The 541,392-nt window shown below is 43.1% G+C and overlaps 2 protein-coding genes across 2 annotated transcripts in view; both read left to right on the top strand.

Moving 5' to 3' along the window:
* Positions 1–216,923: 216,923 nt before the first annotated feature.
* On the top strand, positions 216,924–467,428 carry IQCA1 (IQ motif containing with AAA domain 1). The gene is made up of 19 exons (XM_069733324.1): positions 216,924–217,204; positions 241,173–241,500; positions 249,990–250,109; positions 258,893–259,084; positions 262,104–262,175; positions 325,381–325,586; positions 363,112–363,196; positions 383,814–383,951; positions 403,454–403,529; positions 403,729–403,835; positions 405,069–405,161; positions 408,508–408,575; positions 409,177–409,259; positions 410,481–410,588; positions 427,215–427,414; positions 442,554–442,640; positions 443,428–443,605; positions 444,375–444,610; positions 467,210–467,428. The coding sequence occupies exons 1-19, from the start codon at positions 217,194–217,196 to the stop codon at positions 467,327–467,329; spliced, it is 2,508 nt and encodes an 835-aa protein (XP_069589425.1). The 5' UTR covers positions 216,924–217,193; the 3' UTR covers positions 467,330–467,428.
* A 70,810-nt stretch (positions 467,429–538,238) lies between these two features.
* Positions 538,239–541,392, top strand: part of ASB18 (ankyrin repeat and SOCS box containing 18) — an 11,010-nt gene continuing 7,856 nt past the window's right edge. The window contains exons 1-2 of the mRNA XM_069735362.1: positions 538,239–538,461; positions 539,702–539,969. Of these exons, the coding sequence (XP_069591463.1) occupies positions 538,239–538,461; positions 539,702–539,969 (491 nt within the window). The remainder of the gene's footprint in view (positions 538,462–539,701; positions 539,970–541,392) is intronic.

Here is a 541,392-nt window from a genome sequence, read left to right as displayed (position 1 = left end):
ATAAAAACAAGTACAATAATCTTAAACAATACAAGTCATAACTGGTACAGGAGGAATGAGGACCCTGCCTGCGAAGGCTCACAATCTACAAGGGATGGGTGAGGATACAGTAGGTGAGGGTTAAGGCTAAAGTTAGGGTTGGGGCTAAAGTTAGGGTTAGGGTTGGGGCTAAAGTTAGGGTTAGTGTTTGGATTACATTTATGGTTGGGAATAGGGTTGGGATTAGGGTTAGGGGTGTGTCTGGGTTAGAGGTGTGGTTAGGGTTACCATTGGGATTAGGGTTAGGGGTGTGTTTGCATTAGGGTTTCAGTTATAATTGGGGGATTTCCACTGTTTAGGCACATCAGGGGCTCTCCAAACACGACATGGCGTCCGATCTCAATTCCAGCCAATTCTGCGTTGAAAAAGTAAAACAGTGCTCCTTCCCTTCCGAGCTCTACCATGTGCCCAACCAGGGGTTTACCCCAACATATGGGGTATCAGCGTACTCAGGACACATTGGGCAACAACTTCTCTTGTTACCCTTGGAAAAATACAAAACTGGGGCTAAAAAATAATTTTTGTGGGAAAAAAAAGATTTTTTATTTTCACGGCTCTGCGTTATAAACTGTAGTGAAACACTTGGGGGTTCAAAGTTCTCACAACACATCTAGATAAGTTCCTTGGGGGGTCTAGTTTCCAATATGGGGTTACTTGTGGGGGTTTCTACTGTTTAGGTACATTAGGGGCTCTGCAAACGCAATGTGACGCCTGCAAACCAATACATCTAAGTCTGCATTCCAAATGATGCTCCTTCCCTTCCGAGCTCTGCCATGCGCTCAAACGGTGGTTCCCCCCCATATATGGGGTATCAGCGTACTCAGGACAAATTGGACAACAACCTTTGGGGTCCAATTTCTCCTGTTACCCTTGGGAAAATACAAAACTGGGGGCTAAAATATAATTTTTGTGGGAAAAAAATTTTGTTTTATTTTTATGGCTCTGCATTTTAAACTTCTGTGAAGCCCTTGGTGGGTCAAAGTGCTCACCACACATCCAGATAAGTTCCTTAGGGGGTCTACTTTTCAAAATTGTGTCACTTGTGGGGGGGTTTCAATGTTTAGGCACATCAGTGGCTCTCCAAATACAACATGGCGTCCCATCTCAATTCCTGTCAATTTTGCATTGAAAAGTCAAACGGCGCTCCTTCCCTTCCGAGCTCTCCCATGCGCCCAAACAGTGGTTTACCTCCACATATGGGGTATCAGCGTACTCAGGACAAACTGTACAACAACTTTTGGGGTCCAATTTCTTCTCTTACCCATGGGAAAATAAAAAATTGGGGGCAAAAAGATGATTTTTGTGAAAAAATATGATTTTTTATTTTTATGGCTCTGCATTTTAAACTTCTGTGAAGCACTTGGTGGGTCAAAGTGCTCACCACACCTCTAGATAAGTTCCTTAGGTGGCCTACTTTCCAAAATTGTGTCACTTGTGGGGGGTTTCAATGTTTAGGCACATCAGTGGCTCTCCAAATGCAACATGGCGTCCCATATCTATTCCTGTCAATTTTGCATTGAAAAGTCAAACGGCGCTCCTTCCCTTCCGAGCTCTCCCATGCGCCCAAACAGCGGTTTACCGCCACATATGGGGTATCAGCGTACTCAGGACAAATTGTACAACAACTTTTGGGGTCCATTTTCTCCTGTTACCCTTGGTAAAATAAAACAAATTGGAGCTGAATTAAATTTTTTGTGAAAAAAAGTTAAATGTTCATTTTTAATTATAGTGGATGCTTTCCTGAAACGGAAAGTACTTGCAAGCAGCATAATACAAAGAATAGCAGGTTTACCCAGAATCCTTTGCAGTAGGCGGAGCTATGCAAATCATCTCTTTCCACCCCAGTCTAATCCACAGCGCTTGGAATCGCCAAGCGTGCAATGCTGCGGATTAGTTTCTAAATTTACAAATTTAGAAACTAATCCGCAGCATTGCACGCTTGGCGATTCCAAGCGCTGTGGATTAGACTAGGGTGGAAAGAGATGATTTGCATAGCTCCGCCTACTGCAAAGGATTCTGGGTAAACCTGCTATTCTTTGTATTATGCTGCTTGCAAGTACTTTCTGTTTCAGGAAAGCATCCACTATGTATTTCCTTTAAGTAGAGGGCTTTTCGGTCTCTTTCGTCCCGCTACATTTAGCCGAACTTGGGTCTCTCCCTAAGGTGGCTAGCATGTATGTATCATTTTTATTTAAACATTCCAAAAATTCCTTTGAAACACCTGAAGGGTCAATACACTTCTTGAATGTGGTTTTGAGCACCTTGAGGGGTGCAGTTTTTAGAATGGTGTCACACTTGGGTATTTTCTATCATATAGACCCCTCAAAATGACTTCAAATGAGATGTGGTCCTTAAAAAAAAATTTTGTTGTAAGAATGAGAAATTGCTGGTCAAATTTTAACCCTATTAACTCCCTAACAAGAAAAAATTTTGCTTCCAAAATTGTGCTGATGTAAAGTAGACATGTGGGAAATGTTACTTATTAAATATTTTGTGTGACATATCTCTGTGATTTAATTGCATAAAAATTCAAAGTTGGAAAATTGCGAAATTTTCAAAATTTTCGCCAAATTTCCGTTTTTTTTCACAAATAAACGCAGGTAATATCAAAGAAATTTTACCACTATCATGAAGTACAATATGTCACGAGTAGTGTTGAGCGATACCGTCCGATACTTGAAAGTATCGGTATCGGATAGTATCGGCCGATACCCGAAAAATATCGGATATCGCCGATACCGATATCCGATACCAATACAAGTCAATGGGACATCAAGTATCGGAAGGTATTCTCATGGTTCCCAGGGTCTGAAGGAGAGGAAACTCTCCTTCAGGCCCTGGGATCCATAGGGAGGTGTAAAATAAAGAATAAAAATAAAAAATATTGATATATTTACCTCTCCGGCGGCCCCTGAACTCAGCGCGGGTAACCGGCAGGCTTCGTTGTTCAAAATCAGCGCTTTTAGGACCTGAGAAACACGTCCCGGCTTCTGATTGGTCGCGGGCCGCCCATGTGACCGCCACGCGACCAATCACAAGCCGCGACGTCACCGCAAGCTATTAGCGCGCTCATTTTTGAAAAATGAGCGCGTTAATGACTTTCAAAGACGTAGCGGCTTGTGATTGGTCGCGGCCACGCGACCAATCACAAGCCGTGACGTCACCGCAAGCTATTAACGCGCTCATTTTTAAAAATGAGCGCGTTAATGGCTTTCAAAGACGTAGCGGGTTGTGATTGGTCGCGGCCGCGACCAATCACAAGCCGCGACGTCACCGCAAGCTATTGACACGCTCATTTTTAAAAATGAGCGCGTTAATGGCTTTGAAAGACATAGCGGCTTGTGATTGGTCGCGTGGCCGCGACCAATCACAAGCCGCGACGTCACCGCAAGCTATTAGCGCGCTCATTTTTGAAAAATGAGCGCGTTAATGACTTTCAAAGACGTAGCGGCTTGTGATTGGTCGCGGCCACGCGACCAATCACAAGCCGCTATGTCTTTCAAAGCCATTAACGCGCTCATTTTTAAAAATGAGCGCGTCAATAGCTTGCGGTGACGTCGCGGCTTGTGATTGGTCGCGGCCGCGACCAATCACAACCCGCTACGTCTTTGAAAGCCATTAACGCGCTCATTTTTAAAAATGAGCGCGTTAATAGCTTGCGGTGACGTCGCGGCTTGTGATTGGTCGCGGCCGCGACCAATCACAACCCGCTACGTCTTTGAAAGCCATTAACGCGCTCATTTTTAAAAATGAGCGCGTTAATAGCTTGCGGTGACGTCGCGGCTTGTGATTGGTCGCGTGGCCGCGACCAATCACAAGCCGCTACGTCTTTGAAAGTCATTAACGCGCTCATTTTTCAAAAATGAGCGCGCTAATAGCTTGCGGTGACGTCGCGGCTTGTGATTGGTCGCGTGGCCGCGACCAATCACAAGCCGCTACGTCTTTGAAAGTCATTAACGCGCTCATTTTTCAAAAATGAGCGCGCTAATAGCTTGCGGTGACGTCGCGGCTTGTGATTTGTCGCGTGGCGGTCACATGGGCGGCCCGCGACCAATCAGAAGCCGGGACGTGTTTCTCAGGTCCTAAAAGCGCTGATTTTGAACAACGAAGCCTGCCGGTTACCCGCGGACTCACCAGGGGCCGCCGGAGAGGTAAATATATCAATATTTTTTATTTTAATTCTTTATTTTACACATCTCTATGTATCCGATACCGATACCCGATACCACAAAAGTATCGGATCTCGGTATCGGAATTCCGATACCGCAAGTATCGGCCGATACCCGATACTTGCGGTATCGGAATGCTCAACACTAGTCACGAGGAAACAATGTCAGAATCACCAGGATCCGTTTAAGCGTTCCAGAGTTATAACCTCATAAAGGGACAGTGGTCAGAAATGTAAAAATTGGCCTGGTCATTGACGTGCAAACCACCCTTGGGGGTAAAGGGGTTACGGTTAAAATAGGCTGGGTCATGAAGGGGTTAAACCCTGGATATATTATGGCCTAGGCCAATTTAGACTCTGGGTTACAAATACACCTAGGCCATCTGACATCACGGGAACGTATAACACGGCCGAGTGCTATGTGATGAAACATCGGATAGCACTCGGCCCAGTGTTATACTATGGGGCAGAACAGATCTGCGATTATTATCACATTCTGATTCGGCATGAGAGAACAATCGCAGTGAGAGTCGGCTCACCTGCATCCATACAGGTCTATGGCTGCCTTTGATGTCATCCCAGTGCAGTCCAATTTATGCCGAAACAGGCCATGGAGGAGATGGAGATGTTACTTTCTCCGTCTCCTCAGCACCTGTGCTGCGATTGTCTCATACGAGAGGCTGGAAGCACAGAGCTCTGACACTCGGGGTCACGCTCGCAGCAGAGCTGGAGTCTAGTGTCACTAGCATATCACATCTGATGCTCTCGAATAGGACACCATACACTAGGCTAATGCATATGTACCTGCCGGTACCGGCTCAGAAGCCACGGAATCCTCGCAGCGCACGTTGCGCACGCTGGAGGATTAATAAGTCTGCAGGCACACAGAGTGACTGCAGACTTATCATTTTAGACCGGACAACCCCTTTAATATTTTTGAAGGTTTTTTTTTTAACGCAATAAAAAAAAAGGTCTAGAAATTTGGTATCAATGTAATCAAAGACACCTGCAAAATTAAATGCACGGTGAATGTCGTGAAAACAATTTTTTTTTCCACCATTTTACCCCCCTTAGGATTCTAAGCTACAACTCATCCAGCAAAAAAAGCCCTAAAGCCCTCATATGGCTGATGACAGAAATAACAAAGTTATGCCTGTTAGAAGAAAAAGCCAAAATTAGTTCAGACAGGAAGGGGCTAAAGGGGTCTATCCGTGTGATCCATGCTTTTTTTTTTAAAAACAACTAGGCAATAATTGTTGCTCTCATGCATGTTTTGTTATGAAATGTGCTTCCTATAAAAAAATAAACTGTACCACCTGAGGGATCGATTTTTCAGATATTTTACTCCACATCAGTGTGATTTTTTTTTCTTTCCCTTTATAGAGTTGGGTTTGGGAAGCTCATCTATTATGTAGCCATTGCTGTCACCGCTGAGAGAAACCTCAGGTGTATAATGTAAGTTCACAACAGTCTCCTATTTCTATTGTCCATAACTGTGTCTAAATATTTCTGGTCCCAGAGAAATTTCGTTTTTTCGGTCATTGGCAAAGAAAACACAACGTTCACAGCTCTTTGAACTGATTTTGTGAATGGTTATATTTAGTGTGCTAAAGTAAACCAGGACATGAATAAATGCGTGCCACTTTTCGGCAGAAGTTAGGAGTCAGGAGCCAATTAGTGACATTTTAAAGGCATTGTAATGAGTGTGCCGCCAATCACAGAAGTTAAAGGAGTTGTCCCATGAATAAAGTTCTTTTTAATTAATACATCTTGGGATAAAAATAATTTCCATGACTGGCTGTGTTAAATGAAAACGTTCCTGTGCTGAGATAATCTTATAAATGTGCCCCTGCTGTGTACTGTGTAATGGCTGTGTCTGACCGTACAGGAACATGGTCTGATCATACCACAGCTCCTGGGCAGGGGAGGAAGCAAAAGAGTATACTGACAGGAAAGCACGAGATCACAGCTGATTCTTTTGGTGAGGCAAAACATTTCCCTGCCTGTTTGTTTCTTCAAGGTAAAACATTGATTATAATCAGCTGTGATCCTGTGCTGTAATGTCTGTATACTCTTTTGTTTCCTCCCCTGCCCAGGAGCTGTGGTATGATCAGACCATGTTCCTGCACGGTCAGACAAAGTCATTACACAGTACACAGCAGGGACACATTTATAAGATTATCTCAGCACAGGAATATTTTTTTCAAACACAACCAATTGTGGAAATTACTACTATTCAAAGATATATTGATTAATATGTTGATTAAAACTAACTTTGGTCGTGGGAAAACCCCTGTAAATACAAGGGTAGGTGAATGTTACAGTTTTCCCTCCATACGAGAAAAACAGTCTGATTTATTCTGATTAGAGTGACATCATTTTTTCAGGGACTTGGAGAGAAAAAAAAGCTTGTCCATTCAGTCAGTCCTTGAAAATCATACCGCACTCAGATATCATCCGAGTGCAGTCTGATATTTATCACGGACCCATAGACTCGCACTGCCAATTTTGACCTGACTCTCTGCTCAAAATCGGACAAGTCTTCAATTTTTTTACTCAGATAACTGAACCTCATTAGGCATAGAATTTCCTGAGGGCATGGAAGCCCCAGTTCTGCTTTCTATAGAAATGCTCATATTCCTGACAAGTTACTCTGCACAAATTTGACACTTTTATAGCAAACACTTCTTTAAAAAATTTTTTGAATAATCTATAAATCACAAAGCATTGCGAAGGAAAAGCGATGCAATAAATCCTTCATATAAAGATCACTGTGAAATGTATTTTCTTTATATTTTTATCAGCTCCATACACCTGTGATCCATTGGAATTTGCCATAATTTATTATTTAAATCCAACAGAAAAATACATTTTTAGTCCTTATGTGAGATGAAAGGCATATGGAGGTACACTTGAGGCCCTATGCACTAAAATAGGAGCTATTAATTTCCAAATCACTTTACAGACATTATCACTGCCCCCATTGGGGCTCACAATCTAAATTCCTGTACAGTATATCTTTGGAGTGTGGGAGGAAATCCATGCAGAACATACAAACTCCTTGAAGATGTTGTCCTTGGTGATATTTGTACCCCTGACCCAAGTTCTTAAAAGCAACAGTCCCCTAGCACGGCGAAACACCAGTCTTACATTTTTGCAACATAATGGTGTCATGGAATGGAAACCGTGATACATTTACAGATGTTTTCCACCAGTTTCATCTTGTCTGTTATGAAAATATGGTGCTATCCTATGTATTTCTTGTATGTCCTGATGAAGAGGTTGGATTATCTTGAAACGTGTTGACGAATGAAACCGCATCTACACTCCATTTAATTTCCTATTGTGTATCGTCTCTCTGGCAGCGCAGCTTCACACAAACCTCATCTTCCAGTATTTGGACCAATCTAATATTGATGTCTATTATTTAAGTCTCAGTTTTGGTGCCAAAGTCAAGGGCAAACACTTATGTATTATTATTATTATTTATTATTATAGCGCCATTTATTCCATGGTGCTTTACATGTAAGGAGGGGTGTACATAATAAAACAAGTACAATAATCTTGAACAATACAAGTCACAACTGGTACAGGAGGAGAGAGGACCCTGCCCGCGAGGGCTCACAATCTACAAGGGATGGGTGAGGATACAGTAGGTGAGGATAGAGCTGGCTGTGCAGCGGTTTGGTCAATCGGTGGTTACTGCAGGTTGTAGGCTTGTCGGAAGAGGTGGGTCTTCAGGTTCTTTTTGAAGGTTTCGATGGTAGGCGAGAGTCTGATATGTTGTGGTAGAGAATTCCAGAGTAGGGGGGATGCACGAGAGAAATCTTGTATGCGATTGTGGGAAGAGGAGATAATAGGGGAGTAGAGAAGGAGATCTTGTGAGGATCGGAGGTTGCGTGCAGGAAAGTACCGGGAGACGAGGTCACAGATGTATGGAGGAGACAGGTTGTGGATGGCTTTGTATGTCATGGTTAGGCTTTTGTACTGGAGTCTCTGGGTGATGGGGAGCCAGTGAAGGGATTGACAGAGGGGAGAGGCTGGGGAATAGCGGGGGGACAGGTGGATTAGTCGGGCAGCAGAGTTTAGAATAAATTGGAGGGGTGCAAGAGTGTTAGAGGGGAGGCCACAGAGCAGGAGGTTACAGTAGTCAAGGCGGGAGATGATGAGGGCATGGACTAGGGTCTTTGCAGATTCTTGGTTTAGGAATGTGCGGATCTGTGAAATATTTTTGAGTTGGAGGCAGCAGGAAGTGGAAAGGGTTTGGATATGTGGTTTAAAGGAGAGATCAGTGTCAAGGATTACCCCAAGACAGCGGGCTTGTGGGACTGGGGAGAGTGGGCAGCCATTTACTGTAATGGATAGGTTCACTGGGTAGGTTGTGTGAGATGGGGGAAAGATGATGAATTCTGTTTTGTCCATGTTAAGTTTTAGAAATCTAGTGGAGAAGAAGGATGAAATAGCAGACAGACATTGAGGGATTCTGGTTAGTAGGGAGGTGATATCTGGTCCAGAGATGTAGATCTGTGTGTCGTCAGCATAGAGATGATACTGAAAGCCGTGAGATTCTATGAGCTGTCCCAGGCCAAAGGTGTAAATGGAGAAGAGCAGGGGTCCTAGAACTGAACCTTGCGGGACTCCGACAGATAGGGGGCGAGGTGAGGAGGTGGTGTGTGAGTGGGAGACGCTGAATGTACGGTCAGTTAGGTATGATGAGATCCAGGATAGGGCCAATTCTGTGATTCCAAGGGATGAGAGAGTCTGCAGCAGCAGGGAATGGTCCACTGTGTCAAAGGCAGAGGACAGGTCCAGGAGGAGGAGGATAGAGTAGTGTCGCTTGCTTTTGGCGGTTAATAGGTCATTGGTGACCTTAGTTAGGGCAGTTTCAGTGGAGTGGTGTGACCGGAAGCCTGATTGAAAGCGGTCGAAGAAGGAGCAGGAAGATAGATGGGAGGACAGTTCAAGATGGACATGTTGTTCCAGTAGTTTTGAGGCAAAGGGGAGAAGTGATATAGGGCGATAGCTAGATACAGAGGATGGGTCAAGAGAGGGCTTTTTGAGGATAGGTGTGATTGAGGCATGTTTAAAGCTTGAGGGGAAAATGCCAGTTGTTAGTGATAGGTTGAAGAGATGGGTTAGGGTTGGGATGAAGACTGTGGTGAGGTTTGGGATGAAGTGGGATGGGAGTGGGTCAAGTGCACAAGTGGTGAGATGCGATCTTGAGAGTAGAGTGGAGAGTCCGTCTTCTGTAATGGTGGAGAAGTTGGTTTTGGAGGTGGAGGGCTGGGTAGTTGGGAGGAAGGGTTCTGGGGGTTGTTTACTAAAACTGTCTCTGATGTTCTCAATTTTCTGCTTGAAAAATGAGGCAAAGTCTTCAGCTGAGATAAGTGGGGAGGGAGGAGGTGCTGGGGGACGGAGGAGAGAGTTGAAGGTGTTGAATAACTGGGGTTGTGAGACAGGGAGGATATGAGAGATGAGAAGTAGGTTTGTTTTACTGTGGCGAGCGTGGTTTTGAAAGTAGTGAGGGACTGTTTGAATGCGATGAAGTGCTCGTTGGAGTGGGATCTTTTCCATCTGCGCTCAGCAGCTCTGGAAGCTCGCCTCAGTTCTTTGGTCATGCTGGTGTGCCAGGGGTGTCTGTTGATTTTGCGAGCTTTGGTATGTGTGAGAGGGCAAGAGATTCCAAAGCTGCAGCTATTGTGGTGTTATATAGAGCGGCAGCATCATCTGCATTGTGTAGGGAGCTTATGTCTGTGAGAGGGAGGAGGGATTCAGAGAGTGAGTGAAGATCAAGGTGCTTAAGGTTTCTGCGAGGGTGTGATAGTTTGTGGGGTGGGGGTTGTAGACAAGGAGTGGAAAGGGAAGAGAATGTAAGTAGGTTGTGGTCGGAAAGAGGAAGAGGTGAGTTTGAGAGGTTAGATAGGGAGCAGAGGCGGGTGAAAATGAGGTCCAGTGTGTGACCATCTTTGTGGGTGGCTGTAGAAGACCATTGAGTGAGGCCAAAGGAGGAAGTGAGGGATAGAAGTTTAGTGGCAGCTGAGAGGGAAGTGTCAATGGGGATGTTGAAGTCGCCCATGATGATAGTGGGGATGTCAGCGGCGAGGAAATGGAGTAGCCAGGTGGTGAAGTGGTCAAAGAAGGTGGTGGCTGGCCCTGGGGGACGGTAGATGACAGCCAGTTGGAGGTTGGAGGGGGAGTAGATGCGCACAGAGTGCACCTCAAAGGAAGGGAGGGTAACAGAGGGTGGCAGTGGGATTGGGGTGAAGGAGCAGTTATCTGACAGGAGAAAACCAACTCCTCCGCCATGCTTGCTGCTGGGGCGGGGTGTGCGAGAAAGGTGGAAGCCACCGTAAGAGAGTGCAGCAGGGGAGGCTGTGTCTGAAGGGGTGAGCCAGGTTTCAGTGATGCCGAGGAAGGAGAGTTTGTTATTGATAAAGAGGTCATGGATAAATGAAAGTTTATTGCAGACAGAGCGTGCGTTCCATAGTGCTCCAGATAGGGAAATTGGGGGAGTGGGGGCTGGATGAATGGGTATAAGGTTACTGTGGTTGCGAGGACGTATAGAGGATTGTGGCAGGGGATTAGAAATGAGTGTGGGAATGTGATGAGGAGGGCCAGGATTTGGGGATATGTCGCCAGCAATGAGGAGCAGCAGACTGAGCGTTAGAAGGTGTGAGCTGGATAGGTCATGATGTGGCCGTGTGTGCCTGGAGATAAAGGATTGTATGTGGAGGAATAGTTCTGTGGAGGAGGTGAGGTGGCTGGGGAGGATGGAGGAAGAAATGACTAGTTCCTTACTGGGTGGAGGGACTACAGGAGATAGGAAGAAATAAAGTAGTATGGGGGTGAATGTGAATAGAAATTGAAACATTATAGTGGTTTTCTATTCCTTTACCTTCCAGTCAATTCCAGTCCAATTCTAGTCTAATTCATAGCAATTTAAAAATGCAATTTCTAAGATGGTCAGACACGTCTGGTCAGACTCATGGCTATGAATTTATGTGCACCTAAGGGCTCACAGCTGAGAGAGGGGATGTGGGCGTGTGTGTCCAGAGCACATGTTCACAGTTAAGCCACGTCATAAAGAGGAGGTGGGGTAGATGGCCACTCAGGTATGCAAGGAAGAAGCAAGAGAAGTGAAGTACCAATGGATAGAAAATAATGGGTAAGCAAAGAATGCCATGTGGCAATTACATGCACTTCATATAGACAGACAGAGCAGGAAAGCTGAGTGAATCATACCAGGTGGGAATTATATGCACTTCATATAGACAGACCGAGCAGGAAAGCTGAGTGAATCATACCAGGTGGGAATTATATGCACTTCATATAGACAGACAGAGCAGGAAAGCTGAGTGAATCATACCAGGTGGGAATTATATGCACTTCATATAGACAGACAGAGCAGGAAAGCTGAGTGAATCATACCAGGTGGGAATTATATGCACTTCATATAGACAGACAGAGCAGGAAAGCTGAGTGTATGTATGTATATGGTCTACAGACCAGCAATAAAACCAAGCATATGCAGAAAACAAACCAACATACTATGCAGACACTTGGTATAGTAGAAAGTTCTGTTCTTCGGGACCAGCAAAATAAATTCTGAGTCCTGGGGAACTAATACAACTTGTGTGAGCTAGCAGTGATAGGCAGAGCTCCAATGGTGGCAGTTGTCCTGCCTCCAGCCAAATATTCCCGCCTTTTAGCTAATTTCACAAGACACTGCGCACATGTACAGAAATCTGATATAGTAATAGCAGATATTGTAGGACATTTCAGCCAATTAAAATGCCCTACTTTTCATTTCAAGTCAGCGCTTAGAGTTTTTTCTTATGCATATTATTTTAACTTATTCATATAGTGCCAACATATTCTACTGTGTACAGATGGGCAAACCCCTGGATGATTGGGTCTGGCGGGTTTGGACGAACAGTTAAAAAAGTTTGGGGTTCGGGTACCAGAACAGAACCTGGATGCCATTCATTTGAATGGGGGGCCCGAACATCCAGTTTTTGGCAAGTTGTCATGTGTCTGGGGATTACTAGTTTTCCACCTGGATGGTGCCGAGGTGTGACCATCCAGGCTAAGAACCACTGATAAATAAGCTGCTGCAAACAGTGGTAACCTCATCGAGGTTACCGCAGGTCACTGAGGCTGCTTTCCTAGCTGGGCTCCTGAACTGTGGTGACCTCCCTCCGGTGAGATCACCGCGAGCACAGTGAGAAAAAGTCTCACGGTGCAGAGGTGAGTTCATCGGGAGAATTTCACTCTGGTGAATTTGAACTGCGGTGAACTCACCTCTGCACTGTGAGACTTTTTCTCACTATGCTAGCGGTGATCTCACCGGAGGTAGGTCACCACAGTGAGAGATAAGTCAGAGATCAGCTGCCGCCCTGGCTTCCTCTTCATGTTCGATTTGTCCAAAGGTGCAGAGAGTGACGACAGCGCTGATTGGGCGCCAGGGTCACGTGTTACAACACCGCACAAGAGCCCTGGGCAGAGCAACTGCTGACACTGTGGGAACGGTGCAGGCACAGAAGGTGAATATAAGCTTTATTATTTTATAGGTACAAACATTTTGATCCAGTAGTGGACAATCCCATTAATAACACTGTCATTTTTAAAGGGCATGTGTCAGGATTTGCTGCAGAAGACAGCAGAAGTGGGAATATGGAGAGATGAGCTGTGGATGTGGAAAGTCATCACGGTGTCTGAACAAGATGGAAACAAAAAGAAAGAAAAGAATTAGAGATCACCCATAATGTACCTGGATGTAAATGTTTACTCAACTACGTCTCATCAGTACTGTGATTCCTATGTGGTCCGCAGCCTGATAACGACTGATCACCACAATTCCCAGCACATTGCAAGGAGTTGCACTGCGTAGGTCTATTCAGTGTGTAGCAGACAAAATAGAATCTGCTTTGCAGTACCCGTAAATAGTTGATACACATTGAATGGAGCTGCGCATCGCATCATTGCTCAATGTATACATCTAGCCCCCCTACATCTAGCAGAGCTCAACCATCCTGCACTCCTCCACAATGGATTGCTAGTCTCAGCTGATACAAATCCAACAGAAAAGGGTCAATATCATCAGTTCAACGGTGTAGGAGATGTTCCTCATTTGGGTGAGGTGCACAGACAAATCCAAGCTCCTGGTTGAACATGAACAATAGGAATAATGGGTTTAAGAGCCTCTGTTCAAAACACATAGAACTGTTGTCATCAGATATATTACACTATATTTTAATATATATTACATATTACATTTTTCAACTTCTTTCTAAGAAATTTGAAGTTTTAATCCTAGTTTGAAGCTGTGGATGCTGAATTTTCCTCTATTTCTTGTCACGCTCACGCCCTGACTGGTGGGCGTGAGCTCGGGGGTTTTGTGGCCCCACTGTGTCACAAACCAGACTACCCTGGAAGGGGCGTGACTATGACAGCTGCCTGGGTTTTCACTGGAGCCTCTGATGGTGAGGACAGGCTTGTGCAGCAGGCAGCTGCCAGGTGCTACTCCAGGGTGGTGTCTGGCTGTGGCTGCTGATCCCACTTGGGAGACAGGAACACCAGGATTGGTCCGGGCATTAGGCAGGACTGGCAGAAGAGCACGGCTGGAACACAGACGAGTAGGCTGGCACGGCTGAGACAGGGCTGGCAGAGACACGGCAGAGAACTCAGGGCTGGCAGAGACACGACAGGAAACAGGACTGGCTAGGACAGCAGGAACACAGAACTGGAAGGCAGGGCAGGACTGGCAGGAACACAGGATTGGGAGGCACTGCAGAGAACACAGGACTGGAAGGCAGGGCAGGAACGGCAGGACTGGCAGGAACACAGGATACACAGGACTGGTTGATGTGGTGTATGAATCAGGCTGCACTCAGATGACACCCGAGTGCAGTCCTATTGTGAGAGTGATGAAGGAACAGGTAGGGACCTGTACACACAGAAGATGCAGGTACGGAAACAAGCCAGAAGGAAAGGAGAATGAAGGAACAGGTAGGGACCTGTTCACACAGGAGGTCCAAGTAACAAGTAGAAGGTGGAACTAAGAAAAGAGAAGGAGAAGGCAGAGCCAAGGGCGGAGCCGCAAGAGGCGGAGCCAAGGGCGGAGATGCTGGAGGCGGAGCCAAGAGCGGAGAAGCTGGAGGCGGAGCCAAGAGTGGAGACGCTGGAGGCGGAGCCAAGAGCGGAGACGCTGGAGGCGGAGCCAAGAGCGGAGACGCTGGAGGCGGAGCCAAGAGCGGAGATGCTGGAGGCGGAGCCAAGAGCGGAGACGCTGGAGGTAACGCCAAGAGCCGAGACGCTGGAGGTAACGCCAAGAGCGGAGATGCTGGAGGTAACGCCAAGAGCGGAGACGCTGGAGGCGGAGCCAAGAGCAGAGACGGAGCCAAGTGCAGAAACACAGGAGGGGGAGCCAGATAGAACCGCAAAGAGTGGAGCCAGATAGAACCGCAAAGAGCGGAGCCACAGAGCAAAGCCAGAGAATACAAAGCAAGGACTGAGTGCAGAGCCGCAAGAGTGCGGAGTGTAAGCAGACTGAGAACACAAGGAAAGACAAAGCAGGGAAGGAAGCCACAGACAAGGAGACTGAGAAAAGACAAAGTACAGACAAGGCAAAGGAACAAGACACAGGGACAAAGACACAGGGACCAGGATATTCTGCCTCCTGGAGGGCGGACTACAAGAACAAGGCAAAAGCACAGAGAAAAGCTCAGAGGGAGAAACTCAGAGCAAGGCCAGGCAAACTCAGCAGCTAAACACTAACTGAGCTAACACATTGCACAGGCCCAGACCACAGGGTGGAGCTGCACTATATACAGGAGGCCTCTTGGTAATTGGTCATTGGTAACTGTCATGATCCCAATGGCAGGGGATCACAAAAATGACAAGTACAGATACAAACAAGCTCTAGGGCGATGGAACCTGAGCTGACCGCGACCCTGAACCTAACACACAAATAAAAGTAGCCGGGGAACGTGCCTACGATGATCCTAGACGTCTCGCTCCAGCCGAAGATCTAACTTCCCCTATCAGAAGAAACACAGACCTCTCTTGCCTCCAGAGAAATACCCCACAGCAAATAGCAGCCCCCCACATATAATGACGGTGAAATGAGAGGAAAGCACATACGTAGTATGAAAACAGTGTCAGCAAAATGAGGCCCGCTAAAGCTAGATAGCAGAGGATACAAAAGTGAACTGCGCGGTCAGCGAAAAACCCTTCAAAAAACCATCCTGAAATTACTTGAACTCATGTGCCAACTCATGGTACATGAAAAGCAATTTCAGCCCACTAGAGCAACCAGCAGCAGAGAATCACATATCTGCAGGCTGGACTAAAAACCAAATTAAGCAAAACACAAAACAGGAAAATCCAAACTTAGCTTGTCCAGAAGGTTCTAGGAGCAGGGAGCAGAGGTAACAAGACACACTGGATACATTGATAACCGGCGAGGAAATGCCAGCAAAGCCAGGTTAAATAGGAAACTCCCATATGCTGATGGAACAGGTGGAACCCAGAAACCCAGGAAAGACAAGTCACCCAGTACCATCAGTAACCACCAGAGGGAGCCCAAAAACAGAACTCACAACAGTACCCCCCCCTTGAGGAGGGGTCACCGAACCCTCACGAGAACCACCAGGGCGACCAGGATGAGCCCTATGAAAAGCGCGAACCAAATCATCAGCATGAACATCCGAGGCAACCACCCAAGAATTATCCTCCTGACCATAACCCTTCCACTTGACCAAATACTGGAGTTTCCGTCTGGAAACACGAGAATCCAAGATCTTCTCCACAACATACTCCAATTCTCCCTCCACCAGCACTGGAGCAGGAGGCTCAAGCGAAGGAACAACAGGTACCTCATACTTCCGCAACAACGACCGATGGAACACATTATGAATAGCAAACGATGCCGGGAGATCCAAACGAAACGACACAGGGTTAAGAATTTCCAAGATCCTATAGGGACCGATGAACCGAGGCTTGAACTTAGGAGAAGAGACCTTCATAGGAACAAAACGAGAAGACAACCACACCAAGTCACCAACAAGAAGTCGAGGACCCACGCGGCGACGGCGATTAGCAAACTGCTGAGCCTTCTCCTGGGACAACTTCAAATTGTCCACCACATGACTCCAAATCCGATGCAACCTATCCACCACCATGTCCACTCCAGGACAATCAGAAGGTTCCACCTGACCAGAGGAAAAACGAGGATGAAACCCCGAATTACAAAAGAAAGGAGAAACCAAGGTAGCAGAACTAGCCCGATTATTAAGGGCAAACTCGGCCAGCGGCAAAAAGGTAACCCAGTCATCCTGATCAGCAGAAACAAAACACCTTAAATAAGTTTCCAAGGTCTGATTAGTTCGTTCAGTCTGGCCATTCGTCTGAGGATGGAATGCAGACGAAAAGGACAAATCAATGCCCATCTTAGCACAGAACGTCCGCCAAAATCTAGACACAAACTGGGATCCCCTGTCAGAAACGATGTTCTCAGGAATCCCATGCAAACGAACCACATTCTGAAAAAACAGAGGGACCAACTCAGAGGAGGAAGGCAACTTAGGCAAGGGTACCAGATGAACCATTTTAGAAAAGCGATCACACACAACCCAGATGACGGACATTTTTTGAGAGACAGGGAGATCCGAAATAAAGTCCATGGAAATGTGCGTCCAAGGCCTCTTCGGGATAGGCAAAGGTGACAACAATCCACTGGCCCGAGAACAGCAAGGCTTAGCCCGAGCGCAAACCTCACAAGACTGCACAAAAGAACGCACATCCCTCGACAAGGAAGGCCACCAAAAAGACCTGGCCACCAAGTCTCTAGTACCAAATATTCCAGGATGACCTGCCAACGCAGAAGAATGGACCTCGGAGATGACTCTACTGGTCCAATTATCCGGAACAAACAGTCTCTCAGGCGGACAACGATCAGGTTTACCCGCCTGAAACTCCTGCAAAGCACGTCGCAAGTCTGGGGAGACAGCAGACAAAATCACCCCATCCCTAAGGATACCAGAGGGCTCAGAATTTCCAAGGGAGTCAGGCACAAAACTCCTAGAAAGAGCATCCGCCTTCACATTCTTTGAACCTGGCAGGTATGAAACCACAAAATTGAAACGAGAGAAAAACAGTGACCAACGAGCCTGTCTAGGATTCAGACGCCTGGCAGACTCAAGGTAAATCAAATTTTTGTGATCAGTCAAGACCACCACACGATGTCTAGCACCCTCTAGCCAATGACGCCACTCCTCAAATGCCCACTTCATGGCCAAAAGTTCCCGATTACCAACATCATAATTCCGCTCAGCCGGCGAAAACTTTCTAGAAAAAAACGCGCATGGCTTCATCACTGAGCCATCGGAGCTTCTCTGTGACAAAACCGCCCCCGCTCCAATCTCGGAAGCATCACCCTCAACCTGAAAAGGGAGCGAAACATCCGGCTGACGCAACACAGGAGCAGAAGAAAACCGGCGCTTAAGTTCCTGAAAGGCCTCCACAGCCGCAGGAGACCAATTAGCAACATCAGCACCCTTCTTAGTCAAATCCGTCAAAGGCTTAACAACACTAGAAAAATTAGTTATAAAACGACGATAGAAATTAGCAAAGCCCAAGAACTTCTGTAGACTCTTAAGAGATGTAGGCTGCGTCCAGTCACAAATAGCCTGAACCTTGACGGGATCCATCTCAATAGTAGAAGGGGAAAAAATATACCCCAAGAAAGAAATCTTCTGGACTCCAAAGAGACACTTTGAGCCTTTTACAAACAAGGAATTGGCCCGCAGGACCTGAAACACCTTCCTGACCTGCTGAACATGAGACTCCCAGTCATCAGAAAAAACCAAAATATCATCCAAATACACAATCATAAATTTATCCAGATATTCACGGAAAATATCGTGCATAAAGGACTGGAAGACTGAAGGAGCATTAGAAAGTCCAAAAGGCATTACCAAATACTCAAAATGGCCCTCAGGCGTATTAAATGCGGTTTTCCACTCATCACCTTGCTTTATTCGTATAAGATTATACGCACCCCGAAGATCAATCTTAGTGAACGATTTAGCCCCCTTAATGCGAGCAAACAAATCAGTCAACAATGGCAAAGGATACTGATATTTTATGGTAATCTTATTCAAAAGACGATAATCTATACAAGGCCTCAAGGAACCATCTTTTTTGGCCACGAAAAAAAAACCTGCTCCCAAAGGGGACAAAGATGGACGGATATGTCCCTTTTCCAAGGACTCCTTAACATAATCCCGCATAGCAGTATGCTCTGGCACTGACAGATTGAACAAACGACCTTTAGGAAATTTACTGCCTGGAATTAAATTTATAGCACAATCGCAATCCCTGTGAGGAGGAAGCGAACTGAGCTTAGGCTCCTCAAAAACATCCCGATAATCAGACAAAAACACAGGAATCTCAGAAGGAGTAGATGAAGCGATAGAAATCGGAGGTGCATCATCATGAACCCCCTGACAACCCCAACTTAACACAGACATTGATTTCCAGTCAAGGACTGGATTATGAGTTTGTAACCATGGCAGACCAAGTACTAGAACATCATGCAAATTATACAGTACCAGGAAGCGAATCACCTCCTGATGAACGGGAGTCATACGCATGGTCACTTGTGTCCAGTACTGAGGTTTATTCATCATAGCCAAAGGTGTAGAGTCAATTCCCTTCAAAGGAATAGGGACTTCCAGAGGCTCCAGACTAAACCCACAGCGATTGGCAAATGACCAATCCATAAGACTCAGGGCAGCGCCTGAATCCACATAGGCATCGACGGAAATGGATGATAATGAACAAATCAGAGTCACAGACAGAATGAACTTAGACTGTAAAGTACTAATGGCAACTGACTTATCAACCTTTTTTGTGCGTTTAGAGCATGCTGATATAACATGAGCTGAATCACCACAATAAAAGCACAACCCTTTTTTCCGCCTATACTTTTGCCGTTCACTTCTGGACTGAATTCTATCACATTGCATTATCTCAGGTGACGGTTCAGACGACACCGCCAAATGATGCACAGGTTTGCGCTCCCGTAAACGCCGATCAATCTGAACAGCCATAGTCATAGACTCATTCAGACCAGCAGGCGCAGGGAACCCCACCATAACATCTTTAATGGCCTCAGAAAGGCCATCTCTAAACTTTGCAGCCAGAGCGCACTCATTCCACTGAGTAAGCACCGACGACTTCCGAAATTTTTGACAATAAATTTCTGCTTCATCTTGCCCCTGAGAGAGGGCCAACAAAGCTTTTTCAGCCTGAATCTCTTGGTTAGGTTCCTCATAGAGCAAACCCAATGCCAGAAAAAATGCATCCGCATTAAGCAACGCAGGGTCCCCTGGTGCCAATGCAAATGCCCAATCCTGAGGGTCACCCCGCAGGAAAGATATAATTATCTTGACTTGCTGAGCAGGGTCTCCAGAGGAGCGAGATTTCAAAGAAAGAAACAACTTGCAATTGTTCCTAAAATTCAGAAAACGAGATCTATCTCCAGAAAAAAACTCTGGGACAGGAATTCTAGGTTCAGACATAGGAGCATGTACAACAAAATCCTGTATATTTTGAACCTTAGCGGCAAGATTATTCAGGCTGGAAGCCAAACTCTGGACGTCCATGATAAACAGCTGAGATCAGAGCCATTCAAAGATTAAGAGGAGGAGGAAGTAGCCAGGCTGCAATAAGGCTAGGCAGCAAACTCTGAGGGAAAGGGGAAAGAAAAAAAAAAAAAAAAAAAACTTCCTCAGACTACTTATCCTCCTACTTCAGCCAATACAATTAACACTTTGTGGTCCGGTTATACTGTCATGATCCCAATGGCAGGGGATCACAAAAATGACAAGTACAGATACAAACAAGCTCTAGGGCGATGGAACCTGAGCTGACCGCGACCCTGAACCTAACACACAAATAAAAGTAGCCGGGGAACGTGCCTACGATGATCCTAGACGTCTCGCTCCAGCCGAAGATCTAACTTCCCCTATCAGAAGAAACACAGACCTCTCTTGCCTCCAGAGAAATACCCCACAGCAAATAGCAGCCCCCCACATATAATGACGGTGAAATGAGAGGAAAGCACATACGTAGTATGAAAACAGTGTCAGCAAAATGAGGCCCGCTAAAGCTAGATAGCAGAGGATACAAAAGTGAACTGCGCGGTCAGCGAAAAACCCTTCAAAAAACCATCCTGAAATTACTTGAACTCATGTGCCAACTCATGGTACATGAAAAGCAATTTCAGCCCACTAGAGCAACCAGCAGCAGAGAATCACATATTTGCAGGCTGGACTAAAAACCAAATTAAGCAAAACACAAAACAGGAAAATCCAAACTTAGCTTGTCCAGAAGGTTCTAGGAGCAGGGAGCAGAGGTAACAAGACACACTGGATACATTGATAACCGGCGAGGAAATGCCAGCAAAGCCAGGTTAAATAGGAAACTCCCATATGCTGATGGAACAGGTGGAACCCAGAAACCCAGGAAAGACAAGTCACCCAGTACCATCAGTAACCACCAGAGGGAGCCCAAAAACAGAACTCACAACAGGAACTGATTGGACAGGTGCACCTGATTCCTATAAGAACCAGAGAGTTCAGGCGCCGGCCCCCTATACACTTAGCCATGAGGCATGCAGAGAGCAGAGACACAGAACATGGAGCTGGCATTAAAGAGAAAGCACATCATGGCCTGGAGCAGTGGGTAAGATTGTGTGAGAGATGTGAGGCCATGCTGTGATGCCAGCAGAGTTGTTACATTTCTATTGTTCAGCTGACACAAGCAGAGCTGAACTGTGATTGATGCCTGCAGCAGATGTCTCAGTGTTGTGAAACTGCAAATGCCACTCAGTTGATTCATATGGCAGATGATAATCCTCTGCCTTATGTATCTTACAGTTACACAACACTGAGCTGTAAGCTAGAGGCATCAAGCACAGTTCAGCTCTGCTTGTGTCAGCTCTGCTGAGCATCATTATCACAAGCTCCATATAGAAGAAAGTACAGTAAGTTTTGCTGAACACCAGCTAACAGATCAATGATGTAAGAATACACAGACAGATATACTGATGTAAATCGCAGAAGATTAAATCGGGCTGGGGGAGCTGTGTACAGAAGAACACAATGCAGAGAAGCAGAAAGTGTATAGTAAAGATAGAATATACACTATGTCAGGACATAGCTATAATCGCAGGAAACAAGCTGAGACAGACTGCACATTATCAATCGGAAGTAATGGAACTACAGTAAGAAGGATCCAATGGCAACTTAAGGGTAACTAGCGTCTGGAGGGGCATCCTTTGAAGGTGATATTTGCAAAATGATTCTGATTAAAAATTAGGTATATTGTGCCGGGTGGAGGGGACTGGAATTCTCCATATGTTATGGCAGTGTCCAACTCTGAACCCATATTGGACAGTGGTGCTTCCTTAATGCCATAGGAGGAGCATATGGTTGTAGGATTGAGAGGGATCCTGTGGTGTGTATACTGGGATATGTAGAGGAGGTTCAGGTACATAATAAATATAAGGTGGCAATAGCTAAATTACTAAATATTGCGCAGAAACTAATCACCAGATACTGGATAAATGTAGATCCGCCAACGTTGAGGGAGTTTTTCTGACAGTCTGACTCTATTGTGAATATGGAAAAAAAATTATGCTAAAAGAAAAGGGGTAAGAACATTTGAGACACTGTGGACACCTTGAGTGGAGAGAAGATGACCCCGAATGTAGGTTATACCATGCATCATTTGCTGCTCTTGTATGTAATGGGGGGAGGGAAACGGAGGGAATTTCTGAATCTAATGACCTTCTTAATGTTGTTATCATTGCGATTTTTTTTATTGCTTTGTACCTTGAATTTGGGTAAATTAAAATTTGTCTGATTTTAAGAAAAAATTAGGAATATTGGTACAAATAAATACGTAAATATATGTGTACAGAATTATGCGACTACATTATGAATTTAAGAATAATCTTTTTACACTGAAATGAGCCAGTCAGCTAGCTACCTTTATTGTCTAAGCATCAGTCATGGCCGAGAAAAAGTTGGCTTAACTATTGAGATGAGAAGTCAGCCAGCCCCCTTTAAACATGGTCACATGCTAACACAAGAAACTCTGTTTTGTGTCAAGAACAGGGTTGCAAATGGAGTTGTGGCAACCTGGAACAGAGGTTATTATTTGGATTTCAGCGGCCATTAGTAAATAAAAGTACCGTATATACTCGAGTATAAGCCGAGATTTTCAGCCCAAATTTTTGGGCTGAAAGTGCCCCTCTCGGCTTATACTCGAGTCAATGTGGGTGGCAGGGTCGGCGGGTGAGGGGGTGAGGGCGCTGAGGTATACTTACCTAGTCCCAGAGATCCTCGCGCTGTCCCTGCCGTCCCACGGGCTTCTGTGCTGCAGCTTCTTCCCCTCTTCAGCGGTCACGTGGGACCGCTCATTAGAGATATGAATAAGCGGCTCCACCTCCCATAGGGGCGGAGCCGCCTATTCATTCCTCTAATCAGCGGTGCCGGTGACCGCTGACAGGAAGAGCTGCGGCACCGAAGACCAGGCAGAGGGACAGCGCGAGGATCGCCAGGACTAGGTAAGTATAGCATATTCACCTGTCCTCGTTCCAGCCGCCGGGCGCCGCTCCATCTTCCCGGCCGGCGCCTCCATCTTCCCGGCGTCTGCGCTCTGACTGTTCAGGCAGAGGGCGCGATGACGCATACAGTGTGCGCGGCGCTCTCTGCCTGATCAGTCAGAGCAGAGACGCCGGGAAGATGGAGGCGCCGGAACGAGACGCCGGGAGCTGCAATCAAGGGAGGTGAGTATGTTGTTTTTTTTTTTATTGCAGCAGCGGCGGCAGAGATTTCTATGGGGCACAATGAACGGTGCAGAGCACCGTATATGGCACAGCAATGGTGCACAATGAACGGTGCAAAGCACCGTATATGGCACAGCAATGGGGCACAATGAACGGTGCAGAGCACCGTATATGGCACAGCAATGGGGCACAATGAACGGTGCAGAGCACCGTATATGGGCACAGATATGGGGCACAATGAACGGTGCAGAGCACCGTATATGGCACAGCAATGGGGCACAATGAACGGAGCAGAGCACCGTATATGGGCACAGATATGGGGCACAATGAACGGTGCAGAGCACTGTATATGGCACAGCAATGGGGCACAATGAACGGTGCAGAGCACCGTATATGGCACAGCAATGGGGCACAATGAACGGTGCAGAGCACCGTATATGGCACAGCAATGGGGCACAATGAACGGTGCAGAGCACTGTATATGGCACAGCAATGGGGCACAATGAACGGTGCAGAGCACCGTATATGGCACAGCAATGGGGCACAATGAACGGTGCAGAGCACCGTATATGGCACAGCTAGGGGGCACAATGAACGGTGCAGAGCACCGTATATGGCACAGCAATGGGGCACAATGAACGGTGCAGAGCACCGTATATGGCACAGCAATGGGGCACAATGAACGGTGCAGAGCACTGTATATGGCACAGCAATGGGGCACAATGAACGGTGCAGAGCACCGTATATGGCACAGCTATGGGGCACAATGAACGGTGCAGAGCACTATATGGGGCACAGCTATGGGGAAATAATGAACGGTGTAGAGCACTATATGGCACAGCTATGGGGAAATAATGATCTATTTTTATTTTTGAAATTCACCGGTAAATGCTGCATTTCCACCCTAGGCTTATACTCGAGTCAATAAGTTTTCCCAGTTTTTTGTGGCAAAATTAGGGGGGTCGGCTTATACTCGGGTCGGCTTATACTCGAGTATATACGGTATATTATATAGCTATAACAGCAACATATCTGAACAAAATATTTAAGCTAACAACCCTTGAGGGTTTTTTTCTTTAGGAAACTAGAATATCATGAGTAAACCTATGAAAACACAAGTAGGACATACATGCAAACCCCTTGCAGATGTTTCGCTTTATCAGATTTATAGCCAGCGCTCCAGCTGAGTGGTAGAAGCATGTGATATTGTAAGTATATGGTTTGGGCCACGTTCACACATTCAGTATTCGGTCAGTATTTTACATCAGTGAAGTATAATAGAAACACATCACCACTTCTGCACTTATCACCCACTCCTGGTTTTGGCTTGCAAATACTAATGTAAAATACTGACCAAATACTGCTAGTGTGAATGTGGCCTTTGAGTATAAACGGGTATTTTACTCTTTCAAACTTCTATCTTTCAGAATACATCAAAAGGGCTAAAAAAATGGTCTCTTTCAAACTGATGACGTTGGCAATCTAGATCCCTTTATTGTAGAACACACATATACCATCCTGCTCATCATTACTTGCACCCCTTCATTTTTTCATAGACTGTACAATATCTTCAGAAATAAATGGAGATGTACCAAAGTTATATCCTCAGAATGTTTCAATTAGTGGTCCAAAGCAATACAACAATAAAACATTGTTTTTCAATTTACATGCTGCAATTTCAAAGAAGAAATAGAATAAACAGCATGTGCAGTAAAAAAGGCACCCCTAATTACCGTATATACTCGAGTATAAGCCGACCCGAGTATAAGCCGAGACCCCTAATTTTGCCACAGAAATCTGGGAAAACTTAATGACTACTGGTAAATTTCAAAAATAAAAATAGATACCAATAAAAGTAAAATTAATTGAGATATCAGTAGGTTAAGTGTTTTTTAATATCCATATTGAATCAGGAGCCCCATATAATTCCCCCATCTCACGCGACCCCCCCAACGAACTTATCCATTACAGTAAATGGCTGCCCAATCTCCCCAGTCCCACAAGCTCGCTGCCTTGGGGTAATCCTTGACACTGATCTCTCCTTCAAACCACATATCCAAGCCCTTTCCACTTCCTGCCGACTTCAACTCAAAAATATTTCACGAATCCGTTCATTCCTCAACCAAGAATCTGCAAAAACCCTAGTCTATGCCCTCATTATCTCTCGCCTTCACTACTGCAACCTTCTGCTCTGTGGCCTCTCCTCTAACACTCTCGCACCGCTCCAATCTATTCTAAACTCTGCTGCCCGACTAATCCACCAGTCCCCCCGCTATTCCCCGGCCTCCCCATTGCCCAGAGACTCCAGTACAAAACCCTAACCATGGCATACAAAGCCATCCACAACCTGTCTCCTCCATGCATCTGTGACCTCGTCTACCGGTACTTACCTATACGCAACCTCCGATCCTCACAAGATCTCCATCTCTACTCCCCTCTTATCTCCTTTTCCCACAATCGTATACAAGATTTCTCTTGCGTATCACCCCTACTCTGGAACCCTCTACCACAACACATCAGACTCTCGCCTACCATCGAAACCTTCAAAAAGAACCTGAAGACCCACCTCTTCCGACAAGCCTACAACCTGCAGTAACCACCGATCGACCAAACCACTGTATGACCAGCTTTATCCTCACCTACTGTATTCTCACCCATCCCTTGTAGATTGTGAGCCTTCGCGGGCAGGGTCCTCTCTCCTCCTGTACCAGTTATGACTTGTATTGTTTAAGATTATTGTACTTGTTTTTATTATGTTTACCCATCCTCACTTGTAAAGCGCCATGGAATAAATGGCGCTATAACAATAAATAATAATAATATAATGCTCCATAAAGTTCATGATGGGCCCCATAAGATGCTCCATACAAAATACGCCCCATATAATGCTCCATAAAGGTTGATTATGGCGGCCATAAGATGTGTCATAGAAATTGTGCCCCATATAATGCTGCACAAAGGTTGATTATGGCCCCATAAGATGCTCCATAGAAACATTTGCCCCATATAATGCTGCATAAAGGTTGATTATGGCCCCATAAGATGCTCCATAGAAAATGTGCCCCATATAATGCTGCACAAAGGTTGATTATGGCCCCTTAAGATGCTCCATAGAAACATTTGCCCCATATAATGCTGCATAAAGGTTGATTATGGCCCCTTAAGATGCTCTATCTCTCTGCAGTGACTGTTCAGGCAGAGGGCGGCGCGCACACTAACCACGTCATCACGCCCTTTGACCTGAACGTCACTCAACACAAAAGAAAAGAATATGCACACAGTGGGATCAACCTGATATAATAAATTTTATTTTATTTTAGAATAATACCTCACCACACATAAAGGCAAAACAGGAAGGAACATACATTTAAAAACATCTAAAAACTAGACAGACCTACCCTCAACCCCCCACATATGAAAGCAAGGGTCTATAAATGAAAAAAATACATATGCAAATACCGCAGAGAGCATAACATACAAATTGGCAGATAAGAGACAATACATATATATAAGTTTAATTTCTGATGTAGCCAATTAGCATACTGCCCCTACACAGACAAATATATTTATAGAACCCTAAACAATAGCCCTACCTCCCAGTCCTGTCACAGGCCTGTGGAAAAAACACAATACCATTAGCCAGGTTAATACCTGGTGTAGCCACAGCCTGTCCTAAGTGTCGCACCCCAAGCCATACGTTACCAAGCTAAATGTGAAGTCTCCTGCCACCAAAGATGATGATGTGTCTAAGTCCAAGAAATGCCTATGGGGCAGGAGCACAACAAGCTGGTGGAGGTATATATACCTAAGTGCGGCTGGGGTAGATGAAAGAGTCCAGGACTGGATCCAAGGCAAAGTAGAGGAGAGGGGGGGAAGGGGGATAAAGGCCCCACGCGTATCGATGCTACTGGAGCGTCTTCGTCAGGGGAAGGTAATCCTGACCTGAACGTCACAGCCAGAGGACGCAGAAGACACAGCAGTGGAATGGGGACAGGTGAATATCGCAATGCTCACCCTCCCGGCGCGGTCCCTGCTTCTCCAATGCAATGGTTTCTGATGCCGGCAGCTTGTTCCTGTGTTCAGCGGTCACATGGTACCGCTCATTACAGTAATGAATATACGCTCCACCCCTATGGGAGTGGATTCGTGTCCATATTCATTATTTTAATGAGTGGTAACCTGTGACAGCTGTCACTCCTCCGCCGACCCCCTGGAAAAATGACTCGTGTATAAGCCAAGAGGGGCACTTTCAGCCTAAAAAAATGGGCTGAAAATCTCGGCCTATGCTCAAGTATATACTGTAATACTTGGTTGCACACCCTTTGGCATTGATGACAGCTTTCAAATGTTTGTTGTAGCCATCAATAAGCTTCTTGCACTTCTCAGCTGATATTTTCTCCCACCTGTCCTTTTTTCAAGTTTGTTCAAGCTCTTGATTGTTTGCAGGGTTTTTTGTTCCTATGGCAGATTTCAGCTCATCCCAAAGATTTTCACTGGGATTCAGGTCAGGACTCATTGCTGTCCATTTTAAAACAGTCATTTTTTTCTTTTTCAACCATTCCTGTGTACTTTTGGATAAGTGCTTAGGGTCATTGTCTTGCTGGAGGACCCATGATCTTTGACTGAAATCAAGTTTTCTTACACTGGGTAGGGCATTTCGCTCTAAAATCTTTTGATAATTCTCTGATTTTCTGATTCCTGTGATGTAGTCAAGGCCTCCCGTACCAGATGCAGCAAAGCCACTCTACAGCAGTATGCATTCTCCACCATGCTTAACTGTTGGTAGGGTGTTCTTTCCCTTGTAAGCTTCATTGTGCTGTCTTTAAACAAACTGTTGCTTTGCATTGCCAAAATTTTTGTTTGATCTGTAAACAGAAAATTTTCCTAGAAAGATTGTGGTTTGTAGAGGTACTCTTTGGCAAAGATCAATTGTTCCTTTTTATGTCTTTTCTTCAGCAATGGTTTCTTCCTTGGCCTTTGCCCATAAAGCTCTGCTTTGATTAGTGTGTGGCATATGGTACTTGTTGAAACCATGAACCCAGACTGTTCCAGGTTGGCCTTCAGGTCTTTGGATGTTTGACGTGATGTTTTTTCCACCATTCGCACCAACTTTCGAAGACATTTCTTGTCACTTTTCCTCTTTCCCCCACATCCAGGGAGGTTGTTGACTGTTCCAATACCGAAGTCATCATTCATTGGCTAATTCATGTCACTTGGGCATGACAGTAAATCACAGGTTATTCTCATTTGGTATTTTCTACACCTGAGTCAAAATGTGTTTCCATACTAATTTAATGTAAAGGGTGCCAATACCAGTGTCACAGCAAACTTTAGATTTTTGTATTTTTCCCTCCCATTATTTTTTGTTTTTAAATTATTATTTATCATTTGCTCTTTTGTATTTAACATGAGTTCTCTATACAAAAAAAACCTTTTTCACTATATTTATTTTTTTCAGGAAATATTCCACATTATGTACTTAAACTTCATGGGTGCCAATAACGATGAGCAGGACTGTATGTACATTTAGGTCATGCTAAGAACTGTTTACATAACTGATAAGATAAGATGTTAGTAATTATTCCCTTTTTTTCCAGGTTTTTATCTTGTCTCTATACAATACATCTGTCGGTGTAAAAAAACTTTATATGTTAGGGTACCGTCACACTGAAACGACGCTGCAGCGATACGACAACGATGTCGATCGCTGCAGCGTCGCTGTTTGGTCGCTGGAGAGCTGTCACACAGACAGCTCTCCAGCGACCAACGATCCCGAAGTCCCCTGGTAACCAGGGTAAACATCGGGTTACTAAGCGCAGGGCCGTGCTTAATAACCCGATGTTTACCCTGGTTACCAGCGTAAACGTAAAAAAACCAAACATTACATACTTACATCCGGTGTCTGTCCTCCGGCGCTGTGCTTTCCTCTGCACTGTCAGCGCCGGTCAGCCGGAAAGCAGAGCGGTGACGTCACCGCTGTGCTTTCTGGCTGGCCGGCGCTGACACAGGATGCAGGAGGAGTGCAGAGAAGCTGAGCGCCGGGGACAGACAGCTGAAGGTAAGTATGTAGTGTTTGTTTTTTTTACGTTTACGCTAATAACCAGGGTAAACATCGGGTTACTAAGCGCGGCCCTGCGCTTAGTAACCCGATATTTACCCTGGTTACCAGTGAAGACATCGCTGAATCAGCATCACACACGCCGATTCAGCGATGTCAGCGGGAGATCCAGCGACGAAATAAAGTTTCAGACGATCTGCTACGACGTACGATTCTCATCGGGGTCCCTGATCGCAGTAGCGTGTCAGACACAGCGAAATTGTAATGATATCGCTGGAACGTCACGGATTGTGCCGTCCTAGCGATCAAAGTGCCACTGTGTTACGGTACCCTTAGACTAATTATACCATCAGTAGGTGCCCGTTTTGAGTAGAAATCTGCCTAGGTAAAAGGACCCTAATATGAAACATATATGCATTCCAAGATTTACTAAAGGTTTGTGATGTGTTAAATCCAATTTTGTTTGTTTGTATATCCTAATATTCAGCATATTTTGAAAGGGTCTAACAAAACGTTATGGTCCATTTAGCAACATATGTATCCCTCATTTGCAGAGTCAAATGTTGATCTTATTGATCCTAATAGTTTTCATATGTCTTCATACCATTCCAGCACCACCTGTAAATTTATATTGTACATTAATGAATCCCGTCCATCACCCCTGACTGGATAGTTTGTGCTGAGAAATTTTAGCATAAGAAGTACTAGCATCATTTTAAAATTAGGAAAAGGTTTTATTAATATTTAGTGACTTCATGTCAGTTCTAAGCGGAGCCCTTTTGCTGAACCTCTGTGGTCCAAATACCAGATGGTTGAACTTTCGTGAAGTCTATGCAGTTGGTGCAGTCATATTACTATAGGAGAGAAGCTATAATTTTTCCTGGATATAATCAATCTTTTGTAAAGGGAAAAAATCATCTATAGTTTTGTTCTCTGTTTTTAATCAACCACATAGTATCTCATTCAGATTATGTCCAGATACCATTTCCTCGGACTGACTGATTCCTTACACGAGTGTTGACCATTTGTAAATCTTACTCTTTTCTGACTTTGCACTTGGAGTTCCAGATCATAGCTTTTACTCAAGCATCTAAAGAGGAAAAAATAATTTTAATATAATGAATGACAAGTGCGTGTAGTGTATCCTACAAAGATCCCTTCATGGTTGCCTTTATAATTTTGACACCTCTTCCTTCCATGACTGTCCACTTCTGGTTATGAAAAAGTCATATGACATCTATATATATAATTGTCTAAGGTCCACTTCCTTCTGTTTGTCAGTGACAGGCTTAGTCCGGCTGCGAATTGGCCCCTCCCTACTCCCCTCCAGTCAGTGCCCCCTCCATACTCCCCTCCAGTCAGTGCCCACATAGCCTATGCAGCATCAATAGTAAAAACATAATGTTAAAAATAATTTTAAAAAAATCATTATATTCAAACCTTCCGGCGTCCGCGGCAGCCTTTCATACTCCAGTCCCAAGAATGCATTGCGACAATGACTCCAGATGACATAGTGGTCTCGCAAGACCGCTACATCATCACGGGTTATTGCCGCAAGACATTACTGGGAACAGAGCATCGCGACGAGCATCGCTAAAGGCCTGGGCTGGATCCAGGGGCCACCGGAAGGTGAGTAACTATTTTTTATTTTAATTCTTTTTTTAACAGGGATATGGTGCCTACATTGCTATATACTACGTGGGCTGTGTTATATACTGCATGGGCTGTGTTATATACTGCATGGGCTGTGTTATATACTACACCGCTGTGCTATATACTACGTGGGCTGTGCTATATACTATGTGGGCTGTGTTATATACTGCATGGGCTGTGTTATATACTACGTCGCTGTGCTATATACTACGTGGGCTGTGCTATATAATACGTGTCTGTACAATATACTACGTGGCTGTGCTATATACTACGTGGGCTGTGCTATATACTACATAGGCTGTGTTATATACTACGTGGGCTATGCTATATACTACATGGGCTGTGCTATATACTATGTGGCTTGTGTTATATACTGCGTGGGCTGTGCTATATAATACGTGGCTGTGCAATATACTATGTGGCTGTACAATATACTACGTAGCTGTGCTGTATACTATGTAGCTGTGCAATATACTACATGGGCTGTGCTATATTCTGCGTGGCTGTGCTATATACTACGTGGCTGTGTTATATACTGCGTGGGCTGTGCTATATACTACATGGCTGTGCTATATACTACGTGGGCTGTGTTATATACTGCATGGGCTGTGTTATATACTACATCGCTGTGCTATATACTACGTGGGCTGTGCTATATAATACGTGTCTGTACAATATACTACATGGGCTGTGCTATATACTACATAGGCTGTGTTATATACTACGTGGGCTGTGCTATATACTATGTGGGCTGTGCTATATACTATGTGGCCTGTGTTATATACTGCGTAGGCTGTGCTATATAATATGTGGCTGTGCAATATACTATGTGGCTGTGCAATATACTACGTAGCTGTACTGTATACTATGTAGCTGTGCAATATACTACATGGGCTGTGCTATATACTGCGTGGCTGTGCTATATACTACGTGGCTGTGTTATATACTGCATGGGCTGTGCTATATACTACATGGCTGTGCTATATACTATGTGGGCTGTGCTATATACTACGTGACTGTGTTATATACTGCGTGGGCTGTGCTATATACTACATGGCTGTGCTATATACTACGTGGGCTGTGTTATATACTACTTGGGCTGTGCTATATACTGCATGGGCTGTGCTATATACTACATGGCCTGTGTTATATACTGCATGGGCTGTGCTTTATACTATGTGACTGTGCTATATACTAGGTAGCTGTGCTATATACTATGTGGCTGTGCAATATACTACGTGGCTGTGCAATATCCTACATACCTGTGCTGTATACTATGTAGCTGTGCAGTATACTATGTAGCTGTGCAATATACTGCGTGGGCTGTGCTATATACTACGTGGCTGTGCTATATACTATGTGGCTGTGCAATATACTACGTAGCTGTGCAATATACTACATGGCTGTGCTTTATACTATGTGACTGTGCTATATACTACATAGCTGTGCTATATACTATGTGGCTGTGTTATATACTACGTAGCTGTGCTATATACTATGTGGCTGTGTTATATACTACGTGGCTGTGCTATATACTACGTGGGCTGTGAGACTCTTTCACCCGGGGCCCTCAAAAACCTGGAGCCGCCTCTGGCTTCACTGATTGGTCATGCCCGGCCGTGAACAATCAGCGATGGACGCAGTCTGGACGCGAATTGGCCCGAGATTTGAACCACGCTTTGCTAATTGGTCACGCCAGGCCGGCCAAATCCTGTGTATTCTTTGCATTACTCTGAAATCTTCATAAATAAACTACATACATATTCTAGAATACCCGATGTGTTAGAATCGGGCCACCATCTAGTATTTTATAAGTGGGGATTTCTTGATATAATCAATTCAAAAGTCAAAAAAGCCTAAATGGGTTGTTTAATCGCTTCCTGAAATATGACCACCTGATACGTCATATGTTGGGTCCTTTTCTTTGTTGCGGGCTCAGGAGATGAGCCTGCACCATTCCTGGCTGCTGATAGCTGTGTTTTTCAGCATTTATTTCAGCTGAGCTCCTCCCCTTGCTGTAAACTCCTTAAATGCAGCTGTCAGTCTCTGACTCAGCACTTACTGGGTGCCCCCTTTCTTCCTCCACAACATCATCAATGGGTTGCCAGGGAGTCTGCTGAAGACTCCCATGTCTGCCATTATGGTGCTTCATTGAAGTCCAGCCAGTGGCTGAGGTTCATAGGAAGCCGTGATTTTCATTGCTGCTAAGTACTGTAATATAATGGTATTGCTGTATAGTATATAAGTGATCGAATGATTGCATGTTAAAGACCACTAAAGGGACATAAACAATTCAGTAAAACTATGTTTTATAAAAAATATAAAAATTTGACTCGGCTCCATTTTCCCTTTTTTTTTTTTAAAAAAAAGCAAAAAACATATTGATGCGATATGTGATATCGATGCGACCGTGAACGTCTGATCTTACAAAATATATAAATGTAATTTACTAGATCAGTAAACTCCTCAAAGAGATAAGAAAAAAATCTGCTTTTTTCTGCCACTGAAAAACCACAAAAAATATAGTAGGAAGCAATCAAAACATCCTATCTGTCCAAAAACGGAGCGTTCAGCTGCATAGAAATACATGCAGCTGAACACTCCAGTCCCGAGTGCTGGTGGCAGTGAACTCACATTGAACCCCTTTGTATACCAGGCCAATGCCCAAACCCCATAACTTCCCTCTCCAAAATCACTGACGGGGAGCTTGCTCATCTTCTCTCCAAATCACACCTCACCACTTGTGCACTTGACTCCATCCCATCCCACCTCCTCCCCAACCTCACCACCACACTAATCCCATCTCTAACCCATCTCTTCAACCTATCACTAACTTCTGGTACTTTCCCCACTGCTTTCAAACATGCCACAATCACACCTATCCTCAAAAAGCCATCCCTTGACCCAAGCGCTATGTCCAGCTATTGCCCCATATCTTTGCTCCCATTTTCTTCTAAACTCCTTGAGCAGCACATCGATACTGAAGTTTCCTCTCAATTTGCATCTAACTCTCTTTTCGACAACCTACAATCTGGCTTCCGCCCCCACCATTCCACTGAGACTGCACTGACCAAAATTACTAACGACTTACTTACAGCCAAAGCTAACAGACAATTATCTATACTCCTCCTTCTAGACCTGTCCTCTGCCTTCGACACAGTTGACCACTGCCTCCTACTACAGATCCTCTCTTCCTTTTGTGTCAAAGACCTTGCCCTATCTTGGATCTCCTCATATCTTACCAACTGCACATTTAGCGTTTCATACTCCCATACTACCTCTTCATCTTGCTCCCTCTCTGTTGGTGTCCCTCAAGGCTGTCCCTGGGACCTTACTCTTCTCGATCTATACACGCAGCCTGGGACAACTCATAAGGTCATATGGCTTACAGTACCATATATATGCTGATGACACTCAGATCTACCTCTCTGGCCCAAATGTCACCTCTCTGCTCTCCAGAATCCTAGAGTGTCTATCAGCCATATCCTCCTCTCGCTTCCTCAAGCTCAATGTGGACAAATCTGAACTAATTATCTTTCCTCCGTCTCACATATCTTCCATACCTGATCTATTTATCAAAATAAATGAGATCACACTTTCCCCTGTCCCCAAAATTCGCTGCCTTGGAGTAACCCTTAACTCCGCCCTGTCCCTCAAAACGCACATCCAAGCTCTCGCCACCTCCTGTCGCTTCCAGCTCAAAAATATTTCCACAATCTGTCCTTTCCTCAACCTTCACTCTACCAAAATGCTCGTGCATGCCCTAATCATCTCCCGCCTTGACTACTGCAACATCCTCCTCTGTGGCCTACCTTCTAAGACACTCGCACCCCTCCAGTCCGTCCTTAACTCTGCTGCCTGACTAATTAATCTCTCTCCTCGCTACACTCCTGCTTCCCCTCTTTGCAAATCCCTTCACTGGCTCCCAATTTCGCAGCGTATCCAGTTTAAACTACTAACGCTGACCTACAAAGCCATCCATAACCTTTCTCCTCCATATGTTTCCGAACTAGTCTCTCAAATCTTCCCTCAAATAATCTCCGATCCAAGACCTCCTTCTCTCCTCCACGCTTATTCGCTCCTCAACCAATCGCCTCCAAGACTTCTCCCAAGTATCTCCCATCCTCTGGAATTCTGTGCCCCAACATGTCCGGTTATCCACCACATTTGGATCCTTCAAAAGAAACCTGAATACCCACCTCTTCAAAGAAGCTTACAACCTGTAATGACCACACGGCCACCTCAACACCATCGTAGCTACTGCAACCCCCGACCTACTGTCTCCTTCCCCATAATCCTGTAAAATGTAAGCCCACAAGGGCAGGGTCCTCTTCCCTCTTGTACCAGTCTGTCATTGTTAATTTTGTTTACTGTAAGTGATATTTGTATTTTGATGTAACCCCTTCTCATGTACAGCACCATGGAATTAATGGCGCTATGTAAATAAATAATAATAATAACTCGCAAGTGTGACCCCAGCCTAACATGGAGATCATACTGCCAGGTAATTTTTACCGCACAATGAACGCCATAAAAGTAAAACCCAAACAACAATTGCAATTTTCGTCACACTTGAATTTTTTCCCCATATTGACGTACACCACATGGTAAATTGGATGATGTCATCCAAAAGTACAACTTGTTCGCAAAAAGCAAGCTCTCATACTACTGTGTTATTGTTATAAAAAATATGTCTCCTGGAATAAGGTCAAGAAAAAACAAAATGCAAAAATGGAAAATCGCAATGTGGAGACATTTGCACAGCAATAATACATTTTAACATACCTGAAAATGTCGCTGCTTCGATTTTAGAGAGACAATTTGCATTCATTTTAGATTATGAAGAGTGATTAGTAGTGTTGAGCATTCCGATACCGCAAGTATCGGGTATCGGCCGATACTTGCGGTATCGGAATTCCGATACCGAGATCCGATATTTTTGTGGTATCGGGTATCAGTATAAAAGATCAGAGGTGTAAAATAAAGAATTAAAACAAAAAATATTGTTATATTCACCTCTCCGGCGGCCCCTGGAACATCACCGCGAGTCACCGGCGTCCGGCAGGCTTCTTTGTTCAAAATGAGCGCCTTTAGGACCTGCGGAATGACGTCGCGGCTTCTGATTGGTCGCGTGCCGCCCATGTGACCGCCACGCGACCAATCAGAAGCCGTGATGTCATTCCTCAGATAAATTCCTAGAATGAGCGCCTTTAGGACCTGTGGAATGACGTCGCGGCTTCTGATTGGTCGCGTGGCGGTCACATGGGCGGCACGCGACCAATCAGAAGCCGCGACGTCATTCCGCAGGTCCTAAAGGCGCTCATTTTGAACAAAGAAGCCTGCCGGACGCCGGTTCCTCGCGGTGATGTTCCAGGGGCCGCCGGAGAGGTGAATATAACAATATTTTTTATTTTAATTCTTTATTTTACACCTCACTATGGATCCCAGGACCTGAAGGAGAGTTTCCTCTCCTTCAGACCCTGGGATCCATCAGGGTACCTTCCGATACTTGGTGTCCCATTGACTTGTATTGGTATCGGATATCAGTATCGGCGATATCCGATACTTTTCGGGTATCGGCCGATACTATCCGATACCGATACTTTCAAGTATCGGACGGTATCGCTCAACACTAGTGATTAGATGAATTGCAAAACATTACAAAGTCATTCATTGCCATTAAAATTAACTTAATCACAAAAAAAACATTTTTACCCTTGTCACAAAATGACATGCTTACATAATTTTCATGATCAACTTGCTTTCTCAGGAGAAAAATGTTAACAAGGAAAAGCCAGCTGATATCACTCTGTCATGCTGATTGAATTAGAACAGATTGGTTGCTTGAAACCATTGTCTTCTTCTGTTAACCATGGTTCATCCAAGGAAACACATTCAGTCATTATTGCTTTGCATCAAAAAGTCTTTACAGGAAAGGACATTGCTGATTGTAAGATTGCCCCTAGATCAATCATCTATCGGATTATCAAGAACTTTAAAGAAAGAGGTTAAATTGCTATGGAGAAGACATCAGGGTGGCCAAGAAAGTCGAGCAAGTTCCAGGGCCATCTACTATAGAGGATTAAGGTATAGGTATAGGATTCATTACCAGTACAGAACTTGCTCAGAACTGGCAGCAGGCATTTGCACACACAGTGAAGCTATGGTTTTTAGAGGCTGGCCTGGTACCAAGAAGGACAGCAAAAACAGTTCTTTCTAAGAAAAACATCAAGGAAATACTGACATTCTGCATGAAGTACAGTGATTGCCCTGAAGAGGACTGGGTTAAAGTTATTTTCTCAGATAAAACCCCCATTCAGACTGTTTGGGACATATAGAAGAATGATTGACCTGAAAAGAAAATGCGAGTGTAGTAAGACATTCATTTGTGGGGTTGCTTTTCATAGAATTTTATCTCAGAACACTGCCATGAATAAAGAATGGTATCTAAACATCCTCCTAAAATAAGTTCTCCTAAGAATCTAGGACCATTTTGGTGATGAACAAAGCTTTTTCCAGTACGATAGTGCGCCATGTCAAGTGGCTCGGTGAACAAAACATTGAAGTTTTGAGTCCATGGCCAGGAAACTCCCAAAATCTTAATTCCAATGAGAACCTGTGGTCAGTTGTCAAAATACAGAGAAATTGTCATAAACTCCAAGCACTGATTAGGCAAAAATATATTGTCATCAGTCAGGATTTGATCTAGAAGCTGATTTCCAGTAAGCCAGTGCAATCTGCAGATTTCTTGAAGAATAAGGGTCAACGCTGTAACTGTTGAGTCTTTGCATAAACTTGACGTATTTGAAGAAAAGTTTAAAAATGTACGAATGTTCATAATTGTACTTCATTAGCCATAGAAACTGGGGAACCAAATTGTGTGCTAGTCTCTAAAACTTGGGCTTTGAATGTTCAGTCTCAGGGAGATAAGAGGACAGTATATAAAGAGGAAATAAGTGCAGGATAGAAGCTGTAATTATATATGAGCTAATGAAAACAGAAGCACCCTGGATACTCATAGACCTCACATTCAGCCTATATTACTGAGAGACACATAACCAAGAGAAAAATTGGCTTGAAAGAAGCCTGGAAGAAGCCTGGAAGAAGCTGGAAGACCTAGAGATGATTCTTCTCATGACTTATCTGGGTGTTGATAGCGAAGAAAGCAATAATATGTTAAAAACACCCCAAGTTGTAGTTTCCCCTGCTGTGTGAAAGAGAATAAGCTGTGGATTGTGTCTACTATGTAAACAGTATAAATAGTACACGCAAGAATAGAGTCTATTATCCTTCATTTCATTGAATGGAAATTGCACTAGGAACACTACACATTGCTAACATATCACAGACTTCATCATGAGCAATCCTCATGGGAAACGGTGTCGCTTGCCAGCATATGCACAATAGCACTTGCCTTTGATAGCTGTCTTTGAGCATAATTAATTCTGCGTAGTAAATCCCATAGGACTGCTATTGCTGGTGCTGTTTGGGATATTAGCAAACTAGGCCTTATGCGTACCATTTCCAGTAATGGTACCAAACAAAATGTCTCCTGCTCCAGCTGAGAATCCAATTAGCAATAAGCAGTGCAATGTCTGGCTTTGCCACTTTCAGCTCCTTCCCAATTTAGAGAAATGGAATAACATTTTATTTCTTGTCATAATAGTCAACTGTTGTGAATTCCGCTCTTGGGCTCCCTCCGGTGATTGTAAGTGGCACTTTTGTGAGTTCTGCTCTTGGGCTCCCTCTTGTGGTTTCTAGTGGTATGGCTGCTCCTTGGAGTTAGCTGTCTTCAGCTGCTTCCACTGATCGTCTTTTCTGCTCGGCTATTTATGCCTGGCTTTGTCCTTCAGCTAGTGCCACTTGTAAATGGTTCCTGGTTGGATTCACATCTCTTTGGAGTTCCCTGTTATCCTGACCAGCTCTGCAAAGCTAAGTTTTTGCTTGCTCTTTTCTGTTCACAGTTTGTGGACTTATCCGTTCTGTGCTTCTATGTTTGTCCAGCGTTATCAGTAAGAATTAATTCTGTCTTGCTGGAAGCTCTGGGAAGCAGATTTACCCTCCACACCTTTAGTCAGGTGTGGAGATTTTTAGTAAACTCTGCGTGGATTTTTGTAGTGCTTTATACTGACCGCACAGTATTCCATCCTGTCCTATCTATCAAGTTAGACTGGCCTCCTGTGCTCATCCTGGTTTCATTCTGTGTATGTCTTTTCCCTCTCCACTCACAGTCATTATTTGTGGGGGGCTAATCTATCCTTTGGGGATTTTCTATGAGGCAAGATAGTTTTCCTGCTTCTATCTTTAGGGGTAGTTAGCTCTTAGGCGGTGACGAGGTGCCTAGGGAGAGTTAGGAGCACCCCACGGCTACTTCTAGTGTTGTGTTGAGCTTAGGGACTGCGGTCAGTACAGTTACCACTTCCTTCAGAGCTCATTCCATGTTGCTCCTAAACCACCTCATCATAACAGTCAACTGTCCTAGAAAAAAAGGAAGAGTCAACAAACTCTAGGACTCATGTTACAGTTTGAGTGGAAACTAAGAGGGGGAACTCATCTTATACATCAGTTTTGATCCAGTGTCCGCTGAAGTAAGATGCGCCAAATTAATTAAAGAGTTATTCCCACAAGCCCGTTATTTTTCAGCCGGCAGAGTAAATTCATACTTATTGTTAACATGCAGACTACCCCAACATAAATTTCTTTCATGTACGTTTGTGTCTTTTTTCATCATTATTTACCCCTCTGTGCATCCATCTTCACATCGCTGAGTGGCTAGTCCCATTCTTACACTGTTAAAATTATATTTCTCTTCAGTGCTGCAATCCCCTTCCCCTCTCCTGTGTGCTCCTGAATAACAGTACCTCTCTGTATTATCATCAAACTAATTTAAGTGTAAGATTCACCTTATGCTTCTGTGCACTTTGTGTTCCTATACAGTACATACCTGACTGATTTTATCTTCTGCCACCTACATCAGTATATCTGCAGGGTGGTATTACATTATTATCTAGTTTCTTTCAAATCTCAATCTTCTTGCATGCCTCCACAATGGAACTTCTAATAGTAAGGTAGTGCAGAGCTGAGCTGTGTTTGTTGCCTGCTGATGACAGATCATTAATGTGAAATTGCAAATGCTGCTCTGTTGATGCATATGGAAAAAGATAATCCTTTACCGCATGTATCAACAGAGCAGTATTTGAAGTTTAATATTACTGATCTGTTAGTAGCAGGCAATAAGCACAGCTCAATTCTTCACTGCCTTTCAATTACAAGCTACTTTTTGGAGCCGTTCAATAGAATTGAACTTTGCTGCAACCAGGAAACAGTGAAGTAAACAGTCACAGGAAGCTATACCAATGTACTGTATATGGCAGAAGAAGAAGCATAGGCCCCAATAAAGATTTTAAGCCAGAACCCTGCGGTAAAAGCTTTGAAAATTTGAAAAAATTTAGCAAGTATGGCTTTTTTACGATAGTTTTTCCCTGCTCTGCCAAAATAGGAGGAGCTAAAGTGGGATGGGGGGCATGACAACACAGTTTGTCTAATTTATTATTAGCCATGGAATTCCTTACGCCAGAAATGTTACACCAGTCTGTGACTAGAGTAAGATTTATGGTAAGGCGTTCAACATTTGTCAGACGCAGTCGTGACTCAGGTGAGTCTAGCAATTGGGGCTATAGAGTGTATTCTAGACGTAGAATATACTTTATTTCAGAGTTGGGTACAGAGCAGAGCTATGCTGGTGCGAAGCCAGCTGAGAGAGACTGAACTCCAGGTGACTTACCTGTAAAAGTGGAAATACAGGATGGAAATACAGGATGGTTCATATGGGAACTGGAACTTCAAGGGGTTGTCCACAACTAGGACAACCCCTTCTCAATCTGAATGTTTGTCCCTAAGAAAATAAAAAACTCACCTCCCATGCCAGCTCCGTTCCAGTGGAGAAGGGGTTGTCCTAGTAGTAGACAATCCTTTAAATAGAGCTTTGAGAGGCATTCTATGGGGGTGATATGATCAAAATAGGACATATAAAAATAAATTATAATGGTACAAAATAATAATTACATGTGTACTTTATTATAAAACCACATTGTTATTTATTGACTAATCCTTTAAGAGGTGCACACCTCTTAATATATTTGGCATTACTCTCAACACCCATGCGCCAGAGTGTGATAAGTATATGAGTCATGGACTGCAGTATATATCTGCTATAATTTACACTACTTTTATGATGTTAATTATTAATTGATGAACTGACCCCAAAGACTCCTACAAAATGTTATGTAATGCTAATTTTTCTATTATGGTACTCTCCATACAGATAGGAACATTAGCTCTCTTTCAGGAAGAATAAAATTGGATTTCAAGTGGCATCTATTGATGCCATCTATTGGTTTTTGCTAGTTTATAAGCCAATTTCCAACCTTTTAACAAATTTTGCAACATGGCTAAGGATATTTAGCTAAACCAGAGTTTTCTCCAAAAGTAAAATATCTCCACCTGCATATAACTGTATTGGAATGATTGACTTGTCTCTCATCAGCGCTGAGCAGGGCCATGGTTGGCTGGATGAGAGGCCATTGACAGATGGCAAGGCAGTCTCCACAAGTAAAAACAGTGACCTTTTACACCCACTAAAGACAGTTATGGTGAATCCATGGCTTAAACACAACGCCAAGCTAGTTGCACAAAGAGCTTTATATTTTTATGCATGAATTGCATTACCCCCCTCAATGGCGGCTTAAAGAGGACCTGTCACAAAGTAAAAAATGGCCAGTTTTTGCTCTTATCTTATCAATGTGCACCCCAGATTATTATTTTATTATTGTTATTATTATTGTTATTATTATTATTATTATTATTATTATTTAAATCTGCCATATGGTTTCAAAAATATTTCCATTTTTGTTTAGTGCAAATTTTTATGATTTTTACCAAGGGGATGTGGATCAAAAGATTCTCTGGGGGTGTCGCTATTCTGCTGAACATTATTATCCTGTTATTATGTTCAATTTAAATTGGATAAAAACTATTTTATACTTTATTTTTGTGTTTTGTGTTTTTATTTTTTGGACTGGATGGCACCATTTAATTGTTTGCCTCAGATAAGCAGGTAAGCTAGGATTGTACATGCATTTGATTCATAATATTTTTTTATGACCCTGCAGACTATTGTGTTGAACTGTAATTACATTTCTTATACAGATGTCTTAGGAGGATTTGCTCTAGTTTTGTGCAATTTACTGGAACTTCCGGAGGGAATACTTTGTATTTTTTTTCTTGCTGATGGCAATGTTTTATTTGTATCCTCAATTTATTTATGTCTTTAGGCAATTCCTGATATGTCTTAGACACATTGACTATATTCTCTTGCTTCACTAGTATTATTATTGGATACCAAAAATCAAACTGATTTCCCATTTTCTATATTCTAACAGTTAATGATTGTTAATCCTAAAGTGGATTGAATCTTCTAAAAAAAGGGCTCTCGGGGAATAGGAAAAATAACTCACTAAAAAAGTCATTATAAATAAATTCCTATATATATTTTAATTAGAAAGTCACAATGATCATATCTACTGAGGTAATCATTTAAAATAGCTGCCACCTTGATACACTAATGGAAACTTGTACTAGAGAGCTAGGACTAATGCCTGCGAGCATGTGCAGTAGGAGGATCCACTGCTGTTCTCTGAATATAACCATGTACTGTCATTCAGATAGGATGGACAGCAGTGTGAGCAGCCACTTCTGACATCAGCACTCCTGGTATCTACAGTATTAGATCAGATAGGCAGGGTGGACAGCAGTGTGAGCAGCCTCTTCTTACCTTAGGACTCCTGGTATCTCCAGTATTAGATCAGATAGACAGGGTGGACAGCAGTGTGAGCAGCATCTTCTTACCTGAGAATCCCTGGTATCTCTAGTATTATATCAGATAGGGTGAACAGCAGTGTGAGCAGCTACTTCTTACTGCAGCACCCCTGGTATATCCAGCATTAGATCAGATAGACAGTGTGGTCAGCAGTATGAGCAGCCTCTTCTAACCAGCATCCCTATTATCTCCAGTATTAGTTCAGATAGACAAGGTGGACACAGTGTGAGCTGCCACGTCTTACCTCAGCACCCCTTGTGTTTTGCTAATTAAATGTATTTAGGAATTGATATTGACTTTTGTTTCTATACCCAGAGAACCTGTTTGAGAGCATGTGCACCATTACACAAGTATTTTTTAACACCTGTTTTTTTTTTTAAATTGTCTACTTGTTTACCTCTTGGTTCAGAGGGAAATTTGTGCTGTCCCCATCAACTCTCTGTGGCACTCTCTAGGCCCTGTTTGGCTATCAGGATGACAATCCTCTCCTTATGTATGGGTCCTTCCTAAGACCCTCTGTGCAGCATCTACCGTGTCCCCATATTGCAAATTTCAGCCTTCAGCCCACCATCTCCCTTTGAAGTGGACAAGCTCTGATCTCCTCATACCATATGAATAAGCCCATTCTGGCCTCCAACTCATGGACACACCTTATCTGCGCAATCTCCTGGCTTAAACGGAATCTGACAGCTAATGTTGCCCAATCTTTGGACAGTATGTATCTGCTACTGGCTGTATGAATTCAGCCAGGTACATTTGACTCTGAAATGTGGCCATGTTTCATAGAAAAACATGCTTAAGTAGCCTCCAGGAGCAAGACGCACTGTAGACTAGTTGGACAGACAGGTCTCCGGTGGCTTCTCACAGCCCGCTGTTCTGAATTGACAGATCTCTGTCTACATGCTTAGTAGGCAGAGACCTGTCAATCCGGGGCAGCAGGAGGGAAAAGCCGCCAGGGACCCACCTCTCCAAATAGTCTAGAGCGCGGCTCGGGCCCCATGTGCTATTACAGTATCTTTTTCTCTGAAACTCCGCAGTGTTTCAGAGTCAAACATACCTGGCTGAGATCATAAAGCCAGGGGCTGACACATGTTGCCCTATCCGTGGGCAACATGTATCTGCTGTTACATTTTCTTTAGCCATCAAAGAAGCCCACTCACAGATCTACTGGACACAACAGAAATGCCATCCCAACTTTGCCCACCTGATACCAAACCACTGCCCTGTATCATCTCTCTCCTTATTATCAGCACTGTGGTATCACATCGCACACAACCACATCAGTTTGAGGCTCGTCCTATATTCTCGCTGATGCCGGCACCTCTTTCTGTTAACTGACAGTAGAGAAACCAAACATTGCCAGTGGCAGTCATAGTGACAGGGCATGGCAGTGCTGCATAGTTCTGCAGCCTGCAAGACAAGCAATCAAAAGTTTACAATCATCACAATACACAATATCATATGTACACAATATAACATACACATAAATGGCATTTACAAGGCAAGAAAAAATCAACAATAAAGTAGTTTTCAAACTGCAATGACAACTACACAGGCTTACAATGAAGATTGTTGTCTCTTTACCTAAAAATGGGAAATATAAGTCTGCCCTCCATACAAATGTAATTTTCCTGACAGAGGTGAAGAATTACTGAAATATCAAAAGGGGAAAAAAATAAAAATAAGCTCACTTGGCCTATGCGTTTCAAGCACTATCATAATCATAGTCCTGTGACTAAGAGACCTAGTGCTCGAAACACATGGGTTAGTGTGTTCATTTTTATTTTTCCAACTTTTATATTTTAATAGTTACTAATAAATATTTTTTTATATTGTAGTTCTTCCTATTGCTGGATGTCTTGCTGCCTTCTTCCTGTAGGAAAGATATATATCTTGGTACCATGTTAGCCAGTAGATAGAAAAATATTTAGAATTGAGAGTCCTCAGTGGTTGACTTGATACCTTTTAAAATGTATCAACCACTGAGGACTCTCAATTCTAAATATTTGCCTTCTTCCTGATCATTTTCACCCAGGAGCCGGCTGGTGGTCTCTGTCCACGCACCTCAACCTTACTAAATTGAACGATACCTGGCCAGGGTGATCTGATGTGATATTTTTTCTTTGCCTGTGAATAATTACTGAAACCTATACACTACAATCTGATGCCTTGCCATGTTGTATAATATGGGCATTGCCTTTTTTTCCATTGGGCGATGTGAACATTGTCCTTTTTTTTCTTTTTTAAACAGGAACTGTCATTCCAAAATGACAAAGAGCAGTGATGTGTGTGTGAACTTTATCGATGGAAATATTTTCTTACACTTAGCAAAGAGCGGTGTGTCAAATAATGTCCAGCCTTGTTAAACCGGGCTTCACTTTTGGTGAATAAACCTGCTTCTTTATAGAGTTTGGCACAGTATTGCATTACACGTTGACTGAAAGCACTTTGGGCGAAAATTTCCTTGGTTCTTTAATTTTCCTTGCTCACACCAACTTGAATTTAATAGAGTTATAGCAGCACTGACATATAAACAAATCCGAGTCCATTACGACAGGTCTGCGGAATTGCCGTTGCGGCGCGGCTCGGCTCTGCAGTGCACCTTAGCTGTGTTAATTTAATCTGACACTGGTGGTTTGTTTTCGGTGTCTGCGTCCTTTACAAAGATCCCTTATGTTCTGATCTTAGGCTGTGCAAACTGTTAAAGCTACGCTTATCCCCAGGGGTAATACACAAGCTGGCCGGAGAACATGATCTGGAACTGGGCTTTAACAAGTTGTTGAAAAGTCACAAATGATGATAATTCAATAAGGCACGGCAGGATTCGGGTTACCATCTGATAAGACAGCTCCAGGGACTACATCAGTAAAAGGTTTTTTTGCATTATCCTTTATAGTTTAACAGAAGACATTTTGTGGAAGGATTTGTGGGTGATTTGGGAATGATTATGTCATTAAGACTGCAATGAGCAGCCGAGGGCCAGCATGTGCAAGTGCAAATGTTCTACCAAATTGTCTTCTGAGCAGAGAATTTCTCTAAAATTCCTTATTATATATGCTTACCAGATCATCTCATTAGCCGAGAGACATAATCAGCTTAGAATAGCCATTAGGTTTCAAGAAAAAGGTGAAAATTAACTTTATCCCAGTATTATCCTCTATATAAAGTTGCAACGTTTTACTGATCATGTATTAGTGTATATTCAATCACGTACCGGCCATTATTCTGTGGCATCATATCTGTGACTGCTAAAATACTCAATCTCAATAATCGCCTTGGTAGAGTCCAGAGGATTGTTCACATACCTATACTGTACGTGTGAAGATCATCGCATGGGTGGTCAACCTTACACAAGAGCTGTGTATGTCCAGCAAACAGCATGGTAAATAGGAAGGTTGCAGCTTTCATTTATATTTGAACAGTTCAAGAAAACAAAGGCAGCAGGAACATTCAAACTCTAAAAACCAACAGGACCAGACTGAGTATGGTTCGCCCTCAGGCGCAGGGCAATGGGGTACTCGGTACTGGGTCCTTCGTTTCCTTCTGTCTGGGGATGTCACGGTGGCCCGACCCAGTCCGTGGCCCTGCTAAGGGGCGCCCAGTTAAAGGTGATGTAAGTTTGTCAAGTGTTCGTGACGCCACCTGTGGTATTCGGTCAGGGTGACCGACGCTGCTTAGGGGTCCACTGGGGTGATGTTATGGTAGCTAGATGGAATACCTTCCCACAGGTGAAGTGTTTCCCCAGGGCTTCCCAGTAGTGTAGATGTTGATGGTGGGTGATGCGAGACGCAGTGAATAACGAGGACACAGTGGGTGCAGTCTCTTTACCTTTACTGAGGGCTTCAGCATCCACAGTCCGGGGTGCCAGGTTACAGGGTCGGCAGAGTCCGGCCGGTCTGATGGCAATTCCAAAGTCCCCTGAGCCAGGTGGAAATCAGTAGCCTTCCCTTTGCGCACAGTAACGTAGTATGTCCCTACTTGCATTAGCTCCTAATAGGGTCCTCACTCTTGTTACTCTTCTCCTGTCCCCCAGATGGATAGGACAAAACCTGTATGATGGTGGTGGCCTGAGGCTATTTTATAGGGACCCTAGTGTCGCCCCTCCTCCGCATTGCCACCTTGTCTGCTTAGGCTCTTAGGTCGGACAGCCAGCTTGGAACCGACTGCCCTGCCGGTCTCTGAAGTAAAGCATAGAGTCTATTACTCCCTCGGTGCTCCGCCACCGGCACTGCGCTTCAGGGGGAGGCAGCCTGCTTATAGCTGGTCTCCCACTGATTTGTTACTCCTGTGCTACGACTTCGTTTCTCTCTCACTACGACATGTTTCCCTTCTTTTCCTTTCCTAGGAGGCTGCCGCAATCAGGTGCAGGCGCAGCTCCTTGTGCCTTCTATCCTCCTCCTCAGACTGTAGTCTGGATCTGACTGGGCCTTGCTTCAGCCAGTTTGGCCTGGAGACCTTTCTCGCTAGTCTCCAGCCAGGAACTCCTCTCCCCTCGTTCTGCCTAACTTCCTCTCCAACCCACCAGTTTTACCCTAATGTGAGGAGTGGCCTAGTAGATAGAACCCTTAGCTCCCCCTGGTGGACTGCAGTGTGAAATGTGTGCATGGCTGTGATACCTGGCAGGGTGAACTCCTTTGGTGCCATCAGACGTAACATCACTCCCCCTGGTGGGAGAGCAACATCACTGCAACAACCAGGACTCTGGGGCACTGCAAGTACTTATTTTCTTCCAAATATAGATAGCAGACAATTATCTGCCTTTCCCTAAAAAAGGAATCTGTGTTGCCAAATAATGCTTTTATCCTGCAGATATAGAGATAATATGCGGGATAATATTATTTGTAAGGTGTCCTGCTACTGTACTGACTGTGTTGCACTTGGGAGAAAATTAACTTTATTCTTTTCAGGAGCCTCTGGCTTTCAGTCATGCGAGCATGCTGCCGTGGTTACAGTCACCGCTCACAGTCACGCCCCCACACTGACTGACAACCGGCTCTACAGTGCATCCTTGCACAGACAGCTGTCAGTCAAAGTGCCGGGACATGCTTACAGCTGTCATTCCATGTGTACTGAACAGTGACTATAACTGCTCTGGAACACCTCTATGACTGAAAGCTCCAGGAAGGAATAAAGTTAATTATTTTCTATTAACACTATTAACCTGCTGATTAAACCTTTATCTGGAGATTATTAGTGTCATCCGACATGCAAGTGTATTGAGCGAGTCGGAATGTGGCAGGAAGTTTATAAATCATATACTTGCGGTCACATGATTACCTGCTCCCGGTGCTGTCACCAAAGAATCCTTGGCGCGCACAGGAGGATTCTCAAGTGTGCAGTCACATTGAGTAACTGCAGACTTGTAGCTTAGGGATGGACAACCCCTTTAAGGCCCCCCATGCACATTAGACTAAGCTCAGCTGAGCATGATAATAAAAGTGGCGGGATGCACAAACATTCAGCATGTCCAATTTTGGACTGCCAATGCTTTTGTTCACCGAGAGATAAGCCACCATCAGTGGAGTCTGGCATTGGCTCTCTTGTAGAGCGCAGAGGTAGAGCGAGTGCCCCTGTGTATTGAGGAGTGGGAGCCATATCTGGTGGCCAAACAATTGGTGAATCATCACTTGTCCGACAGCTATGTATTGTGTATGGACTGGAAAAACACAGGGTGACCGGATCAGTAATCCAAAAGTCTATGTAACTAATCGTTAAAGTGTTTTCTTCTACAGTAAAGGATTTTGCAATCCTGGTGAAGAAATAGATGCTCAAAGATAGCGGGAGGAAATGATGACGGAAAGTTTGTGTCTTACTTGACATAACATGGTAGCTAAGAGCAGATAGTAAACAATGAATTCAAGTGTCTCAATGTGGAGAACATGATGGTGCGTTATCTTGAAGAGCTGCAGGACACAGGAGAGGAACAGAGGGTATTTAGGTTGCACTTCTTTCAGCACAATGACACAGTCAAAGAAAAGTTCTTGACCTCTGCGCAGGAGGATGACACTATGGCACAGAGTCAGACAGAGGCAGCTGCGGGACATGAAGTCTGACCTTCCAAGGAAACCATGGGCAGAGTTTAGGGTTAAATGTGTTTATCCATAGAAGGACAAAAACAGCTAAATTTATCTCCTTTACTGAGTGTCATGGATTCTTTTTTTTTTTAGAAACGGAGAGCCAGAGATAAAAGGCCTTTTTTCTCTAATTACATTATAGTAGGAAATTCTTGTTTAAGATATTCACTAAAATACTCTTCAAAGGTAGAGTTTGACCCTGGATATATAATTACTATAATCACACTAAGGGTATGTTCACACGTTCAGGATTTCCATCCTTTTTTTTTCAGGACAGTTTTTTTAAAAAACTGCAGCTCTTGGCAGAAAACGCAGGTCCTTTTTTTGTCCTTTTTTGATGCGTTTTTTTATCCTTTTTTTATGCAGTTTTCTATGCAGAGACTGTGTGTTTCCTAGGAAGCTTTTTAGGGCTAAAATGGCTGAAAATACCCTAACCCTACCCCTAACCCTAACCCTACCCCTAACCCTACCCCTAACCCTACCCCTAACCCTAACCCTAACCCTACCCCTAACCCTAACCCTAACCCTACCCCTAACCCTACCCCTAACCCTACCCCTAACCCTACCCCTACCCCTATTCTAACCTTAGTGAAAAAAAAAAAAATTCTTAATTTTTTTATTGTCCCTACCAATGGGGGTGACAAAGTGGGGGGGGTGTCATTTACTATTTTTTTATTTTGATCACTGAGATAGGTTATATCTCAGTGATCAAAATGCACTTTGGAGCGAATCTGCCGGCCGGCAGATTCGGCGGGCGCACTGCGCATGCGCCCGCCATTTTGCAAGATGGCGGCGCCCAGGGAGAAGACGGCCGGACAGACACCGGGACGCCGGGTAAGTATAAGGGGGGGAGATTAGGGCACGGGGGGGGGCATCGGAGCACTGGGGGGGGCATCGGAGCACGGGGGGGGCATCGGAGCACGGGGGGGCGGGATCGGAGCACGGGGGGGCAGCCACACTCCGCCCACGCACTTCCGCCCGCTCCCCCGCACTTCCTGCTGCAGCGGTTCTGCACATCAAATCGCAGTAAAACCCGCAGATATATTTTTGATCTGCGGGTTTTACTGCGATTTTGACCTCACAATGGAGGTCTATGGGTGCAGAACCGCTGCGGTTCAGGAAAAAGAAGTGACATGCTCCTTCTTTTTTGCCGCAGCTATTCTGCGCGGCTTTTTAAACGAAATTACGGACCATGTGCACAGCAGTGACTGTTTTCCATAGGGTTACATTGTTATGTACCCTGCATGGAAAACTGCTGCGGAACCGCAGCGGCAATACCGCTGCGGTTCCGCAGTAAAAAACGCACTGTGTGAACATGGCCTTATACATGTAGCTTCATGTTAGATGTTAACCAATGTCCTAGTAAAGCAGATTCAATTTCCCAGCCACATTTACCATCTTCATAAGATTTTCTTAAAGGGAACCTGTCAGAGTTTTTGCTATTTAAAGGGGTTGTCTAAAAAATAATATTTATGGCATATTCACAGGATATGCCATGGTGTGCTTGGCTATATTCGGAATTCCAATAGCAGTAAATGAAGAGCCGCACACGCGTCACTGATGTCGGAGCACCAATAAGAACAGGGGATCCCACCAATTTGGAGACATATGGAGATCCCAATTGTGGGACCTCCATATATTGGACATTTATAACATATCCTATGGTTATGCCCATTTATCTAATGGTATATAGTGTAGAAGTACCTTTTTTCACATACCCATGTGAAAAGCAACAGTTTTACTGGAATCCAGAAAAATAACTTAAATCACCACTGCACAATACCCAATTGGGGCAGAAATACTGCAGGCAGTGAACACTCAAGTCTGTAATAAGTGCCTTTGCATTATTGAAAAGAAAAAACATTGTATTTCAGCTCACCCGCATGGCAGAATTTATCATAGTCCAAATGTAATCCGAGCACGGAAAGCGTCTCTGTCCAACGCTGAGGTAAATGAGCAAAAAAGAAAAAAAAATCCAGCTCCAGGAGTAAAATTAAACAAAAATTTTATTTTATTACATTATTATTTTATTAATTTTTATTTATTATTATTTTATTAATTATTATTTAAAATTTTATTACATGGGTATTAAGCAATCAAGGTTTTTTTCTCTCAAAAACAGGCTGATTACCTTTACATTGACAATCCTATGATTCCTTTTCTACATGCTCTACCTAAAACACACAAGAACATTTTTCCACCTCCCATGAGACCTATAATCTCGGGAATTGGCTCATATAGTGAGCACCTAGGTGAATGGCTGGATACTATATTGCAACCTCTGGCGCAAAGAGTCCCGGGTTATTTGAAAGACTCTAGGGATGTCTTATATATGTTTGAGGGCATTGTATGGGATTCACAGTGGACATGGTTGTCTTGTGATCTTGTTGCATTGTACACTTCAATTCCCCATAAAGTCGCATTGTATGCAATTCAATTTCATTTGGCTAAATATAGCGACTTTTCTCAGGAGTTTCAATCATTTATCATTTCTGTGCTCGCATTTTTATTATCACAAAATTATTTTATGTTTGACAGGAAATATTTCATTCAGAACAATGGAGTTTCTATGGGGGCGAAATTTTCCCCATCTGTAGCAAATTTGGTAATGTCTTGGTGGGAGGAGAGCTATATTTATTCTTCCAATAATCCATTTTTTGAACACATTAAGTGGTATTCTAGATTTATAGATGATTTATTGCTGGTTTGGTCTGGTAATCATAACTCCATGTTACAATTTGTCTCTTACATCAATAATAATCCTTTTAATCTCAAATTTACTTATGTTCGTGACAAAGCATGTATACATTTTTTGGATTTAGTTCTCACAGGCACACATGATGAACCAATTCAAACCCATACCTATCGTAAGAGGATTGCAGGTAATACCATTTTACATGCTAAAAGCTTTCACCCCATTCACACCATACAATCCATTCCACTGGGTGAAGCACTTAGAGCCAAACGAAATTGCAACAATAATAAAGCCTTTGAACAAGAAAAACTCACCATTAAGAAACGTTTAAATACCAGACATTATCCGAATTGGAGCATAGAACGTGCCTTTAATATAGTGGATACCAAACAAAGATCAGATCTTATTAATATAAATGCTAGCTCCAAAAAAAACAATAAAAGAAATAGTAACAAAACATCTGTGGATCCACCAACTTTAATACTTACATATAGTACATATTTTAAATCCATTTCGGATATTGTTTTTCGTAATCTTAATATTCTCAGAGATGATGACATCATGGATACCATTCTTCAAAACGGTATTAAAATTGTACCAAGACGAGCCCCCACTTTGGGCAACGTCTTATCTCCCAGTTATTTAGATTCCAAAATCAGTAAAAATTCTACTACTTGGTTATCCACTAAGGGATTTTATGGTTGTGGTTCACACCCATGCAAAACTTGTCCATATATCAAAAAAACTGCTACATTCACTTGTTCTGACAATCAAAATTTTTTTTCCATCAAAAGCTTTCTTAATTGTAACACAAATTTTATTGTTTATGTAATTGAATGTACTGAGTGCAAACTATTGTATATTGGATCTACCATTAGAAGACTCAAGGACAGATTTCGTGAACATCTTTATGATATCACACAACCAACATTGAGACATGTATCAAATGTTTCTAATCATTTCATTAAAATTCATAACAGGCAAACCAAAAGTTTAAAAGTCTATGCGATTGAACAGATCTATAGGAACAACAGAGGAGGAGACAGAGAAAGGAAATTACGCGATAAAGAAGCATTTTGGATTCATTTGCTTAATACCCGTGTACCCACAGGATTAAATCTGAGGAAGGAAGCGATGCTGCATTATTAACTTGTGTTTTACAATGTTTTCTTGCATTTGTTTTATATGTTTGTCATGCACAGTGCCCCTTTTTTTTCTTTTTTAAGTTGGTTCTGGATCTCTCTCTCGCCGCTGTGTCGGCTTGATAATGATTCACATTAGACTGATTATACTCACCTGTTGTATTGCTTTTTATATCCGGGACTTTTCTGTTCATTCTTATGCTGAAGTTTAAGAGCGCTTTTGGCGTTCGAAACGCGTCCAGCTAATTGATGTTTGTCTTCATCCTTATTTTGTGATTTATATTTTTGGTAAGCAGCTTTCCAATTTTTAAAGATATTTAATAAAATTTTTGTTTAATTTTACTCCTGGAGCTGGATTTTTTTTAAATTTTTTTTTCTTTTTTGCTCCTTTGCATTATTCACGCATACTGTTTGATTGATGTCCTTGATTCTCAAGCTGAGCAGGATGTCAATAGATGAAGAGTGGAGGTGACTACATCCAAGACCTTGATTACAGCAGGGACTGTTCACTGCTAGGACACCATCCAGATGATTGGCACAGACTAGAACATTGACCCTTAAATACATATGGGCACTACTGGGCTTTCCAAGATTATGTCGGGATAATGCCAATGCTACATTGCTACAATGCCCAATCCTTTTGCTTCCTTGGGGTTATATGTCACTTATTACTCCCTCCACATTGAAAACACAGCAGCAATTTTTTTTGTGAAGTTTGGATTGCATTGCATTGCTTATAAGTCCTGTTGCCCTGGAATGTCAATCTCCACAAGGAGAAGCATTACCCATGAGACCCCAGTCAGAGACCTCTCGTACAGCCAAATCAGATCCCATACTTTGCACTGTGGAGCAGCAATACCCTGAAACACGTGTCTGCAAACTGAAATTCTGGTTTGGCTTTTATTCTAAGTCACATGTCAAGCTCATTATAAGGTCAATATTAACTTTTAGAATTGCTATATGCAATAGGTGGCACTAGAGTTCAAGTCCTCTTCCTCTCTGAAGAGGCAATGAACAGAGGAACTGACGTACCTGATAAAGTGAAACATTTTCTAAGATTCTAGAGTTTTTTTTTCATAACTCTGTGTTGCACGATTCCTCCGTTATTCTTACTGAACATTTTTGAACCAATTGATATATGGGTGTTGCCATTCTCCATGTTAAAATGGCAGCTGTAATTAGACAATGTCACTGTTTTAGGGATATGTGGATAGAAAAAAGTGGAAGATTCCGCGCTGCTGGTAGATGGTAACAGATCCAGGTCTACACTAGGATAATATGCTGTGTTTTTATTTTGTCTACGCATTTCAAAGTTCCATACTTCTCAGACCTCTGGGGAAAAGTTTTTCTTCCATTTAGATGTCCAAAAATCTGGCAGAATAGGAAAAAAAACATTATCCTAGTGTGGACCCGGATCTGTTACCATTTACCAGCAGCGCAGAATTTTCCACTTTTTCCTTTCCACATATTGCTACTCGGTCTTTGGACCCGTGGACCTGCTGCAGCTGGGATTACATGCTCAGTTAAATGTTGTGTGAACACAACATTATCAGGTTAGCATAACCTTAAATTGTTTTATTTATTTTCAGAACAGAAACATGGGACAATCATACATGTCAGAATAACTGACAGTTCCTCCTTTTCCAAGACAGCATTTGATAAGTTTCAATTTTACTTTAAGCAAAAGGGAGGACCTCCACCTCTATGTAATAGAGTAAAGATATACTACTTCTTAACTATGAACAATCTCTTATAAGTCTCCCCCCTCCCGAGGAAGCCCACGCGAAACGCGCGTAGAGGTTGGGAGTCTGGTGTCACACTGGAATTCATATTCCCTTATGGCTTCTTAAAGGTGTATTAACTTATCTTTAACTTGGGTCTATTCCTCAGGAACATGATTCCCCTGATGCTTTTACTCTAATGTTTAGTGTTTACTTCCAGACTCATTATACCTGAGTCCTTTACAAGTCTACCTGTCATTTAAACATTATTATTTCTGCTGGCGAAAGATATTTTATTAAATATTAATGTTTTCTGTATTAATAAAGATTATTTTGTATTCATCGTAAAGACAGGCTTGTTGACTCCATCTTTTTCAATTTTCATGCATATCTATCGGAGTGTCCTGTTTCTTTATGGTAGTTTTGAGGTGGCCACTCGGCCCTGTAATATATTGCATATGTTGATTATTGCTCTGATTTATCTGTTTATACGTTTACGGTACATATTTTTAGCATTTTTCCATAGTTGTTTTCTTTATCTTTTTCGAAGATCCTCCTCATCTACTATTGAAAGTTTCCTGAGCCCCTGCTCTTGTAATCTACACTCCACACATTTTCTACTGTACGATGATGGATGCGGTTGACTAATATTCCCTCATAGCGGGCATCCTACAGTGCACAGGAAGGGGGTCTCAAAATATAGTTCAAAATCTTAAGATGCCTTTAAGACTTTTTTTCTGTAAATACACAAATATACTGTAGGTCATTCTCTGACGAGTGACAATTTCTGTCATCCGTCTAGATTTACAGTCATGTTAAATATCATTACAGAAAAAAAAAGACTTCTGGTGAGTAAATGGAGTCACTTGTCTATAAACGGAAAGTTGAGAACCCCAAGACATCCTAGTCCTCTTCTAGATATACCAAAGGCATAGTCTGTCTTGTGACATTATACATACTGAGTGGCTGACAGTCTGCTGGCTCTAAAGTTACTGGAAAGGTATTGTGAAATGCCAGTAGACGCCACTCCGTGAAATCAAAGAGTTTTTATTGGCTGGGCCTCAGTGGGAGATGGCAGTGAAAGCCCTTCCAGCATTATAAGCCGGGATCCCCTATAGATTCTGTAATCACAAGCTATGTTGTATGTGAGTATCCTGTCTCCATCGGCAATGCCTTAGGTTTATGACACAATTATTGCGCTTTCCAATCACAGATAACAGTAAATGAACGGTTTCTTTAGCTGTGGGTGTTATTTATTAACGTACACGCTGGCAATTCAGGCAGACAAACTAATAAAGCAAGCAGACAAGAGTCTCTATGTTTGCCGAGTCCTTTAAAACTGCAAAATTCTCAGCTTACATCATAGTGTCAGATCTCTAAGATCACTCACATGGCAAAATCTTTCCAAGCTTCACAGAATCAGCGGCAAACTATATATTGTTCCAAATGTCTGATATTTACATATGAGCACAAGTAATGAGGTTTAATCTAAGGTAAATGTTTGCGTACAGTAGGTGAGAAACACGTGGCCTCCTACAACTCTGTGCACTGAAAGACTATGTAGATAAAAGGTATTGTGCCTCCCCAACGTTACACCTAAAAGCGCTTTTATGACATCTCATTCTATATCCGTGAGCATTAATATGGAGGAGTTGGTTCCCACTTTGCAGCTATAACAGCTTCCGCTTTTTCTGGGATGCTTTCTCTAAGATTTTGAAGGCATCTATGGGAGCTTTTGCTGTCATGATCCCAATGGCAGGGAATCACAAAAGGACAAGCACAAAAACAAAACAAGCTCTAGGGTGATGGAACCTGAGCTGACCGCGATCCTGAACCTAAACACACAACTAGCAGTAGCTGGGGAACGTGCCTACGATGATTCCTAGACGTCTCGCGCCAGCCGAAGGATTAACTTCCCCTATTAGAAGAAACACAGACCTCACTTGCCTCCAGAGAAACACCCCACAGAAATAGCAGCCCCCCACATGTAATAACGGTGAAATGAGAGGAAAGCACATACGTAGTTATGAAAATGGAATCAGCAAAAATGAGGCCCGCTAAAGCTAGATAGCAGAGGATACAAAAGAGAACTGCGCGGTCAGCGAAAAACCCTTCAAAAAACCATCCTGAAATTACTTGAACTCATGTGCCAACTCATGGAACATGAGGAGTAATTTCAGCCCACTAGAGCAACCAGCAGCAAGGAATCACATATCTGCAAGCTGGACTAAGACAAAAATTAAGCAAAACGTGGAACAGGAAAATCAAAACTTAGCTTGTCCTGAAGATAACAGACGCAGGGAGCAGAGGTAAAAAGACACGCTGATTACATTGATAGCCGGCGAGGAAATGACAAAAAAGCCAGGTTAAATAGGAAACTCCCATAACCTGATGGAACAGGTGGACACCAGAGACCACAAGTCACCCAGTACCATCAGTAACCACCAGAGGGAGCCCAAAAACAGAACTCACAACATTTTGCTCATGCATCCAGAAGAACATTTGTATGGTCAGGCACTGTTGCACTGATGAGATAGCTTGAAATCCTCGTTCTAGTTCATCCCAAATATGTTGGATGAGTTTGAGGACTCTGTCATGTTCTCCCACCACAAGTTCCCCTTACCAAGGCTTTATGGACGTGGCCTTGGAGAACGGTCATGGAGAACAGAAAAGGGCCCACCCCAAACGCTTTTAATAAAGCTAGAATTTACAATTTTCCAATATGTCTTGGTATGACGAAGAATTAAGCTTTCCTTTCACTGGAACTAAGGGGGCTAAACCTAACACAGAAAAACAAACCCATACCATTATCCCCCCCACCAAAATGTACAGCTGTCACAATGCAGTCAGACAAGTTACATTCTCCTGGCATTCCACAAACCCAGACTCCTCCATCAAATTCCAGAAAGAGAGGTGTGATCTATCACTCCACATAAAATGTTTCCACTGCAACAAAAACCAGTGGTGGCAGCTTTACACCACTCCATCCGACACTTAGCATTGTGCTTAGTGATGTACGGCTTGCATGCAGCTGCTCGGCCATGCAAACTCATGTTGTGCAGTTTTCAGGCTTAATAATAATACCAGAGGGGGTTTGGACTCTGTAGTTATAGATAGCTGTGTGTTCTGTGTGTTGGTGATTTTTATGCACTTTCCTCCTCCGCACCTGGTGACCCCGCTCTGTAATTCTATGTAGTCTCCACTTTATGGCTGATTTGCTGCAATTCCTTCCTTCATCTCAAAAATATCACTCACGGGTGATGATGGAATATTTAGGAGGAAAGAAATGTCGTGAACGGACTTATTACACTGGTGGCTTCTATTACAGCACCGCGTTCGTATCGCTGAGCTCTTTAGTGCTCAAGCAGAGGAAATCCTATCAGTCAATAGTAGTATTCAGCAAGGATAGATAATAGTAGACCTAACTTTTAAATATGAATGACTAAAAACAGGGGAAACATTATATATATATATATATACAGTATATATACTGTATATATATGGACATACAAATCCCACAACATCTACTATATAATTGTCTAAGGGTCACTTCCGTCTGTCCTTCTGTCTGTCACGGATATTTATTGGTCGTGGCCTCTGTCTGTCATGTAAATACAAGTCGCTGATTGGTCGGTTAACGCTGCTATTAACCCTGTGTGACCAACATTTTACTATTGATGCTGCCTATGCGGCATCAATAGTAAAAAGATCTAATGTTAAAAATAATTAAAAAAATAAAAAATCGTTATATACTCACCGTCCGTCGGCCCCTCGGATCCACAACAGGCCTTTCCCGCTCGCGACGCTCCAGTAACCGGTCCATGCTGCGATCTCATGAGATGATGACGTAGTGGTCTCGCGAGACCGCTACGTCATCATCTCGCGAGACCGCAACGCACTCTTGAGACCGGAGCGCGCAAGGACTCAGCGTCGGTAACCGCTTTGCTTGGATCCGGGGGCACCGGAAGGTGAGTATATAACTATTTTTTATTTTAACTCTTTTTTTTTTAACAGGGATATGATGCCCACATTGCTATATACTACATGGGCTGGGCAATATACTACATGGGCTCTGCAATATACTACATGGGCTGTGCTTTATACTACGTGGGCTGTGCAATATACTACGTGACTGGGCAATATACTACGTGGCTGGGCAACATACTACGTGACTGGGCAACCTGGATGGGCAATATACTACGTGGCTGGGCAATATACTATGTGGCTGGGCAATATACAGTACTACGTGGCTGGGCAATATACTACGTGACTGGGCAATATACTACGTCACTGGGCAATATACTACGTCACTGGGCAATATACTACGTGGCTGGGCAACATACTACGTAGCTGGGCAATATACTACATGGCTGGGCAATATACTACGTGGCTGGGCACTATACTACATCACTGGGCAATATACTACGTCACTGGGCAATATACTACGTGGCTGGGCAATATACTACGTAGCTGGGCAATATACTACGTGGCTGGGCAATATACTATGTGGCTGGGCAATATACTACGTGGCTGGGCAATATACTATGTGGCTGGGCAATATACTACGTGGGCTGGGCAATATACTACGTGGACATGCATATTCTAGAATACCCGATGCGTTAGAATCGGGCCACCATCTAGTATATAATAAATATAAAGTGCTCGAAAATCACCAGTGCAAATGGTTTGGTCTCACCCCTTCGCTGTACAGAGCAGGCCGTCCACAATCACAGGAGAAGGAAGGGGGTATAAAGCGAGATACTCTGTTGTGCACCGTGTAAGTCTCCTGACCTGACAAGGACAGTCTCCAAGCATGGTCCTCTCCTATAAAGTGTCCCTGTTTTCCTTTCCAATGCGTTTCATCCACCAGTTACAGTGGACTCATCGGGGGGGGGAGTATAAATATGGACTGGGGATTAATAATAATTTCAAAAGTTTGAACCATAATATAGTCATTGGGACAATAGTATTTCTAGGTTTCTCTGGTAAACAGTGGCGCTATCGTATCGTGTATGTGTATGAACATCTATCAAGGTAATAGCAAAGGCACTGAGGCAGGGATGTGTGGATTTTATATACTAAATGTCATAATCAAAAACACCTTTGGTGCCTGACAACATATCCTTCTGACACTCAGCTGGCGATGCGCATGACCCTCAGTAATGGGCAACTCTCACTATCACCAGGACAGAGCATCATCACATGACCCCAGGCTCAGTCCTAAAGTGTATATTATGACTAGTGCCAAAAAACAGCGCAAGTGGTTCGCTGTTTTAATATACAGGGTGGGCCATTTATATGGATACACCTAAATAAAATGGGAATGTTGGTGATATCAACTTCCTGTTTGTGGCACATTAATATTTGGGAGGGGGAAAACTTTTCAAGATGGGTGGTGACCATGGCGGCCATTTTGAAGTCGGCCATTTTGGATCCAACTTTTTTCCAATGGGAAGAGGGTCATGTGACACATCAAATTTATTGAGAATTTCACAAGAAAAACAATGGTGTGCTTGGTTTGGCTGTCCTGCCAAACCGGTCATGCTGAAGGATGTTGCAGGCAGCAGATCGCTCTCCACGGCATCTCCAGACTCTGTCACATCTGTTACATGTGCTCAGTGTGAACCTGCTTTCATCTGTGAAGAGCACAGGGCGTCAGTGGTGAATTTGCCAATCCTGGTGTTATGTGGGAAATGCCAAGCATCCGGCATGGTGTTGGGCTGTGAGCATAACCCCCATCTGGCAAGCAAGAGAATAGCACCACTCCAATTATGCACACCACATACATAGATACAGTTAGGTCCATATATATTTGGACAGAGACAACATTTTTCTAATTTTGGTTATAGACATTACCACAATGAATTTTAAACAAAACAATTCCAGTGCAGTTGAAGTTCAGACTTTCATCTTTCATATGAGGGCATCCACATTAAAATTGGAAGGGTTTAGTTGTTTCAGCTCCTTAACATGTGCCACCCTGTTTTTAAAAGGACCAAAAGTAATTGGACAGATTCAATAATTTTTAAATAAAATGTTCATTTTTAGTACTTGGTTGAAAACCCTTTGTTGGCAATGACTGCCTGAAGTCTTGAGCTCATGGACATCACCAGACGCCGTGTTTCCTCCTTTTTGATGCTCTGCTAGGCCTTCACTGCGGTGGTTTTCAGTTTCTGTTTGTTTGTTGGCCTTTCTGTCTGAAGTTTAGTCTTTAACAAGTGAAATGCATGCTCAATTGGGTTGAGATCAGGTGACTGACTTGGCCATTCAAGAATATTCCACTTCTTTGCTTTAATAAACTCCTGGGTTGCTTTGGCTTTATGTTTTGGGTCATTGTCCATCTGTAGTATGAAACTACAACCAATCAGTTTTGCTGCATTTGGCTGGATCTGAACACACAGTATGGCTCTGAATACCTCAGAATTCATTCAGCTGCTTCTGTCCTGTGTCACATCATCAATAAACACTAGTGACCCAGTGCCACTGGCAGCCATGCATGCCCAAGCCATCACACTGCCTCCGCCATGTTTTACAGATGATGTGGTATGCTTTGGATCATGAGCTGTACCACGCCTTCACCATACTTTTCTCTTTCCATCATTCTGGTAGAGGTTGATCTTGGCTTCATCTGTCCAAAGAATGTTCTTCCAGAACTGTGCTGGCTTTTTTAGATGTTTTTTAGCAAAGTCCAGTCTAGCCTTTTTATTCTTGATGCTTATGAGTGGCTTGCACCGTGCAGTGAACCCTCCGTATTTACTTTCATGCAGTCTTCTCTTTATGGTAGATTTGGATATTGATACGCCTACCTCCTGGAGAGTGTTGGTCACTTGGTTGGTTGTTGTGAAGGGGTTTCTCTTCACCATGGAGATTATTCTGCGATCATCCACCCCTTTTGTCTTCTGTGGCCGCCCAGGTCTTTTTGCATTGATGAGTTCACCAGTGCTTTCTTTCTTTCTCAGGATGTACCAAACTGTAGATTTTGCCACTCCTAATATTGTAGCAATTTCTCGGATGGGTTTTTTCTGTTTTCGCAGCTTAAGGATGGCTTGTTTCACCTGCATGGAGAGCTCCTTTACCGCATGTTTACTTCACAGCAAAACCTTCCAAATGCAAGCACCACACCTCAAATCAACTCCAGGCCTTTTATCTGCTTAATTGAGAATGACATAACGAAGGGATTGCACACACCTGTCCATGAAATAGCCTTGGAGTCAATTGTCCAATTACTTTCGGTCCCTTTAAAAACAGGGTGGCACATGTTAAGGAGCTGAAATTCCTAAACCCTTCATCCAATTTTAATGTGGATACCCTCAAATGATAGCTGAAAGTCAGAACTTCAACTGCATCTGAATTGTTTTGTTTAAAATTCATTGTGGTAATGTCTATAACCAAAATTAGAAAAATGTTGTCTCTGTCCAAATATATATGGACCTAACTGTATATGAGTAACAAAAAACATATATAGAAAAAAGAGGTTTTTATTGGCACACCACACAGTTAAAACATATTTAAAAACAGCAAAACACCTTGTCCATATCCAATATAATACATATTACCACCTGTGAATATGAAATATCTAATATATAAAGCTGAATGTGTGTGTGTGTGTGTGTGTGTGTGTGTATGTATGTCCGGGATTGGCATCTGCACCGTCGCAGCTACAGCCACAAAATTTTGCACACTCACACGTCTGGACCCCGAGAGCGTCATATTGCTATGTTGTGAGGTGAAATTTTAACCCCGCGCTTTACAATTCACCAAACAATTTTGCCCCTATCTACATAATGGGGAAAAAGTGAAAGGAAAAGTGTTGGAGGCGTCACAGCTACAGCCACAAAATTTTGCACAGTCACACGTCTGGACCCCGAGAGCGTCATAGCCTATGTTGTGAGGTAAAATTTTAACCCCGCGCTTTACAATTCACCAAACAATTTTGCCCCTATCTACATAATGGGGAAAAATGAAAGGAAAAGTGTTGGAGGCAAATTGACAGCTGCCAGATGTGAACAAGGGGGACTTAAAGAATGAGAGCGATGGCACCAAAGAGTATATACCGTACAGTTGCTAAGGTGGGCCCCCGACATGGGATACTCACCACACACGGGGATATGAACACACACACAAAATGCGCCACAAACTACCACGTGCTTGAACACATATACCACCCTCGGCACACATTTCACCACACATACACCAACCTCGCCACATAAAAGTCGAATCACAAAAGTCGCCGCTCAAAACTCGCCACGTGCAAAACTCACCACATGCAAAAACTAGGCTCACGCAAAACTCGCCACAAGTGCAAAACTCACCTCATAGAAAACTCGCCACATGCAAAACTTGCACTTGTGGAAAAATTGCCACATGCACAAAAGTTGCAACACATGCAAAAGTTGCCTCATACAAAACTTGCACATACTCAAAAGGCACCACACATAAAACTCGCCACGTGCAAAACTCGCCATGCGCAAAACTTGCTGCACACAACTTGCTACACTAACCTGTCACATGCAACTTGACACACAAAAAGTTGCTACACGCATGTTGCCACACAAAACTCATCTCACAAAAGTCGCTACATGCATGTCGCCACACGCAACTCAACACACACAACTTGACAAACGAAACTCGCCCTAAAACACACACAAGTCTGGTATTATCCTTCAAAAATAAAAATCTAATTAATAAGCAGACAAACTACAAGAGCAACAAATGTACCATATAGGAAATACGGCAGCTGTCAGTCACATGACCTGTCTATTATGTGTATGTGTGAGCTAATATATACTGCCAGGGGGGAGGGCATCCTGTTGCCTGGGGATTTATCAGGCTGCCAATTTAGCTTACAAATACTGGGGTAAAAATACTGAGCAAATAACGTGTGAACGAGGTCTAATACAGGAGGAGATGACACACAGGTATATACTATATACAGGGGAGATGACACACAGATATATACTATATATAGGACAGATGACACACAGGTATATACTATATAGAGGAGGAGATGACATACTGGTATATACTATATACAGGAGGAGATGACACACAGGTATATACTATGTACAGGAGGAGATGACATACAGGTATATACTACATACAGGAGGAGATGACACACAGGTATATACTATATACAGGAGCAGATGACCTACAGGTATATACTATATACAGGAGGAGATGACATACATCAAAATGAAAGATGTGATTGGGAAAATGAGAGGCGTGATGGGAAAATAAGAGAAGTGAGGTGTTATAACTAATCACAGATATTTACTATGCCCAGGCAACGCCGGGCTCTTCAGCTAGTACTAATATATAAGGCCTGGACTCCAACCTATATACCTATTGGCTCATGGGGCTAATAGTAACATGCTCAATAGCCTGTGGCAACATGAATCATATCATAGATCCCAAGAAACCAACAATATGGCAAGAGATAGATCATATACCCATAAGAGCATTTAAAGTCCCAAAAGACCATAAGGCTGAATTACCTATTGTGCAAATTGCATTAAACCGAAGGACCCCAGGCAAAAAACGGAATGGACCAATGCAGCCCCACGCGTATCGCCCTCACTGATAGGGCTTCATCAGGGGAGATGTTGGTGTGCACCTCGACCCCTGTTTAAATAAGGAGATATGTAATCAAACCTGATGACACACCTGAGCGACGGAAGCAGCTGAGCAGGAAGCGATAGGGCGCCGACTGCAATATGGCGCCGACCGCGCGTGCAGTCCGGGCAACCAGAATGCATGAAAAGCCCGACTGCGCGTGCGCCAGATAAACCACGCCCCCGGCCAGTGTATGTCAAGCTGAAGCAAATAGGTGACCAGCTGAATTCACACCCCCAAAAAGAAAGAGACGCCTAATAGAAGGCGAATCAAAGAGAAAAAATAAGATAAGATGAAATAACTGACTAGCGCGCCTATCAATAGGGAGGCAATAGGCAAAAGCTGGGATATGGAACCAGCTGGAAAGACGATCGCAATAAGTACCTGCATCAAAGAGGGGAAGAGAGGGGGGGAGGAAGGGGAGGGGGGGCAAGAGAAGGAAGGAGGAAACATCCCCTGAATGTGCACAGATAAACAGTTAGATGATGATCCAGCCCTGTTGACCCCGTAAGAGACAAAAGCTTGTCTCCAACCATAATATGGTACACATTATAACCGGTGTATAGACACGCACGGCATTACAAAACAAACGCCCACATTAGTGCACACATCACTCAACCCCCGCGGGTACACTCATAACCAAACAGCCTCCCAGCCCTGAGAACATAGATATAAGACACATATAGTGTCAAAGTAAACATATTATAAGAACATCTTTTATTGAATACATATATATAAATAAATACTTAGACTTAGAAGAACAAGGCCAAAATTAATATAATGGCCGATTAGATATTGCACCATAGCCCAAGGCCCCTGATCCATGCTGCACACCTGATACCTATCGCCAAGGGCTGTCTCCCTATCTTGAAATCAAAGCCCTGAAACTTTATAACAATTGGGGGCCTGATAAGTTAGTCCAGGAAACCCTTTAAATTGTGAGAATCCAGAGGGTTATTATAATAAAGAGGGAGCCCCATGAACCAAAACACTCCTAAAGGAAAACACATAGTAGAAAACAGGGAGAGAAAAAACCTTCTTACACAACCCGATCTGATACCCCATGAGCCAAGAAAACCAAAAAAGTAAAAAAATATAAAAAAAATAATAAATCTAACAATGAATAACCAATATCCTATACAATGCCTATATAGCCATTACTAGCAGCAATACAACAAGGAGTATATACAACAGTCCTAGGCCCATTTATATAACGTTCAGATGAGAGGCGATCCCCCCAGGACCCCACAAATCCGGACCAAAGGTAGCCAGCAGTAATTCCCAAGGTCTTCTTTTTAGGCCCAATTGGGAGGTTCCAATACGTCCATACGTATAATACGTCTAATACGTCCATAACCCCCATCTGTGGACGTCGGGCACTCAGACCATCCTCATGGAGTCGGTTTCTAATAGTTTGTACAGACACATGCACATTTGTGGTCTGCTGGAGGTCATTTTGCAGGGCTCTGGAAGTGATCCTCCTGTTCCTTCTTGCACAAAGGCTGAGGTAGCGGTCCTGCTGCTGGGTTGTTGCCCTTCTACTGCCCCCTCCACGTCTTCTGGTGTTCTGGCCTGTCTCGTTGTAGCGCCTCCAGCCTCTGGACACTACTGTTATGATCTGGTGGCCTAGGAGCAGCATGAGACGGACTCTGGAGAAGGTGGTCCCTGTACTGACCGCAAACCCTGAACTAGCAGCGCAACTAAAAGTAGCCGTGGGGGGTACCTAACACTCCCTAGACCCCTCGGCACAGCCTAAGATCTAACTACCCCTAAAGACAGAAACAGGAAACCTATCTTGCCTCAGAGAAAATCCCCAAAGGATAGATAGCCCCCCACAAATATTGACTGTGAGAGGAGAGGGAAATAACATACGCAGATATGAAATCAGATTTTAGCATAGGAGGCCATACTAGCTAAAAAGAAAGAATAGAACAGAGTACTATGCGGTCAGTACAAAAACACTAGAAAATATCCACCGCAGAAAATACGGATCACCACATCTGACTAAAGACATGGAGGGTATATCTGCATCTCCAGAGAAATATCTAGGCTGCAAAAAATCCTTCACAGACTAAGCTGGACAAAACAAAAACATGAAAATGCACAGAACTATAAAGTCCACTGCAGGTGGACAGCAAAAACCAAGCAGGACTTATCTTGTAGAAAAGCACAGCAAACTGGAGAGACCAGCAGGGAAGTGAATCCTTCAAGAACAATGGACAACTGGCACTGACTAAAGGATCCTGCAAAGCTATATACCTCAGTCAGTCCTGCAATTAGTAGATACACATGTCCACTCCTGCAATCCAGGCACAACTGCATTACCCTCTACAACCACCGGAGGGAGCCCAAAAGCTGAATTCACAACACACTACGCTGACAGACACAGCAAACCTTCTTGCCACAGCTTGCATTGATGTGCCATCCTGGATGAGCTGCCCTACATGAGCCACTTGTGTGGGTTGTAGAGTCTGTCTCATGCTACCATGAGTGTGAAAGCACAACCAACATTCAAAACTGACCAAAACATCAGCCAGAAAGCATTGGTACTGAGATGTGGTCTGTGGTCCCCACCTGCAGAACCACTCCTTTATTGAGTGTGTCTTGATAATTACCAATAATTTCCATCTGTTGTCTATTCCATTTGCACAACAGCATGCGAAATTGATTGTCAAACAGTGTTGCTTCCTAAGTGGACAGTTTGATTTCACAGAAGTTTGATTTACTTGGAGTTATATTCTGTTGTTTAAGTGTTCCCTTTATTTTTTTGAGCAGTGTATATAATAGTAGCAACACTAGATGAAATCTTCATGAAGTGATCAGGATACGTATCCTTAATTAGATATAAGCCAGATGCAGTTGCATCAGTAAGAACTTACCCTGGAGAGAAAGAAAAAACCTGCTCTACAATGGTTAAAGATACAAAAGGAAATACCATTTGCCCATAATAGGGAGAAGGCACATTTAGAACCCCAAATATACAAAATAGATGTCCCCTAGAGTCTACAATCCAACCCCCTCATATAGGAATTTTGGTGTTGAAAGTTTTACAAAGGATTCAAACACATCCTTTGAGCCCATCCATATTAAAAGATGTCATCAATGTACCTAACCCAAACCTCGATGGGGCCATCAGATATTCACTATTTTCAGTAAAAACACAGGCGTTCCTCCCAGCAATCCAAGAACAAATTAGCATAAGTGGAAGAACAGGAGCTCTCCATTCCCAAGCCCCTGAGCTGGTGGTAAAATCTGCCATCAAACGTAAAGAAGTTGCTATTATTGCAACCATCAAGAGTTCCACAATGAACAAATTGTGTGACTGGTATTGAATACTCCTAATAGACAAGTAGTATATGACTGTTTCAATGCCCTTAGAGTGGGATATTGAGGAGTAAAATGCCTCGACATCAATACTTTCAAGAAAAGTGTCCTGATCAATATACAACTCTTCTAGACAATTCAAAAGGTCCGTAGTGTCTCTCGTGTACAAGAATAAAGATAAAACAAAGGGTCTCAAAACCTTTTCCAAATAAACACCTATTTTGTGGCCAAAGCTGTCAATTCATGACAAAAAATGGGCCTTCCCTTGATCGTTGATAAACCCTTTCTGTCTACAAGAGGGACGACAATCCTTCAAGGAGCGACAAGGCTGGATTCCAAGAGAGGATGGCATAAGTACTGCACATGTCCCGATATTGGTCAGTGTTAAGGACGACTATGTTGCCACCTTTATTAAAGGGTTTTATGACTATGGTTGGATTATTTTCCAAAGTACCTAGGGCTTCCATCTGTTGTTTTGACAAATTACATGTGCTAAAGATGTCTTGGATTCAAGAATTTTCTTAGTGACAAGGTTGAGGAAAAAATCAGTGGATGACAAATCAACAGTAGATGGGGACATCTTAGTACTGGGATTTTTCAAAGAGGTAAAAGGGTTAAACCGTTCCATCATGGAAAGGAGGTCTATCCAAATCTGCCAAAATTCTGATGTCAGAGAGAAGTTCCAGAGGTATATTCAACTCAGAGCACTTATTTTATCCTGCTCTGAAAAGTGCTTACACCAGTTTCAGTTTCCAGATAGAAAGATTAATGTCTTTAATCCAGTTGAATGCAGAAAAATTACGTGTAGGCACAAAGGAAAGTCTTTTATTCAAAACAAGTATCTCAGTTGGACTAAGGGTTCTATTAGATAGAATCACAATTAATGGCTTTACCACGAGCCATTCTTTCACAAATGTTAGCAAAGGCATTCGGTATAACGAGGGGCTGAATTTTTTACACCTGTAATATGGAACTGAACGTAAAACCCAAATTCAATGATTAAAAGGTGTTTTCCGATCCTTTTACCTATATAGTGTAGATAGGTTCAGGGCAATCTCGCATTTATATTTCTTTTTTCCCACCATGCAGTTTTCTTGTTCTCTCTAGTAGTGACGACATGTGAATCTGTACATTCATTTGTTTTGAGGGAAGGTTTACATGTTTAATATTCATGGAGAAGCGATTTGCAAATATTAGTGACCAGAATGTTACCAGAACAAAACACTGATGATTTTAAAGTTTTCGCTATTGTAATGCTTAGTAGGAATGTTGTATAAGCCACTATATACTGAAGCAAATGTTATAACCAGCAAGTAACATACCATCGCATCAAGAATAACAAGCTATCCCTTCTATCCCGAACAATCCAAACTGAAAACATAGAATGACTGATCTAATGAAAACCTTTCCCTTAAAGGTAATTCTCTACAGAAAGTATCAAGATATTTACATCATGTTTTTATTCCAAATATATTTTTTAAAAGTATGTGACAATCCAGAGTTGTTGCACATATATTTTCACATTGGTCATCAGAGCAGTTATAAAAGAATGGTGCTTCCTTGACACTCCATTGTGCTGCTAAAGACCCAGATAAGGCAAAGTTATACTGTACACTTAGATACGGCTCTGTAAGCATCTCCCCTGTCACTTTCTGCGCTTTTGGGGGATGAGGCTACACTCCATCACTTCTGGTAGAGTATATTAATTTATGATATTTCTCTATTAATTATTTTTAGCTGTCATAAAACATACATATCCTGCCACATTTTCTGTACAGAAGGGAAGTGTCTGCATCCAATGTTGCTGTTGCAGGAAAGATTACCGTATATACTCATGTATAAGATGAGATTTTCAGCATATTTTTTTGCGCTGAAAACGCCCCCTCAGCTTACACACGAGTCATTGTCCAAAACGCCAGTGGGGGAGGGGGAGTGGGGGAGCAGCAGCAGGAGTCGGTGGCTGTGACATCATACTCCCCCTCCTCGTGCGGTCGCTGCAAGTCCCTGCATCTCTGTTGTCCCAGTGCGGCAGCTCTTCCTGTGCTCAGCAGTCACATGGTACCGCTCATATTCATTACCTTAATGAGCGGAAGCACGTGACCGCTCAGCAGAGAAAGAGCTGCCGCGCCAGGACAGAGGAGATGCTGGGACATGCAGCAACCGCGCGAGGAGGGTGAGTATGACAGGGGGGGGACGCCGAGTCATGCATACAAGGGGGAGGATGCCGAGCCATGCATACAAGGTGAGGATGGGGGAGGACGCCGAGCCATGTATACAAGGGGGAGGACACAGAGCCATACATACTAGGGCAGGATGGGGGGAGGACACTGAGCCATGCATACAAGGGGGAGGATGCCGAGCCATGCATACAAGGGGATGATGGGGGAGGACGCCAAGCCATGTATACAAGGGGAGGATGGGGAGGACGCCAAGCAATGCATACAAGGGGGAGGATGCCAAGCCATGCATACAAAGGGGAGGATGGAGGAGGACACCGAGCCATGCATACAAGTGGAGGATGGGGGAGGATGCCGAGCCATGTATACAAAGGAGAGGATGGGGGAGGACGCCGAGCCATGTATACAAGGGTGAGGATGCTGAGCCATGCATACAAGAGGGAGGATGGGGGAGGACGCCGAGCCATGTATACAAGGGGGAGGATGGAGGAGGACACCAAGCCATGCACACAAGGGGAGGATGGGGAGGACGCCGAGCCATGTATACAAGGGGAGGATGGGGGAGGAAGCCGAGCCATGCATACAAGGAGAGGATGGGGGAGGACGCCGAGCCATGCATACAAAGGGGAGGATGGGGAGGACGCCGAGCCATGCATAAAAGGGGAAGGATGAGGGAGGACGCTGAGCCGTGAATATAAGAGGAGGATGGGGGAGGACACTGAGCAATGTATACAAGGGGGAGGACGCCAGTCATGCATACAAGGGGGAGGATGCCGAGCCATGTATACAAGGGGGAGGATGGAGGAGGACACCGAGCCATGCATACAAGGGGGAGGACGCCGAGCCATGCATACAAGGGGGAGGATGGGGGAGGACGCCGAACCATGCATAAAAGGGGAAGGACAGGCGAGGACGCCGAGCCATGAATACAAGGGGGAGGATGGAGGAGGACACCGAGCCATGCATAAAAGGGGAAGGACGGGGTAGGACGCCGAGCCATGCATACAACTAGGAGACCGTGGGAGCCACACATAACAGAACAGGGATTAGGAGACATTGCATACCCGGCTTATACTCGCGTCCACAAGCTTACCCAGTTTTCCATGGCAAAATTAGGTGCCTCGGCTTATACTCGGGTCGGCTTATATCGAATATACAGTTAGGGCCAGAAATATTTGGACAGTGACACAAGTTTTGTTATTTTAGCTGTTTACAAAAACATGTTCAGAAATACAATTATATATATAACTAGCTGAAGAGCCCGGCGTTGCCTGGGCATAGTAAATATCTATGGTTAGTTATAGCACCTCACTTCTCTTATTTTCCCATCACGCCTCTCATTTTCCCAATCACATCTTTCATTTTCCCCCTCACATCTCTCATTTTCTCCCTCACACCTCTCATTTTCTCCCTCACTCCTCTCATTCCCCCCTAACACTTGTCATTTCGACCTCACATCTGTCATTTTCCGATCACTCCACTATTTTCCCTCACTCCTCTCATTTTGCACTCACACCTTTTCATTTTCACCTCACACCTCTCATTTTCACCTCAGTATATACATGTTTGTCATCTCCCTTATATATAGTATACACCTGTATGTCATCTCCTGTATATAGTATATACCTGTATGTCATCTCCCCTGTATATAGTATATACCTGCTGTGTGTCATCTCCCCTGTATATAGTATATACCTGTATGTCATCTCCTCCTATATATAGTATATACCTGTATGTCATCTTCTATATATAGCATATACCTGTATGTCATCTCCTCCTGTATATAGTATATACCTGTAGGTCATCTGCTCCTGTACAGGTCCTTCTCAAAAAATTAGCATATAGTGTTAAATTTCATTATTTACCATAATGTAATGATTACAATTAAACTTTCATATATTATAGATTCATTATCCACCAACTGAAATTTGTCAGGTCTTTTATTGTTTTAATACTGATGATTTTGGCATACAACTCCTGATAACCCAAAAAACCTGTCTCAATAAATTAGCATATTTCACCCATCCAATCAAATAAAAGTGTTTTTTAATAACAAACAAAAAAACCAACAAATAATAATGTTCAGTTATGCACTCAATACTTGGTCGGGAATCCTTTGGCAGAAATGACTGCTTCAATGCGGCGTGGCATGGAGGCAATCAGCCTGTGACACTGCTGAGATGTTATGGAGGCCCAGGATGCTTCAATAGCGGCCTTAAGCTCATCCAGAGTGTTGGGTCTTGCGTCTCTCAACTTTCTCTTCACAATATCCCACAGATTCTCTATGGGGTTCAGGTCAGGAGAGTTGGCAGGCCAATTGAGCACAGTAATACCATGGTCAGTAAACCATTTACCAGTGGTTTTGGCACTGTGAGCAGGTGCCAGGTCGTGCTGAAAAATGAAATCTTCATCTCCATAAAGCATTTCAGCCGATGGAAGCATGAAGTGCTCCAAAATCTCCTGATAGCTAGCTGCATTGACCCTGCCCTTGATGAAACACAGTGGACCAACACCAGCAGCTGACATGGCACCCCACACCATCACTGACTGTGGGTACTTGACACTGGACTTCAGGCATTTTGGCATTTCCTTCTCCCCAGTCTTCCTCCAGACTCTGGCACCTTGATTTCCGAATGACATGCAAAATTTGCTTTCATCAGAAAAAAGTACTTGGGACCACTTAGCAACAGTCCAGTTTATGGTTCAAAAGTGGCTTTACCTGGGGAATGCGGCACCTGTAGCCCATTTCCTGCACACGCCTGTGCACGGTGGCTCTGGATGTTTCCACACCAGACTCAGTCCACTGCTTCCTCAGGTTCCCCAAGGTCTGGAATCGGTCCTTCTCCACAATCTTCCTCAGGGTCCGGTCTCCTCTTCTCGTTGTACAGCGTTTTCTGCCACATTGTTTCCTTCCAACAGACTTACCATTGAGGTGCCTTGATACAGCACTCTGGGAACAGCCTATTTGTTGAGAAATTTCTTTCTGGGTCTTACCCTCTTGCTTGAGGGTGTCAATGATGGCCTTCTTGACATCTGTCAGGTCGCTAGTCTTACCCATGATGGGGGTTTTGAGTAATGAACCAGGCAGGGAGTTTATAAAAGCCTCAGGTATCTTTTGCATGTGTTTAGAGTTAATTAGTTGATTCAGAAGATTAGGGTAATAGGTCGTTTAGAGAACCTTTTCTTGATATGCTAATTTATTGAGACAGGTTTTTTGGGTTATCAGGAGTTGTATGCCAAAATCATCAGTATTAAAACAATAAAAGACCTGACAAATTTCAGTTGGTGGATAATGAATCTATAATATATGAAAGTTTAATTGTAATCATTACATTATGGTAAATAATGAAATTTAACACTATATGCTAATTTTTTGAGAAGGACCTGTATATTGTATATACCTGTGTGTCATCTCCTCCTGTATATAGTATATACCTGTATGTCATCTCCTCCTGTATATAGTATGTACCTGTATGTCATCTCCTCTATATAGTATATACCTGTGTGTCATCTCCTCCTGTATTAGACCTCATTCACACGTTATTTGCTCAGTATTTTTACCTCAGTATTTGTAAGCTAAATTGGCAGCCTGATAAATCCCCAGCCAACAGGAAGCCCTCCCTCCTGGCAGTATATATTAGCTCACACATACACATAATAGACAGGTCATGTGACTGACAGCTGCCGTATTTCCTATATGGTACATTTGTTGCTCTTGTAGTTTGTCTGCTTATTAATCAGATTTTTATTTTTGAAGGATAATACCAGACTTGTGTGTGTTTTAGGGCGAGTTTCGTTTGTCAAGTTGTGTGTGTTGAGTTGCGTGTGGCGACATGCATGTAGCGACTTTTGTGAGATGAGTTTTGTGTGGCAACATGCGTGTAGCAACTTTTTGTGTGTCGAGTTGCATGTGACAGGTTAGTGTAGCAAGTTGTGTGCAGCAAGTTTTGCGCATGGTGAGTTTTGCGCGTGGTGAGTTTTATGTGTGGTGCCTTTTGAGTATGTGCAAGTTTTGTGTGAGGCAACTTTTGCATGTGTTGCAACTTTCGTGCATGTGGCAATTTTTCCACGTGTGCAAGTTTTGCGTGAGTCTAGTTTTTGCATGTGGCGAGTTTTGCGTGTGGCGAGTTTTGAGCGGCGACTTTTGTGTTTCGACTTTTATGTGGCGAGGTTGGTGTATGTGTGGTGAAATGTGTGCTGAGGGTAATATGTGTTCAAGCACGTGTTAGTGTGTGGCGCATCTTGTGTGTGTGTTCATATTCCCGTGTGTGGTGAGTATCCCATGTCGGGGCCCCACCTTAGCAACTGTACGGTATATACTCTTTGGCGCCATCGCCCTCATTCTTTAAGTCCCCCTTGTTCACATCTGGCAGCTGTCAATTTGCCTCCAACACTTTTCCTTTCACTTTTCCCCATTATGTAGATAGGGGCAAAATTGTTTGGTGAATTGGAAAGCGCAGGGTTAAAATTTCACCTCACAACATAGCCTATGACACTCTCAGGGTCCAGTCGTGTGACTGTGCAAAATTTTGTGGCTGTAGCTGCGACACCTCCAACACTTTTCCTTTCACTTTTTTCCCCATTATGTAGATAGGGGCAAAATTGTTTGGTGAATTGGAACGCGCAGGGTTAAAATTTCGTCTCACAACATAGCCTATGACGCTCTCTCGGGGTCCAGACGTGTGACTGTGCAAAATTTTGTGGCTGTAGCTGCGACGGTGCAGATGCCAATCCCGGACATACATACATACATACATACATACATACATACACACACACACACACATTCAGCTTTATATATTAGATATGGGCTGAAAGTGCACACTCCCAGCTGCAATATGATAGTTTCCACATCCAAATCGGAGAAAGGGTTTAGGAATCATAGCTCTGTAATGCATAGCGTCCTCTTTTTCAAGGGACCAAAAGTAATTGGCAATTAACTCTGAAGGCGTCTCCCTCGTTAACCTGTAATCAATGAAGTAGTTAAAAGGTCAGGGGTGGATTCCAGGTGTGTGGTTTTGCATTTGGAAGCTGGTGCTGTGAGCAGACAACATGCGGTCAAAGGAACTCTCAATTGAGGTGAAGCAGAACATCCTGAGGCTGAAAAAAAAGAAAAAATCCATCAGAGAGATAGCAGACATGCTTGGAGTAGCAAAAGCAACAGTTGGGTACATTCTGAGAAAAAAGGAATTGACTGGTGAGCTTGGGAACTCAAAAAGGCCTGGGCGTCCACGGATGACAACAGTGGTGGATGATCGCTGCATACTTAATTTGGTAAAGAAGAACCCGATCACAACATCAACTGAAGTCCAGAACACTCTCAGTGAAGTAGGTGTATCTGTCTCTAAGTCAACAGTAAAGAGAAGACTCCATGACAGTAAATACAAAGGGTTCACATCTAGATGCAAACCATTCATCAATACCAAAAATAGACAGGCCAGAGTTAAATTTGCAGAAAAACACCTCAAGAAGCCAGCTCAGTTCCGGAAAAGTATTCTATGGACAGATGAGACAAAGATCAACCTGTACCAGAATGATGGGAAGAAAAAAGTTTGGAGAAGAAAGGGAACGGCACATGATCCAAGGCACACCACATCCTCTGTAAAACATGGTGGAGGCAACGTGATGGCATGGGCATGCATGGCTTTCAATGGCACTGGGTCACTTGTGTTTATTGATGACATAAGAGCAGACAAGAGTAGCCGGATGAATTCTGAAGTGTACCGGCATATACTTTCAGCCCAGATTCAGCCAAATGCTGCAAAGTTGATTGGACGGCGCTTCATAGTACAGATGGACAATGACCCCAAGCATACAGCCAAAGCTACCCAGGAGTTCATGAGTGCCAAAAAGTGGAACATTCTGCAATGGCCAAGTCAATCTCCAGATCTAAACCCAATTGAGCATGCATTTCACTTGCTCAAATCGAGACTTAAGACGGAAAGACCCACAAACAAGCAAGACCTGAAGGCTGCGGCTGTAAAGGCCTGGCAAAGCATTAAGAATAATAATAATAATAATAATAATAATAATTTTATTTATATAGCGCCAACATATTGCGCAGCGCTTTACAAATTATAGAGGGGGCTTGTACAGACAATAGACATTACAGCATAACAGAAATACAGTTCAAAACAGATACCAGGAGGAGTGAGGGCCCTGCTCGCAAGCTTACAAACTATGGGGAAAAGGGGAGACACGAGAGGTGGAAGGAGGAAACCCAGCGTTTGGTGATGTCCATGGGTTCCAGACTTAAGGCAGTGATTGCCTCCAAAGGATTTGCAACAAAATATTGAAAATAAAAATATTTTGTTTGGGTTATGTTTATTTGTCCAATTACTTTTGACCTCCTAAAATGTGGAGTGTTTGTAAAGAAATGTGTACAATTCCTACATTTTCTATCAGATATTTTTGTTCAACCCTTCAAATTAAACGTTACAATCTGCACTTGAATTCTGTTGTAGAGGTTTCATTTCAAATCCAATTTGGTGGCATGCAGAGCCCAACTCGCGAAAATTGTGTCACTGTCCAAATATTTCTGGCCCTAACTGTATACGGTATATATATAAAAAAATAGCTACAACATAAAAACCTTATTATTTATATTCTAAACACTTACCGTATTTTCTGGTGTATAAGATGACTGGGCGTATAAGATGACCCCCAACTTTTCCATATAAAATATGGAATTTGGGATATACCCGCTGTAAAAGACGGGGGTCATCTTATATGCCCAGTCATCTTATACGACGTGTTGCTCCCAGGGTCTGGAGGAGAGGAGACTCTCCTTCAGGTCCTGGGATTCATATTCATGTAAAAAATAAAGAATAAAAATAAAAAATATGGATATACTCACCCCTCCGACGGACCCTGGCTCTCAACGCTGCAAGCATCTGCCTCCGTTCCTAAGAATGCAGTGAGTGAAGGACCTTCGATGACGTCGCGGTCACGTGAGCGGTCACGTGAGCGGTCGCGTGACTGCGACGTCTTATACACCGGAAAATACGATACATTTAATTAAATATAACTTAAGTACATAAGACATTTGCTTTAAAGGGGTTAGCCATAGTATTCTTATTTTAAAAGATATGTAGTAGACATGGTTTTCTGGCGCTAACTAATTTGTAAGTATAGAAGTTGTCCAACCCTTTTAAGAAACCTACGCCTATTGAAAGTTTTGCAGCTTATCATTTTTGCACCACTAGAAACATGATATAGAAGAATGGTTCTCAAAATATAGTTCATATAGTGGCTGGATTTTTTTTTCTAATTAAATGAGAATGTTGCTTATATAAAGCTGGCCATAACAGCTCAAGCGGTGTGTCTATCCATATGGACATAATGTGAAGTATAGCGTGGCACTACCGTGAGGTGCTCAAATAGGTTAGCAAAACCAATGTGCAGTAAAATAAAGAACTTGGCACTCAACTTAGTATGTCATTGCAAAAGGATTTTTTTAATTATTTTTGTAGACTGAAAAAATAATTTAAAAAATCCTTTTGCAATGATATTCATATGGACAGTCTACATCACCTTACCACTCCCTGCAGTTATTCACTGGTATTTCATTAAAATAATTCAAGATGCCTTCGGAGAAGTCCAGATCATGGTAATCTTGTAATACATCCACAGTGTTCAGCTATTAATGCATAATCTAGAAACTTATTAAACATATATGAAAATTCAATACATATAAGGTAAATACAAGGTAGAAAGAATTGTGACCATAGGGGATGGGAATGTGAGCGAGTACTTCTAGGGTGAGCAGAGTCTGAAGAACCACTGACCGTAGGGCCATAGTGCACTGCATTGGCGTGGAAGATATACCCGTATATACTCGAGTATAAGCCGAGATTTTCAGCCCAAATTTTTGGGCTGAAAGTGCCCCCCTCGGCTTATACTCGAGTCACGGTAGCGGTGGGGTCGGCAGGTGAGGGGCTGAGGGCGCTGAGGTATACTTACCTAGTCCCAGCGATCCTCGCGCTGTCCCTGCCGTCCCACGGGCTTCGGCGCTGCAGTTTCTTCCTCTCTTCAGCGGTCACGTGGGACCGCTCATTACAGAAATGAATAAGCGGCTCCACCTCCCATAGGGGCGGAGCCGCTTATTCATTTCTCTAATCAGCGGTGCCGGTGACCGCTGATAGAGAAAGAAGCTGCGGCACCGAAGACAGGAGGGGACAGCGCGAGGATCGCCAGGACTAGGTGAGTATGTTATATTCACCTGTCCTCGTTCCAGCCGCCGGGCGCCGATCCATCTTCCCGGCGCCTCCATCTTCCCGGCGTCTCTGCTCTCTGACTGTTCAGGCAGAGGGCGCGATGACGCATATAGTGTGCGCGGCGCCCTCTGCCTGATCAGTCAGAGCAGAGACGCCGGGAAGATGGAGGTGCCGGAACGAGACGCCGGGAGCTGCAATCAAGGGAGGTGAGTATGTGTTTTTTTTTCTTTATTGCGGCAGCGGCGGCACAAATTTATGTGGAACATCTATGGGGCACAGTGAACGGTGCAGAGCACCGTATATGGCACAGCACAGCTATGGGGCACAGTGAACGGTGCAGAGCACCGTATATGGCACAGCACAGCTATGGGGCACAGTGAACGGTGCAGAGCACCGTATATGGCACAGCACAGCTATGAGGCACAGTGAACGGTGCAGAGCACCGTATATGGCACAGCACAGCTATGGGGCACAGTGAACGGTGCAGAGCACCGTATATGGCACAGCGCAGCTATGTATGGGGCACAGTGAACGGTGCAGAGCACCGTATATGGCACAGCACAGCTATGGGGCACAGTGAACGGTGCAGAGCACCGTATATGGCACAGCACAGCTATGGGGCACAGTGAACGGTGCAGAGCACCGTATATGGCACAGCACAGCTATGGGGCACAGTGAACGGTGCAGAGCACCGTATATGGCACAGCACAGCTATGAGGCACAGTGAACGGTGCAGAGCACCGTATATGGCACAGCACAGCTATGGGGCACAGTGAACGGTGCAGAGCACCGTATATGGCACAGCGCAGCTATGTATGGGGCACAGTGAACGGTGCAGAGCACCGTATATGGCACAGCACAGCTATGGGGCACAGTGAACGGTGCAGAGCACCGTATATGGCACAGCACAGCTATGGGGCACAGTGAACGGTGCAGAGCACCGTATATGGCACAGCACAGCTATGGGGCACAGTGAACGGTGCAGAGCACCGTATATGGCACAGCGCAGCTATGTATGGGGCACAGTGAACGGTGCAGAGCACCGTATATGGCACAGCACAGCTATGGGGCACAGTGAACGGTGCAGAGCACCGTATATGGCACAGCTATGGGGCACAGTGAACGGTGCAGAGCACCGTATATGGCACAGCACAGCTATGGGGCACAGTGAACGGTGCAGAGCACCGTATATGGCACAGCTATGGGGCACAGTGAACGGTGCAGAGCACCGTATATGGCACATCTATGGGGCACAATGAACGGTGCAGAGCACCGTATATGGCACAGCTAGGGGGCACAATGAACGGTGCAGAGCACTATATGGTTCACACCTATGGGGAAATATGAACGGTGCAGAGCACTATATGGCACAGCTATGGGGAAATAATGATCTATTTTTATTTTTGAAATTCACCGGTAAATGCTGCATTTCCACCCTAGGCTTATACTCGAGTCAATAAGTTTTCCCAGTTTTTTGTGGCAAAATTAGGGGGGTCGGCTTATACTCGGGTCGGCTTATACTCGAGTATATACGGTACTTATATCGGATTTTTATTTCTATTTTTCACCATTGTTAATAAGTGTCCTCTAATAATTATTTTCGGTTTGCAACTAGCAGAACTATCCTGTATAATTACATTAGACGTGAGACTATAAGTTTAGACATTTTTCCACTTGTACTTTATTTCCCAGGCCAATTACAGAGTCAAACACTGAAAATTCTGTTTTTATAACCACCCTACGATATAATAACACAAGACCTTCTAAAAAATAAATTGATGAATGGACTCGGGGCAGATTTACTGACTTTTGGGATTTGAAAGAATACAATTTATTTTGTATTTTTCCTGCAATTTGCCTTTAAAATGCATATGGGTTAATTGAGAATAATTATCTTATTCAAGTCATTCCCCAAAGAATGCCACATTGACTTGTTTATATGATATTACAAAGCATCATTTGTCTCAGAAAACTCAGGAATTTTCACAAATACAAATTGTCTATGGAGTCTATTATCAGGAAGTTTCTGAAGCAATCTGTCCCTATAAATGTTACAAACTTCTGTTTCTTATTCTTGGTTTATTGTTCATTATTTTTATGAGTTACTATTGAAAATGAACTGTTCAAGGCTTGAGATACTCTCCTCCTCTTAACATGTTAAATACTCACTCTCCTTAGCCATGGGTCAATGGGTTAAATCCATAGCTCAAGGCTGATGTGTTGTCCATTAGGATTTAAAGCACCTCATAAACGTCTATTGTAGAGTTTTTGTAGCTGGACCATCAGCTCATTGCAAAGACATAGTGGCCCTTTTCCAGGTCTAAGCTTGCATCATACATATACACTGTGTTCCAAATTATTATGCAAATTTGATTTAAGTGTCATAAAGATTTAATTGTTTTGTTTTTCAAATAAACTTGTGGATGGTATTGTGTCTCAGGGCTCAATAGATAAATGAAATCAATCTTAAACACATGTGATAATTAGTTTTCCAGGTGATTCTAATTAAAGGAAAACTACTTAAAAATGATGTTCCACATTATTAAGCAGGCCAAAGTTTTCAAGCAATATGAGAAATAAAAAGGATCTCTCTGCTGCTGAAAAGCATTAAATAGTGCAATGCCTTGGACAAGGTATGAAAAAATTAGATACTTCACAAAAACTTTGTGATCATCATACTGTGAAGAGATTTGTGACTGAAACAGAGCACAGACAGAGTTCATGCAGATAAAGGCATAATAAGGAAGGTTTCTGCCAGACAAATTCATTGGATTAAGAGAGCAGCTGCCAAAATACCATTACAAAGCAGCAAACAGTTATTTGAAGCTGCTGGTGCCTCTGGAGTCCCTCGAACCTCAAGGTGTATGATCCTTCAAAGGCTTGCTGTGGTGCATAAACCTACTATTCGGCCACCCCTAAACAGTGTTCACAAGCAGAAATGGTTGCAGTGGGCCCAGACATACATGAAGACTAATTTTCAAATAGTCTTGTTTACTGATGAGTGTCGAGCAACCCTGGATGGTCCAGATGGATGGAGTAGTGGATGGTTGGTGGATGGCCACCATGTCCCAACAAGGCTGCGATGTCAGCAAGGAGGTGGAGAAATCATGTTTTGGGCCAGAATCATGGGGAAACAGCTGGTGGTGCCCTTTAAGGTTCCTGAAGATGTGAAAATGACCTCTGTAAAGTAAATAGCGTTTCTGACTGACAACTTTCTTCCATGGTCTAAAAGCAGAAACGTGCCTTCAGGAGCAAAATCATCTTCATGCATGACAATGCCCCATCTCATGCTGCAAATAATACCTCTGAGTCATTGGCTGCTATGGGCATAAAAAGAGATAAACTCATGGTGTGGCCACCATCTTCCCCTGACCTCAACCCTATAGAGAACCTTTGGAGTATCATCAAGCAAAAGATCTATGAGGGTAGGAGGCAGTTCACATCAAAACAGCAGCTCTGGGAGGCTATTCTGATTTCATGCAAAGACGTACAAGCAGAGGCTCTCCAAAAACTCAAGAATGCAAGAATTGTGAAGGTGACATCAAAGAAGGGTTCCTATGTTAACATGTAACTTGGCCTGTTAGGAGGTTTTGGAGTAGTAGCTTTTTTGTTCAGTGAATGTGACCTCCTAATGCTGCAAATTCCACAAATGAGCATTTTCAGTTCTTTAAAACATATCAAATGTATAGAAATTCTACTGTGCCTAATAATTTGGAACAGTGCATTTTGAGTTTTTATTCATTTTGGAGATTATACTGTTATCACTGGGAGGTTTCTTCAATAAAATTCGATGTATACTCTAACTGGTGATGTCTTTTATTAGACTGACTGTCATTTGCACCGACCATTTAGGAAAATCCAAGAAAAATGCCATCTGCATAATAATTTGGAACATAGTGTAAATATGATGTGCCTTTATTTACTTGCACTCCAATCCCATAGGACAGGTCTAACTGCAGCCTGCCTATCACCCTGCCAGTGACTTAATACTTTGCAAAAGTGTCATATCTGCTCTTGCTGTTATACACTCCTCCAGATTGAAATTGCAACACCAGGAAGGAAAAGTCATTGCATTATGGAAAACACAGGAACGATAGACATATTAATGATATGCAAGTGATGAAAACATGGAAGCGAGATTTTCCAAACAACTCAATTTATTCAGTATCATGTACGAATTACATGCACTTACACATCCCAGGAGTAGTTTTTCAACCTGCCAATACCAGGCTGCTAGTTGCTCATGCTACTAGCAGCCTAAACCTGCTACCAAGGCCTGCAGCGACTCTGGAATTGTTAGACACATCTGGGATGTCATTGGCTGGCAAATGCAAAGGGACCTGCCAGCAGCGGATATTGATGATTTGTGTGCCCAAGTGCATTCAACATGGCTGAACATTCCTCAGACTTTGCTTTGGTGGCACTGCAACAATTTCGATGCTAAGTAGTGTGTATATAGTATAGGCTTGAGAAAGGATATTACATCCGAAACGTTGCCACGCCATTTGGGCATTAAAGTCCACTTTTTTTCATTTGAGTAGTGCTGTTTTCCTTTTTTCATCTTTATATTTAGAACCACCTTAACCCCTTCACGACATGCGCCGTACATCTACTGCGCATGCCGTGAATCCCCCTTTGATGTGGGCTCCGGCGGTGAGCCCACATCAAAGTCGCGACATGTCAGCTGTTTTGTACAGCTGACATGTGCGCGCAATAGCGGCGGGTGAAATCGCTATTCACCCGCCGCTATTAACCTGTTAAATGTCGCTGTCAAACACAGACAGCAGCATTTAACTACCGCATCCGGCCGGGCGGCCGGATATGACGTCATCGCCGACCCCCGTCACATGATCGGGGGTCGGCGATGCATCAGGAAGGTAACCATAGAGGTCCTTGAGACCTCTATGGTTACTGATGCAGGTCTGCTGTGAGCGCCCTCCTGTGGTCGGCGCTCACAGCACACCTGCATTTCTGTTACATAGCAGCGATCTGATGATCGCTGCTATGTAGCAGAGTCGATCAGGCTATGCCAGCTTCTAGCCTCCCATGGAGGCTATTGAAGCATGGCACAAGTAAAAAAAAAATGTTTTTAAAAATATGAAAAAAATATAAAAAATATAAAAGTTTAAATCACCCCCGTTTCGCCCCATCCTAAATAAAACAATAAAAAAAAACCAAACCTACACGTATTTGGTATCGCCGTGTTCAGAATCGCCCGATCTATCAATTAAAAAAAAGCATTAACCTGATCTCTAAACGGCGTAGCGAGAAAAAAATCCGAAATGCCAGAATTACGTTTTTTTGGTCGCCGCGACATTGCATTAAAATGCAATAACGGGCGATCAAAAGAACGTATCTGCGCAAAAATGGTATCATTAAAAACATCAGCTCGGCACGCAAAAAATAAGACCTCACCCGACCCCAGATCACGAAAAATGGAGACGCTACGGGTATCGGAAAATGGCCCTTTTTTTTTTTTTTTTTAGCAAAGTTTGGAATTTTTTTTCACCACTTAGATAAAAAATAACCTAGTCATGTTAGGTGTCTATGAACTCGTAATGACCTAGAGAATCATAATGGCAGGTCAGTTTTAGCATTTAGTGAACCTAGCAAAAAAGCCAAACAAAAAACAAGTGTGGGATTGCACTTTTTTTGCAATTTCACCGCACTTGGAATTTTTTTCCCGTTTTCTAGTAAAAGACATGGTAAAACCAATAGTGTCGTTCAAAAGTACAACTTGTCCCGCAAAAAGTAAGCCCTCACATGACCATATTGACGGAAAAATAAAAAAGTTATGGCTCTGGGAACAAGGGAAGCGAAAAACGAACACGCAAAAATGAAAAAGGGCCGTGACTTGAAGGGGTTAAACAGTGGTTTGGGAAGCTTAGCACATTTTTTAAGGTAGTATTTTGATGCTGTTCCGTTTTTTTCATTATATATATATATATATATATATATATATATATATATATATATATATATATATATATATATATATATATACAGCTTTGGCAAAAATGAAGAGACCACTGCAAAATGTTCAGTTTGTCTGATTTCTCTCTTTATAGGTATATTTTTGAGTAAAATGTAAATTGTTCTTTTTTCTATTAACACCTGACAGCATGTCTCCGAGTTTCCAAGCAATAGTTTTTGTATTTTTTTCTTACAAAGAAAAATGGTCAAAATTTAATTAAAAAAAAACACCCAGTGCTTTCAGACCTCAAATAATGCAAAGAAAACAAGTTCATAATCATTTAGAAACAACAATACTAATGTTTTAATCCAGGAAGAGTTCAGAAATCAATATTTTGTGGAATAACCATGATTTTTAATCACAGCTTTCATGTGTCTTGGCATGCTCTACACCAGTCTTTCTCACTGCTTCTGGCGCAAAAATGTAAGCAGTTCTTCTTTGTTTGATGGCTTGTGACTCTCCATCATCCTCTTGATTACATTCCAGAGGTTTTCAATGGAGTTCAGGTCTGGAGATTGGGCTGCCCATGACAGGGTTTTGATGTGGCGGTCTCTTAATTTTTGCCAGAGTTGTATACGTAGGTATATATATAGATATATATATATATATATATCTATATATATATATATATATTATTATTATTATCACTATTCATTTTTTTAGCGCCATTTATTCCTTGGCGCTTAACATGTGAAAAAAGGGGCATACATAGACAAGTACAATAAACATGAGCAATACAATGCACACATAAGTACAGAAGGAGAGAGGACCCTGCCCGCGAGGGCTCACAGTCTACAGGGGATGGGTGAGGATACACTAGGAGACGATAGAGCTGGTCATGCGGCGGTTCAGTAGACTATATTTATATAGAAAGCAAGTTATGTCACAGAGAAGGGGCCAGCTCATTTATTAAAATTAGCAGTCAACAAGGCCCCTTCATAAACTTCAATAGTCATGTGCAGATGCAGAAAATGCTGTCCTGTGTCAAGCACAAAATCAAAATGTGTAGAAGCAAGACTACCATGGCTAAATAATAATAATCTTTACTTATATAGCGCTAACATATTTTGCAGTGCTTTACAGTTTAACAGTTCATACACAACAGTCATAAGCAACAACTTTAACAATAATACAATAATTAAAGCAAAATTAGACAACCTCACTCGTGACAGCTTGCAATCTACAATGAGGTGGGGGAGACACAAAGTACAGGTGCGTATTTACAATAGAAATAGAAGACTTCTGGCACAGGAATCCTTTTTCAGTAAAAAAATAATTTCTTTATTTAGATATCTTCAGCGATAGAAAACAACATCATGGGGATCCCCATAGGCCTGACGTGTTTTGGACCCAGTAAAAACAGTCCTTTCTCATGCCTTTGAGGAAGGACTGTTTTTACTGGGTCCGAAATGCATCAGGCCCATGGGGGGATCCCCATGATGTTGTTTTTTATCGCTGAAGATGTACAGTATAAATAAAGAAATAATTTTTTACTGAAAAAGGATTCCTGTGCCGGAAGTTTTCTATTTCTATTGTAATTATGTGGTAGACAGCTACTGATCTCCAGGCACGGACAGTCTCAGGGACAATTGGTGAGCGAAGCTTCTCTTCACCATTCCCCTTTTTGTAATTACAATGATGGGCCATCCATCTTGATGGAGTGGGGGATAGATAAAGGCTGTATTAGCTGGCCTCTAGCCAGTATTTGTGGTGCTGTTGGGTGCGGTGGTGTATGATGGAGGGTTATTCGCAGATAGTGAATGGGCTACACACACACTTACACGTAAAATGACTTTGATTAGGGAACGTGATAGGCCACTCTGAACAGATGTGTTTTGAGGGAGCGCCTAAAACTGTTCAAGTTGTGGATAGTCCTAATTTCTTGGGGTAGAGCATTGTAGAGGATTGGTGCAGCGCAGGAGAAGTCTTGGAACCAGGAGAGGAAGATACGGATGAGTGCACAGGTTAGTCGAAAGTCGTTTGCAGAGCGTAACGAGTGGGTAGGCCGATAAATAGAAATGAGACAGCAGATATAAGGAGGTGCCACACTGTGGAGAGCTTTGTGGGTGAGAACAAGCAGTTTAATTGGATCCTATAGTCAATGGGCAGCCAGTACAATGACTGGAGAAGAGCGGACGCATCCGAGTGCCGATTAGCCAGATGGACGACCCTGATTGCTGCATTAAGGATGGACTGGAGAGGGGACAGTCGAGTGAGGGGGAGGCCAATTAATAGAGCATTGCAGTAGTCCAGGCGGTAGTGGATCAGGGAACGGCGGGAACAGAAGACAGTAGACGGCGGGAACAGAAGTTCAGTTTTTAAAAGGTTGAGTTTCAGATAAAAAGTGGACATGATATTGGAGGCTGCAGACAGAAGGTCACTGGCGTTCTGTAGTACAGCGGGGGTAAGGTCAGTGGATGACATGTATAGTTGTGTGTCATCAGCATAAAGAGGGTACTGAAAGCCATATCTGCTGATGGTCCGTCCGATAGGGGCCGTGTAGTGAGAGAAGAGAAGGGGGCCAAGGACTGAGCCATGAGAGACCCCAACAGTGAGAGGAAGAGGAGATGAAGTGGAGCCAGCGAACAATGCACTGAAGGAGCGGTCAGAAAGATAGGAAGAGAACCAGGAGAGCAGTGTCCTTTATGCCTATTGACTGGAGCATGGAGAGCAGGAGATGATGGTCAGAGAGTGGTTAAAGAGGATCGGTGCACTGGAGCTAATACAACTATATTAATAAATGATTTAATTTAAAACATCAATATATTTCTTAAGCCTTATACTATTTCCTGAAGAATCCCTTTAAATCATATGATTATACAGTTAAACCAAATAATTGGCTGTAAAGTTTAAGAACATGGTAGCAACTGTTCTAACCTCTACGGTTCTTCAGATGCTCTTTAGAGACCCTTTCCTCTGGCTTATAGAAGATAAGTGGATCCACTTGAATTAACTCAAAATTATGTAACAGAATACTAAACTTTTCTAATCTTCTAAACCTCTTTAATATTTCAGCACTATATATAAGCTTATTATTTTATAATTTTTCAATCCTTATTGGAGAGGTGTGTAGTGATACGAAAACAAATTTTCACCTTGTACCTTTGATATACAGTATACTGTAAAATTAAAAGATTTAGCCAAAAATATAGGAGCTTAATCATGTTGACTGGAACCATGTTATGGTTACTGGGATACAGACCATAAATGGGCAATGTTCATGGAAATACTACTAGAATCCTGCAGAAAACTTATACCCTCTGGTAATAAAATGTCAAGGAATAAAAAGAAATCATTATGGATAAATAAGACAGTGCGAAGTTTAATAAGACTAAAACAAAGGTCATTCAAAATCTTGAAGGCCGTGAATACAGAAATTGCATTTCAGGAATATATAGCTCTCAATAAGAAATGTAAAAGAGAAATCAAGCTACAAATTTATCTAGAGAGAAACAAATCATCAGTGACAATAAAATAAATTCCAAAAAGTTTAATAAGTACATCAATGCCAAAAATTAAATATATAATATATATATAATATATAAAATATATGGTATTGGCCCCTTAAAAGACCATAATGAGATAATTATAGAGGACAAAGAAAAAGCTGAGATATTAAACATGCACTTTTCATCCATGTTCACCAATGAACTAACTGTTCCAGGGATCATTCAACAAGGCAAACATCAAAGTTCACCACCTGATATAACTATTTTAACACAGGAAGTACACCTGTATCTGAGCAAATCAAACATTGACACATCTTCCACGACAGATGGCATTCATCCACGGATACTGAGGGAATTGAGTTCAGTAATTGACAGACCACTATATTTCATATTCTTAGACTCTCATAACAGGGGTGCTACCACAGGTTTGGAGGATGGCTGATGTGGTACCGATATATAAGAAAGGTGGATCCAGCCAACTATCATCCAGTAAACCTGACATCAGTAGTATGCAAAGTTTTTTAGGGCATTATAAGAGATGACCTGCAGAAATATATTGCAGAGATTAACATAATAACTGACAACCGACATGGATTCATGAAGAATCAGTCATGTCTAACTAACATGTTGAGTTTATATGAGGGAGTAAGTGAAAATCTGGATGTTGGTAATGCAGCTGATGTGATTTATCTGTACTTTGCAAAGGCTTTTGATACTGTACCACACAATAGCCTTATACTGAAGCTAAAGAAGCAAGGTCTTGGGGAAACTATATGCAGATGGTTAAGGAATTGGCTAAATGACAGGAAACAAAAAGTCATCTCTAAATGGGATATAGTCAGCAGTGGGCACCGCAGGGATCTGTGCTAGGACTGCTTCTTTTTAACCTTTTTATTAATGATCTAGTGGAAGGGATTGAGAGTAAAGTGTCAGTCAAACTATGAAGGATACTAAAATCTGACCTTGACAGTACAATATTGCAAAACGATCTGGATAAGATGTCTAAATGGGCAAACACTTGACAAATGAGGTTTATATAGATAAATGCAGAGTAATGCACCTAGGACGGAGTAATCCTATTGTTGCATATACATTAAATGGGATAATACTCGGGACTACAGAACAGGAGAAGAACTTGGGTATTCTGGTTACAAGTAAGCTGAGCAGCAGTATTCAATGTCAAGCAGCAGCCGCAAAAGCAAACAACCATTTGGGGTGTATAAAAAGAGAGATAAAATCCCGTGATCCCAACGTATTTGTTTCCCCTTTATAAATCACTTGTGAGGCCACATCTAGAATATGGGATCCAGTTTTCGGTTACACATTTAACCCCTTTCTGACATATGACGTACTATCCTGTCGACTGTCCTGTATGACTATCGCAGCTGACATCCGGCACTATGTGCCAGGAGCGGTCACGGCTCCCTGCGTGCTTCCCTGAGACCCTCGGAGCAACGTGATGTGATTGCGTTTCTGCGAGGGTCTCTTACCTCCTCCTCCCTGCAGGCCCAGATCCAAAATGGCTGCGGGGCTGCATCCAGGCCCTGCAGGGAGGTGGCTTACCAGCGCCTGCTCAGAGCAAGCGCTGGTAAGCGTCCCTGCTGTGCCTGTGTGATCGCTGATCTGACACAGTGCACAGCAAAGTGTCAGATCAGCGATCTGTCAATAAAATGTGATGCCCCCCCCCCCCCCCCCGGGGCAAAGCAAAAAAGTATAAAAAGAAATGTTCTACATGTGTGAAAAAAAAATTAAAAAAAATCCTAACTAAATAATAATAAAAAAATATATATTGTTCCAATAAATACATTCCTTTATGTAAATAAAAAAAACAAAACAATAAAAGTACACATATTTAGTATCGCCGCATCCGTAACGACCTGTCCTATAAAACTGTCCCCATAGTTAACCCCTTCAGTGAACACCATGAAAAAAAGGCAAAAAACAACGCTTTATTATCATACCGCCGAACAAAAAGTGGAATAACACGCGATCAAAAAGACGGATATAAATAACCATGATACTGCTGAAAACGTAATCTTGTCCCGCAAAAAATGAACCACAATACAGCATCAACAGCAAAAAAATAAAAAAGTTATAGTCCTCAGAATAAAGCGATGCAAAAATAATTATTTTTTCTTTAAATAGTTTTTATCGTATAAAAGCGCCAAAACATAAAGAAAGATATAAATGAGGTATCGCTGTAATCGTACTGACCCGAAGAATAAAACTGCTTTATCCATTTTACCAAACGTGGAACGGTATAAACGCCCCCCACAAAAGAAATTCATGAATAGCTGGTTTTTGGTCATTCTGCCTCACAAAAAATCGGAATAAAAAGCGATCAAAAAATGTCACATGCCCGAAAATGTTACCGATAAAAACATCCACTCGTCCCGCAAAAAACAAGACCTCACATGACTCTGTGGACCAAAATATGGAAAAATTATAGCTCTCAAAATGTGGAAACGCAAAAAATACTTTTTGCAATAAAAACCGTCTTTTAGTGTGTGACAGCTGCCAGTCATAAAAATCTGATAAAAACCCCCACTATAAATAGTAAATCAAACCCCCCTTCATCACCCCCTTAGTTAGGGAAAAGTAAAAAAAAATTAAAAATGTATTTATTTCCATTTTCCCATTAGGGTTAGGGTTAGGGCTAGGGTTAGGGTTAGGGCTAGGGTTAGGGCTAGGGTTAGGGTTAGGGCTACAGTTAGGGTTGGGGCTAAAGTTAGGGTTAGTGTTGGGGCTAAAGTTAGGGTTAGGGTTTTGATTACATTTACAGTTTGGAATAGGGTTGGGATTAGGGTTAGGGGTGTGTCAGGGTTAAGGGTGTGGTTAGGGTTACCGTTGAGATTAGGGTTAGGGGTGTGTTTGCATTAGGGTTTCAGTTATAATTGGGGGGTTTCCACTGCTTAGGCACATCAGGGGCTCTCCAAACGCTACATGGCGTCCGATCTCAATTCCAGCCAATTCTGCGTTTAAAAAGTAAAACAGGTTTACCCCAACATATGGGGTATCAGAGTACTCAGTACACATTGGACAACTTTTGGGTCCAATTTCTCTTGGTACCCTTGGTAAAATACAAAACTGGGGGCTAAAAAATAATTTTTGTGGAAAAAAAAAGATTTTTTATTTTCACGGCTCTGCGTTATAAACTGTAGTGAAACACTTGGGGGTTCAAAGTTCTCACAACACATCTAGATAAGTTCCTTGGGGGTCTAGTTTCCAATATGAGGTCACTTGTGGGGGGTTTCTACTGTTTAGTTACATGAGGGGCTCTGCAAATGCAACGTGACGCCTGCAGATCAATCCATCTAAGTCTGCATTCCAAATGGCGCTCCTTCCCTTCCGAGCTCCACCATGCACCCAAACGGTGGTTCCCCCACATATTGCGTATCAGCGTACTCAGGACAAATTGGCCAACAACTTTTGGGGTCCAATTTTTTCTCTTTCCCTTGGAAAAATACAAAACTGGGGGCTAAAAAATAATTTTTGTGGGAAAAAAAATATTTTATTTTCATGGCTCTGCGTTATAAACTGTAGTGAAACACTTTGGGGTTCAAAGCTCTCACAACACATCTAGATGAGTTCCTTAGGGGGTCTACTTTCCAAAATGGTGTCACTTCTGGGGGGCTTCAATGTTTAGGCACATCAGTGGCTCTCCAAACGCACCATGGTGTCCCATCTCAATTCCTGTCAATTTTGCATTAAAAAGTCAAACGGCACTCCTTCCCTTCCGAGCTCTCCCTTGCACCCAAACAGTGGTTTACCCCCACATATGGGGTATCAGCGTACTCAAGACAATTTGTACAACAACTTTTGGCGTCCAATTTCTTCTCTTACCCTTGGGAAAATAAAAAATTGGTGGCAAAAAATAATTTTTGTGAAAAAATATGATTTTTTATTTTTATGGCTCTGCATTATAAACTTCTGTGAAATTGCTGGTCAACTTTTAACCCTTATAACTCCCTAACAAAAAAAAATGTTGGTTCCAAAATTGTGCTAATGTAAAGTAGACATGTGGAAAATGTTACTTATTAAGTATTTTGTGTGACATATTTCTGTGATTTAATTGCATAAAAATTCAAATTTGAAAAATTGCAAAATTTTCAAACTTTTTGCCAAATTTCCATTTTTTTCACAAATAAACGCAGGTAATATCAAAGAAATTTTACCACTATCATGAAGTACAATATTGCACGAGAGAACAGTGTCAGAATCACCGGGATCCGTTGAAGCGTTCCAAAGTTATAACCTCATAAAGGGACAGTGGTCAGAATTGTAAAAATTGGCCCGGTCATTAACGTGCAAACCACCCTTGGGGGTAAAGGGGTTAAAAAAGGATATTCAGAAGTTAGAGTCAGTTCAAAGGCGGGCAACTAAATTATTATAAAGGATGGAAAGCCTCTCATATGATGAAAGGTTGGAAAAGTTGGGCTTGTTTAGCTTAAAAAATGAAGCCTCAGAGGGGATATATGTGGGGTCAGTACAAAGAACTGGCGCATGACTTATTCCTTCCAAGGACCATACTTAGAACCAGGGAGCACTCATTATGGGTGGAAGAAAGGCAATTCCGACAGCTAAACAGGAAAGAGTTCTTTACAATTAGAGCAGTCAGACTGTGGAATGCTGACCACAAGAGGTAGTAATGGCAGACACTATAACAGCTTTTAAAATAGGGCCGGATGACTTCCTAAGTACACAACATTGTGGGTTATAGATAACTTAGTGACAGTAAAATGTATAATTGATGGAGAAAGGTTGAACTTGATGGACCTAGGTCTTTTTTCAACCTATGTAACTAGATATAAAAATGTTAAAACTTTGGCATATACTTATCTCTTCCATTACTTTTCATTCACTGCACCTTTCCTCTGGGTCTTCCAAACAAGAAATCCAAATTCAGTATGTGCACCCAGCACATCATTAGCAAGAAGCCACAATCTGTAGAAACACACTGAAGTTTTGTGAGTGCCTTTTATCTACAGATATCTCATCTTAGGAAGAATTTGTGTGCAACTGTGTTTGGTTTGTAGAGAACAATGTCCAATAATGCAATCTTGGAATGTTCATTTTCCTCTACTTCAGACCATTTATTTAACTTAATTTAGTCCAAATTAAGTTGTTGCTCTTTTAAGCAAAATGTCCTTTTTTCTAGCATAGACTAATTGAATGCAGACTTTTAATAAAAATATACGCTCAATTAATACTATGAGGGCTCGAGCACACAGCCTTTTTTCTGTACTAGTGCTATCAATGGTTTTCATTTATACACACATACACATGACATTCTATGTCTGACTTTTACCTTGGACCAAGTGGTGTGCAGAGAAAAATCAGAAACATGTCTGATTTTGATCCCAGGGCTCAGATCAAAATCAGCAATGCAAATGTGTTGGTCATTAGGAAAAATCAGACCACACATCTGAGCGAGGTCCCATTTTCATGGACTTACAGAAAGGACAAGGTGGAGAAACTTTTTTTTCTTTCTCTCCACATACGAAAAAACTGATGCGACTCTGATCAAAGCCTGATCATAATAATCGGTACGTTTTATCACATAAGTGGAGAAATCCATCGTGTGAACCTACCTTTAAAACTGCTATGACTGAAATATGAATAATAAAAGGTGAATAATGTAGGAGTCTTCATAACTCATAATGTTTATTAGAAAATAGAAAATCTAGAATTGAGAAAATGGTATATTATGGAAAAATGGGGGAATATTGATCAAGGGTAGTATGAGCACCTATAAGACTTTTACAATATATACTTTAAAGCATTCTGCATAAATTCACACCAACATTATATTTCCTGATATTTCTTGTGGCCAGAAAATGTTCAGGAAAGTTCATAACCAGAATACAAATATTGATCCTGGTGGATGTCCACTCTATCCACATGTTACTGATATTCAATCATTAAACCCCAATTAGATTAAGGCCAGACAGAGCAGCCAGGTCATGACTGTGATGGAGCCACTCTGTGTCTGGAAACTATGAGGCTGCAGTATGGTGATTGTTTAACAGGCAATCACTTGATTTTGTAGGGGATGAGCTGATTCACTGGCAACACTGCACGGCAATTACAGTTGGGCACAAGTAGAGCAGAACAAATTTGTTCAGGGCTTATTTAACTCGAATTTTACTAAGATTGGAATTCTGAATCGAACGTTTTTGCAATTCTGAAAAATGCTGGGCAGTCATTGTTAAGAGGCGAAAACTGGTTAAGAAAATTAGTACCTCACTGCTTATGTCACACAATGTATGTCACATACTGTTTAGTCAGTGTCCTATGGCGTGATATCAGAGGCCTACTCAAAACCAAATGACCTGTTGCACAGTTTTCCGCCATAGGAAGGCGAGAAGAATAGCCTGGATTGAGCAGAGGACCAGACAGTGGCCTTTGGCAATAACGGAACAAGTGAGTGGCGACATGAGTATTATTTTTTTTCTCATCCTATGTTCATTATGCTCTACATCTGAGCATAATAAGGAAGTTTAGATTGGCATTAAAGGAAACCTGTCACCAGAATTTCCCAATATAAAGTACTGCTGCCACCATTAAAGTCCACTTTTATAGCATTCTCTTAAGCTGAATGTATAGCACTAATCCCCTCTGCATAACACAAAGACCCTTTATGATATCTACAGACTGCACAGTCTGGTCCGATGGGCATCTCTGGTCTTGCTCTGGTGCCTCCTTTCTTCCTACAATCACCATCCCACTTCCCTACCTCATGTGGATGATGCATCCTACATCATTCACACAGTGTCTCCCAATTATGCTCCTGGGCAGGTGAACTTCCCTATGGCCTGCTGCACATGACTTTAGCTACGCGACATCGGTGTTGTTTGGCTGCTTCCTGCGCATTAACACTACAATATTTTTCATTGTCTTTGGAAGAGCACGATGGGGTAAACTGTGTCGATGACATAGGATGCATCATCTACGTGAAACAGGGAAGAAGGACCGCGATCATAAGAAGAGAGGAGGCACTGGAGCAAGGCCTGTTGTGAATTCTGTGGTCAAGCTCCCTCCTGTGGTCATGAGTGGTACTTCGGCTGGTTCTGTCTATGAGCTTCCTCTGGTGGATGTGAGTGGGGCTGCGGCTTCTGAGTTTCCTTCCTCAGGTGACGAGGTTAAGTCGTTAGGTGCTGCTCTATTTAACTCCACCTAGTTCTTTGTTCCTTGCCTCCAGTCAATGTTCCAGTATTGGTCTTGCTCTCTCCTGGATCGTCTTGTGGCCTGTCTGCTCTGCATAAGCTAAGTTCTGCTTGTGTTACTTTTGTTTGCTATTTTCTCTGTCCAGCTTGCTTTATTGGTTTTTCTTGCTTGCTGGAAGCTCTGGGACGCAGAGGGAGCACCTCCGTGCCATTAGTCGGTACGGAGGGTCTTTTTGCGCCCTCTGCGTGGTTGTTTGTAGGTTTTTGTGCTGACCGCAAAGCTATCTTTACTATCCTCGGTCTATTCAGTAAGTCGGGCCTCACTTTGCTAAAACCTATTTCATCTCTGTGTTTGTATTTTCATCTTTACTCACAGTCATTATATGTGGGGGGCTGCCTTTTCCTTTGGGGAATTTCTCTGAGGCAAGGTAGGCTTATATTTCTATCTTCATGGCTAGCTAGTTTCTCAGGCTGTGCCCGAGGCGCCTAGGTCTGGTCAGGAACGCTCCACGGCTACCTCTAGTGTGGTGTGATAGGATTAGGGATTGCGGTCAGCAGAGTTCCCACGTCTCAGAGCTCGTCCTATGTTATTCGTGATTATCGGGTCACTTTGTGTGCTCTTAATCACCAGGTCCATTGTGTTTCTGAATCACCAGTTCATAACAGTACTGGAGGCCCAAAGTACTAATGCTTCTCAATAGAGGGAAAAGAGAAGTTCTGAGACCATTTTTTTTTCTCTGCACTGTGTTTTGTCTTTCTTTTCCCCTAGATATTTGGGTGGTTCATGACACAGGTGTAGTGATGGACATTAAAGGTGTATAAATAAAATATATTATTTATTGAATGGAATTGGTGCGTTGGCAACCCGGGATCCACCGTGCAGGAAAGTACCTGCTGCTAAATAATGGCGGCTCTATATGGCGGTATATACCAACTCTGTTAGCTTCACAGAGTAACCGCGAGAGGAAAGCTCTGTGCCCTGTTAGACTTTCACAGAGGCACAGGCCAACTACCCAGATGTGAGCAGTGAGTGGTCATGCATGCATACAAAACTCCTCGCCGGAGATGCCAGCATTCTACGTGACTTGGGTAAGCCCACCACAAAGTCCATCCCGACCATCTCCCAGGGTCTGTCTGCCACCGGTAGAGGGTAAAGCAACCCAGCAGGCCGTTGCCGAGGAGACCGATTCTGGGCGCAAGAAACACATGCCTGAATATAGTCCCTGACATCTCGGGCCATATGCGGCCACCAGTATGTTCTCGCCAGAAGCTCAGATGTCCTCTTGGTCCCAAAATGCCCACCCACTCTGGAGGAATGAGCCCAAGAGAGAACCTCCGGTCGCCAATTTGCTGGCACGAAAGTCTTGCCCGGGGGCACAGACTCTAGCGAAACCGGAGCTACAGTTCTCAGGCTCTCAGAAGGGACAATAAGCCGAGGCTCCTCCTCCTCCTCCTCAGACGACACTACGGAGCGGGAGAGAGCGTCGGCACGAACGTTCTTCTCCCCGGAGAGAAAATGGAGGGTAAAATGGAACCGGGAGAAGAACAGGGACCATCTAGCTTGGCGAGAAATCAGCCGCTGGGCTGTCTGTATATACACCAAGTTCTTGTGGTCAGTGAAGACTTGGAAGGGAAAGCGAGCTCCCTCCAAGAGGTGTCTCCACTCTGAAAAAGCCAACTTCATGGCTAGCAACTCCCTGTCCCCGATGGAATAATTCCTCTCCGCTGGTGTGAAGGTCTTGGAGAAGAAGAAGCAAGGATGCTTCCGACCTTGAGCATCCTTTTGGAAAAGGACTGCTCCAGCACCAACGGATGAGGCATCCACCTCCAAGATAAATGGTTTATCTACATCGGGGCGATGTAGGATGGGAGCGCTAGCGAAGTGTGACTTAATCGAGAGAAAGGCTTTGGAGACCTCCTCTGACCACAACTTGGGATTTGCTCCCTTCTTGGTGAGGGCAACCAAGGGAGCTACCAAAGTTGAGAAGTGTGGAATGAACTGGCGATAATAATTAATGAACCCCATAAAGCGCTGCACCGCTTTAAGAGAATGGGGTTCCTGCCAGTCCATTACAGCCTGTAGCTTGGCAGGATCCATAGCCAAACCCTGAGCAGAGATGATATAACCAAGGAAAGGCAAGGACTCCTGCTCAAACACACACTTCTCCAACTTGGCGTAGAGGAAGTTTGCCCGTAAGAGGTCGAAGACTTTGCAAACATCTCTCCGATGGGAGTCAATATCTGGAGAGTAGATGAGGATATCATCCTGATAGACTATGACCGAGGTGGTGAGCATATCTCGGAAGATGTCGTTCACAAAGTCTTGGAAAACGGCTGGGGCATTACAGAGCCCGAAGGGCATCACCAGATATTCATAGTGCCCATCCCTGGTGTTAAAAGCCATCTTCCATTCATCCCCCTCACGGATGCGAATCAGGTTGTAAGCACCCCGCAGATCTAACTTTGTAAATACCCTTGCTCCCCGTAGCCTATCAAAAAGCTCAGATATCAGGGCTAATGGGTACTTGTTCTTAACGGTGATGGCGTTAAGACCCCTGTAGTCTATGCATGGACGTAAGTCTCCAGTCTTCTTCTGTACGAAGAAGAAACCAGCCCCTGCCGGTGACACTGACTTCCTAATGAATCCTCTTGCCAGATTCTCTTGGATGTACTGAGACATTGCCTCCGTCTCCGGGAGAGATAACGGATAGACTCGACCTCGGGGAGGCTCAGCACCAGGCAAGAGGTCAATAGGACAGTCATAGGGGCGGTGAGGAGGAAGGGTCTCCGCAGCCCTTTTGGAGAACACGTCTGCATAGGGCCAATACTGCTTGGGGAGAGAAGAAAGATCTGCGGGTACCTGTGTAGTAGCAACCTGAACGCACTCCCTCAGACATCTATCCTCTCAGGATTTACTCCATCCCAAAATTCTCCCTGAGGACCACTCAATATGAGGAGAATGGTAGCGAAGCCATGGTATCCCCAACAGGACTGTTATGCTAGGCAATTCAGTAACACAATGTACATAGCGATCAGAGCACATACAGTGATCTGACAATAACCCAAAACAATAGAACGAGCTCTGAGACGTGGAAACTCTGTAGACCGCAATTCCTGATCCTCTCCAAACACAACTAGAGGCAGCTGTGGATTGCGCCTAAGGCTCCCTATGCAACTCGGCACAGCCTGAGAAACTAACTAGCCTGAAGAAAGAAAAATAAGCCTACCTTGCCTCAGAGAAATACCCCAAAGGAAAAGGCAGCCCCCCACATATAATGACTGTGAGTAAGATGAAAAGACAAACGTAGGGATGAAATAGATTCAGCAAAGTGAGGCCCGATATTCTAGACAGAACGAGGATAGGAAAGATAACTTTGCGGTCTATACAAAACCCTAAAGAAAACCACGCAAAGGGGGCAAAAAGACCCTCCGTACCGAACTAACGGCACGGAGGTACACCCTTTGCGTCCCAGAGCTTCCAGCAAAACAAATAGACAAGCTGGACAGAAAAAATAGCAACAAATAGCAAAGAAGCACTTAGCTATGCAGAGCAGCAGGCCACAGGAATGATCCAGAGAAACACAAGTCCAACACTGGAACATTGACAGGAAGCATGGATCAAAGCATCAGGTGGAGTTAAGTAGAGAAGCAGCTAACGACCTCACCAGAGCACCTGAGGGAGGAAACTCAGAAGCTGCAGTACCACTTTCCTCCACAAACAGAAGCTCCCAGAGAGAATCAGCCGAAGTACCACTTGTGACCACAGGAGTGAACTCTGCTACAGAATTCACAACAGTACCCCCCCCTTGAGGAGGGGTCACCGAACCCTCACCAGAGCCCCCAGGCCGACCAGGATGAGCCACATGAAAGGCACGAACAAGATCGGGAGCATGGACATCAGAGGCAAAAACCCAGGAATTATCTTCCTGAGCATAACCCTTCCATTTAACCAGATACTGGAGTTTCCGTCTTGAAAGACGAGAATCCAAAATCTTCTCCACAATATACTCCAATTCCCCCTCCACCAAAACCGGGGCAGGAGGCTCAACAGATGGGACCATAGGTGCCACGTATCTCCGCAACAATGACCTATAAAATACGTTATGTATGGAAAAAGAATCTGGAAGGGTCAGACGAAAAGACACAGGATTAAGAACCTCAGAAATCCTATACGGACCAATAAAACGAGGTTTAAACTTAGGAGAGGAAACCTTCATAGGAATATGACGAGAAGATAACCAAACCAGATCCCCAACACGAAGTCGGGGACCCACACGGCGTCTGCGATTAGCGAAAAGTTGAGCCTTCTCCTGGGACAAGGTCAAATTGTCCACTACCTGAGTCCAAATCTGCTGCAACCTGTCCACCACAGTATCCACACCAGGACAGTCTGAAGACTCAACCTGTCCTGAAGAGAAACGAGGATGGAACCCAGAATTGCAGAAAAACGGCGAAACCAAGGTAGCCGAGCTGGCCCGATTATTAAGGGCGAACTCAGCCAAAGGCAAAAAGGACACCCAGTCATCCTGATCAGCAGAAACAAAGCATCTCAGATATGTTTCCAAGGTCTGATTGGTTCGTTCGGTCTGGCCATTAGTCTGAGGATGGAAAGCCGAGGAAAAAGACAAGTCAATGCCCATCCTACCACAAAAGGCTCGCCAAAACCTCGAAACAAACTGGGAACCTCTGTCATAAACAATATTCTCTGGAATGCCATGCAAACGAACCACATGCTGGAAGAACAAAGGCACTAAATCAGAAGAGGAAGGCAATTTAGACAAGGGTACCAGATGGACCATCTTAGAAAAGCGATCACAGACCACCCAAATGACTGACATCTTTTGAGAAACGGGAAGGTCAGAAATAAAATCCATAGAGATATGTGTCCAAGGCCTCTTCGGGACCGGCAAGGGCAAAAGCAACCCACTGGCACGAGAACAGCAGGGCTTAGCCCGAGCACAAATCCCACAGGACTGCACAAAAGTACGCACATCCCGTGACAGAGAGGGCCACCAAAAGGATCTAGCCACTAACTCTCTGGTACCAAAGATTCCAGGATGACCAGCCAACACCGAACAATGAAGTTCAGAGATAACTCTATTCGTCCACCTATCAGGGACAAACAGTCTCTCCGTTGGGCAACGATCAGGTTTATTAGCCTGAAATTTTTGCAGCACCCGCCGCAAATCAGGGGAGATGGCAGACACAATTACTCCTTCCTTGAGGATACCCGCCGGCTCAGATAAACCCGGAGAGTCGGGCACAAAACTCCTAGACAGAGCATCCGCCTTCACATTTTTAGAGCCCGGAAGGTACGAAATCACAAAGTCAAAACGGGCAAAAAACAATGACCAACGAGCTTGTCTAGGATTCAAGCGCTTGGCAGACTCGAGATAAGTCAAGTTCTTATGATCAGTCAATACCACCACGCGATGCTTAGCTCCTTCAAGCCAATGACGCCACTCCTCGAATGCCCACTTCATGGCCAGCAACTCTCGGTTGCCCACATCATAATTTCGTTCAGCAGGCGAAAACTTCCTGGAAAAGAAAGCGCATGGTTTCATCACTGAGCAACCAGAACCTCTCTGTGACAAAACAGCCCCTGCTCCAATCTCAGAAGCATCAACCTCGACCTGGAACGGAAGAGAAACATCTGGTTGACACAACACAGGGGCAGAAGAAAAACGACGCTTCAACTCCTGAAAAGCTTCCACAGCAGCAGAAGACCAATTGACCAAATCAGCACCCTTCTTGGTCAAATCGGTCAATGGTTTGGCAACACTAGAAAAATTACAGATGAAGCAACGATAAAAATTAGCAAAGCCCAGAAACTTTTGCAGACTTTTCAGAGATGTCGGCTGAGTCCAATCATGGATGGCTTGGACCTTAACCGGATCCATCTCGATAGTAGAAGGGGAAAAGATGAACCCCAAAAATGAAACCTTCTGCACACCAAAGAGACACTTTGAGCCCTTCACAAACAAAGAATTAGCACGCAGGACCTGAAAAACCGTTCTGACCTGCTTCACATGAGACTCCCAATCATCCGAGAAGATCAAAATGTCATCCAAGTACACAATCAGGAATTTATCCAGGTACTCACGGAAGATGTCATGCATAAAGGATTGAAACACTGATGGAGCATTGGCAAGTCTGAACGGCATCACTAGATACTCAAAATGACCCTCGGGCGTATTAAATGCAGTTTTCCATTCATCGCCTTGCCTGATTCTCACCAGATTATACGCACCACGAAGATCTATCTTAGTGAACCAACTAGCCCCCTTAATCCGAGCAAACAAATCAGATAACAATGGCAAGGGGTACTGAAATTTAACAGTGATCTTATTAAGAAGGCGGTAATCTATACACGGTCTCAGCGAACCATCCTTCTTGGCCACAAAAAAGAACCCTGCTCCCAATGGCGACGACGGGCGAATATGCCCCTTCTCCAGGGATTCCTTCACATAACTGTGCATAGCGGTGTGCTCAGGCATGGATAAATTAAACAGTCGACCTTTTGGGAATTTACTACCAGGAATCAAATTGATAGCACAATCACAATCCCTATGCGGAGGCAGGGCATCGGACTTGGGCTCATCAAATACATCCCGGTAATCAGACAAGAACTCTGGAACCTCAGAAGGAGTGGATGACGATATTGACAGAAATGGAACATCACCATGTACCCCCTGACAACCCCAGCTGGACACCAACATGGAATTCCAATCCAATACTGGATTATGGGCTTGTAGCCATGGCAACCCCAACACGACCACATCATGCAGATTATGCAACACCAGAAAGCGAATATCCTCCTGATGTGCAGGAGCCATGCACATGGTCAGCTGGGTCCAGTACTGAGGCTTATTCTTGGCCAAAGGTGTAGCATCAATTCCTCTCAATGGAATAGGACACTGCAAGGTCTCCAATAAAAACCCACAACGTTTAGCATAATCCAAGTCCATCAAATTCAGGGCAGCGCCTGAATCCACAAACGCCATGACAGAATATGACGACAAGGAGCATATCAAGGTAACGGACAGAAGAAATTTTGACTGTACAGTTCCAATGGCGGCAGACATAGCGAACCGCTTAGTGCGCTTAGGACAATCAGAGATAGCATGAGCGGAATCACCACAGTAGAAACACAGCCCATTCAGACGTCTGTGTTCTTGCCGTTCAACTCTGGTCATAGTCCTATCGCACTGCATAGGCTCAGGTTTAATCTCAGGTAATACCGCCAAATGGTACACAGATTTACGCTCACGCAAGCGTCGACCGATCTGAATGGCCAAAGACATAGACTCATTCAAACCAGTGGGCATAGGAAATCCCACCATGACATCCTTAATGGCTTCAGAGAGACCCTTTCTGAAAATGGCTGCAAGCGCAGATTCATTCCATTGAGTGAGCACGGACCATTTTCTAAATTTCTGGCAATATAGCTCTATCTCATCCTGAGCCTGACAAAGAGCCAGCAAATTTTTTTCTGCCTGATCTACTGAATTAGGCTCATCGTACAGCAATCCAAGCGCCAGGAAAAACGCATTGATATCACTCAATGCAGGATCTCATGACGCAAGAGAAAATGCCCAGTCCTGAGGGTCGCCACGCAAAAAAGAAATGACGATCCTAACCTGTTGCGCTGGGTCACCTGAGGAACGAGGTTTCAAAGCCAGAAACAGTTTACAATTATTCTTGAAACTCAGAAATTTAGTTCTATCTCCAAAAAACAAATCTGGAATAGGAATTCTCGGTTCTAACAAAGAATTCTGAACCACAAAATTTTGAATATCTTGAACTCTTGCCGTGAGCTGATCTACACATGAAGACAGACCTTTAATGTCCATTGCTACACCTGTGTCCTGAACCACCCAAATGTCTAGGGTAAAAAAAAAAGGCAAAACACAGTGCAAAGAAAAAAAAATGGTCTCAGAACTTCTTTTTTCCCTCTATTGAGAATCATTAGTACTTTTGGGCTTCCTGTACTGTTATGCTAGGCAATTCAGTAACACAATGTACATAGCGATCAGAGCACATACAGTGATCTGACAATAACCCAAAACAATAGAACGAGCTCTGAGACGTGGAAACTCTGTAGACCGCAATTCCTGATCCTCTCCAAACACAACTAGAGGCAGCTGTGGATTGCGCCTAAGGCTCCCTATGCAACTCGGCACAGCCTGAGAAACTAACTAGCCTGAAGAAAGAAAAATAAGCCTACCTTGCCTCAGAGAAATACCCCAAAGGAAAAGGCAGCCCCCCACATATAATGACTGTGAGTAAGATGAAAAGACAAACGTAGGGATGAAATAGATTCAGCAAAATGAGGCCCGATATTCTAGACAGAACGAGGATAGGAAAGATAACTTTGCGGTCTACACAAAACCCTAAAGAAAACCACGCAAAGGGGGCAAAAAGACCCTCCGTACCGAACTAACGGCACGGAGGTACACCCTTTGCGTCCCAGAGCTTCCAGCAAAACAAATAGACAAGCTGGACAGAAAAAATAGCAACAAATAGCAAAGAAGCACTTAGCTATGCAGAGCAGCAGGCCACAGGAATGATCCAGAGAAACACAAGTCCAACACTGGAACATTGACAGGAAGCATGGATCAAAGCATCAGGTGGAGTTAAGTAGAGAAGCAGCTAACGACCTCACCAGATCACCTGAGGGAGGAAACTCAGAAGCTGCAGTACCACTTTCCTCCACAAACGGAAGCTCCCAGAGAGAATCAGCCGAAGTACCACTTGTGACCACAGGAGTGAACTCTGCCACAGAATTCACAACACAGGACCTCATCAATTCCCTCAGGAATGACTAATAGGGAGATTATCTCCTGATGTGATGGAGACACAGAAAGCGTGAAAGGAATGGTTTGGTGGGTAATCTGTGAGGGTAGTGTCGACCCATTTACCACTCGAACGGTTACTGGCTTGGCGAGCATCACCAAGGGTATTGCGTGACGCTGGGCAAAAGCGGAAGACATAAAGTTACCCTCTGCCCCAGAATCCACGCATTGTTCGACCATAAGAGTGGATGGGTCTATGGTATTTGTCCCCTTGAAGGACAACTTGGAGGCAAACGTCACCGTGTCTAGTGTACCTCCTCCAACTGCCACTAGACGCTGACGTTTCCCCGACCGCTGAGGACCCTTGGAGGCAAGATGTCCTGACTGCCGGCAAACATGACGAACCTTATGCGCACAGGCGGACTGAGACTTGGATCCCGCTCGTGTCACCTCTAAGGCCTCATGTGACTCGGACGCCTGGACTGGAGATTCCAAAGGTTTGGCAAAGGTGGGAGCCAGCCGAAACCTCTGCCTACACTGGACTCGCTCCAACCTTCGCTCGTGAAAACGAAGGTCTATGCGAGTGGATACGGCTATGAGCTCCTCCAGTGTGGCGGGAATCTCCCTTGTGGCCAAAGCGTCCTTCACATGGTCAGCCAGCCCCCTCCAAAATACGGGAATGAGGGTTTTATCTGGCCATTCCAACTCAGACGCTAATGTCCGGAAGTGAACAGCAAAATGGCTGACCATGGTTGAACCCTGAGTCAGAGCCAGCAGTTGGAGCGCTGTATCATGGGTGACCTGAGGTCCTAAAAAGACCTGTTTCAGAGTGTCCAGAAACAGAGGAACACTCCGCACCACATGATCGTTGCGCTCCCACAGCAGCGTAGCCCACTCCAACGCTCTGTCCGACAAGAGAGAGATTATGAATCCCACCTATGCCCGCTCAGTAGGGAAACGTGCAGCCAGGAGCTCGAGGTGTATACCACATTGGCTCACGAAACCCCTACAGGACTTACTGTCCCCAGAGTATCTCTCAGGCAAAGGAAGGTGAGATAGGGTCGGAACAGAGGTGGCAGTGGGTAAAGCTGCTGCAGCCACGCTAGCAGCCTGAACAGCTATTGCGGTAACATCCACCGCCGAGGTTGCACGCTCAAGAGACGCCAACCGGCCCTCCAGCAGCTGGATGTACCCCTGCAATCGCTGTTTATCCGCCATTACTTAGCCAGATCCTGGCGCTAGTGTGGCACCCCTAGGGGTATTTGCCACAAAAATAGTTACTGACAGTAAGTACAAATACTAAAATAGCAAGACTGCACTACCACCTCCGGCCAGAAGGGGGAGCTCCAGAGACTCCCCTTGATCCATTCTGGTCTGAGAGAAGAAATGGCAGTTGGGCCAAGGAGCTGATAGTGAGAGGTCATACAGTTAAATCTCTAACAGCCCTGTGACTGTTATCAGGCCTAAATCACCGGCCTGAGGAGAAGAGGGATAGAGAAAAAGGACATTGTGAGAACCGGGTAGCATTAATCACTACCCAGAACAGGCGCAAAGACGGATACCGGATCCGTGGCTGTATTCATTATATATAATACAGCAACCGGAAAAACGTGAGGTGATATCAGCTTCACTAGGGTCGGATGCAGCAACAGACACAGAGTTCAGCGGTACTCCCAGAGGGGGTAAACCGATAAAAGGACTCGGGTTGCCCGTCGAACCAGGACCCGGAGGGGACAGATTGGGCCGGCAGCCAGTTCACATACAGCAGCAGGGCCACACAGACAAATTGCGCACAATAAGAGGCGAAGACCCCGGCAGGGTCAAAGTAACTCAGAGTTCCCATACAGACTCCGGTGACAGGACTGGTTGTAAATCCTTTTATGTTAAAGTAAACTGGTTAAACGTTTCAGTGCCTCAGTCTTTCATTTGGACAATAGCCATCTATCCAGGATCGAGATCGTCACTGCTGGGAGAACCTGCTGCTGATCAAGTAAGTGCCTGTCCCCTCATGATACCCCTTACACTGTGCATTGCCTGAGGCCACAGCACCGGGTCAAGCCACCCGTGACATCCCCCTCAAGAGACAGACTCCATTGGTCCGGTGCTGGGTATCCCGGTCTCCTGGGCGTCACAATTGGCGTCACGAACAGGATCTAGCCAGCCCGTATACCGGGTATTGTGTGCCGTGATTGGAGCCCAAAACTGTGAAAACTGGGATGAAAAATCTTGAAAATTGACTTTATTAAAGAAAAATCCATTCCCCATTGAAAACTATTGAAAGTGACTTTTCCCCATTGGTTATAATGGAGTAAAGATGGCCGCCATCCCCTGAGGTAATCACTTCATAACCGTTAGGCACGAGACTGTTAATTGAGCTACGCCATCACCTGAGCCCCAGTCTAACTGAAAAACTTCAGAATCCGCCATTACAGAGCGCGGTGGGTGGGAGCAGCAGGGGGCGTGTCATTGTGGGCGGCACCAAGCTGAGCGCTCTGACATCAGAGCAAGGGGAAAATCGATCCTGCTGCACAGCGGAACGAATCTACACTATCCCGACGGAAGCGGAGGACCGGAAGGGTCCGGATTAACTAAGGGGGCACAGTATGTCGCAGCACGGAGACGCCGCAGCACTCGGCAACGCTAATGCAGCTGAAAGACAGAGTGTCAATAGAGAGTCCGGCAGCGCAGCGGTGCAAGGAGTGGCGCCCATTATGCCGGTGCTGATGCCATATACCCCGGGTGGCCCATGGCTTCCAATGTATGAAGGTGAGCCTAATACCCTTGACGATTTCAGAGAAAAGATGCTGGCCCATTTTGACATGTTCCCTGTGGGTGAAGTTCAGCGTGTTAGTCTCCTGATGATGCAGTTAAGTGGCCATGCTAAGCGAGAAGTCACAGCATGGGCAGCTGATCTAAAAGGCACTGTTGAACGCATATTTGCTGGATTAAAAGCTACATTTGAAACCACGGCCAGCAGCAAAGCTAAAATACGATTCTTTAGTTGCAAACAAAAAGCTAATGAGGGCGTGAGAGACTTTGCCTTAAACCTGCAGGAAGCCCTTAAATCACTTACACTGGCTGAACCCATTTTTAACACCGGAGCGGATAAACTGCTAAGAGATCAATTTATTGAGGGACTCTACACCCCTTCTCACCGGGGGCATGTGAGCATGCTTGTTTTTAAGAACCCTGAATTGACATTTGCCCAATTAAAGGAGAGCGCTATACGTCTCCAGCTGGCAGAGGCACCTCGGGATCAGGATCCTGCGCAACCCATGGCAGAGGCACCTCAACAACAGGGAGTGCCAGTGACATCAGTTATGTCTGGGGCCATTGCTAAGCCCCTGGGGCCCAGTACTAATGAGGCTCTTCAACAAAAGCTTGACTCTTTAGCTGATGTTGTTGCTTCAATGGCTAAAACCATGCAGGAGATGAGAGGACACAAGATGGAGTTGGCAAACTGTAGAGAGGATGTTCCATGGATGAGACCCCGGAGATACCCGACATGGAGAGGACGACCCCGCGACCGCTACCAACCGGATGGACAGCCCATTTGCCGCCGTTGCCAGCAGCCGGGCCACTTTGCACGAGATTGTGATTTAAACGGGAATCCCCTGGGAATGCGGGCCGCTTCGCAGGAATGAACTTTCAAGGCCCAACACCCTGGCACGACAGGTACATCGGAGGACGACCCATTATCCCTATCGTGCTGGACGGAATTCCCCTCAACGCTTTGCTGGACACAGGTTCCCAGATTTCATCTATACCGTATATCCTTTATAAGAGGTACTGGGCTGATGCAGATATTGATAAAGGGCCCTCTGATGTTGAACTAGATATATGGGCCAGTAATGGTAAGTTGGTACTGAAACTAGGATTCAGGGAGATGACCATAAAGATTGGTAAAGTAGAACTGAAGAAACAGGGTATAATTGTTGTTGATGTTGACCGGCGGAACTGTGAACCAACTGTATTGATAGGAATGAATGTGTTAGAGAACTGCTTTTCCGAAGTCATTTCTGTCTTACAGCAAATTGCTGAAACTGCCCAATCCTGCCAGCAGAGAGTTCTCCGGAGGGAAATAAAAGTATTGATGTTAAGGCAACAGGTAGAAGTTGCAGGTGGAGAAATCGGCAGTGTGAGGGTAAGTGATCCAACGTCTATTGTAATCCCACCAAAAACAGAAATGCTGGTATGGTGTAGAGCAGCCATTGATACTAAGGGACGAGATTATCAAGCCTTAATAGAACCAGTGTACACTGACAGCAGGCCCACTATACTCACAGCACGAGGGATAGTCGAGGTACACCGGGGACGAGTGCCGGTACGACTTTTGAACTGTGGAGAGGAAGAGGTCACTTTGCCAAGGTATGCTACAATGGCAAAGCTATATACTGTTGACAACAATGCCATCACAACCATTGAGCCCTTAGAACCAACCTGTCAGGTGGAAGGCAATGGCTCAGATGGAGAAATGGAGGATTGGTGCCAACAGCTACACGTGGGCATAAATTCAACACCTACCCATCAAAAACAAGGGGTGTATAGGCTAGTGAAGGAATATGAACAAGTCTTCAGTAAACACCCATTGGACTTCGGACGGATAGAAGGGGTAGAACACACAATCCCCACAGGTGACCATCCCCCAATAAAAGAAAGATATAGACCCATACCGCCCGCTCACTATCAATGTGCAAAAGATATGCTGAGGGAAATGAAACAGGCCGGGGTAATAAGAGACAGCTGTAGCCCCTGGGCGGCCCCTCTAGTGATTGTCAAAAAAAAGGACGGAACCATGAGAATGTGCGTAGACTACCGGAAGATTAATAACATCACCCATAAAGACGCCTACCCCTTGCCTAGGATAGAAGAGTCCTTAACTGCTTTGAAATCTGCTAATTATTTTTCCACCTTAGACTTAACAAGCGGGTATTGGCAAGTCCCTGTGGCTGAGAGAGATAAGGAAAAGACGGCATTCACCACACCAATGGGTCTATGTGAATTTAATCGCATGCCGTTCGGACTCTGCAACGCATCCGGTACCTTCCAGCGGCTGATGGAATGCTGCCTCGGACACAAGAACTTCGAGACCGTCCTCCTGTACCTAGATGATGTGATCGTCTACTCAAAGACTTACAAACAACACTTAATAGACCTGGCAGAAGTGTTCGAAGCCTTATCCAGGTATGGCATGAAAGTCAAGCCATCCAAATGTCACCTTCTCAAGCCAAAGGTACAGTACCTGGGACACATCGTGAGTTCGGAGGGAGTAGCACCAGATCCCGAGAAAATAAGCGCCATAAGGGATTGGCCAAGACCTACCAGCGCAAAAGAAGTGAGACAATTCCTGGGATTGGTGGGTTACTATCGCAGATTTATAAAAGGATTTACCAAGTTGGCAGCACCCTTGCAAGACACCTTGGTAGGGCAGACGAAGAAACCTTCAAACCGAAACCCTCCTTTTCAGTGGAACGACGAAAGGGAAGACTCCTTTGAACAACTAAAGAAGGCACTAACCGGAGAAGAGGTTCTGGCATACCCAGATTACCATAAACCTTTCATCCTCTACACCGATGCCAGTAATGTGGGACTAGGAGCGGTGCTGTCACAAAAGCAAGAAGGTCGGGAGAAAGTCATCGCCTTTGCAAGTAGAAAGCTCCAGCCTACTGAAAGGAATTCAGAAAATTACAGCTCCTTCAAATTGGAACTACTGGCAGTAGTTTGGGCTGTGACGGAGCGTTTCAAACACTATCTGGCCGCTGCAGAATTTATTGTCTATACTGACAATAATCCGTTGACCCACCTGGACACAGCCAAATTAGGTGCGTTAGAACAGCGATGGATAGCCCGGTTATCTAATTACAACTTCATAATCAAGTATCGAGCAGGTCGCAAGAATGGAAATGCCGATGCCCTATCGCGGATGCCACACTTGAGAGATGTAGAAGAGGAAACGGGGGAGCTTGAAGAAATTGAACTACCAGCCTTCCATCGTCCCAAGGCAAAACATCATCAGTCAAGTACCTATCAGAAACAACAAGAGGTGAATTTTAATCCGTTAGCACACCATAGATGGGCTGACACCCAAGACAGCAATCCGGCTGTGAAGTTGGTGAAGGAACTGTTGACTGAGCAAAGTGCATATCCCTATGAGGATGCCCCAGAAGAGACGCATCAACTCTGGAAAGAGAGAGGCAAAATGTTCCTGTATCAAGGGAAGCTCTGTAGAAGATACACCAATCCGAAAACACATGAATTGGTTTGGCAGATTATTGTGCCTAAAGAAGATGTGAAGATGGTCCTCGAAGCTTACCATAATGGTGCTGGTCACTTCGGTTGGAAAAAGTTAGAAGTACTTCTAAGAGAAAGATTTTATTGGGTCGGGAAGAGAAAATCAATCGAACAGTGGTGCAGAAATTGTGGCCCGTGTAACCTCAGAAGAAACGATCAAAAGAACCAAAGAGCACCACTGCAGCCCATAATCACCAAACAACCACTTGAACTTGTAGCCATGGATCACGTGAAGTTGACACCAAGCCAGTCCGGCTATGTCTATGCCTTGACCATCGTGGACCATTATTCACGTTTCTTGGTAGTAGTACCCGTAAAAGATCTGACAGCAAAAACAGCAGCCAAAGCGTTCCAAACGTACTTTTGTAGACCCCATGGATATCCGGAACAGGTTCTCACCGACCAAGGTACAGCCTTTGAATCAGAGATCTTCAGAGAATTCTGTAATATGTATGGTTGCAAAAAGATCCGGACGACGGCCTATCATCCACAAACAAACGGCTTATGCGAGAAGATGAACCATATTGTAATAGACCTACTAAAGACTTTACCTGAGACAGAAAGGAATCAATGGCCAGAGAAATTGCCTGACTTGGTGGATCTGTATAATCATGTCCCGGTGAGCTCCACCAACTGCACCCCAGCTTACCTTATGCGTGCAAGACCCGGCCAATTACCAATCGATCTAGAAATGGGAATTCTGAAACCAGACGCAGAAGTTCAAGACTCCAATTGGGATATCATACGGCAAAAGCAGTATCGCCAAGTGCAAGAGAGTGTGGAAAGAAGCCTTCAGCAAACTAGAGAAAGACAAGAGCGAACTTTCAACCAGAATGCTCTAGCGACCCCATTAAGACCGGGTGACCAAGTGCTCAAGAGAAATCGTCGAACCAATAAACTGGACAATCAGTGGGAAGCCGTACCCTACACAGTTTTACCAACAAGAGTGGATAATCCTAAAATGTGTCTCATTAGCAAAAACGGAGGCTTAACATCTGTACTAGTGTCAAGAGACAATCTTAAATTATGTCCGGAAGCATTGAAAGAGCCAGACGTTGTCCAGCCAGAACCAGAAGTTATTCAACCCATACAGGTTCAACCAGTAAAGGAAAAAGAAGAGGAAGTGTATCACACCTGTATAGGAGACTTTCCCAAAACCCTACTAACATACCATGGTGCAGTAGTGGTTCCCATGGTGGCCTTTTACCCAACACCGAACCCAATACCAGAAGTCCCAAGACAGGAAGAGGCTGACCCCGTACTACAGGAGGTTCCAGGCCAGGAAGAACAGATTCCTGGTCAGAGTAATCCCATTCACGGTGGACTTGCCAACTCCATAGTCGTGGAATTATCTTTAGCAGAGCGGGCAGATACTACATCCGCAGTAGACAGTAGTACACCACATGAAGAGACACCGCTATTACGTAGATCACAGCGTAGTACCCAGGGTCAATTACCGGCCAGGTATGCAGATTACCAACTATAAAGCTCATAATGTGAATTGTATATATGTTATGCCGTATATAGTTAAACAGAAAATGTAGTATAGTCATTGCTATCAGTCTGCAACGTTTAAGCCCAGTACCTACAGAGACTTGTCTGTATGAACTTCTTGCATATTCTTGAACTTGTTATCAGCCCGGAGGCACTAAATCAAAGCTCCGGAAAGACTGCTTTTTGAACTTTGCTTTTTGCTCTTTTTGAACTTTCTTTAGACTTTCTATTGAGTACCTTCAAGGGTAGAACTGTTTTAATGGACGCTATTTGAAGTGACTTTTTACAGAACTCTATTTTTGTTTCCTTGAGTGGTTTTTGTAACTTTTCACTTTTAAGACTCTGTACATATTAATTGTTATTTCAAAATGTTATCGTCCCACAGTCCCGGAGTACTGTTCTTAACTAAGGGGGAATGTGGCACCCCTAGGGGTATTTGCCACAAAAATAGTTACTGACAGTAAGTACAAATACTAAAATAGCAAGACTGCACTACCACCTCCGGCCAGAAGGGGGAGCTCCAGAGACTCCCCTTGATCCATTCTGGTCTGAGAGAAGAAATGGCAGTTGGGCCAAGGAGCTGATAGTGAGAGGTCATACAGTTAAATCTCTAACAGCCCTGTGACTGTTATCAGGCCTAAATCACCGGCCTGAGGAGAAGAGGGATAGAGAAAAAGGACATTGTGAGAACCGGGTAGCATTAATCACTACCCAGAACAGGCGCAAAGACGGATACCGGATCCGTGGCTGTATTCATTATATATAATACAGCAACCGGAAAAACGTGAGGTGATATCAGCTTCACTAGGGTCGGATGCAGCAACAGACACAGAGTTCAGCGGTACTCCCAGAGGGGGTAAACCGATAAAAGGACTCGGGTTGCCCGTCGAACCAGGACCCGGAGGGGACAGATTGGGCCGGCAGCCAGTTCACATACAGCAGCAGGGCCACACAGAAATTGCGCACAATAAGAGGCGAAGACCCCGGCAGGGTCAAAGTAACTCAGAGTTCCCATACAGACTCCGGTGACAGGACTGGTTGTAAATCCTTTTAAGTTAAAGTAAACTGGTTAAACGTTTCAGTGCCTCAGTCTTTCATTTGGACAATAGCCATCTATCCAGGATCGAGATCGTCACCGCTGGGAGAACCTGCTGCTGATCAAGTAAGTGCCTGTCCCCTCATGATACCCCTTACACTGTGCATTGCCTGAGGCCACAGCACCGGGTCAAGCCACCCGTGACATCCCCCTCAAGAGACAGACTCCATTGGTCCGGTGCTGGGTATCCCGGTCTCCTGGGCGTCACACTAGTATACTGTTAGGGTTGGCGGAACGCACCAAATATATTATTTATTGAATGGAATTGGTGCGTTCGCAACCCGGGATCCACCGTGCAGGAAAGTACCTGCTGCTAAATAATGGCGGCTCTATATGGCGGTATATACCATCTCTGTTAGCTTCACAGAGTAACCGCGAGAGGAAAGCTCTGTGCCCTGTTAGACTTTCACAGAGGCACAGGCCAACTACCCAGATGTGAGCAGTGAGTGGTCATGCATGCATACAAAACTCCTCGCCGGAGATGCCAGCATTCTAGGGGCTTATTTCAGCCGGGTCCCTGAACACACTTAAACACAATCTCCTCGCCGGAGGTGCCAGCATTCTAGGGGCTTATTTCAGCCGGGTCCCTGAACACATTCAAACGCATGACCACATTGGCGCAAAGCATATAACATAAGACGATACTAGCGCATGGCCGTGCGGCCATGCGAGCCTTAAATAGCTGCAGCACATATAGGACCTGTGAAAGAAGGACCAATGGAATTGCTGCAGCACCTGAGCACATGACCCCAGACCTCCACTGAGAGATCCTGCCCTGGGCATGCTCAGTGTGCAAAGCAGAACTAGTCCTAGTACCTGCAGGACCTTCCATGAGAAGGACCAATGGGAGTCGCTGCAGTACCTGAGCATGTGACCCTAGACCTCCACTGAGAGATCTTGCCCTGGGCATGCTCAATGTGTGTAAATAAGGACTTAGTCCCAGAGAAGCCTGCTCGCCGCAGATGAGGGTACAATAGGAGAGCCAGAAAAGGCAGTAGTAACCCTATGCACAGAATCAGCCTCAGCGAGACGCTGGGAGCAACGTCTCCACTGAGCAGACCCCACTGCGGCCGATGCAGAATGGGAGACCGCAACAGACACGGATCGAGATTCCCCCTGTGCAGCAGAGGAAACTCGACTCCTAACAAAAGGTCTGTCTTCTTGTGTGGATAATCTCACTGCAAGAGTACAAAAAATTCAAGACATTATGGTTCAGAAATCTATGTTAGAACCTAGGATTCCTATTCCTGATTTATTTTCTGGAGATAGAGCTAAGTTTCTGAATTTCAGAAATAATTGTAAACTGTTTCTGGCTTTGAAACCCCGCTCCTCTGGTGACCCAGTTCAACAAGTTAAGATCTTTATTTCTTTATTACGTGGCGACCCACAAAGACTGGGCATTTTCCCTTGCGCCAGGAGATCCTGCATTATGCGATATTGATGCGTTTTTTCTGGCGCTCGGATTGCTGTATGATGAACCTAATTCAGTGGATCAGGCAGAGAAAATTTTGCTGGCTCTGTGTCAGGGTCAGGATGAGGTAGAGATATATTGTCAGAAGTTTAGGAAGTGGTCTGTGCTCACTCAATGGAATGAATGTGCGCTGGCAGCAATTTTCAGAAAGGGTCTCTCTGAAGCCCTTAAGGATGTCATGGTGGGATTTCCTATGCCTGCTGGTCTGAATGAGTCTATGTCTTTGGCCATTCAGATCGATCGACGCTTACGTGAGCGTAAAAATGTGCACCATTTGGCGGTATTATCTGAGCATAAACCTGAGCCTATGCAATGTGATAGGACTTTCACCATAGCTGAACGGCAAGAACACAGACGTCGGAATGGGCTGTGTTTTTATTGTGGTGATTCCACTCATGCTATCTCCGATTGTCCTAAGCGCACTAAGCGGTTCGCTAGGTCTGCCACCATTGGTACTGTACAGTCGAAATTTCTTTTGTCCGTTACTTTGATCTGCTCTTTGTCATCCTATTCTGTCATGGCATTTGTGGATTCAGGCGCTGCCCTGAATTTGATGGACTTGGACTTTGCTAGGCGCTGTGGGTTTTTCTTGGAGCCCTTGCAGTATCCTATTCCATTGAGAGGAATTGATGCTACGCCTTTGGCCAAGAATAAGCCTCAGTACTGGACCCAACTGACCATGTGCATGGCTCCTGCGCATCAGGAGGATATTCGCTTTTTGGTGTTGCATAATCTGCATGATGTGGTCGTGTTGGGGTTGCCATGGCTACAAGTCCATAACCCAGTATTGGATTGGAAATCTATGTCTGTGTCCAGCTGGGGTTTTCAGGGGGTACATGGTAATTTTCCAGTTCTGTCTATTTCATCATCCACCCCTTCTGAGGTCCCAGAGTTCTTGTCGGATTACCGGTATGTATTTGATAAGTCCAAGTCCAGTGCCCTACATCCGCATAGGGATTGCGATTGTGCTATCGATTTGATTCCTGGTAGTAAGTTTCCTAAGGGTCGACTGTTTAATTTGTCTGTGCCTGAGCACGCCGCTATGCGGAGTTACGTAAAGGAATCCTTGGAGAAGGGTCATATTCGCCCGTCGTCGTCGCCATTGGGAGCAGGGTTCTTTTTTGTAGCCAAGAAGGATGGTTCGTTGAGACCTTGTATTGATTACCGCCTTCTAAATAAAATCACAGTCAAATTTCAGTACCCCTTGCCGCTGCTGTCTGATTTGTTTGCTCGGATTAAGGGGGCTAGTTGGTTCACCAAGATAGATCTTCGTGGTGCGTATAATCTTGTGCGTATTAAACAGGGCGATGAATGGAAAACAGCATTTAATACGCCCGAGGGCCATTTTGAGTACCTGGTTATGCCATTCTGGCTTTCCAATGCTCCATCAGTATTTCAGTCCTTTATGCATGACATCTTCCGAGAGTACCTGGATAAATTCCTGATTGTATACTTGGATGATATTTTGGTCTTCTCGGATGATTGGGAGTCTCACGTGAAGCAGGTCAGAATTGTGTTCCAGATTCTGCGTGCGAATTCTTTGTTTGTGAAGGGGTCAAAGTGTCTCTTTGGTGTTCAGAAGGTTTCATTTTTGGGTTTCATTTTTTCCCCTTCTACTATCGAGATGGACCCTGTTAAAGTTCGGGCCATTTATGATTGGACTCAGCCGACATCTCTGAAGAGTCTGCAAAAGTTCCTGGGCTTTGCTAATTTTTATCGTCGCTTCATCAATAATTTTTCTAGTATTGTTAAACCGTTGACTGATTTGACCAAGAAGGGTGCTGATGTGGTCAATTGGTCTTCTGCTGCTGTAGAAGCTTTTCAGGAGTTGAAGCGTCGTTTTTCTTCTGCCCCTGTGTTGTGCCAGCCAGATGTTTCGCTCCCGTTCCAGGTCGAGGTTGATGCTTCTGAGATTGGAGCAGGGGCTGTTTTGTCGCAGAGAAGTTCTGATGGCTCGGTGATGAAACCATGTGCCTTCTTTTCCAGGAAGTTTTCGCCTGCTGAGCGTAATTATGATGTTGGCAATCGAGAGTTGTTGGCCATGAAGTGGGCGTTCGAGGAGTGGCGTCATTGGCTTGAAGGAGCTAAGCATCGCGTGGTGGTCTTGACTGATCACAAGAACTTGACTTATTTCGAGTCTGCCAAACGGTTGAATCCTAGACAGGCTCGTTGGTCGCTGTTTTTCTCCCATTTTGACTTTGTGGTTTTGTACCTTCCGGGCTTTAAGAATGTGAAGGCGGATGCCCTGTCTAGGAGTTTTGTGCCCGACTCTCCGGGTTTGCCTGAGCTGGCGGGTATTCTCAAAGAGGGGGTAATTTTGTCTGCCATCTCCCCTGATTTGCGGCGGGTGCTGCAAAAATTTCAGGCTAATAGACCTGACCGTTGCCCAGTGGAGAAACTGTTTGTCCCTGATAAATGGACGAGTAGAGTTATCTCTGAGGTTCATTGTTCGGTGTTGGCTGGTCATCCTGGAATCTTTGGTACCAGAGATTTGGTGAGTAGATCCTTTTGGTGGCCATCTCTGTCGCGGGATGTGCGTTCGTTTGTGCAGTCCTATGGGATTTGTGCTCGGGCTAAGCCCTGCTGTTCTCATGCCAGTGGGTTGCTTTTGCCTTTGCCGGTCCCGAAGAGGCCCTGGACACATATCTCTATGGATTTTATTTCGGATCTCCCCGTCTCTCAAAAGATGTCGGTCATTTGGGTGGTTTGTGATCGCTTCTCTAAGATGGTCCATTTGGTACCCTTGTCTAAATTGCCTTCCTCCTCTGATTTGGTGCCATTGTTTTTCCAGCATGTGGTTCGTTTACATGGCATTCCGGAGAACATCGTTTCTGACAGAGGTTCCCAGTTTGTTTCGAGGTTTTGGCGAGCCTTTTGTGCTAGGATGGGCATTGATTTGTCTTTTTCCTCGGCTTTCCATCCTCAGACAAATGGCCAAACTGAACGAACCAATCAGACCTTGGAAACATATCTGAGATGTTTTGTTTCGGCTGATCAGGATGATTGGGTGTCCTTTTTGCCTTTGGCTGAGTTCGCCCTTAATAATCGGGCCAGCTCGGCTACTTTGGTTTCGCCGTTTTTCTGCAATTCTGGTTTCCATCCTCGTTTCTCTTCAGGGCAGGTTGAGTCTTCGGACTGTCCTGGTGTGGATACTGTGGTGGATAGGTTGCAGCAGATTTGGACTCATGTAGTGGACAATTTGACATTGTCCCAGGAGAAGGCTCAACGTTTCGCTAACCGTAGGCGCTGTGTAGGTCCCCGACTTCGTGTTGGGGATTTGGTTTGGTTGTCGTCTCGTTATATTCCTATGAAAGTTTCCTCTCCTAAGTTTAAGCCTCGTTTCATTGGTCCGTATAGGATTTCTGAGGTTCTTAATCCTGTGTCTTTTCGTTTGACCCTTCCAGTTTCTTTTTCCATCCATAATGTATTCCATAGGTAATTGTTGCGGAGATACGTGGCACCTGTGGTTTCATCCGTTGATCCTCCTGCCCCGGTTTTGGTTGAGGGGGAGTTGGAGTATATAGTGGAGAAGATTTTGGATTCTCATATTTCGAGATGGAAACTCCAGTACCTGGTTAAGTGGAAGGGTTATGGTCAGGAAGATAATTCCTGGGTCTTTGCCTCTGATGTTCATGCTGCCGATCTGGTTCGTGCCTTTCATTTGGCTCATCCTGGTCGGCCTGGGGGCTCTGGTGAGGGTTCGGTGACCCCTCCTCAAGGGGGGGGTACAGTTGTGAATTCTGTGGTCAAGCTCCCTCCTGTGGTCATGAGTGGTACTTCGGCTGGTTCTGTCTATGAGCTTCCTCTGGTGGATGTGAGTGGGGCTGCGGCTTCTGAGTTTCCTTCCTCAGGTGACGAAGTTAAGTCGTTAGGTGCTGCTCTATTTAACTCCACCTAGTTCTCTGTTCCTTGCATCCAGTCAATGTTCCAGTATTGGTCTTGCTCTCTCCTAGATCGTCTTGTGGCCTGTCTGCTCTGCATAAGCTAAGTTCTGCTTGTGTTACTTTTGTTTGCTATTTTTTCTGTCCAGCTTGCTATATTGGTTTTTCTTGCTTGCTGAAGCTCTGGGACGCAGAGGGAGCACCTCCGTGCCATTAGTCGGTACGGAGGGTCTTTTTGCGCCCTCTGCGTGGTTGTTTGTAGGTTTTTGTGCTGACCGCAAAGCTATCTTTACTATCCTCGGTCTATTCAGTAAGTCGGGCCTCACTTTGCTAAAACCTATTTCATCTCTGTGTTTGTATTTTCATCTTTACTCACAGTCATTATATGTGGGGGGCTGCCTTTTCCTTTGGGGAATTTCTCTGAGGCAAGGTAGGCTTATTTTTCTATCTTCAGGGCTAGCTAGTTTCTCAGGCTGTGCCCGAGGCGCCTAGGTCTGGTCAGGAGCGCTCCACGGCTACCTCTAGTGTGGTGTGATAGGATTAGGGATTGCGGTCAGCAGAGTTCCCACGTCTCAGAGCTCGTCCTATGTTATTCGTGATTATCAGGTCACTTTGTGTGCTCTTAATCACCAGGTCCATTGTGTTTCTGAATCACCAGTTCATAACAAAGACCTAAGACATCCATTGGACAGGACCATCTGTGCGTATAATAAAAGGTTTATTTTGGGATCTGCTGAGCGGATTGGAGACTTCCATACAGCATGTTAGAAGGCTGTAAAAGAAGCCTTAATAGGTGCTGGTCATACTTTACATTGGGAAAATCTGGTAAGTAACTTTGAATCAAATTGAAATTCTCTGCCAAATTTGAGTGTTCTGCCAAATTCAAATCTCAGCAGATTCACTCATCACTAGCTACAAATGTATCAGGTGTACCCCTACAAAATCAAGTGATTGCTCCTTCCGATAATACGCTAAGATCTCTGCCAGATCTTGGATGCTTTGTAACTTGTTAGCGATAACTTGCGTCTGTAGTGACTATTGGAGATAGTAACATAGTCATTAAGGTTGAAGGAAGACTTTAAGTTCATCTAGTTCAACCCATAGCCTAACCTAACATGCCCTAACATGTTGATCCTGAGGAAGGAAAAAAAAACCCATGTGGCAAACAGGAAGCTCCATATTTGGGAAAAAAATTCCTTCCCGACTCCACATACGGCAATCAGACTAGTTCCCTGGATCAACGCCCTATCAAGGAATCTAGTATATAATAATAATAATAATAATCTTTATTTTTATATAGCGCTAACATATTCCGCAGCGCTTTACAGTTTGCACACATTATCATATATATATATATAACCTGTAACATGATACTTTTCAAGAAAGGCATCCAGTCCCATCTTAAATTTAAGTAATGAATCACTCATTACAACATCATACGGCAGAGAGTTCCATAGTCTCACTGCTCTTAAAGTAAAGAATCCGCGTCTGTTATTATGCTTAAACCTTCTTTCCTCCAGACGTAGAGGATGCCCCCTTGTCCCTGTCTCAGGTCTATGATTAAAAAGATCATCAGAAAGGTCTTTGTACTGTCCCCTCATATATTTATACATTAAAATAAGATCACCCCTTAGCCTTCATTTTTCCAAACTAAATAGCCCCAAGTGTAATAACTTATCTTAGTATTGCAGACCCCCAGTCCTCTAATAACCTTGGTCGCTCTTCTCTGCACCCGCTCTAGTTCAGCTATGTGTTTGTTATACACCGGAGACCAGAACTGTGCACAGTATTCTAAGTGTGGTTGAACTAGTGACTTGTATAGAGGTAAAATTATGTTCTCCTCATGAGCATCTATGCCTCTTTTAATGCATCCCATTATTTTATTTGCCTTTGTAGCAGCTGCCTGACACTTGCTACTAAATGTGAGTTTGTCATCCACCCATACACCCAGGTCTTTTTCATTGACGGTTGTGCCCAGATTTTTAGAATTAAGCGCATAGTTATACATCTTATTACTTCTACCCAAGTGCATGACATTACATTTATCCCCCATTAAAGCTCATTTGCCATTTATCAGCCCAAGCTTCTAGTTTATATAAATCATCCTGTAATATAAAATTGTCCTCCTCTGTATTGATTACCCTGCAGAGTTTAGTGTCATCTGCAAATATTGAAATTCTGCTCTGTATGCCCCCTACAAGGTCATTAATAAATATGTTAAAAAGAAGAGGGCCCAATACTGACCCCTGTGGTACCCCACTGCTAACCGCTACCCAGTCCGAGTGTGCTCCATTAATAACCACCCTTTGTTTCCTATCCCTGAGCCAGCTCTTAACCCTCTTACACATATTTTCCCCTATCCCCATTATTCTCATTTTATGTATCAACCTTTTGTGTGGCACCATATTAAAAGCTTTTGAAAAGTCCATATACACTACGTCCACTGGGTTCCCTTGGTCCAGTCTGGAACTTACCTCTTCATAGAAATTGATCAGATTATTCTGATAGCAACGGTCCTTAGTAAACCCGTGCTGATACTGGGTCATGAGGTTATTCCTCTTCAGATACTCCAGTATAGCATCCCTTACAATGCCCTCCAGGATTTTACCCACAGTAGAGGTTAGACTTACTGGCCTATAATTTCAGAGTTCAGTTTTTGTCCCCTTTTTGAATATTGGCACCACATTTGCTATACACCAGTCCTGTGGTAAAGACCCTGTTATTATGGAGTCTTTATAGATTAAAAATAATGGTTTATCAATGACTGTACTTAGTTCCTGCAGTACTCGGGAATGTATCCCATCTGGGCCCGGAGAGTTGTCAATTTTAGTGATTTTTAGACGACGCCTTTTAGATACCGCCATACTTCCTGCTGGGTTAAGCAGGTGACATTTAGTGGGGAATTTTTGTTATCACTGATCATATTGTCTGCCATGGGATTTTCTTGTGTAAATACTGATGAAAAAAAAGTCATTTAGCATATTGGCTTTTTCCTCATCCTCATCCACCATTTCACCCAGACTATTTTTAAGGGGGCCAACACTATCATTTTTTAGTTTCTTACTATTTAGGTAGTTAAAGAATATATTTGGATTATTTTTACTCTCTCTGGCAAAGAGTCTCTCTCTGTTTCAATATTTGCTGCCTTGATTTGCTTTTTACAGAAGTTATTTAATTTTCTCTATTTATTTAATGCCTCCTCACTACCTACTTCCTTTAATTCTCTAAATGCTTTCTTTTTGTCACTTATTGCGCCCCTTACAGCTCTATTTAGCCATATTGGTTTCCTCCTATTTCTAGTATGTTTATTCCCATACGGTATATACTGTGCACAGGTCCTATCCTGGATGCCAATAAATGTCTCCCATTTTCTTTGTGCATTTTTATGTCTCAGGATATCGTCCCAGTTAATTGCACAAAGATCCTCTCTCATCCGTTGGAAATTTGCCCTCCTGAAGTTTAGTGTCCTTGTAACCCCTCTACTATACATCTTATTAAAGGATACATGAAAACTTATTATTTTGTGATCACTATCCCCCAAGTGACCCCCAACCGTTATATTTGATATGTGGTCTGGCCTGTTGGTTAATATTAGGTCTAGCAGTGCCCCCCTTCTTGTTGGGTCCTGATCCAGTTGTGAAAGGTAATTGTCTCTCATAGTTGTCAAAAAATGATTACCTTTGCTGCAACTGCAGGTTTCTGTTCCCCAATCTATTTCAGGGTAGTTGAAGTCCCCCATAATAATGACTTCTCCTTGAGTCACAGCATCATCTATTTGCTTTATGAGGATATTCTCCGTTGCTTCCATTATTTTTGGAGACTTATAACTAACCCCTATCAGTAATTTATTATTTTTCCCCCTCCCCTTATCTCCACCCACAGGGACTCTACATTTTCATTAGATTCACCAATATTATCACGCAGGATGGGTTTTAAGGATGATTTTATATATAGACACACACCTCCCCCTCGCTTATCCGTTCGGTCATTTCTGAACAGACTATAGCTCTGCAAGTTAACAGCCCAGTCATGGCTCTCATTCAGCCATGTTTCAGATATCCCCACCATGTCATAATTATGTTCCACAACATTAATTCTAATTGGTCCATTTTGTTGACGAGGCTTCTTGCATTAGTATACATGCACTTTTTGTATCTCTCTGTATCTCTGTTCTTTCTTAAATTATTAAATTGTTCTAACCCAACCCCCCATGCCACCACTACCCCCAACTTCCTTATTTGTGCCCAGGTCTCTATCTGCACTACGTTCCCCTCCTATTAAATGAATACCCTCCACCCAATCCCTAGTTTAAACACTCCTCCAACCTTCTAGCCGTTTTCTCCCCAACACAGCTGCACCTTCCCCATTGAGGTGCAGCCCGTCCCTAGCGTAGAACCTGTAGCCAACTGAGGAGTCGGCCCAGTTCTGAAGGAACCCAAACCTCTCCTTCCTCCTTCCTTCCTATCAGCGATGTTTCGAACTCGAGCGCCAGGTAGGCAGCACACCGTTAAACGATCCCTGTCTTTGTGACAGATTGCCCTATCTTTTCCCCTAATAATTGAGTCCCCCACTACCAGCACCTGTCTGGCCTGCCCTGCTCTCCTATTTCCCTCCTTACTGGAGCAGTCACTCCTCTGGCTTTTAAGAGGACATGCCTGGCTGCAGAAGTGCTACCCCTGTACTGGCACCCCCCTCATCTGCCAACTTAGCAAACTTATTGGGGTGTGCCAGATCAGGACTAGCCTCCCTTGCACTCTTCCCTCTACCCGGCCTTCTAGCTGTCACCCAGCTTGCTGCTCCACTGTCCTGCAGCTCCATCCTACCACCCCCCCAATCTATCCCATTGAGCATCTGCTCAGTGAGCAGAAGACTTCTTTCCATAGTGTCAATGGATCTCAGTGTTGCCAGCTGCACATTTAGATCCAGAATCTGGGCTTCTAAATGCTCAACATGCTCACATCTCGCACAGCAGTATGCACCCTCGACCGGCTGATCAAGGATTGCATACATGTGGCAAGATGTGCACTGGATGGCAATAACAATAGTGGAGCACATTTCCTAATGGGGATTGCACTACACAGAAAAGTTAAATAAAAAATAAAATGTAAAGTATTAATAAAATACAGACAGCACTTCAGTAATTCCTCCCTTGGAAACTCCCTGAATCCAAAGTCACTGAATCACAAGTCACACTTACCACCGTTCGCTCTTACGCTCCGGTCACACTCAGCTCGTTCACACTCGCTAAGCTGAAGATTTAAAGAGATTTTTTTTTCTTTTTCCCCTCAGCAGCATTCTCCTTTGCTGTTCAATGCACTTCCAATTCATGAATTAATTATATATAGATTTATTTCATTGAGATTATTATAAAATAGCACACCTAATTTCTTGGAATAGCATGCTGCAATTTCAAAGCAGGTGTCCACCATGATACAACGTTGTATTCTATGTGGTGGAGTTCGCAATTGAATGTAGCTAAAGATTTCTCTTCTTACAAATGAACATGAAGGTGACTTAAAGGCCAAGTGGAGTAGGAATAAGGTTATCATCGGGGTCACTAAGTTAACTACCCTGAGTTTTTATCATGACAGAATCTTATTACAATTTTTCCTAATGACCATGACATTTCTTTATGGCAGAAACTTTTCAAAAACATTCATCTACTTGGACGTTGGTGTCACGCAAAATCTTTCTATTGTGCATTTTAGGTTTTCTTAATAGTTTGCTGAAATAGCAAATTTATGAAACATTTTGTGGCAGATGGGAAAGGTCATGGTGGTGAGAGTGTCCTGAAGTTAAGCCTTACATCTTAATGTATCTCCATAATTCAACGTGAAACAAGGGCGAAGAAATAAATTATGCCTTCTTGCATCTAAAATAGGATGAAAGCACATTGCCGTGCATTCCCCGATATATGTGCTGGAATGTTAAACAGAATTCCAGAAACTGCCTCTGTTGTGTAGAGTTGTGCAGATCCGACTGTGTTTGTGCACATTTGCTATTGTGTTTGCACGTTGTTTCTTTGTACTCTTGTCACTAGGAGTCTGCAAAATGCCAAGGGAGCTATGAAAGAATGTGAGCATTTCATCCCACGCTGTCTGCCCCCAGTATCACCTTGGTAAGCAAGAAGAATCAAGAAAATGGTATATAGAATCCAAGCTAATCCAAGCTAATTCAACTCTATATTTTAGCACGGGATTCCATGAAGTATTTACTATTTTACATACTCTAATTTTCAATTGAAACATCAATTCCCTAAATGATATCCATTTAAATAAAAGGATATCACTCCTCTGCTGCCCTTTTTCCACACCTCACAGTGTCCAAAGATGTTTTATTCTTGATTATATTTTTCCACTAATTCAAAACATTACTCTGGCATACAGAAATAAGGTGAAAGTCCTATGTAAGAGCAGCATATTACAATTACAAGTCTGTACTGTTAGTAACGTTTGGCTATTGGAAGTCTAAAAGAATATACTGAAAACATAGGTCACAATTCATTAAAGGGGTTGTCCAGCCTTACGGTTCAAGTATGCAGTCACCCTATGTGACAACAGACCTGGGAATCCTAACAGTGTGCAGTGTGCGCCCCGTCAGAATTCTTTGGCTGGTATATACAACACCAGTCTTAAATGGGCTATCCAGGCATGACACTCAAGTCTGCAGTCACTCTGTGTGACTGCACACATGTGAATCCTCACAGTGCACATAGTGCACGATGTCCGTATTTTTTAGTGCTGGGATTGGGCTGTTAGGTGACCGGTAATTTGCGATTTGCGGACACGTGGCAACTAGAAATGCATGACTTCTCTCAATACAAGTGAATTGAGCGAGGCCCGGCACATCTAGTTTGAATGTGACCTAAAGTATGCAAATCGCATGCTTGCAGTCATGTGACTGTCAAGAATCTTGACAGCGCCTACTGTGGATTTTTTTTGTCCACATGCAACAAAAAATCTTAAACAATAATGACCTATTATATGTATACTTTCATGTTACATCCAAAAACTTAAATGTGTTCTATTAGGAGTTTATATGATATACCAACACAAAGTAGCAAGTATCTGGGAAGTGTAAAGAAAGTGATACATGGTTTCCTAATTATTTAAAAATATAAATCTGAAAATTGTGGCGTGCATTTGTATTCATACTCTCTGATAGTCTGATACTATCCTGAGTGACCAATTGCTTTCAGTAGTCACATAATTAGTAATTTGAGTCCATCTGTGCTTAACCCCTTTACCCCCAAGGGTGGTTTGCACGTTAATGACCGGGCCAATTTTTACAATTCTGACCACTGTCCCTTTATGAGGTTATAACTCTGGAACGCTTCAATGGATCCCAGTGATTCTGACATTGTTTTCTCATGACATATTGTACTTCATGACAACAGTAAAAATTCTTTGATAGTACCTGCGTTTATTTGTGAAAAAAATGGAAATTTGGCGAAAATTATGAAAATTTTGCAATTTTCCAACTTTGAATTTTTATGCAATTAAATCACAGAGATATGTCACACAAAATACTTAATAAGTAACATTTCCCACATGTCTACTTTATATCAGCACAATTTTGGAACCCAAATTTTTTTTGTTAGGGCGTTATGAGGGTTAAAAGTTGACCAGCAATTTCTCATTTTTACCACACCATTTTTTTTTAGGGATCACATCTCATTTGAAGTCATTTTGAGGGGTCTATATGATAGAAAATACCCAAGTGTGACACCATTCTAAAAACTACACCCCTCAAGGTGCTCAAACCATATTCAAGAAGTTTATTAACCCTTCTGGTGCTTCACAGGAATTTTTTGAATGTTTAAATAAAGATGAACATTTAACTTTTTTTCACAAAAAATTTAATTCAGCTCCAATTTGTTTTATTTTACTGAGGGTAACAGGAGAAAATCGACCCCAAACATTGTTGTACAATTTGTCCTGAGTACGCTGATACCCCACATGTGGGGGTAAACCACTGTTTGGGCGCATGGAAGAGCTCGGAAGCGAAGGAGCGCCATTTGACTTTTCAATGCAAAATTGACTGGAATTGAGATGGGACGCCATGTTTCGTTTGGAGAGCCCCTGATGTGCCTAAACATTGAAACCCCCCACAAGTGACACCATTTTGGAAAGTAGACCCCCTAAGGAACTTATCTAGAGGTGTGGTGAGCACTTTGACCCACCAAGTGCTTCACAGAAGTTTATAACGTAGAACCGTGAAAATAAAAAATCATATTTTTTCACAAAAATTATTTTTCGCCCCCAATTTTTTATTTTCCCAAGGGTAAGAGAAGAAATTGGACCCCAAAAGTTGTTGTACAATTTGTCCTGAGTACGCTGATACCCCATATGTGGGGGTAAACCACTGTTTGGGCGGATGGGAGAGCTCGGAAGGGAAGGAGCGCCGTTTGACTTTTCAATGCAAAATTGACAGGAATTGAGATGGGACGCCATGTTGCGTTTGGAGAGCCACTGATGTGCCTAAACATTGAAACCCCCCACAAGTGACACCATTTTGGAAAGTAGACCCCCTAAGGCAGTGTTTTTCAACCAGTGTGCCGCGGCACACTAGTGTGCCGCGACACATGGTTGGGTGTGCCGCGGGGAACGGGAGTCAGCTGTTCTCTGTGCCAACTGTCAAGCTGACAGCCGGCACAGAGAAGCTGCAGCGCGCCGGCTCCCGGAGATCAATTGTACTCGCAGACATCTACCAGCTGCGAGTACAATTGAGGCTCTGACCGCTGGGTCAGAGCGACGCCAGCAGCGTGATCAAGTCATGTGATCACGCTGCTGGCGTCACTATCCGGCGCGCAGGAGACAGAAGAGACTTGGTGGTAAGTGCTCCTGTGCTGTGGAGCTGAAGACACCGAAGATTCAGCGTGGGGCGGGTTTATGGGGAGTATGTGGGGGGATTTATTAAGTGTGTGGGGGGATTTATTAAGTGTGTGGGGGGATTTATTAAGTGTGTGGGGGGATTTATTAAGTGTGGGGGGATTTATTCAGTGTGTGGGGGGATTTATTCAGTGTGGGGGGGGATTTATTCAGTGTGTGGGGGGATTTATTCAGTGTGTGGGGGGGATTTATTCAGTGTGTGGGGGGATTTATTCAGTGTGTGGGGGGGATTTATTCAGTGTGTGGGGGGGATTTATTCAGTGTGTGGGGGGGATTTATTCAGTGTGGGGGGGATTTATTCAGTGTGTGGGGGGATTTATTCAGTGTGTGGGGGGGATTTATTCAGTGTGTGGGGGGATTTATTCAGTGTGTGTGGGGGATTTATTCAGTGTGTGGGGGGATTTATTCAGTGTGTGGGGGGATTTATTCAGTGTGTGGGGGGGATTTATTCAGTGTGTGGGGGGATTTATTCAGTGTGTGGGGGGGATTTATTCTGTGGGGGGGGATTTATTCAGTGTGTACGTGAGGGGGGGCTGGAATTTATTTAGCATGTGTGGGGCAGGGTGCATTTATTCTGTGGAAGGGGATGGATTTATTCTATTGGAAGGGCAGTGGATATATTCTGTGGGGGTGAGTGGGGAGATGGGGGTGGACACAGTAGCGAGGGGAAAAATGTGTGCTGACAGTACTGGGAGCAACGGTGATGGGATGTGGGAGGACAGTATGGGGAGTCGGGGGCATGTGTGAGGGGGGAATGTGTGAGGAGGAAATATGGAGAGAGCAAAGGGGTATGTTAGCAGGTTGGGGGATGTACAGGAGGAGGCTATTAGAAATGTGTGCAGACAGTATGGGGGGATGAAAGTGTGAGTGGACACATAATAGATACTGAGTAGTGTGAGGGTAACAGCCAGGAGGAGACAGTATGCCAAGTAGGAGGAGTGTAATGAAGGGGCACAGTAGAGAGACTGGGCTCTCTATGAGGGACACCGTATGAGAAGGCAGTGTGAAGTATGGAAAAGAGAGAGAGGGTAGTGTGGATGGCATGTACCATAAGAGGGACAGTGAGGGTCATATTATGTGCTGGGAATAAAGTGAGGGGCAATTATTTACTCAGGGGCTCATCCTAGGGCAGATATTGTTATTCCGGAGCATTATAATAACACTGCTATCTTTAAGGGTGTTGTGTCGGGATGTGCTGCAGAAGACAGGAGAAGATGGAAGTCTGCAGAAACGAGCTCTGCTGGTGGATGAGAAGAGTCATCATGGCATCTGGACAAGGTGAAGATGAAAAGAAAGAGGCGACTCCACAAACAACGTCATCTATCAGGTACCTGGATGTAAATGTGTTTTTTTTGTGATACTAATTCTCATTTTTGTTTGTTAGGAACATTAAAGGGGATGTCCAAGGTTGTGATGAGTCTGCAGTCATACTATGTGACTGCAGACTTCTGAATTCTCACAGTGCACACTGCTATCATAATTCTCTGATGTTGGTGATTTACATACATGCGGTCACGTGCTGACTAGACATGTGTGGCCTCATTCAATGAAAATGAATTGACTGAGGCCGGACACGTCTAGTTAGAATGTGGCCAGAAGTATCCAAATCACATACTTGTGCTGTCATGACCGTCCACTCTGGCCACCGGCAAGGGAGAATCCTGAAAGTGTGCAGTGCTTGCGCTGTGAGAATTCAGAAGCCTGCAGTCACATAGAATGACTGCAGACTTTCATCTCAAACCTGGACGCACCATTTTGTGCCATTTTGGTTGGTGGTGTGCCTCGGGATTTTTTAAGTATAAAAAGTGTGCCGCGGCTCAAAAAAGGTTGAAAATCACTGCCCTAAGGAACTTATCTAGAGGTGTGGTGAGCACTTTGACCCACCAAGTGCTTCACAGAAGTTTATAATGCAGAGCCGTAAAAATAAAACAAAAATTTTTTCCCACAAAAATTATTTTTTTAGCCCCCAGTTTTGTATTTTCCCAAGGGTAAGAGGAGAAATTCGACCCCAAAAGTTGTTGTCCAATTTGTCCTGAGTACGCTGATACCCCATATGTGGGGGGGAACCACCGTTTGGGCGCATGGGAGGGCTCGGAAGGGAAGGAGTGCCATTTGGAATGCAGACTTTGATGGAATGGTCTGCAGGCGTCACATTGCGTTTGCAGAACCCCTAATGTACCTAAACAGTAGAAACCCCCCACAAGTGACCCCATATTGGAAACTAGACCCCCAGGGAACTTATCTAGATGTGTTGTGAGAACTTTGAACCCCCAAGTGTTTCACTACAGTTTACAACGCAGAGCCGTGAAAATAAAAAATCTTTTTTTTCGCCACAAAAATAATTTTTTAGCCCCCAGTTTTGCATTTTCCCAAGGGTAACAGGAGAAATTGGACCCCAAAAGTTGTTGTCCTATTTGTCCTGAGTACGCTGATACCCCATATGTTGGGGTAAACCCCTGTTTGGGCACACGGGAGAGCTCGGAAGGGAAGAAGCACTGTTTTACTTTTTCAACGCAGAATTGGCTGGAATTGAGATCGGACGCCATGTCGCGTTTGGAGAGCCCCTGATGTGCCTAAACAGTGGAAACCCCCCAATTATAACTGAAACCCTAATCCAAACACACCCTAACCCTAATCCCAACAGTAACCCTAACCACACCTCTAACCCTGACACACCCCTAACCCTAATCCCAACCCTATTCCCAACTGTAAATGTAATCCCTAACTGTAACTTTAGCCCCAACCCTAACTTTAGCCCCAACTCAAACTGTAGCCCTAACCCTAGCCCTAACCCTAGCCCTAACCCTAACCCTAGCCCTAACCCTAGCACTAACCCTAACCCTAATGTGAAAATGGAAATAAATACATTTCTTTAATTTTTCCCTAACTAAGGGGGTGATGAAGGGGGGTTTGATTTTCTTTTATAGCGGGTTTTTTAGCGGATTTTTATGATTGGCAGCCGTCACACACTGAAAGACGCTTTTTATTGCAAAAAATATTTTTTGCATTACCACATTTTGAGAGCTATAATTTTTTCCATATTTTGGTCCACAGAGTCATGTGAGGTCTTGTTTTTTTCGGGACGAGTTGACGTTTTTATTGGTAACATTTTCGGGCACGTGACATTTTTTGATCGCTTTTTATTCCGATTTTTGTGAGGCAGAATGACCAAAAACCAGCTATTCATGAATTTCTATTGGGGGAGGCGTTTATACCGTTCCGCGTTTGGTAAAATTGATAAAGCAGTTTTATTCTTTGGGTCAGTACGATTACAGTGACACCTCATTTATATCATTTTTTTATGTTTTGGCGCTTTTATACGATAAAAACTATTTTCTAGAAAAAATAATTATTTTTGCATCGCTTTATTCTGAGGACTATAACTTTTTTATTTTTTTGCTGATGATGCTGTTTGGCGGCTCGTTTTTTGCGGGACAAGATGACGTTTTCAGCGGTACCATGGTTATTTATATCTGTCTTTTTGATCGCGTGTTATTCCACTTTTTGTTCGGCGGTATGATAATAAAGCGTTGTTTTTTGCCTCGTTTTTTTTTTTTTTTCTTACGGTGTTTACTGAATGGGTTAACTAGTGGGCCAGTTTTATAGGTCGGACCATTACGGATGCGGTGATACTACATATGTGTACTTTTATTGTTTTTTTTTTATTTAGATAAAGAAATGTATTTATGGGAATAATATTTTTTTTTTGAATATTTTTTTTTAGTTTTTTTTACACATTCGGAAAAAATTTTTTTTAACTTTTTTATTTTGCCCCAGGGTGGGACATCCCAGATCGGTGATCTGACAGTTTGCATAGCACTCTGTCAGATCACTGATCTGACTTGCAGCACTGCAGGCTTCACAGTGCCTACTCTGAGCAGGCTCTGTGAAGCCACCTCCCTCCCTGCAGGACCCGGATGCCGCGGCCATCTTGGATCCGGGCCTGGAGCAGGGAGGGAGGTGAGCAGACCCTTGCAGCAACGCGATCACATCGCGTTGCTGCGGGGGGCTCAGGGAAGCCCGCAGGGAGCCCCCTCCCTGCGCGATGCCTCCCTGCACCGCCAGCACATCGCGATCATGTTTGATCGCGGTGTGCCAGGGGTTAATGTGCCGGGAGCGGTCCGTGACCGCTCCTTGCACATAGTGCCGGATGTCAGCTGCGATAGGCAGCTGACACCCGGCCACGATCGGCCGCGCTCCCCCCGTGAGCGCCGCCGATCGCGCTGGACGTACTATCCCGTCGGTGGTCATAGGGGCCCACCCCACCTCGACGGGATAGTACGTCCGATGTCAGAAAGGGGTTAATTTATTCTTAGTAGATCTACAGCTGTTCTGTGAAGGCCTCAGAGGCTTATTTGAGAAAATTAAGTCTAAAAAAAGCATCATAAAAGCCAAAGAACACAACAGACAAGTTAGGGATAAAGTTATATAGAATACTAAAACAGGGTTAGGTTTTAAAAAATAGCCTAAGCTCTGATCATCTTGCAGAGCACTTGTCAATCAATCACCCAAAATGGAAAGAATATGGTACAACTGCAGACCTACCAAGATATGGCCATCAACCTAAACTGACATGCCAAGCAAGAAGAGCACTAGTTTAGAGAAGCAGCCAAGAAGCCAATGGTCATTCTGTAGAGATGCACAGCTCAGGTGGGAGAATCTGTCCACAGGAAAACTATTAGTTGTATACTTCACAATCCTGCCCTTTATGAAAGAGTGGTGAGAAGAAAACCATTTTTGAAAGCAACCCATAAGAAATTCAGCTTGCAGTTTACAAAAATTCATATAAAAGACACAGCCAGCATGTAGAAGAAGGTGCTCTGGTCAGATGAGACCAAAGTAGCACTTTTGTGCTAAATGCAAAACACTATGTGTGGCAGAAAACTAACACTGCTCATCACCCTAAAAACACCATCCCCACCGTCAAACAGGGTGGTGGTAGAATCATGCAATGGGGATGCTTTTCTTCAGCAGGGAAAGGGAAGCTGGTCAGAGTTGATGGGAAGATTGATGGAGCTAAATACAAGGCAATCCTGGAGGAAAACTTGTCATAGACTGAAAAAGACTTAAGACTGGATCATAGTTTCAACTTCCAGCAGAACAAAGACCCGAAACATACTGCCAAACCTACAATGAATGGTTTAGATCAAAGCATATTCATGTGTGTGTATGGCCCAGTCACAGTCCAAACCTAAATCCCTTTGAGAATCTGTAGCAAGACTTGAAAATTGCTGTTCACAGACGTTTCCATCCAATCTCATTGAGATAGAACTCATTTGCAATGGAAAATGGGCAAAAATTTCAGCCACTAGTTGTGCAAAGCAGGTAGAGATACAGTTGTGGCCAAAAGTATTGACACCCCTGCAATTCTGTCAGATAATACTCAGTTTCTTCCTGAAAATGATTGCAAACACAAATTCTTTGGTATTATTATCTTCATTTAATTTGTCTTAAATGAAAAAACACAAAAGAGAATGAAGTAAAAAGCAAAACATTGATCATTTCACACAAAACTCCAAAAATGGGCCAGACAAAAGCATTGGCACCCTCAGCCTAATACTTGGTTGCACAACCTTTAGCCAAAATAACTGCGACCAACCACTTCCGGTAACCATCAATGAGTTTCTTACCATGCTATGCTGGAATTTTAGACCATTCTTCTTTGGCAAACTGCTCCAGGCCCCTGATATTTGAAGGGTGCCTTCTCCAAACTCCCATTTTTAGATCTCTCCACAGGTGTTCTATGGGATTCAGGTCTGGACTCATTGCTGGCACCTTAGAAGTCTCCAGTGCTTTCTCTCAAACCATTTTCTAGTGCTTTTTGAAGTGTGTTTTGGGTCATTGTCCTGCTGGAAGACCCATGACCTCTGAGGGAGACCCAGCTTTCGCACACTGGGCCCTATGTTATGCTGCAAAATTTGTTGGTAGTCTTCAGACTTCATAATGCCATGCACACGGTCAAGCTGTCCAGTGCCAGAGGCAGCAAAGCAACCCCAAAACATCAGGGAACCTCCGCCATGTTTGACTGTAGGGACCGTGTTCTTTTCTTTGAATGCCTCTTTTTTTCTCCTGTAAACTCTACGTTGATGCCTTTGCCCAAAAAACTCTACTTTTGTCTCATCTGACAAGAGAACATTCTTCAAAAACGTTTTAGGCTTTTTCAGGTAAGTTTTGGCAAACTCCAGCCTGGCTTTTTTATGTTTTGGGGTAAGAAGTGGGGTCTTCCTGGATCTCCTACCATACAGTCCCTTTTCATTCAGACATTCAGATGCCGACGGATAGTACAGGTTGACACTGTTGTACCCTCGGACTGCAGGGCAGCTTGAACTTGTTTGGATGTTAGTCGAGGTTCTTTATCCAACATCCGCACAATCTTGCGTTGAAATCTCTTGTCAATTTTTCTTTTCCATCCACATCTAGGGAGGTTATCCACAGTGTCATGGGCTTTAAACTTCTTGATGACACTGCGCACGGTAGACACAGGAACATTCAGGCCTTTGGAGATGGACTTGTAGCCTTGAGATTGCTCATGCTTCCTCACAATTTGGTTTCTCAAGTCGTCAGACAGTTCTTTGGTCTTTTTTCTTTTCTCCATGCTCAATGTGGTACACACAAGGACACAGGACAGAGGTTAAGTCAACTTTAATCCATGTTAACTGGCTGCAAGTGTGATTTAGTTATTGCCAACACCTGTTAGGTGCCACAGGTAAGTTACAGGTGCTGTTAATTACACAAATTAGAGAAGCATCACATGATTTTTCGAACAGTGCCAATACTTTTGTCCACCCCCTTTTTTATGTTTGGTGTGGAATTATATCCAATTTGGCTTTAGGGCAATTCTTTTTGTGTTTTTTCATTTAAGACAAATTAAATGAAGATAATAATAACAAAGAATTTGTGTTTGCAATCATTTTCAGGAAGAAACTGAGTATTATCTGACAGAATTGCAGGGGTGTCAATACTTTTGGCCACAACTGTATATACCACAAAAAGACTTGCAGCAGTAATTGCAGTGACAAGTTGTCCTACAAACTGTTGACTCAGGGGACTGAATACAAATGCACATCACAATTTTTAAATTTAGGCTTTTAAATTAACTAGAAAACCATGTATCATTTCCTTTACACTTCACAAATGCTCGCTGCATAGTGTTGGTATGTCCCTTAAAATACCAATAAAATACGTTTAAGTTTGTGTGTGTAACAAGAAAAAAATGTGGAAAAGGTCATTAGGTATGAATACTTTTAAAATATTGATAGGGAATTTAGATTTTTAGCCCCAATGGGGACAGTGGTTCTAAAGTCTGTAAAGTTCTGTGTAAATTGATGGCGCTATATGAGAATGCAAAATACTGTCAATATGTGTATTTTATTACTATCCAGCCTTGACAGGTTTCTCTAGTCCCTAGTGAGACTAAACATAAGAAGCTGAACCTAGTCTGATGGATATGCACATGGAAGATCTTCGTCTTTTCACTTGAATCCTTGAATCGAAATGGCCAATATATTGCCAGCTGTTAAAACAGTGAGGTGAGATAATCAATTAGAGTGCACAAGCCAGTAAACGCCAGTCATGGAGGCTAATCACTGTTAGAGTCTCCACTGTATGTCAACAAACATTTGCAGGACCATTCTAACCCCTCCACCCCCATATACATTAGATGCCCATAGGCTTAAACATCATTCAGCCGATCATTCAGCCAGTAGTTGTCTCCATCCTCTCCCATACACAAGAATGCTCAATCGACTGAGCACTGCTTTATTGTCTGAGAGAGCAGCAGCCAGACATATTTAGAGGTGACTTATTTCTGATAGATTAAAAGACAAAACTTTTGTCTTGCCAAAATCTGACCATTCTGTGTCCATTAACTCATCAATATTTCTGCATCGATGCCAATTTATTTTCTTACCCTAAACCACATTTCGGAGGGTTTCAGCTTTCAAAAGAATAATTTATACAACCAATGGATGAATTTAAGGTCAGGTTATAAGCTTTTATTTACATAACATGGATAAGCGACATAACTTCTGTCAGGGAGTGTACATCATCATGTGTCCAGTTCAGCATGAAAAAATGGTGAAAGGTTCTCTTTAATCTTGAAGGGAAACAGCTGTTTCACCTGCAAGACCGACTATTTTGATTGGCTGTGCTGTGTTTTCAGGAAAACACATTTTCCTGAAAAATTAAGTGCTTGTACAAGGACACACTGGAAAGACTGAAGTGGTACAGGACTATTGCAGTTTTCTGCCACAGCATGACTGCTTGGTGTGAATGCAGCCTTAGAGGCCTTCCAGACTCCGCCTTGGGACCCCTCCTCTTCTCTTTCTGTACCTTTAACTGATTTTGTACATCATCGTTTCTATGATGAATTACATTAATATAAATCAATGATGCTACCATAATTTTCAATTATGTGAAACACTGTAAAACTTCCTGGATTATTTGTTATTTTCTGTGGTGAACCTATTTCCAGTATCATGAATAAGAAAGAGTTCACTACAAGCACAATTGTGATTGTGTTTCTGTTATAAACTGTAATTATCTTCCACAATGGTGCAGCATAAGTGTAGGACCGGTTATGACAAGGTTTGCTGTGGTTGAGGAAAGGAAAGAGTTAATTAGCTGGTTAGAAGCAAAAAAAAATGAGCGGAAGGAAGAGTAAGGCAGTTATTTTACATGGGGTTGAAAAGTGGTTGCGATTTGGTAGCATGATCTAGAAAAAGGGTTGGTTACCTGTTTAAGAAGATGAAGAGCTGAAGAATCCTGCCATTCTTGTTGCATCACAGGACTAGTGAATGGCCGTCCATATGAATCTTAGAGTCTGGCGGGTGAAACGAGGGTTTGGGGAAAGATAGGCCATGTCACAGCAGCTGGAGGTGAGGAGGTCAGGAATGATCTAGATTAATGTGGTCAGGGTCCCATCTGAGATATGGTAACTCCTGCTTATGAGGTATGGTTTTCATCCCTGCTGAGGCAATTCCTGGGGAGTAGGCCACAATGGAATAGTATTGGAAAAGAGCTCTGCGCACAACTATTAAAGGTGCCAGGGTAGGTTCCCACACCATTAATAATGATAATAAGAAACCCGGCACTAAACTTAGGTGATCAATCTGATAATTTAATGTGATGCACTGTAGTAAAACGTTTCGGTCTTACATCAGACCTTCCTCAGTTACTGCGAAAATATAAAGAAAAGAACAAACATTGTACAAAGAAAGTATATACAAAAAATACAAGACTAAATGGTCATATGGTGGATCAGAGAAACAGAGCAAAAGCTGATATCACAGTAATTTATACCAAAACATGATTCCAAGTGGACCAAATATATATACAGTACAGACCAAAAGTTTGGACACACCTTCTCATTTAAAGATTTTTCTGTATAAGCTGATATCACAGCTTGATCACTTAAGTTGAGTGCCAGGTTTCTTATTATCACAATGGAATAGTAGGCAGTACCATGATTCGTTTTGTCACTCCCCCTGCCCCGATTCAGCATGTTGTGCCTGAGGGACTGGAAACCAGGTACTGCAGGTTGTGGCCATTCAGGATGTACTCAATTCACAGTGTCTTTATTAAGGTCAATAATTTATTTGAAAATGTCACTCGGCATGTATGGCGTTTTATTTTGATATTGTTGAAGTGATCTACAATACCCTACTCTTGTGTACACTAAGAAACTCAGATGGTAAAGAACAACGTGCTCTATAAAATCTATGAAAAAAGATCTATTGGCATTCTGGTTGAGGAATTAGCAAGATTCTGGACATCAGTTTGTGCACCTGGATATAGTGTATGATTTACCTCCTTTTATTCATCTTGTCCAGCAGAGAGGTGGTTAAGCTGCTCAGTTCAAGGTCAGGGGTAGATTTAGGGAGACATGTTGAGGAATGCCAGATACAGGAAACTCAGATTTTATCTCTTGACTATGTTTATACAGGTTGGATATAAGTCATTTAGCAATCTTTTCTTCATAGGTATTCATAGGCCTGAGGGATAATCTTGGGTGTTCTTCAGAACTATTATCCATATTTGCATAGTTGCTCAGCTTACACCTCAGCCCCCTGCCTGACCCAAATAGGTGTAAATGATCTGACCTTCAGATGACATCATCATCTTCAGAACATTAGACCACTTGCCTCTTTGAATAATGGCTTGATAGGAAGCCGAACATTATAGCTTGAAGAAGTATTCTAGATTATGTGTGATCCCCATGAATATCTGCATGCTTCCCATTATGAGAGATAGTAAAGGGGGGCTAAGCTCTCCACACAATATGATTCCCCCAGTGCCCTCCACACAGAATGATGCCCAAAAATGTTCTTCAACGAAGTATGATTCTCCCTTGGCCCCCCAACACAGTATGATGCCCTCACACACAGTATGATGCCCTCAAAATCCCCTCCACACTGTATTATTCTGTCACACATTATGATGCCTCCACATACAGTATAATGCCCACACACAGTATGATGCCCCCAAACATCCTTCACACAGTATGATGCCGTCGCTACCATCCAACACAGTATGATGCTATCATACACAGTATGATGCCCCACTCGCCACACACATGATATAATGGTTTCTTACACAGTATGTTCCTCACAATCCCTTCACACAGAATTATGCTTCATATAGCACTCCTACACACAGTATATTGCCCCATATAGAGGGTGATTGTCCCCACAAACCCCCACATAGTATGATTCCCCACACTGCCCCCCAACTCACAGTATGATGCTCGCACAGTCTCCACCAAATCTTTCTCCACCCACACACTATGATGCCCTCCCACACACAATATTATGTCTCTCAAACCACCCCACACTGTGTAATACCCCCATAACCACCCTATACAGTATGATGCTCGCCACAATCACACCCATTCAGTATGAAGTCCCTGACAGTGGTCCCCATTTGTGGTGAACAAGCACTAAAATGCTCAGGTACTCATTACTCGAGTCGAGCAAATCGTAATGCTCGGGTGCTTGACCCAAGTAATGAGTATAATGGAAGTCAATAAGAAACTTGGGCCTTTTTCTTGCAATCCCCCTCTGGAGGTCTGGAGGGGGTCTAAAGGTACCTTCACACATAACGATATCGTTAACGATATCGTTGCTTTTTGTGACGTAGCAACGATATCGTTAAGGAAATCGTTCTGTGTGACAGCGACCAACGATCAGGCCCCTGCTGGGAGATCGTTGGTCGCTGAGGAAAGTCCAGAACTTTATTTTGTCGCTGGACTCCCTGCAGACATCGCTGGATCGACGTGTGTGACGCTGATCCAGCGATGTCTTCACTGGTAACCAGAGTAAACATCGGGTTACTAAGCGCAGGGCCGCGCTTAGTAACCCGATATTTACCCTGGTTACCAGCGTAAAAGTAAAAAAAACAAACACTACATACTTACCTACCACTGTCTGTCCCCGGCGCTGTGCTTTCCTGCACTGGCTGTGAGCGTCGGTCAGCCGGAAAGCACAGCGGTGACGTCAGTGCAGGAGGAGTGCAGAGAAGCTGAGCGCCGGGGACAGACAGCGGTAGGTAAGTATGTAGTGTTTGTTTTTTTTACTTTTACGCTGGTAACCAGGGTAAACATCGGGTTACTAAGCGCGGCCCTGCGCTTAGTAACCCGATGTTTACCCTGGTTACCCGGGGACCTCGGGATCGTTGGTCGCTGGAGAGCTGTCTGTGTGACAGCTCTCCAGCGACCAAACAGCGACGCTGCAGCGATCGACATCGTTGACCAAACAGCGTCGCTGAGTGTGAAGGTACCTTAAAAGTTGCTGGAAAAAAAACAATGTAAACTGCGCTCAAATGGCTTGGGAACAGCACGGGGAAGACCCCTGGAAGCATCTGTGAATCCAAGGTCGCTGCTTTGAACAATGTTGTCAGAGTATTATGCCACTTTTACAGACTAACAATAAAACATACAAAACCGCAGTTCAAATAGATTTGACTGGAAAAAATGTTAAGAAACATTCTTTCCAGGATAATGACTTGTATATAAGTCACAATAAATAAGAGAAATAAAAAAGATCTTCCACACCTTGGGCTATGTTCACAAGCAGTGCTTTTCCACATTTGCATTCAATAGGAAATGTAATTTAATGCATAGTTTTTAGGAAGATATTTCAGGGCGCTTCTTTCTGAGAATCCTTAACTCAATGTTGACAAAAAGGCATGTATAACCAAAAAACCCCTATATCTCTGATGATGGATTTGGTATTATTTTATTAGCTATGTTGCAGCGATTATAAAAACTTAACAAAATATAAAAGGAGGTGGCCCTCACAATTTATAGAGGGCCAGCAGGTGGCTCGCACTATTTTTAGAGTACCAGCATGTGTCTTGTGGACAGATGAGACCAAGATAGAGATTTTTGGTAAAGCACATCATTCTACTGTTTACTGTAAATGAAATGAGGTCTACAAATAAAAGAACACAGTAGTTACAGTCAAATATGGTAGAGGTTGAAAGATATTTTGGGGTTGTTTTGCTGCCTCTGGTCCTGGGTTTCTTGACTTTGTGCAAGGCATCATGAAATATGAAGATTCCCAAAGGATTTTTGGTCACAATGTAGCACCCAGGGTCTGAAAGCTGGGTTTGCATCCTGGGTCATAGGTCTTCCAGCAGGACAATGACCCCAAACATACTTAAAGAAGCATCCAGACATAGATGGAAGCAAAGCACCCAAGAGTTCAGAAATGGTAATTCCAGCTCCAGCAGCATAAAGTGTCCCACCACTACCTCTTACATACAGATGCTAGAGAGAAACATGTGAATGGATACATTTAATCAGTTAGTTTTGCCTCTTTTGATGAATTTTTGAGTACAGAACACCGTAAAAAAATGAATCGGTCAATGAGTCCATGAAGCAATAAGGCTTAGGATTTATAAGGCAATAATCCCTGGCTAGACACCTGTCAAACGCTATCCCTACTGCCACACTTCACCGTAGACAAGAGCGGTTTTATTATATCAGAATAAAATCTATTAGTTTAATTTAGCAACATTAAGAACTGTTATCTCATCAACCCTGCTAGCGAATATAGTGGAGCATTTCGCATATACTCAGCTTGATATGGAGGAGACCAGGATCTTCTATACAAAGTCTCCTGTTCTGGCTATGAAATCCTGTATGCAGTGTGAGAACTCCCTATGTGACGACCACCTGACAGCCCACAACATGGATCATATACTAATAGAACCCACCAGCTCTATTAGTTTCCAAAAATGTATTAAGGAGTATGAGTCCTACACTGGAAAAAACATATGCACTAAGTGCAAGGGATCCCAAAAATTAGAAGGAGGAACTCCAATACCCCTTTGAAGAGATGTAGTGGAGGGCTTCAGATATTTTTCTTTCCATTATTAAGGTGTGGGTATCATGGACTGGTAATGTCCATACACTAAGTGTATGGGCTGAAAAATATTTACCCCTGGGGGTATACATATATATCAAAGAATGTTCGAAGTAGGCCTCTAAAAATTGTTAATGCTGACATCATAAACACCCTTAAAAAATTTATAGCGAGGATAGCATGATCACCCTGTTGATATGGTGGTGGAAGAGGAGGACGACACAAAAAAGAACAAAGTCCTAAAGTAAATACCCCTGTTTGGGTGGGAAGGGGTGCATGAGAATAGACAAGAAAAAAAGCAAAAAACACTGGTTTTGAGTTTATGTTCCGCCGCTGTCATCCGGTGGTGTAGAGAAGTCTGGCACAGTCCAGCCCTTGTTCATTTTGATAAGAGTCAGCCTGTCAGCATTTTCAATTGACAGTTCGATGCGCCTATTGGTTATAATACCCCAGCGGCACTTAAAACCCACTCTGACAAAATGCTAGTGGCAGGGCATGCCAGGACCTCCAAGGCAAAGAGAGACAATTCATGCTACGTGTCTAGTTTGGATACCCAATAGTTGTAAGGCACAGAGGATGCTGGTATGGTCAGAAAGTGCTCCTTCAGCATCTTCCAAAACTTTTCCCTCCTTGTCAGAGTACCCTGCGCATCAGGGCTTAGTCGATGGGAGGGTCTGAGGTATCTGTCCCAGAACTTTGAGAGTGTTCCCTGCCTCTGCTGCATCTGGTGTGTGTGTCTCTCTAGTCTCCACTCCTTAATTGTCCTTGGAACTGTGCCCTATGCCACCAACATTGTCAAATGAGATTTTTTTAATAATTCTTCAACTAGAGCCTTGTTGTACTGCAACATTTTATTAGACCTCTCCGCCATAGGAAGGAGAGATGTAAAGTTCTCTACGTAGGGTGGGTCTAGAAGGGTGACCAACCAGTAATTAGTGTTGGTCAAAATTCGCACAACGAGAGGGTCACGGGAAGGGCAGCAGAACATAAACTCAGCCATGTGTGCCAGACTGACAACTGCCAAGACTTCCCTGTCCTCACCAAGTGGACAACTGTTCATATAATCCTCCTCGTGCTCCTCCTCATCCTTCTCGTCTTCAGGCCATCCTGTTGTGAATTCCGCTCTTGGGCTCCCTCCGGTGGTTGTAAGTGGTACTTTTGTGAGTTCTGCTCTTGGGCTCCCTCTTGTGGTTTCTAGTGGTATGGCTGCTCCTTGGAGTTACCTGTCATCAGCTGCCTCCACTTATCTTCTCTTCTGCTCGGCTATTTAGGCCTGGCTCTTTCTTCAGCCAGTGCCACTTGTAAATGGTTCCTGGTTGGATTCACATCTCTTTGGAGTTCCCTGTTATCCTGACCAGTTCAGCAAAGCTAAGTTTTTGCTTGCTCTTTTCTGTCCATAGATTGTGGACTTATCCATTCTGTGCTTTCTATGTTTATCCAGCTTATCAGTGTGAATTGATTCTGTCTTGCTGGAAGCTCTGGGAGGCAGATTTGCCCTCCACACCTTTAGTCAGGTGTGGAGATTTTTTGTAAACTCTGCGTGGATTTTTGTAGTGTTTTATACTGACCGCACAGTATTCCATCCTGTCCTATCTATTTAGCTAGACTGGCCTCCTGTGCTCATCCTGGTTTCATTCTGTGTATGTCTTTTCCCTCTCCACTCACAGTCATTATTTGTGGGGGGCTAATCTATCCTTTGGGGATTTTCTCTGAGGCAAGATAGCTTTCCTGCTTCTTTCTTTAGAGGTAGTTAGCTCTTAGGCTGTGACGAGATGCCTAGGGAGAGTTAGGAGCATTCCACGGCTACTTCTAGTGTTGTGTTGAGCTTAGGGACTGCGGTCAGTACAGTTACCACTTCCTTCAGAGCTCGTTCCATGTTGCTCCTAGACCACCGTATCATAACACCATCCACGCTGAACAGACTGGATGAAGGTGGTGTGGGTACTACCATCTGTACCGCAGGCAACCAGCTTCTGTTCCTCCTGCCCCTCATTATCACCCAATTAACGGTTAGAAGATGAGATGAGGCTGGTCTGTGTAGCATTACTCAGTAGAGTTTCTTGCTCCATCTAAACTTGCTCTGCCTGCAAAGCATTCTCTTTAATTGTGAGCAGCAAGAATTTCAGTAGACAGAAAAGCAGGATGGTGATGCCGATTATTGCGTCATTGCTGTTCACCATCTTGGTCAAGTCTTTCAAAGTTATGGAAAACCGCACACATGTCAGACATCCATGCCAACTCATCAGCTCTTATTTGCGAAGGTTGACCGGAAAATACCGACGGGCATGGTGTAGCTGGTATTCAACTACTGCTCTCTGCTGCTCACAAAGCCTTGCCAACATATGTAACGTTGAGTTCCAGCGCGTGGTGGCATCGAACACCAGTCGGTGAGCTGGAAGTTGCAAACACAGCTGCAGCACTGCCAGGATGGCAGCAGCTACAGCTGACTTGCGGAAATGGGAACACATGTGACGTACTTTCACAAGTAGCTCAGGCAGATCTGGGTAGCTTTTGAGAACCATTGAACCACCAAGTTGAGCACATAGGCTAGGCATGGTACGTATGTGAAGTTGCCAAGCTTCAGAGCTGCTACCAGGTTACAGCCATTGTCACACATGACCATGCCTGGTTGTAGGTTGAGAGGCGAGAGCCACAGATCAGTCTGTTCTGTTATACCTTTCAACAACTCCACTCCAGTATGTGGTTTGTCACCTAAGCAGATTAACTTCAGTAGAGCTTGTTGCCACTTGGCCGAGGCAGTGCTTCCAGCTTGCCACTGATGTTGACATTTCTGAGATGGATGAATCATAGAATGTTAGTTGTAAGGGAACTCAAGGGTCATTGTGTTCAACCCCCTGCTCATTGCAGGGTTCACTAATTTCAGACAGATGTCAGTCAAGCCTCTGTTTGAAGACTTTAATTGAAGGAGAACTCACCACCTCTTGGGGCAGCCTGTTCCACTCATTTATCACCCTCACTGTCAAAAAGTTTTTTCTAATATCTAATCTGTATCTTCTCCCTTTCAGTTTCAGGATGTGGAGTAGGTGGTGCAGGAACTGCTGTAGAAAGTGTGGGCAACCCTGATTAAACCAGGGACTGCAATCCTCCATGTCGATAGCACGTATTCCATCCCAGTGTCCTACTGGGTTTTGGCTCCCACAATGTTCACCAAGTGTGCAGTTAAGAAAATGTAGTGTTTATGGCCACAAGCACTTGTCCAGATGTCCGTGGTTAAGTGGACCTTCCCAGTACGAGCATTGGTCAGGGCACGGTAGATGTTATGGGACTCGTGTTTGTTTAAGGTGGGGACAGCACAACGGAACAAATAGTGGTGGCTAGGGACAGAGCACCGAGGGACGGCAACTGCCATAAGGTTGCAGAAAGTTTCCATCTCCACAAACCTAAACGGCAACATCTCCTGGGCAAGCAGTCTGGAAATGTGACAGTTTAGTACTGTGGCCTGTGGATGGGTAACATAGTAACATAGTAACATAGTTAGTAAGGCCGAAAAAAGACATTTGTCCATCCAGTTCAGCCTATATTCCATCATAATAAATACCCAGATCTACGTCCTTCTACAGAACCTAATAATTGTATGATACAATATTGTTCTGCTCCAGGAAGACATCCAGGCCTCTCTTGAACCCCTCGACTGAGTTCGCCATCACCACCTCCTCAGGCAAGCAATTCCAGATTCTCACTGCCCTGGGTGGCTGCATACTTAGGCTTGCGCTCCAAGTACTGGGGTAGGGACAACTGAATGCTGGACTAGGACAAGGACGTGGCAAGTGTGTAACCCCTGGTGCAAGGTGTGTAGCATCTTCGCCTATATCATGGACAGGGGATTGGTGTGCACGTAGAACAGTGAAAGAGGCAGTGTTGTCACCCACAGACACTGTTTCTGGACCTTGGTGTTCAGCCCAAGTAGTCGGGTTCTTTGTTTGCATGTGCCTGAGCAGGTAGACAGGTTCATGGTCAAATGGCTTTTTTGGGTTATTGGACCGTATTTTAAAAAGTGCAAGACTCAGGAACACCTAACCCTTGGCTTGGCAACTTCACCCTTGTTGGTGCTATGGGAATCAGTTGCCCACCTTGTGTCTCTGGCCTCTCCACTGCCTCTTTCTGCCTATTGTGGTGCTACATGTCCTTCCCCCTGTGTGCTGCTGTCCTCAATCTGCATGTCACCTTCCCAGATTGCATCAGTGACTTTATGATCCACCACCTTGTCTTCCACTTCTGCATCATTGTCCTCCCCCTGACTTGCAATTGGATCTCATAATTATCCAATCCACCTCTTGCAACAGTAAATGCATTTTCCCACCATCACCTTCTTGTGTGCATGGCTGCTCAAATATTTGGGCATCGCTGCATGCGATCTCCTCATGTGTTACTTGAAACGAGCAGGTCAAGAGGCCAGAATATATAAATGGAAATGTGAACAGTTCTTCGGAGAGTCCGAGTGTGGTATCACTTGTCTCCAGGCACTCGACATGATGGGAGGAAGGAGCATCAGAGTAAGAATTATGGGGTCCAGAATCAGGGCTACTGAGACTGGACAGAGTGGAAGACAGGTTTGTGCTGGCAAAGTGACTGGAAGCAATATCTGCCATCCATCCAGCAATCTTTTCACACTGGTGTGGCTTCAAGAATCGTGTTCTGAGCCCCCTAAAAAGTGGGATAGGAAGCTAGATCAACATGATGTGTGTGTTTGTTGTGCTCCCAAGGCAGACACACTTTCACCTTGCCCACGGCTTTGGCCTCTACGCTCACCATCACGTCCACTTCCCCATCCCTTACTACATGAATCCCCCCCACAGGCCACCCCATAAGAAAATCTGAAAATAAAGACTAAACAACAACCACAAGATGGATTTCATCAACCAAGGTATTATTGTAATCAGTATAACATTGCCAACCTGGCACTGTGTGTAGGTTACTGGGCACAATCCTGCTGTAAGGTCCCCTTTAATGATGCAATGAATGAGACACTGTCGTCTTCCAGTGCATCAAGGATGGCTGATCCCCAGGTTCAGGACAACTGGCCCGCCCAATCCAGATTAGAGGTTCACCATTTGAGGGCCACTGCTCTAAATTAGTAATGTATCTACTTCTTTACAGAGGTGGCAGGATATAGTACACTGATGTTATTTATGTACTTTGTGAAAATTGTAACAAGTTACAGCATTTTATTTTTAGGAAGTTTTTTGAATGCATGGATGTATTTAGAGGAACAGCTGATAAAAAAAAACATTCACTACAATTTATTATTATAGATGGAAGTGCTGGATTGCAGATATTCAGCTACTTAGTTTTTTAAATTGTGTAGACTTACTAAAGGACCAACAAGAGACCTTTTTGTCTCCTTTTTAGGTATTTTTTTAGATAAATAGAAATGTACTACATATCCTTTGAAAGACAGACTTTGAGAGATAGGCATTAAATTTGAAGGAAAGATTCCTTGAAAGTGGATACAGCCGACGTTCCGTAAAAAAAGCTTATAACCGTGCCAAATACACAACTCGGCATCAAGCTTTGTATGGTACTAAACCTTTTAAATCTAATCAATTAGTTAGATATATTGCTCAATATCATGGGCAAACTGACTCAATGACATTTTACCTAACTAAATTGTGTGCAATCCTTAAAGCAGATCCAATTTTATCTCAATATATTGGTGAAAGACCCAATATTACATACAGAAGGTCCAGAAATTTGAGGGATCATCTAGTGAAGAGTCATTATGCTTATAATCCAGTTTATTCTTCTTTTCTAACGAGTTCCAAACTGTCACTAGATTGTAGATCATGTGAGAGGTGTGTTGCTTGCCCCAATATCTTAAGGGCCCAAACTTTTTGTAATTCAAAAGGGACAACCACATATAGGATCAAACATGCTATAATTTGCACATCCACGGATGTAATTTATTATGCTACATGCCCATGTTCTTTGATTTAGGTGGGTATGACTATCAGTCAATTGAAAGTCCGCATTCGAGAACACGTTCTGGGGATACAAACTGCAAAGGAAATTGAGGATATTTCCCTATTGAAAAAATCCCCAAGCATTTTAAGACCCATCATAATTGCGATGCATCCCTTTTAAAAGTAATTGGTATTGATATGATTGAATCAAATGAAAGGGGAGGGAAAATAAGTATCCCCCTGGCAAGGATGGAAACAAAGTGGATTTGGACACTAGATACGGTGTCCCTGAATGGATTAAATGAAAATCTGAGTTTCGCCCCTTTCTTGTAAACCACTTTTTAGTCGTGTTTTTTAATCTTGCTATTGTATGATTTTATTGTTTTTATAGAATTTTTATTTTATTACGATTCTTATTGCCACTTGCCTCATGCGGTTCGTGAGTCCGAGATGTCTGCTTTCTTCCATGGTCATCTTGGGCGGATTGACTGTTCTCTGGATCGACCATGAGGGTTGATGCTTTTCTCCATTCAATGAAGCTTGTATTTGGACTTGATGGGTTTTTGAGGCATTTTCCTATGGAGTAGTAGAATATTATGTTATTTATTTTTCGTTATGGTTATTGTTTATTAATTCGATTTTTTATTTCATTATTTATTTTTTCCTTATTTATATTATATTATATTTATTTTATTTTTTTAACTATTATATTAATATTTTCTTATTATTATTTTTCATTTTATGGAGAATTTAGTATTTATTATTTATATATTTTTTTCTTTTCATTTTTTATTATTTCACTAATACATAATTCACTCTAATAATTTTGAATACATCGTTTTTTGGGATTTCACTTTATTAATGTATTTTAGTATTGATTCTTAGATTATTATTATTATTACTAGATGGTGGCCCGATTCTAATGCATCGGGTATTCTAGAATATGCATGTCCACGTAGTATATTGCCCAGCCACGTAGTATATTGCCCAGCCACGTAGTATATTGCCCAGCCACGTAGTATATTGCCCAGCCACGTAGTATATTGTCCAGTCACGTAGTATATTGCCCAGCCACGTAGTATATTGCGCAGCCACCTAGTATATTGTCCAGTCACATAGTATATTGCCCAGTCACGTAGTATATTGCCCAGCCACGTAGTATATTGCGCAGCCACGTAGTATATTGCCCAGTGACGTAGTGTATTGCCCAGCCACATAGTATATTGCCCAGCCACGTAGTATATTGCCCAGCCACGTAGTATATTGCCCAGTCACGTAGTATATCGTCCAGTCACGTAGTATATTGCCCAGCCACGTAGTATATTGCCCAGTGACGTAGTATATCGCACAGCAAAGTAGTATACAGCACAGAGCCACGTAGTATATTGCCCAGTGACGTAGTATATTGCCCAGTGACGTAGTATACAGCACAGAGCCATGTAGTATATTGCATTGAAAATAGTATACAGCACAGAGCCACGTAGTATATTGGCCAGTCACGTAGTATATTGCCCAGCCAGGTTTGTCACAGGTGAAAAAATAAACATATACTCACCTTTCCGAAGGCCCTTTGTAGTCCATGGCAGCTTGCGGTCCCAGGGTTGGTATGAGCGCAGGACCTGTGATGACATCGCGGTCACATGACCGTGACGTCATGGCAGGTCTTTCTAGCGCAGGTGCGCAGGGCCTGTGATGACGTCGCGGTCACATGACCGTGACGTCATGGCAGGTCCTTCTGCCATACCATCTTTGCCACCGGAAACTGCAGCGGGAGATGGCGGCCGGCGGGAGCGGCTCAGCAGACTACGGAGGGTGAGTATAGCAGGTTTATTTTTTTAAATTATTTTTAACATTACATTTTTTTACTATTGATGCCGCATAGGCAGCGTCAATAGTAAAAAGTTGGGGACACACAGGGTTAATAGCGGCGGTAACTCAGTGCGTTACCCGCGGCATAACGTGGTCCGCTACCGCCGGCATTAGCCCTGTGTTAGCGGTGACCGGAGGGGAGTATGCGGGCGACAGGCACTGACTGCGGGGAGTAAGGAGCGGCCATTTTCTTCCGGACTGTGCCCGTCGCTGATTGGTGGCGGCAGCCATGACAGGCAGCTGCCGAGACCAATCAGCGAATGAATAACAGTGACAGAAGGACAGACAGATGGAAGTGACCCTTAGACAATTATATAGTAGATTATTATTATTATTATTATCATTATTATTATCTTTATAAATACTTGCACTGTAATTTTTTTAAATTTTTTTTATTTTCTTATTATTTTATTTTATTTTTTTATGAATTATTATTATTTTATTTATTATTATGTATTATTTTTTATCTTAATTGCTTTCCTATTACAATATGTCCTATAATTCCCTTATAGTACTTATAATACCGCTTGAGATCATTTTTTATTTTTTTATTTTTAATTCTATCCCACTTTTATTGTGGCTATATATATAAAACTAGATTGTGGCCCGATTCTAACGCATCGGGTATTCTAGAATATGCATGTCCCCGTAGTATATGGACAACGATGATTCCAGAATTCGCGGCAGACTGTGCCCGTCGCTGATTGGTCGAGGCAACCTTTATGACATCATCATCGCCATATCAACCATAATGACATCTACGTCGATATTGTGCCCGTCGCTGATTGGTCGAGGCGAATTCGCGGCAGACTGTGTCCGTCGCTGATTGGTCGAGGCAACCTTTATGACATCATCGTCGCCATGCTGTGCCCGTCGCTGATTGGTCGAGGCCTGGCGGCCTCGACCAATCAGAGACGCGGGATTTCCAGGACAGACAGACAGACAGACAGAAAGACAGACAGACGGAAAAACCCTTAGACAATTATATATATAGATAAAATATAGTATTTTGGGTACCATTCATGTATGTAGCGAATCTGCATGGACTACTAATTTACTACCTTCCTATGCAGTGTCCCTGGTTGTGTGCGTACGCTGTCTGTGTCCCGGAGTCCTGCCTCGACACGTCTCTGTGTCTATGGCAACGCCAGGTACTCCTTTCCCGTGCGTCCGGTCATGTGACTCGGGTGCTATGACTTCCGGGTCCTCCTGACCGCACATGCGCCATTTACACTTGGGTCACGGCTATAGGACTGCATATGATATAAAAGCCTCCCGGATCGTACCATAGCCACCCCCTGATGAAGGAAGTTTATACAAAATGCGTGTCAGGGTGCGGGGTAAAGGGACGTGTCGACCCTTAAAGGCATATTACAATTATATTTGTGCCCTTCCACTTTGCACTTTAATTGTAGCACATTATTTTATTGATTTCTTGGATGTGGCGACCTTTAATAGTACATTGTATTTCTTGTGCTCTCTTTTTCTGCACTTTGCACTTTTTGTGGTACATTATTTTGATTGTTACAAGTGATAAGCGAATATACTCATCACTCGAGATTTCTCGAGCACGCTCGGGGGTCTTCCGAGTATTTTTTAGTGCTCGGAAATTTAGTTTTTCTTGCCGCAGCTGAATGATTTACATCTGTTAACCAGCATAAGTACATGTGGGGGTTGCCTAGTTGCTAGGGAACTGCCACATGTACTTATCAAACCACCAAACCACCACAGGATAAGAAATCGCCAGAGAGTACCACAACGCTAGGATCAATAATATGCCTTTATTAAATATATTGGCAATTCATATATCAAAGAATAAGTTTAAAAATTGAACAAATACATATACAAAAAGATAAAAAAATAATAACAAAAACGCAGGAATAATAATATATGGTACCCAGAGATCCCTAAATAATACAAGTAGCACCTTCCCAAGAGTAATAGTACCTTTGCTCGCTGTGCTACACAAAATTAATAAAAGGTCAAAATTAGACCCAAGACTGTATATAATGGGATTATATATAACCCATATAGAATATTACATTGAATGTGAATAAACTAGTGAAACCAGACACAGCAAAAACTATATATTAATTACAAAAATGTTTTTTTTTTAAATACATAAATGAAAAAATAGTGCAATAAAAACCTCATAAAAAGATATAACTAACAATAGTCAACAGTGATGCTATAAAAATTAAAGCAAATAAAATATATATAAAAAATATAGCAACAAGGTGTGAAGAGGATTATAGCAGCGTACTTCATACAAAGTGTCCAAGTGCATAAAGTGATAATGGCACAGCGAGGTAGATTGGGGTTATATTAGCTCACTGCATACAAAGTGTCCGAGTGCATAAAGTGATGATAGCACAGCGAGGTAAATGGGGATTTTATTAGCTTACTGCATATATATGTGCCCAATTGCAGTGGTACACCATGCGTTAATAACCATGCATTCTAACAATCCACTATATATACAGATACCCATGTGCAATATACCATGGCTTAGTTAGTGGCTGAGCGATCAAACCATTGCCGCAAATGAGCTTTCCATAGACAAGCTAATTAGTAACTGGGCAAACAAAACATTACCGCAGATGAGCTATTAATAACTACCTGTAGTGGGAGACTGGGTCCAGGACCTGCGTGCACCCGACGCGCGTTTCGGATGTCTTTCCTTCGTCAGGACCTGCACTTGGACATTTTGTATGAAGTACGCTGCTATAATCCTCTTCACACCTTGTTGCTATATTTTTTATATATATTTTATTTGCTTTAATTTTTATAGCATCACTGTTGACTATTGTTAGTTATATCTTTTTATGAGGTTTTTTTGCACTATTTTTTCATTTATGTATTTTTAAAAAAAAACATTTTTGTAATTGATGTATAGTTTTTGCTGTGTCTGGTTTCACTAGTTTATTCACATTCAATGTAATATTCTATATGGGTTATATATAATCCCATTATATACAGTCTTGGGTCTAATTTTGACCTTTTATTAATTTTGTGTAGCACAGCGAGCAAAGGTACTATTACTCTTGGGAAGGTGCTACCTGTATTATTTAGGGATCTCTGGGTAACATATATTATTATTCCTGCATTTTTGTTATTATTTTTTAATCTTTTTATATATGTATTTGTTCAATTTTTAAACTTATTCTTTGATATATGAATTGCCAATATATTTAATAAAGGCATATTATTGATCCTAGCGTTGTGGTACTCTCTGGCGATTTCTTATCCTGTGGTGGTTTGGTGGTTTGGTTCTCCTTTCTCAGTGGTTATACACTGAAAACTTTCACAGTGCACCTTAACCCTATGAGACATATTACGATTCTTATTCTGATCTAGGTTTGATTTGTGGTTTTTATAGGTGCTCATTGTGTGTTTTTTAATTTCACAAGTACTTATGCTGGCTAACAGATGTAAATCATTTAGCTGCGGCAAGAAAAACTAAATATCCGAGCACTAAAAAATACTCGGAGGACACCCAAGCATGCGCGAGAAATCTCGAGTAACGAGTATATTCACATAGTGACAGTATTGGTTAATTTATTATTAGCACAAGCACTTTTTTAGTTATCATTTATTTTTGATTGCTTTTTTGCACACTGAGAAATATATATATTTTTTAAATGGGGTAATAGGGTCTGTCGTTTTTGTATATTTATATATATATATATATATATATATATATATATATATATATATATGTAATCTTAATGATGCAGTCTTTGAACTGATGTGCACACGATTTTTATTATATTATTATCTTGCCATTTCTACCAAATAAAGGCATTTTATTATTTAATTACTGCTTGGTGTTTTTTGGCTATCCATGTTTTTGGTTGTTTAGGTTGGTCTCATATCCTTTGAAAGCATTGAAAATAGTGATAGTAATCACCAAAATACATGCATACATGTTAAATTACATTACTTTAAGGCTGCCATCACACTAGCAGTATTTGGTCAGTATTTTACATCAGTATTTGTAAGCCAAAACCAGGAGTGGAACAATTAGAGGAAAAGTATAATAGAAACATATGCACCACTTCTGTATTTATCACCCACTCCTGGTTTTGGCTTACAAATACTGATGTAAAATACTGACCAAATACTGCTAGTGTGACGGCAGCCCAAGGCCGGTTTCACACGTCAGTGGCTCCGGTACGTGAGGTGACAGTTTCCTCACGTACCGGAGCCACTGACAGACGTAGACACATTTAAATCAATGCATCTTTGCAGATGTCATTGATTTTTTGCGGACCATGTCTCCGTGTGCCAAACACGGAGACATGTCAGTTTTCGTGGGAGCGCACGGATTACACGGACCCATTAAAGTCAATGGGTCCGTGTAAAACACGTACTGCACACGGATGTTGTCCATGTGCCGTCCGTGTGCCGTGCAGGAGACAGCGCTACAGTAAGCGCTGTCTCCCCCACTGGTGCTGAAGCCGCGATTCATATCTTCTCTGCAGCAGCATTTGCTGGAAAGAAGATATGAATAATCCTTTTTTTTTTGTTTCTCGTGTTTAAAATAAAGGTCCATGTCCCCACCCACCCCCTGTGCGCCCGCCCGCTGTTCTTAAAATGCTCACCTGGCTCCCTCGCTGGCTGGCGCTGCTTCCTGTCCTGGCCGCACCTTCTACTGTATGAGCGGTCACGTGGGGCCGCTCATTTACAGTGATGAATATGCAGCTCCACCCCTATGGGAGGTGGAGCCGCATATTCATGACTGTAATCGGCGGCCCCACGTGACCGCTCATACAGTAGAAGGTGCGGCCAGGACAGGAAGCAGCGAGAAACAAAAAAAAAAAGGATTTATCGTATCTTCTTTACAGCAAACGCTGCTACAGAGAAGATATGAATCGCGGCTTCAGCACCAGATGCAGGGGACAGCGCTAAACTTTAGCGCTGTCTCCTGCACGGTGCGTGTGGTACCCAGTGGGCACACGGGCGGCACACGTGTGCCGCTCGTGTGCCACACTGATGTGCCACAGAAACGCACGGGCACACGGACACGGATAATTCCGGTACCAATTTTTCCGGTACCGGAATTATCTGGACGTGTGGGACTGCCCGAAAGGGAATGTCGCCAACATTAGGCTTATTTCTAATGATTAGTACTTGCTGTATTTTTGATGTTGCAGATTTTCTGCACAATTTCTGCACCAATTAGGCAAATCAAGTGACTTGCACTTTTTATTTTTTTGCTTGATTTTTAAATTTGTTTTTATTTAGCTTTTTCAGCTATGTTTTTTTCTCTCTTTTTGCTGTCATGTTATAAATAAAACTGCCTTAGGCCTGAGTCACACTACTGTGTAACACGGCCGAGTGCTGTGTGATAAAACATAGCATAGCATTCGGCCCAGTGTTATACGATGGTGGCAGCTCAGATCTGCAATTATTTTCTCATGCTGATTCTTCATGAGAGAACTATCACAGCATGCTGCCATTTGTAGCAAGAATCAGCTCACTTGCACCCATACAAGTCTATGGGTGCGAGTGAAGCATCGCACTGCACTCGGATATCACCCGAGTGCAGTCAGATTCCTGCCGTCAGCAGCAGAGGAGATGGAGAAATTACTTTCTCTGTCTCCTCTGCAGCTGTACTCCGATCCTATCTCTCGCATCGGATGCCACATGCTGGGGTCATTCCAGCCTAAATGTTTCAATATTTATGAGTCAAGGGCTAACCTTGCCCCCTCACGCTGTATCCTTTGTGTGAAAGTTTTTTTGCTTTTTTTCCTAGACACAGTGATGAAGTTACACTCAGATAGTTGTTTCACTTAAATATTGCCTGACTGGGGTAAGATTTGTGGAGACGCACACACATGGGCACATGCCACTTCGCCCCTTTCTTAATTCATTAACCCCTTCACGACCTATGACATATAGGTAAGTCATAGGTCGCCTCCCCCTATTTGATGTGGGCTCCAGAGTCAGCACATTTTCTGACATATGACAGCTGATTTCATCAGCTGACATGTGCCCCTAACAACCGCGAGCGGAATCGTGATCCACCCGTGATAAAATCAGAAGATCGCAGATTCAAGTCTCCTATGGAGACTATTGAAGTAGGTAAAAGTAGAATAAAAATGTTTTTAGCAATATAAAATAAATGAAAAAATATATAAAAGTTCAAATTACCCCCCTTTTGCCAAATTCAAAATAAAACAAGAAAAAAAAACCACATATTTGGTATTGTCACATTCAGAAACACTCAATATATAAATGACGCCATTTTTTTAAACAAAATTTGGATTTTTCTTCACCACTTAGGCTACTTTCACACTAGCGTCGGATTCGGCCCGTCGCATTCTGACGCTAGCGTTTGATGCGCCGCACAACGGGTGCAGCGGATGCATTTCTCTGGCGCATCCGCTGCCCCATTGTGAGGTGCGGGGAGGTGGGGGCGGAGTTCCGGCCGCGCATTCGTGGTCGGAAAAAGCAGTCCGTCGGCAGCAAAAAACGTTACATTTAACGTTTTTTGCTCCCGGCGGTCCGCCACAACACGGCGCAACCGTCGCCCGACGGTTGCGACATGTGTCAATACATCGCAATGCATCGGTAATGTTACTCTATGTGGCAAAACCGCATCCTGCAAACAACTTTGCAGGATGCATTTTTTCCCCTAAACGACGCATTGCGTCGTATTTAAAAAACGCCAGTGTGAAGGTAGCCTTAAATAAAAAAGAACCTAGACATGTTTGGTGTCTATGAACTTTTAATGACCTGCTGAATCATAATGGCTGGTCAGTTTTAACATTTAGTGAACCTAGCAAAAAAACAAACAAAAAAAAACAATTGTGGAATTTCATTTTTTTTGCACTTGGAATTTTTATGCTGTTTTCCAGTATACTTTATGGTAAAATCAATGGTGTAAAAATGCAAAAACAGAAAATCCCAAGGTGGTCAAGGGGTTATAATGCTCCTATTAATAAACCAAGCGCATTGCACTCTACTCAGTCACTTCAACAAGATCAAAACGGGACCATAGTGTTAAAAGGGTTGTCGCAAATCCTTAGGCCAGTCTCACACGTCCAGATAATTCCGGTACCGGAAAAATCGGTACCGGAATTATCCATGTCCGTGTGTCCGTGTGCTCACGTTACACATCAGTGTGGCTCACGTGCGGCAGCCATGTGCCGCCCGTGTGCCAACTGGGTACCACACGGACCGTGCAGGAGACAGCGTTACAAGTAAGCGCTGTCCCCTGCTTTGGGTGCTGAAGCTCCATTCATTTCTTCTCTCCAGCAGCGTCGCTGGAGAGAAGATATGAAAAATCATTTTTTTTTTTTTTGGTGTTTAAAATAAAGATCCCTGTCCCCATAGGGGTGGAGCCGCATATTCATCACTGTAATGGGCGGTACCACGTGACCGCTCATACAGGAGAAGCTGCGGCGCGGAGAGGAAGCAGCGAGGGAGCTAGGTGAGTATTTTATTAACAGCGGGCGGGCGCACAGGGGGTGGGAGGTGGTTGAGGACAGGGATCTTTATTTTAAACACCAAAAACAACAAAAAAAATGATTTTTCATATGTTCTCTCCAGCGACGCTGCTGTTGAGAAGAAATGAATGGAGCTTCAGCACCATGTTGGGGGGGACAGCACTTACTGTAGTGCTGTCTCCTGCACGGCACACGGACGGCACACAGACAACATCCGTGTGCGGTACGTGTTTTACACAGACCCATTGACTTTAATGGGTCCGTATGATCCGTGCGCTCCCACGAACACTGACATGTCTCCGTGTTTTGCACACGGACACACGGTCCGTAAAAACACGCTGCCATGTGCAGAGACACATTGAATTTAATGTGTCTACGTGAGTCAGTGTCTCCGGTACGTGAGGAAACTGTCACCTCACGTACCGGAGCCACTGACGTGTGAAACCGGCCTTAAATGGTTCAAATTGCTAAATGCTTGTCAAAACAAACAACTTTGCAATTTACCTCATATTAAAATCCTCTCCATTCACAAGAACAGAGGGATTTTAAATTTATTGTCAACTGTTCTTGCCTATGTTACCGGCCAACGCTGCAGTCTCAGACTTGCTGGTTACCGAGGCAAAAGTGCCGTTTGCAGGTTCTACGTTTTAAATCTTGCTTGTGTTGCTCCGATACTGCCTGGATTGCTGGTTCCTGCCAGCTTTGGTGCCCCTGCTCTTCTTCAATGCTGCTGAGGTAAAGCTGACCACATCCTGACTAGATGTGTTCAGCCTCGCTCAATCGCTCAATTCACTTCTGAGTGTGGCCAAGCACAGCTAATTGCCACATGATTGCAGATCGCACACTTGTGGTCATACAACTGCACGCTCCCAGCACTGGTACCACAGAATCCTCGCAGCGTGGGGTGCGTGCGATGTGAGGATTCACAACTTTTCAGTCACATAGAGTGAATGCAGACTTTAACCCCAAGCCTGGGCAACTACCTTTAACACTACATCTTGCATGGTTTAAAATGATAGCACACATCCATTATCATGAGGGTCCTGACTGCTGAGAGTCCTGGCCAGAGTCACGTTCTGACAACACAATTCTAGTAAAAGACAGCTTAAGTGCCTCGCAGTTGGCCCAAAAGCCACGTTAATGGCCAAACTAAACATTTCCTTTGTTACTCAATCTTCAGCCCGGCTCTGGATTTGCTGAACAGATGGCTTTATGATATGAACCAGTCAGAGATGTCCACTTTTTTATGATTACAGCAGGAATCTTAATTGCTGACCCATCTCATTTGTTTTCATGAGGCATTTTAAATTATTATTACTCGGGCACTGAAAGGTCACCCTAAATCACATCGGGCACTTTGTGGATAAAACAATCAGCACAAAAATGTTGATAGCCTTGAGAAAGGAAAAAAAAAGTGGAGGCAAAATAGAAAAACAAAACTTGATGGGGTTAAAAGAGAATGAAGAAAGAAACGTGTGAGAGTGAGGGAGTCTCCTCAGAAATGGTGAATAAATCACTAGACAGCTCCACAGGCCTCACATCTGGAGCTGCTTAAGATATGGGGGAGCTGCCTGCACCTTGTGTGTGAGGAGAAAGATCATTGTTCCCTTCATTAACACCTTCCCTGCCAACTGCCACCAGTCCACAGATGAAGTTACCGCCACTAATAATCAGACTTCTGTCAGTTTCACATTTGAGGTTTTTTGTTTTTTTTAATGCACACATGAAAAATTGACCAATTTTTCATCACTGTTTTGGATCAGATTTTCATCAGTGTTTCGTCAAGAGTGTCCATTTTCACCGTAAGCGTTTCATAAGTTTTTTCTGGAAAGCAAAAATAAAAAGTCAATGAAAACTTGGGTGCAACTAGGATGTCATCAGTGGGTTGCCTGAGTTTTTCACTGACCCATAGAATTGCATGAGTGATTACCATCCACGACTAGGATCAAAATTGGGCATTTGGTTCTCAAAAAAATGGACATGTGATCAGCCCCATAGACTCTACGGGGGGTTTGTGTACTATCCATGAAAAACACAGATGGGACACGTTGGAGAAAAACAGATATGTGACAACACCAACCAATAAATACACAAAGGCCTCATTCAGATGTGCATTTTTTCACATACGTGTTCTATCCATGTTTTCTCATTATAGTGTATTGGGCTGTTTACACTTCTGTATTTTTTTTGTGGACCATGAGTCTCAAAAACACCAAAAAGAAACCGAGACATCTGTTAATGAAATAAGTCATGTATCAAAGTCATCCATACTTGTCTACAGGCCTGTAAAAATCGCAGACATGAAAACACAAAAAAGCACAGTAAAACCAAAAACACACTGTTGCAAAAAAAATCACAGTGGACAGCAAGTGCTAGTAAAAAGATGGAAAAAACAGGGTATTTGGTTGATACGTTTTTTGCAAAAAATGTATATTAAGCCGCTCTACCAAACGTCAAGGTATACCCATATCAGAGCAGTCCTAACTAATTTATGTGTTCTGGTTCCAAAAAATCGCAGACAGCCCACGGATGCCAACGGTGTGCTGACCATTTTTAACATTGAAATGGGTAAGGGAAGATTTGCAATTTTTGTTTTTATCAGCAGTTAATAATAAATCTCAATTCTCATGTGACACAGTGTCACAAGATTGCCAGTGAGACAGCGCTTGGAGCAACATTGATCCAGAAGATATTTTTAAAATTTTTACTAGGCATAAGGGGCTTTGAAAAGGGATTGGGTTGGCTAATAGTGGACAGCCGCTTTAATTTATGCCTCTGATTGTGCCTCCATAACAGGGCTACAATGCTTCATAAACGTGATAACCATTTTGATCCACAACTGAATCAGTAAAAGCTGTTATGAACTGGTGATTCAGAAACACAATGGACCTGGTGGTTAAGAGCACACAAAGTGACCTGATAGTTACTAATAACATAGGACGAGCTCTGAGACGTGGGAACTCTGCTGACCGCAATCCCTAATCCTATCACACCACACTAGAGGTAGCCGTGGAGCGCTCCTGACCAGACCTAGGCGCCTCGGGCACAGCCTGAGAAACTAGCTAGCCCTGAAGATAGAAAAATAAGCCTACCTTGCCTCAGAGAAATTCCCCAAAGGAAAAGGCAGCCCCCCACATATAATGACTGTGAGTAAAGATGAAAATACAAACACAGAGATGAAATAGATTTTAGCAAAGTGAGGCCCGACTTACTGAATAGACCGAGGATAGGAAAGATAGCTTTGCGGTCAGCACAAAAACCTACAAACAACCACGCAGAGGGCGCAAAAAGACCCTCCGCACTGACTAACGGTACGGAGGAGCTCCCTCTGCGTCCCAGAGCTTCCAGCAAGCAAGAAAAACCAATATAGCAAGCTGGACAGAAAAAATAGCAAACAAACGTAACACAAGCAGAACTTAGCTTATGCAGGGCAGACAGGCCACAAGAACGATCCAGGAGAGAGCAAGACCAATACTGGAACATTGACTGGAGGCCAGGAACAAAGAACTAGGTGGAGTTAAATAGAGCAGCACCTAACGACTTAACCTCGTCACCTGAGGAAGGAAACTCAGAAGCCGCAGCCCCACTCACATCCACCAGAGGAAATTCATGGACAGAACCAGCCGAAGTACCACTCATGACCACAGGAGGGAGCTTGACCACAGAATTCACAACAAAAAGCTATACCATAATGCAGCCTGTCCCTAAAAACATTGCAATTACCCAGCAAGTTCCCATTCCTTGAATTCAATTAAGGTATCAGAGGTATCGCAGTTTGTCTAACATTTTAAAAGAAATCTGTCATGAGGATCTTATACCTCAAGCTAATATCAGGTGTGTACAGGTCGTTTCATCTTAAATCCTTTCTTTGATTGTAGAAATCTGTTTTGCCATTTTTGAGAAAACAATTGTTTAAATCTTATGTAATTGAGCTGCAAGTGCTTTGGGATGGAACAATGCACTTGCAGCTCTCCTACTCTTCCTGCTACATCTGCCACCTGCCTTCTGTGTCTGATTGACAGGTTACTCTTGTGTTAGTGACCTGCCTTCCTTGATCAAGATCTCATGTAAGTGCCGTCAGTTAAAGTTACTAGATTCAACGGTCGCCCTCAACTCAGAGATAAGCAGCGCTGGAACAAGCTGTAGAGAAGAATTGTCAGCGTCAGGTGAAACAAGAGAACCTTGTCAGTCAGGTACAGGAGGCAGGGAATAAGGAGGAGCATGGGAAATAAGTGAGGGCAGGAGGGTTGCACATGCATTGTCCTAACACAATGTAAGCCCCCCACCGAAACACACAGAAATGTGTCGGGGGTCTCATGTCCACATATACCCTAACCCCCACTTTATTCTTCCTATGTTACTGGAGAGAAAATCTTGAGGTAATGGTAACCGGTGAGCTATTAATAGACTAGCCGGCTTTGACCAGTGGTTGTGCGCCCTTTTATTGACAAATTTTGATTGGCTGGTAACAGTTTTGGCGGTATTTTTCCGAGATATAACCCCGTGTCAAGCTGCTGTCACCTCAGTCTGCGGGCGCACAAAGAAAGAAGAGCCCACCCTCCCTCCCTTTATTTATTTGTTAGGAGTTGTCGTATGGTTTTATTCGTGGGGTAAAATCACTCAGTTATGGATTTGGTTTTACTGGAAATTTGGAATTTATTGGAATTTTAATATATGGAACATTATTTATTGGTTATGTATTAATTATTTATGTAACCCAAAATAAAACCTCACGGCCATTTTATTCCATTACTATCATGTCTGTGTGTATTTATTTGGGAATGGGTTTTATGGGGACATGCAATTGCAGCTAATTTGTCAGAAATTACAAAATGCATATCTGCAATCAAGGTATGGAAAAAACAAAAATGGAGGCAACACTCAAAGTGGCTGAGTGACAAAAAAAATTCCAATTTTTTTCACCCGTTTAAGGGCAACATTTCAGCTTCCCAACTGAAGCCTTTATCAAGCTTGGCGTTTGATAAAGGCTTTGCTGGGAAGCTTCAGTTGGGAAGCTGAAATGTTGACCTTGGTGGGGTGAATACAATTTCACATTTTTGTTTTTTCACTTGGACCCCTTTTTAAGACTCTTAAGTGCTTCATTTTTGCTTTTTCTGTATATCCGGAGCACTTTATTGACTTCTGCCCTAGGAGAGATTGCACCTGTAACTAAAGACTGATTTTGGTTTAATCAACATGAAAGCCCATGTCCATGGATGCCACTAATTTGAGGTATAAAATCCTCATGACAGGTTCCCTTTAAAGTGGCAATGAGAATATTATAGCCGGGTGAAAGCCATCATTTCTGACTCCTTTAAAATAATGCTACACATTACAGATGAGCTGATCATGCTGTACACCTTCAAGTACAATTTCCTGAAATTCGCAGGTTTCCTCAAATTCAAACAATATCAGGTTCAGTTCATGAGGATCGCAAAAAAAAAGAAAAAAAAATGCCTGGTAGAAATGTCTAATCTGATTGTGGTGTATTGCTATAGTACTGAAGCACATTAGAAATGGGAATGGTAATGTCACAATAATTAAAATACTGAAGTGACAAAGGGAGTTGCTGTATCCGCATAGTCAGTGTGACTGTACAGGATGGGCCATGTATATGGATGGCCGACTTCAAAATGGCCACCATGGTCGCCACCCATCTTGAAAGGTTTTCCCCTCCCATATACTAATGTGCCACAAACAGGAAATTGATATCACCAACCATTCCCATTTTATTTAGGTGTATCCATATACATTAATTAATCTGTTAGTTACTGCAGTAACAGCACCATAATAGTTATTTTTTCTATTCTTCACACACTACAAACAAGGAGGGAATTTTAACACCCCTAATTTTGTTACTAAAAACAAATCCTGAAACAAAGGCTTGTGCCACAGAAAGTGTGCTTCCTGGCTTGTGAAATAGACAAGCCATATACAAATATATTTTAGATCGAATTTGTGAGCCCCATTGGGGATACCGATGACAGCGTATGTATGTAAAGCGCTGCGTAATATAGATAAGATAGATAAGCAAAAGCATAATAATATTAAATTAAGAAAAATCTCCAGAATCCAAAATTGTAAAAACAACTGTCAACCTCACAAAGTGTCATCTTCTAAAAAAAAAATGTCACACTTCCTGGATGTAATAGTCCAATTTTAGACCTGTACATGCCACTATAACACAGTTTTTGGATACCACCATCCACTTTCCCCTGGATAGATAGATTGAAGTCACTTGGACATTCATAAAACTGTGTTTGCATTAAATGGAACCTGTCACCAGAGAAAACGCCTTAACCTGCAGATATGTGGTTAATCCGGCACTGACTGTCAGCTCGTTCTGTATTATGGCTGGCTGTCAGTCAGGGCCATTGGGACAGTTACATTTGCCGCTCTGTACACTCAGATCGGTGACTGGACAGCATCTATGTCTCCCTCCGTAACTAAAACCGGAACGCTGCAGAGAGAATAAAGTAGATTTTCTCCCAGCAGTATTCGGGTAAGTGCTGGTGCTGGGCAGGTTAATGATGCTATTAACCTGCAGATTAACTCTATATCTGCAGGTTAATAGCATTTTTTTTCTGGCGACAAGTTCCCTTTAGGGAGGGCAAAATTGGTATAGTAGAGTCCTAGGTGACCTCCAAGTGTTATTCATCTATCGCATTTTCTCCGCAATTGGAGGATTTACAGTATTACAAATCAAATGCTTTTGGAAACTCATAGAAGCTGGCAAATTCAAATTTCAAATGATCCACTCAATGGTGAACTTCTAGAGGCCACATTACTAGGCATCAGCTGATCAGTAGGGGTGCTGTTATGACCTGGTGGTTAGGACAATAATGGACCTGGTGGTTAAGAGCACACGGAATGACCTGATAGTTACTAATAATACAGGACAAGCTCTGGGATGTGGGAACTCTGCTGACCGCAATCCCTAATCCTATCACACACACTAGAAATAGCCGTGGATTGCTCCTAACGCTCCCTATGCAACTCATCACAGCCTAAGGAACTAGCTAGCCCTAAAGATAGAAAAATAAAGCCTACCTTGCCTCAGAGAAATTCCCCAAAGGAAAAGGCAGCCCCCCACATATAATGACTGTGAGTTAAGATGAAAATTACAGACACAGAGATTAAATAGATTTAGCAAAGAGAGGCCCGACTTACTGAACAGACTGAGGATAGGAATGGTAACTTTGCGGTCAGCACAAAAACTACAAAAAGACCACGCAGAGGGCGCAAAAAGACCCTCCGCACCGACTCACGGTGCGGAGGCGCCCCTCTGCATCCCAGAGCTTCCAGCAAGCAAGACAAAAATCAAAATAACAAGCTGGACAGAAAAATAGCAAACAAAAGAAAAACAAGCAGGAACTTAGCTTCTGCTGGGAAGACAGGTCACAAGAACGATCCAGGAGCGAACTAGACCAATACTGGAACATTGACAGGTGGCAAGGAGCAATGATCTAAGTGGAGTTAAATAGAGCAGCCAGCTAACGAATTAACCTCGTCACCTGTGGAAGGAAACTCAGAAGCCGCAGCCCCACTCACAACCACCAGAGGAAGCCCATGGACAGAACCAGCCGAAGTACCATTCATGACCACAGGAGGGAGCTTGACAGCATAATTCACAACAGTACCTGCCCCTTGAAGAGGGGTCACCGAACCCTCACCAGAGCCCCCAGGCCGACCAGGACGAGTCAAATGAAAGGCACGAACAGATCGGCAGCATGAACATCAGAGGCAAAGACCCAGGAATTATCTTCCTGACTATAACCCTTCCACTTGACCAGGTACTGGAGTTTCCGTCTCGAAATACGAGAATCCAAAATCTTCTCCACCACATACTCCAACTCCCCCTCAACCAACACCGGGGCAGGAGGATCAACGGATGGAACCACAGGCGCCACGTATCTCCACAACAACGACCTATGGAATACATTATGGATGGCAAAAGAAGCTGGAAGGGTCAAACGAAATGACACAGGATTGAGAACCTCAGAAATCTTATACGGACCAATGAAACGAGGCTTAAACTTAGGAGAGGAAACCTTCATAGGAACATAACGAGACGACAACCAAACCAAATCCCCAACACGAAGTCGGGGACCCACACAGCGCCGGCGGTTAGCGAAACGTTGAGCCTTCTCCTGGGACAATGTCAAATTGTCCACCACATGAGTCCAAATCTGCTGCAACCTATCCACCACAGTATCTACACCAGGACAGTCTGAAGACTCAACCTGCCCTGAAGAGAAACGAGGATGGAAACCAGAATTGCAAAAAAACGGCGAAACCAAAGTAGCCGAGCTGGCCCGATTATTAAGGGCGAACTCAGCCAAAGGCAAAAAGGACACCCAATCATCCTGATCAGCAGAAACAAAGCATCTCAGATATGTTTCCAAAGTCTGATTAGTTCGTTCGGTTTGGCCATTTGTCTGAGGATGGAAAGCCGAGGAAAAAGACAAATCAATGCCCATCCTAGCACAAAAGGATCGCCAAAACCTCGAAACAAACTGGGAACCTCTGTCCGAAACGATGTTCTCCGGAATGCCATGTAAACGAACCACATGCTGGAAAAACAATGGCACCAAATCAGAGGAGGAAGGCAATTTAGACAAGGGTACCAAATGGACCATCTTAGAGAAGCGATCACAAACCACCCAAATGACCGACATCTTTTGAGAGACAGGGAGATCCGAAATAAAATCCATAGAAATGTGCGTCCAGGGCCTCTTCGGGACCGGCAAGGGCAAAAGCAACCCACTGGCATGAGAACAGCAGGGCTTAGCCCGAGCACAAGTCCCACAGGACTGCACAAAAGAACGCACATCCCGTGACAAAGACGGCCACCAAAAGGATCTAGCCACCAAATCTCTGGTACCAAAGATTCCAGGATGACAAGCCAACACCGAACAATGAACCTCAGAGATAACTCTACTAGTCCATTTATCAGGGACAAACAGTTTCTCCGCTGGGCAACGGTCAGGTCTATCAGCCTGAAATTTTTGCAGCACCCGCCGCAAATCAGGGGAGATGGCAGACAAAATTACCCCCTCTCTGAGAATACCCGCCGGCTCAGGAACACCCGGAGAGTCAGGCACAAAACTCCTTGACAGGGCATCAGCCTTCACATTCTTAGAGCCCGGAAAGTACGAAACCACAAAATCAAAACGGGAGAAAAATAGCGACCAACGAGCCTGTCTAGGATTCAACCGTTTGGCAGACTCGAGATAAGTAAAATTCTTGTGATCCGTCAAGACCACCACGCGATGCTTTGCTCCTTCAAGCCAATGACGCCACTCCTCGAATGCCCACTTCATGGCCAACAACTCTCGATTGCCAACATCATAATTGCGCTCAGCAGGCGAAAACTTTCTAGAAAAGAAGGCACATGGTTTCATCACCGAGCCATCAGAACTTCTTTGTGACAAAACAGCCCCTGCTCCAATCTCAGAAGCATCAACCTCGACCTGAAACGGGAGCGAAACATCTGGCTGGCACAACACAGGGGCAGAAGAAAAACGACGCTTCAACTCCTGAAAAGCTTCCACAGCCGCAGAAGACCAATTGACCACATCAGCACCCTTCTTGGTCAAATCAGTCAACGGTTTAGCAACACTAGAAAAATTACTGATGAAGCGACGATAAAAATTAGCAAAGCCCAGGAACTTTTGCAGACTCTTCACAGATGTCGGCTGAGTCCAATCATAAATGGCCTGGACTTTAACAGGGTCCATCTCGATAGTATAAGGGGAAAAAATGAAACCCAAAAATGAAACCTTCTGAACTCCAAAGAGACACTTTGACCCCTTCACAAACAAAGAATTCGCACGAAGGAACTGGAACACCATTCTGACCTGCTTCACTTGAGACTCAAAGTCATCCGAGAAGACCAAAATATCATCCAAGTATACAATCAGGAATTTATCCAGGTACTCTCGGAAGATGTCATGCATAAAGGACTGAAATACTGATAGAGCATTGGAAAGCCCGAATGGCATAACCAGGTACTCAAAATGGCCCTCGGGCGTATTAAATGCTGTTTTCCATTCATCGCCCTGTTTAATACGCACAAGATTATACGCACCACGAAGATCTATCTTAGTGAACCAACTAGCCCCCTTAATCCGAGCAAATAAATCAGACAGCAGCGGCAAGGGGTACTGAAATTTAACTGTAATCTTATTAAGAAGGCGGTAATCAATACAAGGTCTCAAAGAACCATCCTTCTTGGCCACAAAAAAGAACCCTGCTCCCAATGGTGACGACGACGGGCGAATATGACCCTTCTCCAAGGATTCCTTTATAAAACTCCGCATAGCAGCGTGTTCTGGCACAGATAAATTGAACAGTCGGCCCTTAGGAAACTTACTACCAGGAATAATAATAATAATAATAATAATAATCTTTATTTATATAGCGCCAACATATTCCACAGCGCTTTACAGTTTAACAGTTTCAAACACAAAAGTCATAAGTAACAACGTTAACAATACAATAATTAAAGCAAAATAAGATGACCCTGCTCGTGAGAGCTTACAATCTACAATGAGGTGGGGGAGATGCAAAGTACAGGTGTGTATTTACAATGATGTATTTACAATCATGGTCCAGCCATCTTCAGGGGTTGGGGAATAGATGGGGATAGTGAATGGGCTACACACACACAAACATAACATAACACAATAGCACAATCGCAATCCCTATGAGGAGGTAGAGCACTGGATTTGGGCTCATGAAATACATCCCGGTAATCCAACAAAAACTCCGGGACTTCAGAAGGGGTGGATGACGAAATAGACAAAAATGGAACATCACCATGTACCCCCTGACAACCCCAGCTGGACACAGACATAGATTTCCAATCCAATACCGGATTATGGACCTGCAGCCATGGCAACCCCAAAACGACCACATCATGCAGATTATGCAACACCAAAAAGCGAATATCCTCCTGATGTGCAGGAGCTATGCACATGGTCAATTGGGTCCAGTACTGAGGCTTATTCTTGGCCAAAGGCGTAGCATCAATTCCTCTCAATGGAATAGGATACTGCAAGGGCTCCAAGAAAAAACCACAGCGCCTAGCAAACTCCAAGCCCATCAAATTCAGGGCAGCGCCTGAATCCACAAATGCCATAACAGAATAGGATGACAAAGAGCAAATCAGAGTAACGGACAAAAGAAATTTCGACTGTACCGTACCAATGGTGGCAGACCTAGCGAAACGCTTAGTGCGCTTAAGACAATCGGAGATAGCATGAGTGGAATCACCACAGTAAAAACACAGCCCATTCCGACGTCTGTGATCTTGCCGTTCAGCTCTGGTCAAAGTCCTATCACATTGCATAGGCTCAGGTCTATGCTCAGATAATACCGCCAAATGGTGCCCAGCTTTACGCTCACGCAAGCGTCGATCGATCTGAATGGCCAAAGACATAGACTCATTCAGACCAGCAGGCATGGGAAATCCCACCATGGCATCCTTAAGGGCTTCAGAGAGACCCTTTCTGAAAATTGCTGCCAGGGCACATTCATTCCACTGAGTGAGTACAGACCACTTCCTAAACTTCTGACAATATATCTCTACCTCATCCTGACCCTGACACAGAGCCAGCAAGATTTTCTCTGCCTGATCCACTGAATTTGGTTCATCATAAAGCAATCCAAGCGCCAGAAAAAACGCATCAACATCACACAATGCCGGATCTCCTGGCGCAAGGGAAAATGCCCTGTCTTGAGGGTCGCCACGTAACAAAGAAATAATAATTTTCACTTGTTGAACAGGGTCACCTGAGGAGCGAGGTTTCAAAGCAAGAAACAATTTACAATTATTTTTGAAATTCAGAAACTTAGATCTATCCCCAAAAAACAAATCAGGAATTGGAATCCTAGGCTCTGACATCGGATTCTGAACCACAAAATCTTGAATGTTTTGTACCCTTGCAGTGAGATTATCCATACAAGAGAACAGACCTTGAATGTCCATATCTACACCTGTATCCTGAACCACCCAAAGGTAAAGGGGAAAAGAGAGACAAAACACACTGCAAAGAAAAAAAAATGGTCTCAGAACTTCTCTTATCCCTCTATTGAGATGCATTAATACTTTAGGCCACCTGTACTGTTATGACCTGGTGGTTAGGACAATAATGGACCTGGTGGTTAAGAGCACACGGAATGACCTGATAGTTACTAATAATACAGGACAAGCTCTGGGATGTGGGAACTCTGCTGACCGCAATCCCTAATCCTATCACACACACTAGAAATAGCCGTGGATTACTCCTAACGCTCCCTATGCAACTCGTCACAGCCTAAGGAACTAGCTAGCCCTAAAGATAGAAAAATAAAGCCTACCTTGCCTCAGAGAAATTCCCCAAAGGAAAAGGCAGCCCCCCACATATAATGACTGTGAGTTCAGATGAAAATTACAGACACAGAGATGAAATAGATTTAGCAAAGAGAGGCCCGACTTACTGAACAGACTGAGGATAGGAAAGGTAACTTTGCGGTCAGCACAAAAACTACAAAAAGACCACGCAGAGGGCGCAAAAAGACCCTCCGCACCGACTCACGGTGCGGAGGCGCCCCTCTGCATCCCAGAGCTTCCAGCAAGCAAGACAAAAATCAAAATAGCAAGCTGGACAGAAAAATAGCAAACAAAAGAAAAACAAGCAGGAACTTAGCTTCTGCTGGGAAGACAGGTCACAAGAACGATCCAGGAGCGAACTAGACCAATACTGGAACATTGACAGGTGGCAAGGAGCAATGATCTAAGTGGAGTTAAATAGAGCAGCCAGCTAACGAATTAACCTCGTCACCTGTGGAAGGAAACTCAGAAGCCGCAGCCCCACTCACACCCACCAGAGGAAGCCCATGGACAGAACCAGCCGAAGTACCATTCATGACCACAGGAGGGAGCTTGACAACAGAATTCACAACAGGGTGCCAGGTGTGGCACCTCAAAAGATCTAACTCTGATGTCCTATATCAGTGGTCTCCAACCTTTGTGACCTTGAAAACCATATTCAGCTGTGAGAGGGTCACGAGCCAGATCCAGCTCCCGTCCCCCTCACAGTAAGTACAGCTAAATCATGAATTCAGTATTTTTGCATCAAGCACTCCCACCACACTGTCAAATCCAGCTTCAAGTATCTCCCCTGATTGGTAAAATGGAGTCTGGATAATATTACCTTACTTAATTTTTTCTAAACCCTCCATTCCCCCAAGACTAGTATATGGACATCCAGATTTGCTCTTCTGTAAGTGTCTAGCCACAAAAGTCACTATCTGGAGACCTGCTCTTCATGACTGTTTGCTAGATATGGGACAAACCTGGCAGACAGCCACTAGCCACACATTATGGCCCTGTCCTATATTAAGGAGTGAGTGATATTTTAGCACAGGACAACCACTTTAGCATACCTGCAGATCATGGCACATGCACATGGAGTCACATGGAGTCACCTCTGTTAGATTCTGACCAAAGTGAATTAAAATATTGTCTCGACAATCAATATCCTAGCACAGGGTTCCCTAAACTGTGTCTCTCCAGCAATAAAAAAAATGCATTATGAACTATTATGAAACCAGCATTTTAGAACACTTGATATTTACTTGTTCTAGAGCACTTTGCCACTGTTTCTTCAGTTGAGTTTTTTAAGTGAATTTTTTTCTTTTGTCTGGTGGGCCTCCTCACTGTTTTTTGTCTAAAATTTTTCAAAATAGTGCACGCAGGTTGATGAATTTTACACAACATCAAAGATGCTCTGTTTTTTCAATATTTTACTTTTTATGTCACATATTGGGCTTCAACAGCACAAAAATAAAATTGAACAGATTTTGTATTCCAGTAGAGCACAATTGCCCAAATTGTTTTAAAAAAGAGACACAAACAAGAATAGTTAACTTGAAAAAGACACAAATTAAATAATAAGTAAAGCTCAAACAAGAAAATCACTATTAAAACCATTTTTACTCAAGAAAAAAAGCAAAAAGACAGTGATGAATGCACAGAATTGTTTGATGGCACATGGAGACCCTAAAGTTTTATGTTAAGGAATTGTAGGCACGCTGATTTTCACGGCAGTCTTGATGAGAAGGTGAGTCGGAGTCAGACACTCCCAATTCAGGCAAACATCTTAATGGATCAGGCGCGTTTGACAAGTGACATGCGCTTTGCCACTAATCCTTATCCAGTCAGGGTCAGTGTTTATACACAGGTAGTGTACACAGAAGATGCCATGGTTTTTTGACAAGCGGTAGTCCAACAATTATCCTGCTATCAAAGAATATGTTTTATTTTCTGTACTTTACAGACATGACTAATGTTCTCTACTGTTGTTGTACAACTTACATTTTCTGTAAAATTTGTCTATTATTTTATTTTTTTCTGTCCCTATTTCTATTGCTAGGTTGGGATCTGTGACATTCTCTACCTATTCAGATTCACTACAACATGGCTGCTGCACTCCCTGCCTCTGCCATCTATTATATTCCTTCCTGATTGGCTGTGCAATACCATGTGATAGGATAGCTGCAAAGCATTCTGGGGAAGCCTACCTGGCTGCACCAAAGGTATGTGAGCCTTCTCTGGCCAATGCACTTTTCTGCATGGTATCAAATAGTTCAAGGCATTTTTGGCAACGCAAATCACAAACTGTTCAAATTTGCCGGATCTAGTGAATTTGAAAAAAAGTTCAACAGAAATTCGATTTACTTGAAATTGATTAGTTCCTTTCTACTGGACACACCTGTGGTAAAAAAAAAATCACTTCATTAGGCCACAGTATCACAGATTAAAGGTACCTTCACACATAACGATATCGTTAACGATATCGTTGCTTTTTGTGACGTAGCAACGATATCGTTAAGGAAATCGTTATGTGTGACAGCGACCAACGATCAGGCCCCTGCTGGGAGATCGTTTGTCGCTGAGGAAAGTCCAGAACTTTATTTCGTCGCTGGACTCTCTGCAGACATCGCTGGATCGGCGCTCTGCTTCTCTGCACTCCTCCTGCACTGGCTGTGAGCGTCGGTCAGCCGGAAAGCAGAGCGGTGATGTCACCGCTCTGCTTTCCGGCCGCTGCGCTCACAGCCAGTGCAGGAGGAGTGCAGAGAAGCAGAGCGCCGGGGACAGACAGCGGTAGGTAAGTATGTAGTGTTTGGTTTTTTTACTTTTACGCTGGTAACCAGGGTAAACATCGGGTTACTAAGCGCGGCCCTGCGCTTAGTAACCCGATGTTTACCCTGGTTACCGGGGACCTCGGGATCGTTGGTCGCTGGAGAGCTGTCTGTGTGACAGCTCTCCAGCGACCAAACAGCGACGCTGCAGCGATCGACATTGTTGTCGGTATCGCTGCAGCGTCGCTGAGTGTGAAGGTACCTTTAGTCTTAAAGGGACACTGTCACCTGAATTTGGAGGGAACAATCTTCAGCCATGGAGGCGGGGTTTTGGGGTTTTTGATTCACCCTTTCCTTACCCGCTGCCTGCATGCTGGCTGCAATATTGGATTGAAGTTCATTCTCTGTCCTCCATAGTACACGCCTGTGCTGTGCAAGATTGCCTTGTGCAGGCATGTACTATGAAGGACAGAGAATGAACTTCAATCCAATATTGCAGCCAGCATGCAGCCAGCGGGTAAGGAAAGGGTGAATCAAAAACCCCAAAACCCCGCCTCCATGGCTGAAGATTGTTCCCTCCAAATTCAGGTGACAGTGTCCCTTTAATACTGAAAGGTCATTTTAGGAACCACAGAGAAAGAAAAATCTGGGAGTTCAAGCTGATAAGAACTTTCAAGTGTCTGACAAAAGAACTCAATTTAACACCTCGATTTATGACCCACTATATGGACACACTTCACACCTCCAGCAGACTGACTCAAGATTTCAAGACTCCAAGCCATCACCTCTCCTTTCCATTTGTAACAAAAACCTCAGTTTTATTACTTTGGCTTATCTTTAGGATGCTTTACCCCATTCACCCCATGTGCAAATGTCTTTTGAAATGTTGTACTCTTTTCTCAGTCTTTCATTTGTAAACCTGGTGAAAGGGCCTCTGTGCTCCAAAGGTTTGCAAATATAATCAAATATAATTTTTCTGTATAGCCATTAATTTATTTCTATAGCGCCAATGCAATGAAGGTATCGCTCTTAGACTAATTTTTTGGCACATAATTTTTTACATCTACCATAATTCAAAGGTTAAAAACCTCTATATGTCTATGTATGAAATGGGAAGCACATGGAGGTACAGCATGCTTCCCTGGATTTCTACAGGTGCTGTGCACAGTGGCGCAGTGGTTAGCACTGCAGCCTTGCAGCGCTGGAGTCCTGGGTTCAAAACCCACCAAGGACAACATCTGCAAAGTGTTTGTATGTTCTCTCCGTGTTTGCGTGGGTTTCCTCCAGGTACTCCGGCTTTCTCCCACATTCCAAACACATACTGATAGGGAATTTAGATTGTGAGCCCCTTTGGGGACAGCGATGATAATGTGTGTAAAGCGCTGCGGAATATGTTAGCGCTACATAAAAATAAAAGATTATTATTAATTAATAGATCTATACGTCAAATATACATACTGTTGTCTGCAAAAGGTATTCATGAAATCAGGCACCACGCATGGTCTGTTCTATTTATGCTTATAATGTTTTTTTTCCTTTCCCATTGTTTCTATTATTAAATTCATCTAACAATCTTATACCAACAATCTACTGGCTTTCCTAAATCATATCATGAAATTTTTAACCTGGTTTAAACTGATTTTTATCTTTCATATTTTTCTATCTGAGACTCTTACGGTCTTTCAAGAGGGACTTCATGCCATTTAAAAGGTCAAGAAAGTTTAAAGTGGAGGGGGTGCCTGCTAAGAATGTAGAGGGGTGAACTTTTCAAAGGTAATAAAAACAAAATCCCATTTTTTTATTTAGAGCAACATGGCTTCAATCTGTAAACCTCTCTTCAAACTCCAAATTATTTTCTTGATTTACAGCTGACATGTTAACTGAACAGGCAAAGATCTTTCAGAGAGATTGTGATCTATCTCATGATGAACCATTAAGGGGTTAACAGAAGAGGTCTCAGCCAAACCCTGGACCCCCACATTTCATGTTTGGCTAAAACAAACCATGTGCCTTAATACTTAGGAGAGTTTGCTGTCATTGTTGACCCTTACTCACCTTGCTAAAAATCACAGGCAAGTCACGTTTGGTAGCTAAAGAAGAATAACCACCGCAGATCGAGAGAAGCACAATGAGAAAGTGTGTGGGGAAAAGATGAAATGTAGCACACGGGGTAACAAAGAAGGGAGGATAATCCCTTAAAGAAAATATGTCCTGGTCATGGACAGATAAAGAGATAAATATGTATTTAGGAAGTAATCCCATGGCGATCATCAAAACCTTCATCATAGATGTTCTAACTGGAATATGAAGAATGTAGAGCAATATATGTCTACTCCAATCCAATTACCCAACCATTGCTGTCTAAACCTATATTAAGAACATATGGAATAGATCTCCTTCACTAGTTCTGTATATTTTTTAGTTTAAGATCTTTCAAGAAAGCCTCACCCTAAATACAGAATAACACTACATCACCCATACACCCAACATCAATTAAGATTCATTTACAATATATGGCATACCGAGGGATAAAGTTGTAGTGGAGCCAAGCTTGTCACACTTTATTATACAGTAAGTGCTCACTGGACATAGGTAACCCAGTGAGATTTCTTATCTTTCAAGGTACTGCGTCCTACACTGTGACACACTTTGACAAAATTATTTATTATTATTATTATTATTATTATTATTATGCATTTTTATAGCGCCATTTATTCCATGGCGCTTTACATGTGAATACGGGGCAGATATAGACAAATACATTAAACATGAGCAGATAACAAGGCACACGAGTACATAAGGAGGGAGGACCCTGCCCGCGAGGGCTCACAGTCTGCAGGGGGTGGGTGAGGATACACTAGGAGAGGGAAGAGCTGGCTGTGCGGCTGTTCAGTAGGTTGAGGATCACTCCAGGCAGTAGACGTGAAATTAATCAAATTTGTAATATTTATATCTTTTCTGCACTTACTCCAGCATTTTCCTACTAATGAACAACTTTTCTCCTTGCTCTGCTTCCCGAACTCATCATCCACTGTAGAGAACAGCTAAAATCCATATTAAAGAAGCACTCCTCCTCCCATCAAAATTGTTATCCTCTTAATATATTGCAGTCATCATATTATATAGCACTGTGTTCTTACAATTGCTCCTTTTGCCTTTCCGCCCAGTTAATTCTTCTCTTTTCACAGCTCTATGTAAAAACAGGAAGTCTCTTTTCCCTGCATAACTCATTCCCCTCTTCAACTCCTGACCCCAGTTGCTCTAATCCTCCCCACAACATAGACCTTTGCTGTGGTGCCTCATACAGGGAAAATAGACTTCCTATTTCTACATAGAGCTTAGAAGATTCAGCTAGTCTGTTTTTATCATGAGATGTCATTGTCACGATTCCTCTGCTTAGAGTGTCTGGGACTCTGTGATGGACAGCTCTGTCATCCTATCCTTTGCTGAGGCATGATGAGCTGTCATTGGTTTGGTTGACCTATCTGACTGGGAGGTGCAGAGATTTCCACAGGTGTTCTCTGTTCTTGGTAATTGCCCTGTTTTTTAGTTGAGCTCCCTGGCCTGATCACTGCCAGTCAAAAGCTTGTTCTAAGTTTGTGCTCTCTGGTGTGTTTGCCTGTACCCTGTGCTGTAAGTTTGGTTCTTCTGCTGCTGATCTTTGGACCGTGGTCTGACTACCCATTTGTCATTACCCCTTTGCATCTGACATTCTGCTGCTGACTTTTGGACCATGTTATGACTACCCGTTTGTTATTGCCCCTTTGCTTATATGCTAATTCTCTGGTATTCTGACCCTGCCTTGTGACCTGACTTACGAATTCGTATTTTTTCCTTGGTTTACTACATGCTTTTTTGGTAATGACCTCGGAACATCTGACTTCGCTGATTCACGGCATGGCCGTGGGTTGTGATAGCGTCACATTTTGACTGGCCACAAAATACTTTTTTTTTCATCTGTATTCACCAATGAAGCCTATTCGTGCACTCTGTAATCAGATGATGAACTTGACCCAGATGGTTCAGGAACTGGCAGGGGAACACCAAAAACTAGAATCTTCACAGTGCCAGTTGCAGGGTCGGTTTTCTAGAACTATGGATCCTTCCCAAAGCTCTCCACCATCGACTGTAGTAATGACTCCTATACCTTCTGACGTGCAGTTGGTCTCTCCTGAACCTGTAGTTGCACTTCCTGACAAATTCTCTTGGGAGAAGGATCAGTTTAGGGTGTTTAGGGAGAGCTGCAATCTATTTTTTACCTTGCGACCCCGGTCTGCAGGGGATGAGTCCCAGCGAGTTGGAATAATCATGTCCCTTTTGCGAGGGGGTCCTCAGACTTTGGCATTCTCTTTCTCCCCACTGGTCTCAGAACGGTCCTCCGTTTATACCTTTTTTTGATACCTTAGGGATGATTTATGATGAACCTGGCAGGGCCCAGATCGCTGAAGCTAAGATCATGAACCTGGCGCATGGGGGCCGTACTGCAGAGGACTATAGTTCTGAGTTCCGGCAATGGTCCTCACGCAGCTCTCAGGTGTCAGTTTCACTGTAGCTTTCTGATACTCCAAATGATTCTCTGGCTTTGCATACTCTACCCTATTCCCTAGGGGAGGCTATGATCCAAACCATTTGAATAGATCACCGAAGATCGCTGCCAGTCAAAAGCTTGTTCTAAGCTTATGATGACTTCTTGATTGCATTAGATCCTGTGACTTCCTCAGCCCTCATACTCACTGGGAGTATTGCTATATTGTTATTCCGTCTTTGATTCTGCTGCTACACTGTTCCAGTGTTGACGCTGAAGTGCTAGCCTCACTCACCTCTGCTACACCTGATATGTCTGCCCCTGATATACCATATTTTTCGCTTTATAAGACACTCCGGGTTATAAGACGCACCCCAAATTTGAGGAGAAAAATAGGAAAAAATTTATCTTTAATAAAATGGTGGTGCTTCTTATAATCCATGCATCTTACTGCTTACTGGGGGTGGTGGCTGCAGCTAAGCAGGGACCCAGGGTCGCTGCTGGAGGAGGCAGGAGTGGGGTGATGCTGCAGACCGCAGGCTGGGATAAAGGGGTCTCCGGCAGTGCTGCGGGTGTCTGGCACTGCTGCCCGATGCTCTGAAGGTGTCTCCGGTTCCCGGCGGCGCTGCGGGGGGTGTCAGGTGCTGCTGCCCAGTGCTCTGCTGGTGTCTCCAGTGCTGCGGGTGCCCGGACGGTGTTGCCCGGTTCTGCTGCGGCAGTCTCCGGGGCTGCCAGTGCTCTGCAGATATTTTGTGAAATGCTAGAGCCCCGGAAGTCTCGTGATTTCCTGTGCAGTGGACTCTGGTAGAATGGCCACTGGGGGAGCTACACATGCGCAGATGGAGATCTCGGCACCAAGATCTCGGGAAATGAGATTGTAGGGCTGAAATCTCATCTCCCGAGATCTTGGTGCAGAGAGATCCATCTGCTCATGCACCGCCCCGCCCGGCGGCCATTTTACCAGAGTCCACTGCATAGGAAACCATGGGACTGCTGGGGTGGGCCCCGGCAGCACCGGAGACCGCCGCAGCAGCATCGGGCAGCGCCGGCCAAGCACCCTCAGCACCAGAGACACCAGCAGAGCACTGGGCAGCAGCGCCGGACACCTACAGTAGCACCGCTGGATATTCCCGCAGCGCTGTCAGGCACTGGAGACACCCGCAGAGCACTGGGTAGCAGCGCCGGATACCTGCAGCACTGCCAGACACCCCTTCATCCTAGCCTGCGGCCTGCAGCAATGGTATCAGTAAGGTACATTCGCATTATAAGACGCACCCCCATTTCCCCCCCAAATTTGGGGGAAAAAGTGGGTCTTATAATCAGAAAAATACATTATATATATATATGTATATATATATATATACAGGTCCTTCTCAAAAAATTAGCATATAGTGTTAAATTTCATTATTTACCATAATGTAATGATTACAATTAAACTTTCATATATTATAGATTCATTATCCACCAACTGAAATTTGTCACGTCTTTTATTGTTTTAATACTGATGATTTTGGCATACAACTCCTGATAACCCAAAAAACCTGTCTCAATAAATTAGCATATCAAGAAAAGGTTCTCTAAACGACCTATTACCCTAATCTTCTGAATCAACTAATTAACTCTAAACACATGCAAAAGATACCTGAGGCTTTTATAAACTCCCTGCCTGGTTCATTACTCAAAACCCCCATCATGGGTAAGACTAGCGACCTGACAGATGTCAAGAAGGCCATCATTGACACCCTCAAGCAAGAGGGTAAGACCCAGAAAGAAATTTCTCAACAAATAGGCTGTTCCCAGAGTGCTGTATCAAGGCACCTCAATGGTAAGTCTGTTGGAAGGAAACAATGTGGCAGAAAACGCTGTACAACGAGAAGAGGAGACCGGACCCTGAGGAAGATTGTGGAGAAGGACCGATTCCAGACCTCGGGGAACCTGAGGAAGCAGTGGACTGAGTCTGGTGTGGAAACATCCAGAGCCACCGTGCACAGGCGTGTGCAGGAAATGGGCTACAGGTGCCGAAATGGGCTACAGAGAAGCAGCACTGGACTGTTGCTAAGTGGTCCCAAGTACTTTTTTCTGATGAAAGCAAATTTTGCATGTCAATCAAGGTGCCAGAGTCTGGAGGAAGACTGGGGAGAAGGAAATGCCAAAATGCCTGAAGTCCAGTGTCAAGTACCCACAGTCAGTGATGGTGTGGGGTGCCATGTCAGCTGCTGGTGTTGGTCCACTGTGTTTCATCAAGGGCAGGGTCAATGCAGCTAGCTATCAGGAGATTTTGGAGCACTTCATGCTTCCATCGGCTGAAATGCTTTATGGAGATGAAGATTTCATTTTTCAGCACGACCTGGCACCTGCTCACAGTGCCAAAACCACTGGTAAATGGTTTACTGACCATGGTATTACTGTGCTCAATTGGCCTGCCAACTCTCCTGACCTGAACCCCATAGAGAATCTGTGGGATATTGTGAAGAGAAAGTTGAGAGACGCAAGACCCAACACTCTGGATGAGCTTAAGGCCGCTATTGAAGCATCCTGGGCCTCCATAACATCTCAGCAGTGTCACAGGCTGATTGCCTCCATGCCACGCCGCATTGAAGCAGTCATTTCTGCCAAAGAATTCCCGACCAAGTATTGAGTGCATAACTGAACATTATTATTTGATGGTTTTTTTGTTTGTTATTAAAAACACTTTTATTTGATTGGATGGGTGAAATATGCTAATTTATTGAGACAGGTTTTTTGGGTTATCAGGAGTTGTATGCCAAAATCATCAGTATTAAAACAATAAAAGACCTGACAAATTTCAGTTGGTGGATAATGAATCTATAATATATGAAAGTTTAATTGTAATCATTACATTATGTTAAATAATGAAATTTAACACTATATGCTAATTTTTTGAGAAGGACCTGTATATATATATATATATTTCTATACATATATATATATATATATATATACAGTGGGGCAAAAAAGTATTTAGTCAGTCAGCAATAGTGCAAGTTCCACCACTTAAAACGATGAGAGGCGTCTGTAATTTACATCATAGGTAGACCTCAACTATGGGAGACAAACTGAGAAAAAAAAATCCAGAAAATCACATTGTCTGTTTTTTTAACATTTTATTTGCATATTATGGTGGAAAATAAGTATTTGGTCAGAAACAAACAATCAAGATTTTTGGCTCTCACAGACCTGTAACTTCTTCTTTAAGAGTCTCCTCTTTCCTCCACTCATTACCTGTAGTAATGGCGCCTGTTTAAACTTGTTATCAGTATAAAAAGACACCTGTGCACACCCTCAAACAGTCTGACTCCAAACTCCACTATGGTGAAGACCAAAGAGCTGTCAAAGGACACCAGAAACAAAATTGTAGCCCTGCACCAGGCTGGGAAGACTGAATCTGCAATAGCCAACCAGCTTGGAGTGAAGAAATCAACAGTGGGAGCAATAATTAGAAAATGGAAGACATACAAGACCACTGATAATCTCCCTCGATCTGGGGCTCCACGCAAAATCCCACCCCGTGGGGTCAGAATGATCACAAGAACGGTGAGCAAAAATCCCAGAACCACGCGGGGGGACCTAGTGAATGAACTGCAGAGAGCTGGGACCAATGTAACAAGGCCTACCATAAGTAACACACTACGCCACCATGGACCCAGATCCTGCAGTGCCAGATGTGTCCCACTGCTTAAGCCAGTACATGCCCGGGCCCGTCTGAAGTTTGCTAAAGAGAATTTGGATGATCCAGAGGAGTTTTGCGAGAATGTCCTATGGTCTGATGAAACCAAACTGGAACTGTTTGGTAGAAACACAACTTGTCGTGTTTGGAGGAAAAAGAATACTGAGTTGCATCCATCAAACACCATACCTACTGTAAAGCATGGTGGTGGAAACATCATGCTTTGGGGCTGTTTCTCTTCAAAGGGGCCAGGACGACTGATCTGGGTACTTGAAAGAATGAATGGGGCCATGTATCGTGAGATTTTGAGTGCAAACCTCCTTCCATCAGCAAGGGCATTGAAGATGAAACGTGGCTGGGTCTTTCAACGTGACAATGATCCAAAGCACACCGCCAGGGCAACGAAGGAGTGGCTTCGTAAGAAGCATTTCAAGGTCCTGGAGTGGCCTAGCCAGTCTCCAGATCTCAACCCTATAGAAAACCTTTGGAGGGAGTTGAAAGTCCGTGTTGCCAAGCGAAAAGCCAAAAACATCACTGCTCTAGAGGAGATCTGCATGGAGGAATGGGCCAACATACCAACAACAGTGTGTGGCAACCTTGTGAAGACTTACAGAAAACGTTTGACCTCTGTCATTGCCAACAAAGGATATATTACAAAGTATTGAGATGAAATTTTGTTTCTGACCAAATACTTATTTTCCACCATAATATGCAAATAAAATGTTAAAATAACAGACAATGTGATTTTCTGGATTTTTTTTTCTCAGTTTGTCTCCCATAGTTGAGGTCTACATATGATGTAAATTACAGACGCCTCTCATCTTTTTAAGTGGTGGAACTTGCACTATTGCTGACTGACTAAATACTTTTTTGCCCCACTGTATATACACAGTATATATAGTATGTATATATAGTGTGGGGGTCATGCGATATATATATGTGTATTCTTTTTTTTTAATAAACCCCAGTGGCGATTGCCCTTAGTGCAAGATTCTTAGTAATGCAAACTTTCAAAAGGACAAAACATAAGCAATAGCATCAAGTATCCAGAGCAGTTCTCATGTCCCCGATTTCTTTCTGAGTGTCCCATATCACCAGGCGTGCACCACTTTTAACTGAACTGGCGTCATTATCTTGTAGTAGAGCAAAATGCCCTAAGCCTTCTGTCCCCTCACTCTCTGCCGTCTAAGGTGCAGGCTGAAGTAAGACGTCATTGACTTGGTGCGGGCTGTGTATTCATGCCACTGTATTGTGCCACCATAATCTGCATGTGTGGGTGAGGAGAAATCACTTGCTCAGATTAGGTGAATATAAACTTTTTTTCTGCAGGGGACGGCACAAAGCTGGCATTATTACTTTTGTAGCGGGAAGTCAGGGGCAACAATACTTTCTAAATAGGCACTAGGACGACATTGTTGGGTTAAAGGGAACACTCTGGGGGAAATATTTGTTTTAAGGGGGCACTTGGAGTATTATTACTGGTTTTGGGGGTGCAATATTTTATTTAGCCCAGGCGCTGGCAACCCATCAGAGGCAGTCCCAGTAGTAGTGGAGTGGTAATAGTTCTGTCCTTATAGCCCTGTTTGCTAGACCTGCTTATAAACTTTGTAAAAAAAATTTGAGCTTGAAGTATTTACAGGACACTAAAAAGCAAACATAGTAGTAATGTCTGTGCACAAACATGTTTAATTTATTCAGTGGAAAGATCAGATTCAGCACCAAACACTCTCTTAACATATTTTAGTTCCATAATCTTAACATATTTTAGCAAGTCATTGCCTTTGTTGGCATGGAATATTTTTAGTGACGCCTTACCAAGAAACAAAATATTTTCTGTTTGTTGCTTTTTTTTGTATCACAGGTCGAAATAAATTTGCGACTGCTTCTGGAATACTTCACTTTACTCCTAATGTGAACCACATTGTCCTGGAGATACTGGAACAAATGAGTTTGGCAAATCTGTGTCTGGTATGATAGATATAGACTACAGTGATGCTAGCGTTTACTGCTTCAGCCTTTGGCCGATACACCGACTGACACTATTTTATCTTTATATTTCCTTTTTTTGTTTTTGAGCATCTCATTGACTATTTCACAAGCAGGGATTAGGTGACTCATTGTGCTATTAGTCATTTATTGTACAGATAATGCTACTTTTCTGTGGGATTGTGAGTGCTAGATGCAGCGTTGGGGATTGATGACCCACATGGAGCTTATATGAGGAGTTTGTTATTTTGCAGAGTTATTTTCCACGTCAAAAATATTGGAATCTGTAAATAGAAGCATTGATGAAGTCCTATGATTTACCCACCCTATCTTGGATGGGTCGCATCAATGTATTTAAAGCATATCTGATGCCTTTATTATTATATTGCATGAACATGGTTCCTATCCGTGTTCCCCGTACCTATTTCAAAAATTTTAAAACTTTAATATCCAAATTCATATGGAGGAAGAAAACAGCCAGACTACCCTTCAAACTTTTATCTTATCCCACTTCCTGTGGAGGTCTAGGAGTACCTGACCCCCATGTCTATTATAAAGCTATCCATTTGAGCAGATGGCTCAGAAATGCTCTTAGTTTTGATAAGGGAACAATTGACACTGTAGACGTTGCTCTACTGGGCATTAAGGGGATCCCGTTCTTATGGTCTCGCTCAAAACCATTGGAATCATCAGGTTTAGATGACATTACTCTCAATACTTTGCTAATCCGGCACTCCATATTAAATGATCTACCATCAGAATCATTTCCCTCTTCCCTTACTCCAGTGGGAACCATCCCTTATCTTGTCAATCCCAACTTTAATGATTCATACAACTTATGGTCAAGGCTTCCTAAGGTCCCGCTGAGCAATTTATATGATGACAAGATTTTTAAAAATGACGTTTGGCCTAACAATGCTTCATCTCCTCCAAATAATTTTCTTCAAGATCAACACTTTAAACATATTCTCATGCAATTCAGAAAACAATTTCCACATGAATCTAGCTGGTCATGGTTGGATCTTATGTATAAGACAGGATCAGCCAGATTCAGGGTCATATCGCGAATATACTCCCAACTCATATCCCCTTCTCAGACCTCTAAACCCTCTTTCATTTATTCGTGGGAATCTGAACTTAATTTTAAATTCTCAGAAGTCCAGATCTCCAAAATTTTGAAATATGCCTGAGGTTTTTCTCGATGCATCCTATTACAAGAAAACTCTTATAAGATATTGACTAGATGGCATTTGACTCCGGTCAGACTCCATCACCTAGGCTTATCAGACTCTGACTTATGTTGGAGGTGCCACAAACACAGAGGTAATCATACCCACATATTTTGGGACTGCCTGATGATTAGAAATTTCTGGGAGGATGTAAACCTTTTTTCTTAAATGGTTGAAACTAATTAAAACTAATTTATTGCCCTACGAAGCCATTCTTTCATGCTCGACAAACAACTTTAGACCATCTAGACATGGTCTTCTCCCTTTACTGCTTTGTGCTCCCAAACACTTAATAACCATTCATTGGAGGAGCGAAACCCCCCAACATTAGGTGAGTGGTCTGCCAAGGTAGAGCATATCTACAGGATGGAGGAACTTTCTAGTTGGGCGATGCATGTTCATGACCGTTTCCTGGATATATGGCATCCCTGGAGGACGTTAAGACCTGATACATCTTAGCAGGGCTTCCTATGTACATCTTTGCCCTTTGGGGATATGAATACTGCCGTACTGCCGTATTGATATAGTTCTTCAACTATATCAATAGTAAAAGAATAAAAACTGAAAAGGTAGGCCCCTTAAAAAATAGTGAGGAAAGAATGGTTGTAGATGACGAGGAAAAAGCTAACATATTAAACACCTTCTTCTCCACGGTATTCACGGTGGAAAATGAAATGCTAGGTGAAATCCCAAGAAACAATGAAAACCCTATATTAAGGGTCACCAATCTAACCCAAGAAGAGGTGTGAAACCGGCTAAATAAGATTAAAATAGATAAATCTCCGGGTCCGGATGGCATACACCCACTAGTACTAAGAGAACTAAGTAATGTAATAGATAAACCATTATTTCTTATTTTTAGGGACTCTATAGTGACGGGGTCTGTTCCGCAGGACTGGCGCATAGCAAATGTGGTGCCAATATTCAAAAAGGGCTCTAAAAGTGAACCTGGAAATAATAGGCCAGTAAGTCTAACCTCTATTGTTGGTAAAATATTTGAAGGGTTTCTGAAGGTTGTTATTCTGGATTATCTCAATGAGAATAACTGTTTAACTCCATATCAGCATGGGTTTATGAGAAATCACTCCTGTCAAACCAATCTAATCAGTTTTTATGAAGAGGTAAGCTATAGGCTGGACCACGGTGAGTCATTGGACGTGGTATATCTCGATTTTTCCAAAGCGTTTGATACCGTGCCGCACAAGAGGTTGGTACACAAAATGAGAATGCTTGGTCTGGGGGAAAATGTGTGTAAATGGGTTAGTAACTGGCTTAGTGATAGAAAGCAGAGGGTGGTTATAAATGGTATAGTCTCTAACTGGGTCGCTGTGACCAGTGGGGTACCGCAGGGGTCAGTATTGGGACCTGTTCTCTTCAACATATTCATTAATGATCTGGTAGAAGGTTTACACAGTAAAATATCAATATTTGCAGATGATACAAAACTATGTAAAGCAGTTAATACAAGAGAAGATAGTATTCTGCTACAGATGGATCTGGATAAGTTGGAAACTTGGACTGAAAGGTGGCAGATGAGGTTTAACAATGATAAATGTAAGGTTATACACATGGGAAGAAGGAATCAATATCACCATTACACACTGAACGGGAAACCACTGGGTAAATCTGACAGGGAGAAGGACTTAGACCGCACATGGAGTACTGTGTCCAGTTTTGGGCACCGGTGCTCAGGAAGGATATAATGGAACTAGAGAGAGTACAAAGGAGGGCAACAAAATTAATAAAGGGGATGGGAGAACTACAATACCCAGATAGATTAGCGAAATTAGGATTATTTAGTCTAGAAAAAAGACGACTGAGGGGCGATCTAATAACCATGTATAAGTATATAAGGGGACAATACAAATATCTCGCTGAGGATCTGTTTATACCAAGGAAGGTGACGGGCACAAGGGGGCATTCTTTGCGTCTGGAGGAGAGAAGGTTTTTCCACCAACATAGAAGAGGATTCTTTACTGTTAGGGCAGTGAGAATCTGGAATTGCTTGCCTGAGGAGGTGGTGATGGCGAACTCAGTCGAGGGGTTCAAGAGAGGCCTGGATGTCTTCCTGGAGCAGAACAATATTGTATCATACAATTATTAGGTTCTGTAGAAGGACGTAGATCTGGGGATTTATTATGATGGAATATAGGCTGAACTGGATGGACAAATTTCTTTTTTCGGCCTTACTAACTATGTTACTATGTTACTGTCTACCATGGTTAGATACTCACATGTGTACTTGCAATGTTCTTCTTTTCTTGTTATTACCCCCATTCCCCTCCCCTCCCTACATCTCTCCTTCTGACTTCCCGCCTCCCCCATTATTCCCCCCTTCCCCTCCCTTTTTTACCCCCTTCAGTCTCCCGCAACATTTCTAGACTATGTTTTTTCATGGTTCTCATTGAAACAATTTTGATTTTGTAATGCTATTATATATCGTCTGCTTTGTTTTCAATGTCTGTTATAAATAAAGAATTTACAAAAAAAAATATTAGAATCTGTGACTGAATCCTGCTGAAGCCCAGGCGCTCTGTTTATCATAAAAAGTCTAGTATATTGTAAGGAGCAGATTTGAGGTCAAGGGACATTTAGGCTGTGTTCCCACGTTGCATTTTTTATGCATTTCTGCTGTTTTTGCCTTAGCGGAAATGCTTAAAAACACTTAAAAAACGCATTCCTATGCAATCCTATGGGATTCCGCAATTGCTGTGCCCATGCTGCGGATTTTCCCGCTGCAGAATCGCATAGCGATAAAATCTGCAGCATGTTCATTATTTCTGTGGAATCGCGGCGATTCCGCCACCTTAGGATTGCATTGAAACGCTCACTTTATGCATGTGGCTATGCCCACCACACCATGCATAAAGTGAGTGCTTCATGTGCGGATGGTACCCAGGATCTGGAGGAGAGGAGACTCTACTCCAGGCCCTAGGTACAATATTCCTGTACAAAAAAGAATTAAAATAAAAAATAGGGATATACTTACCTTCTGATGGCCCCCGGAGACCTCCCACCTCTCAGCAGTGCACATGGCGGCTTCCGTTCCCAGGGATGCATTGCGCGAATCACCTGAGATGATGTCGCAGTCATGCGACCGTGACGTCACAAAGGTCCTTTGTGCAAAGCATCCCTAGGAACTGAACGTACCGGGAGCACCGCTGAGGAGATCAGGGCCGTTGGAAGGTGAGAATAACCTTTTTTTTTTTTTTTAATTATTTTTAACATTCTATCTTTACTATTGATACTGCATAGGCAGCATCAATAGTAAAACGTTGGTCACACTTGTCAAGCACTATGCTGGACAAGTGTGACCAATCTATCACTTTTCCAAGTAATGCTTCAAATCGCTTGGAAAACGCAAGCATTGTGCAAGCTAAAACGCTTGCAAAACACTTGTGTTTTGCGGTAAAATGCATGTGAATTCCGCATGCGTTTTAGCCGCGGCAGGGAGTTGCGGAAATGCTGCGGACATTTCCGAAGCCTTTCTGCAATGTGGGCACATAGCCTAACACTGCAAAATAATTTTGAACGACTGCTGTTAAAAAGCTAATTTCACGATTATCTTCCTGTGTAAACAGGCTGCTGACTACCTGATGAACGATCAAGACGCACGTCAAATGGGTCAAATGATCATCGTTCTTGGAGGTGCATCGCTCTTGGAGAGGCATCATCCTATGCAAACAGGAATCATACGGCCGAGACCATTGGCAGCCTATGCGCACTGACAGATCTGGTACAGATCGCACAATGCAAATAGCTTATTTTGATCTGTCTGTGTAAACAGTTATATAAAGGACCGCAAATCAGATAAAAATTTATCGATCGGCTAAAAATTCATCTGAAGCACCTGAAGGGTTAATAAACTTATTGAATGTGGTTTTGAGCACCTTGATGTGTGAAGTTTTTAGAATGGTGTCACTTTTAGGTATTTTCTGTCATGTAGACCCCTCAAAGTGGCTTCAAATGTGATGGTTTTGTAAATTTTGTTGGAAAAATGAAAAATCGCTGGTCAGCTTTTAACCCTTATAACTTTGTAACAAAAGAAATTTGATTCAAGAATTGAGCTGATGTAAAGTAGACATGTGGGAAATGTTATTTATTAACTATTTTGTGCAACATATCTGTGTGATTTAAAGGCATGAAAATTCAAAGTTTAAACATTTTCACCAAATTTTTTTTCCACAAATAGGTGCAAGTTTTACCACTATCATGAAGTACAATATGTCATGAAAAAACACTCTCATAACCACCGGGATCCGTTGAAGCGTTCCAGAGTGATAGCTACATAAAGTGACAGTGGTCAGAATTGTAAAAAAACTGGCCTGGTCATTAACGTGCAAACCAACTTCGGGGATAAAGCGGTTAATGGCATTATTAATGTCATAACCATGGCGTGCATGAATGACAGAAACCTAAGCTACCGATCACATGGTCCTACTCAGGGGCTGGCTGGCAAATTTTAGCCTGGGGGGCAAGCACACAGCAGTGGCCCATGAGTAGTGGCCCATCCTTAAAGGGGTTGTCAGATTTTATGCTACATGTCTACAGTCACTATGTGTGAATCCTCATATCGTGCGCACTGAGCGCTGTGAAGATTCTCTCTATATATATATATATATACATACAGTACAGACCAAAAGTTTGGACACCTTCTCATTTAAAGATTTTTCTGTATTTTCATGACTATGAAGATTGTACATTCACACTGAAGGCATCAAAACTATGAATTAACATATGTGGAATTATATACTTAACAAAAAAGTGTGAAACAACTGAAAATATGTCTTATATTCTAGGTTCTTTAAAGTAGCCACCTTTTGCTTTGATGACTGCTTTGCACACTCTTGGCATTCTCTTGATGAGCTTCAAGAGGTATTCACCGGAAATGGTCTTCCAACAGTCTTGAAGGAGTTCCCAGAGATGCTTAGCACTTGTTGGCCCTTTTGCCTTCACTCTGCGGTCCAGCTCACCCCAAACCATCTCGATTGGGTTCAGGTCTGGTGACTGTGGAGGCCAGGTCATCTGGCGTAGCACCCCATCACTCTCCTTCTTAGTCAAATAGCCCTTACACAGCCTGGCAGTGTGTTTGGGGTTATTGTCCTGTTGAAAAATAAATGATGGTCCAACTAAATGCAAACCGGATGGAATAGCATGCCGCTGTAAAATGCTGTGGTAGCTATGCTGGTTCAGTATGCCTTCAATTTTGAATAAATCCCCAACAGTATCACCAGCAAAGCACTTCCACACCATCACACCTCCTCCTCCTCCTCCATGCTTCACGGTGGGAACCAGGCATGTAGAGTCCATCCGTTCACCTTTTCTATGTCGCACAAAGACACGGTGGTTGGAACCAAAGATCTCAAATTTGGACTCATCAGACCAAAGCACAGATTTCCACTGGTCTAATGTCCATTCCTTGTGTTCTTTAGCCCAAATATGTCACTTGCCTGTCCTTAGCAGTGGTTTCCTGGCAGCTATTTTACCTTGAAGGCCTGCTGCACAAAGTCTCCTCTTAACAGTTGTTGTAGAGATGTGTCTGTTGCTAGAACTCTGTGTGGCATTGACCTGGTCTCTAATCTGAGCTGCTGGTAACCTGCGATTTCTGAGGCTGGTGACTCGGATAAACTTATCCTCAGAAGCAGAGGTGACTCTTGGTCTTCCTTTCCTGGGGCGGTCCTCATGTGAGCCAGTTTCTTTGTAGCGCTTGAAGGTTTTTGCAACTGCACCTGGTGACACTTTCAAAGTTTTCCCAATTTTTCGGACTGACTGACCTTCATTTCTTAAAGTAATAATGGCCACTCGTTTTTCTTTACTTAGCTGCTTTTTTCTTGCCATAATACAAATTCTAACAGTCTATTCAGTAGGACTATCAGCTGTGTATCCACCAGACTTCTGCACAACACAACTGATGGTCCCAACCCCATTTATAAGGCAAGAAATCCCCCTTATTAAACCTGAAAGGGCACACCTGTGAAGTGAAAACCATTTACGGTGACTACCTCCTGAAGCTCATCAAGAGAATGCCAAGAGTGTGCAAAGCAGTAATCAAAGCAAAAGGTGGCTACTTTGAAGAACCTAGAATATAAGACATATTTTCAGTTGTTTCACACTTTTTTGTTAAGTATATATTTCCACATGTGTTAATTCATAGTTTTGATGCCTTCAGTGTGAATTTACAGTTTTCATAGTCATAAAAATACAGAAAAATCTTTAAATGAGAAGGTGTGTCCAAACTTTTGGTCTGTACTGTACATACACACACACATATGGAGAGGTAGGGAGACAGATTGTCTTATCAGTGGTGTTCTGCTGCCCGGGTCACAGTTCTCAGTCCAGTGCAAGATTCTGCTCTGCGGTCGGTCGCTCTGTCCAAGGCCGGACTGAGACAAAAAAGCAGCCCTGCCACACTAATTCCACAAGCACACATACTATAACACGTCCCACCCCCGATCAGTGGATTTTTATTTACCGTATATAAAATATTCATTATGTAAACTAGGAAGGGAGCAGTGACCTATGAGCAGTCTGCATTATGAATACCTAATCAAAGCACCACAAGAAGACCCCCCACAGGCCGCCCCGGAGCACGAGCATGTCATTAACACAAAATTGAAAATAAATATCAGACAACAACCAGAAGACGGATTTCATCACCAGGTATCATTGTAATCAGTATAACGGCATCGACCTGACACTGTGTGTAGGTTACTGTGCACAATCCTGCTGACAGAGGCACTATAATTATGCCGTTTATGTCACAAGGGATATGCCGGGGCTGACAACTATCCACCACGCTGGTTCCGGAGGGGCCGACCACTATTCACCACGCGGGATACGCCGGGCTGATCACTATTTGCTATGCTGGGGCTGATGGCTATCCGCCATACAGGGTGTTATGGCTGGCAATCAGGAAACACAGCGTGCAGTAATCAGCGCACATACAGAGATCTGGCAATAACCAAAAACAATAGGACGAGCTCTGAGACGTGGAATCTCTGTAGACTGCAGTACCTGATCTATCCTCACACAACTATAAGCAGCAGTGGATTGCGCCTATCACTACCTATGCAACTCGACACTGCCTGAGGAGCTGACTAGCCTGAAGATAGAAATACAAGCCTGACTTACCTCAGAGAAATACCCCAAAGGAATAGGCAGCCCCTCACATATAATGACTGTTAGCAAGATGAAAAGACAAACGTAGGAATGAAATAGATTCAGCAAAGTGAGGCCCGATATTCTAGACAGAGCGAGGATAGCAAAGAGAACTATGCAGTCTACAAAAAACCCTAAAACGAAAACCACGCAAAGGGGCAAAAAGACCCACCGTGCCGAACTAACAGCACGGCGGTGCACTCCTTTGCTTCTCAGAGCTTCCAGCAAAAGTTAATAGCAAGCTGGACAGAAAAAACAGAAAACAAACTAGAAGCACTTATCTAGCAGAGCAGCAGGCCCAAGGAAAGATGCAGTAGCTCAGATCCAACACTGGAACATTGACAAGGAGCAAGGAAGACAGACTCAGGTGGAGCTAAATAGCAAGGCAGCCAACGAGCTCACCAAAACACCTGAGGGAGGAAGCCCAGAGACTGCAATACCACTTGTGACCACAGAAGTGAATTCAGCCACAGAATTCACAACAGTACCCCGCCCTTGAGGAGGGGTCACCGAACCCTCACCAGAACCCCCAGGCCGACCAGGATGAGCCACATGAAAGGCACGAACAAGATCTGGGGCATGGACATCAGAGGCAAAAACCCAGGAATTATCTTCCTGAGCATAACCCTTCCATTTGACCAGATACTGGAGTTTCCGTCTAGAGACACGAGAATCCAAAATCTTCTCCACAACATACTCCAATTCCCCCTCCACCAAAACAGGGGCTGGAGGCTCCACAGATGGAACCATAGGTGCCACGTATCTCCTCAACAACGACCTATGGAATACATTATGTATGGAAAAGGAGTCTGGGAGGATCAGACGAAAAGACACCGGATTGAGAATCTCAGAAATCCTATACGGACCAATAAAACGAGGTTTAAATTTAGGAGAGGAAACCTTCATAGGAATATGACGAGAAGATAACCAAACCAGATCCCCAACACGAAGTCGGGGTCCCACACGGCGTCTGCGATTAGCGAAAAGCTGAACCGTCTCCTGGGACAAGGTCAAATTGTCCACTACCTGAGTCCAGATCTGCTGCAACCTGTCCACCACAGAATCCACACCAGGACAGTCCGAAGACTCAACCTGTCCTGAAGAGAAACGAGGATGGAACCCAGAATTGCAGAAAAATGGAGAGACCAAGGTAGCCGAGCTGGCCCGATTATTAAGGGCGAACTCAGCCAACGGCAAAAATGACACCCAATCATCCTGGTCAGCGGAAACAAAACATCTCAGATATGTTTCCAAGGTCTGATTGGTTCGTTCGGTCTGGCCATTAGTCTGAGGATGGAAGGCCGAGGAGAAAGATAGGTCAATGCCCATCCTACCACAAAAGGCTCGCCAGAACCTCGAGACAAACTGGGAACCTCTGTCAGAAACAATATTCTCAGGAATGCCATGTAAACGAACCACATGCTGGAAGAACAAAGGCACCAAATCAGAGGAGGAAGGCAATTTAACCAAGGGCACCAGATGGACCATTTTAGAAAAGCGATCACAGACCACCCAAATGACCGACATTTTTTGAGAAACGGGAAGGTCAGAAATGAAATCCATCGAAATATGTGTCCAAGGCCTCTTCGGGACCGGCAAGGGCAAAAGCAACCCACTGGCACGTGAACAGCAGGGCTTAGCCCTAGCACAAATTCCACAGGACTGCACAAAAGCACGCACATCCCGCGACAGAGATGGCCACCAGAAGGATCTAGCAACCAACTCCCTGGTACCAAAGATTCCTGGATGACCGGCCAGCACCAAACAATGAAGTTCAGAGATAACTTTACTAGTCCACCTATCAGGGACGAACAGTTTCTCGGCCGGACAACGATCAGGTTTATTAGCCTGAAATTTCTGCAACACTCTCCGCAAATCAGGGGAGATGGCAGACACAATGACTCCTTCCTTGAGGATACTCGCCGGCTCAGATAACCCCGGAGAGTCGGGCACAAAACTCCTAGACAGAGCATCCGCCTTCACATTTTTAGAGCCCGGAAGGTATGAAATCACAAAATCAAAACGAGCAAAAAATAACGACCAACGGGCCTGTCTAGGATTCAAGCGCTTGGCAGACTCAAGATAAGTAAGGTTCTTATGATCAGTCAAAACCACCACGCGATGCTTAGCACCCTCAAGCCAATGACGCCACTCCTCGAATGCCCACTTCATGGCCAGCAACTCTCGGTTGCCCACATCATAATTACGCTCAGCAGCAGAAAATTTCCTGGAAAAGAAAGCACATGGTTTGAACACTGAGCAACCAGAACCTCTCTGTGACAAAACCGCGCCTGCACCAATCTCAGAAGCATCAACCTCGACCTGGAACGGAAGAGAAACATCAGGTTGACACAACACAGGGGCACAGCAAAAATGACGCTTCAACTCCTGAAAAGCTTCCACGGCAGCAGAAGACCAATTAACCAAATCAGCACCCTTCTTGGTCAAATCGGTCAATGGTCTGGCAATGCTAGAAAAATTACAGATGAAGCGACGATAAAAATTAGCAAAGCCCAGGAATTTCTGCAGACTTTTTAGAGATGTCGGCTGAGTCCAATCCTGGATGGCCTGAACCTTAACCGGATCCATCTCGATAGTAGAAGGGGAAAAGATGAACCCCAAAAATGAAACTTTCTGCACACCGAAGAGACACTTTGATCCCTTCACGAACAAGGAATTAGCACGCAGTACCTGGAAAACCATTCTGACTTGCTTCACATGAGACTCCCAATCATCTGAGAAGATCAAAATGTCATCCAAGTAAACAATCAAGAATTTATCCAGATACTCACGGAAAATGTCATGCATAAAAGACTGAAAAACAGATGGAGCATTGGCAAGTCCGAACGGCATCACCAGATACTCAAAATGACCCTCGGGCGTATTAAATGCCGTTTTCCATTCATCTCCCTGCCTGATTCTCACCAGATTATACGCACCACGAAGATCAATCTTAGTAAACCAACTAGCCCCCTTAATCCGAGCAAACAAGTCAGAAATCAATGGCAAGGGATACTGAAACTTAACAGTGATCTTATTAAGAAGGCGGTAATCAATACACGGTCTTAGCGAACCATCCTTCTTGGCTACAAAAAAGAACCCTGCTCCCAATGGTGACGACGATGGGCGAATATGTCCCTTCTCCAGGGACTCCTTCACATAACTGCGCATAGCGGTGTGTTCAGGTACGGACAAATTAAATAAACGACCCTTAGGGAATTTACTACCAGGAATCAAATCGATAGCACAATCACAATTCCTATGCGGAGGTAGGGCATCAGACTTGGACTCTTCAAATACATCCTGAAAGTCCGACAAGAACTCTGGGATGTCAGAAGGAATGGATGACGAAATAGACAAAAATGGAACATCACCATGTACTCCCTGACAACCCCAGCTGGTTACCGACATAGAGTTCCAATCCAATACTGGATTATGGGTTTGTAGCCATGGCAACCCCAACACGACCACATCATGCAAATTATGCAGTACCAGAAAGCGAATAACTTCCTGATGTGCAGGAGCCATGCACATGGTCAGCTGGGCCCAGTACTGAGGCTTATTCTTGGCCAAAGGTGTAGCATCAATTCCTCTCAACGGAATAGGACACCGCAAAGGCTCCAAGAAAAATCCACAACGTTTAGCATAATCCAAATCCATCAGATTCAGGGCAGCGCCTGAATCCACAAACGCCATGACAGAATACGATGACAAAGAGCACATTAAGGTAATGGACAAAAGGAATTTGGACTGTACAGTACCAATAACGGCAGAGCTATCGAACCGCCTAGTGCGTTTAGGACAATTAGAAATAGCATGAGTAGAATCACCACAATAGAAACACAGTCTGTTCAGACGTCTGTGTTCTTGCCGTTCTACTTTAGTCATAGTCCTGTCGCACTGCATAGGCTCAGGTTTACTCTCAGACAATACCGCCAGATGGTGCACAGATTTACGCTCGCGCAAGCGACGACCGATCTGAATGGCCAAGGACATAGACTCATTCAAACCAGCAGGCATAGGAAATCCCACCATTACATCCTTAAGAGCTTCAGAGAGACCCTTTCTGAACAAAGCCGCTAGTGCAGATTCATTCCACAGAGTGAGTACTGACCACTTCCTAAATTTCTGACAATATACTTCTACATTATCCTGACCCTGGCATAAAGCCAGCAGATTTTTCTCAGCCTGATCCACTGAATTAGGCTCATCGTAAAGCAATCCCAGCGCCTGGAAAAATGCATCAACATTACTCAATGCAGAATCTCCTGGTGCAAGAGAAAACGCCCAGTCCTGTGGGTCGCCGCGCAAAAAAGAAATAATAATCAAAACCTGTTGAATAGGATTACCAGAAGAATGAGGTTTCAAGGCCAAAAATAGCTTACAATTATTTCTGAAGCTCAGGAACTTAGTTCTGTCACCAAAAAACAAATCAGGAATCGGAATTCTTGGTTCTAGCATCGATTTCTGATCAATAGTATCTTGAATCTTTTGTACATTTACAACGAGATTATCCATTGAGGAGCACAGAGCCTGAATATCCATGTCCACAGCTGTGTCCTGAAGCACTCTAATGTCTAGGGGAAAAAAAAGACTGAAGACAGAGCTAAGAAAAAAAAATGCTGTCAGGATTTCTTTTTTCCCTCTATTGGGAATCATTGGTGTGGCTCCTTGTACTGTTATGGCTGGCAATCAGGCAACACAGCGTGCAGTAATCAGCGCACATACAGAGATCTGGCAATAACCAAAAACAATAGGACGAGCTCTGAGACGTGGAATCTCTGTAGACTGCAGTACCTGATCTATCCTCACACAACTATAAGCAGCAGTGGATTGCGCCTATCACTACCTATGCAACTCGACACTGCCTGAGGAGCTGACTAGCCTGAAGATAGAAATACAAGCCTGACTTACCTCAGAGAAATACCCCAAAGGAATAGGCAGCCCCTCACATATAATGACTGTTAGCAAGATGAAAAGACAAACGTAGGAATGAAATAGATTCAGCAAAGTGAGGCCCGATATTCTAGACAGAGCGAGGATAGCAAAGAGAACTATGCAGTCTACAAAAAACCCTAAAACGAAAACCACGCAAAGGGGCAAAAAGACCCACCGTGCCGAACTAACAGCACGGCGGTGCACTCCTTTGCTTCTCAGAGCTTCCAGCAAAAGTTAATAGCAAGCTGGACAGAAAAAACAGAAAACAAACTAGAAGCACTTATCTAGCAGAGCAGCAGGCCCAAGGAAAGATGCAGTAGCTCAGATCCAACACTGGAACATTGACAAGGAGCAAGGAAGACAGACTCAGGTGGAGCTAAATAGCAAGGCAGCCAACGAGCTCACCAAAACACCTGAGGGAGGAAGCCCAGAGACTGCAATACCACTTGTGACCACAGAAGTGAATTCAGCCACAGAATTCACAACAACAGGGTACTCTGGGACTGATATATATACACATTACAAATTTGATATTTGACAGTGAAATTATGGGCTGTCCACACGCTCGCACACATGCACACTCACACACATGCATGCTTAAAGACAGAAAAAACACAAGCACACATGCACGCTCACACACTTGAGAAAACACACATACACACATGAGAAAACCACACATACACCCAGGAAAACACACACACAGTGGCATAACTACAAAATTATGGGCCCCGATGCGAACTTTCAAATGGGCCCCCCCACTCCAAAATATTTTCCACCCAAATTCACATTTTCCCTATTCATTTCGCACACTATAGCTTTATTGCAAAGTTGTATAGTGTGACTTCAGTGGCGTAACTATGCTGTGCCCCATCCTGGTATATATTTGTCCCCCGTACTGCCATTGTTATGTAATGTATAAAAGAAAATAAACCATTATACTCATCAGGGACTTACATAGAAGTCATGGGGATCCATATAAGAAGTATAATGCACCCCCATAGTACTCCTTATAATATAATGCATCCCCATAGTCCTCCTTATAATATACTGCACAGTTCATAGTCATCCATATAGTATAATACACTCCCAATAGTCCTCCATATAGTATAATACACTCCCCATAGTCCTCCATATAGTATTATACACTCCTCAGTCCTCTATATAGTATAATACACTCCTCATAGTCCTCCATATATTAAAATGCACTCATCATAGTGCTCCATATAGTATAATACACTCCTCATAGTGCTCCATATAGTATAATACACAGCTCAGTCCTCTATATAGTATAATACACTCCTCAGTCCTCCATATTATTATTATTATACATTTTTATAGCGCCATTTATTCCATGGCGCTTTACATGTGAATACGAGGCAAATATAGACAAATACATATAGTATAATACCCTACTCAGTCCTCCATATAGTATAATACACTTCTCATAGTCCTCCATATATTAAAATACACTGCTCAGTCCTCCATATAGTATAATACACTCCTCATAGTGCTCCATATAGTATAATGCACCGCCATAGTCATCCATGTCGTACAATTCACTTCCCATAGTATAATGCACTCCATAGTTCTTCATATAGTATAATGTATTCCCCATAGTCCACAATACAGTATAATGCTGCCCACATAGAGTATGATGCAGCCACTCTACAGTGTGTAATGCATCCACTCTACAGAGTATAATGCAGCCACTCTACAGAGTATAATGCAGCCACTCTACAGAGTATAATGCAGCCCCGCCATACAATATAATGTAACCCCCATAGAATATAATGCAGCCCCGCTCATAGTTTAATGCAGCTCCCCCATACAGGGGCAGTGAGAAAGACACAGGCAAACAGTGACTAGTGGGCAAGGGAGAAGGACACAATGGGGCTAGGGGAGACAGGCACAAGGGTGACAGGGGGGCCAGGGAGCAAGGAAGACAGGCACAAGGGGACACATGGGGACTACGAGGCAGGGGAGAAGGGCACAAGGGGACTAGTGGGCAAGGGAGACTGACACAAGGGGACAAGGGAGACTGACACAAGGGGACACACAGGGACGAGTGGGCAAGGGACACTAACACAAGGGACACACGGAGACAAGGGACACAAGCACAAGGGCGACAGGCACAAGGGGACTCATGGGGAGTAGGAGGAAGGGGAGAAGGGCACAAGGGGACACACAGGGACTAGGGAGCAAGGGAGACAGGCACAACAGGACACAAGGGGACTCTGAGGGCAGAGTAGATAGGGACACATGGGAAGACGGGGCTGCAAGGGGACAGGGGAAGACATAGGAGCAGGGAATAAGGGGGCACAGGGATTACGAGGACAGGGTAGATGCGGAACACATGGTGAGAAAGGGGACAGGAGAGACTTGAGAGCAGGGCAGACGGGTCACACGGGGACAAGGGGCAGGGAATGCATGGGGGTGCAGGAGGACTAAGGGCATGGGAGATGGGGAGCATTGGAGGACCAGGGGAGGAAGGACAAGGCATGTTCATGGGCCCAGAGGAGCACAATGACCTGAATCTGGGGACCTACAAGGACATGGGGCACAGGAGAGCAGGGAGGAAACGGGGCTGGGGTCACAGGGGGCTGGGGATGCTGGGGACCAAGGACGGCGACACACGGGCAGCAGACACACCTCATTGCCGTTGCTCCCGTACACCTCCATGTTCATCCCCGGATCCTCCACATGGCTGAGCTGCTATGGCATCCCCTTCCTGGGCAGATCGGTCCACGCGCCACCGGCCAGCCTCGGAGCCTCCTGTTCCCGGTCCCAGCAGCCACCACAGGCTCTGCCAATATGGCGACCGCCATCACCTGTGCAGATGCTGCACTGCCTGGGCCCCGCATACAGCGGGTGCGCGATGAAGTGACATCATCGCGCATCCGCAGTGTCAGAGGCAGAGGGGAATGATGGGAGAGGGGGTGTCTCTCCTCCATCATTGCTTTGAACTGTACCGGCGTCATAGATGCCAGTATAGTTCAATGCGGCAGCGGCAGCAGGGGAAGTCGGGTGCCTCTGACGTGGTGGGCCTCTGACCTGCCAGGCATGGTCATAGCGGTGACCGCTGCAACCGTGGTAGTTACACCCCTGCACACAGGCACATACACCCAAGAAAACACACACACAGAGGAAAAAACACATAGGAAACCGCACATACTCAGAAAAAAACACATACTCTGACCTGCCATATTTAATTTGTCAAATGCCCCCCTCCCCCCTGCTACTTATCACAGCAAACCTCGAGATGGGCAGCTGGAAAGATTAGCTGGAATATGCTGGACAGTGGGCACACAGAGCTGCCTATCTCTCATCTTCTCCTGCTGTCCTGTACTGCTGCTCTGCTCTGCACACTGATGCTCCTCCCCCTCCTGGTCCTGGCTGATCGGACATGGAGACAGATCTGCACACAGAAGAGGAGGAGGCTGAGTGCGATCACTATGTAAGTAATGCACCCTCCTCCTCTTGTGTGCCAGGAGCTGCCCCCTCTCACCACTGTGCATGTTACTGAAGCCGGCCATGGCTCCGGCCACAGGTGCACGCTGTGCGTCCCGCCCCCTGCTCCTGCTCATCACACACTGCACTGCAATTCCTCCAGCGGCCCTCAGCAGCTGCTTACACACCGGCCCAGGGGCATATGTATTCCTGCCACCCGGCCCAGCCCGCCCCTGGTCCTACTAGGTCAAATGATCGAAACCAGTCACTTGATCCATGCAGAGGAAAGCAAGAATACACACTGCAGCATGGAATGGAGGTAAACCAGACGTGTGATTGCCCATGTCACATAGGAATAAATGGATTGCAGTCTAGAATGTGTAACTAGTGCCATCTTCTACATGCATAATAAAAACCTAAGTAATAAGATCTAATAATATAGATACAAATTAGTGCTGATATTGACTAATATATAACAAAAATAATATATGTAGGTAAAAAACATATATACAGCTCTGGCAAAAATTAAGAGACCACCACATTGACCCTTACTGTTTTAGGTCAATTAGGATTACCATAATAATTAATATTTGCCAAATGCCAGAATGAGAGAGAATATTTTAAGGCATTTTTATTACTTACTACAAAGTCAAAAGTTTACAGACATTTCATTATAATTTGGTACCATTGCCCTGAATGACTTGGGTCAAATGTTTGAGATATCCTTCCATCTAGTGATGAGCGAGTTATACTCGTTACTCGAGATTTCCCGAGCATGCTCGGGTGTCCTCCAAGTATTTTGGCTTGCTCGGAGATTTAGTTTTTGTTGAAGCAGCTGAATGATTTAGTTACATATTAAACACGTGCAAAAGACAAATTGCCACATAGTCTGTAATAGAAGGTACTTATAGTGTGACAATGCCACGGTGGTTGTTATCAGCATGTGCAAATAAATAAAGGCATGACTACATGGGCAACCTATATAGAGAAAAAGAAAAGGAGAAGAAAATTTATAACATAAAAGCATAAATTAAAACCAGTAACTAAAAACAGGTCAGTCCAGAATAGCACTCAAAACGCCAGTGGATGGAAACATTAATTATTTTTTTAATGTATTCATAGAATTTTTTAACACTCTTTATGCTACAGAAAAATATTTTTATATATATATAGTCTTTTTTCAAGCTCTTTCTTCTTGGTGTATTTCTTTTGTTTGTTTAATTACTAATGACTGTGAATAGAGCTGTAGACAATGGTATAAATTGTACTTTATTGTTAATGCAAAATAATGATTTACAAATTCATTTAACTTGTATGTAGATTAAATCTATATATGAACTACAAAATGTTGCCTAATGATGTACATACCCGCTTAAAACTCTATTAGTCTGCAAAACTTTCCATGCATTTAGTACAACTAATTTCCATTCCACAAATCTAATCCACATGGCGCCTTCAGATGTCTTCTACTTAATTTCAGATTCATCAATGCAGTCAAAACAAAATATAGAAAAATTGATGTGGGAGAATACAATCTGGAATGCAGAAAATGTCTGTGATATGTATTAGTATGAGACGTGCATCCTTCATCTAGAAAGTAACTGCTTGATATTGGCAACAGCCTTAATTCAGGAACCTGGGGCTGATTCCTCAATCAGATTTTTAATAAACACACATTCTTGGCAACACTATGGAGGTGAAATTTGTAATAAAACCAGTTTTACAAGTGCGTAATTTCAGAGTTTCGGAAATTAAATCTTCATATCTGATCCCTTCTGGCAATAAAACTGAAATGGTGTTTAATATCTTTTTCGCATCAATACTACTTAAAATTCTTTAGAAGGATGAAGATTAAGAATGAATGAATGAATGAATACATCCAAGGATAAAACTTGGATGCTTAACTCTTGCTGGTCTTCCTCATCTTATAACCTTGTTATGTAATACTGTATCTTTAACGTTCAGATTGTGTATCTAGGGAAACATTTAGTTGAGGATTTATACCATGTGTGCTTCATAGACGTTGTTTGCCAAGATTTCTATGTTCCCAATAACATCCATTTTTTATAAATCTCATAAATAATAAAGCTTGATTCCTTGCCTGGGGGATGTGAGTAAAGTATTGTGCATGGATTTCGTGCGCACAGGAACCCTGCAGGAAACTGTATAGGAGAGGGCGGAATTGTCTTTTTTTTTCTCTTGTGTTATCACACAATAATTAAGATTTGGCGTTTTCATCCAGTAACGCGGTTCCCTCCCTGTTCAGGTCTGAATCCTATCAATGGGACTTTGCCTTTCTTGAGTCAGAAGCGGAGCAGGTGTTCAAACAATAAAAGCAGAAAATCCCCCTCCTCTTTCCTACATCTGCCACACAAAAGCTTCCCTTATGTTTACCAGAAACAGGAAAAAATCCCCCTAAAAAACATCCTGCTGCCGGCACCTGACACTAGATTTGTTCCTTTTTTTTTCTCACAGTTGATTTGTGTTATTTATAGGTAATAATAAGACAACAAAGCAAACTCTTGAATCGTGCATAAACACGAACACCTACTCCTTTCATACTCATGAATGTGGCTGGAAATCCACAACCGACTACGGGGTCAGTTTCCTCTGACCCTAATCATCAACTTAACCTTGACTGCGGATCCTGACTGTGAATTGAGCTGCTCTTTTTTAACAGACTATTCATGTGGACACTATTTAAACTCCTCGTAGTTACCCCTCTAACTTTAGTAACTGCAAAGCTGTGGGTAAAAATCAGCACAAAATACGGTCTTATCCGGTGGATATTTCAAAGTTCTGCTTAGATTGTACTAACCTGATATATCCATTATTAGAGCTAAAATTATTAGGGATATGTCAGCTGTAGCAGATCCGCAGGTGACCATATCAAGCTTGGAATGAAAGGAATATTGTGGATTGTACAAGTGGTAATTCCTGATGAAGAAGTAATTGAATACTTGATTAAACCACCATATTTCATTCATCTCGTCTTGATTGGAATTTTATTCAACAGCGCGGGTAATATCCACAATATTCCTTTCATTCTAAACCTCTAACTTTAGTGAACGCCCTAGATTTTTCTGGAGCCCACTAATTATTCCTATAGTTTTTTGTTTCTACTCAAAAGATTATTATATGCCATTTTTTTGCTGATTTTCGTTTTGTATTCAAATAAAGCTAAAGAGTAACCATTATATTAAATTGTATTCCATAAATTAAAGCACCACTCTAGCGTTTTTATCTACTTTACAGCTGGAGTGGTGCCACTGATCTAAATTCTCTGCACTTTGTCTCATACTTACCTGATGCTGTCTTCTTCTGTTTCTGGCGCCGCTCTGGTTGGTCTTCAGAAATTTGTGACCTCCAGCGTTTGCTGGGATCTCTAAGTCACAACTCAATGTAAGTATGCGATCCAGAACGAGACACTCATAGATTTGCATTAAGGGCTTGTGACTGTTAGCTCTGGCTTCCGGTCAGTCAGAAGTTATGGTCACAAGATGGCGTAATGGGACTGGAGTAGCAGCGGGAATAGTTGAAGACAGCGGCTGGTAAGTATAATACTAGGGGCAGGGAATTTAGATTAGCAGCACCACTCCAGCGCTGAAAAAAATGCTTTAGTAAAACATATAAAAATAGAGAAACTTTGTAATATATTTTGTAAGAGAAATACGTTTCTTTCTCCTCCTCGACTGATCGATCATTTTCAAAATTTTCAGTTCACAGGCTTGAAGTTTCCTTAAACTTTGCACAAAATTGGGTGTTCCTGGTCAGTTTTGTTTATTTCTGGTATGGTCCTGGAAATGGGATGTAAACATCCATATTTTTTACAGCTGAGATGTTGGTAAGTTCAAGTAGTAATAGTGTCATAAAGAAAGTCCTTCCTCACTCAAGCTTCAGCTATGTGTAGGTGCGGCTTCTAAGGTAGGAGAACAGAAAAGCAATTTGTTTAATACTTTTTTATATTAACAAAAGTTATGGTGCCATGGTATCAAAAGCACATGGGTATCTTGAAGCTCTTGGGTCTCAAGCAACATTTCTAGCAACCCCCACACACCCACAAGCCTATCATGTATACAACAAAAGTATGTTTGTGGCAAAGAGACTTTTGGGTTTCCTTATGCACAGGAGGGACTTTTACCTCTGCACCATTATTTAGCTACTAGATGGTGGCTCGATTCTAACGCATCGGGTATTCTAGAATATGCATGTCCACGTAGTATATTGCACAGCCCACGTAGTATATTGCCCAGCCACGTAATATATTGCCCAACCACGTAGTATATTGCCCAGCTACGTAGTATATTGCCCAGTCATGTACTATATTATATACTATATTATATACTATATTATACTATATTAAATAAAAATAAACATATACTCACCTTCCGAGGGCCCCTTGTAGTCTTGGTGCTTGTGTACGGTGCACGCGGCAGCTTCCGGTCCCAGGGTTGGTATGAGCGCAGGACCTGTGATGACGTCGCGGTCACATGACCGTGATGTCATGGCACGTCCTTCTCGCATAGAATCCTTGCCACCGGAACCTGCCGCTTGCACTGCCGAGAAGAGGGTGTGATGTCGGAGGGTGAGAATAAAGTTTTTTTATTATTATTATTATTATTATTATTATTATTATTATTTGTAACATTAGATATTTTTGCTATTGAGGCTGCATACGCATCATCAATAGTAAAAAGTTGGTCACACAGGGTTAATAGCTGCGTTAATGGAGTGCGTTACCAAAACACAAGAAACAGAAGCCACCAAAAATGTCTGCACACCACCAGAATTATATGTAGAAAATACAAAAGCTTTATTGGTAACATCATTTAAAAACATTTAAAATCATGTACAACACCCTCTGTACATATATAATTATGCCCACTGTGTGCCGCAGAACAGTTCACATTCAATAATAGACCATGTGCACAGCCGTACGTAAATCCTATATCATATAACTAAATACAATGTCTAGATAATGTTAAACAAGCTGTATTATATACCAGCATAACATACACAGTTCAAAATAATCAAAGCCTGGTAACATGAGCCGCCCCACCATGATACATGGCCCCCAACACTGTCCCTATAAATCCAAAGGAGCATATACTAGAATGATGCCCTAGAAAGGAGAACAAGTGTCTCAATCAAAAATCAACATACCCTGTATGGTTGTGAACCAAGGAAAATACAGAGGCAAGAAGAAGTTGTGCTTTTCAGGGCACCAAGCAGCAAAAGCTCCTGAAGGAGGCTGTGAGGCTAAGCTACCGCAGAGCAGTTGTGACCGGAGGGAGAGCCCAACGCGTATCGCTGTACAAAGACAGCTTCATCAGGGAAGGTAGCTGTACCATAACCAATGAGGCTTTTAAATACCTGGTCATTAATTGATTCACCTGATCCAATCTGCAGCTGGCCGGAAATGGAGACCGGAAAACCGGAAGTGATGCAAAGAATGGAGTGCGTTACACTGTGGTCCATTAACGCTGACACTGACTTGAGGGAAGTATGGAGCGGGCACTGACTGCGGGGAGGAAGGAGCGGCCATTTTGCCGCCGGACTGTGCCCGTCGCTGATTGGTCGTGGCAATGGTCATGGACGTTTTGCCATGACCAATCAGCGACTTGGAATTTCATGACAGACAGAGGCCGCGACCAATGAATATCCACGACAGACAGAAAGACAGAAGGACAGACAGAAAGACGGAAGTGACCCTTAGACAATTATATAGTAGATGTTCCTGAACAGGATACGCTATACATCAAAACAATTATTTGGTCATCAATCTCCACTCTCTCAAACCTTTCTTCTTATTCATAAGCTTTATAAATAATGACTAGAACTAATAGAACTAGAAATTAATAGGCAGTAACCCTGATTCATCAAACTGTTTATATCATATACAGTGGGGCAAAAAAGTATTTAGTCAGTCAGCAATAGTGCAAGTTTCACCACTTAAAAAGATGAGAGGCGTCTGTAATTTACATCATAGGTAGACCTCAACTATGGGAGACAAACTGAGAAAATAAAATCCAGAAAATCACATTGTCTGTTTTTTAACAATTTATTTGCATATTATGGTGGAAAATAAGTATTTGGTCAGAAACAAACAATCAAGATTTCTGGCTCTCACAGACCTGTAACTTCTTCTTTAAGAGTCTCCTCTTTCCTCCACTCATTACCTGTAGTAATGGCACCTGTTTAAACTTGTTATCAGTATAAAAAGACACCTGTGCACACCCTCAAACAGTCTGACTCCAAACTCCACTATGGTGAAGACCAAAGAGCTGTCAAAGGACACCAGAAACAAAATTGTAGCCCTGCACCAGGCTGGGAAGACTGAATCTGCAATAGCCAACCAGCTTGGAGTGAAGAAATCAACAGTGGGAGCAATAATTAGAAAATGGAAGACATACAAGACCACTTATAATCTCCCTCGATCTGGGGTTCCACGCAAAATCCCACCCCGTGGGGTCAGAATGATCACAAGAACGGTGAGCAAAAATCCCAGAACCACGCGGGGGGACCTAGTGAATGAACTGCAGAGAGCTGGGACCAATGTAACAAGGCCTACCATAAGTAACACACTACGCCACCATGGACTCAGATCCTGCAGTGCCAGACGTGTCCCACTGCTTAAGCCAGTACATGTCCGGGCCCATCTGAAGTTTGCTAGAGAGCATTTGGATGATCCAGAGGAGTTTTGGGACAATGTCCTATGGTCTGATGAAACCAAACTGGAACTGTTTGGTAGAAACACAACTTGTCGTGTTTGGAGGAAAAAGAATACTGAGTTGCATCCATCAAACACCATACCTACTGTAAAGCATGGTGGTGGAAACATCATGCTTTGGGGCTGTTTCTCTGCAAAGGGGCCAGGACGACTGATCCGGGTACATGAAAGAATGAATGGGGCCATGTATCGTGAGATTTTGAGTGCAAACCTCCTTCCATCAGCAAGGGCATTGAAGATGAAACATGGCTGGGTCTTTCAACATGACAATGATCCAAAGCACACCGCCAGGGCAACGAAGGAGTGGCTTCGTAAGAAGCATTTCAAGGTCCTGGAGTGGCCTAGCCAGTCTCCAGATCTCAACCCTATAGAAAACCTTTGGAGGGAGTTGAAAGTCCGTGTTGCCAAGCGAAAAGCCAAAAACATCACTGCTCTAGAGGAGATCTGCATGGAGGAATGGGCCAACATACCAACAACAGTGTGTGGCAACCTTGTGAAGACTTACAGAAAACGTTTGACCTCTGTCATTGCCAACAAAGGATATATTACAAAGTTTTGAGATGAAATTTTGTTTCTGACCAAATACTTATTTTCCACCATAATATGCAAATAAAATGTTAAAAAAACAGACAATGTGATTTTCTGGATTTTTTTTTCTCAGTTTGTCTCCCATAGTTGAGGTCTACCTATGATGTAAATTACAGACACCTCTCATCTTTTTAAGTGGTGGAACTTGCACTATTGCTGACTGACTAAATACTTTTTTGCCCCACTGTATCTGGAGTAAAACACTTTGAATAGTTTCAAAATTTTTGTGCAACACAAGGTTTCTTGGCTTTGTCAAACTAGTTTCGACCAGCTCTGCCAAGATTGGTGGAGCTGGGACAGGACGGGGGTGAGATGTGGCATGGTGACGTCTACTCTTCTATTTTATGATGAACTGCTGTGTACTATATGCCACAAATTATACTCCACTTAGGGACTGGAGTAAGATTTGTGGCAAGGTGCATGACTCTTGATGAATTAGGCACCTGTGACTCCATCATGCCCCATCATCAAGATCGGCGAGAACATCAGTGGTCTTGATGAATCTGGGCCCATTTATCTTGGAGGTGAAAAGCATCATCCATCACCTTTGTAAAGGCAGAATGGTTGCCCAGAGGTTGGCATTGTTGCTTTTCAGCACTGGAGTCCTGGGTTCAAATCCCACGAAGGACAACATCTGCAAGGAATTTGTATATTCTTCCCGTGTTTGCAAGGGTTTCCCCCTGGTTCTCCGGTTTCCCCCCACACTCCAAAAACATACGGATAGGGAATGTAAATCGTGAGCCCCAATAGAGACAGTGATGATAAGATATGTTTAAAGCGCTGCAAAATATGATGCTGCTATGTATCCAAAGCATGATGAATAATAAAAATATAGTTCATAGGAAAATGGCTGGTTCAGACCAAGAGTTCATGTTTTTGGCCACGTCACAGTAAAAACAGGCAAAATACTTCATACGAAACTGAGTTATGTTTCAAATAAGATGGCCATTAAATGGGCATTAAATAAAGCAGTAGAGGTTGTGCACGATGATGTATGAAGAGGAGGAATAGGACCATTTTAGTGATAGGCGGATAGGTGACATATGTCTTTTTTTGGATAATCCCTTTAAAGGAGATGACCGGCCTTAGGGTACAATGACTTGTGAATCCTAACCTCTATGAGGATTCTCCAGTGCTGCGAGAGGGAAGTCACGTGATTTCACGTGATTTCCATACTTCTGGCCACATTACAACTAGATGTATCCGGATTTAATCGGCATTGAGTGGGGCCGCGCACGTCTAGTCGGCATGTGACCGCATTTATGAAAAGTGATTATTTGTGGTCACGCATCCCCATTCCTGATGCCAGCACTGGAGAGGATGTGAGCATTCACAAATCTTTGATTGCAGACTTGTAGCTTAAGACAGGAGAACCCCTTTTAAGCTACAGGTATGTTCTGAAGTTGCCGGTGCACTCAGCTATTGAGCCTATGGGAGCTCACCCAGTCTCTCAGTCCAAGCTGAGAGGGTTTCATGAAATCCGACTTTGTCAAAAGTCGGGTCGGGTGAAATCGACCGATTATTGCGAAAAGTCGGGGGCTGACCGAAACACAAAGCCCAATGCAAGTCAATGGGGAATCAAAGTCAGCAGTGAGTGGAGAACAGGAAAACACCTACAGTGTCCATTTTAATGCCAAAAACATCAATTCTTATTTCTTAAGCTTGTCAATCTTAATTTACTTTATAATAATAGTTAGGCATTGAAAACAGGGGGTCATTTGGCTAAAGTTGTGGGGGGTGTAGGGCTGGCTCAAGATTTTCGTGGGCCCAGGGAACGCGGAATATGTCACGGCGGTGGAGCAGGGAGCGGTAAGTATTTCAACTTTGCAAGTGCTGTGATCCTGTGGGGCCCACAAGTTGGCACTTGGCACTGGCACGCCCCGTAGTACGGCAGTGTGTTTGACGGCCGGTGGCGCCTCCCACTGCCAGAGACACTTTTGCATACTATGAGGGGCCCTGTGCCAGTGACATCGCCAACGAGTATGCCCCCCCACGTGATGAAGGAACCTGCACTTTCATCTGCACCTTCCTCTTTGTCCCCGTGTAAGGTGGTATAGTATGCGGGAAGGGGAACCTGACTTTCAGCAGGGTCAGATTCTGGCTGTGTAGAGTGCAAGGGGAATGTAGTGGTCTAAGTCAATGTACCAGCAGACTCATCTAGCAGTGGCTGGGCAATGGGCAGGATGAGGAGGAAACACAGATATAGGCCCAAATAATAAAGTAGGCTAAATGCAGTTCAAAATTGGTAACAGGACTAAACAGGCGGCATAGCTTTGTTCAGTGGAGGACAACTGTAATGAGTGGCGCAGACACAGTTAGTAGGTCCAAATACAAAAGTAGGCTAAATGCAGTTCAAAATTGGTAACAGGACTAAACAGGCGGCATTGCTTTGTTCAGTGGAGGACAACTGTAATGAGTGGCGCAGACACAGTTTGTAGGCCCACAATAAAAAAGTAGGCTAAATGCAGTTCAAAATTGGTAACAGGACTAAACAGGCGGCATTGCTTTGTTCAGTGGAGGACAACTGTAATGAGTGGCGCAGACACAGTTTGTAGGCCCACAATAAAAAAGTAGGCTAAATGCCATTCAAAATTGGTAACAGGACTAAACAGGCGGCATTGCTTTGTTCAGTGGAGGACAACTGTAATGAGTGGCGCAGACACAGTTAGTAGGCCCAAAATAAAAAGTTGACTAAATGCAGTTCAAAATTGGTAACAGGACTAAACAGGCGGCATTGCTTTGTTCAGTGGAGGACAACTGTAATGAGTGGCGCAGACACGGTTAGAAGGCCCAAATACAAAAGTAGGCTAAAAGCAGTTCAAAATTGGTAATAGGACTAAACAGGCGGCATAGCTAGGTACTGGGGTGGGCTCCTCTGCTGAGTAGCAGACAGTGGTAGTAGGCGCAAAGTATTAACTGGTCTAAATGGAGGCCAGGGCCCCTGTATATTTTAACTATCATCTATCATTTCAACAAATTTGTATTGGCAGTGCCATTGAAGGATTTAACAGCACAGACTACACAGTGGTGGAGCAGGGAGAGGTAAGTATTGCAAGTGGTAGAGCACTGTTCGAGCTGGGGGGGAACACTCTCTCATGGGCGGCGGTACTGGCACAGGGGCCCTCATATTACAACGGTGTGTCTGACGTTGGTTGTGCACCACCACCGTCAGAGAAACTTCATTGTACTATGAGGGACCCTGTGCCAGTGCCGTCATCCAAGAGTGGGCGCACCCACCTGTCCAGGCAAACGGCACTCGCACGGGTGCTTGCGCCAAGTAGTGACCACGGCCCTGTGGGGGGAGTCAGCCCATTTAGGGAGGTATAAAAATGGCCTATGGTGGACATTCAGCAGCTGCAAATGGTGGAATTGGAGAAGTGAGTAAGAGGAAGCCAAAAGCAAGACATTTTTCAGGCAAGCTACGTGTCAGCAGGAGAAGGTGGGGCAAAATAATTTGAAATCCATGATTGGTTCATTTTAATGAAGGTTAGATCATCAACATTCTGGGTAGCCAGACGTGTCCTTTTTTCGGTCAGTATTGAAACAGCAGCACTGAAGACTCTTTCTGATAGCACACTAGCAGCAGGGCAAGCAAGCTCCTGTAATGCATATTCTGCCAATTCAGGCCAGGTGTCTATTTTAGATGCCCAGTAATCAAAGGGGAATGACCTGTGAGGGAGAACATCGATAAGGGAGGAAAAGTAGTTCGTAACCATACTGGACAAATGCTGTCTCCTGTCACTTTGAATCGATGCAGTGGCTGGTAGATATATAAAAAAATACAAGTACTGTAGTACAATTTCAATCTCCCTACAATGATCTCAGGAAAAGTATGGCAGCAATAAAAAGGACTGCTGCACACAAAAGTGTGGACAAATAAACAAGATAACTGTGCAGATAGGAGTAACAGGATTTTTACTTTTAAAAAAGCAGTTGGTTTGCGCAGCGGCGTGCAAACAGCAATGCAGCTATCGGGAGCCTTATAAGGCAGCCTAATAAGCTACAGAGCTGATGCACAAAAATCTAGCCTCCACTGTCCCTGCAAACAAATGGTGGTGTTGGACAGTGGAAATCGCTACAGCACAAGCAGTTTCGGGGCTTAATCTTCCCTCCCTTACTATATCCCTTCTTCTGATGAAGCTGCGGCAACCTCTCCCTATGCTACGATCGGCAGAAGTAAGAAGGCGGTCGGCGCGCATGCCCCTTTATAGCCCCTGTGACGCCGCAGGAAGCAAGCCAATCACTGTCATGCCCTTCTCTAAGATGGTGGGGACCGAGACCTATGTCATCATGCTGCCCACACTCTGCGTCCTCCTTCATTGGCTGAAAAATGGCGCTGAAAGCGTCATACGAAACGCGACTTTGGCGCGAAGATCACCGACCTCATGGCCGATCCCACACTAGGATCGGGTCGGGTTTCATAAAACCCCAATTTGCCGAAAGTCGGCAATGTTTGAATTTGTCCGATCCGTTTCGCTCAACCCTAGTAGAGACCAGTGATAGTAAATGAACATTATAGGTTGGGGGGCTTGTTATAGACTTTACACATCAATTTCAAGTTATGCCTCTGTTTTACTGTAGCTGGAAGTGAAAAAGCTTTCAGCGTAATCATAAACTGTTGCTGTTACTACTGTAAAACTGTAGTAATTTGTCTGTAGTACTCATAAAATTTCCATTTACATTCTGGGTTTCGTTACCATGTTACCTTTGTACAAGCAGCACACTTTTACTTTATACTCATCAATTTACTTAATCACCACATTTCCAGTGTCGCATTTTACAAGCTATTAAATATCTTATATTACAAGCTATTATGAACATCTTATAAAGTGATGACATTTTTAAATGATTCAGGGGACCATAAAAGCTAAAGTGGTAAGATTGTTTTACAAACGATACAATTTGGCATGGGATCTTATTTTCTTCTCCAAGTTCACCAATTTCCAGTTTTCGAAAGAATAATGTTGCCGTTGCAAAAATTTACCTGCTGTCTCACTTACCAAACTTCTTAATGTACCTAAATAAAAGTGATTTTGATTTGCGACAAATTCTTTTTTTAATTTGTGCCCTTTTTGAAGTGTATTTTATATGTTCTCTGTTTTTTTGTATCTTTGTCAAGGTTGGGGATTTTTAAAAAGTTGCTAAAGTTTTGCACAAATATACTCAAGCCTTTCCAATGTAGTGATTTTTTGTACGCCTGAAATTTTCCCACAAAATTTTTGGCATATTATGTGACATTTTGCTAGAAAAAGTTACAAAAATGTTAAAAGCAAAAATACAGATGATTTTTTATTTTGTAAAAAAATTGATGAACACTGTGCTATTTTGAAGAATTTGGGGAAAAGAAACATCAGCAAATATGCCAAAAAGAAACTAAAAAGTAAAGTAACTTAAGAAAAAAACACAAATGCTGGATTGAGCCCTATGTGTATTAATAGTCGAATGGAGCACAGCTCATTTTTGAATATTTTATGATCTGATATTGTTTTTAGCTTTTGTCAGGATGCATCAATCTGACTTGCACTGAATGAGTGAGAATTACTAGAGGACCACACAGATGTGGCTTCAGTATTAATTAATCTCTACCAGGAATTTCTATCTCTTGCAAATAATTACATTCTTGCCCTAATCTCATCTGAACTTGACCATTTTCACATTCTAGTTTTTCAGAAGAATTAGGACTCATTCAGACTTCAGTGTTTGGAGAGTCTCTAAAACACCAAAAAATGTAAATGTTTCAATTATAGTTTTTTTCTGTATGTTCCACTCGTGGTTTTAAATATGCAAATCATGTGATCAGAGAGGACGAGGATTAGAACTCTAGTGCCACCTATTGGTGGAAGTAGCAATCCTAAAAGTCAAAATCGACCCTTTAATGAGCCTTGCCCCATGGATAAAAGCCAAACCATAATCTCAATTTGTAGACACTGTGTTTTGGGATGCTTTCACTAATCAGTTCAAAGTGTGAGATCTGGTTTGGCTAGGTGAGAGACATCTGACCGGGATCCAAGGGGTTACGTTTCTCCTTGCGTAGACTGACATGCCAAGCCTGGCATGCCAATGTAAAGAGACTTTTAAGCTTTGCACTGCTCTGCTAGGAAATGAAATATGCAATTTGCCTCTTAAAAGAGGAAGAGGATTAGAACGCTACTGATTCCTACTGGAAATAACAAATCTAAAAGTTAATATTTACCCTTTAACGAGCCTTGCCACATGACTTCGGATGCTCCTGGTTTTGGCATGCAAACACTGGTGAAAAATCACTGATGTCTGAATGAGTCCTTATACATCTGCTTAGAGAGTATCTAAACTTTTTCCTTATTTCTCAGACTCCTCAATGTCACTAGCGGTTGTGGTGGGTCCTTCCCCCCACCGCCGTCAGTAACCTCGTCCCTCGTTGTGTACGTGCATTACTGGGGGTAACTCCAGCTGGAAAGTACCCGGGCTGAGAATGGCCAACACCTGATACAGCCCAATCACCCTAGAACTCCAGGTACCAGTTGCGTACTTCCACCTGATGTTTTTGGTGGACACCCACACGTACTCATTGACATACCAGTCTGGACCTGAGCGTTTATTTCCATGCATACCTGTGCCAAAGAATGGTGAACTCTTTGAGGAACGGACAACAGCTGTGTCACCAAGCTCATACCTTCACTACATACAGAGGGAACCACCACCCTTCCCTGATCCCTCCTCCTGAGAGGACACTGAGACTCAGGGTTTACTTGTGGTGAGGGTTGACTTCTGCCCCTACTCTCCGGAAGCACCTTGGCTGCCTCCACTGGAGAAAAAGGGGTAGGTTTAAGAAGGATGGCAGATACAGTAGCTCCCAGATAGGAGTCCTTACAAGACTGGTCCCAACTGACTACTTCCCTGGACCCCCAATTTATGACCGGATTGTGTCTCCTCAGCTAGGGAAGGCCTAGGACGATGGAAGTTGACATACCCTCCAAGACGTAGCATTATAGGGACTCCTCATGAAGAGTCCCTATATGCAGATTAATATTATCTACGACTTGGGTCACCCTCCCCTGGCTGAGAGGGACAGAGTCAATTGCCTGAACAGTAATGGGTCTTGCTAGCATCCTACGCATCAGACCATGGGTCTGAACAAAGTGAGAATCCACCAGATTGATCCCAGCTCCACTATCCACAAGCACCGGTATAGTCTGTTACCCCACCAACCACCACTTCAACAGGAATGGTACACTGAGATGAAAAGATGGAGGAAATATACACACCCTGGTTGCCTCCCTCCGCACGACTAGGGGAACGCTGCCTTTGAGATGGTGTACATACTTTGGCGCGAGTTGGGCAGACGTTGATGTAATAATCAGTCAGACCACAGAAAAAACATGCCCCTGTCCGAAGGTGAACCACGGGCAACCTAGTCTGAGAAGAGACTCCTTCCACCTGCATAGGTTCGTCCATCTGCACCAGTGTGTCCGCCTCCCTAGAAAGAACCACAAGGGGTAAATTTGGTGTATGTCTCCCTGAGGCGTCTATCCACCTGAATAGCAAGGACAGTGGCAGCCTCCAACGACCCAGGAGTAGCATACTACACCAGAGTATCCTGAAGCCTAGCTGACAGGCCCTGACAGAAATGGCTCATAAGGGCAGGATCGTTCCACTGTGTGTTAGTGGCCCATCTCCTAAACTTTGAGCAGTATTCTTCAGCCGGCCAGCCCCCTTGCTTGATCTTACAGAGTCTAGACTCAGCCAGGGAGATGCCATCAGGATCCCCATACACCAGCGCCAATGCCGCAAAAAACTTGTTCACCGACTGCAAAGATGGTGAATCAGTTGGCAGAGAGAAAGCCCAGGATTGGGGATCACCCTTGAGAAGGGAGAGTATAATCCCCAAACGCTGTTCCTCACTCCCTGAAGAATAAGGGCGGAGCCTGAAATATAGCTTCCAGGCCTCCTTAAAAATAAAAAATGTAACTCTCCCTCCAGAGAACCTGTCAGGGAGAGATATCTTGGGTAACGGTTGAGGCTGAACATGAGCCGAGACCCAGAATCCCGACACCTGCTGAAGATGCTGCAGCACCTGACACGCAGCTCCTTAAGCTCATCTGTGAGGGTCTGGATCAACTGAGCAAAAGCCTGTGCTTGAGTCATCGGTTCAATGGAAAAAAGTATGGGTCGGTGATAATATCACAATCCCACCAGGGGTCGGTCAGCGGACGGCATGACACACACACAGCAGGATTGAAATGGGGAGAGGAAGGTCCTACTGATAGTGAATGAGGGATGAACAGCTCCTGAGCTTAAACCTGAGCCTGTCCCTGCACTCCCCTAATGCCCAAAGTGGGTCCTTCCTCTCACGCCGTCATTCATTTTTTTACAAATTTTTTCATGGTTTTTCTTTCATCATTCTTTATTATTATTATTATTATTATTATTATGCTTTACTGTATTATATCATTTTTGCTTATTTTTCAATTTTGTTCTTATTTATTTTTATTTTTTCATGCTTTTTTCTTCAGTATGCATACTATAAAAAGTTTTTCAGGGAAAATCCTGTAGATACAAGATTTTTTCTTTTTTACCATGGTGCGCAAGCGTGGGCATATGTGTCGCCCTTCTTGTTATGGGGCAACCTTCAGGTTTCTAAGCCTATATGTAAACAGCGCTTATATCTGTGCTTATACCATCTTGTTTCACCTCTAACACAAGTTTTAGTACATCTGAGCTGTTGGACGCTCAATACTTCTAATGGTGCTACATTCTTGCTTGCTTTATTTAGCGCTTTTCTTGCGCACGCACATAACCCTTTTACCGACAACTATGTCACGTCAATCTGTTCAGTCCGCCGCCCCCGTTCGCGCATGCGCTGGACATCACCGTTAGGCCATCTTGCTCCTCCCAGCAACACTGTGTGTCCTCCTTTTTGCCTATGCTGCATTGCATTTCGGTATCAGTGGACGTCCGGGTGTGCTACGCCGGCCCACACAGCTGCTCGTGGTTCAAGCTACTTAGGTATGCCATTTATATGTGTTGTATTTGTCCACAACATCACATCCGCCCCTGACGAAGCCAATTTTTAGTGGTGATACGCATTGGGCTCCAGTGCCCTAAGACTTCTGACCCAGTGGGGTCAGTGCCAATCCCAGTGGGGGACTGGTCATGCTTTTTAAGCATACATCTTCCATCATTGGGGGTAAGCATGTTTTCCAGCCCTATGTAAGGCTTTAGGCAATCTTTATGGCGTTGCAAAGCCTTTAAATCTCTATCTTCTACTGTCACATACAGACATGTGAACAGGCTTTAGCCATACTTGCCTTCATTCCATATATTGCATGTGACACCTGATATCTTCTGCAGCTGATCATTTATACGTAGCATTTATTCTCATTGTGAGCTCTGCGTCTCTTTGATGGTTGGGAAGTGTAGTACCTTCTTATCTTCTTCCATGCATGGGCCATCTCTGCTATATGATGGTTGAAGTTATATTGTTTATGCTGTGTATTAGTGTCTCTTGGGTCCCTATCCGGCGGTTTGACCCTATTATGGGGATGTACAGTATTTCAGTTTTTAAATGTTTTTACATTTTGGGTGTTTTGTGGCTTTTAATAAACTTTATATTTTTTTGTGTGTTTTGGTGGTACCAGTTCATAGCATGTCCTCTTTTTCTTGTTTCTTGAGCCATCGGTTCACTGGAAAAAAGTATGGGTTGGTGATAATATCACAATCCCACCAGGGTTCGGTCAGCGGATGGAATGACACACACACAGCAGGATGGAAATGGGGAAAAGAAGGTCCTACTGATAGGGAATGAGGGATGGACAGCTCCTGAGCTCAAACCTGAGCCTGTCCTTGCACTCCCCTAATGCCCTAAGTGGGTCCTTCCCCTCACGCCATAAGGAACATTGTCCCTCGCTGTCACCTAGCACTGCCCTGGCTAGTGCACTGGCCGACAAGGGCGCTGGCCTCACCACTGCAGATAGAACAACACAGGGGACAGTGACAAACATGAGACAGATGAGGAATAAACACCAAACATAGCTTAATAGCCTTCTCTGCTGCAAAGCACCGCACAGCAGAAGAAAGGCACCCAGACCACGAACACCACAAAACCAGCTGATTCACCACTGCAGCCAGTGAGCTCCTTACTCCAGGCTTGGTCAACATAGATTGCTCTACACCGACAGTCAGCTGATGCATCAGGTGACTATTTAAAGGATGGAGGGAGTGATTGAGCAACTCTGCAATTGTATTATACTGTCAGCAATGGAAACTGACATTAACCCCTCATGGCCTGAAAGGAAAAAAGCTACATTTAAATCAAAGTGTAAACAGAGCTGCCACGCATCCAAAAATGGATCGTGACAGCTGCTTGGTTTAGAAAATGTCCAAAGGAGGGTGTGGATATTTTCTAAATCTACTCAGTATGTATATGGTACAGTTTATATGTAGTTCTCCAAACTAAGTCACATACATACCCACTGATACCATCTGTATGCTGTACTTGTTTTTCACGGACTCACAGAGTATTTGCACATTTCATCCTTGATATGGAGCAAAACGGACATGTGTCTATGAGTTTTGTATGGACACCATGAAAAAACATGTACATGTGTGCTGTTCATAGAAAATCATGCGCACAAGTTGTATCCTTGAAAAAAAACTGATCCAACACATACATGCATCTGTAAGTCATGTATATGTTCTATCCAAGTTTTTCATGTATTGAACACATACCCATTATAGTCTGTTGGCTGCTCACATGTCCATGTTTTTTGCGATAACAGCAGTCCTCAAGGACTCAGTGAATGAGAAAAAGGCCGGGATCACACATGTGAGAAACATGTGAAATCCAAGCTCTGGCACCGGCACTCCAGAGCGGAGCGTGCGGCCGCACAGCAACACATGGAGCTGCACGCTCCGCTCTGGAGTGCCGGCGCCAGAGCTTGGTTTTCACAGGAGAGACACGGACGTGTGTCTCGCATGTGTGATCCCGGCCAAAGACTCAGTCTGAATCACAGTGAATTACAATGATTAATCAACAAAAAGGACAAGTGGCAGAATACACTAATAATCTTCAAAGTAGAGTCTAGTGAAGGAAAATTGTTGGTATATGAATTTAGTGCTCCTCCATTTTCTTAAAAAGTTTAAAGCATGACATCTATTGAATGCTAATTAGTAATTGCCAAGTCATATAGGTGATTCCTCAGTCAAACTGACTTTTCCCATTTCTGACTTGATTAATGCCCTTTGATTGACATAAACACAAGCCAGCCTGGGTGCTGTGCACACATAAAGCCATGGAAAGTGAACCTTGCCTCAATGCACATGCATCAGATACCATTGGAACTGCCTCTTGGTGAGATAGCCTGGACAAAGGGACGTCAGTGAAGCCAAAAATGGGTCGTTCAGAGCAGCTTTTCAGAAGAAAGAAATCACCATCATAACTCATCAGTGTTAAAAGGTGATATCCGGGACTATTTTTTTTTACTATAAACCAATGAACTAACAGGCATGTAGTTGCTACTTATCTACCTGTTGCCGATCTCTGCCTGCACAGAGCAGTCACAGACTGCTCCTACCGGCGATTCACTGACTTCCGCTGACATCACTTCGACAGAGCAACGACTTCTCTTCTGTTCTGCTCTGTTGACACGGTGTGACTGCTGGTGTCATGCTGATTGACAGCCGGCTCCCTTTTTGCAAGCTTTAATCCCCATTCATATTTATTCCAATTGTCTGTCCCCTGTTCATGTGTTATTCTTCCCGATTAATGTGCTATACACCGTTATTTGTGTTCTGGTCTCCACTCTCCCTCCATGTACGTTGCCGTCCTCCCTATTTACCCTCCTTTTTTCCTTATTCTTCCCATTTACTATGCCTCCATATAACCTTTCTGCTCCCACTGCATGTTCTCATCTCTCCTGTTTATGTCATGTGCTTCATAATAATAATAAATAATAATAATAATCTTTATATAGCGCTAACATATTCCGCAGCGCTTTACAGGTTGCGCACATTATCTGTTGCGCACTGTCCCCGTTGGGGCTCACAATCTAAATTCCCTATCAGTATGTCTTTAGAATGTGGGAGGAAACCGGAGAACCCGGAGGAAACCCACACAAACACGGAGAGAACATACAAACTCTTTGCAGATGTTGTCCTCGGTGGGATTTGAACCCAGGACTCCAGCGCTGCAAGGCTGCTGTGCTAACCACTGCGCCACCGTGCTACACTGTGCATGACCTGTATCATCCAAAAAGTTTCCTGAGTTCTCTTGCTGGTCTTACGCAGTTTAGTTTCTTCGCGTCATGTGCTTCATAACCCGTATCGTCCAAAGATTTCTCCTGAGTTCTCTTGCCCCTCTTAGTGAGTTTAATTTCATTGATCCTTTTTAGTAATATAAAAAATTAAAATGAAATGTCTGAAAAGCTGAACTAAAAGGCAAAATATACACAGTCACCAAAGGTAAATAGTTTGTAACAAAGTTATAACAACAATGTTACAAGTTCTGCTTGTCAGAATGCATTACAGGGTAACACTGGTCCCGGGAAACGTTCTAGAATGTTGGCAACATTGTTAGATTCTTGTAATTCTACGGCCGTATCGCGCACATTCATAGAAGATTATCACTAATAGGAAGTGAAATTTCCGATATCAATGATCATTATTGTTGCTTCAGTCCTTACCCTGGGGTGATTGTTCCTCAGTCTATGCACCATTGTGTGTACCTGGCAATTACTAATTAATACTGTGCTGGTAAAGTAAAGCAGAGCCGTCTAGTGTCTGACATAGGAAGCCTCAGCATTGCTAAGCAACATCTTTTTCAATGGCCGATGCCTTCTAACGCCTCTCCCCTTGTCTCCCTAGTAACCTAATAAACAGAAGAAAGAGCAGACAATCATGGCAGCATTGCTCTCCTGATTATATACATGCACTGTAAGCATTTTCTGAAAAATCTAATAGATGTGATCTTCACCTGGAATTAGGGAATATCCTCAAACCCCTTATTTCTAAGCAATATCAGATGCTGGATCTTTACCCAGAAGTGATCACACAGTGCTGCAGAAGACATGTCTCACACGTAAGTACAGGCTATTCCCATTCTCTATAAGAAGGCAGGAATCTATAAAATCTCTGAGGTTGACGCTGTACATTTTTGTGGTTTGAAAATTGACTACATTTTGTGGAAATCTTGAAATGTCGTCTGCAAGCATGTTATTGCATAAGATAATAATAGTCCCATAAACAGAATACTTGCATATACACCCAAGAGCTGTTTTTTTTTTTTGCTCATTTGTATTATAATTATTTAACATTGTACCAAAATGGGAATGATGAAGCTACATAAGTTACATGATCCAGATTTTTTACTTAATTTGTGCCGAAAATGATGTCTTTCATGCCTTGCACATTAGAAATGTGTTTTTAGTAGATGTGCGTCGAGGTTCCATGGCCTAAATCGTGATGCCTTGTGCCAAAATCCTTTGCAACAAGCTAAGCCAACTAATAGATGGTGTAAACCAGTGGTGTGTTGCCAATGTATGGGTCATGGAAAGCATTTTGCACCCCTCTCTGGTGCACCATTAACTAGAGATGAGAAGATTAGACAAAATTTGAATCACCTCTGCAAATTTTTCTCAGGAAATTCGATTTGCAGAGAAGTTATTCACCACACATTTAAAGCCCCTTGTTATGTCTTGGGGATGTAAAAAAAAAATTATAAAAAATCTTCCCACTCACCTTACCGCTCACCTTTCCGGCCCTTCCACTCTTCATCGCCACCCTTCGAGTTCTCATCACATCTTCTGATCACTGTTGGCCACAGTGAAATTCTTGGGTCTGTCATGCTAGACTAGAGCTTCTGGGTTTAATATGAACATGAAGGTTCTGCACATGTGCCCAAAAAGGTCAGGGTGCCGACTGTGACGTCATCTCCACCTGGGCTGTGACCATTGTGTGCACTTGCACAGAACCCTCCCTGGCATATCAAACTCGGAAGCCAGGCCTAGGGTGAGAGGTTCGTAGATTTCAGCGTGGCTAACGACAATCCAAAGAAGTTATGAGGTGGTTGGTGTTCAAGATCAACGGGGCTGGAGAGGTGAAGGGTGAGGTAAATATAAGGATTTTTTTTTTTACATTTTGCTGTCTTTTTAAGGTATAGAAAAATGAGTGCCAGTTGACACCATTTTACTGAATCAGCGCAAAAGCGAATTGCAAACAAATAGCATTTTGGCATATGCAGATTTTTGTAAACTTCAGGTACAATTTAATTCCGCTCAAATTTATTTGTTTGAAATTTCCTGCAAAATTAGAGTCCAGACAGGCCAATTCATTAAATCAACCTGTTGCCACAGGAAACAAACACTGACAGAATCAGCGGGGGAGAGGAGTAGTTCTCATCCAGGGTAGTCTCTCCTACCGACCCTATGCTTTGGAGTTTCTAGGCTTCTCAGCACAGAAGTAAATTAAATGTTCAGGACTAGTGCAGTAGAAGCACCTCCCCTCAGAACAACTAACTTCCTGACGATCTTTAGCCAGTTTCACATGGTCGACTTGCATAGATTCGAATGGGGGTGTCAAAGCTGAGGTCTGCAGCATGATATGACTTTGGAAGGTAGGAGCCAAGTACATAGATTTTTTTCTCTTGATCACCACCTGAAGCGCTCCAGAAACCTGAGGTCGATCCAAGTAGCCAGGGATACAAGGTTATCTAAAGAGGCAGTAACATCTCGACTGGCCAGTTCATCCTTAATTCTCCCAGTCAGGCTATCCCAGAAGGCAGCTACAAGCACCTCATTATTCCAAGCAAGCTCAGAGGACAGGGTACGAAAACAGATGGCATACTGGCCGACAGAAGAAATACGGCCCACCTCATCAAAGTCCTTGCGGTAGGCTTCTAAGAAAGTCTGGAGATTGGAGATTAGGTAACCCCCCTCTCTCCCATAAGGGGTTGAGTCATGCAAGAGCCTTGCCACTAGGTGTGACATGATAAATGCCACTTTGGCCCGTTCAGATGAGAACTGATGTGCCAATAGCTCAAACTGCAGCATGCACAGATTTAGAAAACCATGGCAATGTGTAGGATCACCATTAACTCATGGAGGAACAGAAAAATGGGGTTCGGAACCAGGAACATAACTACTAGTCTGGAGAGTTACAGCAGAGCTTGCTGCAGCTTGGACAGGAGCATATGCGGCCGCAGATGTCAGCGTGTCCAAGCGGGTGCTCACTGTCTGCAGACAGAACATTTTGTTCTACAGGTCTTTCTGGCGGGAAACCTCCTGGTACAGCTCAGAGACTGGAGGGGATAGAGAGCCAGTGGGTCCCATGGCTTGAGCAATCTATAATGCATGTGGTAGTGGAAGCATTGTGCCGTTGACTGGGGACAGCCTGGAGGGTCATAGCTAAGTGAACACCTGACTCTTCACTACAGCCCCTGAATGGTGTGGTTACACTTGGTTCCAGATGGATGCCAGGTGCTACTCCAGGACAGACCTTGGAAACATGGCAGCTGACGCCAAAAGGAGTAAAAAGCTGAAATCGCCACTAATGGGTGGGCACAGCAGATACAGACAGGCATGGCTAATATGCAGGAAGGCACGACAGGTACTGTCAGGCACGGCTGATATACAGGAAGAGACGGCAGGTGCAGGCAGGCACTGTTGGTGTACAGGAAGGAACAACAGATGCTGACAGGAACGGCTGGCATACAGGAAGGCATGGCAGGTGCTGGCAGGAACAGGCAGGTGTACGCAGGACAACTAGCAAGTGTGAAGACAAACTGACAGAACACGTTGCTCAGGCAGCTCCCAACAGGTAGAGGTGCCTTAAACATTCAGTGTCTCCCAACCATTGGCTGGGGACAGTTTTGGGCAGCATGTCTCTTTAAGAGACCAGGAGCATGCGTGCGCCCTAAGCACAGAGCTCTGGGATCTGCAAGATGTGCACAGACTCAGGGAAACTGCAGCAGCAGGAGGAAGCACAGGCTAAGGGCCAGGGCAGTGAGTGACTCAGCGTCCCTGCCGGGAGAGAGGAGGATAGAAATAGCACAGTTAATAAGATCCGCGAATGATCGCATTTTTGAACACCTAGCTGCAATCTGTGGCATCGGGAGGTGCATAAAAAAACAGATTGAAAGCAATTTTTTTTGCCACATCAAACCTCAAAACTCAGATCACATCTTGTGGGATGATTGTATGATGCCTTCTATTCGTCGACATGACAGTTATTGCCACTTGTCGCAAACTGAGATGGACTGAATCCTAGAACTGAGAAATGTTAGTTTGTCACTCTGGCAGATCGCAATGCATGCAAGCTGAGATGTCAGCATTGTTCAATGCTGCATGTTCCATGGCCTGCAGCGTCTTTGGACTTTTCTCCCATAAAGCATATCTGGAATGTCACTGCTCGACAGTGGATATTGATGATTTCTGTGCCTAAGTACATGCAACATTGCAAAACATTCCTCAGTCAACCATTGATAACCTCACTGGACGCACAAGGTTTATACAGGTCCTTTGGCGACAGAGTCCCAATAAGCATCTCTTCATTTTTGTCTTTTTCTCCTCGCCTTCTAAGACCTATAACTTTTTTCTTTTTCCATCAACATGACCTGGATAATATGATTGAATGGGCAAACACTTGGAAAATGATGCTTAATTGTGAGGATTAACTGTGGAAACTATAGAGTGGACCCACTGGACCATGACAACGAACCTCCCATGGGCAAGCTGACCAAGTGCACCACCCCCTATACAGGGAGCGTTAGGGGCAGGCCCGAGGGAGACTATCACCACGGCAGCTGGTAAAGAAGGACGGGCAAGATGGCAACTAATAGGGTAAAATAAGGACTAACGAGGAGACAGAAACAGGGAGAGTGTAGGAATGCGGACTGGACGGGGGAGACGAACAGGAGGACTAACCATGGGAGCAGAGACCGGAGGGAGGACACGAAAGACAGTTTGGAGTCTGGAACACAGACTAGGAGCAAGACGGAGACAGGCAGGCAGGCAGGAACATGGATTGGAAGGAAGACACCGGAGGTCAGGTAGGCAGGCAAGGACACTGGAACACGGACTGGAAGGAAGACACCGGAAGACAGGCACTAGGAGGGGGCAAAGGAGAAGACCAGGATTTAGTTACCACAACGGAAGTGAGCGGTGAGCAACCAGACAGGAAAGAATACCGGGGGGACGTGAAGCCAGATTCACTTGAAGGAAACAAAGGACAATCAGGCACCACCGATAGGAAGAGGTGGCCTGATAAAGAGAGTGAGGGCATACCTTCCGGGTCAGAGTGCACAGGGCGGTGCAGAACACATGGCCAGGCTTCAATGAAAGACGTGTGTGCATGCGCCGAAGAACCAAGAGCGCGCGCGCACTCGAGGACAAGCGGGAGCCGAGCGCGCAGGGAGAGAAGACCGGAAGCAAGCAGGGACGCGCCGGGACGCCGCAGCAAGGTGAGTATGAGGCACATGCGGCGAGGCAGGCGGAAGCATAACATTAATGTTGATAAAAGTACAGTAATGTACCTAGGATGGAGTAATCCTATTGCTGCATATACAGGTGCTTCTCACAAAATTAGAATATCATCAAAAAGTTAATTTATTTCAGTTCATCAATACAAAAAGTGAAACTCATCTATTATATAGAGTCATTACAAATTTACAAATTACAAATCATTACAATAGTGATCTATTTTAAGTGTTTATTTCTGTTTATGTTGATGATTATGGCTCAAAGCCAATGAAAACCCAAGTCATTAGCTCTGTAAATTAGAATACTTTATAACACCAGCTTGAAAAATGATTTTAAAATCTGAAATGTTGGCCTACTGAAATGTATGTTCAGTAAATGCACTCAATACTTGGTCAGGGCTTCTTTTGCATCAATTACTGCATCAATGCGGCGTGGCATGGAGGCGATCAGCCTGTGGTATGCTACGCACCTCCAATTTGGACATTTATGCTGATAAAGGCTCAACTCCTCCGTACAAAGGATTACATGTTTCAACACTGGTGCCGCTATTCACCTTCCTCTGCGATTTAGATAAATATATATCTGTCCGAAGGTAAAAAATAAAAAGGAAATATAAAGACAAAATAGGTGAACTTTTCTTTCTGTCTGTCTTCCATGCTTCTAATTATACCAGTCGTAAAGCCTTTAAAATTGATGTAGTTCCACGTAATAATAGTAAGAAAAATAATAATGGCTATAACAGTGCCAGAAACCTGCACCTCATAACATTGCCAGTCTTGGGACTTTCAAAGAAGAGCCACGTATTGTGGCTCTATGATAATTCAGCTCTCTTGCCTTCATAAAAGTGTTCACCACACAACTTATACAGTATATTTGCCAACTTTTGAGAAAAGGCATCAGGTCAATTTCACATACATCTCAGCTACTATCTGCACTCCTAGTCTGGCCCAATAGCAGTGCCAGTTGTGTTAATGTGCTTCCATCATTACCAGATACCGTCCCACAAGCTGTGCCAACCCACAATAACAGTGTCACCCAGTGAGTCGCCAGATAATGGTGGAGGGTGTCCCATAAAGCATATCAGTCATACAGTGATCCAGGCAAATTACCTCAAATAAACACTGTCAGGGAGGTGCATGTGATTGCTCAACCTCTTCTTTTTAATTGTGGAGTTACTTGGACAAACTAGGATGATTGGAAAAACTGTTATAATTGTGCCAGCCTTAGGGCTCCTACTCACTTGCGAGCAACTCGGATGGGTCTCGCATGTTTAAAACCCGTCTCTGCACCCGGCACTCAGATCGGAGCGTGCGGTCCCATAGGAATACATGCAGCCACGCACTCCGCTTCTCTGTGCCAGGAGCAGTGCCGGGGTATTGCCGTGCGAGACTTCTCCGAGTCTCGTGCAAGTGAGTAGGAGCCCTCAGTGTCCTCCTAACAATCCCAGTCCCTGGAATACAGTAAAATACACAAACCGCAGGACACGTTAACCTGAAAGTAGAACAGCGTGCTGCCAAGCATCAAGTCCTATATAACAATGTGATTGTATACAGTCAATGTAATTAATGTTAATCCTTCATAATATGTCAAAAAGCTGAACAGAAAGACTGAACGCAGTGACGTTATGTAAAGGTTGGGCATGTGTCTTTATTTCGGCAAGGGGAGTGAAACATGTCTCATCATGGTTTCTCCCCCATGTCAATTTCAATGAGTGATTTCTGACCAATGAGAACATGGATTTCTTAAAAAAAAAAAGAATAATTGAGCATAAAAAAGCACCATTATTTGCATGTCTTTAGATTCCAAAATCATGATGATTTGTCCTCAGTAAATGTCGCTGGATTCTGCTCACGTGTATGGACATCTTTAAATACGAGTAATTACAAAGGACTGCCAGCCATATTTGCAATTTGATATGACAATTCCATGTCTTGAGCCGAAAAAAAACATGTGAGATTTATTGAAGCTTTACCTAAAAGTGGCCATTTTGGGTCAATTTTGGATGTTTTGTGTGCGTTCGGAGGAGGATCTTAAATGCATCAATTACAGGAATAAAATATTAGTGTTTTATACTATATATACCTCAATCTTTTATGTCACGTTGTCTTCATTTGTATTATTTCATAGCTGTCACAATTATGTATTCTACTAAAACATGATTTTTTTCATATACAACAATATAAAATATTTAGTTAGAGTTTATTGCAGATTTTTGTCTGGTCAGTCTGTCTGTCCACAAGGATATCATTATTATTATTTTTCTACTACAGCAGCCATTTTAAGCTTGTAAACACGTAGCCTACAAATCCACCATTTTGATACATAGACTGTACCATCAGTAAGTTATAATAGGGGATTTTCTGACCTCAAGTAACGTGATCCTAATATGTATTACTGGTATTGGAGCATGTCAAAATAGGTCTGTACAGAGCCCGCGGAGCTTATATATCGGCCTCCATTATGGCAACAATTTCTTCTATTTAGTACCTTGTATAGTGGTGGTCACTCGTCCTGTCTGAATGGTTGAGCTTAGCGGCTCACAAGAAGTGACATCACTAGTCCTGACAGTACATATAGTGCAGGCGCCCGGTAACTGGACTATGATAAGTAGGCCTCAGACCACCAGAAATGGACCCCAGATATACCAATGACCAACTGTTAGCACTCGCTGAAGAAATCACCAAACAACAGGATATACAATACTCTAAGCATTTCTCCAGGCACCCGACCAGGTACAACAACATGGTGTATGTGCGAATTGTGGAAAAATAGCAGCTGATAACTATTTGTTGGCCTCTAATGATGTCTCTTGCTTTACTCCAAAGTTTGTGATTTTATACTGCCACAATACTGACGCAAATTACTTATATATTACTTATAAAAAGAAAACCTCCTATTTCTGCATCAGGTGTTAAAGTTGTTGTCCACCTTTGGAGACAATCTTTTTTCTTTTACTCAAATATGTTGGCATGGCAACCGGGGATCTGCAGGAGATCCCTGTGGTTCTCATTGCGGATCTGCTATGAACTTGAGACCATTCAAATCACCCCTTTTGGCCCATTCAAAATAAAACAATAAAAATATATGAAAAATACACATATTTAGTATCGCAACTTTCAGAAATGCCCGATCTATACACATATTTGGTATCGCAACTTTCAGAAACGCCCGATCTATCAAAATATAAAAAGACTTAACCCAATTGGTAAATGGCATAACGAGCAGAAACGACCTGTCAGAAGCCATACAGATGAATACCTAAACAGAGCACCACATGAAGAACCCCCCCCAGGCCACCGTGGAGCACGAGCATGTCATTAACTCAAAACTGAAAAAAAAGATTAAACAACAACCACAAGACAGATTTCATCAACCCAGGCATCATTGTAATCAGTATAATGGCGCCGACCTGACACTATCTGTAACTTACTGTGCACAATCCTGCTGACAGCTTCCCTTTAAGGTCTGATCTAAAATGATGAAGAAAAAAAATAGTATCAACAAAAATGTCAGCAAGTCTCTCAAAAAAAAGTCCACACATAGCTTCTTCAATGGAAAGTAAAATCTTTAACCCCTTCACACCGCAGCCCATTTTCATTTTTTGCATTTACGTTTTTTCCTCCCCTTCTTCCGAGAGCAATAGCTTTTTTATTTTTCTGTCAATGTGGCCGTGTCAGGACTTGTTTTTTGCAGGACAAGTTGCACTTTTCAACAACAGTGTTGGTTTTAACATATCATGTACTGGAAAACGAGAACAAAATTCCAAGTGCGGTGAAATTGCACAAAAGTGCAATTCCACTTTTTTTTTTTTTACCACGTTCACCTAATACTAAAACGGACCTGCCATTATGATTCTCCAGGTCAATTCTAGTTCATAGACACCAAACATGTATAGGCTCTTTTTTATTGAAAAAAATCCAAAATTTGTTTAAAAAAAAAAAAAAATCCGAGACCCGCGCATCTCCGTTTTCATGATCTGGGGCTAGGTGAGGGCTTATTTTTTTGCGTGCTGAGCTGCTATTTTGTTGATATCATTTTGGTGTAGAGACAATGTTCTGTTATTGCATTTTAATGCAATGTTACGGTGACCAAAAAGCTGTAATTCTGGCATTTTGATTTTTTTCTCTTTACGCTGTTTACTGATCTGATTAATTCTTTTATATATTGATAGATTGCCCAATTTTGAACAATACCAAATATGTGTATTTTTAATATTTTTTTAATTGTTTTAGGCCGGGATCACACATACACGAGATTCGGCCGAGTCTTGCAGGTGAAAACCCATCTCTGGCGCCGGCACTCCGGAGCGAAGCATGCAGCTCCATGTATTGCTGTGCGGCTGCACGCTCTGCTCCGGCGTGCCGACACCAGAGCTGGGTTTTCACCTGCGAGACTCGGCTGTATCTCGCCTATGTGTGATCCCGGCCTTATTTTGAAATTGGGGATTGGTTTAAACTTTTTTATTTTTAAATTTTTTTAATATTTTTCACATTTTTTTTACTTGTTTCAATAGTCTCCATGGGAGGCTAGAATCTGCGATCTTCCAGTCACCTGTGCTACACACAGCAGGGCTTCATCTCTGCTTTGAAGTAGCAGAAATGCTCACTTGCTATGAGCGCCGACCGCTTGGCAGCACTCATAGTTATCCGGCTATGACAACCACACGGGTCTCCTGCAGACCCCAGGTTGTCATGGCAACCTATGGACAACCTGAAGTCATGTGACAGGGGTGCCGATGGGCGAGGTTTGTGATGCGCTTCTTGTGCGATTATGTTAAATGCCGCTGTCAGAGATTGACAGCGGCATTTAACACGTTAACAACCACGGGTGCATCGCGTTTCCACCCGCAGCTGTTAGGGGCACATGTCAGCTGATGAATTCAGCTGACATGTGCCAGAAAAGATGTGGGTTCAGCGCCAGAGCCAACATCAAAGGGGTAAATCCAACATGCAACGTATATGTATGGCACATGTCGTGAAGGGGTTAAAGCAAACCTGTCAGCAGGATTTTACTAAATAAACTACAGGCATTGCCAAGTTGGCAGTGTTAAGCTGATTAAAATGATACCTGGGGTGAATAAAACTGTCCAGAAAAACAAAGGAGAGACCTGCCCATAAGCCGCCCTGAAGCACAAACATGTTGCTCATCATAGGGACTGACTTTGTGATTCAGGGCGGCGTGTGGTCCGGTCTTTCCTTGGTTTCTCTGGCTTAGAGCAGGGAGATAAGACTCTGCCTACAGTCCGGCCCCAGAGCACGGGCATCTCATTAGCTGAAAACCTCTAACACACAAGAACCACAAGATGGATTTCTTCACCCCAGGTTTCTTTTTAATCAGTTTAACAACGCCAACCTGACAATGCCTGTAGTTTACTTAGCAAAATAGTGCTGACGGGTTTGCTTTACAGATTTCAGAAAATGGCAACACAAGCCAACATTATTTTCTCAAGTTTAGAATATTTTAGCCACTCAAATATATATATAGAAAAAACATATACAAGTTTGGTAGCGCCATGATTGCATTGACTTAAATAATCATACTGTCAGGTCATTTTACCACATAAAAAAACACCATAAAAACAAAACCCTAAAAACAGAGCTGCAATTGCGTTTTTTCACGATATCCCCTCACTTAGATTTTTTTTTGTCATTTTTCAGTACACTATATGATAAAATAAATCTAAACTACATATCATCCCACAAAAAAAGCTCTCATAGAGCTATGGCAGTGGAAAAACAAAAAATTATGTTTCTCAGAAGAAGAGGGAAATTAAAGCTAATGCTATGTCTACAGACATCTCTAATGTGCCTGTTGGCCCAACTTCATCAAGACTGGCATGAACAATGAGGTGCATGCCGCTAAATAAATCTGGCGCATCTGATGCCTCCAGGTGCCTCGCCACAAATCTTTCTCCAGTCTGCAACGGAAGTAAGATTTATGGCGTAAGCAACTCCACAATTTGGCATGAATTATATGAGCTGTGGCTTCATGTCCCTGTTTCGCCCACATCCTACCCCAGCTCTGCCAAAACTGGCGTGAAAATGCCAGAAGTTGCAAAAATTTTGTTACTTATCATAGTGTTTTACAAAAGACCCCTGGATTAACCTTTGTGAGCGGCAGCGCTTGTTATCCACCACACTCCTCTCTCCTTTACTAATCATGCAGGATAGGCAATGTTTCAAATACTTCTACCAGAATCCTACATGCCATAGGAGTAGTAAGAATTTCAGGCAGCGGACTTTGCTGCGGGAGTAAAATTGCTAAAATGTCATTTTGAATAGTCTGCATCAAATCCAAGTCATCAGTATAAAAGGTTGGTTACGTCCATGTCAAGAAATAAAATAGCATATAATTTATAATGCTTTGTCTTTCACATGACTGCAAATGGTGAGTGCATTTACTCCGAGAGCACAGATTTCCCAGACTAGTGTGCGTTGCAGGTGTGATTTATAGAGTCGCACTGACAAACTCGCACTTCTCGTACCATATGATCCACTTTATCAGACCATCTAAAAACATTATGTTCCGGAGAGCAAGAGCGTCCAATAGACTCTCTGGGCATTTGAGGATCTAATGTGCTGCAGCCAGGCTCCTCAATGGGGCTTTTAATAAGTTCATTGCCCTTCACGCTGGTTATGTCTCCGTAAGACTCGCCTCTTATCCCATCTTTCACGAGAATGAGGAGATTTGAACACGGGACGCACGCTGCACCCATTAATTCAGCGAAGACCGAGAGATTTGCCAGAGTTATTTTTAAAGGTGAAATGTGTGTAGCGATCAGGAGCGTTCTGCCTCATTATATCACAGCCATTCCTCGATACGCCAGATTTGTTTAATAGGCAAGAATCAGTAGATTAAGCATTTATGACTAATCTTCCCTGGATGTAAGCCTTGTATTATGTCTAACCTGGATAAATTATGGATCGTTAGGGCACTCACTGTTAAACAGCTCCTTTTTGTGGGTTATAACAGGCAGTGATGCAGAGGTACTGATTATTCCTTTATTGCAGGAGGGGGCCAACGATGAGCACATATGGTCTATATACACTCACACTGCTCCCATACACATTGCTTCCATTGTGGCTCATTGCAGTGTTTTCAGTGCTGATGCGTTCAATGATAATGGACATCTTCTGGGCTTAATATTATAATTGCATAGCAGTCAGTAGATATAACAGAATCACAATTAATCTTCACTTTCGATACTAATCTTTTCCCACATCAGGTAACTCGTACACACAATACAGTCTTAAAGCTCTGCACTTACATTTCTGACCTCACGTTTCTCTTGCACTCTTTTCTATTATATAAGCAGACATATACAGTACATATACATATAGGTTTCTTTAGTAGGTAACAATATGGGAGAGGGTAAGAGACTAGGGGGAGCCACGAAGGAGGGCGCAGGGTGTAGAAAAAAAAATTTGAATGGTGATTAGGTTGCTAATTGTGGAACTGTGATCGTAGTATTTTTGAGATATCGTATTAAGCAACTATTTTATTCTAGTTTGCTATTATTTGTGTATTAATAGGGTTTGACATGTATGGCCTATCCTTAGGACCCCTACCGATCAGCTGTTCCCAGTGGCGGTGGCGGCCAGAACTGCTCAGCTGTGGAGCTGCACAGCACAACTCCATTGACTGAAGACTGGCCGCAGCCGGGTATTTGGGCATATCTGCCAACTATTCACATCAATTGAGGCTGAATGTTAAGTACCCTTAGCCGGCCACTATTCCTTTGACTGAGCTGTGCTGTGCAGCAACCGCAACTGAGCTGTTCCAGTTGCTGCCCACACCGAGAACAGCTGATGGGGGGGTGCCGGGTGTCAAACCCTCACCGATCAGACATTGATGACCTATCCTAAGGATAGGCCAATAATGTTAAAGTCACAGATGACCGCTTTAAGATTGCACTAGGCTTCAGTACTCAGTCATTGCTTGTGTTTAGCTGACTGTAGGAAACAGGAGCAGACGCAGGCAAATGAGGTCCCCTGTTCAAAAACAATATATAGGCCCTGTGCAGTCATCATAATGCGCAATTCCACCTGCTTTGGAGGTGGTACTAGGCCCCCTTACCTCTTGAGCCCCTTTGCGGCTGCCCAGGTTACACTGTCCCTGCTAAGCAACCTTCAAATATACAAAAGTATTATTCTTCTCTGAATTCCATTGTTTTGTTTTTTTCTCTTGGGATATACAGTAGGTACAACTCAGTGGTGTCTGCAGCGATCTCACAGCTATGTGTTTAATCCAGCAGGAGGGAGAACCTTATGAAAAGCTGATAATTGCCCATGTCATGTCAGTTCCTAGTGGAAAATAGGTGCCCGCACTCTCTACATGGGGCACTTGCTGGGCACCATTGTATATAACATTGTATATAAAGACCGTATCCGAAAGGCACTGTAAAAGCCCGACATTGCCCAACATTTATCAATGTATTTGCGTCAATTCTTGGTGAATAATATACAAGTGTCGCCTAAAGAGGAAATTACATGGACAACTTAGTGTGGTCACTACAGAGTGGGTCTCCAGTAGTGTTGAGCCACCCCCTAGTTTTCGAGTTTGGTTCGGTTCGTCGAATTGGGGCGTGTTCGACAAATGTTCGTCGAACGTTCAACGAACACCATCGAACCCCATTGAAACCAATGGCAGGCAAACACAAACACATACAAACACATAAAAAACACCTTAAAAGGTGTCCAAAAGCTGACAAACTGCTCAGAAGACACAACAAACACATGAAAGGTCACAACTACATATAGTCATGCAAAAAGAAAAGAGGTGGAGGAGTAAAAGGAGGAGGAGACACAGATATAGGCATGTCATGCCCTTCTAAAATCAAGAAAGACTGGAGTAAAAATCTAAAATCAGCCTACCAACACCCAGACGTCGTGACAAAAAATTTTAAAAAATAAATATCTTTAGGTAGAATGGCGGGTCCATTCAGAACACTTTCCTTAGAAGACATAGTGGTATCCCCATTGGGAGTCATGCCAAAAAAGGAACCCAATACATTCAGACTAATTTAGCATTTGTCATATCCAAGGGGCAGGTCAGTAAACGACAACATCGACGTGGAACCAAGTACAGTACTATATACTGTACCTCCTTTGACGAGAAAATCATACGGATCAAGAAGTTGGGAAAGGGCACCCTAATGGCCAAAACAGACATTGAAGGGGCGTTCCGGTTACTACCTGTGCCTCCGAATAGTGTCCTCCCATTGGGCTGCTTCTGTGAAGGAGCATACTACATAGATCACTGTTTGCCCATGGGGTGCTCCATATCCTGCTCACTATTTGAGGCGTTTAGTTGCTTCCTCGAATGGGTCGTCATGGACGTTTCTAAGAAGGCACATATTATCCATTACCTCAACGACTTATTAAAAATTATTTTAATGAAATAAAAACAAAGGTTGTTTTAATATTTAATTGAACGCCCAATCCAATCACTGAAGACCCTCGTTCTGGAAAAAAAAAACATAATAAACCAACAATATCCTTACCTTCCGCAGATCTGTAAAGTCCAACTATGTAAATCCATCTGAAGGGGTTAAAATATTTTGCAGCCACGAGCTTTGCTAATGCAACATTGCTCATGTCTGCAAAACCCCGGAGAATGTAGGTAAAGTAGGTCATTGACCTATATTTACCTGCATTTGCGGTGAGGCGCCCTCTGCTGGCTGTTTCTAGATCGTGGGAACTTTCCTAGAAAGCTCCCTGGCTCGAGTTCATATGAGGACAACCAGCAGAGGGCGCCCTCTTATGATCTCGAGCCTGGGAGCTTTCTAGGAAAGTTCCCACGATCTAGGAACAGCCAGCAGAGGGCGCCTCACCGCAAATGCAGGTAAATATAGGTCATTGACCTACTTTACCAACATTCTCCGGGGTTTTGCAGACATGAGCAACCTTGCATTAGCAAAGCTCGTGGCTGCAAAATATTTTAACCCCTTCAGATGGATTTACATCGTTGGACCTTAAAGATCCTCGGAAGGTATGCATATTGTTGGTTTATTCTTTTTTTTTGATTTACAGATCGAGGGTCTTCAGTGAGTGGATTGAGAGTAGAATAAATTAATACAACAACCTTTGTGTTTATTTCATTAAATTAATTTTTAATAATGTGTTTGTTTATTGTTTTAACCCTTTACTAGTATTGGATTAATAATGGATAGGTGTCATAATTGACGCCTCTCCATTATTAATCTGGCTTAATGTCACCTTACAATAGCAAGGTGGCATTAACCCTTCATTACCCCATATCCCACCGCTACACGGGAATGGGAAGAGAGTGGCCAAGTGCCAGAATAGGCGCATCTTCCAGATGTGCCTTTTCTGAGGTGGCTGGGGGCAGATGTTTTTAGCCAGGGGGGGGGCCAATAACCATGGACCCTCTCCAGGCTATTAATATCTGCCCTCAGTCACTGGCTTTACTACTCTGGCGGAGAAAATTGTGCGGGAGCCCATGCCAATTTTTTCCGCCATTTAACCCCTTAATTTACTAGCTAGAACGGCCAAATTTTGCATATACACACTACTAACATTAGTAGTGTGGAATATGCAAAAAAAATGGTGATATGAGATGGTTTACTGTATGTAAACCAGGTCTCATATCATGTCGGGTTTAGGAAGGAGAAAGCAAAAGCCGGTAATTGAATTATCGGTTTTAAAGCTGTCTAGCGCTGGAAGAAATATTAATATATATATATAGTATATATATATATATATATATATGTGTCTCACTGACATATATATATATATATACCTATTCTATGTGTACACATTTATTCGACCTATTCTATTCTAAGCTGTCAGTGTGATTTTACTGTACACCGCACTGAATTACCGGCTTTTCTCTCTAACAGCGCTGCGTATTCCTCGCAAGTCACACTGCTGGTCCGTGTGTGATCCGTATTTTTGGGGCTTCCATAGACTTTCATTGGCGATTCTCGGCCGAGAAACGCTGACAATCGCAGCATGCTGCGATTTCACTCGGATCCTGAATACGGCTGAGAAAATATTGGATGATGGGAGCTGCCCCATTGGTTAACATTGGGACGAGTGCTATGCGATTTTTTATCGCATTTCACTCGTCCGTATTATGGTCTAGTGTGACCCCGGCCTTAGAATGAGAAAAGGATATGTTACCAGAGAAAAAAACATTCTGCTGCAAAAGAGAAGAGATAAAGAAATCTATAGAGAAGAGTCATAGCTGAAAGAATCTTGTAAGATGTTAGGGGATTGGATCCACAACCACTCGCGATAAGGTCAGAGCTCCGGCATAATGGGGCTTGGCCCGGGCCGTCCGACAATTTCATAATAACTTATGCCCAAAAGTGGCATAACTTTAGACAGAAATATACTCCAGTCCCAGACTGGCATACCATTCTCCCTCTGGCACACAGAAATGAAAAGACATGCCTCCTAATGAATTTGGGGAATCTTATTTTTACAGCACATTGTTCATGAAGGCCGGTGAACAAAATGCCTGCACTGATGAATCAGGAACTGCGTAAGCCAGATGCAAAAAGTGCACCAAGACTTCACTGTGAACTTGACTTGCTGTGTTGTAATCTACAGGGCTTCTTAGCTGAAGGAATTAAACAGCTTGAACACTTTAGCTTCGCTTCTCTGTTGTCAAATTGACAAATTGTCCAAGTGTCCGACCTTTAGGGTGTGTTCACTCACGGAGTTTTAGCAGTATAACATTTTCAGACTTTGCTTTCTATAAAAACCGTGCATCTTCTTTAATGGAAACGATCAGTGGTTAGATTGTCACCCCATAACCAGATCAATGGCGGTCTGGAGTGGCAGAATAGTGTAGATCACTGTGCACTTCACAAGGCTTTATAAAAGCAGGTGCATTCATAAAAGAATTAGGAGGATGTGTTGCACTGTACATTCTCTGCCTGGCTGGAAATTCCACATCTGAGGCTTTTACTCCACACCCTGTGGTTTTTTGTTACTTCTTTGCGAGCCAGTTTTTTTTCTCGGTGCCTTTATCTTTTTTTTTTCCTGTTAGAAATCAGAGATGGAAAAAAAAAATCATACAGTCTGCTAATGCTTAGTTATGCTCATAAAAAGGTAACTATGACTGTGTCCAGCTGCCGCAACATCATTGCAAGCAGTAATGGGTAAAAAGTAATTAGTTGTTGCATACTATGAAAATTTGCAAAAACAATGGGAAGTGTCTGGATAAGATTTTAAATGACGCGATTCAATGAACAACAGGAAAAGAAATGGAAAATGTACTGTATTTTATCCTACAAAAACTGTAAAAGCTGCAGATACAGTACTTAGACATTCAGTGTCTTTGGGAATCAATGTACTGATTGGTCTTCCCGGTAAACTACTAGACTTGAATATTACGGAAACTCCTACACTACTATACTGTATGTGTTCCTATAAGTCACCAAACAATAGATTGTTCATTAATTTGTAAACAGGTTACTTGGATGCAACAGCGCAGACAATGAGAAGACAATACTATTTATTTGAATAATACAGAAAGGAAATCTATCTATAAGTATATATAATATATTTATATTGTGGGTCAATACTGTATGTTATGATACTATCAGAAGACAGCGATACAACGTAATGCTATATCTATTCAATGTCCTGTTTATGTCCACTGTCCTTATTCTCTACCAGTTAAGCGAGAGGTAAAGAATAATGATTAGCCTTTATGTCTCAGCTTAACTGTTGCCACTTTCAGGACTTGGCCTGTTCTTTCCAAGTCTCTGTAAGCTCCTCAGATTGTTCTCTGGCCCTACAGGGGGTCACCGGTATTTCTCGCCAGGCCGCAAGTCCTTGGTATGCGAATCACTGGATATTTAGCGTGCTCATCACACTGGCTGTCTCCGTTCCCCGATGCACGGCCCCATCCCACACCCTGTACCATACATCTATGCTGTAAGTAAGAGCCCACAGGAATGGTCCTCTGCTACAGCCGTCTGCTGGGCCTGGTTCTGAACTGGTCACGTTCTTCTATTGATGCTGCTTACGGTCTTCTACTGGCGCTGATCATTGACTTCTATTGGCTTGGGGAATGGATCTTCATCACAGCTCAGATTTTCTCCGGCATCTGACCGCTTTTAGACCCTTCCGTGGCAATGGTGGCTGTAAGCTCACTTCACAGCAAAATGACTTGTCCTGGTACAGATTATGGCACCAACTCCTAACTGCTTGGCCTTGTAAGTATAATTAGCATCTGTGACACAGGTGTGTCGTCTTCAATCTCTTCCACAGGAACATGCACTTCCACCCTTGGGCTTCCTATTACTATAATTATTTTTTTACTTTCACTTTTTCCATTGACCAGCAGATGGCAGTGTTCTCTTGCAGTTACTCAGGCATCAACTGTACTCGTCTTCTCCCTTGTCCACCCCCATACATTTTGAACTCAAGTTTGTAGCGCTATACAGTTTGTTGTTTTTTTATGCTTACTGCTGCATGAACGTTATAGTAATCCATATTCATATTACAGACCAATCACTCATAGCACTAAAACCACCTATCTAATATTACGTAGGTGTAAAGGTAAGCCAGGGCCGTAGTCGTGGCCCAGCTACTCGGGCACTGCATGCCCTGGCCTCCCTCTACATAAAAATCATGTCCCTTTAACAGCTCACCTGCTGCTCCATTCTCTGCACTGGCAGGTCTTATATTCGGCTGCAGTCGAACTGCTCCAGTCCCTTTCAGAATACCTGAGACACAGTCCAAGTGTAACTTCAAACACAACAGTTTACTTTCATTTCATCACAGCTCATCCAGTTCCATTTTATACAGCTCCGAGGGCATCAGCCAATGCAATCATCTGCCACACGGTGAGCGACTCGCCAGTCTTTCCTGCTGTGTCTACTGATAAGTAAAGCTTTCGTCCAGAAGCTGCTGATGCTTGCATGGCTTTATCCAAGCTGGTAAAGGGGGTGCTGGATGGCTGAGCACTATGCTTAAGCACCAACGTTGCGGGGTATTTATCTTATTTCTGGGCATCTAAGCCCTTCTGAGCTTTATGGGCGCCCAGGCCCTTCTGACTGAAAACAGGAAGATCCCTTACTCTAACCTAAGTGACTCCTCCTACATTATCTATCTACACTATTACTAAGTCCCTATCCTACATAACGTTCGCTACGTCCATCTAGTGGTCCAATATTAATGCTACACTTTCCCTAGGAAATATACATTAAATATAACATACATAGCAATATTAAATATACATCTTAGCAAACAATACGTGGCAATGATACATACAAATATATATATATATATATATATATATATGTACTCTAAACCAGGACATGCTTAGGGGAGTTTAAGAGAGCTAACCCGACCCCGCTACATAGGCCCTTATGTTACTAAAGCAGCTCTGACTTATTAAGGAATGGATTCCAAAAGTCCTCTGAGGGTGCCCTGTGATATCTGGTACTGAGAACTTACCAGCAGATGCTTTAGGATGGGGCCTCTTTTTCAGTACATGGTACAAATGCTCAATTGGATTGAGATTTTGGGAATTTGAAGATCAAGTCAACATCTTGAACTTTATATTTTGTCTCTCACATCGGTTCTGAAGAGCTTTTGTATTGTGGTAGGCTCATAATCCAGCTGTAAGAGGCACTGCCACTCAAAAACATTGTCCCAGTGACCTCTAAGCTTAGAAAATGTAATTTCCAATAAGGAGTATAGGATGACTCTTCAAATTCTTCAAATATTTATTGGATAATTAAAGCACTACTCCAGCGTTTTTTTTTTATTTCTGCGCTGGAGTGGTTCTACTAATCTAAGGTCCCCGCCCCTAGTATTATACTCACCTGCCGCTATCTTCATCTGTCATCAGCGATGCTCAGTTTGTTTCTCCAGTAGTTTTCGACCTCCCAGGTTGCTGAAGTGTTTTCTGGGCAATCTGGAAGTCACAACTTAATGGAAGTCTATGATAGCCACAACGAAGCCAGAACAAATCTCTTATAGACTTACATTGAGAGCTTGTGACCATTTCCTCTGACTTCCGATCACTCAGAAATTGGGGTCACAAGATGGTGGTGCGGAACTGCAGCGGTGCAGGGAACAGCTGAAGACAGCGGCTGGTAAGAATGTAAAGAGATGACCAGCTGCCGTGTTCCCCCTGAAGACATTAATGCTGCTGCGATATAGAATGTGAATAATGTTTTGTTCCTGATATGTTTCCTTGTGATAGCAATTGTTAATTTTGGTGATTGTGGAATACTCTTAGCAGGCAAGTTGGGGAAGGGAACTTTGGTTCAGCAACTTGTGAGAGATCCTAAAGGACTCCGGGAACTCTAAGTGTCAGCCAAGGCTTGAGAGCTGTAGGTCTAAGAAGAGACTAGTCAGCAAGGCTAGGGGCACAAACAGTAAAGAAGTTAGCCACAGGAGGTTTGTTTACGCGGTTGCTGAAAGTGGCTGAAGCTAGAGAAAGTAGGAAGAAGCAGCTGAAGGGGTATAGCTGTCTAGGAAGCTTGAAAGCCCCTAACTCCGCTGGTGAGAAGATTCACCACTTGTGCTGTTGAAAAATGTTTGTTGAAGAGATGTCTCTGTATTGGAACCTAAAGAAAGATGTCTGAGTCTCCTGCTGTGCTTTGTGGATCAGTGAAACGAACAGTAAAGTTAAACTTGTTTTTATACATCATTGTGGTCTCCCATTTGTGGGAGTCGCGGGAATTCACAGCCACGCTAAATGTGGCAGACCAGATGGGGCAAGAAGTGTCCACCACCACAACAGCAACACACACTTTGGAAAAAGACCCTTTTTTCTGTAGCGTGCCGGTGTGTCGGGCTCAAGTCACTCGCTTATGACTACTACCCTGGGGAACTATGCAAATATAAGACTAGGCTCAGGGAACTTAGATTAGTGGCACCACTACAGCGTTGAAATTGGAAAAAAAAACCTCTGGAGTGGTGCTTTAAAAGAACTCTTAACCTAACTAAAAAAAGAAATCTGAATCTGCAGCATTTTATGCAGTCAGTCTTAAATAAAAGATCCTGTAGAGAACACAGGGCTAACTCTGATGATCAATTCCACCTTTGACCGATGGCTTGCTGAAGCCCCACTTCTTTAGAAAGTAGGGTGCGGCTTAACAATGTTTTGTTCTACTACAGACAATGTACAACAGAGATGCTTCTGCTGAAGTCAGTTGTCATACAGCCACACACAGAAAAGTGAGCAGGAGGGGGAAAGGCTGAGATCGCAAGATACAGATATTTCTTTGTAAATTTCTTTGCTTTAATTGTAATAAATAAGATGAAAGCAAATGAGGAGATTAATTGAGAAATTTTGGAGAATATTTTTGCACTTTTTCTGTGCTTAGTGTTCCTTTAAGGATCTCATATAGTTTAATTGCATCAGATTCCACAAACATGGGTGATCTAAAGGTATGTGTGGCCCACATACTTGGTTAAAGGGTTTGCATATTAATGTGGTCAGAATGTATTTATGTATCACAATCATCCCAGTACATAAAATAAAGCACGAGAACAGAATTTCACTTTGTATAAGTTAATGGCTGTTGGACTTTGCATCGTCTTTAAACTTAAAATGTATAATTGCTTTATTAATTGTTATATATTAAAGGCAAGAGCAGTCATAATACTGAAACAGTGACATGTGTGCTTTCCCTTGCCAACATGGGTGAGATTTACCAGAAGCTCATGGAGGGTCCGCATCTGCCAGGGTGTGTTAAGGTGAAACGGACGTGAGACTCAAACTCACAGAAAAAAAAAGAAAGAATTTGGCAGAGTAAGCAGACTGCACATTAAAGCTGCCCAAAGACCTTCTCAGCTGAACTTGTGCCAACCTTACTATTATCTTTGAACAAAGCGGGCACCATGGTGACACCAGAACCCATTACATATATGCATTTTTAGCCCCACCTCAGCACAGGACGCCTGGCACCTCTAACCCTTCTATCCACCCCTTCTATTGAGATCTGAGATTTGCAGCTGCCATGTTCACCAAGTGAACTCAATAGGACAATACCATAATATTACTTTATTGTTCTCAATACCCAGTCTTGAGGAACAGAATACAACATTCATCCATCTGGGATAAGTGGATGTCTTGTGAGAAGAAGGTGCCTACACTGTACAGATTACTGTTTACCCTTTTTTCGCTCAAAAGTGAAAAAAATATCAAAATACCAGGTTGCATGGGCTTTTATGCCAATTTTTAACCATTTAAATTGGTGCTTAAACATCACAGAACATGTAAGCTTCCTAGATCTGAAGCAGGTGTTTGATCTATCTGATTTATTTAATAGGCCTTGGCATGGCATTTATAGTGATTTTGAAGGCACAAGGAATATGCCATCAGAAAACAACCTGTTATGCTATGCAAATTTTCATATTCTTTTTTTTTGTTTTATTTTTGTATATTTTCATATCATGATCGATATTTAATAATGTTTACACTTTTCACTCTAGTCATATTAGGCTTCTTGTATACTTACCAGGCTTTTTGCGGCCCGTTATTGCAGACCTTTTTTGTAGGCCGTATCGACGCATTTTTCACGGTCTGCCACAATAACAGACCGCAAAAAACTTGCAGATCGCCGTTTTTCGGGTTTCCAATACTATTGAAAAAGTATTTGGAAAAAAAAACGGCGTTCTGCAATACCGGAAGTCACGGTGCATCACAAAAATAAGCTTCCGTTGTTTTTGCGGCCAAATTTATTTTCAATGGGGGCCATGTCCGTAAGCCATGAAAAAGATCGAGCAGGCTCAATCTTTTTTTACGGCCCTCATGGTCATACGGCGCACCGTGCACTGTGGAATTATTGAGGCCTGTATTTGTGGCCCCATAGAAATCTATTGAGGATGCAAAAATGGAACGCAAAACCATGGTTAGTGTAAAAGAAGCCTTAAGCTCATACTCCTGTTCTGTACAGATTACAGGAGATGTTCCTCCAGGTGCCTCCTGTCCTTAATTATTTGCTAACTATTTAGCTGGCTAGCAATGAGCAGACTACTATCAGATGTAGCTTTGCTTTGTTTGGTGTGTGCTTTGCTGTATGTCTGATTCCCTGAACTAGTTGGTGGACCTAGAATTTGTTGTGACTATTCATATGTGTTATCCCTTCTGCTCTTGATGCTCTCCGACCTCAGGTACCTGACCCCAGACTTGGCCTCTGACTATCTATTTGCCTTATCCCCTTATCTTGAGGTACCCTCCTGGTATTTGACCCCGGATTGTTACTTGACCATGCCTTTGTCTACCCTGTCTCATGGCTTGTCCATGAGTGATTCAGCATCACATAAAGTTCTTCTGTAGAATTCGATGAGGCAGATCCTGTCTTTTGCTGTCTATGACCGATGTAGCAGCTGTAAAGCATATTTCTTGCAGTTAATAAAAGCTTAGATGAGTTAAACCTACAAATATAATATCCACAATTCTACAAATGATACATTGCCATCTATTTATGTAATTCCCTCAAATTGTCTGTCATCCACTTCTGTCTGGATGTCCTCGAATCCCACAATCCACTACGCCGCACCGGAAGTATGCCGACCACCATATTGGAATACCCAAGTGATGGGTATTCCAATATGGCACCTGCTGGTGGTGCCAGGCCCTTGCGCAGTACCACCAGCAGGTCATTGCCGGACCCCCTGCTGCTGCGACTCCCCCACCGCAAGAACCCCATGCCGCAAGAACCCCTCTCCACTTCTGGGATCCAGGCCACCGTTGGGATCCTGACCGCCGCTGGGATCCAGACCGCCACTGGGATCCCGGACGCTGCTGGGATCCCAGCTGCTGCTCGGATCCAGACCACTGGGGCACCCTCCTTGCCGGCGTCACCACCCTCCCGATGCGATAGCATCGGACATCCATCTAGTCATTACATAAGGGAAGATTCACCAATGCTTTGTAGTTTTCTCCTTATATTAATACACAAACTAAGAAACTAATTCAATTGTGATAATCAATATTGCTGCACAACAGAAATGTGAAGAAGTAGACATTAAAGGGGCTGTCCATAACTCACAGATTTTTTAATAGCCACAAATCTTGGAATGCAATAAAATAACAAAATTACCTACAGTATACTCACCTATTAAATCTCCTTTCACTCCAGTGAGGCGTCTTCTGTAGCATGGATAAAGCAGTTATTGGCTGCAGCAGTCACATGTGCATGGTCAGTATGTAATCACTGCAAAACATTTTACAAAAACCCACAGGGTCATCAGAACGGTGATGGGGGCTTTGCCAGATATATAATGATAATAATATCCCTGTTTGTAGCAACTTATTAAAAATCTTAGATAACCTAAGCTAAAGTATTAGCTAGGCATTCCTTCACCAAGGGCAAAGAAGTCAATTTTCCTAGCCCTTACCAAAACAGAGTTGCTTGCTGGTGCCCTCAGTACCAGGCACAAACCCTGCCAGGCTGTGTAGCTATATCTCTGAACCAATTCAGCTAATACGAAGATAAAAATAATTCATTTATAATCTCATATCCTAATCCCGCAGAAGACTGGAATGTATTTCAGAGTTATAGTTATTCTTAGATGTTCTGTGTATCAGTGGATCATCTTATTCATAGAACACATCATTTTTTCATAGATTCTACAACAAAATGTGGGTGGAGGCCCAACAAGATCTGACACATCTGCTCCTGCAGGAGATGCCAGATGTGCCACCCAAACCAGAGAAAGATCGCATGGCAGTTGCCCAACAGCTTGGAACTCTATATATTCGGTACCTACAGATCTTTCGTAATCTGGAAATGGCATATGATCAGATCACACATCCACAAAAAAGAAGGCTGATCAGGCTGGTTCTAGATGGAGTGATGGGACGGATACTAGAACTGAAGGACGAGCTCGTGGAACTGGAGATCTCAGAGTTTCAGTACTATGATGATATCTTGCAAGATCTGAAGCTTGGACCTGTGAGTATTATTAAATTTAATATGCTCTTTGTAGAGGAATAGGACATTAACTCTAGAGTAGACATGAGCGAACATGTCGGCTCCCTCCTTTTTTGGCAAGCTATAGCGCTTACCGAAGAAGTTGCAGCGGGAACCCGGATGCCTGGAGCGCTCCGATAATCAGGTGTCCGGTGCTGCAGCTCCATGTGTCGCGGCTGTGTGACACTCACAACACACAGGCTCTCCATGCACATGTTGTGAGTGTCACACAGCCGCGACACATGCAGCTGTTGTGCCGGACACCTGATTATCAGGAGCGCTCCAGGTATCTGGGTTCCCGTTGCAGCTTCTTCGGTAAGCACTATAGCTTGCCGAATAAGGAGTGAGCCGAACATATTCGCTCATGTCTACTCTCGAGTCACCAGTTGGAAGTAGCAATTCTAAAAGTCCTTATTGACGCTAAAGGGCTTTGTCACATGACTTAGAATGAGAAGCCAAACCAGAAACTCCATTTGCAGGCACTTGTTTCAGGGTATTTGCCTCTCATCAGTGCAATACAGGAGAGGCTCTAACAGGGGGTCTACGGCGCAATTTACCAAGACACATTGTCATTGGGGTCAGGCTTAGGTCAAAGTGATCTTACCATTATTTTTTACAGTTTAACAAAGTTTCATTATTGCTACACATCTGTTTAGTTTACAGCCACTGTTCAGTAATCCAGATATCTGGAAACATAAATATGAGTTGATACCCACTATAGAGAATCACTAATACTTTTCTAAAATGTACCGTATATTCACTGTATATTATCTTAAAGCCATGCCTTTCATACCTCATTCAGTTAACAGTTTACTTAGGTAAGCCTAAACACATGTTTCAATAAATCTAAAGGGATAATTAATAGAAGGGGCAACTCTGCTGAACTTTTTCTATGAAAAAAGGATATACCGGTATACTGATTGATATTTTTTTGTCCTTTCCATGTGTTTCCAGTATACTTTAGCTTGATCAATGCTTTATATATCCAGTCTGCTAAACTTATCGGTAGTTAGTTATTATTATTTCACTAAAGTCCACTGAACTGGCTTAACAATATTATATCGAGTCCATGACCTAAATGTAAAATTTCCTTGAACTCTTGTATCTAACTTTATTTTACCATAAAAATAATATTTTTGATATTTAAACGTTCTTTCTGCCTTAAAGAGAAGAAAAGAAAGGAATGTAGGTAGGAAGGAAGGAAAAGAGGAAGGAATGAAGGAAGGAAGAAAATGTCTTTTTTTCTAGATAGGTGATCAACGTAAAATTAAAATGTTGCTGTCCTGTTACACTGGCAGTAATCTGTATGAGAATATTAATTGTACGGAGGCCTGAGAGCATGTGCAGTAGGAACTCTGGCAGTGTGACAAAACAGTGGACATTGTAATATACTACAGTGACTTCCTGCCCAGACAAAACAAGTGTGATTTGCTAATTAAAGGTATTTATGGATTTAATTATAATTACATTTACTTTATTATATTTGTTTTTCTATTTGTGGAGAATCCCTTTAAATGCAACTGAAAAGTTGGAAGTTTCTCATTGTTTACAAAGCAGAATACATATCTTGGTGGGTAGATGGGTAGTATGGCTTGATCTCCACAGTAATGTCATGCCAAGAAGTGATGTGCAAATTGCCTCTTCTGAGAAAAAGAGGACTTAAACTCTATAGCGCCACCTGTTGGAAGCAGCGATCCTACAAGTCACAATCAACCCTTTAACGAGTCGTGCAATATGACTTAAAGCCAACTCAGTATCTCAATTCGCAGACACGCTACTTCCAACAGGTGGCGCAATAGAGTTTAAGTCCTCTTTTTCTCAGAAGAGGCAATTTGCATATTATATTTCCCAGAGGAGCATTGCATGGCGAATAAGCCTCCTTACCTTGACAAGCCAGAGCTGGTATGTCACTCTCCATAAGTAGAAACGATACCCCTTAGACCAAGAAGTGATGTGGACATTTGTATCCTGCAATCACTACTCTGTGTTCCAAAAGCAGAAAGTGGAAGAACAACATTGGTCTCCAAAACTAGCGCATGTATTTCCAAGAACTTACCAAATCCTGTGAAGCGCATTAGACTTTGTGTTTCAATTCTTTAACTTCAAACTCTCTGCTTGTCACATGATCAGACTTTTAAAGGGAATCTGTCACAAGGTTTTTGCTATGCAATCTGAGAACACCATAATGTATTATGTATAATGTATAATGTATTATTTCAGCGACGTGTCACTTGCTGGTCAGCATGCTGTCATTTTATTATGACCACCTAAACTCTAGCGGGGCTCAGCTCTAGAAGTGGTCTGAATGTTGAACCCTGTATGACCGCGCCCACACCACTGATTGGCAGCTTTCTGTGGACACTTCACATTGATAGAAAGCTGCCAATCAGAGGTGGGGGTGGGCTAACACAGAGCAGTTGACTAGGAGGCACGGAACAACTAGTCCTGTATAATCTCTTGCTGATAAAACACTAAAGGTACCTTCACACATAACGATATTGTTAACGATATCGTTGCTTTTTGTGACGTAGCAACGATATCGTTAATGAAATCGTTATGTGTGACAGCGACCAACGATCAGGCCCCTGCTGGGAGATCGTTGGTCGCTGAATAAAGTCCAGAACTTTATTTCGTCGCTGGACTCCCGCTGACATCGCTGGATCGGCGTGTGTGACACCGATCCAGCGATGTCTTCACTGGTAACCAGGGTAAACATCGGCTAACTAAGCGCAGGGCCGCGCTTAGTAACCCGATGTTTACCCTGGTTACCATCCTAAAAGTAAAAAAAACAAACACTACATACTTACCTACAGCCGTCTGTCCTCCAGCGCTGTGCTCTGCACTCCTCCTGTACTGGCTGTGAGCGTCGGTCAGCCGGAAAGCAGAGCGGTGACGTCACCGCTCTGCTTTCCGGCCGCTGTGCTCACAACCAGTACAGGAGGAGTGCAGAGCACAGCGCTGGAGGACAGACGGCTGTAGGTAAGTATGTAGTGTTTGTTTTTTTTTACTTTTAGGATGGTAACCAGGGTAAACATCGGGTTACTAAGCGCGGCCCTGCGCTTAGTTACCCGATGTTTACCCTGGTTACCGGCATCGTTGGTCGCTGGAGAGCGGTCTGTGTGACAGCTCTCCAGCGACCAAACAGCGACGCTGCAGCGATCCGGATCTTTGTCGGTATCGCTGCAGCGTCGCTTAATGTGAAGGGGCCTTAACCTTATTAAAACAACAATACACAGCTTAGTATGTGACACATCGCTGGAACCAGGCTCTCAGCTCCTACATCATGCTGCTCTCATAGAGAAAAAACCTGCTGAGAGATTTGCTTTAATTCTTTGAGCTAAAAAAGCCATAGGTTGCCTCAGAGCTACATTATTCAAAGCAGACCTTTCATATGATGATAACAATTAACACATGGATAACGGTATTTAGCTGAATATCACTGTACTCTATAGATTTCTTGTAAAATGCACATGGTAAAGGTTCTGGATTTTAAATGCATTTTCATCCGCATTTGTAAAACAGACTCCGTGAGGTGTGGGAATTAAAATCTACCTGGATACACACAGGGGAGTAATAAAGACTGAAGTTTTTCCAGACTGGGCTGGAAAATTTGTTATAATCTCATGCCAACAATGTCTGTGTCTCAGTATTAATGTTTTCAACAGTAAGGTATGGTGCAGCTATATAGTAGTAAAAGTGTACAGATGGAATCACGTACAAAAATACAATGCTGCTGTGTAGTCATAAATAGTGGACTCAGTTATAATACTGGACTCATGGAGTATAATAGTGGACTAAGTTGCAAAAGCAGAATTTAGCATTATTTCAGTAGTAATTATCAATTGTAACTGCTTTAGTTTTATATTAGAAATAAAATAATGATAAATTGGGGGTTGATCAAGGTTTTCCAGGATGTATTTTCTATTTATCCTTACATTCTATCCACTTTTGTAATTTCCTTTTTTCCATAATAACCTACACTTCTCTCTATCTAGCTAATCTCTAAATGTATTTTTTTTTACTGTACTTCCTGTGACGTTTTGTTTGAGAGAAGAATCAAACGTGACTTCACATGAAACCGATGCTGCATTCACTCCCCGCAGCATCCGTTGTCCCTGCTGGAAAAGGACGTCATGGGGGCAGAGCCGCAGTTACTCACTAGCTTGTTGCATCGCCGCCCTTTCTGAAGATATCGTAAATCCTGGGTGATGGATGCTGTGTGATGTGCAAGTGCAGTGCCGGCATTCTGCTTCTATCTCTGCCATTGCCGTGACTTCTAAAGAAGATGTCATCAGGGGATGGGGATAGAAGCATTGACTGACACCAATGTCACTCCTGATCATGATTCGTTTGAGGGCAGTGGGGCGGCGCTAGTGTCAATCACTACTTCTATTTCCGCCATCTGCTAACGTCTTCTTTCACAGAAGCTACGACGACGGAAAGGCGGAGGCAGTAGCAGAGAGCGGGCGCTGCACTCACATCTCCCACAGTGTCCATCACCAAAGATCCAGAATATCTTCAGAGGGGGTGACAATGCGACTAACTAGTGTGTAAGGGTGGGTTCACATTGCGTTAGTGGGTGTCCGCTAACAGAATCCGTTACATGGCAAAATTGGCGCAATTAATGCTATGTAACGGATCCGTTAGTGCACCCATTGACCGCAATGTGCTAATGGATCGCTAACGCATCGCTAACGTATGCCATTTTTGGCATGCGTCAGCGATGTCCCGTTATTTTCGGACGGACCTCGAACGCTGCTTGCAGCGTTCAGGGTCCGTTCTTCGCTAGCGCATCTGCGCTAGCGGGATTGCCAAATGCAATCCCTTTTTGGACATTGCGTTAGCGCATTCCGTTAGCGTATCCGCTAAACGGATTGCCCTAACGCAATGTGAACCTAGCCTAACTGCAGTGCTGCCTCTTGTGCCATCCTGTTCCAGGGGTAAGTAGGGAAAAGTGTATGGAATTTTGTAGTAAAGCAAATTTAAAAAGTGGTTAGGGTATAATGATAGATAGTTAGAAAATACATCTTAGGTGCCAGACCACACCTTAGAGAGTTATCTACAGGATAGTTGATAAACATCTAATCATTGGGATCCTCACCCAATAGTGGGATGTGAGTCCTCAGCCTCCTTTGTCCCTCACCACCCAAGCGCATTAATGAGGAGTTAAACCCCTTTAATACAGACAATGGAGCAAATTTATCAATACTGTCTAATTCTTAAACAATGCAAGCTTAGACCAGACAGTTTTAAGATGCACCAGATTTATTACAGTGGTTTGTGCCCTTGCTTAATCTAGTGTATTTTAAAACTGTCTAGACTAAGGCCTCATTCAGATGTCCGTTTTTCACATATGTGTTCTATCTGTGATTTTCACGAAAACAACACGTACCCATTATACTATACTGGGATGTTCACATGTTCATGTTTTTTGCAGACCATGTGTTTGCTCAAACATCATGAAGATATGTCCATTAATCTGAGTCACAGATCAAATGCTATGGGTCCATGGGTCTGTGAAAAACCTCTGACAAAACACAGATACCATCTGTGTGCAATCTGTGTCCTGTCCGTGATTAATATTCTAATGAGTTGGACAAGATTTGCAATTTTTCTTTTTTTTTGGCATGAAAAAAAATGACTGATGAAATATTGTTGGTAAAACTTGACTCACGGACCAAACACTGCTGAAAATCTGACCCAATAAAAACTGGTCTGTGTTTTAAGTGCGAGAAAAATCACTAAGTAAGGCCTAAGTGAGCCCACCTTTTAGTTGGCTCACATTGTGTCAAAAATTTGCACTGAAATGCTGGCACATTTTATGTCTCATATTAAGTAATGGCCCCTTTCTACAAACTGGACCCCTTTTCAGCAAAGCAAACCCCACCTGCCGGACAAGGCGCAGAAAGTAACTAAAACACATATTAAAGGTAATAAAAGTCATGAAGGTTTGTTGGCTCAAATTAATCCAGAATTCTCGTGCATTAATGGTCTTGAATGGGTAATTTTCATCCATGACTCAGATCAAAGATGAACAAGTTGCAGTGATTTTTTACAGTATACTCAGATCACAAGAAAAAAATTGGACATTGGACTATAATTGTCACATGTTCTATCCTGGAGAAACACACATAGAACATGACATCATTAGAAATGGTCATTGACATAATTAGCAAAGGTCATCCAATCCCCCTCAGAGATCTTACATCCTACCTTTCCCATATGTCACCCTCTGACCAATAATCAAGTGGTTTTCTGACATCATCCTTTCTGTGCCACATCCGTCCTCAGTACGATTAGACATGGTAAATCAGAGGGGATTGGATGACCTTTGCTAATGATGTCCCAAGTCCCATCCCCAAGTCTTTAACCTTCGTTCGGCTGAGTAGGTACAATTGTAACTATTCCGTTTTAAAGTTGCAATAAGTTTTTTTTTCGAAAAGCCGTAGAGGGCTGAAATTTCGTGACATCTCTGCAGTTTTGGTCCAGAATATATTGGCCAAATTTCAATAAAATATATATGAAGGTACAATTGTACCTCTGCAGCCTGTTAACGTTGTAAAATTATGCAGCCTGACGAAGGTTAAAAGACCAGACTGTCTGCCAGCCAGCTCATTATAGCCTCATTTCCCCTGATGATGCTTGTGGGGTGAAATATGTTGGAGAGGCTAATGGCTGCTTAATTTTTAACTGCATAAACTAGGTAGGGGTTACATGGAATACAATAGGCAGCAAGATATTGGAATGTGATAAAGAAATGAATAGATAGCCATGATATAAATGTATCCGTACAGTATTTAGAAAAAATAGGCTACAGTGATGTGCATATAGAAAGAAAGCTTAAGGCAGGAAGTCCATGGATAGACAGCCAGAGTCTGACTGCACTGGCACTTTATGACGTCAAATCAGTTTGTAATTATATATAGAGATAGGATCTGATAAAGAGACTGCCAGTTAAGGTACCTTCACACATAACGATTTCGTTAACGATATCGTTGCAACGTCATGCTTTTTGTGACGTAGCAACGATCCCGCTAACGATCTCATTGTGTGTGACAGCGACCAACGATCAGGCCCCTGCTGGGAGATTGTTGGTCGTGGGGAATGATCAGGACCTTTTTTTTGGTCGCTGATCACCCACTGTCATCGCTGGATCGGCGTGTGTGACGCTGATCCAGCGATGTGTTCACTTGCAACCAGGGTAAATATCGGGTTACTAAGCGCAGGGCCACGCTTAGTAACCTGATATTTACCCTGGTTACCGTTGTAAAAGTTAAATAAAAAAAACAGTACATACTCACATTCTGATGTCTGTCACGTCTCCCACTGTCAGCTTCCCGCACTGACTGTCAGCACCGGCCGTAAAGCAGAGCACAGCAGTGACGTCACCACTGTGCTCTGCTTTACGGCCGGCGCTGACACAGTCAGTGCGGGAAGCTGACGGCAGGGGACGTGACAGACATCGGAATGTGAGTATGTAGTGTTTTTGTTTTGTTTTTTTTACTTTTACAATGGTAACCAGGATAAATATCGGGTTACTAAGCGCGGCCCTGCACTTAGTAACCCGATGTTTACCCTGGTTACCCGGGGACTTCGGCATCGTTGAAGACAGTTTCAACGATGCTGAAGTCTTTCCCCTGATCGTTGGTCGCTGGAGAGAGCGGTCTGTGTGACAGCTCCCCATTGACCACACAACAACTTACCAACGATCACGGCCAGGTTGTATCGCTGGTTGTGATCGTTGGTAAGTCGTTTAGTGTAACGGTACCTTAAGGGAAGCACAAGCACATTACAAATCCATGATTAGGATTAACCTGTTGAACACTATTCCCTTCATATTATTATGTGATTTTAATTAATAGGGTCTAGTTCCATTGTTTAAGTTAAAATAAAAGTTATGCTTTAATAGGGTTTTTAATAAGGGATCTTGTTTGCATTTGGCAATTTGTGTGAATATAGATATAATCCTATGCTGACCCTCAAACAGTGTTGCTCTAGTGTTCGAACTACAATACCAGACACAATCATGTAGATACAGTACTGTGCAAAAGTTTTAGTCAGGTTTGGAAATTATGCGGCAAATTAAGAATGCTTTCACAAATAGAAGTGTTAATAGTTAATTTGTATCAATTAACAAAATACAAAGAGAATAAATAAAAGAGAAATATAAATTAATATGGTATGACCACAAAGGGTGGCCACACCAAATTCTGCTTTGACTTTGATCTCTCTTTTGTTCATTCACTTTGTATTTTATTAATTGATAAAAATAAACTATTAACACATTTTTTTAAAGCATTCTTCCTTTGCACACCTACCTAACACTTTTGCACAGTTCTGTACTGTGCTGTGACGGGCACGTCAGTAAAGTAGATGTAGCACTCTAGTGAGTGCACCTAACTCTTCTGCTGATCGGGGGGGGTCCTGCAAGGAGGGCAAATATCAAGTATTAACAGTAATTTTTTTTCCAGGAAAGTTTGGAAATTCCAATTCCAAAATATTTCATCAAGGAAAAAATGAAAGTACTGAAGGATCGTGAACGAATACTTTCCCAGATACTGGAGCGCAATGGAGCCAAAGACACAGAAGTGGTAAGCCCGTCTGAAGACCAAGGGTATAAAATATGTCTAAAATATGATCAAATATTCTGTATTAGTGCTTCATTGCAATTCAAGATTGAAAAAGCTGATGTCCAAAGCCAATCAATTCTGGATGCAGAAGATTAGCATAGTTTACAACCAACTTAGAGATTATATAGCTCTATGTGGAAATCAGAATATTAAGGCTGCGTTCCCACAATTAGATTCTGGTGAGTTTTTGATGCTGCACCATTTCTGCACCATTATTTAAATTTGGTTACTTGCGATATTTCATGGCTCTTTTGTGTATTGTTTTTAACATGCGTTTTTATTGTGTTTTTGGCGTTACAGTTTTTGTCTCTTGCTGGTGTGTCATGTTTTAAATAAAGCTGCTCTGTTCTTGACAGTTGCTGGTATTTGGCTTTGACAAAACATTATTGATATAGTTAGGTGCGGATCACACGTGGTTTTGATGTGTTTTCACTGCAGTAACGCACTGAGAATACACACTGTGAATTTTCTACCTATAGATTTGCCACAATTAAAGGGACTCTGTCACCTGAATTTGGAGGGAACAATCTTCAGCCATAGGGGCGGGGTTTTCGGGTGTTTGATTCACCCTTTCCTTACCCGCTGGCTGCATGCTGGCTGCAATATTGGATTGAAGTTCATTCTCTGTCCTCCGTAGTACACGCCTGCGCAGGGCAAGATTGCCTTGTGCAGGCGTGTACTACGGAGGACACAGAATGAACTTCAATCCAATATTGCAGCCAGTGGGTAAGGAAAGGGTGAATCAAACACCCGAAAACCCCACCTCCATGGCTGAAGATTGTTCCCTCCAAATTCAGGTGACAGAGTCCCTTTAATGCAAGTCTATGGGGAAAATCTACATGGAAAACTGAGCATAACAACAAGAGAAATTAACATGCTGCGAAACGTGGACTACAGATCAGTTTAAGCTGAGTAAAATAAAAGCACAGTGGGCGTGAGGTTTCGATAAATCCCATCCACTTTGCTAAAACTGTAAGATGCTGTACTTTGATGCAGCAAAATTACGCAGAGTCAAAAATGCATCAAAAGCTCATCATGGGAAAGTAGCCTTAGGCTAGGTTCACACTAGCGTTGCGCCGCCCTGCGTCGGCGACGCAACGCGCGACGCACGTAAAAACGCGCGCAAACGCGCGCAAAAACGCGCACGTTTTGCGACGCGTGCGTCGTTTTTGACGAAAATCGGACGCACAGAAAATGCTACAATGTAGCGTTTTCTTGCGTCCGACGCTAGCGTCGGAAACGACGCACGTGGCGAAAAACGCCACCAAAACGACGCACGCGTCCCCTATGTTAAACATAGGGGCGCGTCGCCGCTGCGTCGCCGCTGCGTCGCCGGCGCGTCGCCGGCGCAACAGCGACGCACATTGGCGGAACGCCAATGTGAACGTAGCCTTAGTGTTAAGAGCTGGATGGCACCTGTCACACTTGTCTGATGATTACACATAATGGAACTGAGTCCGTAGTAGTAAGTATACGGCTGACACAAAGATCTGTGGTTTAGCCTCTGAATGTGATCTGTCTCGGTAAATGTGCCGCTCAGATTATTGAAATCTAATACTCATCATTGTACAACACCGTATTTGCGTTATTAGTACTTTTGGGATATCCTGTGTTTCCAATCAGGGTGAGAACTAAAACTAAAGAAACACAATCATACGGATCAGCGGTTTAATTTAGTACTTAATAGGTGTCACAACACTTGATTTTATCCAGGTGAGAACCAATCTTTTACAAAGATAAGTCAGTTCTATACTTAGCTATCCTCTACCGCCAGAAACAAGCTGTTTATAACCTATCCTTCAAAGTTATAGATGGGATTAGGCAGGCATGAGAGGTGCCTGGGACTCCCATTAAGAGCTTACAGATACAAGGTGTTACAGAAACACAAATCTAGACCCGACATTGTCCTCCACACTCTAAATCCATTTGTCTTAAAAGTAGATTTTCCAGGCACTCCTGATGTGTCAATGGGATTTCACAAATATGTTGGCATATTAAAGTGACCCAGTGAGCCTATGCAATGTATAGTAGAAAATCAAAGCTTTTATGAGAGGTTATCTAAGTATCTTTTGCCACTACCGTAGATTTCCAAATCGTCTTGCCGTTAGTAACCTAATTAAATATCAAAATTCACAAGCTAATTTGCACATTTCTAGTAATGCCAGCTGATGAAGTTATCAGGATGGTGAATCAGTTCACTTACTGTATCAAAATTTAGCATGCCAATGCCATCCTCCAGAATAATCGTGCAGATAAAAATAATGGTGGTGTTTCCCGTGGCATCTAATCACGAGCTTTCTTACATATCCTAAAACTGGCTATACACTTTGCTTTGGCCGATCGTTTGGTCGACAGCCATCTCAGCACGCCCTCCCATACACAGGAGCACTCGTTTGGCCAAGCACTTTTGTGTTCTCTATGAGAGAGCCACTGGCTGACACATCGAATGGAGCCTGTATAAGATAGTACCTGAGTGAGTGGGGGTGCCAGCGTGCAATCATCAGCGATGCAGTATCCACCGCTGTACTATCTTATACATGCTCCATACCCAGCACCTAGTGCATGACCAGACATATTTAAAGTAGCTGTGGTGTCACTCCTATTATTGCACTGAACGCGATTAACCATTATACTTCAGTCCGTTACTGATGAAGGCCAGTGAGGCTGAAACATCTACAGTATAATATTTTCTGGCTGCATTTAAAAAATCCAAAAAAAATCCCCCCAAAATTTTAGAAGTTGAGTGCCAAGTTTTCTTTATTATAAATGAAATTAGACATGCGTCATCAATATCTCTCCCCACCATCAGTCAGCCGGCTCCCCCATACACATTAGAACAATGTTTCTCAACCCCAGTCGTCAAGACCCACCAACAAGTCAAGTTTTCAGGATATCCTTAGTATTGCACAGGTGATAATTTCATCACCTGCTCAAGCATTAATTTTATCACATGTGCAATACTAAGGAAATCCTGAAAACAGGACCTGTTGGTGGGTCTTGAGGACTGGAGTTGAGAAACATTGCATTAGACCATTGGCCAAACCCATCGTTATCGACAGATTCAGCCGACATTAGTCTAACGTGTATTGGGGGCCTAGGTATTATTCAGTGTGGCATATTTCCCTTGCATTGGGCATGTCCACAATTCTTAATGGTTCATGTGATTCAAGATCCATGTAGTACAGTCATCAGTAATGCTTTCTCTGTCAATTGTAGTTACCTTTTCGCTGTCAGAAAACTAGAATCATCTAAAAGATTTATATTTTCTAGGCTGTTTCCATTCACAGTAACTTTGGAGAACAAAGGCACTCTTTATTTTAACCCGCAGAACAGTGGAGTGGTGACCCCTGCTTTTATAGATTTATTAAATTCATTGTGAACATATTCTGCGGTATGGGCGCAGTTAAGTGCATATCTAAAATTCCATATTAATTGCCGTCATCTGGATGGGGAGGCTGTAGTTTATACTAACAAAATATAGACAAAATTCCAAACAATAACACCAATACCCCAGAACATTCCAACGTATGAACCATAAACATCTATGGCTAATAGCTCATACAAATGGGGATGTCATAAAACTGTGCAATCCTTACTATAAATCATTAGGATCCTATATAAACAAGAGAGGCTTACAGTTGAAAACAAATAATATAGAGGCTGATGTGGTCCAGGCTGAGATGTACTCTAAATAGATGTTAAACTTTAGGGAGAGGATACAAAAAATCATGGAAGGTTGTGACCTCACTGTAAGAACATAGTGTTTTACTTCACGCATGTACAGTAAGGATTTTCAAAATGCTTTTCCATACAGTTTCAGAGATATGGGCCTCTTTATTTATGGGCCTCTACTTTATGGGCCTCTTTCATTCGGCTTTTTATGGTCTTTACCAATTTGGCGTAGCTCACAGACCTAAAGACATGCCCCCCAGAGAATCCTTGGAGCCTAGCCCCTTTGGTAAAAACCATTACAAAATTATCACTACATAAAAGGGCTCATATCTCTGGAACTGTATGGCAAATTAAAAAAATGAAATACTCAGGAGAGCAGTGGGAATACAATAAGCGCAACAACTGGTCAATTTTGACCTAGTGAAATGTCTCCTTTAAATGTTTAGTCTCATCAATATATATGGCAAAAACAAGCAACTTTGCTATTTACTTCCTATAATTATTCTCAGGAATAGAAGGATTTTTAATTTGATTGTATAGTGCTCAGTGCTTAGATTACCAGCCACCTGTGCAACTTATCAGAGGAACCAGTCTGCTATACAAGAATTGCAGTGCTTGCAAGCTCTCTCCAACAAAGCTTGTAAGCGCTGTGTTGATCATTACCATATACAGTCATGGCCAAAAGTTTTGGCACCTTGAAATGGTTCCAGAAAATGAAGTATTTCTCTCCAATAATCCATATGTCTCATGACGTGCTCATACTCAGGTACATCTGGATGCATTGCTGAGCAGTGCAACCTCTCTGCGTTGCATCCAGGAGACACTGAGCTGAGAGTGAGAGTGCAGTCTCAGTGCCAAGCAGTTACATCAATAAGGTGACTGGAGTTCACATTTTCACGCTCAACTCTCTCAAGTGTCTCCTGGATGCAGGGCTGAGCGGTCACATCATACCACCGCTCAGCAATGCATCCAAATGTAGCTGAGTTGGGTTCTTTGTGGGACATATGGATTATTGGTGGACAGGTGAGGAATACTGTGTTTTTTTATTTTTATTTGAAAATAATAAATGAGCAAAAGAGGGGTGGGGAGTTTTTATTTCAAATAAATGACTTTGACTTGTTATCAAAAATGGGAGGGACCCCACATCTTTTTTTTTAACTATATTTATTTAAATAATTTAAAAAATGGTGTGGGTACTCGTATTTTTGATAACCAGTCAAGATAAAGCTGACAGCTGGAAGCTGTCGATTTTGGCTGCGTTGATTATCAAAAATAAGATGAGGCATCACGTCCTTTTTTTTCATACACAGTGTGCACTGGCCAATAACAGCCATGCCAATACTTCACATGACTGTGATTGAGCCAGAAGTGCCCACACAGTAAAGCTTCTTCATTGGCTGCAGCCTTTCAACAAGCTTTGTTCGGCCACCCCCTTTCAGGGCTTATATACAGCATTCTGTAATGCTGTAGATAAGCCCTCCGATCCGAACTACAAGAGAAGAAAAATAACTTTTATTATGTTCACCTGAGGGCGGTCTGGTCTGATTGGTGTTGCAGGTCTTGGTCCGAAGCCTTCCATCTTATTGCGATGCCGCCCTCCTGTTGCTTCACAGGCTCCCTGGCATCGCGCTCCTGCGCAAGCCTACTTATCTGCCCTGTTGAGGACAGAGAAAATTCCTGCACTGCGCAGGCGCTGGGCCTCTCTGACCTTTCCCGGCGCCTGTGCACTGCTGGGGAACCCGTGTGGATGGCGCAAGGATGCGTCATCCACACGAAGCAAACAGGTTGACAGCATCACAAGAAGATGGGAGGTGCCAGACCAGGACCTGTGACATCCATTGGACCGGACCGCCCTCCAGATGAGTATAATAAAAGTTATTTTTCTTTCAGGTTGGGTTGGTGGCTTATAGAATGCTGTATACAAGCCCTGAAAGGGGGTGGCCGTATCTCTTATCGGCCAAACCTGGTCACAGGTTCCCTTTAAGATCAATGTAAAAGAAAAGTGTCACATAACAAGTGTATAGCACACCATCTATTACATGAAACTTGCACTACAATTTTGTTACTTAGTAAATCTCTCCCTTTGTTTTTCTAAATGTTTAGTTTTAATAGAGCCACAAGTAAAGAACACTGTTTTCTAATTCACAAAAAAAAAATTGCCAAAAGTTTATAGCATTAAGTAATGTAATCTATATATTCTTATAAACTAATTGGAAACAAAGTAAAATTCAGCTGTGGCAAAACCATTGCGAAAACACATAATATTTTTGCTTTATAGAGCGGATTTCCTCCTTTAGACTGAATCTGTTATTTAAACTAGTCTTAAAAGTTTGGCATCCCAGAACTCTAGAGACCAATTAATTAAGGTATATAGGGAGGACACCTTACATGTATTTATCATATTTCCTGAACCTAATCACTGCAGGAAGAGAGGGGAGAATGCGTCAAGTATCTAATCACTTTACAAGTTGTTGGCACTGTAATTTCTCAGGAAGTGAAAGGGTTAAGAGGTGTTATGAAGGACTACTCTCCAGGTCACCAATCTTTCTTGAGAAGATTTGGATAGCTGTACAACAAGCCGCTCATTAATCCTCTCTCTCATATCAAGGAACACCTCATACCAAGTACTCCCCTGGCACATTGCAGGAAATATCAGTTTGATCCCTGATCTTTTGGTTCCTAGACATAATTTAGTGTCAGTTTGTTTAAACAGTTAAGCTCTTTTATTTTTGGGAGGAGAAGACTGATAGAAGATAAAAACAGGAAGGATTATTAACGCAGCATTACTTCAATTCCCCAAAAATATAAATAGAAATGTTTCGTATGGGTGTGTGGAGGCACCAACTACGTCAATGCACGCTGCGAGTCATTTCATACTGTTATTGTTAGAAGCGCACTAATCATCAACATAAATTTGTCAAATTTTTCCATAACCGCCTTCATAACAGCTTTTGAAATATTTCCCTCTCTGAAATTGAATTTAGAGCATGGAGGAACAAATAAAATTATAAGGTAGGGCTTCCTACTTACAGAGTCAAGGGGGGGACTCTGTCTCCACCAGTGTCACACATGGCGATTCCAACGTCAATCACATAGATAATGCTGGATGCTAGAACGCTCTTGAAATGCTAGGACTTTTGCAGAATTTTATAATGGTACCATATGATTCATAATCCAAAAGCAATGTAATGCAGCTGGGTAATAAACTAATTTCAGAAAAATGTAGTAGACGATCCAGCTTTAACAATATGATCTTCAGTCAATAAAATCCATCATTTATTGGTATGAATAAACTATGATGATATAGTGGACAAAGGAGAGACCAACTTGTTTCAAGAATAACAACTAGTGATAAGCGAGTGTACTCGTTGCTCGGGTTTTCCCGAGCACGCTTGGTTGACCTCCGAGTATTTGTGTTCGGAGATTTAGTTTTCATCACAGCAGCTGAATGATTTACAGCTATCAGCCAGGCTAAGTACATGTGGGGGTTACCTGGTTGCTAGGGAATCCCCACATGTAATCAAGCTGGCTAATACCTGTAAATCATACAGCTGTCCTGATGAAAACTAAATCTCCGAGCAGTCATAAATTCTCGGAGACCACCCGAGCAACGAGTACACTCGCTCATCACTAATAACAACATTCTTAGTCTTGGTAAATAAACTAAGTTGTGTTCTTTACTATTCTTAGCCAGCCGGACAATATAGTGGGTAATGACGTAAGCTGTTGTGCGTGACTCTAAAAATTCCACAGGCATGGGCTTTTCTCAGCTGGTATCTGCATAGTGGCATATAAGAAGGCTCGGATTGGCCTACAGGAGAACTGATGGGCCACCTACATGGACAATGTTTAGCACAGTACACTTAATTAATGTAACATGTACATCGAAGGGCAGCATCTACACATTTAACAAACTACTCAGATATAGAAGCATAGTCAAATTTGTGAACTAAGGTCAACGTAATATTTACATGTAGCTAAACAGAGGGCACCTGAAATCAATGTTACTGGTTGGCCCATGTTACACCAGCCGAACACTACATATGCAGTGGGGAAAAAGTATGTGCAAGTTCTCCCACTTAAAAAGATGAGAGAGGCCTGTAATTGAAATCATAGGTAGACCAAAATGAGAAAACAAATCCAGAAAATCACCTTGTCTGATCTGGCAATATTTATTTTGCAAAATATGGTGGAAAATAAGTATTTAGTCACCTAAAAACATGCAAGATTTCTGGCTGTCACAGACATGTAACTTCTTCTTTAAGAGGCTCCTCTGTCCTCCACTCATTACCTGTAGTAATGGCTCCTGTTTGAACTTGTTATCAGTATAAATGACACCTGTCCACAACCTCAAACACTCACACTCCAAACTCCACTATGGTGAAGACCAAAGAGCTGTTGAAGGACACCAGAAACAAAATTTAAATGGAGTTCGGGTACTGTTCTGGTACCCAAACCAAAGTTTTTTTTAATGCTCAGCCAAATCAGACAGACCGAACATCCATGGATCCGCCCATCATTACTGCTGGATTATGTATGATCTACATGCAGCAATTTACCCATCCTGAGATAGAAACAAGACAAATGTCCTTGTAAGGGATGAAGTCATAGAAAGCATGTATTTTATTACCCTTATTTATGAAACTAATATAAAATATATCAGACTCTCAGAGAGACTTTCAAACACTTCAGAAAATGCTGTAGCACATTTTATTATTTCTGTTTGTTGCTCTATTAATGTACATTGTGTAGCCTCTTAAACATAAACATTTATAGAGATTTAATTTTTAAAGGGTTATGCGTGCTTTATTTTATTTATACCTCTTATTTATGTTTTTTTTTCTGGATTTATTCAAATCTAAAGATATTTTATTTAGGATGTTTTTCTATATTGCCAACACATTTATTTTATGCTAAATAAAAGTGATCTTTTTTTTTTGTATTATTATAATCAGGGTGTGATTATTAAAGTCTTATGTTAAATTAAAGTGACCTAATTGAAAATCACAAGTGTTTATTATACAATATCCTTCTTTATGACTTAGCTTTGCTTATTTTGTCTGACGTGCCAGGTAAAGCCATTGAAGCCAATGTCACTAGATGAGGCAGTTCGAGCGATCCAAGTGTCTGAGAGGGCCCGACAGGGGAGGCTGAGGGCCAAGTTCATGAAGGAGATCCATCTAGAAGAGAAGAGAGAAAGGTTGGCCAAAATTCAGGGGGAGAATATCTTGGATCCAGACCTGGCTGCACTGCGTATCCAGAAAGTAAGAACATGTCTATGGAGTGTTCTTTTGTGTATTTTGCTATTCACTATGTTACTTCTTCCCAAACTAGTTTCTTGGATAGCACCTAACAATCCTATATGATGCTCCGGTTTATTAGGTAGGATTAGCTGTAGAACCTGTGAGTTAGTGCATATATTAAAGATGGCAGCACAGGGTTTTCATTGCTTACACTGTGGCCTATGGTACGGTTTAGCTTGTCATTTCCTGTGTATTTTGCTTAGGAGTCTTATTCAGAAATTGATATCCTTAAAGGGAGCCTGATACGTGATTCGTGCTACCCAAACCACGGGCGGGCAGCATGAATCTGAGCTTTGCTGCACAATTGCAGACAGTTAAATTGCAAGAAAATATAGTCAGAAGAGCCATAACGAGAGACCTGTCAATCACGTGGAACGGTGGTGGGAGTAGCTGGGAGAGCTGGAAGAAGCAGAGCTGGGAGCTTCTAACTGCATCTTCTAACGCAGTGTTCCCCAACTCCGGTCCTCAACAGGTCCTGTTATCAGGATTTCCTTAGTATTGCACAGGTGATGGAATTATTGCCTGTGCAGGTGATGCAATTATCACCTGTGTAATACAAAGGAAATCCTGATAACATGACCTGTTGGTGGCTCTTGAGGACCGGAGTTGGGGAACACTGTAAATCTAACGCAATCATGCAGCTAGGCTCTAATTCATGTTACCTATGTTTTTGAGAGCATGAAACGCGGGACATGTTCCCTTTAGATAAGAGGTGTGAAATATTGAATCCTTGTGGACAACCTGCAAAAGGAATAAAAGATTCTATTTTGTTTCTAAAAACTAATTGCAGATATGTTTTTCAATCACATAATTCTTACAATACACTTAAATGGAATCTGTCAGTAAGATAAGCCATCCTAAGCAATTTATATGGGCGTGCACATCATAAAAAGTTGAATAAGATGATACCTTGCCATCTGTGAATTAATATCTTATTCCAGAGAAGTTCACATTTTTCTTATCTGTAAATTAGCTGTTCAGGACTATGGGTCGGACTCTGATTTTTATAAGAATCTGCCTCCAGTGATTATTTTAAATAAAGAGGGAGATACCAGTGCAATATGTAATGGCTGCTGTTTGCTCTCCTGATCTCACTGCAGAGGTGTGTGATTATAAGCCACGTTCACACATTCAGTATCTGGTCAATATTTTACAACCGTATTTGTAAGCCAAAACCAGGAGAGGAATATTCAGAGGAAAAGTATAATAGAAACACGTCAAAACTTCATGTAAACATGTCCTAACTGAAACATCTGCAGGTTTCTCTCAGCTTTAGCTTCCATCTCCCAGACAGACAGAGTTGCAAGATAGCAGAGCTTTGAGAGCTGCAGCTGCAAACATGTTTGTAAGGTGACAAAGTTCAGTTCTACTGTTCCACAGATCTTAATAGCTCATTTACATATAAGAAAATGAATATTTCTCTGGAATGAGACATCGGATAACAGATATCAAGATATCATTTTATTCAGCTTCCTTTGACCTCTATGCCCATATAGACGGGAGGAGGGTTGATTCTACTGACACATTCTACTGAAAAATTATGTGATAGAAAAACATTTCTGCAATTGAACAAAATAGTATCCCTATTCCTTTCGCAGCTTGCAAGTATTACAATAAAGTGGTAGCTGTTCAATTCTGTTAGTCTCAGTCTCGACAATCCGTCTCTGTTGGGTTAATATCACACACAGTGTGGGAACACTAAGTGCAACATGAGGGGAAAAGGGGAAGGAAGCCCAAACGCTAGTGAAAAGGGGAGTGGAGACCCCTAGGCAGATCTAATAACACCCTGCCTCCCCTACCGTCCCTATATTGGTTGTACACCAATCGTTGAGCAGGAACCTAAGCCCTGTATATCCCTAGAGCTAGGCCCTGAATAGGGAAGGGATGGGATGGGCACTGATCAGTTCCCACTGTACACTAAAGGCAATAAAGGAGACAAACAAGGGGGAAACAATTTATCTTGAGCAGACTCAGAGAGGTAACACCAAGCATCCTCCAACAGCACCAAAGCAGAAGATATCCAACTACTATAGCTCTAAGGCTAAGTTCACACTGCGTTAGCAGCAGCCCGTTCAGCACATATGCTAACGGGCTGCTGCTAGCGCAAGTGCCGATGTTCAATGGCGCTAGCGCAGATAGAACAGCTGCTAGCTCTATCTGCGCTAGCAGTGATGGACCCGGAAACGCTGCAGCCCGCGTCTCCGGGTCCCTCACTCAAAGATGGCACATCCCTAGCGCACGCCCATTGTGGGCATGCGCTAGCGATGCGTCCGACATTGCAGTCAATGGCAGCTGTAACGGACTACGTTACACCGCATTATGCCGTGGTGTAACGTAGTCCATCTAACGGACACCATTGACACAGTGTGAACCTAGCCTAAGCCTTCATAAGGGAAAATATAAAATCAGATTTGAGCCTAAATGAACATTTAACCGAGGAAAGAGAGAAGTGGAAGACTGACCGAACAGTTTGGATTGAAATTAGACAGAATTGGGCAGCTTGGAATGTTTTGCAATATATGAAATCTGAAGCGGAAAATGGTTAACAATTTGTATTTTACGTATTTTACAGCCAATTTAAAAAAAAATGTTTAATAACACATAATACATAGAATGTAACAAATAGCATGCATCTGTGTTCGTAGTCTGACACTGAATTGCTGGCAATTGAGAAAAAACAAACACTTTATTATCTAGAGCAAAAAAGCAAACATTTTTTAAATGGTTCAGAGTAGGGTTATGTAAGGAAAAGTGTTCTTTCCCATAGCTGTAGTAATGTTTACATTTGTAATATTTTAACTTTTTCTAGGGTGAGTAATGTGAAAGGTGCAATAAGTCATAGCATAGGCCAGTTTATTTGCTGCCCATTCCATTCCACACTCCCTTCCTGTACGCTTTTCTACTTCCCCAATTGCGCTGCCGCTCAGGAAGCTGTTTCCACTTCTGCCGTATCCTTACAGATTTTCCGTTCACACCATAGGTCTGGCGAGGCTATATTCAAAGGAAGAAAACTAAGCAGCAAAGAGAAGAGGAAATGATCTTCCTGGGCATGGTAGGTTCTCCAAAGGACACACTTCTCCAGGGCAACATAAAGATGTTTATCACAAAAAATCCAAACATGTCAGCCATACATCAATCTTATCATTTCTTGTTCTAGTGTTGTGGGGGGGTTTTGGGCAAAGAAGATGCTTTTATGTCCCAGTGAAACATTGATGTGACACCTTAGCAACATTTATCATTCTGTGGATTGGCTTCTTCAGTTATACCTGTTACTTTGCTTTGTGATGAAAAATTAGGCAAGTTGGAAGAATTCTTCATTCCTTCTATGACAGTTCCCCGGTGTCAAAAAGTAACAAAGTGTGGCACAAGGGGCATTTGCACAATCATTTTGTGATATTTTTCGATCATACGTAAACACTTTTCTTGGGGCTATGGGACAAATTTACTACATTGCACAACAAAAAAACGGCTTTAGTCATATCAGAAATCTACTCCAGCTCATAGCTAGTGTAGACTTCATTTTCTGGCACACGCAACCCAAAAATGCACCAGATTTATTATGAAGTCTCCACCCATTAATACATTTGCCGCTTCTTACTCCAGCTGGCTGTTGGTTTGAGACGTGATAAATTCCCCCCATTAGGTCTTGTCACATATGCATTCGATAAAGCAGAAGACAGTCATATTTAGTAAAGTAATAGATAAATACAGTCGAGGATCATACAATGGAAGCTTACAGCGACCAACAGAATTCAGTGATCAATTATTAGATCTGTTAATGTTCTGCCCTGGGTTTCATCTTCTATATGGTTCTTGGAGGCCATTCCAATGTTAAACGTCTATGGCCACAGTGCAAACACAGTCCTCATCACAATTCTCCCATCTCCAGCTGTGGCAGCTCACTGCCATCTCTTTGGCCACCTTTTAAGCTTTTCTGTAAGAGTAGAGGTGCACAGGACCCGGTATACGCTCCCCTCTTTCCAAGTGCCAGCTTAACCTCCTCAATAGACTGTTTTTTCTCCTACAGGCCGTCTTCCTGCTAATTGATAGCCATCTGCAGGCCATTGCCCCTCTGCAGACTATCTCTTTGGCTTTGTCCCTCTCCTACCTGCTGAGCCTCTACTGTACACTCCAGCTGCAGTAGTCCTTCACCTCCTTCTATTCCCCTTCAAGAGATGGTTATGGCCAGATAGCTTGAGACCATAGGGCATGTTTACTCCCAGCAAGGGAATGCATTACCTACATGGCCCAAACATCACCATCTTCATCTGAGCAAGTGATATGCTGGCCATGGTCAACTCTCCTCCTCAGGGGCCATCTCCTCCTCCTGTCAGCTCTCAGCACAGTGAGGTAGCGCCTCCATCTATTCCCCTGAGCATTGCAGGGCACAGATCTTGCACCCTCCTGCTCCAGTGGCCGTCCTCTTCTCTTTTCTGTTTCACCAGCTGCTGACAGTGCGGCCATCATTCTGCACATCTCTTAAATGGGGTGAATATTTCATAGGGTGGGCAACCATCACACTTTACACCACAGTGTTGTATTGATAGCTAGATGGAAAAAATATAACAAAGCTGCACCTAAATCGTATGCAAGGGTGCAAACATTTCTTTCCCATTTGGCAATGGAATGGGATAGATGGATAGATGGATAGATGGATAGATGGATGGATGGATGGATGGATGGATGGATAGATGATTGGTTGGATGGATGGATGGATGATTGGTTGGTTGGATGGATGTATGATTGGTTGGTTGGCTGGATGGATGGATGGATAGGTGGACGGATAGATGGATGGATAGATGGATAGATAATTGATTGATATGTGATAGGTACGCTGGTGAGCACAGAGTAGGATCCCTGTGCAAGGACAATACAGCTCTGGCAAAAATTAAGAGACCACCACATAAAAACCTTGTCATTGGCAGCCCAATCTCCAGACCTGAACCCCTTTGAAAACCTCTGGAATGTAATCAGGAGGATGATGGATACTCACAAGCCATCAAACAAAGAAGAACTGCTTACATTATTGCGCCGGAAGCAGTGTGATAGACTGGTGGAAAGCATGCCAAGACGCATGAAAGCTGGGATTAAAAATCATGGTTATTCCAAAAAACATTGTTTTCTCAACTCTTCCTGAGTTAAAACTTTAGTATTGTTGTTTCTAAATGATTATGAACTTGTTTTCTTTGCATTATTTGAGGTCTGAAAGCACTGGGTTTTTTTTTCATTTTGACCATTTTTCTTTTTCCGAAAAAAAAATACAAAATTTATTGCTTGGAAATTCGGAGACATGTTGTCAGAAGTTTATAGAATAAAAGAACAGTTTACATTTTACTCAAAAAATTTACCTAGAAAGAGAAAAATCAGACAAACTGAACATTTTGCAGTGGTCTCTTAATTTTTGCCAGAGCTGTATATCGGCCCTTTGCAGCCCAGCAGCTCATCAATTCCACTTGCTTTGGAGATGGTAGTAGCCCCCTTACCTTTTGGGTAACACTGGTTGCACCAATGATATGTCCCCCCCGGATACATTATAGATAGATACTGTAGATAGATAGATAGATAGATAGATAGATAGATAGATAGATAGATAGATAGATGATAGATAGATAGATAAAAGATAGATAGATGATAGATAGATAGATAGATAGATAGATAGATAGATAGATGATAGATAGATAGATAGATAGATAGATAGATAGATAGATAGATAGATAGATGAATAGATAGATAGATGATAGATAGATAGATAGATAGATGATAGATAGATGATAGATAGATAGATAGATAGATAGATAGATAGATAGATAGATAGATAGATAGATAGATAGATAAAAGATAGATAGATGATAGATAGATAGATAGATAGATAGATAGATAGATAGATGATAGATAGATAGATGGATAGATGATAGATAGATAGATAAAAGATAGATAGATACTGTAGATAAATAAATAGCTATACAGATACTGCAAATAGAAAACGTCTTACAAAGGAGAAGCACTACAGTAATAATATCTGCTGCTTCTTTCTTTTGGTTCTTGTTAATTTACATGCTGTGAGAGGGGAGAAGGAGCAGAAACATAGAAAGTGCGTACAGCAGGAAATATCACCAAATTGTGGGTAAATATTACAGCAATAATGGCCCGTCCGCTCAGCATGGATTGAAAAGTAATACAAGTTCAGAAACGATACCAAACTATTGAGAGATCCCCTATATCTGCAGCACAATTGTGCCCTCTAGCTCAGCATTACGAGGACGTCCTTATGACACCATGGCACATGGTATAAAGCGCCGTTCCTGATGACAAGTTCCCTTTAAATTCGGTTACAGGAGAGGCTATGCTGGTAGGCAGCAGGGGTTTCTGTAATGAGCTGTTTTTGGCACACACTCTCTTTATTAATAGGTTTTTTAGTATCTCGGAGTCTTTCAATATCATTTTTCACTGTCTGATATGTGTGACATAAACCGAAAAGAAAAAAATGATGAGCATATGCCGAAAACTAATGTGTTGCACTTAATGCAGCATCTCGGGATGTAATAGAAAGGCACTGACTGTGTGGCATTAATACAGCGTGATGCATAGTCGGTACAGTGTGAGATGACAGAGCCTCAGCACTATGGCGTATAATGGCTTTGTACACACGCAGGGAGCTTCTTTGCAGTTGTGCAGCCAATCTGAATACATTTTATTTATATCGGCACAATCTGCCTGACAGATTAGCTGTTATGGACACTTTGCATAAATATTTATGCCTGTGTTTGCATGGGGGCAGAACAGTTTGATTTACAGGGTAATGCTATGTTTAATGACCCACTTTCCCCTCACTGCAGAGCCAAAGCCACATATCAAAAATACAGCACTTTTACAGCTAAACATGCGGAGTCTCCACTGCGGGTCCACTTAACTGTTTATTTCCCAGAGAGTTCGATACAAGAGCCTGCCAGTCTGTCATCGGTTTATGAAGTGTGAGAAAATGAGACGAGAAATATGCCGCGCTCTGTATAATCATATGAAGTCACTACTGAGAGATGAACTTTGTCAACTTCCCAGTGTGCTGAAAACTTTACAGTTTCTTCTTGTAAAACGGATGACTTTCTATATCCAGTCTGAATGTCCTATAAACAGTCTGAGATCGGGAAAGAAGCTGAAGAATTACAAATATTTGCTTCAGTTTTTAACACTACTAGAATTATCTTAACTCTGTGACCCCATTGTAAATTGAAGTCAGTGATCACCCCACCGCTACAGGTCCAACTTTATAACCCGCCAGCAATCGGTTTTAAATGCCAAGGAAAGCTGAAGCTGTCAGCCATTCATCCATTTCCACTGCAGCGACTACAATTTATTATTATGAGAGAGCGAAATAGAGAGCAAAAGAGAGAGAGAAAGAAAGAGATAAAGAGAGAAAGAGAGAAAGAAATAGGGAGAAAGAGAGAGAGAAAGAGAGAAAAAGAGAGAAAGAGAGAGAAATAGGGAGAAAGAGAGGGAGAAAGAGAGAGAAAGAGAAAGAGAGAAAGAGAGAAAGAGAGAAAGAAATAGGGAGAAATAGAGAGCAAAAGAGAGAGAGAAAGAGAGAGAAAGAAAGAGAGAAAGAGAGAGAAAGAGAATGAAAGAGAGAAAGAAATAGGGAGAAAGAGAGAGAGAAAGAGAGAGAGAGAGAAAGAAAGAAATAGGGAGAAAGAGAGAGAGAAAGAGAGAAAGAGAGAGAAAGAAATAGGGAGAAATAGAGAGCAAAAGAGAGAGAGAAAGAAAGAGAGAGAGAGAAAGAGAAAGAAAGAGAAAGAAATAGGGAGAAAGAGAGAGAGAGAAAGAGAGAAAAAGAGAGAAAGAGAGAGAAAGAAAGAAATAGGGAGAAAGAGAGAGAGAAAGAGAAAAAGAGAGAAAGAGAGAAAGAAATAGGGAGAAATAGAGAGCAAAAGAGAGAGAGAAAGAAAGAGAGAGAGAGAAAGAGAAAGAAAGAGAAAGAAATAGGGAGAAAGAGAGAGAGAGAAAGAGAAAGAAAGAGAGAAAGAAATAGGGAGAAAGAGAGAGAGAAAGAGAGAAAGAGAGAGAGAAAGAAAGAAATAGGGAGAAAGACAGAGAGAAAGAGAGAAAAAGAGAGAAAGAGAGAAAGAAATAGGGAGAAATAGAGAGCAAAAGAGAGAGAGAAAGAGAGAGAAAGAAAGAGAGAAAAAGAGAGAAAGAGAAAGAGAGAAAGAAATAGGGAGAAAGAGAGAGAGAGAAAGAGAGAAAAAGAGAGAAAGAAAGCGAGAGAGAAAGAAATAGGGAGAAAGCGAGAGAGAGAGAAAAAGAGAGAACGAAAGAGACAGAAAGAGAGAGAAAGAGAAGTAGAGAGAGAAAGAGAGAAAGAGAGAGAAATAGGGAGAAAGAGAGAGATAAAGAGAGAGAAAGAGAAAGAGAGAAAGAAATAGGGAGAAATAGAGAGCAAAAGAGAGAGAGAAAGAGAGAGAAAGAAAGAGAGAAAGAGAGAGAAAGAGAACGAAAGAGAGAAAGAAATAGGGAGAAAGAGAGAGAGAAAGAGAGAAAAAGAGAGAAAGAGAGAGAGAGAGATAGAAAGAAATAGGGAGAAAGAGAGAGAGAAAGAGAGAAAGAGAGAGAAAGAAATAGGGAAAAATAGAGAGCAAAAGCGACAGAGAAAGAAAGAGAGAGAGAGAAAGAGAAAGAAAGAGAAAGAAATAGGGAGAAAGAGAGAGAGAGAGAGAAAGAAAGAGAGAAAGAAATAGGGAGAAAGAGAGAGAGAAAGAGAGAAAGAGAGAGAGAAAGAAAGAAATAGGGAGAAAGACAGAGAGAAAGAGAGAAAAAGAGAGAAAGAGAGAAAGAAATAGGGAGAAATAGAGAGCAAAAGAGAGAGAGAAAGAGAGAGAAAGAAAGAGAGAAAAAGAGAGAAAGAGAAAGAAAGAGAGAAAGAAATAGGGAGAAAGAGAGAGAGAGAAAGAGAGAAAAAGAGAGAAAGAAAGCAAGAGAGAAAGAAATAGGGAGAAAGCGAGAGAGAGAGAAAAAGAGAGAACGAAAGAGACAGAAAGAGAGAGAAAGAGAAGTAGAGAGAGAAAGAGAGAGAAAAAGAGAGAGAAAGACAGAGAAAGAAAGAGAAAGTAAGAGAAAGAAAGAGAGAAAGAGAGAGATAAAGAAGAAAGAGAAAGTAAGAGAGAGTGAAAAAGAGAAAGAGTGAAAGAGACAGAAAGAGAAAGCAAGAAAGAGAAAGAGAAAGACAGAGAGAAAAAGAGAGAAAGAGAGAGAAAGAAAGAGAGATAGAGAGAGAAGAAAGATAAATAGAAATAAAGAGAAAGAAATAGAGAGAAAAAGAGAGAGAGTGAAAAAAAGACAAAAAGATTGAAACAGAGATAGAAAGAAAAAAGAGGAAGAAATACAGAAAGAGAGAGAGATGCTTATTCCCTATTATTGTCTCATGTAATTTGCAGCAATCAACTGATGAATCAGCTCATTCATCGGCTAATCACATTTTTAATCAGGCCTAGCAATTATCGTGTAAGCAGGCGTTGTGCTGCAGACATTGTGCAATCTCTATGGGAACCAATCATATCAATGATCATTTATGCCTCAGCCCATGTAAAAAAAAGTCTTTAAACAAGCACCATTAATCTTTAGCAATCATCCATTTGATTAGGAAATCTGTTCTTGTAAATCTGCCTTTATTGAGTTGAGTGCCAAGTGGAAGACTTCTTTGGGACATCCATGTTTTCTAATATGTCATGTCAACAAGTTTTGTCATAGTGACACAACCCCTTTAATTATTAACATGTTTATATAGGACATGAGGCTTAAATGGTCACTGCTGTTTCAACAAACTTCTCATAAATTAATAGGACCTCCAAATATAAGAAACTTTGTAATATATGCTATAAGAGAAATTGCCTTCTATCTCCACTTATGAGCCCTTTCTCTCCCAACTCCTGCCTGCTGCATTCTTAAGCCATTCTGAAAGAAAAAACAGATCAATTCCATCTTAAAATCATTGAATGTTAGAGTTGGAAGGGACCTCCAAGGTGAATGTGTCCAGCCCCCTGCGCAATGCAGGATTCACTAACCCATCTCAGGCAGATGTGTGTCCAGCCTCTGTCTGAAGACTTCCATTGAAGGAGAACTCATCTTAGTCAAAGCACGATGAACTGACAGCACAGTGATATGTTTGGTAACATCTCCTATTATACACTATGGAGAAGAAGGGGGGCTGGGAGAAAACAAGCAGAGAGAGATGGATTGTGCTTAGGTTAGTAAGTGACTTAGCTTGTCCCAGAGTTGGATTCACAGTTACACAGGTCAGTATTGCTGTCTTATCTTCTAAAACCTGCTGCTACTTCTTAATAAGCGCTAAATGCAGAAAGAAGCAGAAATCTCTCTGTTTCTGTATTCTGGGTATAGGAATCATCAAAACAGAGAGTCTCTACCTACCCAGAGGGAACTGAAAATCAGAGATAGAGGATGAATAGGAAAAACTGGTAAAAGTTGCTGGATACAAGTCATATAGAGTAATGGCCAGAAATAGTGTTCTTCCTCATTTACATACACAGGACAGTTTGTTATGAAACAAACCAGAAATAACAGGTATACTTTAAATGGTCACTGTACTAATTACAAAATTTGCAAAAGGAAGAAACTTTGTAATATATCTAATTACAGAAATATGCTATTTTAACAATTTATGAGCTACTTCTTCTCAAACAAACTACCTCCTGAACTCATGCTTCACTCATAAACACAGCTAAAATCCATCATGCTCACGATAACAGGGACTGAGGTTATAAAATATACATTGGAATCTATTTAAAGGGGAAGTGGTGAGGAGGAAGGACCTTGGGGATGAGACAGGAACAGGAGGACACAACAGAGCCTGCTGCTTCCGCCTAGATGTTTTGCCTCACCATAGTGTTGGATTCACAGCTATACTGCTTAGTACTACTGTAAATTGCCCTCCATACTGCTACTGCTTCTGAGGATGTACTAGGGAGAGTTGGAGGAACAGGATATCCTCTGTGAGAGACATCATAGCAGCTGTTTCTAGTACTGTTTCAGAGACAACTGAATATTAGAGATAAAGCTGCAGAGAGGGAAAGCTAAAAAAAATGCAGGAAACCAGGCATGTAATGACCAGAAGAAGCGTTATATCAAATGTGTACATACAACAGTTTATTTTGAAAAGTCACATGAATCTAAGGGTATGTTCACATGTTGTATTTTTTTTTTTTTTGCAAAGTTTTTTTTTTAATGCAAATTAAAAGCAGCTTTCTACAGTTCCAGAAAAAAGCTAATTCACACGATATTTTATTGGAAAAGTGCTGCTTTTTTGAAAAATCCTCTCAGCCTTTTTACAGCTTGTTTTGACCACAAAAAGCAGTGAAAGTGCAAAATCACTGCAAAAAATAGAACATTGCGTTTTTGCTGCTTTTTTGATGACTGAAACTAACTTTATTAAACACGTACCACAGACAAATGACACATGCAATCTGCACCAAAAATCCAGCAAAAAAAGCAGCAAAAACACAGTAAAACCTGATTTTTGTAAGCAGTTATTTTACTGCCAAGAGAGCAGGTTTTGGCTGCAGAAAAAAAAGGAGTGGAAAAGCAACATGTGAACATAGCCCCTAAGGCATGCTTTATCTCCCTAAGAAATGTACATTATTTATTTCTACACATATACATAGATCATTTATGGAAACAATCATCCATATTCCAGATAAGCCTTCTAGGCACTCCACATGTTCATGTTAGAAAACAGCTACAAATTAGGGCAGGGAATAATATTTTTAGATAAAAAAAAATTCCTTTTTTAATTCATTTTTTTTCAAATATATAAAACTCCAGAATTATGCAGTTTGGTGAGTCCCAGTGCTATACATTATCATTTGGTTCTAGAACTGTTGGAAGGAAAAGAGTATTTAAGGGACTATTGGTCACATGGTACGAAATCGTCTCCTGGCTAATGTGCAGGAACACCTTAACAATCTCACTATACACTTTTGCACGGGGGATGTGCGCCAAGCTTCACTCCAATAACCCACTTATTGTTTGCGAAAACTGGAGACATAAACTCTGCATTCTCTGCTCCGTTGTGTCTCCTCCGACTTGCCAGGGAGTTCAGCGGAAGCAATATTTGTCCTGTTAGCAGAAACAGTCTTTGCTGACTGTCCATTTCACAAACCATTTAATGTGCTCAAGTCTAGAAATTGTGCCTAAACTTCTGTGTACATAGTTGCTTTTATAAGTTCTTTGTATCAATGGTATATAGAAATGTCGCTCTTTTCTTTTTACATTCTGAACTTAGATCTATTCCTTGTAAACCCAGCCAGGGCATCACAGTAGTAGCCATTGCAGCGGATATGGGACCTAGTGGCGGAACTTTGCCCCTTTTTACAAAAAAAAAACAGTACAGCGGTGGCTTTTTGCTTTCCCGCAGTTCTGTGGTTCCTATTGTGCCAAATCTTCACTTTAATATTTCTGTTTATTGCTTCAGCCCCTCGCCTCAACAACCAATTTTCAGTTTTACGTTTGCATTTCTTCCTCCCCTTCTTTCAAGAGGCATAACTTTTTTATGTTTAAAGGGAACCTGTCACCCCGAAAATCCCGGGTGAGGTAAGCCCACCGGCATCAGGGGCTTATCTACAGCATTCTGTAATGCTGTAGATAAGCCCCCGATGTTACCTGAAAAAGGAGAAAAAGACGTTATATTATACTTACCCAGGGGCGGTCCCGCTGCTGGTCAGGTCAAACGGGCGTCTCCGGTCCGCTGCGGCGCCTCCCATCTTCATTACAAGACGTCCTCTTCTGATCTTCAGCCACGGCTCCGGCACAGGCGTACTTTGCTCTGCCCTCTTGAGGGCAGACAAAGTACTGCAGTGCGCAGGCGCCTGGCCTCTGACCTTTCCGGCGCCTGCGCACTGCAGTACTATCCTCTGCCCTAAACAGGGCAGAGCAAAGTACACCTGCGCCGGAGCCGTGGCTGAAGATCAGAAGAGGACGTCTTGTAATGAAGATGGGAGGCGCCGCAGCGGACCGAGACACCCATCCGACCAGACCGCAGCGGGACCGCCCCTGGGTGAGTATAATCTAACCTCTTTTTCTCCTTTTTCAGGTAACATCGGGGGCTCATCTACAGCATTACAGAATGCTGTAGATAAGCCCCTGATGCCGGTGGGATTACCTCACTATCGATTTTGGTGGTGACAGGTTCCCTTTAAGTCCACATAGCAGTATGAGTGTTTGCTTTTTTTTGCAGGATGAGTTGTAGTTTTGATCGGCACCATCCATTTTACGATATAATGTAAAAAAAATGAGAAAAAAAATCTAAGCGGGATGAAATATTGAAAAGAAAGCAAAAATGCTAATTTGGGGTTTGTTTTTTTATGTGTGAATTATAAGAATGATGAGGAAATATGAGTCTCCAGGTTAGTACGATAAGGGTGATATCAACATTAAATGGATTTGAAAAAAATTTCTACATTTTAAAAAATATATACCGTATATAATTCGATTTTAATTTATTTTGCTATTTTCCGAGACCTGTATCATTTTTATTTTACCGCCGATAGAGCTATAGGACTGCTTGTTTTTTAAGTGTCATCCTTATGTTTTTATTAATACCAAGTTGGGTTACATACAATGTTTTTGTGTGTTTTTATTTAATTTTTTATGGAGGTTTGGTGATAAAGAAAAACATTAATTGTGGTGTTTTTTTTCTTTTTATGGCATTTACCTTATGGGTTCGTTTCTTTATTTTTAATGGGGGAAAAGGGATTGATTAAATTTTTTCTTCTTTTTTTTAAATATTTTTCTAAACTACGACAACCCACCAGAGGAGACCTGTTCATTTAAATATAGAGAAGACCAGGCTAATTAGCTAATTATCATGAGTGACGATATTAAATCATTTTTGTTGCTCATATTTGCAGAGTTTTGGGTCACTGAGCAATTGCGTAAGGCCTTGAGGAGACGCCGTAGTTTCAGTTCGAGTGTGATCAGACAAAACATCGGATCTCACTTGGAGCAATGTTATTCTATGGGCCATTTACATGTCCAATTTCTTCCTAGGGCACAGTCCGTCAAGGAAAAAATCACTGCATGTCTGTGTTTGATCCGATATTGGTATCGCACTCGGCCATGCAAGTCAATAAGTATGTGGAAACCATTTGAGTGCACTCGGATGACATCTGAGAGCAGTCCGATTTCCACACTCTGACACAATAGAGAAGATGGAGAAATTTTGATCTCCATCTTTTCTTCATCCGAGAGAATCGGATCACACAATACTGACACTCGGATGAAATTCTGACCAGATCAGGATCAGAGTGTTATTTGCATAATCGGCCCAACTCTCTCGGACGAGAGAATCTACCGATGTCTGCTGTGCACCTCTCCTAAAATGCAGGAATATGGCTTTGACAAATACTGGTCACCATGTGGGGGCCTTGAGGAACTTGGCATATTCCCTTTAAATTCCAAGGAAAAACAGTGATTCTACTGTTTTAAAGAAGATTATCCACTTTACTTATTTAGATGATATTTAATAACAGCAAGAAGGTGACATATATCATCAACTTAACAATACAAATCTTTTTACCTTCATATCAACCCATGTAATTAGTAATTATATCTATTATTGTTTTGTTTTTTTTGCCATTTTGGTGGAAATGTCGCAATGTCTTTTTTTATGGAAGGATTAGTTCAACAAATTCGGTGGTGCCTTGGACTTTTGGAGAAGACATTTTTGATAAGAATTGCAGATTTTATTTATATACATTCATGTTCACACACATAGACTTCATGTAAATAAGCCTCCAGAACTGACAGGCGTAAATGATATATGCCATGGCACCGTGCCACAACATGCTCCCCATCATATGTACTGTGTATAATTGGCTTAATTACGCAGATCTGTCTGGTGATGGACATGGCTGCTGCAGTCACATTATCTCTAGCTGAGGCCCTAAAGGGGTCTATGTTGTTGTTGATAAACTAGAATATGGTGCTAATCTGTGGGGACTCCTGATTGATAATTATCTATAGAATGACAGGAAGGGGGTGATAATAGATAAAATATCAACATCCATAAATCTAAGCTGCATCAGTCGGTAGATGTTTCCATATAAACCACTTTCCCTTAGGCTCCCTTGAAGATACCTGTACTGCCATCATCCAGTCCTTAGATGTTTCCATATAAGCCACTTTCCCTTAGACTCCCTTGGAGATACATGGGCTGCCATCATCCAGTCCTTAGATGTTTCCATGTAAGCCACTTTCCCTTAGACTCCCTTGGAGATATCGGGGCTGCCATCATCCAGTCCTTAGATGTTTCCATATAAGCCAATTTGCCTTAGGCTCTCTTGGAGACACCTGGGCTACCATCATCCAGTCCTTAGATGTTTCCATATAAGCCACTTTCCCTTAGACTCCCTTGGAGATACCTGGGCTGCCATCATCCAATTCTTAGATGTTTCCATATAAGCCAATTTCCCTTAGGCTCTCTTGGAGACACCTGGGCTACCATCATCCAGTCCTTAGATGTTTCCATATAAGCCAATTTCCCTTAGGCTCTCTTGGAGACACCTGGGCTGCCATCATCCAATTCTTTGATGTTTCCATATAAGCCAATTTCCCTTAGGCTCCCTTGGAGATACCTGGGCTGCCATCATCCATTCCTTAGATGTTTCCATATAAGCCACTTTCCCTTAGGCTTCTGTGGAGATACCTGAGTTGCCATGATCTAATCCTTAGATGTTTCCATATAAAGACACTTTCCCATAGTCTCCCTTGGAGATACCTGGGCTACCATCATCCAGTCCTTAGATGTTTCCATATAAGCCACTTTCCCTCAGGCTCCTTTGGAGATAACTGAGCTGCCATCATCCAGTCCTTAGATGTTTCCATATAAGCCACTTTCTCTTAGACTCCCTTGGAGATATCTGTACTGCCATCATCCAGTCCTTAGATGTTTCCATATAAGTCACTTTCCCTTAGGCTTCCTTGGAGATACCTGGGTTACAATCATGCAATCCTTAGATGTTTCCATATAAGTCACTTTCCCTTAGGCTCCCTTGAAGATATCTGTACTGCCATCATCCAGTCCTTAGATGTTTCCATATAAGCCACATTCCCTTAGGCTCCCTTGGAGATACCTGGGCTGCCATCATCCAGTCCTTAGATATTTCCATATAAGCCACTTTCCCTTAGGCTTCTGTGGAGATACCTGAGCTGCCATGATCTAATCTTTAGATGTTTCCATATAAAGACACTTTCCCTTAGACTCCCTTGGAGATATCTGGGCTGCCATCATCCAATCCTTAGATGTTTCCATATAAGCCACTTTCCCTTAGACTCCCTTGGAGATACCTGGGCTGCCATCATCCATTCCTTAGATGTTTCCATATAACCCACTTTCCCTTAGGCTCCCTTGGAGATACCTGGGCTACCATCATCCAGTCCTTAGATGTTTCCATATAAGCCACTTTCCCTTAGGCTCCCTTGGAGATACCTGTACTGCCATCATCCAGTCCTTAGATGTTTCCATATAAGCCACTTTCCCTTAGGCTCGCTTGGAGATACCTGTACTGCCATCATCCAGTCCTTAGATGTTTCCATATAAGCCACTTTCCCTTAGGCTCCCTTGGAGATACCTGTATTGCCATCATCCAGTCCTTAGATGTTTCCATATAAGCCACTTTCCCTTAGGCTCCCTTGGAGATACCTGGGCTACCATCATCCAGTCCTTAGATGTTTCCATATAAGCCACTTTCCCTTAGGCTCCCTTGGAGATACCTGTACTGCCATCATCCAGTCCTTAGATGTTTCCATATAAGCCACTTTCCCTTAGGCTCCCTTGGAGATACCTGTACTGCCATCATCCAGTCCTTAGATGTTTCCATATAAGCCACTTTCCCTTAGGCTCCCTTGGAGATACCTTGGCTACCATCATCCAGTCCTTAGATGTTTCCATATAAGCCACTTTCCCTTAGGCTCCCTTGGAGATACCTGAGCTGCCATGATCTAATCCTTAGATGTTTCCATATAAGCCACTTTCCCTCAGGCACCTGAGCTGCCATCATCCAGTCCTTAGATGTTTCCATATAAGCCACTTTCCCTTAGGCTCCCTTGGAGATACCTGAGCTGCCATGATCTAATCCTTAGATGTTTCCATATAAGCCACTTTCCCTCAGGCACCTGAGACGCCATCATCCAATCCTTTGATGTTTCCATATAAGCCACTTTCCCTCAGGCACCTGAGCTGCCATCATCCAGTCCTTAGATGTTTCCATATAAGCCACTTTCCCTTAGACTCCCTTGGAGATACCTGGGCTGCCATCATCCAGTCTTTAGATGTTTCCATATAAGCCACTTTCCCTTAGGCTCCTTGGAGATACCTGTACTGCCATCATCCAGTCCTTAGATGTTTCCATATAAGCCACTTTCCCTTAGACTCTCTCAGGCACCTGAGCTGCCATCATCCAGTCCTTAGATGTTTCCATATAAGCCACTTTCCCTTAGACTCCCTTGGAGATACCTGAGCTGCCATCATCCAGTCCTTAGATGTTTCCATATAAGCCACTTTCCCTTAGACTCCCTTGGAGATACCTGGGCTGCCATCATCCAGTCTTTAGATGTTTCCATATAAGCCACTTTCCCTTAGACTCCCTTGGAGATACCTGAGCTGCCATCATCCAGTCCTTAGATGTTTCCATATAAGCCACTTTCCCTCAGGCACCTGAGCTGCCATCATCCAATCCTTTGATGTTTCCATATAAGCCACTTTCCCTTAGGCTCCCTTGGAGATACCTGAACTGCCATCATCCAATCCTATATTAACCATAGAGATCAGAACCTTGACTTCTCCGTAACCTACTTCTGAATAGTTATATACGGTTCTGTCCTATGTTACAAATATATTGCCTATGAATGAATGTTTTCCGCCATAGCTATGGGGCACATACTCTCCTTCACAGTCAGGGGGCATATTTGCTGCCCAAGTGACCTAGCAGCTTAATAACTTTTGGCTGAGCCCTCATATTTTTTAAGCTAAGCTCTTTGAAGAGCGGCCGCCGTGTAATGTGTACTTTGGATCCGAAATGAGGATAGTCTTATAATAGAATCTTTCATAAACCTTCTTTATTATATTTTTACTGACTCCAGGTCCATTTTCTTCCGCTGCTTATGTCAGTCCCACACACTGCTCCATTATGACACAGCCCTGAAGGTTTTAACGATGGCTCATCTTTACTGAAGTTACTTTATTAATGAAGTCTCCGCGGGTGCATTAATCGCTTGGCTTTCACAGCTAATGGGCTCCCTCTCGCCCCGACATTCCCCTCACCCCACTGCTTGCGCTGATATGTCCTTCCATAACTGCCTTCCCCTGTTTAATGTTCTCTGCCGGCGCCCAGCACGCACATTGAGCAGCTGTTCTGGGTCATTAGCCTGAGGATGCAAGAACTGAACTGGGCCTGCACTTTGGAGAATGTCCATTAACATGCACCCAGCATCATCACACCCCCCCCCCTCCGCCACCACCGCACCAGCTATTGCACATGACAGTGGGGAGGTATGATGTATGGCACGGCACATCCACATACGTTTACTTAATGCACCAGGCCAATTCCTTTCAGTGCGCAAATATTTTTCTTTACAAATTGCCTTCCTGGTCACTTTGTCATTCCTTTAAAGAATATCTCTCAAGAGTATTTCTCTATTTATCAACAACAAGCTCATGGATTGCGTCATGCCGGATTATTTGCCAGTGGAAGACCCAAATACAACAAGACGTCCCCATAACTGAAAGCGTGAAATCTAATTTAATATGAATGGGAAAAACGTGTGAACCTCTGGCAAGTATGTTGAAATGAGAGATTCCTAAATATTATTGAAATTCATTGCAGGTAGTTTCATCCTAACATAGGCTTGTGGTGTAGAAGGAGCAGGGGCGGAGTAGCCAGGGCCCCCGGCAGTTTAGAAGGCGCGGGCCACCCTCCCCCAGGTACCCAATCTATCACGTGAGATGTCACATGATCCCCTTTGACAGATGATGTGATAGGTCATGTGAGTAACACAGGTGCTTTGCTGCACATCTGTACATGGAAAAAGCAAGAGATAGTAATATATGTAGTTAACATTTATAACTATATACAACATAGATACTAGTGGGTTGAGTGGTATCAACAATACTTTTTAACAGTCTGATCAGAAAAAAAACAAACTAAAAAAGTCCAAAAGAAACATATTTGATGTCCTTGTCATAAGTGGCTAGTCGTGGCAGTGAAATTTAAGGGGTTGTCCACTACTAGCACTACCCCATCTCATTCCACATGCTTGGCCACAATAAAATAAAACAAGCTATACTCACCTTCCTTGCCGGCAAAGTTCCTGCGGTGTCGGCACTCAAGGTCCCGGGGATCTCGTGCGGTGTTGTGACAAGTGAACCTGGCCCCACCTTTGCATAAATTAAACAAAGAGGAAGCCAGGGCCGCAGTTGATCTCTGACTTCCTCTTCATGTTCAATTCGACAGAAGGCAAGGACAGTGATGCCAGCGCTGATTGGGCACCGGGCACCATATGTCTTGCAGCCGCATGAGAGCCCTGAGACCGCGACTACTGACACCATAGGAACAGCAAGGACACTGGAGGTAAGTATAGGCTTTTTTATTTTAGTGGGGCCTAGCAGGGCAAATGAGAAGGGGTTGTCCTAGCAGTTAGCACAACCATCCATATACTTCATAGTCACATTTCTATGGACATGGACTGTCCTACCGTGAATATATAAATATAGAGAGAGACCCTATATGGCCTGAACCCTTGTATGCTGAGCTTCATAGCATCTTCTTCCCACGTGTCTCCCCCTTATCTTGGTCATTCATGGGTTCATCAGGGAATTCCTTCAAACGACACAATAAAAGGAAACCATAAGACAGACTGCAATGAGGTTAACAGCTCACACGCCCAGGCAAAATACCACCACATAGCCTCCTATACACAGTATGAGCCCACACAGAGCCCCTATATGCAGTTTGAAGCCCCTCATAGCTCCCTATATACAGTATGAGTCCCCATACAGCCCTATACATACAGTATGAGCCACCACATAGCTCCCTAGATACAGTATGAGCACTAACATAACTCCCTATATACAGTTTAAGCCACAAATAGCTCCCTATATACAGTATGAGCCCCAATATAGCCTCCTATATACAGTATGAGCCCCGATATAGCTTCCTATATACAGTATGAGCCCACACATAGCTCCCTATATACAGTATGAGCCCCACATAGCCTCCTATATACAGTATGAGCCCACACATAGCTCCCTATATACAGTATGAGCCCCACATAGCCTCCTATATAGAGTATGAGCCCACACATAGCTCCCTAGATACAGTATGAGCCCCATATAGCCTCCTATATACAGTATGAACCCACACATAGCTCCCTAGATACAGTATGAGCCCCATATAGCCTCATATATACAGTATGAGCCCACACATGGCTCCCTAGATACAGTATGAGCCCCATATAGCCTCCTATATACAGTATGAGCCCCACACATAGCTCCCTAGATACAGTATGAGCCCCACATAGCCTCCTATATACAGTATGAGCCCCCATATAGCCTGCTATATACAGTATAAGCCCCATATAGCCTCCTATATACAGTATGAGCCCACACATAGCTCCCTAGATACAGTATGAACCCCATATAGCCTCCTATATAAAGTATGAGCCCCATATAGCCTCCTATATACAGTACGAGCCCTCACATTCCATACACATCTTAATAAAAACAAAAATATACAGACATACACACATCTCTACTGTTCCCCCAACATTTGCTCCGGTCCCCGAGACTCCACTTCTTCTGATGTCATCACGCTGGCACATCACAGCAGAAGCGACGAGGGTTCTCCTGGAGCTGTGCTGCCATTCTATATCATCGCCAGCGGAGCTCCCTGCCTGGGTATGTGCACCGCAGACGGCATTGCACAAAACATTATAATGAGTGCAATCTCATTATAATCTGCCTATGAGAAGGAGCTAATAATCCAAAAAGTAATTCCAATATACATAAGATCAGCCAAAAAAAAAATGTACGGTATCATATACGTGTTACTCTAATTAAAAATAATCAGACATGTATATATACACAATAAATATTTTATTGAGATACACAACCACACAATAAAAATAAAATGCAGAGTGCAATCCGATAATCAGATCAAATTTGGGCATGCAGCAATTTATTTCCTCTGATAAACATTGGGGTTATTCGTGGTTGTGGTTGGATAATATGTTTGCGTCCCTGCGGCTGCATGTCTTGTGGCTGCAGGAATTGCCTAACAAACAGCCGTGAGACATGCAGCTGTGGGGACTCAAGCATATTTTTCAAGCACGCCGAAAACACTCAGATAACACCCGAGCATGCTCAGATAACACCTTATCAGTGCATCTTTGATCAACACTATTGTCTATAATAAAAGTGACTATTTTTAACCCCTTTCCGATATCGGGTATAATAATACAGACACTCTCCCTTTGATGTGGGCTCCAGCAGTAAGCCCACATATTCTGGCACATGTCAGCTGTTTTGAACAGCTGACATGTGCCGCTAACAGCCGCGAGTGGAATTGCGATCCTCCAGCGGCTGTTAACCCATTAAATGCTGCTGTCAAACTCTAATAGCAGCATTTAACATGTGCTTCCGGCAAGCACGCGGGAAATCTGCCTATCGATGACTCCCGTCACATGAGTCACCAATGGGTTGGCATGAAAACCAGAGGTCTCCTGCAGTCCTCTATGGTTGTCACTGCTGGTTTGCTATGAGCGCCGCCCTGTGGTCAGCTCATAGCAAGTGAGTAATTCTGCTACATACAGGCGATGTGATCATTGTCTGTATGTAGCAGAGCCGATCAGGTTATGGCAGCTTAGCCCTCATCGTGCCCGAGATGACAAAAAATAAAGACGCTATGGGTATCGGAAAATGGCGCAATTTTTTTTTTTTTACAAAATTTGGAATTTTTTTTCACCACTTAGATAAAAAAGCACCTAGACATGTTTGGTATCTATGAACTCATAATGACCTGGAGAATCACAATGGCAGGTCAGTTTTAGCATTTAGTGAACATGGTAAAAAAGCAAAAAAAAAAACAACTGTTAGATTGCATTTTTTTTGCAATTTCACCACACTTGGAATTTTTTCCCCGTTTTCCAATACACAATATGGTAAAACCAATGATATCGTTCAAAAGTACAACTCGTCCTGCAAAAAACAAGCCCTCACATGGCCATATTGATGGAAAAATAAAAAAGTTATGGCTCTGGTAAGAAGGGGAGCAAAAAATGAAAACGCAAAAATGAAAATACCTCCAGTCATGAAGGGGTTAATATTATATATTTGCATGAGTCTCTTCATATCCTGGGATAGTATATGTTTTCCTAAATAGGAATTTATGTGCCTAATTGAAGTGCTATGCATCTATTGTAACTTATAGGACTATTTTTATCAATTATAATAATAAACGTGCCACTGCTGACTGCCCCCATTTTATTAGTTTTGTTAACCCTACCACAAGGTCAGACATACTAGTGACACACAGGAGCGTGAAACATATCTATGCCAGTCAGGTCATGGTTTGTGACATTTAAATAAATATCCAGTATATATTCAACTTAAAGAGAATCTGTCGTGAGGTTATGCTACTCCATCTGAGAACAAAATGATAAAGGGGCTGAGACCCTGATTCCAGTGATATATCACTTGTTTTACTGCTTGCTGTATCTTTTTTTAAAATAAAACCACTGTTTTATCTGCTGCAGATCTATCTGTTCTCTGTATAATCCCATCTACACCATTGATTGGTAGCTCTCCATGTACACTGTGCATAGGCAGAAAGATTGGGTGGGATAATACAGAGCTCAGCAATGAAAGAACTGGTAGAATAAAAATGTGATTTTATCAAAACTGTACCAAGCAGCTCAATCAGTGACACATCGCTGGAATCAGGGTCTCTGTCTCTACACCATGCTGCTCTCAGATTACATAGCAAAACCCTGCTGACATATTCCATTTGCGTTAAATATTGACTTCATATACCCCAAACCATGACATGATTGTCATAAATATATTTCAAACTTCTATGTATCAATTATTGTATAGAAACTACACTAAGCAGACCAGTAAGTGACATCACATTAAATCAGGGTCTCTGTCACCAGGTTTCTGTAACCTAACCTCAGAGCAGCACGATGTAGTGACCAATTCCCTTTTTAAAGGGGTTCTACACACTGGAAAACCCCTTATTAACCCTTTAACGAGAAGGCGATTTTTTTTGTTTTCCTCTTTCATAGAAATAGATGGGCTGTATTTTTTTGTGGGATGAGTTTTAAACAACAACATTCTGAAAACAGAAAATAAAAGTTCCAAGGGGAATAAAATGGTGTAAAAATTGCAATTCTGTCATTGTTTCATGGGTTTTATTTTTATGGGGTTCATTGTGTGGTAGAAATGAGCTGGAAACGTGATTCTCAGGTCAGTACAATTATGGATATCCCAAACTCGTATAGTAGTTTTGGGGATTATGTCTCCATTTTCCCAGACTTATAATTTTTTTATTTTCCCATCAATGGAGCTGTTTGCGGCCTTGTTTTTTGCTTGGCAAGCTGATAGCTTTACCGATACCAATTTGGATAACATATGGGAAACATACAATATTTTGATCACGTTTTATTTCCTTTTTTAGGGAGGTGTGAAGTCCAAAAAGGCGCGATTTCATCGTTTTATTATTTTTTTATTTTTTTTACGGCGTTCTCTTTAGTTTATTTTAGATTTTGATAGACTGGACATTTATGATTGTGATGATGCCAAATATGTTTATTTTTATTTTATTTTTTCCTTTTTTTTTTTAAAGAAATTATAAGGAATGATTTGAATTGTTATAAGTAAAAGAAATATATTTTTAAATTTGTTTTCTTTTTTACTCTATTTTTAGTTCCTTTAGGAGACAAACTTGCGATCGTATGATCACTTATACTATAAACTTCAGTATCACAGTATACAGTGTCAATGACAGTTTCCTATGAAGCCAAGCCTTGTATTGAGGACTATGGGGAATACATTATACTATATGAAGAACTATGGGGTGCATTATACTATGGGAAGTGAATTATACTACATGGATGACTATGGCAGTGCACTATACTATATGGAGCACTATGAGGAGTGTATTATACTATATGGAGGACTGATGAGTGTATTATACTATATGGAGCATTATGAGGAGTGTATTACACTATATGGAGGACTGATGAGTGTATTATACTATATGGAGCATTATGAGGAGTGTATTATACTATATGGAGGACTGAGCAGTGTATTATACTATATGGAGGAATGAGGAGTGTATTATACTATATGGAGGACTGAGGAGTGTATTATACTATATGGAGGACTGAGGAGTGTATTTTAATATATGGAGGACTGAATAGTGTATTATACTATATGGAGGACTGAATAGTGTATTATACTATATGGAGGACTGAGGAGTGTATTATACTATATGGAGGACTGAGGAGTGTATTATACTATATGGAGGACTGAGGAGTGTATTTTAATATATGGAGGACTGAATAGTGTATTATACTATATGGAGGACTGAGCAGTGTATTTTAATATATGGAGGACTATGAGGAGTGTATTATACTATATGGAGGACTATGAGGGGTGTATTATACTATATGGAGGACTGCAGGCAAAGTTTATGGAGCATCAGAATGAGGTTTCATAGCCTTTGGTCGTCTCAATCCCTTCATTATCTACGAGATCCAGTTATGTAGGTAAAGTAGCGGCTTTTCTTGGTACTGCAGCTAAAAGCAATAAATAGGACTGAGCTGTAATGCTGGATACAGCTGTAATTATATGTTAAATAGTTGTTACACTCCCCTCACTTCTTGTAACCTACAAGTGTACAATGATATTATACAGACACCATGTGACAAGTGGGCCAGTGTAACTTCAAATGCCAGGGCTGAATTTTAGTCCCAGTCCGGCCCTGCACGCAGTCCCCAGCACAGATGTACAGGTACATACATTTGTGCTAGGGGGGTAATGGCCCTTCGTTGCTGCATACATTTCAAATAAAATCTATATTACCCTCCAAAATTGCTCCTCTGCTCCTCCCTTTATCACACAGGACCTTTTAGGTTTGGATTTCTTTATCCCTTAATAATAATGAACTTCATTTAAAAACTGGTGATTGCTTGTGTTATTTTTGCCTAATATTAAAATTTGGTGATCTGATACATTTACGTTGGACAAACATGCAAAAGAATAGGAAGTCAGGAAAGGGGCAAACTCTTTTTCACACAACCGTATATAGTTCGGTGTGAGAAGATTTCTTAAAGGGAACCTGTCACCCCCCCCCCTCCCCCATGCGTTTTTAACTAAAAGAGCCACCTTGTGCAGCATTAATGCTGCATTCTGTCAAGGTGGCTCCTTTAGTTGGGGTCCCTTCGAATGCTAAAATATTCATTTTTATAATTTGCCCATCATACCTGTAGTCTGTCCGGGTGGGCATGCCTCCCCTCCCCCCCCCCCCCCCCCCAGAAACAAACACCTCCCAACTATTCCTCAGCCCCTCCGTGGCCCGCTTCCTCTGCAGTCATTACCATCCCCGGCGCCTGCGCTGTAAGGTTTTTTTTTCGGGCATGCGCAGTTTGCGCTGCCTTTTGACTCTCATCACATGATGGGAACTTACAGCGCAGGCGCCGGGAACGAAGCCGGTTGGCGAAACGCGCGTCGAGGCACCTGGCAGCACTACAACAGCGGATACCCACCCTCTACTGATCCACCATGGCCACAGGTATCGTATGTTTATATTTGATACCTAGACCAGCCATTATATTTAGGCTGGTGTCTGAATTTGAGTACTAGTTTACAAACAAAAAAGTTCATTCTCTAGTATTTCAATTTACAGCATAATAATAACCTTTGGCTAGTTTACTTTTATGTCTACTATTGTGCATCAAATCTTAAATGATTAATGGCCTTGTTTGTTTCCTTTTTTATTCATGGATCCTCATACTGAGGCATTCTATATATGATATTTTATAGGATTCAGTGTGGTGTGGCTATCATCGTGCAGTTTTGCTGCTTTGGCTTTTTTTTTTCTTTGTCTCTGTCGGCCCTCTGTGAATCTTACTTATTTATTGGAAATTATATTGTTAATTAATGATACATGTTAACAAAGTTTGTTGCTTTTTCTTTCTCTGCTGCTTTATTATTATCATTATTATTATTATTATTATTTACATAGCACCATTAATTCCATGGTGCTGTACATGAGAAAAGGGGTTACATAGAGGGTTATAGATATTGTTTACAGTAAACAAATTTACAGTGACAGACTGGTACAGAGGGGAGAGGACCCTGTCCTTGCGGACTTACATTCTACGGGATAATGGGGAAGAGACAGGAGGTTGGGGGGTGCTGCAGCACTGGTGGTGGTGAGGCGGCAGCTCGGGTGGTTGGTGAGGCGGCAGCTCTGGCGGTGGCGATGCGGCAGCTCGGGTGGTTGGTGACGTGGCAGCAGCTCGGGTGGTTGGTAAGGCGGCAGCTCGGGTGGTTGGTGAGGCGGCAGCTCGGGTGGTTGGTGAGGCGGCAGCTCGGGTGGTGGTGAGGCAGCTCGGGTGGTTGGTGAGGCGGCAGCTCGGGTGGTTGGTGAGGCGGCAGCTCGGGTGGTGGTGAGGCGGCAGCATGGTTATTGCAGGCTGTAGGCTTTCCTGAAGAGATGGGTTTTCAGGTTCCGTCTGAAGGATCCGAGGGTGGTGGATAATCGGACGTGTTGAGGCGTGGAATTCCAGAGGATGGGGGATATTTGGGAGAAATCTTGGAGGCGGTTGTGTGAGGAATAGTGTTGAGCGATACCGTCCGATACTTGAAAGTATCGGTATCGGATAGTATCGGCCGATACCCGAAAAATATCAGATATCGCCGATACCGATATCCGATACCAATACAAGTCAATGGGACATCAAGTATCGGAAGGTATTCTCATGGTTCCCAGGGTCTGAAGGAGAGGAAACTCTCCTTCAGGCCCTGGGATCCATAGGGATGTGTAAAATAAAGAATTAAAATAAAAAATATTGATATATTTACCTCTCCGGCGGCCCCTGAACTCAGCGCGGGTAACCGGCAGGCTTCTTTGTTCAAAATCAGCGCTTTTAGGACCTGAGGATCACGTCCCGGCTTCTGATTGGTCGCGGGCCGCCCATGTGACCGCCACGCGACCAATCACAAGCCGCGACGTCACCGCAAGCTATTAGCGCGCTCATTTTTGAAAAATGAGCGCGTTAATGACTTTCAAAGACGTAGCGGCTTGTGATTGGTCGCGGCCACGCGACCAATCACAAGCCGCGACGTCACCGCAAGCTATTAACGTGCTCATTTTTAAAAATGAGCGCGTTAATGGCTTTCAAAGACGTAGCGGTTTGTGATTGGTCGCGTGGCCGCGACCAATCACAAGCCGCGACGTCACCGCAAGCTATTAACGCGCTCATTTTTAAAAATGAGCGCGTTAATAGCTTGCGGTGACGTCGCGGCTTGTGATTGGTCGCGTGGCGGTCACATGGGCGGCCCGCGACCAATCAGAAGCCGGGACGTGATTCTCAAGTCCTAAAAGCGCTGATTTTGAACAACGAAGCCTGCCGGTTACCCGCGGACTCACCAGGGGCCGCCGGAGAGGTAAATATATCAATATTTTTTATTTTAATTCTTTATTTTACACATCTCTATGTATCCGATACCGATACCCGATACCACAAAAGTATCGGATCTCGGTATCGGAATTCCGATACCGCAAGTATCGGCCGATACCCGATACTTGCGGTAACGGAATGCTCAACACTAGTGAGGAACAAATAAGTGTGGAGGAGAGTAGCAGGTCTTGGGAGGATCGGAGATTACGTGAGGGAAGATAGTGGGAGATTAGTTCAGAGATATTGGGAGGGGACAGGTTGTGGATGACTTTGTAGATCAGTGTTAGTAATTTGAACTGGATTTGTTGGGGAATTGGGAGCCAGTGGAGGGATTTGCAGAGGGGAGAAGCAGGGGAGTAGCGAGGAGAGAGGTGGACTAGCCGTGCAGCAGAGTTGAGGACAGACTAGAGAGGTGCAAGGGAGTTAGCGGGAGGCCACAGAGGAGGGTGTTGCAGTAATCGAGGCGGGAGATGATGAGGGCATGCATAAGAGTTTTAGCAGATTGTGGGTTGAGGAAGGGACGGATTCTAGCAATATTTTTGAGTTGGAGGTGACAGGAGGTGGCAAGAGTTTGGACGTGCGGTTTGAAGGACAGGGCAGAGTCGAGAGTTACCCCGAGGCAGCTGCTTCTGTTATACTATATAGTCTTGTACACACAAGTACGCGATTACTATATCGTATATTTTAAGTATATTATTATAGGTTCATATGTTTATACATCTATTAATGTTTTAGAAGCTATAATTTTATTTGGAAGAAAATATTATAGGTTGTGCCGGGGATGTAAATGACTGCAGAGGAGGCGGCGCCCTGCACACGGAGGGGCTGAGCGATGACTGGGAGGCGTTTGTGTCGGGGGGAAAAGATATGCCTACCGGACAAACTACAGGTATGAGAGGAAAATTATAAAAACAAATATTTTAGTGTTGGAAGGGACTCCAACTAAAAGAGCCACCTTGACAGAATGCAGCATTAGGGCTGCACAAGATGGCTCTTTTTAGTTCAAAACGCCTGGAGGGTGACAGGTTCCCTTTAAAACTATTTTCTTAAATTAAATCCCTGTTCTCTCTGGACTTAGCTGTCCAATGGATGGAGCTGATCACTGATTGACAGCTAGGTCCCTAGATGCACACATGCAGAAAATAAACAAATTCTGCTTTATAACATATTACCTGCAGATTGGACTACATCATCATGAGCAACAAAACACAATGGGGACAATTTTTTTGAAGGCTGAGGTTTCCTACTCCAATCTTGAAGAAAAATCCGGTGGTGTAAAATGCATCAAATTCCTTAAAAGGCATATGGCCCTTTATGAACTTGACATGTCTTTTGGGATGCCTATTTTCCACAATCTTCTCCAACTATGGCTTGAATGAATATTTTTTTGTGCCATTGGCTTATTTTTATCAATAAAATACTGTGGATTTTTATCAATAAAATACTGCCCTGATATAGGTTGACATATTTGGATTTTCTTTAAGCTTTTGGTTAAATTTTCCACCTGTGTTTTATTAAGACTGGCGAGAAAAGTTACCGTAAGTGATGTTTCATTATGAAGTGTCTGTGAATATTACATTATAAGAGCATTCATTATAACAAAGATTCCATTATTATTGGCGTCTTTCGCTTCACAGGAGGCAGGAATTCCAATAAGCAGGAATGTGTGAAATGACAGCTCTTAGAGGTTATTTTCTGTGTCATGGGGTCTCGCTGATCGTACAATTACCCTGTGCCCTGGATACTTGAAGTGGCTACAATCAAGAGTGTTACTTTAATAGCATCATGGTAATGCAATGTCATCTTGTAATATATATATATATATATATATATATATATATATATATATATATATATATATATATATATGTATACTAGCTGAAGAGCCCGGCGTTGCCTGGGCATAGTAAATATCTGTGGTTAGTTATAGCACCTCACTTCTCTTATTTTCCCATCACGCCTCTCATTTTCCCCCTCACATCTCTCATTTTCCCCCTCCTCTTATTTTCCCCCTCACTCCTCTCATTCCCCCCTAACATTTGTCATTTCGACCTCACATCTGTCAATTTCCGATCACTCCACTATTTTCCCTCACTCCTCTCATTTTGCACTCACACTTTTTCATTTTCACCTCACACCCCTCATTTTGACTTCACAACTCTCATTTTCCCTCAGTATATACATGTTTGTCATCTCCCTTATATATAATATAAACCTGTATGTCATCTCCTGTATATAGTATACACCTGTATGTCATCTCCCCTGTAAATAGTATATACCTGCTGTATGTCATCTCCTCCTGTATATTGTATATACCTATGTGTCATCTCCTCCTGTATATAGTATATACCTGTATGTCATCTCTTCTGTATATACTATATACCTGTATGTCATCTCCTATATATAGTATATACCTGTGTGTCATCTCCTGTATATAGTATATACCTGTATGTCATCTCCCCTGTATATAGTATATACCTGCTGTATGTCATCTCCTCCTCTATATACCTATGTGTCATCTCCTCTTTTATATAGTATATACCTGTATGTCATCTCCTCCTGTATATAGTATATACGTGTGTCATCTCCTCCTGTATATAGTATATACCTGTAAGTCATCTCCTCCTGTATATCTATATATATTATATACCTGTATGTCATCTCCTCCTGTATATAGTATATACCTGTGTGTCATCTCCTCCTGTACAGTATATAGTATATACCTGTGTGTCATCTGCTCCTGTATATAGTATATATCTGTGTGTCATCTCCTCCTGTATATAGTATATACGTGTGTCATCTCCCCTGTATATAGTATATACCTGTGTGTGTCATCTCCTCCTGTATATAGTATATACCTGTGTGTCATCTCCTCCTGTATATAGTATATATCTGTGTGTCATCTCCTCCTGTATATAGTATGTACCTGTATGTCATCTCCTCCTGTATATAATATATACCTGTGTGTCATCTCCTCCTGTATATAGTATATGCCTGTGTGTCATCTCCCCTGTATATAGTATATACCTGTGTGTCATCTCCCCTGTATATAGTATGTACCTGTATGTCATCTCCCCTGTATATAGTATATACCAGTGTGTCATCTCCTCCTGTATATAGTATATACCTGTGTGTCATGTCCCCTGTATATAGTATATATGTGTGTCATCTCCTCCTGTATATAGTATATACCTGTATGTCATCTCCTCCTGTATATAGTATATACCTGTGTGTCATCTCCTCCTGTATATAGTATATATATGTGTGTTCATCTCCCCTGTATATAGTATATACCTGTGTGTCATCTCCTCCTGTATATAGTATATACCTGTGTGTCATGTCCTCCTGTATATAGTATATACCTGTGTGTCATGTCCTCCTGTATATAGTATATACCTGTGTGTCATCTCCCCTATATATAATATATACCTGTGTGTCATCTCCCCTGTATATAGTATATATCTGTGTGTCATCTCCCCTGTATATAGTATATATGTGTGTCATCTCCTCCTGTATATAGTATATACCGGTGTGTCTTCTCCTCCTGTATATAGTATATACCTGTCATTGTCAGTTTGCCTCCAACACTTTTCCTTTCACTTTTTCCCCATTATGTAGATAGGGGCAAAATTGTTTGGTGAATTGGAATGCGCGGGGTTAAAATTTCGCCTCACAACATAGCCTATGACGCTCTCGGGGTCCAGACGTGTGACTGTGCAAAATTTTGTGGCTGTAGCTGCGGCGGTGCAGATGCCAATCCCGGACATACACACACACACACACACACACATTCAGCTTTATATATTAGATATATATAAAAAGTTGCATCAGTAACATGTAAAAAGAGAGCAACTGGGGGTGCAAAGCTCCCCAGGCAAAAGCCTAACCTAGAAAGTAGAAACAAAGGATGGAAGTAGTACTCCAAAGAGAGTGCAAATAGTAGGACTTTAATGGCCCGTGTGGCAAGGTTTCGGTGTATAATGTGCTAGGGAAAGGTTCACACTATGAACTGCAACGTCTTCACATAGATCATTAAAGCCCTATAATTTGCACTATTTTTGGCGTGCTGCTTCCATCTCTTGACTATGTAATCAGTTGAAACACCAACATTTCATCATCTAGGTTGGAGTAAATAAATACTGGCCTACCTTTAAGGATACGTTCCCACGATGAGTATTTGATGACTTTTTCATTTTTTAGATTTTCTGCACCATTTCTCTACCCCTATTCTGGAAATTAGGTTACTTGCGTTATTTACATGCATTTTTATTGCATTTTTTACACTGGTTTTTGTCTCTCTTTGCGAAGTCATGTTTAAAATAAAGCTGCATTATTTTGGCAAGCTCCTAGTCTTTGGCTCTGGCAAAACTTTATTGACAGTCATGTGTGAATCATATTTGTTTATAACGCACGCGTAAACGCTCTAAAAACGCATGTGCGTTTTTTACCTGCAGATTTTCCACATCTAATGCGAGTCTATCGGAAAAATTCCGCACCTAAAACTCAGCGTACCGGCAAGAAAAATTGACATGTTGCGGGTTTCAAACACGTAACGCAGGTCAGTTTATGCTGCTTAAAAAAAGCACCGTGGGCGTGAGATTTCTATAAATCCCATCCACTTGGCTGGAACTGTAAGTTGACACGTTTTTTCTGCAGCGAAAATACGCAAAGTCAAAGACTCATCGTGGGAACTTAACCTAAATGACGGTCTGCCTAACTTATTGTGGCCAAGAAAGGTAAGTATTACCATTCCTGGACTCACTGCTTGCCGCGGGCAACATTCAGGAGTGTCTGAAGTCTTACGAGGGGGTAAATGTTTGAAAAGCGTGTTAAAATATTGTTAGCATATTTATCAGACATCAGCATCTGTCATCAGCAGGCCCCAATGTGGGATAAATCTATGCACATGCATATGTAATAGACAAGCCTAAGCCCAGATGTCTCTTATACAGGAGAAATGAAATGCAGATAGTTACAGATCTACACTCTACTTAATACATGTAAGGAAACAATCTCGGACACAAAGAGATAAATCATATTCTAATGTAAAGCTGTAACAAATTCCACAAAAACAAGCTGTCGTCAGCTCCTCTGTGCTGTCCGTGCTTTGCCAAAACATTTAATCCAGGAAGCTTTTCAGACTTTTTTTGGAGTTATTCTTTAATCAATCACTGACTTTAGTTTGATTTCTGTTACCTATTATTTGATAGAAGTGACCTCTGCTTTTGGATAGTATTAGAAGAATAGAAAATGTGTTTTATAATTAAAGGGAATCTGTTGCCAGGTTTTTTCTACCTCATATGAGAGAAGCATAATGTAGGGACAGAGACCCGGATTCCAACGATGTACCACTTACTTTACTGGGTGCAGCAGCTCTGACACAATCAGAGTTCTTAGATGTAGACTGCAGCAGAGCTGAGAAAGCTAACTCCGCCCACTCCAGGCTCTCTATGTGCATTGTGTATTGACAGTTAGCTGCTTATCAAAAGAGGGGGCGTGGTCCCAGCAATGATAAAGCCTTCATTGTAAGTAAACAACAGCACACAGCCTGATAAGTGAAACATCATTGAACTCAGTGTTTTAACCCCTACCTCATGCTGTCCTCAGATTACATAGCAAAGACCTGCTGACAGATTCCCTTTAACTAAGCAGAATATAATGCCATGATTGGAACTGTGTCCCTGCAGGTTGTAAAGGCTGCGGATATTACTTCCTCTGGCACTCCGCATTTTGGGGCACATGCAATGCTTTTCCATCCCAATAGCTATGTCCCTGGTAATAAGTGATTTATTGAGTGAATATTCTGTGATGAGCTACTTGGTAATAATTTACTAGGTTTGGCTATAGGGGAAAGATTTTAAACTTACATTGACTCTTTAGTTTTTGGAGATGAAAGCAACTGCAAAGTTGATGGTGAAGTTGGAGTTATTTGTTAGCTCTGACATCAAGTTTCTGGCAATGTCTATAGATAACAACTGTCAATGTGATTAGTTAACTATTAATATTAAGTCATCAGCAGATTCTGAAATGTCATCAAATATCTGTTATCTGCGGCCATCTTTAATCTGTCACCAAACAACTATCGGTCAAGTATTCAATCTACTTCAATGAAAAAGAAGGGTAAAGATTCCCGACCCCTTTATCAGCAGTTTATCTACTAAGGAAACACAGCATGGGGAATGGTAAATACCAACACGCCCAAGTCATCTTTTTTGGGGGCACCTTAAGGAGACTCTCATATTAAATAATTAGGTGATCCTGCCAAAGACGTATTTGATCCTATATTTGGTGATAGCAGATTTTCATTCCTTCTCCATATGATAAGTTTGCCATTTTCCTTGAAGGTATGGAAGCCATTTCATATGCACCTTGGATTGATTTTCTACATATTGGGTGCCATTACAAATGAGGACACACTTTCACGATAAAAGTTAATGTTTTCTCAAAAGAAAAGGAAAAACTTTAAAACTAAGATGAACAGTGTATTTGTACATTGTTTAAGAGCGCTGCTGGATTAAGTACATATCTATTGAAGGACAATATCTCATTAAAGACATGATTAAATACAATCAGCATAAATTTTTTTGTGATGTACATGAATTTCCAATGTTGATAGCAAACTAATTTGTGTATTATAGAATTCTAATTAAAGTTACCAATCATACAGAGAGTAAAATCTATAAATAATTAATAATTAAAATGAATGCACTGTATTGATTAGCTGGGATAATTAGTATAGATGACGTTAATGAATGTGGTAATTCATTATGAACATTAGCAGTGTAGATAGAAATGATGAAAGGAAGATAATATGTTACAAATATATTAATCTCAGGATAGAATATGTCTGAAAAAGACACTTCAAAAGATTATATACCTTCTTAGACAGTATTGTATGCATTGCCATGCAGAAAGAATCATCCATAGTAGCATACTCTAGAGAACTACATGGCCGAATCTAGGTTATTTTTTTACATTTTTTAGATGTACAGGTCCTTCTCAAAAAATTAGCATATAGTGTTAAATTTCATTATTTACCATAATGTAATGATTACAATTAACCCCTTAAGCCCCGAGGGTGGTTTGCACGTTAATGACCGGGCCAATTTTTACAATTCTGACCACTGTCCCTTTATGAGGTTATAACTCTGGAACGCTTCAACGGATCTTGGCGATTCTGACATTGTTTTCTCGTGACATATTGTACTTCATTTTAGTAGTAACATTTATTCGATATAACTTGCGTTTATTTGTGAAAAAAACGGAAATTTGGCGAAAATTTTGAAAATTTTGCAATTTTCCAAATTTTAATTTTTATGCCCTTAAATCACAGAGATATGTCACGCAAAATACTTAATAAGTAACATTTCCCACATGTCTCCTTTACATCAGCACAATTTTGGAACCAAAATTTTTTTTTGTTAGGGAGTTATAAGGGTTCAAAGTTGACCAGCAATTTCTCATTTTTACAACACCATTTTTTTTTAGGGACCACATCTCATTTGATGTCATTTTGAGGGGTCTATATGATAGAAAATACCCAAGTGTGACACCATTCTAAAAACTGCACCCCTCAAGGTGCTCAAAACCACATTCAAGAAGTTTATTAACCCTTCAGGGGTTTCACAGGAATTTTTGGAATGTTTAAATAAAAATGAATATTTAACTTTTTTTCACACAAAATTTATTTCAGCTCCAATTTGTTTTATTTTACCAAGGGTAACAGGATAAAATGGATGCCAAACATTGTTGTACAATCTGTACTGAGTACGCTGATACCCCATATGTGGGGGTAAACCACTGTTTGGGCGCATGGCAGAGCTCGGAAGGGAAGGAGCGCCATTTGACTTTTAAATGCAAAATTGACAGGAATTGAGATGGGACACCATGTTGCGTTTGGAGAGCCACTGATGTGCCTAAACATTGAAACCCCCCACAAGTGACACCATTTTGGAAAGTAGACACCCTAAGGAACTTATCTAGATGTGTGGTGACCACTTTGACCCACCAATTGCTTCACAGAAGTTTATAATGCAGAGCCGTAAAAATAAAAAATCATATTTTTTCACAAAAATGATCTTTTCGCCCCCAATTTTTTATTTTCCCAAGAGTAAGAGAAGAAATTGAACCTCAAAAATTGTTGGCCAATTTGTCCTGAGTACGCTGATACCCCGTATATGGGTGTAAACCATTGTTTGGGCGTATGGCAGAGCTCGGAAGGGAAGGAGCGCCATTTTACTTTTCAATGCAAAATTGACTGGAATTGAGATGGGATGCCATGTTGCGTTTGGAGAGCCCCTGATGTGCCTAAACATTGAAATCCCCACAAGTGACACCATTTTGGAAAGTAGACCCCTTAAGGAACTTATCTAGAGGTGTGGTGAGCACTTTGACCCAACAAGTGCTTCACAGAAGTTTATAATGCAGAGCCGTAAAAATAAAAAATCATATTTTTTCACAAAAATAATCTTTTCGCCACCAATTTTTTATTTTCCCAAGGGTAAGAGAAGAAATTAGACCACAAAAGTTGTTGTGCAATTTGTCCTGAGTGCGACGATACCCCATATGTGGGGGTAAACCACTGTTTGGGCGCATGGCAGAGCTCGGAAGGAAAGGAGCGCCATTTGACTTTTCAATGCAAAATTGACTGGAATTGAGATGGGACGCCATGTTGCGTTTGGAGAGCCCCTGATGTGCCTAAACATTGGAACCCCTCACAAGTGACACCATTTTGAAAAGTAGACCCCTTAAGGAACTTATCTAGATGTGTGGTGAGCACTTTGACCCAACAAGTGCTTCACAGAAGTTTATAATGCAGAGCCGTAAAAATAAAAAATCTTATTTTTTCACAAAAATGATCTTTTCGCCCCCAATTTTTTATTTTCCCAAGGGTAAGAGAAGAAATTAGACCACAAAAGTTGTTGTGCAATTTGTCCTGAGTGCGACGATACCCCATATGTGGGGGTAAACCACTTTTTGGGTGCATAGCAGAGCTCGGAAGGGAAGGAGCGCCATTTGACTTTTCAATGCAAAATTGACTGGAATTAAGATGGGACGCCATGTTGGTTTGGAGAGCCCCTGATGTGCCTAAACATTAAAAACCCCCACAAGTGACACCATTTTGGAAACTAGACCCTCTAAGGAACTTATCTAGATGTGTTTTGAGAGCTTTGAACCCCCAAGTGTTTCACTACAGTTTATAACGCAGAGCCGTTAAAATAAATTTATTTTTTTTTCGCAAAAATTTTTTAGCCCCCAGTTTTGTATTTTCACAAGGGTAACATAATAAATTGGACCCCAAAAGTTGTTGTCCAATTTGTCCTGAGTACGCTGATACCCCATATGTGGGGGGGAACCACTGTTTGGGCGCATGGCAGAGCTCGGAAGGGAAGGAGCGCCATTTGGAATGCAGACTTAGATGGATTGGTCTGCAGGAGTCACGTTGCATTTGCAGAGCCCCTGATGTACCCAAACAGTACAAACCCCCCACAAGTGACCCCATATTAGAAACTAGACCTCCCATGGAACTTATCTAGATGTGTTGTGAGAACTTTGAACCCCTAAGTGTTTCACTACAGTTTATAACGCAGACCCGTGAAAATAAAAATTCTTTTTTTTTTCACAAAAATGATTTTTTAGCCCCCAGCTTTGTATTTTTACAAGGGTAACAGAATAAATTGGACCCCAAAAGTTGTTGTTCAATTTGTCCTGAGTACGCTGATACCCCATATGTGGGGGGCAACCACTGTTTGGGCTCATGGCAGAGCTCGGAAGGGAAGGAGCGCCATTTGGAATGCAGACTTAGATGGATTGGTCTGCAGGCGTCACGTTGCATTTGCAGAGCCCCTGATGTACCCAAACAGTAGAAACCACCCACAAGTGACCCCATATTGGAAACTAGACCTCCCATGGAACTTATCTAGATGTGTTGTGAAAACTTTGAACCCCCAAGTGTTTCACTACAGTTTACAACGCAGAGCCGTGAAAATAAAAATCCTTTTTTTTCCCACAAAAATGATTTTTAGCCCCCCAAATTTTTATTTTCCCAAGGATAACAAGAGAACTTGGACCCAAAAAGTTGTTGTCCAATTTGTCTCGAGTACGCTGATACCCCATATGTTGGGGTAAACCCCTGTTTGGGCGCACGGGAGAGCTCGGAAGTGAAGGAGCACTGTTTTACTTTTTCAATGCAGAATTGGCTGGAATTGAGATCGGACGCCATGTCGCGTTTGGAGAGCCCCTGATGTGTCTAAACAGTGGAAACCCCCCAATTATAAATGAAACCCTAATCCAAACGCACCACTAACCCTAATCCCAACTGTAACCCTAACCACACACCTAACCCAGACACACCCCTAATTCTAATCCCAACCCTAATCCCAACCGTAAATGTAATCCAAACCCTAACCCTAGCCCCAACCCTAGCCCTAACCCTAACCCTAACCCTAACCGGAAAATGGAAATAAATACATTTTTTTTAATTTTATTATTTTTCCCTAAGGCTAGGTTCACATTGCGTTAGGGAAATCCGTTTAGCACTAGCGGATTGCGCTAACACAATGTCTTTTTAGGTGTCGTGTTTAGTGGTCGCGTTAACGTCCCCGCTCTGGAAGATCGGGGATCGGACCTCGGGCGCGCCGCGGACGCTGCAAGCAGCGTCTGAGGCGCGCCACAAAAGAATGGCACCTTGCTAGCGCGAGCCGAAAATGGCACGCTCTAGCGATGCGCTACACCTGAAAATCACATTGCTGTCAATGGTTGTGCTATCGGACCCGTTGCACGGCGTTAATTGTGACATTTTCGCCGTGCAACGCTGTCCGTTAGCGTTAACCCATTAACGCAATGTGAACCTAGCCTAACTAAGGGGGTGATGAAGGGGGGTTTGATTTACTTTTATAGCGAGTTTTTTAGCGGATTTTTATGATTGGCAGCCGTCACACACTAAAAGACGCTTTTTATAGCAAAAAAGTTTTTGCGTCTCCACATTTTGAGACCTATAATTTTTCCATATTTTGGTCCACAGAGTCATGTGAGGTCTTGTTTTTTGCGGGACGAGTTGACGTTTTTATCGGTTACATTTTCGGACACGTGACAGTTTTTGATCGCTTTTTATTCCGATTTTTTTGTGAGGCAGAATGACCAAAAACCAGCTATTCATGAATTTCTTTTGGGGGAGGCGTTTATACCGTTCCGCGTTTGGTAAAATTGATGAAGCAGTTTTATTCTTCGGGTCAGTACGATTACAGCGACACCTCATTTATATCATTTTTTTTATGTTTTGGCGCTTTTATACGATAAAAGCTATTTTATAGAAAAAATAATTATTTTGGCATCGCTTTATTCAGAGGACTATAACTTTTTTATTTTTTTGGTTATGATGCTATATGGCGGCTCGTTTTTTGCGGGACAAGATGACGTTTTCAGAGGTAACATGGTTATTTATATCCGTCTTTTTGATCGCGTGTTATTCCACTCTTTGTTCAGCGTTATGATAATAAAGCGTTGTTTTTTGGCTCGTTTTTTTTTTTTTTTTCTTACGGTGTTCACTGAAGGGGTTAACTAGTGGGCCAGTTTTATAGGTCGGGTCGTTACGGACGCGGCGATACTAAATATGTGTACTTTTATTGTTTTTTTGTTTTTTTTTATGTAAAGAAATGTATTTATGGGAATAATATTTTTTTTTTTCTGCTTTATTTAGGAATTTTTTTTTTATTTTTTTTTTTACAAGTGTGGAAATTTTTTTTTTTACTTTTTCACTTTGTCCCAGGGGGGGACATCACAGATCACCGATCTGACAGTGTGCACAGCACTCTATCAGATCGGTGATCTGACATACAGCCGGGCAGGATTAGAGCTGCAGCTGCAGCCTGATCCTGACCCGGAAGTGCTCCCTGCAGGACCCGGATGCAGCCCGGCGGCCATTTTGGATCCGGGGACTGCAGGGAGAAGACGCTCGGTACACGGTGAGCACATCACCGTGTACCGATCGTCTCAGGGAAGCCCGCAGGGAGCCCCCTCCCTGCGCGATGCTTCCCTGCACCGCCGGCACACCGCGATCATCTTTGATCGCGGTGTGCCGGGGGTTAATGTGCCGGGAGCGGTCCGTGACCGCTCCTGGCACATAGTGCCGGATGTCAGCTGCGATAGGCAGCTGACACCCGGCCGCGATCGGCCGCGCTCCCCCCGTGAGCGCGGCCGATCGCATATGACGTACTATCCCGTCCATGGGAATTAAGTCCCAGGTCACCTGGACGGGATAGTACGTCATATGGGATTAAGGGGTTAAACTTTCATATATTATAGATTCATTATCCACCAACTGAAATTTGTCAGGTCTTTTATTGTTTTAATACTGATGATTTTTGCATACAACTCCTGATAACCCAAAAAACCTGTCTCAATAAATTAGCATATTTCACCCATCCAATCAAATAAAAGTGTTTTTTAATAACAAACAAAAAAACCATCAAATAATAATGTTCAGTTATGCACTCAATACTTGGTCGGGAATCCTTTGGCAGAAATGACTGCTTCAATGCGGCGTGGCATGGAGGCAATCAGCCTGTGACACTGCTGAGATGTTATGGAGGCCCAGGATGCTTCAATAGCGGCCTTAAGCTCATCCAGAGTGTTGGGTCTTGCGTCTCTCAACTTTCTCTTCACAATATCCCACAGATTCTCTATGGGGTTCAGGTCAGGAGAGTTGGCAGGCCAATTGAGCACAGTAATACCATGGTCAGTAAACCATTTACCAGTGGTTTTGGCACTGTGAGCAGGTGCCAGGTCGTGCTGAAAAATGAAATCTTCATCTCCATAAAGCATTTCAGCCGATGGAAGCATGAAGTGCTCCAAAATCTCCTGATAGCTAGCTGCATTGACCCTGCCCTTGATGAAACACAGTGGACCAACACCAGCAGCTGACATGGCACCCCACACCATCACTGACTGTGGGTACTTGACACTGGACTTCAGGCATTTTGGCATTTCCTTCTCCCCAGTCTTCCTCCAGACTCTGGCACCTTGATTTCCGAATGACATGCAAAATTTGCTTTCATCAGAAAAAAGTACTTGGGACCACTTAGCAACAGTCCAGTGCTGCTTCTCTGTAGCTCAAAAGTGGCTTTACCTGGGGAATGCGGCACCTGTAGCCCATTTCCTGCACACGCCTGTGCACGGTGGCTCTGGATGTTTCCACACCAGACTCAGTCCACTGCTTCCTCAGGTTCCCCAAGGTCTGGAATCGGTCCTTCTCCACAATCTTCCTCAGGGTCCGGTCTCCTCTTCTCGTTGTACAGCGTTTTCTGCCACATTGTTTCCTTCCAACAGACTTACCATTGAGGTGCCTTGATACAGCACTCTGGGAACAGCCTATTTGTTGAGAAATTTCTTTCTGGGTCTTACCCTCTTGCTTGAGGGTGTCAATGATGGCCTTCTTGACATCTGTCAGGTCGCTAGTCTTAAGGTACTGTCACACTAGACGATATCGCTAGCGATCCGTGACGCTGCAGCGTCCTCGCTAGCGATATCGTCCAGTGTGACAGGCAGCAGCGATCAGGCCCCTGCTGGGAGATCGCTGGTCGGGGAAGAAAGTCCAGAACTTTATTTCGTCGCTGGACTCCCCGCAGACATCGCTGAATCGGCGTGTGTGACACCGATTCAGCGATGTCTTCACTGGTAACCAGGGTAAACATCGGGTAACTAAGCGCAGGGCCGCGCTTAGTAACCCGCTGTTTACCCTGGTTACCAGCGTAAAAAAACAAACAGTACATACTTACATTCAGCTGTCTGTCCCTTGCCGTCTGGTTCCTGCCTTGACTGCTGGCCATAAAGTGAAAGCAGAGCACAGCCACAGCGGTGAGTCACCGCTGTGTGACTCACCGCTGTGCTGTGCTTTCACTTTCACTTTGCGGCCAGCAGTCAGTGCAGGAACCAGACGGCAAGGGACAGACAGCTGAATGTAAGTATGTACTGTTTGTTTTTTTACGCTGGTAACCAGGGTAAACATCGGGTTACTAAGCGCGGCCCTGCGCTTAGTTACCCGATGTTTACCCTGGTTACCGGGGACCTCGGGATCGTTGGTCGCTGGAGAGCTGTCTGTGTGACAGCTCTCCAGCGACCAAACAGCGACGCTGCAGCGATCCGGATCGTTGTCGGTATCGCTGCAGCGTCGCTAAGTGTGACGGTACCTTTACCCATGATGGGGGTTTTGAGTAATGAACCCGGCAGGGAGTTTATATAAGCCTCAGGTATCTTTTGCATGTGTTTAGAGTTAATTAGTTGATTCAGAAGATTAGGGTAATAGGTCGTTTAGAGAACCTTTTCTTGATATGCTAATTTATTGAGACAGGTTTTTTGGGTTATCAGGAGTTGTATGCCAAAATCATCAGTATTAAAACAATAAAAGACCTGACAAATTTCAGTTGGTGGATAATGAATCTATAATATATGAAAGTTTAATTGTAATCATTACATTATGGTAAATAATGAAATTTAACACTATATGCTAATTTTTTGAGAAGGACCTGTATAAAGTCCATTTATTTCTGACTTGATGGTGGCCCGATTCTAACGCATCGGGTATTCTAGACTATGCATGTCCACGTAGTATATTGCCCAGCCACGTAGTATATTGCCCAGCCACGTAGTATATTGCCCAGTCACGTAGTATATTGCACAGTCACGTAGTATATTGCCCAGTCACGTAGTATATTGCACAGCCCATGTAGTATATTGCCCAGCCACGTAGTATATTGCCCAGCCATGTAGTATATTGCTCAGTCACGTAGTATATTGCCCAGACACATAGTATACAGCACAGACACATAGTATACTGCCCAGTGACGTAGTATATTGGCCAGTCACGTAGTATATTGCCCAGCTACGTAGTATATTGCCCAGCCACGTAGTATATTGCCCAGCCACGTAGTATATTGCCCAGTCACGTAGCATATTGCCCAGTCACGTAGTATATTGCCCAGTCACGTAGTATATTGCCCAGCCACGTAGTATATTGCCCAGCCACATAGTATATTGCCCAGTCACGTTGTATATTGCTCAGTCACGTACTATATTGCCCAGTCACGTAGTATATTGCCCAGCCACGTAGTATATTGCCCAGCCACGTAGTATATTGCCCAGTCATGTAGTATATTGCCCAGCCACGTAGTATATTGCCCAGTCACGTAGTATATTGCCCAGCCACGTAGTATATTGCCCAGCCACGTTGTATATTGCCTAGTCACGTTGTATATTGCCCAGTCACGTAGTATATTGCCCAGTCATGCAGTATATTGCCCAGTCACGTAGTATATTGCCCAGCCATGTAGTATATTGCTCAGTCACGTAGTATATTGCCCAGTCATGTAGTATATTGCCCAGTCATGTAGTATATTGCCCAGTCACGTACTATATTGCCCAGCCACGTAGTATATTGCCCAGCCACGTATGTAACAGGTTAAAAAAGACTTAAAATAAAAAATAAGCATATACTCACCTTCCGAAGAGCCCCTTGCAGTCCTGTCGCTTGTGTGCGGTGCACGCGGCAGCTTCCGGTCCCAGGGTTGTATGAGCGCAGGACCTGTGATGACGTCGCGGTCACATGACCATGGCGTCACGGCAGGTCCTTCTCCCATAGCATCCTTGGCACCGGACCTGCCGCTTCCACTGCTGAGTACAGCAGGCGACGTCAGAGGGTGAGAATAACATTTTTTTTATTATTATTATTTGTAACAGTAGATATTTTTACTATTGATGCTGCATACGCAGCATCAATAGTAAAAAGTTGGTCACACAGGGTTAATAGCTGCGTTAATGGAGTGCATTACACCGCGGTCCATTAACGCTGGCATTAACCCTGTGTGAGGGCTGACTGAAGGGGGGTATGGAGGGGGCACTGCGTCTAGGGAGGAAGGAGCGGCCATTTGCCATCTGACTGTGCCCGACGCTGATTGGTCGTGGTTGTTTTGCCACGACCAATCAGCGACTTGGATTTCCATGACAGACAGAGGCCGCGACCAATGAATATCTGTGACAGAAAGACAGACAGAAAGACAGACAGACAGACGGAAGTGACCCTTAGACAATTATATAGTAGATTTAAAGGAAAAAGAAGCTTTGTAGCTTTAATATCACTGTATTATATTTTTTTACCTTTTTATAATTAATTCAAAATTGTAAGCAAGATGCTGAAGAGCCACATGAATAGATCTAAGGCACAGGAGAAGTGAGGGCTGTACATTTTGCAGCAGTTTGCATGTCGTAAGTGGATCGCCCCCAGACACAGGGTCACGCGTTCTTGGTACCGGGCCTCTCTGCTTCGGTTCTGAGGCTGTCACGGTGGCTAGACCCGGTCCGCGACCCTGCTAAGGGGTGTCCAATAAAGGTGGTGCTGTCTGTCAGGGGTCCGTGACGCCACCTGTGGTGTTTGGTCAGGGTGACCAACTCTGCTGTGGGGTCCGCTGGGGTGATGGAATGGCAGCCAAATGGTATACCTTCCTACAGGTGAAGTATGTCCCCAGGGCTTCCCAGTAAGATGGATGGTGATGGTGTGAGGTGCAGGCAATAACGAGGACACAAGGTTGCAGTCTCTTTACCTCTTTACTGAAGACTTCAGGATCCTCAATCCAGAGCACGCTTAACAGGGCTATCAGAGACCGGCCGGTCCGATGGGCACTTCCAGAGTCTCCTTCGCAGATGGAAATCGTTGCCTACCACTAGCGTCTGTGTGTTGTAGTTCTACCCTGCTGAGCATTCGGAATAGTCCTCTGTTATGACCTGGTGGTCAGGACAATAATGGACCTGGTGGTTAAGAGCACATGGAATGACCTCATAGTTACTGATAATAAAGGACGAGCTCTGGGACGTGGGAACTCTGCTGACTGCAATCCCTAATCCTATCAAACACACTAGAAATAGCCGTGGATTGCGCCTAACGCTCCCTATGCAACTCGGCACAGCCTAAGGAACTAGCTAGCCCTGAAGATATAAAAATAAAGCCTACCTTGCCTCAGAGAAAATCCCCAAAGGAAAAGGCAGCCCCCCACATATAATGACTGTGAGTAAAGATGAAAATACAAACACAGAGATGAAATAGATTTAGCAAAGTGAGGCCCGACTTACTGAACAGACTGAGGATAGGAAAGGTAGCTTTGTGGTCAGCACAAAAACCTACAAAAAGACCACGCAGAGGGCGCAAAAGACCCTCCGCACCGACTCACGGTGCGGAGGCGCTCCCTCTGCATCCCAGAGCTTCCAGCAAGCAAGACAACAATAAAAATAGCAAGCTGGACAGAAAAATAGCAAACCAAAGAAAATACAAGCAGGAACTTAGCTTCTGCTGGGAAGACAGGTCACAAGAACGATCCAGGAGTGAACAAGACCAATACTGGAACATTGACAGGTGGCACGGAGCAAAGATCTAAGTGGAGTTAAATAGAGCAGCCAGCTAACGAATTAACCTTGTCACCTGTGGAAGGAAACTCAGAAACACCCACCAGAGGAAGTCCATGGACAGAACCAGCTGAAGTACCATTCATGACCACAGGAGGGAGCCCGACAACAGAGTTCACAACAGTACCCCCCCCTTGAGGAGGGGTCACTGAACCCTCACCAGAGCCCCCAGGCCGACCAGGATGAGCCAAATGAAAGGCACGAACCTGATCGGCAGCATGAACATCAGAGGCAAAAACCCAGGAATTATCTTCCTGACCATAACCCTTCCATTTGACCAGGTACTGGAGTTTCCGTCTCGAAATACGAGAATCCAAAATCTCCACCACATACTCCAACTCCCCCTCAACCAACACCGGGGCAGGAGGATCAACGGATGGAACCACAGGCGCCACGTATCTCCGCAATAACAACCTATGGAACACATTATGGATGGCAAAAGAAGCAGGAAGGGCCAAACGAAATGACACAGGATTGATAACCTCAGAAATCTTATACGGACCAATGAAACGAGGCTTAAACTTAGGAGAGGAAACCTTAATAGGAACATAACGAGACGACAACCAAACCAAATCCCCAACACGAAGTCGGGGACCCACACAGCGCCGGCGGTTAGCGAAATGTTGAGCCTTCTCCTGGGACAATGTCAAATTGTCCACCACATGAGTCCAAATCTGCTGCAACCTATCCACCACAGTATCTACACCAGGACAGTCCGAAGACTCAACCTGCCCTGAAGAGAAACGAGGATGGAAACCAGAATTGCAGAAAAACGGTGAAACCAAAGTAGCCGAGCTGGCCCGATTATTAAGGGCAAACTCAGCCAACGGCAAAAAGGACACCCAATCATCCTGATCAGCAGAAACAAAGCATCTCAGATATGTTTCCAAAGTTTGATTAGTTCGTTCGGTTTGGCCATTTGTCTGAGGATGGAAAGCCGAGGAAAAAGACAAATCAATGCCCATCCTAGCACAAAAGGATCGCCAAAACCTCGAAACAAACTGGGAACCTCTGTCAGAAACAATGTTCTCCGGGATACCATGTAAACGAACCACATGCTGGAAAAATAATGGCACCAAATCAGAGGAGGAAGGCAATTTAGACAAAGGTACCAAATGGACCATCTTAGAAAAGCGATCACAAACCACCCAAATGACCGACATCTTTTGAGAGACGGGGAAATCCGAAATAAAATCCATAGAAATATGCGTCCAGGGCCTCTTCGGGACCGGCAAGGGCAAAAGCAACCCACTGGCACGAGAACAGCAGGGCTTAGCCCGAGCACAAGTCCCACAGGACTGCACAAAAGAACGCACATCCCGTGACAAAGACGGCCACCAAAAGGATCTAGCCACCAAATCTCTGGTACCAAAGATTCCAGGATGCCCAGCCAACACTGAACAATGAATCTCAGAGATAACTCTACTAGTCCATCTATCAGGGACAAACAGTTTCTCCGCTGGGCAACGGTCAGGTCTATCAGCCTGAAATTTTTGCAGCACCCGCCGCAAATCAGGGGAGATGGCAGACAAAATTACCCCCTCTTTGAGAATACCCGCCGCTCAGGAACACCCGGAGAGTCAGGCACAAAACTCCTTGGCAGGGCATCAGCCTTCACATTCTTAGAGCCCGGAAGGTACGAAACCACAAAATCAAAACAGGAGAAAAATAACGACCATCGAGCCTGTCTCGGATTCAACCGTTTGGCAGACTCAAGATAAGTCAAATTCTTGTGATCTGTCAAGACCACCACGCGATGCTTGGCTCCTTCAAGCCAATGACGCCACTCCTCGAATGCCCACTTCATGGCCAACAACTCTCGATTACCAACATCATAATTACGCTCAGCAGGCGAAAACTTTCTAGAAAAGAAAGCACATGGCTTCATCACCGAGCCATCAGAACTTCTTTGCAACAAAACAGCCCCTGCTCCAATTTCAGAAGCATCAACCTCAACCTGAAACGGGAGCAAAACATCTGGCTGGCACAACACAGGGGCAGAAGAAAAACGACACTTCAACTCCTGAAAAGCCTCTACAGCTGCAGAAGACCAATTGACCACATCAGCACCCTTCTTGGTCAAATCAGTCAACGGTTTAGCAACACTAGAAAAATTAGCGATGAAGCGCCGATAAAAATTAGCAAAGCCCAGGAACTTTTGCAGGCTCTTCACAGATGTCGGCTGAGTCCAATCGTAAATGGCCTGGATTTTAACAGGGTCCATCTCGATAGTAGAAGGGGAAAAAGTGAACCCCAAAAATGAAACCTTCTGAACTCCAAAGAGACACTTTGACCCCTTCACAAACAAGGAATTCGCACGAAGGACCTGGAACACCATTCTGACCTGCTTCACATGTGACTCCCAATCATCCGAAAAGACCAAAATATCATCCAAATACACAATCAGGAATTTATGCACGTACTCTCGGAAGATGTCATGCATAAAGGACTGAAATACTGATGGAGCATTGGAAAGCCCGAATGGCATAACCAGGTACTCAAAATGGCCCTCGGGCGTATTAAATGCTGTTTTCCATTCATTGCCCCGTTAAATACGCACAAGATTATACGCCCCTCGAAGATCTATCTTGGTGAACCAACTAGCCCCCTTAATACGAGCAAACAAATCAGACAGCAACGGCAAAGGATACTGAAATTTGACTGTAATTTTATTAAGAAGGCGGTAATCAATACAAGGTCTCAAAGAACCATCCTTCTTGGCCACAAAAAAGAACCCTGCTCCTAACGGTGATGACGACGGGCGAATATGGCCTTTCTCCAAGGATTCCTTTATATAACTCCGCATAGCGGCGTGTTCTGGCACAGATAAATTGAACAATCGGCCCTTAGGAAACTTACTACCAGGAATCAAATTAATTGCACAATCGCAATCCCTATGAGGAGGTAGGGCACTGGTTTTGGGCTCATCAAATACATCCCGATAATCCGACAAAAACTCTGGAACTTCAGAAGGAGTGGAAGACAAAATAGACAAAAATGGAACATCACCATGTACCCCCTGGCAACCCCAGCTGGACACAGACATAGATTTCCAGTCCAATACTGGATTATGAACCTGTAGCCATGGCAACCCCAAAACGACCACATCATGCAGATTATGCAACACCAGAAAGCAGATATCCTCCTGATGTGCAGGAGCCATGCACATGGTCAATTGGGTCCAGTACTGAGGCTTATTCTTGGCCAAAGGCGTAGCATCAATTCCTCTCAATGGAATAGGATACTGCAAGGGCTCCAAGAAAAAACCACAGCGCCTGGCAAACTCCAAGTCCATCAAATTCAGGGCAACGCCTGAATCCACAAATGCCATAACAGAATAGGATGACAAAGAGCAGATCAGAGTAACGGACAAAAGAAATTTAGACTGTACCGTACCAATGGTGGCAGACCTAGCGAACCGCTTAGTGCGCTTAGGACAATCGGAGATAACATGAGTGGAATCACCACAGTAAAAACATAGCCCATTCCGACGTCTGTGTTCTTGCCATTCAGCTCTGGTCAAAGTCCTATCACATTGCATAGGCTCAGGCCCATGCTCGGATAGTACCGCCAAATGGTGCACAGCTTTACGCTCACACAAGCGTCGATCGATCTGAATGGCCAAAGACATAGACTCATTCAGACCAGCAGGCATGGGAAATCCCACCATGACATCCTTAAGGGCTTCAGAGAGACCCTTTCTGAAGATTGCTGCCAGGGCACATTCATTCCACTGAGTGAGCACAGACCACTTTCTAAACTTCTGACAATATATCTCCGCTTCATCCTGACCCTGACACAGAGCCAGCAAGATTTTCTCTGCCTGATCCACTGAATTAGGTTCGTCATAAAGCAATCCAAGCGCCAGGAAAAACGCATCAACATCACGCAATGCCGGATCTCCTGGCGCAAGGGAAAATGCCCAGTCTTGAGGGTCATCACGTAACAAAGAAATAATGATCTTTACTTGTTGAACAGGGTCACCTGAGGAGCGAGGTTTCAAGGCAAGAAACAATTTACAATTATTTTTGAAATTCAAGAACTTAGATCTATCACCAAAAAACAAATCAGGAATTGGAATCCTAGGCTCTGACATCGGATTCTGAACCACAAAATCTTGAATGTATTGTACCCTTGTAGTGAGATCATCCATCCAAGAGGACAGACCTTGAATGTCCATGTTTCACCTGTGTCCTGAACCACCCAGAGGTAAAGGGGAAAAGAGAGACAAAACACAGTGCAAAGAAAAAAAAATGGTCTCAGAACTTCTCTTATCCCTCTATTGAGATGCATTAGTACTTTGGGCCACCTGTACTGTTATGACCTGGTGGTCAGGACAATAATGGACCTGGTGGTTAAGAGCACACGGAATGACCTGATAGTTACTGATAATAAAGGACGAGCTCTGGGACGTGGGAACTCTGCTGACCGCAATCCCTAATCCTATCAAACACACTAGAAATAGCCGTGGATTGCGCCTAACGCTCCCTATGCAACTCGGCACAGCCTAAGGAACTAGCTAGCCCTGAAGATAGAAAAATAAAGCCTACCTTGCCTCAGAGAAATCCCCCAAAGGAAAAGGCAGCCCCCCACATATAATGACTGTGAGTAAAGATGAAAATACAAACACAGAGATGAAATAGATTTAGCAAAGTGAGGCCCGACTTACTGAACAGACTGAGGATAGGAAAGGTAGCTTTGCGGTCAGCACAAAAACCTACAAAAAGACCACGCAGAGGGCGCAAAAGACCCTCCGCACCGACTCACGGTGCAGAGGCGCTCCCTCTGCGTCCCAGAGCTTCCAGCAAGCAAGACAACAATAAAAATAGCAAGCTGGACAGAAAAATAGCAAACCAAGGAAAATACAAGCAGGAACTTAGCTTCTGCTGGGAAGACGGGTCACAAGAACGATCCAGGAGTGAACAAGACCAATACTGGAACATTGACAGGTGGCATGGAGCAAAGATCTAAGTGGAGTTAAATAGAGCAGCCAGCTAACGAATTAACCTCGTCACCTGTGGAAGGAAACTCAGAAACACCCACCAGAGGAAGTCCATGGACAGAACCAGCCGAAGTACCATTCATGACCACAGGAGGGAGCCCGACAACAGAATTCACAACAGTCCTCACAACTGCTGTTCTCATTCGTCGTTCGCTACAGCTCTCTCTTTTTCTTTAGTTCCAGATGTTGCTAGTTTCTCGTCCGCCAGTATGTTTTGGCTAGGACGCACCCGTATGACGGGAAGGCCTGGACGTCTTCCGGGACCCTAGAGACGCCCCTCTCCCACTGTTGCCCCTATGTCTTCTTAGGAAATTTAAGGTAGACAGCCAACCTATAATTAACTGTCCTGCGGAGTTCGAAGTAAGGCCTAAAGTCAGTTACTCCCACGGTGTTCCGGCCACCGGCTACGCGCCTCAGTAGGATGTTGCCTCGGTCTCACGGCACGACTCCTACTGGCTCTCCTTTGTGCTTGATCTCGTTTACACTGTTCCACAATATCCTTCCCTTTGTGTCTCTTTCTTAGGATACCGTTCTGTTCTGTTCACTAGGCACCTGCCAGGTTCCCACGCCTGACAGGGGCCCCCCTGTGTCTTCTCCCTGCAACACCCCCTGCCACGGGATGTTGCCCGAATCCAACCCAGTCAGCTTCTGACTAACTTCCTCCCCAACCCCTAGTTTTACCAGTGTGAGGAGTGGACCAAAAAATAAAGCCTTTTTCTCCCCCTAGTGGCCGGAGTGTGAAGTGTAATGTGTTCTAGTGATACCTGGTCAGGAGAATTCCTTTAGTGCCATCAGACGTACCATCACTCCCCTTAGTGGCAGAGCGTCATACTGCAACGACCAGATCTCAGGGGCGCTGCATAAGAATCACACAAACTAGAGAACTGCTCACTACAGACAGTGTTGAGCAGGATTGGTTGGCAATAGCCATGTTATCCAGAAGTCTGGACTAGATGTAATGACTTAGAAGATTTTATAGTTGTTATCTTGTGTTTTTATAAATTGTTGCTATGCGATTACCTATGCATAGCTTACCTTATACTTTTTCATATAGAAACCTACAAGACACATGGTAAACTATGTTTTTAACAGAAGATTTGCTTTAGATGGGTTTTCCAGTTTTAAGAAACTTTCTAAACACCTTCCATCTACCTTGGCACAGCTATTGAGCTCAGTAGTCGGCTACAGCAGTGATGCGCACTGTCGACTTGACGTCACCTCGGCATCCAAGACAAGTTTCGAGCAGCAGCATGAAGGTCCCGCATTTTTCCTTAGAAACAGCTATGACCTGTCAAGGCTTAAATTCCACAATACAATGTTCTGTAATATCTGACAACAAGACGAGGTAGCAGATCATCTAAGTCATGTAATTTGCAAGGTGGGGTCTCCATAGATCGGACTTTCCACAGAGATTCAGTTGTGATCTAGGGAATTTGAAGAAGAAATCAATACCATGAACTGTGTGCAAGAATTACTCACAATGAGAGTGTGGTAGGGCACATCATCAAAAGATAACTTCCATTAGGCAATATTGTTGTCAGTCAATGGTGTAATTGGCCAGGAACAATGTTTATTAGGTGGTACATCTCAAGTGCCATTCAAATCAATGCCAAGATCAAAGGTTTCCTAGAGAATTTTACAGCCTCTTCTGGCTTTCATTCTTCCTGTAGTAGTAGATCCTGGTGTAATTTCTTCCCCAGATAAGTGATGCATATGCACTGTGACAAAGCCAGGTAAGTCTGGGATAAATCCTAGCACTAAAGGTCTTTATTAGAAGCACATTGTTAGCTTTAACTATGAGCCAGGAAAGGTGTTTATCCTGTGTCAGTTAGCTGAATGAAGCTGAGTGTATTGTGTTGAAGCTGGTGAGTGACCAGCCAAAATGTGAGCTCTAGCTGGGAAAGAGACATGCCAGAGTCTCTGAATGGAGACTGCATGTGTCAGTTAGGGAAGCTGAGCAGTCTGTGGGCTGGAGCTGCAGAGAAATATGCGGAAGCTGCAGCCTGTTCATTGTAAATGTGCATGCGGATGATTACTTCTATTTGATGATGGAAGCTGCTGGAGATCATGGTTGATATCGTACCTCTGCTATGTTTAATGTTTGCTCCGGTAGAAAGGACTGTAATCTATTCGGGTGAGGATGACTGGCGCATGTATGTGCCTGCTGAATTAACTGTTTAGTTGCCATTATAACTTTGAGTCCAGAAAGGCCATTTTGGTCTTGAATCCCTTTGAGTTTTATGAAAGGGATAAAACTTCACATGTTTGGACCAAACTGTGTTCCCTGCATGAATGCTACCTAATGCCTATCCGAGAGCGTGAATCTCTACAGCACCCAGAGGTCCACATAATGCAATTCAGTAGACTAGACCATCTTTTTCCAATGCTCAAGGGTCCAATTCTGACGCTTATGTGCCATTGTTGATGATTCTGGCCATAAAGAGGAGTCTGACCATTCTGCAGTTACGCAGTGCCAACCAAACATAGCATTTTTTTACACTTTTTTTCATACCCAGCATTAACTTTATCAAACATTTGTGCTCTTCGGTGGGATAGGAACAGATGGGCAAGCCTTTGCTTCTCACAAGCATCATAGAACCCTATAGCCAGTTGTCTTTCCTTGGGTCACTGTAGGAACTATCCACTACTTTTGGTTTTCCTATGCCCATGAACTTCAATAATTGACTATTCACTATTATATGCCACAATTGATAAATACAATTTTCTCAAGATATTCCATGTCTCTTACTTCAGTTGGCTGATCAGAAACTATAATGCAATCACCGTCAATCAAAAAAGATTGAAAACGCATTGGTTTGAGCGGGCAGTTTTCAGATGCAATTTTGTCAGCATTGTGCATAATCCATATGTCATATTAATACAATTGCAATATTTTCATGTTATGTTAAGACACCGGTTACAAATATTAAGTAGAATGGTTTTATTTAAAGATATTTTCTTATAAAGATTAATTTACATTACCATTTGTCTGACTTCGATTTTTATCAGGAGCTACCGTAGTTAGGGAGAACATTTCTTATCTTAAGGATCTGCATGCGTTCGTTAACTTTTGGTATCATGACATTTGCTCACTTTCTACATATATTTCTTTGTACCATATGTGCAATAATTGCCATTTTCTCTTTAACCTCTGACTTCTAGAGCAATCAAATAACAGATACTGGGAGTAACCTTGTATACAATTTCAGTTATTAAAAGCCTTTAGAACAGTCATCCAGAAGCTGAAATAATGAGCAGGTTTTCTTCTGGTATTTGCTATTTAGATGAACGCATTCCATGACCTGCACATTTCACTTGATAGATAGTTTGCGTATACTAATGCACATTGGTTTTCACATAGTTGATTGTATTTAAACAAGCCTCATCTATATAGATTAGGCACAATATGGAAGGAATTTAAGAGCAATAAAATAAAGACAAACCGGTATCTGAAGAACATATAAATCTATGTTTCCGGGTCTTGATGAGTTACTTCCATAAATGTAAATTACTTCTGGCAACCATGTTGATTCCCTTTACTTTAATGATTGCTAGGTAATCTCCTTGACTTGCTTCATTCATTTTATGGCATATATACCATATGCACATTATGGGCCATTTACTGATCTGGTGTAATAGACATTGTAATACTAGTAACATTCACAGAGAGAAGGTCATTTTTATTACATTGCCTGAAGCAATATGATGTGCCAAATTCATCGTTCTCATGATGAAGATTCATAACATATAGGAAGTGTTAAATGTGACGGGGAAAATGTACAGGATGGGGTATATCTTGTTACAAAACATACATCATGCAGTCTTCAATCTGAATGTATTTCACTTAAGTCAACACATACCGATGAAAACATTGAAAAATGGCCAAGAAGAGGAGGCAGATTGGACTGAAGAATGTCTGAGCCAGCTAAAACATTACATAAACCATTGACTAACTAGTATTAAGGATTCACTTTGAATTTGCGAGGTTTGGGTGAAACATCTTACAAAGTTCCTGAAAGCTGAATCCTTGTTCATGAGAAAACCTTACAAACTTTATGTCTCTAGGGCCTTCCATGGCATGATTTCAAGATAAAAATTTGATATATGTTTTTCATTTTTTCATTGTGAAGCCCATATCACTAGTTCTTATGAAAAAAGGGTTCAAAACTCACAAATCTTCTGGCAGACTCCATAATCCCAAACCACCGGCATGGGGTCATAACTAAGCATTTTAAATAGTGGAAGGCATAATAGTAAAGCAGTAGACTATAAACTTATTTAACACTACATATTGAAACACAAATCTGTTGCAATTCACACGTTGGTTTAGATTGAAAACCACATACCATGAACAAACTGTGAGCTCTTGGACGTCCTGTGTTGTGTTATGGTCAGACCACCCTCATACCTAGTGGAATATGATCATCCATTTGACTGGAAGAGAAATTGATTCCCAAAGAGGAAACATTTTTAAATGAGTGCAAGATATTTTTGGAAGGGAATCATGCAATGGAATGGTGTTGTAATATATTCTGAGAAAGGGTGTTAATTTTCAGAAAAGAAAAAGTAATTTTCCTATATTCACATTTCACTTGTGTACAATGTGCCAGTACTAGTAGAATAATTTACGTTTCCAATTATTGCTGCCATTCTTAAACAACCAAATGATCATGACAATAGTTGTTGGCTTTAATGCAGAAAAGGATTTGTGATAAAATATGATAAAATATGGTATATTGTTGATGAAATTTGGTTGTTTATACTTAAAAATGATCTGTCATGACTCTGTTGTCAGGTGTCCAAAGACCCTGGGATCCTTCCCTGTCCTTAACGCTATGGGCACCCTAACTTGCCCTGTTCCTCAGATTACTTCTGATGGTGAAGACGCCAGGGCCATGTACCTTGCCTTAGCTCCTAAATCCACCTTCATTCTGTACCCTTCCCACATCCAGGGAAGAAGGGAGAAGTAGTGTACTGTAATCCACCAACCAGACTAACAAGGTAATACAAACAGGGATAAAGGAAAATGCTAATCATACAAATATATTCACACAAACAACAGAGGTAAACACCAGGGAGTGAAAGATGGGGTAAACCCAAAGTAGAAGAAGGAGGAGGATTAGCACACAACCAAAACCTAGCAACAGTCTCAGATAAATCCACCAAAATGCCTTCTCAAACAACAACAACAAACCACCATCTCCTAAACCATGCAGCATGAAGCTAGCTCTGGCAATAAGTGCTTGCCATTGCCCAGAATATATAGGATAGGGGAGTGGCCAACAGTGAAAAACTGAGAGGCTTAATGCTGGAAAGCTTCCAAGAATTCTAAACTGAGCAGTTTAACCTCTACACTGCTAAAATAATCCTGAACCATTTAATATGAAGGTGAAGTTCTTGATAGTACTTGATAGCCTGTGATAGTACCCCACTTCTGTGATGGACCTCCAGAACCTCAGAACCGGGTTTATCAAGGTGTGCCACATGAAAAAACTGGGTCAACTTGGCAACATGGACATCAGATGCTGGTACCCATATTCTCTCTTCGGGACCGTATCCCTTCCACTCTACCACATACTGAAGTCACTGACAAACTAAGCAAGAATCAACGATCTTAGCTATTTGAAATTCTAAATTTCCATCCACAATGACTAGAGATGGCGGTAGTACCGATGAATATGGGACCCAGTTTCCATGAGGGAACCTTTAACTTAATCTTCCTTGAGAACAACCACAACAAGTCACCAACACACAGGTCTGGAAACACCAAACATCTCTGATCAGCTTCTTACATTTTGGACCTCATCTTCCTCAAATTACCAAGAACTCCTTGCCACACATTTGTAATTGATGATGAAAACCGATCTTCTTCAGGTACTCCTGAAGAACAATTCCTATTAAACGAGCTGAACAGAAGTTGAAACCCATATGCCCCGAAGAATGGGGCTTACCAGTAGACTCATGACAATGATTATTTACCATGAATTCAGCTAGAGGTAAGTAGGTAACCCAAACCTCCAGATTTTCAGACACAAAACCACTAAGATAAGTCTCAAGATTCTGATTAACATCTTAAGTTTGCCCATTAGACTGCAGGTGAAATGCTGAAGAGAATGACAGATGAATCCTCAAAGAAGTGCAAAATGCCCACTAAAATTTGGAAATAAACTGCACCCCCTGATCAGAAACAATATTGGCAAAATTTGCTCCAAGTTCTTGGCATTAGGTAAAGTGAGTAGTGCAATGAAATATGACATTTTACTGAATCTGTCCACCACCACCAAAATTACAGTATTACCCGCTAACACGGGAAGATCAGTGATACAATTGAGTGATAAATGAGTCCAAGTTCTCCTGGGAATCACCAATGGTTGGAGCTACCCAGACAGACACTAGTATGAGATGTTCTAGAACATTCACAGAGTCTACAGGCGGCTACATACTCTTGAACATCCTGATGTACCCCTGACCACCAAAACCAGTGAGTAAGACCCACAGTGCTCTGACAACGCTGGTTGCATTTAAAATGTGTTGCAGCTGACATAGATACTATGTTATTTTAGAACTTTTCAATAAATTATGCAAACTTTAGTGTGGATGTGTAACACAGGACAAGGTTGCTCCTCTAGTCCAACCCTTGAGACTGCCCTCAACTCTGGCCAAGAAATTGGAATCCTGAAAAGAACACTCCCCAAGATTAAGTATGAATTCACTAATCGAGTACATGAAAGTCCTTTTTCTATACTGGACAATCCCACCAAAGCTTGTGTATACATTTTTTTATTATGCTTTGCTTATATGGTGCTTTACAGACATTATCATCACGGTCCCCATTTTGGCTCACAATGTAAATTCCCTATCAGTATGTCCTTGGAGTGTGGTAGAAAACCGGTGAACCTGGAGAAAACACATACAAACACGGGGAGAACATACAAACTCATTACAGATGTTGTCCTTGGTGGGATTTGAACCCAGGACCCCAGCGCTGCAAGGCTAACCACCATGCTGCCCATATATCTATATAAATAGACAGATGTATATATATATTTGTAAAAACCTCACAAGAAAACCATGTGCTTGAGTCCGTAACAGCCCTTTTCAGTTCAGTAATGTCTAAAGCAAATCTGCGTGCGGTAGACCTTTGGTCTACCAATGGTCTACCAATGGTCTACCAAGTCTACTTTTATGCCTACCATTTGGGACAAAGGACTAAAATCTTCAATGAACGCAAAATTTCTCATAGCACAAAGCACCACTCCTGCCCTGGTGTTTACGAAAAACTGCAACTCATCCCAAATCATTTTCAATTTTACAAACTAGTGAGAGTAAATCACTGGGACCCCTACCTAACCATACAATTATGAGGTTATGTCTCTTCTAGATTATTCTTTGCAAAATTACATTCTAACAATGGAGGTAATAGGAGTCCCATGGGCTGCATTTTGATCCATAAGATACGTCATATACTTACTGTGGTGCCAAAACACCTTAACATGTTTATTTTGTGTGATACAAAGCCCAGATGAGTATTAGAAGAAGTTGCAGACTTTATGCATAGATTGCATTGATCAGAATTCATTTCGAAATGCTGCAAGACCACAATACTAAACACTAAGTGACACTTTATCACTTTATCTGGGTATTTTTCAGACTCGTTTCCTTTTCCAAACATTGCAAACTGATATCAATGGGATTTGAATTGGATACCAGCCCAGAAAATAAAACTTCCTCGGATATTTTCCTTTTATTTGATCATATTTTTCCATATTAGTGTACCAGAGACACAAAGTAAATAATAGTAATTTTCCCAATTTTTCCATTTTATTACTTGCCGGATGCTGTTTTCTTTGTATACTATATTACCTCCATATGGTTCTTTTAATAATCCTTAAGCTTTCTGGAAAATCTGCATTAAAAACAAACTAAACTAAACTATGTTATATCCAAATCTGGGTGTGTTATATACTGTAATGTTGATGATTGCGGAAGGAATGTAGCAATTTCTGACTACATTGTTTTTTGTTAAGTTTTGGCTTCTTTTTATCCACTTGGAAAATAGCAACCAATGTATTATTGTATATCATGCTAATAAAATAAATAATACATTGGCAAGTAAAAATTATCTACTATATAATTGTCTATGGGTCACTTCCGTCTTTCTGTCCTTCTGTCTATCCTTCTGTCACGGATATTCATTGGTCGAGGCCTCTGTCTGTCATGGAATTAAAGTCGCAAATTTTGGTCTCGCCAGCTGCCAGTCCATCCCTACTCCCCTGCAGTCAGTGCCCAGCGCTGGCTCCATACTCCTCGCAGTCACCGCTCACACAGGGTTAATGCCAGCGGTAACGGACCGCGTTATGCCGCGAGTAACTCACTCCGTTACTGCCGCTATTAACCCTGTGTGACCAAGTTTTTACTATTGATGCTGTCTATGCAGCCTCAATAGTAAAAGGATCTAATGTTAAAAATAATAAAAAAATAAAAAATCATTATATACTCACCTTCCGCCACCTATCCCGCTCCTCGCGACGCTCCAGTAACCGCTCCATGCAAGCGGCAGGTTCCGGTGGCAAGGATGGTATGCGACAAGGACCTGCCATGACGTCACGGTCATGTGACTGTGACATCATCACGGGTCCTGTGCTACCAACCCTGGGAACGGAAGCTGCCGAGTGCACTGCACACAGGCGACATGACAACAAGGGCTCCCTCGGAAGGTGAGTATATGTTTATTTTTTATTTTCTAACCTGTGACATACGCGGCTGGGCAATATACTACGTAGCTGGGCAATATACTACGTGACTGGGCAGTATACTACGTCGCCATGTAGTATATTGCCCAGCCACATAGTATATTGCCCAGCCACGTAGTATATTGCCCAGTCACGTAGTATATTGCCCAGCCACATAGTATATTGCCCAGTGACGTAGTATATTGCCCAGCCACTTAGTATATTGCCCAGTCACGTAGTATATTGCCCAGCCACGTAGTATATTACACAGCGACGGAGTATGCAGTACAGAGCCATGTAGTATACAGACTTAAAATAAAAAATAAATATATACTCACCCTCCGTTGAAGTCCTGGCCCTGTGTGCGGTGCACGCGGCAGCTTCCGGTCCCAGGGTTGGTATGGGCGCAGGACCTTTGATGACGTCACGGTCACATGACCATGACGTCATGGCAGGTCTTTCTCACAGGACCTGTGATGACATCGCGGTTACATGACCGTGACGTCATGGCAGGTCCTTGTCGCATACCATCCTTGCCACCGGCACCTGCTGCTTGCATGGAGCGGTTACCGGAGCGTCACGAGGAGCAGGAAAGGCACCGGAATGTGAGTATATGATGATTTTTTATTTTTTTTATTATTTTTAACATTAGATCTTTATACTATTGAGGCTGCATAGGCAGCATCAATAGTAAAAAAGTTGGTCACACAGGGTTAATAGCAGCGTTAATGGAGTGCGTTACACTGCGGCATAACGCGGTCTGTTAGCACTGCCATTAACCCTGTGTGAGCGCTGACTGGAGGGGACTATGGAGCGGGCACTGACTGCGGGGAGGAAGGAGCGGCCATGTTGCCACTGGACTGCGCCCGTCGTTGATTGGTCGTGGCAATGGTCGTGGGCGTTTTGCCACGACCAATCAGCGACTTGGATTCCATGGCAAACAGAGGCCGCGACCAATGAATATCCGTGACAGAAAGAAAGACACACAGACAGAAGGACAGAAAGACGGAAGTGACCCTTAGACAATTATATAGTAGATATATATATATATATATATATATATATATATATATATACATATATCTCCATATCTATCTATATATGTATCTATCTATCAACACAAGCGAAAGCTAACAGATGATGTTAGGTTCCAGCCTGCAGGTTAAGTACAAAAAAGCAGGCATCACACTATAGGAATGTAAAAAAAAAAAAAAAAGTCAACAAACTTTTAATTTTCCATGTGTGCAAATAACATTTCAGCTCCAAAGAGCTTTTGTCAAGGCCCCTCAGAACTGAAATGTTGCTGTTTTGCACACAAGACAAGTTAAGTTTGTTCACTTTTTTGATATTCCTATAGTGTGCTGCCTACTATTTTGCACATATACAATTGTTAAGTTTTGGCTTCTTTTTATCCACTTGGAAAATAGCAACCAATGTATTGTTGTATTTCATGCTAATAAAATAAATAATGCATTGGCAAGTAAAAAATATAGCAAACATAATTGGTGGAGATACTGTAGTATGTCAGGTAGCGTGGTGTATATATGCAGAAATATAGCCGTTTCATACTTATTTTTCTTGGATAACTGAAGGCCATTAGAGAGAGGAATGAATCATGTGGTTCCATATTAAATAGCCATTTCATTAGATATCTAATCGTATACTTTGCATAGAAAAGCGTAAGGGTAAGGCTGTTTTCACTAATATCACACAGAAAAGTGGCTAATTGTTAAAATGTAACTTTTATTAATACCTATTAAAATACACAATATTTATTACTTAATTGTTCCTCCAAGCACTTTGTGCTATAAATCTCAATATTTTGCAAGAAGGTTTTGTTCCAGGTCTGGCTGAATGTTCGTGGCTTTATTACTCTTTAGGCCTGATTTTATATACCAATAATTGATCAAATTAACGTTCTAGGCAACATGTTTCCGAACACTGAATAGGGCAGTCTTCAGTCCTCAATATATGATCAACGGAGCTAGAAAATTATGCAACATCTAAAGCAGGCAGAATTTTTTTTAAACACTGTAAAAAAAGAAAAACACAGAAACACAGCAAAACAAAGTGTAAAAAATGTACTGTTTGTAAAGTGTTTGATATTTCCCTGTTCACTTGAGGCTGCAAAAAATTATTTTTTTCTAAAAACGAGCTGTCCATGAAACCACCTTAAGGTCATGTTCACAAGCTCAGTATTTGATCAGTATTTTACCCCAGTATTTCTAAGCCAAAACCAGGAGTGCAACAATCCGAGGCAAAGTATAATAGAAAAACGTCACCACTTCTGTATTTTTCATCCATTCCTGGTTTTGGCTTAGAAGGCAAAAAACTCAGGTCTAAGGAAGTTTTTTGAGGAGAAGATTCTTCAGGAAACTGACTTTTTTTTTCCTGAATCTTTTCTGTAATTTTTTTGGTCGTATTTTTCCCATCGTTTTTGTAAAGTCTTTATTTTTGTCATTTTTGCAGTCGTTTTTTTTTTCCACTTCATTGAACAATAGCAGTTTTTTAGGCAAAAAATAAGTATGGCAAATCGCTCTAAAAGAAATCCAGACATCCTCCGAGTGTCTTTTGAGCTTTTCCATTGCCTTGTATTGTACAGAGCATCTTCGGAACGGAAAACGCCAGAAGACTGGACATGTTCCTTCTTTTAGATGCTTTACATTTTTAGAAACCTGAACTAGCTAAAAAACAATCAAAAGCCTGCACATATAAACAACAACTCATTTTATCATAGTATTGTATATGTTTAGTCTTTTTAGCTATTTCTGTTTTCTTGAGCAATTCTGATTTTTCAGGCGGTTTCCATGACGGAATCCGCCTGAAAGAGACGTCAAGTGAACATAACCTAAATGTAGTTATACCAAAGTACCATAGATATAAAGGCTTCCCTTCATCTGTCAAGTACTCTATTACCGTACTTTTCTTGTAGTCAGAATGCTTTTTAGGAAAGAGGAACATGGGAAGATCGTTGCCAGTAAATGAAAATTGCCCTAAAAGACATTGGGGCGATTCGTCAATATCGGCGATTCTCTTGCCGGTGGGGATGAGGGGCATTTTGGAGCAGTAGCGGAGTGTTCCGCTATGTGTGCCTAGCATCAAATCATATTTCAGCTTCTGTTGGAGTAAAATTTGGGGTCTAGCGAATGCCACACATTTGACAAATGGGGTCACAATGCCCCCACCCCCACTTTGACAGATATGGGGCAAGAATGGTAGAAGTCACATTTTTTGTGCAACCTCATGTTGCGCGAAAAAACTGCAACTTTTCACTTTTTTTAATGCTGAATAAACTACTATTTAATAGCAAATTTTCTTAATTGTAGATAAGAAGAATTTGCGCAGAACTGTAAAAAGAATTAGAAAAAAAATGTGAAAAGTTGCAGCAACTTTCCACTTTTTTTTTAATGCTGAATAAACTATTTAATAGCATTTTTTTCCATTGTAGATAATAAGAATTTGCGCAGAATTAGAGAGTCAGCACGCACTGACATTCTATGAAGCCACAGGCATCCCCCGGACCATTGTTTGGTTTATTTCTCTTCATTTCTGAGTGGTTTGTTTTTTTTCAGTGCGCTGGTTGTTTGTTTCATTATTTCGTGTTTTTTCCTTTGCTGCCATTTCGGAGGGAAGAGGGGGCAACGCAATCATTTTCCTTCAACCACTTAAGCAGCTGCATGTCAGGAAGCTACTGACAAAGCAATGGCGATGAATGTTACGTGGGATCCTAACAAATAACACGTGGCCCTGGAACTGAATGGTGGGAAGGGCACATAGGATAAGCTGGGGATCTCTTGTCTAACTTTGGAACACAAGGAGGCTGTCGGAATTAACTCTTGGCCAGGGGATATGAACCTGCTACTGCAGCCTGCTAATTAGTTTTCCTCCCAGACAATGAAACATTGTGCATGCCAAGCAGGTGTCTCTGGCACAGGCCCATGATCCTGAATGGTGAAACACTATAGGAGCCTGGGAGAGGTTTCAAATGAAAAACTGTAATATTTGTGTATTTTATTAGAAGATTACATGGCCTTTTTTTACTTAAAGGGAATCTGTCAGCAGGTGTTTGTTACTTTACCTGAGAGCAGCATGATGTAGGGGCAGAGAACTCCGATTCCAGTGATGTGTCACTTACTTTACTGGGTGATGCAGTTTTGATTAAAAACTTTTCTTTGCTGCAGATCTAGCAGTTCTCTGAATGCTGAGCTCTGTGTAACCCCGCCCACATCACTGATTGGCAGATTTGTACACTGTGCATACACTTTGTACCCTGAGCCTAGAACCTGCAGCTCCACTATATCGCTACACAACTAGCTCTCCCCTCACCTACTGCACCCTCACCCATGCCTTGTAGATTGTGAGCCCTCGCTGTCAGGGTCCTCTTGTATCAGTCGGTGACTTGTATTGTACTTGTTTCTATTGTGTATACCCTTTTTCACATGTAACGCGCCATGGAATGGATGAATAAATAATAATAATAATAATAGGCAGAAAGATGCCAATCGGAGATGGGTGCAAAGTGATACAGAGCTTATGAATAGGAAGGACTACATTGTAGCAGGTCCTAGTCCTCTAGTGATAATCTCCTGCTGATAAAACAGTGATTTTATATAAACTGCCACAAGCGACCCAGTAAGTGACACATCACTGGAACCAGGGTCTCTGTCTTTACATTATACTACTCTCAGATTAGGTAGCAGAAATCCGGTAACAGATTCCCTTTAATGCCTTGTCTATTAAGTCAATTGCTTTTTACTTATTCTAAAGTCAATGTAATTATTGTATTTAGTTGATTAGAACTTAAAGGGTTTGCATCAGCTTTTTAAAGGGAACCTGTCAGCAGATTTGGCCAATATAAAATACAGCCATCACCTTTCAGGGCTTATATACAGCATTCTACAATGCTGCATACAAGCCACCAATCCGATCTGCAAGAGAAGAAAAATAACTTTTATTATACTCACCTGTGGGGCGGTCCGGTGGGAGGGGTGTCCCTCTTCTTGATCCGGCACCTCCCATCTTCTTGTGATGCCACCCTCAGGCTTGCTTCATGTGGATGACACATCCTCTCAGTCTCCTCGGCACTTTAGCTCTAAAACCGACATTTTATATTTATATTACAATCTTTATTCAAAAATAAAATTAGTAATCTTACAGTTTTCACACTGTCCGCCAGGGCTTTTTTAGACTCAAAATTCTTGTCCTAAGGCCGGGGTCACACTTGGAAGTGCAATGCGAGAAACTCGCGAGAATCTCTTGCCTCATTACCCGGCACTGCCCCCAGCGATTTTTATCGGAGCGTTCAGCTGCATAGAAATACATGCAGCCGCAAACTCCGGTCCCGAGTGCCGGCGGCAGTGCCGGGTATTGAGGCGAGAGACTTGCCCGAGTTTCTCGCATTGCACTTGCAAGTGTGACCCCGGCCTAATAGGGCGAGTTTACAGCAGTTTCCTTATCAGCAGAGGCAGGATTACATTGACACAAAACAGTTCTATACACAGAATCCACCAATCACAATAGTCGAATAGTCGATGTCATAGCTGACCCCGCTCCCCAGGAGTGTATCTTGAAGAATATGGGCCCAAATGCAAAATCTCCAATGGAGTCCCCAACCAACACAAGTCGTTAATAGTAATAGTCTTTTCTTATGGTTCCAAGGGAATTTTGGAGTCCTCTATTCTCAAGGGCCTGGGTGCAATTGCCCCTATTATAGTTATACCCTTGCTTCTCCCTTTTTTTTAAATAATATGTAACAACTGACAAATATACTTACTTAAAGATATCTATCCACTAATAAATTTCACTAGGTTGGTGAAGTCTTATAATAATTACATGTAGGGCTTGTATTGTAAAGGTTTTGCAGTTACTTTTGGAAAACCAATTAACGGCTGGTGAAACAATTGTATGCAATGTGTCATTGGCTTTAAAAAAAAATAGGTCATTTTGACATTTACTATTTTTTTTCAAAATGTAACATTTTATGACATTTCTTCCACACATTTTCTGTGTTTTCTCCGTCCCACTTTTGCTGCACGCTAATTTTTTATAAATGCCATAAACTGTTCCAAAAGAACTCCAAAAGTTTTCCTCAAATTTGACCCCTGAGACCATTTTAGTAAGTTTGTAAACTCCACTGATCTCTATTGCTAAAGATCACAATTTCACTCTCCTTTCAGAGTCACACAATGGGAATCTTTGTCTTATAGTGGTAGCACATAATTACCCATTGTTGCCGCTCTTAGAAAGTAGGAGTTCTCTACAACCGGCCATTCGGGTATTCATTGCTGCACACACATTGCACACTGTTCTCGGTATCGGAGTTACTTGGCAGGAGGCCACAAGCTCTGACAGTTTAGGTTTCTCCCAGAATAGATGTGATTTTGCTTTACGTTTTATGTTCAGTAGCAACCACAATGTCCAATATTACACCTGTGAGAAGTCATTGTGGACCATTAAAGGGACATTGGCATCTGCAATGTATATATACATCTATGGAACTTCACTTTAAGAAAAAGTAATAAGTTAGGGTTGTATGAATTTGATATTTAGGACACATAAAGAAAATATATTTTATTGTTCTATGCTAATTGAATTAAAGTGGACCGGACTTGATTGTTACTTACTATATCAGTCTGACAAAATAGATTTTGGTAATTTCCAAATGATATATTAAAAAGCATATGTCCTATATAATTATATAGTCACATAATAAGTAAAAATATATACAACACAATCAAGTTGAACCTGTAGTGCTCACTTAAAAAAAAGTTTAATTTGATGAAGAAGCCTAATGCTGAAGACCTACGGTACCAATTATACTGTATATATGGACAGGTGATAGATATTGCTATATACATGCCCTAAATCTTGTTTTAGGATATACGACTTATATAATCCTTTATTCATCGAGCATTTTTTGCTAATGTAAGACTGCTTGAGATATTTCAACATTTTCGCTCAAGTCATATTGTGCAAAAATGTTGAGTCTTTTGGTCTTCTTGGGCAAGGACCGCCATTGAAGCTTAACTGAGAGGGGTCTTGGCAGAGTATGGACGATAAATTAATTATAATATATTCCAAAAAAGTGTCATAAATTACAATAAAAATGTACTTCAGCCTCTGACCGGAGTACATTTCTTGCCATGGTGCAAGGCTGATGAAAGATGTTCCAAGTTCATTAAGTGGTGTACGCCTGTTGATGACTTTGGCGCATCTTTCTCCAGCGCAGCCTTCATCAAGACAGGTTTACAAACTGTCAGTCTTGATGAATCCTTAGTAATCCATCAGAATTAACCAATCTCAATAAATTTTTTATACTCTTGTATTTCCAGGTGCCACCAGCACACTTCAACAAAACCAGCATGGCAAAGGTGCTAGCTGAAAACACAGAATCCCTTCGGTCTGGGTTACAAGAACAGTATGAAGCTGATTTCCAGCATGCCCTGGTACAGATAAAAGACACTATACGAGAGACAGAGGGTTTAGACATTAAGGAAACTCTACAAGACCAGATTCGGCAATGGTTCATAGAATGCAGGTAACTATGAATCTGGTGTATAGGATCTTACGACAAAGAGAAATGACAGACTATATAAATAATTTATATTTCTTTTTTGTTGTTGTAAGCTTTCATTTTTTGATAAAAGTGAATCTTTGGCAAATTTACATGTCTGGGTGTACTTAAAAGGGCTGTCGAATTCAAACAATTTTTTTTCTTGTCAAAAAGGTCGAAGGACACTAAACGCTGATCACTGTTACCACAGCCAGGTGTCTGTAAGGCCTACTAACCACTGCATCCAGGTTCTAAGCAACTGGATACCTTTTTCACTCCAGTGATAGCTTCTGTCTTCGGCTGTAGTCCTGTTGGGTCTGTTCTTCTATGTCTACATGGAGGTGTGACGCTGCCAAGATAATCAATGCCTAAAGATGTCATCGCCTGTCGTGGACAGTGGCTTACGGCAATTTGTTACTGTATTATTGACTCTATTTCTGATTGCAGATCTTGATTCTGACCTTGACTTCGGCTTTGTTCTTGGATTAGGGTTATGTCTGAATCTTTCATTTTGTACCTTGATTCTTATCATGTCACCCCTGCTCCGGTTTGTTACATCCCATCTGTTATGCTATTGAAAACCCTGGCCATGTTACTGATGTCTTCATTTTCTTTGCTATAGTGTGTGTACCTACCACCAATCATGCGTATTCTCTGTACCATAACACGGGAATCCGACCAAAAAAGTCCATACCTTCTTGTGGGGTTAATAGTCAAGAATGTGTCCTTAGACTCAGGATCCCAGTCTAGTCAATGTCCCCCAACTTTGGCTTAGAGCTTCCACTTATTTATGAGAAATATGACAATTACAAACTATTCTGCTGTAGAGGAGCCAAGTGATCAGCTATGACTTGTTGGTAGTCAAACTGTCTGTAAGGCTTCAATCACCTCATAGAGCCATCAGAGGAGTAAGTAGGTGTTACACAGTACCTATTGAAATGTATGGAATATCTTTGCAATACAGGACAGATATGACTGGGTGACAAGAGCATAACTATAGTAGGTGCGGTCATAACTGGACCAGGAGCTCAGGGAACCCACAAGGTCCATTTGACCCATATGAAAACGACACAACTATTAAAGATCCTTGATGTTAGAGACTTTATTTGGAGTCCACATGCTTCAAGTTATGCTACTGGTGAAAGATACACTTTGTATTAGGCTGTGGTTAATAGATGAAGATCCAGAACAAGGAATTCTGTATTAACTAAAAAAATACCTATAAGGGTTCATGAAACTAGTTTAGAAAACCCCTTCAAGTCTATCCCTAAGCACAAACGTAAAGACCATGATTTACTTTCCTGGAAGTTTCAGTTGCCTGAATAGAGCAGCTCCACAGATTCCTTATGTAAAACATAAATTGAACATAATAACTGAGTTGTAGTCATAATCCAACTGTAACTATCAGAGACTTCAACAAATGTGGAAGATTTATCATCCAAACATTGAAAATTAAACTATTGTGACCAGAATGAATGCCATATTTGTGAAGCTCTTGTGCCACTTTTCTATACACATCCATATTTGTCTGGCAAAACTTAGCACATTAATACAAATTTTCTACTATTGTTTTAGTTTGAAATTCGACAACAACCAATGTGTGATCTGATTTTTCAGCCTCTGCTATGTGGATGCACTCTGCACGATGGAGAAATGCACGTCTGTTTACTGCAACAAAATAGATGCAAAATGTGCACTTCATGGGCATGTACTAGCCATGTTAAATTTTTGCGTGATGAATGCATAAAAAGTATATATCCTTTGATTTCATCAGACCTTGAAGTTAAACTCAATATTATTAAGGACAGTGCCTATAATAGGTGTCATTAATGAGCTGACTGTGGATTAGGAGTGCTGAAAGCGTATTTGTGCAACTGTGCTTAGCATCCCTGTTGTCAGGATTCGACCACTCATGGTGTCATAAGGACGCTGTGACAGCTCTGGCGCTCTATGGGACCAAGGGTGTGATGGGTTATAATAATAATAATCTTTATTTTTATATAGCGTTAACATATTCCGCAGCGCTTTACACACATTATCACACATCAAGTATTGTTATTGACAGCCAAGTCATCCAATCAGAGTCAGGGCATGCTGGGCTGTCAGTATCTGGACAGGCCTGTGTGGTTTCCTCCAGGTGTCACCTGTTCAAGGGGATTACTTAGCTAATTAGCCAGCTGCTAATGGTTAGATCATTGTCAGTTGTAGCCTTGCTCAGTGGTGAGTTAGCTCTGATACTCTGATCTGGTCCTTGGATATGCCTTTTCACTAGTCATCTTTATTACAACTTTTGCCTTTGTCGCACTCTGACCTTAGTTACCTGACCCTGGACTTTGCCTCTCTGACTATTCATTTCTCTTATCCCTTTGTCTCTGACATATCCTCCTGGCATTTGACCTTGGACTTCTTGACGTCCCCACCTCATGGCTTGTCCATGAGAAGTGACTCCGCGTCACACCTATTCTGTGTAGCAGCGAAAACAACAAAGAGGCATTCGGGCTTGCATAAAGCACAGATTAGAATTAAAAATGTATGTATACTTTATAATGACAGAAAAAAAAACAAATCAGGAAAAAGCTATTCATCTTAAAACCTCTCATAGGTCCCCACTATATATGGGACCACACACTTTGTCAAAACCACTTATATACATATTTGGCACCCCTATAAAATTTAGAAGTTGCTGAATATGATTTGTGGTATGTTTAGTTGGCAAAATAATTACCCGTATATGGAAATTATTTTTATCTTAAAAGACTTTTGCGTCTAGTTCCAGACATTATAAATCCTTCATGTCCTCAAATGAAAATGATATGCTCATGTGCCAGTACAACATAATTTTGTAAGCTGTGTAAGCATAAAATAATAGTGAGACCAACTTAGGCACAATTTACTACATTTAGAAAATGATACAGTATATAGATATGTTAACCACTTTTTCAGATGTAAAATATTCAGGACATCTAAGATTTTGTATTAGAGCCAGAACACGCAAACCTCCCGGGATTCAACTGAACCAAACTTAGATCAACATGGAATCCTACAGTCATCTACATTTATTTCAGATGAATCAGTTGTTGCAGCCATAATACTAATGCTACAATGTTCTTGTATCATAGAGACCTGAAAGTGGCCTAATTAAGACACAAAATTCACTTTTTTCAGTACCATGGAGAGATACTTGCCAACATTTAAGCTGCCAAATTTGATCTATGTATTCTGCATCCCTTGTTTTGGACAAATATTGCATAAACCCTTCCCTCATTGTGGTCCTGTTCACAATATTGCCTGCCAAAGTGATTTAATGACTAGTATCAGTTCTTTGTATGTGCACAAAATGCCTTTGTCAGGTGGATTCTACCGCAGAGCCTGCCTAAAAAACCCGTCCAAAAACATTCAAAAGAATGGACAAAACTAAATGTAAATGTCGCTGTTCATATGTTCAGACTTTAAACCACTTCAGGTTTCTAAAAATGCCAAATAGTTTAAAGAAGTAACATGTCCATTCTTCTGGCGTTTTCCACTCCAAAGATGCTTTATACTTTACAATACAAGTCAATAGAAAAGCACAAATGAAGCCCTGGAAGATGACCAGATGTTTTATGGAGTTTTTGCTTAAGTAAAACTGCTAGCAGTTTCTTCAATATTCAGTGAAGTGAAGAAAGTAGAGTAAAAAATACTTCACAAAAACCATGGTGAAACCATCCCATATGATAAAACCTTCACAGCGGAAACTGTAGGAAAAAATGCTCAGGAGAATTATCAAAAAACAGACAAAAAAGACGCTTTCCTGAGGCAGCTACTGCTTGAAATACTGACAACGTTGTGTGCACATAGCCAGACAATATATATTAGTAAACTGTGTAAGTTTTTGTAAAATTGTTTTTTTTTACATTTTCGAGATTCTAAAGTTAGTGGACTGACAAAATCTATCACTACCACTAAGATGCAAAGTCCACCAAGCCCACAAGTCCACTTGGGTCAATAAAGTCCACATGTGTGACAACATTTATGAGATTCTTCAAAAATTAGTCACAGCTTAACCCATAATAAAAAACAACAAAAACATATGACGTTTAAACCCTCACAATCTTCCTGTACTTGACCAGGACGCCTGTGAGGGTTGAAACGTGTTATTTTGTTTCTGGCATGCTGATGGAATAAACTGTGAATAATCTTTGAAGAACCCCCTGGACGCTATCGCATTTTTAAAATTTCCTTCCTCATGTTCATTGGAGGTTATCTGAATCAAATTTGCTGCAACGTCAGAAAACAACGGAAACCTTAAATATTATATTCCCAAATGTCCAATTTTTGGTTCAGTTAATTTAGTATTTATGGCAGGCAAAGGGTGGGGAAGAGTTTTGATACCACAGATGCAATAATGATGAGTATCAGCACTTTCTTGACATCCTTCACAGCACAATTAGTATCTCGGTGCTTATTAGGTTGCAGAAGTGAATATATTACTGTCTTTGACGTGACTTGTTATTCCCAACACTAAGGAGCTCAATTTCAAAATGTTCCCTTTTCAGGAAAGGCCAGGTCATAAGTCGTTCTTCTAGACATACAGTAGTAGGTAATCAAAACACGGCTAATGTTGGGCAGTCTTACCATTATAACAGCTCAAGGATTTATTGCATCAAGTTATTGAATCACTTGAGACTCAACAGTAATTATGAAGAGGCATTAAGCTCTCACCATGTATGACAAGAGCTGCTTTATTCGAGCTATAAAAGTATGCATTACACAATCCATACAGTGGTACATAAAGCTGTCAGTAATTTAAGAGTGTTTACCACTTCTAACAATTGATTCTGGTTAGCAGGGGACTTTGACAATAAGGTGATCCTAAAGTGCCTCCCTGCTTCGACCCCCCAATATTTAGCTGTAATCTGGAGGGAAACTTTCAGTAAGTTGTCAATCTTCCTGCAGTGCCCCCACAGGGGAAATTATGTATTACATAGTTCTCATAGTAATCGGTCCATTTCCTTTTTTGTGATTTTTAAAATTAAAAAAATAACAATTTTTTTTGCCTAAAATAAAAAGGAAATGTATCATCTTTAACTTTAGGTCTTTTAGAGATCATGTTATCTTCAACTGTTAACTGTTATTTTTAACTGTTAACAATAGCAGTAATTTTGACAAGCTTAAAATAGGAAATCAGTCTTATTGCCGGTAAGAATTGAAAATAGTAGACTAGAAGACACCCACTGAAGACAGTCATTCTTTCTTACAAACCTTATCCTTATTGGAATCTAAAGTTGACGTATTAGTCAATACACTGTTGGACGCAGACTGAAAAGGGCCCCTGTGCAGGAACAGTATAGGGGCCTTTTGCAGTTAAATAGCTTATCATAATGCATATTTCCATATGTTTTGAAAATGAAAATGAACTTTCTTACCTTTGCACAGATTGTACCAATGATATGTAATAGTGAAGTCAATATCTTCCCTATTACATACTTCAAGGAAAACTTATTAAAATCTTGAGAACCAGTACTTTATCAACTCACTGGGTGTTAGGTGTCGAGTTCCTGCCGCTGCACAGGGGGAATCTCGAACCATCTCCGCTGTGGGCTCTCATTCTTCTTCAGCCACAGTGGAGCCTGCTCAGTGGAGACGTCGGTCCCAGCGTCTGGTTCAGGCAGATACTGTGTGCTTGGTTACTGCTGGTCTTACAGGCTCAGCCTTTGTAAACAGCACTGTTCTGTGGCAAGCAGATGCTCCTGGGACTAAATCCTACTTTTCCTCTACTGAGCATGCCCAAGGGATGACCTCTCATTGGAGGTCGGGGTTCACATGCTCAGGTCCTGAAGAAGTTCCTATTGGACCATTAGGAAGGTCCTGGAGAGCTTCTTCTATAAAAGGTTTGCATGGCCGCACAGCCATGCGCTAGTATCAACTCATGTTCTTGAGTGTATGTGATGTGCTTTAGCTACTTTGCGGTCTGTGTCAGCATGTGTTCAGGGTCGTCTGTAAGCAGTTAGAATTCTGTCACCTCCGGAGAGGAGTTATTTGAGTGCTGTTGCTGACTGTACGACCACTGTATACTACCTGCACCGTTAGTGAGCTGTGATCCTCTGTTAGGTTAACAGGGCACAGCATTTTCTTTTATCCTGGTGACTCTGTGAAGCAACAGAGTTTGCTTCTATACAGACTGGGTGACTGAACCCGTGTCTATTCAGGCATTGTACCGCCATATAGTGCTGCCATTTACTAGCAGCAGGTTCCACTCCTGCACGGTGGACCCCGGGCTGCGATCGCACCTATATTATCTTTGTATATACTCGGTGTGTTCCACCAGCCCTAACACTGGGGCATATTTATCAATGCTGTATCATTCTTAGACAGTACAAACTTAAGGTGCATTTACACTTCATGATAATTGGTAACTAGCGTTTATTCAGTGAAATGAGCTTTAATACAGCTTAAAAAATCATAATTCTCAGCAGCACATTGCTTGGTGTAAACAGGACATATGCTGCCAAGAACAATGAAAGCCTATGTAATATATTGTTCTGTGTGCATCGTAATCACGGTAGGCACGTGTAAACAGTAGAGAGGATTCAATCTGCCAGGATTCGAATTTACCAAATAACATAGATTTTACAGGGAAATTTGATTTATATTAAAGTTATGAGATACAAATGAAATGTTCCTTACTACGCTCTGGTGTCTCTCCAGACACCAATGAAAATAGGATATAAAAAAACTCTGCTGCCTCATTACTGTCAATGGATCCTTCAGGAGTTTCATCTGAGTCACGTCATTCAGAGATTTAAATAGAAACGATAATGTAAGTGCTCAGCGTAGAGTTCAAGATAAATGTTAACCAAAATGTTATGTAAACTGTTCCCAATAAAAGCTTCAACTCAATCCACAAAAAAAGCCCCCACTCAGGCCCATCATCTGTCAGTGGAAATATAGGGGGCATCCACGTTACTGGTAGCACAAAGGTTTTGGAGAAGATCTATGGCTCTCTCAAAAAGAAATCCAGCTAATTCTGAGATCCCAAATTCCCCCTCCCTTCTGAGCCCCAGTGTGCCTTAACCACATTTGGGGTCCACATGTTTGTCATTTCTGTAGTGATGAGAGCCGCTTAATTTATGAGATGCATGTACCCAGAAGCATGAGCTGGGCACAATGTATATGCACTACAATGTATGGGCACTACTACATACTGGGCTCGGCAATGTACGGGTAATACAATGGCACTCAGCAGCATCTACTGCTGCTCATTTTTGGAAAACACCCATGAAGTTAAAATCATCAATACACCTGTAAATAAATTCCCAGAAGGGTGTAGTTTCAAAAATGGGGTCACTTGAGGGAAGATTCTGCTCTTTTGGCACCTAGGGGCTCTGTATATGGAGTCTGCAATTTATTCTGTGATCATTTGTTCTCCAAGAGTCAAATAGCGCTCCTTCCCTGCCAAGTTTTGCTGTGTGGCTAAGCAGTACTGTACAGCCACATATAGGGTATTGCCACGTTAAGCAGAAATTGGTCATTTTCACACATTTTCCCCTCTGCAAGCTCTGTCTCTTAATTTGCAAATAGCAATTACTATGATGTATCCCCTGCACATCTCAACCGGCAGAAAGGGATTACTGCTTTTCATTCCTTAGTTAGCATACAGAGAGAAGCAGCAGTGGCATAGAGGAAATTATACAGCAGTACTAAACTGTATGGTTGTGGATTAGGGTACTTTCACACTGGCGTTTTTTTTAATACGTCGCAATGCGTCGTTTAGGGGAAAAAACGCATCCTGCAAAGTTGTTTGCAGGATGCGTTTTTGCCCCATAGCGTAACATTACCGACGCATTGCGACGTATTGACACACGTCCAACCGATATGCGACGGTTGCGCCGTGTTGTGGCTGACCGTCAGGAGCAAAAAACGTTAAATGTAACGTTTTTTGCTCCAGACGGACCGCTTTTTCTGACCGCGCATGCGCTGCCGGAACTTCGCCCCCACCTCCCCGCACCTCACAATGGGGCAGCGGATGCGCCGGAGAATGCATCCACTGCACCCGTTGTGCGGTGCTAACAACGCTAGCGTCGGAATCTCGGCCTGACGCAATGCGACGGGCCGAATTCCGACGCTAGTGTGAAAGTAGCCTTAGGCTCTGGGCTGACGTAAAAGACTTGTTAGGAAGCTCAGCTTGATTTTTATGTGTTTCCCCTGCCTGTTTCCTCACCCTGCTCCTCACTCCTTTCTCTCCCTTCTCCATAGAGTATAATAGACTGCGTAAATTGACACTGTCCCTTTTTTTTCTTAACATAGAGTTGAAGTGTTTTTTAAAGTAGATGACAAGTTCAGGAGGTAGGGGTTAGCTGAAGAAATTGCTTATAAGTGATGAAAGTAAAGGTACCTTCACACTGAGCAACTTTTGAACGATAACGATAGTGATCCGTGACGTTGCAGCGTCCTGGATAGCGATCTCGTTGTGTTTGATACGCAGCAGCGATCTGGATCCTGCTGTGACATCGCTGGTCGGAGCTAGAAGGCCAGAACTTTATTTTGTCATCAGGTCACCCGCTATCATCTCTGGATCGGTGTGTGTGACGCCGATCCAGAGATGAGTCCCCGGGTAACCAGGGTAAACATCGGGTTACTAAGCGCAGGGCTGCACTTAGTAACCCGATGTTTACCCTGGTTACCGTTGTAAAAGTAAAAAAAAGAAAACACTACATACTTACATTCCGGTGTCTGTCACGTCCCTCGCCGTCAGCTTCCCGCACTGACTGTGAGCGCCGGCCGTAAAGCACAGCGGTGACGTCACCGCTGTGCTCTGCTTTACGGCCGGTGCTGAGGGCGGGGGACGTGGCAGACACCGGAATGTAAGTATGTAGTGTTTTCTTTTTTTTACTTTTACAACGGTAACCAGGGTAAACATCGGGTTACTAAGTGCAGCCCTGCACTTAGTAACCCGATGTTTACCCCGGTTACCCGGGGACTTCGGCATCGTTGGTTGCTGGAGAGCTGTCTGTGTGACAGCTCCCCAGCGACCACACAAGGACTTTCCAACGATCACGGCCAGGTCGTATCGCTGGTCGTGATCGTTGGAAAGTTGATGAGTGTGAAGGTACCTTAACAGTTGTCTCTGATAATATTTTACAAAGTTTTTTATATTCGCTGCTACTGATTTATAAAAAAAAAATTGTTGAAAGTACAGTTCCATTTTAAATATAGGTTCACTGGTTCTGCATTTTATGTGTATGACTAAAAACTTTAAATTCCTGCCATCTGCCAGCCTGGCTCTAGGTTATCTTTATACTAATGCTAAAAAAAACCTTCTTATATCCAGAGAGATGAAAGTGGATCATGTGGGACATTAATAGAGAATTGTGATAATGCTAGCGAGTCAAAAATGCAAAACACATTTATTGTTATAAGATATTAATAATGCAAAATGTTGCATAATATTGGTAATTTCTTAAATTCTGCTGCCCGAGTGACACCCTGCTCCTGAGCGGTATGCCACTCTAGTATCAGCGTGATTACTCTGCTCTATCGTATAGAGAGCACTGACTGCTCACAGCTCCTGACCCCGTTACTTGACTTTAACCCTGAGGCTTTAAAAAGAATACCAGTGACTTCATTTTCCTCTAAAAGCAAAACATCAAGCTAAAATGGAGAATATCTCTTTGACTACGTTTTTCTGCAGTTTTGCACTGTAACTGCAAGTCATTTTATTACAGGTTCCGCTTAAGTAGAATACAAGTATTTTTATATTATTATTTTGTGTCCAGTTTTCATCTTTAGCTCATTTTGATGGTCACACTGCTTTATTTTTTTCATAGTACTATCCGATCTACATTTGCCTATATAGAATTATTTCCCGAATATACAGCACTACCTGGGATCATGTGAAAAAATATATATTATTGCAGATAATGTGTAAAATGCCTATAATGTTCTATAACGTTTCACATCTTGATTCCATTAACACTCATTTAAAAGTTTACTTAACCACATCTGATCTTACCCTTTCAGACGAGAACGGGTTAAATTTTTGTGGCTGTTGGGTGGAGGTTTTAGGAAAATATTTTTCCCATTTTTCCATTAATCTTTGTTTGGTCTGCATTCCTGAGACATGCAATTCTGATTTACTGCTCCCCATCTGCAGGTCTTGGGGGTTGTGGGGGGGCATATCATATTCCTATAAGCTGCAGGTATGTAGTTATATTCAGAAATACACTTCATTTGTTATTACCAGTCTCTATCTGTACTCTGTAAAATAAGCATTTGGTATTCATCAACCCTCACATATGTAATAGACATTGCTCTTTCTTCTGTCATCTGTGTATTGTATATTATATTACTATTCATGGTGGAATGCAGAATAGGGAGATAAGGGATAGAGCCTGATGCATAACTTTTTTACTCCAAGGGCCACATTATCAAAGCGTACAGGAGAGTTCCAAAGTCTAATAATCTAGAACAGAGGTCCCCAACCGCCGGTCCACGGACCAGGACCGGGCCGTTGAGGTTTTTCAGCCGGTCCGCGGCGCCGCTGACAGCTAGCTTCGCGGCCCTGCGCCTGGTCAGAGCACGCTCTGTGACAGCTCGCAGCTCCCGGCAGAGAACATTATGCAGGACGGGGCGGGGCGTCAGGCGGGTCTTAGTGACGCAGCCCTCCTGCGCAGCATGGTGTGTTCCTGATGGGGTGGGGCGGCAGGCTCTCCTCACTGACACGCCCAGTGGCGAATCTAGGGGGGGGGGCAGCCGGGGCATTTGCCCCGGGCGCAGCCGGCAGGGAGGGGCGCAGTCGGGCCACCTCATTCGGCGGTCCGCAGTGTCTCCCCCGGCGGCTGCATTCTGCCGCCCCCGGTCAGGGAGTCAGCTGTTCTCTGTGCCGACTGTCAAGCTGGCAGCCGGCACAGAGAAGCTGCAGAGCGCCGGCTCCCAACGTGTGCAGAGGTGGAGGGGAGCCCCTGCAGGGTGGCTGCGACGGGCAGGGAGAAATCCCCGCAGCTCCGCTGCCCAGCGATCTGTCTTCCTGCTTCCTCTCACACAGACGCGCCGCTGGATGACGTCATCATTCAGCGGCCGGCTGTGTCAGAGGAAGGCAATGGGATGCTGTGGTAGAGTGCGAGGAGAGGTGAGAGGGGTGTGTGAATGTGTGTGTGAGAATGTGTGTGTGTGAATGTGTGTGTGAATGTGTGTGTGTAAGAATGTGTGTGTGTGAATGTGTGTGTGTGTGAGAATGTGAATGTGTGTGTGTGAGAGTGTGTGTGCGAATGTGTGTGTGAGAATGTGTGTGTGTGTGTGTGTGAGAATGTGTGTGTGTGTGAGAATGTGTGTGTGAATGTGTGTGTGTGTGTGAATGTGTGTGTGTGTGAATGTGTGTGTGTGAATGTGTGTGTGAGAATGTGTGTGTGTGAATGTGTGAATCACATTCTCATTATAAATGTCATAATTACATGATAAGTATGCACTAAGCTCCACCCCTCCATAACCCCACCCCCATATGACCAGAGCCCCACCCCTGCCCCACCCCCACCCCACCGGGCCATGGAAAACTGGTCTTGCTTAAAGCCGGTCCCTGGTGCAAAAAAGGTTGGGGACCTCTGATCTAGAACATTCACACTTGCTAATAGTCCCAATTTTGGCGGGACAGTCCATCCAAGTGGGCCATAATTGAAGTTAGGCTAAGAAAATTTACGCCTAAAAATTAGCATGTGGGTAGGGGGCATTCATCTATGTTTGGGGGCATTTTTGGATGGTCCTGTGAAATTTTCAGTTCTAAATGTTGGTTAGTATGAATATCTGGTAATCCAGCTCTTGTGTTTTACAAAAAAACTGCACTATATTGTGGAATCTTACTAAACCAGAACACCGAGTATAAATAAAGACCAACTTAGGCCATCCATGTTCACAGTATTTGTAAGCCAAAATCAGAAGTGGGTGATAAATACATAAGTGGTGACATGTTTCTATTATACTTTTCCTCTGACTGTTCCGCTCCTGGTTTTGGCTTACAAATACTGATGTAAAATACCGACCAAATACTGAACATGGCCTTACACGGGATGATGATTGCTCCAATGACCATTTGTAAGAATTGCCACACCTGAATATCATATAAACAAGTCCAGCAACTGAACGCAAAATAGTAATTTATTGCTGTTCGTGTCTTTTATGTGGACAAAAAATGAATTGTTTGTGGGAAGCACATCCTCTCATGTAAACAGGAATGTGCTGCCGATAACAATGTGAGGACCATTGAGATAGTTACAGGGCAACAGTTGAAAATTAAGAAAAGCTCCCTCAATGGTGGCCATGAACAAACAGTAGAATTGACAAGTACTTTTGCCTATACATTTTTTTGGCCTTAAAGGGGTATTTCCATCTCCAAGTTCCTGCCCCAATATGTAGTAGGTGTAGTAATAATAAGATTAACAAATACCTCCAATTAGAAATGTAGTATAGTTTTTCTAATTCGCTATGTCTCTTTTTCCTCATGTGCAGGCATTGCAGGACCTTAGGTATCCATGGTTACGACCACTAGCAACTAGCTAACTGTCACTATATCTGTGGTCGTAACCATGGATCCCTAAGGTCCTGCAATGCCTGCACATGAGGAAAAATAGACATAGAGAATCAGAAAAACTATACTACATTTCTAATTGGAGGTATTTGCTATTATTATTCTTACACCTACTTCATATTGGGATAGGATCTTGGAGATGGGAATACTCCTTTAAAATAAAGAGGCAGCTGTATTTTTTTGCACAGTTGGACTTCGGCCTAAGTGTGTGAAAGAACAGCCTCATCGAAGCTAAATGAGGCATGGAACTTTGTGTGGTGCTGCCATAAATAAGCGCCTATGTCTGCGTTTCAGCATCAAAGTTCACATGTGCCTTTAAGGAACTCAACAGATTTGTTACACACATTTATGGTAAAGTTTTCAAGAAACCATGTCATAATAAAAAGTTTTTTAATGTTTAGACAAATATGTGAGCACCAAGGCATGATGGCTCCAACTATCGTACAACACAATGTGTAATATAGCTACACAAAACTAGATGGAAGACAGATGTATTCTGCATAGAAGTATTGCTCTGAGTTGGGTACCCCCTGGTCTGTCAGTTTTATATATTGGCGGATATTGCAGGTTTCACTTGATGTTTCAGTCCTTAAAATGAGGATTTCTCAGACTATTTCACATAGAGAAGTAAACAGTTTGTATTTGCAATAATCAGGGTACCGTCTCACAGTACCACTTTTGTCGCTACGACGGTACGATCCGTGACGTTCCAGCGATATCCATTCGATATCGCTGTGTCTGACACGCAGCAGCGATCAGGAACCCTGCTGAGAATCGTACGTCGTAGCAGATCGTTTGGAACTTTCTTTCGTCGCTGGATCTCCCGCTGTCATCGCTGGATCGGTGTGTGTGACACCAATCCAGCGATGCGTTTGCTTGTAACCAGGGTAAACATCGGGTTTCTAAGCGCAGGGCCGCGCTTAGTAACCCGATGTTTATCCTGGTTACCAGCGTAAAAGTAAAAAAAAAAAAACACTACATATTTACATTCCGGTGTCCGTCAGGTCCCTTGCCATCTGCTTCCCGCACTGACTGACTGCCGGCCGTAAAGTGAAAGCACAGCACAGCGCGCTGTGCTGTGCTTTCACTTTACGGCCGGCAGTCAGTCAGTGCGGGAAGCAGACGGCAAGGGACAGACACCGGAATGTAAGTATGTAGTGTTTGTTTGTTTTTTACGTGGGTAACCAGGGTAAACATCGGGTTACTAAGCGCGGCCCTGCGCTTAGTAACCCGATGTTTACCCTGGTTACCCGGGGACTTCGGGATCGTTGGTCGCTGGAGAGCGGTCTGTGTGACAGCTCTCCAGCGACCACACAGCGACGCTGCAGCGATCGACATCGTTGTCGTATCGCTGCAGCGTCGTCTCAGTGTGACGGTACCCTTAGACTTTAGAAGCAAAATCAATTATATGGGGCACCACGGTGGCTCACTGGTTAGCACTGTTGCTTTGCAGAACTGGGGTCTTGGGCTCTTGCAAATCATGTTATCACACCCACAGGGGCATCTGATGAACTAGTCTGGGGAAACGCCCCATCGACTAGTTTGAAATTTATTTGCATATTGAAAACGGAATTTAAAAATAAGTTTTTGACATCCATGAGTTATAGTGTTCTGTTCACTATCAGACTGGGGAGCCAAAATCCCACCAGTAACCAACTCCAGGGCCCCACTTTTCAACTACCATACATGCAAATGTGACATTATCCTCAATCACATTGCCTTTCTAGAGCAATTCAAATTGACCTTGTCAGCGTTGTTCCCTGACAGTTCCAACACGGCAATCTGTTCTGATGAAGGTCTAAACAGACCAAAACATTAATTTGTGGATTGTCAAATAACTCTGTTATATGGACAAACTATCCTGAGTGCCAGGTTTACTGCTAATATTGGATTACAGGTTGGAACTAGTGATGAACAAGTGAGCTCATTACTTGAGATTTCCAAGCATGCTCGGGTGTTCTCCGAGTATTTTGGGCGTGCTCATAGATGTTTGAGTCCCCGCAGCTGCATCATTTGCGGCTGCTAGACACCCTGAATACATGTGGGGATTGCCTGTTTGTTATGAAATCCCCACATGTATTCAGGCTATCTAGCAGCCGCAAAACATGCAGCTGCAGCGACACAAACATAATCTCCGAGCACATACAAATACTCGGAGACCACCTGAGCATGCTCGGAAATTTTGAGTAATGAGCAGACTCGGTCATCACTAGTTGGAACCCTACTTAGGCACCAGAGTCGCACAACCAGGAGTGCCGTATATCCCTTTTCTACATAAGATGCTGCCTTTGTCTCTACATAGTGAGTCATTTATTATTTATTTTACTCATATATATATAGCACCATCAATTCCACAGCGCTTTACAAACATTATTGGCATTCAAGTACATTGTGCCAAATACTGCTCATATAAGAGGGTTATGGCTGACTTGTGCACAGGGGCCCATCAGAAGATTCTCCAGTTCTCCTGTGGGCCAGTCTGAGCCTGGCTTTACAGTAGAAAGTGCTTTTTAGGCAGGGTATTTATACATGAATGTACACATGCTGGTTGTTTGTAGGGCACGGGTAACCTATCAGGTTCCCTTTAATACTTACCTAAAACTATCATACTTTATGGTGACCCAGAAGTCATGACCCCGGACATCAATCTGACAAGGCAGCAGACCAGTATTTGCTCTACTGTCACAATTATACTTTCATTTGAGATTTTGGATTGATCTTATAAGGGGGCAGGAAAGCTTGTCTTAGTATGTCTCCATATTATAAAAGGACAATTTGTGGTTGGGAAGTATGTTTGCGACCATACATGTGTGAGCATGAATGCTAGATCTGCCTCAGTTTTTAACTCATGTCAAAAACAGATTTCACAGGCACTGCATGGTTTGGGTACAGATTTACAAACCCATTTCTCCAACGTAGCTCTAACATATCGTTCAGTGCGCACTCATTTACTCCCAAATAGGGATCGTAGTCTGGTTCCCATTTAAGCAGACATATAAATTCAATGGATAATTAACCCAAAAACTGTACTGGAGACAACAATGCATCCAAAGAAAACCCAGACACTTATGAGGATACCAAACAAATTTGTACATGTATTTGCCGGAATGTGAGTGTAAATAAGGTTATGCAGATGGTTACCGGATTTGGGTTAGGTATGCATCCTGAAAATGAAACCAGTGCAGAGATCTAATTTGAAGAATTCTGGTTTACATCACTTGCTGTTACAGTAATGTTCTCCATTCATCCACCCCTAACCATACTTTTTTTTTGCATTTTAGTTAACAAGACAAAATAAAACCTAACACAAAAGCCTGAACATAACATCAACTCCCCATTGTGTTGCATGTTACATGCCCCAGCTGCACACTGTCTAAATGTATTTCTAGAATCCCGGAAAGGGGGAAATTTAGGAGCAGTGCCTGAAGTGAATTCTATGAACCCTCACAAGTCAGCCGAGACTTTTATACATAGGTACTGAAGCAAAAGAAAACACGAAGCATGGGACAAAAGAGGCAGAATTCCTCACATGTTTCTATAAGCGCAAAGGGCTAATGAATGAATAATGCATGTCCCAACCGGGGAGTGAAAAATACTAATGAGTGAGTGAGGCTAGCACACAGCCTGCTCTTCTAATGAGTGAGCACTGCGAACACCCGGCCTGCTTCATATAATGACATGCCACTCAAATGTGTTTACTCAATCCTCATCCAGGAATATTTACCATGAGGAATTCAAGATGAAGTACTTTATGTCTGTGGAGACAATCAGCCAAAAGTTTAATTAATGTCTGGTCCTGCCCCAGTTACTAAGGTTAATTAAAGCATGTCTAGGATATCCTCATCAAGGCATCCCTCATGTGTCATGGGCAAGCTTATGTTCTATTAGTAGAAGCTCGTCTTGTCTTTACAGGAGAAATGGTCTCATTGATAGATAATTTCTCTCAATGGAGGGAAGAATTTTCCAAATTGAACGGTAACATAACATTACATAAGACAAGCAAGTCCTGCATCGAAAGCCATGTGCGGCCAAGTGTGGCTCTTCTATGCGTCTCCAAGCTCCTCCAACACATAAGCAATTAAAAAAAAGCTAGACAGCTACTGTTAGACACATTCACATTACAGAGCCTTCCCTTATTGGCACTAACTGCCTTCGAAGGCCGCTTCACTAATTAATGACCATAGGAATTCCCTATAAAGCAATCTCACATTCTGAAAAGCCTTTTCTCCTTCGAAAAAGTGGATTTGCTCATTGAAGTTTTTATTTTCTGATGAAAGATATTTTAAACTTGTCTAAAATCCTTTATTCAGGCGGGCTATGACTTGATGAGAGCACCAACTATAAGCCCTGGCGGTGTGATTTTAGCGACACAATTGTTTGGCTCGGCCTCATTTATTTCTATGTATCTGTTTGCTGGAATGGGATAGTGGGTTGAGCGTCCATTGTGTTTAAAGGAAATTGTGTGAGGAAATCCAGGAGCAGTTTATACGACAGAAGGATGTAATATTAGATGTTATTTTTGTCTGAAGCAAGTTCCCACTTGTTTGGAATGTTTCCTACTTTGTAAAGACTGTTCGCTGCCTTCCCCATATCAGTGGTCTACAACTCATCCAATTGGGAACAGTATTATTTCATATTTACTTTTTATACTGTTTTATATAATCCCAGTGCATTTCTATATTGGAAGTAAGGCCAAATAGGAAGGGTACTGTGTTTTTCAATACAATTTACTTTTGTGGTTCACCTCAACCCTCTTAGAATAGAGGTACTTGGCAGGATTTGATCTTTCCAAAAACTCCTTTGGTTGGAATGATATTGTTGAAATCTGCAAGCTTTCATGTTTTACATTTCCTGTTTTGAAGATATATACAACAGAAAAAAAAATTAGTCTCTGAGTGACTACAATTTTTGAGGGTGACATGTGAGGACCCACTTATGTTCCAAAAAAAGTCACTAAAGAATTCCAGACATCTGGACTCAATGTTCTTTATGGGGTGACACTGGATTTGTAGGTGGAAAGGGACCTTTATGGAGCTTCTGTACATAAAGATTTATAGGCTTGCTGACATTAATGAACAAGTTAGGGCAGTCAACAAGGGGTTCAGACGGAAACTCATGAGCTCTTTTGTTTTTCATGCTTACTTGGATATGGATAAATTGGAAGTATTGAAAGTTGGATGAGTAAATGACTAGAGGACCTATAGCCCTGAAGGTCATTTATCAGAATTTCATTTGTAGCAGTGGTGAATATTTGGATGTAATGGATGTGACATCTGTACATTTTCCAATTCCTGATTACTCTTTTGAGATCCCTGTAGCCTTTTAACCCATCTCCATAACCCTCCTATGTTTCATGTATTTGTTTAAGTATCACTGACAAAAGAATGAAACTACTGAGATGTTAGAAGATTGTGGGACCTTGTTTACTATCATTTTTTTCAACGTTTTATTATTTAGAAACTATAGGAAGGATTTAGGAAAACTTAAAATTATAGTGGACTACTATCATTTTTCTAATATAATTTGAAGGTCCAAGCATCATCCTGACTTCTTTCTACTTTCAACAGCTGTCGGCCTACAGCTATTCACCTCGAATCCCCAAATAGACATGAATAATCAGTCTATTTCAGATCTTGGCTACTTTTGGGGATTTCCTATCCAATATTGTGGTACACTACCAATGCAGCTAGCTGTAAGTTGTTAATTGTATTCTTATTGATAATTAGTGCTAACAGAGGAAGATCTTCTATAGCTGCAGGACTTGACTTTGAAATAGGGCCAGAAAATACAGACATTGGCCAGTACAACCTGAAGTATTAAATTCATAGAACGTTAGAGTTGGAAGGGACCTCCAGAGTCCATGCATGATTCACTAAACCATCTCAGTCTGTCCAGCCTCTGTTTGAAGACTTATATTGAAGAAGAAGAACTCACCACCTCTTGTGGCTGCCTCTTCCACTCATTGATCACCCTCACTGTCAAAACTTTTTTTCTAATATCTAATCTGTACCTTCTCCCTTTCAGTTTCATTCCATTGCTTCTCGTGTTTCCATGTGCAAATGAGAATAAAGATGATCCCTCTACATTGTGGCATCCCTTCAGATATTTGTAGACAGCTATTAAGTCTCCTCTTAGCCTTCTTTTTGCAAGCTAAACATTTTTCAGATCCTTTAACCGTTCCTCGTAGGACATAGATTGCATAGATGAATAATTCACTCCACTATAGCTATAAATGGAAAAACCCTGATGTGCCTGGTTTACAGCTTTGATCAAAATTGCACAAGCCCAACTGCATTGTGCATCAGGGATTGGGCTATTTCCAATGTTGTGCACCGTATTATCCCTGCATCTTTCCCACATTGTTATTCATTACTGCAGTATAGCTAGATTCCGGTCTTCCCCAGTTCATTTGAGGACTAGAAACATAGAGAAGTGAGACTGTAGAGTGGAGCTCATGCAGAGTGCCGTTGCTTGTATTTATACGATTGTAACACGGAGATTGAAAGGAATGACCAGTTGGCAAAATATCCCTCCAATAGGAGTCAAGTCGGTTTACTGCTAGTCAGTAATTGGAAACAGAAATGAGGTGAAACACCTTTTGTTCCAAGAGGGGGCAAATGAGCCCAATGTTCTGCATATGCTTCTGTTATCAGTATTTACGAGGATGTAATATAGAACATGTACCTGTTATTGACACATTAGATAGTGGTTGTGATTCTTTGCAGAAATTGTGTTATATCTTTTAAAATAAAAGCTCTCAGAAAGTTGTCATTGAAGCTGAAACCTCTTGACACTAATCATTTATATTAGCAGTTTTCCTGGATTTGCATTCCTGCAAATTAATGTGTAATGTCGAGCCCTTAGGTAAGATGTAGACATATGGTGTTTTTCTTATCCCTATACTGTGTAATGTAAAAGTAGGCCAGAAATGGTAACAATCTGCCTGTTTTAATTTTCAAAGTTTTTATATATTTTTTTTCTTTTTTACTTAAGCGTTTTGTATATAGAAAGACAGGAAAATGCTTTTTAGTACTTACACAATCCAAACAAGAAAAACATAAACCAGACAAAGCTGTCATGTTACATTTTAAAACAGGAGCAGTGAGATTCCATAATAAGCCTATAATATATAGCTAAGAAGCAGCCAGAGAAACGTGTTCAGGTTTCAGCTGGAACTCATGGATTTAGTCTTTGAGTGTTGCAAATATCAGTGGTGACATGTTTGTTACTCCTGGCACCAGATATCCAGTAGGCTGGTGAGTGTTGGCATAACTTACATACTGAGCTCTCTGCATGGATTACATGCATTCTGTCCCTCCTCTGCAGAACTCCAGGAGGGCAAGAAAGCGGCTGGTACAGGTGCGAGTTTAATGAAGAGTGAAGTAAAAAATGAGGCTGTGGTCAGAAGGGAGGAAATCCCCCAGACATGGCATGAAGTCCCATTAATCCAAGAGGATGTTTTCCTTTCAGCTAACCGTAGGAAAGAGGGAACATTATCAGCCCTATTCAAAAAAGTCTTCAGTTTTGCAAATAGCCACACCTGTCCTATATGAGAGTTTTGTTCTTTTTTTCTTCTTTCTGCAGTTTGCTGCTTCTAATTGAAAAGCCCGACAATAAAAGGTTATCTGGGTGAGTGCTTGCAATGTATCGCGTTTTCCCTAGATCATGTGAAGTGGAACAAGTGCGTTAATCCCTTTGGTTTGTGGAAAGGCAGAAACATGGAAAATTCAATTAAACACAAAAACGCAGCCCTCCCTACGTGCCACTTTCACTTGCAACGTTCGTGGAGTCAAAGTCTGTTGTTAATAAACTGTTGCTTTCTCATGCTATTCTGTTGGTATGGAATTAGGCCTGCATCTTCCCCCTTTTTCTAGCCTTTTTATTCTGTGTTTCTGGTGTGCTGGCTACACTTGGTGATGGGGATTAGTTTATAACACAAGTGGAATCTGTTTAACCCCAGTGGGCCAAAAGCTTCTTATCTACCATCAAATTCTGTGTTTCTGTATTTCAATGTCTCACGCTCCTCTCATGCTTGATTTACCCTGGAGCAGGTTCTTAATCCTAAGAAAAGAAAGGCAGGCCTCCGAGCCAGACAAGGGATAAATCTCAGTGCAAGACAGAGATGTAGAAATCACAACCTCCCATAAATCAAGTCACCATTAGTGCAAGTGGGAGGTGGAACAAGGGCCTCTATCAGCAGCCTCGAGTTTCCTGAATGCAATCAGCAGGGTGGAATCCTCCTGAGAACCATGATTATAATATATGTCTTAATCCTCATGTTATTCCCCAAGCATTAAACTCATTGAGCAGAAGTCCTCCTCCTTTCTCACTTACTCTGCCTTTGACTCTGAAAATGATTAAAAAAAATTATGTTGTAAATCTAAAACTTCAAAATGACCCTTACAATATGATGGGACAGATAACCTCTGTGGTTTTGTGAAGACTTTGAGATTCTCTTGTGTGTCCACCATGCTGAAGATTGCAGGAGTGTATCATCTAGAAGAAGACAACATAGTTTAAGAAAGAGACTGGGTGGTAGCTGCTATTAACGAAGAATCAATGTCAATTTGTGATAAGCCTGAGAAATTCAAAACAGCCTTAAAAGATGAGGGTGATGTGGGGGCTGCCATTGAAGCCACGCTTGCTTACACACATGCATTGTGCACCCGCAGTCTGTGCAGTAGCTGTAAGTGAACTTGATACAGTTTTTCTTCCATGTTTGGAAATTGTGCTACCCATCTGTTCTTTTCACCCTCTCCAGTTAGCTTACCCTTTTGCTCTCTGTAACATACCACAGGTGCTGCGTGAAAAGTAATCTCAGCTAAGCATCTGTACTTGCCTTCATGCTCAGTGGTTGTCAAAAGAAGGCAAGGGGTCGACAAAAAAGCACTTGCTTTAAAATATGCTATATTTTGAGTGCGGGAGTGTGACACTTAAGCTTGTGGTGTCTACTCTATTGTCTTCCTGACAGCTACATATGATGGTTGCAGAATGGTCAGTAAAGCAGCTGAATGAAATACAAGAATGCAAATAAATAGTATACTTCGTCCAGAACTAAGAAAAAGATGGGGGAAGAGCATTTAATCTATTTAATCTATTGCGATGAGTTTACTTGTCTTGCTCTAGTCTTATCCTAGGAATTGTCCTTATAATATGTAGAGAGTCTATCCATGACATGGCTATAAGGGTGCAGTGGTACTAGTCACAACCGCGTCCTGCTGCCTTAAGCAGCTGTCACGAACAGCACTCCGCTGTCTTCAATTGTCAGGACAATAACACAATTGACTGGCCATTGATGGATGAGGCCACGGCTGCTTTCACTACTAGGCAGGCTGTTGTGTGCTTCCCAGTGAACCTATAGTATATACACATCCGATTCCAACACTTGGTTATGTATATATACTTTGGTACAATTACTGCTAAGCGCCACAATAACCAAGGAAAAACTAGCTGCCAACGGCTGTGGAGTCGGTAAACCAAACTTCCGACTCTTACAGCGAGCTGTATCTCCAGGTACTGACCAAAGGTTATAAGTCAGAAACTACTTTTCCCAAGTATGAGTCATTCCCATTAGGAGCTTAGATGAGGGCCGTTAATAGAGATATAGCACAGATACTAAAAATTAGGAGATTCCCGATCTTAAGGATATTAGCCCCCCAGAGGTCCCAGGCAGGGGATATTAACGCCGTATTTTTTATCATGATTTTAGCCTTCTATAAATATGATACATGACATATACAACTTTATCCACTGGGACGATATTTATTCTGAGCTGATGTGCAGATCGCACAACTATTGTGTTCACTACAGTGCCATAATGCCAATAACAGGCCTCCCATAACGATAAGATCTACACCTGTTACACAAAAAATAAAAAATTCATATCTGGTGTCTGTCCTTTTCTGGCTGCCTGTGTTCTTTGAAGACAGGAAGACTTATTTACATAGGTGAGAAAAGTATCACCACACAGCCTGTTGCTTCCTGCTTTCCATCAATTACCTGTTCACAGAAGGAGGGTTTTGGAACAAAAAGGGGTCAAAATGAAGTGGTAGCTCTTTTTTCATGAAGAATTTATAATTAACATATGCTTCTATGCTCAATATAAAAGATGTCTGGCAGCAGCTCTTTAAAAAAAAAAAGAATCAGGCGCTTCGATTCATAGCTGAATTCTGTCTTCCTCTATCACTTGTCAGGGTAAAGTTGGGATGAGGCCTCCATGCACAGGAGATGGTCGGCTAATCTTGGAAAGAATCGTCGAGGTTCAGCTGACTTTAAGCTACTATGTATTGTGACTTTATGTTGAGCCAAAAGGCCTCTTGCAACATAAGAAGATACAAGTTCAGCATTAGAGATGGGAGGAACCATGGATGCTCGGGTTCGGCCAAAAAGTTTTAAAAAGTTCAGGTTCGGGTACCAGAACAGTACCCAGACCCGATCCTGAACCCAAACCGCATTCAGTTGAATGGGGGGACTTAACATCCAGTGTTTGCCACGCTGTCATATGCATGACAGCACCGCAAACACTGCTTCTGATCAGCGGTAAATTCATAACCGTCGGTCTGACTGCCACGGTTCCCACACTATCAAATGACAGTGTGAGCCCACAGCTGTGACCAGAGGCACCGGGGTCAGCTGATGGGACTACTGCTGCCTGATGCCTGCTGCCGTTAATAACAGGTGGTGGCTGATTGGAGTATTCATTTCAAAAACCTGACCGGCACATCCAAACATAGACTCAGTGTGAACAGGTGCTGAACCTAGAGTCGCCAACTCGTATATAGTTAAGTAAATAAGGCAGCACACTGTAGCGCTGAAACATGCCAATATGAAACACGAAAATTGAACTGCATTACTGCACTAGAAATATGAAAAATGAGAGCGTTTAGCGCATAAAAATGGCCAATTTTATGTGTACCTGGTAGCCCCTTTACGGCATCTCTCTTATACCAGGTCCTACGTCTCTATCTGAATGGGTACATGTGAAACGTCTTCTTAGACTAAAATTCTCTCTCTCTGTGGAGGGGTATTGGACCTGCTGTAATTAAAACACCTGTGGCTAGGAGGCAAAGTGCACGAAATTGGCCATTTTTATGCGCTAAAAGCTCTCATTTTTCATATTTCTAGTACAGTAATGCAGTTCAAATTTAGTTTTTCAAGTTTGTATGTTCTAGCGCTGCAGTGTGCTGCCTTATTTACTTAACTATATATGAGTTGGCGACTCTAGGTTCAGCACCTGTTCACACTGAGTCTATGTTTGGATGTGCCGGTCAGGTTTTTGAAATGTATTCTCTAGCCTTCTGATCGTGCACTCTGCCTCCTAGCCACAGGTGTTTTAATTACAGCAGGTCCAATACCCCTCCACAGAGAGAGAGAATTTTAGTCTAAGAAGAGGTTTCACATGTACCCATTCAGATAGAGACATTTATTCTCAGCGAGGTAAGGCAAGTGTAGGACCTGGTATAAGAGAGATGCCGTAAAGGGGCTACCAGGTACACATAAAATTGGCCATTTTTATGCGCTAAACGCTCTCATTTTTCATATTTCTAGTGCAGTAATGCAGTTTAATTTTCGTGTTTCATATTTGCATGTTTCAGCGCTACAGTGTGATTGGAGTATTCATCAGCCGGTGCCTGCACTTAAAATAAATAATAAAAAAACAGCATGTATTCCCCTCTATTTTTGTCAACCAGCCTTGCTAAAGCAGACAGGCTGATATTCTCCAGCTGGTAAGGGGCCATGGACATTGCCTCTCCCAGCCTAAAAATAGCATCCCATGTATGAGATGTGCCTGGCTCTTCCCACTTGCCCTGTAGAGGTGGCAAGTTGGGTTCATATCTGTGGGGTTGATGTCAACTTTATATTGTCCGTTGACATCAAGCCCACGGATTAGTAATGGAGGGAGGTCTATAAGACACCTATCCATTACTAATCCTATAGTTATATTGTAAATAAACACACACCAAGAATAAAGTGTTTCATTTTGATTAAAAAACAAAACACAGTTTTCCTTTTTTATTTAAAAATACAAAACAGTTGTTTGCTTTTGCAGCAGCTAATTCATCAGTGGTTCTCAGCCTATACAGTCGCATCTTGACACCATCCAGGTTGAAAACTATTAATCCCCAGACATGGATTATGGCGTGGGACCGAACGTCGGACAGGTGTGGGATATTGTTGTTTTTTATTTTTGTTTTATTACAGGAGACGAGGGATTCAATGGAATAGGTGTTAGGGGATTATAACGGTGTTTGTTATTTTTTAATTTAAAAAAAAGAGAATTGTGTTTTATTTTTATTTCAAATAAAATACTTTTCTCATGATCATCAAGTAATGAATCTACTTATGTGGATACATTGGTTCAGTAAACTCAAATGATATATTTTCTGGCTTTTAGCATAATTTAATGTATATATTTTTTCCATTTCTGGATCTCAATGCCTAACTTTCTCTGATGCTAACTGGTAATTGTGGTTGCTGATTTGTGATGCTGCAAGCTTAGTTTTCCTAAGCTAGTCACAACCACAGACTAAACAGTGATATTGTTTGTCTCTTGGCTTTAGACTGATTGTCAAAGACTGCTACAATATTCCCCAAACAAGTTCTCCAAAAACTTCAGCTATCAACTTCTTTGCTTTGACACATCAGTTTTTTGCTATCAGTCGTAATCCATCGAATTTTGAAAAAAATGAATCCGGCGACTGATGCCGCCGTATCTGTTTTTTTCTCATAGACTTGTATTAACGATGGATTGTGATGGATGACCTCACGTTTCATCTGTCGTTCACCGGATCTGTCAAAAATTGTCCGGTGGCCGGAGACAATGGACAAAGTAACGTTTTTTGTGTACGTCAAGAAATCATACAGTGACGGATCCATTGCCGTCCGTCATTTGCACGAATGGAAGCCTAGGGGCGTCGGATCTGTCAAATGACGGAATCCAGCAACGGATTCCATTTTTTTTAAATGAGCATGCTCCTATTTATTTAGGGTCCAATTAGCCAGATCCGCTAGTCGGAACTGTCCAAAAATCGAATCCGTCGCATCAGTTTTTCACAATCTGCGATGGATCCGTTGATCCGTTAAGCCAACGGATTGTGATTGACGGCAAAAAACTGATGTGTGAAAGGGGCCTAAAAAGAATCATATTAAATTTCAAAAAGTCTGTTATTTTTCAAAAGTCACCATTCTTGTCCATGGTCATAGCTCAACCACATTCACATTAGTAGTGTGATGCTATTTACATTCTGGGGTCAAAATATCAAAACAAAAGGACAAGACGAATGGATAGTCAGAAAACTTTCCAAAGGGTCAGGCAGCAGAACTCAGCACAACATAATCAGAGAAACACTCACCAGGAAACACAAACTACATTTCGCAGGGATCAGAGTCAAACAGCTCAGTTAAATAGCTGGGTAATCTCCAGAACAGAAAGCACCTGGAGAAAGCCCAGCACCTCCCAGTGACAGATTGGATGTCCGAGCTGTCAGTCAAAGTACTGACAGCTTACCACACCCATCACAAGACTGGATGGCCGAGCTGTTAATCAAAACACTAACAACTTAGCATGACCCAGATTTAATAGGGCAGCAAAACATTCACTCACTAAACAGAGGCATCGTGACAATTAGGCTGCAAAACATCAATAGCACAATTCATTGAGTTGGTAAGAAACCCCTAAAACCTGATTATTTAGATGTGGTTAACCCATGTTTTTGGCATTTAATTTTCTTTTGTGAAAATATTTTATTTTCTAAACAAGGGCGACAGAATTAATATATCAGAAAAAAAGGAATAATGGTAAAAGGATATCCGCCACTCCGTGAGTGGACTAAAATCTTCAAATTTATTTCAGGAGTATAAATATAGACAGGACAGCTCAGTCAGCAAAACCAACGCGTTTCGACCAGAGGAGTTTAAATGGTGGTTCATGTCTCTGTGCACCTGTAGGAGGATTATACTGCCAAACTGGTGAGCTGGGATCCCTGTTTCCTGTATAGAAAAAAGAATAGTTACAGCACATATTTTATGAAACTGTATGGCCCCAATTCATCAAGCAGTTTTTGATAGAATTCTGGAGTAAAACTGTGAAAGATCACAAAAATTTTAAACACGCAAACGTTGCTACTTTTGACATTTTTACACTAGTTCCAGTTTTCTGCCAGTTTTATGGCAGATGAATTAGGCTTATCTAGCCTCATCCCACCCTTCAATACGACTGTCATGCAAAACAAATGACTAATTAACTAGGGCGTCATCTACATCAATCTCAGAGGGACGACGGCATTTAGCAGTGGGGACAAGGAGGGACAGGTGCCACTGCAGTGACGCCCATCAGACCGGACTGTCCAAATTTGCATACCTCGCTGGAGCACTTCAAAAGGTGTTTTTGGGGATATAAAGGGAAGTCAGGACATAATATGCAACTTTCTGGAATGCAGCACATGCGCTGAGGGAGGTGGTGGTATTGGTTCATACATGAAAAAACTGCTGATAGATTGATAATTGATAATTTATAATCTAGGCAAAATTCTCTTTAGTTGAAATATTCCAGACATTTTTCCAAATCTATGTGATCCCTAATCTGTGTCAATATGAATCAGGCTACATTGTTACAATCCCTATAAATTAGTATACGATAGAGTTCGAGTAATCGTATACACAATCAAATCATTCGCCTCTTTCCATGTATTGTATTCACAGATGTTAGTTTTATGTTACCATCTTAATTACATAAATATAACCAAATGCTGCACTATTCACTTCTTAACAAGCAACTTAGAAAAAGAGTGACCCCGGTGTCCCCGCTGACGACATTGTAAGAATATGGGAAAGTGAAATTAGCAAGAATAATGCTGACTATTGTTTTGCATATAGCATCTATTCATAGGGACAGAGACAGTGAAACATTACAGCTATGACGATGTGATTAGAAAATAGTCTCTATGGGGAGACATTTACACAGTGTGTATGGGAACCCTGTCACGTTAAATATTTTCTTTGGTCTGTCTAATGATCAAGCAATAGTTAAGACGGATATTCAGACTCAGGCTTTAATCCCATTAGGGTTCATGTATCAGTAGTGTCAGTTGTAGGACACACATAATCTATGAGTCGTGGTGTCTACTGTTGAGTTATGAAAATGTCACCCAACACTTTGTAAACTTGGCACAACTTGAACCACCAGCAGTCGAGGAAATCATTAGGCTCCGAGACATCTGCGTCAGAGGCTCGGAGCAGATTCCACCATAGCTGACAGGAAAGATATGTTATTTTTACTGTCAAAACAATGGAGCTAGCAAACCCCATTATGAGTCAACGTGGTCCATTGGGCACCAGTGGCATCCATCATAGAATATTGCATGATTTTCAAGCAGAGACCCTCATTCCAGTGATGTATCACATACTGGGCTGCTTATTGTACTTTAGATAAAATCACAATCATTAGAGGACTAGTAGACCTGCTGCCAGGCTGTCAAACATACAGTACAGACCAAAAGTTTGGACACACCTTCTCATTTTAAGATTTTTCTGTATTTTTATGACTATGAAAATTGTACATTCACACTGAAGGCATCAAAACTAAGAATTTACACATGTGGAATTATATACTTAACAAAAAAGTGTGAAACAACTGTAAGGATTGTACTCACTCAGATGCGTAGGAGATAACAGGAGGCACATTCTCTTCAATGTCCATATGGGTTTATTTGCTCCATAAACCATCAAGGCAGCAACAAAAGGGTTAACAGTCCGTACATCAGGCCGACACAGCATTAATGTCCATAGAAGACCTCTGCTCTTCTCAGGCCTATGGGCACACAGGCTGTGCAATGTCCAGCACTCAGGCTCTATCTGAAGCCACGGACACAGAAAGGCTTCTCCCTCTTTTTACACAGGCCACTCTGTAGTGTCCAGCCTGGACACATGGAAATCTGTCTACACTGACAGACTCCCAAACACTCACTACCATGTGCTAACACACCTCCTTTAGGTAGCCTGCAACCACACCCACAGGTGAGGTAACATCACATGCACTGTCACGTGATCATGAAATCACTGCAGGTACTCAACCTCCTGCAGGGAAAAAGGGTACAGTTAGCGCCCCCACTCAGAGGTGAGATATATGGGTAGCCAGACCCTCCCATCTCTCATAGCTACCCGCAACCCGGACCCAGGTGCACTAAACGACATCTTTAGTGCTCACGTGCACTAAAGACAAAATACACCGGGTTGCATCGCAGGGAGCATCCATCCCTGTGACACATAACTCCCATTAACCACGCGACCACCAGTCACACCACAAACTGAAAATACGTCTTATATTCTAGGTTCTTCAAAGTAGCCACCTTTTGCTTTGATGACTGCTTTGCACACTCTTGGCATTCTCCTGATGAGCTTCAAGAGGTAGTCACCGGAAATGGTTTTCACTTCACAGGTGTGCCCTGTCAGGTTTAATAAGTGGGATTTCTATACTTATAAATGAGGTTGGGACCATCAGTTGTATTGTGCAGAAGTCTGGTGGATACACTACTGAATAGACTGTTAGAATTTGTATTATGGCAAGAAAAAAAGTAGCTAAGTAAAGAAAAATGAGTGGCCATCATTACTTTAAGAAATGAAGGTCAGTCAGTACGAAAAATTGGGAAAACTTTGAAAGTGTCCCCAAGTGCAGTCGCAAAAACCATCAAGTGCTACAAAGAAACTGGCTCACATGAGGACCGCCCCCGGAAAGGAAGACCAAGAGTCACCTCTGCTTCTGAGGATAAGTTTATCCGAGTCACCAGCCTCAGAAATCGCAGGTTAACAACAGCTCAGATTAGAGACCAGGTCAATGCCACACAGAGTTTTAGCAGCAGACACATCTCTACAACAACTGTTAAGAGGAGACTTTGTGCAGCAGGCCTTCATGGTAAAATAGCTGCTAGGAAACCACTGCTAAGGACAGGCAACAAGCAGAAGAGACTTGTTTGGGCTAAAGAACACAAGGAATGGACATTAGACCAGTGGAAATCTGTGCTTTGGTCTGATGAGTCCAAATTTGAGATCTTTGGTTCCAACCACCGTGTCTTTGTGCAACGCAGAAAAGGTGAACGGATGGACTCTACATGCCTGGTTCCCACCGTGAAGCATGGAGGAGGAGGTGTGATGGTATGAGGGTGCTTTGCTGGTGTCCCTGTTGAGGATTTATTCAAAACTGAAGGCATACTGAACCAGCATGGCTACCACAGCTTCTTGCGGCGGCATGCTATTCCATCCGGTTTGCGTTTAGTTGGACCATCATTTATTTTTCAACAGGACGATGACCCAAAACACACCTCCAGGCTGTGTAAGGGCTATTTGACCAAGAAGGAGAGTGATGGGGTGCTACGCCAGATGACCTGGCCTCCACAGTCACCAGACATTTACCCAATCGAGAGGTTTGGGGTGAGCTGGACCGCAGAGTGAAGGTAAAAGGGCCAACAAGTGCTAAGCATCTCTGGGAACTCCTTCAAGATTGTTGGAAGACCATTCCCGGTGACTACCTATTGAATCTCATCAAGAGAATGCCAAGAGTGTGCAAAGCAGTCATCAAAGCAAAAGGTGGCTACTTTGAAGAACCTAGAATATAAGAAATTTTCAGTTGTTTCACACTTTTTTGTTAAGTATATAATTCCACATGTGTTAATTCATAGTTTTGATGCCTTCAGTGTGAATGTACAATTTTCATAGTCATGAAAATACAGACAAATCTTTAAATGAGAAGGTGTCTCCAAACTTTTGGTCTGTACTGTATTCATGAACTCTGTATAACCCCACCCCCACCACTGATTGGCACCTTTGTGCCAGTGTATAAGGAAAGCAGTCAATCAGTGATGTGGGCAGGGTTTTGATGTCTTTTCCTGCACATGACGGCTGCTTCTAACAGCCGCTGGTGGATCCAATATCCACCCATGGCTGTTAACTGGTTAAATGCCACTGTCAATCACTGACAACGGCATTTAACATGTGCTTGACAGAAGCACGTAACAAGTCCTGAACATCAGTGCCCCTGTCACATGATTGTGGGGAGCTGATGGGTTGTCATGACAGCCAGGGGTCTGCAGAAGACCCCCATGCCTGTCATTCTGAATCTCCTATGAATGCCAGCCCGTGGCCAGCATTCATAGGTCGTGATTTATGCTACACATAACAGGGATGAAGCCCTGCTATGTGTAGCACAGGTGATTGGATGATCCCAGCTTCAAGTTTCTTAAGGGGACTATTGAAGCAAGTAAAAAGTATAAAAATAAAAGTTTTAAAAAATATCCAAAATACCCACAAAAGTTCAAATCACAAATGCCTCATTCAAAATAAAACAACAACAAAAAATACACATATTTGGTATTGCTGCATTTAGAAATGTCTGATCTATCAATATATATAGTAAATTAATAAGATTGGTAAACGGTGTCATTAGAAAAAAAATTGCAACTCCAGAATTAAGGTTTTTTTTGCCGCTGCACCATTGCAATAAAATACAATAACAGGCGATCAAAACATTGTATCTACTTCAAAATAGCATCAATAAAAATGTCAGCTCGGCACACAAATAATAATCCCTCACCTAACCCCAGATCACGAAAAATGGAGATGCGACAGGATTCGGAAAATGGCAACAGAAGTACAATTTTTTTTCTTACAAACTTCAAATTTGTTTTTCACCACTTAAATAAAAGATGCACTTGGCATCTTTGGTATATGCCTACTCGTAATGAGCTGGGCAATCATTGCCAGGTCAGTTTTGCCCAAAACCCAATTGTGGAATTGCACTTTTTTTGAAATTTCACCGTACTTGCAATTTTTTTCCCGTTTTCCAGTATGCTATATGGTAAAATCAATGATGTCATTCAAAAGTACAACTCATTCCAAAAAAAGAAGCCCCAACATTGCTATATTGACAGAAAAATAAAAAAGTAATAATCGTCAGTCATTTAGAGCCTGTTTAGACAGGCTAGCTGCACCTACTGTATGATGCTCAGAGAACAATCAGTATAGATTGTTTTATGCATTTAGCCTGCCATTGTTCTCTGCAGAAGATGTCTGAAAAACCTGCAAAATACACGTTATGATCGTTTAAATTTGCTTAAAAACTCTTAGAATTGAGAGTCCTCAGTGGTTGATACCTTTTAATGGCTAACTGAAAAGATGGCAATAAATTGCAAGCTTTCGAGACTACTCAGGTCTCTTCAGAATTTCTATTAGTCTGTGCCTGATGAAGAGACCTGTGTAGTCTCGAAAGATTGCAATTTGTTACCATCTTTTCAGTTAGCCATTAAAAGGTATCAACCACTGAGGACTCTCAATTCTAAATATTTTTCTCTCTACTGGCTAACACGGTACCAAGATATCTTTCCTGCTTAAAAACCCATCATTCTTGGCCTCATATTGTCCTGTGTATACAGGACTTGTGCTGCCGAGAACAAAGGCAGCCGTAGCCCACACAATGGGCCACTTCTGATTGCTCTGTGTGCATCGTAAGCAGTGTCGGTCCGTCTAAACATTGGGTGAAAAGATCTTTTAAGGTCACTTAAAAAGAATTATTATTTTTGGTAGTGCATCGTCCTGTGTAAACAGGACATGTGCTGCCGAGAGCAATGGCAGCCTTTGCACATAAATCGATCCATTATTGATATCTCTGTGCGCATGGTAAGCATGGGCAGTCTGTCCAAGTAGGTTATTGAACGTCCATCAATCAGCTTCTATGGAGATGCGTGGTCGTTTACAGCTGTAGCCCCCGTATTTTTAGACAATAAAGGCATCAAAAATTGAAGAATAGACATGACAATACTTTGCGTCATACTCATAATGTTTCAAAAATCTTTTTTTACCATTTACTTTGGGGTAATATTTGCGGTTTTCTCCTATGACTGATTTATGGCTTTACATATTTGTTTTAGCAAACGTTTTGTCCCGTGGCATGTTTGGATGTCTTCCATCTTATCACATTGCCCTAGAAGTACACATTTGGCATAATACAATGTCTGCCGTGTACCTGCAGTTGTAAAGCAGAATCAATAGAACACAATGCAGGAAACTCCTGGCCGATAAGAGATCTGTGGGAGAGGAATGTAAAGGTTGCCTCTACACAGAAGGTGTTGATAGGGCAGGCAATAAATAATGATTCTGTCTTTGTCCTTTGCTTTCCTCGCAAAGCAGATGGGCTGCAGCAGATCAGCGGGCCATGTTATGTCAGACCCTGCTATTAGTAAGGAGATGCCGGTGAATGAAGAAAGGGTCTTGTATGCCCTCTCTTTCCATCTATACTCATGTAAGGTCATTTCCCACCATTAATAAAGGATCCCTGCCAAGAGCTGCTTAGCAGTCACAACATAAAGATCCATCACTGGAGACCTGGATGTCAAATCTGTACCTTTCTCAATGACCTACTGAAGCCTAGCTATACCACCCAGAAGGATTCTCCACTGACACCTTAAGATGTGTCATTTTATCATAGTCAACATATAGGATGTACAGTACTATCATTAATATACCATTGCATCCATATGCAGCAAAATTATCTGGAGTGCAGTGATCTCTACATTTACTTCCTTGGCTGCTATCAATGAGGTTATTAATGGTTGTCTGTGGAATTTTTTTCTGCCCTGCTGAATGCACTTGGGCAAATCATCAAGATCCGCTACTGGCAGCTCCCTTTGCAGTTGCCGTCTATTGATGACCAGTTGTGCTTGATGGTAGACAAGTAGGGAGACCCTGCAGGCCATAGTAGCACATTTAAGCCATGCAGGCTGCTCGCTGTAGCACTAATTTCACCACAAAATCAATGCAACACCAAGCGGTTAGTGTACCTGGAATAAAGATTAGAGGAGTTCAACTACATACATTATGCCACCCCACACCATAATCTCAGGAGTAGCACCAGTGTGACATTCCCTCGTGACGGCCTCTTCAGGGCGTTGCCTGTGTGGTCACCAGACCAATATTCAGCTATCATTTCATCCTAGACAAAAGCAGGAGTCATCGCTGAAGAGGATAAACATACATTCCAGCCTCCATTGCCATCTTGCTCTGAACCATGATAGCATTTGAGAGCGATGGCGTGAGGTCAATGGAACATCTGACTCGTAACCTAATGTCATACAAACTCCTTCTGATGGTTTGTGTAGACAATGTCTTGCACCTTATGTGATGTCTATTGGTATGTGATATCTAATTTCACTTGCAGCAAAAAATCAATAAATTGTGGAACCAGCGGTGTAGCTATTTCTCCAAAATACTCCAAGGGCCATTTTTCAATATGACAGTGCCAGGCCAGATATTACGCGTGCTACTGTGAGCAGCTTGCATAGCCTAAATGGGCTACAGGGGCTGCAGCGTCTCCAGACTTATCTCCCATCAAGCACATCTGGAACATCACTGCTTGGCAAAAAAGAAAGGGAGCTGCCAGCAGTGGATCTGGATGATTTGTGTGCATTCACTGCAGTAAAACATTCCTCAGGCAACCATTGCTAACCTCAGTGATAGCAGCCAAGACATGTAAGTGCTGGGATATCTGCTCATGCGACTAATACTCGATACTGATATTGAGATATCTGAAACAGTTTGTTTCAATATTTTTCTCACTTTTATATAACTTAAAAAAAATACATTAAAATGTCTATCCTGTGATTTCCATAACTCAACGACTTTTCTTTCTTTTTGTTTCAGTTTTAATGTTGAGGAGTGTGGGTAACCAGAATTTTGGCAAAATTAAATGCACAATGGTGCACAATGGGGAAGATTTATCATAATTAGTGCATGTGAGAATTGTAGTAGATGCACATGGCAACCAATAAGATTCCAGATTTCATTTACAGAAGGTTAGAAAATTAAGAATTCAAAGTAATGGATTACTCAGAGTAACTCCTTCACTGGTTATGCCACATCTATTTCATTGTCATTGCTACAGAGAATAAACATTTTCTTATATATGACTACTACACAACTTCTTCTTTCTAGAAAATAAACTGTAATTTTATCATTTCTTTCAATTACACCTATAAATGTGTTAATTGGGTGATATATTCATTGTTTTAAAGCAGCATCTATTATTCTGTTCTGTTGAATGTGACTTTTAGCTTTCCAACAAAATTGACTCATTTTTCACCCAAAACAAGTGCATCCTAATTAATACTTAAAGGAGTAATTGGTATGTAAATATTCGTTTATCTAAGTAGTTGGAAATTAATCATATTAATGTATCATATAGTAGTTAGAAATTATGAAAAACAGTGTAAAAAATATTTACCAGAAAATATACTGTCCCAGAGCCAGCCAAAAATACACTCTTGATTATCGTATTTCTTCATATAGGGTCCTTATGAATACATGTCAGGGCCAGACTGGCCATCTGGAAACTCTGGCGAATGCCAGAAGGACCTGTCTGGTTGCGGGCCGCCTTGTCTGCTACATTGTTAACAGAATCCGTGTTCTCCAGACACCCATACTGTTAAGAGTATGTGACGGAGCACAAAGTCGCTGACTCAGTCACTTACCCCAGCAGGCCACTGGTATCATTAGAAATATTGGTCTTGTAGTAAATCTTCCTTTCCTCCATCCAGGGTAATATTAGTAATATATCCCATCTGGTTCTTGGGGATGGGGACAGTGTCATGATCCAGTCCTGAGTTTGTTTTCAGCTGCCTTGTCTTTGGACTGGTCATGCGGGAGTTAATCCCCTCTGCCTCCTTGTGAAGATGGCTGGGCTATTTCAGTCCTCTGCAGCCTGTATTAGTGATCCTTGTGCCTCTGACTGCCTGTACCCGTGTATGACTCAATCTGATCTCTGGACTTCGCCCCTTGTTTTCCGTCTTTGATACCACGCTCCCCGACTGGCTTCAACTCTGGCTTGTACACCGACTTTGTCTTACGTCTCACGTTTTGGTTACCATGTTCCCGGTAGGCTCTGATTTCTTGCTTGTCCCTGACTATTCTTCTACTACCCCTGTATACTGCGCTGACCTCTCTGTGTATGACCTTGGCTTGTCTGACTTCTCTTTCGTTACTTGTGGCACCTGTGCTGCTGTTCAGTGTTGCTATGCTGTGTATACAACCTCTCTTCCCTCGCCAGCACCCCCTGGTGGAGACTGCACTATACTACACTTCAGCAGCACATTACAGACAGCATGTGCCTGTGTGATTTCAAATGCCAGGGCTGAATTTCAGCCCCAGTCCATACCTGATACATGTCATATTGTCATATGTGCCAGGAGCATTTTTGAAAGATATACTGAATGTATGCACAAAAAAATGTGGACAGAGCATAACACAAATTACAGCTGCTGAAGAACATCTTTTTCAGTAGAGAGGCACCCTTATTTGTCAACCATTGGGTGGCACAGGAAAAGGAGTTTCATATGAAAGCAGTCGGCAACTGCAGAAAGAGCTATAGCTCTGCTCATAGATCAGCGACGTATAATTATCAGATTTGGACAGAAAATCCGCAACCGAACACTGTCCTTACAATGTAATTGTGATCTTTGTAACCACATCCACTCGTTTTTACTTTCAAGCCAGAAATTGACTCAGTTTGTGGATTGCTTTTCTCCTTAGACAAGAATAGGTGAATAAAAGCCACAATAAATATGCAACACACTGGCGTTTCTTAGCAGTTCACTTTGAGCCTGCGGTAAAATGTTTATGTAAAGACTAAATATAATAAAATAAAGTTTACACCCATGGCCAAACGTTTAGAGACTAACGTAAATTTTGGTTTTCAGAAAGTTTGCATCATTGACCCAAATGGTCTGAAGCGGGCTTCAACAGAGAAAATAACTACTTTACTCAGTCCTCTGCACTTCAATCCATGTACTTCCTGCAAAGTTACTCTCTCTGATGAAGCCCCCTTTAGAATGTTCGGGACATTTAGAAGAATGATTATCCAGAGAAGAAATGGTGAGAACTGCCATGAGCCCCATGTCATGCTAACATTAGAGAATCCTGAGACCATTCATGTGTGACATTGTTTTTCTTCCAGGTCAGGGGGTTCACGCACAGTTTTTCCTAAGAACACTTCCATGAATAAAGAATGTCATCTAACGTTTCCCATTGATCAAGGAGCAATTTGCTGATGATGAACAATACTTTGTCCAGCATGATGAAGTCCCATGTCACAAAGCAAAAGTGATACCTAAGTGGCTCGGTGAACAAAACATTGAAATTTTGGGGACATGACCAGAAAACTCCCCAATCTAATCCCATTGAGAACCTGTGGCCAATCCTTTATTGCATGAACTCAACATATTTATTAATAAAAGTTTAAAAACGGATGTAATGCTGATAATTGTACTTCAGTAACCATAGGAATATCTGACTAAAAGATCTAAAAACACTGAAGCAGCGAACCATGTGAAAACCAAAATTTGTGTCGGTCTCAAAACTTTTGGCCATGACGGTAAATTAAAAAACAAACAGAAGATACCTCCGCCAGAGATTTCTTTGTTCTCTGGTCCCAGCAGGGTTTATATGCCGGTCTCTGCGCATCGTGGCTTCCTGATAAAGTTTTCTTGCCCATTACACAACTACAGCCAACCTGAGGCTGTAATAGTCGTGGGACAGAGCGCCGCCACACAAGGCCGAAATGTGCTGTAACTGGAGAAACAACCATACAGGAGGGTTTCTTTGTTTTTCTTTTTCCAAATGCACAGCAGCAAGATCTTTATTATTATTTTGCAGATCTGCTGTTGCAGAATTCCATGTAAATGCGCAACGTGTGAAATTATCTGCACAACAGAATGCGTCAATTATACAAATATTATTTGCACATATGTAAATTTAAAAAAAAATATTATACATATATATACGTCTGATCTGTACTATTAGTTCTTGTAAAAGGAAGAGATATGGTGAACGTCTCTGGACATTGCTGATTAACTGAAGGGCTGTTAGAATCAATTACACCAGGAATGTAAATGTACTCAAAATGTTCAATTTTTATAGGCACGCCACCGGAAAATTCCCTGATTTCCCAGATGAAGAAGATGGTGGATCGAAGGCGATCTTTGCTCAGAAGACTCCAGAAGAGGTATCACAACTAAATATCCTGACATCTTATATGTCCAGTAATTGTGTCTTGGCCACTAATTCAGGTATTCTTCCATCAGTTCAAGGCTGGAGGAGGCACCGGTCGGGGACAAAAGTCTGTTCATAAGAGAATAATGCCTTTCCCCTTAGCCCAGCTGTCAGCTGTCACTTTGTATCTCCGAACAATAAAAGATTGAAAATGAAGCCAGACGTAATGTAACATTTTCATCTCTCTGGCTGCTGCTGCCATTCCTTTTTTTTTACTTTTATCCCTGTCACTGGATCTGTAGCCTGGTGGAACAGGATCCTAATCTCTCCCTGTGCATGTTAGTGCCCTGCTTCTGCCGAAGCTTTGTACTTTGGCTCCTGCCTTTGATCCCTGGAGCGATAACAAGTATTAAATGTTAGCACATGACACCGAATACCCTTGGAGAGCGGGGCCTTAGTCTACCAAGTCCAGTCAAGATCTTGCTACTAGATCAGGGTCCGTTCACATAAAGCCAAGAGCTTTCAAGGAAAATTCAGATTCTTTCCAGATTTTGAAATCTTTATTAAATAAATTGTAAAAATTCTGGCAGATGTCATATGTCAGTTCTCAAGGCCAATAAAAAGGTCTATCATGTTCCAAAACACCCATGTTAACCAGCACGCTAATAACAACCTGTCTGTGTCCTGCTGTCAATATAGTCTTTCTTGACAGTCTGGAGGATGTGAAAGTAACAGTGGCAGCACAGAAAGAGGGATCGCCTACAGCCTGAGCAGAAATAGCAGAAATAAGATTTTACCTTCTGCCAAAGTCTAAAACTTTGCAGCATGCATGTTCCAACTCAGAAAATCTGGACACAAGGCACGAAAATTCCAAGGGTGGGGTAAAAACTGAAACTATTATCACATAATAATACAGTAATGTACTATATTAAATAACAAGAAATATTAAATGAACATGTGCAGGCCTTGGAAAAGTGTTATATTGATGATTGTTATGTTATTTAAAGCCTTTGCCTTCAAGAGCTTTACCAAGTCCAAAAAATTATGCTGCACCCATTAATACACATAAACTACCATAAGTAAAAAATGTATACTCACTTGTATAATCCCGCTGTTCCAGAGCAATGTCCCCGTTCCTGCATGCTGGTTTATTGGTTACCTGACTGCTGCGGTCACAAACTGCATAACTTATGTGACCGCTGTAACCACTCACTGATCTCAGTGGTATACGACATGAGGCTACCGAGGCCAATCGATTCACCACAAATCAAAAGCACTGCAATACCTCCATTTGCCCCCACATCAGGTGTATGTGTGATTGAATTGCAGCAGCACTATAACCACCACTACCGCTATTCTCCAGGCCTCTCCCCTCTGTCAATCCCTGCACTGGCTCCCCATTACACAAAGACTCAATTTCAATACCCTAACCATGACATACAAAGCCATCCACAACCTGTCTCCTCCACACATCTGTGACCTCGTCTTCTGGTACTTTCCTGCACGCAACCTCCGATCCTCACAAGATCTCCTTCTCTACTCCCCTCTTATCTCCTCTTCCCACAATCACATACAAGATTTCCCCCGCGCATCACCCCTACTCTGGAACTCTCTACCACAACATATCAGACTCTCACCTACCATCGAAATCTTCAAAAAGAACCTGAAAACCTACCTCTTCCTACAAGCCTACAACCTGCAGTAACCACAGACTGACCAAACTACTGCACGACCAGCTCTACCCTCACCTATTGTATCCTCATCCATCCCTTGTAGATTGTGAGCCCTCGCGGGCAGGGTCCTCTCTCCTCCTGTACCAGTCATGACTTGTATTGTTTAAAGGGAACCTGTCACCCCCAAAATCAATGGTGAGGTAAGCTCACCGTCATCAGGGGCTTACCTACAGCATTCTGTAATGCTGTAGATAAGCTGCCGATGTTACCTGAAAGAGGAGAAAAAGGGGTTAGATTATACTCACATTGATGACATTTAATCATCTGGACGGAGTCTGAGCCACAGCTAAAGACGTTCCATGAACAGTTTAATCAATTTCATCCTACCATCAGCTTGACACTCAACTACTCAACAAATGTCTTTTTTCGGCCTTACTAACTATGTTACTATGGTTCTGTAGAAGGACGTAGATCTGGGGATTTATTATGATGGAATATAGGCTGAACTGGATGGACAAATGTCTTTTTTCGGCCTTACTAACTATGTTACTATGTTACTCCTGCACTGAAATTAACTTTTTGGACACCATCATTAAGCTGCAGAACAATAAAATAGAGACATCCCTGTATCAGAAGCCAATCGACCGTCTAACATACCTTAAATGGGACAGTTTCCATCCAAAACACATAAGAAACTCTATTGTCTACAGCCAAGCAATCAGATACAATCGTATATGTTCCAACCCAATGGATAGGGATGAACACCTTGGTTGCCTCAGAAAGACCTTTTTGAATCAGGGCTACCATCCAAGAACAATTGAAAACCAGATTACAAGAGCCACCAGAATATCAAGGAATCACCTGCTACATTACAAAGCTAAAGAAGAAAATAACCGGGTACTGTTATGATCAGGTGGCCTTGGAGCAGCATGAAATGACCTTCGTAGAAGCAGTGGTAACTTTACTGACCGCAACCCCTGATCCTATGACCGCAACTAGAAGTAGCCGTGGGGTGTGCCTAACCAGACCTAGACACCTCGACACAGCCTAAGGACTAAATATCCCTAAAGATGGAAATAGGAAAACTCTCTTGCCTCAGAGTAGACCCCCAAAGGATAGGTAGCCCCCCACAAATAATGACTGTGAGTAGGAGAGGAAAAGACACACGCAGACAGAAAACAGGGATAAGCAAAGGAGGCCACTTCTACCTAGATAGGAAAGGATAGTACAGGATACTATGCGGTCAGCACAAAACACTACAAAATATCCACAGCAGAAAAATACAAAAACTCCACCACCTAACTAAAGATGTGGAGAGTATATCTGCGACTCCAGCGAGTCCAACTAGACTGAGATAAACATCAGGCACAGTCTAGCAGGAACAAAATAGAAACAAGATAAGCACAGAAAATAAACACACAGCAGTATGTCTAAAAAAAATGAAGAAAACACTTATCTTAGCTGAATTGGCAGCAAGCAGGAGGGGCCAGGCAGAGGACCAACACTTCCAAAGGAACATTGACTACTGGTAAGGACTAACGAGTCCTGCACAGCTAAATACCCCAGTCCGAATTGCAAGTAGCAGAAACACCTGTCCAAGACTGCTGCTCAGGAATAACTGCATTACCATCAACAACCACTGGAGGGAGCCCAAGAGCAAAATTCACAACTGTACCCCCCCCTTGAGGAGGGGTCACCGAACCATCACCAGAGCCCCCAGGCCGGTCAGGACGAGCAAGATGAAAGGCACGAACCAAATCAGCGGCATGGACATCAGAGGCCGAAACCCAAGAATTATCCTCCTGGCCATAACCCTTCCATTTGACAAGGTACTGAAGCTTCCGCCTTGAAAAACGAGAATCCAAAATCTTCTCAACCACATATTCCAACTCCCCATCGACCAACACAGGGGCCGGAGGATCAACAGAGGGAACAACGGGCTCCACATATTTCCGCAACAAAGATCTATGGAAGACATTATGGATAGAAAAAGAGGCCGGAAGCGCCAGACGAAAAGACACCGGATTAATAATCTCAGAAATCCTATAAGGACCAATAAACCAAGGCTTAAACTTAGGAGAAGAAACCTTCATAGGAACATGACGGGAAGATAACCAAACCAGATCCCCAACCCGAAGCCGGGAACCAACACAGCAACGTCGGTTAGCAAAATGTTGAGCCTCCTCCTGAGACAACACCAAATTGTCCATCACCTGAGCCCAAATCTGCTGCAACCTGTCAACCACAGAATCCACACCAGGAAAGTCAGAAGACTCAACCTGCCCAGAAGAAAAACGAGGATGAAAACCAAAATTACAAAAAAAATGTGAAACCAAAGTAGCCGAACTAGCCCGATTATTAAGGGCAAACTCGGCCAATGGCAAAAAAGCCACCCAATCATCCTGATCAGCAGACACAAAGCATCTCAAATAAGTCTCCAAAGTCTGATTAGTTCGCTCGGTCTGGCCATTTGTCTGAGGATGAAATGCAGAAGAAAAAGACAAATCAATGCCTAGCCTAGCACAAAAGGCCCGCCAAAACCTAGAAACAAACTGGGAACCTCTGTTGGACACAATATTCTCAGGAATAACATGCAAACGGACCACATGCTGAAAAAACAACGGAACCAAATCAGAAGAAGAAGGCAATTTAGGCAAAGGCACCAAATGAACCATCATAGAGAATCGGTCACAAACAACCCAGATAACCGACATCCTCTGGGAAACAGGAAGATCGGAAATAAAATCCATAGAAATATGCGTCCAGGGCCTCTCAGGGACCGGCAATGGCAAAAGCAACCCACTAGCACAGGAGCAACAAGGCTTGGCCCGCGCACAAGTCCCACAGGACTGCACAAAAGACCACACATCACGCGATAAAGAAGGCCACCAAAATGACCTACCAACCAAGTCTCTGGTACCAAAAATGCCAGGATGACCAGCCAACACAGAACAGTGAACCTCAGAAATCACTCTACTAGACTTGAACAAAGAAGATCCAGGAAAACATACTCAGAAGGGAGGTAAGAACATTTCTAAAACAATCCACAGCGAGGAGATTGGAACAAAACAAAATCCTCTAAACTGCATGCTCGCAAACGCCAGAAACCTGACAAACAAGATGGAAGAACTAGAAGCAGAAATATATACAGGTAACTTTGACATAGTGGGAATAACCGAGACATGGTTAGATGAAAGCTATGACTGGGCAGTTAACTTACAGGGTTACAGTCTGTTTAGAAAGGATCGTAAAAATCGGAGAGGAGGAGGGGTTTGTCTCTATGTAAAGTCTTGTCTAAAGTCCACTTTAAGGGAGGATATTAGCGAAGGAAATGAGGATGTCGAGTCCATATGGGTCGAAATTCATGGAGGGAAAAATGGTAACAAAATTCTCATTGGGGTCTGTTACAAACCCCCAAATATAACAGAAACCATGGAAAGTCTACTTCTAAAGCAGATAGATGAAGCTGCAACCCATAATGAGGTCCTGGTTATGGGGGACTTTAACTACCCGGATATTAACTGGGAAACAGAAACCTGTGAAACCCATAAAGGCAACAGGTTTCTGCTAATAACCAAGAAAAATTATCTTTCACAATTGGTGCAGAATCCAACCAGAGGAGCAGCACTTTTAGACCTAATACTATCTAATAGACCTGACAGAATAACAAATCTGCAGGTGGTCGGGCATCTAGGAAATAGCGACCACAATATTGTACAGTTTCACCTGTCTTTCACTAGGGGGACTTGTCAGGGAGTCACAAAAACACTGAACTTTAGGAAGGCAAAGTTTGACCAGCTTAGAGATGCCCTTAATCTGGTAGACTGGGACAATATCCTCAGAAATAAGAATACAGATAATAAATGGGAAATGTTTAAGAACATCCTAAATAGGCAGTGTAAGCGGTTTATACCTTGTGGGAATAAATGGACTAGAAATAGGAAAAACCCAATGTGGCTAAACAAAGAAGTAAGACAGGCAATTAACAGTAAAAAGAAAGCATTTGCACTACTAAAGCAGGATGGCACTATTGAAGCTCTAAAAAACTATAGGGAGAAAAATACTTTATCTAAAAAACTAATTAAAGCTGCCAAAAAGGAAACAGAGAAGCACATTGCTAAGGAGAGTAAAACTAATCCCAAACTGTTCTTCAACTATATCAATAGTAAAAGAATAAAAACTGAAAATGTAGGCCCCTTAAAAAATAGTGAGGAAAGAATGGTTGTAGATGACGAGGAAAAAGCTAACATATTAAACACCTTCTTCTCCACGGTATTCACGGTGGAAAATGAAATGCTAGGTGAAATCCCAAGAAACAATGAAAACCCTATATTAAGGGTCACCAATCTAACCCAAGAAGAGGTGCGAAACCGGCTAAATAAGATTAAAATAGATAAATCTCCGGGTCCGGATGGCATACACCCACGAGTACTAAGAGAACTAAGTAATGTAATAGATAAACCATTATTTCTTATTTTTAGGGACTCTATAGCGACAGGGTCTGTTCCGCAGGATTGGCGCATAGCAAATGTGGTGCCAATATTCAAAAAGGGCTCTAAAAGTGAACCTGGAAATTATAGGCCAGTAAGTCTAACCTCTATTGTTGGTAAAATATTTGAAGGGTTTCTGAGGGATGTTATTCTGGATTATCTCAATGAGAATAACTGTTTAACTCCATATCAGCATGGGTTTATGAGAAATCGCTCCTGTCAAACCAATCTAATCAGTTTTTATGAAGAGGTAAGCTATAGGCTGGACCACGGTGAGTCATTGGACGTGGTATATCTCGATTTTTCCAAAGCGTTTGATACCGTGCCGCACAAGAGGTTGGTACACAAAATGAGAATGCTTGGTCTGGGGGAAATTGTGTGTAAATGGGTTAGTAACTGGCTTAGTGATAGAAAGCAGAGGGTGGTTATAAATGGTATAGTCTCTAACTGGGTCGCTGTGACCAGTGGGGTACTGCAGGGGTCAGTATTGGGACCTGTTCTCTTCAACATATTCATTAATGATCTGGTAGAAGGTTTACACAGTAAAATATCGATATTTGCAGATGATACAAAACTATGTAAAGCAGTTAATACAAGAGAAGATAGTATTCTGCTACAGATGGATCTGGATAAGTTGGAAACTTGGGCTGAAAGGTGGCAGATGAGGTTTAACAATGATAAATGTAAGGTTATACACATGGGAAGAAGGAATCAATGTCACCATTACACACTGAATGGGAAACCACTGGGTAAATCTGACAGGGAGAAGGACTTGGGGATCCTAGTTAATGATAAACTTACCTGGAGCAGCCAGTGCCAGGCAGCAGCTGCCAAGGCAAACAGGATCATGGGGTGCATTAAAAGAGGTCTGGATACACATGATGAGAGCATTATACTGCCTCTGTACAAATCCCTAGTTAGACCGCACATGGAGTACTGTGTCCAGTTTCGGGCACCGATGCTCAGGAAGGATATAATGGAACTAGAGAGGGTACAAAGGAAGGCAACAAAATTAATAAAGGGGATGGGAGAACTACAATACCCAGATAGATTAGCGAAATTAGGATTATTTAGTCTAGAAAAAAGACGACTGAGGGGCGATCTAATAACCATGTATAAGTATATAAGGGGACAATACAAATATCTCGCTGAGGATCTGTTTATACCAAGGAAGGTGACGGGCACAAGGGGGCATTCTTTGCGTCTGGAGGAGAGAAGGTTTTTCCACCAACATAGAAGAGGATTCTTTACTGTTAGGGCAGTGAGAATCTGGAATTGCTTGCCTGAGGAGGTGGTGATGGCAAACTCAGTCGAGGGGTTCAAGAGAGGCCTGGATGTCTTCCTGGAGCAGAACAATATTGTATCATACAATTAGGTTCTGTAGAAGGACGTAGATCTGGGGATTTATTATGATGGAATATAGGCTGAACTGGATGGACAAATGTCTTTTTTCGGCCTTACTAACTATGTTACTATGTTACTATGTTAGTCCATCTGTCAGGAACAAACAGCTTCCCCACAGGACAACGATCAGGTTTATCAGCCTGAAATTTCTGAAGAACCCGTCGTAAATCAGGAGAAACGGCAAAAAGGACCACCCCTTCCTTCAAAATACCGACTGTTTCCAAGACCTCAGGAGAATCAGGCAAAAACTCCTAGAGAGGGCATCAGCCTTAATATTCTTAGAACCCGGAAGGTACGAGACGATTAAATCAAAACGAGAAAAAAACAAGGACCATCGAGCCTGTCTAGGATTCAACCGTTTGGCAGACTCGAGGTAAATCAGATTCTTATGATCGGTCAAGACCACAATACGGTGCTTAGCTCCCTCAAGCCAATGTCGCTACTCCTCAAACACCCACTTCATAGCCAACAACTCCCGATTGCCGACATCATAATTGCGTTCAGCAGGCGAAAACTTACGGGAAAAGAAGGCACACGGTTTCATTAAGGAACCAACAGGATCCCTCCGAGACAAAACAGCCCCTGCCCCAATCTCAGAAGCGTCAACCTCAACCTGAAATGGAAGAGAAACATCCGGTTGACGCAACACAGGAGCAGAAGTAAAACGATGCTTAAGTTCCTGAAAGGCAGAGACAGCCGCAGGGGACCAATTCGCCACATCAGCGCCCTTCTTCGTCAAATCAGTCAAGGGTTTAACCACGCTGGAAAAATTAGCAATGAAACGGCGATAAAAATTAGCAAAACCCAAAAATTTCTGAAGGCTCTTCACGGATGTGGGCTGAATCCAATCATGAATGGCCTGAACCTTAACCGGATCCATCTCTATAGACGAGGGAGAAAAAATAAAGCCCAAAAAGGAAACCTTCTGCACCCCAAAAAGACACTTAGACCCTTTCACAAATGTCACGAAAGATCTGAAATACCATCCTGACCTGCTGCACATGAGACTCCCAATCATCGGAAAAAATCAAAATATCGTCCAAATATACAATCAGCAATTTATCAAGATTATCCCAGAAGATATCATGCATGAAGGACTGAAAAACAGATGGAGCATTAGAGAGTCCGAATGGCATCACAAGGTATTCAAAATGGCCCTCGGGCGTGTTAAACGCAGTTTTCCATTCATCACCCTGCTTAATAAGAACAAGATTATAAGCCCCCCGAAGGTCAATCTTAGTAAACCAACTAGCTCCCTTAATCCTAGCAAACAAATCGGAAAGCAAAGGTAAAGGATATTGAAACTTGACCGTGATCTTATTCAAGAGGCGATAATCAATACAGGGTCTTAAGGAACCATCTTTTTTAGCAACAAAAAAGAACCCCGCTCCCAACGGTGAAGAAGATGGCCGAATATGCCCTTTCTCCAAAGACTCCTTAATATAGCTCCGCATGGCGGTATGTTCAGGTACAGACAGGTTGAAAAGTCGGCCCTTAGGAAACTTACAGCCTGGAATCAAGTCAATAGCACAATCGCAGTCCCTGTGTGGTGGAAGGAAACTGGACTTGGGCTCATCGAATACATCCTGAAAATCAGACAAAAACTCCGGAATTTCAGAAGAGGGAGAAGGGGCGATAGACATCAGAGGAACATCATGATGAACCCCCTGACAACCCCAACTAGTCACAGACATGGACTTCCAATCCAAAACAGGATTATGTACTTGCAACCATGGAAAACCCAGCACGATAGCATCATGCAAATTATGCAACACCAGAAATCGACAATCTTCCTGATGGGCTGGTGCCATGCGCATGGTCACCTGTGTCCAAAACTGGGGCTTATTATTAGCCAAGGGTGTAGCATCAATGCCCCTTAACCCCTTTACCCCCAAGGGTGGTTTGCACGTTAATGACCAGGCCAATTTTTACAATTCTGACCACTGTCCCTTTATGAGGTTATAACTCCGAAACGCTTCAACGGATCCTGGTGATTCTGACATTGTTTTCTCATGACATATTGTACTTCATGATAGTGGTAAAATTTCTTTGATAGTACCTGCGTTTATTTGTGAAAAAAACGGAAATTTGGCGAAAATTTTGAAAATTTCGCAATTTTCAAACTTTGAATTTTTATGCAATTAAATCACAGAGATATGTCACACAAAATACTTAATAAGTAACATTTCCCACATGTCTCCTTTACATCAGCATAATTTTGGAACCAATTTTTTTTTTTGTTAGGGAGTTATAAGGGTTAAAAGTTGACCAGCAATTTCTCATTTTTACAACACCATTTTTTTTAGGGACCACGTCTCATTTGAAGTCATTTTGAGGGGTCTATATGATAGAAAATGCCCAAGTGTGACACCATTCTAAAAACTGCACCCCTCAAGGTGCTCAAAACCACATTCAAGAAGTTTATTAACCCTTCAGGTGTTTAATAGGAATTTTTGGAATGTTTAAATAAAAATGAACATTTAACTTTTTTACACAAAAAATTTACTTCAGCTCCAATTTGTTTTATTTTACCAAGGGTAACAGGAGAAATTGGACCCAAAAAGTTGTTGTCCAATTTGTCCTGAGTACACTGATAGCCCATATGTGGCAGTAAACCACTGTTTGGGCGCATGGGAGAGCTCGGAAGGGAAGGAGCGCAGTTTGACTTTTCAATGCAAAATTGACAGAAATTGAGATGGGATGCCATGTTGCGTTTGGAGAGCCACTGATGTGCCTAAACATTGAAACCCCCCACACGTGACACCATTTTGGAAAGTAGACCCCCTAAGGAACTTATCTAGAGGTGTGGTGAGCACTTTGACCCACCAAGTGCTTCACAGAAGTTTATAATGCAGAACCGTAAAAATAAAAATTCATATTTTTTCACAAAAATTATATTTTTGCCCCCAATTTTTTATTTTTCCAAGGGTAAGAGAAGAAATTGGACCTCAAAAGTTGTTGTCCAATTTGTCCCGAGTACGCTGATACCCCATATGTGGCAGTAAACCACTGTTTGGGCGCATGGGAGAGCTCGGAAGGGAAGGAGCGCCGTTTGACTTTTCAATGCAAAATTGACAGGAATTGAGATGGGACGCCATGTTGCGTTTGGAGAGCCACTGATGTGCCTAAACATTGAAACCCCCCACACGTGACACCATTTTGGAAAGTAGACCCCCTAAGGAACTTATCTGGATGTGTGGTGAGCACTTTGACCCACCAAGGGCTTCACAGAAGTTTATAATGCAGAGCCATAAAAATAAAACAAAATTTTTTTCCCACAAAAATTATTTTTTAGCCCCCAGTTTTGTATTTTCCCTAGGGTAACAGGAGAAATTGGACCCCAAAAGTTGTTATCCAATTTGTCCTGAGTACGTTGATACCCCATATGTGGGGGGGAACCACCGTTTGGGCGCATGGGAGGGTTCGGAAGGGAAGGAGCGCCATTTGGAATGCAGACTTAGATGGAATGGTCTGCAGGCGTCACATTGCGTTTGCAGAGCCCCTAATGTACCTAAACAGTAGAAACCCCCCACAAGTGACACCATTTTGGAAAGTAGACCCCCTAAGGAACTCATCTTGATGTGTTGTGAGAGCTTTGAACCCCCAAGTATTTCACTACAGTTTATAACGCAGAGCCATGCAAATAAAAAATATTTTTTTTCCACAAAAATTATATTTTAGCCCCCAGTTTTGTATTTTTCCAAGGTTAGCAGGAGAAATTGGACCCTAAATGTTGTTGTCCAATTTGTCCTGAGTACGCTGATACCCGATATGTGGGGGGGAACCACCGTTTGGGCGCATGGGAGGGCTCGGAAGGGAAGGAGCATCATTTGGAATGCAGACTTAGATGGATTGGTCTGCAGGCGTCACATTGCGTTTGCAGAGCCCCTAATGTACCTAAACAGTAGAAACCCCCCACAAGTGACCCCATATTGGAAACTAGACCCCTCAATGAACTTATCTAGATGTGTTTTGAGAACTTTGAACCCCCAAGTGTTTCACTACAGTTTATAACGCAGAGCCGTGAAAATAAAAAATCTTTTTGTTTTCCCACAAAAATTATTTTTTAGCCCCCAGTTTTGTATTTTCCCAAGGGTAACAGGAGAAATTGGTCCACAAAAGTTGTTGTCCAATTTGTCCTGAGTACGCTGATACCCCATATGTTGGGGTAAACCCCTGTTTGGGCACACAGGAGAGCTCGGAAGGGAAGGAGCACTGTTTTACTTTTTCAACGCAGAATTGGCTGGAATTGAGATCGGACGCCATGTCGTGTTTGGAGAGCCCCTGATGTGCCGAAACAGTGGAAACCCCCCAATTATAACTGAAACCCTAATCTAAACACACCCCTAACCCTAATTCCAACGGTAACCCTAACCACACCTCTAACCCTGACACACCCCTAACCCTAATCCCAACCCTATTCCCAACTGTAAATGTAATCTAAACCCTAACCCTAACTTTAGCCCCAACCCTAACCCTAACCCTAGCCCTAACCCTAGCCCTAACCCTAGCCCTAACCCTAGCCCTAACCCTAACCCTAGCCCTAACCCTAGCCCTAACCCTAGCCCTAACCCTAACCCTAGCCCTAACCCTAGCCCTAACCCTAGCCCTAGCCCTAACCCTAGCCCTAACCCTAGCCCTAACCCTAGCCCTAGCCCTAACCCTAGCCCTAACCCTAGCCCTAACCCTAGCCCTAACCCTAACCCTAGCCCTAACCCTAGCCCTAACCCTAGCCCTAGCCCTAACCCTAGCCCTAACCCTAGCCCTAGCCCTAACCCTAGCCCTAACCCTAGCCCTAACCCTAGCCCTAGCCCTAACCCTAGCCCTAACCCTAGCCCTAATGGGAAAATGGAAATAAATACATTTTTTTTATTTTTCCTTAACTAAGGGGGTGATGAAGGGGGGTTTGATTTACTTTTATAGCGAGTTTTTTAGCGGATTTTTATGATTGGCAGCCGTCACACACTGAAAGACCCTTTTTATTGCAAAAAATATTTTTTGCAATACCACATTTTGAGAGCTATAATTTTTCCATATTTTGGTCCACAGAGTCATGTGAGGTCTTGTTTTTTGCGGGACGAGTTGACGTTTTTATTGAAAACATTTTTGGGCACGTGACATTTTTTTATCGCTTTTTATTCCGATTTTTGTGAGGAAGAATGACCAAAAGCCAGCTATTCATGAATTTCTATTGGGGGAGGCGTTTATACCGTTCCGCGTTTGGTAAAATTGATAAATCAGTTTTATTCTTCGGGTCAGTACGATTACAGCGATACCTCATTTATATCATTTTTTTATGGTTTGGTGCTTTTATACGATAAAAACTATTTTACAGAAAAAATAATTATTTTTGCATCGCTTTATTCTCAGGGCTATAACTTTTTTATTTTTTTGCTGATGATGCTGTATGGCGGCTCTTTTTTTGCGGGACAATATGACGCTTTCAGCGGTACCATGGTTATTTATATCTGTCCTTTTGATCGCGTGTTATTCCACTTTTTGTTCGGCAGTATGATAATAAAGCGTTGTTTTTTGCCTCGTTTTTTTTTTTTTTTTCTTACGGTGTTTACTGAAGGGGTTAACTAGTGGGACAGTTTTATAGGTCGGGTCGTTACGGACGCGGCGATACTAAATATGTGTACTTTTATTGTTTTTTTTTTTTTATTTAGATGAAGAAATGTATTTATGGGAATAATATTTTTTTTTTTTTCATTATTTTGGAATATTTTTTTTTTTTTTTTTTACACATTTGGAAAATTTTTTTTTTACTTTTTTACTTTGTCCCAGGGGGGGACATCACAGATCAGTGATCTGACAGTTTGCACAGCACTCTGTCAGATCACTGATCTGGCATGCAGCGCTGCAGCCTTCACAGTGCCTGCTCTAAGCAGGCTCTGTGAAGCCACCTCCCTCCGCGGCCATCTTGGATCCGGGGCTCGAGCAGGGAGGGAGGTGAGGAGACCCTCGCAGCAACGCGATCACATCGCGTTGCTGCGGGGGGCTCAGGGAAGCCCGCAGGGAGCCCCCTCCCTGCGCGGTGCTTCCCTGCACCGCCGGCACATCGCGATCATCTTTGATCGCGGTGTGCCAGGGGTTAATGTGCCGGGGGCGGTCCGTGACCGCTCCTGGCACATAGTGCCGGATGTCAGCTGCGATAAGCAGCTGACACCCGGCCGCGATCGGCCGCGCTCCCCCCGTGAGCGCGGCCGATCGGCTATGACGTACTATCCCGTCCAGGGTCAGATAAGCCCAGGGCACCTCGACGGGATAGTACGTCTAAGGTCACAGAGGGGTTAAAGGAATAGGGTTCTGCAAAGGCTGCAAGGGAAAACCACAACGCCTAGCAAACTCAAAGTCCATTAAGTTCAAGGCGGCGCCTGAATCCACAAACGCCATGACAGAAAATGATGACAATGAACAGATCAAGGACACAGATAACAGAAATTTAGGTTGTACAGTACTGATGGTAAATGAACTAGCGATCCTCTTGGTCCGCTTAGGGCAGACAGAAATGACATGGGAAGCGTCGCCACAGTAATAACACAACCTATTCTGACGTCTGAAACCTTGTCGTTCCGTTCTAGACAGAATCCTATCACATTGCATTGGCTCAGGAATTTGCTCTGAGGATAACGCCATAGCGCGCACAGTTCTGCGCTCCCGCAAGCGCCGATCAATCTGAATGGCCAGAGACATAGAATCACTCAGATTGGATGGTGTGGGAAACCCCACCATAACATCTTTAACGGATTCAGAAAGACCCTTTCTGAAAATTGCCGCCAAAGCATCATTATTCCATTTAGTCAATACAGACCATTTTCTGAATTTCTGACAATACAATTCTGCCGCCTCTTGACCCTGAGACAGGGCCAACAGGGTCTTCTCAGCTTGATCCACCGAATTAGGTTCATCATACAGTAATCCTAACGCCTGAAAGAAGGAGTCTACATTAAGCAAAGCAGGATCCCCAGATTCCAGGGAAAATGCCCAATCTTGTGGATCACCACGCAGCAGGGAAATGATGATTTTAACTTGTTGAATGGAATCACCGGAGGATCGAGGTTTCAATGCAAAAAACAGTTTACAGTTGTTTTTAAAACTCAAAAATTTGGACCTGTCACCAAAAAACAAATCAGGAGTAGGTATCTTCGGTTCTAAAGCAGGAGTCTGAACAATGTAATCAGAAATACCCTGTACTCTAGCAGCAAGCTGGTCTACACGAGAAGCTAATTCCTGAACATTCATGCTAGCACAAGGCTCTTCAGCCACCCAGAGATAAAGAGGGAGGATAAGACAAAACAGACTGAAGAAAAAAAAATGGCTCAAGATCTTTCCTCCCTTCTTCTGAGATGCAATTAACTCATTGTTGGCCAGTAGTACTGTTATGATCAAGTGGCCTTGGAGCAGCATGAAATGACCTGCGCAGGAGCAGTGGTAACTTTACTGACCGCAACCCCTGATCCTATCACCGCAACTAGAAGTAGCCGTGGGGTGTGCCTAACCAGACCTAGACACCTAAGGACTAAATATCCCTAAAGATGGAAATAGGAAAACTCTCTTGCCTCAGAGTAGACCCCCAAAGGATAGGTAGCCCCCCACAAATAATGACTTGAGTAGGAGAGGAAAAGACACACGCAGACAGAAAACAGGGATAAGCAAAAGAGGCCACTTCTACCTAGATAGGAAAGGATAGTACAGGATACTATGCGGTCAGCACAAAACACTACAAAATATCCACAGCAGAAAAATACAAAAACTCCACCACCTAACTAAAGATGTGGAGAGTATATCTGCGACTCCAGTGAGTCCAACTAGACTGAGAAAAACATCAGGCACAGTCTAGCAGGAACAAAATAGAAACAAGATAAGCACAGAAAATAAACACACAGCTGTGTGTCTAAAAAAATGAAGAAAACACTTATCTTAGCTGAATTGGCAGCAAGCAGGAGGGGCCAGGCAGAGGACCAACACTTCCAAAGGAACATTGACTACTGGCAAGGACTAATGAGTCCTGCACAGCTAAATACCCCAGCCCGAATTGCAATTAGCAGAAACACCTGTCCAAGACTGCTGCTCAGGAATAACCATTACCATCAACAACCACCGGAGGGAGCCCAAGAGCAGAATTCACAACAGGGTACCTCTAGTCGTTACCTACAATCCAAATCTGGAGGTGCTAAGGGGAGCTGCACGGAAATTACAACCTTTACTACAAAAAGATGCCTGCTTACAATCCATTTTTCCAGACCTCCCACTACTGTGTTTTAGGTAGCCCCCAAATCAAAGAAGCATCATTGTCAAGAGCTCCCTGTCCTCTCCAACAGCTGCAGGTACCTTTCCTTGCAATCAGAAAAAAATTAAAACCTGTCCATTTATAATGACCATGGACAAGATAAAGATCCTCAATTCACAGCAGGACTACAAGATACCAGGTACTTTCAGCTGCGTCACTTCTAATGTGGTGTACCTAATTATTTGTACTAAATGTCCAACTGGGGGTCTGTATGTGGGGGAGACAGGGCAAAAGCTTAGAACAAGAATGAATTCTCACCGCCACACAATAAGAGAAAAAAGAATGGATCTACCTGTGGCAATACATTTTTGTCTCCCAAATCATAACATTATGGACATGAAATTACTTGTGTTAAAAGGTAGCTTCAAATCTAAGAGAGACAGAAGAGTATGGGAATATAAACTGATGACCACCTTTGACAGTCTCACTGCAGGAATGAATGTGTCGCATGGATTTATGTCTTTTTACATCAACTAGGGAACTTGCCCCTCAGACTATGAGGGGTCATCACAACACAACCAGACCCCAATCAGAGGACAATAAAACATTTCTTATCTAAGAACTGGCCCAATATTTATGGACATAACTGTTTATCACTCGTGGTAATTCTGCGTCATGTCACCTGTCGTATCCATGGTTTTTCCTTTTTTTCTGTGCTATGTTGTGCATAAATATGTGATTCTTCAGAATTTATTTTAGTCTTTGCCTGATGAAGAGACCTGTGTAGTCTTGAAAGCTTGCAATTTGTTACCATCTTTTCAGTTAGCCATTAAAAGGTATCAACCACTGAGAACTCTCAATTCTAAATATTTTTCTATCTACTGGCTAACACGGTACCAAGATATATATCTTTCCTCTCCCCAATACATTTTAAGTCCCTGATAGTGTCATAATGAATTGTGAGATGGGGAGGACACTATCAGAGACTTAGCAGCCGAGCCTCTGACCTTTCCGGCGCCTGCGCACTGCAGTACTTTGTCTGCCCTCAACAGGGCAGAGCAAAGTACGCCTGCGCCGGAGCCGTGGCTGAAGATCAGAAGAGGACGTCATGGAAAGAAGATGGGAGGCGCCGCAGCGGACCGGAGACGCCCATCCGACCTGACCAGCAGCGGGACCGTCCCTGGGTAAGTATAATCTAACGTCTTTTTCTCCTTTTTCAGGTAACATCGGGGGCTTATCTACAGCATTACAGAATGCTGTAGATAAGCCCCTGATGCCGGTGGGCTTACCTCACCCGCGAATTTCGGGGTGACAGGTTCCCTTTAAGCTACATGTCTACAGTCACTATGTGTGAATCCTCACATCGTGCGCACTATGCTCTGTGAGGATTCTCCGGTGCCTGTGCCGGGAACAGGTTGTCCTGTGACGGCAAACATGCGAGAGATATATATATATATATAACACACACGCACAGTCCCAATGTATAATTGACACACGCACAGCCCCACTGTATATATAGTGCACACACGCACAATCCCACTGTATAATCACACACACACACACAGGGCCGGACAGGGACAAAAAAGCAGCCCTGCCACAAAAAACCCCACCAGTCCACATACTCAAACACTCCCCACCCCCAATCAGTGAATTTTGCTATACTTTGTCTTGCCCTTCAACACTCCTCTTAAAGGCGTTATTTGAAGAGCCACATGTGAATAATAATAATAATAATAATAATAATTTTTATTTATATAGCGCCAACATATTCCGCAGCGCTTTACAAATTATAGAGGGGACTTGTACAGACAATAGACATTACAGCATAACAGAAATACAGTTCAAAACAGATACCAGGAGGAGTGAGGGCCCTGCTCGCAAGCTTACAAACTATGGGGAAAAGGGGAGACACGAGAGGTGGATGGTAACAATTGCTTTAGTTATTCGGACCAGCTATAGTGTAAGGCTCAGGTGTTCATGTAAAGCTGCATGAACCAGTTACCTGCCTAAGTATGTAGCAGTACAGACACAGAGGGCTAATACTGCATAAAGTGTATGAGAACATGATGCGAGGAACCTTTTTTTTTTTTTTTTTTTTTTTATTATAAATAGGCCACACAGGGATCGTTAGGTTAATGCATTGAGGCGGTAGGCCAGTCTGAACAAATGAGTTTTTAGGGCACGCTTAAAACTGTGGGGATTGGGGATTAATCGTATTAACCTAGGTAGTGCATTCCAAAGAATCGGCGCAGCACGTGTAAAGTCTTGGAGACGGGAGTGGGAGGTTCTGATTATTGAGGATGCTAACCTGAGGTCATTAGCGGAGCGGAGGGCACGGGTAGGGTGGTAGACTGATACCAGGGAGGAGATGTAGGGTGGTGCTGAGCCATGGAGTGCTTTGTGGATGAGGGTAGTAGTTTTGTACTGGATTCTGGAGTGGATGGGTAGCCAGTGTAATGACTGGCACAGGGTAGAGGCATCGGTGTAACGGTTGGTGAGGAATATGATCCTGGCTGCAGCATTCAGGACAGATTGGAGCGGGGAGAGTTTTGCAAGAGGGAGACCGATTAGTAGAGAGTTACAATAGTCCAGACGAGAATGAATAAGTGAAACAGTAAGAGTTTTTGCAGAGTCGAAAGTAAGAAAATGGCGCCGAAGTGCGCATGATCGACCACAGGTCCATTTACATGGTGCTCTTTAGCCACGTAGCATATTGCCCAGCCACGTAGTTCATGTAGTATATTGCCCAGCTACGCACAGAGCCACGTAGTATACAGCACAGAGCCACGTAGTATACAGCACAGAGCCACGTAGTATACAGCACAGAGCCACGTAGTATACAGCACAGAGCCACGTAGTATACAGCACAGAGCCACATAGTATACTGCCCAGCCACGTAACTGGGCAGTATACTACGTGGCTCTGTGCTGTATACTACGTGGCTGGGCAATATACTACGCGGCTCTGTGCTGTATACTATGTGGCTGGGCAATATACTACGTGGACATGCATATTCTAGAATACCCGATGAGTTAGAATCGGGCCACCATCTAGTGTGTGTGTGTGTGTGTGTGTATATACATAGATATATACTGCGACTATACACAGCAGTGTCGCCTATATAACGTATATGCAGTAGTCTACATATTATACAGGTGATACTGCAAATGTTGGATACACATTATATAGGCGATACTGCTACTGCTGTATATGATAGTATCACCTATATAGTGTATATACAGCAGTCTATATACATTATATAGGCAATACTGCTACTGGTGTGTATATACATTATATATAGGTGATACTGCTGTGTATATATGTACGTGTGTGTATATATACACACACACACACACCAGTATCGCCTATATAATGATATACAGTATATACACAGCAGTATCACCTATATAATGTATATACACATCAGTAGCAGTATTGCCTATATATAGACTGCTGTATATACATTATATAGGTGATATTGTGATTATATACAGCAGTAGCAGCCAGTATCACCTATATAATGTATATATAGCAGTCTGTATCTTATATATGTGGGTAATACTGCTACTGATGTGTATACACGTTATATAGGTGATACTGCTGTGTATACAGTGGTGTGATATATACACACACACACCCCAGTGTCACCTATATAAGGTATATACGCATCAGTAGCAGAGTGTCACCTATATAACATATAGACTGCTATACGTACATTACAGAGGTGGTATAGTGATTATATACAGCAGTATCACCTATATAATGTATATATAGCAGTCTATACACATTATATAGGTGCAACTGCTGTATATAATCACTGTACCACCTATATAATTTACGTATAGCAGTCTATATGTTATATAGGCAATACTGCTACTGATGTATATGTTATATAGATGATACTGCTGTTGTGTATACATGTACATATATATATATATATATATATATATATATACACACATAAACACACCCCACAGTGTCACCTATATAAGGTATATATGCATCAGTAGCTGTCACCTATATAAGATATAGATTGCTATATATACATTATATAGGTAGTATAGTGATTATACACAGCAGTATCACCTATATAATGTATATATAGCAGTCTATACACATTATATAGGTGCAACTGCTGTATATACATAAAAAAAATTCATCTTGGGACTCACACAGGTCCCTGGTGAGGTCGGGAGGATGAAGGGCTGAGGTGGGACGGGTCCTGTCCAGCGTGACAGCGTCGGCGGTGAAGAGGATCCCAGGCATTGGTGAGCAGTTTTCTCTGACGCTGGTGCAGGCCGGCCAGCGTCAGACACACACACAGTCAGGTGGAGGCGCCGGACATTTCAAATCTTTCAATGCGCGCGCGTGGTCTGATCTCCTGCGTGCCCGCGCTGGCACAGGCAGCAGACGAGCGTGCGCAGGACCTAGGAATGCGGCCGTGCTCGTGCACTAGCACGGCCGCCGCGGCGCTTCTCAGCGCCGGCAATGCGCGTGCACACACAGGACCTGACTTTACAAGATTTAAAGGGCTGGCTGGCGGAATGCGCTACGTATTAAAATCGCTGCCGGTCCTCCAGCGGCCCTGTCCAGCTGCTCAGGCACCGGCCCGGGGGGCATATGCATTCCTGCCACCCGGCCCAGTCCGCCCCTGCCAAGGTCCCATCATTGTTCTCCTCCACCTCCCCTAATTGGACTTCTCCCCAATGTATTGGTAAAAAAAAGATACAACATCACTCACCTCAGTAAATTGTTGGACAAGCGCTGCAATCTAAAATAAAAATGACTGGTTTTGTTTAGTCTGTCTCTCAATTTTTCCTTTTGTTTTAGGTTGCTGCAGAGCTAGCAGCTAAAGAAGAAGCCAAAGATAAAAAGAAGAAGGAAAAGGGAAAAAAGGAGAAGAAGAAGAAGAAAGGGAAAAAAGAAAAAGATAAATCCAAAGGAAAAAAGGGCAAAGGCAAGCAGGAGGTAAAAGTAATTCCTGATAGTCTCATATGAAGAAATGGAAAATCTCATGAGACTGTTAAGTCTGCATGAAATTTTATAAGCGCAACAGATATATAAACATACTGCATAAAGGCGCAGCAGACTGTATCAAATGCCCGCAAAACTACATGTAGTGTCAACAGATGGACTCTACAAGTGCATACAATGGTTACTACTATTACTGTTCATTAGCAGATAGAAATACATAGGTTTGAAGAATTTGTCAGAACAACACTAAATACTGTATATAATTCCTACATGGCTAAAATAAGAAATATTCCACTGGTACCATTTCCACTTTACCATCATTCATCATTAAAATCACCATCACATAATGGAATGTATTACTCACTCTTATAGTTGTCAACACTCAAAAGTATAATCTTTTATTTTGATATATTAAAAGTGACTGAACAGAAAGTAATTGATAAACTTTTTTTATCCTAATAATAACAAAGTTTTTGGAGAGTATGGCTATGCATATGGGGAGAAAAAGCACCTGGCCTGAATTTTCTTTGTCATACTGTTACATTTTTTTTTTTTTAGATATCAGACACATGGTCATAAAACTCTAAGTTGACTTTATGAGACTGTACTGTACCTCTGCATGCTCTATATATGACTCCTTTTTCTGATAGATTTTCATCAGATGACATATTACTGAGATGTTCTCAGTAATGTGGAACATATTCTATTGGATGACATATTATGGAGATATTTTCTTTCTTATGGAGTCAGTTAAGTTCCAATATGGCTGCACTGTGGCACAGAATGTGATGGGATGTCAAATGTTGCGGTATAAGCTGTATGCACATGGCTCTGCGGGTACATAACACCAATTTGTTTTTTCTACATGACAACTAGGCCAGTATAAACAGTTCACAGATGGGTTGGCTCACAGATTTATAAAATCCTGATTGACAAGTCTAACTTATTATAAACTAACACATTTCTAGGTATCATATTGCTGAATTTCGGGTTTTAAAGTATAAAAATGCAGGTGACCATCAGGCAGGAGAACTATAGCTAGCCATAAATGTGAATATAAGCAAGCAGGTCATTCTAGCATTCTAATTCACCAAACACAGGTGTCCTTGTAGATCCCTGAATTTTATCCTATGCTCCTGCGCATGTTCTTAGGAAGCCAATATGAGAGTGCTGTGAACCATTAGGGTTCCTCCAACTGTAGATCACAAAGCTCATAACTAAACACCTACAGTATATTACCGTCTCAATAAACAGTTACGAGGCAAAATGCAAATCGATTCTCACTGAGGTGGGCATCTCTTCCTCAAAAGGGCAGTTAAAAACTACATCCAAAACTATGCCCCTTATGATGACGAGCTGGGTATGCAGAAGCTAGAAGTGCTCCAAATTATCTTATGCAGAAAGGGGGCATACGTGACAAGGAACTATCTGAAATTTGAAGTCTGGCATAGATCAGTCATTTGGTTCCTTTAAACCCTTCCAACCTAGCTGCACTATGGAATAGAAAGAAGAGGCAGCTGAAAGGCACAGTGTTTAGGGCGCTGCCAAGTCGAGAACAAGCAGATGACCAGGAAATTCAAGAAAGGGGACTTTATTGACAATGTGTTGCCTGAAGGAGTTAGAGCAACTCCAAAACCCATTGTCACTAAAGTCAACTTTCTTCAATTTACTGGTCCTCTGTTTCTTCTGGATTTGGCAGCACCCAAAACACTGTGTTTTGCAACAGCCTGTTCTATCTAATCCAAAGTGCAGCTTCTATCAAGTTTCATGCCTGACTTTGTCAGGTTCAGCGGGTGAAGCAGCAACCACGTCCTCAACAGTTTCTAGGCCTCATGCTGTGTTGTGCTTGTGAGCCACTCTTTTGAGTCTCTAGTTCTCTACCTTAGCCCTCGGTTTCACACATGGAGCACCCAGTCTCTTTTCTTTTCATTTGCACTGTGGATTAGGACCTACTACAACCTACATCTATAGAGCCTTGATACCCTTGTTTTGCACCAATAAAGGCTAATAAGTCTGAAACGGCTATATGCAAGTTAAAATAAATAGTTATGTGAAAAGCACATTTTGTAATTTATGCAGTTTATTTAAGAAAAAAAGAACAATTGAAAAATTTCTACTAGTTTATATTTTTAAAAAAATCCTACACACACAAATGTTTATATTTTGTCGCATTAGTATTAGAATATTCTCAAGTTGTTTGCATTTGCATGAATTGCTGGCTCTGTTGGGTATCACTATGGAATTGCTGATGTGTTATGCAGTCTAAGTGCATGGTGCCATGTGTGTGTCAAAAAGGACTAGAGGTGCAATGCGAATCTTTGCTTGGGTGAAGGAAAGTGAAGCTACTACTTTCGTCTAATGCGAGTTCATTAAACCATTTGAAATAATACTGAATTACTGGCACATCTATATATATAATTGTCTAAGGGTCACTTCCGTCTGTCTGTCCTTCTGTGACGGTTATTCATTCACTGATTGGTCTCGGCAGCTGTTTGTCATGGCTGCCGCGACCAATCAGCGACGGGCACAGTCCGATTAGTCCCTCCCCTACTCCCCTGCACTCACTGCCCGCCGCCCTCTCCGTAATCCCCTCCACTCACCGCTCACACAGGGTTAATGGCAGCGGTAACGGCCCGCGGTGTAACGCACTCCGTTACCGCTGCTATTAACCCTCTGTGTCCCCAACTATTTACTACTGATGCTGCCTATGCAGCATCAATAGTAGTAAAAATATGTCATGTTAAAAATAATTAAAAAAAACAAAAAACCTGCTATACTCACCTTCCGCCGCCTTTCCCGCTGCTCGCCACGCTCCCGGGACCGCTCCATTGCAAGCAGCAGCTTCCGGTCCCAGGGCTGGTGTGCGACAAGGACCTGCCGTGACGTCACGGTCATGTGACCGCGACGCCATCATAGGTCCTGCTCACACCAGCCCTGGGACCGGGAGCTGCCGCTTGCAATGGAGCGGTCCCGGGAGTGTGGTGAGGAGCGGCAAAGGCGGTGGATGGTGAGTATAGCAGGACTTCCAACGGCCCTTCGGAAGGTGAGTATATGTTTATTTTTTTTTAAGTCTCTATACTACGTGGCTCTGTGCTGGGCAATATACTACGTGGCTCTGCTATATACTATGTGGCTGGGCAATATACTATGTGGCTGGGCAATATATTACGTGACTGGGCAATATACCGTACTGGAAAGAGAAGGAGATCCAGCTCAACGAAATAGTGAAAAATCCATAATTTATTTCACTTAAAATATAGTGAAAGGACAAAACATCAGCATACAAAAAAATTAAAACCAAGGTCAACGCGTTTCCGGTGACTAAGCACCCTTAATCATGATTAAGGGTGCTTAGTCACCGGAAACGCGTTGACCTTGGTTTTAATTTTTTTGTATGCTGATGTTTTGTCCTTTCACTATATTTTAAGTGAAATAAATTATGGATTTTTCACTATTTCGTTGAGCTGGATCTCCTTCTCTTTCCTGTTCGTCCACGCCCTGACACAGCGGTTCCGTGCTCCGAGCTCTTGGGAATGTCGGTATGGTGAGCTGGATTTTGTTTTTTCCAATATACCGTACTACATGGCTCTGCTATATACTACGTGGCTGGGCAATATACTACGTCACTGGGCAATATACTACGTGTCTGGGCAATATACTACATCACTGGGCAATATACTACGTGGCTGGGCAATATACTATGTGACTGGGCAATATGCTATGTGACTGAGCAACATAGTACGTGACTGGGCAATATACTATGTGACTGGGCAATATACTACGTCACTGGGCAACATACTACGTGACTGGGCAATATACTACGTGGCTGGGCAATATACTAGGTGACTGGGCAATATACTACGTGACTGGGCAATATACTACGTGGCTGGGCAATATACTACGTCACTGGGCAATATACTACGTGGCTGGGCAATATACTATGTGACTGGGCAATATGCTATGTGACTGGGCAACATACTACGTGACTGGGCAACATACTACGTGACTGGGCAATATACTACGTGACTGGGCAACATACTACGTGACTGGGCAATATACTATGTGGCTGGGCAATATACTACGTGGCTGGGCAATATACTACGTGACTGGGCAATATACTATGTCGCTGGCCAATATACTACGTGACTGGGCAATATACTACGTGACTGGGCAATATACTAAGTTACTGGGCAATATACTATGTGACTGGGCAATATACTACGTGACTGGGCAATATACTACGTGACTGGGCAATATACTACGTCGCTGGGCAATATACTACGTGGACATGCATATTCTACAATACCCAATGCGTTAGAATCGGGCCACCATCTAGTTATGAATAATTTCCCCCTGGTTTTCAATTCTAGGAGCAGGAGATGTATGTACTCCATAAAACAAATTTAGAGAGGCCCATTAATTTCCCTATTTCCCAATCTAATTTTGATCTTGCCTTTTCACAATGGCAGGCTTAAATGTGAATGGATTAGGTGGTCAATATACAACTTCCTTTGTTTCACCTAGAAGGATTCAGTGACGGCAACAATTTTAGAAACAGTGCCATGGGGGACAACATCGTTACATTACACTATCAAAATATATTAACCAAGTAACAAAAGTCTAATCTAGTCCACATGTTATGTGTCAAAAACATCATATATTTCCATTAAAGCCTTAATTCATGTGGCATTAGTGTTTAGTGTCAGGCTAACCAAAGCCATGTTTTAGAGCTGGAGCTTTTATCCTGCAAAATTGAGGTATGCTTTCATATTAGTGTGAAATGCAAAATAAGTCATAATATTCATTATCAGGAGTTCAACATAATAATGTGTTTCAGTTTTAACTTGCTATAGCAGTTTAAAAAAAATAATTGACAGCCACATTGCTTAATTTGGCAATCTCAAGATATAATACATGGTCCTAACTAAACTTTTCAGCACTCCTCTAGTTTTTCGTCTTCACTGTAGATTTTTTTTTGGTACCTATTTATCAGTACACATTGGTTGGGATTGAGCACAAGCAAACTAAAGACATCTCCATACACATTGGATGAAAATCGTCATTAGATGGGCTGACCATCTGATGTTTGTTTATGGCGGCCTCCTAACTTTACCCCAATGATGTCAGCAGAAAAAAGGATTGAACAGTTGGAATTTCAATGTCCGATCCTTTTGTTTTTAGCAGAGATAAGCTGCTGTCACAGGTGGCTTTCATCTCTCTTGCTATTGAAAACACATGGTGCTCGGAGAGCGAGGAGAGATAGCTATCGGACAACAACTATCTCATGTCTATGGTCAGCTTCGAGGTCACTATACACATTAGCTGACTAAGTGAAACCTAACATGATGCCTCTCTCGGGCTAAATCCTGGAAAAAACACCTAAAAGGCTTTTTGCCTAGGAGAGGTTAAGTTTAAAAGTTAGGTCCCAACCAAGGGGTATACCTTGTTCCTGGCTGTTGGGCTCACACGAACTGGCCAATTTGTGTGCTTAGTACCTTCATTTTTCAACATGTTTTCTATCGCAGTAATGCAGTTTCAAATTTGTATATTTAAAGTTTGCATATTATAGTGTTTCAGAGTGAGCGCAGCTTTAACCCCTTTACCCCCAAGGGTGGTTTGCATGTTATGGACCGGGCCAATTTTTACAATTCTGACCACTGTCCCTTTATGAGGTTATAACTCTGGAACGCTTCAACGGATCCCGGTGATTCTGACATTGTTTTCTCGTGACATATTGTACTTCATGATAGTGATAAAATTTCTTTGATATTACCTGCGTTTATTTGTGAAAAAAACGGAAATATGGCAAAAATTTTGAAAATTTCGCAATTTTCCAACTTTGAATTTTTATGCAATTAAATCACAGAGATATGTCACACAAAATACTTAATAAGTAACATTTCCCACATGTCTACTTTACATCAGCACAATTTTGGAACCAAAATTTTTTTTGTTAGGGAGTTATAAGGGTTAAAAGTTGACCAGCAATTTCTCATTTTTACAACACCATTTTATTTTAGGGACCACATCTCATTTGAAGTCATTTTGAGAGGTCTATATGATAGAAAATACCCAAGTGTGACACCATTCTAAAAACTGCACCCCTCAAGGTTCTCAAAACCATATTCAGGAAGTTTATTAACCCTTCAGGTGTTTCACAGGAATTTTTGGAATGTTTAAATAAAAATTAACATTTAACTTTTTTTCACAAAAAATTTACTTCAGCTCCAATTTGTTTTATTTTACCAAGGGTTACAGGAGAAAATGGACCCCAAACCTTGTTGTACAATTTGTCCTAAGTACGCCAATACCCCATAAGTGGAGGTAAACCACTGTTTGGGCGCATGACAGATCTTGGAAGCGAAGGAGCGCCATTTGACTTTTTAATGCAAAATTGACTAGAATTGAGATGGGACGCCATGTTGCGTTTGGAGAGCCCCTGATGTGCCTAAACATTGAAACCCCCCACAAGTGACACCATTTTGGAAAGTAGACCCCCTAAGGAACTTATCTAGAGGTGTGGTGAGCACTTTGACCCACCAAGTGCTTCACAGAAGTTTATAATGCAGAACCGTAAAAATAAAAAATCATTCTTTTTCACAAAAATTACCTTTTCGCCCCCAATTTTTTATTTTCCCAATGGTAAGAGAAGAAATTGGAACCAAAAAGTTGTTGCACAGTTTGTCCTGAGTACGCTGATACCCCATATGTGGGGGTAAACCACTGTTTGGGCGCATGGGAGAGCTCGGAAGGGAAGGAGCGCTGTTTGACTTTTCAATGCAAAATTGACTGGAATTGAGATGGGACGCCATGTTGCGTTTGAAGAGCCACTGATGTGCCTAAACATTGAAACCCCCCACAAGTGACACCATTTTGGAAAGTAGACCCCCTAAGGAACTTATCTAGAGGTGTGGTGAGCACTTTGACCCACCAAGTGCTTCACAGAAGTTTGTAATGCAGAACCGTAAAAATAAAAAATCATTTTTTTTTCACAAAAATTATATTTTCGCCCCCAATTTTTTATTTTCCCAATGGTAAGAGAAGAAATTGGAACCAAAAAGTTGTTGTACAATTTGTCCTGAATACGCTGACACCCCATATGTGGGGTTAAACCACTGTTTGGGCGCATGGGAGAGCTCGGAAGGGAAGGAGCGCTGTTTGACTTTTCAATGCAAAATTCACAGGAATTGAGATGAGACGCCATGTTGCGTTTGGAGAGCCACTGATGTGCCTAAACATTGAAACCCCCCACAAGTGACACCATTTTGGAAAGTAGACCCCCTAAGGAACTTATCTAGATGTGTGGTGAGCACTTTGACCCACCAAGAGCTTCACAGAAGTTTATAATGCAGAGCCGTAAAAATAAAACAAAAATTTTTTCCCACAAAAATTATTTTTTAGTCCCCAGTTTTGTATTTTCCCAAGGGTAACAGGAGAAATTGGACCCCAAAAGTTGTTGAGCAATTTGTCCTGCCTGCGCTGATACCCCATATGTGAGGGGAACCACCGTTTGGGCGCATGGGAGGGCTCGGAAGGGAAGGAGCGCAATTTGGAATACAGACTTAGATGGAATGGTCTGCAGGCGTCACATTGCGTTTGCAGAGCCCCTAATGTACCTAAACAGTAGAAACCCCCCACAAGTGACCCCATATTGGAAACTAGACCCCCCAAGGAACTTATCTAGATGTGTTGTGAGAACTTTGAGCCCCCAAGTGTTTCACTACAGTTTCTAACGCAGAGCCGTGAAAAAAAAAAATTCCCCCCAAAATTATTTTTTAGCCCCCAGTTTTGTATTTTCTCGAGGGTAACAGGAGAAATTGGACCCCAAAAGTTGTTGTCCAATTTGTCCTGAGTACGCTGATACCCCATATGTTGGGGTAAACTCCTGTTTGGACACACGGGAGAGCTCGGAAGGGAAGGAGCACTGTTTTACTTTTTCAACGCAGAATTGGCTGGAATTGAGATCGGACACCATGTCGCGTTTGGAGAGCCCCTGATGTGTCTAAACAGTGGAAACCCCCAAATTATAACTGAAACCCTAATCCAAACACACCCCTAACTCTAATTCCAACGGTAACCCTAACCACACCTCTAACCCAGACACACCCCTAACTCTAATCCCAACCCTATTCCCAACCGCAAATGTAATCCAAACCCTAACTTTAGCCCCAGCCCTAACTGTAGCCTTAACCCTAGCCCTAACCCTAGCCTTAACCCTAGCCCTAACCCTAGCCCTAACCCTAGCCCTAGCCCTAACCCTAGCCCTAACCCTAGCCCTAACCCTAACCCTAGCCCTAACCCTAGCCCTAACCCTAGCCCTAACCCTAGCCCTAGCCCTAACCCTAGCCCTAACCCTAGCCCTAACCCTAGCCCTAACCCTAACCCTAGCCCTAACCCTGGCCCTAACCCTAGCCCTAACCCTAGCCCTAACCCTAGCCCTAGCCCTAACCCTAGCCCTAACCCTAATGGGAAAATGGAAATAAATACATTTTTTTTAATTTTTTTTTATTTTTCCCTAACTAAGGGGGTGATGAAGGGGGGTTTGATTTACTTTTATAGCGGGCTTTTTAGCGGATTTTTATGATTGGCAGCCGTCACACACTGAAAGACGCTTTTTATTGCAAAAAATATTTTTTGCGTTACCACATTTTGAGAGCTATAATGTTTCCATATTTTGGTCCACAGAATCATGTGAGGTCTTGTTTTTTGCGGGACGAGTTGACGTTTTTATTGGTAACATTTTCGGGCACGTGACATTTTTTGATCGCTTTTTATTCCGATTTTTGTGAGGCAGAATTACCAAAAACCAGCTATTCATGAATTTCTTTTGGGGGAGGCGTTTATACCGTTCCGCGTTTGGTAAAATTGATGAAGCAGTTTTATTCTTCGGGTCAGTACGATTACAGCGACACCACATTTATATCATTTTTTTAATGTTTTGGCGCTTTTATACGATAAAAACTATTTTATAGAAAAAATAATTATTTTTGCATCACTTTATTCTGAGGACTATAACTTTTTTATTTTTTTGCTGATGTTGCTGTATGGTGGCTCGTTTTTTGCGGGACAAGATGACGCTTTCAGCGGTACCATGATTATTTATATCTGTCTTTTTGATCGCGTGTTATTCCACTTTTTGTTCGGCGGTATGATAATAAAGCATTGTTTTTTGTCTCGTTTTTTTTTTTTTTTCTTACGGTGTTTACTGAAGGGGTTAACTAGTGGGACAGTTTTATAGGTCGGGTCGTTACGGACGCGGCGATACTAAATATGTGTACTTTTATTGTTTGTTTTTTTTTATTTAGATAAAGAAATGTATTTATGGGAATAATATTTTTTTTTTTTTTCATTATTTAGGATTTTTTTTTTTTTTTTTACACACTTGTAAAAAAATTTTTTAACTTTTTTACTTTGTCCCAGGGGGGGACAATACAGATCGGTGATCTGCCAGTTTGCACAGCACTCTGACAGATCACCGATCTGTCAAACAGCGCTGTAGCGTTACCAAGTGCCTGCTCTGAGCAGGCACTTGGTAAGCCACCTACCTGGATCCGCGGCCATCTTGGATCCGGGACTTTCTGCAGGGAGGGAGGTAGGAGACCCCCGGAGCAACGCGATCACATCGCGTTGCTGCGGGGGTCTCAGGGAAGCCCGCAGGGAGCCCCCTCCCTGCGCGATGCTTCCCTGCACCGCCGGCACATCGCGATCATGTTTGATCGCGGTGTGCCGGGGGTTAATGTGCCGGGGGCGGTCCGTGACCGCTCCTGGCACATAGTGCCGGATGTCAGCTGGGATAAGCAGCTGACACCCGGCCGCGATCGGCCGCGCTCCCCCCGTGAGCGCGGCCGATCGCCCATGACGTACTATTCCGTCCGTGGGAAGTAAAGCCCACCCCACATGGACGGAATAGTACGTCTAATGGCAGAAAGGGGTTAATATGTCAGTTATATAGAGTGGCTCGCTCAGCTTGCACCTGTTCACACTCATCTTTCTGTTTGGAAGTGTCGGTCACGTTTTTTATAATGAAAATTTTTAGCTGGCTCTTGTTTCTATTCTATCAAAGAGTTTTCTTTTTAATGCTACATATAATTAACGCATAAAAGTTTACTTTGAAACTTTATTATTTTTCCAAATATAAAGATGCAGACTATTTTGTTTTGCCAATTTTCTGATATTTATTTAGAGGAAACTTAGCAACAGTTCAAATAACTAAAGCATATCTAAACATATCTTGCTGGTCTCTTGTACTCCTGCATCGGATCATCTCTTACAATTCTCCAACAGTAATCTGCAAGCATTGATGGATTCCATTTTCCTTGATATCTTGTCTCCACAGCTGCAATATCTTGGTGAAATCTCTCTCTTGTGCTCATTGCTCACTGCTCCACAGTTTGGTAGAAAAGTATGGATGTGAATGTAAGAAATGAATCTTTAAGGACATGTTTCAGCCAAGACCCTTTGATATGTTTTGAGGAGATTTTGACACTAACTATTTATAGTTATCTGTTCATGAGTTTCCCCAAAAATTAGTTGCCACTAATGCGAATGCTAACTATTCAGCCTTTTCCTTGCCCTGCAACAAATGGAGAAACTCCTCATCTTGAAGAAGCTTACAAATCTGAGGTCCAATAAAGACTCCTTCCTTTTTTTTTTGCTTCACTCAAAACTGGAAATTTATCAATGAGATACTTGAATGTTTTGCATTTTTATCCATTGCCTTTGCAAAGTTCTTCAGTAGGCCCAACTTGATATGGAATGGTGGTAATAAAATCTTATGTGGGTCAACAAGTGCTGGATGCAGAACATTTTTAATCCCTGGCTGAAGTGAATGTTGGAGAGGCCAATCGCTTTTACTGTAGTGATATTCTGTTGCATGATTATCCCACTCACACAAAAAGCAGCAGTACTTTGTGTATCCACCATGGAGACCAAGAAAGAGGGCAATCACTTTGAAGTCACCACAGAGGGGCCACAAATGTTGGTCATACTTAAGGCACCTCAATGGCTGTTTCATGTTTTCATAGGTTTCTTTCATGTGGATTGCAGAACCAAGTGGAATTGAAGGTAGCCCATTGCCATTAAGCAGCAAGATGGCTTTTAGGCTTGTGTTGGACGAATCGATGAAGAGCCTCCATTCCTTTGGATTATGACTTATCTTCAGAGAGTCCATTAACTGTTCATGATGTTGCATGCCACAAAATCACCCTCCGTGAAGAAGCATTGAACAAGATCTTTATCATTGTTGTGGAACAAAGAAATGTTAACATAGACAGCTAGGAGATTCCACTGCTGTAGCCTGGGACATAGGTGGTCAGCTTAAAGGTACCGTCACACTAAGCGACGCTGCAGCGATACCGACAACGATCCGGATCGCTGCAGCGTCGCTGTTTGGTCGCTGGAGAGCTGTCACACAGACAGCTCTCCAGCGACCAACGATGCCGGTAACCAGGGTAAACATCGGGCTACTAAGCGCAGGGCCGCGCTTAGTAACCCGATGTTTACCCTGGTTACCATCGTTAAAGTAAAAAAAACAACCACTACATACTTACCTACCGCTGTCTGTCCCTTGGCGCTCTGCTTCTCTGCCCTGTGTAAGCACAGCGGCCGGAAAGCAGAGCGGTGACATCACCGCTCTGCTTTCCGGCTGCCCGGCGCTCACAGCCAGAGCAGAGAAGCACAGCGCCGGGGACAGACAGCGGTAGGTAAGTATGTAGTGGTTGTTTTTTTTACTTTAACGATGGTAACCAGGGTAAACATCGGGTTACTAAGCGCGGCCCTGCGCTTAGTAACCCGATGTTTACCCTGGTTACCAGCGAAGACATCGCTGAATCGGCGTCACACACGCCGATTCAGCGATGTCAGCGGGAGATCCAGCGACGAAATAAAGTCCTGGCCTTTCTGCCCCGACCAGCGATATCACAGCAGGGGCCTGATCGCTGCTGCGTGTCACACTGGACGATATCGCTATCCAGGACACTGCAATGTCACGGATCGCTAGCGATATCGTCCAGTGTGATGGTACCTTTACTCTTGCACAGATCCAAATCTCTAACAAGATCTTTCAGTTCACTTTGTATTATAAGGTGTGGCTCAGTTTCTGACAGAAAGCCTGGGTCATGAGAGGAAGATGCTTCAAGATGCCAAGCACTCTCTTCTTTCTCACTTGACTAGACTTTAAATGTTTCATGTGCTTTTAGATTCGGCAGTTCTTCTCTATGTGGTACTGGGAGTATTGCAGATTGAATCCACTTTTTCTTCCTTGAAACTCCTTTCCTAATGGGGGCACCATGCAGAAATAACAATTGGTAGTGTGATCGGTTGGCTCTCTCCAGATCATTGGCACTGCAAAAGCAGGGCCGGCGTCAGCACCCGGCGCACCTGGGCAAGTGCCGGGGCCCAGGTGAGACGGGGGGCCCATTCATGGTACAGTACACTGAGGCTCCGGGGGAACTCCTGCAGGCAGGGCCAGCATTAGGGGCAGGCAGCTGCCTAGGGCCCCCACTCCCCCAGGTCCACCTGCCGCCAGCACCGACTCCCCCACCGCCGCCGCATTGAACTATATCGGTGTCTGCCTGTACAGTTCAAAGCAATGATGGAGGGGAGAATGTCAGCTGATGCTCCCTCTTCTATCATTCTCCGCTCTGCCTCTGACACTGTGGGTGCGTGATTGTCATCACGCACTCACTATGTGCCAGGCAGTGCAGCCACTGAGACAAGAACAGGGAGCAGCGCGGGCACGAGGAGAAGTGAGGAGTGTGGATTTTTTTTTTTTTTACTATAACAGTGAATACTGGACTGTGGGGCCATTCTCGGGGGGAGATGCGGGCTGTGCTATATACTACATGGCTGTACTATATGCTACGTGGGCTTTGGTATATACTACGTGGGCTCTTATATACTACATGGCTGTGCTATATACTACGTGGTTGTGCTATATACTACATTGCTGTGCTATATACTACGTGGCTGTGGTATATGCTACCCATTTTGCACTTTTACAAATGTTCGACGTTAATACTTTCTAATGTTTACTTTAAAAAGTTTTCCATTAAAAAATTGTCATATTCAATGCATGCAGTTTTTCCTTTGCAGCAAGTTTAGCTAACAATAAAATGCCTACTGGTAACTGAGGAAGAGGGAGTAGGCCACAAAAATTGGCATATAAGGGGTTGACTTATATAAGGCCCCTCTGCTGTATGGTATTGTAGAATTTACAATAGCTATCATTCATGCAAGAAGTGAAATCTGGCATTGTACTATCCCTATATTTCTCTGCTGTATCTGTGCATCATGAATCGTGGTATGTGTTAAAGGGGCCCACTGAGACTCTTTTGCTCGGGGACCTCAAAAACCTGGAGCCGGCCCTGTGCAAAAGGCATAGGTTGTCTCTTCCCATGCAACCACTGGGTAAGATGTGATGAACATCTATTGCAGCTTATGCATGGAGCCAAACTCTTGTCCTGATCTCCTATTTTTCAGCCAAAATACAGGTTGTAGGCTTTCCTTATTATGGTAGTCAAGTTTCACCTGTGTGACGCAAAAGTGACTTTTCTGCATATGTAGCAAAAATCCGCTTTTTTAATGCAAGAACGAGGCGTCTGAAAAACCATATAGAAACATGCCAGTATGCTAGAAAACTAAGCTAAGAAATCCTAAAGATGTATATCTTACACAGAGTGCATTTATAAAAGTATGTGATGCAACTGTAATTAGTATTGCATCGGCTGAATTGGCGTTTTTTGATTGGTCACCCTAAGACGATAGCATACTGAAGGCTCAACAAACTAAATATAGTCATAGCCGAAAGTGTAAGCACCCTTGAAATTATTCCACAAAATGAAGTATTTCTTCCAAAAAATGATTGCAGTTACGCATGTTTTGCTATACACATGTGCATTTCGTTTGTGTGTACTGGAACAACAGAAAAAGGGACAAAAAGGAAAATTGGACATAATTTGGGTGCCTTCTCCCAATGACAATTTTAAGATCTCTCCAAAGTTATTCAATAGGATTTAGATCCATTCCTGACTCATTGCTGGACACTTTATAACTCTCCAACACTTTATTTCTATCCATTTCTGGGTGCTTCTTGAAGTATGCTTTGGGTCACTGTCCTGCTGGAAGACCCATGACCTAGGATGCAAACCCAGCTTTCTGACACTGGGCACTACATTTCAACCCCAAATCCTTTGGTAATCTTAAGATTCCATGATGCTTTGCACACAATATAGGCACCCAGTGCCAAAGGCAGCAAAATATCCCCAAAAATCCTTAAGCCTCCACCATATTTGCTGTTTTCACCCAAGTAGCAATTTAGAATTCAAGCAACCCACAGTGGTCAGTGAGTTGCTGAAGGGGGGGTGTTATTCTAAGAAGGATTTGTTTAGCTGGACAACTCTGGGAGTAGGAATTTAGTGTATACAGTTGTGTCAAAAAGTGTTTGCCTCCTTCATGATTTCTATTCTTTTGCATGTTTGTCACACTTAAATGTTTCAGATCACCAAACATATTTAAAAATTAGACAAAGATAACACAAGTAATCACAAAATGCCATTTTTAATTGAATTTCTTTATTATAAGGGAAAAAGAAATCCAAAAGTACAGGACTGTTGTGAATTCTGTGGTCGAGCTCCCTTCTGTGGTCACAAGTGGTACTGCGGCTTCTGAGTTTCCTTCCTCAGGTGATGAGGTTAAGTCGTTAGGTGCTGCTCTATTTAACTCCACCTAGTGCTTTGATCCTGGCCTCCAGTCAATGTTCTAGTATTGGTCTTGCTTCCTCCTGGATCGTTCCTGTGGCCTGTCTGTTCAGCATAAGCTAAGTTCTGCTTGTGTTACTTTTTGTTGCTATATTTTCTGTCCAGCTTGCTTTATTGGTTTTTCTTGCTTGCTGGAAGCTCTGAGACGCAGAGGGAGCACCTCCGTACCGTTAGTCGGTGCGGAGGGTCTTTTTGCCCCTCTGCGTGGTTGTTTGTAGGTTTTTGTGTTGACCGCAAAGCTATCTTTCCTATCCTCGGTCTATTCAGTAAGTCGGGCCTCACTTTGCTAAATCTATTTCATCTCTGTGTTTGTGTTTTCATCTTACTCACAGTCATTATATGTGGGGGGCTGCCTTTTCCTTTGGGGAATTTCTCTGAGGCAAGGTAGGCTTATTTTTCTGTCTTCAGGCCTAGTTAGTTTCTCAGGCTGTGCCGAGTTGCATAGGGAGCGTTAGGCGCAATCCACGGCTACCTCTAGTGTGGTGTGATAGGATTAGGGATTGCGGTCAGCAGAGTTCCCACGTCTCAGAGCTCGTCCTATGTTTTTTGGTTATTGTCAGGTCATTTTGTGTGCTCTGAACTTCAAGGTCCATTGTGGTTCTGAATTACCTATTCATAACACAGGACCCTCTGTGAAAAAGTGATTGCCCCCTAAACCTAATAATTGGTTGGGCCACCCTTAGCAACAGCAACTGTAATCAAGCATTTGTGATAACAGGCAACACATCTTTTATAACACTCTGGAGGAATTTTGGCCCACTCATCTTTGCAGAATTGTTGATCTCAATTGTTGATCTCAGACTGATAGATCTCAATCACTTTATTTCTCATTTGTTCCAGAATTTCTTAGGATCACGGCATGAAGTCCAGCTTTTCAGCTTTTGAGGATTCTTTTGGTCTTCCTCATTTTGTCAGGCAGGTCCTATTTAAGTGATTTCTTGACTGGGAAGAGGTGTATCAGTAAGCAGGCCTACGTGTGGCTAGGGAATTTGAACTCAGCTTCCCGAAGATGTGATAAACCACAGTTAATTTCTGTTTTAAGGGGGGAGGGCAATCATTTTTTCACACAGGGTCCTGTAAGTTTGGATTTCTTTTACCCTTAATAATAAAGACCTTTACTTATAAAACAGCATTTTGTGTTTACTTGTGTTATCTTTGTCTAATATTTAAATTTGTTTGATGATCTGTAACATTTAAGTGTAACAAACATGCAAAAGAATAGGAAATCAGGGGGCAAACACTTTTTCTCACATCTGTAGTAGGTTGGGAATTACCGTATGCTGTAGGAAGCCAAGGAAGTAAATACATGTATATTCTGTGGCAGAACACCTTGGAGTTTAAAGTCCTTAACCTTTGGGGTAATTCTCCAAAGTCCATGGGTGGAGATAGGTTTTTTTTTGCGTATGTTCTCACCATCCATCAACAAAAAGAAATCCAGTCAACCTTATCTATACCCTCACCTTTAATGGCTCCATAGCAGTCGCATCAGTCTGTACAACCTGGAACGTCCTATATTTTTCTATGTAAATGTTTATGTATTTATCCTATAAAAGCAGAATACTACCTGTTTACCTTTTCAATAAGGAGACCAGCTTGTAATTTATTCTGATCAGAATCACAACTGCCGGGGATGCCTGCTGTCTGTGTTTTTCTAAAGCTGGATAACTTTGCTAAAATATCTCTGTGCAAAATATTGAGAGGAAATGATAACAGAGAGCTGAAAAAATAGCAACATTCTTACAATATGAATTTTCTTTGTACTTTAATATCATAAAGATAATATTTCTCATGTGCCTTAGGTGGTGATATATTAGATTGTGCTTGAGCAAAAGTTACACTTGGCTCAATATTGAAAAAAGTCAAATTTCGTGTATTTTGTTGAATGACACAAACTGGCATCAGAGGGATTGATGGCTCAGGGGAGTAAGGAATAGCCGCCAAATTTCCAAGAAAGCCAAGTGCGCCCCATAGGTCAGAGAGGAAAGATGTGGTTACAATTTGATGGCAATCTCTGAAAATATGCATTTAATCAGTGTGTAACTGTAGTCTTCTCACCATCAGCCTTTTTCCCGGCCCCAGAAATAACAAAAAATCGGCTCCATACATCCTCCTTGAAGGACAGGGATTATTAAAGGATTAATATTTGGACGTTGTTGCCACAAATCTTTCCTGACATACAAATGTGTTTTCCAACAGTGCTATTTAATATTAAACAAATTGGAAGCTGATTCTTTGCCCACTTTCCATAAAACTTCCCTACAGTACTTATATAGTAGCTGAAACCTGACTGCGCTATAGGACTGCTAATTATCCAAGACTTGGTAGAGAATTACATTAGGGACATCATTAATAAAAATACATGTCTTACCAAATGGGTAAGTGTTTCCCTTTGTAAAATAATCTTAGTTAAACGCTATTGACCAACCCCTTATTAATGGCCCCTAGGTTGATGTATAAAGTAAAAAAAAAATCTGGTGGATCAGCACCATTGTTCTTCTCTCAACTCTGTGTCCCCTCCCCACCCCCCACCCCGTGAACTCTGCAGCTAATCAGCGATCGTCGATCAGCTGCAGCCTTTACAACTACATCCAAGCAGAAGAAACACTATTCTTCCAACTATGGAAAATTACATAGGCTGCAGACAATCAGCAGCTACTGATCTGACATTGTTTATCAAGGATTGGAGTGAAAATGGTTTCATTGTGAGCTGCCGGATGAAGAGTGATGAGGAGTCAGTGATCCAGGAATGTGGTTTATTGGTCAACACGTTTCGAAGTGTCACACTTCTCCATCAGGGCAAACCACAGCGAGCGATGACCAATAAACCACATTCCTGGATTTCTGACTCCTCATCACTCTTCTGCCGGCAGCTCAGAATAAACCCGTTTTCACTCCAATTTTTGATGTTCTCATAGCCGTGGGTCTGCAGCAGTAAAGGTTTGCTGTTATTGCAAAACAGTCCAAAAATTTAGCAGTCACAATAAGGAGAAGACATGTATTTTTTTTTTGCTTGTTTGCAAAAAAATAGTTGCCCATAGGCTTTAAAATGGTTGACAAGGTAAAATGCCCATCCACAATTACTAAAGCAAGAGCATTTCTGAAGCGCAAACTGCAGCTTCAACGGAAATACTGTTTGCACAGGCAACGTTATATTTTGAGCCAGAGACACATAATAAAACTACTTCTCGACTACCCTGGAGACTGGATTCTGCCTCTCCTGTAGCAGCATGGTCACTCTAGCGCCTTTCTTCCATTTTATCATTTTATTGGACAGGCAAGGTGTATAATTTGGGAAGGAGAACAGTGATGAGCGAATATACTCGTTCGTTACTCGAGATTTCCCCAGCACGCTCGGGGGTCCTCCGAGTATTTTTTAGTGCTCCGAGATTTAGTTTTTCTTGCCGCAGCTGAATGATTTACATCTGTTAGCCAGCATAAGTACATGTGGGGGTTGCCTGGTTGCTAGGGAATCCCCACATGTACTTATGCTGGCTAACAGATATAAATCATTCAGCTGCTACAAGAAAAACGAAAACTCCGAGCTCTAAAAAATACTCGGAGGACACCCGAGCATGCTTGGGAAATCTCGAGTAACAAGTATATTTGCTCATCACTAAAGGAGAAGTTTTAAAAGTATAAAAACTTTGCTGATTTAATGAATACATTGCATAACAGCACTGCGAAAAAAATATAGCTGCTGTATAAATAATGAGTAATAAAGTAAATATAGAAAATTAGTAATTGCTATAGCTTTTTAAATAAAAGCAAGAAAAGGCCTTGTTTCAATTACATCATAATTTTCATCATACTTACTTTAGCACTTATTTATTTTTTTATACTTTTTTAATATAATATTAATTTATAAATTACCGTATATATATATTTGTTTTTGTTTTACTGTACTAATAAATAGAAAGAATAGTAGAATAATATAAGAGAAATCTTTGGCTATTTTTCACTTTTTGAAAAACAGATTATTAACCTTTAGTTGATGGGATAATTCCTTTCACATATGGATAATTGAAAAACTCTGCTGCACTAAAATAAGCAGCAGCAGTTCTTCATACATTAAATGTATGAAGAACTGCACATGAACTATATATCTATGCAATCGCACATGATCACTATCTTTTCCATCATCCGTGCTTTCTAAGCATGAACTTATGAACCTTATTACTTTCCACTTATCGACTTGCGAGAATTAGACTTGTCACCCCATCAGGCATATTTTCTCCATTATATCAGAGATATGTGGGAAAAAAAGTTTAGTGTTTAGCCAGCATTGGTCATATCACTGCCGTATGACTCCATAGAAATAGCATTCATATTAAACCTGCTTAGAGATTCCATACTAATGACTTCACTACATACACTGACATATTTAAAAGTGTTGTCTCATCTTCTTTAATATGTAAAATTGCAAAATACTTGTAAAAACAAGCAACTTTGGAATCTACCTATTATTAAAAGTCCACTCTCTGCTCAAGAACAAAGGGATTTTTCATTCTATTGTTCACAGCTATCCCTATGACAAGGTTATAGGGGGAGCCTTCGAACAAATGAAGATTTCCAAAGCTGTGGACCCCATTAAATAAAAGAGCATTGCTTGCTATAGCTTCTAAAATGCTTATTCCAAATGCCCATTTTGTTGATTCATCAATCAACAAAATAAAGAAATAAATGAGTATACAGTATATTATACTGTACATGTGATGATACATTTATTCTTAACCCCGTTAGGAGGAAGAACCAGGTTGGAAAATGAAGCCAAGCCAATTTCTGCCTGACATATCATCTGCAAATGACAGTTATGAAGGTGAGGTTATTAATGAAAAGTGTAAATTACAAAAGACAGCACATGTGCCAGCCTCCATTATATATCTTGGCTCTGATTCAGATGATAATAGAGGGCCGGGCTCTCCAAGTTTTAGCGCAGCTCAAACACATTAATAGATAAAACGCGAAGGTCAATCTTTGCATTGTTCTTCACTTTTCAACGTCTGATTCTCTTGCAGGTGTTTGGCTAAATCGGAAAGAGTCTTGGAATCTATTTCAGACGCATGATTCTGAGCTCATCAAAGAAGATAAGAGGAAGGAAGTAGAAGAAGAGATTCGAATACAGGTTTGGCTGATCTACAGTCTAAAGGCCGAATAAGCGGCCAAGAGCTGTCTTTCCCGTCTCCCTCAGGAACCTGCAGCTCGGCCGATCACTCCTATCTTCTCTATGAATGAGCCACTCCCAGTCTCCACTTGCAGTGCCTTATCTCAGGATTGGCCATTGAAATCCAACCAGCTAAATGCTTCTCCCTGCTGACATCATCTGTTGGGGAGAGTCAAGAAGTCCCCATACACATTAGACTGTAGCCTGAGCATGCCAATGTTGAGACTTTAGTCTAGTGTCTATGGGGGGCCATATACTTCACTCAGCAGTTATTTTCACAACCCCCCATACCCACCAGTATACATGCGTGCTCAGATCAGCATGTGTTCTACACAGGGAACGGCTGTGGTTGGCTGTGCCTTATGCCCACTAAAGACAAAACCTAAGGAGGCTTGGGAAACCACCAAGTACAATAATTGGCCTGGTCAACTCACATTAATCCAATGTGTATAGTCTCAAATTTCTCTTAGGCTGTGTACCCACGATGAGTTTTTGGTTAATTTTTTCACGCTGTGTATTTTCCCTGTGTAAACAATGCAGCGTCTTACAGTTCCAGCAAAGTGGATGGAATTTATAGAAATCTCCTGTCCACTGTGCTTCTCTTTTACTCAGGTGCGTGTTTCAAACCTGCAACATGTCAATTTCTCTTGTGGGTATAGTGAGTTTTATGTGCTAAATTTTCTCATAGATTTGCATTAGATGTGGAAAATCCACAGATAAAAAACGCACATGTGTTTTTACTCTGTTTCCGCAGTGGACACACATCAAAAACGCATTTAATCTGCTCATGACTATATCAATAAAGTTTTGTCCAAGCCAAATACCAGGACGTTTTAAAAAAAAAGTAGCTTTATGTAAAACATGACATACTAAAAAGAGACAAAAAAACACAGCATCGGAAATGCTATAAAACACATGTAAAAACACACAAAAATACAATGAAAAAGACACAATAACCTAATTTACTTAACTGATGCAGAAAATCTGCAACATCAATAACTCACCAAAAGCTCATCGTGGTAACGTAGCCTTCAGATGACTATGTCCCTCCTGAAGTTATTTTGCCTATTCTGGAGTCACTATGACAGGAACGCTTAAATAATCCACAAATATCGACAGATTGTCATTTATGAAATCTATAAAAGAAAAAATAAATGAAAGCAATTACCGTACATCATTTTGATTTTTACTAAGGTGGATGAACTAATGAGACAAGAACTCCAAAACCTGAAACTGGCCGTAGACAGAGATAAAAACAAAAAGAAAAAAGGGAAGAAAGGAGGGAAGGTGAGTAATAGGATTATGTAAAGTGTACCCCAGAGACAATTAAATTGTAAAATGTGCAAAGGAAAGTTTAATTCCCTTCAATAGAGCACTATGGAGATTAATAAGGATTATGTTTACTTGGGTTATACAAATCCGCATTTCCATGGTCACTGAAAAGTTTAGAAAGTGCTTGTCTTAATCTTTTGAAGACAGACTTTGAATAATTGGCTCTTTATGTGCAGTTCATATCATGAGAATTACTAGAAATGATTCCCAAATACGATTGGCTACAAATCAAGTTATAGGTAACTTTCTATATACTGGTAAGTAGAGATACAAATCTTCTGGAATAGACAAATCAAACTATTGTAAAATCCATCATCATCGGATGACTCCAACCATGGATATATTACAGAGAATTATTAGTCTTTATAAGCTAAGGCCACCAACGTTTCTGTCGTTTTGCCAACTCTACTGAGCTAAACACTTAAGGTACCTTCACACATAACGATTTCGTTAACGATATCGTTGCAACGTCGCACTTTTTGTGACGTAGCAACGATCCCGCTAACAATCTCGTTATGTGTGACAGCGACCAACGATCAGGCCCCTGCTGGGAGATCGTTGGTCGTTGGGGAATGATCAGGACCTTTTTTTGGGCGCTGATCACCCGCTGTCATCGCTGGATCGGCATGTGTGACGCCGATCCAGTGATGTGTTCACTTGTAACCAGGGTAAATATCGGGTTACTAAGCGCAGGGCCGCGCTTAGTAACCCGATATTTACCCTGGTTACCATTGTAAAAAAAAAAACACTACATACTCACATTCCGATGTCTGTCACGTCCCCCGCCGTGAGCTTCTGTCAGCTTCTTTTTTTTACTTCTACAATGGTAACCAGGGTAAATATCGGGTTACTAAGCGCAGCCCTGCACTTAGTAACCCGATGTTTACCCTGGTTACCTGGGTGCTTTAGGGAGACTTCGGCATTGTTGAAGACAGTTTCAACGATGCCAAAGTCTTTCCCTGGATCGTTGGTCGCTGGAGAGAGCTGTCTGTGTGACAGCTCCCCAGCGACCACACAACGACTTACCAACGATCACGGCCAGGTCGTATCGCTGGTCGCAATCGTTGGTAAGTCGTTTAGTGTAACGGTACCTTAAGACCACGATCACATGTTCCGCATTTGTAAGCCAGAATCAGGAGTGGATAAAAAATACAGAAGTGGTGACGTGTTTCTATTATACTTTTACTCTGATTGTTCCACATCTGGTTTTGGCTTGCAAAAACTGACCAAATACTGACTGAATACTAAACGTGCAAATTTGGTCTAATACTCAGTTATCTGATTATAATCCAATGTTGTTGGTTGAAAGTAGTTTGTTACAAAGTTATTGGGCATTTAGAGATGCCGATTTTGGCCCAACAATGCATCCTAAAACTATATAAGTTAGAAAATTGGAGAGAAGTAAGAAAATAAGCTAGTCGTTAAATGTCCGCTAGCATGCAAATCGCACATGAATAGTCATCATGGTAACCATTCGAATCAGCAAGCAGAACATAATCTTAAAATGCCTATATTACAGTTGGATTTTGCCTAAAGTAGTCACTGCCAAAAATGCTGCAGAACCAGCTCAGGTTGATTTTAAAGGGAATCTGTCACCAGGTTTTTGCTATGTAATCTGAAAGCATCATAATGTACAAAGACCCTGATCCCAGCGATGTATCACTTATTGGTCTGCTCTGCATCCTGTCATTTTGATAAAGTCAGTGTTTTATCTGTTGCAGTTTTCTGAATGCTGACATTTCTATAACCCTGCCACCACCACTAATTGGCTGATTTTGTGCATAGGCAGTAAGCTGCCAATCAGTGGTGGGGGCATGGTTACACAGAGCAGTAGGACTACATGCCAAGAGAAAACTAGTTCTCTCTCCTGCTGACAAAACACTGATTTTATTTAAACTGCCACTAGCAGCCTAGCAGGTGACACATCACTGGAATGAGAGTCTCTGCTCTTACGTCATGTTACCCTCAGATTACATAGTAAAAACCTGTTTCCTTTAACTGCTTAATTTTACCTGAAGTTTACATCTATACATTAAGTTATATGCAATCTTACGGACTGCAGCTATCACTAAGATCGAATGGGATCCAGTTGTCATGGATCCCTCTCTGTGGCGTCACTAATTTGTCACGTACCCGCTCTCAGCATGTGACTTGGGGTTGTGCCTGCAAGGGTTAATCTATCTCCCCACTCTCAGTCCAGCATTCAACCTCTGTCCTATGCTGTAATGGAAGCATAAATCACACACTGATCCAGGCCACACACCCGCTCATACATGCTGCCACCACTCACCGAATACACTGGTGATGAGTCTTTTAGATCATTCAAGCTTCAACTTGTTAAAGTTTTATGCTTTAATGCAAAAAAGTCCAGTGCTTACAGTAAGAAAAAGGTAAAAAAAAAATATGATAATAAAAAGACATATAAATATGCAAAACAGTTATAAAATAAAGACGTATAAATATGCAAAACAGTTATAAAATAAAGGGAGAAACATACAGAAATATCGAACTTTGCAGTCTGGTACTCTGTCCCTGAGGGAGGGCCAAATATGGAATGGAACACATCAGCTCTCCAGGCTGCCCCCACATGTGAACTAGGTTTAGTTTAGTAAAACTGTAAGATTTCTTGATGAAGAGTTGTAATACTGTTGCTAAATTGATACTTGAAAGGGTTTTCTCAAGAATAAAAGTTAATTTTAATCAATAGATCTTGGCATAATTATAATGTCCACTTTTGGATGTGTATGAATAAAATGTTCGTGTGCTGAGATAATCTTATAAAAGTGCCCCTGCTGTGTACTGTGTAATGGCTGTGTCTGACCGTGCAGGTACAACATCTGATCATACCACAGATCATACCAAAGAGAAGATACAGACAGGACAGCAGGGGATCACAGCTTCTTCTTTCTTTGAAGTAAAACATTGTTTAAAAACAGGCAGGGAAATGTTTTATCTCACAAAAAGAATCAGCTGTGATTCTGTGCTGTCCTGTCTGTATCCTCTCTTTTGTATTCTCCCCTGCCCAGGAGCTGTGCTATGATCAGACCATGCCCCTGTACCGCCAGACACAGTCATTACACAGTACACAGCAGGGGCTCATTTATAAGATTATCTCAGCACAGGAACATTTTATTCAATCACATCCAAATGTGAAAGTTATTATTATTCCAAAATGTATCGATTAAAATGAAGTTCATGCTTCATGCACTGAATGCTGTAACAGCAGCATTCTTTATGATTATTGTGTAAATGCATAAGTTATACCTTTATGTCTACACTACCTAAATATGTCTGACCACAGAAAAAGAAAAAAGGGAAGAAAAGTGGAAAGAGAAAGAAAAAGAAGGAAAAGGACTTAACACCAGACAGGTATGTGACTTTTAGTATTTTACCTAAAGACCAAAAAACATAAACAGGTCACAAGACATCAGGTAAAGGACAAATTTGGCACATAGGGCTCAACATGTATAAATCTGTCACATTAAACATGTATGTTACTCACTGGTTAATATGAACTAGGGTATTTTCTACATAGGTTTCGGCAGAATTTAATGATGTGACTTCTGTAAGTAACCACACCCTGGCACTGACTGACAGCCAGCCCAGCATTAAAGCAGGCTGTCGGTCAGTGTCGGGGTGCGGTTACAGCACCATCTGCACTCCTATGAAAAGCCATCCGCACCCTTATACTGAAGGCCTGAGCCTGCAGGAGGAATAAAGTTATTTTTCTCCTGGCAGTGGGGCTTTCAGTGCAGGCGCCGGGCAGCTTCAGAACATGATTGACCTGAAGATTAACCCCATATCTGCAGGTTAATTGTGTTTTTTTACATGACAGCATCCCTTTAAAATAAAAGTGCAGCCCCTGATGAGTCATCACTGAAAGATTTAAATAATTAGCAGATGATTTTACCACTTGCAATGCTTTATTATAATAAGTTACATCCATTGAAATGTATTGTTCTATCTACAGGACCATTGACTCTCTGTATGAGGAGCTGGTCACAGAAGGTCTTCTCATCAAACCAAAGCCTGTCAAACTGTCAGATTTTATTGGTAAGCAGTAAGGATGAGCACTAAAGTGCTCGGATGTTCAATACTCAAGCCGAGCAATTCCTAATGCTCGGATGCTCGTTTTGAGTAACGAGTATAATGGTGGTCTAAGGGATTAGCCCTTAAAGGGACCTTTAGTAGGATGGTTCAGCTTCAGCACCAGTAGCATCACTAGAGGTCTCTGATTAATGAAATTGTGCACACACACCTGAACAACTACTCTTTCCCTCCAATCACAACTGTCCCTGAGCTGTGCAATGGCATCAGTGCGCCAAGCGTGGCGCCAGTCCATTTATAACCTCTGATGGGGTAATGTGGCCAGCCAATCACAATAATGCCACTACCAAGATGGCTACACCATTACAGTGTCAGACAATCTCCACGTGTTTATTGGTTGTGTAACAGGCGCTAAACATGCGGGGTAGTGATACAAGCATTCAGTCCGAGCACCCGCCAATGCTCGATGAGTGCCGAGCATATCCGAGAACCTCGATACTTGAGCGAAATCCGAGTATCACCGAGCACTTTCACTCATCACTATCAAGGAGCAGTTTTCTAGCCCTTTAGTCCTTCTTTGTGCCATAACTGTATATAGCATGGCTGTCTTATCGCGACAGTATTACACAATGTGCATAATCACCTCCGTAACATTTTCCTTATCGTGAAACTCCAGAAGTGTTTTAATACTGCACTCCTTTCTCAGTGACTTCAAAATGGGGAAGAAGGAGGGAAGTTTCCAGCACGTCCATCCAGTTTAAGTAAAATGTCATTTTTATTTGAACATTTAAAAAAAAACTATTTAAAAAAAGAGAGAGACTCTCTTCCTGACGCGTTTCTGGCACACCACGGCGCCCTTAGTCATAGGATCTGTAAAATGATTGAGAAACTTTTCTTACAGCCCCCGTCATGTGGCTCGTTGCCCAATTTGAGCCTACGCTACAGCCTCTTCTTTCACCCTTTACTGCAAAGAAATGAGAGCAAGAGCTATTACCGTAGATAGAGGAGCAAGTGATGAACAAAAAATATATATCTGCTGGGCTCGAAAAATTGAAAGATGAATATTTACAAAAGTTTTATTTCTGGAATTGTGGAGGATTGTTCATCGTCATTGAGAAGTAGGGTAGGCGAGCTAGAGTTTCAAAACAGTAAAAAGATTGAATATTTGCTATAAATATCATGTAATAAACCGCATTAATAACTGGCACATTTGTGTGTTTTTTCCAGGTGAATATAGCTATTTAGGCACTACTTTGCGCCAGGCTGACATAGAACCAATGCCATCTCTTAGTGACGTCAAACAGCTTCTCGTCCTGTACGGAGTGTTACCGTTAGGTGAGGAAATATGGCTTTTGTGAATGTTTCTTATACTCGACATGATACTTTAGCTACAATGGTAGAAAAACAGACAAGGGCCGCACATCCAAAACTCGCACGTTGACTTATTGTGGCTAAGCAAAAATGTACAAAACTGTATACGAGGTTCTGAGTTAACATTCTGAGCAGACTGTATAACGCCCAATGCCGCATCACGGCAACCCGCGGTACGACAAGTGTTTTGTCTTCTTCAGTTGTAAGACAATATTTTAACTTGACCAGAAACATATTTTCCCATTTTTTTGTTTTTGTATTCAGTTTTTTTTAAAGTCTCCTTGGTATTGTAGAGCTAACTGTCTTAGTTTTATTCATTAAAATCTTCTTCAATTCTTGTGTTATGGAATCCATTAATCCGTAGAGGCCAATCTTTTTTTTTTATTGGAAACAATAAATCAATGATTTAATTATATCCTTAAGCAGAATCTGTCACCAGGTTTTTGCTATGTAATCTGAGAGCAGCATGCTGGAGGGGCTATGAGCCTGATTACAGTGATGTGTCACTTACAAGACTGTGCTTATGTTTCAATAAAACCAGTGTTTAATCAGCAGGAGATTATCACTACATGACTAGATGTCTCGTGCCCCCTAGTTAGCTGCTCTGCATAACCCCACCCTCACCACTGATCATCAGCTTTCTACCTATGCACAGTGTACACAGGTTTCCAATCAGTTCTGCGGGTGGAGTTATACAGGGCTCAGAATTCACAGCACAGCCACATCTACATCAGAGAAAACTGTTTTATCACAACTGCTGTACCCTGTAAAATAAATAATATATTGCTGGAATCAGGGTCTCTGCCCCTATATTATGCTACTCACAGATGTGGTAGAAAAAGAAACAGCCTTACCAACACCATGTCAGAATACCAATGCACTAACAGGATGCATCAGGCCACCATGATAAAAGCCGGGGCAGCACTGGTGCAAAATACTGATGAAACAACCACTCACAAACCTACCAATTCATGGAGGGGGTAGTTGCCAAGTATTAAAAATGCACATAGATGAGGCTTGCATAGGGTGCAGGTCACATAGATACTTGTGGTGCACAGTGTTTAGCAATACTATTAGATCAGGTGAGCTGCCCAGCACTATGTAAGTGCACCCCACAAGGACAGATGCCCCAACTAACCCAACCAACACTAAAGGGTCCGGTTGTATGCTGCATAAAAATGAAAAAATATGCAATAAAAAGATGATAATGTATTAAATACACAAGGTATTTAGGTCAATATTTTGGCAAAAATACACAAGCTATCAACCCACGTCAGGGGTCCTCATTGTCTTGCGAGACCTTACACTAAAATCTAAAATGGTTCATATTAGCTGGTTCAACTGATGACCTATAAAAAAAAGGCCATCTCATTACCAAGGTGTCACACAAGAAACATGTCATGATGGGTAAAACCAGTGAGCTGACTCAAGACCTTATCATCCTTATTGTTGCAAAATATACTGATGGCATTGGTTACAGAAGAATTTTCAAAACTACTGAAGGTTTCAGTGAGCACTGTTGGGGCCATAACATGGAATAACAAAGAACATCATTTCATCATTAACCGGAAATGACCACGTGCCCCCTGCAAGATTTCAGACAGAAGAGTGAAAAGAATTATCAGAAGAGTTGTCCAAGAGCCAAGGACCACTCGTGGATAGCTACAGAAATACTTGGAATCAGCAGGTACAATTGTTTCAAAGAAAACAATAAGTAAAGCACTCAACCTGCATGACCTGTGTGTACGCTCACCATGCAAGACTACATTGCTGAACAAAAACCATGTTCAAGTGCGTGTAAAGTTTGCTCTACAACATTTAGACAAACCTGTGACATACTAGGAGAATATAATCTGGTCAGATGAGAGCAAAATTGAACTCTTTGGATGCCATAATGCACACCATGTTTGGAGGCCAAATGGCAATGCATATCACCCCAAAAACGCCATACCAACAGTGACATTTGGAGGTGGGAACACCATGGTGGGTGTGGGGCTGTTTTCAGCATATGGCACTGGTAAACTTCATTTCATTGAAGGAAGGATGAATGGAAATATTACCCAAATAAAGTCTGCTGCCATCTACCAGGATGACGATGATGATGATGATGATGATTAAACGAGGGTGGACATTTCAGCAAGACTATGATCCCAAACACACAGCCAAGGAAACTCTCAATTGGCTTCAGATAAAGAAAATAAAGTTGCTGAAATTTCCCAGCCAATCACCTGACCTGAGTCCATAGAAAATGTAGGGAAATAACTAAAGATCAGAGTTCATAGAAGGAGCCCCCAGGACCTTTAGGATTTGAAGAGTGTGTGGAAGACTGGGACAAAATAACAACTGAGCAATGCATGCGACTAGTTTCCCCATACAGGAGGCGTCTTGAAGTTGTCCTTACCGACAAAGGGTTCTTTTTTTGTACAAAGTATTAACTAAATTTCAGTAGGTGTGTCAAATACTTCTTCGCTGTTTAGTTTCTCATTATTACACGTAACACTGTTAATGTAAATTATTGATGAGCGAACGTGGGCAGATAACCTCTTATCCGAGCATGCACATCATGCAGCCGCAAGGACTCAAACATAATATACGAGCACTCCCGGATGCTTTGATAGTGTCCGAGCATGTTCACTCATCACTAATGGACAGCTATGGTTTGATTTCTTTGGTGATGTGTTCAGTACTTATTTCACCCCCCGTATTTACTGTTATTCCAGTGCTTAGTAATTGTTATTTGTAGTTTGCAACATTTCCTGATTCTCAGCTGCCGTGCTCTTTGTGTTCATAAGTGTTCAGTCATGTTTTATTGTACCATAATTTTTAATGATAGATTGCTATGCAGATGTGCGCAAGCACAATACAATGGTTGGCAACAAGTCTGTTTGCCAGGTCTCAGGAGGAGTGCATTCTTTGAAATGTGAATCAACTATTTTAACTGCAATGTTCAAAAAGTCAGTGCTTTCCTTCCTCCTACTAGTCTTCAAAAATAGTCACCTATCCATTCAACAGGTTATTATTGTTAGATTGGAGAGGGTCTCACTGCTGAGGTCCTCACTGGTCGCCCTAACAAGGGGAACAATATGGAACAACTGATCATAAATGCGCTATGCCACTCCATTCATTGTCTATGTGATATGCAAATATTCTTTTCAGAGAGGACGAGTACTAGAACTTTATTACCATCTATTTGGGTAGCAATTCTAAAAGAGAATATTGACTCTTTAATGAGCCTTGCCACATGCCTATACATTTTCCCCCTTAGACTCCCTGTCAAAGGTCTTTCAATTTGCCAAATCAAACCTCCTGTTTTGCACTACTGATGGGTAAATACCCTGAAACACGTTTCTGTAAATAGAGTGCCTGGCTTTGTTTTTTACCTTAAGTCATGCGGCAACGTTAGTTAAAGGGTAAATATTAACTTTTAGGATTGCTACCATCAATTGGTGGCACTAGCGTTCTAGTCCGCTACCTCTCTGAAGAGGATATTTGTATATTTAATTTCCCAGAGAAACATTGCATGGCCTATAAGTGTTCTTATACCAGCTTGGCACTCTCCACAAGCAGAAATCTAGAAGGGAATCTAGACCCTTTGTCTATGTGAGTGATGCAGAGTGCTAGGGAAACGAAGGATATAGCTTCCTTTTTGTGACAAATACCTCTATCCTATCAAGACTGGAATCCCTCCTTAAAGAGCACCTGTCAGCAAGTTTTAACATAAGGAAGTAGTGGTATGGTTGTATGGGAATTCATCTCCCCTGTAAAAATGATACCTAGTTTGCAGAAATCCAATATTTTTTATTTGGAAACATGGGTTCCTTTTTTACCCTAAATAAGCACGTCTGTATAAAAAATGTTATAGTGGAAATGTGGTAGTCATGGCCGAATATGTTGGCATCCTTGATATTGTTCCAGAAAATGAAGTATTTCTCAAAAAAAAATTATTGCAACTACACACGTTTTGTTATACACATGAACATTTAATTTGTGTGTATTGGAACAACACAAAAAAAAAAACAGATAAAAAAGGCAAAATGGACATAATTTCTCACTAAATTCCCAAAATGTTCTGGACAAAATAGTTGGCACCTTTCTAAAATTGTGGGTAAACAACTTTCTTTCAAACATGTGATGCTTGTTTCAACTCACCTGTGGCAAGTAACAGGTAGGTGCAATATGAAAATCACACATGAAACCAGATAAAAAGGGGGTAAGTTGACTAACTCTTTGCATTGTGTGTATGTGTGTGCCACACTAAGCATGAGAAAAGAAAGAGGAGAAGAGAATAATCTGACGACTTGAGAACCCAAATTGTTGAAAAATATCAACAATCTCAAGGTTACAAGTCTCCAGACATCTGGATGATCCTTTTGTCCATGGTGCTCAACATAATCAAGAACTTTACAACCCATTGCACAGTAGCTAATCTCAATGGACGTGGACGACAGAGAAAAATTGATGAAAGGTTGCAATGTAGGATAGTCCGGATGGTGGATAAATAACCCCAATCAAGTTCCAAAGAAATTCAAGCTGTCCTGCAGGCTCAGTGTGTATCAGTGTCAGTGCAAACTATCCATTGACACTTGAATTAAATTAAATGCAATGAGTTTGTATGTTCTCTCCGTGTTTGTGTGGGTTTCCTCCGGGTACTCCTGTTTCCTCCCACATTCCAAAGACATACTGATAGGGATTCTAGATTGTGAGCACTGCGGAATATGTTAGCGCTATATAAAAATAAAGATTATTATTATTATTATAAATGCTATGGCAGGAGACCCAAAAGTACCCAACTGCTGACACAGTGACATAGAAAAGCTAGACTGCAGCGTGCCAAAATGTAGGTGAGTAAGCCAAAATCCTTCTGGGAAAGTGTCTTGTGGACAGATGAAACCAAGATAGAGCTGTTTGGTAAAAAACGCAATTCTATTGTTTACTTAAAGGGAACCTGTCACCTGAATTTGGCCAGACCGGTTTTCGGTCATATGGGCGGAGTTTTCAGGTGTTTGATTCACCCTTTCCTTACTCGCTGGCTGCATGCTGGCTGCAATATTGGATTGAAGTTCATTCTCTGTCCTCCATAGTACACGCCTGCACAAAGCAATCTTGCCTTGCGCAGGCGTGTACTACGGAGGACAGAGAATGAACTTCAATCCAATATTACGGACAGCATGCAGCCAGCGGGTAAGCAAAGGGTGAATCAAACACCTGAAAACTCCGCCCATATGACCGAAAACTGGTCCCGCTAAATTCAGGGGAAAGGTTCACTTGAAAATGCAATGACGCATACAAAAAAAGAGATGGAGTTGGAGGTTCAAAGATGTTTTGTAGCTGTTTTGTTGCCTTTGGCACTGGTACCTTGACTGTGTGCAACACATCATGAAATCTGAAGATAACCAAAGGATTTTGGATACAGTTTTGAGCACGTGTGAAGAGATCTTAAAGGGAACCTGTCACCCCGAAAATCGCGGGTGAGGTAAGCCCACCGGCATCAGGGGCTTATCTACAGCATTCTGTAATGCTGTAGATAAGCCCCCGATGTTACCTGAAAGAGGAGAAAAAGACGTTATATTATACTCACCCAGGGGCGGTCCCGCTGCTGGTCAGGTCGGATGGGTGTCTCCGGTCCGCTGCGGCGCCTCCCATCTTCATTCCAAGACATCCTCTTCTGATCTTCAGCCACGGCTCCGGCGCAGGCGTACTTTGCTCTGCCCTGTTGAGGGCAGACAAAGTACTGCAGTGCGCAGGCGCCGGGCCTCTGACCTTTTCGGCGCCTGCGCACTGCAGTACTATCCTCTGAGTATAGCAGGTTTTTTTTTTTATTAATATTTTTAACATTACATTTTTTACTATTGATGCCGCATAGGCAGCATCAATAGTAAAAAGTTGGGGACACACAGGGTTAATAGCGGCGGTAACAGAGTGCGTTACCCGCGGCATAACGTGGTCCGTTACCGCCGGCATTAACCCTGTGTTAGCCGTGACCGGAGGGGAGTATGTGGGCGACAGGCACTGACTGCGGGGAGTAAGGAGCGGCCATTTTCTTCCGGACTGTGCCCGTCGCTGATTGGTCGCGGCAGCCATAACAGGCAGCTGGCGAGAGCAATCAGCGAATGAATAACCGTGACAGAAGGATAGACAGACGGAAGTGACCCTTAGACAATTATATAGTAGATATATATATATATCTACTATATAATTAAGTGACCCTTAGACAATTATATAGTAGATATGTATATATATTCTGGGTAATTTTGCAATGCATCCTGGGAACGGAAGATGGCGGCAGCCACGCGCCCATCGCCACAGCGCCGTTGGATCCCAGGGGGTGAGTATGTAACGATTTTTTATTTTAATTCTTTTTTTTAAACAGGGATATGTGCCCCACTGCCCACACTGCTAAATACTGCGTGGGCTGCGTTGGCTACATGGCTGCTATATACTACGTGGGCAGTACTATATACTACATGGCTGCTATATACTATGTGGACAGTACTATATACTACATGGCTGCTATATACTACGTGAACAGTACTATATACTACATGGCTGCTATATACTACGTGGACAGTACTATACACTACATGGCTGCTATATACTACATGGGCAGTACTATATACTACATGGCTGCTATATACTACGTGGACAGTACTATATACTACATGGCTGCTATATACTACGTGGGCAGTACTATATACTACATGGCTGCTATATACTACGTGGGCAGTGTTATATACTACATGGCTGCTGTATACTACGTGGCCTGTGTTAGATACTCCGTGGGCTGCGTTATATACAACGCATCGGGTATTCTTCAATATGTATGTATGTATATAGCAGTTACATACTATATAGCACAGGCCACGTACTATTTGTATGCTATATACTACAAGGCTCCTATATACTACGTGGCCTGTGCTATAGAGTATGTGGCTGCTATATACATACGTATTCTAGAATACCCGATGCATTAGAATCGGGCCACCATCTAGTATATATATAAACTCCCTAAGCTGCTCAACATCATTGCCAGTGCATGTCATTATCTGACCTATAAATTGTCTCATATTCCACTCATAAATTATCTGATGGGAAAAGCATTAACAAAAGATTAAAAATTCTAATTTTTTTTGTAGAAAATGTTCAAAGTTATAACCCGAGAATAATGTAGAATCTAGGAAGAATAGACTCGTGGCAAACACATGGCTGCTCTCAGTCACTCCCTTCTTGGTGCAAGACGTGTGGGGAGGATAGTGAAGGCCAGGTCAGGTCTTGGTGAATATTATCTTTTCTCATGGAGCAGGACTTGATGATGTGATTCCAGCTGTAGAACATGGAAGTTGCTCTATAAGTAGAGGCAGATGTGACTTAGCTGTCATGTAATACAGTCACTTGAAGACAATGATGTAGATGCTCATCATGAAAATATCTATACTGAGGTACCATTACTGCATGGTACGCCTCATTAATGATTATCAGACATAACAAACCAAATGCAAATGCTGACTGAACATTGTGGGAGTTGATCACCTTGTTTGCTAAGTACCAAGAAAGAAAAATAGCAATGCCTGGATTACACGTGTTAACCGCGACCATTAAACGACTGCCGATCAGCTACATGGAAGCCATTCAATGGTCGTTTAATGGCCTTTTTAGATTGTTCAACTTCACTTTGATGTGCATAGTGTAATTGCTAATTCAATTGTTTCTGTGCTCACAGAATATCGTTGTTTTCGATAGCACATGTCCTGTTTAACCCCTTCATGACCCGGGTTATTTTCCTTTTTTCGTTTTCTTTTTTGCTCCCCTCCTTCCCAGAGCCATAACGTTTTTTATTTTTCCATCAATTTGGCAATGTGAGGGCTTATTTCTTGTGGCACAAGTTGTACTTTTGAAAGACATCATTGGTTTTAGCATGTCATGTACTAGAAAACGGGAAAAAAATTCCAAGTGCGGTAAATTGCAACCAAAGTGCAATCCCACACTGGTTTTTTGTTTGCCTTTTTTGCTAGGTTCACTAAGTGCTAAAACTGACCTGCCATTATGATTCTCCAGGTCATTACGAGTTCATAAAGGCACGGATGATTGACCTTGTGGAGACCAAAACATCCAACACCGCAGAGACACCATCACGTGTTTCTCAATGCAGTGATCCAGAACACTGCCCCCAAATATGCAAATGCATGTAGAGGAGCTGCGGAGACACCATCATGTGTTTCTCAACGCAGGCAGTGTATAGTCAGGCCTTTCCCCGGGAAGGAACAACCAAGGGAAGGGCAGCATCCAATAAAGGAAAACATCCAATAAAGGAAAACCACCTATGCCAAGCATGGTATCCATCCACAGACAGCTGTTTCGGGGTTTTTGCCCCTCATCAGTGTAGAGTAGGAAACTGGCTATCAGGAGCAGTACCTAGTAGAAAGTCTATAAAGGCACGGATGATTGACCTCGTGGAGACCAAAACATCCAACACCGCGGAGACACCATCACGTGTTTCTCAACGCAGGCAGTGAATAGCCAGGCCGTTCCCCGGGACCTCGAGGTCAATCATCCGTGCCTTTATAGACTTTCTACTAGGTACTGCTCCTGATAGCCAGTTTCCTACTCTACACTGATGAGGGGCAAAAACCCCGAAACAGCTGTCTGTGGATGGATACCATGCTTGGCATAGGTGGTTTTCCTTTATTGGATGTTTTCCTTTATTGGATGCTGCCATTCCCTTGGTTGTTCCTTCCTGAGGAAAGGCCTGGCTATTCACTGCCTGCGTTGAGATTACGAGTTCATAGACACCAAACATGCCTAGGTTCTCTTTTATCTAAGTGGTGAAAAAAAATTCCACACTTTGCTAAAAAAAAAAAATGGTGTCATTTTCTGATACCCGTAGCATCTCCATTTTTTGTGATCTGGGGTTGGGTGAGGGCTTATTTTTTGCGTGCCGAGCTCGCGTTTTTAATGATACAACTTTTGTGCAGACATGTTCTTTTGATCGCCCATTATTGCATTTTAATGCAATGTCGCGGTGACCACAAAAATGCAATTCTGGCGCTTTGAGGTTTTTTTCTCGCTATGCCGTTTAGCGATCAGGTTAATCCTTTTTTTAATTGATAGATTGGGTGATTCTGAATGCGGCTATACTAAATATGTGTATATTTGATTTTTTTTTAATTGTTTTATTTTGAATGGGGCAAAAGGGGGGGGTGATTTAAACTTTTATATTTTTTTAATTTTTTTCATATTTTTTAAAACATTTTTTTTTACTTTTGCCATGCTTCAATAGCCTCCATGGGAGACTAGCAGCTGACACAACTCGATCGCCCCTGCTACATAGGAGTGAAGCTCAGATCGCTCCTATGTATTAGAATTGCTGCATTGCTATGAGCGCCGACCACAGGGTGGCACTCACAGCAATCTGGCATCAACAACCATAGAAGCCTTCAATAGACCTCTGGTTGTCATATCGACTAGTGATGAGCGAGTATACTCGTTGCTCAGGTTTCCCCGAGCACGCTCGGGTGGTCTCCAAGTATTTGTTAGTGTTCAGAGATTTAGTTTTCATCGCCTCAGCTGAATAATTTACAGCTACTAGCCAGGCTGAGTACATGTGGGGGTTGCCTGGTTGCTAGGTAATCCCCACATGTAATCATGCTGGCTAGTAGCCTTAAATCATTTAGCTGAAGTGATGAAAACTAAATCTCTGAACACTAACAAATACTCGGAGACCACCCGAGCGTGCTCTGGAAAACCCGAGCAACGAGTATATTCGCTCATCACTAACATCGACGCATCGCTGACCCTCGATCACGTGATAGGGGTCAGCGATGTGCGCATTTCCAGCCCGATGGCAGGAAGTACTAGTTAAAGGGACTCTGTCACCTGAATTTGGAGGGAACAATCTTCAGCCATAGGGGCGGGGTTTTTGGGTGTTTGATTCACCCTTTCCTTACCCGCTGGCTGCATGCTGGCTCAATATTGGATTGAAGTTCATTCTCTGTCCTCCATAGTACATGCCTGCACAAGGATGATGTGCTGCCAAGAACAGTTATTTAAAACAAGCGTAAAAATCATTGCCCCCGTTAAGTAAGTGTCTTGCGTGTTCATGGAGAGATTGCTGGCCAGTTTAGATGACCTGATAGTCGAGAATGAACGTTCCTTGGAAAAGCTTGTTCCCTTATTGGTTCGTCTAAAAGTTGCACAAAGCTGCTTTTCTTTTGCAGGGTTTTTTTTTTGCCACAATTTGACACAACCATAATTGTTGTGAATTCTGTGGTCAAGCTCCCTCCTGTGGTCATGAGTGGTACTTCGGCTGGTTCTGTCCATGAGCTTCCTTTGGTGGATGTGAGTAGGGCTGCGGCTTCTGAGTTTCCTTCCTCAGGTGACGAGGTTAAGTCGTTAGGTGCTGCTCTATTTAACTCCACCTAGTTCTTTGTTCCTGGCCTCCAGTCAATGTTCCAGTATTGGTCTTGCTCTCTCCTGGATCGTTCTTGTGGCCTGTCTGCCCTGCATAAGCTAAGTTCTGCTTGTGTTACTTTTGTTTGCTATTTTTTCTGTCCAGCTTGCTATATTGGTTTGTCTTGCTTGCTGGAAGCTTTGGGACGCAGAGGAAGCACCTCCGTACCATTAGTCGGTGCGGAGGGTCTTTTTGCGCCCTCTGCGTGGTCTTTTTGTAGGTTTTTGTGCTGATTGCAAAGCTATCTTTCCTATCCTCGGTCTATTTAGTAAGTCGGGCCTCACTTTGCTAAAATCTATTTCATCTCTTTGTTTGTGTTTTCATCTTTGCTCACAGTCATTATATGTGGGGGGCTGCCTTTTCCTTTGGGGAATTTCTCTGAGGCAAGGTAGGCTTATTTTTCTATCTTCAGGGCTAGCTAGTTTCTCAGGCTGTGCCCGAGGCGCCTAGGTCTGGTCAGGAGCGCTCCACGGCTACCTCTAGTGTGGTGTGATAGGATTAGGGATTGTGGTCAGCAGAGTTCCCACGTCTCAGAGCTCGTCCTATGTGTTTTGCAACTATCAGGTCATTTTCTGTGTTCGTAACCACCAGGTCCATTGTGGTTCTGAATCACCAGTTCATAACAGTACTGGAGGCCCAAAGTACTAATGCTTCTCAATAGAGGGAAAAGAGAAGTTCTGAGACCATTTTTTTTCTTTGCACTGTGTTTTGTCTTTCTTTTCCTCTTTACATCAGGGTGGTTCAGAACACAGGTGTAGACATGGACATTCAAGGTCTGTCCTCTTTGATGGATAATCTCGCTATAAGTGTACAGAACATTCAAGATTTAGTGGTTCAGAATCCTATGTTAGAACCTAAAATTCCTATTCCTGAGTTATTTTCTGGAGATAGAGCTAAGTTTCTGAATTTCAAAAATAATTGTAAACTATTTCTGGCTTTGAAACCCCGCTCCTCTGGTGACCCAGTTCAACAAAGTAAAGATCATTATTTTTTTATTACGTGGCGACCCTCAAGACTGGGCATTTTCCCTTGCGCCAGGAGATCCTGCATTATGTGATATTGATGCGTTTTTTCTGGCGCTCGGGTTGCTTTATGATGAACCTAATTCAGTGGATCAGGCAGAGAAAATCTTGCTGGCTCTGTGTCAGGATCAGGATGAGGTAGAGATATATTGTCAGAAGTTTAGGAAGTGGTCTGTGCTCACTCAACGGAATGAATGTGCTCTGGCAGCAATTTTCAGAAAGGGTCTCTCTGAAGCCCTTAAGGATGTCATGGTGGGATTTCCTATGCCTGCTGGTCTGAATGAGTCTATGTCGTTGGCCATTCAGATCGATCGACGCTTACGTGAGCGTAAAACTGTGCACCATTTGGCGGTATTATCTGAGCATAAACCTGAGCCTATGCAATGTAATAGGACTTTGACCAGAGCTGAACGGCAAGAACACAGACGTCGGAATGGGCTGTGTTTTTACTGTGGTGATTCCACTCATGCAATCTCCGATTGTCCTAAGCGCACTAAGCGGTTCGCTAGGTCTGCCACCATTGGTACGGTACAGTCGAAATTTCTTTTGTCCGTTACTTTGATCTGCTCTTTGTCATCCTATTCTGTCATGGCATTTGTGGATTCAGGCGCTGCCCTGAATTTGATGGACTTGGAGTTTGCTAGGCGCTGTGGGTTTTTCTTGGAGCCCTTGCAGCATCCTATTCCATTGAGAGGAATTGATGCTACGCCTTTGGCCAAGAATAAGCCTCAGTATTGGACCCTACTGACCATGTGCATGGCTCCTGCGCATCAGGAGGATATTCGCTTTTTGGTGTTGCAGAATCTGCATGATGTGGTCGTGTTGGGGTTGCCATGGCTACAAGTCCATAACCCAGTATTGGATTGGAAATCAATGTCTGTGTCCAGCTGGGGTTGTCAGGGGGTACATGGTGATGTTCCATTTCTGTCTATTTCATCATCCACCCCTTCTGAGGTCCCAGAGTTCTTGTCAGATTACCGGGATGTATTTGATGAGCCCAAGTCCAGTGCCCTACCTCCGCATAGGGATTGCGATTGTGCTATCGATTTGATTCCTGGTAGTAAGTTTCCTAAAGGTCGACTGTTTAATTTGTCTGTACCTGAGCATGCCGCTATGTGGAGTTACGTAAAGGAATCCTTGGAGAAGGGTCATATTCGCCCGTCGTCGTCGCCATTGGGGGCAGGGTTCTTTTTTGTGGCCAAGAAGGATGGTTCGTTGAGACCTTGTATTGATTACCGCCTTCTAAATAAAATCACAGTCAAATTTCAGTACCCCTTGCCGCTGCTGTCTGATTTGTTTGCTCGGATTAAGGGGGCTAGTTGGTTCACCAAGATAGATCTTCGTGGTGCGTATAATCTTGTGCGTATTAAACAGGGCGATGAATGGAAAACAGCATTTAATACGCCCGAGGGCCATTTTGAGTACCTGGTTATGCCATTCGGGCTTTCCAATGCTCCATCTGTATTTCAGTCCTTTATGCATGACATCTTCCGAGAGTACCTGGATAAATTCCTGATTGTATACTTGGATGATATTTTGGTCTTCTCGGATGATTGGGAGTCGCACGTGAAGCAGGTTAGAATGGTGTTCCAGGTCCTGCGTGCAAATTCTTTGTTTGTGGAGGGGTCAAAGTGTCTCTTTGGTGTTCAGAAGGTTTCATTTTTGGGTTTCATTTTTTCCCCTTCTACTATCGAGATGGACCCTGTTAAAGTTCAGGCCATTTATGATTGGACTCAGCCGACATCTCTGAAGAGTCTGCAAAAGTTCCTGGGCTTTGCTAATTTTTATCGTCGCTTCATCGCTAATTTTTCTACTGTTGCTAAACCGTTGACTGATTTAACCAAGAAGGGTGCTGATGTGGTCAATTGGTCTTCTGCTGCTGTGGAAGCTTTTCAGGAGTTGAAGCGTCGTTTTTCTTCTGCCCCTGTGTTGTGCCAGCCAGATGTTTCGCTCCCATTCCAGGTCGAGGTTGATGCTTCTGAGATTGGAGCAGGGGCTGTTTTGTCGCAAAGAAGTTCTGTTGGCTCGGTGATGAAACCATGTGCCTTCTTCTCCAGGAAGTTTTCGCCTGCTGAGCGTAATTATGATGTTGGCAATCGAGAGTTGCTGGCCATGAAGTGGGCATTCGAGGAGTGGCGTCATTGGCTTGAAGGAGCTAAGCATCGCGTGGTGGTCTTGACTGATCACAAGAACTTAACTTATCTCGAGTCTGCCAAACATTTGAATCCTAGACAGGCTCGTTGGTCGCTGTTTTTCTCCCGTTTTGACTTTGTGGTTTCGTACCTTCCGGGCTCTAAAAATGTGAAGGCGGATGCCCTGGAGTTTTGTGCCCGACTCTCCGGGTTTGCCTGAGTCGGCGGGTATTCTCAAAGAGGGGGTAATTTTGTCTGCCATCTCCCCTGATTTGCGGCGGGTGCTGCAAAAATTTCAGGCTAATAGACCTGACCGTTGCCCGACGGAGAAACTGTTTGTCCCTGATAGATGGACGAGTAGAGTTATCTCTGAGGTTCATTGTTCGGAGTTGGCTGGTCATCCTGGAATCTTTGGTACCAGAGATTTGGTGGCTAGATCCTTTTGGTGGCCGTCTCTGTCGCGGGATGTGCGTTCGTTTGTGCAGTCCTGTGGGATTTGTGCTCGGGCTAAGCCCTGCTGTTCTCGTGCCAGTGGGTTGCTTTTGCCCTTGCCAGTCCCGAAGAGGCCCTGGACACATATCTCTATGGATTTTATTTCGGATCTCCCCATCTCTCAAAAGATGTCGGTCATTTGGGTGGTTTGTGATCGCTTCTCTAATATGGTCCATTTGGTACCCTTGTCAAAATTGCCCTCCTCCTCTGATTTGGTGCCATTGTTTTTCCAGCATGTGGTTCGTTTACATTGCATTCCGGAGAATATCGTTTCTGACAGTTGTTCCCAGTTTGTTTCGAGGTTTTGGCGAGCCTTTTGTGCTAGGATGGGCATTGATTTGTCTTTTTCCTCGGCTTTCCATCCTCAGACAAATGGCCAAACTGAACGAACCAATCAGACCTTGGAAACATATCTGAGATGTTTTGTTTCTGCTGATCAGGATGATTGGGTGTCCTTTTTGCCTTTGGCTGAGTTCGCCCTTAATAATCGGGCCAGCTCGGCTACTTTGGTTTCGCCGTTTTTCTGCAACTCTGGGTTCCATCCTCGTTTCTCTTCAGGGCAGGTTGAGTCTTCGGACTGTCCTGGTGTGGATACTGTGGTGGATAGGTTGCAGCAGATTTGGACTCATGTAGTGGACAATTTGACATTGTCCCAGGAGAAGGCTCAACGTTTCGCTAACCGCAAGCGCTGTGTGGGTCCCCGACTTCGTGTTGGGGATTTGGTTTGGTTGTCGTCTCGTTATATTCCTATGAAAGTTTCCTCTCCTAAGTTTAAGCCTCGTTTCATTGGTCCGTATAGGATTTCTGAGGTTCTTAATCCTGTGTCTTTTCGTTTGACCCTTCCAGCTTCTTTTTCCATCCATAATGTATTCCATAGGTCATTGTTGCGGAGATACGTGGCACCTGTGGTTCCTTCCGTTGATCCTCCTGCCCCGGTCTTGGTTGAGGGGGAGTTGGAGTACATAGTGGAGAAGATTTTGGATTCTCGTATTTCGAGACGGAAACTCCAGTACCTGGTTAAGTGGAAGGGTTATGGTCAGGAAGATAATTCCTGGGTCTTTGCCTCTGATGTTCATGCTGCCGATCTGGTTCGTGCCTTTCATTTGGCTCATCCTGGTCGGCCTGGGGGCTCTGGTGAGGGTTCGGTGACCCCTCCTCAAGGGGGGGGTACTGTTGTGAATTCTGTGGTCAAGCTCCCTCCTGTGGTCATGAGTGGTACTTCGGCTGGTTCTGTCCATGAGCTTCCTTTGGTGGATGTGAGTAGGGCTGCGGCTTCTGAGTTTCCTTCCTCAGGTGACGAGGTTAAGTCGTTAGGTGCTGCTCTATTTAACTCCACCTAGTTCTTTGTTCCTGGCCTCCAGTCAATGTTCCAGTATTGGTCTTGCTCTCTCCTGGATCGTTCTTGTGGCCTGTCTGCCCTGCATAAGCTAAGTTCTGCTTGTGTTACTTTTGTTTGCTATTTTTCCTGTCCAGCTTGCTATATTGGTTTGTCTTGCTTGCTGGAAGCTCTGGGACGCAGAGGAAGCACCTCCGTACCGTTAGTCGGTGCGGAGGGTCTTTTTGCGCCCTCTGCGTGGTCTTTTTGTAGGTTTTTGTGCTGATCGCAAAGCTATCTTTCCTATCCTCGGTCTATTTAGTAAGTCGGGCCTCACTTTGCTAAAATCTATTTCATCTCTTTGTTTGTGTTTTCATCTTTGCTCACAGTCATTATATGTGGGGGGCTGCCTTTTCCTTTGGGGAATTTCTCTGAGGCAAGGTAGGCTTATTTTTCTATCTTCAGGGTAGCTAGTTTCTCAGGCTGTGCCCGAGGCGCCTAGGTCTGGTCAGGAGCGCTCCACGGCTACCTCTAGTGTGGTGTGATAGGATTAGGGATTGCGGTCAGCAGAGTTCCCACGTCTCAGAGCTCGTCCTATGTGTTTAGCAACTATCAGGTCATTTTCTGTGCTCGTAACCACCAGGTCCATTGTGGTTCTGAATCACCAGTTCATAACACATAATACAGTATTTTTGCAGCAATTTTTGAACAACAAAATGCAATTTGGCTACAAGTTATGAGCGCAGCCTTCTAGATGTAGCACTATTAGAATGAGAACCCTAATAATGAGAACATGTTTAGCGCTTATCACATAGGATTCAGTGATTATCTAGTAGACGTTGAGGTTTAATATGGGAAAATTGTTTGCAACGACCATAAGTTTTTAGGTATCTAGTCTGTAACCTTGTATCATCATCATACAACATAAACCCGTTTGTTGCCAATCTGATCGTTATTGTCTATTGGATATAACTGAAATGGGTCAGGTTGTGCAATGTAATTACCTGGCCAAACTGTTCTGCATATGTTAGCACAATGAAAAGTCCTTTATTATGAATTGAATAGTCCTGGACAAGTCACCATTGAATCTCTCCTGGAATTTGTAAAGACAAATATTTCGCTATTTATTATGTAGTTATCATTTTTGGATTCTCTTGGCTGTAACTTTTCATTTTTGCTATACAGGATGTGAATCCGTACATGAGAAGGCCCCACAGATAAAAGCCCTTCTTCTGGCAGGACCGGCTGGGGTGGGCAAAAAGATGTTGGTGAATGCAATCTGCAATGAAACTGGAGCAAACCTTTTTAATCTATCACCATCTAACATTTCTGGGAAGTATCCAGGAAAGAGCGGACTGCAGATGATGCTGCATATGGTGCTTAAGGCAAGTATTCAAGGACAGACCAGGTGCAGTGCAAATATAAGACACAATAACAGACTTGTATGGCCCCACCTATAAATGTTTACTATAGTTTTAAAGGGCATCTATCAGTAGGATTAATCCTCCTAAGCTGTCTGTATGGGCACGTAGGTCATAGAAAGTTGAATAAAATAATACCTTGATATTTGCAATATAATGTCTTATTCCAGAGAAATACATGTTTTTCTCATACGGAAATGAGTTGTTAAGATCTATGTACTGGACATAGATCTCCCTGAGAATCTGCCTCCAGAGATTATTTTAAAGAAAACGAGAGCGATATGTCTGCAACAGTCTGTAAATGTTTAGGAAGCAAGGTGACCAATTGGAGTTTTGGGAGAATAAATTTGTGCCCTTCTTTTCTGATGTAGGATCCTCGCTGCTCAACAGACTCTGCCTCCCTAACATGTTCTTTTCATACATCCTCAATCTGTTTATTAATATTAGCATCAATTGTTTTTCCAGCCTTTTGCCCCGTCCTAACTTTTTTGAGATGTATTGCTGCCATCAATTTCTGAACTAGTTTTTTTATTTTTTGACTTGTCTAATTTACGTCTTCTGATCTGTGTTCTATGTTCTGTTGTGAATAAAATATGACTATAATAGATTTACAAATCATTACATTATTGTTTTCATTACATTTTTCCCAGTGTCTCAACTTTTTGTGAATTGGGATTGTATGATCGTAGATGGTAAATATTTTTCTTGGGCCAAAAGCTTTAAGTTTTTTTGCGACTGATCCTATTTTTTCTCAACCTGAGCAGAAGAGCCCTTTATGCCCTCTGCATTCATACGTGAACATCCAACATGAAATCACTTAGCCAACAAATATTTTAGATTTCGACTAGCATAATAATTTTTGGGGGAGATTATTGTCAATCAGCAGCGTGCATTAGACAGGGAGCATGTGTAGTGATGTGCATGAGGAGGAGGAGGGAGATGCTGTGACATCTTGGAATTAATTCTGAGAAGATTCCAGAATGTGAGGGAGATATTTATTTAAGAGACAGTTTTGCCAACTGTAATATTTTGGGATAATTAATTAACTAATCGTAGACCCAGAACAGCTGTGCACTACATCATCAGCAAATACTGTTCCTGATTTATTATCTGCCAGCAAGAAACGGCGCTAAGAGCTGCAATCAAGGGCACGGTGACATCACAGGTTTATGGCTGGTGGCAGAGAAAACAATATTTTTCTGACGGTAAAAAGTACACACTGCTCGTAGAGGAAGAAAGTAAAGCTGGGTGAAGATGGATAAATAGTGAACCTGTGAAAGGCATCATATCACATATTTCATTGGGAAACGCCTAGAAACTCAGACGTTAAAGAATATCAGACAAGGGCACTAACATAAAATATAACAGCATTTTTTTTTGTGGCTTGAACAACTTTATTATAGACAAAGAATGGTTTTATCTTGTAGCTGAATTCTCTTTTTGGACAAATAAGGTTACGTTCCCGAGATGAGTTTTTGGTGAGTTTTTGACTCTTTGTGTTTTAGCTGAGCAAAAAATGCAACATCTTACAGTTCTGGCAAAATTGATGGGATTTCTAGGCATTTCATGCAAGCTGTGCTTTTTGTTTCAAATCCACAATATGTTAATTTCTCTTTCTTCATTGAGCTTTATGCACGGATTTTCCCCACAGAATTGCATCACATGCAGAAAATCCACAGGTAAAAAAAGTATATGCGTGTTTAGTGTATTTCTGCTGCAACGCACTAAAAGCACTTGTAAAAATGCTCTAAAAAGAGAAATAAAAAAATGCAAATAACCTAATTAATATCTACTAGGTGCAATAATGCTGCAGAAAATTTGCAACATCGAAAATGCATCAAATACTCATCGTGGGCACACAGCGTAACAGTATTTTTCTACTTCTTTCTAGCTTGGTCAGTCATTCTTGTACATTGTTAGGTCTCATTTAAAAAAAAAATGGGGCAATTTTGCATTAATGTGCTGGATCCAAACTTCATAAATACTTGGCCCTTGTGTTCCAACAGTGGGTCATGTGTTTTTCTCGAATGCAAAAATAAAGCTTCTCCTGTCCAGTAAACGGTAAAAAATTACTCAGATGACACATGGATGGCATGTGTTTCTTTCCCTTTTTATTCCCAGACTCATTCATTGAATGGGCGAGTTTGATCCACAAATCAGATAAAAACAGACATGTCTCTTTTGTATGTGGACAATCACCCGGCAAAAGAAAACAGGCAAGTGAACATGGCCATAGATTATAATGGGTACTTGTTCTATCCTTGAAAAACATGGATATGTGACTGGAGCCTGCCCTGCTCTCTGAATGGGGTTGCCTGCATTCACTACATGCACTACTTGAGGAGCCCTGTATCTTAGAACACCCAACAAGTTTCTCAAAAACGACTGAAATGTCCATGAGCTGGAACCCACGAGTCTTTAATATGAAAGGACCCTGCCGCTAAGTTATCAGTGAGGGTGATCAATAAGAGATGCGTGAGTTCTCCTTCAATGGAAGTCTTCAAACAGAGGCTGGGCAGACATCTGTCTGAGATGGTTTAGTGAATCCGGCATTGAGCAGGAGGTTGGACACGATGACCTTGGAGGACCCTTCCAACTCTAACATTCTATTATTCTATTACAGTTCTATGCCTCTTCTACTCGCGCTCATGCAGATGTCCCGTGATCTCAGTCCAAATATGGATCATAATGCATGGATAGGGCGCGTGTCTCCTGACCTCAGTATACTAGCTTCATGTATTTCTACAAGGCTGTCAAGCTCGAGACGGGAGACCTGCGGTCAGTACGAGCTAAGCTCTTAGTTATATGATCTCCAAGACACCAAAAGCACCAAGCTAAGTGTTAGCATTCATTCCGTAGTATAATGCAGTCTACGGTAACATCAAAAGTGAAGGGGTGTCCATTCTGATGTGTCCACTTTGGAAATTTCATTAAAAAAAGAGCTTTACTTTGACACGTTTTCTCTGCGCGCCCATAGCCAAATAAAACCAAAGAACACACCTTAAGCATGCGAAAAATCCTTATCATCCTTTATTTTCAACATTTGGAGCTTCTCTATTAGTCAGATGTGCTTTGAAAATAATTAAAACTAAAAACTATATGAAATGATCAAAAAAATACAGTATGACGTGTATTATGTACCTGTCACCCATTGTTACTGTTCTCATACCCATGGCTACAATGATTACAAAAAGCAGCTTATCTCTGCTCCATTCCTTAGAGTAAATCTGATTATGCTGCTTTTATGTATACAGAGAAGGAAATTTAATTAAAAGAAACACTAAACCCACAGTTACAGTTTTCATGCATTTTACTTTGACATTCCATAGCAGATTTTTGAAAACTTCGTAATTCTATTATACACTACAACTTCTTTCAGAGCAAGATTTTCCTACAAGTTTCTGAGTCCAGACCTCATTTTAAAGGGGTTGTCCACTGAAAAGAAGTTATCATCTATGTATAAAACAAATGTTTAGAGGTGAGCCGATCGATCTGCTGCAGATCAACTTCAAATCGAATTTCCTGAAACTTATGGGCTCCCACAAATTTGCGAAGATCACAAAAAATAAATTCCCCTGCACTGTTTCACACACTGTTGAAGACTGCAGCAGCAAGAGAGCGAACTAATGACATCAGGCGCGGACTGACGGGCTTTCTCATAATGTCTTACAACTGCCACATCACATAGTCTAGGGCAACAAATCCAGGGGATTATCAAAGCCTCTATAAAAATGAGGTCCTGCCAAGCAGCGCCATTCTAGGATTTTATAGCCTAAGGATCAAAAGTCAGAGCGCACAGCTTTCTACCCATAGAAACAGAATATAGGCTTTCATCTGATTTTGGTGTACTGCTGCAGTGCTGAGGCAGATTGAAAATAAGAGTGATACTCAGTCTGTGAATAATAATACAGATATTAAAGTGACAGAAAGGTGCAGGACCTGCATAGTCAGTCTGACTGAGAAATAATCTCATACACTCCAGTAACAGCATCTCAATCACATTGAAAATAGGAATGATACTCAGTCTGTGAATTGCAACACCCCAGGTAACTGGTTGTTGCAGTGATGTTGCCTTCCTTTCGGGGAGAGTGATGTCACTCTTGGAGGCAAGGGAGATTCTTTGTATCAGGTAAGGCACTCACATTCAACACATTTTAATCTAGGCCAGGAGGGGGAGCTCTGGACCCGGATTCAGGGGAGCTTCCTTAGACTTTATGTATCCTGGTCTGGAGGAGGAGTCAGCCAGTTGTAGAGAGTAGCAGTGGAGTGAGGAGAGGAGAAGGATGCCTGGAAGAGATGGAGGGGCTGCACAGCCGCGTAGGAGCTGTGGCCCCTGGAAAGAGTGAGAAACTTGAAGGAGTTGAATAGTGGAGGAGCTTAGAGGGAAGAAGCACAGATGAGGAAGAGTCTCGGGAGGGGACCAGCGGAAGGACACCCTAGGAGCCAGAGCACAGAAACTGGGTACCGGGAGCCCGAGGTCGTGCTGTTCACCAGGACATGCGACAGAACCAGAGGGCATAGCACCGTATGTCAATTGCCCGCATCAAGTCTGAGGTGAAGCAGTAACCTGAGAGCCCGGGTCATGATAGAGACTCTATAAACTGGCTCGCACTGCCTATCGTACAGACATCTGTCTTAGGACAGGAGAGAGGGGACTTTGCAACCAAGCTTCAAGTGTCAGGGACCTCGCCAACTACAGTCATGGCCAAAAGTTTTGAGAATGACACCAAAATTATATTTTCACATGATCTGCTGCCCTCTGGTTTTTATTAGTGTTTGTCTGATGTTTATATCACATACAGAAATATAATTGCAATCATATTATGAGTACCAATAGGTTATATTGACAGTTAGAATGAGTTAATGCAGCAAGTCAATATTTGCAGTGTTGACCCTTCTTCTTCAAGACCTCTGCAATTCTCCCTGGCATGCTCTCAATCAACTTATGGACCAAATCCTGACTGTTAGCAGTCCATTCTTGCATAATCAATGCTTGCATTTTGCCAAAATTTGTTGGTTTTTGTTTGTCCACCCGTCTCTTGATGATTGACCACAAGTTCTCAATGGGATTAAGATCTGGGGAGTTTCTAGGCCATGGACCCAAAATCTCTATGTTTTGTTCCATGAGCCATTTAGTTATCACCTTTGCTTTATGGCAAGGTGCTCCATCATGCTGGAAAAGGCATTGTTGGGCGCCAAACTGCTCTTGGACGGTTGGGAGAAGTTGCTCTTGGAGGACATTTTGGTACCATTCTTTATTCATGGCTGTGTTTTTAGGCAAGACTGTGAGTGAGCTGATTCCCTTGGCTGAGAAGCAACCCCACACATGAATGGTTTCAGGATGCTTTACAGTTGGCATGAGACAAGACTGGTGGTATCGCTCACCTCTTCTTCTCCGAATAAGCTGTTTTCCAGATGTCCCAAACAATCGAAAAGGGGATTCATCAGAGAAAATGACTTTGCCCCAGTCCTCAGCAGTCCACTCCCTGTACCTTTTGCAGAATATCAGTCGGTCCCTGATTTTTTTTCTGGAGAGAAGTGGCTTCTTTGCTGCCCTCCTTGAAACCAGGCCTTGCTCAAAGAGTCTCCACCTCACAGTGCGTGCAGAAGCACTCACACCAGCCTGCTGCCATTCCTGAGCAAGCTCGGCACTGCTGGTAGTCCGATCCCGCAGCTGAAACAGTTTTAAGATACGGTCCTGTCGCTTGCTGGTCTTTCTTGGGCGCCCAGGAGCCTTTTTGACAACAATGGAAGCTCTCTCCTTGAAGTTCTTGATGATGCGATAGATTGTTGACTGAGGTGCAATCTTTGTAGCTGCGATACTCTTCCCTGTTAGGCCATTTTTGTGCACTGCAATGATGGCTGCACGTGTTTCTTTAGAGATAACCATGGTTAATTGAAGAGAAACAATGATACCAAGCACCAGCCTCCTTTTAAAGTGTCCAGTGATGTCATTCTTACTTAATCATGACTGATTGATCGCCAGCCCTGTGCTCATCAACACCCACACCTATGTTAATGGATCAATCACTAAAACGATGTTAGCTGCTCCTTTTAAGGCAGGACTGCAGTGATGTTGAAATGTGTTTTGGGGGTTAAAGTTCATTTTCTGGGCAAATATTGACTTTGCAAGTACAGTAATTGCTGTTAAGCTGATCACTCTGACATTCAGGAGTACAGTATATGGAAATTGCCATTAGAAAAAATGAAGCAATAGACTTTGGAAAAATTAATATTTGTCTCATTCTCAAAATTTTTGTCCATGACTGTAGACTTTTCACAATAGCCCTTAAAAGACCTTTCCCCTTTAATTGGGCGCCCAGGGCCACGGACCAGGTCACAGCCACCATGACATCCCCTTTAATAGCGACCGGACCCGGTACTGAGTACCCCACGGCTCTGGCGGGCGACTCAGAATAATAATACAAATATTCAAGTGACAGAAAATTGCAGGACCTGCATAGTCAGTCTGACTGATAAATAATCTCATACACTCCAGTAACAGCATCTTAATAAGCATTGTTTCATTCTTCCCACACTGCAAACAAGGAGGTCAGTTTAATACCCCTTCTCCCTAATTTTGAAACAAAAGAAAAATTCTGAAACCAAGGCTTGTGCACGTGTGCTTCCTGGATTGACAGACGGACAAGTCATAATATTTTTTTAAGACAAAGGAAATCTCTATATTCCAGAAATTTAAGCTGTCTACTTCACAAAGTGTGTTTGATGTAGAAAAGGCATGATTTTTTTTGCACACCACATTGTTCTAATAGCCCAATATTAAACCTCTACACGCCACCCAGATACCGCTATGTGTTACCATCAGTTTTTCCCCATGCTGGTAGGTTGAGTTTGAGGTCACTTGTATATTACTTAGACAGTGTTTTCATTGGAGAGCTAAAAGGAGGTTCTGTTCAATGCTAGGAGGCCTCCAAGTGTTAGGTAAATTTCCCATGCTGATTATTTGGTGAGTTTTTTATGTTGCAGATTTCCTACATCTATTAGGTAAATTAGGTTACGTGTTACGTGTGTTTTTTTATTGCATTTTTGTGTTTTTTACATGTGTTTTCAATTGTGTTTCTGATGCTGCAGTTTTTGTTATCACTTGTGCGAGTGAGGCTTGGGCTGGTCTCTGCTCGCTGGGTTTTCTCCTTACAATACGCTCTCCTGCCAGCTTGCCACTACTTATCGGAGCTGACAAGGAGTGCACCGCTGCTTTGAATTAAAAAATATTGCTCAGTGACAAGATCCTACTGAGCATACATCAAAATTGACAACTGACACATGCTCAGTAGAGCAGGGACTAGCTAAGCCCCTGAAACGGCCCCAAATGACACTCCTGAATTTTTAATTAAAGTAAAGTAGAAACGAGGTTAGATTATGACATTAACTAAACAGACATTTAGCATTAAAATAAATGTTAGTTTCCAACCATCCCTTTAACCTTCTAAACATCTTTTTCAGGCAATCAGAACTTTTCCAAAATTGAGATTTGTGGCAAATTTATTCCTTGCTAACCTAATCTTTTAAATCAAGAAAAGCACATCCAGCCCATGAATGGCAGCGCTTCCCAGGACTCAAATCCAAAGATGATATGTCATATTTTTTTATTTGATAAGCTAAAATAGAGGAGATACAACGCGTTTCGGATGCAGTATATATCCTTCTTCAGGTTCCATGAAAACACAGTACAAATCCTACTAGTATTAAATTCAATCACACTTATACTGTATATAGTAGCAAACTTTTTATCCCAGCCTCAGAAACTTGATTTGGGGTGTGGACCAAGTTCAGGAATACACCTACTGATTGATGTAAGAGAAAAAAACAAAACAAAGGAAACCCAGAAAAAAAGGCAACGTTTAAACGCTCTCTATGATATCATTCAATCCATTTGGAAATAATGTTCCCAGACGATATATCCAAAACGTTTCTTTCCGGTTTAAAAGAGCATTCCTGTTTGCAACACCAGAGGGTATCTGCTCCACCGGAGTTACTTTTATGTTAAATATTTTGTTATGTTTAATTAGCAGATGCCTTGAGAGACTATGTTTTAACCCCTTAGTGACAGAGCCAATTTGGTACTTAATGACCAGGCCAATTTTTGCAATTCTGACCACTGTCACTTTATGAGGTTATAACTCTGGAACGCTTCAACGGATCCCGCTGATTCTGAGATTGTTTTTTCGTGACATATTGTACTTCATGTAAGTGGTAACATTTCTTCGATATTACTTGCGATTATTTATGAAAAAAACGGAAATATGGCGAAAATTTTTAAAATTTTGCAATTTTCAAACTTTGTATTTTTATGCCCTTAAATCAGAGAGATATGTCACGAAAAATAGCTAATAAATAACATTTCCCACATGTCTACTTTACATCAGCACAATTTTGGAAACAAAATTTTTTTTTGTTAGGGAGTTATAAGGGTTAAAAGTTGACCAGCAATTTCTCATTTTTACAACACCATTTTTTTTTAGGGACCACATCACATTTGAAGTCATTTTGAGGGGTCTATATGATAGAAAATAAGAAGTGTGACACCATTCTAAAAACTACACCCCTCAAGGTTCTCAAAACCACATTCAAGAAGTTTATTAACCCTTTACGTGCTTCACAGGAACTGAAACAATGTGGAAGGAAAAAATGAACATTTAACTTTTTTTTGCAAACATCTTAATTCAGAACCATTTTTTTTATTTTCACAAGTGTAAAAACAGAAATGTAACCATAAATTTTGTTATGCAATTTCTCCTGAATACGCCAATACCCCACATGTGTGGGTAAACCACTGTTAGGGCGCACCGCAGAACTTAGAAGTGAAGGAGCGCCGTTTGACTTTTTCAATGCAGAATTGGCTGGAATTGAGATCGGATGCCATGTCACGTTTAGAGAGCCCCTGATGTGCCTAAACAGTGGAAACTCCCCACAAGTGACACCATTTTGGAAACTAGACCCCTTAAGGAACTTATCTAGATGTGTGGTGAGCACTTTGAACCCCCAAGTGCTTCACAGAAGTTTATAACGTAGAGCCGTGAAAATAAAAAATCGCTTTTGTTTACACAAAAATGATCTTTTCGCCCACAAATTCTTATTTTCACAAGGGTAACAGGAGAAATTAGACCACAAAAGTTATTGTGCGATTTCTCCTGAGTACGTTGATACCCAATATGTGGGGGTAAACAACTGTTAGGGCGCACCGCAGAGCTTGGAAGAGAAGGAGTGCCGTTTTACTTTTTCAATGTAGAATTGGCTGGAATTGAGATTGGACGCCATGTCGCGTTTGGAGAGCCCCTGATGTGCCTAAACAGTAGAAATCCCCCACAAGTGACCCCATTTTGGAAACTAGACCCCCCAAGGAACTTATCTAGATGTGTGGTGAGAACCTTGAATGCCCAAGTGCTTCACAGAAGTTTATAATGCAGAGCCGTGAAAATAAAAAATATTTTTTTTTCCACAAAAAAGATTATTTAGCCCCCAAGTTTTTATTTTTACAAGGGTAAAAAGAGAAATTGGACCCCAAAAGTTGTTGTCCAATTTGTCCTGAGTATGCTGGTACCCCATATGTGGGGGTAAACCACTGTTTGGGCACACGGCAGAGCTCGGAAGGAAGGAGTGCCGTTTTGGAATGCAGACTTTGATAGAATGGTCTGCGGGTATTATGTTGCGTTTGCAGAGCCCCTGATGTACCTAACCAGTAGAAACCCTCCACAAGTGACCCCTTTTGGAAACTAGACCCCCAAGGAACTTATCTAGATGTGTGGTGAGAACTTTGAATGCCCAAGTGCTTCACAGATGTTTAGAATGCAGAGTCGTGAAAATAAAAATATTTTTTTTTCCACAAAAAAGATATTGTAGCCCCCAAGTTTTTATTTTCACAAGGGTAACAGGAGAAATTGGACTGCAATAGTTGTTGTACAATTTATCCCGAGTACGCTGATGCACCATATGTGGGGGTAAACCACTGTTTGGGCGCACGGCAGAGCTCGGAAGGGAAGGAGCGCCTTTTTGGAATGCAGACTTTGATAGAATGGTCTGTGGGCATTATGTTGCGATTGCAGAGCCCCTGATGTACCTAAACTGTAGTAACCCCCCACAAGTGACCCCATTTTGGAAACTAGACCCCCCAAGGAACTTATCTAGATGTGTGGTGAGAACTTTGAATGCCCAAGTGCTTCACAGAAGTTTAGAATGCAGAGTTGTGAAAATAAAAAATATTTTTTTTTTCACAAAAAAGATTTTGTAGCCCCCAAGTTTTTATTTTCACAAGGGTAACAAGAGAAATTGGACCCCAGAAGTTGTTGTCCAATTTATCCCGAGTACGCTGATGCCCCATATGTGGGGGTAACCCACTGTTTGGGCGCATGGCAGAGCTCAGAAGGGAGGGAGCACCATTTGACTTTTTGAGCGCAAAATTGGCTGTCGTGTTTGGAGATCCCCTGATGTACCTAAACAGTGGAAACCCCCCAATTCTAGCTCCAACCCTAACCCCAACACACCCCTAACCCTAATCCCAACCTGATCCATAATCCTAATCACTAACCCTAACCATAATCACAACCCTTACCCCAAAACAACCCTAATGTCAACCCTAACCATAACTCTAATCAAAACCCTAAATCCAACACACCCCTAATCCTAATCTCAACCCTAACCTCAAACCTAACCCTAATCCCAATACACCCCTAATCACAACCCTAACCTTAACCCTAATCCCAAACCTAACCCTAATCCCAAGCGTAACCCTAATGCCAACCCTAACCCTAATACCAACCCTATCCAAACCCTAACCCTAATCCCAGCTCTAACCCTAACTTTAGCCCCAACCCTAGCCCTAACTTTAGCCCCATCCCTAACCCTAGCCCTAAGGCTACTTTCACACTTGCGTCGTTTGGCATTCCGTCGCAATCCGTCGTTTTGGACAAGAAACGGATCCTGCAAATGTGCCCGCAGGATGCGTTTTTTGCCCATAGACTTGTATTGCCGACGGATCGTGACAGATGGCCACACGTCGCGTCCGTCGTGCACTGGATCAGTTGTGTTTTGGCGGAGCGTCGGCACAAAAAAACGTTCAATGAAACGTTTTTTTGTACGTCGCATCCGCCATTTCTGACCGCGCATGCGTGGCCGTAACTCCGCCCCCTCCTCCCCAGGACATAGATTGGGCAGCGGATGCGTTGAAAAACTACAGCTGCTGCCCACGTTGTGCACAATTTTCACAACGTGCGTCGGTATGTCGGGCCGACGCATTGCGACGGCCCTGTACCGACGTAAGTGTGAAAGAAGCCTAACCCTAAGTTTAGCCCCAACCCTAACCCTAAATTTAGCCCCAACCCTAACCCTAAATTTAGCCCCAACCCTAGCCCTAACCCTAGCCCTAACCCTAGCCCTACCCCTACCCCTAACCCTACCCCTAACCCTAACCCTACCCCTAACCCTACCCCTACCCCTAACTCTACCCCTACCCCTACCTCTAACCCTACCCCTACTCCTAACCCTAACCCTACCCCTACCCCTACCCCTACCCCTAACCCTACCCCTACCCCTACCCCTAACCCTAACCCTACCCCTAACCCTACCCCTAACCCTAACCCTAACCCTAATTTTAGCCCCAACTGCTGTTCTCCTGCCGGCCGGCAGATGGAGACAGATGGCGGGCGCACTGGGCATGCGTCCGCCATGTTCTTCTGCCGGCGGCCAGGAGGAGCAGCAAGAGGATCCAGGGACCTAGGTGAGTATGCTAGGGTCCCCGAATCCCCCTATTTCTCTGTCCTCTGATGTGCGATCACATCAGAGGACAGAGAATTACACTTTACTTTTTTTTTTTTTTTGCGGTCGCCGGTAAACAGTTAATTACCGGCGGTCGGTAATACCGACCCCGATCATGCTCTTTGGGGTCTCGGCTACCCCCGGCAGCCGAGACCCCAAAGATTCTCCCGGTGCCGGCCGGCGGGCGCACTGCGCATGCGCCCGCCATTTTGAAGATGGCGGCGCCCACCGGGAGACACGAGGAGCATCGGGGAAGCTAGGTGAGTATTGGGGGGCCACCTGGGACCCCTTTTCTCTGTCCTCCGATGTGCGATCACATCGGAGGACAGAGAAATTAAAAAGAGATCGCTTTTTTTTTTTTTTTTTGCGATCGCCGGTAAACGGTTAATTACCGGCGATCGCAAATGCGGGGTGAGTTAAAAAAAACCCGAATCATGTTCTCTGGGGTCTCGGCTACCCTCGGCAGCCGAGACCCCGGAGAAAATCGGCCTCTGGGGGGCGCTATGGACTTTTTCCACAGCGCCGTTAATTAACGGCGCTGTGGTTTAAGTACCCTTAGTGGCCGCCTTTAAAAGGCGTATCGGCGGTCGCTAAGGGGTTAAAAAGCCGTTTTTGCTCTATTTCTGTGACCATTAAGGCGGGACCGCAGTGTCTGTACAGTGCGTCCCACATATTGCAAACCACAACTGCATGTGATGACGTATACGACATGATCACTACTACAGGTGAGTCTTTGTGAGATCTCAAAGACATCATCAGTTTTAGCTCCATGATCTACGATCCCAAGGGTACAACATTCCTAATCTTTCGGGAAATTTTGATGCTAATGAATCGGCTCATCTCTACAAATGATAATGTATAAATTAGGGGGGTTCCAACCACTGGGGCCTCCATCAAACAGCTGAATGGAGCACTTTTATCCTGTAAGAATTAAACCTCAGTGCACATGCTGAGCTGTGCACCGATTTATTCTCTATGGGACGACCTAGCAGTGCTCCCAGATATTTATGGCAGTCCTCATGGGGAATGATTGGAGCAGCAGTAGAGTAGGCAGCCTGATGCGCCATTCTAAAGTCCGCTATTCTGCTAATCGGTGGGGGTGTCAGCAGTGGAACAGCAACCGATCTATAAGTTATCACCTGTCCTGTAGATCGCCAATAACTTTTCACCTATCGTGTAGATAGGCTATAATGTTTTTTCATCAGAAGCCCCTTTAATGGCCCTTAGCTTTGATGAGGCATTTAAAATACTAGTTTAGGCTATGTGCACACGTAGACAAATCCGCTGCGGATATTTCCGCAGCGGATTTGATAAATCCGCAGTGCAAAACCGCTGCGTTTTTTGCTGCGGATTTATCGTGGTTTTTAATGCGGATTCTGCTGCGGTTTTCCATCTGCAGTTTTCTATTGGAGCAGATGGAAAACTGCTGCGGATTCCGCACAAAGAAGCGACATGCTGCGGAAAATAAAATGCTGCGTTTCCGCGCAGCTTTTTCCACAGCATGGGCACAGCGTTTTTGGTTTCCCATAAGTTTACATTGTACTGTAAACTCATGAGAAACTGCTGCGGATCCGCAGCAAAATTTGCAACGTGTGCCTTACTCTGTGGTGTCAGATGGCCCTTTGGGCCTCTTCAGGTACCAAAACACGGGCTTAGCTGATCTACACCTATAATTACTTAGAAAAATTAGGAAATCTTGCTATGTCTATATGTGCAAACTTTTTTTCTGTGGTATATTACACGATTATAAAAATACCAAATTTATAGTTTGTTTCATGTTTTAACATTTTTGCACCATAAAATTATTCTTTTTTTTTTTCTAAATCCTTAGTATTTGTGTCACCATATTCTAAGACCCACATGGTGTCTGGTTTTATTGGTACTATTTTGAGATTTATTTAACTTTTTAATTAGTTTTTATTCTATATTTTTCTGGGTGGCAGCACATATGCCATTGCTTTTCATTTTTTACACCATTCACAGGTGCAGCATTTCCAAATATTTGTATTTTTTCATTTGTTTTTGCTATATTTCTTATGGGAAATTTATTTTTTTATGTTATTGATTGTTCAAAACACTTTATTGATTTTTATTCTAATATGTTTAACCCCACTGTGGGTCTTGACTGGCTGATCATATTTTGAGATTTATTCAACTTTTTATTCTATTTTTTTTCCTGGGTGGCAGCATATCTGCCATTGATTTTCAATTTTTTACACCATACACAAGTGCAGCATTTCCAAATATTTGTAGCTTTTAATTTTTTTTTCTCATTTTTTGTGCGAAATTAATTTTGTATGTTTTTATTTATGTTTCAAAATACTTTACTGATTTTTACTCTAATATTTTTACCCCCACCGTGGGTCTTGAGTGGGTGATCACTTATTAAATATTTCCTGCAGTGCTTCATTCAACGTTCTCTGGATATAGCATTTCTTTTGGCATTTTTCCTGTAGGGTTTTATACAAGACTTGGAAAATGACGCAAAAGAAGCCCATTATATAGAACTTATATGACAAAAAAAAAATCAAAACTTTTGGAAAAAATCACAAAGAATAACTCTTGAAATTCATGAAGCTCAGGCCTTTATTGGCTGATCAGTTTAAAGAAAATATCTAATGAGGCTCATTGTGATCGATCACTGCTATAAAAACAGGAAAAAGTCTGATTTGGGAGAATACTTTAAGTAATAAATCTATTATCAGCTATCCTAAGGGAACAACACTGAAAATGATTCTCTTACATATAATTGAAGGATTGGAAGGGGCCACTTTTCATGCTGAACTATTGCAACGACGTTGTAGATAGGTAATTGACGCAACTAGTTGTTTAAGTAAGTGCTGTAAATCACAGACTATAATTTTAAAACATAGTGTCAGCATATGTGCAATGGCCAGGTGCATTTTTCTTCTTTTTCAGCATATATAGGTTATTCTGAGATGTGCGCTCTCGCTGTGCAGGTGCGGTAAATACGACACATGCGGGTCTATGTAGTGGTGATGGAAGGACATCCTCTAGTGGTGATTATAGGGAACTGCATAAAGAACAACCAAAAAAATTGATATAAGCATATGTTTATTTATATGAGACCGCAATGTATGCATTTCTTTACGGTACATGAATCAAACTAATCAGGAGTTACAACTTATGCAAACATTTGAATAAGATGTTAGAAACAGGTTCCGTTTTTAAATTAGGTTTTGAGAAGCAAACGTAATACACAAATGTTAAAAAAGTATTGATGAGAATTGACTGCCATTGCATAGAGTATGTGTTTCACTGTAAATAAAGATGGAGATAGAATTTCAGAAAACCGAAAAATACATTACAGGTCGCCCGTCAGCTGCAGCCGTCAATCATCTGGATCGAAGAGGCCGAGAAGATGTTTTACAAGAAAGTACCGAAAACAGAGAAGCAGGTAAATGATCTCTACAAAGCGCCCATTGTAGTATTACATTGGCATGCCAGGGCCGGTATGTCACCCTCCACAAGGAGAAACATTACCCCTTATACCCCAGTCTTAGCCTCTCACCTAGCCAAATTAGGTCTCATACTTTGCACTGACGAGGGGCAATACCACGAAACATTGTGTCAGAAAATTTGGATTCTGATTTGACTTTTATCTTAAGTCATATTGCAAGGCTTGTTAAAGGGTCAATATTGACTTTTAGGATCGCGGCTTCCAATAGGTGACGCTATAGAGTTCTAGTCCTTTTCCTCTCTGAAGAGGCAATTTCAGCATTGTAGTATTAATCATTGCAAAGGATTTGTACTGACATGAAACTGAACATCGTGGGTTACGTCATTTCTATTTATGTCAGTATTTTTTATGAAGGTCCACTGACTTTTATTTTATATTCATACTGGACTCTGCTACTACAATGGGGTATATAAATTAACACTGTGTTACCATCAGCACTAGGACGGTGAGTAAAATACGGCATCTGTGTCCAGCAAATCTCCACTGTAGCGTTTATGCTTCATTGATTTACTGCCACCTGGTGTCCATTATTAATACTATATCAGGCGTGCATCATCCATCCTATATGATTACATGATAAGAAATGATCCTCGAGCTATGAGATCCATATAAGCATGAATACTAGGAGGCACTGTGTAATAATGATTTATCACATACATATAGTATAAATATTGTAATATATGATGTTTTAATTGCAGCCATCTTTGTCTTTTGTCGATAACAGTTAGATCCCAAACGTTTGAAAAAGGATCTCCCTAAACTCTTGAAATCCATTAAATCAGAAGATCGAATCCTTGTCGTAGGAACCAGTCAGCGACCATTTGATGCCGAAATCAAACCTCTGAGTAAAGTGTACAAGAAAATAGTTCTGGTGCCACGGCCAGACTATGCAGCACGCCTGGGTGAGATGGGCACCATATTTATACACTGGGCCTCTTATGGGCAAATGGTCAGGGCCCCTGAGAACTACCGATTCTATCCAATAACCTTGATGTTTTACCCTCTTACTAGTGACCTAACTTGAATCTTATGAGCCCCAATGCAAAAGCTCCAACGAGGCCCCTAATTTTTGCATGTATTTAATACTAATTTTTTTTCATATGGATCAAAGGGACCTTTTGGGTCCCCTTAGGCTCCAGCACCCGGGTGCGATTGCAACCCCTGCACCTATTATAGTTACACCTCTGTCTATTTCATACATTGAGGAAAGCTGATATACCTCAATTACAGTCAATCACTGATTTTGGAATGAAGGAGAATCAGATAAACTTTATGCATAATTTCTAATTAATTGATGGATCCTCAGGGGTGGAGTTAAAGGATATTATTTGGCGCCTGAGCTTTTATAATTTTGGGCCTTAATTTTAAATAAACCTCATAGTTCTCAGGCAATAACTGGTGATATAAAGGGCATAGCCGATTAGAAAGTTGATTGGTTAGTGCCCATTGTTCGCCTGAGTGCCCAGCAGCAGCACAACTTCTATTGCCCCTGTTCCAGTCCTGTATATTTGGGCACAAGCCTCAAAATCTAGAATTTAGAATGTGATCAATGAAGTGTGAAATTAACCCTATCAATCCCGTACAATCATATTTCCAAGTGTTCTCCCCCAGTTAGTCCCTGAACATTGCTGTATGTGATATAATTTGTGTCGTATGCATCATTCCCTCCAGTTCTGTGGAAGCAGCTGATCTCAATTCGAGTAGAAGGTACAACATCTCTGAATTACAGCGCCCTGGCTAAGATCACAGATGGATTTACCCCTGGTCATATGGTGCAAGCCGTGGACATGGTGCTCAGTGACAGAAGACTAAGGCAGCTTTCTCAGAAACCACTGGCAGCAACAGAATTTCTGGGTTCATTGTCCAGGCAAGAGCCAGTGTACAAAGAAGAGGAGGAGGCTTTCAAGGTCAGTGTTCCTTAGGGGCCCCATACACAACAGATAGCTGTCGGCCGAAAGATGCTTTGGCCGAGCGTTTTGGACGGCAGCTGTCTCTCCTTAATACAGATGAGGATTCGATACAAGACAGAAGAGGCTGGCAGCAGCTCACATCCCCGAGAACAAAATAATCGCCCCTCCGAAATCAGCTATGCCGAATCCTTATATCCCCGACATCATCTGTCAGTGGAGAGTTGGCTGAGCCCATCGATACTGGCGGATTTGGATGATATTAGTCTAATGTGTGGCTGCGTTGGTAATGAAAATGACAAAACCCAAAATATATATACTTTTCAGGTGGTGGCCATATTGAAGAAACACACATATTTCATGAATTGTCAGTGTAGACATTACAGTAAATTGTGTCTGAATTATGTCTGCTGTAACGAATGCAAGTTAATAAACAGAAAACTGTCAGCAATTCAATCTCCAGTGATGGAGTATAGGTCCTTTTGTCATTAAAGGGCTTCACTGCTGATCCTATCCCAGTCTACCCAGTAAAGCTGACAAGAGAGCTGCAGAAAAAAGAATGTATTAGTCTGTGGTTGTGTGTACCCAGTGATAAGTGTAAAATATAGAATATATTAGGAAACTATTCATTAGAAAAATATCAAAAAACTGATATAGACTGCTCAAAAAAAATAAAGGGAACACTAAAATTCCATATCCCAGATATCACTGAATGAAATTTTCCAGTTGTAAATCTTTATTCATTGCATAGTGGAATGTTTTGAGAACAATAAAACTTAAAATTGATCAACGTAAATCACAGCTAATATCCCAAGGAAGTCTGGAGTTGGAATGATGCTCAAAATCAAAGTGGAAAATGAAGTTACAGGCTGATCCAACTTCAGTGGAAATGCCTCAAGACAAGGAAATGATGCTCAGTAGTGGGTGTGGCCTCTACAGCTCGCATCCTGTATGAGCTGCACTACCTGAGCCACTTGTGTGGGTTGTAGAGTCCGTCTCATGCTACCACGAGTGTGAAAGCACAACCAACATTCAAAAGTGACCAAAACATCAGCCACAAAGCATTGGTACTGAGATGAGGTCTGTGGTCCCCACCTGCAGAACCATTCCATTATTGAGTGTGTCTTGAAAATTGCCAATAATGTCCATCTGTTGTCTATTCATTTGCACAACAGCATGTGAAATTGATTGTCAAACATTGTTGCTTCCTAAGTGGACAATTTGATTTCACAGAATATACACCTACGTGTGTGTGTGTCTGTGTGTGTGTGTCTGTGTGTGTGTGTGTGTGTGTGTGTATGTGTGTGTGTGTGTGTGTGTGTGTGTGTGTGTGTGTGTGTGAGTTTAAGGGGCATCTGATACCAGGTTTATAATATATAATCTGAGAGCAGCATGATGTAGGTGCTGATACACTGATTCTGGCAATGTGTCTCTTACGGGTCTGCATACTGTCATTTTGATACTATCACTGTTTTCTCTGCTGCAGATCCTAGAAGTGCTCAGAATACAGAGCTGTTATGAATAGATAATTCCGAACCACAATGGACCTTGAAGTTCAGAGCACACAAGTGACCTGACAAAAACCACAAAACATAGGACGAGCTCTGAGACGTGGAAACTCTGCTGACCGCAATCCCTAAACCTATCAAACCACACTAGAGGTAGCCGTGGATTGCGCCTAACGCTCCCTATGCAACTCGGCACAGCCTGAGAAACTAGCTAGTCCTGAAGATAGAAAAATAAGCCTACCTTGCCTCAGAGAAATTCCCCAAAGGAAAAGGCAGCCCCCCACATATAATGACTGTGAGTTAAGATGAAAATACAAACACAGAGATTAAATAGATTTAGCAAAGTGAGGCCTGACTTACTGAATAGACCGAGGATAGGAAAGATAGCTTTGCGGTCAACACAAAAACCTACAAACAACCACGCAGAGGGGCAAAAAGACCCTCCGCACCGACTAACGGTACGGAGGTGTTCCCTCTGCGTCTCAGAGCTTCCAGCAAGCAAGCAAAACCAAAAAAGCAAGCTGGACAGAAAATATAGCAACAAAGTAACACAAGCAGAACTTAGATTATGCTGAGCAGACTGGCCACAGGAACGATCCAGGAGGAAGCAAGACCAATACTAGAACATTGACTGGAGGCCAGGATCAAAGCACTAGGTGGAGTTAAATAGAGCAGCACCTAACGACTTAACCTCATCACCTGAGGAAGGAAACTCAGAAGCCGCAGTACCACTCGTGACCACAGGAGGGAGCTTGATCACAGAATTCACAACAGTATCCCCCCCCTTGAGGAGGGGTCACCGAACCCTCACCAGAGCCCCCAGGCCGACCAGGATGAGCCATATGAAAGGCACGAACAAGATCGGCAGCATGGACATCAGAGGCAAAGACCCAGGAATTGTCTTCCTGACCATAGCCCTTCCACTTAACCAGATACTGGAGTTTCCGTCTCGAAACACGAGAATCCAAAATCTTCTTCACTATATACTCCAACTCCCCCTCCACCAAAACCGGGGCAGGAGGATCAACAGATGGAACCACAGGCGCCACGTATCTCTGCAACAATGACCTATGGAATACGTTATGGATGGAAAAAGAATCTGGAAGGGTCAAACGAAAAGACACAGGATTAAGAACCTCAGAAATCCTATACGGACCAATGAAACGAGGCTTAAACTTAGGAGAGGAAACCTTCATAAGAATATAACGAGATGACAACCAAACCAAATCCCCAACACGAAGTCGGGGACCCACACAGCGTCTGCGATTAGCGAAACGTTGAGCCTTCTCCTGGGACAAGGTCAAATTGTCCACTACATGAGTCCAAATCCGCTGCAACCTGTCCACCACAGTATCCACACCAGGACAGTCCGAAGACTCAACCTGACCTGAAGAGAAACGAGGATGGGACCCAGAATTGCAGAAAAACGGTGAAACCAAGGTAGCCGAGCTGGCCCGATTATTAAGAGCGAACTCAGCCAACGGCAAAAAGGACACCCAATCATCCTGATCAGCAGAAACAAACCATCTCAGATATGATTCCAAGGTCTGATTGGTTCGTTCAGTCTGGCCATTTGTCTGAGGATGGAAAGCCGAGGAAAAAGACAAATCAATGCCCATCCTAGCAGAAAAGGCTCGCCAAAACCTCGAAACAAACTGGGAACCTCTGTCAGAAACGATGTTCTCTGGAATGCCATGTAAACGAACCACATGCTGGAAGAACAATGGCACCAAATCAGAGGAGGAAGGTAATTTAGACAAGGGTACTGTTGTGAATTCTGTGGCAGAGCTCCCTCCTGTGGTCACAAGTGGTACTTCGGCTGATTCTCTCTGTGAGCTTCCGTTGGTGGAGGAAAGTGGTACTGCGGCTTCTGAGTTTCCTTCCTCAGGTGATGTGGTGAAGTCGTTAGGTGCTGCTCTATTTAACTCCACCTAGTGCTTTGATCCTGGCCTCCAGTCAATGTTCTAGTACTGGACCTGTTTCCTCCTGGATCGTTCCTGTGGCCTGCTGCTCTGCATAGCTAAGTTCTGCTTTGCTACTTTGTTTGCTGTTTTTTCTGTCCAGCTTGTATATTTGTTTTTTCCTGCTTGCTGGAAGCTCTGGGACGCAGAGGGTGTACCTCCATGCCGTTAGTTCGGTACGGAGGGTCTTTTTGCCCCCTTTGCGTGGTTTTTGTAGGGTTTTGTGTTGACCGCAAAGTTACCTTTCCTATCCTCGCTCTGTTCAGAAAGTCGGGCCTCACTTTGCTAAATCTATTTCATCTCTACGTTTGTCTTTTCATCTTAACTCACAGTCATTATATGTGGGGGCTGCCTTTTCCTTTGGGGTATTTCTCTGAGGCAAGGTAAGCTTATTTTCTATCTTCAGGCTAGCTAGTTTCTCAGGCTGTGCCGAGTTGCATAGGTAGCGTTAGGCGCAATCCACGGCTGCCTCTAGTGTGGTTGGAGAGGATTAGGGATTGCGGTCAGCAGAGTTCCCACGTCTCAGAGCTCGTTCTATATTTTTGGGTTTTTGTCAGGTCACTGTATGTGCTCTGACCTCTATGTCCATTGCGGTACTGAATTATCTTATCATAACAGTACTGGAGGCCTGAAGTACTAATGATTCTCAATAGAGGGAAAAAAGAAGTTCTGAGACCATTTTTTTTTTCTCTGCACGGTGTTTTGCCTTTTTTTTCCCCTAGACATTTGGGTGGTTCAGGACACAGGTGTAGCATGGACATTAAAGGTCTGTCTTCATGTGTGGATCAGCTCACATCAAGAGTACAAAATATTCAAGACTTTGAGGTTCAGAATTCTATGTTAGAACCGAGAATTCCTATTCCGGATTTGTTTTTTGGAGATAGAACTAAATTTCTGAGTTTCAAAAATAATTGTAAACTATTTCTGGCTTTGAAACCTCGCTCCTCTGGTGACCCAGTTCAACAAGTTAGGATCATTATTTCTTTTTTACATGGCGACCCTCAGGACTGGGCATTTTCTCTTGCGTCAGGAGATCCTGCATTAAGTAATATCGATGCGTTTTTCCTGGCGCTCGGATTGCTGTACGATGAAACTAATTCAGTGGATCAGGCAGAGAAAAATTTGCTGGCTCTGTGTCAGGGTCAGGATGAGATAGAGGTATATTGTCAGAAATTTAGAAAGTGGTCCGTACTCACTCAATGGAATGAAGGTGCGCTCGCAGCTATTTTCAGAAAAGGTCTCTCTGAAGCCCTTAAGGATGTCATGGTGGGATTTCCTATGCCTGCTGGTCTGAATGAGTCTATGTCTTTGGCCATTCAGATCGGTCGACGCTTGCGTGAGCGTAAATCTGTGCACCATTTGGCGGTATTACCTGAGCTTAAACCTGAGTCTATGCAGTGCGATAGGACTTTGACCAGAGTTGAACGGCAAGAACACAGACGTCTGAATGGGCTGTGTTTCTACTGTGGTGATTCCACTCATGCTTTCTCTGATTGTCCTAAGCGCACTAAGAGGTTCGCTAGGTCTGCCACCTTTGGTACGGTACAGTCAAAATTTCTTCTGTCCGTTACCTTGATCTGCTCTTTGTCATCATATTCTGTCATGGCATTTGTGGATTCAGGCGCTGCCCTGAATTTGATGGACTTGGAGTATGCTAGGCGTTGTGGGTATTTCTTGGAGCCCTTGCAGTGTCCTATTCCATTGAGAGGAATTGATGCTACGCCTTTGACCAAGAAGGGTGCTGATGTGGTCAATTGGTCTTCTGCTGCTGTGGAAGCTTTTCAAGAGTTGAAGCGTCGTTTTTCTTCTGCCCTGTGTTGTGTCAACCAGATGTTTCGCTTCCGTTCCAGGTCGAGGTTGATGCTTCTGAGATTGGAGCAGGGGCTGTTTTGTCGCAGAGAAGTTCTGATTGCTCGGTGATGAAACCATGCGCCTTCTTTTCCAGGAAGTTTTCGCCTGCTGAGCGAAATTATGATGTGGGCAATCGAGAGTTGCTGGCCATGAAGTGGGCATTCGAGGAGTGGCGTCATTGGCTTGAAGGAGCTAAGCATCGCGTGGTGGTCTTGACTGATCATAAGAACTTGACTTATCTCGAGTCTGCCAAGCGGTTGAATCCTAGACAGGCTCGTTGGTCTCTGTTTTTTGCCCGTTTTGACTTTGTGATTTCGTACCTTCCGGGCTCTAAAAATGTGAAGGCGGATGCTCTGTCTAGGAGTTTTGTGCCCGACTCTCCGGGTTTATCTGAGCCGGCGGGTATCCTCAAAGAGGGAGTAATTGTGTCTGCCATCTCCCCTGATTTGCGGCAGGTGCTGCAAAAATTTCAGGCTAATAAACCTGATCGTTGCCCAGCAGAGAAACTGTTTGTCCCTGATAGGTGGACGAATAAAGTTATCTCTGAGGTTCATTGTTCGGTGTTGGCTGGTCATCCTGGAATCTTTGGTACCTGAGAGTTAGTGGCTAGATCCTTTTGGTGGCCATCTCTGTCGCGGGATGTGCGTACTTTTGTGCAGTCCTGTGGGATTTGTGCTCGGGCTAAGCCCTGCTGTTCTCGTGCCAGTGGGTTGCTTTTGCCCTTGCCGGTCCCAAAGAGGCCTTGGACACATATCTCTATGGATTTTATTTCAGATCTTCCCGTTTCTCAAAAGATGTCAGTCATTTGGGTGGTCTGTGATCGCTTCTCTAAGATGGTCCATTTGGTACCCTTGTCTAAATTACCTTCCTCCTCTGATTTGGTGCCATTGTTCTTCCAGCATGTGGTTCGTTTACATGGCATTCCAGAGAATATCGTGTCTGACAGAGGTTCCCAGTTTGTTTCGAGGTTTTGGCGAGCCTTTTGTGGTAGGATGGGCATTGACTTGTCTTTTTCCTCGGCTTTCCATCCTCAGACTAATGGCCAGACCGAACGAACCAATCAGACCTTGGAAACATATCTGAGATGCTTTGTTTCTGCTGATCAGGATGACTGGGTGTCCTTTTTGCCTTTGGCTGAGTTCGCCCTTAATAATCGGGCCAGCTCGGCTACCTTGGTTTCGCCGTTTTTCTGCAACTCTGGGTTCCATCCTCGTTTCTCTTCAGGGCAGGTTGAGTCTTCGGACTGTCCTGGTGTGGATACTGTGGTGGACAGGTTGCAGCAGATTTGGACTCATTTAGTGGACAATTTGACCTTGTCCCAGGAGAAGGCTCAACGTTTCGCTAATCGCAGACGCTGTGTGGGTCCCCGACTTCGTGTTGGGGATTTGATTTGGTAATCTTCTCGTCATATTCCTATGAAGGTTTCCTCTCCTAAGTTTAAACCTCGTTTCATTGGTCCGTATAGGATTTCTGAGGTAATTAATCCTGTATCTTTTCATCTGACCCTTCCAGATTCTTTTTCCATACATAACGTATTCCATAGGTCATTGTTGCGGAGATACGTGGCACCTATGGTTCCATCTGTTGATCCTCCTGCCCCGGTTTTGGTGGAGGGGGAGTTGGAGTATATTGTGGAGAAGATTTTGGATTCTCGTGTTTCAAGACGGAAACTCCAGTATCTGGTTAAGTGGAAGGGTTATGCTCAGGAAGATAATTCCTGGGTCTTTGCCTCTGATGTCCATGCTCCCGATCTTGTTTCATATGGCTCATCCTGGTCGTCCTGGGGGCTCTGGTGAGGGTTCGGTGACCCCTCCTCAAGGGGGGGGTACTGTTGTGAATTCTGTGGCAGAGCTCCCTCCTGTGGTCACAAGTGGTACTTCGTCTGATTCTCTCTGTGAGCTTCCGTTGGTGGAGGAAAGTGGTACTGCGGCTTCTGAGTTTCCTTTCTCAGGTGATGTGGTGAAGTCGTTAGGTGCTGCTCTATTTAACTCCACCTAGTGCTTTGATCCTGGCCTCCAGTCAATGTTCTAGTATTGGACCTGTTTCCTCCTGGATCGTTCCTGTGGCCTGCTGCTCTGCATAGCTAAGTTCTGCTTTGCTATTTTGTTTGCTGTTTTTTCTGTCCAGCTTGTATATTTGTTTTTTCCTGCTTGCTGGAAGCTCTGGGACGCAGAGGGTGTACCTCCGTGCCGTTAGTTCGGTACGGGGGGTCTTTTTGCCCCCTTTGCGTGGTTTTTGTAGGGTTTTGTGTTGACCGCAAAGTTACCTTTCCTATCCTCGCTCTGTTCAGAAAGTCGGGCCTCACTTTGCTAAATCTATTTCATCTCTACGTTTGTCTTTTCATCTTAACTCACAGTCATTATATGTGGGGGCTGCCTTTTCCTTTGGGGTATTTCTCTGAGGCAAGGTAGGCTTATTTTCTATCTTCAGGCTAGCTAGTTTCTCAGGCTGTGCCGAGTTGCATAGGTAGCGTTAGGCGCAATCCACGGCTGCCTCTAGTGTGGTTGGAGAGGATTAGGGATTGCGGTCATCAGAGTTCCCACGTCTCAGAGCTCGTTCTATATTTTTGGGTTATTGTCAGGTCACTGTATGTGCTCTAAAGTCAGATGATTGGCCTCGGGGAGACCAAAACATCCAACACCGCGGATACACCATCACGTGTTTCTCAACGCAGTGATTCCAGAACACTGCCCCCATCCCTTATGGGAAATATGCAGATGCAAGTAAAGAAGCTGCGGAGACACCATCACGTGTTTCTCGACGCAAGCAGGCCTTTCCCCGGGAAGGAACAACCACGGGAAGTGCAGCATCCTATGAAGGAAAGCCACCTATGCCAAGCATGGTATCCATCCACAGACAGCTGTTTCGGGGTTTTTTCCCCTCATCAGTGTGGAGTAGGAATCTGGCTATTAGGAGCAGTGCCTAGTAAAAAGGCTATAAAGTCACAGATGATTGGCCTCGGGGAGACCAAAACATCCAACACCGCGGAGACACCATCACGTGTTTCTCAATGCAGTGATTCCAGAACACTGCCCCCATCCCTTATGGGAAATATGCAGATGCAAGTAAAGAAGCTGCGGAGACACCATCACGTGTTTCTCGACGCAAGCAGTGAATAGCCAGGCCTTTCCCCGGGAAGGAACAACCACGGGAAGGGCAGCATCCTATGAAGGAAAGCCACCTATGCCAAGCATGGTATCCACCAGTGAATAGCCAGGCCTTTCCCCGAGGCCAATCATCTGTGACTTTATAGCCTTTTTACTAGGCACTGCTCCTAATAGCCAGATTCCTACTCCACACTGATGAGGGGCAAAAACCCCGAAACAGCTGTCTGTGGATGGATACCATGCTTGGCATAGGTGGCTTTCCTTCATAGGATGCTGCCCTTCCCGTGGTTGTTCCTTCCCGGGGAAAGGCCTGGCTATTCACTGCTTGCGTCGAGAAACACGTGATGGTGTCTCCGCAGCTTCTTTACTTGCATCTGCATATTTCCCATAAGGGATGGGGGCAGTGTTCTGGAATCACTGCGTTGAGAAACACGTGATGGTGTCTCCGCGGTGTTGGATGTTTTGGTCTCCCCGAGGCCAATCATCTGTGACTTTATAGCCTTTTTACTAGGCACTGCTCCTAATAGCCAGATTCCTACTCCACACTGATGAGGGGCAAAAACCCCGAAACAGCTGTCTGTGGATGGATACCATGCTTGGCATAGGTGGCTTTCCTTCATAGGATGCTGCCCTTCCCGTGGTTGTTCCTTCCCGGGGAAAGGCCTGGCTATTCACTGCTTGCGTCGAGAAACACGTGATGGTGTCTCCGCAGCTTCTTTACTTGCATCTGCATATTTCCCATAAGGGATGGGGGCAGTGTTCTGGAATCACTGCGTTGAGAAACACGTGATGGTGTCTCCGCGGTGTTGGATGTTTTGGTCTCCCCGAGGCCAATCATCTGTGACTTTATAGCCTTTTTACTAGGCACTGCTCCTAATAGCCAGATTCCTACTCCACACTGATGAGGGGCAAAAACCCCGAAACAGCTGTCTGTGGATGGATACCATGCTTGGCATAGGTGGCTTTCCTTCATAGGATGCTGCCCTTCCCGTGGTTGTTCCTTCCCGGGGAAAGGCCTGGCTATTCACTGCTTGCGTCGAGAAACACGTGATGGTGTCTCCGCAGCTTCTTTACTTGCATCTGCATATTTCCCATAAGGGATGGGGGCAGTGTTCTGGAATCACTGCGTTGAGAAACACGTGATGGTGTCTCCGCGGTGTTGGATGTTTTGGTCTCCCCGAGGCCAATCATCTGTGACTTTATAGCCTTTTTACTAGGCACTGCTCCTAATAGCCAGATTCCTACTCCACACTGATGAGGGGCAAAAACCCCGAAACAGCTGTCTGTGGATGGATACCATGCTTGGCATAGGTGGCTTTCCTTCATAGGATGCTGCCCTTCCCGTGGTTGTTCCTTCCCGGGGAAAGGCCTGGCTATTCACTGCTTGCGTCGAGAAACACGTGATGGTGTCTCCGCAGCTTCTTTACTTGCATCTGCATATTTCCCATAAGGGATGGGGGCAGTGTTCTGGAATCACTGCGTTGAGAAACACGTGATGGTGTCTCCGCGGTGTTGGATGTTTTGGTCTCCCCGAGGCCAATCATCTGTGACTTTATAGCCTTTTTACTAGGCACTGCTCCTAATAGCCAGATTCCTACTCCACACTGATGAGGGGCAAAAACCCCGAAACAGCTGTCTGTGGATGGATACCATGCTTGGCATAGGTGGCTTTCCTTCATAGGATGCTGCCCTTCCCGTGGTTGTTCCTTCCCGGGGAAAGGCCTGGCTATTCACTGCTTGCGTCGAGAAACACGTGATGGTGTCTCCGCAGCTTCTTTACTTGCATCTGCATATTTCCCATAAGGGATGGGGGCAGTGTTCTGGAATCACTGCGTTGAGAAACACGTGATGGTGTCTCCGCGGTGTTGGATGTTTTGGTCTCCCCGAGGCCAATCATCTGTGACTTTATAGCCTTTTTACTAGGCACTGCTCCTAATAGCCAGATTCCTACTCCACACTGATGAGGGGCAAAAACCCCGAAACAGCTGTCTGTGGATGGATACCATGCTTGGCATAGGTGGCTTTCCTTCATAGGATGCTGCCCTTCCCGTGGTTGTTCCTTCCCGGGGAAAGGCCTGGCTATTCACTGCTTGCGTCGAGAAACACGTGATGGTGTCTCCGCAGCTTCTTTACTTGCAACTGTATGTGCTCTGACCTCTATGTCCATTGTGGTACTGAATTATCTTATCATAACAGGGTACCAAATGGATCATCTTAGAGAAGCGATCACAAACTACCCAAATGACCGACATCTTTTGAGAGACGGGGAGATCCGAAATAAAATCCATAGAGATATGTGTCCAAGGCCTCTTCGGGATCGGCAAGGGCAAAAGCAACCCACTGGCACGAGAACAGCAGGGCTTAGCCCGAGCACAAATCCCACAGGACTGCACAAAAGAACGCACATCCCGCAACAGAGACGGCCACCAAAAGGATCTAGCCACCAAATCTCTGGTACCAAAGATTCCAGGATGACCAGCCAACACCGAACAATGAACCTCAGAGATAACTTTATTCGTCCACCTATCAGGGACAAACAGTTTCTCTGCTGGGCAACGATCAGGTTTATTAGCCTGAAATTTTAGCCGCTCCCGCCGCAAATCAGGGGAGATGGCAGACACAATTAAACCCTCTTTGAGAATACCCGCCGGCTCAGGCAAACCCGGAGAGTCAGGCACAAAACTCCTAGACAGGGCATCCGCCTTCACATTTTTAGAGCCCGGAAGGTACGAAACCACAAAGTCAAAACGGGAGAAAAACAGCGACCAACGAGCCTGTCTAGGATTCAACCGTTTGGCAGACTCGAGATAAGTCAAGTTCTTGTGATCAGTCAAGACCACCACGCGATGCTTAGCTCCTTCAAGCCAATGACGCCACTCCTCGAATGCCCATTTCATGGCCAGCAACTCTCGATTGCCAACATCATAATTTCGCTCAGCAGGCGAAAACTTCCTGGAAAAGAAGGCGCATGGCTTCATCACCGAGCAATCAGCACCTCTTTGCGACAAAACAGCCCCCGCTCCAATTTCAGAAGCATCAAGCTCAACCTGGAACGGAAGCGAAACATCTGGTTGACACAACACAGGGGCAGAAGAAAAACGACACTTTAACTCTTGAAAAGCTTCCACAGCAGCAGAAGACCAATTGACCACATCAGCACCCTTCTTGGTCAAATCGGTCAATGGTTTAGCAATACTAGAAAAATTACAGATGAAGCGACGATAAAAATTAGCAAAGCCAAGGAACTTTTGCAGACTCTTCAGAGATGTCGGCTGAGTCCAATCATAAATGGCCTGGACCTTAACAGGGTCCATCTCAATGGTAGAAGGGGAAAAAATGAACCCCAAAAATGAAACCTTCTGAACACCAAAGAGACACTTTGATCCCTTCACAAACAAAGAATTAGCACGCAGGACCTGGAACACCATTCTGACCTGCTTCACATGAGACTCCCAATCATCTGAGAAGACCAAAATATCATCCAAGTATACAATCAGGAATTTATCCAGGTACTCTCGGAAGATGTCATGCATAAAGGACTGAAATACTGATGGAGCATTGGCAAGTCCGAATGGCATAACTAGGTACTCAAAATGGCCCTCGGGCGTATTAAATGCAGTTTTCCATTCATCGCCCCGTTTAATACGCACAAGATTATATGCACCACGAAGATCTATCTTGGTGAACCAACTAGCCCCCTTAATCCGAGCAAACAAATCAGATAGCAGCGGCAAGGGGTACTGAAATTTGACCGTGATTTTATTTAGAAGGCGGTAATCAATACAAGGTCTCAGTGAACCATCCTTCTTGGCCACAAAAAAGAACCCTGCTCCCAATGGCGATGACGACGGCCGAATATGACCCTTCTCCAAGGATTCTTTTACGTAACTCCGCATAGCGGCGTGCTCAGGTACAGATAAATTAAACAGTCAACCCTTAGAAAACTTACTACCAGGAATCAACTCGATAGCACAATCACAATCCCTATGCGGAGGTAGGGCATTGGACTTGGGCTCATCGAATACATCCCGGTAATCAGACAAGAATTCTGGGACCTCAGAAGGGGTGGATGATGAGATAGACAGAAATGGAACATCACCATGTACCCCCTGACAACCCCAGCTGGACACAGACATTGATTTCCAATCTAATACTGGGTTATGGACTTGTAGCCATGGCAACCCCAACACGACCACATCATGCAGATTTTGCAACACCAGAAAGCGAATATCCTCCTGGTGCGCAGGAGCCATGCACATGGTCAGCTGGGTCCAATACTGAGGCTTATTCTTGGCCAAAGGCGTAGCATCAATTCCTCTCAATGGAATAAGACACTGCAAGGGCTCCAAGACAAACCCACAGCGCCTAGCAAACTCCAAGTCCATCAAATTCAGGGCAGCGCCTGAATCCACAAATGCCATGACAGAATAGGAAGACAAAGAGCAGATCAAAGTAACGGACAAAAGAAATTTCGACTGTACCGTACCAATGGTGGCAGACTTAGCGAACCGCTTAGTGCGCTTAGGACAATCGGAGATAGCATGAGTGGAATCACCACAGTAGAAACACAGCCCATTCTGACGTCTGTGTTCTTGCCTTTCAGCTCTGGTCAAAGTCCTATCGCACTGCATAGGCTCAGGTTTATGCTCAGATAATACCGCCAAATGGTGCACAGATTTACGCTCACGCAAGCGTCGACCGATCTGAATGGCCAAAGACATAGACTCATTCAGACCAGCAGGCATAGGAAATCCCACCATGACATCCTTAAGGGCTTCAGAGAGACCCTTTCTGAAGATTGCTGCCAAAGCACATTCATTCCATTGAGTGAGCACAGACCACTTTCTAAACTTCTGACAATAAATCTCTATCTCATCCTGACCCTGACACAGAGCCAGCAAATTTTTCTCTGCCTGATCCACTGAATTAGGTTCATCGTACAGTAATCCGAGCGCCAGAAAAAACGCATCAATATTACATAATGCAGGATCTCCTGGCACAAGGGAAAATGCCCAGTCTTGAGGGTCGCCACGTAATAAAGAAATAATGATCTTAACTTGTTGAACTGGGTCACCAGAGGAGCGAGGTTTCAAAGCCAGAAACAGTTTGCAATTATTTTTGAAACTCAGAAATTTAGCTCTATCTCCAGAAAACAAATCAGGAATAGGAATTCTTGGTTCTAACATAGAATTCGGAGCCACAAAGTCTTGAATATTTTGTACTCTTGCAGTGAGAAGATCCACACATGAAGACAGACCTTTAATGTCCATCACCACACCTGTGTCCTGAACCACCCAAATGTCTAGGGGAAAAAAAAGGCAAAACACAATGCAAAGAAAAAAAAATGGTCTCAGAACTTCTTTTTTCCCTCTATTGAGAAGCATAGTACTTTGGGCCTCCAGTAATGTTATGAATAGATAATTCCGAACCACAATGGACCTTGAAGTTCAGAGCACACAAGTGACCTGACAAAAACCACAAAACATAGGACGAGCTCTGAGACGTGGAAACTCTGCTGACCGCAATCCCTAAACCTATCAAACCACACTAGAGGTAGCCGTGGATTGCGCCTAACGCTCCCTATGCAACTCGGCACAGCCTGAGAAACTAGCTAGTCCTGAAGATAGAAAAATAAGCCTACCTTGCCTCAGAGAAATTCCCCAAAGGAAAAGGCAGCCCCCCACATATAATGACTGTGAGTTAAGATGAAAATACAAACACAGAGATTAAATAGATTTAGCAAAGTGAGGCCTGACTTACTGAATAGACCGAGGATAGGAAAGATAGCTTTGCGGTCAACACAAAAACCTACAAACAACCACGCAGAGGGGCAAAAAGACCCTCCGCACCGACTAACGGTACGGAGGTACTCCCTCTGCGTCTCAGAGCTTCCAGCAAGCAAGCAAAACCAAAAAAGCAAGCTGGACAGAAAATATAGCAACAAAGTAACACAAGCAGAACTTAGCTTATGCTGAGCAGACTGGCCACAGGAACGATCCAGGAGGAAGCAAGACCAATACTAGAACATTGACTGGAGGCCAGGATCAAAGCACTAGGTGGAGTTAAATAGAGCAGCACCTAACGACTTAACCTCATCACCTGAGGAAGGAAACTCAGAAGCCGCAGTACCACTCGTGACCACAGGAGGGAGCTTGATCACAGAATTCACAACACAGAGCCCTGTATAGCTCCGCCCACACCACTGATTGGCTGCTTATAAGTAGTGGAGGCAGGGTTGGACTAGGAGACATGAAACAAGTAGTCGTCTAGTGATAATCTCCTGCTGATAAAACGCTGATTTGATTTTGCCCCCCTCTTTTGACAGTACGCATGCGCGACACAGGCTGTTCTAAGTCATCACCGATAGTGATGTACGCACATGCTCCATACTTACCATGGTAACGGCACTTACATCCGGTTTGTTAGACTGCGTCTCCATGTGCTCATTAGCTGCAGATGATCCTGCCTCGCTCTCGCCTATCCGGTCTGCGTCCACACATTGGTATGTGTTTAAGACATGTATATGTATCTGTTTATTTCCCCTGGCACTCACTTCCCCTGACGAAGCTGCTCTTTTAGCAGCGATACGCATGGGGCTCGTGCCACACCCCCCTCCTTCCCTCTTCTTAGGACTTTGCTTCCATTTGGATTTAACCATGGCCATTTGTGCCTGAGCAGAGCCAGTTACATGGTGACCATGGGGTAACTATTTGGGTTCTCATGGCTATTTAAGCTCTCACAGTGCTATCCTGTTACAGGACCCGGTCTCAAACATTTTGCTCTATGTTTTGGAAAGTCCTTCCTCTGCCCTCTTTCTGTGTATGACCGGTAGAATAAGATACACAGGTTTTATACCGCTTATTGCATCTGACTCACTGTTGGTATTGTTCTAGGGAATATATATTTTTTCCGATAGACATTGGTCACCTTATGTACCTACAGAGGTCCAGTTCTGTCTAGGGACACATGGTTGTGTGCATGTATATGTATATACTAGATGGTGGCCCGATTCTAACGCATCGGGTATTCTAGAATATGTACAGTGGGGCAAAAAAGTATTTAGTCAGTCAGCAATAGTGCAAGTTCCACCACTTAAAAATATGAGAGGCGTCTGTAATTTACATCATAGGTAGACCTCAACTATGGGAGACAAACTGTGAAAAAAAAATCCAGAAAATCACATTGTCTGTTTTTTTATCATTTTTTTTGCATATTATGGTGGAAAATAAGTATTTGGTCAGAAACAAACAATCAAGATTTCTGGCTCTCACAGACCTGTAACTTCTTCTTTAAGAGTCTCCTCTTTCCTCCACTCATTACCTGTAGTAATGGCACCTGTTTAAACTTGTTATCAGTATAAAAAGACACCTGTGCACACCCTCAAACAGTCTGACTCCAAACTCCACTATGGTGAAGACCAAAGAGCTGTCAAAGGACACCAGAAACAAAATTGTAGCCCTGCACCAGGCTGGGAAGACTGAATCTGCAATAGCCAACCAGCTTGGAGTGAAGAAATCAACAGTGGGAGCAATAATTAGAAAATGGAAGACATACAAGACCACTGATAATCTCCCTCGATCTGGGGATCCACGCAAAATCCCACCCCGTGGGGTCAGAATGATCACAAGAACGGTGAGCAAAAATCCCAGAACCACGCGGGGGGACCTAGTGAATGAACTGCAGAGATCTGGGACCAATGTAACAAGGCCTACCATAAGTAACACACTACGCCACCATGGACTCAGATCCTGCAGTGCCAGACGTGTCCCACTGCTTAAGCCAGTACATGTCCGGGCCCGTCTGAAGTTTGCTAGAGAGCATTTGGATGATCCAGAGGAGTTTTGGGAGAATGTCCTATGGTCTGATGAAACCAAACTGGAACTGTTTGGTAGAAACACTGCTTGTCGTGTTTGGAGGAAAAAGAATACTGAGTTGCATCCATCAAACACCATACCTACTGTAAAGCATGGTGGTGGAAACATCATGCTTTGGGGCTGTTTCTCTGCAAAGGGGCCAGGACGACTGATCCGGGTACATGAAAGAATGAATGGGGCCATGTATTGTGAGATTTTGAGTGCAAACCTCCTTCCATCAGCAAGGGCATTGAAGATGAAACGTGGCTGGGTCTTTCAACATGACAATGATCCAAAGCACACCGCCAGGGCAACGAAGAAGCATTTCAAGGTCCTGGAGTGGCCTAGCCAGTCTCCAGATCTCAACCCTATAGAAAACCTTTGGAGGGAGTTGAAAGTCCGTGTTGCCAAGCGAAAAGCTGAAAAACATCACTGCTCTAGAGGAGATCTGCATGGAGGAATGGGCCAACATACCAACAACAGTGTGTGGCAACCTTGTGAAGACTTACAGAAAACGTTTGACCTCTGTCATTGCCAACAAACGATATATTACAAAGTATTGAGATGAAATTTTGTTTCTGACCAAATACTTATTTTCCACCATAATATGCAAATAAAATGTTAAAAAAACAGACAATGTGATTTTCTGGATTTTTTTTTCTCAGTTTGTCTCCCATAGTTGAGGTCTACCTATGATGTAAATTACAGACGTCTCTCATCTTTTTAAGTGGTGGAACTTGCACTATTGCTGACTGACTAAATACTTTTTTGCCCCACTGTATGTATGTATGTATATAGCAGCCACATAGTATATAGCATAGGCCACGACATATTCTTGAATACCCAATGCGTTAATACAGGCCACGCAGTATATAACAGTGGCCACGCAGTATATAGCACAGCCTAAACAGTATATAACACAGCCCACGCAGTATATAACATTGCCCACATAGTATATAACACTGGCCATCTAGTATATAGCAGCCATGCAGTATATAACACAGCCCACACATTATATAACACTGCCCACATAGTATGTAACACTGCCCACATAGTATATAGCAGCCATGTAGTATATAACGCAGCCCACGCAGTATATAACATTGCCCACATAGTATATAACACTGCCCACATAGTATATAGCAGGCATGTATAAATACCCAAAAGAAAAAATAGGAGTACACGTCCAAGATTTTTGTAAAAAAAAAAGTATCAATACAAATTTTATTACACCATAATCATCACACACATAGACATCACATAAAATGATAAATAACACATTGTAACAGTGAGGGAAACTGAGAAACAACACTGAAAAAATCGGGGGCAACCTCTGAGAATGTCCGCGTCTCAAGTAAAGTGCTAATAGTGCATGTCACAGAACAGATAAGAAATATTTTGCAAGGAATATGTCAATATTAGACTACATATCATACGTCCCAAAGTTGAGGTCAAATCCGGTAAAGTGCACTAAGTGCCACATATCCTTCCCAAAATCTTACCCATCTTACCCAGTATATAGTAATGTGGGCATTATATGCGTGGTTAAAAAAGACTTAAAATAAAAAATAAACATATACTCACCTTCCGAAGGCTCCTTGAAGTCCTGGCGCCTGTGTGTGGTGCATGCGGCAGCTTCCGGTCAAAGGGTTGGTATGAGCGCAGGACCTGTGATGACGTCGCGGTCACATGACCGTGACGTCATGGCAGGTCCTTCTCGCATAGCATCCTTAGCACCGGAACCTGCCGCTTGCACTGCCTGAGGACAACGCGACTTTGGAGGGTGAGAATAACCTTTTTTTTATTATTATTTGTAACATTAGATCTTTTTACTATTGATGCTGCATAGGCAGCATCAATAGTAAAAAGTTGGTCACACAGGGTTAATAACTGCGCTAATGGAGTGCTTTACATCACGGCATAACGCGGTCCATTAACGCTGCCATTAACCATGTGTGAGGGCTGACTGGAGGGAAGTATGAAGTGGGCACTGACTGCGGGGAGGAAGGAGCGGCCATTTTGCCGCCGGACTGTGCCCGTCACTGATTGGTCGTGGCAATGGTCATGGGCGTTTTGCCACGACCAATCAGAGGTCGTACAGATAGAGGCCGCGACCAATGAATATACGTGACAGACAGACTGACAGACAGACGGAAGTGACCCTTAGACAATTATATAGTAGACTAGCTATTGAACCCGTTCTATGCCCGGGTGGCGAGCATTTATATTGGTATATGGTCTCCATCCTGTCATGTGCTGCTCCATCCTGCATCCCCATCCTGTCATGTGCTGCTCCATCCTGCGTCCCCATCCTGTCATGAGCTGCTCCATCCTGCGCCCCATCCTGTCATGTGCTGCTCCATCCTGTGTCCCCATCCTGTCATGTGCTGCACCCATTCTGCACCCCCATTCTGTCATGTGGTGCTCACATCCTACGCCCCCGTTCTGTCATGTGCTGCTCACATCCTGCGCCACTGTTCTGTAATTTGCTGCTCCCATCCATATGCCCCATATGCTGCTCCATAAAGGTTGATGGCCCCATAAGATGCTCCATAGTATATGCCCCGTATGCTGCTGCATTATGGTTGATGGCCCCCATAAGATGCTCCATAGTATATGCCCCGTATGCTGCTGCATTATGGTTGATGGCCTGTTGTGAATTCTGTGGCAGAGCTCCCTCCTGTGGTCACAAGTGGTACTTCTGCTGATTCTCTCTGTGAGCTTCCGTTGGTGGAGGGAAGTGGTACTGCGGCTTCTGAGTTTCCTCCCTCAGGTGAGGTGGTGAGGTCGTTAGGTGCTGCTCTACTTAACTCCACCTAGTGCTTTGATCCTGGCTTCCTGTCAATGTTCCAGTATTGGACTTGTTTTCCTCCTGGATCGTTCCTGTGGCCTGCTGCTCTGCATAGCTAAGTTTCCCTTTGCTATTTTGTTTGTTTTTTTTCTGTCCAGCTTATCTATTTGTTTGCTGGAAGCTCTGGGACGCAGAGGGTGTACCTCCGTGCCGTTAGTTCGGTACGGAGGGTCTTTTTGCCCCCTTTGCGTGGTTTTTAGGGTTTTGTGTTGACCGCAAAGTTACCTTTCCTATCCTTGCTCTGTTCAGAAAGTCGGGCCTCACTTTGCTAAATCTATTTCATCTCTACGTTTGTCTTTTCATCTTTACTCACAGTCATTATATGTGGGGGGCTGCCTTTTCCTTTGGGGTATTTCTCTGAGGCAAGGTAGGCTTATTTTCTATCTTCAGGCTAGCTAGTTTCTCAGGCTGTGCCGAGTTGCATAGGGAGTGTTAGGCGCAATCCACGGCTGCCTCTAGTGTTTGTTGGAGAGGATCAGGGATTGCGGTCAACAGAGTTCCCACGTCTCAGAGCTCGTTCTATGTTTTTGGGTTATTGTCAGATCACTGTATGTGCTCTGACCTCTATGTCCACTGTGGTACTGAATTGCCTAATCATAACAATGGCCCCCATAAGATGCTCCATAGTATATGCCCCGTACACTGCTCCATAAAGGTTTATGGCCCCCATAAGATGCTCCATAGTATATGCCCCGTACACTGCTCCATAAAGGTTTATGGCCCCCATAAGATGCTCCATAGTGTATGCCCCGTACACTACTCCATTATGGTTGATGGCCCCCATAAGATGCTCCATAGTATATGCCCCGTACGCTGCTCCATAAAGGTTTATGGCCCCCATAAGATGCTCCATTGTATTATATGCCCCGTATGCTGCTGCGATATATTAAAAAAAAAAAAAAACATACTCAGCTATCGTCGCTGGGCGCCGAGTGCTGGGGAGCCTGGGCAGGCGGGGACACCGGCGCGCTGTGGGGGTCAGGTGCCGGTATCGCCACTAGCTCAGGCCCCCGACACTTTCTATATTCATCTGTTTGTCCCGTTCCAGCACTGCGTGCCGCTCTGTGTTCCGGCTCCTCTGGCTGTGACTGTTCAGTCAGAGGGCGGCGCGCATTAAGCGCGTCATCGCGCCCTCTGAACTGTGAACGTCACAGGCCGAGGACCCAGAAGATAGAGCGGCGCACAGCGCTGGAACGGGACAGACAGGTGAATATAGCTTATACTTACCCTCCTGCCACGTCCCTGTCTCTCCCTTGGAGATCGCAGTGTGCGTTCAGTGCTTACGCATACCGCGATCTCCTGGGAGCGTCACTCTGTGGGGTCCAGACTGCGCCGGCACTTGCGCTTGCGCAGTCTATAAAGGCTTCAGACAGAGTGACGCTCCCAGCCTTATATTATAGATATGCACATACGTATACATTTGTGTTGTCTCTATTATTCTGTCGCATTAATATTTTATGATTGATATGGTTCAAGCTATGAAAGCCATGGTACATATTACCTGTTATGGGCAGGGCTTATTACAGTTGTGTATGTATTACATGCCATGGGCTGCATGTGTAGATCTATTTATATTGCCTGAGGGGGGTAATGGTTATTGCATTACTTGTTCTATTTTAAATGTTTGTAATTTTAGTGTTTAAGGTGAACTAAAGGTTTTTGATATTTTACTATGAAAAGGTGCACACCATTATTAGTCCAGTCTTTTTCTCAATTCCCCCTTTGCGATTTTATTGACACAGCACACAGCCTAGTAAGTGACACATTGCTGAAATCAGGGTCTCAGCCCCTGCCTACTGCTGTTCTCAGATTATATTGTGAAAATCTGCTGATATATACCTTTCAAAATTATGTTATTTTCTGATCACATAAACCCTTTACGGTGGCTGTGTGGTTATGCCATTCCACGATGTAGCTTCACATTAAAGACATATTGGATTGTTGTATACTCGAGATTTTCAGCCCATTTTTTTTATGCTGAAAGTGCTCCTCTTGGCTTATACTTGAGTCATTGTCCGCGGAGGGTCGGCAGGGGAGGGGGAGCGGTGGCTGTCACATACTCACCTGCTCCCGGCGAGGTCCCTGCATGTCCGATGGTCTCCGGCAGCTTGTTCCTGTGTTCAGCAGTGACGTGGTACCGCTCATTAACTAATGAATATGGACGCATATTCATTACTTTCATGAGCAGTACGTGACCGCTGAACATAGGAAGATGCTGACAGCTCCAGGAGACCATCTGATTGTGAGAAGCTGCCAGGGACCGCACCAGAAGGTGAGTGTATCGGGGGAGGGTGAGCATTGCGCGATATTCACCTGACCCCGTTCCACCGCCGGACACCGCTCCATCTTCCCGTCCTCTGCCTGTGACTGTTCAGGTCAAAGGGCACGACGACGTAGTTAGTGCACACCGCCCTCTGCCTGAAAAGTCAGAGAGCCGGAAGACAGAGCGGCGCGCAGCGGTGGAACGGGGAAGGTGACTATCGCAAGTGCCGGGGGCCTGAGTGACGAGAGGTGAGTATGTGATTTTTTTATTTTAATCGCAGCATATGGGGCATAATCTATTGAGCATCTTATGGGGCCATCACCCTTTATACAGCATTGTATGGGGCATAATCCATGGAGCACCTTATGGGGCCATCAACCTTCATGCCGAATTGTATGGGGCATAATCTATGGAGCACCTTATGGGGCCATCAACCTTTATGCCAAATTGTATGGGGCATAATCTATGGAGCACCTTATGGGGCCATCAACCTTCATGCCGAATTGTATGGGGCATAATCTATGGTGCATCTTATGGGGCCATCAACCTTTATGCTGAATGGTATGGGGCATAATCAACCTCCATACAGCATTGTATGGGGCAAATGTTTCTATTGAGCATCTTATGAGGCCATTATTAACCTTTGTGCAGCATTATATGGGGTATATTTTAATATGGAGCATCTTATGGGGCCCATCATAAACTGTATGGAGCATTATATGGGGCGTATTTTGTATGGAGCATCTTATGGGGCCCATCATGAACTGTATAGAGCATCTTATGGGGCCCATCATGAACTGTATGGAGCATTATATGGGGTGTATTTTGTATGGAGCATCTTATGGGGCCATCATGAACTGTATTGAGCATTATATGGGGCTCCTGATTCAATATGGATATTCAAAAACACCTAACCTACTGATGTCTCAATTAATTTTACTTTTATTGGTATCCATTTTTATTTTTGAAAATTACCAATAGCTGCTGCATTTCCCACCCCAGGCTTATACTTGAGTCATTAAGTTTTCCCAGTTTTTTGTGTCAAAATTAGGGGTCTCGGCTTATACTCGGGTCGGCTTATACTCGAGTATATACGGTATGTGTAATGTATTACATCGCCCATACTAGTAATATGTCAATAATAACCCCAATATCCTCAAGAGAGCTAAGGAATAACGGGACTTTCTTGTCTGCCCCTGTAACAGACTTGGTACGCTAAGACACCGCTTGGAAAGAAGAGAAGCAAAGCAATGCCTGGTGCAGAGGAAGAGAAAGGGAAAGATAAGGGGAAGAAGAAAGGAACAAAGAAAGGGAAGAAGAAGTAGTGACCATGGACTCCATAGTAAATGTCCTTATATTTCTATCAATGTGCCTGCACTGTGAATCTTAACATGATTTCTAATAAATTTTCCACATACTATAAATATTGCAGTGAAATAATGAAATAAACCAGGTTCACTATCAGAAATAAGGATAGACTTTCTACTTAGTGAAAACCATCAGGCCGACTAACATGATATTTTCCCATCATGACAGTTCACTTTATGATATCAGATCTATTCAATATCACTACTGTACATAGAGTCTTTCTAGCCTTAAAGATCACACATTGTTATCTTTGTAAAGTTAAAGGCACATCCCGAACACTAGATACATACAATAGAGGTGAGATGAAGGATGAGAGAGGCTAATTACACACATTTCCAATTTGCTAACAAGGCTGGATAAATTACCGCTTTGTTCTTACTCTGCAGTTCATCCTTTACACAAAAACTTTGAGGCCTTCCTGCTGAGGAGGCAATGATCCGGGAGTATGTGATAAAAGGTAACAGCCAAAAAGGATAACATTTCAATCTGCTCACCTCCTTTGTATGATCCGAGGAGTGATTCATAGAATATATGTCATCATCGCATAAAACAATTGTGAATCCTGTGCCTCTAGTTAGGACAAACTCTCATGGTGCGCATGCCGGTGGTTTCAGAACGTATGGCATCACTCGTGCATGAAGGCAATTATCTATCTATGTGCCTTAGCATGTCTTGTGTCAGTTTCTAGCTGAAATAATACTACCATATGGTTGGATGACCACATGACACACTAAGGCATTTACAGTATATATGTGGGTCAATATACGGGGGCTTGACTCCTAATTGTTTGCAATGTCGAGGACACTGTGGTCCGCACTCACCAGCCAGGGGTAAGTGGGTTGAGGAAGAATGTTGGCGTGCCACCCACTCACCAGTGTAGCTGTGAACTACACTCAGTCAGCACCTACATCGAAGTGCTGTACAAGAATGTCAATCATAGAGTGGGTGGTACCAAGCGGGAAGTGAGGAGGAAGCCGTCTCATCCAGACTCTCTCCACTCTTCCCTACCGTCAGCAGTTTTAAAGAGAGTGGCTTCTGCTACACTAACCTGTGAGTTTGGCTCAGTTGCTTCTTCTCCACCAACCTATGGCCACCCACTCTCATATTGCTTTCATGCCCACATTGAAACGATATAAATGAATGCACATCTTGATCTACGTAGTATCTTGTCCACAGGTTTCTGTGCACACCAGTTCCTACTATATCCACCTTCCACATTGAAGCCCTGCGCAGGAATGTACAGCGTAATGTGGGTGCTAGCAACCACATGAGGTCCATGCTTAGTGTCTCCTGTGCTAAGCGGTTCCTACTGCCCAAGCACTGAGCTGGCTGGTGGTGTACGCTCACCTTGCGGATCAGTGGCTCCTGTGCGCAGCAGATCCTAATATATTCATACATCGAAGCGCTGGGGGAGACTGTGGAGAAGAAAGCTGCGTCATCCAGTCACACTGCCACGTTCCTTACACACAGCGCCCACATAGAAGGAATATATTGAGGGATGTGGACGGTACAAAACCAGCAGATAGTGACTCCTGCTAAAATAACCCTATTGCAATGTGGAGGCAGAGGCGCCAACTGTTTTATAGACACAACAGATCAGCACTATGACCATATTCAGGCCCGGGACTTTTGGGATGTGTGGATTGTGGAGGAAGACACAGATAAGATGAGCAGAGTGATTTATCTGCTTAACAATCTTTGCTCCATGGAGCGTGTTGCGCCTCTAATCACCTATTTCTCTGTGAAGAAATTAGTTGAGGTTACACAGATAGCTGAGAAGCCTTATGGTAGTTGTGGCCATATTGTGACTACATCTGGTAGAGCTACTTTGTCCTGGGTATTTTGTGTATTTGGAATAGCTGATGCCTTTGCATTATAGGTAATACTCCTAATTAAACTAGCGTAAGTAATTTTCGTGGAAATATAGACTGTGGTTCTTGTCCTTGGACAAGGACTCTGCCAATGAGTAGGTGCATCTGCAGCGCCCCAGAGTCCTGGTCGTTGCAGTAATGTCGCTCTGCCACTAAGGGGAGTGATGTTATGTCTGATTGCACTAAAGGAGTTCACCTGACCAGATATCACAAACACACATTACACTTCACACTCCGGCCACTAGGGGGAGCAAAAGGCACTATGTATTAGGCCACTCCTCACACTGGTAAAACTAGGGGTCGGATAGGAAGTTAGAACAGAACGCAGCCTAGGAGAGTCCAGGGAGGACCTGTCAGGGGTGGGTTCCTGACAGGGGCCTAGCAGAAAGAGTAGAAAGTGACGGAACCGCGCCTGCACTACCTTGCGGTGGTATTCCAAGAAAGGACACGAAGAGAAGGATATTGTGGAAAAGTGAGAAACGAGATCAAAGCACAAAGGAGAGCCAGTAGGAGTCGTGCCCCGAGAATGGCAACATCCTACTGAGGCGCGTAGCCGGTGACCGGAACACCGAGGGAGTAACTGACTTCAAGCATTACTTCAAATACCGCAGGACAGTTGATTATAGGTTGGCTGTCTACCATACATCACCTAAGAAGACATAGGGGGCAAGCATGGAGAGGAGCGTCTCTAGGGTCCTAGAATAGCTCCGAGCCTTCCCTTCAAACGGGTGCGTCCTATCCAGATAAACTTGGGGGACAGAGAGAGAGAGAGAGAGAGAAAGAACGAACACGAGAGTTGTGAGGACTATCCCGAATGCTCAGCAGGGAAGAACTACAACACACAGGCGCTAGTGGTAGGCACTGATTTCCACCTGCAAAGGGAACTCTTGATGTGCCTTCAGACCGGCCGGTCTCAGACAGCCCTGTTAGCAGTGCTCTGGATTGAGGATTCCGAAGCCTTCAGTAAAAGGTAAAGAGACTGCAACCCTGTGTCCCCGTTACATAACCCCAGTGGGCCCCAAGCAGCGTCGGTCACCCTGACCGAATACCACAGGTGGCGTCACAAAACCTTAGCCGACTTTCATCACCCCTTTCATTGGACGCCCCTTAGCAGGGTCACTGACCGGGTCCAGCCACCATGACAGCCCTAGAACTGAGACAGAGAGGACCGGTACTGAGTAGCCCGCGGCCCTGCGTCTGGGGGCGCTCCACATCTTCTATTATAGTCATCGTTCTGGGACTGGTTATCTACTAGTATGACTTAAATGTCTAAATAATGGAAGTTTCCATCTTTGGGACCCGCACCAAACCCACCAGGTAGAGACTAGGTGGCCATACATGTCCAATTTACTTTTGATTTGCAGCTATCGAAGGTACAAAAAAGGCTGAACCACATGTGTACTCATATGGCCGCCTATCCATCAGACACATAATTACCATTCTTACATTTTAGTTTGCTTTATTACGGCAGCCATAAGTAGTAAAATTAAAAACTAATATATGCAATAACCTGAGTAATATATAATATAAAAGAAAAGAGGAGGAGACAGATCGTTGATTTTTAAATTCTTTATTTAATATTATTCGATTTGGTGACTCCTGTCCTTATACTAGATCTTCACTATGTCCTATGTAGCACGAGGTCCTTCTCCGTCACAGTTTGGACTTAGGAGGTCACAGCGTGACTATGTTCATCTCCACTGTAAAAAATGAGAACAAACATTAACTCAGAAGTTACAGACATATGACGGTTATATCATATCAGATCCCTTATGTGACATCAACTGACCAACAGAACTGGAATTCCTCCGGTGGCAGTATGGGTATATTTAGGCCTGTTATTTGGAAACCAGAACTAGCATTCACTATTGCCCCTTTCAGAGCAAGGCATCTAATTTAAAGGGCACATAGAAACCATTAACTTGTATGTAGACCAATGAAGGTCCAGGTTCTATGGGTGCAATGCCCAAATGCAGGGCTGGACTGGGACTGAAAAGCAGCCCTGGCACACAAACCACAGCAGCCCACATTCTAAAACACTCTCCCCCCCACGGAAGTAGTATATATACTCAGAATAATACAGATACTGAGAATTACACCGAGTATACAGGACAAAAGAAGTGATACTGCCTTCATGGGAAAATGCTGTAAAGCCCCCAGCAACCAAAATGGATGTATATCCAAAGCCAAACTAGTCTACAGCCATGATTCCAGAGAAGTGGTAGTGTGCAGTATATACCGTATTTTTCGGATTATAAGAGCACTTTTGTTCCCCCAAATTTTGGGGGAAAATGGGGGGTGCATCTTATAATCCGAATCTGTGTGCTGTGCTGTAGAGGAGGGGGGCGGCTCTGGAGTGGTGTCAGGGGGCAGGAGTGGGCTGGCTGCCAGCTGCAGACACAGCAGGAGGTCCTGTGCTCCCGCTCATTAGCCTCATGTAATATTCACTGCACCCGCTGTCCATCACCTCAGTGCTGAACCTGTGTGCCAGTTGATTCACAGGGGAGCAGCGAATATTACATGTGCCTGCACTCCCCCTCCTCCCATCATGGATATGGCCCCCGGTCACTCTTATATGCCCCCCTGTACTGCTGGCAGGCACATGATAAAATAAACACTTAACTCACCTTCTGATGATGGCTCCATGCTCACAGCTCCTCATTGCTTCCTGTGTCTGTGCTGACATCCGATCATGTGATCGGCACAGCACAGTGATGACATCACTGTGTGCCCAGGTCCATGATCCGATGCCTGGGAAACAGGAAGCACAACCGAGGAGCTGTGAGCATGGAGCCATCATCAGAAGGTGAGTTAAGTGTATGTTATTTTATCATGTGTCTGCTAGCAGCAGGGGGCATGTGTCTGCCAGCAGCATGGGGGGACGCATGTGTCTGCCAGCAGCAGGGGGGCATGTGTCTGCCAGCAGCACAGGGGGGGGGCATGTGTCTGCCAGCAGCAGAGGGGCAGGTGTCTTCCAGCCAGCAGCACAGGGGGGCATGTGTCTTCCAGCCAGCAGCACAGGGGGGTGGCATGTGTCTGCCAGCAGCACAGGGGGGGCATGTGTCTGCCAGCAGCACAGGGGGGGAAGCATGTGTCTGCCAGCAACACAGGCGGGGGAAGCATGTGTCTGCCAGCAGCACAGGGGGAGCATGTGTCTGCCAGCAGTACTGGGGGGGAAGCATGTGTCTGCATGTGTCTGCCAGCAGCACAGGCGGGGGAAGCATGTGTCTGCCAGCAGCACTGGGGGGAAGCATGTGTCTGCCAGCAGCAAAGGGGGGGAAACATGTGTCTGCCAGCAGAACAGGGGGAGCATCTGTCTGCCAGCAGCACAGGGGGGGCATGTGTCTGCCAGCAGCACGGGGGGGGCATGTGTCTGCCAGCAGCACAGGGGGGGCATGTGTCTGCCAGCAGTACAGGGGGGTGGCATGTGCCTGCCAGCAGCACAGGGGGGTGGCATGTGCCTGCAAGCAGCACATGGGGGGACATGTGTCTGCCACCAGCACAGGGGGGAGCATGTGTCTGCCAGCAGCACAGGGGGGCATGTGTCTGCCAGCAACACAGGGGGGGCATGTGCCTGCCAGCAGCACAGGGGGGGGGCATGTGTCTGCCAGCAGCACAGGGGGGCATGTGCTTATCTTAGATATCCCTCCACTCCACAATGTGATGAAAAAACACACACAAGGCTATTGACCTCTTAGTTTACAGCAGGGGCTTATTTTAGGTATCCCACTGCTCTTCACTATACCACAAACTGCAGGGATTTATGTATATCCCGCTTACAGTTCCACTTAACACTTGCAGCTCTCTGGCGCACTCCTTACTCTCAGGTCAGATTAGGTACTGCACCCTGGGTAATTAGTCACCAGAAAGGCTGCCTGCTATGTACTGGCTATTGGGCACGCTGCAGCGACGCGATAAACTACTCCCGCTCAGGCAGGAACAATAATTATTAACGCCGCAGTCGCTACAACATCACCCAAAGGCCGACACGGTATTGCCACCAGCTCCGATTAAACGGGTCCGAAGCTAACCCAACACAGTAGCGTAATTCCCTTCAGAAGACTTAGGATACGTTTTTAGAGCATGGAGAAAGAACTAGTATTAACTAATAAACCCCACAAAATTTAGGCAGTGCTTTATCAAAATATTTTACAAAGATGTTACAAATGAGACAATTGCAAATATGTACAAGGTAATTATAACATAAAGGGATTACAGGAGAAAAGATAACACTCACATGTTTTCAAAGCATTGCAGGCAACCAGGCTAGTGGAGCCTCCATACGTCCCAGTTCATTGGACGTGCTCCGGGCTCTCCAGGAAAAAGACAAGAAGAGACTGCTGGGATCTGGGCAGACAGTTATAGCTGCAGCCTGTGACATCCCAGAAAGGGGTTGGATCACCTCGTCCCTCCTACCTCTTCAGTTAACTAATTTTACCCTAACTTTTATCTAATTTCTATAACTCTGCTACAAAACATGTCATAGTCATAACAAACCCAGCATTCATCTCGGATTAACGTGGGCATTCTAATGAGATCAAATATGTCCTATCTGTGATACATATTTACAGAGAAATCCCTACATCTTTACCAGATGGAGTTAGAAGCTCAGGTTTACCGTGGTGGATAGATCCACCGAGGGAGATTAAGAATATGTATTTTCCTGTTCCTATCTTAAATGGTTTGCGTAATATCTTACAAAAACAGAACAAAGAACTTCCATGGATTCTAGAGACTTATAATCCAGTTCTAGCTGGTCACTTTCCACTGCAGGGATGCCGGTCGTAAATACCTTTGCTCTCAGAGCTAGAAGCAATAAACTCCTCTTCCCCCATACCTTGGAAAGGAAAGCTCTTGGCTGAGTGAAAGGGAAGGGGGGCTTTTTAGCCCGCAGCCTGGCTACAAGAGAAACTCAACTTATATGATATTTCATACAACATCGTGACAGCCCCTGTGCAGGAAACACGTCAGGGCCCCTCATGCATGTGCACCAGCATATAAAATACCCATAATCACATATGTGTATAAACAGCAAGACACATTATGCCAACATTACACATTCATAAATAAAATATGCACATAAACATGTACAGCATATGCATGTACACTTTACATGTCTGTATAGAATACGCAGAAAGACATGAATATTCATATTGCACACATGCATAGATTATGCACACTGACACATTACATAGATGTACACAAACATATACAAAATAAAATACGCACATACACAATATAAACACACATTGTACAGGAACACATTAAGCCACTATACACGTTATGCATATACCCACATACAGTAGGACCAGAATCAAGATACTTTCTCCAGGATACTGGTGTAAAATACCTTGAATGTCGCCAACATTTTTTGTGACTTGATGTTGCGAAAACATTCTGCGACTGTTGGCAGTGTAGAAGCGGCCAGCTTTGCCAAAGTGGATGGAGCTAGGGAGGGATGGGGGGTGATGATGCCCACCCAATAAATACATCAAAATTTATGCTAATTTTATGTAATACAGTACCCAGGAAATGTACATGAGTCACTGGCTGGAGTAACAGTGGTGAAGGTGCATAAGACTTGTAATATGCGGGGGAAACCTTACTCCAGTGATGCTTTCCTTAAAGGGGTTGCTCAGAATGTATATTGATGGCATGTTTTTAGAATAGGTCATCAATATCTGATTGGTGGGAGTGCAACACTGAGCTCTTGAGCCAATCAGCTGTCCCTGAAGTGAACAGCAGAAGTGTAATACACGGCCATAGACACTGTCCAGTTCATTGAGCGACGCCGCCAGCTGAGCCAAAGGCATTGGGAACAGTCAATTACCGTGGGTGATGGGTTTCGCACCCCACTGATCAGGTATTAAAGATTTATTCTAAGGCCGGGGTCGCACTAGCGATGAATATAGACGAGTGCTATGCGATAAAACATCAGTATTCCTCTATGGGGCAGCTCACGTCAGCGCTCACTCGTACTTATATAAGTCTATGGGTGCAAGTGAGACAACGCACATCACTCGGATATCATCCGACTGCTGTGCGATATATGCTGACCCCGGCAATGGAGGAGATGGAGAAATTCATTTCTCCGCCTCCTCCGCAGCTGTGCTCCGATCCTCCCCGTGTGAGAGGCTCGGAGCACAGACACATGACACAGCAGAGCAGGAGCCGAGGGTCATTAGCATATCGCATCCGATGTCTCTCGCATCGGCTGCCATATGATCGTCTGACCCCGGCCTAAGGATGATGCTATCCATATAGAAATCCTGAATAATCCATTCAAGATTAGCTTAGCATGCACAATGCCAATGTAAATTAATGGGGACCATATTTCACATGCATGCACACATCTAATATATAAAGCTGAATGTGTGTGTGTATGTGTGTGTGTGTGTGTATGTATGTCCGGGATTGGCATCTGCACCGTCGCAGCTACAGCCACAAAATTTTGCACACTCACACGTCTGGACCCCGAGAGCATCATAGGCTATGTTGTGAGGTGAAATTTTAACCCCGCGCGTTCCAATTCACCAAACAATTTTGCCCCTATCTACATAATGGGGAATAAAGTGAAAGGAAAAGTGTTGGAGGCGTCGCAGCTACAGCCACAAAATTTTGCACAGTCACACGTCTGGACCCTGAGAGCGTCATAGGCTATGTTGTGAGGCGAAATTTTAACCCTGCGCTTTCCAATTCACCAAACAATTTTGCCCCTATCTACATAATGGGGAAAAAGTGAAAGGAAAAGTGTTGGAGGCGTCACAGCTACAGCCACAAAATTTTGCACAGTCACATGTCTGGACCCCGAGAGCATCATAGGCTATGTTGTGAGGTGAAATTTTAACCCTGCGTTTTCCAATTCACCAAACAATTTTGCCCCTATCTACATAATGGGGAAAAGTGAAAGAAAAAGTGTTGGAGGCAAATTGACAGCTGCCAGATGTGAACAAGGGGGACTTAAAGAGTGAGAGCGATGGCGCCAAAGAGTATATACCGTACAGTTGCTAAGGTGGGGTCCCGACATGGGATACTCACCACACACGGGGATATGAACACACACACAAAATGCACCACACACTACCACGTGCTTGAACACATATTACCCTCAGCACACATTTCACCACACATACACCAACCTCGCCACATAAAAGTCAAAACACAAAAGTCGGCGCTCATTACTCGCCACGCGCAAAACTTGCCACATGCAAAAACTAGGCTCACGCAAAACTCGCCACAAGTGCAAAACTCACCTCATGGAAAACTCGCCACATGCAAAACTTGCACACGCAGAAAAATTGCCACATGCACAAAAGTTGCAACACATGCAAACGTTGCCTCACACAAAACTTGCACATACTCAAAAGGCACCACACATAAAACTCGCCATGCGCAAAACTTGCTGCACACAACTTGCTACACTTACCTGTCACATGCAACTTGACACACAAAAAGTTGCTACACGCATGTCGCCACAGAAAACTCTTCTCACAAAAGTCGCTACATGCATGTCGCCACACGCAACTCAACACACAACTTGACAAACAAAACTAGCCCTAAAACACGCAAGAGTCTGGTATTATCCTTCAAAAATAAAAATCTGATTAATAAGCAGACAAACTACAAGAGCAACAAATGTACCATATAGGAAATACGGCAGCTGTCAGTCACATGACCTGTCTATTATGTGTATGTGTGAGCTAATATATACTGCCAGGGGGGAGGGCTTCCTGTTGGCTGGGGATTTATCATGCTGCCAATTTAGCTTAAAAATACTGAGGTAAAAATACTGAGCAAATAACGTGTGAACGAGGTCTAATACAGGAGGAGATGACACACAGGTATATACTATATACAGGGGAGATGACACACGGATATATACTATATACAGGAGAGATGACACACAGGTATATACTATATAGAGGAGGAGATGACATACAGGTACATACTATATACAGGAGGAGATGACATACAGGTATATACTATATACAGGAGGAGATGACACACAGGTATATACTATATACAGGAGCAGATGACCTACAGGTATATAGTATATACAGGAGATGACATACTGTTAAGGACTGGCGGAACGCACCAAGTACAAGATGAAATGGAACTAGGTGCGTTCGCAGTCCGAGGTCCACCGTGCAGGTAAAAACCCTGCTGCTAGTAAGACGGACTATATGGCGGTACTATAAGTATACACGCACGAGTTAACTTCACCCTGCGTGAAGGAAGCGATCCTGTTGCGTCACAGGACCGCGGTACCGCACATAGAGCGCGAGAAAGAAGTCAGCGAACTCAACCCCAACTAGGATTGAAGTCCGATTAGACACTTGCTGGCACAACACCGCAACTGGGTGTGTAAGGAAACTAAATAATAATATAAAGGCACAAGAGTGCGTGCGGTGCCGCACTGACGGACACCACTAACCACCCAGGCTTGGGTCAGGAAAGCGCAGAGCAAGCGCACGGCGCCGTACAGGCGGACACAGCAATTGGTAGCTGTAATGTGTGTTACGTGCTGTTGGATAAGTCGGGCGCTAGATAGCAAACATACACCTTCCGCAAACAATCATTCAATAGGGAGGGTTATTTAAAGAGCGACTTTCACTCACAACACACACACATATTTACAAGACAATACTAGCGCATGGCCGTGCGGTCATGCGCAGTTTATATAGCTGCAGCACAGGAAACAGCTACAGAAGTTTTGTCCTTTCAGGACCTGCCAAAAGGACCAATGGGATGTGCTGCAGTACCTGAGCATGTGACCCTCGATCTCCAACGGGAGATCCTGCCCTGGGCATGCTCAGACAGAGAAAAGCAGGACTTAGATCCAGAAACGTCCACTCGCCGCTGCCCAGCACTGGCTTCAATGGCAGAAGCAGGAAAAGCAGCAGTAACTCTTCACACAGAGTCAGACTGAGCGAGACGCTGGGATCGACGTCCCTGCTGAGCAGACTCCACTGCGGCTGGAGAAGAATGGGAGACCGCAGTGGAGACGGATCGAGATTCCCCCTGTGCAGCAGAGGAAACTCGACTCCTAACACATACAGGTATATGCTATATATAGAAGATGACATACAGGTATATACAGGGGAGATGACACACGGATATATACTATATACAGGAGGAGATGACATACAGGTATATACTATATACAGGAGGAGATGACACACAGGTATATACTATATACAGGAGCAGATTACCTATAGGTATATAGTATATACAGGAGATGACATACTGTTAAGGACTGGCGGAACGCACCAAGTACAAGATGAAATGGAACTAGGTGCGTTCGCAGTCCGAGGTCCACCGTGCAGGTAAAAACCCTGCTGCTAGTAAGACGGACTATATGGCGGTACTATAAGTATACACGCACGAGTTAACTTCACCCTGCGTGAAGGAAGCGATCCTGTTGCGTCACAGGACCGCGGTACCGCACATAGAGCGCGAGCAAGAAGTCAGCGAACTTAACCCCAACTAGGATTGAAGTTTGATTAGACACTTGCTGGCACAACACCGCAACTGGGTGTGTAAGGAAACTAAATAATAATATAAAGGCACAAGAGTGCGTGCGGTGCCGCACTGACGGACACCACTAACCACCCAGGCTTGGGTCAGGAAAGCGCAGAGCAAGCGCACGGCGCCGTACAGGCGGACACAGCAATTGGGAGCTGTAATGTGTGTTACGTGCTGTTGGATAAGTCGGGCGCTAGATAGCAAACATACACCTTCCGCGAACAATCATTCAATAGGGAGGGTTATTTAAAGAGCGACTTTCACTCACAACACACACACATATTTACAAGACAATACTAGCGCATGGCCGTGCGGTCATGCGCAGTTTATATAGCTGCAGCACAGGAAACCGCTACAGAAGTTTTGCCCTTTCAGGACCTGCCAAAAGGACCAATGGGATGTGCTGCAGTACCTGAGCATGTGACCCTCGATCTCCAACGGGAGATCCTGCCCTGGGCATGCTCAGACAGAGAAAAGCAGGACTTAGATCCAGAAACGTCCACTCGCCGCTGCCCAGCACTGGCTTCAATGGCAGAAGCAGGAAAAGCAGCAGTAACTCTTCACACAGAGTCAGACTGAGCGAGACGCTGGGATCGACGTCCCTGCTGAGCAGACTCCACCGCGGCTGGAGAAGAATGGGAGACCGCAGCGGAGACGGATCGAGATTCCCCCTGTGCAGCAGAGGAAACTCGACTCCTAACACATACAGGTATATGCTATATACAGGAGATGACATACAGGTATATACTATATACAGGAGATGACATACAGGTGTATACTTTATATTAGGGAGATGACAAACATGTATATACTGAGGTGAAAATGAGAGGTGTGAGTGCAAAATTAGAGGAGTGAGGGAAAATAGTGGAGTGATCAGAAAATGACAGATGAGAGGTCGAAATGACAAGTGTTAGGGGGGAATGAGAGGAGTGAGGGGGAAAATGAGAGGTGTGAGGGGGAAAAAAGTGAGGTGCTATAACTAACCACAGATATTTACTATGCCCAGGCAACTCTTCAGCTAGTCTAATATATAAAGCTGAATATCTGTGTGTATGTATGTATGTCCGGGATTGGCATCTGCACGGTCGTAGCTACAGCCACAAAATTTTGCACAGTCACACGTCTGGACCCCGAGAGCGTCATAGGCTATGTTGTGAGGCGAAATTTTAACCCCGCGCGTTCCAATTCACCAAACAATTTTGCCCCTATCTACATAATGTGGAAAAAAGTGAAAGGAAAAGTGTTGGAGGCGTCGCAGCTACAGCCACAAAATTTTGCAAAGTCACACGTCTGGACCCTGAGAGCGTCATAGGCTATGTTGTGAAGTGAAATTTTAACCCTGTGCTTTCCAATTCACCAAACAATTTTGCCCCTATCTACATAATGGGGAAAAAGTGAAAGGAAAAGTGTTGGAGGCGTCGCAGCTACAGCCACAAAATTTTGCACAGTCACACGTCTGGACCCCGAGAGCGTCATAGGCTATGTTGTGAGGTGAAATTTTAACCCAGCGCTTTCCAATTCACCAAACAATTTTGCCCCTATCTACATAATGGGAAAAAATGAAAGGAAAAGTGTAGGAGGCAAATTGACAGCTGCCAGATGTGAACAAGGGGGACTTAAAGAGTGAGAGCGATGGCGCCAAAGAGTATATACCGTACAGTTGCTAAGGTGGGGCCCCGACATGGGATACTCACCACACACGGGGATATGAACACACACACAAAATGCGCCACACACTAACACGTGCTTGAACACATATTACCCTCAGCACACATTTTACCACAAATACACCAACCTCGCCACATAAAGTCGAAACACAAAAGTCGCCGCTCAAAACTCGCCACGCGCAGAACTCGCCACATGCAAAAACTAGGCTCTTGCAAAACTAGCCACAAGTGCAAAACTCACCTCATGGAAAACTCGCCACACGCAAAACTTGCACACGTGGAAAAATTGCCACATGCACAAAAGTTGCAACACATGCAAAAGTTGCCTCACACAAAACTTGCACATACTCAAAAGGCACCACACATAAAACTCGCCACGTGCAAAACTCGCCATGTGCAAAACTTGCTGCACACAACTTGCTACACTAACCTGTCACATGCAACTCGACACAAAAAGTTGCTACACGCATGTTGCCACACAAAACTCATCTCACAAAAGTTGCTACATGCATGTCGCCACACGCAACTCAACACACACAACTTGACAAACGAAACTCGCCCTAAAACGCACACAGGTCTGGTATTATTCTTCAAAAATAAAAATCTGATTAATAAGCAGACAAACTACAACAAATGTACCATATAGGAAATACGGCAGCTGTCAGTCACATGACCTGTCTATTATGTGTATGTGTAAGCTAATATATACTGCCAGGGGGAGGGCTTCCTGTTGGCTGGGGATTTATCAGGCTGCCAATTTAGCTTACAAATACTGAGGTAAAAATACTGAGCAAATAACGTGTGAACGAGGTCTAATACAGGAGGAGATGACACACAGGTATATACTATATACAGGGGAGATGACACACAGATATATACTATATACAGGAGAGATGACACACAGGTATATACTATATAGAGGAGGAGATGACATACAGGTACATATACAGTGGGGCAAAAAAGTATTTAGTCAGTCAGCAATAGTGCAAGTTCCACCACTTAAAAAAATGAGAGGCGTCTGTAATTTACATCATAGGTAGACCTCAACTATGGGAGACAAACTGAGAAAAAAAAATCCAGAAAATCGCATTGTCTGTTTTTTTTAACAATTTATTTGCATATTATGGTGGAAAATAAGTATTTGGTCAGAAACAAACAATCAAGATTTCTGGCTCTCACAGACCTGTAACTTCTTCTTTAAGAGTCTCCTCTTTCCTCCACTCATTACCTGTAGTAATGGCACCTGTTTAAACTTGTTATCAGTATAAAAAGACACCTGTGCACACCCTCAAACAGTCTGACTCCAAACTCCACTATGGTGAAGACCAAAGAGCTGTCAAAGGACATCAGAAACAAAATTGTAGCCCTGCACCAGGCTGGGAAGGCTGAATCTGCAATAGCCAACCAGCTTGGAGTGAAGAAATCAACAGTGGGAGCAATAATTAGAAAATGGAAGACATACAAGACCACTGATAATCTCCCTCGATCTGGGGCTCCACGCAAAATCCCACCCCGTGGGGTCAGAATGATCACAAGAACGGTGAGCAAAAATCCCAGAACCACGCGGGGGGACCTAGTGAATGAACTGCAGAGAGCTGGGACCAATGTAACAAGGCCTACCATAAGTAACACACTACGCCACCATGGACTCAGATCCTGCAGTGCCAGACGTGTCCCACTGCTTAAGCCAGTACATGTCCGGACCCGTCTGAAGTTTGCTAGAGAGCATTTGGATGATCCAGAGGAGTTTTGGGAGAATGTCCTATGGTCTGATGAAACCAAACTGGAACTGTTTGGTAGAAACACAACTTGTCGTGTTTGGAGGAAAAAGAATACTGAGTTGCATCCATCAAACACCATACCTACTGTAAAGCATGGTGGTGGAAACATCATGCTTTGGGGCTGTTTCTCTGCAAAGGGGCCAGGACGACTGATCCGGGTACATGAAAGAATGAATGGGGCCATGTATCGTGAGATTTTGAGTGCAAACCTCCTTCCATCAGCAAGGGCATTGAAGATGAAACGTGGCTGGGTCTTTCAACATGACAATGATCCAAAGCACACCGCCAGGGCAACGAAGGAGTGGCTTCGTAAGAAGCATTTCAAGGTCCTGGAGTGGCCTAGCCAGTCTCCAGATCTCAACCCTATAGAAAACCTTTGGAGGGAGTTGAAAGTCCGTGTTGCCAAGCGAAAAGCCAAAAACATCACTGCTCTAGAGGAGATCTGCATGGAGGAATGGGCCAACATACCAACAACAGTGTGTGGCAACCTTGTGAAGACTTACAGAAAACGTTTGACCTCTGTCATTGCCAACAAAGGATATATTACAAAGTATTGAGATGAAATTTTGTTTCTGACCAAATACTTATTTTCCACCATAATATGCAAATAAAATGTTAAAAAAACAGACAATGTGATTTTCTGGATTTTTTTTTCTCAGTTTGTCTCCCATAGTTGAGGTCTACCTATGATGTAAATTACAGACGCCTCTCATCTTTTTAAGTGGTGGAACTTGCACTATTGCTGACTGACTAAATACTTTTTTGCCCCACTGTATATACAGGAGGAGATGACATACAGGTATATACTATATACAGGAGGAGATGACACACAGGTATATACTATATACAGGAGCAGATGACCTACAGGTATATACTATATACAGGAGGAGATGACATACAGGTATATGCTATATATAGAAGATGACATGCAGGTATATACTATATGAAGGAGGAGATGACACACAGATATATACTATATACAGGGGAGATGACACACAGGTATATACTATGTACAGGAGGAGATGACATACAGGTATATACTATATATAGAAGGAGATGACATTCAGGTATATACTATATATAGGGGAGATGACACACAGCAGGTATATACTATATACAGGGGAGATGACATACAGGTATATACAGGAGATGACATACAGATGTATACTATATATAAGGGAGATGACAAACATGTATATACTGAGGTGAAAATGAGAGGTGTGAGGTGAAAATGAAAAGGTGTGAGTGCAAAATGAGAGGAGTGAGGAAAAATAGTGGAGTGATCAGAAAATGACAGATGTGAGGTTGAAATGACAAGTGTTAGGGGGGAATAAGAGGAGTGAGGGAGAAAATGAGAGGTGTGAGGGAGAAAATGAGAGATGTGAGGGGGAAAATGAAAGATGTGATTGGGAAAATGAGAGGCGTGATGGGAAAATAAGAGAAGTGAGGTGCTATAACTAACCACAGATATTTACTATGCCCAGGCAACGCTGGGCTCTTCAGCTAGTTAAGTATATAAATGCACACACAAATATACACTGATATACAGACACACACAAAGATACACAGATACACTCACACACAAAAATACACTGATATACACACACAAATATACAGTCATATACAGACACACAATTATCCACTGATACACAGACACACAAATATACAGTGATATACAGACACACAATTATCCACTGATACACAGACACACAAATATACAGTGATATACAGACACACACACAAATATACTGTGATATACACACAAATATACACTGATATACAGACACACACAAATATACACTGATATACACACAAATATACACTGATATACAGACACAAATATACACTGATAGACACACGCACAAATATACACTGATAAACAGACACAAATATACACTGATATACAGACACACACACAAATATACACTGATAACTGATATACAGACACGCACAAATATACACTGATAGACACAAATATACACTGATATACAGACACGCACAAATATACACTGATATACGGACACACACACAAATATACACTGATATGCAGACACAAATATACACTGATATATACACACACATATACACTGATGACAGTGCATTGAGTCAGATGCTTCCCGCCCAGCACTGTGTACTCTGTGGCCGCTTCCCGCTCATAGCTTGCATGTGCACACATTTCAACAGGGCACACAAATCAAGCTGTGTAATTAAAGGGCTGGGATATGAAACAAGGACCCGCATCCCACTATGTGTCTTAGAGCTGCAGCCAACCGGGAATTTCCCCGATGGGGCAGATTGCCAGTCCGGGCCTGCCCAGATGCCATAAATCAATACACTGCTGAACATGCAGATGGATAGGGATTCCTTTTACAGAGACAGAGGATGTCAACGATAGGAAAACAGAGAAATGGCTGATACAGACATCCATAAACTAGATTCCAGATTTTGATCTGTATAACCAGTGTGTGATGCAACATAATGTATCAAATATAATATACAGACTAATTATATAACAAAGACTAAACAATATCACGGTCCTTTTTAGATTCTTCAGTCTTCCTTCCTAAATCCAGATATACTCCCTGGAAAGAAAACATATGTGTCAGGTAAAGGCCTAGAAATCTGAAGACTAATGTAAAATTTAAAAATGGAATTCGATTTTGGTTGTGTTAATAAATGGTCTGACGTCTCTAAACTAGATTGTGACTATGTGCCCCCTTTACGCTTACATATGTGAGAATATATAATGTATAATAATCCCCCATATCCCAATTTTCCACATTACAGTTACATAGGACAATTCATACGTTCCAACATTCCAAAGTACAATGGTACTCACTTCTACTCCACCACTCCATATTTTGTAATTACTGCACGTTAATGATAAATTTGGGGCATTTTTTTCAGCATGGTAGTACATTTCTCAGTATTAGATGAGATCAATGTGTCAAATTTCCCAAGTCAAGTAAAAATGATTTTTTTAGAAAAGTGCTAGTTTCTATTTATGTTTAAATTGGTTGGTACTAGAAATGGTAAAGAGAGGGGTGCAATAGTGCAGTTACCAAAATAACAATTAGTTTACCGTAAGGTAAAATTCTCACTTTTACACGTTGTGAGTATGCACAACACGTATAGTAAGTATGATAGGAGGGCTGCAGATGGCACCGGACCCGCAAAGGATCTTCAAGAAATTCTGGATAAGATATTCAAGATGCCGACAATTCCTCGCTCCTCCAGAATCAGGCAAGGGAATCACAGAGTTCAGAAGAGTTGCATACTTTATTCAGGGCTCTAAAACTACACGTTTCATGGATGTCCTGTCCATTTCCTCAGGTACATAGCCAGCTATCCAAAATTGGTTGGTAGCATATGTTACCTATGTAGAATTACAGTCATAAATATGTCTTATTTTGTGCCAAAAAGTTAACTATGCCCCCTTTCTCATTTTAAGTTTTATTGTAGGTGTTTAAAAATTGTGTAATAAATAGCTTAAATGTTGAAAAACTTGGTGTAAGTATCTGCAACAATGAAATATTGCAATTTGCTTTAAAAAAAAAAAGGGGTATATGGTATTATACACAGTATGTCCCCAAATGTATTAATACAAACCCTTCTCCCATGAGGTGGAGTAATGGTAGTAATGTTTTTTTGCCCACAAAATTACGAAATTGAGTAACAGATCCACCAACAATCTTTACCAGCCACGGTTACCACTTGGAGAGTCACTGGTTGAGGTACCCACTGCAGTGCCTCCATCCCCGGTGCTATCTATACGCTTACATCTCTGATAGACCCATGGCTGTCCGCATGTTTGCTGCATGTAATGCTCATTGTCCAACATTCCGTCCTGTGACCTCACATAGAACTTTCATCACCCAAGTCTAGAGATTCTAAAGCCACTTTCACACATCAGTTTTTTCCCATCAGTCACAATCCGTCGAATTTTGAAAAAAAACGGATCCGGCGACTGATGCCGGATCCGTCGTTCGCCGGAGCCGTCGAAAATTGTTTGTCCGGCGTCCGGAAACAACGGACTAAGTAACGTTTTTTGTGTACGTCAAAAAAACGGACAGCGATGACTCCGTCGCCATCCGTCGTTTGCTAGAATGGAAGCCTATGGCGCCGTATCCGTCAAATGACGGAATCCGGCGACGGATTCCGTTTTTTTAACTGAGCATTCTCCGATCCAATTAGCCAGATCTGCTAGTCGGATCCGTCGCATCAGTTTTTCACAATCTGCGACGGATCCGTCGAGCCAACGGATTGTGACTAACGGCAAAAAAACTGATGTGTGAAAGGAGCAATGAAGTACCTTACAGCCATAATCAAGAGATTTTGAGGGTAAGCGTACATGCTGACAAAAGGTTCACTGACTGAAAGCCCTTTAAAGTTCCTTGTTTACCTGTATGCTTGATCCTGGATCCTCCGCTCTCCTTGTCCTCGCCTTTTGAGATCATCATCCGAGTCCACAATCCTGGATCCAGCGCTCTCTATGTCTTCACCATCTGACAAGACCATTTGTGTCCTTGATCCTCTGCTCTCCTCATCTTCATCTCCGGAAATGAGCAGTTGACCCCTTAGCACCAGCTTACATAGATCCACAGTTATTGTGACATCATACTGTGAGGTAACAATGGCCTTCTGTATCAGATGATGTCACAGGTATGACCATGAGTGACATCTCATGTTATCAACATTGATAATAAGTATTAATAATATGGCAGAGCATGGTAGTTAAGATCAAGACTGTGAGGAGCAACGTGATTAAAAGAAAGTCCCCAAAAATAAAATGTGTTTATTTTAGCTGAAAAATTTGAGGGACCTTATAATAATTTACTTCTGTGAAAGATTACACGCAGCTAAAATGTTATGCCCGAAGACAGTAATTTCCTCCCTCATATAACAGTTCACCTTTATCAAAGAAATAGAGGCCTAACTATTAATAAAAATGTAGCCGTTTCCCATACCAACCAACCCAATTGTAGCTTATGCTATTTTTGTGCTAGTATTTCTGGTTGTTGGGTTTTTTTCAGCAAAAATACTGTGACAATATGTTCGAGATAAACAATGAATTTTCCTGCTTTTTGGGTGGTTTCTTACTTAGCTTTAGATTTTTCATGCCTAGTAAAATTTTCCAATTGCATCTTATACAAACAGCTGCTGCTAATCAAATAAAATTATGTAGTAAGTAAGAGTTGCCTTACCTATCCTCCTGTGCCAATCCTGCCCTTTTGCCCTTTTACCTGGTAATGTATACTCAACAGCAACCATGAGGTGTAAACATGTGGCTCCAGCCAGTACTCAAAGAAGACAATCTCATAGCACTGACGGTGGTTTTCATTATGGCGGCATGGGCACCGGTTGCCCGTTGACTAATGACCATTTAGACAAGCGAACAGCCGATCGACTATATATAAGATGGTTGTTTACTGGCCATTTTGCCTAAATCGCATGCACAGCAGCACATTCCCTCCTTCCCATGCTATGCTAGTGCTAATTACTGGAGTCATACTGACACCTCTGGACGTGTTTGAATAATTTGTGCCACAGGGAAAAAATTCCTTTTTGACCCCGAAAAAAGACGATCAGTTTGAGAACCCTGGACTAAAGCTGTACTACAACTAAGGGCTCGCTCACATGAGCTTATAACATTGTTGAGTGATACACCATGTTTTATCAGCTAGCTCATGGCCCAATGTTGTACTATGGGGCAGTGCAGATCTGGATTTGGATCACATACACCCATTCACTGTGCGTGTGAAACATCGTGCTGCACTGGGATGTCATCACACTAAGATGACACTCGGATCAAACTCTGACAGAGATTGCGTCGAGTGTCATTAGCATAATCGGCCCGATTCCCTCGCATGACAGAACATACACTTCTGTGACCCCAGCCTTACTAACAAATGTATGTATAGCTAAGACTTTCAATATGGTGACTCTTGTACTGATAATAGATCTTCTTAACTATGTCCTGGTAGCGCACAATTCCTTTCCTTCACAGTTTGGACTCAGGAGCTCACAGGGTGACTATGTTCATCTCTAAAAGAGAATACCAAAAGTCACAAAGTTGTAATGTAGCCTCGCATTGCGCCAACATTTTGTGACTTTTCAAAGCTTTTGATGCCAGAATTCTGGCGTGAAAGCTTTAAAGATTCGGGCCTATAGATTTAACTACAGGACTCCTGCAGTTTCCCTCACCACAATACTGCCGTGGTATTATGGTTCTGTGATGGTTTAGCTACAGGAGCTGTGCTTGAACTGTCCACTTGTGGGTGCTTCTCCCTACAATGGCTGTTTAACGCCTTAGATGCCGCAGTCATATTTGGTCAACATCACCGGTACTGGTATCACTATGGGGAGAGCATGAGACCACATAAAGTGCTCAGGTCTGTGTCTTGAAAAATCCATTTGGGCTTACCAGTGGTGCTGAAACTGGTGCATATTCATATAAACAGGCACAATACACTGCATATACAGATAAGTTCCTTCATAGTATAAAAAAAAGAAGTTAAAGGGAACCTGTCACGTGATTCATACTGCCCGAACACCATGATTCAGAAATTGGGTGCATCCTTACAGGTATCTACGTTTTACCATGAAACACTGCAACCTTTCGCAGAAAACATACTTTGAACAGGAAATGGGAGACTGAGCTGACTAGTCATGGAGGGTGGCCCACGACTTCTACCCTCCTGACTGCTGAACTGAAACATCCCTTCTTTTACACACATTGGCCCCTAGCCATCAAACAGATTTTGAGGGAATTCTCATGGAAATCTGCTTAGATTTCCAAATTTTTGTGACTCTTAGCATTTTTACAACTGTCCTGGCCAGCTCTGCCAACTTTTTAAAAAGTGAGTGGAGCTTCATAGAAAAGGGGTGAAGGTGAACCCTGGCAAGAAATTTAACAAACAAAATTTACCTCATGAAAATGGTGATACATATGACATATGTAAGCCAGTCCCTGGCTGTAGTACATTTTATGTGGTGACCCATGGAAGCTGGAAAATGTACAAAATTCATTAAGAAGCCACTTTGTATAACTCACTGTATAGTATACAGTACATGTGCATAAAGCCTTTATACAGTATGAACAGGTAAAAATTTCATGTACAATACCAGTAGGGCAGGACCTGTGGAATCAATTCCACCTGTGGGCCCTAGGCACCCCAGTCCAACACTATCTACCTACCTACCTATCTCCATTGCCACCGGTTGATTACAGTTCTGCATCTGCTCAACATCACAGGTTGACAACAAATATCCATTCCGTTTGGACTGACACCATTCCATGACCAATGCACTCAAAAGCAATGCACAGCACACCCCTGTAGCTACACTATTGCTGAAGAGTCCAGTTGGTTGTGTAAAGAAACTTAAAGGGAACCTGTCAGCAGGATTGTGCACAGTAACCTACAGACACTGTCAGGTCGTGACCATTACACTGATTAAAATGATACCTTGGTTGATGAAATCCGTCTTGTGGTTGTTTTTTAATCTTTATTTTAAGTTTTGAGTTAATGATATGCTCGTGGTCTGGGGTGGCCTGTGGGGGTCTTCATGTGGTGCTCTGAATAGGTACTCATAATGCAGTCTGCTAACAGGTCCCTGATCCCTCACTGACCAGGCAGGCATTGGCGCTGCTGCATGATCACATCTATAATATGCATTAAATTATTTTATTTAGGGATATACATTTATTCAGAAAAAAACTTTCTCAAAATGGTGCCGGCCTTGCTTGCGCAGTAGCATTTATCGGCGATCCGATAGTTGCTACTGCGCAGGCGCGGCCGGCGCCATTTTGTTAGAGGAAAATAAAATTGTCTCCACCAAGTTTGGTAGAGGCGGGATAATGCTATGGTCTTGTTTTTTAGGTCTCTCAGATCCATTTAAAGGAAATCTTAAGGGTTTGTGCACACGTTGCAGTTTTGGTGCGTTTTAGCCATGCAGATTTGCTAGCAAAACCAGAAACAATGCATGTTTTTCCTGCCAAGAGCTGCAGAAAAGGTGCAGAAATGTCGGCATCCATTTACTCAACATGCGCACATAGCCTAAGGCCATGTTCACATGATCCTTTTTTTCATGCGGAATTGCCGCGATTTTCCCGCTGTGGGTCAGCAGCTGTTTTCCATGCAGGGTACATTACATTGCACCCTATGGAAAACAGGAACTGCTGTGCCCACAATGCGGAAAATAAAAAAAAAAGCCGCGCTGAATAGCTGCGGGAAAAAAGAAGTACCATGTCACTTCTTTTTTCGGAGCCGCAGCGGTTCTGCACCCATTGACCTCCATTGTGAGGTCAAACCCGCAGTAAAACCCGCAGATGAAAAAAATATCTGCGGGTTTTACTGCGGTTTGTGGTGCAGAACCGCTGCAGCAGGAAGTGCGGGGAAGCGGGCGGAAGTGCGTGGGCGGAGTGTGGCTGCCCCCCCCGTGCTCCAATCCCACCGCCCCGTGCTCCGATGCCCCCCCCCCAGTGCTCCGATGCCCCCCCCGTGCCCTAATCTCCCCCCCTTATACTTACCCGGTGTCCGTCCGGCCGTCTTCTCCCTGGGCGCCGCCATCTTGCAAAATGGCGGGCGCATGCGCAGTGCGCCCGCCGAATCTGCCGGCCGGCAGATTCGTTCCAAAGTGCATTTTGATCACTGAGATATAATCTATCTCAGTGATCAAAATAAAAAAAAATAGTAAATGACACCCCCCCCCCCCTTTGTCACCCCCATAGGTAGGGACAATAAAAAAAAATTAAGAATTTTTTTTTTTTTCCACTAAGGTTAGAATAGGGTTAGGGGTAGGGTTAGGGGTAGGGTTAGGGTTAGGGGTAGGGTTAGGGGTAGGGGTAGGGTTAGGGGTAGGGTTAGGGGTAGGGTTAGGGTTAGGGGTAGGGTTAGGGGTAGGGTTAGGGTCTTTTCAGCCATTTTAACCCTAAAAAACTTCCTAGAAAACACACAGACTCTGCATAGAAAACTGCATAAAAAAAAGGATCAAAAAAAGGATCAAAAAACGCATCAAAAAACGCATCAAAAAAGGACAAAAAAAGGACCAAAAAAAGGACCTGCGTTTTCTGCCAAGAGCTGCAGTTTTTTAAAAAATAGTCGTGAAAAAAAAAGGATGGAAATCAGGAACGTGTGAACATACCCTAAGGCTTCAACATACAAGAAATTTTGGACAGTTATAGCTTCCAACATTGTGGGAACAGTTTGGGGAAGACTCTTTTCTGGTAGAGGGAGTTTGGTCTGGAAGAACTTGGCAGAGCCGTGACATTAACCCCATTCATTTTCTTTAGGATGAACTAACAGATATATGAGCTCAGCTCTTTCATCCAAAATCTGTATCTGACCTAAGAAATACTCATCTGGATGAATGAGCAAAATACAGATACTCTCCGATATTTTGTAGAAAGTCTTCTCATCTGTTTTGAGCTGCAAAGCGGGGACCAGCTCCATGTTAATGAATTATTTAGATTTAATTATTTAGAATTGGATGTCATAAAAGCTCCTGTTAGTAAAGCACAATATTTTCTCCATACAGTGAATATAATATGCTAATTTATTATTATGCTTTTTTATATAGCACTTTACAGACATTATCGTCGCCATCCCCATTGGGGTCACAATCTAAATTACCTATCAGTATGTCTTTGGAGAATGGGAGAAAACCAAAGGAAACCCACAAAAACACGGGCAGAACATGCAAACTACTTGCAGATGTTGTCCTTGGTGGAATTTGAACCCAGGACTCCAGCGCTGCAAAGCAACAGTACTAGCCACTGAGCCACCATGCAGTCTAGTTTATTACCTTCTCGCCTTCAGTCTCTTAACCCCTTCATCACCCTCCCTGTACCCCAAAAACCAATCCTTCGCAACAAAACCCAACATTCAAACTTACAGTGCATCCTACTCATTTCTTAGCTCTTCACAGTCCTTGGCATGTTCATTATTCACTATGGCACCTACAAATATAGTACAATAGTATCAAATGCAATTCGTCAACACAAATTACTATTCATTATGTTTATTCTTTAATGCACTCTTTATTATGAGATTACAGTGACAAGTTTACCATGCTTTTCCAAATTATCACAGTTTGTACACTGAGGCTAAGTAAACCATGTTCTGGATGGGATGGTGGTACAGTAGATGGGCCTTTACTTCACTGATAGGCGGTAAGCAATGCAGGATTACTATGATTACATGGTGCTGCACCTCACCTCCCTCCTGCCATGGGCACAGGAAGGACAGGCATAATGATGTATGGGTACAGAAGTATCCTCATTGTTCAGTGTCCTTCTCCCTGTAATTGGGCAACAGATAGGAGGACCCTCCCCGCCTTCTCTGTCAGCCATACTAATGAGGGAGGAGTGGGAAATAGGTATCAGCAAAAGTACAAAGAGCCAGGTGCGTGCAAAAATAAACATCAATTTATTGGAACCCTATTATTGCTGTCATCACAGAATTATGGGAAAACTTCAGTAGCATCAGAAGTGACCTGCACAAATAGTTTCTTCAGTAACGTGACATATTTGGTAGTTTTGTAGAAGAGTAATGCATGAGTGTACAAAGCCAAAAAAATGAAAGCGATATGGGAACACACACTTTTATATAATTGCTGTTGCTATTAAGACATCATTGTGTAACTCGTTTGAATGATGAAAGTGGGCTGATAGATGTGGTCCGTGGGCAATGTATTATACAAAACGTGGAAGCAGTGTTTCTATATTGAGAAATACTTTGCATGGCTCAGTACATTGTATGTCCACTTGTCAGCAGAACTTCACATAAGCAAAGGCTCAAAGAAGCAAAAACTCTTCACAAAACCTTAGCGTTAAATATATACACAATTTACCTTATACATAATTTCATAAGAAACACTTATTCAATCAACATGGTAACACAAGACCCACTTAAATAAAATAAACACCCAACAACTTTAGTTATGGAATATAATGGCCGTGGCGTTTTATTTTGGGTTACCTTTAATGAATTAATCGATTCATATAATAATACATAATAAAACCATCAACTGAATTGAAATATGACCAAGACATCCAATCCACCCGGAAAACGAGGCGATTTTCCCACAAATTAAACGACACAACGTAAAAAAAAGAAAATACTATCTTCTTTCTTCCTGACAGGAATGAGTCTGTCCCTTAAAAACAGCTGTTATTTATATACAAATTCTTTCCCGCATTTTTTTCATCTCTGCCAATCAGAATCAAGGGAAAAAAGGCAAGCCATCTTGGACCTGCTCATGCATAGCACAGCTTACTCAGAAACTCAATTAACCCTTTCAGAAAAACTTTGTAAAATCACTGAACCCACATAGACTAAATTGGCTTTATGATAATCCATAGGGGTACAGTGGGGCAAAAAAGTATTTAGTCAGTCAGCAATAGTGCAAGTTCCACCACTTAAAAAGATGAGAGGCGTCTGTAATTTACATCATAGGTAGACCTCAACTATGGGAGACAAACTGAGAAAAAAAAATCCAGAAAATCACATTGTCTGTTTTTTTAACATTTTATTTGCATATTATGGTGGAAAATAAGTATTTGGTCAGAAACAAAATTTCATCTCAATACTTTGTAATATATCCTTTGTTGGCAATGACAGAGGTCAAACGTTTTCTGTAAGTCTTCACAAGGTTGTCACACACTGTTGTTGGTATGTTGGCCCATTCCTCCATGCAGATCTCCTCTAGAGCAGTGATGTTTTTGGCTTTTCGCTTGGCAACACGGACTTTCAACTCCCTCCAAAGGTTTTCTATAGGGTTGAGATCTGGAGACTGGCTAGGCCACTCCAGGACCTTGAAATGCTTCTTACGAAGCCACTCCTTCGTTGCCCTGGCGGTGTGCTTTGGATCATTGTCATGTTGAAAGACCCAGCCACGTTTCATCTTCAATGCCCTTGCTGATGGAAGGAGGTTTGCACTCAAAATCTCACGATACATGGCCCCGTTCATTCTTTCATGTACCCAGATCAGTCGTCCTGGCCCCTTTGCAGAGAAACAGCCCCAAAGCATGATGTTTCCACCACCATGCTTTACAGTAGGTATGGTGTTTGATGGATGCAACTCAGTATTCTTTTTCCTCCAAACACGACAAGTTGTGTTTCTACCAAACAGTTCCAGTTTGGTTTCATCAGACCATAGGACATTCTCCCAAATCTCCTCTGGATCATCCAAATGCTCTCTAGCAAACTTCAGACGGGCCCGGACATGTACTGGCTTAAGCAGTGGGACACGTCTGGCACTGCAGGATCTGAGTCCATGGTGACGTAGTGTGTAACTTATGGTAGGCCTTGTTACATTGGTCCCAACTCTTTGCAGTTCATTCACTAGGTCCCCCCGCGTGGTTCTGGGATTTTTGCTCACCGTTCTTGTCATCATTCTGACCCCACGGGGTGGGATTTTGCGTGGAGCCCCAGATCGAGGGAGATTATCAGTGGTCTTGTATGTCTTCCATTTTCTAATTATTGCTCCCACTGTTGATTTCTTCACTCCAAGCTGGCTGGCTATTGCAGATTCAGTCTTCCCAGCCTGGTGCAGGGCTACAATTTTGTTTCTGGTGTCCTTTGACAGCTCTTTGGTCTTCACCATAGTGGAGTTTGGAGTCAGACTGTTTGAGGGTGTGCACAGGTGTCTTTTTATACTGATAACAAGTTTAAACAGGTGCCATTACTACAGGTAATGAGTGGAGGAAAGAGGAGACTCTTAAAGAAGAAGTTACAGGTCTGTGAGAGCCAGAAATCTTGATTGTTTGTTTCTGACCAAATACTTATTTTCCACCATAATATGCAAAAAAAATGTTAAAAAAACAGACAATGTGATTTTCTGGATTTATTTTTCTCAGTTTATCTCCCATAGTTGAGGTCTACCTATGATGTAAATTACAGACGCCTCTCATCTTTTTAAGTGGTGGAACTTGCACTATTGCTGACTGACTAAATACTTTTTTGCCCCACTGTATGTGTTCTCATGAGCTGCCCTAGTATTTTGCAAGGGGAGGGCTTCCATTACACTAAAAACTAGTCTTTGGTCAATGAGTTAATCATTTTTTATCCCTTTTTCTGGCAATTTCATGTTTGGCTCTCCTGTTTTCAATCCAGTGAGCTAGTACATGAGCTGTGCAAGTATTGAAGACCACAATGGGAAAGATTCTACAGCCAGGCACATAAATTATGCAGGGGTGCTGACTGCTGAATTATTCACCTACAAATTGTAAAATCTGTCTGAGGCCACCAGCTGAAATAGGCAACCCCAGGCAGATTTGTTACTAGCCACTCTGTCCAGCAGGTTCCAGAGGAGCACCCATCAACCTTCGCCTTTTAAAGACTATACAGGGATCTAGATTTAAAACAGGGTCCTCTTGGTGGCATCCTTGGAGTAGCTGCTGGCTGGAGGAGCGAACCGGAGCCAAGAGTAGTCAAACTAGCTGGGTCAGTACCTGAAGGAACACGACCAGCATCCAAATCGAGGAAAAAAACCTTATTAAGGGAAATAGCCCGGTTCAGGTACCAGAAAGTCAGTCAAAGGAAAGACAATCTAGCCAAGCTCAAGATTAGGGGGAATGTTGTGAATTCTGTGGCTGACTTCACTTCTGTGGTCACAAGTGGTATTGCAGTCTCTGGGCTTCCTCCCTCAGGTGTTTTGGTGAGCTCGTTGGCTGCCTTGCTATTTAGCTCCACCTGAGTCTGTCTTCCTTGCTCCTTGTCAATGTTCCAGTGTTGGATCTGAGCTACTGCATCTTTCCTTGGGCCTGCTGCTCTGCTAGATAAGTGCTTCTAGTTTGTTTTCTGTTTTTTTCTGTCCAGCTTGCTATTGTCTTTTGCTGGAAGCTCTGAGAAGCAGAGGGGTGCACCGCCGTGCTGTTAGTTCGGCACGGTGGGTCTTTTTGCCCCTTTGCGTGGTTTTCGTTTTAGGGTTTTTTTGTAGACTGCATAGTTCTCTTTGCTATCCTCGCTCTGTCTAGAATATCGGGCCTCACTTTGCTGAATCTATTTCATTCCTACGTTTGTCTTTTCATCTTGCTAACAGTCATTATATGTGGGGGGCTGCCTATTCCTTTGGGGTATTTCTCTGTATGTGCGCTGATTACTGCACGCTGTGTTGCCTGATTGCCAGCCATAACAGTACAAGGAGCCACACCAATGATTCCCAATAGAGGGAAAAAAGAAATCCTGACATCATTTTTTTTTCTTAGCTCTGTCTTCAGTCTTTTTTTTCCCCTAGACATTAGAGTGCTTCAGGACACAGCTGTGGACATGGATATTCAGGCTCTGTGCTCCTCAATGGATAATCTCGTTGTAAATGTACAAAAGATTCAAGATACTATTGATCAGAAATCGATGCTAGAACCAAGAATTCCGATTCCTGATTTGTTTTTTGGTGACAGAACTAAGTTCCTGAGCTTCAGAAATAATTGTAAGCTATTTTTGGCCTTGAAACCTCATTCTTCTGGTAATCCTATTCAACAGGTTTTGATTATTATTTCTTTTTTGCGCGGCGACCCACAGGACTGGGCGTTTTCTCTTGCACCAGGAGATTCTGCATTGAGTAATGTTGATGCATTTTTCCTGGCGCTCGGATTGCTTTACGATGAGCCTAATTCAGTGGATCAGGCTGAGAAAAATCTGCTGGCTTTATGCCAGGGTCAGGATGATGTAGAAGTATATTGTCAGAAATTTAGGAAATGGTCAGTACTCACTCTGTGGAATGAATCTGCACTAGCGGCTTTGTTCAGAAAGGGTCTCTCTGAAGCTCTTAAGGATGTAATGGTGGGATTTCCTATGCCTGCTGGTTTGAATGAGTCTATGTCCTTGGCCATTCAGATCGGTCGTCGCTTGCGCGAGCGTAAATCTGTGCACCATCTGGCGGTACTGCCTGAGAGTAAACCTGAGCCTATGCAGTGCGACAGGACTATGACTAAAGTAGAACGGCAAGAACACAGACGTCTGAACAGACTGTGTTTCTATTGTGGTGATTCTACTCATGCTATTTCTAATTGTCCTAAACGCACTAGGCGGTTCGATAGCTCTGCCGTCATTGGTACTGTACAGTCCAAATTCCTTTTGTCCATTACCTTAATGTGCTCTTTGTCATCGTATTCTGTCATGGCGTTTGTGGATTCAGGCGCTGCCCTGAATCTGATGGATTTGGATTATGCTAAACGTTGTGGATTTTTCTTGGAGCCTTTGCGGTGTCCTATTCCGTTGAGAGGAATTGATGCTACACCTTTGGCCAAGAATAAGCCTCAGTACTGGGCCCAGCTGACCATGTGCATGGCTCCTGCACATCAGGAAGTTATTCGCTTTCTGGTACTGCATAATTTGCATGATGTGGTCGTGTTGGGGTTGCCATGGCTACAAACCCATAATCCAGTATTGGATTGGAACTCTATGTCGGTAACCAGCTGGGGTTGTCAGGGAGTACATGGTGATGTTCCATTTTTGTCTATTTCGTCATCCATTCCTTCTGACATCCCAGAGTTCTTGTCGGACTTTCAGGATGTATTTGAAGAGTCCAAGTCTGATGCCCTACCTCCGCATAGGAATTGTGATTGTGCTATCGATTTGATTCCTGGTAGTAAATTCCCTAAGGGTCGTTTATTTAATTTGTCCGTACCTGAACACACCGCTATGCGCAGTTATGTGAAGGAGTCCCTGGAGAAGGGACATATTCGCCCATCGTCGTCACCATTGGGAGCAGGGTTCTTTTTTGTAGCCAAGAAGGATGGTTCGCTAAGACCGTGTATTGATTACCGCCTTCTTAATGAGATCACTGTTAAGTTTCAGTATCCCTTGCCATTGATTTCTGACTTGTTTGCTCGGATTAAGGGGGCTAGTTGGTTTACTAAGATTGATCTTCGTGGTGCGTATAATCTGGTGAGAATCAGGCAGGGAGATGAATGGAAAACGGCATTTAATACGCCCGAGGGTCATTTTGAGTATCTGGTGATGCCGTTCGGACTTGCCAATGCTCCATCTGTTTTTCAGTCTTTTATGCATGACATTTTCCGTGAGTATCTGGATAAATTCTTGATTGTTTACTTGGATGACATTTTGATCTTCTCAGATGATTGGGAGTCTCATGTGAAGCAAGTCAGAATGGTTTTCCAGGTACTGCGTGCTAATTCCTTGTTCGTGAAGGGATCAAAGTGTCTCTTCGGTGTGCAGAAAGTTTCATTTTTGGGGTTCATCTTTTCCCCTTCTACTATCGAGATGGATCCGGTTAAGGTTCAGGCCATCCAGGATTGGACTCAGCCGACATCTCTAAAAAGTCTGCAGAAATTCCTGGGCTTTGCTAATTTTTATCGTCGCTTCATCTGTAATTTTTCTAGCATTGCCAGACCATTGACCGATTTGACCAAGAAGGGTGCTGATTTGGTTAATTGGTCTTCTGCTGCCGTGGAAGCTTTTCAGGAGTTGAAGCGTCGTTTTTGCTGTGCCCCTGTGTTGTGTCAACCTGATGTTTCTCTTCCGTTCCAGGTCGAGGTTGATGCTTCTGAGATTGGTGCAGGGGCGGTTTTGTCACAGAGAGGTTCTGGTTGCTCAGTGTTCAAACCATGTGCTTTCTTTTCCAGGAAATTTTCTGCTGCTGAGCGTAATTATGATGTGGGCAACCGAGAGTTGCTGGCCATGAAGTGGGCATTCGAGGAGTGGCGTCATTGGCTTGAGGGTGCTAAGCATCGCGTGGTGGTATTGACTGATCATAAGAACTTGACTTATCTCGAGTCTGCCAAGCGCTTGAATCCTAGACAGGCCCGTTCGTCGTTATTTTTTGCTCGTTTTGATTTTGTGATTTCATACCTTCCGGGCTCTAAAAATGTGAAGGCGGATGCTCTGTCTAGGAGTTTTGTGCCCGACTCTCCGGGGTTATCTGAGCCGGCGAGTATCCTCAAGGAAGGAGTCATTGTGTCTGCCATCTCCCCTGATTTGCGGAGAGTGTTGCAGAAATTTCAGGCTAATAAACCTGATCGTTGTCCGGCCGAGAAACTGTTCGTCCCTGATAGGTGGACTAGTAAAGTTATCTCTGAACTTCATTGTTCGGTGCTGGCCGGTCATCCAGGAATCTTTGGTACCAGGGAGTTGGTTGCTAGATCCTTCTGGTGGCCATCTCTGTCACGGGATGTGCGTGCTTTTGTGCAGTCCTGTGGAATTTGTGCTAGGGCTAAGCCCTGCTGTTCACGTGCCAGTGGGTTGCTTTTGCCCTTGCCGGTCCCGAAGAGGCCTTGGACACATATTTCGATGGATTTCATTTCTGACCTTCCCGTTTCTCAAAAAATGTCGGTCATTTGGGTGGTCTGTGATCGCTTTTCTAAAATGGTCCATCTGGTGCCCTTGGTTAAATTGCCTTCCTCCTCTGATTTGGTGCCTTTGTTCTTCCAGCATGTGGTTCGTTTACATGGCATTCCTGAGAATATTGTTTCTGACAGAGGTTCCCAGTTTGTCTCGAGGTTCTGGCGAGCCTTTTGTGGTAGGATGGGCATTGACCTATCTTTCTCCTCGGCCTTCCATCCTCAGACTAATGGCCAGACCGAACGAACCAATCAGACCTTGGAAACATATCTGAGATGTTTTGTTTCCGCTGACCAGGATGATTGGGTGTCATTTTTGCCGTTGGCTGAGTTCGCCCTTAATAATCGGGCCAGCTCGGCTACCTTGGTCTCTCCATTTTTCTGCAATTCTGGGTTCCATCCTCGTTTCTCTTCAGGACAGGTTGAGTCTTCGGACTGTCCTGGTGTGGATTCTGTGGTGGACAGGTTGCAGCAGATCTGGACTCAGGTAGTGGACAATTTGACCTTGTCCCAGGAGAAGGCTCAGCTTTTCGCTAATCGCAGACGCCGTGTGGGACCCCGACTTCGTGTTGGGGATTTGGTTTGGTTATCTTCTCGTCATATTCCTATGAAGGTTTCCTCTCCTAAATTTAAACCTCGTTTTATTGGTCCGTATAGGATTTCTGAGATTCTCAATCCGGTGTCTTTTCGTCTGACCCTCCCAGACTCCTTTTCCATACATAATGTATTCCATAGGTCGTTGTTGAGGAGATACGTGGCACCTATGGTTCCATCTGTGGAGCCTCCTGCCCCTGTTTTGGTGGAGGGGGAATTGGAGTATATTGTGGAGAAGATTTTGGATTCTCGTGTCTCTAGACGGAAACTCCAGTATCTGGTCAAATGGAAGGGTTATGCTCAGGAAGATAATTCCTGGGTTTTTGCCTCTGATGTCCATGCCCCAGATCTTGTTCGTGCCTTTCATGTGGCTCATCCTGGTCGGCCTGGGGGTTCTGGTGAGGGTTCGGTGACCCCTCCTCAAGGGGGGGGTACTGTTGTGAATTCTGTGGCTGAGTTCACTTCTGTGGTCACAAGTGGTATTGCAGTCTCTGGGCTTCCTCCCTCAGGTGTTTTGGTGAGCTCGTTGGCTGCCTTGCTATTTAGCTCCACCTGAGTCTGTCTTCCTTGCTCCTTGTCAATGTTCCAGTGTTGGATCTGAGCTACTGCATCTTTCCTTGGGCCTGCTGCTCTGCTAGATAAGTGCTTCTAGTTTGTTTTCTGTTTTTTTCTGTCCAGCTTGCTATTGTCTTTTGCTGGAAGCTCTGAGAAGCAGAGGGGTGCACCGCCGTGCTGTTAGTTCGGCACGGTGGGTCTTTTTGCCCCTTTGCGTGGTTTTCGTTTTAGGGTTTTTTTGTAGACTGCATAGTTCTCTTTGCTATCCTCGCTCTGTCTAGAATATCGGGCCTCACTTTGCTGAATCTATTTCATTCCTACGTTTGTCTTTTCATCTTGCTAACAGTCATTATATGTGGGGGGCTGCCTATTCCTTTGGGGTATTTCTCTGAGGTAAGTCAGGCTTGTATTTCTATCTTCAGGCTAGTCAGCTCCTCAGGCAGTGCCGAGTTGCATAGGTAGTTGTTAGGCGCAATCCACTGCTGCTTATAGTTGTGTGAGGATAGATCAGGTACTGCAGTCTACAGAGATTCCACGTCTCAGAGCTCGTCCTATTGTTTTTGGTTATTGCCAGATCTCTGTATGTGCGCTGATTACTGCACGCTGTGTTGCCTGATTGCCAGCCATAACAGGGGAATAGCAGAGAAAGATGAAGTCGGGTTGAAGACTTGGATGTGGAGCAGGAACAGAATTCCACAAACGCACCCCAGCAGTATAGCGAGCCAAACACCTTAACCAGTATCTCCCAGCACTAAACTGGGAATTTAATTAGGGTGTTGTACTGCCCCATAGACCACAGCAGGAAACTGATTACACCTGCTGAGCAGCTGGACAGCAGACACACATTATCACTAGCTGGGAGGCACCATAAGTCACAGCTACACCCAGTGATGTGACCAATGCTGCCACCTGTATCTCCAGCACCGCCCGTGTAGTGAATGCGGCAGCATCGGAGGCAGATGCAGAGGTCAGAGGAGAAGGTCCAGGTAGGGCTATGCCACCAATCAGCTCTTCTTAATATGTGGGGGAGTGAGGGTTTCTGGATTTGGGGAATGGCCAGATTCTGCTAATTACTTTTAATCAGTAACCAGCTTTAATAGTCAAGGAATAATTGGCAGCATGTCAGGCCATGATTTAATCAAACATATGGTTTAATGCAGAGACGTAGCTAGGGTTTTGGTTCATGGGGGGCGAAACTTCTGAATGGGCCCCTAACCAGGTAACCTTGATTATAACTGGGTGACGCACCCTAAGGCCGGAGTCACACTACAGCGAGATACGGCCGAGTCTCGCAGGTTAAAACCAAGCTCTGGCACCGGCACTCCGGAGCGGAGCGTGTGGCTCCATGTACTGCTGAGCGGCTGCACGCTCCGCTCCGGAGTGCCGGTGCCTGAGCTTGGTTTTAACCCGCGAGACCCGGCCGTATCTCGCTGTGTGTGACCCCGGCCTAATAGTGGATGTAGGAGAGCCTCAGCAGATGACCACGCTGTTGCTGAAAATAATCTCTATATGAAGACCACTATTGATATTACCGCCATATGGTCAGTGGTAGATACCAGTCCTACAGAACATATAAGCGATCATATAAGCGATCACAGCACAGTTACAGATAATGACATCGCTGATGTTCTTTCTCATGGAATCATTCACGTTTCACGTCTTTTCCATCTGGCCCAGACCGACATGATGACTTCTTCCACCCAGGACTCGGCTGCAGAGATTACAACAAAGACACATTTCACATCTCCCATTTTCAGCACTGTCCCCAATGGGTCTATTCCCAACCTGCACAAACTCCTCATCCTGCTGATACCCCAATACTGAGCCGCTGCTGCCGTATGTGTCGCTATTACTGCACCTGCTGTGTGGTTCTCTGTGCCCTCTAAATTCTAAAGCAACCGCCTAGAATATAGTAGTACCGTGTGCAAGTGCCCTAGAAAACAGCGCCCATATTTTGTCCCCTAAAAAGTAATATTGCCCTGTGTGCCCCTTTGACAGTCACAGTAACCTGAGTTCCCCTATAACAATACGTGCCCACTTTACATTTAACCCCTTTCTGCCATCAGACGGAATAGTACGTCTGATGGCAGATCCCCTGCTTTGATGCGGGCTCCGGTGGTGAGCCCGCATCAAAGCCAGGACATGTCAGCTGTTTTATCGCGATCCACCCGCCGCTATTAAGTAGTTAAATGTCGCTGTCAAACGCCAACAGCGGCTTTTCACAAGCGCTTCCGGCCATCAGACCGGAAATGCGTGCACCGCTGACACCGTCACGTGATTGGGGGTCAGCAGTGCATTGGAACAAAAACCAGAGGTCTCCTGAAGACCTCTATGTTTGTTGATGCCAGATTGCTGTGAGCACCACCCTGTTCTCGGCGCTCATAGCAAAGCTGTAATTCTACTACATAGGAGCGATCTGAGCATCGCCCCTATGTAGCAGAGCAGATCAGACTATGCCAGCTTCTAGCCTCCCATGGAGGCTATTGAAGCATGGCAAAAGTAAAAAAAAAATGTTTGAAAAAATAAAAAAATATAAAAGTTTCGCCCCATTCAAAATAAAACAATAAAAAAAATCAAAACAACACATATTTGGTATCGCTGCTTTCAGAATCTCCCGATGTAGCAATAAAAAAAAAGAATTAACCTGATCACTAAATGGCGTAGCGAGAAAAAATTTAAAAAACCCGAATTATATTTTTTTTGTCACCGTGACATTGCATTAAAATGCAATAACGGGTGATCAAAATAACGTATCTGCACTGAAATGGCATATTTAAAAACGTCAGCTCGGCACGCAAAAAATAAGCCCTCAACCAACCCGAGACCTGAAAAATGGAGACGCTATGGGTCTTGGAAAATTGCGCAATTGTTTTTTTTTTTTAGCTAATTGTGGAATTTTTTTCCCACTTAGATAAAAAAGAACCTAGACATGTTTAGTGTATGAACTCGTAATGACCTGTAGAATCATTATGGTAGGTCAGTTTTAGCATTTAGTGAACCTAGCAGAAAAGCCAGACACAAAACAAGTGTGGGATTGCACCGAGGGTTAAGGGGTTAATAATGTCCCGAGTCTCCACCCTGTACAGCTCCCTCATACACAGTACGATGCTCTCTTATACACAGTATAATGCCCCCTCACTATACAGTGGGGCACAAAAGTATTTAGTCAGTCAGCAATAGTGCAAGTTCCACCACTTAAAAAGATGAGAGGCGTCTGTAATTTACATCATAGGTAGACCTCAACTATGGGAGACAAACTGAGAAAAAAAAATCCAGAAAATCACATTGTCTGTTTTTTTTAACATTTTATTTGCATATTATGGTGGAAAATAAGTATTTGGTCAGAAACAAAATTTCATCTCAATACTTTGTAATATATCCTTTGTTGGCAATGACAGAGGTCAAACGTTTTCTGTAAGTCTTCACAAGGTTGCCACACACTGTTGTTGGTATGTTGGCCCATTCCTCCATGCAGATCTCCTCTAGAGCAGTGATGTTTTTGGCGTTTCGCTTGGCAACACGGACTTTCAACTCCCTCTAAAGGTTTTCTATAGGGTTGAGATCTGGAGACTGGCTAGGCCACTCCAGGACCTTGAAATGCTTCTTACGAAGCCACTCCTTCGTTGCCCTGGCGGTGTGCTTTGGATCATTGTCATGTTGAAAGACCCAGCCACGTTTCATCTTCAATGCCCTTGCTGATGGAAGGAGGTTTGCACTCAAAATCTCACGATACATGGCCCCGTTCATTCTTTCATGTACCCGGATCAGTCGTCCTGGCCCCTTTGCAGAGAAACAGCCCCAAAGCATGATGTTTCCACCAACATGCTTTACAGTAGGTATGGTGTTTGATGGATGCAACTCAGTATTCTTTTTCCTCCAAACACGACAAGTTGTGTTTCTACCAAACAGTTCCAGTTTGGTTTCATCAGACCATAGGACATTCTCCCAAAACTCCTCTGGATCATCCAAATGCTCTCTAGCAAACTTCAGACGGGCCCGGACATGTACTGGCTTAAGCAGTGGGACACGTCTGGCACTGCAGGATCTGAGTCCATGGTGGCGTAGTGTGTTACTTATGGTAGGCCTTGTTACATTGGTCCCAGCTCTCTGCAGTTCATTCACTAGGTCCCCTCCGCGTGGTTCTGGGATTTTTGCTCACTGTTCTTGTGATCATTCTGACCCCACGGGGTGGGATTTTGCGTGGAGCCCCAGATCGAGGGAGATTATCAGTGGTCTTGTATCTCTTCCATTTTCTAATTATTGCTCCCACTGTTGATTTCTTCACTCCAAGCTGGTTGGCTATTGCAGATTCAGTCTTCCCAGCCTGGTGCAGGGCTACAATTTTGTTTTTGGTGTCCTTTGACAGCTCTTTGGTCTTCACCATAGTGGAGTTTGGAGTCAGACTGTTTGAGGGTGTGCACAGGTGTCTTTTTATACTGATAACAAGTTTAAACAGGTGCCATTACTACAGGTAATGAGTGGAGGAAAGAGGAGACTCCTAAAGAAGGAGTTACAGGTCTGTGAGAGCCAGAAATCTTGATTGTTTGTTTCTGACCAAATACTTATTTTCCACCATAATATGCAAATAAATTGCTAAAAAAACAGACAATGTGATTTTCTGGATTTTTTTCTCAGTTTGTCTCCCATAGTTGAGGTCTACCTATGATGTAAATTACAGACGCCTCTCATCTTTTTAAGTGGTGGAACTTGCACTATTGCTGACTGACTAAATACTTTTTTGCCCCACTGTATATACTGACCCCTTAATATCCCCCAAACTATTTAATGGCTCCAACACTGTATGATGGCCCTGTCACTGTAATTTCCACACTGTATGATGGCTCCCTAGATAGCCTCCATATAGCATAATACGCCAGATAGTCCTCAATATAGTATAATGCACTCCCCATAGGCAGACTCTATATTGTATAATGAATTCCCCATTGGTCTCCATATAGTATAATGCACTCCCCATAGGTCTCCATATAGTATAATTCACTCCCCATAGGTCTCCATATAGTATAATGCACTCCCCATAGGTCTCCATATAGTATAATTCACTCCCCATAGGTCTCCATATAGTATACTGCACTCCCCATAGGCAGCCACTGTATTATAATGTACCACCATAGGCAGCCTCTGTAGCATAATGTAGCCCCATAGGCAGCCTCTGTAGCATAATGTAGCCCCATAGGCAGCCTCTGTAGCATAATGTACCCTATAGGCAGTCTCTATAGAATAATGTACCCCAATAGGCAGCCTTTGTATTGTAATGTAACCCCATAGGCAGCCTCTGTAGCATAATGTACCCCATAGGCAGCCTCTATAGTATAATGTACCCCCATAGGCAGCCTCTATAGTATAATGTACCCCCATAGGCAGCCTCTATAGTATAACGTACCCCCATAGGCAGCCTATATAGTATAATGAACCCCCATAGGCAGCCTCTGTAGCATAATGTACCCCATAGGCAGCCTCTATAGTATAATGTACCCCCATAGGAAGCCTCTATAGTATAATGTACCCCCATAGGCAGCCTCTATAGTATAACGTACCCCCATAGGCAGCCTATATAGTATAATGAACCCCCATAGGCAGCCTCTGTAGCATAATGTACCCCCATAGGCAGCCTCTGTAGTATAATGCAGCCCCATTAAAAAAAAATAATAAATAAATACTCACCTCTCTTCTTCCTGGTTCCTGCGCTGCTCCCTGCTCCCGCTCATCTAAGGACCGCGGGCGCCGAGTGCTGGCATCATCGCGCCCGCTGTCAGTGTCGGCGTTGGTGACATCAGACGCTGACAGGGGGATGATGGGAGAGGCAGTGTTACGCTCCCTCTCTCATCAATGCGGTCAGCTGTATCGGCATCCAGCCGATATAGCTGAAATGGGGATGACGGGTGGGGGGTCCACTGCTGGCACCGGGCCCCCCGCCTGCTCAGGGGTCCCATAGTGGCTGACGGCAGAACAGGGAGATCTTGTCTCCCTGTTCTGCCACAGATTGTAACTGTATTGGCGCGATGCGCACACGCCGATGCAGTTACAGTAGCGTAGCTCCGGGTGGGCCCACTCAGAGCACAGGGCCGAGGGCCACTGTCACTCCTGCCCCCCAGTAGCTTCACAACTGGTTTAATGTTATGGTTGTAGCTACAAGTAGACTTTGGGCATGACACAAGTTGTGCAGCCAAAGATTGATAGATATCATTGCTACATCTCAGCACAATACAAGATAATGGGGGCCACATTGCCAATCCAAGGATATTTCGTCTGTGACAAGCAAGTCGCAAAATGTCTTAGCTACTAATTTTTGCTTGTCGTTGTTGCAGTATTGTTTCGATTGCAATGTGGCCCCTTTCACTTGGTTTGTACTGCGATGTAGCAGCAAACTTTGGGTACACTGCATGTATTATGGCCAAAGTTGCCATGTAGCCCTACTGTAGACTAAAACCACATGAAATAACATAAGAAAAATTCACGTGGCTTTACCACTATTTGCATTGGTTTTAGAATAAGCGAACTGGACATGTTGCAGGTTGAACACATTTATTTTAAGCTTCATTTGTAAAAAAAAAAAGAAAAGAAGACCGTGTATCTAAATCCCACATGGCAAAACTGTAGGGAATTGAAGTAAAGCTTGTATTAAAGTGACAGAATTTGATATCAATGGGAGTAAACATTTCTGTACAAAAAAAGGCAGCCATGTAATGTTTTGCAGTCTCTGCTGCGCTTTGCTGTGGACAGTTCAGGACGGATAAATCACATGGACAGTTCTATCTATAGAATCCCAGCATGAGCCAGTGACACCAAATAGCATGAAAAACACACGGCCTCCTCTACACAGACCGACCACCACAAGTCTCATACATCACTTTACTTCATATTACTAAAAATCACTCCGAATCCATAATGTCTGCCAGGACCAGGAAAGGTAAAACTCCTTCTCAGAATTGCACTCCTGACCATTCAGCACAATCAGTATTTGTCAGACGCCTTAATTTATTAATGGCCAGAGGGAAAGAAGAAGCAATTATTGTCCTGCTAAAAAATCAAGTCAAACATGTTGATGCCATCACCGAGCTCTCCAATGATGACTGGATGAAGGAGCCAGGCGCACCAATCCCTCCACAGATGTTATTGGGTAACTAGTTGGTTCTCATTAAGCTGAATCTTTATGTGAAGTCTATTGATATTCTTTTCAACTTCTGTAAGTTTTCTTAACTGATTCTGGATTTGTTAAGATGGTATCCTCAAATGGTAGCTAACTAGCTATAACAATACCCATCAGAACTGTGACAGCTTCTCATAGAGAGGTACCTCCTATTGCTGGAAAAGCTCTCTAGTTTGCACTGTTTTTATTCATACATCCTGAATGATTACTTACTGAATATATGAACTTTCTATACTTCATATATACAATTCATGTTTTTCCATCCATCTTATAATAAATAATTTCACTTTTTTATTAAACCCATTTCCTCAACGAATCAGGCTGATACATAAAGTGTGGCACCATTTTGGAGAAACTATTAATATGTCATTCTAGAATTAGATATCTCATAATTCTTGAGTTTAATTAAACCTAAAAAATAACTTGTTATGGTTGGCCTGTGACAAATTACTGCATAGCAATATAAATGTGATGATATCTGATCATATTTGACAAGGCGTGAAATATCCTGCAGATCGGTTGGGGTCTGTGTCCTGGGTCTCGACACCCCCATTGATTCCTCAAAACACTTATGTGTGCTACTCAGGAAACAGGAGGGCTCTGCTCCTGCATGCGTGCATACACAGAGTACAAAGGTGTTTCATATCCTGTTATATAATACCACAGAAATAATAAAATAGTGTAGGCACCCTTTAAGCTTGTAGAATATATTCTCACAATGCATTCCAGACACATTCTAATGTAAAAATCATCAGTAGGTCACCATTGCCTGATACAGTTAATAATACACAGTGATAATGTATGTGCAGGCGAGCGATTCAGAGACAAAGGTGCTAAATTCTGTACAATGACTAAAAATAACACAACTTTTAAAAATCCTCTTTAGACCAGGGTTGGACTGACTAAGACTAATCAGAGGTCTAAGGGGTAAGGTTTCTCCTTGTGGAGAGTGACATTCCAGATCTGGCTTGGCAAGGTAAGGAGGCTTATTCGCCATGCAATGCTCCTCTGGGAAATTTAATATGCAAATTGCCTCCTCAGAGGACTTGAACTCTATAGCGCCACCTGTAGGAAGTAGCGATCCTACAAGTCACAATCAACCCTTTAATGAGTCTTGCAATATGACTTAGGATAAAAGCCAAATCAGTATCTCAATTCGCAGATACAGTGTTTCGGGCTGTTGGCCCTCGTCAGTGCGAAGCATGAGAAGTGATTTGGCTAGGTGAGAGGCTCTGGACTGGGGTCTAAGGGGTAAGGTTTCTCCTTGTGGAGAATGACATACCAGCTCTGGCTTGTCAAGGTAAGGAGGCTTATTCACCGTGCAATGCTCCTCTGGGAAATTTAATATGCAAATTGTATCTTCAGAGAAAAAAAGGAATTGAACTCTATAGCTCCACCTATTGGAAGTAGCGATCCTACAAGTCACAATCAACCCTTTAACCAGTCTTGCAATACGATTTAGGAGGAGCATTGCATGGTGAATAAGCCTCCTTACCTTGACAAGCCAGCTGGTATGTCACTCTCCATAAGGAGAAACGTTACCCCTTAGGCCCCAGTCCAGAGCCTCTCACTTAGCCAAATTAGTTATCATGCTTTGCACTGACGAGGGCCAACAGCCCGAAACACCGTGTCTGTGAATTGAGATACTGATTTGGCTTTTATCCTAAGTCATATTGTAAGACTCGTTAAAGGGTTGATTGTGACTTGTAGGATCGCTACTTCCAACAGGTGGCGCTATAGAGTTCAAGTCCTCTTTTTCTCTGAAGAGGCAATTTGCATATGACTAATCACTAATATATCTCTGACATAATCTGTGGCCTAGTCTCAACTTCCATTGATGGAATGCAGAGTTATCATCTGGCATGAACTAATCTTTAACTCTTGTGCCCCAAAAAGGCAGAAAAATCCATTGCTGCCTTTTTAGCTTTCCATAATCTCTATTCTATGGCAAGATTCAGTTTCCTTTGACTCTGAACATAGCCGGAGACTGTTAAATAGGTTGTCTCATGATTAGAACCTCTATCAATCTTAAATCTGGTCAGTATGTAGTGGTAAGAGCTGATCGTTGGAGGTGGAAGAAGTGAACTTGCTGCAATTACCTAACATGAGACAACCACTTTAACAAATTACTTTATAGTAGAAAGCTAAACAGTAAAAATACAAAACACGAGAGCATAAGATAACTAGTATAGGCATAGTATTCTGAGCAAAGAATGGCTTCATAAATAGATTAACAGTAAGATATGTCTGAGTTATTAATATCCCAGGCTGTATACTGTAGCATCTGGTTAAAGCGTGGCATGAGCTCACTGTTTCCACTGATTACAAGGATCACAATTCCTGGTAATACTACAAAACTCATTATAATACTGTGCCAGCCTTTCTGAATTAACCCTCTCAGGCCAAGGTTTATTACAGTAACACTAATACAGTACATCATTTACACTCATACATGTGTACCTAGTTCCTTGTGTGATGTTAAACAATGTGAAGACTTACAAGTTCATAAATAAGCCTACAAAGAAAACCCAACATGTCTACACACCTTCAACTTGCACTAATCTAAATAGAATATCTAAAATATTATACTATATAAAGTAAAATCATTTGAGCGTTTGTGAGTGTGGCGCCCCAGGGTCCTGGTTGTCACAGTAGCATTGCTTTCCTTACAAGGAGAGTGATGTTACGCTTGAAGGCAAGAAGGGATAACTGTAACCAGGTAACACAAGCATGCAACACATTCACACTCCAGGCCACCAGGGGGAATTGATCCTATTTACTAGGTGACTCCCCGTATATCTGGTAGTCTGTATGGAAAGTTAGTGAGTTTTTGCCAGGAAACAGACTGGATGAGTCTGAGGCAGAAGAGGGTTTACGGAGCTGTGTAGCCGCAGTGCAGCAGTTCCCCGAAAGAGACATTCAGAAAGCCAAATACATTGCAGTGAACGTGCAGGCGAGCAAAGCACAGGAGAGGATACCAGGTGGAGACCAGCCCCTAGCAGGCTGCCTCCTTCTGAGGCATAGAGACTGGTAGCCGGAACACCGAGGATCATAAGGGCCTCCATGACTTACTGTACATCAGAGCCCAGCAGGAAAGCTGAACTCCACGTTACCTGTCCGCCTTAGTACCCAGTAAGCACGGTGACATCCTTAGAGGCTGGGGCATGCTAGAGTCCCTATAAACCGCCTCAAGTCACCAGTCATACGGGTTATGCCCTATCCTGTATGGGGGACAGAGAGAACAATAGAACACCTGTGAGGACCTTATGTGAAGCCATAGGCAGTAAGGGACTACAACACCACGGTGCTAGAGGAAGGCTTTGATTTTCACCTGGGTAAGGGGACTCCTAACTTGCCTCCAAGCCGGCCGGACCCTGCCTGCCCTGTGATCTGGTGCCCTGGACTATGGCTGTCTGAAGTCTTCAGTAAACAAGGTAAAGAGACTGCAAACCTGTGTCCTCGTTCCTTACTGAGCCATTCACCATCTTCTATCTACACACCGGGAGCCCTGGGGAAGTTATACCATCTAGCTGCCATAACATCACCCCAGAGGACCCCTTAACCCCTTCCCGACCTGTGACACAGCGTATGCATCATGAAAGTCGGTGCCAATCCGACCTGTGACGCATATGCTGTGTCACAGAAAGATCGCGTCCCTGCAGGCCGGGTGAAAGGGTTAACTCCCATTTCACCCGATCTGCAGGGACAGGGGGAGTGGTAGTTTAGCCCAGGGGGGTGGCTTCACCCCCTCGTGGCTACGATCGCTCTGATTGGCTGTTGAAAGTGAAACTGCCAATCAGAGCGATTTGTAATATTTCACCTAAAAAAATGGTGAAATATTACAATCCAGCCATGGCCGATGCTGCAATATCATCGGCCATGGCTGGAAATACTAATGTGCCCCCACCCCACCCCACCGATCGCCCCCCCAGCCCCCCGATCTGTGGCCCGCTCCCCTCCGTCCTGTGCTCCGCTCCCCCGTCCTCCTGTCCGCTCCCCCCGTGCTCCAATCACACCCCCCCGTGCTCCAATCAAACCCCCCCGCACTCCGATCCCCCCCGTGCTCCGAACCACCCCCCCTGCACACCGATCCACCCCCCCGCACAGCGATCCACCCGCCCGCACACCGATCACTCTCCCCCATGCTCCGATCCCTCCCCCCCGTGCTCCGACGCCCCCCCGTGCCCTGATCTCCCCCCCCCTGTGCCCTGATCTCCCCCCCTTATACTTACCGATCCTGGCGGGGTCCGTCCGTCTTCTTCCCCGAGCGCCGCCATGTTCCAAAATGGCGGGCGCATGCGCAGATTCGTTCCAATGTGAATTTTGATCACTGTGATATAATCTATCACAGTGGTCAAAATAAAAAAACAGTAAATGACCCCCCCCATTTGTCCCCCATAGATAGGGACAATAATAAAATAAAGAATTTTTTTTTTTTTTCACTAAGGTTGGAGTTAGAACTAGGGTTAGGGGTAGGGTTAGGGGTAGGGGTAGGGTTAGGGGTAGGGTTAGGGGTAGGGTTAGGGTTAGGGTTAGGGTTTCGGTATGTGCACACGTATTCTGGTCCTCTGCGGATTTTTCCGCAGCGGATTTGATAAATCCGCAGTGCTAAACCGCTGCGGATTTATGGCAGATTTACCGCGGTTTTTCTGCGCATTTCACTGCGGTTTTACAACTGCGATTTTCTATTGGAGCAGTTGTAAAACCGCTGTGGAATCCGCAGAAAGAAGTGACATGCTGCGGAATGTAAACCGCTGCGTTTCCGTGCAGTTTTTCCGCAGCATGTGTACAGCGATTTTTGTTTCCCATAGGTTTACATTGAACTGTAAACTCATGGGAAACTGCTGCGGATCCGCAGCGTTTTCCGAAGCATGTGCACATACCTTTAGAATTAGGCTATGTGCACACGGTGCGGATTTGGCTGCGGATCTGCAGCGGATTGGCCGCTGCGGATCCGCAGCAGTGTTCCATCAGGTTTACAGTACCATGTAAACCTATGGAAAACCAAATCCGCTGTGCCCATGGTGCGGAAAATACCGCACGGAAACGCTGCGTTGTATTTTCCGCAGCATGTCAATTCTTTGTGCGGATTCCGCAGCGTTTTACACCTATTCCTCAATAGGAATCCGCAGGTGAAATCCGCAGTAAATCCGCAGGTAAAACGCAGTGCCTTTTACCCGCGGATTTTTCAAAAATGGTGCGGAAAAATCTCACACGAATCCGCAACGTGGGTACATAGCCTTAGGGTTAGGGTTGGGTTGGAATTAGGGTTGTGGTTAGGGTTAGGGGTGTGTTGGGGTTAGGGTTGTGGTTAGGGTTACGGCTACAGTTGGGATAAGGGTTAGGGGTGTGTTGGCGTTAGAATTGAGGGGTTTCCACTGTTTAGGCACATCAGGGGGTCTCCAAACGCAACATGGCGCCACCATTGATTCCAGCCAATCTTTTATTCAAAAAGTCAAATGGTGCTCCTTCCCTTCCGAGCCCCGACGTGTGCCCAAACAGTGGTTTACCCCCACATATGGGGTATCAGTGTACTCAGGACAAACTGGGCAACAATTACTGGGGTCCAATTTCTCCTGTTACCCTTGAGAAAATAAAAAATTGCTTGCTAAAACATCATTTTTGAGGAAAGTAAAATGATTTTTTATTTTCACGGCTCTGCGTTGTAAACGTCTGTGAAGCACTTGGGGGTTCAAAGTGCTCACCACATATCTAGATAAGTTCCTTGGGGGGTCTAGTTTCCAAAATGGGGTCACTTGTGGGGGGTTTCTACTGTTTAGGCACACCAGGGGCTCTGCAAACGCAACGTGACGCCCGCAGACCATTCCATCAAAGTCTGCATTTCAAAACGTCACTACTTGACTTCCGAGCCCCGACATGTGCCCAAACAGTGGTTTACCCCCACATATGGGGTATCAGCGTACTCAGGACAAACTGGGCAACAATTACTGGGGTCCAATTTCTCCTGTTACCCTTGAGAAAATAAAAAATTGCTTGCTAAAACATCATTTTTGAGGAAAGTAAAATGATTTTTTATTTTCACGGCTCTGCGTTGTAAACGTCTGTGAAGCACTTGGGGGTTCAAAGTGCTCACCACATATCTAGATAAGTTCCTTGGGGGGTCTAGTTTCCAAAATGGGGTCACTTGTGGGGGGTTTCTACTGTTTAGGCACACCAGGGGCTCTGCAAACGCAACGTGACGCCCGCAGACCATTCCATCAAAGTCTGCATTTCAAAAGTCACTACTTCCCTTCTGAGCCCCGACGTGTGCCCAAACAGTGGTTTACCCCCACATATGGGGTATCAGCGTACTCAGGAGAAACTGGACAACAACTTTTGGGGTCCAATTTCTCCTGTAACCCTTGGGAAAATAAAAAATTCTGGGCTAAAAAATTATTTTTGAGGAAAGAAAACGTATTTATTATTTTCACTGCTCTGTGTTATAAACTTCTGTGAAGCACTTGGGGGTTCAAAGTGCTCACCTCACATCTAGATAAGTTCCTTTCGGGGTCTAGTTTCTAAAATGGGGTCACTTGTGGGGGGTTTCTACTGTTTAGCCACATCAGGGGCTCTGCAAACGCAACGTAACGCCCGCAGAGCATTCCATCAAAGTCTGCATTTCAAAATGTCACTACTTGACTTCCGAGCCCCGACATGTGCCCAAACTGTGGTTTACCCCCACATATGGGGTATCAGCGTACTCAGGAGAAACTGTACAACAACTTTTGGGGTCAAATTTCTCCTTTTACCCTTGGGAAAATAATAAATTGCAGGCTAAAAAATCATTTTAGAGAAAATAAAATTTTTATTTTATTTTCATGGCTCTGCGTTATAAACTTCTGTGAAGCACTTGGAAGTTCAAAGTCCTCACCACACATCTAGATTAGTTCCTTTGGGGGTCTAGTTTCCAAAATGGGGTCATATGTGGGGGATCTCCAATGTTTAGGCACACAGGGGCTCTCCAAACGTGACATGGTGTCCGCTAATGATTGGAGCTAATTTTCCATTTAAAAAGCCAATTGGCGTGCCTTCCCTTCCGAGCCCTGCCGTGCGCCCAAACAGTGGTTTACCCCCACATATGGGGTATCAGCGTACTCAGGACAAACTGGACAACAACATTTGCGGTCCAATTTCTCCTATTACCCTTGGCAAAATAGGAAATTCCAGGCTAAAAATCATTTTTGAGGAAAGAAAAATTATTTTTTATTTTCATGGCTCTGCATTATAAACTTCTGTGAAGCACCTGGGGGTTTAAAGTGCTCAATATGCATCTAGATAAGTTCCTTGGGGGGTCTAGTTTCCAAAATGGGGTCACTTGTGGGGGAGCTCCAATGCATAGGCACACAGGGGCTCTCTAAACGCGACATGGTGTCCGCTAACAATTGGAGCTAATTTTCCATTCAAAAAGTCAAATGGCGCGCCTTCCCTTCCGAGCCCTGCCGTGTGCCCAAACAGTGGTTTACCCCCACATATGAGGTATCGGCGTACTCGGGAGAAATTGCCCAACAAATTTTAGGATTCATTTTATCCTATTGCCCATGTGAAAATGAAAACTGAGGCGAAAAGAATTTTTTTGTGAAAAAAAAAGTACTTTTTCATTTTTACAGATCAATTTGTGAAGCACCTGAGGGTTTAAAGTGCTCAATATGCATCTAGATAAGTTCCTTGGGGGGTCTAGTTTCCAAAATGGGGTCATTTGTGGGGGAGCTCCAATGTTTAGGCACACGGGGGCTCTCCAAACACGACATGGTGTCCGCTAACGATGGAGATAATTTTTCATTCAAAAAGTCAAATGGCGCTCCTTCCCTTCCGAACCTTACCATGTGCCCAAACAGTGGTTTACCCCCACATGTGAGGTATCGGTGTACTCATGAGAAATTGCCCAACAAATTTTAGGATCCATTTTATCCTGTTGCCCATGTGAAAATGAAAAAAATTGAGGCTAAAAGAATTTTTTTGTGAAAAAAAAGTACTTTTTCATTTTTACGGATCAATTTGTGAAGCCCCCGGGGGTTCAAAGTTCTCACTATGCATCTAGATAAGTTCCTTGGGGCGTCTAGTTTCCAAAATGGGGTCACGTGTGGGGGAGCTCCAATTTTTAGGCACACGGGGGCTCTCCAAACGTGACATGGTGTCCGCTAAAGAGTGGAGCCAATTTTTCATTCAAAAAGTCAAATGGCGCTCCTTCCCTTCCAAGCCCTGCCGTGCGCCCAAACAGTGGTTTACCCCCACATATGAGGTATCAGCGTACTCAGGACAAATTGCACAACAACTTTCGTGGTTCAGTTTCTCCTTGTACCATTGGGAAAATAAAAAAAATGTTGCTAAAAGATAATTTTTGTGACTAAAAAGTTAAATGTTCATTTTTTCCTCCCATGTTGCTTCTGCTGCTGTGAAGCACCTGAAGGGTTAAAAAACTTCTTGAATGTGGTTTTGAGCACCTTGAGGGGTGCATTTTTTAGAATGGTGTCACTTTTGGGTATTTTCAGCCATATAGACCCCTCAAACTGACTTCAAATGTGAGGTGGTCCCTAAAAAAAATGGTTTTGTAAATTTCGTTGTAAAAATGAGAAATCGCTGGTCAAATTTTAACTCTTATAACTTCCTAGCAAAAAAAAATTTTGTTTCCAAAATTGTGCTGGTGTAAAGTAGACATGTGGGAAATGTTATTTATTAACTATTTTGTGTCACATAACTCTCTGGTTTAACAGAATAAAAATTCAAGATGTGAAAATTGCGAAATTTTCAAAATTTTCGCCAAATTTCCGTTTTTATCACAAATAAACGCAGAATTTATTGACCTAAATTTACCACTAACATGAAGCCCAATATGTCACGAAAAAACAATCTCAGAACCGCTAGGATCCGTTGAAGCGTTCCTGAGTTATTACCTCATAAAGGGACACTGGTCAGAATTGCAAAAAACGGCCAGGTCATTAAGGTCAAAATAGGCTGGGTCATGAAGGGGTTAAAGCAGCGCCGGTCCCCACTGACCAAACACCACAGGTGGCGTCACGAACATAAACTTTACTCCCTTTAACCCCTTCACGCCGCGGCCCTTTTTCGTTTGTTGTACTTTTGAACGACACCATTGGTTTTACCACGTCTTGTTCTAGAAAACAGGAAAAGAATTCCAAGTGTGGTGAAATTGCAAAAAAAGTGCAATCCCACACTTGTTTTTTGTTTGGCTTTTTTGCTAGGTTCACGAAATGCTAAAACTGACCTGATATTATGATTCTCCAGGTCATTACGAGTTCATAAACACCAAACATGTAGGTTATTTTTTCATCTAAGTGGTGAAAAAAATTCAAAACGTTGCTAAAAAAAAAAAAAAAAGCATAATTTTCCGATACCCGTAGCGTCTCCATTTTTCGTGATATGGGGTCAGGTGAGGGCTTATTTTTTGTGTGCCGGGCTGACATTTTTAATTATACCAATTTTGTGCAGATACGTTCTTTTGATCGCCCGTTATTGTGTTTTAATGCAATGTCACGGCGACCAAAATAAGTAATTCTGGCGTTTTGAATTTTTTTCTCACTACGCTGTTTAGCGATCAGGTTAATGCTTTTTTTTATAGATATATTGGGCACTTCTGAATGCGGTGATACCAAATATGTGTAGGTTTGATTTATTTTATTGTTTTATTTTGGATGGGGCGAAAGGGGGGTGATTTAAACTTTTATATTTTTTTTATTTTTTTCATATTTTTAAAAACATTTTTTTTTTACTTTTGCCATGCCTCATTAGCCTCCATGGGAGGATAGAAGCTGGCACCACTCGATCGGCTCTGCTACATAGCAGTGATCATCAGATCACTGCTATGTAGCTGAAATGCAGGCTTGCTATGAGCGCCGACCACAGGGTGGCGCTCACAGCAGGCCGGCATCAGTAACCATAGAGATCTCAAGGACCTCTACGGTTACCATCCTGATGCATCGCCGACGCCCGATCATGTGACGGGGTCGGCGATGCGCTCATTTCGGAACACGCAGCCGGAAGCGGTAGTTAAATGCCACTGTCAGCGTTTTGATTTCTGAGGACCTCAGATGAAGAGTTATTGATGCCCATGAGGCTGGAAAAGATTACAAAACCATCTATAAAGAGCTTGGACTCAACGAATCAACAGATTGTGGACAAATGGAGGAAGTTCAAGGCCATTATTACTCTTTTCCCAGTGGTGGTCAACCAACAAAGATCACTCCTAGAGCAAGGTGAATAATAGTCCACAAGGTCAAAAAGGAACCCAAGTTAACCTATAAGCAACTAAAGACCTCTGTCATATTAGATAGTGTTAATGTTTTTTAATTCAACATCAGAAGGAAAATGAACAGCCTTAAAATTATTGGTATCAAAAAGGCAACTTCAAATTTCAAAGAGACAGAAAAATGTGGGAGTACTAACTTATGACAACCTTTGACACACAGCAGGATTGAATGTGTCACATGGTTTTATGTCTTTCTACATCCACTAAGGCTACTTTCACACATCAGGTTTTTGCCGTCAGGCACAAACCATTGAATGTTGAAAAAAACGGATCGCAGATTGTGAATAACTGATGCGACGGATCTGTTTTTTCAACAAATCCGACTAGCATATCCAGAAAATTGGAATAAAAAATTGGAGCATGCTCAGTTTAAAAAAACGGAATCCGGAGCCGGAATCCGTCATTTTCAAGATCCGGCACCTTCCGGCTCCCATAGGCTTCCATGCTAGCAAAAAGCAGGAAGGGCCCTGGCTTTTTTGCCGGAAACAAAAAATGTTACTGTATACATTTTTTCCCAGACACTGGAAACAACATTTTGCGGGATTCTGTGATAACCGGAAGAAACGTAAGGTCATCCGGCGAAATCCGGCACTAATACAAGTCTATGGGAAAAAACTGGATCCGGTGGCATCTTTCGTCGGATCCAGTTTTTTCAAAATTTGCCGGATTGAGCCTGACGGTGAAAGACGGATGTGTGAAAGTAGCCTAAGGAATGTGCTCTTCAGACCATTTGGGGGCATCACAACCATGGACCTGACCTCAATCACAGGACAGTAACACTTTCACACTCCTTATCTATGAACTGTTCCAATATTTATGGCCACAACTGTTTTCTCTCCTTCCACATTGATAGTTCTGTTTCACATCACTTATCTTATCTATTGCATTATTCCTGTGTCCTCTTGTGTATAAATATGTGACTCTTCAGATTTTGTGTTATTCTATGTCTGGTGAAGAGACCTGAATAGTCTCCAAAACTTGCAATTTGTTACCATCTTTTCAGTTTGCCATTAAAAGGTATCAACCACTGAGAATTGTAAGGGCAAATTCTAAAAGAAAATGTCAGCACATCTGTCCATAAGCTGAAACTTAATTGAACATGGTAGGGAAAAAAGGGAAAAATCAGCTTACCGCTGCATCGTCAGCAATGTGGCAGTGCAGTTAGTGCACGGAATCCTCTAGGTCGGCACTCCTGGTGGTACCATGCAAAAAGTGAGGAACGGGGATGGGTCCTACAGCAAGACACTGATGCAAAGCACACAAGCCATTCTTCTAAAGTACTCACTTTAATCTTACAGAAATGCTGTAAAAGAGTATGAAGTTTGAAGTTCATTAGAGAAAACCCACCAAAAAAAACAGAACTGAAGCTGTTTTGTAAGGCATAATAAGTAAAAATTCCTTCAACTCGATGTGCAGGATGTAACGAGCTGGCTAGTGGAACCACTGTGCCGGAGCCCAAGGAAGACCTGGAGGGGTGTGACTAGGAGCTTCCCCTAATCTGACCACAAATACACAGCAGCATATGATACAGAGATCTGAGGAGAGACAAGGGAGATAGTCCAGGTGATACTCCAAGACTGAACTTGGGTAGGTGGCAGCTGACCCTCTAGGAACGTGTAGCTGAGGCAGCCTGAAGGAATGTCCAGCAGATGCTGGCAGACGAAGTAAGAGGACAGGAACCACAGATGCAGACTGGACCAGCTGATGGAAAGATTGGAACTAGCAAGTGCAACTGGACCAGGTGATGTAGAGGTAAGCAATGGCAGGTGTAGCAGGTCTGGCCAACGATGAATGAGTACTGTCAGGTGCAGCGGAATGGGCAGACATTGAGATTAGCACTGGCAGGTTCCATGGGACCGGCTGATGTTGGGATGAGCTCTGTCAGGTGCAGCGGAATCGGCTGATGTAGAGATAAGCACTGGCAGGTGCAGCATGCAGGGACCTCAGAACTCACAGGAGTGTTAGGAAACAAACTCACAACATTGCACAGGCACCTCCATGTTGGAGGAGGTGCCTTAATTAGTAAGTATCCTCCAGCTATTGGCTGGGAAGGCTTTAGAGGAACGTGGCCCCTTTAAGAAAAGGGAAGTGTGCACGCACGTGCACTAAGCACAGTGCCTGGGGACCTATGTGCATTGCACGCACCCCGGACAGCTGCAGGCTCCGGAATGAGGAGACGGAGCAGGATAAGGACCGCAGTGGTGAGTATGCTGGCATCTCTGCAGGGAGATGGTGACCGCACGCAGAGATGCCGGCGCTACAGTACCCCCCTTATGCCTCATCTTTTTCAAGCCTGCCAGAAGTCTCATCAGGAGGTTCATGGATGTTCTTCCTGGGTTCCCAGGACCTCCCCTCAGGACCAAACCCCTTCCACTCGACAAGAAAGGTCTTTCCTCTTACCCTTTTGGTGGCCAGAATGTTTTCTACCTCGAAAACATCCTCAGTGCTGACAGGAGTCGGAGTGGAACCAGGAACCTTGAAGAAAGAACTGAGGGCAACAGGTTTGAGAAGAGACACATGGATGGAATTGGGGATTTACAAAGAGGCCGGGAGTTTAAGTTTGTAGGCTACTGAATTAATTTGTTTCAACACTTTGAACTGACCAATGAATCGAGGACCCAGTTTAAAGGATGGTATCTTGAGACCGACATACTTAGATGAAAGCCAGACCTTATCTCCAGGATGAAACAGAGGTGAATCTGCTTGGAGGATTTTACTAAGGACGCCTTGATGTCCTCCCAGATCTCTGAAATATTCCTGATGAGAGAATCGGCAGTAGGAATATCGGAAGTGATAACCCCAGAAAACAGTACTTTGGGGTGTTGACCGTAGACCACAAAGAACGGAGATTTGGCAGAAGACTCGATCACGTAGTTATTGTAAGAGAATTCAACCCAAGGCAAGAGTTTAACCCAGTCACTCTGACAAAATGCCAGAAGAAATTGGTTAAGATGTGATTGACTCATTCCACTTGGCCATTGAACTGAGGATGGTAGGATGATGAGAAATCCAAAGTAACATCCAGTAGCTTACAGGTGGCCCTCCAGAAACAAGAGGTAAACTGAACACCTCAATCGGAGACTATGTGAAGTGGTAGGCCATTGAGGCAAAAAATATGAAGAATAAATTATTTTGCCAGTACTGGCGCAGATGGAAAACCGGATAGCGAGGTGAAGTAGGCCATCTTGGAGAAACAATCCACAACAACCCAGATGACAGTACTCCCGGCCGATAGTGGCAGATCCGTGATAAAATCCATGGAAATATGCTGCCAAGTTTCAGGAGGCACAGGCAAAGGAAGCAACTGACTGGTCAGAAGTTGTTTGGAAGTCGTATTTTGGGCACACGAAGGACAGGCAGAAACAAAATTCTCAATATCTTTGCGCAGGGTTGGCCACCAATCGTGTCGAGAGATAAGAAGCTGTTTTCTTCTGTCCGGTATGGCCCGCTACCTTAAGGTACCGTCACATTAAGCAACTTACCAATGAGAACGACAATGATCCGTGACGTTGCAGCGTCCTGGATAGCGATCTCGTTTTGTTTGACACGCAGCAGCGATCAGGATCCCGCTGTGACATCGCTGGTCATCGCTGAAAGTCCGGAACTTTATTTGGTCGTCAGGTCGGCGTGATTCGTCCTGTTTGACAGCAAAAGCAACGATGCCTGCAATGTTTTTCCATGGAGCGAACAACCAGCGAGAACAATAAGTACGTCACTGGATCGCTCCTGCATCCTGCATCGTTCTGCTGTTACAGTGTTTGACGTCTCCTAGCGACCTAAACAGCGACGCTGCAGCGATCGGCATCATTGTCTATATCGCTGCAGCATCGCTTAATGTGACGGTACCTTTAGATGAATGGCCCCAGAGAAGATCCTTATCAGGTTCAGCCATGTAAGTCTTACCAGAGGGAAGACAAGATAAGCGACCGTGATTATTTTGGAGGGCTAGATGATGTGTTTAAGCTCCCTCTCCTCGTCCAACGTCTGGAAAGAGCGTCCAACTTGACATTCTTATCAGTCAGCCAAAAATGGAGAGTGAAGTTGGCACCATCCAGGTTGAAAACTATTTATCCCCAGACATGGATTACGGCGTAGGAAAGAATGATGAATAGGTGAAGGATATGGTTGTTTTTTATTTTTGTTTTATTACAAGAGACAAGGGTTTCAATGGAATGGGCGTTAGGTGAGTATAACTGTGTTTGTTATTTTTAAATAAAAAAAGAAAAGTATGTTTTGTTTTTATTACAAATGAAAGACTTTATACTTGCCGTGTGTTTCTTTACAATACAACTATAGGATTAGTAATGGATAGGTATCTTATAGACACCTCTCCATTACAAATCTGTGGGCTTTATGTCACCCGACAATACAAATGTGAAATGCGAAGGTGACCATGGGAAGGGTTGTAATATAGACTACAAGTGTGTGAGACACAAAGACAGAGCAGATACAGACACAAGTATGTGTCACAAGTACAAGTGCAGCACCCCAGGGTCCTGGTTGTTGCAGTAATACCATTCTCCTCTAGGGGGAGTGATATTACGTTTGGAGGCAAAGAAGGACAACTGAATCCAGGTATCACAAACATACAACACATTTCGCACTCCAGGCCACCAGGGGGAGCTCTGCTCCTATTTATTAGGGCACTCCTCACACGTAGATAAAACTGGTTGCCTGGGGAGGAAGTTAGTGAGTTGCTGGCTGAGCTTCGCTCAGTTAGTTGGTCCCTGACAGGGGTGGGAGCCTGTCAGAGATCCAGACAGAAGGACACGGAGCTGTGCCGGCCTTAAGTGCAGCAGCTTTTAGAAAGAGACACTGAAGAGAACTGTATTGTAGAGAGGGTGAAGAAGTTGTAGCAAAGGAGTGGATATCAGGGGAGTTCTGCCCTACACAGGCTGCCTCCTTCTGAGGTGCAGGATCCCGGTAGCCGGAACATCGAGGGAGCAATGATCCTTTATGCCTTGCTCCAGAGACCGGCAGGACAGCTAATTTCACGTTACCTTTCTGCCCCTACACCCAGGAGGCAAGGTGGCACCCCTTAGAGGCTGGGGCATGATAGAGTCCCTGTAAAACACCATAAGCCACCAGTCATATGGGTTTGTCCTATCCATCTGGGGGACAGAGAGAGAGACATAACATCTACAACATCTGTGAGGACCTTATGAGAAGCTTAGCAGTAAGGTACAACAACACCACGGCGCTAGAGTAATGCTACTGATTTCTAGCTGGACAAGGGGACTCTGGATTTGCCTCCAAACTGGCCAGACTCTGCCTGCCCTGTGGTCCGGTATCCTGGACTGTGGATGCTGAAACCTTCAGTAAAAGGTAAAGAGACTGCAACCTTGTGCCCTCGTTCTTCACTGCGCCTCTCACCATCCACCATCTACACACTGGGAAGCCCTGGGGACATACTTCCCCTGTGGGAAATTATACCATCTAGCTGCCATAACATCACCCCAGCGGACCCCTTAAAGCAGCGTCGGCCACCCTGACCGAATACCATACCACAGGTGACGTCACGAACACAACTTTATCCCTTTAAAGACCTTTCCCCTTTAACACGGATGTCCCAAGGGCCACGGACCGGGTCAGCCACCGTGACTTCTCCCTGTGAACCGAAGGACCCGGTACCGAGTACTCCGCTGCCCTTGGGGGCGCTCCACAAGGAAAGTGTCACAAGTGGCAGCGCATTTCTGTATGCCAACTGTCTATCTCTGACTAAGTCTAGAAGTGGATATTCAGGGACCACGAAAGGGGAACTAAAATTGGCTTACTGCTGTAGCATTTAGAATTAAAGTGAATGACTAAGTTTTATTAACTTTACATTTGGGCAAAAAACAAAAAAAGTTTTATGTTGCTGGACAACCCTCATTAAAGCTCCAAAAACATGCAAATTTCAGTGGAGGAGATGTATTAAAAGTTATGAAAATGTACACTTAGGCTAGGTTCACACTGCATTAGTGCAGTCCGTTCAACACATACGTTAAACGGACTGCGCTAACGCAAGTGCCGACATTGGCACAGCGCTAGCGCAGATGGAGCATCTGCTAGCTCTATCTGCGCTAGCAGTGACGGACCCGGAAACGCTGCAGCCCGCGTCTCGGGCCCGTCACTCAATGACGGCACATCGCTAGCGCACACCCATTGTGGGCGTGCGCTAGCGATGCGTCCGCCATAGGAAGTAATGGCGGCGTTAACGGACTACGTTACACCGCGTTATGCCGCGGTGTAACGTAGTGCGTTTAACGGATCACACTAACGCAGTGTGAACCCAGCCTATGAGAGACTGAAAAATGAGAGTTATAACCTGATTGGATGCTATGGATAATTGCTCCACTTTTCCTTTCCACAACTTCTGTCATTATTTAATCTATTAAAGTCACCACATTTGTTATTAATAATAGTTCAAAAGGCACATATAAATTCAAGTATGAGGACAATGGCGCATTACTTGTGGTCCTCAGAATACAGCCCTGATGTCAGGGGAGCCTACTAAATTTTGTCCTGGAGTCTTTTCTATTTTTGTTACAATCGTCTTTCTGTTTGCCATTATTTCAGGACACTTTGTATTCTGTTAATCCTTGGTCTAATACATTACATCTCACTTACTTTATCATGCTTAGCCTTAGATGTTAAAAAAAGAAATTACAACCTATATGGATTAAAATACAAAAGATCTCCAGCTGATGAGGTTACGCTAGGGTGCCATATCCAGCCCTGGGCTCAGCTCTGATATCAGGAGTCGCTGTCAGTGCACAGACCGGCGAAGAGAGAATGTTTAGGAGCCACGACTGGGACGATGGGCAGATTCTGCACTGCTTTTGTGAGGGTGATTTGGATGGAATCATCATGCTGTTCAGAGAGTGTCTGGAGATTGTGAATCGTACCCTGGTTATCAAGGGAGAAGAGATGAGATGGAACTGCAGTAACAATGGTACGTGTTACTTATTGGTTGATATATTTGAGCTGGAAATGGCGACTTGTGATGTAATCACCAGACTAGCAGATTTACCAGTGAGATGGCCAGGATTTGCATGAAAGTAGATAGTGCAATACAGAGATATAAGTTTATTCAGGTCTTTATCCCCTAAGTATAAAAAAAAAAAGCTGCAAAACTTTGCGTGAAGAATTTTTGTGCAAAATTGGCAACTTTCTTTTTAAATGGAATTTGTCACATTTTTGCCACCTAATCTGACAGCAACATAATATAGAGACAGAGACCCCGATTCCAGACTTGTGTCACTTACTTGGTTGCTTGCTGTAGTTTTGATAAAATCACTGTTTTATAAGCAAATTATTACTAGAGGATTAGTAAACCTGCTGCCAAGTAGTTCTCCATATTCATAAGCTCTGTATAACCCCATTCCCACCACTGATTAGCAGCTAAATGCCTATGCACAGTGTATTCAGAAAGCTGCCAATCAATAGTGTGGGTGGAGTTATACAGAGATCAGCATTAGTGATGAGCGAGTATACTCATTGCTTGGGTTTTCCCGAGCACGCTCAGGTGGTCTCCGAGTATTTGTTAGTGTTCGGAGATTAAGTTTTCATCACCTCAGCTGAATGACTTACAGTTATTAGCCAGGCTGAGTACATGTGGGGATTCCCTAGCAACCAGGCAACCCCCACATGTACGTAGCCTGGCAAGTAGCTGTAAATCATGCAGCTGAGGCGATGAAAACTTAATCTCTGAGCACCAACAAATACTCGGAGACCACCCGAGCGTGCTTGGGAAAACCCCAGCAACGAGATTACTCGCTCATCACTAATCAGCATTCATTTAAGGCCGGGATCGCACATGCGAGAAACACGTCCGTGTCTCGCATGTGAAATCCAAGCTCTGGCGCCGGCACTTCGAAGCGGAGCGTGCGGCTTCATGTGTTGCTATGCGGCCGCACGCTCCGCTCCACAGTGCCGGCGTCACAGCTTGGATTTCACATGCGAGACACGGACGTGTTTCTCGCATGTGTGATCCCGGCCTAACTGGTAGATCTGCAGCAGATGAAGCTATAATTTTATCAAAACTGCAGGAAGCAACCCAGTAAGTGACACATTGCTGGAATCATGGTCTCTGCCCCTATATTATTGTGCCCTAAGATTGGTTATCAAAAACCTGGTGACAGTGTAAGGAGTTGAACATTAGAGAAGACAAGTACAGTTGATGCTTAGCTGAGTAACTGCAGGTGAACACCACCATCTGGTGGTCAAAAGTGAAAGTCAAGAATGAATTATAGTAGTAGGAACCCCGAGAGTGGAAGTGGATGAAGAGATAGAAGATGACTCCAGGTCAGGTTATAGTGATGAGCAAGTGTTCTCGTTGCTCTGGTTTTCCAGAGCACGCTTTGGTGATCTCTGAGTTTTTTTAGTGTTCGGAAATTTAGTTTTCATCTCCGGAGCTGAATGATTTACAGCCATTAGCCAGGCTGAGTACATGAGGGGGTTGCCTGGTTGCAAGGGAATCCCCACATGTATTCAAGCTAGCTAATAGCTGTAAATCATTCAGCTCCAGTGATGAAAACTTAATCTCCGAGCAGTCACAAATACTCGGAGACCACTCGAGCAACGAGTACACTCGCTCATCACCAGTGATAGTTACTAATTACAAATGGCTTGGCTGCACAGCTCAGTGTCTCTGCTGGCTGGCACGCTGAATGCTCGCATCATGCCAGTGTTCAGCGTGCCAAGTAGACTTATCAGAGCTAAACTCATCAAGGGAAGAAATGGATTATTTTCTTCTCGTCGGAGAGGTGAGGAATATGGTTGTTAATTTTTTTACTTTTTTACAGGGGACATGGGCATCACAAGATTATCTTTACGAAGGAAGACAGGTGAAGATGTTGGGCTCTCCATACATGTGTTGTGACTGTGACACAGTTGTGAAACATGCAGCTGCGGCACCAAACAGCTGATCAGCCAGAGCGATCCATGTATCCAGGTTCCCGCTGTAGCTTATTCGATAAGCACTATAGCTGCCGAATAAGCAGGGACCCAAACAAATTCACTCATCTCTACCCAGCAGCTGCAGGAGCCGGTGGCTGCGGATAACACTCTGCCTGCTATTAAAGAAGATGAATATTCACTGCTCCCCAATCCCATAGTCCCAGGTCTGGGGAGCAGTGAATATTCTGGCAGCTGACCTCAGCGTATGGGAGCGCATAGTAGTGACATCATGTGCTGTTACACGCTGAAATCAGCTCTGGCATCAGAACAGGACACCACGCTGCGAGGAAGAGGAGGGAAGGTACATAGAATTGTTTATTTTTTTATGTGTGCAGTGTCATCGGGGCCATCTGTACCAGGATGGGGATGGGGGCCATGTATACCAGGATGGAGATGAGGGGACCATGTATACCAGGATTGGGATGGGGAGCCATTTCAACTGTTACCCTTATGAAAATGCAAAATTTGGGGCTAAAAATCCTTTTTGCGCAAAAAATTTGATTTTTTTTTTAAATTATTTTCACGTCTCAAAGCTATAATCTTCTGTGAAGCACCCAGGGGTTTCAAGGTGCTCACCACACATCTAGATGCATTCCTTGAGAGTTCTGCTTTCTAAAATGGGGTCACTTGTGTGGGGTTTTCATTGTTTAGGAACATCATGGGATCTTCTAAATGCAACATGGCATCCACTAATTATTCCAGCAAATTCTCTTTCCCATTCAAGCCCTGCCATTGCGCCCAAACAGTGGTTTTCCCCACATATGGGGCATCGACATGCTCAGAAAAAAATGAACAACACATTTTGGGGTCCACTTTTTGCTGTTAGGCTAGCGCTATGGACTGCGCTAAAGCAATGTCCCAAAAGGGATCGCGTTTGCCAATCCCGCTAGCGCAGATACCCGATTGTTATGAACAGGTAATTCAGAACCACAATGGACATTGACGTTCAGAGCACACAAAGTGACCTGACATTTACCAAAAACATAGGACGAGCTCTGAGACGTGGAAACTCTGCTGACCGCAATCCCTAATCCTATCACACCACACTAGAGGTAGCCGTGGATTGCGCCTAACGCTCCCTATGCAACTCGGCACAGCCTGAGAAACTAACTAGCCCTGAAGAAAGAAAAATAAGCCTACCTTGCCTCAGAGAAATTCCCCAAAGGAAAAGGCAGCCCCCCACATATAATGACTGTGAGTAAAGATGAAATACAAACACAGAGATGAAATAGAAATAGCAAAGTGAGGCCCGACTTACTGAATAGACCGAGGATAGGAAAGATAGCTTTGCGGTCAACACAAAAACCTACAAACAACCACGCAGAGGGGCAAAAAGACCCTCCGCACCGACTAACGGTACGGAGGTGCTCCCTCTGCGTCTCAGAGCTTCCAGCAAGCAAGAAAAACCAATATAGCAAGCTGGACAGAAAAAATAGCAAACAAAAATAACACAAGCAGAACTTAGCTTATGCAGGAGAGACAGGCCACAGGAACGATCCAGGAGGAAGCAAGACCAATACTAGAACATTGACTGGAGGCCAGGATCAAAGCACCAGGTGGAGTTAAAAAGAGCAGCACCTAACGACTTAACCTCATCACCTGAGGAAGGAAACTCAGAAGCCGCAGTACCACTCTCATCCACCAAAGGAAGCTCATAGACAGAACCAGCCGCAGTACCACTCACGACCACAGGAGGGAGCTTGGCCACAGAATTCACAACAGTACCCCCCCCATGAGGAGGGGTCACAGAACCCTCACCAGAGCCCCCAGGCCGACCAGGATGAGCCACATGAAAGGCACGAACCAGATCGGCAGCATGGACATCAGAGGCAAAGACCCAGGAATTACCTTCCTGACCATAACCTTTCCACTTAACCAGATACTGGAGTTTCCGTCTCGAAACACGAGAATCCAAAATCTTCTCCACAATATACTCCAATTCCCCTTCAACCAAAACCGGAGCAGGAGGATCAATAGATGGAACTACAGGTGCCATGTATCTCCGCAACAATGACCTATGGAACACGTTATGGATGGAAAAAGAAGCTGGAAGAGTCAAACGAAAAGACACAGGATTAAGAACCTCTGAAATCCTATATGGACCAATGAAACGAGGCTTAAATTTAGGGGAGGAAACCTTCATAGGAATATAACGAGATGACAACCAAACCAAATCCCCAACACGAAGTCGGGGACCCACACAGCGCCTGCGGTTAGCGAAACGTTGAGCCTTCTCCTGGGACAAAGTCAGATTGTCCACTACATGAGTCCAAATCTGCTGCAACCTATCCACCACAGTATCCACACCAGGACAGTCCGAAGACTCAACCTGCCCTGAAGAGAAACGAGGGTGGAACCCAGAATTGCAGAAAAACGGCGAAACCAAAGTAGCCGAGCTGGCCCGATTATTAAGGGCGAACTCAGCCAAAGGCAAAAAGGACACCCAATCATCCTGATCAGCAGAAACAAAACATCTCAGATATGTTTCCAAGGTCTGATTGGTTCGTTCAGTCTGGCCATTTGTCTGAGGATGGAAAGCCGAGGAAAAAGACAAATCAATGCCCATCCTAGCACAAAAGGCTCGCCAAAACCTCGAAACAAACTGGGAACCTCTGTCAGAAACGATGTTCTCTGGAATGCCATGTAAACGAACCACATGCTGGAAAAACAATGGCACCAAATCAGAGGAGGAAGGCAATTTAGACAAGGGCACCAAATGGACCATCTTAGAGAAGCGATCACAAACCACCCAAATGACCGACATTCTTTGAGAGACGGGGAGATCCGAAATAAAATCCATAGAGATATGTGTCCAAGGCCTCTTCGGGACGGGCAAGGACAAAAGCAACCCAATGGCACGAGAACAGCAGGGCTTAGCCCGAGCACAAATCCCACAGGACTGCACAAAAGAACACACATCCCGCGACAGAGACGGCCACCAAAAGGATCTAGCCACCAAATCTCTGGTACCAAAGATTCCAGGATGACCCGCCAACACAGAACAATGAACCTCAGAGATAACTCTACTCGTCCATTTATCAGGGACAAACAGTTTCTCCGCTGGGCAACGGTCAGGTCTATTAGCCTGAAATTTTTGCAGCACCCGCCGCAAATCAGGGGAGATGGCAGACAAAATTACCCCCTCTTTGAGAATACCCGCCGGCTCAGGCAAACCCGGAGAATCGGGCACAAAACTCCTAGACAGGGCATCCGCCTTCACATTTTTAGAGCCCGGAAGGTACGAAACCACAAAGTCAAAATGGGAGAAAAACAGCGACCAACGAGCCTGTCTAGGATTCAACCGTTTGGCAGACTCGAGATAAGTCAAGTTTTTGTGATCAGTCAAGACCACCACGCGATGCTTAGCTCCTTCAAGCCAATGACGCCACTCCTCGAATGCCCACTTCATGGCTAGCAACTCTCGATTACCAACATCATAATTTCGCTCAGCAGGCGAAAATTTCCTGGAAAAGAAGGCGCATGGTTTCATCACCGAGCAATCAGAACTTCTCTGCGACAAAACAGCCCCTGCTCCAATTTCAGAAGCATCAACCTCGACCTGGAACGGAAGCGAAACATCTGGTTGGCACAACACAGGGGCAGAAGAAAAACGACGCTTCAACTCCTGAAAAGCTTCCACAGCAGCAGAAGACCAATTGACCACATCAGCACCCTTCTTAGTTAAATCAGTCAACGGTTTAGCAATACTAGAAAAATTATTGATGAAGTGACGATAAAAATTAGCAAAGCCCAGGAACTTCTGCAGACTCTTCAGGGATGTTGGCTGAGTCCAATCAAAAATGGCCTGAACTTTAACAGGGTCCATCTCGATAGTAGAAGGAGAAAAAATGAACCCCAAAAATGAAACCTTCTGAACACCAAAGAGACACTTTGACCCCTTCACAAACAAAGAATTAGCACGCAGGACCTGGAACACCATTCTGACCTGCTTCACATGAGACTCCCAATCATCCGAGAAGACCAAAATATCATCCAAGTATACAATCAGGAATTTATCCAGGTACTCTCGGAAGATGTCATGCATAAAGGACTGAAACACTGATGGAGCATTAGAAAGCCCGAATGGCATAACCAGGTACTCAAAATGGCCTTCGGGCGTATTACATGCTGTTTTCCATTCATCGCCCCGTTTAATACGCACAAGATTATACGCACCACGAAGATCTATCTTGGTGAACCAACCAGCCCCCTTAATCCGAGCAAACAAATCAGACAGCAGTGGCAAGGGGTACTGAAATTTGACCGTAATTTTATTTAGAAGGCGGTAATCAATACAAGGTCTCAGCGAACCATCCTTCTTGGCCACAAAAAAGAACCCCGCTCCCAATGGCGACGATGACGGGCGAATATGACCCTTCTCCAAAGACTCCTTCACATAACTCCGCATAGCGGCGTGCTCAGGTACAGACAAATTAAACAGTCGACCCTTAGGAAACTTACTACCAGGAATCAAATCGATAGCACAATCACAATCCCTATGCGGAGGTAGGGCATTGGACTTGGGCTCATCGAATACATCCCGGTAATCAGACAAGAACTCTGGGACCTCAGAAGGGGTGGATGACGAAATAGACAGAAATGGAACATCACCATGTACCCCCTGACAATCCCAGCTGGACACAGACATTGATTTCCAATCTAATACTGGGTTATGGACTTGTAGCCATGGCAACCCCAACACGACCACATCATGCAGATTATGCAACACCAGAAAGCGAATATCCTCCTGGTGCGCAGGAGCCATGCACATGGTCAGCTGGGTCCAATACTGAGGCTTATTCTTGGCCAAAGGCGTAGCATCAATTCCTCTCAATGGAATAAAACACTGCAAGGGCTCCAAGACAAACCCACAGCGCCTAGCAAACTCCAAGTCCATCAAATTCAGGGCAGCGCCTGAATCCACAAATGCCATGACAGAATAGGAAGACAAAGAGCAGATCAAAGTAACGGACAAAAGAAATTTCGACCGTACCGTACTAATGGTGACGGACCTAGCGAACCGCTTAGTGCGCTTAGGACAATCGGAGATAGCATGAGTGGAATCACCACAGTATAGAAACACAGCCCATTCTGACGTCTGTGTTCCTGCCTTTCAGCTCTGGTCAAAGTCCTATCGCACTGCATAGGCTCAGGTTTAAGCTCAGATAATACCGCCAAATGGTGCACAGATTTACGCTCACGCAAGCGTCGACCGATCTGAATGGCCAAAGACATAGACTCATTCAGACCAGCAGGCATAGGAAATCCCACCATGACATCCTTAAGGGCTTCAGAGAGACCCTTTCTGAAAATCGCTGCCAGCGCACATTCATTCCATTGAGTGAGCACGGACCACTTTCTAAACTTCTGACAATAAATCTCTATCTCATCCTGACCCTGACACAGAGCCAGCAAATTTTTCTCTGCCAGATCCACTGAATTAGGTTCGTCGTACAGCAATCCGAGCGCCAGAAAAATCACATCAATATTACATAATGCAGGATCTCCTGGCGCAAGGGAAAATGCCCAGTCTTGAGGTTCACCACGTAATAAAGAAATAATGATTTTAACTTGTTGAACTGGGTCACCAGAGGAGCGGGGTTTCAAAGCCAGAAATAGTTTACAATTATTTTTAAAATTCAAAAATTTAGCTCTATCTCCAGAAAATAACTCAGGAATAGGAATTTTAGGTTCTAACATAGGATTCTGAACCACTAAATCTTGAATGTTCTGTACTCTTATAGTGAGATTATCCATCAAAGAGGACAGACCCTGAATGTCCATGTCCACACCTGTGTTCTGAATCACCCTGATGTAAAGGGGAAAAGATAGACAGAACACAGTGCAAAGAAAAAAAAATGGTCTCAGAACTTCTCTTTTCCCTCTATTGAGAAGCATTAGTACTTTGGGCCTCCAGTACTGTTATGAACAGGTAATTCAGAACCACAATGGACATTGAAGTTCAGAGCACACAAAGTGACCTGACATTTACCAAAAACATAGGACGAGCTCTGAGACGTGGAAACTCTGCTGACCGCAATCCCTAATCCTATCACACCACACTAGAGGTAGCCGTGGATTGCGCCTAACGCTCCCTATGCAACTCGGCACAGCCTGAGAAACTAACTAGCCCTGAAGAAAGAAAAATAAGCCTACCTTGCCTCAGAGAAATTCCCCAAAGGAAAAGGCAGCCCCCCACATATAATGACTGTGAGTAAAGATGAAATACAAACACAGAGATGAAATAGAAATAGCAAAGTGAGGCCCGACTTACTGAATAGACCGAGGATAGGAAAGGTAGCTTTGCGGTCAACACAAAAACCTACAAACAACCACGCAGAGGGGAAAAAAGACCCTCCGCACCGACTAACGGTACGGAGGTGCTCCCTCTGCGTCTCAGAGCTTCCAGCAAGCAAGAAAAACCAATATAGCAAGCTGGACAGAAAAAATAGCAAACAAAAATAACACAAGCAGAACTTAGCTTATGCAGGAGAGACAGGCCACAGGAACGATCCAGGAGGAAGCAAGACCAATACTAGAACATTGACTGGAGGCCAGGATCAAAGCACCAGGTGGAGTTAAATAGAGCAGCACCTAACGACTTAACCTCATCACCTGAGGAAGGAAACTCAGAAGCCGCAGTACCACTCTCATCCACCAAAGGAAGCTCATAGACAGAACCAGCCGCAGTACCACTCACGACCACAGGAGGGAGCTTGGCCACAGAATTCACAACACCCGATCTGCGCTAGCGAGGAACGGACCTCGGACGCTGCAAGCAGCGTCCGCGGTCCGTCCGAAACTAACGGGACATCTCTAGTGCGTGCCGAAAATGGCATGCGCTAGTGATGCGCTAGAGATCCGTTAGCACATTGCCGTCAATGGGTGCGCTAACGGACCCGTTGCATGGTGTTAATTGCGACAATTTCGCCATGTAACGGAGTCCGCTAGCGTTAACCCATTAACGCAATGTGAAACTAGCCTTAGGCTTTCAGCGTCCGAGGTCCATTCCTCGCTAGCACAGATCGGGTATCAGCGCTACCGGGAGCGGCAAACGCGATCCCTTTTGGGACATTGCGTTAGCGCAGTCCGTAGCGCTATGCGCTAAACGGACTGCCCTAACGCAATGTGGACCTAGCCTAACTCTTGTGAAAATAAAAAAAATTGGGTCTAAAATAAAATGTTTGTGAAAAAAAGTTAAATGTTCATTTTTTCCTTCCACATTCTAAAAATTCCTGTGAAGCACCTGACAGGTTAATAAACGTCTTGAATTTGGTTTTGAACACCTTGAAGGGTGCAGATTTTAAACCAGTATCTCTTTGGGGTATTTTATGTCATATAGACCCCTCAAAGTCAAATCAAATGTAATGTGGTTCCTAAAAAAATGGTTTTGTAAATGTTGTTGAAAAAATAAAGAGAAATCTCTTGTCAACTTTTATCCCTTCTAACTTCCTAACAAAAAAAAATTATGTTTCAAAAATTGTGCTGATGTAAAATAGATATGTGGGAAATGTTGTGCGACAGAACTCTCTGATTTAAGGGCATAAAAATTAAAAGTTTGAAAATGCAAAATTTTCACCAAATTTCAGTTTGTTTTCACAAATAAACGCAAGTCATAGAAATTTTCCCACTATTATGAAGAACGATATGTCACAAAAAAATAATCTCAGAATCCATGGGATCTATTGAAGCATTCTAGAATTATTACCTCATAAAGTGAAGGTGAAAACAGGCTTGATGGCTGAAAGGGTTAAATGTTGTAGCTACTTTTTTTTGGTGGGGGGAACTCATACCTCCTTCCGGTATTGGGCTTGACCCACAATGAACATTTATTATCTAACCACAGTGTAGGTGATATACAGTCATGGCCGAAAGTGTTGGCAACCTTGAAATTGTTGCAGAAAATGAAGCATTTCTCCCAGAAAATAATTGGAATTACATATATTTTGTTATATACATGTTTATTTCCTTTGTGTGCATTGAAACAACACAAAAATCAGAGGAAAAAAGGCAAATTGGACATAATTTCACACAAATCCCCAAAAATGGGCCAGACAAAATGGTTGGCACCTTTCCACAATTGTGGATAAACAACTTTGTTTCAAGCATATGATGGACGTTAAAACTCACTTGTGTCAAGTAAAAAGTGTGGGCAAACTGAAAATTACACCAGAAACCAGATAACAAGGGGAGAAGTTGACTCAATCTTTGCATTGTGTCGGTATGTGTTATACTAAGCATAGAGAACAGAAAGAGGAGAAGAGAACTGTCTGAGGATTTGAGAGCCAAAATTGTTGAACAATATCAATAATCTCAAGATTACAAGTCCATCTCCAGAGATCTTGATGTTCCTTTGTCCACGGTGAACAACATAATCAAGAAGTTCACAACCCATGGCACCGTAGTTAATCTCCCTGGATGTGGATGGCAGTGGAAAATTGATGAAAGGTTGTAACACAGGATAGGCTGGATGGCGGATAAGCAGCCCCAATCAAGATCCAAAGAAATTCAAGCTGTTCTGCAGGTTCATGGTGCATCAGTGTCAGTGCATACAATCAGTCAACATTTGAATAAAATGAAACGATATGGCAGGAGGAACCAATGCTGGCACAGAGACATAAAATAGCTAGACTACAGTTTGCCAAAATGTACATGAGTAGGCCAAAATCTTTCTGGGACAGATGAGATCAAGATAGAACTTTTTGTTAAAGTATATCATTCTACTAAAAATGGAATGAGAAAAGAACACAGTACCTACAGTCAAATATGGTGAAGTTTCAAAGATCTTTTGGGGTTGTTTTGCTGCCTCTGACACAGTGTGCTTTGACTGTGTGCAAGGGATCATGAAATCTTAAGAATAACAAAGGATTTAGGGTTGAAATGTAGTGCCCAGTGTCAGAAAGCTGGGTTTGTCCTGGGTTGTCCTTCCAGCAGGACAGTGACTCCAAACATACTTCAAGACGCACCCAGAAATGGATGGAATCAAAGTGCTGCAGAGATCTGAAGTGGCCAATAATGAGTCAGAATTTAAATCCCATTGAACGCTTGTGGAGAGATCTTAAAATTGCTGTTGGGAGAAGGCTCCCTTCACAGATGATTGCAGTTATTCATTTCAAATGGTGTGCAATTAAATATTAACCCCTGTCCGACAGCGGGCGTACATTTACGCTGATGTCGGACTCCATCCCTTTGATGTGGGCCACATCTTTCCCGGTACATGTCAGCTGTTTTGAACAGCTGACATGTGCCAGGAACAGCCACAAGTGGAATCGTGATCCACCTGCAGCTATTAACCCATTAAATGCTGCTGTCAAACTCTGACAGCGGCATTTAACTTATGCTTCCGGCCATCGAGCCGAAAATCCGCCCATCAGTGACTCCCGTCATGTGATCGCAGGTCACTGATAGGTTGGCATGACCTGGAGACCTCTATGGTTGTTATTGCCAGATTGCTATGAGCGCCACTCTGTGGTTGGCACTCATAGCAAGTCAGCAATTCTGCTACATGCAGATGATCTGATAATCGCCTGTATGTAGCAGGCCGATTGGGTTATGGCAGCTTCTAGTCTCCCATGGAGACTTTTGAAGCATGCCAAAAGTACAAAAATAAAAGTTTTTAAAAATATAAAAAACTAAAAATATAAAAAAGTTTAAATCAACCCCCTTTCGCCCTATTCAAAATAAAACAATAAAAAAATTAAAAAATACTCATATTTGGTATCGCCGCGTTCAGAATTACCCGATCTATCAATAAAAAAGGATTAACCTTATTGCTAAACAGCATAGCAGAAAAAAGTAAAAACAACAGAATTATGTTTTTTTGGTTGCAGTGACATTGCGTTAAAATGCAATAACGGGCAATCAAAAGATCATATCTGCATCAAAATGGTATAATTAAAAACATCAGTTTGAAACACAAAAAATAAGCCTTCACCCAACCCGAGATCCCAAAAAATGGAGACGCTACGGGTATTGAAAAATGGCACAATTTTTTTTTTTTTTTAACAAAGTTTAGAAAAATATTTTTACCACTTAGACAAAGAAGAACCTAGACATATTTGGTGATCAAAAAATAAAAAAGTTATGGCTCTGGGAAAAAGGGGAGCAAAAAATGAAAATGGTAAACCAAAAATACCTCCGGTCGGTAAGGGGTTAAGTTGAGGCTTCCAACAATTTTGTCCGGAACCATTTTGGAGTTTTGTGTGAAATTCTGTCCAATTTGCCTTTTTTTATCTGTTTTTTGTACTGTATTAATACACACAAAGAAAATAATCATGTGTATAACAAAACATGTGTAATTGCAATAATTTTCTGTGACAATTTCAAGTGTGCCAACACTTTTGGCCATGACTGTAGACCCTCCTCAATCACTAGAAACGGGGTCCTGAACTCTCCTCCAGAGGACTTAAAATTGAGAGGTGGTCACTGCTACTTAATTCAATGTCAGCACTAAACATGAAGAAAACTCAGAAATTTTCTACTTTCTGTCTTTTGTGAATATCATAGCATGAAAAGTAGGAAATAAGATGTCCACCAGGTCCCTCTGAGTAGAAGCAGATCTTTCTGTGTGAACACACACTGAAACATTTATTCAAACACTACAATATACCTATGCAGAGATTTTTTTTCAGCCATCAGTGTTTCTGTGCCTGTTCCTGTATCTATGTCTCGGAGGATACTTCCATTTATTGGCCAGTTACCCTTGTATATCCTGCATCTACTTTGCTTCGGATTGATCTTGGTTCTTGGCAAACGTTTTATTCTTTTAAAGACATTTTGTAGAATTTACAAAAATGATAAATTACATTCTTTACTCTAGCATGTACTGGTAAAATACATTCATGTGTTTAAAATAATAAGTTTTCAGTGGAAGAACCAAGGTAAGTTTTGCATTCATGCCAAGCAGCACCTGACTCAACAGCTGAGATAGATGGGGCATATTTCCTGAACTACATCATGTTGTATGTGTCTGTCACCACTGCCCGGTGATTGTGTGTAGTGTATGTATATGTATATTTATAATGTAGCTGACAAAGAATGTGAGTCTGGGCACAATGCCGATAAAATAATCACAAGTAGCTTTGTGTGGTCTGCATGTGACCTGGGTACTTTGTAAGATTTATCTATCCCATGCCTCGCATACACAAACAGAGCCCTATAAATACTGAGCGCTGTGATAACACAGTGGTGGGCTATTGGATGGACAACGTGAGGAGCCGAGTTCTACACAAGCTGCAGGTTATATCAGAAATGGGCCACAAGCAGCATCCGGCCCCAGAGAACATTTTCCTTGCAGCACTAGAGGCTGGAAACCTTTGCCTTGTCCAACTTCTGGGATCCAGGCATGCAGACTGTGTGCTAAAAATCAGAGGGGAGGAAATGGGGTATCAGCCACAGACCCCTGCAAGGTTTGGCCTGGCAGGTATGATGTTTTAATGTTCATGTGTCAATAGTATATGAATGTTAATTAAGGGGTCATTGCCTTCTTCTTAGATGGGGGAAATTGCAAAGTGCATGTAAAAAAACTTATTTGAACTGTGCATATCTGACGATTCATGCTGCACAATCCACGGGCAGCATGAATCAGAGCTTGGCTGCATGATGCAGTCAGGTATATTATTCTATGAAACACTCCGGCATGTCTAAGAAAATATACCTTAAAGATTCGGCTGGAGACTGTAGGCGGAGGCATGTTGGTCTTAAATGGAAACATGAAAGGTGCACCAAGGAGCCCTAACTTGCTTATGAACTTAAAACTTTTTTATGTCTGGCTAAAGTAAAATCTTTACTGCGCTAAATGGAAAGAGAAAAGTGGCCCTCACCCGATAACATACCTTCTTTATTAAAGTCTTTTAAAACATATTGGCAGGCAGAGGAACAGCAGATGCGGCTAGTAAGGCTCCGGTCGTTTCACGTACTCGAACGCTTTGTCTCCCTGCCTATATTTTTTAAAGGACTTTAATAAAGAAGGTATTTTATTGGGTGAGTGCCGCTTTGATGTTGTTTTTTTCCCCCGGTCCTGGGTCTGTAAAGCTGAGCACCACTGCACCACACCCCTCCCATCTTTTGGGGGTTTTAATTACCAGTGGAAAACGCCACCTAGAGGACCCCACCCATGTTCAACTGATATTGATGCCTTGTTTCTCTTTCTCTGATATCCTAGTATCTATATTGCAAGTGTGTGTTTTAGGGCGCAGACAGACGGCCACATTTCTCATGCAAGGATCACATCGTAATCTCGGACTGGCCCGCCACCTCTCCTGACCTGAGCGTGACAGCTGCATAGAAATACACCATTTTGTCATGCTCAGGTCAGGAGAGGTGCCGGGCCTGTCCATGCACTGCGATTCGATCCACGTACGAGAAATAGAGCCGTCTGTCTGCACCCATATAGGGATTCAGTCCCCTATCGGACCACACAAGTAGTTTAAATCACATTTATGGGTGGACAGACTCCCCACAATTTTATTACAATAAAAAAGACTGAGACCCAAGCAGTGGCGGGAAACTGGCATTGGACACCAGGAAGAATGAAGACCTTATATATTTGTTATTTTACAACAATTTGAAAAACCCCTTTAATATTAGTATTGTCCGTTGTTCTAATATATTGTGTAACATCATTTGTCCAATCACCATTTCATCATTTTTAATTATCTCAGGATTGTGGACCCTGGATTATACACAAGAAGTAACATCACCCTTATGTATAACTGCTTCCCATGGTTATACAGACTGTGTCCGATATCTACTGCATCGTCGTGCAGATCCCAATGCTGCACCTGGGGGGCGCTCTCCACTGCACGAAGCCTGCGCTGGAGCTCATGATGCATGTGTCCAACTACTGCTAGAACATGGAGCCCATACTAACCACCGCAGTGATGATGGTCTTACCCCTCTACACCTCTGTGATGTGAAAAGCTCTTTAAGGTAGAAACAGTGCAACTTATGTTCCTCTAAATTTCAAACTTTGCTTTTCATTTCATAACTTCATTAGGCACTGCAATGTCTCTAATATAGTCATCTAGGCTCGAACAACCCCAGGTAATTGCAGCCAATGGAAAGAAAATGTTCTTATGTTTGTAAGAGATAGAGATCACCAAGATTATGATGCCAAGCAGCCACATTAGCCGCTACAGCAACATAGAAGATAACAGAATAATAAATGGCACATAGAGAAGCCAACAGGTCCTTAAATTGTTTTAGATTTTTCATTCGAGATGAGAATCCTAAAGTTATACCAGTGTAAATAATAATTCTCTTTATAAATTTCATTATTCATTTTTCCCATCAGTAACTTTTGGAATGGGACATTACTAATTATCAATATTCTCACACCTGATATAAGAAAAATGGTTAATTTTCTAAATTAATGTTGACTAAACTATCCAACTATTTGTGTCTACAGGTCCTTTGCAAATCTTTTGCCCTGATTTTTGCACACCAGTCCTAATGAACTAAGAGCTGAAGTGAGATTCTCCAAAATCACTAAGAGATGTGTTGTTCCTAAAAGGCAATCCTCTTGAACAAAATACATTTTACTTAATAAATATTGAAATAAAAATAAGTCCCAAGATTGGATGTGTTAAAGGGAATCTGTCACCTACTTTTTCGCCTATAAGCTGCGGCCACCGCCATTAGGGGCTTATCTACTGGATTCTGTAATGCTGTAGATAAGCCCCCGATGTAACCTGAAAGATAAGAAAAACAAGTTATATTATACTCACCCAGGGGCGGTCCCGATGCGGTCCGGTCTGATGGGGGTCGCGGTCTGGGTCCGGCGCCTCCCATCTTCATGCGATGATGTCCTCTTCCTTGCTTCCTGTCGTGGCTCCTGCGAAGGTGTACTTTATCTACCCTGTTGAGAGCAGAGCAAAGGAGAGCAGTTCACAGGTGCCGGGAGGTCCTAGAAGCCCAGCACCTGCACACTGCAGTACTTTACGCTGCCCTTAACAGGGCAGATAAAGTATGCCTGTGCAGCAGCAGTGACAGCAAGCAAGGAAGAGGACGTCATCACATGAAGATGGGAGGTGTTGCACCCCAGGAGTTTGGGTACCACAGTGGTGCTGCCTTCCTCTCGGGGAGGGTAATGCCATGCCTGGAGGCAGGAGGGATCCCTTTGGCAGGTAAACTGTACACACAACACATTCTGAATCCAGGACAGAAGGGGAGCTCTAAACCCAGTTTTAGGGGAGAGCTTCCCTCCATTAACATCCTGGTCTGGAGGAGGAGTCAGAGCCAGAGAGAGCACACATGTGGTGCAGACGAGAGTCAGGGAAGGAGCAGAGAAGTGTTTAGGTGCTCAAGGAGGCTATGATTGGGCCTCATCAGAGCCAGAGCGCAAAAACCGGGC

The sequence above is a fragment of the Ranitomeya imitator genome, chromosome 7, assembly GCF_032444005.1.
Source record: "Ranitomeya imitator isolate aRanImi1 chromosome 7, aRanImi1.pri, whole genome shotgun sequence".
NCBI lineage: Eukaryota > Metazoa > Chordata > Amphibia > Anura > Dendrobatidae > Ranitomeya > Ranitomeya imitator.
Note: the sequence above shows the minus strand (reverse complement) of the source record. Positions and strands in the feature narration are given on the sequence as shown.

Coding starts and splice junctions, on each gene's coding strand:
- IQCA1 (XM_069733324.1), top strand. Junction 325,587..363,111: donor CAATGGTTCATAGAATGCAG/GTAACTATGAAT, acceptor CAATTTTTATAG/GCACGCCACCGGAAAATTCC. Junction 427,415..442,553: donor TGCTGCATATGGTGCTTAAG/GCAAGTATTCAA, acceptor AATACATTACAG/GTCGCCCGTCAGCTGCAGCC.